The sequence below is a fragment of the Parambassis ranga genome, chromosome 1, assembly GCF_900634625.1.
Source record: "Parambassis ranga chromosome 1, fParRan2.1, whole genome shotgun sequence".
Taxonomy (NCBI): domain Eukaryota; kingdom Metazoa; phylum Chordata; class Actinopteri; family Ambassidae; genus Parambassis; species Parambassis ranga.
The window spans coordinates 7,285,526-7,765,287 of record NC_041022.1 but is presented as its reverse complement, the minus strand read 5'-3'; the positions used below and the strand labels follow the sequence as shown (position 1 = coordinate 7,765,287).

Below are 479,762 nucleotides of genomic sequence, written 5' to 3'. Positions count from 1 at the left end.
GAAAGTAAATGTCCAAATTGCTGATCGGGAAAAAAATGTTATTTTGCAAACTTACTTTTTACTCTATACTAAAACCAAATCTTTGTCTTCATCGTTTTTAAAGGAGTGAGTCTGTTGAACAGTCTGTCCGCCCTCTGCGGCAGCTGTTCTTCTATTACTTGTATAAACAACTTGCAGAGAGGAATCGGAAAATATAAGCAGTTAACTGCAGCCTCGCCCCCTTTCCTCCCTCTGCTTGGCTGGCTGAAATGCGATGCGGTAGAGTACTTGGTGGAAACATCGGCCGCGTCAACCACAGCACAGGAAACATCAGCTCAGTGCTGCACTAACACCCCGCTTCTGTCTCACCCATCTGTGGTCCCCCAGCTCGATTCCTCCGAAGTCTCTCACACATCAGACAGTTAATGTAAAAATAAACGTGTTCTTGTCAACATCAACTTTCAGCAATGAGTGAGAATCATCTGTCACAGCATCATAAATAGCCAATGGAGTGCAGAAAAAAAGTATTTATGAAAAGATGACCTTTGTTGATGTTAATCATTTAATACAAGGTTAAGTAATTAGCCTACATACAAATACTTACAACTTTATCCAAATTAAAAACATATTTATGGGTCACAGAGCATACTACCAAAAAGGTCATGATGATGATGATGATGTTGGGGGTTGGTAAAATCTTCATCCAGTCAGAAAACCCGACCCAGGGAGGTTTCAGAAAGGAGGTAGTGTGCTTAACGGTAATTTCCTGTATTTGTGTCACATTGGTTGCATTGCTCTGCTCTGTTTGCAGACTAGCAGCAGGCCCTTGTTTAGTGAGTCCAAAGAGAGGTGAACAGGATATGGATTCAATGATTCATCCATCCATTCATTGTCTTAACTTGTCTTATCTTGTACGGTAAGGTCAGGGGGGTACCGGTTTACCAATCCATTACAGGGCCACTAGAGTAGGTCAACTAACAACTGGGGAACAAACAACACTGTGTGAAGCTGCAGACATGAGTACTCTGTATAGGAAGTGACAAGTTTTCAGATGCATATTTTAGGATCACAGCTCTCTTGTTAATAAAATGAGTCCCACTGTTATCCCTTGTTTAGGAGGGCAGTGCAGCTGCTAAGAGTTGTAGACTCTATTGACACCTATAATGTATGTGAGTTTGCTCAGCAAAAATTCAGGCACATATTTCTGCACCGTAGATGCTGACAAACAGTATTTTTTTTTTCTGTCAGCAACAATTTTCCCCTAAGAAACATATTCATACTAGGGTGGAACTCAGGAACACCATCTGAATGTGTCACTCATCAAAGCACAGATTGGATTCAGAGATGATTTTAGGTTACATGAAGAAACAATTTACAGAACATTCTAATTAATAAAACATAAACATATGTATGTACATGTTATATGTTTTATAATATGCTGTATATAAATATATGGAGCCTCTCTGATATTCAATATATACTGTAATACATAAGACTGAATGACTGTAGTTAATGAATAACTTTCCTTTTGAATCTCTGAATTTATAATTTGGTTGTAAGTATCTCAGTTAAATCCACAATAAGTCCATATTCAAGAACATTAATGAGTGTGTGAGTATGTGTGTATGTGTGTGTATGTGTGTGTGTGTGGGGGGGGGGGGTCTAACACTGACTAGCAGCATATTACTGTGGCTGTATGAATTCAGTGACTCATATTTTCAACAAATGAATTTACATAGTAGCACTCCAGAAAACTAACCCCATTGGCAAAGTAATAAAGTAAATGCCACATTATCGTAACCACGGGAAGCTGCAATGATTATACAGTTTAAGTAGTAAGTTTCCCTGAGCCCACTGAAAGAAAAGTAGTGGGCTCATCTGAAAACATCCATTCTAAAAACATGCTCTTTAGGTCAATTGGTGACTCTAAATTGCCCGTAGGTGTGAGTGTGAGTGTGAATGGTTGTTTGTCTATATGTTGCCCTGTGATGGACTGGTGATCTCGCCAGGGTGTATCCAGCCCCTCACCCGTAGATAGCTGGGATAGGCCGCAGCCCCCGGTGAGCAACTTAAATGAACCTAAACCACAGTTCTCTGTTTCTCCACAGAAAGGGTGAAAAAGACAAACAACAAATAGTGTGTATATACAATGTTGCAAATTTAATTTTATTATTTTTATTTATTTATAAAAAAATAAATTACAATTATTATGATTCTAAATTACACTGTGAATTATGAGGACCTAAAACCAGTACTGAATTTGCCAATGATGACATTTCAATGTGCATGTTTTGCTTTAAATGTGTGATATCAAAAGATTTGATTAGTAGATCAAGAATGGATGAAACCTGTATATAACATGTCTTTGACAGGAGTCTGGATAATGAAATAAGCACACATCTTCAAAAGTAGGGCAAAGAGGGGAAAACCTAAACAGCCGTGAGGTCTTTGGAAATCCGAAGCTATTATTGTAGAAATATCCTATGACCTCTCACAGTTGTACAGCTGTCTAAATGTTTTACAGACGTGTCTTAGATAAATAAAGACATTCCTCAAGATGCCTCAAGACATCATGATAAGACATTTCGTAAGACAGGTCCTAAGATATCTGCAAAAACATGGTGATCGTTTCATCTGCAGTCACACAAAGTTTTCTTTCACTTGTCTCTAGCTCATAATACAAGGAGCAGCTTTTTTCAAATACTCAGCCTGTAATTCAATTCTGACAGCCTGTGTTTATCTTAAACCTAAAACCCTGAAGCTTTAAGGCCATAGGACAGTGACAGGCATTGATGTCAGCAGTATACCAACCAGCATGACCTTATAATGACCCACCAATTACAACAAAAGCTCTGTTGATTAGAAATGAAGAGCTTAGAGCCTGATGTCAGTTGAACTCCCACGGCATGTCAATAATACCAAACAAGTTTGCATTAGGAGTCAATGTATTATTTTCGAGGATCATTGTTGTTTAGAAATGAAGGCCCAATCAGGAGCCATAATTTAATATTGGCAGCGATATTGATGATGACATTTGTGGCCATTTAATGGAAGTAAGACAAAATGCTGATTTCTAAGCCTTTTTCCACATGTGGCAGATTGGAGACACATTCAGTTCAGGCATGTCTGTGCTGATCCTGCACTAGGATCCAACTGATTTTTGCTGTGGGCTTAGGGGCTTTCTCTGCCACGAGCAGGAAAATCACTGACCCACATTAGATTTATTTACAGCAAGCTTTTCAAAACAGGGAACTTGGTACAGGCAGAAGCGTACTCTGCAGATATTAAAGTGACATCTACTGGTGAATTGTTGTTATTGCATCGTGATGTTGTTATGCTCATATTAATTCACAAAGTGCTTTATTCGCCTCCAAAGCCAAGGCATCATAATGATATTTCATTATCAGTGAAATGAATGGTTTATTGTATAACTGTAGTCTCAAAAGTATAGTCCTTGGGTTTTTGTCTTTTTAGATTATAGGAGAGAAAGCCAGTCAACTCTGATATCTTTCTTTTAATGTAAAAAATGAATCTAAAAATAGTTTTCAGCTAAATATAGAGTTGACAAAAGATATACATATTTTTATTTCCCTGCAGTCAATTTATCAGCAATCTCCTTCAAATTAAAATGACTGCCCGAGGATTAAATTAAGGATTAAAGCAGCTCCACAAGAATGAGGGCAATTATTATTGAGTAGTTATCTTGATTTTGAGATCATTGAATCAAATTAGATGTAAAAAATGTCATCCTATGTTTCAAACATACTCTGTCTGACTGTAATGTTCATCAACAAACCAGTGTTAATTTTGGCAGCAATTTCGGATTTAGTTTTTATTTTAGTCTTGTGACTAAAATGTCATTTGATTTTAGTCACGTTTTAGTCATCAACATTTTTAAAGTTTTAGTCTAGTTTTAGTCGACTAAATATCAAATAATTTTAGTCGACTAAATCTGCCTTGGATTTAGTCGACTAAAATTCTATGATATATATTTTTCATGAAATATTTAAGGTTTGATTGTGCAATAAAAACAGGCACAGCTTTAACTTGTGTTATTTGAAACAAACATCTCTTTATTTAATTGCTATTACCTTTTCACAAAAGCAGCAGTGAACAGTGAGCTGCTCTCCCTGAATACACTGTTCAGTCATGACCTTCTTCATGAATCCTCCATAACTACAGCAAAACACTTCAGTGACAACTTAGAAACAGTGCGCATGCTGTAAAACCATCAGCAGCGGTGTCTTCATTTATTGATTTTGTCACGTGTATCTTTGAACGGAAGTTAAGATGACTCGTCTGCAAATGTCGCTTCAGGTTTATTGTTTTTACCGCTGATAGTCGCTCCGCACGGTTTGTAAACCGTCTTGATTGTCTTGAAATTAAACGTGTCTGTGTTGTCTGTTCTCCTGTTTTGTGTGACCATGCATGAGGACGCCTTCTTCCAGCATCGCGGCGCAACGTCCTTACACAGAGAGATCACTTCTGATTGGCTCTCTGCCGCCGTCTCCTGATTCGTCCCTCCCTTTCCACAAACAGAATTTGCTCTGATTGGATCTCGTCTCCATCAATAATTTCGTCTCGTTTTTATTCGTTGACGAAAGTGTCAATCCATTTCGTCTTCGTTTTTGGCACCGTGCGTTAGTTTTTATTTAGTTATCGTCTCGTTTTTATCAGCAAAAAAAGGTCGTTAACGAAAACTATGACGAAAATGATTCGTCAACAAAATTAACACTGCAACAAACATTATAAAAATACAAGCTATCTTTACAGAATGCCTACATAACTAGGATAAATGATAAATTAATTCGCAATCCTTATTTTTAAATATAGGAAGGGATTTTGATATCAAAATGGTAAAGAGAATGTATTATCACTTGGCTGCTACTACTACTGATATTTCTACATTTACCAGAATCTATTTTGTACGCCTTCAATTAATATTCTATTGACTGATTGACAAAGTAATTATAAAACTCTGAGTACATTGTTTATGTGGCTACATCACCCCAATACACTATAGATAAAAATGAACCACGCATTTTTTCTGAACAACTGCTAAGTGAGTTGTTGCAAATAAAAACAGGCCTTTAAATCGCCTACCTGAATAATTCCCGGGGTCCGCAGAGGGTCCTTCAGGCGCCTCGGGCAGCTTTTTGGCTCTTCTGTGATTGGTCACTTCCCAAACTCCGTTCATTTGACAAGCAAAATAGTGCTAGCCTGAGTCCCGTCGCAAGAATAGAATAGCGCTTCACATTATTTGCACTTAAACATCGCAAAGATGTCCGAAGAGCGATCTGAAAGGTCCGATGGAAAAATTGTGAAGATGGAGATCGACTACAGTTCAACTGTAGATCAGCGTCTCCCGGAATGCGAAAAATTGGCTAAAGTAAGCGGACTTTAAAACAGGCCAGCACTGGCTGAGTCATGGTGCATTAGGACCAGTGTGCTAGCATTTAAGCTAACATTACTAGCGTTAGCAGGATCCGGAAACCACTTATAACTTAATATACTAAACATAACTTAGTCACAATGTTAACGAATATTTAACTATAAAAAATGTATAATGACAGTTATCTCCACATTTGTGTTTGTGTGTGTTACCCTCACTAGCATGCAAGTAGTCAGGGCATTGTATTCATTGACATCATCCTAGGCTAACCTGCTAGCATTCCAGAGACTTTTCTATATCCACGAAACCTGATGTAAGTTGAATTTGTCTTCATTATGATCTAAAGTATGGTAAACTGAGATCGTTTATTTTCTCCGCTGCAGGAAGGCAAGTTGCAAGAGGCCGTTGAGAGCTTGTTGTCACTGGAAAAGCAAACCAGAACCGTAAGTCGTTGTATCTGTGGTTGTGCTGTTGTAATGCATATGTATTTCTGAGGTTATCCTTAATGTATCAATAAACATCTCGGAAGCTGAGTTGTAATAATGCTATTTGCCTTTATTTCTCTTATTATGTCTGTTTGTCTATATTTAGGTACATGTCAGATTGTATTCCTTCTTATCTGTCTTCAATCTTTGCCCAGGCATCAGACATGGTGTCCACATCCAGGATCCTTGTGGCTGTGGTCCAAATGTGTTATGAAGCCAAAGACTGGGATTCCCTGAATGAAAACATCATGTTACTCAGCAAAAGGAGGAGTCAGCTCAAACAGGTCAGAAACTTTGTTTACCTTCCATAGTACTTTAGTACTTTAAGCTCTTGTGAAACAAAATTACAGTTAAGAAAATCTGTTAATTTCACTGAAAACCTTACATATATCCTCCAGTCTTTGTCAGGTTTTTGTTGCTGACGCATACATTTATGTTTCGTTTTGTTCTGTTCCAGGCTGTTGCTAAAATGGTGCAAGAATGTTACAAATATGTGGATGCTGTGACTGACCTAAACATCAAGCTGAGACTTATTGACACACTTCGCACTGTGACTGCGGGCAAGGTCTACAATATTTATATCTTTTATCTGATATGCAGTGAACCCAGACATTTGCAGAGCTGTGTTTGTGTTCCTAATTTGTAGATATTTTACACAACTTGATACTGTAGACAGAAACAGAAACATTTTTCCCCCTCTCTAATTTCTTTATAATTCACCAAATTTAATTCTAATTCTCAGATCTATGTAGAGATCGAGCGTGCAAGACTAACAAAGACCCTGGCCGGTATCAAGGAGCAGAGTGGAGACGTCAAAGAAGCAGCTTCCATTCTCCAGGAACTGCAGGTAGGGGACACTTTTTTAAAGTTGCAAATGTTTGAAAATAAAGCACTTGGTTGGAGAAGTAGATTTATCAGTGTGGTATTTTTTCTGTTACCATGTTCAGAAAAAGAATTCATAAACCAATCCCATACTAATTACCCATATGTTTTTACTGGTCAGGTGGAGACATACGGCTCCATGGAGAAAAAGGAGAAGGTGGAGTTTATCTTGGAACAGATGAGGCTTTGCATTGCTGTTAAGGATTACATCCGCACCCAGATCATCAGCAAGAAGATCAATACCAAATTCTTCCAAGAGGAGGGCAGCGAGGTAGGAGAGAATCAATACCTTTTTGTATTTTTGTCTTTCGCAGCTACCTTTTCAACACCTCTTGCAGTATTTTAGCTGTAAAGATGAATATAATATAAATGTAAACACTTTCACTTTTGTCTCATAATCAACTCAGGAGTTGAAGTTGAAGTACTACAACCTGATGATTCAGGTGGACCAGCATGAAGGGTCCTATCTGTCCATCTGTAAGCACTATCGGGCCATTTATGACACCCCCTGTATCCTGGAGGACAGCAGCAAGTGGCAACAGGTACGTGGGCTTTCTCCTGAGGCACAGCATGCAGAGATAACAATGACAGAATATTTCCATCAACAACATAACATTTTTTTTTTTTTTTTTTAACTTTACTTATCTTTTCAATATTTTTGCATTCAGGCCCTGAAGAGCGTGGTGCTGTATGTGATTCTCTCCCCCTATGACAATGAACAGTCAGACCTCGTCCACAGAATCAGTGCAGACAAGAAATTGGAAGAAATTCCTAAATACAAGTAAGACATACTCTTTCCTTTCTTGGCTTGTTGCCACCACTGCATGTTGGCACAAACATACATTTATGTTGCTAGACAACTTTTCCCAGATACTGTGTGACTCTGTGCACATGTAGTTGATAAACATTTGCTCTTTGCAAAGGCAAGAAGGAAAACCAGCCATTGCAGCTTGGGTGCACAAACTTGTGTACAAGTGGATCTTCAATACATTCCTACTCTATTCCCAGGGACCTTTTGAAGCAATTCACAACTATGGAGTTGATGCGCTGGGCCTCCTTGGTGGATGATTATGGGAAGGAACTGAGAGAGGGCTCACCTGACAGCCCTGCAACAGATGTCTTCTCTTATTCAGAGGAGGCAGAGAAAAGATGGAAAGACCTGAAGAACAGAGTGGTGGAGCATGTAAGTTCCACAGTCAACAGCTGATACATCCATTCCGAATGCTTGATGAGATAATTCACTAAACAATTATTCTGCAGCTGTCTTGACAGAAAATTACCTACAAACAATTCAAGTGGTGCTGTGTCTGAATATTTTACCCTGGGTTTAACACACCTTGTAGGTTTTGAATACCACACAATGCAGTGGGGATTTTATTAAATATATGTGGCTAATATATATATATATATAAAAGTAATTCTCTGTTTAGATTGATATAGGCCGACACAGAACAATCCAGAAGTTCTGTGGTAAAAGTGTTCAGTAATGTGTTGTGGATGTTTCTTTTCCCAAACATTGATGTGACCTGGGCAGTCATGTATTATGTTCTGCTGCTAATTTGTATATTAATGGACCTCTGTCATGCCCCTAGAACATCAGAATAATGGCCAAGTATTACACCAGAATCACAATGAAGAGGATGGCTGGACTCCTTGACCTCTCTATTGACGTAAGCAACGATTTTATTAATTCACTCATGAAAAATAAAGATCTTGTTTCAGCAGAAACATGTTTTATCAAAAGGTTTGTCAGTGTGTATGTTTATGTAGAGATCATTAAATGATACCAATTCATGTAAGGGGACTGGTTCCCTAAGAAGTATGCTTTAGGATATATTGTGTCATGACTAAAACAGCCCTGAAATGATAATCAGACATTTTATATCGTCTTGTTAGCAAATGTAAATGTGTGCAGTTACTAACTGGGAAACTATCTTGGCCAAATAAAGAAGAAACTTTTGAAAAGCACTAACATGATGTAATTCCTTGCCAGGAATCAGAGGAGTTCCTCTCCAGCCTTGTTGTAAACAAGACCATCTATGCTAAGGTTGACCGGCTGGCTGGCATCATCAACTTTCAGAGGCCCAAAGACCCCAATGACCTGCTCAACGACTGGTCACACAAACTCAACTCTCTTATGTCTCTTGTCAACAAGACCACACATCTCATTGCCAAGGAGGAGATGATCCACAACCTGCAGTGAAACAAAAACAGTGCATTATATTTGTTTTTCATTCATACTTGAGTTTTTTTTTTCCTTTTGTGGGAATGATAAATATAAGTATATCGGCAGACTGTGTATGCATCCCATTGTCATATAGTAAAAACGGCAGCATACTCACAGCACCCCAGGTTCCTTTTTTTACTGTGCAGTAAAACACTGACAATAAATTGATTTATCTGTCTTTCAAAAGGGGATCTCAAAACCTGTCATTGTAATTTGTAATAAAAGGTTAGCAGATGATGCTGTATAAAAACACCTCTGGAAGTTTTCAATGTGTAGTTAGCAATGTAACCAATAAAGTCCACTCATTTGGTAAACTGATTCATGTGTAATCTGAATGACATGCGTCCTGACATGTAAAGGTATAAACATTTATATATATATATAGAGAGAGAGAGAAGTACATTTTGAAAACTGGACCATATCCGGTTTCTTTTTTTTTTTTAGATCAAAACAATAAATGTAATCCCAAACTTACTTTGTTTAGAGCTAACACACATCCAGATTGAGCAAATTCTGCCTTATGTAATTACATAACAGTGATGGCAAATCTGTTTTTAGGCCTTTAATGGATTTGCTAGTTCCAGGTGGGCAAAAATCTTCTCACTCCTGCCCCTTTATTGTGGTTAATGTATGTGGCCAGCTGTCACATGCAGCTAATTTTATTATTATTATACAAGGAGCTAAAACCACATTCTAACAGCAAACAAAGGCCTGAATTATATAATACACACTCTTCTTTCTAAAATAAAATATGTAAGTAGCTATGGGTGCAAACAAGTTTGAATGGAAATACATTGTCAGCATAAATAACAAATGTAAATAATAATAATAATAAATAAAGCACGTCCTTGCAATCAATAAATAAAATAATAATAAAAATGCTCATTTAAAAAAAGGAAGATCCTGGCCATCTTGGGCCAACATACACACAGACAGACACCCGCGTGCACGCGCGCACGCAGTCCTCTCAACCTTCAGATCTGTACATCCCACTATGCTTTGCGATGGTCTGACAAGTGGATCCAAGATGGCGTAGAAAGTAAAGCTAGGTAAGTGTTGACTTCCCATTTTCAGCCCTTTGAGTTGTCTTTTTCATCACAATGCCACTGACACAAATCCCCTCCATAAATCATTAGGATAATGACGAATGCTTCGAGTTCGTGCATGGATAACAGCACGATGTCATATCAGAAATATGCGCATAAACACCGTGGCAAAATTGCAGGCCCGAAACCGTTTTGTTTCGGCGAACCTAGCTAGCTAGCCTGCTAACATTAACAAACCAGCAAGCTATTCTTGTTGTGAGCTCCCCCCAGTTTGGTTCCAAGAAAGGCCGTGTTTTGGCTAGCAGGCTAACTGTTAGCTACGCATACTCTAGTGGCAGCACTGTTTGGCCCGTGCAAAAGCGAACGATAAGTTAAGCAGCAGTGTGGGGACATTTTTCAGGGCTTTGTAACGCTGCCGTCATCGCTCTGACTTGCAGCAGTCATGACAAGTTTGCCAGACAAACAACAGCTATAACTACACTACTGGAAGACGAAACGGGTCATTTCCAACGTCTGTGATCATTACTGTATGATGTTCTGAAACGTTTTTATTGGGCTCATGTACATTCTGAAGCTTATTAGCCGCGTTTTCTACAGATTGCTGCTGACGATGCTGTCAAGTACGTTATGTCAGAATGAATGTAATTAATGCTCCCTTTACAACTATCATCAGCTATACAACTAGCTTCCTCATGCTCTGTAACGCAGGCGAAGCTGTAGTGGCTATTGTAGGATTCCGAGACTGGACACCAAAAAAAAAATAAGGCTGGATCCCACCCACTGTATCCCGCCAAACTATTTGTTGATGCCTCAATGAGGTGACTCTCTTGAGGCACTAATGCTGAGTAACAACCAGTCCTGCAGTCATAAATAGTAATATGTAACCACTTTTAATTGGAGTAAGTACTCTGTTAAAATTAGCCCTGTTTGGTTTATTTTGGATCCTGTATTCCGGTTCCTCCTCTCAAGCCTTGTGTGCTTGTTCAAGCAACTTTCAACCTTCATTTTGTTATTTCACACATTTTGCAAATGAGATTTTTATTTTGTACGGTTTAATTATTGTAATGACTTTGTAAAGCACTTTTTTTATAGGGGAGAAGTACTTATTCATCCCAAGCTGGGAAATTTCAATGTTGCAACATTCACCATACAATATGTAGATCTTTAGCAGTATAAAAAATGATTTACAAGATATATAGCCATATATGTAAAAGGTGTACTTTTGATACTAGAATGCACAATGGGCTGTGTGCAGACATAGGGAGTGGAACATAAGAGGCCCTAGAAAGAAATGGTATATGTAATATTATAGTGTATGATAGAGGCTTCAGCTAGTCTCATAGTATACAAGGTTACATTGCCATGCAGTATAATCGCAAAATACAGGATTGTATATCTTTTTATCATTGCTAGGCAATGGCAATCAAACTCCGTACGTTTTTTGGCGCAGCGTATCTTCAGCATACATTAACCGATTTCAGCCATTCAACTATCAAAATGTTAAGCAATTTCGGTCCTTCCCATCAGCATTCAAAGCAATGCTTCAGCTGCAGCAATCAAACTTGCATTTTCTTCAGGAAATGCCCTTTTCTAGTTAGTGTTTAAATCTTTATAGGAAGTGAACTCATCAGCAGGTCACTTTTTGTCTTCTGGAAGCAATGACATCAACAGGCCTGTCATGTTTTGTCAGTTATATAAAACAGTAAAGAGTTAACTGCTTAGGGCATACACCTTACTCATTGTGTTCATGCTTGCTTTGTTCCAAAACATGTACCTTCTGACTGAGGAGATGATGTACCGCGTTCAGCAAACATTACATGTCAGGGGAAGAATATTATGTCTGGCAAAATATTGAATTTATTTCCATGTTATTTGTTAATTTTGAATGAAGTCACCGCCCTCAAAAGTTATGCTGTTATGAGAAATGTGTATATTGTGGTCCTGAGAGATGAGAACTGGCTGAATTAGAGGCAGTGCCAGTTGGCCTAGAGCCTGCTGTTAGAAGCATGGTTGCCTGTTGCTGGGTATTCAAGATGTAACTATCTGAAGCAGTTTTTGCAAGGATAATGTGTTCTTATTTGTACTCCTTTTGCAAACTTGGTTTTGATAACACCAAATGAAAGCGCTTCAACAAAACACAGTATCTGTTGTTAATACTTGTATCATACTGTGCATTAGAACAGTAGTTATTCAGTCACAAATATACATAAAACTGCTTGGCTTCCCTGTTTTACTGTTTCGTTTGAAGGAATGAGAATCAAAAGCTGAATTCCAGGCTGTGGGAAGTGCTTGGATGGAAATTCAGCATCAGCTAATTGTTGCGGAATTTTAATTAGCAGCTGAAAGTTTGTTTTGCCAGCCATCTTTGTACATAATAACCATAATAGGCAGCATTTTTGTGAATAAAACTCTTTATCTGACACCAGAAGTTTCAATGCCAATGGTGAGAACAGTGAAGTGGAAATGGGACCAATAGTTACTAGGCTATTGGCCAAGGTTGAGCATTTCAGGCTTTGGTGTTCCCCAGCAGGTCACAGTGTACCCACCCTCTTTTAATCTGTGCTGGTTTGTTTGAAGGGGGGCACACTGCTTCATGTTATTTCAGTATGCTTTTGCCTTGTGGCAAAATAAAAACAGCCACTGAAAATTTTAATTTTGCACTATGCATTTTAAGCTTTCCCAAGGGTTTCCTGTCTGGTCCTGACCTTGTTTTGTGATCACACTTTTGGATGGTGTCCCACATGAAATAGTAATGCACTTTATCTCAAAAGTCTCTCTCTCTCTCTCTCCAGTTTAATGATAAAGTACTTCATATCTAATGTGAAGGAATGAAAATGTATCTTATTCTGCACATGCCAAGGGAAGTGGTGTTACAAAATCTGACATCCTGGATTCTTACTGCCTGGGTCATTGCTAAGTCTCATGGAAAAGCTGTAAAAGTACTTTGAAATGGCTTTGTCAATTTTTACATGCTGTAGCCTAAAATCTAAAAACACTGATTCAGTTAACAATTAAATGATTTTCTACTAATTAAATATGTTCCCTTTTATGCTCTGTGGCCTCTTCCACACAGAACAAAGGATTGTTATGTCTTACATTTGAATATGGTATTTATGATTAGTTAGTAGGTGTCCTTAAGAGGATGCTGTTCTTCTGACAGAGCCCCTTTTTGATTCTACAAACTTGTATACTAAACTACACTCACTAGCAAAGCTGTTAAAAACTAATTTGGATAATGTCGATGTTCCAGACTTTATAAGTCTTGTCTTTGTTCTGTTTTTGAGATAGTAACTGAGTAAATGTTTATGTACATGAGCTACTAATTTTGCCTACTGTTACTCCCTTACTTTCCACATATGTGCCGGATATACAAATTAGTGTGCATTTTTAAAAAGCAAGCATTAGGAAATCCTCCCATTGCTCGCTGTTGTCACTTTGTGTTGATCCACATATTACATAACAAACTAATTCATCACAAATGTGCTTAAATAAGTCCTTTTAGTGCACATAAGGATAATGTGTTATCCAAAGTATAAACCTTGTGGTGCCCATTAGCTCTGTGTCATTGACATACTTCCTTCTGCAAACTCTTCATTACTTCACACTATCTAGTCTCAGTCAAGCACTTATACTCTTCTTTTATTAATTATGCTCCAAGTCCAAAGTCAGATGACACTAGCCAGTTGACTCCACCATTACTGACTTTAGACCTAATGCTTCAAGCTTCTCACATGACCTTGTTTTTTTAGTTTATTGCAAATATAGTTTCATTTACAGTGTGTATGAGCAGAGGCACCATGAGTAAGGTACTGTATGTTTCAATTAGGCTTGTGCAAAATCATATCGTGTGCAATTAATCGTCAGAAAAATTGTCACCGATTAATATTTGCCACTTACCGATTACGGTGATTAGTGCCTCGTCACGTTGACATGCATTAGGGTGATGTTTTGGTTGTTGGCATAGTAACTTGATTTTTGACCGTATCAAAAGAATGAACTCCGATCTTCATTTACGGACTCCACAGCAAGATAGGTAACATTACAACAGCGAAGTCTCCTCCAGCAGATATTGGAAAGAATTCCACTCTATCCACTATACAATCCGCGATGCATTTAGTCAGTTTGCTGCTTACGACCAAACTAAGCGCTGGAAGTACATAACGCAAGTTGATTTGCACAGACATACATTTAAATGTGAAATTGTCCGGTTTGTTTGTTTTTTCTGCTGCTGTTCTACAGTATGAGTGAAAACATGCACTAGTGTGTGACATATTCCAGTCACAGGTTAATTTGCACAGACACTTTATTTAACTTGAAATAATCACTGATGTGACTTTTCTGAACTTATTTGTCCTGTTTAACTTTAATGTTGACATGCACTGCTTTGTGACCTTAAGATAAGAACATTTGAAGGACAAAGTGACTTTAAACATTTGCTTCATTATTATTTTAAAACAGTTTGTGCATCTGTTATCAATACATATTTCAAACATGGCTGGTTGGTGACTAATCACTACTTACCAGCTTAACCTGTTAGAATGAAGTAGTTAACTTGACTGATGATTTGTCGGTATCATGCTAGAACACTGTGCCGATTTAGAGTCAAAAACAATAGTCATTAATTAATCGTCAAATTAATCGTTATCGGCTAAATGCCACAATTAATTGTGATTAATTTTTTTGCCAATATCGCCCAACCCTAGTTTCAGTGCAGGCCAAGGATTCAGTTATTTACATGTCTAGGAACATTTTGATTAGATAAACACATTGTATTTTTTGAAGTTCTTTCAATAACTACAGTGAGTTCCTGTGATTTTTGGATATTACATGCCATGGCCTTGTAGAAACAAAAATACGCTTTATTATAAATCAAACCCCTTTGTGATTTCGCACAATTTCTTTTAGTCTCGCAAACTAGAGATTTCTTTGCATGCATTTACGGTATATTGATTGATTGTTGCCATTAACCTCAATAAACTGCATTTCTCAATTGTGACTTCTGAAGTCCTTAGGACCTTTAAATGAAGGCAACTCTGCAGAGAACAGAAATTACCTGGGTTTTAACTCGAGTGGCACTCAATGTGGCACTATTATTTAATTTTTATACTTTTGCACAGTAGTGTTGCAATAGAAAAACTTAACAATTGGTGGTCCTGGAGGTTCCACATCTTTCTGTCTCAAAATTTGTGCAGTCCAGAAAGGCCTGTTGCCCAACAAGTTGGGACATCCCTAAAATGTCTTTGTAGGGATTATAAATGTTGTATAAACATTTTATAAGTGTATGATACATTTACAAGTGTCGTAATTGATCCATTGATATTAAATTTGCAACAGTAAAGTGAAAGGATCTCAATACTTTTTGAATCCACTGTAGGTGTGTGTAGGGGGAAGCTTCTTTGTTTTTATTTTCTGTGATTGTATAACTTGATGTGCAACACTTACAAAAACTTAGTAATGATGTAAGTATGGCCTATTTACATCAGACAAATCTGATGCACTTGAAGTTACAGAAAAATTGTCTTGACATACTGCCTTATGGCTATGTAAATTGAATCATTTGAAGATTGGGATTTCTTTCTTTTTTTGTAAAATTTTTAGACATTGCAAAATGTATGTACTTCCTGGCAGAGATTTAACAGAGATTATATCTTTAAGATCAGTTAAAGAAAAGCCTCTTGACATTGCTCTTGTGCTTTCACATATTGTGCACTGACTTGCTTCACAGTAAGAAAATAGAACGCCCTGCAAGGGTGGGTACCATGTCATCTACGTCTTGTCATCTGGAGTAACATTGGAAAGTTGTGGGTTTGGCAGTCTCATCTGGGACCCTGTTGCCAAAAAGGAAAAAAAAGAACATTTCATTCTACCAGCCAGGCAACCCTAGTTGCTGAAAGCATGTTCATCTTTTTGTGTTGGTCTTTGTCCTCTTCTGTCTAGATGTTTTGTCCCTGAGTCATGGCGGACAGGAGAGCGGAGAAGTCATGTGAAGAAGCCAGCAGATCGTTAGCTAGGAGGGAGTACGAGGCGGCAGTCAGCCACAGCACAGATGCCCTGGTGGTCCTTACACCCCAAGCCCCATCCTCCAGTGCCCCAGTCCCGCCGAGCCCTCCATCCGTTGTTGCCGCCACTGGACCCCTTCGCAGCCGTGCCCTGCTCTATCGGATTGCTGCCTTCTTGCAGCTGGTGAGGACACTTGATGCCTAAGTGTTGTTGCTGCACTGGCAACCATATAACCTATAATCTATGAAGATCCCTGTCTTCTCTACTCTCTTCCTGCTTTGTGGCCCCTAAATTCTTTCAATTTTTCATTATCAACTAGTTATTGCCAGTATGCAGAACATGATATTTGGTTGACTTTTTCAGCACAGTGAGGGATTAGTAAATAGTTAAAGAATTTATTCATGTCCCTAAATTATTACATTATCCTGAAATAACATAGACTGTCCATTTTGATTTAAATCAATTGTTGTACTCTAGAGTCACTGGGGCAGTTACTGTGAATAGAAGGTCGGGAATGAGTAAATGAAACCCCATCTTTTAGTTCTCTGTGGTACTGTGTACAATGTTATCTTTCCTGAATACTAAAATTACACTAGTTACTTAAGCCCTAAGATTATGGAAACTGCTTAAGTCCTATAATGATAGTGTGAGGCAAAGATAGCCGTTCTTGGAGCTTATGTGAAGCTCTGACCATCAAACTCAAAGCATTCCCATGTGTTTGGATTGCCATCATTTTTTTTCTTTATGCCAACAGAAAAACTATGATGAAGCAGATGAAGACTGCAAACATGGTGAGTAGCACTTGCAGCCATCTGCCATCATTACTGACTATATAGTAATCTGTTTTTTTTAACCTGTGTTAGACAAAGTTTAAATATGTCTTGATTTTTCAGACATGAAAGACAGAAGCTGAGAAACTAATATTATTGGTCATTGGTTTGCCTCAATTTCTAAAATGATGATATGCAATAGACTAGGATAATGCTGAATAGTTTGTGCCACACCACCAATATACACCACCTGCTTTTGGTCTCAATAAAACTTTCTAAAACATGACAAAGTAAAAAAGAAAATGTTGACACTATTTTTAACTGTTTACAAGTCTCCAGAGAACCCTTACACATACTATTAGCAAACTAAAGTAACCTACATTAACAGTATAGGAAATGAATTCTCTCCCTACCTGTTCCCTCTGTATTTTTTATCCTTTCCTAGTCCTGGCAGAAGAAATTGCCAGGGGAGGTGGTTCGCTACAGGCCAGCTTGCGCTCCATGTTGTTGGATGGCAGCCTGCAGGAGGTGGCCAGCATCCTTTCAAAAGCCTTGTATGGAGAGCCAATGGTATGATTAATCTATTTACAACACCGCGTTTCATATATAGTGACAAATGTAAAGAAGACTGTATAAACTGTTAGGAAACCATGTAGGGCTCGGGTGGGCACTTTAACATGCTGACATAGTAATTTCTTCACTATCAGGTGCTCATTGTTTGACTTATACTGTACTGTTGTGGTATTAAAGTTGATTGACTGCATGTAAGCACCAAGAAAATGTACTGAACATGTACTGGAAGTGCTCATTTGCTGTATGCTTTAACAAGCATCATTTCCTTCTATTATAGAATGGTATAGTTGCAAAAGACCTGACCAGATTAAAAATGCTCTTCTCTGAAGTAGAGGTAAGTGCTTGTTTTTTCTTAGTCTCGTTTCCTCACATCTCTTCTGGTGTTTGTTGATTTTGCCGATGATGGTTTATTGCTTGCACAATCATAAATATTCTCTATGACCAGATTTTGGTGCTTTATTAATTATTTTGTGCTCTCTCCTGCCTTGCTGGTTTTTGTTATGAATTTGTTGCACATGTGTGTTTAAGTCAAATCTCTGTCTCTGTCAGGCCATAAATAACGGAATGGCACCAGAATACACAGACGATCAAGATGAAGGTGAGGAAACATGACAATGACTTGATTTGAAAGAATTCTCTCAACTTAGAAAAACAAGTACATCACATGTATTTACAACGCAATAAATATTATTACAATGGGAGAGCCTTTTCTTTATTCAGCCTGTTGGCATCTTGAGCACATTCTAAACCGGTTACCTGCTTGCTAAAGCCAATCCTCTGATGCTTTTAGAGACTTTGGCTCAGTGTCATTTTGACCTTTTGGCTGGTGTATTGACAGAGGTCCAAGATGGCTGGCAGTTCCGGCCTCCTCCCAGAGGAGTCACCAGCAGTGAGGAGTACACCCTGTGTAAAAGGTAATATGAACTGCCTGCAAAGTATTGTATAGGAAAACTTAGATGCTGTGTCTGCCACTTAAGAACGGACAGAATTACACTAGAGGGCTATACATTTTTTGATTTATGAAGGAAACTTAAATTTTTAATTGTGTCTGTCATTGCACTGGAGGAATCTTTTTACACTAGTATATGTTGTTTTGTTAGAATGTGTCAAAATAGGTACTGTGTATACAACTTCAATTGCTTCGCAATTGAGCCAGGTTCTGAATTTACAGAAGTATAGTAGTTTAGAAAGCTGTTCTTAAATTCTTAAAGTAAACGGTTAGCTGAGTAACTGATTACTAGTAGTTTTAGCACAACTTCAACATCCCTGTTTGCCTTTCCTATAGGTACTTGGAGCAGGGTCTGTGTCGGTATGGGGCCCAGTGTACATCAGCTCACTCGCAGGAGGAGCTGATGGAGTGGCAGAAGCGCTATGCGTCACGCCTCATCCGCCTCAAACAGCAGCAGGAGAGCAAACACTTTACAGAAAACTACATGGAGACCCTAATAGAGAAATGGATGAACTCCCTCTCCCCAGAGAAAGTGGTGAGTGGCTTTGTGGTGTGTGCAAGCTCAAGAGTGGCTCAGTTAGTAGAAAGCATTTGAGATACTGTGGAAGAGTGAAGGTTCACTTCCTAGCAGGGCCACACAAACTTGTACCGATTTGTGACGTATGTGACAGTGTGTAATCTTGCATTTAATTATATTTTATATACAGGAGTGACTTCCACCAGTGGGTGAATAAATTCACAACAAAGGTTGCTAACTTTTTTGTTTTTTTGGCTATTTTCTTTTTAGCTAAGTGACAGTTTAGAAGGAGTGAATGTAGAGACCAGCTCCAGCCTTTCTGTCACCGTCACTACCAAAAAATCCTCCCACTCCTGGATCTTCTCCTTGTTGTGCAAGGTAGGATGAAGTATTTGTTATGTTAGTTTTTGTATGCTTGTCACTCCTCCTCAGGTCTGTATATTAATCATTTAATCTTATTGTTGTGTTTGATCTGATTATCTTCCTATTGCTCTCTTTTACTAGCCGGCTAGAAAACTGTATCGCATTGCTCTGCTCTATGATGCCCATCGACCACACTTCTTCATCACAGGCGTGTCAGCTGGGGAGCGGCTCCAAGCCGTTCCAAAAGCCTGCCAAGAGTGGACTACAGGAGAAGACACAGGAGGTGTGTGATGAATAAATATACATAACCAAAATCAGATTTTTTTGGTGACTGTAACTGATTTTCTGTATTAAATGTCTAGCTGAACATTATGATTTTATTTAGAAAGGTGTTGTCACTAGGCTTGTGCAAAATTGTATCGTGTGCAATAATCTTCAGAAAAACTGTCACCGATTGATATTTGCCACTTATCGTTTACGGCGATTAGTGCCTCGTCATGATGTCGCATTTTTGTGTGCGACGTAGTCTCACCATCACCTGCGCGCATGTGAGCCCACAATGACAATAATGGCGGAAGGCAGTGGTATTCAGTTAAATGATGCAGGTTGATTTGCACAGACATACATTTAAATGTGAAATTGTCCGTTTTTTTTCTGCTGCTGTTCTACAGTATGAGTGAAAACATGCACTAGTGTGTGACATATTCCAGTCACAGGTTAATTTGCACAGACACATTTTTTTAATTTGAAATAATCACTGATGTGACTTTTCTGAACTTATTTGTCCTGTTTAATTTTAATGTTGACATGCACTCCTCTGTGACATTAAGATAAGAACATTTGAAGGACAAAGTTACTTTAAATGTTTGCTTCATTATTATTTTGAAGCAGTTTGTGCATCTGTTATCAATACATATTTCAAACATGGCTGGTTGGTGACTAATCACTACTTACCAGCTTAAACTGTTAGAATAAAGTAGTTAACTTGACTGATGATTTGTCGGTATCATTCTAGAACACTGTGCCGACAGTAACATGTAAGTGCAATTGTCATCAATTAATTGTCAAATTAGAGTTGGAGAAGGGTGTGAGGTTTTCCTAATTTCATTTTCATTTTGATTTATTTAAAGTGCCTGTTTTGTTTTATTAACAATGTAATGCAAGTGTCAGTGCACTCACAGTAAACTTTGTGGTTCTGACAGTGGCAGCAGACAATGGCCTGGACCACTGTGTCTACAAGGTAGCAGTGGGCTTCAGCACAGAGATCTTTGGTACCTTCCGACAGACCATCGTCTTTGACTTTGGCTCAGAACCTGTGCTGATGCAGCGAATAATGGTGGATGCTGCCTCAATTGAAGGTATGATAAAAGCAAAGTGTTTTATGTTATTGTCTTTGAAATAATTTACATCAATTAATCACCCATTTTCTTGGTATTTGTGTACCAGACCTAGAACACTTAATGGCAGCCAGGCAGCAGCTCTTAATGACTGCAAAGCGCTGGGACTCTTCCTGTAAGACCATCGTAGAATTCATACCCAATGAGACGATGGGTGAACTGGAGCGCAGCCTCCTTTCCCGCTATCAGATACCTCTTTCGGCCGACCAGCTCTTCACCCAGTCAGTCCTGGACAAGACTCTGACCAAAGACAACTATCAGGCCCGACTGCATGACCTGCTCTACATAGAGGAGATTGCACAATACAAGGAAGTTAGCAAGTGAGTATACAAATATTCAGGGCATCTTGCCACTAAAATAATTTTTCCAAAAATACCAAATCAAAATACGGATTTAATATATATAAAAACCTGTACAGGACTTTTGGTATGTCAACATAAAACCAATACCCTGTGTGCATTTTGCATTATGAAATGTTAACTTACCACAAGGTGTCAGACTTTACCTTCCTTGTAAATGTGCTTTGAGTGTTCATAGAGAGGAAGAATGTGTATTTCACTGAATGCTTTTCTTAGAGTGTCAGAGCCACATCTCAGTGATTGCTATGAGGTGGATGAGGAGAAGTGTTTTTTCTTTCATTAGAATAGACAGTTGCCTTTACAAACAACACCATCTGAAAACTGTGTACCTGCTGTGTTCCACTCCTGTAACTTCGATGTTAGTTCAGGTCATGTTTCTTTTTAAAAGCTTGAAAAAGGAAACTGGTAACAAGTCCAGGTGACCTGTTTTAAGCTGTTGAATGATCATGCTGCTGACGACAGGTCACATTCCAGTATCTGTTTCTGGGAATTCCTGAGTGAACTAACTGCATTAGACTAGACCCATTTCCAGCTTTTTAATGTTCGTATTACCTTGACGGTTTTTACTAAACCATTGCCATTTGAATGGACTCTCTTTCTGTGATTACTTGCAGCTTAAAATATACTTTTAATCTTTTTTTCTTCAATGTGCATATGAATAATCTCTTCTGTTAAATCATCCATGTTATAAAATGCTTTCTGCCATCATCTAAATGCAGCCTATAAATATAATACAGTAGTTTAAAAGTCACCAGTAGTTTTGTTGTTTTAGGAAAGTTGTAACAACTTATATTAATATAATTGTTTCCCTTTATATTGTTTATGTTTTCTTTATTAGAATATAACCACAAAAAAACAGAAATGTGCAGGGCGTATTGAAGAAAGTAAGGAAATCAGTGTCTTTAGGGCTGGATGCTCAAGATGTGTTATTCTAGCTTTTGAATGTTTTGAAGAATCAGGAGAGATCAAGTAGACAAAAAGCAGCCAAGAACCTTTTTTCTCTCTTTCTCATGGCTGCTACCCTTCACAAAGACCATTCCTGATCAAGCTTCTTTTCTGACTGTGTTGTAATAAAGGCTTAGTTATATAAGAGTTATATGTAGTCATTACAACTTTGCTAAAACAACAGCACCATATTTCTGTTACTGTAACCTTGAAGTATAATATTTTGTTGCTTTGTGAGAATACAATCTGCCCTTTTGTCAATCTTGAATCAGGCCACATAAGGCATAGCTGATTATTCGAAGTGAACATGAAGGGAGTGTAGGACCAAGAGTTCCCATTTGCCTGTTTTTGACAGTCTGTCCAGAAAGACACATAAACAATCCCTTCAGTTGTGTAACACCACTAGTTGACAAAGAACTACAGAATATATTAATGTATCTGCACATGCCAGTCATGCATCAGAGTTCATTACCGACATTGCTTCCTATTTCATCATGTCAGATCTAATAGAGGCCAGAAAGACTGTCAAAAACTTAGTCTACAACTGAATTTATATTTATATTTATTTCTGAATTTATAAGTGTTTCAATTTTCCACTAAATATGCACATGGATAAACTTTGGCCCAGTGGTGGTTTTGGTTTTTCTCTCAAGGACCATCTTATTTAGAATCATTTGGCTGTTTTTCTGGGTTTTTACTTACAGCATTGTATTTAAATAGCCTTACATTTCTGACTTTTGACATTTATGACTTTTTGAGGCTTTTACAAGATGTTAATAGGAATTATTTTGCCACTAATCACATTACTGTATCTGTAGTAAAATGATTACGGTAATTTGTGCTGGAGTCGCATAAGAATTTATTGTTGTCCTTCCTTTAATTGTCTGAGAATTTATGTCAACCCATCACCAACATAATGTTTGTCTCCCAGGTTTAACATCAAGGTGAACCTGCAGCTGGTCAGTAGCTTTATGCTGACTGGCATTTCCGTTGGAGCAAAGTATGCCCAGAATGGACAGCTCTTTGCACGCTTCAGACTGACTGAAACACTTTCTGAGGTAATTGGAGTGGATGTCATATAGCCTACACTGCCTTTTCACTACTATTTAGTGGCATTTGTAGCCCCAGGTATCAAGTAAGTAACTATTGTTAAATTTCTTTCCTAGGACACATTGGCTGGGCGGCTAGTGATGACAAAGGTTAATTCAGTTCTGCTGCTACCGTTGGGGATCAGCAGCCAGCCACCTCCTGGGGTCAAAGAGCGTGTATATGAAGCTGTGATTGAGGAGAAGACCAAGGATTACATCTTCCTAAGGATCTGCAAGGACTGCTGTGAGGAGCTTGGGCTACATTCTGACAGAGAAATCCAGGTATGATTGCCACTTGCTTAAACAAGTTCTATAACTGTCCACAATCACCTTCCTGACATAAAAAGTACTGATACATAAGGGTAAATTATCTCTTTTTATAAAAGCATCTTTGTGGTTAATGAGTCATACAATTTTACAGAGGTTTACAGGAAAACCTTTGTGTGCTTGTTTATCTGAGTAAGCTTTAGCTATCCAGTGTACCGGTAGATGAAATCACTTTTTTGACTAACTTCAGAAACCTTTGCTTGATAATTTCCTTCTCTCCAGCATGAACATTGTCAGAGGAAACAAAGCACTGTGTTAAAACAGTATCAAAACAACCCTCATTCTAATACTGCGGAAACATAATCTTTTTTTTTTCCTTCTGCATATGCTTCTCCTACACCTTATGTGCTACAATTGAATTTCCCTACCTCTCTTGCGGGTTCAATAACTACACCACCTTGATATTTCATTCCTTTCATGCTCCTGCAGATCTCTTGTATTTGTTCTTTTTCTCTTGATTTGTCTTTTTTCCATTTTCTTATTATGTTGCTCTTTCTTCTGTCCCTCTGATTCTCACACTCCCATCTCAATAGCGAGAGTTACAGTATATTTCACTTGAGTCTTGAGATGACTGATTGTATGTGCCTGTTGAAGATGAATGATTAAATAGAAATGTAGATTAAAAATGGGCCAGTGTTTAACCTTTTCAGCTGTGGCACAACACAATGTAGGAAAGATTTTGATGCCATTGTTGCAAGGGTTAGCTTTTGTACATAGTTTCTCTCTTTGGGAGAACCTATGTTCCCATGTTGCTGCTGTCATCATAAAAGAAAAAAGTGTTTAACAGATATGAATATTTGTATAAGGATTTTAATGTATTTTTAAATAGATGCACTTTGATTTTTTGTGATGGTGACAAATCAATATCCGTAGCATTCTTATGTGTCCTTACAGCAGTTTTTTGTGTATTTTTAACGTATTTTTTCTATATGACTATTTTTAAATACATACAATTATTAGAGAATCATGAACTTCTATGCCATGTTGACATAACAAAGTATCTTTGATCTGGAGATGACTGTATATGATTGGGTAGATAAACAAAATCTCATTTCAGGTGGAGCTCCAGTTTCAGCTGAACAGACTGCCACTCTGTGAGATGCACTATGCCCTAGATCGCATTAAAGATAACACCATCCTTTTCCCTGATGTTAGCCTTGTCCCCACCATCCCCTGGAGCCCGAACAGGTAACTGTTATTTTATTCATAGTCATGCACATACATAAAAATCAAGCTTAAACATACATTGTTAAAATCCATGCATTATACGTTGGCATTCTTTTTCTTCTACTAGGATATGAAAAATCAAATCACACATGGACATACACATAAATTGCTGGCTGGCAGAGTTTTTGAAAAATGTTTCAATGCTGCTTGTGCACACAGTAAATATGACTAATCCTGCACCAATGTATTATACAAACCTTCCTTTTAATACCTGTAAACCACATTAGTATGACAAATACCCTCACAGAGGGGACACCACATCCATTCCAGACTGAACATCCCTCGCTTTGCTGGCTCTGGTTGTCTATTGAGAAATTTGAGAAATTTTTACAGCTTCTAACAGCTTTGGATATCTCTCTCTGAAGTTGGACAGGTGAGAGAAGCGAGGCAGTAATCTTTATTGACAAGAGCAAAAGTCAAATATAATCCTCAGATTTTTTTTTTCAGCAGCAGCTTTATCTGGGCTTCAGAATAGGATTTGCGTACACTTTTGTCTTAATTGGAATTTGAATAAGCAATGTTTTAAATGTGGACCAAGAAACAAATTCAGCTTAAGCCCACAGTTTTCTTTAAGCTATTCTTAAGTATGGTCTGTGACTGTCAAGCATCACAGCATGGTTTTAAGGTAGAAGGTTATAACTTGGCAGTACAGCAATTACATCTTTATAATATAATTTGGTTTTTACTTGCTCACTTATCTCTCATATTTGACTTTAATCAATGTTATTCCTAGACTTTCTTGGAAAACAAAAAGGCACCTAATGAACCTGAATAAATCTTATATGGTTGCATTACAGTGATAAATTGGCTTTTGTGCCACTCATGCCCACCACTGAGCAAGAAGTCCAATTTGTCCTAATTGGTTACGTTTAGTAAGGTTCAGGTTTAGTGGTTCAGTCCACACAACATGGAAAAGGACAAAGAGATGAGCCTTTTCATAATGCCTAACACTAGACATTGATCTCATCCATCACATACTTGCACTCTGAACATTGAGAAATTTCTCTGGCCCCCAGCTGTATGTCTCGGTTGGAGTTCGCTCAGTTGGTGTTGGATTTAAAGCTTCAGAAGACACAGCCTTTATAATGAGGACAGTGATGGTTAGAGACAAACACAGGAGGTGCTTGCACAATAACTCAGACAGTATCAAGTATACGAGTATATGAAATTATATATGCGAATCACTTTATCCTACCCACATACACATTTCTCTGTCCGTTTATCTTTGCCACCTTTGTTTCTTGGCTGAATGGCATCCATGCCTGTTACACATGTAAGTGGAAATGCATCAGCATCCATTCTGTATCTTCTTTGCTGTGTAAACACTTAAATATGACACTCTCATTATTCTGGCTTGAGTTGACTTGAACAAAATAGGCACATCATAGTAAACAGCATAATATAATACAAATCTTGTCCCCAGTCTGAGATGTGTAAATAATAAATGCTTAACAACTGCTATTTGGAGATAAAAGTTCAAATGACAGGCTAGTCTTCTAACCATGTTTTCCCTTCCTCTGCTTCCAGGCAGTGGGATGAGCAACTGGATCCCCGTCTGAATGCCAAGCAAAAAGAAGCCATTCTGGCCATCACCACACCCATCACCATCTCCTTGCCCCCAATCCTCATCATTGGGCCCTATGGTACTGGCAAGACCTTCACCCTGGCACAGGCTGTTAAGCACATCCTCCGCCAGGACCACAGCAGGTCTGTATATGTTTGTGGCTTTTATTTTATTTTACTTTTTTCTTTTTCGGAATCAATTATGAAAATCTGTTTACGTTCATTTCCACACCCTCCTCCCTAACCCCTCATATACAGCATGGGGTTGTGGTGAAAGTTCAATGTTCAATGTTGTCATCATGATTATCTTAATTTATTTTGCCAGTTCTGTAATATGCTTAATGCAGTGTACTGTTAATGAATGATTTCTCTTAAAAGATTAAATGTTTGCACTTATAGCAGGCAGCACCTTTTTTGTTTCAGCACTTGAAAGGTGTTGAGTTTCCAAATGGAACAACTCTTGACAAGTTAATGGGTGTGAGCATAAGTGCTGGCTTAGCCTGTACTTGCAAAGTTCATTTATGACTGCAAATCCACAAAACTGTCAAATGGAACATAGTTATTAGGCATGCTGTGCCACATATGCCAATAAAACATTACTCATGACCTCACCAATTTACACTTATTTATTAGGTTCATGAGGATTATCTAACTAAAGTCCCTCACACTGGACAAATTAATCACAGCAACAGTCAAAAATGTATCAAGTGGTGAAAAGGTCAGGCAAAGGATATCTTAGTGGAAGCAGCAGTTGTGGGTTGTACAGTGGCCTCAGTTTTAGCTCCAGGGCAGTAGCTCCAGCTTTGGGTTTGACATTTAAAGTTAAGAAAGCAGCACTGTAAAGTGTCAAGCTGTGGTGTGTGTGTGGTAGCATCGTTTTGTGTTCTGTGGTTGTTGATTCTCCTCATGTGCATGTGCCGTCACTCGAAGGCACCGTCTGCTGTTCGTTTGGATGAATTTGTGTCATTTGTGGTTGATGCACATGGTTAGTTTGATTACAGTGCTTTTTCCTGGCTGGAATAGAAGTTCATGCAAACAATAATGTGATCAATCAAGTTATGTCACTTCAGTGACCCACACAGTGTTGTATAAGAATAAAACATTGTAAGATTTTCTTCCATTGCCATTTATCATCATTAGTAAGCTCCCCCCGCTGTGTGCGGCTACCCACAGGAAACTTAGCAATTTCTTGTGTTGGAAGAAAAGCGATGTAGCACAGGCACATAAATGTTTTGCTGGTCTTTATGAAAAATGAATGCAATATCTTGGACACTGTCCCCTAACGGAAGCTAACATTTTGTTTTTTAATAAGGTTGAGCAGGGTGTGTATGTAATGTTAACGAAAATCGGCCTTTGAAAAATGTGTAGCAATGTAATATTCATCAGTCATTTCACTTTAAATACATTTGATATTCTATGCTTAAGATGAATTATAGATATTTTAAAAGCCAAGACAAGACAAAGTGACCCCTCTGGACCAGTGCTATTGGCTCATGCTGGCAAAATGGTGAATAAGACATAATATATAGACACACTATGGTTAGGTAGGTGTCTTATGTGCAGTGCTACAATCTTTATTTGCAAGTCTGTCAGGGAATTACAATTTAAGTTTCATCAATATGTAAATTTTTTAAACTTGTGAACCCTGTAGAATTTCTGCATAAATGTAACCCAAAACTTCAGCCAATATTTATACCAGAAGCCCTGAAAGTGACAAAAGAACACCTACAACCAAAACAGAAATATTTTACTTTGATAATACCACCACCATGTTTATTAACAGATGAGATAGGTTCATATACTGGAATGCAGCCTAGTTCTTTTAGCCATAATACAAATGAATTTGCAATGAATCTTATGTAATCTATGATTACAGAGTGACCCTGTAAGCATTTGATTTGCACTTAAAAGTGAGAATTGGTGTGTTGCGGTACACACACATTTTGTGCAACACTTGTGAAAGCATTGCGACAAAAGTAAAAGAAAATAAGTTTAGACTTGAGAAAAAGGATTGTTAATACCTACAAAGCAGGAAACAGATATACAATTTTATCAAAGTGCTCCCAAGTTTCAAGAACTCACGTGAGAGGTATTATCAAGAAGTTCAAAGAGAGTCAAACAGTGCAGAACAAAACTGGCAGAGGCATGAAGCAAAATATTTCAAAGGCTCTGGAAAGAAAACTAATGAGAGATGTTTCTACAGACCCCAAAAACAACTGCCAAGAGGGTAATGAGTGATTATATGGATTGGCTGTACAATGTTAGCTTTGCTGTCCGTCTATCATGGTAGTTGCTGTTAGACTTGAAAGTGCCCACTGCATAGCATTGGTATTGGAATATAAATGTTCTTTCTTACAGTTGACATTCACGGTTTTATTGTAGATATCAGAATTCCTACATGAATTCTGAAAATGCAAATAATAAAGGAACCTAGGAAAAGTAGTTTTAAGGATCATCTTTCCTCATTGCAGTAACTGTGCTTGATGGTTCATACCTGCCTTTGTTTTTCTTTGACTCAACAGGGTCCTGATCTGCACCCACTCCAACAGTGCAGCTGACCTTTACATTAAGGACTACCTTCATCCTTATGTTGAAGCAGGCAATCCGCATGCCAGACCTCTCAGGTATAGAAACACACTTACCAAAGTCACACATGTTTCCCTGTGCATATTCACTGTGCTGAGTGTATTTGCATGTACCGTGCATGACAGTTAAAATATGCAACAGTCCCTCAAAGGAAACATGACATACCGAGTTTTATTTTAAGGCATTTGAAATGTGTTTGCATTTGTGGGTTAGTGGTGCTGGAATATCTGTAGACTAAAGTTAATAGTCTGTGTGAAGCCTGTCAGGTTCATGTTGTGGGTACAATGTCACTATGGACCCACAAAGAACTGTATTACAACATTATCAGTTAAGTAATCTAGTTCCCCAGCTTTTTTCAGTTAATAATTTTATAGAATGAATCAATGAAAGCCTTGGATAACACTGATTTATAGTTTATTTCAGTATTGGGCACATAAAAGTATTTAAAATGGAAAAACTTATGCTTAGTCACTTAAATTACTTCATATTTCACATTTACTTGAAATTTACACAGGCCATCCTAGCCACGTAGGATCTGTGTGACACATGTGTTTATATCAACTGGATTATCATTATTGAAAAGCCTGCAGTCTGAACAATACTCCTAGAGATTGTCAAGGAGATAGGCGGTTGTTACCCCACAGAGGTGACAAGCAGACAGTTTTATCACTGTGGGGCTTTGATCTGAAAAACTCTCCTGCTCATGGAACTGCACCTTGAGGCAACAAACTCACACACACTGATTCTGAGAACTCCTCCACACTGCATCAGTGAATTCTAATCACATTTCAGCAACCCCAGAGGTCACCAAGGACAGGGAACCAATGTCTGCCTTGACCAGGCCAGGCCTAATGTGACAGCTGTTTGTGTGTGTCTTCACACACGAGCCCAGGGAACATATGGGCAATCAAATGACCTGTTTCACATGAGTGGCCAGTCTGATTTCAACAAGTTCCAGTATGAATTCCTCTATAATCACTGTAGCATACCTCTCTCAGGTCCACTTGCCTATCTTAACTTGCTAGATTTTCTTTGTTGATGTTCACTACATACCTGAGGTGTACACATAACTTAATGCACAGCCAGATCTGTACATTGCCATATTCTGTAGTAGTAGTCCATTTCAAACCTGGGACAATGGGCATAAAACTGAATCAAATGTAAGCTGCACTGTTTATAAACAATGTAGATTATATAGCCGTTGTCCTTCTTGTCTTTTCTTTTAACCTTTATTTTTAATTTGCTCATTCCAGGGTATACTTCAGGAACCGTTGGGTGAAGACAGTCCACCCAGTGGTCCAGCAGTACTGTCTCATCTCCACCACACAGCTCACTTTCCAGATGCCCACAAGGGATGACATCCTCAGGCACCGTGTGGTTGTGGTCACCCTCAGCACCTCCCAGTACCTCTGCCAGCTTGACTTGGAGCCTGGTAAGGCGTGTGAACGTTAGCTTACCATCGAAGGTTCCTCTCCTTACTCAGCACTCATGTGACCTTTTGTTTGTCTCTGTGTTTCACATGATCATGATCACACAAAGCTACTGAGTGTCCTCCTGCTATCACTTCCTCATATGCGTCATGACCCATATTTCCCAAACAGTCATCCTTCTTATCACACAGCAGCATATCTTGTGCTTCCACACAGACACTGTTTCCCAGGATGAGCAAACATGAGTCTACACAACATACTACACTAATAAACAAGTATTTTGAGTGAATTTAACAGTCGGCTACTTTAATTGTTCAAATATATCTCAATTACTTCATACGGGGCTGTGTAAATAATAGAACAAAGAGTCACTGTATAAAGGAAAGAATATAGACAAAGAAAGAAATAATCATAAAAGAAAATGACAAAAATAATAGAACAAAAAAGTAGATATTTATTTTTTTATAAGCTTACATCTACATGCAAATGTAGTTAGGTGTTTTTGTCCCTTGTTCTTTGGTCATTTCTAGTGGCTTTGACCACAAGCGTCGGTAGGGGCCGACCACTTAGAGGGGGATGAACCTCACTGAAGTTGTGTAAAAGACATGGAAAACAAACCAATTTGTCAGTGCAGCCTAATAACCAACACTAATGTGTCAGCAGAGGGGGCTTTGTCTGTTGCTTAGGAACACCATCTGCCTCTTTCTAATGTACCTTACATCATTAGCCCCCTCCCCACGTTTTATCTATCCTGCTCTCCTGGTGTTTCATGGTGATGAAAATCGCCAGGAAACAAGGCTTTTGGGAGCCAGAAAGAATAAGACGCCTTGCTGCAATCTTCTCTACGTAAGTAGCGATAACAAATCTCCCGCCCCAAACAAAAAAAAGGTCCCCAAAAAAGATGACTTTTTTCATTGGGATTTGGAATGTTGGAACTGTAAGGCAAGGCAAGCTTTATTTATATAGCACCATTCATACACAAGGCAATTCAGAGTGCTTTACATAAGATGAAATCACAGAATAAAAACATATTAAAACATTAAATTAAGAAGGAAATTAAAATCATAAAAAAATAAAATCATAAAATCATAAAAACATCAAATAAAATCAGGATGATTAAATGAGAAGAGTGCAGTCAAGAAATCAGGAGAACGCTGCAGTAAACAAATGAGTTTTCAGGCCTGACTTAAATGAAGTGACTGTCTGAGCAGACCTCAGGTGTTCAGGAAGGCTGTTCCACAGGTGAGGGGCAGAGTAACTGAATCCTGCTTCACTCTGTCTGGTTCTGACCCTGGGTACACACAGTAGGCCTGTCCCTGATGATCTCAGGCGTCTGGATGGTTCATAGGGAACCAATAAGTCCAGGATGTATTTTGGTCCAAGACCATTCAGTGCTTTGTAGACCAGGAGTAAAGTTTTGAAATGTATCCTTTGACTCACAGGAAGCCAGTGCAGTGATTTGAGGACCGGTGTGATGTGGTCCATTTTCCTGGTGTTACTCAGAACTCTAGCAGCAGCATTTTGGACCAGCTGCAGCTGCCTGACTGATTTTTTGCTAAGACCTGTGAGGACGCCGTTACAATAATCTAGTCTACTGAGAATAAATGCATGAATAAGTTTTTCTGTGTCTTGTTTGGACAGAAAGCCCTTGATCCTAGCAATGTTTTTCAGGTGGTAATAGGCAGACTTAGTAATGGCTTTTACATGGGTGTTAAAATTCAGGTCTGAGTCGAGTATTACACCAAGATTTCTGGCTTGGTTTGTGACCTTCAGTGACATGGAGTCAAGGTAAGCACTGATCTTAGCTCTTTCATTTTTGGGGCCAAAAACAATCATCTCTGTTTTGTCAGCATTGAGCTGGAGAAAGTTCTGGCTCATCCACTCATTGATTTGTTGAGTACACTTACTTAGTGAGTGTAAGGGACTGTAGTCATGTGATGACACTGATATATAAAGCTGTGTGTCATCTGCATAGGTGTGGTAGGAGATGTTGTGCTGTTCTATGATCTGAGCTAGGGGCAGCATGTAGATGTTGAACAGAAGTGGTCCAAGAATGGACCCTTGAGAAACCCCGCATGTGATTTTAGTTCGGTCAGACTCATAGTTACCAATTGACACAAAGTAGTCCCTATCATGTAAGTAAGATTTGAACCAGTTTAACACAGTGCCAGTAAACCCCACCCACTGCTCCAGCCTGTCGAGCAGTATGTTGTGATCAACTGTATCAAATGCAGCGCTAAGGTCCAGCAGCACTAAGACAGAGACTTTGGATGCATCATTATTCTGATGTATGTCATTTAAGACCTTAATAAGTGCAGTCTCAGTGCTGTGGTGTGCTCGAAATCCAGACTGAAATTCATTAAAAAGATTGTTTTGCACCAAAAATGCATGAATTTGTTGAAAAACAGCCTTTTCAATGACCTTTCCCAGAAAAGGAAGGTTAGATATTGGCCTGTAGTTATTTATTGCTGAAGCATCCAGATTTGATTTTTTGAGCAGAGGTTTGATTACTGCACTTTTCAGGGCCTGGGGAAACTGCCCTGACTGAAGAGAGCTGTTAACTATCTGCAACACATCTGACGATATGCAGTTAAAAACGTTTTTAAGAAAATGTGTAGGCAGATTGTCAAGTGAGCATGTTGTGGGTTTTAAGTGTTTAACAGTTTCTGTCAGTGCTGTATTATCTAGAAGGTTAAAATGTGCCAGCTTAACTGGTGAATGAGAAGGCACAAGTGACATTATGGTTTTGCCAGAGCTAGAGCTACAGACTGTTTGTCTTATTTTTAACACTTTATCTGTGAAAAAAGATGCAAAGTCATTGCATGACTTTTTAGACAGCAGTTCAGGTGGGACTGATACTCCTGGGTTTGTCAGTCTGTCTATAACAGAGAACAATGTGCGAGCATTGTTGCTGTTCCTATCGATGATCTCTGAAAAATAGGATTGTCTTGCATTTTTCAGTTCCTGGTTGTAGTTATGTAGGCTCTCTTTGTAAATGTTATAATGAACCTGGAGTTTAGTTTTTCTCCATCTGCGCTCTGCCTGTCTGCAGACTCTTTTTTGAGCTTTAACCAGTGTGGCATTTCTCCAAGGTGACTTTTTCCTTCCTGACAGAACTTTGGTTCTGATTGGGGCAATTGAATCAATAACAGTCATAACTTTGGAACTGAAACTGTATACAAGGTCGTCAACAGGAGCTGTGGGCAGGGTTGGTGATGGTACAAAAGCCTGTGTGAACAGTGCACAGGTGTTATCATTAATGTGACGCTTTCTGATCACCTTTCCTTCTACCTTGTTGGGATTAGCAGGGTTGGTCGTTTTAAACGCAACACAGTAATGATCAGAAAGAGCAACATCGGTCACCACAACCTCAGAGATGTTCAGACCTTTGGAAATAACTAGATCCAGAATATGTCCCTTGTTATGTGTTGAGTCTGTTACATGCTGTGAAAGCCCAAAGCTATCTAGGATGTTAAAGAGTTCTTTGGCACTTCCATCATTAGGATTATCAACATGAATGTTAAAGTCACCCACTAAGACAACACAATCAAAGTCAATGCACATAATAGACAATAGTTTGGAAAACTCATCAAAGAACTTTGCATTGTATTTCGGGGTTTTGTAAATAACTGCAAAGGTTGCTTGACAGGAGGATTTTAGCTGAAGAGCAACATATTCAAAAGAGTCAAACTTTCCATAGGATACCTTTTTGCACTGGAGGCAGTCATTAAACAAAATGGCGACTCCTCCTCCTTTCTTGTGCAATCTTGCTTCACTCATGAAACCAGGACGGAGGGGAGATACTGCATCTTGGGGGCCTTGAGGGAGGTGTCTGGGGGGATGCTGGTGGATGTTTCAGTGTTGAGGATAGGACCCTTGATCTGGCTAGATTGGGGGTGAGGGGGACCATTTTGATCCCAGACTTCACCAAACTCTCCATGTGACTTGGAAACCCAAGAGGTGAAGCAGGGGGGGAGATGGATATCGAGGAGTTGGAAGAGGATGTAGCTGACGGGGTGCAAGGCTGTAGTGGAGGAGGTGAGGTGGGGAGATCTGGTGAAGCGGTCCTGCTGTTGTCCCCCTGCAGCTGGTGTTCGCTTTGCAGTGGAGCCTTAGGCTGGGCCCAGGGGGGGTCGGAGGCGTTTCGGTGTCTCACAGAGTGGAGAAGATTATCGGTTAGCCGCCTCAGTCCACGTCCATTCAGATGAGGGCCTCTTCCTTTGAACAGGTCATCACGTTCCCAGAACAGGTTGAAGTTATCGATGAAGGTCACTGCATGTGTCTCACAGGTCTTAGACAGCCAAGTATTCAGTGCAAGCAGGCGACTGAATTTATTTATCCTTCTATCAATGTTTGGGAGCGGCCCGCTGATAAATGATTGGACTTCCAGTTTGTTGAGTATCTCTAAAAGTTTAGAGAAATCTTTTTTCAGCAGTTCTGATTCGCCCCTGTTGGTGTCAACTGCACCCACATGCAGAATGATCTGTTTGACTCCTGGGTGGTTTGACATAACCTGAGGGAGAAGTCCTGTTATATCAGTGACCGTGGCACTCGGATAGCTGCATGTGAGCATTCTTTCATTCTTGACGTCACTGATAGCGCCGTCTCCAAGCAGCAAGATATCTTTGTCCTTCACTTCTGACACAGATTCTCTGCCTCTGTGTGCCCGATGTTTTGTCTTCGTCTCCCTCTCTGTTTTATTCTTTATGTCCCATTTCTTATTGACTGCATTGTATACTGGCTCGTTTACAGCCAACTCAGACAATGGTTGATATTTGTTTCTGAGCTGTATGCCTGGTGATGCAGCGTATGTCCCACTGATATTATCATTCATTTTTCTCATTCTGTGTCTTTTTGGTTTGGCGCCAAGTGTATGCCAGGTGGCATCAGTCTGTTTAGGACCAGCTTTCATAAGTTTTGGAAAGGACACAGTGTCGTCCAGGTTTAGCATATCAGCAGCAGAATCATAATTAACACTGCATTTTGTTGATGCAGATTTAGTCTTCTTACCACCGGGTGTGATCGGGAGAGTCTCATGGAGTCCTTTTTCCATTTCCAGGGCAAAAATCTTTGCTTTAAGCTCGGTGATTTCCTGAAGATAATTCCAGCAGTTTTGGCAGCGTAAGCTTGTTGTGGTGTCTGCTCCAGACATTTCTTCACTGGGCTGATGAGTAGACAAAGTGAGCTGCAGCAGGTCCGTTGATTTGTTTAAAAAGTTAAAATCCAAACATCCAGTGATACAAAACGTATCATGGGTATAAGATTGAACTGTAAAATCTTTGTGGGTAAAAAGAGTGAAAGATAAAAAGGTAAAAAGTAAAGTAAAGGCAGGCAAGAGCAGGAGCAAGCAGAAAAGCATCTGCACTCTTCAGAAGCAAGGAACCAATCTGTACACAATTGACCGATCTTATTATTGTGTTGTGCACATATAACAAGCCCTTCCCTAACAAGACAATACAAGACAGAGAAAATGTCAGAAAACATGTACTACTCCAGTGTTAATTTTGGCAGCAATTTCTAATTTAGTTTTTATTTTAGTCTTGTGACTAAAATGTCATTTTATTTTAGTCACATATTAGTCATCAACATTTTTTAAGTTTTAGTCTAGTTTTAGTCGACTAAATATCAAAGAATTTTAGTCGACTAAATCTGCCGTGGATTTAGTCGACTAAAATTCTATGATATATATTTTTGATGAAATATGAATGAAATAATTAAGGTTTGAAGTGCAATAAAAACAGGCACAGCTTTAACTTGTGTAATTTGAAACAAACACCTCTTTATTTAATTGCTATGACCTAAGAACCAGTGAACAGTGAGCTGCTCTCCCTGAATACACTGTTCAGTCATGACTTTCTTCATGAATACTCCATAACTACAGCAAAATACTTCAGTGACAACTTAGAAACAGTGCGCATGCTGTAAAACCATCAGCGGTGTCTTAATTTATAGATTTTGTCACGTGTATCTTTGAGCGGAAGTTAAGATGACTCGTCTGCAAACGTCGCTTCACGTTTGTTGTGTTTTTACCGCTGATAGTCGCTCCACACGGTTTGAACCGTCCTGTTTGTCTTGACATCAAACGTGTCCGTGTGTCTGTTCTTCTCCTGTTTTGTGTTGCCATGCATGAGTACGCCTTCTTCCAGCATCGCGGGGTAACGTCCTTACACAGAGAGATCACTTCTGATTGGCTCTCTGCCGCCGTCTCCTGATTCGTCCCTCCCTTCCACAAACAAAATTTGCTCTGATTGGATCTCGTCTCAATCAATAATTTCGTCTCGTTTTTATTCGTTGACGAAAGTGTCAATACATTTCGTGTTCATTTTTGGCACCGTGCGTTAGTTTTTATTTAGTTATCGTCTCATTTTTATCAGCAAAAAAAGGTCGTTAACGAAAACTATGACAAAAATGATTCGTCAACAAAATTAACACTGTACTACTCCAGTGCTGATTTTTGTGCCTAGCATTTTAAAATACATTTCTGGATTTCCATCATAATAGTGAAGATTTCAAAATGTTTTGAAGTGTACAATTTAAATATGGTCGCAATATACATATGTATTAATAAGTGTGTTAAATTTAATAATTGAACATATTTATGACTTGTTCACAGCATGCACAATTCTCTCCCAGCTGCAAATGTCACAATTTTAATTCAACTGTCAATATTTATATTTAGGTGCCAGTGTTAGAGTTGCTGAGCAACTCCAAACTCAAATTCATCAAAATTTTAGCTTTTTTGACAAATTTAGGTTTCCTCTGGTGACATGTCGTCTCGCTCTGTATGTGTGACAGCCCTATTGCCATCTGCTGTTCAAGATCAAATGCATTCCTCTAATTGGGCAGCCACAGGACAGGAATAGCAATTTCTGCAATGGATACCACATTTAATTATTGTTCCATTACTACATGGAAATTCGATTTGGTAAATACACTTCTGAAAAAAAAAACAGAACAGATAATATTTTTCCTTTTTGTGCCCTTGTTTAGGTTCATATTGACCTCATAGAGGCTATTTGATTGTACAGTCTGTGCTGATAAATGTTCAAGACTATGACTCATATTGCTGTCAATAAGAAACTATGGTCATCTGAAATTAAGTTGGTTTATAAATGGATTCTATCTGATTGACTGGAACCAAAAGAACAGTGTTGCACATTGTGTTCCTGTTCAGAACAGAGTTAGGGGATCATTTATGTGGGATTTTAAATTTGACAAACCTTCCCAACCCCTTTTTTGCAAAGCTTGTTTTAAGGGTTACAATTACACGCATAAACCCTTTCACACTTACAGACTTACCACATCACTTTCAACATGTAGAAAAAGGCTTTAAACAGACAGTGTGAAGGGCTGTGTGTGAGTGTAAGGAGCTGGCATTTATTATTAAAAAGAGTAATCTCTCTAAATCACTTCTGCAGCAGTGGTGCTGGCCTCTGTTATCTTTCACCTCTGTTTATTACATCTCTTCTCTTTTACCACTGTTTTGTCCAAATTCAAACACCATTATTAGTTCAGTGATAAAAGGCAGCCTCAAAATGTAATTTGGACCTCTGGTTTAAAGATATGTTTCCCAATGCAGGTAGCCATGTCCCAGGTGAACATTAAGCATCGTGTTCCTTTGTGTCTTCTTCTCTTTCCACTTGGCGCTCATAAAGACCATCTTTTCTTCCCTCTCGCCTCCCAACTAATCTATACTTCCCTGCCTGGGGAAATATTCTCATTTGTAATGACCCATGTACATCATTTGTGAGCGTTATTAGGCTGTTATGTGTTCATGTGGATTGAAGTAAAAGAGCATCTTGGCGGAATGCAATAGGGCTTCTGTTGACTACAGTTTATACTGAAGGTCACCAAAGGTAGACTTAAGGAATAGCTCGTCTACATGTAAACTTTGGTTGTATTTTTCTGCAAAGGGGTAAAGAACTTATTCCCACAAAAATTTGCTCCTGTAGGCTGTACCACAAAGACATTGCACCTTAGCTGTTAATTAAGAGTGTCAAATGAATGAAATTAAGTAGATATTCTAAAGTCTTTCTTTACTGCTGACTTAGATTAGTGTTATTTAATATTATTCTGGAACACAATCACATTTAAAAGGTACAGATTTTTTTGAAGTTGTATTTTACATGTGGTAATTTTTCCAGACCTTTTATGAATGCTTTTAACATTTTTCACGTAATAAGCCATAATAGAAAACACCATGTATGCATGTTCTACCAATATGTATCTCTAAAACATACACAGCACATGAAACACAGGGCAATATAACAGTGTGTAGCAGTGAAGTACTCACATGGTCAAAGAAAAACACTGGTTTGAGGCTTAATATGTTTTGCAGGCATTTGTTTAAAGGCAAATACTGAAGAGTGAGTGTTGCCTCAAACTGCTCTACCTCGCTTCTTTTCAGCCCATATTTTTATTGTTTGTTTGCTTTTTGACAGTCACTGAGTTTATTTTGTTGTTGTTTTTCTCCAGCTGTCACATTTCATGTCTGCATATACTTTCCCGTGGAAATGGTTTAGCTTTAAAGGCTGTTTGCTAGTTGTTATTCAGCCTCTCTCTTCCCCACTCCCTGCCCCAGCACTCATTTGCCATGCTGTTTTATCCCCTCCTCTCATACTGCCAAGCATGGTTTGAGCTTTTTAAATCAGGGTTAGGCCACTGTTCAATCCTTTTTAAAATTTCCACAAACCTTGCTTTTTGGTTTGGCAGACTGGTTAAAAGGAAAGGACAATATTTCATGGTGTATGTCCATATACATATATATATATATATATATATATATATATATATATATATATATATATATATATATATATATATATATATATATATATATATATATATATATATATATATATATATATATATTCTGTTTAGTATATATGAAGACTGAATATCACTGGTTACAGGTGACATGTTTTTTCTTTTTAGTTATTCCTAATTCTATATTAATTGCCACAACAAGTTTTTACAGCTGTGAAGGCTTTGTTTATACAAATTTAATCCTCAGAACCCTGTTATTCACCTTTTTAAGTAAATGTAAGCTTATTTTTCATTCTAATAGTGGAAACATCATAATCATAGTTAGAAAGAGATAATGCGAACATGTCTTTAGTGTACATCTGCAACTAGCAATTTACACTATTTTGCATATTATTATCCATATACCGGTTCTATATATACTGAATTTTTTTGTTACACTATAAGGGCTGCTTAAGAGGTTATATATGAACACAGTATTTATAGCATACAGCTTATTAATGGTATGTCAGTTGATGTTAGTTTCTTGTCTATTTTTGCAGGGTTGTTCAGTCATGTCCTATTGGATGAGGCAGCCCAAGCAATGGAGTGTGAAACCATCATGCCTTTTGCTCTAGCTAGCAAGACCACCCGCATCGTGCTAGCTGGAGACCATATGCAGGTAAGCAAAGTGTTAACGGGGCACATTTGAAAGTTGATGCTGCATTTTCTTTAGATGGTCAAAAAACTTTTAAAATACTTAAAAAACACACATTCTTAGAGAGTGCAACACTAAGGGAGAAAGGGAAAATAAATTTAAGTCAATAGTAATAATGATTATTGCTGTTTATCAAACTCCACTTCTCCCTGTTGTAAATACAAAGAAACAGACAGCAGCCATGGTAAAGCTGTTTTAGACACCACTTCACTCAGAGATAACACAAATATAATTTTGTGTCAGTCAAGCTTTCCGAGTCAACACAAGGATTTAAAAACCTAATTTTCTTGTCTTGTGTCTTTTAAAAATTGCACAGGATTACCAGTAGAAAGTGGATGAAGGAGGAAAAAGTGTGCCATGCAATTGTTCCTTTAATTACTTCTCTCTGTACCAATTTTTGGCACAACGAATAACAGAACAGAAACACAACGTCCACCTGTGTGCCCCTCTTGTTTCTTTCTACTTCACTGTCTTGTTGTTTTCCCTGAATAAAAGCTTAGTCACTTTGTGGGATTTTGCCCTTTTTTATTTTTTTTTTACTAAAACAAATCTTTATTCAGCATTGTAAGAGGCAGTTGAATAATCAATGAAGGCCAAGGCCTCTATTGATTGTTTTCTATCTTATTGACTGTGTGGGGCCTCATTAAAGCAAATTGACTAAGGATCTGTCTTGGTCAGAAGAGAAAATGTAAGTAAGTCTTTGTGTTTGTGAGGTAATACTGATACTACTATATATACTAAGAGACCTGAGTGTGTGGTTGTCATGAGAAACACTCACTCAGCTTTGCTTGTCATACAATGACCAGAAAGGAAAGGAATTATGTGTGGTAAAAGACCTGTGACATGCTTCAAGACTAAATATTCTCTTCCCCCTCTTTTCTTTGCTTTGATTTGCAGCTCAGTCCATTTGTGTACAGCGAGTTTGCACGGGAGCGTAACCTGCACGTGTCACTGCTGGACCGACTGTATGAACATTACCCCTCTGAATTCCCTTGTCGCATCCTCCTGTGTGAGAACTACCGCTCCCATGAAGCTATCATCAAGTAGGTGTGAGCCCTCTGTGCTGTGCCTTGTATGGGGGGGTTGGACTAGTTCCAAATGTCCACCTAGGAATGCACAATCCCTCAAGGGAAACATTGATGTTGTTGTACTACTAGAAAAAACTACAATACTTGACTGGTTCTTGTGTGACTCTTTGGTTGCTGGTTAATTAAAGAACATGGGGGCATAGTCTGTACTCATAATTCCCTCTTTTTCCCCTTCCTTTTTCTTCCCCCTTTTCCTAAAGCTACACATCAGAATTATTTTATGATGGCAAACTGATGGCAAGTGGGAAGCAGCCTTCCCATAAGGACTTCTATCCTCTGACGTTCTTCACTGCCAGAGGAGAAGATGTGCAGGAGAAGAATAGCACTGCTTACTACAATAACGCTGAGGTATGTGTTTTGGCAGGCCTGTTTTATTTGTCTCACTTACTGCTGACAAACAGATGGAGTTCTATTTAATCAATCTACGTCTACACAGATGTCGTGACTTCATTTGTTCTTGTGTCATATGGCCATAAATGCAATTGGAAGTATTTTCTGTTTCTCTGCAGTTAAGTTGTGTAAATACATAAATTGCGTATTGAGCACTTCCAAAATGTGGATCACTTGCTTCTCAGTGGTGTCCCTGAAGGCCTTCTGTGTGGACTCAGGCAGACACCACAGCTGCTGCCTTCTGTTTAGAAATGGTTTTAGAAGAAAACTGCAAATTTACTCAAAGAAAGTAGAGGTTGTTTTTTTTTATTAACTCTCATAATAGTGGTTATACAACGGGCATTGTCCTGCTGTGCCGTACCTGATTATTCTTGCTTTTAAATTTTGGCTTGAGGTTATTACAGCAATATTGTTATAAGATCTATCAAATTGCAGTCATATTCTCTCTTTGCTTCAAATTAGGTGTTCAATTTTAAAATAAGAAAAATAAAAAAAAGAAAATAAAGTGTGATAAGAAAATGCAGTTGAAAAGGCATGCATTGTGATGCTGCTAGCACTGAATTGCTGTAATCTATCATTTTCCAGTTCAGTGCCATTGGGTAATTGTATTTTTGGAATGTATAAAATTCCCAAAAGTGTTCCATGGCAAATTGCCACTGAGTTTCTGGCTACAAGTTTTAATATTTAGAAAACTCAGCTGTAACACAAAAGCCTCTCCTCTGCTGCTGGCAACAATCAAAGCTTAAAAGTATGATCAATGTGAGGTTAATCAGTGTAAGCTCCCATTAATTGATTTATTAAAATGTAATTAATAGATGGTGAGTTGTGCACCATATCTAACAGCCTCCCATTTTTTCCACACACTTTGAAGTAAAGACTTTTAGTTGTTGTTGTTTTATCTACCTGGCAGGGAGTTGTCTTCTTACAGCCTCGATTTTAGCAGTTCCCAAAGTGAATGCATTTCTACTAGCATAAGTACATCATGTTGCACTATACCTGTCCTTGAGAGAGCCAGTCTCAGCCATCTCAAAAGCATCTGAAAATGCTGACAGTTGCAGCCTCTCTGGATGCTGGTGTTGATGCTGATGCTTTGTTGCACTGATTATTTAGCCGAATTTGGTTTACAGTCCAAACAAAAGCAATGTTTATTTTTTCCTTATTATAATTAGCTGCAACACTCACTGTCTTTTAGTCATAATTGAAGCTGAAACCCATAAACTTAATTAGAGGACTAACCAAGAGATGCATTTGACACCCATGATGCATGAGCCGTTGACAGTTCTAGCTTTGGATTGGTTCCTCTGTGGACTCCCTTGATTACGGTCAATGGCTCTCTGTGGCCTCTGACCCCATGCCACTGTGTTCTAACTAATTAAAGCACGGCTGCTTCTTTATTTTGCCCCCAAACTGTCAACAATGCCAAATGAATTACCTCCTGCCTCTGTGATACAGCTACCACGTCAGTCTGTTATAACATTATCATAATCTCTGGGAATTAAAATGCATGTGTTCATTTGTTTGCAAGGGTCTTTGATGGGCTTAGCTTCAAGTGGGAGACAATGTTTTCATGACAGTTCAAAGTCTGGCTGCTCTGCAGTTGAGCTTTAGGTATTCCAAATAACAATTTGGTATTTAATTTAAACTTAAAATTTAGGCAAAATTAAATACTAGCAAGACTGTGTGACCAAACTCTCATTGAACAAGAAAAAAATTACATTAATGTAATGGGCAGTCAAAAAAAAAAAAAAGGGACCAAATTTGGAACATTTAAAATTCCAAGTTATTCTTGAATATACAATGATGTAGTGCTGGGCAGCTTTTATGTTCTGTTGCATGGATAGACTTTGATGCCTTAGTTTTATACAGAACATAAAATCCTTTGTTCTTCAAATATTATATCCCCCGCTGTTGCCATTTAACCTTGGTGGAAAATATCCCTTGGCTTCCTACAGTTCCTTTTAGGTCAGGGTACTGTGTAGGGATCATGGTGTAAAGAGTAAAGCCACACTTGGTCTTCCTTTTATATTGTGGCTCTTTAAAAACAACAATTACTATCAGTAATATTGTTATTAACCATTTTCACATGTATTCAATGCTTTATACGCAGAAAATACCCTGTATTTTGTTTTGGATTTAAATTCTAAGAAAAGAAGGGAGTCCTGCTGCTGCTCAACCATGGGGGACCTCTAGCATGGTGGTTCTTGTTTTTGTGGATTTCAGGAGGCATTATTCCTGTGGGATATCATTAGGTGGTCCCACTTATGATTTGTGGGTTTTAAAGAAATTATTTGAAAAAAGCCTTTAGTCAAGCTTGGTTAAAAGTAGCTTATAAAGATCTCTGTGTAAATCTGTTTTATTCAAATGGTTCATCTTTTTCAAATGGTTAATATTTTTTTCCATCTCATCAGGTATTTGAGATTGTGGAGCGGGTGGAGGAGTTGCGCAAGAAGTGGCCAGTGGCTTGGGGTAAGCTGGATGAGGGCAGCATCGGGGTGGTGTCACCCTACGCTGATCAGGTGTTCCGTATCCGTGCTGAGCTCCGAAAGAAAAGAATGCCAGAGGTCAGCGTGGAAAGAGTCCTCAACGTCCAAGGTGAGAAAATGTATTACCTAACAACCTTTTAAAGGTGTGTAATAATACAACTGCATCACCAGAAATACACTGAAAGCTAGTGCCATAATAATATTTAAAGTATTTATGGTCAGGCGTTTAAAAAATACATAAATTGCAAACAGTCCAAAAGCTTAGATCCCCAAGTGCCTCATTAATATTTCTCCATGAAGCTTGTCTTGCACATTTCTGTGTGAAATGGTAGTGTGAGTCTGCACTCAAAATGATGCCTAAAATGAGATACATTACCCTGAAGACAAATGAGTGTTTAAATCATCAAGCCTGAGTAGAAGGAGAATCTAAAGCAAGGATTTTTTCCCAGTCTCTCCCCTGCTTCAGTCTCATGCAGCTCCCACTTGTATTGCATCCAGCTGCTTTCTACAGGTCATTAACTCCCTCATTAATCACACATAAAAACACATGGACACATGAAACGCACACACACATAGAGGGAGACTGTACTCAGTGCTTAAAATTTGAAAGTAAAACACAAGACGGATGTTTACATGTTCTGTCATACTTTATGAGTGTTTGTTTCTCTGTTATTTGATGCAGCTCTTGGGACTCTAGAACAGTACTAGAGAAATGTTTTCGTTTCTATTGATAGGAGTAAACATTATATCACGTTGAGAGTTAGTCCCAGCTTATTTTTGTATTTTACCATCTGTGTTTAAATGGTAAATAATAAAATGAGAGTTTCTAAGCTCTTCTTCTATTAAAATATTTGCTGGCTTTAGTGCTTCTCCGAGTTCTTACAAATTTCATGAATAAAAAATTGTTTGCAGGTAAACAGTTCCGGGTGCTGTTTCTCAGCACGGTGCGAACACGGCACACCTGCAAGCACAAGCAGACGGCCATCAAGCGCAAAGAACAGCTGGTTGAGGACTCGACTGAGGACCTTGACTATGGCTTCCTCTCCAACTACAAGCTACTCAATACGGCCATCACCAGAGCTCAGTCCCTGGTTGCAGTTGTGGGAGACCCCATAGCACTGTGCTCTGTTGGGCGCTGCAGGTAGATATGGCCACTTAAATACTGAGGCATAGCCAGTGTTTGTTTCTCATGCTTGAACTGTCGTATACTGGTTGACACATCATGTCAGATTACTGTTAGATTTCCAACCTAGCTGTCATCCAAAGGATGAAACATCAATTGCTCGGGAAAGCATTCTTTTTTTAGTCTTTTCTCATCTTTTATATTCAGTCCACAGAGTGTAATTTGTTACACTAGCATGAATGCCAGCAGGAATAATTGAGGAGATAATCCATTAAACATTCAGCCTTGACAAGAAGAGGTAGAATGAAAACTTCTCTGTTTCTTTTTTTGGTCCATTTACAGGAAATTCTGGGAGCACTTTATTTCCATCTGCCATGAAAACTCGAGCCTACATGGCATCACCTTTGAGCAGATCAAGGCTCAGCTGGAGGCATTAGAGCTTAAGAAAACCTATGTTCTCAACCCACTGGCCCCAGAGTTCATCCCTCGTGCCCTCAGGCCGCTGCAAGGACACCACTCTTCCTCACAGGCACTTCATCCACACCATCATCCACATCCTCAGCATGCACAGCCTGCCTCCAACAAGCAAGGTCCACAGCAACAGCAGCAACAGTCACCCCCTAAGGTAAGATGGTTTCTTAGCAGGAAGTGCACTTTGGAAGGAATCACTGTGTTTCCATCTAGGGTAAAGGAAACAAACTAATCATTTTGCAAGTGATGGCCAACAAAGTGGCAGAATTAGAGAAAAGCTGGAAAGTAGAGCACTACATTTACTAAATTAATGACATCGGCATACAATGTAGGATACATTGGAATGCACTTTCCAGCTTGGTAAAATGGTAAATGTCTATAAAATGTTTATAGAGTGAAAGTAATTTAGACCAAAATATTGGTGTGAATGTATTTGTTATATTTGGCTTGGTTTGGGAACTTTTTTTTGTTATGTAAAAAGTCAGGTAACCACTTGCTATTTTGTGGAAATGGTAAACAAATCAGGAGAAATAAATTTGAGTGCTTCTGTTTTTTTAGAGAGGGAAGAGAAAAAGATGGGTTTTGCAAATATGAGCACAAAGTGCATATCTATCAAAATCACACTATTTAATTTTTGCCAAGGAAACAATTTTATGATCAACTCATTTCAGAAGAATAATCACAGGTAGGAAATTAGCACTGTGCAGGAGGACCTGTTATTTGATTGTTTAGCTCAGGTTGAAATGTCTTTGTGTGTTTGTCTGTCCTCCTGCCTGCCCTGAGGTAAAGGTTAACGAAATCACCACAGCTGCCAACCTGCTGCCATCACCCACTGGGCTTAATGAGCCGAAGCTCCACTGTATCAGTCAGCTATAGAGACAAACACACACAAACACACACCCTTCTCTTTCCCTCTCCACATTCATACTATGTAGCTCACAAACACAGTGCTACAGCTATTCCAAATTGTTACGTCCATTGCTGCTGCCCACATGTACATCTTGGTTCCATTTTAAAGGTCAGAGACTATTCGTGGTGTCTTTTTACATGGTTGATGCTCCCATTGTGAAACCAAACTTGCAATAATAAGAATAATATGAGCATAACCGTGTGTGTGTGTGTGTTTATACATATATCTCACTTAAAGGGCAGAAAGGATTGTAGAAAATATGTAGCTCCAGTAATTGTAAATCATTTAAAACAAACATACAGCTTGGGCATTATTATCCATTTTACCACATACATACTTCAAATGTCTGGCACAGATGGTGTTTTGCTGCCATTATGTGAGGCTGTGACACTTTTGTTATTTATGTCACAAATTAAAAAGCTTTTTATAGTTTTGGTATTTAGTCACATTTGTCTGCTGTTGTTTGTGTATATTCTAAAGTGAGTGTTGTTCTATTTCAGTCTTTGTTGTATGATTTCCCACCACAGTGTGCACATCACCACGTTACAGACAGATGGATTGTGCCATTGAGAACCACAATAACACTGCCATGCTTGAATGATCAAATAGACACTCAACATCGACAAACTAAAGCAATATCCCCTTTTTGTTTGTCTTTTTTATTTTAGCTTGAAAATCTTTTAAAAATGGTCAAACACTGTAATCAACTCCTCCCCGTGACAGCCAATACACAGTTATTTATTCTTTGTGATCCATTAAGCAATGGCTCTCATCTCGGCAAAAGATTGATTTACATGAGACAGACTTTCAGCACCATCTTTTTAGGTTTTCAGCTCATACTTTTCAGATTAAGTTTTGCAGCAGTGCGTGTTTGATTGCATCAAATAACGACAGTGCTAGGCACCAGTTTCAGTCTGGTGTGTTGTTACTCAGTTAATGTTGCACCCTAAAATAGCAGCCAGACAAAGCTGAAAAGCCACTGCTGAATATTATCAGGCCTCACTGTATGCAACACAATTTGCACATTAGGTGTATTATTTAAAAAAGGATCAATCACATTCTGCTGGGCTTGATTTTATGATTTATATGTATTCTGTTGTGATGGTTTGGTTTTGCTGCTTCTCACTTTCAATTGTTAGCTGTTATACTTAAGCATAAATATGTTTTAGGGACCCATAAACAATGGTTTTCCTCTGTGCACCAAATTAAGACTGAAAAGAAAAATGCCTCGGCAGATTTTATTTTATTTTACTGCATCCTGAAATCATATTTTGGTCTGTTCTGTCTCACACAGTGGTTTCAGCATAGTTCAGGTATCTTTCTGAATAATATATATCATGCTGGGTCCCTGCATTTTCAGTAAGTTTCCATGCTGATGTAACAGCTCACTTTTAATACATTTTGACAAAGGTTGAGTTCTGTGTGCATACTGTAAGCTACGCTAGTTTACGGCAGGTTAAGTGCAGACCAATATTATATAATTGAATTGCATCTGTGTTTTTCAAATGAAATGGTCACTGAAAGTTATCTGAATAGGACTGACCAACATCAAATGAGTTGATAGACTACTCATCCTAACAATACTAACATTTAAAATTGTATTTGGGATGAGTTTAAATAGGAAGCAGATGTTTGTATGTGTAAAGCATTTAGTAATCTATATATATATGTTGTTTCTCTGATACGTTCTGTGACGAGAGCACAAATATAACACACTGTGCTACACCCCCCCATTTCTATATTTCATTTGCACTCCACTGCTCTTGCTGACATTTTGTCATTATTTGTCTCCCTTGGATTCTTAGTTTTCTTTAATAACTTGTGTTTATCTTTTTTTCTTGCAGGGAAAACATACAAACCACACAGATCACCTTCCACCTGACGGATATGGTAAGTTTAGCCTTGCGTCCAACTTAAATGCTGTAACGAGGACATTTTAAGCTTTTCTCTGTCTGTAAATAGTCAGCTAATGCTGCACTCTGACAGATATCTAGTTGATTATTATCAGAAGGAACTAAATGGAAGCTTTTTGTTACCCCTGATGTGTCCATATTTAGGTCTACTGAAAATATTGACTTGCCTGGATGCTGGTTTTAGATGGAAAAAAAGTAAAAAACATGTTACAAGCATGGCTAAACACAGAGGATTAACTTAATTTTTAAATATCTGCCTTCCTATATGGTAATGGAAATATTACAGATCAAGCATAAGGATTCGAGTGAAGTTAATGGTATTTGGTTGATCTTATTATTGTTGTAATAAGTCTTCATTTAGAAAGACCTGCTCAATATTGTATTTGATAATTTCCACCATCAGTCTCTTTTTATTTAAACAAATTACAAAGGTGAGCCATGTATAGAGTAATTGGGATGTGATCAAATGAAAATGTCACAAAAAAAAACATAATCCTTGTCATATGTCTACTCTTATTGATGTGTTTTGTATTTTCATAGTTTAATTTTGTTGTGCCGCCTTATGAACCCACTGAAACTCATGCTGACAGCTTGATATGAGCTGTTTAATGCAGTGGCCCAGATGGATGCATGAAAGCCCAAGGCTATGGAAGCCCTCAGAGCAATGCAGCCTTCTACATGATGTTGATGAGGGGGAGACAATTAGTTTATGTCAGCCAATTACAACTGTAGATTGTCAGTCAGCTGCATTCTTCAAACTAGAATTAAAATATGTCAGTATTACGTTAAACATAAAAACCATTGCTCTTTTTTTTACCCCAGTCCAACCCAGCCCAGCAGTGTTGATGGGAAACCCTATTCGGGCATTCACACCACCTCTGGGTAGCACGCCAGCTGGTATGGGCAAGTCACCTAGTCCTGTGCAGAGAATTGACCCTCATACAGGTGCCAGCATCCTCTACGTTCCAGCTGTATACGGTGGAAACATGGTCATGTCCATGCCCCTGCCTGTAAGTCTCTTGCCTCTCCTTCTGACATATACACAAGTGAAACATTTAGACTATGAGAAATAGCAGCACAATTACGGCTTCTCCACTGTATTCTTACATGTAATTCCTGTTTTTATGTTCCAAAGTTGCCGTGGCCAAGTTACCAGAATCGCTTTGTGGACCCTCGCATCATGGGCCACCCAGCTGCCATGGCCTACAACTTCAATCTGCTGCAGGCACAGAATCGAGGCTCCCCCATCCCTTACAGTGGGGTGGCACACCCATCCCCTCTAGGAATGGGCCAGCCCAGTCCTGACAAGGAGCTACAGGCTGACCCCATCAGAAATGGTGTGCCTTAATTCTACAGCAGCTAAAATTGCAAATGAATGTACTTGTTTCATAAGAAGTAATAGAGAGTAGCCTGTCAGTTTAAATGTGATTTTGGTTTGACTCTATCTTAGGTAAATTAGAAGGATGCCCAAAGTCAGAACAGAGTCGTCTTCAGACTCCTGAAAGAAAAACTACAGACATGAAGGATAAACAGGCAAGTTACTCATCTAGTTTATCTACTATCTACAGATTGGTTATGATGACAACTCTGTCTTTGCTTATAGTGTTTGAACTGGTACATTTTTTGCTGCAGGGAGATTTAGACACAGGCCAAAGTCGAAGTCTGGATTCACAGACGGATGGACTAGTTGGATTTCCCAATGCGCTGCTCCATCGAAAAGACGCTACCCAAAGACCCCTCAACTACCACCTTGCACCACCCAGTCCGGCGTTTCCTCCCCATCCCGCTGGTGGAAGAGCCTTCCACCAACAGTATCCAGTCTCTAGGCTTCCTTACCGTATCAACCAGCCTCAGCACCCAGGGATGGCGCAACAGAATCATCAGCAGCAGCAGCAGCAGCTCAGTCCAGCCTACGCTGGTGGAAGCCACAGCGCTTCATTCTTTAGTGGCCCAATGCCTTCTCACAGATCTGTACAGTCACCCACATTGGATGGTCCAGAGACCGGAGGGGTGGAGGAGATGAGCAGCTCCATGAGGACTCCAATGGGCCACCCAGGGGGACACCACCCTGGCCTGTCACAGCATAATAGGGTCAGCAGCTTTGGGGAGGATGGACCAGACGGAAGCATAGGAGATGGTTTAGGTGAGTGGAACATTGCTAACTAATGTAGAGTTTTTTGTTTTGTTTGGTTAACTACTAAAAGTGAACCAAGATTTATTGTTACTTTCATGTTTGCACATATTATCACTTTGTCACTGGTCTGTGAAATTCTTGTTTACTACAACAGTCAAGCTCAAATAATTAGTTTTTTATGATAGAATTGTAAATTGGATTAAAGTCGGATTACACAGCACATTGCATTAACTTGACAGGAAATAATGAGTCACAGCAATGCTCCTTAATTATGTTTTTGTATTTATTGCTATTTTCTCCTGAGTGAAGCTCTTGATGATATTGGTATAAAGACATGCTAGCTTAAGATTTGCCTTAATGATCTAATACCTTAATATGTTTTAAATATTCCCAGGTCATCTGTTTTACATTAAAAGGGAAACATTTAGAGTATTGTACAGTATGCTTGCAGATCAAACACACAGAAAAGTGTTGATATTACAGACTGAACAGATGTGGGACACAACCCTGCCCAGCAGCAGAGTTTATGTATAGGATACATCAGCAGTGACATACTTATTAGCTCTTAGATGATGCAAACACTGCTCTGGATGTCCTTCACCAAGAGTGCTTTGAGCAGTGTTGTTAGATGCACTCAAAGTTCAAGCATTCAGAGAGCTCAAGCTCTTCACACTGCTCCTCTCAACTGCTTTAGGCGATACCATTTTTCACACTACTTTCTTCCACTTCTCTTTCTGATTCCAGCTGCCACCATCATATTGTATGTGTTAAGAGAATTTTAATTGTGACAGTCGGTCACGCTCTTCAGGATAAAGCGTGTTGCTTTTAATACATTGTAGAACAAAATTCCTTGCTCTGCTGTTTACAGTAGCTCTAACCTACATAACCATGTAGACCACACCAGTGACTCAAAAACTGATCACCTTGTTGCTCTTTAGACCTCCAGGGTCCCTTGGCTTTAGAGGCCCTGAGCCAGCAGCAGCAGGCAGCCAGGCTGAGCCAGTGGGGGGAGTCAGCCAGCCCTTTCGTCCAGGGCAGCGTCGCCTTCCCTCTGTCCCAACAGCTCGCCCACCTTGCTCAGCCCGGTATGGCTCGCTTCCCCCATCAACTCCTCCGGGCCGCTGGCTGGGGCCTTAGTGCCAACATCGAGGATGAAGCTGTTGCCTCAGCTGGGCCCAACTTCACCAGGTTAGATTAAACATTGAATTTTTTTTTTACATAGTCTGCTACTTTATACCAAAATACTTTTATGATTTTACAATTGGACATCTTATGTACAAGTATTTATATCATGACATTAATCTAAACCGCACTTCTAATTCCTAGATATCCAGGCCTCTTAAGAGAGATAACACCACAGGAACATCCTGATGCTAGGGAAGCAGCTGAGATGCAACCACCACCTCAGTCTCGCCTCCTTCAGTACCGCCAGTCTCAGTCCCGTGCCTCAGGTGACCCCTCATCCTCTTTAGCTGCCATTTCCAACCACACTGGCCCTTTTCCATCTGGACTTTACTCCCATGACACAGGTCGCGATATCCTCAATGACAACCTTCTCAACAACCAAACTCTGCAGCAACAACAGCAGCATCCGGGGAACCCCTTATACAATTCTGGTAGCTACCCACATCAGCCACCAGCTCACTCTGCCAGCCCTCCTCCTTCCCAGGTGAAATATCTTCTGCAGGAGGCCCAGTGGTCCCATGGTGGAGCTGCATCAGTGAGCCCACCACAACAGAACCACCTTTTAGGGAACCAGGGTCACAGCCTTCCATATGGACTGCCCATCATGGCTCACCCTACTAGACCAGAGCAAGTCCATCTGATGCAACTTCACCATCAGCACCAGCAGCAGCAGCAGCAGCAGCAACAACAACAACAACAACAACAACAACAACAACAACAACAACAACAGCAACAACAACAACAACAACAACAACAGCAACAACAGCAGCAGCAGCAGCACCACCAACAAAATCAAGGTCCAGAACAGGAGTCCTACCACCCACTGTCCCCCAGAACATCAGCAGCTACAGCCCTTCATAATGTAGATGAGGTAATGGTTACTTATTTATTTGGCTCCCAATACTCGAGGCATCTAGGAGACACAAACTTATTATAATTTTAGAATATAATGTAGTCTGTATGAAGAACTTAAGGGGAATTTCTTTACATGGGAGCTGTACTGGTATTACCAATGTTTTTTACATGTTCATCTCTTATTTTTTAGATATTTCAAACAACCCTAACCGGCAAATGTGAATAATTAGGAGCTTAAATCAACCAAATCTAATAGAGATGCAGATTAATTGTTATAATATGAATTTTTTTTTTTACTATTTGGAGAAGATGGCTGGCATCTCAGTTATATCAAGTGCCAGGTATAATCAGATTAAGAAAACTTTCTGCACTTCAAGGATGGTTTATATTAATCCTTTTATATTAAAGCCATAGTTCTCTGTTTGTAAGGACATAATAGAGACCCCCCAGAGTCACTAAAAATCTGGTTCTTTCTTTCTTTTCTATCTTTTCCTGTCGGCACAGTATGAACCCAGAGGTCCAGGTCGGCCTCTCTATCAGCGGCGCATCTCCTCTAGCTATCCAGATGAATCATCTCCTGCAAATGCACACAATGCCCTGTCTCAGCAGCCACAGCCCTGTACGTCAGACCCACAGGACCATCCGCATCCACACATACAGCATCATCAGCACCCGCATCCCCCCTACAGTTATCCATCACATGATCACCTCTGGCCAAGTAACGGCGGAGGTCCTAGTCAGTTTCAGAAAATACCCTGCAACGGAGCCGGCACACTCGTTCAGCACCGGGACCTTATGGGTATTTATAACTGTTTTTAAGTATTATATTTCTATTTCATTTGAGTAGTTTCACTTTTAGTAATGTGGCTAAGTGTACTGCACCAAGTTTCCTAACCACCTTTTCCTACAACAGCTTCTAAGGCTCTTCGTCAGACAGAGGAGCAGATAAAGGCCGAAGCCACAGCGGGACAGCAGACGCATCCACACTCCCTCAACTCCCTTCAGCACCAGTTTCCTCCTCTCATGTCCAATAACAAAAAGCAGCAGCAGCAGCAGCAGCCGCCGCCGCCGCCACCGCCACAGGCTCCCACAGAGCCCAGCCAGGGGGCTCCAAATTTAAGCAAACCACCCACCATGTCCTATGCGAGCGCCCTGCGTGCTCCTCCGAAGCCCCGAGCTGTTCGGCCTGAACAGGCCAAAAAGAACAGCGACCCTCTCTCCCTCCTGCAAGAGCTGAGTATAGGAAGTTCAAATGGTAGCAATGGGTACTACTCCTACTTTAAATGAGTGTCACTTCTCCCATGTATGATGAAAAAAAAAAAAGGACACAAAAAAAGTAAAATGGTTTCCAAAAAAAAAAACACAAAAAAATAGTGCAAAGTGCATTTATAAATTGTTTCTATCAGTAGGTTTGTTTTCTGCATTTTGTTTCATTTTAACTTTTCGTTTGTAACGGTCGTTATTTTTCCTCCTGTTTCACATATCTGTGAAGAAAGTAAGTATATATGATGAATGCATTACTGGTATATATACATACTCATTATGTATATATGAATATATACTTATATTATCTACACTTGTATATGTACGTAATGCTAAAAAAAAAAAAAACTTAAAAAATTAAATAAATAAAAAAAAAAAGTGAGACTTAGTTGACCACTTAGCTCCCTGCATCTTTTCCTTACAGAAAGTGGCTTTGTTTATTTACTGAAAAAAGTATGTTGCCGTTTTTCTTTTTCTTTTATTCCTCAGTTTCGAGTGGACATTACGTCTTGATTTTCATACTACTGTAGTCGTGGTAACGGACAAAAGCTAAGTGGTCAACTGAGTGAGAAACTACATGGAACAGTGTATAGAAGTAGATAAATTTTCCTCTAATCTGTACATATAAAGAAAATAAAAGACTGAATTGTATGCCACAGACATGTCCTTAAATTCCTCTTAACATGTTAGCATTTGCATTATGAGTTCTTATCCTGTTTTTTTTTTTTGGCTTCTCATCTTTTACCCTTAGACTTCTTTACCTGGGAATCAAAGTAGTAATAGTTAATATTTATGGAAGAAAAAAAAAACAATACCAATATTGATCCATTTTTGTTTTTCTTTTTACCATCAGTGAAAAAATAGAGACAGTGTAAACATGTCCGGATAGCAACAACCCTGTAATTCTTATTGTTTTAAGTGTCAGAGAACACCAGACATGGTTTTCTATCATGAGGACCCCAAACTGTTTTGCTTGTGATTATTACATATTTTTTTTTTTTTTTTTTTTTTTTTTTTAAGAAAGTTGGTTTTATTCTTTTTTAAGATGTGGAGTTACTTTTTAACTCAATAGATTGTTACCAGGGACATTGTTTCAGTAATTACTGGGGATGTGAAATGTTCGTTGCTAATGGGCTTTTTCTTTGCAGTACTCAGAAGGTTTGTGCAAGTGATGAAAGAGTGTGGTGTGTCACGATACGTCAGAGTGATCAGTACACGCAGTCAGATGTTTTTGAACACACACAAACACACAAAGGTTAAAATACACTTAGATGCGATGCATTTCTGGCCTCTTTGTTACAGAACATAATGTAGATCTCCACTGTGTAGGTGTTTTCTCAGATGTTTTGCAAAAAGAATTTCTAAATGCCTTTTGTGAGAACGTCTAAAGATCTTTAGACATTTTTCTGCTAACATTTTCACTGCATATATTGATCATCATCTTTCATCCCATTCAAGATCAGAAGCACTTTCTAAATCTTTCTTAGTTTTCTTCATTTTTCATGCTTTTAAAAGGAAAAAAAAAAGTTGTTGGTTCAAAAACCTCTGGCTGTTTTGAGGCTTTGCGTAATAAGAATGAACTGGTAAAGTTGTGCAAGTTGTTCCTGGTCATTCACAAATTTTATGTGATTTACTCCTTTAGTCTGACCTGATTGGCATGGTTAATGTCACAGGAGACAAGAAGTCTGCTTCACGGAAATATAATCATGTTTTGCCTTTACCACATCAAATGTGCTTTCCATCGATATGTAACATCACACAGTGCAGGATGAATCGTCAGTGAGCTGCTTATTATTGTTGAAAACAGATATGTCCATACAGCTACATGAATTTCACTTAAGCCCTGATGATCTAATCCCACACAGATGAAATACTAACACACTATATTTTTTTTGTTTTTTGTTTTCGCTTTGTTTTGTTTTATGTAACACATTAATTGCTAAAGCACCACTGTCCTATCTGCAAATTAGTTAAAATAATAATGAAATCATCCTGCTGTTGCTTCATGGCTTCCACATGGCACCGATAAATGTGCTCACAACCCCCCCCACGTCTGATAACTTGAGGCGAACAGTCAGCCGAGAGCTTCACTCGAGCTTTTATTTTGAAGTTTTGACATTGTAATTCTAAAGTCCAGATTTTTTGACTTAGCGAAGGACACATACTTGTAAATATGCATTTTCTAGGTATTTACAAACAAGAACTTTGGGAGCACCTCAATTTTGTAGAAGCTGTTCAAAGAAGAGGTATGCCCTTTTTAATTATGCAAATTCACAAAAAAAGATAATTCTAGAAATGGACAGCCCGGTTCATAGTTGCAACAGCGTGTTGTAACTTTTTTTTTATTATTATTTTAATTTTATTTCAAAGAGGGTATCTGGCTGATTTTGACAGAGGAGAATTTTGTGTTGCAGCTGAACTAAGATGACTTATTTCACTGTACAATACTTTTAAGTACTTGTTGCTGGATTTTGTCCCGTTACTGTTTTCTCACCACTTTACAGCTGTACAACAATCAACATGAATTTATTTTAAAAATGTGAAGTCTCTTCTTTTCTTTCTTTCTTGCATGTTGAAATGACCTGGCTGGATTTTTATTACTGTTTTATCCGTTTGCATTGATTTATGGATGAAAAAAAAAAAAGCTTTTGTTCAACCTACAGAGTCAAATTTTGCTATATTATTTGATGTGTACAATAACTTGTGACATTATCAACAAGGCTATTATACTATTTTACTAATGTGTCAATCAAATATGTAATGGTCATGTAAGTTTCCTTTTATTTTTATTATTTTGCAGTTACTTAGCAGAGCTAAAGCTGAGGTTGCTCCCTTATGTGTATCAAATTTTCCAAAGTATTCACTTTTCCACAAAGCAGTCATTGGCTAATCTCTGAAGTTGTGCAATACTAATGTTTCACCGCTTCTTCAGCTATGTTTGTATTTATTTTTGAAGCAGAGGAGATTGAGCCAAAGACATTTTAAAGGGATTTTGTTTTCATTATTTTTTTTTAAAGAATATGTTTGGCAGGATGTTTGATGTAATATCATCCCAATATTACATCTTAATTTGAAACTCTTCTGTTTTGCCTTTTTTAAAAGAAGACAAAGTGTGTATGTGTGTGTGTGTGTGGGTGGGTGGGTGTGGCACATGGAAAGGGAGCAACCTTTTGCCCAGCCAGCAGAGAGCACTGTGTTCAGCCTTCTATAAAGCACCATTTTTTTTTCTTGTTGTCCGTTGGCTCTCCTCTGTTCTTCCCTCGCTGCAGTGAATCAATGGCACACCTGTTCTCCCAGCTTCCCAGCCCCATTGGTTTCTCCCTCGTGGGTACAAAAATAATGAATAGATCTGTTTTACTCTTCTTCATTTCAGTTGGTGGTGGTTATAATAAAGGATTTAGACTGTGTTTTAAAGGTTTATCTTTTTTTTATTTGTTTCTCTATTAAAGTGTTTTTATTGAATCTTCTTCTGTTTCTCTTTTTTTTGCCTTACAGGGCAGCATGAAGAAGCCTTTGTGACTCTGGAAAGTTAAGTACAATCTTAAGGGGCTTTTATGGCTATGAAAGTGAAGTCAATTACAATTTTAAGGGGTTTATATGGCTGTGGAGGTAAAGTCAAGTACATTATTAAGGGGGTTTTATAGCTATGAAAGTCAAGTACAATCGTAAGGGGTTTTTGTGGTTATGAGTACTTCCGTTGCTACATTTCTGAGGGAAATATTGTACTATCTACATCACATGCTTCGTTTTACACAGGAATAAATAAAACGTGAGTTCTTAGCCTCAGAAATAGTGATCAAAAATTTTCACATGGTTTTATACCAATAAGTAAAAATGTATTATTTATAAATAATAATTACATCCCAGACCATTGCTTTCCAAAGCGTACCAAGATTTAATCTTCATTACAGTACATACATAAGTAAGTAAGTACATAAGTTACAGCAGATACTGACACACAGAAGCGACAGCATTCCAAATCTTATTTAGTTTCATGCAATATTCAATGGAAAATAAAACAAAAGTCACAAGAATATGTAACCTCCATGTTAAAAGTCGCCACTACTCTCCACCTTAAAGAAAAAGTCAAACAATGGTTCTTTGCCCTGAGCAAGCTTGTTTAGAGGATGTTTGCAAAGCAGACCACAGCAGCGGTGTAGTCCGCTCTGACCAGATATCTGCACAAAAAAGGCGTCAAATATATGAACTTTGCTCACCTCCATACATGCACAGGATAGCAGCCATTTCACAGGTGATGTCATACGAAGGAAAAACCTCAGTGTCTCAGAAAATACACACAGAATTCTGTAAAACTAGCAAAAAACACCAGCTTCCTGGAAGGTGTGTGCTGTAGTTTAAGTTTCTGTTCAATCTTCCACCAGCTGTAAATAACTAACCAGCTGTTGTCACTTACATTGTTAAATGAATTTTAAACCAACACAAGATGCATTAAAACTCCACCGCCAAGGTTTACATCGTTTGTAGCCTTATACTTAAGCTGTTTCTTATTTGTGTGATTAAAAAAATGACCAAATTTACTAGAAAAAGAGTCTATACGAGTGTATAAGGGGGTCATATTGATGATGCATGAAAAGGTGAAGAGAGATAGTTTTGTTTTTGAGTTTGGAAGCTGTCATCAAACAGTAAAAGGCCTTGTATGTGCACCTGCTATAACTGAACCGTTTTCAGCATGATTGACACTGCAGATTGTGTGGGTGTTTAGCATTCAGCTTAGCACTAATGCATCTTATTAGAATGGGACATTCTTTATAAATTCTGGAGAGAGACAGATAAACAGAGGTTTTGACTTTGAGCTGACATTGTTGGGGGGGATTCATTGAGTGAAGTCATAAAAAATACAGCTATGTACAGAATATCATACATTATGCAGCACATAAAATCAAGTTTCCTTGATGTCAGCCAGTTAACAAATTCATATAATTCCCAAGATGTCTTAGTTTGTGTAAGACATTGAGCCCAACTGACACCCTGGTCATAATAACTTATCAATAACATCGTTTGTTGTCTAAATATGCCAGCGGCAAGGTATGAGAGGCTTTCAGATGTTTGCAAAATGCTGAGTGGGTGAGGTCTGCCCGCACTGAGAAGCAAGGCAGTCTTTGTTTTACTAGTTGCATACAGGATAAGGCAAACATAAGAAAGGCCCAAATTCAAGTTAGAAAGATTTCCCCTCCTTCGCTATCATATATCGACACCTCCACCAATTTTTCTTTTTTTTGTGTGATCTTAACCTTTGACGACAAACATTCAAAACAAAAGACACAGTCAAAGTTGTCCTTCTTTTGTAGCTATCACTCCACTTGCTCCTCAGCATCCATGCAAGTCTCCCATGGATTCCTGGGCATCTGGGGCATGGAGAGGAGAAGGAGCGCGATGCCAGTGAGGAAGAGGAGGACGAAGCCAGCACAGGCACAACCAAAGGACCAGGCGTAATAGTATTCAATCCAAATCGTCTCCTCGCTGTCAATCATACGTTTGACTGACTGACGCATCACCTCTAGTGAGATGAAGGCACAGAGACCTGAGGACAAGAGGGACATGTGAAGTCACAACACTAGCTGCAGATTCCTACGGTCATCGAACATCAAGTGAGCATAAAACTGAGAGTTTTGTTTATTTATTTATTTTTGCATCTGAATCTGTGAAAGCTGCACTGAACCCACCTGCGAATGCAAAGAACATGCCGGCAGGCTTTAAGAGGTAGTCTCTTCCTTTGCCTTTCCCGGTGCAGGATCCCATCAAACACAGAGACCCCAGGATCATGAAGGCCAGACTGAAGATGGAGATGGCTGCAGCAGAAATGTTGTACTCTGGAGAGAGAGAGAAAAACCAACAGTGATGATGATGATGAAAAAACTCAAACACTTTGACAGCAAGGCAGAAAATGAGAAATGAAACCAGTAAGTAACTCTACAATAAACAACATTAAATCACATAAACACCTAATTTTCTAGTTGATAAAAATGAGTCAGGTGGGAAAAAAATGGGACTTTCCAAATTCAGTTTACTGACAGGCAACCAAAATGAAAGTGATCCTTCTCGTCCTTTCAGCGGTCAGATAAGTTGTCACTGATTTATGAGTAGACCCAGCTGTCTGTGGTAGTGAGGAAGGAGCTCGGAGATCCACACAGGAAGAAGAATTTCTCCATGAATTTGAAACATACCGATGTGAATGTACTTTGTGTTTACAGATACAGCGCATCAGTTCAGCTGGAATGGCAGCTGGCTTGTTTTAAAAAGCAGAGGTGGATGGAATCGGAGGCCTTTGATCAGCAGCCCGTCCGCCTGTGAACTGTGCCCAGGGGAGAGGCGCTCCTCTGGGGGATGGAGAGCCTTCATCTTTTGCCGGCAGGAGGTCTTTGCGATACCTGAGATACGGCATGTCTGCATGACTGGAACACCAAGGATTCACCCTCAGTGAGGTAAGTACCAAAATACATGCACAGGGCCTAATGAATTATACAACTGAACTAATGTTTGGTTAATTAAAATTTCCCTACCTAACTTTGTCATCACGCCTTTCATTTATTTTTGACTGGCAACTGATCCCCTTGGCAGAAAGGAGTCCTGCTGTATGGATGCATGCGCCTGTGGTGACATACTGTACATCTGCTATGCTCATTCAACCTTGTGTACCATTATGGTATAGCCAAATGGTTCAGTCAAGAGTGAATAACTCTACAGGAAACAGGGTCAATGCTACAATTATTCCAGAGAACTTGCAGTATGTCTCATGAGGGCTAGCCATCAGCACTTGGGTCTTCTTTGTATGTGTGTGTGTGTGTGTGTTGGAGGGGGGGAGGAGGCCATCAATGCTTGCATTAACCTCTGAGGGTTTAGGGTGTGGGGGTGTGTACGACTTCATGCACAAGTCCATTCACATTTACACCCCAATAATTGAGTGTGACAGCGCTCTGCATGTGCTCGGCCTTCCTCACATAGGACTGTCATACAGCATGCCTGAGCTCAGTGAGGTTTACGCTGGAACAGTGTCACTGGAGATGGAGAAAACGCGGGTTAGAACATTATATATGGAACATGTTTTGCATCTATACCATATATGAAGCACTGTCAGCGCACACCGGTGTCCTAGTCCATATTTTCTGGTTTTTAAATGATTAATCTGAATAATGTTGCTTCAAAATGGAGATTTGCACATTCCTACATATGAGTTTAAGCTTCTGATTTCAGTTTTTTAGTGTTTCTGCTCGAAAACAGGGCCAGTAACAGAAAAAAAGCAACATGTAGTCCAGTGAATATGTTAGCATATTCTTTACTTAAGTCTCTTCAAACTCAGTTTAAACTACTAAACAATATACAAGCACTGCTTCCGAAGGGATTGTATCTGTGGCTGACAGCATCACCACTGGCAGAAGTGCACTGGAAATGTCAAAGGAAACAGAGTCATTCACCTTCTTGTGTCTCGTGTTTGCAACATGCTGCACACACGCACACATTTTGCATTTTGTTGTGATTAAAATGCACCTGATGTGACTGGCTGTGCCTTGGTCAGAGGTGGAACATGAGTGACAATCTAAACCCACACAGCAGGCGAAACAGTGACACAGCCTTGTTTGATGTCCCACTTCACACAAACATATTCAACCAACTGAATTGAGAAATGGTTTTTATATTTAGGACAGGATGGACTGAATGAGCCACCAATTGGAAAGAAACAATGACATGAGGACACTTACCTTTTTGTGTTTTATATTCAAATATCTCAGCATCCTGACCAGGAGTGAAGTGCTTGAAGTAAGTGCAGTTTTCCGCTGTGAAAAGAAAGAAGATTGGATTTATTAGGATTGAAACTTCTCCACTACTGCACAAAATAGTAAAAAATGAGGGCTGTTAAAGCGAGACAAAGAGCTAAATCTACCCCCACAAGCCCACAACATCATAGAGTAAGTTCACTCAATATAATTCACACCTTAAATCTTGGATTTGATTTAACAGTTAATGAAATTTACATTAACCTATTGCATTGTATTTATATGCAGTTATACGTGCTCTATACATAAACGGAGAGCCAAAGAGTCAGATGAATCTGAACAGACTTGAGCTGGTTATAATACAACCAGAGCTATGGTTCCGGTTCTTTGACCAAATAATCAGAAGCTGCGTTACTCCAGTTAAAGCCTGAACAAACGTCCTTTTGTACCGTCACCTGTGCCCCACCTGCTATCACACCTCTTGTGAATATCATGTCACACTATCTCAGATCCAACTCACACCCTACCTTCAAAAGCATCTCACACACTGACACCCCCAGGATAGTATTACCAGTTGCCGTGCAGAACCACAGCCTGCTTTGTGTGACTTGACTGTCATCGCGGTGAAAGCAAACATCGCATTCAATTTTTCTCATGCACATGAGGTGTTAATCTTTGGGGGATTAGCAAAAATAAAACTAATACAATCGCACAGAGGTTACATGGAGAAAATTCTCTTTGATGCTGTGTCCAGCATTTAAAAATTTAAATCCAGTTCCATCTGTAAAATAATCTTGATTATATTTGACTTATCTCATACCACATCTTCTGCCAGTAGAGTATAAAAATGCATGTGAGGTTAGCTGGTCAAGGGCTTGCAGTGCGGCTCACGTTTAACATGTGATGACTTGACTTCATATAACATGAGTTTCTGAAAGCTGACGAATGTCTCGGCATTAAAAAAACATGACATTAATATTAGAAGGATCATACATGCTGTAAGAGTGAGAATGACTGTGTAACTCCAGTCACTTAGTCTCATGCAAAGTCAAGTTCATGTCAGTGATCTTGGTGGTATGAGGTCGCCACTCGCACTCATGTTCCTAATCCCTGTTTCCATACAGTCTTATCATAGGAAGCAAAATGTTTTCATGTGGAAATATGTAATACTGCATGGTATGGTAAGAGTTAAATGACCCCCTGGAGCCCCCCTGGAAACCATAGAAATAAGCTAAAAGGGATGTCAGGCGCCCTTTAAAATGAAATAACACAGAGTAATTTGATGCAATGAGCCCAGACAATATATCTGAATCATATTTTTCCAAGCCAACATTGCAGTGTTTACAAAGACAGCCCTTTGAAATTGCAAGCCTTTTATGCAGTGTGTGTCATATTATGTGGGCCCACATACAAAAAGATGTTTTTATGAATGAGGACAGGGACCTAGCCATCAAAAAAAAACAAGAAAAAAAAAGCACAGAGGTTGTTACTAAGCAACAAGCTGCACTGTTTTTCACTGTAGAGGGCACATGTGAGGGCGTGATAGAGGCTTGTCAATGAGCTCTGAGTCAAAGCTTGCATTTAAATAAGAAAGGCTGGAAAATATGTTTGAACTTTGCCCATTTTTCTAAACCAAACTTTACAGAAATAATGCCGCTCAGTCGTCTTCACCTCTTTGCTGTTAAAACTTTTTTAATAGCAGGAAATCATTGCTGAGATAACATGTTAATGTGGTGTCCCTCACTGTTTATGGAGGAGATGCATCATCTGTATCAGACCAGTTTGTACCATCTTTAGAACGGTAATATAAATATGACGACATAAAATTATCCATCTGTGGACAAGCACGCAAACACTTATGTTGCACCACTTGCTGTTGAAAGCTCTTCCTAGTTCCAAATAGGGAAATCCATCATCGTTCAAAAGGCCAGGAAAGGACATGAGATTAGCAGCATTTCTGGACATTGTCATGTCAGAGCAGCATTGTGCATAGCTTCCATGTGTGCTGTCAATTAATTTGGTCCACAGCAGGTGCTTTGGCCTCTAAGCCCCATGTTTATGGGGCTGTTGTAACTTTACCCTGTTGAGTAAAGTGGTGTGGCTGCAGAGCTGAGACAAATGTTTTTATTGCCTTCACTGCATTCACCGTAGATGGATAACAGGCATTTTCTGCAGGAGTCAGCAGTTTGTAATGGTTTCTGATATAAAGAACACACACATACATTTATTCAAAAAGGTGTTTAAATACCAGCAACGTTTTTAAACATTTCTAATGATGACACAGTGATGGCTCAATTGGAGGTTTCATGGGAGCGCCACCACCATCTGTCCCCCAAGTCTTGCCCTCTGGGCCCACAGCAACAGCTGGTATGCAAAACAAGATAGGGCAAGGCCATTTAATGATTTAAAGTGTTATTTTTCTACACCTCATGTGAACCATGCTGAAAGGCTAATCAAGAGGAAATGTGCTCAGAAATGATGAGTTACAATAATGTGGATGGCTGCAGAAAAAAGCATGAATGAAAGTTTGTGTTGCTGAGTGAATGAAATGAACAAATCTTGGCAGTTGATAGATTGGGCTGTGAGTGGTATCTCGTTCACAGCTTAATAAAAGATATTGACGTTGTGGCAGCATGTATGGAGAACAGTGGAGGATCTATGATCGAACCTTGTGGGACACCACTAGCAATACTTGATAAGGCGTTATGATGATGCGCTGAGGGTTCTGTCACTGTAAAAGTAAAACTGCCTGCTCATGTTTCTTACCATTCTGCTCCTGTATTGCTCTCAAAAGGAAACTTTTGATCCCACTATAACCCCCCCTCGTCTATAAAGGTTCTGAAGATACGAGGGCACCCTGCCTTCATATAAGACACCTATCCCTTAGTTGGCATGATACATGAGTGCCTGTAAACGCAGAATACCAGTGATTCCACTTCCTTTTTGGACTATGCACGCCATCTCTAGGGAGTGTTAGGTAATTCAAGTCACTATACGTGCAGTGTGGAGATGTAAAGAAGGAAGGTCTTGTGGGAACAGTTTGGTGGGACAGCAGGTCTTAGAGCTATGCCTGTCCCCTTTCAGGCGGCCCCGTCACTCAGAGGAACTCTGGACTTGTGAACACTCGACCCTCATGGCGTCCACCCAGCACAGCTGAGTATTTACGTGGCCTATATTTATAACGACAGCAACTGCTTGCTGAGCAGTTTACTCAATATTATTTCTTTTTATTCAGATTTTCTGTATCTCAAACACTTTCGGATGCATTCTAATGATTTTGACTTGGAAAACAGAAGCTAGGTGAGCAGGAGATTTATTGCAGCAACGCAATATCCGATGTTGCTTATTTACAGTTCACAGCTGCTCAATATAATAAGAGATCTATATTTATAAACAAAGCAGGGCAGCAGCTAAAGCTAAAACAGCATTTTGCGTGTATTATGAGGCATCTGTGCTTCGTCAGCTTTTGACCTAAACAGTAAGTCGGCTGATATTTTCCTGTTGAGAGTCTCACAGTGAGCTAGATCTCCCACACACTGTTTAACTTCTGCTTTGGATCAGAGGTTGACACCTCTCTGAGGAAATGTGGTTATAATAAACAATACATGTTCCTCTCCAAATACAGCTAATACCCAGAAATCCCAAGAGACTGATGGGACATCCTCACTGCTTCCTAAATAAGTAGTGCATAGACACGCATTGCTGTTGACATGAAGGCTGTTTGTTCGCAGCACATGAGCTGGTGAAAAAGATCTGCCTTTGTGATGAATGAAATACAATAAATGGTTAAATCACTGCCTCCAATAAGCACATAAACCACAGGAAAAGCCTCCATTAAATGCACCACCTGTCAGTGCTGTCTGAAGAATTCCCTGTTCACCAGGGTGGGCCAAGCCAATTTAGAATATTCAGCACATGCCTTAGCGATAAACCAGCCTCAGGCATGTCATCTGCTCCAGGAATGGCCCTGAAGCTCAGACAGTGTCCGGGATTCCCAAAAGTGCAGCAGCCACCATCAGACATTGTCGAGACATTTTTTTACTAAGCTTATTCTCTTTGTGAGTATTTTAGTGTCTTCTTTCCAAAAAACTGACATGTAGGCTCAGATAACAATTAACAGCTAGACCATTGCTTCTCAGATATCGGTCAGAATCTTCACCTCCATTCTCCAAGATTCCATTCTCTCACCATCCATTTACAGCAATCATCACTGTTTACATTCATTTTATTCAGTTAGTTCTGCTTTTTTTATTCAAGCGCGCCTGACATCACGCAGCTGTTTATTTTGAGACATTCACAGCAAGGTGAGCCCTTGTTAGGACACCAGAATACATGACCTATAAACAGTGGTGGACAGAATATTCACATCAGTCACTTAAGTAAAAGTATCCATAGTGTCGCATATTACATTTCAGTACTATTAATTTAATTTGTTTTGTTTTTATTATATCTTTTCTCTAATTACCTACATTTTACTTTTTTTAAATATTAACTCCGGTTCTATAGAAATGCTACATTTTAAGTAACATAATGTAAAATCTTTTCATCACTTTTTATTGAGGCAGCTCCAGTGTCAGGGACACACACCTGTGTAATCTCTGCAGAGAACTACTGTACATTGCATAACCCTCATGACCAACATCTACCTTGCATGTTAGTGTTGAGAATGTTTTCAGCAGTTCAAGCTCCAACTTTCCCCCCTGCAGACTTCACAGCCATAAATTGCCACTACATATTTAACTGCACTATGTCACCACTCCTGGATGAAACTCCATGTCTCATTTTCTGTTACATTGGGGTTTTAAAAACATCATGTGATGTGTTTAGTGATCCTGCACCAGGAGCTCTATTCTTAGTAGCTTTGTGCCTCATAAGCAGGGGCTAAGTTGCAAGATAGCAGCTTAAAGACATGCAATACGCATGCAGTGCAGGATCAAACCTAGGGTGTGAAAGTCACAGGCGCAGAGACAAGAGGTGAAACCTTTCTTCCAGCTTTAGTTTGATTTATCAGTCAAGTTTTTGCTCGGATTTTCTCTTACCTCCAGGCAGGCTGATGGGTCCGCAGCCATGTCCCTCCACATAGGTTTCTGTGGTCATGTAGATGTGCTTCTTGCACAGCCTCCACAGGCCAAAGTGGGCCGCCTCGCAGGTCCCATTGACTTTCTCCACCCGTGGGCTGAGCACTGCCCAGTGATCCGTTACCACAGCAGTGAACATGCAGGCCATACCCACCAGCAGCACGAAGATAGCAATCTTTATCTTTGTACGCTTGTGCATGTTTCCAGGTGGTGAGAGTTCTGTTCACTGAATATTCCTCCCCTGATGTAACAATAACAAAAAAAAAGAAATCTGTAAAGTTGAATGTTCTGCGGTGTGGACACACTGGTTTGAATCCCGGAGGGCTTCTTTCCTCAGTGACTGCAGCAAGCTTCCAAGAAAATCTCTTCTCTTTTTCCTCTCTCAACACAGGGCTAGTGTCTTCTCTCCCCCTGCCGCAAATCTGTGCTTCTGGTTGGAAAGGAAAGGGGCCAGACTGCTCTGTCCTACTTTCAAGTCCCCTTTTCCCTACACACTATGTGTTGCTGCACAACTCAGGGGCTGCAAGTTTAGATATACAGCTGTTGAGGTAGATCAGAGAAGTTGATGACCAAACCATGGGTGTGTGTGTGTGTTTGGGGGGGGGTATTTTTTTTTTCTGGGGGTGTCCAATGCTATAAATGTGACTGGTGAGTCAAGATGTCGGGCTGTCTGCTTATCCAGTTACAGGGCGGAGACGTGGAACGTGCCATAATTAGTGGACTAACAAAAACAGTTGTCTGTCCTCTGCTTTTACACACAAACAGTGGAAATGGAAGTTTCTGCGTTGTGAAAATACTTTCTCCTCCTTCTAGTTTCCATCCTGAGTGTGGCTGTGTTTCTTTCTTTCTTTTTTTTTTTTACGCTCACCTCAGAGCTGCCGGTGTGGATTTGTTACTGTAAACTAACAGCAGGAAATGTTTATAAAGAGCAACAGCTAAGAAGCAGCTGATGACAGAAGCATTTCCCTGATGGAGGAATATTGCTTTTAGTAACTCCTGCAGGATCGCCACTTAATACAATGTTTTATAGCTCATTTTAAAAAGACAGTTATGACTTCAAATCCACAACATAAAATGTGAGAATATCTCAAGAGAGGCTTTAAAATGTTAATTCAATAAAGCTCAAGTTCCATAATAGTGAATTAAACATTTATTAGTACTTAACAGCGGAGTTACGCAGCTTCTATTGCATGCATATACAGTTCAATTTGAATGATACTGCAGTAACCTCTGTAGTCATTTGAGGACTGTCTGAGAAGATAGACAAGATGTTGATTGTGGGGAATGTTTAAAATCAACTTCCCACTCCTTCCTGAAAGACAGGGTTCCCTCCTCTGGGGTAGTCGCCTTGTACAGATCTACCACCGTAGGGTGCGGAACCTGTGAGAATAAGGTCCCTGGAATCTCTCAGGATCACTCCTCAGAAATGCCAGACAGTCTCGTCACATGTGCCAATTGTTGTTTGTAGCGGTGTCATTTTGTGTTAAAGGATCATGTGTCCTGAAAGATTTACTGTGTGTGTGTGTGTGAATCTGTGTTGTTTACTGTTTCAACACTTTACCAGAAAAGCGCTGCTGCATCCTGCTGTATCATTTTTGATGGCTGTAGTCCAGCAAATGTTTAGCTACTGGTCTAGAAAGGTTTGAAACAAGCTCAGTCACTTACTGTGTACACAAAAAGGCTCAGGTAGTACAGCTTACTGCAGGGTTAGATCACAGACAGTATATGACTATGGACGAAGGTTTAATAACATCACCTGTACAGGTTACAGGAAAGCCGCTTTGAGTCTCTCTGTGGGAGGCTCCGACCAATGCCTAAACTCCAAAAACAGACACACAGGTGGATCCTGAATTAAACTGAAGCAGGCAGGCAGTTGCAGAGAGCTCACGCTGCGAGCTGGCACTTACCTGTCATGCAAAGCCCATAATTGTGCGAAAAATCTGCCATCGGCCAAATCGGCCATTTTAACATGGACATCTAAAAGAATTGATTTGTGTCCTTGGGCCATACGCTTTAGGAGAAACTCAATGTAAGAGTACACCACTCACCAAGAGCTGTATTTTCTTTAATAAAAAGAAAAGCACTCGACATACTATCATTACAGTAAAAACTGAACTTTTTTTCTGATTTGTTTTTCATCTGTCTGTGTTAGAAAGAAAAAGAGAAAAAAAAACATACACAGGAGCGGTGCTAATCCCTGCGATAGTGCTCCTACAATAAATCATGTTGGTTAAAAGAGTTGTCCCACTTTCAGGTTCTTTATAAGAATTGTGACCCACTTCCCCCTGGCATGAGCAGCGGCACCAGTGAAAGTCAAAAAGTCATCACAGCGACAAAGTAGAACCTTGAAAAAGATCAAATGTACAGGCTGATGTGCAAACCAGTGTTGCCTCGAGCTATGACACCCACCCACACACAGCGAGGCAACTGCTTTACTGGAGCATGTTTCCTATGTCCTCAGGGGGACATCACATTTTTCAGAACCAACAAATTCTATATCATACTTAATTTTTCCTACGTGTCTCAAAGATTTTTTGACAAAATATACAGCGTGTAAGTGAGCTTAGTTCACAGCAAGCAGGTCTTAAATTAGCATAAACTCGTCATATTTGCATTAGGCCAGCTCCTGACCTCTAAGTCACTGCCTGCATATACGCTGCTGTGTCTGCATTCCTGTCCCTCAGTCTGGCTTTGTGTGCTATCCCTGTAACTAGGAGTTACCCCATTCTTAGAATATGGGACACTATGAAAGACCACTGCTTAGACTTTGTACCTGTGCTTGATCAAAATAACATAATAATAATAATAATAATAATAATAATAATAATAATAATAATAATAATAATAATAAGAAGAAGAAGAAGAAGAAGAAGAAGAAGAAGAAGAAGAAGAACAATGTATAGAAAGTGTAAATTTAAATCTTTGACAAGCTAAATGTCTTAGATTTTACATATGCAAATTTCATAAATACTGCAATTATTAATATCAGCCATAAGTCTGCCAATACTAGCATCTCCAGCTGTTGTGGGAAACCATGGCAACCATTTTCCACCATTAAATCATAAATAGATCTTATTCTTCAGCATTTATCAGCTTTATTAGTTAAAATAAAGTAAATGTAATTACACATGTATTTAGAATAAACTTTCAGAAAGGTATAATATTGTTACAGATTTTAGTGATTTTATTTTCCTTAGTAAAATTTTAAAAAATCCCTTTTGTTCAGTTTTTAATTACTATTGATCTATATGGATATTCTTTGGTTGCACACTTTACACTGGGTGACTTCTCTCCATTGTTTTGATTGATGGCACTGAAGTAATGACTATTGCAAGAACAACAACATCCAAGACATTAACTGCTTTGACCTTTGACCCTTGTCACATTTAAAGAGCCTTGCTGGAGATGTAAGTGCAGCCTTCTTCCAGGTGAAATAGCCTCATCCTGTGGACTAATGTGTGGACAGAACATGGACCACTAAAGCTCATTGATTGCAATCACAGAGGACACAAGGCAACATTGATTATGGCTTATAGTTACTGCTTCTCAATCGCAGGGATAAAGACTAATGTTATGGTCAAAGGAGCCATTGATCTGTTTCTAGAAAAGCTAAATGGGGACAGTGTGAAGTGTTGATACAGCCTGTCTATCTTTAGACCTTACCATAACATTGACGCTTAATTTATGATCGCAGCCAAATATGTAAGACCCTTGTGCAGTGTTCACATATTTGTGTTTTATTATATAGGCACTAATAATACACAAGACATGCTATAGGTAAGGATGTATATGTACATAGATGTGAATAAATTAATGTTCATTACAAGTAACATTGTGTTTGTTTCAGGAAAATAGAGCAGTGATCCCTGACTACCTGACGTCAGGGTCAATATCAGGTACATATAAATGTCAGGAAACCTGCATCAGGCCTCATGTTGGTGTTCATGGACCACTGCTTCTTTGGTAAGTTTTGAAAATCACTGTTGAGTATTGCTCTCATTTTTGCAGCTTCTCCTACTGGAGGCAGCCATGTGGCTGGTTGTTGTTGTCACTCAGGCTGAGTGGGGCGTGAGTCTTCCATGTGGGGAAGTGACGTCTGCACATACCCCCTGTCTCTGTGTTCAGAGACCTTTGTGGGTGAGATAATTCAGATTTCCCCTGGTTAGGAAATCTGTTAGCGGTCAGTTTGAAAATTTTAGTTTCCCACATTCACACACCAGGCTTTGAATAAGCATTAAAGCCTAAGTATCTGGGCCAGTGGTAGCTCTGGTTCAGTAGGAGAGAGGGTCTATTGTCTGGTACTGACCGTTTTCTTCTGACATAATGCACAATGACCTCCCCACCTCCGTCTTAAGTGAGCTCCAAATTTCAAAAAAGTATTTGTAAAATCTGGGAGTGTTACTAAATTCATGTCAAAATGTGTCATGGACTTTATTAAATATAATGAAACTTCTTGCAAACAGTGAAAAAGAAAAAGAAATTCATTTGTCTTTCTTTTATTTCAAGGTTCTTCTCAGCATAACATGGCAAAATTAAATATTTTCATTCCTCTCACACACTTACTAGACAATAATAATAATGTTATCACAGGTCTGGTAGTCACAGCATCTGAGTAAATTGTTTTAAAACTGAGGTGCTTTTCTTTAAATATACCTAACTTTTAAAGAGATTATTCCATTTGTCATCAGAAGTTTACAAAAGGTGCTGTTGGTGCTACATAACTGGATATATTACACTACACCATTATGATGATTTCCATGTGTCATAAGGGTTAATCTCCAACAGCTGCTGGCTCAATCCAGTCTTAGCACAGTGACAGATGTCATCCTAATGGAGGCCTGCGGTTCTAGGATCGACAGTATGGCACCACTATAGCTCCCTACTGGGACAAATGTCAGCCATTTTACATTTTTTTTAAGAGATCTTGGGTAAAGCGAGACAGCGTGTGGAGACGGGATCCGATGGACTGCTGTCCATTCTGTAACCTCAGAAGACACGCTGTGCTGATAAACAGCGTGAAGATCACATCCCATGTAAGTTAATAGATTAGACACATCGTCTGAATCACAAACATTGCCCTAAATCATTGTTTTGTATACGAATTTGAGAAAAAGTACAAGCAATTTGTTACATTGTGTGAATCAGGTTTTGTATAAAGATAGCTGCACCATGAACTGTGGTGCTTTCTATCATTAAAAACACAGAGAACAAGCCGTGTTATTTTAACCCTCCTACACAGTGAGCTACCAAAGCTAACAAGCATGTTGGCTGGTCCTGCGACTGCATGGAGAGGTGACCCTGCCATTTTCCTCTCAATTACTGGAGGAGATGTTTCACTGGCACACAACAGGAGGGAGGGGGGTGCAGCTTTATTGTGGATGAAAATATCAGTGAGGGTCCATGGCATTTAGATTCACAGGGCTTAGGAGCGGGGGCTGATGGGCACATAGAAAGGTGAGAAGGGAGAAGAATCACCTAAACACAGGGCTAGAATGGTAAAACAGGGTCATCAAACCTGTTATGCATGACAAAGATACCCCCCCCCCACACACACACACACACACACACACACACAGAAAGGAAAATACGTCCACTCTTATTCGAGGTACCCCTGCTGTCCATATCAGTGACTTGAATGACAACTACAGCTGGGCAGAACAGAGACTCCACACGCCAGCTCATGACTCTGTATGTTTAAAAACACACACATACACAGTTTTCACAACAACACAACAACCAAATTAAACCAATTTCAACTTCTGCGAATAATATTCAACTGGGAAACAAACCGTGAAGCCGACACGAAGGCCAGTGAAGCATGCACTATACCAAGAATGAGCAATTTGATCATCTATTAGCACTCTGTACACACACACAAACACTTACACACATTTTGCTCTGGCTCTTGGTTGGAGACAAGAAGACAAGCTTCTTCAAGTCTGGATGAGCATTTGGGAGCCTGTTAGCTCAGTGAAGCATTAAGTTGGCTGATGCCGATTTCCTTTAACACCCTGTGGTTGCCTGACTGTTTGCCATGCAGTTTCATAGCAGAACATAACATGCCCATCAACCCTGCGTCATTACCTAAATACTTGCTCTATGAGGAGAGGCAAAGGCTGGGAAAACCAATGGCATGCTGCCTGTTTGGTGAAAACCTCTGAGAAGAGGCTGAGAAATGAGGGAGATGTGGAAGTGGCTTTAAGTGCAATCCCCTCCATTAACCAGCAGAAGCTGGCTCCAAAACGCCTCAGCATGCAGCTGTTTAGATTTAGTTAATGTATGTTAAACCTCCTTGTTGTTTGTAAGTGAAAGTGCTTCCTTTTCACAAAGTTTATCTTTTCCTTTGCTTGTTTCACTTTCAGGTCCTCGTGAAGCATCGAGTTCCACAGGCCCAGATGGAGTCTGTTAGGTAAGTTCAAGTTTATTCGCTTTTGTGGGCTTTAAGGAATCGTCATGCAGATTTTCTGTTATTTACTAGTCAAATAGCAACAATAACTATACTCCATGAAGTAAAGCTAGGGTTAGCTGTATCCCCAAAATGTTTCTCATCCATTTTTTCTATCCTTTCTTCAAACTGTGTCAAGGCATCAAGGTTCTGCCAGTTGGGAGGGATGCCCAGGCCACCTTGTTTCCAGTGTCGTTCCCTTAGCTCCTCCTGGGGCTCTCCAGCAAGTGCCTGGAAGGTCTTGGAGACTCAGACCTACGTTACACTAAGCTACAAACTGTACAAGTGAGTACAGCTCAACACAAGAGTGACGAACGGCAGATGGCATGTGTATGACAGATATTCCTTGAAATCTTCAACAAGATTGGAGAGAAGGTGCAGCCTTGCTGGATTCTCATTGCCTTATGCGAGAGAGTGAAAGAATGAATGGTCCAACAACAACCTGTAAGTAACCATCACAGCTATTCTTCTTAACCTTTCTTTGCAGGGCTGAGGATTCTAAAACAGCCAAACTTCTTAGTGTAGCCATAGCCATATTTGTTTTGCAATAAGGTCAATTATTTTAATATCCATCATGGAATATTAGTGAAACAGAGTCTCATCAGTACATCCCCGCACAAAATTATTTATTGTTTTATTTCCAATTTCTTTAAAATGCTCAATTTACAAACAACTTTGAATGATATGGAGCAACAAGGATACAGAAATACTTTTATGTGAGTTAAGTGTAATTTACTGCAGCATGATCAGAAATCTGTACCAGACCTGTAGAACACACAAGGGCAGTGAAGGCAGAAACAAGCCTTGTTCATTAACAGCAACACATGGAGCATGATCTCACTTCTGTTTTTACACACACCAACCGTAACAGTCTGTCTGGCTTTAGGTAAGGAATAATTAGTTCCATACATCGTCCCTGAGCAAATGGAGAGCGCACCACACTGTATCTGTACAGATAACACCTACACTGAAACACCAGACAGCACGCCGGAATGTACTGTCATTGTTATATCTACAGAAACGTATATATATAATAGGAATGTGTCATGAAGTGGCAGTGTTTCAGAGCCATAACACACACACATACACACACACACTCACGTAATACAAATATTAACCACATAACTCATATGATCTTCAGAGCGATTACAGTAGAAGTTAAAAAGGCTTAAGACTACCAAAGGTGTACAGGTTAAGTTAGCACCATTTGTGTTAAGTTACAAATACAATACAATAATACTCTGATAACAAACAAGCACATTAATCACTTAAAATCTCAGCAAACTAATGTTTGTTCTTTTTATAAGCATTAAAACTAAAGTGCAGAATTTATGTCTCCCCCTTCTGGTGGGCAGAGGTGTCGACGCCTGTGTGTGATATACTGCGTCGAAGCCTCTGATGATACCGTCTATGATTCAGCCTGAGCGGTAAATGCTAAGCTAATCCTCCCTGGATCTAAGAGAGAGTGACTAAGAGTCATGGAGCCCTGTGGCTAAAGTCGCTGCTAGTCATCCAATTTCAAACTCTCATCTGCAGTGAAATACGAAGAGATCCGCGGTGCTAATAGGCTTAATCATTCCTCTGTGATTCCACAGCGGCTTGAATATAACAGATGTTCATTTAAATGTAAAAGTTCCGCACTTTAACTGTAGTGTTTTCAGACCTAATGTGAGAGCAGGAGGAATCATATTTTCAAACCAAACTCTTCAAATGTTGCTACAAAATCCACAAAACCTTTTTTTCGAGTAGGTAATGAATCATTTCATTAAAAAAGTTATTTTTATATTAGTGTTTCTCCACAAGTCTTTGTCTTTTCAGAGGGATTCAAGAAGAACAATGCACAGCTGTGACCTTTTAATACTGCTGCACCATTAGTCGTAGGAATTGTCCTTTCTCATTAACCATTTAACATCATCACTCATCAAGCTTGTTGTTTAACAGAATCCTGACCTCATACGGGTGTGGTCCTCCTGTTCACTCCATCTTTTACATCTTTCTGGAAGCAGTTGTGGACTTGTAAAAACCCAGAGTCCCTCTCAGGGCTGTAGTGCCCTGCAGTCCCACTTCCGCCCTTTAAAGGGTCCCTGCTGAGGGCGTACAGAGATATATCCCCCATTGGCAAACCCATGCCCAGCCCTCCTCCGCCCACTCCGCTCCCTCCACCAATCTTCATTCCAACGGGAGAAGGCTCACGGGATGGATCAGTTGACCTGGAACTGGAGCGTGAGCGCCTCCTTCGGTAGCGGTAGCTCGGTATGCGGGAATATGGCGAAGAGGATGACATGCTTTTGATGAAGTCACGTTTACCTCGGCAGCGCGTCTCTTTGTTTTTCTCTATATATATGTTGACTGCAAGAACACCCACGGACTCTGCAACGATGAAGGAGAGGGCGCCGAAGTAGAAGGACCAGCCATAGTTGTAGTGGTTCTTCTTGTCCTCGTCTTTCTTGTCACTGGGATCGCCGGCATTACTGGAGATGTAGACAATGATACCAATGATGTTGCTGAGGCCTGAAAAGATGAGAGAGGGAAAGGATGCTAAAGTTTAAATGCTAGAATTGAAGAAGAGGATTGTGGATTATGATACGCTGAATAAGAACCGTTTGCCCCTTGTTTTCGGTTCACACTCTACGCTGTTTATTGTCACCCCAGTTTGTGTGTTTGTGCACACTGCTTACCTGCAGCCACAAACAGGATGCCAGCACTCAGCAGGATGTTGTTCTTGCTGCTGTACATGCGTCCAATCCCAACACACAGGCCGCCCAGCATCAGAAGAATGGTACTGAGGATAGGGAAGAGGCTTGATGCTCGCACTATACCTGTTTACACCAGACAAAGACAGTGAGACGTCAGAATGACATCAATGAAACAATGACTCAGTTCGACAAATATGCTAACTGGTTTTGGAAATAGCAGGGATGAAATGAAGTGAAATACAGGCCTCATTAGCAGATGTTGCAGCCTTTCAGTGACATTAACTCATTTTTTTTAGCTTATTGAAATTCATCAATGCAGACAACAGAATGATCTGGAACAGTTGCCTCAGGGCCACAGGCCATCAAACTAAAGATGAAATGTGACATGCTGATCAGAAACCTCAAACAAAGTGGAGAGATTAATTGGCACGGTGCCACAGGGGTTTGACCGTTTTCAGTGTAGCAGGCTGTTTTTTTTAACCAAAGTCTTTGTTAGAAATATGTTGGTCAAATGTTTAATGTGATCTTATACGTAGATGACTTCAGGCACAACACATTTCATTGTCTCCATAGCGCCAATTACTGTCATGATGTCAGGCTTTTATGGCGATAGAGGGATAGAGATGTCATGACACATTAAGTATCCTTGTGATAACTCCATCACCACTCAGGAAAAAAAACAGAGGGGATTAAGGGAGTGTTTGAAAAAGAAAGATGTTGCAATGACTTACGTAAGATGTACTCTGAGCTGTCCGTATCATAGTCGTTATCCTCGGGAAAATGATTGATTCGAAAGCAGCTTCCTTTGTTGATACCTGTGGAGAGGCCAACATGTGACTTAGTCTCATGAAAGAACAGACAGTTAAAGGACGACGTTACGTCTTTGTATTGAAGTTTGACATGAGAGGCTTCAAGAAAGAAAGTATAAAAAGGAACTACACATCCAACATTCACTCAAATCTACATGCAACTTTTATGACCATGAGACAATTAAGCTGTTCTGACTCTGACTCTTTCTTTTCCGTGTGTAAGCCAGAGCTCAAATGTCCTTTTTTCACCTCTAACCATGTCAGAAACCATTTGGGGACAGAGAGTGCTGTGGATCTGTGGTTCTGAAGTTCTCAAGCCCTCGGGCACCTTCTATTCAAAGACAGAGTCTCCTCACTGAAAAAATCTTTTTCTCCACATTTAAGAGAATAAAACATTTGCAGAGTTATGAATATTGAAATGTTAGACTTTGAATTAAAAGTTCCACTCACTGATTTTGCTGCTGAATCCTGTTATTCCTCTGTTCGTTACTGTATTAGTTTCACTGGAGCTCCAACCACAACACACCTTCACATGTAGCAGCGGAGTATGCGATTATTGCATGTACAGACACAAACTGGGCAATAAACACATGAAATATGCTCTGAAGTATTTCTAGATCTCTCAGATAATCTTCTAACTAAAGAAAATTTGCAATGCATGTTTATAAATTGGATGTTAAAATAAGGATATGTCTTATCTAATCAACAGAAAAGAAGGCCACGCTTCACATTGCTGGTCATTTATTACCATAGATTAACCTCCAGGGCTTACAACAGAAGCAAACTCACAGATAATGAAACCTCTCATTCCTGAAGTAGCCACTTAGAAGTTTAAACATGGACCTTCATGCTTTAAAATTTACAGCAGAAATGTTTACAACATAGTGAAAGAAACAGCTCAGAGCTGTGCATAATTAAGGGGGTTAGGTGTAGGCATCAACTCAGAGAGGTTCGGGATGTAAAAACTTACTTGACGATTGGTTTAATAGGGTGTCTACCAAGTGGAACTGGCTATGAAGGGGAGGAACCAGGCTACAAGCGATCTTAACATTCAAATTATGGCGTTTCCAGTGGTGTCGTAGGTTTAGTTCTTCGATGGGCTGTGCACCATTTCTTGTAAGTGAGCTGAATTGTGGTTACAAAATCAAAATCAGTGTAAATGCCTGCTGATTAGTTGCAATCACTGGCTGTTTCTTATTTGCCTGAGTGAGTGGCTTTATGCATCCTCTGGCTGCAGAAGTGGCACTTCTGACAGGCAGCTAGCTCATTTGAATGAGTTACACATTTTAGGGTGGAAGTGTTTTCACCATGTTTGTCAGGCAGCACTGTAATGACAAAGGCCTGCTTAATTTATTTGTATTGGCTTTAATGTATTTCATTGCAGCAGGACACCATTGTATATATCATTTGTAAACTAAAAAAATCCTGTTTATAGTGTGAGGGCATAAAATACTAGCAGAGATACAGTGATGAAACAGCTCTGACTTCGCCTTTCTGTCTCTTTCTGCTTTGACACTCTTGCCACTATCTGGTCTTAATAACCCCCTATTCTCCTGTCATCTAAAATGTTTTCCCTTTTAACCCCTCCTCTGTTTGAACACTGTTTGGATCAATACAGCAGCACAATCAGTGAGTGCCAGTTCTCTTGGTGTCTGAGAATACGATTTCATAGAAACTGCATGGGTGATTGTGAAAAAGGTCTGGGGGGAAAGATGAGAAGATATCACTTTAATGTCAATAAGCAATACACAGAAGGCCAGTCAGGAAAAAAAATGGGGGAATAACAGTAGAGAAAGAGAGAGAGAGAGGGAGCTCACTAAGGGAGGTATCTCCCCAGAGCCCATCTGTCTGAGAGACCGGAGCCCATCTTTTATTACTCAGCATAGCTTCACCATAGCAACCTCCCCCCAGCAACCCAGAATCACATTTCTAGCTCTGCTTCTCAGAGGCTGCCTTTGACATCTTACTAATGCATTCACTAGCCTAACACACACATACACACACACCCTAACAAAACTAGAAAGCAGCCTTTATAATGCAGAGGAGCTCAGGAAATCAGCAGCATTTGTCCATTTGAAGCTGGACCAGGTTCTTTGCTCGAAACATCTTTTAATGCCAGTCCAGCACATTCAGGAGGTGAGTTTCTTAAAGTGACACTCCGTGTTGTGTTTCAGCATGACTGGCTGCAGACTTTCTGTTTCTGTTTCTTTTTCTTACTGCTGCTTATCTTGTGTGAACCTCCAGCTTGTTCTACAAGACACAGCACTCACAGAGATGTCTGTTATCACATAGAGACAAATTTAATTTCTTCTGCAAGGTTAGCCAACACCTCCTGAGGCTGAGCCATCATTTAAATGCTCGTTTTGCTCCACACTGGCTGCATAAACAAACAAATTAACTGCAAATGGCCAGGGCGCACAAGGCTGACAGGGATGAATTTTTGTCATTTGAAGACATATTTTAAACTCAACCTTTGATTTGATATCCCCACGAGAGCTAAAATCACAGACACAGGTGTGCCCCTAGAGGCCACTTAACATCGACTTTCACAGAAATGCAGCAAAAGTGCTGATGCGATACGAACGAGTGAGAAAAAGAGCAAAAGAAAGGGTGTTTCAGATCCATATCTCACACCCTGGAATGAGAGGATGGTGGGAAGCTCGACAGATGTTTAAGGACAGCAAGGCACTCTATCTCACTTTTGCTGAAACCTGTTACTGAGCAAGCCAGTGGAAGAGGAAGAATCTTTTGATTAACTTTACAGGAAATCCATAAATAGCAATGCTTTTTATTTTTCACATGAAACTCCAGCTAGTGCCTGGAGCAAGATATCTACTGTAAACTGGCAGCCTTCTGGGTTCAACCCTGCCAGGTTTTTTTTTTACATGTTTGAGAGATGCTGCCTCTATGTTAAGCAGTCACACTCATGTGTGCTCAATAAGGAGAAGCCATTATGATTTCCATTTCCTTACTGTTTACTGTGTGATGTGGTTACTTTTTAACGTCACCTGACAGGAATCTAATCAATGAATTCACAGTACATGTTTATAAAGACCAGTCAACATTTCAGCACCAATGGCGGCGGACAGCTCCACAGCGGTCACAGGTGACGTCATTGATTGATTTCATTGATGTGGTTTCTTTCCAAGAAAGCAGCCGCGCGCAACGGTGGTGGAGCAGACGTGTCCAAACAACCCAGAAACCGAGCCCAGAAACTCATCAGGCGGCATGTTTGTCGGGGATCAGAGGAGGGAAGTGCAGAGCAGCTGAGAAAACCTACAAAAATCTCCTGAACCAACAAGTCAGGCGTCTGCCACACAGTAGTCTGTCTGAAGATCAAATGTATATGGAAGGAGTTTCTACTCATTTTTATCACTTTATCCAGAAAATGTTTGTATTATTACAGTAAAAACATGTTTTAACGTTGAGTAAAAATATTAAAGGCTTATTGGCTCCTGCTGTATTTGATCTTTTATTTTATGCTAAATTATTTATAGGGACGCAAACGATCCATTGCGCGCACACACACAACCCGCCTTTTTGCGCAAAACAGGCAGCTGCTGTCCTCCAGTTTCCTTCAAAAAATAACCATATTCTCGTAGCTTTTTATATTCTGTTATATATCTTTATATTCAGCATTAGAGTCGTGGATTATAATGATGTGGTTGGGTTCTGTTATTGGTGAGCCTCTGGTGTTTTTCATTACAGTTTGTGTCTTAAACAGAAGGCGCAGGTTTGTGCGTTTGTGTGTGTGTGTGTGTGTGTGTGATGGTCAACTCAACACTGCACAGCGCGGCACTAGACAAAATGCTCATGAATCCAAACTAAATAAAAAGTTTATGAACTCACAGATTACAACTTATTAGACTTTATTTTACCTTCGATGCAGCAGATCCTCCACAGCCCGGAGTGCGTCAGGTCGCCTTTCACTTTCTTGGTTTGCATCTGGGTTTCGTCGGTGGTGACATTAGTGGTATTGCAGATGTACGCCCGAGAGTAGAGCCAGTAGTCGGTACCGATGGCGATGGTCATGAGACTGAAGGCGGCGAAGGCCCCCACGATAGCCAGCAAAGTCTGAACCCCACGGTCACACCATGCCATGGCGTCTCATAATGTGAGGATCCTCCACAGCAGCTTACGCGCACGGCGAGGAGCGCATGGTGCCAGCGATCATGGTTAGAAAGAAGCACTCGCCTTTCACCGTTAACAAATCAAGAATGGATCCTTTTGTTACCGCTCCTGTTTCTGATCAACTTCAGTCTGAACGATCGTTCCAATGATTTGAGCAGGCTGCTGCTCTCCTCCATCCTGCTACAGGTGGAAATGAAAAACAAAACAAACAAAAAAAAGAAAGAAAAGAGAAAGAAAATGCAAATTTCCTAAACAAGCACTCTGCCACAAATAAGAGAAACATCTACTGTTGATCGATCTCACACGGGCGCACCTTCTTTACTACAGTTAACTACATTAAAACGCACGGACTGACAATGGAATCAGCATCGCTCATGCAGACCACACCTTCCACTGCTGTGGCCAATTGGAGCCGGTGATCCTCACAGCTGTTAGAGGAAGAAAACCTCGTAATGTTGGGCAGCAGCTAAATGAAGCAGTCTGTACAGCAGATAAAATTAAACAAATCAAACAATGTAAATCCCCGGAGGTGCAGTTCTGACACTGGATTCCATGTTCTCAAAACATCCACAAGAATACCTGGATGTTGAGATTTTTCATGGGGCTGAACTACTGTAGCAGCAAATACAGTTAAAAGAAACGTATCTTGAAACATCCATCAAAACAGCTTTGAAGTTAGAGCAGCCTGCCTGAACTTCACACAGCTCCTAAAAGTTGAAAAGGAAGACATAACCCTGCACTCTCATTTCATTCTGATACATATAGGACTTTTCTAACTCAGCACTGTTGCTGCAGGGGGTCTGTTTCTGCAGAACTACTTTGTTTTTCTATTCTCGCAAAGAGAATGTGGAGTCCAGGCTGACTACTTACCTTGTTTTACTTGACCTTATTTTATCTTATTTACCTTATTTTTATCTTATGCACCAATCACTAAGGCAAACTCCTAGTAATGTGAATCCTCTTCACTTACATGGCAATAAACACGATTCTGATTCTGATTCTGATTCTGATTCTGTACCTCCCCATCTTGATTAATCACAGATTAATCACCTCCTAGTCATTTCATGGAGATACATAGAAGCCCGATAGTTGGCTGAAAATAGGACAGGATGATGATCATTAGGAGAAAGGCAAGAGAAGTGGATTAAGGTGAAGGAGTAATAGGAATATGGGTTCACAGTTTCTTATATTTGAACATGAGGAGATGAAGGCGAGGCTGGGATGAAGCAGAGTGGGCTTTCAGTTTGTATAATGTTTGAGAGATGCTGTGGGTGTTTTCCAAGCCAAGTGTCATCCACATTTGAATTCAGTGGCCCACGTCTCCACCATGCTGGGAGAAAGAGAGCACCTATACTGTCGCCACCATGTCTCTGTGAGGCTCTTTGGAGAATTGACACATGTATACCTCATCAAAGCTTTTCAATCACCACTCACACTGTAATCTATTCATGCATCAGATTTATCTTTGAGCAGACTGCGTCCAAGGTCATGGAGCACATAAAACACTGAAGAGTAAGACAGCAAACTCACTCTTGATGTTAATTGAAAGGAGTCTTAGAAAGCCTGGTGCTGTGTCTGTCACTTTAATAGGGCCTCGGCTATTTGCGGTCGGGGGTCTGTTTTGTTGGAGCGATCTTCTTTTTCCCACTGACACTGAGAGAAAGGCTGCTGTTCCAGCCATGCTGCCCCACTTCATCTTTAGTCTGTGTGTCTGTGATTCTTCCCTGCATATATGCCCTGTGTGGTTTGGCTTCCAAGGATATTGTCCTTGGGCTGTTTCTGCATCCTGACGAGATGTGTCTGACTGCTGTTGTGTCTTTGTGCAATCGACATGCAGGGATTTTTTCAGCCTTGCCTGGCTAAATTAGCTGTGGAAATGAGAGCGCAGGAGGCACTGGTTAATGAATTTAATTCTCATCATCAACATTTTCTGAAGTTCTTTTCAACTGCACTTCTTCCTGTCTCCGCTTTGCAGCTCCTCCATTGTTCCTGTTTAACTAGAGAGGGTGCTGGCACAGCCTGTCATTTGGTTCTGATGTCTCCTCCGCCAGCTTCCCTCTTTCTGTTCTTCGTTGCCAAGAGCGACCTCACTGTGAACCTCTGAACTTGCCTTAGAAACATGACACCTTTAAGTGTTGACAATGTGTTTTAACTACTTTTTGCACTTTGGATCATAGCTACCGTAGCTGGTCTGGCCTACCCAGTGAGAAACATGACTGCCTGCTGCACAGCGTTTGTGTCAAAATGCCAAGGCTATTTAAAAAGTAAATTAGTCCTTATCAAGGAAGTAATTAGTTTATTCCTTTGAAATGATTTATGTCCAAATTCAGACTGATTTTGGTGAAATTGTAGGGTGAAGGCAGAAGCTTTTAGATTTAGTTTCCCTTTGAAAAGGAAATGAGGAAAAAAGCAAGCCCAAGCGAGTCAAGCATGAAAGACCGTCAGATGCAAGAAAAGAGGGAACATTACAACTACAAATGTGCAAAAGGAGTTACATATACCAGCTGAGACATGTGGTGAAAGTTCAGCTCCAATTCAAAGAATATTATTTTAGGCATCTGAGACCAAACATTGAGCAGCACTCAGAGTTTTGATATGAGTTGTTTTTATCTCTTCATCTCTGAAGCCGTCCTCATCAGTGTAATGTTTTCAGATACAGTCTGAAATGGACTACATACAAAACTAATGTCAAGCTTTATTTACATAACACCTTTCAGGCAAATCAGGTGCTGTTCAAGGTGCTTTACGAGTGACTGACCTGCTTTGTTCTGTACTACAGGGTCACACTGGGACTGGAGGAGCTATCAGTGGGTGAGCGGCTGTGTAGACCCTGAACAGGTCGTCAGTCTATCACAGGGCTAATACAGAGAGACAGACAGCTAGTCACTCTCACACTCACAACTATGGCTAATTTAGAGTCCTCATTTAACCTTACTTGTACTGCTTTGGTATGTGAGATGAAGGAAACTCCACACAAAACGGCCCAATTTGAACCAGAAATAACACTAAAAATAGTCAGTATGTAATGATTCTTAATAAAAGGAATAAACAGAGCACATATGAATAAACTGTTAAAATATAAAAACAGGAAAATAAGTTAAACTGCAATAAAATGAATGGCACTGTACTTCTCTGCTATAGGTTGAAAACTCGGCCCTCTGCACCGTGTTCTCCTTCTTCTTTGTGCTTTTGGCTTAGGGTTTAAGATGAGGCAAAGCAAACACACGACTGCTGCCTGCTGCAGCCGCACACACAGTGTTGTGCAGACAGCGCCTGGAGCAGAAGAGAGAGATAAAGAGCATATGAGATTGGGCTAAAAGAAAGCAAACACAGACTCAGCCCTCAGGCTGCCAGAGACTAACTGTGCTATGACAAGATGCAGTTTGCACCAGCAGTTCTTCTCTTTCTCCTCTTTCTTACACTAACATGAAGGACACAGAGGCCCAGTGATTTAAATGAAGAAACAGGTTGTATGCTGGTGGTTTTAGACTCTATTGCTCACAGTTCTGAAGGGTGGCATGTGGGAATCTGAGAACAACACACAGGGAAAGGAAAAGTCACTAAAATGAGTTGGTTGCTACCTCAAAGTCAGGCTACACACAATACATTTTGGAGAAACTTTATTGTCTAAGCATGTGAACCTAGCAGGGGCTTTGCTTTGATTGTGGCATTAAATGAAGAATATCTATCTATCTTGGAAGCAGTTACCTGATTTATATATATAATGCTAACCTTTTAGCACTAAGACATCCAGTCCCTTGGCGGCTTCAGGACCATCTGCTGACTTTTAAAAGCCCTGCATGTTTAGGTCAGTGAGTACTGTGGGTGGTTTAGAGGATTTGTAAAGTGGTGCATCGCACAGGGCTGATCTTCAAAGGCTAATTTAAAAAGTCCCTTGACTCCAATCAGGCTTTGAATCTGGCTGCTCCACATCAGTGATTAAAAGCAAAGGCATTCTCTCTGAGTGTTTCAGGAAGCTGTTTAATCTTCAAATAAGGTTACAGTGTCTGTAATTGATTTGACAATCATTTAAAAAAAACAACAAGCAGATGAATGGAGTTTATGTCATTAAATAGTAAAAGGTTTGATAGTGAAAAGGCATTAGTTTGTGTGCTTATCTCACTATGTACCACCTCTTTCTCCTCATATGTTTCTGGAGCATTGGTCATATAATGCACACGTCTTGACCAGCTTGACTCTGACTGGTGACCTTCATCATGTCAATTTCTGGTCATTTCTCCACTGCTCATTCAAGACACAAAAATGCAAACAACAGAGACAATAAAACAACAACTCCCTCACTTTTCTGTCATTTACATCAAACCTCGTCTGCAGCACCATGAGCTCTGCTGTTTGAAGTTTTTAAAACTTTATTCCTTGACAGTCTCTGCAGGTGTGTGTGTGTGTGTGTGTGTGTGTGTGTGTGTGCTATTAGTTAGGTACTAGTTTCAAAATAAAATAAAAGCTTAGTTCTTCTTTTATGTACACTATTATTTTTTTACTAAATAAAGCAGCTTCGTCATGATATGATGGAAAAAATGTTCTCATTGTTCTTCCAGCAGGAGAAGCAGCTGCTCTGGCTGTTTGTAATTTATATAAACAAACAATTCAATTACTTCTCTGCAATCTCCTGTTAGGTTTTTTTATTTTTTTATCCCAAAGCAGCATTTTCTTCCTGTAAAAAAAAAAACCTCCCAGTTGTCTTTTTATCACGGTCCTAATCTTAAAAGACCTTCATTTGTTTCTGTCATAGATTTAAAGAGCAAGGGCTCCACAGTTGGTCTAAAGCTGCACATATCAGTCGTCAATCAGTAGCTTTCATGTTGTGTAAAACAGACACACACCCAGTCTTCATCCACCTAACGTGAACCTTTCCTTCTTCCTCCTCCCAAGACTTTGATGATTTATATTTGGGGCTTAATATTTTGTACAAAGGCAGATGCATGTCAGCAAAAAATGAAATGGTGGTGCGTTATCACGAAGAGGACACTAGATGGAGGTGTTGTGTTGCAGTAGGTCTCTTTTTCATCCATTTCCTAAAGAGGAGCAGAAAATGTGTTCACTCTGGCAATGAGCCTATTCATTTTCTGATTTAATTATGCATACAGTGGACAGGGAATGCTGATGAGTTCAAATGAGAGCACAGCACAAAACATGTTGTTAATGCCCACCAGCAGAGACATTTGGAACAAATGGTTTCATCACTGGGGGTAATCAATTTGGGGGATGTGTCAGTTCATCAGGTCAATACATAAAACAGATTGTTCATTTTGTGGGCACATCAGCATGTGATGCAGATTAGCGCTTTCCATCCTGCTGATAACCCCCATTACATCTCATTCACACAGATGGGTGAGAGCCAGCGCGCAGCATCAGGACAGGGCTGTTTCGCACTGGCACTGTGTCGAACTTCCTGTAACACAGCTCTGACCCTATCACTGCTTCACTGCACGTGCTCTGACACTTCATATGAGAGGTTACTCACATTTGCCAAACAAAGCAAATTTGACAGTATATTATAAAATTAATTACATTTCTGATCAGTGGTTTATATTCTGTGGTTTAATCTACATCATGTTGATGACATGCATTTCCACTCTGTGCCAATAGGGGGTGACATTTTGCTACAAATCAACCTTAATTCTCTGTAAAGCTCTCCTCATGTGCACCTGCACTTCAACTCTTTGGGTGTTTTTTTGCACAAAATAATTCACTTCTGTTGTTTTTTGTCTGAATTTGTGCATCTGTGTGCTTAATATTTTATCATATTTTTTACGATTTTGAGGTCATACATGTCTTAAACTACTAAGGGACTTCAATAATGGCATTTTTAACACATGTATATAGATTTGTTTAATTTATTCACACAGTCCCCTCAATAAATAATAATAAAAAAATCCAAAATTCACAAAAGGTCCATTCAAAATTGATAAGTATTCATAATTAATTCTTAAAACAAAACCAAGATCACAAAGATAAACTATGGATTGTGCAACAATAATAAAAAGGGGTGAGGCCTATGTTCACTTGCAGGAAGTGAGGTCAAGACTGTCTTCCAGCTGACCACGCCCTAAATTAAATCAACCTGTGGCTCCTACACTATTTGTAGAGGCTCTTTAAAAATATTAATTTAACCAATGAGTGATGACATCATCCTTTAGCACTATGATAAACAGTTAAATAAGAAACATGGGCAGTGTTAATCAAATCCCATTAATTTTATTTCATTAAGCATATACACTGTTCATTGCACATTAAACATCATGAATATGACTGGTTGTAAAAATACACATATATATTGACATTTTATGTCTGACTATGACACCATTGGAATACTTTACATTTATGTAAGCATATCATTATGCAAAAAAAAGCTCACATTCTGGATGTGATGCAGGAGGCAAAGCAGCTGTCAGACATACTGCGGATGAATCTACCCACAACACAACCATAGTCTTTACAAATACTGCCTTCTATAAAAAACAAAAACAAGTCTATATACACACTAATGAGTTGATATTTACAGTGTTTAAAATGAATGAATAAAATGTCCCTTTACAGTGTTTGCAACTGTAACTGATTGAGAGTAAAAGTTGTGTTTATTAGTTGTTGTGCAGGTGATGAAATGTTGCATGCCAATAAAATAATATGTGTAGTTCACACCATGCAACATTACATACTCACAATCATTTTATATCAAACTAATGTAAAGTTATGGCACAAGACAAAAAATGTATTTGTGTAATATGTTTGCTCACACTTGAAATGTAAATATTCAACACTTCCCTGCTCGTCCTGTAATCTTTCTCGGCACAATCAAAGGATTGTTTGTTTGCATGTTAAACATCTAAGAATTTATTACGAGGGGGTAAATTACAAAAATATGTATCTATAATTTGGGTTAATGTGAGGTATTTTACTCTATCTAAAGGAATCTAATTTAAAGTTTTTTTCCTTTTTTACATTCACAATGAAAGTAGCGTCTCATCCGACTCAGTCACATTCTACATCAAATGCCCTCAGCCTTCCTCCGCTCCTCTTTGGCTTTCTCTTCTCACTTATAACTTCACAACAATCAGAGTTTTGGTCAAAATGCATGTTTGTCTTGTGTGGCTTTTCACGATGTGTCCATATAAAGCATTAATTTAGTTTTCTTTGATTTCTTTACAGGAATGTACAGCAATACACTCAAAGTCTATACAGTCATTAACATATTTTGACTCAGACCTTATATGAGTGGACACGCAATATAATAATAATAATTGGGGTCAGTACTGCTGAGACCAAGCAGACAAGCTTTAAATAAAGAATTTACACAGAATATTAATAACCACATAATACACAACGTATGTCAATACAAAAAAAAAATCTCAGCTACTGCTTAAAAACTTTAGAAAAACTCCAGCTCTGCAAATAATGAACATAGGAAAGATGCGTTCTTTACTGAGATCTGCAAATGTAAAAAAAAAAGAAAAAAAGAAGAAATTCTGTAAAAGTTCACATGGGAGGTTAAACACCATCTTACTTCCAACTCTTGTAGCAGTTTGTTTCTTAAATTATTCGTTGCTTGAAATTCTGATCTATTGTGTAATTCATGTCCTCTGCACCTCTGAGCCTGACGACGCTGAATTCTAGCTTCACTCTGAAAACACCACAACAAAAACGGATTTATTTTCTGCACTATACTCTGTAGCTGAGAAGAGTTTTAATCGGAAACAATGGAGCGCTACCTGTGTACCCTGTGCAGAGAATCAAGCTTCAGCACTGAAACCCTTTATGAATCATCTGTTGGCACTTTTAGTTCAGTGATGTTACAATTAAAGATGTTTTTTTTACATGTTTACTTGATGGGATGTTGTATTTGGTTTTAAACCTGCAGACTCTACAACATGACCGTTACAAATAAACGATCCACTTCTATCCTCTATTCTAAACTCCCCTGTCACCAAAGACTAAAAGTACCGCCAAATCGTCAAATTATTTCCTTTCTCATCCTCTAACAGTGCTACCTGAACTCAAGACTGTCTGGAAACAAGGTGAAGTGGCTTTAAGCTTTAACTTAAGTTTCACTCCCTACAAAACCAATAGTGTAAATAAAAATCTTCAGTAGGGAGCGTGAAGAGTCAGAACACCTGAAGCTAAGAGCTGGATAATAACAAATTATTGTATGTTATTATTATTATTGGGCAGATCAAAATGACCTCAACAGTACCAACACAACCACTCATCCTTTGCTTCAGCAGGGCGAGGAGGACATTTGTTCGTACTCTGGACACTTGAGAAGAGCAGGATAGTGGGAGGAGTTCATCTGCAGGGAGGCCTCAGAGGAGATGGAGGAGGGACTGCGGCCACGCCCGGCCCAGGCGTCTGGATGGAGGAACTGGCCGGAGTAATCTGAGCAGTTGCTGAGGCGGGGCCGGTAGAAGCCCTGATGGGGCCTGTACATCTCCTCTGCTGTGTAGCGCTTCATGAACAGGTACACTGACATGACGCCTGCCGTCTGGAAGTGATGGAGATGATAGACAGCATACGTTTAAACACAATCACTTTTAACCACTGTGCAAATGTTAAATGTCTCATTTGTATTCTAGCCAATGAAAGTTGGTGCCAGAGTGAATGTTACCTCTGTGAGCAGGAAGGAGATGGCTGCAAACGCAAACGACCAGCCGTACTTGTAGCTGAAGTAGGCCTCATTAGTTTTGGTCCTGTTCAACATTTCATCATTAATGTTGGAGATGTACAACACCAGACCGACAACCAGAGACAGACCTGTGGGAGGCGGGCACAGACAGATTATGTAAAAAAAAAAGCACAATAACACCAAACAGGTAGCTGCTGTTGTAATTAAATATTGATCTTGTCATCTTTATTGAAAACAACAATTTGTGTACCTGACAGGATGAAGAAGATTCCAGAAACAAAGGCCAGAATGGTGCGATGTGGTCGAATATGGCCGATGTTACTGAGCACAAAGCCAATGAACATGAAGAAGAGGCTGACCAGAGGAAAGGGAGTGGCCGAACGGATCATCTCTGGGATGAAAGAAAGAAAATAACTGATCAGTAAGTCGTCCCCCATTCTGTTCTGATAGTGTAAAGTTTTCTTCATCCTACTGTATATTTTACAGGGTTAGAGGGTCTACAATGGAATGGCCACCCTACTGTGAGATCAAGCTAAGGCCCAGATGTAAAAGGGAGACTGTAGCACTTACAGCCAGACCCCTACTGGGTTTTCAATTCCAGCTAAGTGGACCAGAGAAGGCCTTATTAACCTCAGTGGAACCCTTCACTTGGCTAAACTTTGGATTGCAAACTTGCCCAGTAAAATCATCTTTAGATATCCAACCTCAAATAAACTCTCCTTAGAATGAAAAAACACAAGTGTGTGTTGTTGTTGTTATACTTACTGAGCACACTAACAGTGGACTCAGAGGTCATCTGGACATTAGTAGGCATCACATACTCAATGGTAAAACACCTCCCTTTCTCCTCACCTACAACCAAGGACAGGAGAGACATCATATTTAACAAATGTTCCCACAAATCAGGAATCAATCAGTACATCATCAGTGGGGGTGTTGAACAAGGCGTCGGGCTGCAGGAGAACTCAGATTCAACAGTTTGTTTAATGTTATGCATATTTTCTGCTGTCAGTATTTGTGTGAGGAACACCCAGCATTCGGTTTTAGCACCTTTCCCTTTAGCACTTTAAACACATACAGCACAGAGTCTGGCACTAACTGATGTCACTTCATTAACCCCACACGCACTATGAGGTGTTGGACAAGGTGATATTCTGTGTTTCAGCACAAAAGTTTCACAGATGACACTGAATAGTTAACATTATGTCGGTCAACTTGTGGGTTAGAGCGCTGTATTTCCTTTTTTTTAAAAGAATTTCTTAAATTAGCAGTAGTGTGAGCCTTTTTTCAGGTAGTCCACCAGCAGCATCCCAGTAAACACATTGCACAAACATTGCATCAGCTTTCTTTTGGAGCTGGAGACTCTGGGTGTTTCTACTGTTTGGATTGATTGTTTGAAAATGGTGGACACAGCCCTCAGTTAGGGCTGTGCGATTTGACGATAAATGATCGTGAAGGATTTGAACGTATCGGCGATCTACCAGAACGGAGAGATCGTTTTATCGTCCATAGAGCACGTTCTATTATTTGCAGTTCTATGTTCGCGCAGACGCATGAGTTTTTTTCACTCGGCCAACTCTCAGTGCGCTTAATGTGAACACGACCAACCAATGACAGCCTCCCTGTTAGGAAGCTACGGCTGAAAACGAAAAGAGAACGGAGGAACTGGTCTGTAAAACGAACTCCACCTTTATGTTCAGTACTGCGCGTGTTCTAAGCCTGTGTGTTTGTTTGCGCGCGACGTGTGTCGCAGTGGAAGGGCCGCGTGCTATAATGCTACGAGCGCGTACGCGCCCACCTCTCTGAACATTACCAGCTCGTTATATTCAGGTTCGCTGCTGTTGTGCCGTCAGCAGCTCTTCTACGTGTGTGTGTGTAGGTGTGTGTGTGTGTGTGTGTGTAGTGGGAGGGCCGCGTGTGTACATCAGATGCAGACAGAGGCAACAGCTGATGACGTCACCAAAACAATAACGCAGGCATTTGATGAAGAGGCTCCATGAGGACTCTAGTAAACGGTGGACAGAGCTGACAGCAGCAGCTCCGTTTGTCCTTAGATATATTCCCATTAAAGTTTGATCATTTGTTCTAAATCACATTGAACTTCAGGAGTTACTTAAGTCTCAATACTGTATTTATTGTTTAACCCTAGGAGGCACACTTCAGTCTGTTTAAATGACTGTTGAATAATACTTTACAGAACTACATTAGTCTTCTTTTTAACCTATTTGAATTTTGTTTCGTAAATTATTAAAATTTTCATGTTTATTGAAAACGAATACTGACTGCACGTTATCAGAGTTGTTGTTTGCCTTTAAAATCTACTGATAGTTTTTGAGAGTTGACAGTACGCTACCTGACGTCATTTACACAGAAACATGCAAATTAGTGTCAATGTAAAAACAAATCGTGATAAAATCGAGATCGTGATTTTATCATTAAAGAATCGTGATATAAAATTTTTGCCATATCGCCCACCCCTACCCTCAGTCTAAAAAACAGTTGGTCATACTCCCCCTAGCAGTATTCAAAGACATCAGTAATTTAAGATCCTCCACACTGAATGAAAGGCTAAAAGTGAAAACACCCGATGAGCATCAATACGAGTCAAAACGCTGTTCAAATTGATCACATTAACTGGTAGCTACTGCTCTGATAGCGAGCGGTCATCGTTTCTGGGTCAAACACTGTTCACCACAACAGTTAAGTTGTGGCAATAAGGCCACTCAATTGCCCCTAAACAGACACACTGAACCATTAGTTAATTTATAGCAATGCCCTTCTACACAGCAGGAAAACATCAGTTACCTAATCACAGCATGCTCACCACCACCGACCCATTAACCCTAAAACAGCATAAAGCAGGCCAGTGGCACAAAAGGTTAATTTAAACATTATCCAAACACTCACTCTAACATATTCAATGAAAAAAATATGGAACCGTCTATAAAGACATATTAGTACCACCTGAGGCCCTGCAGAAGATGACACAGCAACACACGAAAATCACATTTCAGGGTGTTCAGATTTGTATTTGTATCATATTTAACAGATACAACCGATAGTTACCCAATCTTTCAGCTTCATTTTGTTTCTACAGGGAGCATTTTAGGATAAGAGAGATACCACTGTCAGTGAAATAGCATCCACACCTTCACATCCAACAAAATCAATACAGCACATTCCAATAATACTGTTGCTTGTACCAGAGGGAGCACAATGGTATATGAGAATAAAATGATACCTGGTTTACTCTGGGACAACACGTGTCTGGAGGCTTGTGTCTCTAAGAAAAAAAATTAAAAACTAACTGTTAGTGTTTCTCTCATCTAATCAACATCATGCCTTTGTGACAGCTGAACTGGGTAAAGTCCTGGAGGTGCTTAACCATGCAATGTGCTTTTCTTCAGGATTGTTTTTTTTTGCAGGTAGGTGCAAAGGGAGGAAGAAAAAAAGACAGTCAAGGAGCAGAAGGAGGTTTCTGCATCAATACAAGGTGCCTCAGAATGTCAGCCATCAGGCAAGTCACGAGGAAAGAAATGCTGGAAAGGCATCCATCAGTTGGAATAAAAACAAATGTCACTTTGAAGGGTGCAGCATAGAAGATCACAAACTGAGGAGAAAAAGGTAAAGCTACACAGAGGTGAAGGCACGCTGCAAAAGAATCATTCTAGGTGCTCAAACATGAAGGAAAGGCTTCAGGTCTTCTGTACTTGCAGCAGTTTACAGAGAAGGTAAGAAGTGAGGAAGGAGAGCACACAGTATTTCCAACAGCTCTTTGTATGAATTATAGATTTCATTGAGATGTTTCCGTGCATTTATTGCTTTGTCAAACAGCATTATGTTACACACATGTCTCACTGAATGTATTTAGCAGTAAGGACAATCAAATTAATAAGTGCAGGTCCTCTGTTTCTGACTTTCTGATCCCAACTCACCAGCCAAGAAGCAAACCCTCCAGAGCCCCGAGTGGAGGGACATGCGTATCTCTGTGCTCTGGTTGAGGGGGAGAATGACTCCCTCCTCCAGGTAGAGCCAGTAGTCCGTGCTCACGGCGATCCCCAGCAGGCCGAGGCCGCAAACAGCGAACACGCTGCTCAGCAACGTCAGCGCCTTCCTGCCACATAGGCTCATACCACAGCCTCAACAGCAGGGGGAGGGGGGCACTGCCGGCAGAAAGGGGAGCTGGGAAAGAAAAGAGAGAGAGAGAGAAGGTATAATGAATATAATAGCAGACATTACAACAGGGGGCATTCTTTCTCTAAGCTGAATCTGTGGAAAGTATTTAAATAACCCTGTTGTGCAGGGCCAAAGGTGCAGTGGGGCATGTTCAGAAAAGAACATTTTCACTCGACTGCTCTCTCCCTTTCGCCTCAAGCCAAAAAACCTGCAATATTCATAGCAGCGAGAAAGTTTTATTATAAAATCGAGTTTCTTTCATTGTCTGGTTCAACCCCTAATATCTGATATAACTCCACTTCCTCTCTGATGCAGTGCTGCAGATGGTACACAGTGTGTGTCAGCATATGAAAGTGTGTGCTCGTCACCACAAAGCGGTGGATCTGTTCGCCGGAAACTGAAGAGCTGGGAGCTTGGGACACATGTTGAAAGGAGCTGATTTTACATAATGAGTTCTCAGTGTGTTGCCACATTGAGCACCCACTGTGACACTGGCAAGATGGAGGGAACATGTGAAAGGATTTTGAACCAGTCATAAGATTGCTGGCATTGGGCATGCAGCTCTGCATGTATCAGGACTGGATGTAAAACCCTCTGTGGAACAAAGCTGCAGGATCTTCACGCAACTGCCAGTTTGCATCAGACCTCTACAGAAAAGACAAAGGATGAAGATTGTGGTTGGGGGAGAGGAGGGGGGGGGGGTATGAACACCCATCCAAATCAGATTCTATAATTTTATGTCACACTCACAGACTGTATACAGAGATGGACAACATAACAAGTGAGGCCAAAACACCTCATAAACGCTGTCTCCTCCATGTAAGTGGATGGGATACAGACCCTACTCAAACATGTTTCCCAGAGACCTGTTAGCTAGTTCTTATTATGCTGATCTGCCCAAGTCATTATTTTTTTAGTATATTTGTATTAAAGAAGTGACATTATGGTCAGCAGCCAAGCAACCAAGTTACACAAAGAGTTAAAGGAGGGGTGTACTCAACATATAAATGGGGTGTTTGGGCAGAACAGTGACTAGCAGCTTCAACTCTCAACCTCTAATGTGCAGACTTTTGTTCCAAGATGGCGTCTTCCCTCAACAGGGCAGTGTCTGTGAGAAAGAAGTGAGTGAATATTTTGGTCTCACTTTTTGTACAATAGGCAAAGTATAGCAGTGCCATACTGTGGTCTCTTTATTTGTCCTAATAACAGTTTCTTAAAGTGTTGCCTGAATATCTTTTCTCTGTCTCTTGAGGCTTAGCCCACCTCGGACCTGTAACCCTTTAGGTCATCGCGTGGTGCGAGAAAGACTGATGGTGATTGGGACCCGCTGGGATGCATGCATAAGCAATCGGAGTTCACTAAAGCACAAAGGAGCAGCATTAATGAGAAGCGACTATTACCTCAGCTATTCTTAGCCACGGTGCAATCAGTGGCCATTCATTTATGCTGTAAAGGCTCTATTTTCAGTCATTTAATATCAAGCAACTAGACTGATGCTTTCCATTCAATAGGCCTTTTTAATGCGCTGCACCTGCCCACAGGGCTGTTTTCTGTCGCACAAAAAGCACATGCTGAAGCGGTGATGGCAATATGGCCTTCTACGATTCCCTACAAATTACTGTATTAAGCAGCACACGTTAAAGTAATGTGGTTACTTATTTTTAGCAACATGTAGTGTCACTGATTATTTAAGAGCTTCTAATTGCCAGTCACACACTATTAACAGCTGGTCTGGGATGTGGTGCAAATTAACAGTAGCTACCAAAAAAGAAGTCTGACTCCATTCCCGATTTGTCACATTTATAAGCATGTAATTCAAATACTCTGGAGGGCTGCAAGGCTAAAATAGAGATGGAAAGTCATTTAGTGTAGGACTGCCCACATATACAACCTACGATGTCTTCATTCCAAAGAGTTTTAATGAGAGAAGTTTCAACATAGAGGTTTGAAAAATGCTCATTTGCCCATTTTCTCTGGGAAAATGACAACATTGGTCAGAGCACTAGCAGATGAGAGAGTGTTGCCTTGTAATGTGTTGTTTTTCTTGGCTAATTTAACCAAATAGTGAAAAAAATAATCATCATAGCTTCTGTTTATTACCAGCCATGCTAGCAAGAAGCCCCACAACACTAAGTGCTTTGGTGCATATTTAGTTTAGAGGTCTCAGGGGCATGGCACATTTGAGAAGTCAAAACGTTTGTGGGAGAAGTTGGAACATCAGGAAGACCAGGTGCCATGCATGTGAATATAGCTGTGTTATGGACAGAGGTTTTGGGTCAGACCTCTAAAAGAAGAGTGGACACACACACACACACACAAACATATTTATCCCTTCATGAATACTAGTAATTCTATCATTGTTATGACGTCTATAGGACTGAAAATCATGGCTGATCTCAGCTGAGAGACAAAAAGGTTTTGTTTTCATCTGAGCAACATTTCTCATTAAATGTTCAAAGCCACTGAGACCAAAGCGCTCTCTGCTTGCTGGCGCTGGGATACAAAACCCTTCTCTCTCCTGCATAAATATCAGTGTTTTCTTCAAACACCTGTGACTAGAGACCACTCTGCCTAAACATTACCATGAATTGTGCATGAGCTTTGCAGTTGTTGTTTAAAAAACGAGTTCACAGGAGACCTACAACGTCTAAAATTGTTAAACATATTTTTAAACTTAACAAATAGTGATTACATTCTCCACTATTAATGTGATAGTAAACAATGCCACCAGGGGGCCTGAGGCCATGTTAGTGTCACGTTAGGCAGCGGTATACAGCACTGCTACAGTAAAGGTCACATCATCGCAAAAAGTAGGGCAATTCCTCTATTGTGTGTTTTCTTAATGTGCACCGAATGTCCTGTCAGCTTGAATTTAAACAGCTCACTGCCAAAAATACCATTTCCAACGTTTGTAAATCTAAAAGGACTTTTCAGCTGTTGAGCAGCATACTGTAAAACAAAGACTGGCAGAAGAAAAGGCCTTTTGATGCCATGTTTCCTGTGTGTGTGTCGTCTGTGTGCACACGTTATTTGGGTAGACATGATGACTAACTGTTCAGGCTTGTGACCTTTGTCTTACATGACAAAAGTCAAACACAGGCTGAGCTTCAAATTAGGTTGTTATGATTAAAAAAAAGCACAGCTGACACCCTCATTTAAATGTGTGTATTCATCTCTGTCGAAGGTTTGTCAGTGTGTCACATGGATCTCCTTTGGCATGCTTATTGACCCAGTTACTGTGGCTGTAAGAGCGTGGCTGTTAGTGCGGTCCCTCTGTTGCCTCTGATGCAGACAGGCAACTGTGTGAGTTAGTTCCTGTTGGTTGATGTTGCCAGGGCTAGTTGGAGGAGCCCGAGGACGAGAGCAGCGGTCCAACGCACGAACAGGGAGATATGTCATCAAGCCACAGACACAGATGGGTGAAGCTGGCAGCCCCCCCGCCATCACAGGGCCGGCTGAGATCTGACTTTACAGTATCAGCCATACTAAGCCAAACACACTAAAAGGGAAAACACTATACACGTCAACAGTAGGCACACATAAAGTCATCATGTGTGCAGTCTCACACAGACGCAGCTGTATAAGCACACAGCTTATCTTACTTGTGAAGTGTGTCTCTTACTTGAGCCTCTATTTACATAGGGAATGTATTACAGGTTATTATTTTGCAAGGAATATATAACTAAAATAAAACTGTACATTTATATTGCACTTTTTGCTACGTACTGAGAGGTACTCAAAGAGTTGTAACTCAAGCAACTTTATGTGTCTGGCCCAGGGACACATTGGCATGCAGCCAGAGTGAAGGATCAGAACTTATGAACTACAAGCCATAAATAATGAATTACTCCTTACACCTTATATCAGAATTACAGCTCCCTGCTGTATAGAACCAGGCCTACACAAGCCCCACATCCTGCAGCTATGTATGAAACCACTGTGAGGATACGAGATCAGTTGATAGATAGATAGATAGATAGATAGATAGATAGATAGATAGATAGATAGATAGATAGATAGATAGATAGATAGATAGATAGATAGATAGATAGATAGATCAACCAGCTTTCATATTAACAGTTAATGTAATAACACATTTTCCCATATGTGCTTGTATATCAGTGCATTTATTATTTTTGAGCGACGGTGGCCTCCAGTAGGGAGCTAACAAGCTAGAATGATTTCTCAGCGGTCTAATTTTGGAGATGCCTCAGCCCTCCCCAGAAGGCATGCCTACCAAAAAAAAGAGAAAATACACACACTACATGCAGTTCAAGCCAAATCCCAGCTGCAGGCCAGACAGCCTCATCTGGCAAACAGCGGAGACAGGTGGTAGCGGTGGTGTGAGTTTGAGCTGTCAAGGCAGAGAATGAAGTGAAAATTTATGTAGTCATAATCTCACCTCCTCTGCACATTAAAAAAAACACAAAAACAGTCAAATGGATTGTTTTATGTTGTCTCCTATTAGCACATAAATAGCTGAACCAGCTGGCCTGATGTAAGAGGTGCTCTCTTCCCTCAAGACTCCAGAGTGGTCTGCATCAAAACACAGCACATCTCTCCTCTGTAATGCCAAATCATGTTAATTGAATGGGGCAGCTCTGGATATAGCCCAAGCCTTTCATGCTGCTCCAAAGGCAGTCCCCTTATGTCTTTTAGCAAATGATTTCTCGCTTTGAGCTGTCATCTCTTTATTCAGCACTGTCACAAGAGTGTGTAGAGATTTCTTGTCAGTCAGTTTATTCTCTAATATCTTTTGATGATCATAAATGATTATTTAGAAGCCATTTACTTGGACAATTATTGTTATTTCATGCAGACATATTCATGACAAAGAAGGCAGGCAGGTCTATTTAATTCAATAAGTGAAAGTCACAGCAGTGGTCTCTACAGAGGAGGCCATTCTATTCACTCTGGCATTAAAAAACAAACAGTGACCCACAGCAATAAGACTCCATAACATCCATTTCCTCATGTTCACTCTGAGGAACAAGTCTCCCATTTATAAGTGCTTGACTTGACTCTGTCGCCAGGCAACGCTATACAGAGAGGCCTCCGAATTAGTTAAGCGTGAATGGACTGTTGAGCGAGTCCCCCGAAAAAAGGCTTCCTATTTGTTTTTGGTTGTTTTTTTTTTTTTTTTTTAACATGTTGGCTCGAGAAAACAGAAGAAAGACACAGACACACACACACACGTATCAGAGAGGAAACATGTGACATGCAGACATCTTCAACACACACAAAATAATAGCAAGGTCATCAAAAATAAATTAATATGTTTTAACATGTCCCTGAAAGATATTATTATTATATCCTATTAGCTAGTCTACAACCATTAGTCCACATCTGAAGATAAATGTTTCATATTTACCTGCAGAGTAACCTCAACAGAACTAAGTGGATGATTTTTAAAAATGTAGCAGATCCCAGCTGTGATCACCAGAGAGCACTGTGTTTACTTTTTGAGGATATTCCCATCTGGATGTTCTTCGGGGGGTAAAACCATCGATGTGCAGCCACGACGCTAACATGATGCTACAGGGAAACACTTATTTACTGCACTTTGTTTTGCTTAGCCTCCCTCATGCATGTACTAAAAATAGTAAAGTGAAGTTATACCTGAGGAAATCAAATCATCCTCCTGTCAATAGACATACTGCACAAAGGGTTGTTGTGTGTAAATAAACATGGTAATCACAAACTCACTCCTTAATATCCTACACTAGGGCTAATATTTTTTTATTAATGGTCACTTATAGCTGTGTTTTCCTGTGTGCTGAAGTGACACAGCGGCATTCCGGAGTTAACAAGACACAAATGTACAAGAGAAAAAGTGGAAGCCGCCATGATTTTAATGACGGGACACATGAAACAGGCTTTAAAGCCCTTTTTGTAGCACAGTCTCTGGACGATACGTAATCTTTGAAACTCGGCCCATTACGCCTGTCCTGCTAAGCTGCATGTAGACTTCCTACCAGAGATGACACACACAGAAACTGACAGACTGACAGCTGGGGAGTTAAATGTGTGGCTCAAGCCAGCAGTTTGTAGCTTTTGAAATACAGCTCTGCATAAAGTTAAAAAGAAGGCCTGAGCCATTTTAATGATGGGATCAGTCGATATAGACGTTTAAAGACAACACCGAGGATTTAGCTTCTATAGTGGACAGTGGCACATTTCTCTTTCTTTGAACATACAATCTGCACATCAACAAGTGATTCTCATTTTAAAAAAGACTAGAAAGCAGCCGGACAGTTTTGTTATGAAATATGAATTTGTGGATGTGGACTGCTCAAAATTAAGTGCCCATACAAATCTGAATACCTGTCATTGCATGATAGACTCCCATTAATACAAAGATGCAGTTTAAGAATGCTTCCTCAACACAATCGTATGTAAACATATCACAAAACCACTCCAATACCTGACATGTTTTTCATGTTTTTTTCATGTTTTTCAAATATAAAAATTATGATCATTGATGACCTGTGCTCTTCCACAGCATCTGTTAGGAATTAAGTACATTATATCATATCCATTGACATGTGTGGTTATTGCCAGTCTGGGTCAGTGTTTAATCAAATCATTATCATTTAGCCGGAGTGTGTCTGCTGGGTATTTCCTCTCTGTGGTGTAACCAGCCAGCTGTTTGTTGCTCCTGCCGTTTAATGTTTGGCTTCAACTCAAATCGCTGTCCGTGGTGCTGAAGCAGTCCCACACACACACACACACACACACACCATGCTGAACAGTTAGTCAATAATGAACTCAGCCTGAGTGTGTTGTTAAACAAGATTGTAGTGGAATCCAGCTCTTCTAAATCCTGTTTATCCGCGTCCTAATTGGCGCAAAGTGCTGCACAGCCGGCTGTGTGCGCTTATTTTCACAGATGTGTGGCTTCCTGTTGAGTCCACAGCTCTGTTTGTCAATTATTATTATTAATATTATTTCTTTTTTGACATCTTTGAAAACAAGAGAACAAGTGTCTTTCTTTAAATGCGTTACATCTGGATTAACCAGCACAATGTGATGCTCTGTGTAAAAGGCTTTGTTAGAGTTTCATGTTACTAAAGAAAGAAAAGACACCACAGAAGTACAAAAAAAATAAAAACAAAGCTTTAAAGCCTGCTTGAAGTAGCGTCTAAAATGATGTTGGATAAAATAAAGTGTGCGCTGCGTTTACCAGATGCCGGGTGCATGCGACACTTTTCCTGCAGCCTGTACATCTGAACAAAGTGTCTGTTTGATATTTTAATCTTCTTCTGAGAGCAATAAACTGCATCATTTTCAGTGTAACCTCAGTCTAACACCGCGACATGAAAGAAGACAACAAAGAAAGCTTCCTGTGGTAACTGCGTGTCTCCTCCACAAGCATCCAGTCATCATTAAAACACACACACACACAATACAAAGTGGTGAAAAAAACAAAGATTTACCTTGGTGAAGCAGACTGGGTGGACTGACCTCCTTCCTTTTCGTCCTCTCTTTTTCTCTCCTCCTCTCCGTCCGGTCGGCGCGCGTTATCTTCGGGTTTGGCGCGCGCTGAGAGCCTGTCTTGTGGCTGATGGGACCCACGGCTGCGTAGCTCGCGCGCCACCACTACTATCCAAAATCCAGTAGCCTACTGACCGCGTGGCGCGAGGCACGTGTCACCCAACTCCGCACTCCACCTCTCTTCAGGTGAGGTGGAGGAAAGGAACGGAGGAGGAGGAGTGGGGGCGTGGGTGGCTGAGGAGGAAGATCAGCTCCAAACACTAATAATATGCATAAACCTATAAACTTATTAAATAACTGAATAATCTGCATTTTATGATAAATAAACACATCTTATCACATCTTTTAATTTTCAAACTTTGTTTTTTTCATATGTAGCAGACCGTGACACTGAAAATTGTCTCTACAGTACAGTATGTAACATCTGGTCCAAACTTGGTGGAAACAGCTGTACTGTACACTCTGTGCACGTGTTTCCACATGAGATCCGGAGCATTCTGTAATCGCAGTAAACACTAACTGGATAGAAGAGACCTGTGGCTCAATGAGGCTCAGATTGAGAAAGAAGAAAGAAAAAGGTGATTCATGTGAGCATCTGCGCTGATTTGTTGGCACTCTGGTGTTCATTCAGTCATTCAGGAGCATGTGGTGAATATCATGACTAAGCAACACAACAGAGGCAGGAGTGAACAAAGAGTCCGTCATCGGCCTGATTCTGACTTGGCCTTTAACATAACTGCTCACTGGCCTCACCGTGAGGCAAAGTCACCCCTTACTCGACCCATTTTGCATCATTTCCTCTTTCATTAGTGGACGATCTTAAACCACAGATCCTCATAAAGAGAGGAGTGGACACTAAAAGTGTGTGGGCATGCTCTTTAAAGCTGGGAAGTCACAGCTTCTTAAAGCAAAAATCCTGTGAATGTAAACAATATTTACTCTAGCTGGAGGTGGCCTTACTGAGATAATAAAAGTTACACATTTTAGAATCTGCCCATGGGAATAATGTGTGCATACAGAGTAATGCTTTAAATTTTGGCTCTGATGAACTGCAGTGATCTTTTGTTCAGGTTCTTTTATAACATATGAGGATGTGTGCAGTGTATGTGTAACAGAGGAAGAAGCCAGTGGACATGCAGATGTTAAACAGCAGCTCACACACCAGCTGTGCCTACAGTCAACAACACTGCAGGGCTGTTACTAATCAGATATACATTGTCTGAAAACACTGCGCAGTGTGTTTGTCCTATGTAGCCCAGGGAGGAAACAGACTATTAAAAAGAAGCTGGACTAAAAGTGAAAGTGTTGTAAAACCTTTCAAATCTCTCCTGACAACTCTGAGGACACTGGCTGGCTGCCAGTGATGAGCTAAAGTAATTATGGGCCCTCATTTGAGAAAACATCAGTAAGATAGATGAAAGCTATCAAGTGAGTCGTGAAGGCTAACAAGTCTGAGGGGAATCTAAAAGGAAGGGGAGGTCAAGGTTGGAGGAAAATAGTGGCAAACTTTGCGCTCATCAATACGATAATGGATCTACCAGAAAAATGGATTTACATCCTTTACATTCTTTCGCCCTCAGTACCCTACTTTTAAATAAGAATGAGAAGGAAACGAGGACACTTAAAAGGCCTTGCAGTGTCATGGAGCAGTGTCATCAGAGTGCTGATGACTTCTGACAGCAGTGAGTACTACACTATGCCTTCAATCACTCCAGCACTCCTTTTATTTTCACCAGGATGGGCGCTCAGTCTGCAATCCCCTGCACAAACTCACACCCCTGCATATGCTCTCAGCCCTTACTGTCTCATATCCCCACACAGGCTATAAGCTCCTTCAGCTCAAGAGTTGTGTGAGACATGAAGTATAAAATGAACACTTAATAATTTGAAGAACTACAATGAAATAAGATTCCAGTATTTTAAAGGTCCAAAGTAAAAATCACAGTCATACTTCACTATTGTATTGTCTAACAATGGACCAGTCCACACATCTGCCACTGCTTGACAGCCATTAAACACATAGTCTTCTTGTGACCTATGTGCTGTTCCCTGCTGACTTTTAAAAGAACTGTACCAGTGACATCAGATGATCTAGCTGACACTGACTAAAAATAGAAAAGTATGCACATGTCCCAACTCATTATGTAAGAAAATCAATAGACTGTTCTACACACACACACACACACACACACACACACACACAGAGAAAAACACTGGCTTACAGAAGTATGGACATTATTTTGCTTTTTTTATTTGCATTATCATACATTAGGTACAAATGACACAATCAATTACAAGGTAAGTAGCTCAGACTCATTTTAAAGGTTTCAGGCTGGACAAGGAAGGGAAAACAAACATACACCATTTGCAAAATACAATATATTCCTTCTTTTACAGTCTATGTAGGTATCTACTGTAAGTCGCTTATGTACAAGGACAGGGCTGCAGAGATTATAAATGAGCAGAGGAGTGTGTCAGAGATTATGTTGCTGAATGGGTTAAGTGTAAGGCATTCCTGCACATCACTGATCCTGCAGCCGAGAGGACAGCAGTTCACTTCCTTATTTCACAATGAACGTGACACAGCAAAAGGAGCGACTAAAAAGGAAAAAGAGATTAATCTGAAACAAACAAAAAACCCTCTCTGAAATGATTCATTAAATACTTCATCGTTATCTGGCTGTTCAAATCAATTAAATTAAAAACAGAAATGTGAGGACATGAAACAGAATGTAAACAAAGTAAAAACACCAAATAACTTTGGCTAATGCCGTTCATATGCTGCATTAGTGGAAGCCAGTGCAAAAGAGGGACAGGTGGAACTGACGCCATCTCTGTTGAGTGTAAGCAAAGAAACTGCTTTCCTGACCAAGTATTTGGAAGCTGAAAGGTGGAAGAGAGTATCAATAAGGTGATGGAATGACAGGCACTGAGGAAGGAGATGACAGATGAAGGAGCCACACAGAGGGAGGGAGGGATGGATGGTTCAATGTGACGAGGCACCAGGGACTGTTCTACAAACAAGCCACCCTCATCCGTCCCGTCATTTATTTAACTGAAGCTAATCCATCTGAATTCACTGCTTCCATCATCTTATGATTTTGTCAATACATTTATTAATCATTCAGTCATTAAGAGGCACGGGGAGGTATAGGTAAAGCGAGCAGACACACAAGGATGAATCCAGTTGTACTTTCTTTTAGACTGTTAGTGGTGTCAATAAAACTGTGATTCTTAAAGAAGTTTAACTCTAAATTTCTGAGGTGTTAAACACAGTAATACAGAATAAAATGAAGTAAAGAAAACCGGTTTGAAAACGTATCTAAAAACACAAAAGTAAAAATGGAGTAAAAATGGAGTAAAAATGGAACGGGTGTTTGGGTCAGAGCGAGTGACGTAAAGTCTATCTGTACAAGCTGGGAAAGGCACACGAGGGAAGAGTCTTAATCCTTGTTATGCCCACACTGACTGCGGCTTGACAATACATGGCAAGTCAACAGTGATTCTATTAAAGGGATGGAGCTAGACCATGAAGTCAGCGAATACTCACATACAAAGGTTGCAAGTCAGGCTTAGATTAGGTCGAGGCTGAGCAAACTCAGTACATACAAGGAACATTTTCACTGTGGATGTTTAATGTCATGTCTAAATCAAATGACCACAAGCTGAAATGTTTTTTCTGACCGAGGCTAGAAGAAGATCAGGGAACAGGAGCACGTTAAGTCAACCACCGAACTGACTGGCATTGTTGAGTGTACTGACACAATGTGCATTGGTATACTCATGGCAGCTATATAGTATGTGGTACGTGGCAGGTTACGAGTGTCATCTGTGTGACTACAGCTAGTGCAAGGCTGCTATTGTCGGGTTCCGGTGTATTCCAGGTTTGGCACATGCAAGGTCTACAAGATAGGAAACACAGAAGAAGAAAAAACTAGACAAAATAGTACGAACAGCTCCTCTCTCTATTAGTCAGACACGAGTTTTCTAATGGGATATATTCTTGAGGACATTCCAGAAGTTCTTAAGCAGAAGAAGAAGCAGAAGTTAACAACATTGACAACAACACAACAAATAAACAGCAAAATGAAAAAAAAAAACACAGACAAAGTGACAGCAACACAACATTAGGGTAAGTGTATGATAAACCCTCATTTGTGAGACGTTACAGAGCGAGTGGTCCCACTGGTCTACTGGTCTAAGCAATGGGCACTCACCAAATAAATCTGGACTCTCACATCCTCGTCACGGTAATGGAACCAGCGGCCATCGAGCTTCTAAGAAGAGAGCACTGATCTCAATACATGAAAAACAAAAAAATAGTAAAAAAAAAGTATTGAATTTATAAGCTATGATAAATGTTGATTCGATGTCAGCCTGTGTGATCTGCATTCTTTTGGCGAAACTACATCCGCTTTGTTTTGAAACGCACATCCTTCCTGAGCATCAGAACACTTGGGTCACTTAACTCAATCACAATCTTAAAGCTACAGTGCGTACTTGGTGTGTTTGCCCCCCCCCCCTCCTCACTGATTTGTGATAATGCCCATACCAGAATTTGTGTTTGTGACTATAGCTATCCCCCAGAAGAGCTGGAAGAAGTGTCTGGTGAGAGGGAAGTCTGGGTGTCCCAGCCCCGGATAAGCGGTAGAAAATGGATGGATGGATGGACTCCAGCTTTAGCTTAGCTGTAACATGTGTTACAATTCGTTTGCTAAAGGTGGACACAGATGTTACTTTACTATTTTATTTCATTGAACTATTTCTAGTGCTGTTAGGTTTACAGTGTAAACTCCTTTGTGCACAAGTGTTATCGCTTGAAAAATCCTATAGTGAGTCCTTTAGTGAGTACTTTCAGAACAATTCATGTAAAATGTCCCATTTTAAATATGGCCACTCTACATTAATGCTTACAGAGTTTTTAAAGTGGGACTAAGGTTAAATTTTTATGTATAGTTTGAAGTAAAAATGTAGTATTAAGCAGCGGTTTGAATGATTTTACAAGAGTCCCTTGTAATGAACACAGATATAAGCTAACCATGACCACTGTGGTTCACAGAGGACAAAAACAGAAAAATATATTAAAGACTACAAAAGGGATGACTTTGTTGAGTTAGACCATGAATGGAGTGTCACTTTGACATCATGACTCTTTGGGGTTTCATACTTTGTAGCATGCAGCTTTTAGCATAATGACATGCATGAATGATGCCTTCTGACTGCATGCAGGTACATATAGGACACTCAACAGCCAGACAAGCTTTCAGTCATCACACAACTGGCAGTCAAACTAAATCAGATACATCTGACAAAAACAAGAACAGATATTTATCACAACCTGCTAAATCTGGACTCTATTACAGACATCCAGCTGTTATAAAGGTGATCTAAACTAAACCGGGTTCTTTTTTCTTTTTCTTTTTTTTTACACATAGAAATATTGGCTTATCTAATTAATGTAATAAAAGCACATTCAGCTGTTGGTATAAAAACTGTAACTTGCTATACTCTTTTTTTAAAATAACTCATGATTATTTACAAAGGAGTTACACACTGTTTTTTTTTGATACATTAAAATATTAATCTGATCTAATGGAAAAATATGTATGAGATCACAAGTAACACAGAAACACAAAGGGATGCAAAGAATGATTAAACGTAAAAGTTGGTTCTCAGGAAAACTAAGAAGAAGAAGAGAAAGTGTGTTTTATCAGCTTTTGAGGGGAGGATACTGTAATGCAACACAGCATTTGCATGATTAATACACGATGACATCAATTGATATGACTAATAAAATGCCTCAACAATGTTTTGTGAAGACTTTTAGGACCGATGGGAGGCCTCGTAGCTGTTGTAGGTGGGTGTAGCATGGGATGAAAACAGCGATTAACACTGTTTAGTCTTAAAATATGACAAACTGTTGTAAACTGTTGATTTTTTTTAAAGATGCTGTGAGACTGCCCACGTACTAAAGTGATTAAAGTTTACTGTGTGTCCACATAGTGTCCACAAAACTATTGACAAGTACACACAGTCTGCAGCTCCATTAGGGCAAAGAAACAGATGGTTGATTTTTTTTTTTCTTTCTTCGTTCTATACTGTTGATATTAGACTTGGATAAATTAAAACTAATACTTTCACACTAAGTTTCTCATTTTTTACAGGCTGCATATGTTTTGTTTTATAACTCTTCATTCTCTTGCTACGCACACTGGAAGTTGAGAATCCATACTCTATGATAAAAAGTTAATTAGACACCAAAACTATGAAATCAACTGGAGAAAAACTGTAAACGAGTTGCAGTTCCGACGCCTGCACTCCACCCGTCGTTCATATTTGGCTATAGCGTCTACACTGTGAGTACTCATCATCACATAATGTCAGCAATAATTCTAAATAAAAACCCACCAATTAGATCTGACAATCATTTCTATCCACTGAGATTTGTATAGGTGTTAGGTTAATCAATCATCTAATGCTCTGGCATAGATAAATGAAGCCTGGCGTCCTTCTGTCTCGGAGCTCCAGGTAGGAGGAAAAGACTCGTCTTTAAACTAAAGGATTTAATTTTCAAATCTAATCTATACTGGCAAAAAAAAAAAAAACATTGAACATGCCCTACAATCCTGCACAGGGTAACACCAATATATCTGGATCTAATCTGGGCCTCAGTAAAGTCAGATGTTGGGGTGGCGGTTTGGTTTAAGTAGGTTGATGGTGAGCAGGGAGGTTCTTCATACATTTCCACATCTTTCTCATACACTGTTGGAGAGCGACGGGTTTACAAACTGTGGGTTGATGAAAGAGAAGCCGGAAAACTCGGCCTGGTCGATGTTGGCGATGACCAGCTCGTCCGGCGGTGTGAGCTGAGGCTGGGTGCGTGTGAAGAACTTGTCAAAGTTCTCTGCTCCTTTGCCACACTGTAGAAAAGAGAGAAAAAGGAGGAGGACATTTTAATGTTAAGGTATTTTTACATAATATGTAGAGTGCAAGCAGACCAACTGTACAGGACAGACGTGAGCACAGGCAGGTGTGTGCACGCTGCGATTCTGCGAAGGCGAGAACGCAGCGATTCTGAGAAGGCGAGCAGCCATCGCATTCAGCAGAATTTGTTTTTAACTTCCTGGAAATGTTCCAACAAATGAGCCCAAAGCACAGAACACACATCGTCATCAATTAGTCACCACCATTGTCATCACTATTCATTCTTATTAAATAAAAATCGCACCAGGCTGGGCAATTTCACAATGTGCACGGACAAAAGCAACATTTCAACCTGTCAAATGATTCTAATGCATCTTGATCCTACTTCCAGCTTACAGAAAAATTGACAATATTTCACACCTGACCCCCCCCCACCCCACTTCCCCTACTGCTATATGCACTGGGAGGTTCAGATTACATGCTCTACATCTCATTCAGCCTTCTGAATACGGAACAAACATTGGCACAGCTGTGGAGCAGCAACACATTTTCAGATAAACAACGCACAAAACTGATTCTACTGCACATCAACTGACCCTGCTGTGATGCAGATGCTTTATTCTGGTTTCAGATAGTATGATAAAAGGTTATTATATATCAGAACAATAGAAGGATTTCTTGAAGAGCACCTATAGTATCAGAGCACTAGGTCACAAAAGGGTTAAATAAAGTGCTGAGACCTGACCCTCAATTGGTGACTCTAAATTGCACGTATGTGTGTCTCTGATCATAATAGTACAGGAAATGTTTTATCTCCCTCAGCATTTTGTTTCATCGCATCACATCAAATGATTATTTCAGTGTTAAATTAACTCTTTCTCATTTATCGAAGAAGGAAAAAGACTGTAAGAGAAAGAGAAGAGGCAGCAGCATACAAATTCCTCTATCCTCATTAGCTAGTCCACCTACACACTGGGCTCACCTACAAGGATGTATTCACAAGCATACACAATTATACACACACACACACACATGCACACAGTTGGACTCGAAGAGCATTCCCTTCAACAGCTGCTCTTCTGCTGCTGGCTGACAGTGAAGTCAAATTCCAGGAAGCTCTGGCATCATGACTTGAATAGAAAAGCAGTAAAATGTCAACAAATGCCTGAAACTCAGGTTACTATCAACAAACATTACAAATGACCTGATTTAACAGCCTGTGTTAGAGATTAATGTGTGTGCAGTTTCAAAGGCATAGTTGCATTGGTGGATCTGGACATGTTAATCTAAAATGGTACAAGATAGGTACTTATCATAAATGCCGTATTTGACCAGATGGTAAATAACTAGATGAACCATTGATGACATCATCCATAGATTTCTAAAAGTCAGCACAGCTGAGCTCTGACCATCACTGCACTGGTATTGCCATTGTCTGCAGGATCAGGAAGTGTGTGATGTGAGTCGGTACAAGCCTGTCACTCAAAGCAGCCACACCCTAATTACACGAAATGTTAAGTGTTAATATACCTAAAAACAGTGAGTTACATTGAACTCAATCTCTGTACAGTTGTCTCATTTTTCTGCTGTAAAGATGGATGTTTTAATCTGGAGGTCTGTGCGGACTGATTCACTATAGGATCCAGGCCGCAGAGGCTGTGAGGGGCTGTGAGGGGCCATGGCACTTTTCTGACACTTCTGCAATAGGTTTCATTTCTCAGCCCCGGAGGTTTGGTTTTGACAAGACCTCACATTAACTTGTGCAGCTAGACCTATTAAAGTTCTTCTAGACAAGACAGATTTATCCTGCACTGTTTACCCGATCTGAGGCGTTTTCCACTCGTCTTTGTCCTCTTCTGTTTGTTTTTCTAAAGTACCACTTCTGAGCCAAAGCCCTCTTGGCATCCCCCCTAACTTCTGCTTCACCCGTCACAGTTACTTCTTCACAACAAACCAGCAAATAGGAATCTCAGCCATCACAGCATCTGACCCTTTTCTGGATGATAAGTACTGCGACAGCACACCACCACAAACTGCACAGGCCTCATGGTGTCTCCAATGAGATTTATATGCATACTTCTGATACAGTTTGTATAAAACGCTCACTGGTCTTAAGAAAAAAACCTTTTTAAGAAGGAGACCATATTTGATCTGCCATTCTACATCCTTTCTTCTTCTTCTTCTGTTCCTTTCCTTCAGTTTTGATCATTAGTATGTGGTCAGTTGGAGCCCAGAATAAAGCGTGACCTGACTCTGAAACTCTAACTCACTGACCTTATCTACTGTTGTCATACGTTCCATCCACAGAGAAGACATCATTGTGTTTATATTTACATGAGAGTCAGTGTGTTTATCAGCGGTTGTTTGTGTGCCAGTCTGTGTGCGTTTGTGTTAAGGCATGTCTGTCTGTGTCTGTCATGCTGAGGCATAAGGACATGTGGATGATTCTATTTTTGTTTTACGTTTTCTTCTGGGGAGTCCAGACAGAGCGTGTCAGGTGATTTAACACAAGTGAACACAACACAACATAAAAAAAACACACAGAGACATAAATGTTTCTGAGGTTTGTGTGTGTGTATGTGAGGTCCTTGATTGTTGTCAGGGACAGGTGACGTTCGCTGCAAGCCACCACCATCTTGTCATTGGGAATAGAAAACAGGACGCACGCTTCCAGATGGAAAGCAGGGCTATGTGTGTGTGTGTGTGCAGACACCTGAAGGGTAATCGCCAGCATCCTTCAGCTGCTGCTGTGTTTCTCTGTCCACTTGTCTTCTTCTATCTGTCACTGACCATCCATCAGTCAAGTGAGGCAACACTATTTTAACTATGACCTCAGACGACAAGCTCCAGCACCAAAATGTCCGTCTCTAGATCACAAAAGAGTTACTGCCTGTGACATCAGGCCTCTGCTTACAAGCCATACTAGTGCCAGTGTGTACGCAAAGCATATGTGAGAGGAAGCTTCAGCTGCCCAACTGACAGTGCTGAGATGTATTTGACGAACACACTTCATTTATTCTGGTTTATGTCTCCTGTCATCAGTGTGATGTTGGCACTGAAAGTTAGAAATCTTTCAGCCTGCAAACAAGACTTTACATTTATTTAGGAGAAAACTGGGTTTTAGTCTTAGGAAAAGCTGCTCGTCTGCCTTTGTGATGTTTTTAAGGACATTAATTTGCCTTTTTAAGGAAGCACACAGCCTGGTCTTACATCTCCTTTATTTCTCATTGTGTGATTCAGCCATCCCTTATTGGGTGAAACCAAAGCTATTATGATGTTGATACATCCCCTCATACACGATGACACAGTGTCCTACATGGGTCTTTGACCTACTTTTGCTCATCTTTAATCTCTCTCTCTCTCCCTCTGCACACACATTCACACACACAGACTTGCACGCCTCTGCACTCAAGCATATTAAAAGAACACTCAGCTACTTAGGATGATAAATGAGTGCCTGCCTCCATTAAGAGTTGTGCCAAGACTCTTTTTATTTCTCTCTTTTTCTGCATTTTTTTTCTCTACCTCCTCCTCCCTGAAGCTATACTGCTATGGGAAGCTCTCCTTTCTCATCCTATGCTGAACAATGTGCTTTCTAAGTTGTTATGTTGCATATAGAAGACCATTGGACACTTACATTTTTTAAAGAAGGACGAATGGATGTTTACCCAGATATATATACATATATATATATTTCTGGTTGTCACAAAGCATAGTTGGACCCACTGGGTGCAGAGAGCTAAAATCAGGACCTTATCTGACCATCAGTGGATTTTGATATACTATGATAGAAACTATGTTCCAACTTGCTCTGTATGCAGGATCTAAATTGAGGCTAAGGTTCTTCAGGAAAATACTGTCAATCAAATTTGACTATAAGAAAGCAAATCTGGTTTCCTGATGCATTGAATTGGCATCTAAAAGATACACAGGAAAAACTATCTTCACATTTTCACAAAAATCTTTCTATTATGATGCCTAATCTGAAAGAGGCTCTGTCAATAGCATTTGCCTCCCGTTTTCTTAGAGCTACTGTGAGTCATAACCCATATTTTCATAATTTTCTCTGTGTTTGTGTGCGTCCATGTATCCTCTGAGCCATGCACAGCCTTTCCTTGGACACTGTTCCAGGACTTCTGTGCAGTGACTAAGTCCTCCCACTCTTGCCCTGCCTCCCCTCCCTTCATTCACTATCAATCAGCAGCTTGCTATTTGACCTACTTTTCCCCATCCTGCTCAGCTATCTTCAGGCCCTAAAGACTCGCAGTCATCCACAAGCAGGCATGAAACGTGTGGGCATCAAGTGTTGTTGCGCTCTCCAAAAATTAAGCAACACTCTTAGCTGTTACATTGCTGACATGTATTTGTGTTACCTGCAGTTTAGACAGCTGCACAGTGACAGGATAGGAGCACCATAAATATGGATCAGCACTAACTGAGCTTGCCCTAACATTCATTCTGCCGCACAGACTGTGTCCTTTCTGCTGTCTGAGGCCGATGGATACAGATGGTTTGAATCTCTCAGCTGGGTGCAGCCACTGTATTGATTGCAATTCCACAGCTGTCACAGGCGGATGAAGTGAGATTGAGCGGTGAAAGATGCACAAGGAGAAAGGAAAGAGAAGGCGGAGTGGATTAGTGAGACGGGGATGGACACGGTGAAGGGTGAGAGGGAGGCATAATGATAGCCATTTGATGGAAATGGACTCAGAAACAACACTGTATTACATGAAATGGTGAGATGGACATATTGGATCATTACAGAGTAGGTTATCATGGTTACAGGGAGAATTCTGCCATGTTTTAGTTCTCTCTTTCCTTCTCTCTCATCTTCAAGCTTGTGTGGATCTACATTTACATCCATGCAAGCATGCAATGTGCAGAAGACGTGCAAATCTGCATGCATTCACCTTCCTGCAACTTTGGAGTAGACAAACATATAAAAGTACCATATAAAAGTACCAAGCCTTCCCTTTTTCTCCAGTATTGATCACCCCCCACCCCACACACACACACTCACACACACACACTGCAAAACATATACTCTTGTGCAGCAAATAGACACAGAAACGAGGCATAAATGAAAGGAACTCTTCCTCCCACTGCCTTTTTAATCTCTCCGAACCTTCACTTTCTTTAACCTTGCCCCCACCCCCCAGTACATACTCACACACATACACACATACAGTGCAATTCTTCACACATACACATACAAAGCACACACAGCATCTTCAGGACACCCCTGCACATCCACTCAGCAGGAGGCTACACAGACAAAGAGGCCAGGATTCACCTTATTAGAGGAACTGCAGCCCTTGGGGGTTGAAACAGAAGAAAACTACAATATTGAAAATGAATATATGTAAGGGGCATGCACACTTCATCCCTGTCTGTGTGGGAATCAGAACCAGGAATGAAGAGAAAGTGTGTGTGCTCTACACGATCGTGTGCACACCTCACTGTGCTAAATGAGATGTGCATGTATAGATATGCATGAGGAGGAGAGGCTTTTAAATGACTTACTGCCCATAGAACACATGCAATATGCAGCACATGTCTATATATCGTGCGTTGCTCTGAGCAACCTGACACTATATGTGTGTGTGTGTGTGTGTGTGTGTGTGTAATTAGTGTTTTACATCCTCAACAAGCATTTGGAGGACTACAATGATATTACATCAGTATCTTGAATTGCATCCAGTATCATATAACAGCATCTTCAGTATCTAAATTCAGTAACAACACATTGGAGTGCCAACAACACACCTATTACATATGTGCTGGTACTGACTGTGTGTTGTGAGTGTGTGGTGCTTATGCAATAACTGTGGAAATTACAATGCAGCCTTATAAACGCGTGTGTACAGCTTGTTTTCTTTTTTCACAAGGAGCTCACTACTTTCAGCGTATTTTGGTATTAATGTAGATGTGTTTAAGCCTGAGGGCATTTTGGTATAGTTCAGTGAATTTTATCAGGTATATGCCAAGTTCTTGCATCATTAAAGTCTAACTTAACTTTCAAGCTTGTCTGCTTCCAAGTTTTTACCACTGTGTTTCTTGTCAACTAAACCATCATTGTCAGTGATTGCATATTACCATAACTTTACAAATCTGCTTCATCTGCAAAAGTGTTGGAAAATTCCATTCTGAATCTGAATTTGTGATTTTTTTGTAAACACTAATGAATTGCTCATTAAAGTATGATGTTACATTACGGTCTTATTATTAAACATTAACAAGAAGGATTTTCAGGACTGAATTTAAGGAGCGTTAAAGAGGATTAGATCAGATGCTAATAAAACCCTGAGGAGAGTGAGAACACTGTGTGGCATGCATAGATAAGTAATCTTTGATCTGTATGTGTTTGTGTAGTTTGAGGGTTGAAGTCCATGGAAAGATCTAAAGCAGCTCTGATTTGGGGATAAAACACAAGAAACACTTGATGTGGTTAATTTAGTTTCAACTGTGACTTTAAGTGCTACCTGAACAATAATTGTAAAATGTACTTATATATACAAAACGGATGTTACTTGTTACAAGTAACATCCTTTTTGCTGGTGTATTCTGACAAATCTGACTGAAGGCTGAGGTACACGACCGCTGGTAAACAAACAGCCAAGAACACACAGTCCCCAAGGGAGTACAGAACACAGCAGAGGGGGCATAGAGTGTCTTGCCATAACACATTTGTCTTGTACTGATGAGCACATCTGTTCTTATAAGACATGTGTAGTTCAGAAGGTTGTTTTTGTTTACTTATATTTGTGCATTATGTTTGCTTGTGACACAACAGTTAGCCATTAGACATTACCATCTGTCAGTGGGGAGGTCAAAGCAGAATATATACAGGTAAACATATTCACAGACAACAATAAAGGAAACTTCTGCATTGATGTTTAACAGCAAATGTTTGATTTATGGCAGAAAGATAGGCAATAAAATAAGAGGATGGCACTTTTTACAATCTATTTTTTTACAAATAGATTATTTAAAAAGAAGCACAACAACCTTTGTAAAGCAATTGTGCATCATGGTGCATAAGGGGAAGTGGAAACATGTCGGCTGTGTGTGCAGTGAGCAGTTAGTACAACACTAACACTAACTCCAACTTTTAAGCTAAATGTTAAACATAGAATCCCTTTGGATCATCTTTTTGGAACTCCCTCATACTTGCATGGTAAGTCACTGAAACAGCCTACTGAGCAGGAACAGGTGGGATCATACATCACGGCTACTGCAGAAAATGGCTTTATGATGCACTTTGCATCACCTAGCCACATCTAACCTTACTGTTTTTATATCATATAAATCATAAAGTTATACTTTTGGATTTTAGGGATAATATAGTGTACATTTGTGCACAGGACTTACCACTTTAGGCTTGAAGGGTGGCTGGATCTCCCTGTTCTGGAGGCGTTCCCAATCAATACGTCTGAAGAAGGCGTGTTCTCGGATGTCCCTCTCACCTTCAAGGCTGCAGCCAAGACGCTTAGATGGATGTTTGGTCATCAGCTGATCACATAAGAAAAAAAAATTATAATAATAATTGGAACAAAAGGGCCATATTTCTAAAGCTGGAAACATTCATTTTCAGTTACACAGAAATGAACATTAATGCTTTGGCTTTATCTTTCTTAAAAGTGAACACAGCAGCTGGAAAACTCCCACTTTGTTTTTCTCACACTTCTCTGTTCATTCACTGATCTGATCGTAATGTGATTCCACCTCTTTTCTAGGTCAGCAAGTGACAGCTGAACAGATGGGTCTGAAAAAGAGTGATATAATTGTTTTTTTTTCTCCCCTGCTCTTCCTCTGCTTGTTCTGCCTTTAGAGAACTGCTGCCACTTCTAATCGAACCAGAAGCAGCACGAGGACACAGCTTGCACTTTGTTAAAAAGCAAAACAAGATTTAAGTACCCACAGGAACACGACCAACAACGGAAAAATCTGTCCTTATTGAATTATTTAGGCGCTGACTGGTATTAGTTAAACATGATTAATTTAATATATTGGCAAAAATGTAAAAGTTTATTGTGCTTTCAGTTGGGGGGTGTAATACATTCTTAACAAATGACTGCTGGTGTGTTTGGATTTTTACATGTTATATTATTTACACTAACACTTTGCATTAAATCATTGCACTAAAGACAGGGAGTCTTTAGTGCAATGATTTGCCCTGACTGAACTGAAAGTGGAAAGTGCTGAAGTTGATGATGGATGGAGAGTCAGGTGGGTTTCAGTATTGACAGTCCAAGGACAAAATAACTTATTCATGTAGGGTTTGACTGAGCAACTTTGAATGCTTAACTAGGCTGGCTTTCCTCGCATGCAGTGTGCATACATGCATGCATACAGCACGAACAAGTGCAGTTCCTCCAGCTAAATCCCTAATTAGTGATGCACATCTTCACATAGCTCTCAGTCACCTTGAAAGTTCCTCAATATGACATTTCAGTCAATAAAGCACGGCTATTTGGCGCCTTGCTGGATTCGTCACACTACCTTGAGGACTTTCTGCCACCGCCATATTGTCTGCATCCACATATGTTTATTTCTGTTTTTACACTCGGGTGTCGTCAATCAAGAAGCTGATTTATCGGCAGGATTTTAACAAATAGTTTGAAAAAAAAACACTTCAACACATCAGCCCCCAGCAGCGACATGTCATTTATATGCAACATAAATACCTTTAAAGGTAACTTTGGCTTTTGCTGACAACTGACTGGCAGTGTACTGCTGTCACTCTAGACTTTGAAAATGTCCTTTGAGCAGCTTTGTCTGACAAAGAGATACAATGTCATGGTAAAATCAATGTGTCAAACATTCCCACCTGCTGTCTGGCTCTCGAAAACTCTGCTAAATCTCTAGTTACTGAGCAGTCTGCACATTCAGGTAATGGACTGGAAAACATCAAATACTGCCAACGTGATCACAGGAGTCTTTGTTGTCAGAATGTGACAAAATAAGAATAGCTGCTATCAAAGAAAATGATGTCATTCCATGTATAGAATGTATACCATTATACTGAATAGTATATGTCTGTGTTGAGATTCAAGATTCCTTGACTGTGGACATTTGAACTAGCAGCTGTTGAAAAGGATAGGGGAAAAAAAAGTCGTTTGCAGCTTTCTGTCTGTTCACAGGACTGTCAGTGACAGTGAGGAAGCCCCCCGCTGCAATCACAGGCCTGTCACCATTAAGATGACACACCTTGAAATGTCCTTCAGTCTGAGTGACTGCTGAGCCGCCAGTCCCGGTGTCAAACACTCACGCTTGTTTTGAAACTCGAGCACTTGAATTACTTGTGTGATGTATAGTCACCACCAGAAAACAGAAAGTGTAGTGTTGACACTTCATGTGGAACATTTGATCAGTCCGGCTGCTAACTGCTAACACTCGACACTCGAGCTCCAGCACATCATGACCTGTCAACGGTTCAGTTTCACGTGTTCCCAAAGTTTACGTAAGTTTCAAACCTCCCTGCGGAAAAACATAAAATCATTAGATTTGATGGCCCAGCAGGGGGAGCAGAGTGTGAGTGAGTGCAGATGGTCAGACAGGATAAGCAGCAGTGGTTTTTAACAACACATACCCACCTCCATCTCCAACTATAGGTGCCACTGCACTGCTGCTCACTTGAATAAGTTACTCAAGGGTGAAATTTCTGAAACCAAGCATGAAACCCCGGCTGATGTTTACATCTGCATCACAGTTTACACTCACAACACACAGTTAATGTCCACCTCTTCCACTATCAATGGTATCTAGAAATCATGCAACCCACACCATCACTCCATCTGGGCACAGCATTTTGAAATAAAATAACATACATAGAATTAAAATGCAATTTTTGTGCAGCCCAAAGTTTAAGGCTTCCATCAAAATTTGATTTCTGTCAATCAGCCCCACTATCCAGCATCATTTTGTCCTTACTCACCTCCTCTTACACCCTCATCTCTCTGAAACCACTTTTTTTGTCTTGTGCTGTCCTTCCCTTATCTATCGCTCTCTCTTTTGTGGGTTAGGCTGCTGGCAAGCACTTTGTATCCATTAAAAGGAAGTGCAGCAACCATGCCAAACAAGGGTTGAGACAGGGAATTGGGCCAAATCCAGGACACACACACACAGCTGTATTTCCATTGCTTGTGAGGACTTTACATTTTATTTCTAGTGGACTCATCCTAAATTGAACTATAATCACTATAATATTGTATGGTATTGTATGCAATAAATAATGTAGTTCTTCATAATATGACTGTGTATGAAATGAAGGAGAAAAGAGGCTGACAAAGAGACGTAAGTGGAGCCGAAGAAGGAACAGGGAGACAAAGTGCATCACTGCACAGCTCATTGACTTTGCTAAGCCTCTGGGCAGAAATAAATCTACCACGTTCAGTATTAAATTCTGTATATGCACACAAAATTCTTCTTTATGGTGAGTAAATCTGGTGTATGAAAACAATATTTAAGTAAAATTTCAGCATAAAGTGTGTAAAGTGTCTTTGAGGAGTGAAGACAAAAGCATGGCTGCTAGAAACTGATGTCTGTCCCATGGGGGAACATGCATAAAATGCTTGTCTTTTACTGAGCAGATTGTCCCTTAAGTGAACCAAATGTCATCAGCGACTGTGACAACATGGACATCTGTTAAAAGTCATCAATATCTAATGACATCACACCAAAATGTTTCCCTGCTCTAAAGAGCACATGCAATGAAGGTAAAAAGAAACAGCTGTTTTGGCTTTGTTGTTGTTAGCGTTGTTCATTGTTGTGCGAATAAAACACACATACACAACACAACTATTCATCTGTGTTCAAACCCTTTTCTTGTTCAAATTAAAATGAGAAATGCAATTACCATGTTCCATTTTCCTGCTTCACTTACACTGACCCACTAATTCTCCCTGATACACAGCTGGACTCTTGTTACAACATCACACAGCATCAGGTCAGTACTGGCCTGTTTGCATTTTGAATCTGGTTTTCACATTAAAACTACCACTCTATAATAATAATGTGCTGTGATTTCATCTAGTCTTTCTCATTGACAGTGTTTTGATATGTGTGCATAAAATGAGACCAGAGAAAACGAGATAGGTGCAAAAATATAATATCAGTTCTGGTAGAATTCATCCATTTCTTTCCACTTATCCAATGCTAGGTCATGGTGGCAGCTGTCTAATCACTGTATGTCAGACAATCCACATTTTCAACTTCCTCACAGACCAGATGATATATGTAATGTCTCACCAAATTCTGGGTCCACTCCATGGTTTCATTTCAGCTTGGCCTGCTAGGTAACCTTAATAGGTAACCTAGGTAACCTATTAATAGGTAACCTAGGTAACCTATTAATAGGTAACCTAGGTAACCTATTAATAGGTAACCTAGGTAACCTATTAATAGGTAACCTAGGTAACCTATTAAGAGGCAGTCCAAGATGACCTTAAATCACCCTCCCTTAAAGCAGGGCAGTGTCTCCACTCACTGTCGCCTTTGGATGTCTGAGGGCCTTACTTAATCTCTATGTCCAATAAACCCTTTATTTTGATGAAACTCTTTTGGCAACTTGTATCATCATCTCATTCTTTTGGTCAGTACCAAATGCTCATGCTAGCTGTGGAACATTATCAAAGGCTTAGTGCACCAGCATGACACGGCGGAGGGGTGTGTGCATCCATACGATTCAAACAGTTGTGTTATTGGCGGGGATTAAAGATAGATTTTGACCCCAGACAAAGATACTCTTTTAAGGATTCAGTCATGATGAACCACAGCAAACAGTTAAGTACTACATCCAGAGCCATACGTAGGAGAGGGGTCCACCAAAGGAGCATGATGGTTGGGCTGGCTTCATTTCTTAACCCTTGAGACTGTGTATAGATGTGTATATTTGAAACAGAGTGAGGTGAGAGTGTTCATACAGAAACAGGTTTGATTGAAGACAGTTGGTATTTATGGCTGGTTTGATGAATAAAAGAAGTTCCTGTCATCTTACTGAATCTGAATTTCTTGCATGCAGATCTTAGTTTGTTGTAAATTGTGAATCTACTCTCCACACATTTTTTTTTAAATTGATGTAGTTGCTGCATCATTTACATTATAGATGAACTTTTCTGTTTGCATGGCTGTGTAAGTGCTCAGCATTTAATATACTGTAAGATTATCTCCTGTTATGTGCTCAGCTGAATGAACCAAAGCTACACTTGCTTTTGCTTAAAGAAATTAAGATAATGTTTTACAGTCTACAGTCAGAAATGTCTCATACATATGCTACATAATATATTTTTATTTTTCATGCAGCTGAAATATTTCACGTGGAGCTACTTGATGAGTATCCTTAACTGGCTTCCTTTTAGTGTTTTAATAATGTAAAAGTCAAAGGCACACACTGAGCGGGAAACTTCCCACAGTATTTTTTAACAAAAGGTTAGACTTCCCTCTTCCTGCAAATTGAGCTAGACTTCACATGTGTTTGGTCTAACACCAGAAGGCTAAGAAAAGCCCCACAGTAGTCTGTGAGGCAGACTGTCACTCCACTCTACACTTCAGGGTGAGAGAGCTTAAAATGCTTTTTTTTCAGGATTTTAAGGGGAAGCAGTCTCAGATAAATGGACAAAAGGAGAAGGCTCTTTCTTTGTGGATGTTTCAGGACATTTTTCAGGACATGAATGTGTGCTGACGACAGAGAATGACCACTCACCCCTTTGCAGATGGACACAGCTTCTTTGGACAGAGACTTGGGGTAGGACACATTATGCTCCATAATGGACTGGAACAGCTCATCTTCATCCTCACCATCAAATGGAGGCTGTGGGTGGAAGGGCACAATGAATAAAGATGAAGAAAACAATGCTGCTGAAATCTGAGACTGAACACTGATGACACAAAAAGTTAAAAGGCTTTATAATAATATTTCTGTCACAGGAAGGCCTTGCAGGGCAAATGGAGTGGATGACCCAGCTTTTTCTCTCCCCTTACTGGGTTGTTATCATCAGTAACCATAATGTGGGTGTTTTGACAGCCCATAAAATGAATTATTCGTCATTTCCACTCCACTGGCCACCTCGACTAAAGGAAGCCCGCCTGCGTCATGTCCCCTTTACCTGATTTCACACAAGGCGAGGGAGAAACAGAGGCAGAAAACATCTGATAAGGTAAAACCTTAGTTAACTGTTTAACAGCTCTTGGAGTTTATTTGGGAATGGAAACTATTCAATAAGTAATTTAGAATGTGTTTAAATAGATCTTGCACACCTAATAGGAGAAGATGTTTTTATTTATTTATACTTTTCAACATCAGCCATCTTTAAACAATAAGTAAAGTAAAACTAAGCCATCATAAATAAGCTGCACCCTTCCTGGGAAGCGGAGTGTTCTCTTTTCTAGGTACATTTGGTTCTAAATAAGTCAAGTGCTTATTGACATATCCAGTGACTCATGTCCCTTACCAGCACACCATGCTTACCTCAGGACCGAAAAAGATGCTTTTGCACATGAAGTCTGAATAATGTCCAGTGATGTGAGGTCTGAGCATTCAGTGTGTGCCTTTTCACAGCAGGAGACAATGTCAAAGTGTTTATTTGCCAATGTGTTGGTCAAAACACTTAACCTACTACACTAAGAAGGTGAGGGTAAAGGGTTTGAACTGGTCTTCCCAAAGCACCACCTGAGTATATTTACACAGAGCCCTGCTGGTGTGAGGACATGTGTAAACAATATGTAATCTGTAGGAGGCAATTACATAAGAATACCAAGTGAGTGTGTGTGTAGCACTCACCTGTCCTGCCAACATTTCATAAAGCAGAACTCCATATGCCCACCAGTCTACAGAGCGACCGTATGGCTGATATGCGATGATCTGCGGATGTGGAAAAAGGCCATACATTACAAACATGTGATCTATATATTGACAATTATAAGGTGGAACATTTAACACTGTATGTCTTTATGCTGTGGATGAGTTTAAATCATGTATGTCAGTGTGAATAATGCTTCAGATTTTGACTTTGAACCCCGAGTTTTTCCTATAAATCATAATCAATCTTTTATATAGTTAAATATTTAACTGCTTTTTATATTAGAAGACTTTTTAGTTTTCAGGTCTTCAGAGAAAATCTTCTAGACAGTAGGACACATCTGGGACTGTGAGCAACACACACACACACAAAACGTCATCCAGTACACGTGATGACTTTTGACATGAATAAGATACTGTAGCTCATCTAGGATTCTTTAAATATTTTATGTAATCCATTACATGTTTACCCACTTATCCTATATTGTGTTACCTCTGTCTGAACTTAGAGAACATAAAGCATCATTAGATAACAAAGATGTAGCAGACAGCTGTTTATGCAGCATGCACACTGCCATTGTAACATCTCTGAATTAGCATGTGCTAATACGAGGATCTAATTTTTTGAAACATTAAAAATCCTATTATACATTTGACATACTTGCTTTTAACTTTTACACTCAACCATTGTACGCTCAATCCTGCAACAATATGAATGGCAAGAAGCTGAACCTCAGATCTTGCTGGTCTGTGACAGACAAATTTCAGTCTAAATTAAGCATTAAATTGTTTTCTCTTTTTCACACCTGATCCAAAACTTATTTAAAAAAGCAGGGATGCAGCTGGGGAGAGAATAAAAATGTGAAAAAAGACAGGAACGGAAAAGATCATCTAAACCTCTCCCAGAATGTCCTAAATCCTTTCTCGACTGTGAAATTTTCTCTGGTGACAGAGAGGCTTCCTCTGGGTCACACTGACTTTGGCCAAGGTTAGCGTCTTCACCTACTCTGACCCTATTCACACCACTGTGAAGACACACATATTTACACTTCGCACCTACTTACACATCAAGCTATGTAGAATCTTCTGCTTGCATTGAATGCATTTCAAGCTCAGCACACACAACCACACACATGCACAAGGCATACAGTACAATATGGCAACAACACGCACCAACAACATTGCTTTAGGTTCTTTACTGACTAACATCTGACCTCTGCTACACACATGCAGCCTGAAGCCACTCCTTCAGCTTTATGTACACACACACACACACGGGCACATTACTGTATATAAATAAGAAATAAATAATACAGAATTTCCTCAGGTTTGTGGAAGCAGATGTTTAACAGTCTTCACTGCGTCACACCCTGACCTCTGCCTTTCCCATGTGAGTCGCAGCAAAACACACACAGGTGGACAAACACACCTCCAGCTCTGCACTGCACTGTCATCAGGCTGTCCTGGGGGCTGATGGGTACCAGCTGGACACGCAGTGTATGCACATGTTTACCCTCATACAGAAGGCAAGCACGTGCACAACGTTGCATACACATACACATGTGTGTTCATTATGAAAGTGTTCATATGGCACACACGTGTGACCTTATCACCTGCTCTTCTTCTTCACGGTGCTTGTCTCAGTGCCTCTATCCTTCACACTACATGTCTCCTCAACTTTAAATGGTCAACTACATGTAAACAACATACAAACCTTGCAAAACCTTTCATACAGTCACCTAATGTTTAAATCCCCCCTTGCAAGTTCCCCAGTAGTCGCAGCTCTGCAGACCACAGAGATAAGGGCTGTTTTAGTCATCCTGCTTGGCTGCTGCCTGACTGATGCTAACATCCTGGGACAGAGGTTGGCTGCTATCGCAAATGCTCAGGATGAGCTGCCCACTGAAGCAGATAGCCTCACTCTGCTCAGAGAGATGATAGCTGTTTTGGATGAACAGAGAAATGAGCTGCAGCACACCAAAGAGCAACTGGTGCAACTCCAGAAAGTACAGAGTGTGTGCAGAAGGTGGCTGTGGTACAGATGAAGGATCTTTCTTTAAGTTTCTCACTGAATTGTTTCTACTTTAATGTATAGATTACGCAGTACATACATAGGTTAATGTATGTATAGGAAACATTAGCTGAGAACCTGATGGAGGAGATATACTGGAGAATACTGGATTATCCATCCATCCATCTTCTACCGCTTATCCGGGACCGGGTCGCGGGGGCAGCAGTCTAAGCAGGGACACCCAAACTTCCCTCTCACCAGACACTTCTTCCAGCTCCTCTGGGGGAATCCCGAGGCGTTCCCAGGCCAGCCGAGAGACATAGTCTCTCCACCGCGTCCTGGGTCTTCCCCGGGGCCTCCTCCCAGTGGGACATGCCCGGAACACCTCCCCAGGGAGGCGTCCAGGAGGCATCCGAACCAGATGCCCGAGCCACCTCAGCTGGCTCCTCTCGATGTGGAGGAGCAGCGGCTCTACTCCGAGCTCCTCTCGGGTGACTGAGCTTCTCACCCTATCTCTAAGGGAGCGCCCAGCCACCCTTCGAAGGAAACTCATTTCGGCCGCCTGTATTCGCGATCTCATTCTTTCGGTCACTACCCAAAGCTCATGACCATAGGTGAGGGTAGGAACGTAGATTGACCGGTAAATCGAGAGCTTCGCCTTCCGGCTCAGCTCCTTCTTCACCACAACAGACCGGTACAGCGACCGCATTACTGCGGAAGCTGCACCGATCCGTCTGTCAATCTCCCGCTCCATTTTCCCCTCACTCGTGAACGAGACCCCGAGATACACAAACTCCTCCACTTGGGGCAGGAACTCTCCTCCGACCCGGAGAGGACAGACTACCTTTTTCCGGTCGAGAACCATGGCCTCAGACTTGGAGGTGCTGATTCTCATCCCAGCCGCTTCACACTCGGCTGCAAACCGTCCCAGTGCACACTGGAGGTCCCGGCTCGATGAAGCCAACAGGACAACATCATCTGCAAAAAGCAGAGATGAAATCCTATGGTTCCCGAACCAGATCCCCTCCGGTCCCTCGCTGCGCCTAGAAATTCTGTCCATAAAAATTATGAACAGAACCGGTGACAAAGGGCAGCCCTGCCGGAGTCCAACATGCACTGGGAACAGGTCTGACTTACTGCCGGCAATACGAACCAAACTCCTGCTCCGGCCATACAGGGACCTAACGGCCCTCAGCAGAGGGCCACGGACCCCATACTCCCAGAGCACCTCCCACAAGATGCCGCGAGGGACACGGTCGAACGCCTTCTCCAAGTCCACAAAACACATGTGGACTGGTTGGGCGAACTCCCATGAACCCTCCAGCACCCTGCGGAGGGTATAGAGCTGGTCCAGTGTTCCGCGGCCAGGACGAAAACCACATTGCTCCTCCTTAATCCGAGGTTCGACTATAGGCCTAATTCTCCTCTCCAGTACCCTGGCGTAGACCTTCCCAGGGAGGCTGAGGAGTGTGATCCCCCTGTAGTTGGAGCACACCCTCCGGTCCCCCTTTTTAATACTGGATTAATTATCATAAAATATATCAACATGTATTTGAATTCTAAACATTGTATATCATTTGTAAATCACTTATTATATGTTTTCATGCCTCATTTCATTTTTTTATGTATTTTGCAGTCTACTTCACTGAACAGAACTGGAGGCCAGACCGAATGCCAAAGCAAACCAGTGGAACAACTTCAGAAGGAAAGTCAAGGTAATTCAGCAAATTCTATTATTCATGACCAGTCAATTCCTCCCAGCTCATCTCATCTCGCCTTATGATTGATATTGGACATGTCATGCAGTATTTATTGACTAATTTTTGACAAATAGAGCTGAACGGGAGGCTGTATGAGCTGGGAAATAAGTTTTTGGGTAGAGATGCTGAGGTAAAGGAACTGCTGGCTGTTTTTAGTAACTTATAAATCTGAATATTTCTAAATCAGCTGTTTGTAACAACAATATTTTGGAGGCCAGACTGAATGTTGCAGATGTCCAGGATGAGATGCAAAAACAGACTGAACCTTAAAGTACACTAACACAACCTAAAGATGAATAGAGTGTGAAGAGTTAATATGCTGACTGCTGATCAAGCTATGGATCACTCTTATCATGTTATTTATCAGAATATGATGCCAGCAAGGGTTTGGGGGAGGAACTCAAAGCCAGACTGAAAAACACAGAGAGCGAGTTGGAGGCACTAAAGACTGTGAATCAAGGTCGAGACAGAAGCAGCAACAATGCCTTATATATTTTATACAATCCCTAGATTCATATGTGATCCACAGAGACTGACTGCTGCAGAGATTCTGTTGCCAGGAGATGAAACACAAGTCTGAAAAAAGCAGAGGCTCAAATGCAAGCACTTAAATCAGCTGATCAAGCATTTCATATTTATTCATATTTCTTTTCCCTGTACTCTATATACTTTATGTCCTGTATGGCTTTTAACTGAAGGTGACTTCTGGGAAGTCCTATCATACTTAATGTGCTGTGCTTTTCGTACAGAGTTAGGATCTAAACTGGAGGCAAAACAGGCTTCACAAGAAGAGCTGAAAAATAAAGTAAATAAACATCTGTATTCAAACATCAGCATGATTTCTGTTCTTTGACAGAAAAGGTGGTGTTCTCTGCTGCTTTGAAAGAGAACCAAATGCACACTGGAATATTTAACACAGAGACGACTCTTGTCTATAAGAAAGTCATCAGCTACATTGGTGATAGCTACGATCCCACAACAGGTAATGTATGAAGAGTATGAGTATGAGTTTTACAACCACTTCTGTTTGCAGACATCTGCAGCAAGTTAATAAAAAAACTAACAGCACAGACAGTGGCTCTAATGGGGTGGTGCTGCTTCTTCAGAAGGGAGGCCAGGTCCTGGGTTTAGGCAGACACTGATCAAAACTTCTGCACTTTCAGTGGTATTCTGCTGTACAGTATGCCCAGTGACACACCCAAAGCCACTCTTCTCTAGTGCAGTCTGGTGCAGGCAACACAAATAAAGCAAATACAAACACTTTTTGTTTGCGTAGCTCCTGCAATCCATAATCCACAAGCTCTTCTAATGAAAGCATCGTTTTTTAACAGTGTATTAAATTCCTGATGTACACCACTCACTCTGGTGTGGATCTGTTTAACCTACAGCTAATGTTTGTACCCTCAATGACAGCGTATGCGTATGACATAGAACATAATGACAATGAGGCAATAACCTAGAGTGACAGGATGGTGAACCTATACATAAGAAAATGTGTTTAAGGCTCCGGTTTATGATCCCTTTGCAGGAGAGTTAACGAGGGGCATTGAGAAGGTGCTAAGCCTTAATCCCCGGCTTTATTTAGCGCTTTGCTAAGAAGGCAAAAAGGAAAGAAGCAGTAGGAAGAAGAAAGCCTTTCCTTTATCATGCTTCAGTGTTTTTAATTAGCTGGAGGGTCAAAGACTCCGTGGTGAGGGAAACACCTCTGGGTGCAATCCTTGAGCTTGCCAGTTCAAATCCCTCATCCCGCAGGAATCATGTCGACCTTCAGTCTAACCTGACAACTGCCAACAAATTCAACTACACACTCTGAAGATTTATTTTCACACAAGATTTGCACCGCTGCTGTTGATGCACTTCAATATGTATGAGGAGGGATGAGGGCTTATCCCTTTAAACTGAAAACACAACAATCTTGCTGTGAAAACACTTGCTACATCAGAACCTGAAGTGTTTAGTCACATCGTTCATGAGGACAGTTACACCATAACAGGAAGTAGGTTAATGCTCGACAGTGTGTCATTGAGGATCTGCTGTGACAGGGCACATTTGTTTCGCTGTGTCACTGAGATTTGACCTCACAGTCTCTCATGCCAAATTGTGTGCAATAAGAAATTAAACCGTGGAAAGTATGAAGACACATCGGGTCAATGTAGCAAGGAGAACTGCAGCCTCACGTCGGCTTGTGTCATTTGAATAAAAACAGACAGGAGCAAAGACAGAGAAAGAGTGAGAGACAAATGGCATGAGAAACGACAAAACGTGTTTATTAACACTATAACTATACATCTTAAGATCAACCCTTAGGTGATAAACTGGTGAACTGAGTTAAAAAGTTCATGGTAATATTTCATTTATGCACAGAATGCACCAAAGAGACAGAGAGAGACTATTTTTCCTCAGAACACATAACTTTTTCCATAACTAACTGTGTAAAACTACAGAGTACAAGAAAGAGTATTAAAGGTCAGAACAGTGTAGAGGAGTTGGATTTAAAGTCAGTGAGACGGAGGCAAAAAGGAGGAGAAAACGAAAAAGGACAAGAACAGAGGACAATTAAAGTTCAGCAAAAAAAGCCTGCTTAGATCAGTTTCAGGCCATCCTGCAGAGTTGCACTAATGTGACTCTGCTGTGACTCGTCGCCCTTGCCACCCATCGCCTGTCTGCAACAACACCCGAGGACATATGCAGTTTCAGGCACTGTGACCTTCGTACTGCGAACCGCAATGTTAATTCTACATCTTCAGTTTTCCACTTATTTATAATGTGAACAGATGCAGCTGTTTGCATGAGGTTTATGTATGAAGTGAAACTGAGGTATAAAGCACGCACAAAGCAACAGTCGAGCCTGGCGTGCGCCTGACATTCTCTGCTCTCATCCGGGTTTATTTTTTCTTTATTGTATGAAAGCCTCTAGCCAGAGCTGATTCACTGAAGTGTGTGTGTGTGTGTGTGTGATGGTTAGTTGAAAATAGACTTATTATTAGTACTAGATTTGTTTAGCGTTTAGATTTTGAATTTGTCAGCATACTGTATGTGTGTTTGCTTGTGTATTTGTGTGTGTGTGACTTGAACAGTCTGTGTTTCTTTATGTGTGTGTGTGTGTGTGTGTGTGTGTGTGTGTGTGTGTGTGTGTGTGTGAGCATGAACATTGCTGCAGACATCTCTCTCCCATTAGGCCTAATGCTACATGACAGTTCTGGATCAGACTGCTAGCTATTCAAGGCTACTCTCCTCACCACAAACACACACATGCGTACAAACACACACCAACCTATGCTGTTCTTCATACAGATGCGGTGGGTGAACACTAAAACACCACCTGTATGACCACCGCTGTTACAAGGTGCTGCATGAATATCCATCTTCCTGTTGCCACTGGATCCATCTGAGGGGTGTTTGTGCTGTGGAGCAGAACAGCGTGCATCGGGCCGTGCTGGTCTGTTTCTGAAAGCATTTCTCAGAACTGTAAGTGTCTGTGCTGTGGTGGGTTTCATTCACTCTTGATATTAATGTGGGTTTACATAAGCATCCTTTTCACTTGTTGATCAAATGAATTCATTTCCTCTTCCATTTTAATGTAAGGAAATGAAAAAAATCATATTCATATATCAGATAAGGATGTCTTATAATGCACTGTAATATTACAATTTTCAAATTATGCACATTCAGTGTGTGCACGATGCTTCAGTGATCTGCAATTGAAACTGCCCTGGGTCATTGATCATGGGAAAAGTATAATTTACTTAAGTAAAATTGGCAATAATGGAAAATCCTCCATGAAAAATCCTATTTAAGTAAATGTAAGAAAAGCAGCAAAAGGCAGGTTAAGTATCAGTATTAAAAGTATTGTTTTGGACATGGTCTGACTGACCATGTATGGCACCATTAAATTACAATACTGTTACAGCTGCTGGAGGTGGAGCTAGTTTAATGTACAGGGACAGCAGCTAGAGTTGAAGAACTGTTTGGTGATTGATGGGAATTTTTCTCTTTGTTGTTTTTTGTGAGTTATAGGATCATCTATTCACTATTTGATAGAACATCTCACAGCAAGCCTGATGAGGAAGAAAGTTTGATAAGTAGTGCTGCATTGTTTACCAATATGTTGCATTTAAAATCCTCACTATACAAGAAATCAGTCAGATAAATGCAATGGGGAACACTGTATCCATCTGAATGTACAGGATTGGAAGGGTAAAGCAGCATAAGTAAATACTCAAATGAAAAAAAATAAGAAAATAGCTGCCATCTTATTGCAGGATGTGTGCATGTTCTCTCTGCACTTGCCTCATTTGCCTCGTTTTTCTTCTCACTCTACTATTTATTCACCTTCTTCTTCTCGTCCTCTTCTTCGTTGACTGGCAGTTTTTCTCACTTCTCCAACCACGGGTGAAGTGATTTTGTAAGTCTACTAATAGCTCTCATCAGAAACCGCTGGTTTGGCTGCTCAGTAATTGGCCAAGAGTTTAAAATTGGAGCTGCTATTGCTAAAGAATGTGACCAAATAGCATGCACATGATGAGTCAGGGCTGCTATTCCCAGTCCTCCAACTTTTGACAGCCAAGGTTATTATTAAGCCCAAAAAAGGTGTTGCCTGAGGCAAAACAAGCAGGACTCGTTATAAATACATTTAATGTAGGTTTAAAATACATTTGTTTACTTCATTACACTGCATACTGTATGATTTTTTTTCCTACCTCCCTACTTGCACAACACGTTTAACAAAAAGTTGAACGTCTTCAGGTTGTACTGCACCATTTTGACACTATAACCCACCCAGACTGCTGTTTCTGCCCACAGAGGAGTGAGCAGGAAAATTCAGAAGACACCCCTGCCTCCTCTTGGCACACTGCAGTGAGGACCAACTAGAGCAAAGAGGTAAATGGCCCGTGTCAAACAGCTCAATATCCTTAAATGCTCTCCCTGAAATGTCACACAGAGCCATCATGAGGCTGTTCTTTCTGATTTCAAACCCTGCTGTCTTTCATTGTCTGCTTCCTCCCTCACAGATGATTCTTTCTCAGTTTGCTCCAATTTCTCTTGTTTTTCTCTCCCCTCAAAAGATAGTGAGGGGAAAGTCAAAGCCACTGAGGTGTAAATTCATATTAGTGTGAGCATTCTACCCAGAAAGGAGCGACCAATGACTGGATATATAGGTCAGAGTAAACGCAGCGAAAACTGTGTGTGTGTGTGTGTGTGTGTGTGTGCGTCACAGCAACAAACCTGCTGCATTCTGTCACGTGTACTGACAACCGGGACTCACTGCTACAGAGAAATGTACTTCCTCTGTGACAGAAGTGTGATCATGTGAGCAGGTGTGAGAAAGAGATGTGTGAAAATATTTCATCTCACAGCTTTCTCATGCACAAACTCACCAACACAGTTACCGCTCAGATGTGACCTAACTGTAGCAGCTCATATAAACAAATATTACACTGCATTGTACGCATGGCTGGAAGGAAGGAAAAAATCTTATCAGAGTGAAAACGATTAATCAGTTACATGGTTTTGTGATTTGGAGTTGATTCATTGATCTTTAAAAGTGTTTAACACAATTGATGAGGCAGTGCGGCACAACACAGGCCTTCCTCTGCTGTACAGCGTGGGTTTTGTCATGAGATAAATAAGCATTAACTCACAGGGAGTTTATTCCAATGACCAGGATATGTTTTTTGTCATTGATGAGATACAATGTTTTGATAATACACCAGGCATTACAGTACAATAAACATCATCACTCAGTCTCTGAGGAATACTGTGTAGACGATGGGACGCCAAAGAGGGCAGATGTCAAGTGGTTTACAAAGTTAGGTGCAAAATTATGAAGATGTTATGACAGAATTCTTCAATTTTGCCACAAGATCAAAGCCAAAATGAACATTAAGAATACGGGCAATCCTCAGAAAGCAGTTTTTCAACATTTCCCATAACTGTTAGCTGTAGAGTATTTTACATAATGTTAAACAATGTGGCCACAAAGAGCGAGTGAATTTTGTCGCACTTGATTACTTGAAGGTATAGAGTGTAGACAATTCTCTATATACCATAGTCAAATGTTTATTTTAACGAACAAGTTACTTCGTATTTGATACTTTTGAAAATAAATGATAACATCACTGTATGTATGATTTTAGGCTGAACAGATACAAGTTTACTGATGTCACAAATCAATCTAATAATCCCAAAAAAGTGTTAAACAGTTTTTAAGTGCAACACATGTACTGAATGTCTTATACATACCAATATATGTATATGTATTACATATATTTAATATTAATACTAATCATGTTCAAGAACACTTTGTAAGAATATTAACCCTCAGGCGTCACTTTAAATTACTACCCTTTTATTCGGGACCAAAATGTCCACTTGTGGACATTTTTGTCCACGAATGACACAAAAGGGTAGTAAATTTGTTTCACCATGTTCTGGTGATGTATTTGAAAAATTTACATTTGAATTCTAAAATGTGTTACAAAAAAGTGCCATATGCACCAACACAGATAAAATGGTGGCCAAGTAAAGAGGCAAAAATTACTCAACTGGACAAAAAAGTCCACAATGACACCTGGGTTAAGAAAGTGGCCAAATGGCCTCATGTGCTGCTGAGGTTTTTAATAGTTAAATCTTCTGTCACAAACTGTTTTAGGAACACTTTCCCTCGATTATCTCTGAAAATGTCACCCCTGTGAGCCAGTTTTTAAGGTCAGCCTCCACTCGGACACACTTCTTCTGAGTGGCTGCATGATTGTGTTTGTGTGTCCTAATAATAAGTCCTGTACATGCATTTATATTTGGATGCCTAATTTAACACGTTGACTTAGCATGTGACACTGTCACCAGTATGACATCAAATTTGTGTACTGGCAGTCGGTGCTATGGAAACAGTAGCTTCTCCCACCCCCCCCACTGTGTCATCCCTGGCTGGTGCATTAGTGTCAGCCTGACTTTGAACGATCACAGCATGTTCATGCTGCGTCCGTGGAGTGGAATTAACCTCCCAGTCTGTCAGAGAGGGTTTTTAGAGACAATCAATAAGCGAGCCCACTATTAAAACTAACTGATTGTTGACAGGGAGTCCAGCACATATACAAGTTCTACAGTCTGCTGCATTAGAGCAGTTCTCCTACTGCATAAAACAGGCTAGGGATTAGATTAACAGGCAGTAATGATATAATTGAACTGACGGCCCAGGTCATCAACAGGTTTGTTTAGTGTCTGTTTTTCTAACTGATGAACAATTAGACAACTGTCTGAAATGATTGGCACTGAAAAGGTTAATAAATCTACAATTATTATTATTATTAAAGTTGAGCGTGCTGGACTGAGTTTTGCCTTAACATATTCATATTTGTCTAAGTCAAAATGTATGTGTGTGTTTGGATGGTGGTCCACAAATGGACAAACCAACAACCAATCAAAAACAACAGAATATGTCACGTAGCTCTGAGCAATGGAAATTGCGAAGCACTGAGTGTCACAGAAGAAAAAAGGTGGCTTTGATCACAAAATAATTCAGAAAAAAAAAGAATTGTGTGGTGTTAAACTTCTGCTTCTTCTAAGTTTTGATAGACAACATGAGCTTGAATGTCAAAATGGCTTTTTTTTATTATTGTACAAAACAATTGACGGTCACTGCCCCATAAGGACGCACCCTACCAGAGAATAAAATGCAGGCTCAGATTTGTCTGGTCATATTTTTATCATGGTTGGGACAGAATCTTGGCGTAAACAGCACAATTATAATTGCAAATATTACAACTTCAGGTCATGAATGAAATAAATTAAATAAACGAATAAATAAAACAACATTCTGATCAAGGATAAATGCTCAGTGATGACCCGCTCATTGGGATGCATGGAGACCCCAGCTTGTGTGTTTGGGTTAAGTTTGGACTTGCCAGCGGACAAACTGGGTGTCTGTCTGACTAGAACACTTACGTCATTAGAGGGTGTGTGTGTGTATCATGTGTTCGTGTGTGCATGTGTGTGTGTGTGTGTGTGTGTGTGTGTGTGTGTGTGTGTGTGTGTGTTTGTGTGTGTGTGTGTGTGTGTCTGCCTGTCCTGAGGCAGTAACCTTAATCTGGAGCACAAGGGTGACACAGGCTCAGACCAGACAGTGACAGGGATGACCTCATGCATCAAAACAGGCACACACACACACACACACACACACACTTTTACATGTTCAGCCTCACTCACCTCTGGAGCGATGTAGTCTGGAGTGCCGCAGAAGGTCCGTGTGGTCACTCCTTCTGACATGTTCTCCTTACACATGCCAAAGTCTGCAATCTTAATGTGTCCCTCAGAGTCCAGCATCACGTTGTCCAACTTCAGATCCCTGAGGAGACACAAAGGACATTCGAAACATGCTCTCACATGTTCAGTCTGTGACCTTCAGTCTTAAATCCAGGTTTACTTCTGTATATGAAATCCTTTCTCCCTCTCTGTTATTGTATTCTATGCAAACAAAACAATGATGAAGAACAATATTTGCACTTAATGGGGAGCGATGCTTTTATTCAGTATGAACTTGTTGATACTCACCTGTAAATGATTCCATTAGTGTGCAGGAAGAAGAGACCGGCAGCGATCTCTGCTGCATAGAACCTGCAATAACAATAACACAATTATAACACATTGCACCCATCCAGTTCCATTTGAGAAACATTTTGTCTAATCATGCTAAAAAACACAGCATAGAAAATAATTCGGCTGATCAATGTATGTGTCTTACACTGCCTGAGGTTCCTTGAACTTGCCCACTTGTTGGATGTGGTACATGAGGTCTCCCCCGTTCACATACTCCATAACAAAGTACAGACGGTCCTGTACTCACACAGAGGAGGAGGAAAATAGGACAAAAGGAGCTTACATAGGCGGGATAAAATATGCATCTTTGTTATTGTTAGAAAAAAACAGTCTGTAAAACCACACATGTCTGCATGTCTCTTTGTGAATGAATCTCTGAACTGTTATAGATGTGTACATTTCAGGGATGCAGGCTCCTCTAGACTTTGCTGTCTGTGTTGTTTCTTCTTTACTGTGACTCTTTCTTATGACAAGGTGACCTAAAAAGCCCACAACAAAGTGCTTCACGGCAAAAGAAAACACTCGCACGCAGACATCTGTCAGAAAATATTTTCTTTGTCTTACATTGCTGGTCCCTTACTGCCCTTGACAGTTTTGGCCTGACCCCAGTCTACATGTGTTTGTTGGTCCCTTACTAACAAAGCATAGCAACAGACCCACACAGACAGCAAAGCTGGAGCTTCCACTGGGCCCGACGCCAGGTGTTGGCAGAGCAAATTGCACACTGTACTTTCTCTCTCAACATACACATCTAAAACGTTCTTTCAGCTAATTGGTATTAAAAGCTGACACAAGACCTTCTAATTGACCAACCTTTGTAAAACATAAATGTTAAGTTAAATATGAGTAAAAAATTAGCCTCAAATAATGAAGCTAAAATCCGGGTGGCCCTGTGGGCATGAACGACTTCTTGGTTCACATCCAGCTGGGGACTCTTGTTTTTCTCTTCCTCTTTCTCTCCTCCTTTTTTCTCCACTGGAGCAATCAAGTGGATTACAATGTGCCTCCAAAAATAATCAGAATTATACAACACCAAAATCACAAGCTGGTCAGATTAAACAGTAGCAGCCTAGCCTTGTTTTTGTATTTGATGAAGCCATGTAAACACGAAAAACACCAGAACAGAGCTCTATGAAGAAGAATTCTTATGGGTGTAGGTGTGTTGTATTTGCATTTCTTTTTGTACAATGTGTGAAAGAATGAATTGTGTTTGTGTGTGTGCATGAATATGCTATAAGAGATACTATGCTGTTCCTGTTTCCTGTGCCTGCCTGCCTGCCTGACGGTGCTGCAGCTCTAATCAGTTGCTGTTCTGTAGCGTAGCTCGGCCTCTGAGAGAAACCTGACTGCTAGCAGACATTCATTTGGAAACCAGCTCTAACCACTGGCTGAGCAGACTTAACAAGAGGCACCCTGATTAAGGAAACCCTCTTTTTTCAATTTAGACTTAAGTGTATTTGCATCGTCACAAAACAATAATGTGGCTGCCAATCTGTGCATCCATAGTCCTGTGTCAAGGTGACAAATGTCTCATTCTTCCTTATTATTATTATTATTATGAGTGTGTGTCTGTCTGCATGTAACAGATGCCTGTGTGTCTCTTAGCTGTGTGCTCTCAGGTAGTGTGGTCTAGTTTTGGCATGACTCAAAGCTTGTATGTCAGTACACACACGCATACCTCAGCCTCCTAATTGGGATTTGTTGTTTGTTTCACTTTCTCTTTTTTTTTCTTTAATTGAACTTGTCATACACGCCCTCTGCTGCCCTCTACAGCACTTTATGACGAAGCTGTTTGGCTAAAAGCCCCCTCCTGAATTAATCTGACCTGACCTGACCTCAAGTGACTTATCCAGATGCACATCCAGGAGCATTTAACCTACCACAGTCTGGAAGCACGAGTGGAGGTGTGTGAGGAAGGGTGGCTTGTCCTGCAGGGCCAGGACCCTCTTCTCCACCATGGTACATTCCACGTCATCATCCTGGATTACTACATCCTTCTTCAGGATCTTAATTGCGTACAGCTCTTCGGTGGCCTTCATCTCTGCAAGCATGACCTATAGAGAGGTATGAGATGGTGACCAGAACCACCAAGAGCAACACTTTATTTCTGAATCGATCAATGCTGCCTCACCTTGCCGAAGCTGCCTTTCCCCAGCACAGCAAGGAAGGAGAAGTCGCAGAGTTTGACCTGGTCCAGGCTGCTGGACGGCAGCTGGGTGGAGTGGCCGTCATCTGTCTCGGTGATCACCTTCTTCCCTGGGCCTATCTTGGCTTTCTGCACTCAGGGCACAAAAGACATAGTGTCTAAGACATAAACGTCTTAAAACAAGCACCAGATCATGAATATATGCAGAAAATGTGTTTATAAGATACTAAACCACCAGCCGACTTTGGAGAGACTTCTTTGTTCCTTGTGTCCAACATCCTTAGTCACTTTTTAGCACTACAGCACCATTTAATACAAAAATATAATAATAATAAAAAACCTAATCTGCTTGAATTGAATTGAATGCTTCCTAAAAAGACTTACTCACTCACACAGTTCATTTGCTCAGTCACAGCCAGAGTATTATGATTGATAGGCAGAGCTCAAAATAAAGGGTGGAATGGGAGAGCAGTACCACTAAAGAGCTGCTGCAATAATACACTAAAATACACAAAATACACAAATTCACATACAAAAGAATTAAAACCAGACAGTCAGTAGTGGCTGTTCAGATTGGCTTATGCAGCACAAAAAGGTAAAATGTGACAATTTAGTTAATTATAAACCTAAAAGTTCATACAGATCATAAACACTTAACATGAATACATTCTTTTTACAGTCTAAAAACAACTCTGATTGTTGTACTCGGATCAGATCTGACAACTCACTGATGACATCTACTAGTGGAGTAATGAAGGTGAAAGGGCGCCACACTGTGGCTTCTCCAGGTACATGCAGACACGTGTCTCAAATGTCGACCTGCAAAAACACATCCACACTGTCTGCTTTGAGCTTCCTTCATGCCAAGTCATGCCCGGTCGCCCAGCAAAGGCGAAAAATGCTTGACGAAGCTTGAAAAACTACAGTGCACACTCTGAATGCTTACACAACAACAATCCTTTCTGTCTCTGCACAAAAACACAATCCACGCTGCCATGTCCAGGTTACACTCTCAGCCAAGACAGATACAAATTCATGCTGCACCCCTAATATCAGGGGAAAAATCAACAGCTAAACACAGCACCAGATCTAAAGTGTCAAATTGACTGAGTGTCTGAAAAAATATACAATGGTTCTCAGGAAGCAGGAAAACAGGAGAAGTTACTGAACCAATATAATCAGGAGTCACTGTGGCTACACTCAGATTATTAACATATGACAACCAATACTGAGCAGGTTTAGTTTGGTTAATGGCTTCTACCATAGTCTGCCCTTAAACTGTGAGAGCAGCAGAGGAACACGAAGCAGAGCAGACCGCACCAGACCACAGCACACCTGTAAGCTTTAGCCAAAGAAACGAGCCTAACCCGGGCCAAGCGAGCAGCAGCCTTACATCCTTCCCCTTAGACGCACCTGATAAGAGGCTTCCATAACTGCTTGTTCCTGAAACCACAGGGAGAAGGGAGCCAAAGGTACTGACTTACTGAAGTGCAAACCACAACTGCTGACTTTTACATGTAGTGGAATGGGCGATGGGCAATGAAAGTAGAGCTCATACACACAGACAAACAAAAATGACATGGACAAAGATGTCAAAGGTGTCATAAGGAGACACTTCTTAGACAGTTTTTCACAACTGCTGAGACACCTTTATTAAAACCATTTTTCTAAACTGTAAACTCAAACTATATTTAGAATCTTCCAGCAAAAATGAATCACATTAAAACAGTTTTTTTCTGTGTTGATCAAAGACACAGCAGTCAAAATGAAAAGACTAAATAAAAAAAACAGACAGTGGTCAGGGAAAGCTCAGAAGAAAAAGCTTTTTATTTTTAAGACAATAAAAAAGTGCTTAATTATGTAAATCCCATTACAATAAATGGTACAATTACTACAAATATATGCATGTTTATATTTTACTGAAATAATGTAAGAACAAACCTATTCCTGTGAACAGGTGCATAGGAGAAACTATCAAAACACCGCCTGTCTGTTCTGCATATATCTTATTTGCCCAGTCTAAACTGGCTTATATTGGTTTAAGTCAGTATGAATGTAAGCTGCCCTTTATTTCTGCCACCTGTGGTTACCATTATGGATTATACATTTTAGTAAGACAGAATGAGTTTAGTGCAAAAAGTCAGATGTTGCCAGAAGAATGACCAACTCAAAAGAAGAGTTTAGGCCGTGATTTAGTGTATAAGTAATTGTGAAAAACTGTATTATCACATTCATTATTTTCCCAAATCAAGCAAAATCTGCAAATGTGGTTCCATGAATCACATGTATAGAATCCACAAATAAAATTAGGACAAAACAAAAAATGGAAGAAAAAGAAATTCTGAAATGCAGCTGAGAATTTAATTGCTGATGTTGAAATAAGAAGACGCACACATGCACGCACGCACACATACACACACGCATTTCAGTCAAGTGCTGACATCTAGTGGTCGCAATCGTTATTGCTCCTGAGAGCAAGGTTTCATCAAAAGTTTGTAGATAGAAGACAAATACATCATAGGCACATTCCAAGATGAGACACGATGAGCCACAATCTTTCAGATTATACCTGCCTTTGCAATGATGTAAAGCCATACAGTGTGGAAGACAAGGTGTCATAATCCACAGGCAGGACAAATACAACTGACAGCAAAACAAAGACACCCATGCAGACAAATGGATAGCTGTGAAGTGTAAGCAGAGCGATGTCAGGATTTACTAACAATCCCCTAAGAAACTCAAAGGGATAAGAAGAGTTTAAAGGTCACAAAAAAGGAGCAGTGACTAATTTTTCTATTTCTCATGTCTAGAATATACAAATTGTTAGTAAATGGGATCACTTTGTAGCAGCTTGGAACCACGTACAAATGATCAGATATAAAGAGGAGTGAGTAATGTGACACCACAACGAGAGGAGAGGAGAGGAGAGGAGAGGAGAGGAGAGGAGAGGAGAGGAGAGGAGAGGAGAGGAGAGGAGAGGAGAGGAGAGGAGAGGAGAGGAGAGGAGAGGAGAGGAGAGGAGAGGAGAGCTACCTTTAGATTAAAGTTAATTTGGCAGTCCTGAGAGCAGGGGGCAAGACGTGGAGAAAGGAAGAGAGAAACTCTCGCATTAAAATATGACAATGTGAAATATGATGAAGAAGCATTTGTACAGTATAAGTCTCACCAAGCACAAAGGAGGGAGCAGGATGCTAAGTGGGGAAAAAAGGGAGAGAACCACAGAGCGGTTTGTGAAGAGAAGAGAGAAGTAAGAAAAAGGTTCTCCAGGTGTTACAGAACTAACTCTGCAGATGCTGAAAATATTTGTTGCGTGTATGAAAGGCTAAGGACCAGCTGTTGACACTAGCATAACACATCATATATACTGATTGTGCCATAAACAAATCTCTCTAAATAACCCACTATCATGTCAACATTTAAAAAATGTTAACCTGGCCTCATCTCTGCAAACTGACAGACAACAAATGGTTACAATCATTCATATTCATATAGACTGATAAATGCACCATGCATGTGATTATAAAAGATTTACGATACATAGTTAATATGTATTCTCAATGAGTATATAAGGTTTATTTTTGCAAAACTGAAGAGCACTTTTGAACTTAAATGTCAGCAAGACTAAAAATAGTATTTAGCTGTCTATCGGTGTACATATTCAATATATCGGCTTCATTCTGCGCCTCTCTAACAGCCTGTCTTTCCGTTCTTCCACATTCTTTCCACAGCTCCCTCCAACATGAGTAGCAGAAATGTCATGGAAAATAAGAGACCCGGGCTCCCACTGAGAGGCTGCACAATGTGACAATCAGAGAACCTCAGAAAGAGACTCTCCTGTCTGAGCACTGCAGACATGCACCACACTGAATGAAGAAAAAAACACACATGCACACATTGTGTCTTTTTAGCATTTCAAATTGAAAGCGGTTTGTGTGTGTGTGTAAACATGATTTAAAAGGTCAATGTTTACAGTTTGCCTGGGATTTTAAACAATCCAAATCACTATGTGCATCACTGAGATATGTTGAGAGATGATGATGATGATGATGATGATACCGTAATTATAATGTAAAGGAAAATTGTCTGTATATGGACATTTGACAAACATAAAATGTTTTCAATCTTGCCACACCTCCAACGCTTGACGTCAGAATAAACCTTAACCTCAATAAATGGTTGCAAAAAAGTTGTAGAAATGTATTCCCTTAGTGGACTATTTGAGGACGTCTTTCAAAGCTGCAGCTGTCTTTAATTTAACAGCTATGCAGCTCTGAGCAGGTGACAATTTGATAATCACCCACTCAAGCGCAGGGTGGCAGGATCAGTTGTGTAGTTGCGCCTATCACCTGTTGTCTTGTGTTCCTGAACTACCATGCAGATTTTGACACATTGTAGATTTTGACACATTGTATATGTTCAGTGATGCTTTTCCATTATAAATCGGTCAGTAATTCAAGCCAACAGACAAAAAAAAACAGGACAAGAATGTTTATGATTTTAACGAATGCTTACCTCAAATTTCTGCCTCAGTTCCTCATTACCATCATCCTCCTCGGAGATGGGGACGTTGTAGTACTCCCCCTCCTCCTGGCACAATAACTTGTACCTGTGAAGAGGGACAGAATGGAAAAATTAAGAAAAAAAATGATAGATGCATACAAAAAAAAGCACCCTCGAGGAAATGTGATGAGATGACAAACTGTCTATTTGTGCTCAGAGACGTCTCACCAACAGTAATTGCTCATTAAAGAAGAGTCTTACCAGCCACACGCAGGGGACATCATGAGCTCTGACACACCAAAGGAAAGGGCTCCCATGAAGTCATTCCTGGTGGTCCGATCCCAGTCCCACACCTCTACAGACAGCCTGCGGTCCTTGTCTGTAGGCTTCAGCTTGCTGTGCATCAAAAAACATTAGCACATTTAATAAGTTTGGTATATTCCTTAGGTGTGTATCCTGCTGCAGGACACAAGGTGTGAACAGAAGACAAAAGTCACTCACAAAGTAAAGGACTCATTCCAAACGGGGTTGAGGTTGGCGCGGATGGTTTTGGTCTTCTGCTTGGTCTCATTTTTGGGGTCGGGTGTGAGCTTAAGCTTGACATATGGATCAGACGCGCCATTGGGGTCCATGGGGATGAGGTTTTTGGCTTCACTCACTGAGAAGGATGAAGAATATGAAGATGATGTTAGTTTTAATAGACAGCAACATGTGTGAGTTTGCTCTTTATCTATGCTGGGCTTGGTTATAAAAAAGAAATGGAACACCAGATGCTTCCTTTTCATCAACAGGTGAACATCAACATAATAAAGTGCAGGTGTCCAGGATCAAACGGCAAGCCGCTTCCTATGAGGATTATTTATGGTTGTGAGCCATAAAGGGAGCGAATGCAGGAAGTGTTATGAGAACAGTGATTCAACATTGCAGGCTGTGTCATGCTTAAGTAGGCGAAGTCTCTCTTCTTGTCCTCCTGTATTTAGCTGTTCAGTAAACAAGGGCACACCGGGGACATTAGCACTCCATTAGCTCTGAGCATTGGAGACCTGCCAGACCTGAGCTACAGTACAGCACAAACAGACACACCGACATCCCTGAACACAGCCAGATGTATACACACACTATGTTTATCGACACACAATGCATCAGGGTCCCCGCAGGGACAGGATAGATGTCTACTTGCTTGGTTAAACCTCTCACCCAAGAGACTGCAGACAACTCTCCATGTGGCACTGTCAGTCATGCTACAATGGTAGCCTGAGCAGTGGTAATGCTAAAATGACCTTTGACCTGGAGGGGAAGGTGCTAAACCCTCTGTCTTAACTCTGATTGTGATATGGTGCTGACAGGATGCAGGTGGATAAATAAACTAAATCAGTGAGGGATCATCAAGTTATCATGACACTCATTAGAGCAAAAGTGATTTTCTAATGGGATGCCACAGGAGTGATAAAGTATAAAATCTTTGTTTTTTTTGCTGTGCAGTTCCATCAAAGACAATAAATGTCTATTTGATGATCCATTAGTAAACATCACTCCAATTTCTTCAACATTCTCAGGACCTGTGGTAGAGGATTTGGGTGCAGAGAGTGTGTGAAGTTGGATGAGTGATAGAGTGAACTGCTTTAGATTACACACACACACATATATAAATATATATATATATGTATACACTGGCAAAGAGAGAGAGAGAAACAGAGGGCGAGAGACAAAGAAGGACCATACTTCACAAAAGAGTCAGACGGTTACAGAAGCAACTTGAGGTGTGGGAAGATATTGAGTGATCCTAAACTGGTAACCCACTGCTTTCTCAGAAATCCAGTGAAAATGTGTTGAGCCAGACTCTTCAAACAACAACTGTATGTGCACTCAAATGTGGATGCACTCCACAGCCAGAAAAGAGAAACATAGGCAGACCTTTTTTTTCCCTGGCTTTTCGGGGATAGAAAAAATAACCTTGTTACATCTTCTTCATCCACACTACGTTTTTACCAAACACATATACAACATGTCAGCTAAGGACTATCTTGTTTCCTCTAATAGACTATTAAATATATAATCCACTTTATATAAAGAATCCACAATATCATCACCTCTAAAGAGACTGAAGAGATGTGATTTAGAGTGGCAGCACACCTATAGAACAGAACAAAATGGAGGCATATATGGTGTCTTTCTGAGCTGTTCTTTGTGCCTTGTAAGAATCTTTAACTTCAGTTCAGTGAAGCCAATAGACACCCTACATGATTTAAATGTGATATTTGAGTACCATGTAACTGTATGTGAACGGATGAACTTTAAACCTCTGTTCTTTCCTCAGTTTCTCAATTCTTTTTCTGTAAAGGTCATGTTCTGAATATTTCATGTACTGGCCATATGTATGCAAACTGCCAGAACCCAAATGACATTTATGAAGTATATATAAGGGCCACCGTTTAATGGCTGGTGTTTGTGAATGCAGCAGCAATCAAGCAAAGTTTACAATGTAGTTTGTATGGTATTAAGCAATAAGTATTTGGTAATGTTTAATACTAAGTGTGCTGTCAAACAAAACAAATTATAACCTATACATGTATAATTTGTGTGCATGTCTGTGTTTGAATTTTAAACATGTCCTGACAATAATATAAAGGTTTTACTTGACAAGACTATTCCTGAGTCGCTGCAGGCTGTAATTCCAGTCGTGACCATTAGGGGGTATTGTAGACTGCATTATTCTTCCTGGCTGGCACAGAGCTTTCCCTTCCACATAACTTATGGCATAAAGTGCGTGTGTGGTCCTAGTGATTTTTACTGCTTTACTTCAAAGGCTGACAGCCAAAGTTCTGTACAGCTGAAACTTTTTGGTTTACGGTCAAATAATAGTTAAAAGCACACAGTTTTGGATGCAAATGCACGGTGCATAATGTGGCCTGTGACCTCCTGAGCTTTCTTTTAAAGATAACCAGTATTTCTGACTTTGAAATCTGCAAAAAATCTTTTGATAAGTGCTTTGACAGTGTGCACATCTGGACTTTAATGTTGATTTTCTTGGTCAGATTGTTACAAATGTTGAAATGCTGCACAACATTTAGCATTCAGGAAGTGCATTGTTGTGCTGATATAATCTATCTGGAATGAAAAGGCGTAGTGACTGCTATAGCCTATGTGTTGTAGTATAGTACAATAAGAACTGTGCTGGAAAGTCTCTGGCTGTTAGTAGCAAATATGAATTATTTTGCATGTTAAATTGCCCAAAAGCCAGCATTTAAATAACACACCACATCTGCCAATTTCTATTTTGCAAAATTACATAAAATTATTCATAAAAAAAAATGAGAAAAGAAAAACATGAACAAGAAGAAGAGAAACTGAAGTGATGAAAATCAGAGGCTTGCTGTTAAAATGGTGTGAAGTCAGAGGTGGGAGGGTGAGAGCGGGAGCTGAGGCAGGACAGTCACAACACACTGGGAATACCAATGACTTCTGGGAGTCTGGCAGCAGAAATCCCACGGCAACAAAGTTCAGCTGTACTCTGAGCTCCTCTGAGACACTAAAAAGGACAGAGTCTACATGTGCAATTATGTGTTAATATGACAGAAAAAAGCTAGATAAAAATCACACAGACATCCCTGAAAGATTCCTGTTAATTGAATGGAACTTCTCCAGCATTTCTAAACTAGTGTCAACATGTGTAGCAGAATGCAAACACAGTTTCTTTGAGTGTGATTAAGATCTTACAGTGAAGTGTGATCTGACACCGTCCTAATATTGGACTGCGGATGCCAGATTCTTTCAACAATCTGTGTAAACATGCGCACATACACACAAAGCCTTGTCTTTAGCTGACCCCACCAGAGAAATGACTGCAGCCATGTTTGTTCTTCCCCACCCTTTATAAACATGGCTGGAGGAATTTATAGGTAGGCAGGTTTTGCTCTCCTCCCTCTAAGTGTGCTGATAATTAAAAAAAAAGTTTCTTGAATAGCGGCACTGTTAATCCATATTGTAATGACATTACATCACAGAGCAGTCTAGTATGCAATATTTGTGCACTCAAGCATAAGAAATGATTCACACCCCTCTTAGAGGTGACATATTAATATAAGGTTTGCCTTATGAAAATATATTAATTCCAACAATACCTAAATACCTAAACCTGTTTAGAAAGTGTAACATAAGATGTTTCAGCTGGGACTTCTTCTTCTTCTTCTAGCTGGGACTCCGCTACCCAAACAGGATGAGTTCAACTATCAGAGCATGCGCGGGAGATCACCCTCTGACCTCACCGTCATCCACCATGTTCTGCCTCTGCTTACGACAACAAGAGTGGCGTCGCATGTGCGACTCCTATTGTGGGTAAGTTTTCTGTCTTATTTTTAACAAGTTTAATGTCTTCATATGACATACTGTGCATGCCTTAACATAAAAGGACATGTGACATCTGCGACAACGTTGAGAAGAAATTTCAGTCGTTGTTCAAGTCGGAGTTGACGGGCTTTACAAGCAGCTATGATCATTTTAGCATTCCTTCCTTTAGCTTTAGATCTGTTCTATAAGAAAAATAACCTTAAATGACTTTTGCCCTTCATGTCTGCGGAGAGTAATTACAAATAACACATTTTTTTTTTATCCTACTCCTTTTTTCAAGGTGAGTGACGAGTTCTTGAGGATCACCACAAAGCCACTGCAGCTGAAGTTCCTGGCCCAGCTGGACCACTTCTCAGAGAAGCTTCTACAAATTTTCCAGAACAGAGGAGGAGTGAAGGGAGAGAAGAGAAAAGATCCTGGCAATAAACGATGTGGTTAGTTGATTTGATAAATTTTAGGGTATAAACTTTATTGTCTTTATTTGAACAAGCACACAGCAATACTGCAACCATTGTCTTAAAGACACTCTTTTACAACCCGAGAATGTCCTTAAATGCCTTGTTGTCTGCCTGAGGATTCAAACTCTTGCCTCTGCTAAGTTTCAGTGTTCCATTTAGTGTAAGGTACTGTTCTCATATTTATATATATGAGTTGGACTAATGGGAAAAATCATGTTGGACCAACAAATTCAATTAACAATTCATTAGACATTATTACACATATTTATTGGATGGAATAAACTCAATTGAGTTCATCTAATTAGTTACTTTTTGAGTGTGATCAACAAAAATGTATATTTAAAACAAAAATGGGCACTAAGAGTTTTATTTTACAGTGTGCACAAGTACTAAGTGGTGTGATAATGTTTATCATAATTGCAACGGCAAAAAAAACTCACATGAAGGCAGGAGAAACACTGCTGTTCCTGCAGTGGAAAAATGCTGGCATTGGTACCATCACAAGAGCTGTCAGCTGCTCCATTCTAACACTGATTCATTGGGAAAATATAATGGAAGCAATATTAAGTAAAATTTCTCTCTTCTCTTTTTTGGCAAGAACCTATTGGCTTTTCTGCAAAATGACTCAGACACTACAAAGAGATGGAAATTACTGTAACAAAAAGACAGGCAGAGTAGAAGCAGCAGCTTTCAGATCACTGGGCAGTGATCATCATTTGGCAACCTGCAGACCACATCCAAAACCCCAGACAGAGCTTTGATCCAACCCCAACTCTGCCTTCCAGAAAATCCTCAGAGCTCAGTAACATTAACAGGCAGGATATCCTTTTTTATAATCATTTTGAAAGACTAGCTGATTGAATAAGAAACTTTTTAGCATCATGGAACTAGGTATAAAAAAACAGATCTGCTTGTAACTCAAAACTCAAAATCACTGTGTCTCTGAAGAATGAAAATGCATAAAATGTAATGCACCTTAAACTTAAAACGTAAAAGGAAGAAAGAACAATCCAGTGTATATGGGAAGTCAAATTGCAACTGCAAGATGACTTCAGTTAAAGACAAATATTCCACAAAAATATACAGAATTACACATTCTTTCCATTTCTTTGGCCCTACAGCGTATGCAGGCCAGCCTCAATATTGGGCTATTTAGGGTTAAAAACACAGTATGTAAACATACAGTATACTGACACGGATCATTTCGACAAATGGATAAATACTGTGATCTTAATTTGTATCTTAGCAATCTTATCTAAATAGGACTCTGAATGAAGTCTCTTCAGGTGTGTGAGTTTGCACAAAGAATTCTGTATTGTACTAAAAAAAAAAAAACAGTAAAAGCTGACTTCCCTGATCCACCCACACCTACAGTGTATCCACTCTTAGCACCACCTACGACGCACCAACATTTAAAAAATGCACACTAGTTCTAGTGTAACAAATAGCTGATGCACATTTATACAGTAAGGCAAAAGGAAACAACTAATAAAAAGGTTACAATGAAGATGACAGGGGAAATGAGAGGGCCTGTAAAATTATACTTTTGTGCAGAACTGGGTGAGTCAACGAGGGAACAGAATGAAAATGTAATTATTACCACTGTCTCTCACACACTTCCAAAGGACCAGCCGGCGGCGGCGTTATTACATGTCCGTGTACATTCACACAAAGTGTGGAGAATCATTAGAAATGAGGAACTACTGCAAACTAGCACTCTCCCAAATGTCTACTCTGGACATTGACACAGGATCAATGAACAATAGGGTTGCTGAAACAAACAGGAGGGTGGCTTCCTCAGCACCAGCACACAGAAGACAGCTGTATGCAGGAGAAAAAGGTTAGAGGGCTATGTCTGTCCATCAGCAGAGAAACAGAGCTTGTTCTGTCTTCCTCTGCACCTCCCCCTCTCAATTTTACTGCAACTAACAAAACACACATTCTCACAAGTCATTTGTCTGGAATCTGTGCAAATATCTCTCACTGTTTCTGAGTGACTCACTATTTAATTTTGCTATTTCAGTGTCTCTGGCCTAGAAAGCCAGCTTGTCTGGCTCTGTTGGCCTGGATGGAGTTCATTTGTGGGTCCACGTAGGGGTTTAAAGAACAGCTGCTACCCCCCTTTCCATGTGACTTCTGTTCATTTTGGCCAGTCGTTGAAAGAAACTGGAGTGAGCGAGCACTGCCAGGTCAGTCAAGTGATTGTCACACTCATCATTTTGTACTCACTTAGAAAACTAGCTCTCCACTCAACTGCTGGATTACGCACATTCACAGTATATCACGTGAGAAAATCTTTAACTGGGTTACTGATTTGGAAGGCAAATGTTTAAGAAAATATGTTTTGGTACACAAGCTAAATAAAAAATGTTGGTACCAACAAAAGAAGCAGGACTTTCACAAAGATCTGCCCCTGTTGAAAAGTATGTCAGTACATTGAATCAAGGATTGTTTTAAAGGAAAGTAAGCCAATAACCACCTTTAAAGAATACAAAGAAGCTGTGACCACTTTCCAGGAACCAGATCATGGCAGAATGCCATTTTCCTTGTAAACCACAGTTGAACCTACTTCTTGAATCACATAAAAGAAAAGAAATCTTTACTTAAAGCCAAAATAAATAAAGGTAATTCAAAAAAGCTGTTACCTCAGATGGCTCTAATAACCCTGTTGAAATTCATGAAACAGACAAGCTGGAGCTAGGGATGTTTTAACACGTCTTATTTTTTACATGTAGATTAACCCACAATTCCTATACTCTAACCTAACCTGTCTGTGTCAACAAAACATCCCAAGTGCCCCTACATTAATCATGTGTATATGTCCAAATCACAACATTGAGGTTTATATCTTCTTACAGTTTGTGAGGTATTTACTGGCCTTCAGCAGACCTGTTTTGTCATGCTTACTTTGTAGACCAAACAGTCCATAAAACATCCTAATAAAAATATCACACTTGTGTTTGTGAATGGTATAGCGGGTAATGATGTGTAGTTTACTCCCCCCTCGAGTCATCCACTACAGTTTCTCGCTAAACTCTTCCCTCCTAATGTAACACAATTCTGTTTGGCAGTCTGTCTGCAAGGCAGCAGCTAATATAATCTGCAGTGCAATCTGGCTTGAGTGGGCTGCAGGCTAGTACAGCAGTTCTTTACACACATACACCCACGCACACGCAAACAAGCCAAAGAACACATGCAAATAAAAACATGCATGTTGATTTCAGATCAGGAATCAGTATACTGTATCAAGAGCGCACAACCAAACACCATACTGCAGGTGATGATGTTGGTGGTCTCTAGTCCCTGGTGTACTGTACACCACTACACATTCATGGGTACCTACACAGATGTAAGTGTGAAATATTTATGCTTTTTCACACATACTGTACACAGGGTATGTGTGAAAATGTGTGTAATACACTTCAATGCATCACTTATTATAGAGTATATTTATTATTCAAACATTGGGACATTCTGCCATTTACTTTTGGCACTATTGATGTTACTACTGTTTAACCTTATTGTTATTTTTTCCATCCCTGTGTTTTGAAGCAATAGCGTTATACAGTATGTAGCAGCTTGGATATTAAGTTACAACATCTTAGCTTATCACATTTTCTGCAAAATACAGCTAGTCAGTCGGTTTATGAGCTCAAACATTAAGCATTAGATTAGTCATCAGTCATAATCAGAAAATTATGTACCCACAAATGATCATCGTTTCCTTTTTTTATATATTTTTTTAGCTGAGATATCTGGCAGGTGTGATAACAATGAATGCAGTATTAGAACTGGCACCAAAAATGAATCACAAGAACAGAGAGCAAACTTGTGCTCACATAACACTTACTGTCAGTGCTTGGAAAATGAGCACATTCAATAGCTTGATCATGCAAGTCATTGTGTTAATCACTCCCTCTTAACGTTTGTGCTGTGTTGAGCTGTGATACTGCACTACTCCCCCTGCCTGGTTCTACTTCTGATTATGAGATAAGTGAATAAGTCTGTGAGGTTCAGTGCCAGGGTCTTGTGATGCAGTGACCCCTGTTAGCCAGCTAATTGAATGATTATGTGCGCCTACTGTCAGCTCTCTGCCGTCACTATTGTTCTAGCAGATGTGTTAATACACTATCATTACTGTTGGGGGATTTACAGCATGCCCCAAAATACAAGGCACAGCGGTCTCCCACACAAAAATACACCACTACAGCATTGCATTTTTTTCTATAATGCACTCAGACAAAATAACACAGATAATGGGCAGCCTGCATATGACAATATTTTATATAAATAGCTACAAATCCACATTCTGTTCTACAAATAATAAAAAGTATTTTGTTTCTATTAATAAAGGTTTCTTAATTTAAAAAAAGGGTTGTCCAATAACCAGAAGGTTGGTGGTTCGATCCCAACTCCTCCCTAGTCACTGTTGTGTGTCCTTGGGCAAGGCACTTTACCCGCATAGCCTCCAGTGTACTCACTGGTTTGTGGCGCTCTTTGCTGGGCTGCCTAAAGCAATTTCCCCATTGTGGGACTTATAAAGGTTTCTTAATTTAATTTAATTTGTAAATTTTTGATGCATCTTTACAGATTAGCTGATCATTCAGTGTTGTGTCCAGTAACATAGCATTTGGCCTGTCCACTGGCGTGGAACCCCCCACTGTATTTGCTAAAATGTGAGAATCTGCATTTTTGTGCCACTTTTAGATGGGAACTTGTACATTTGACTGATTATGCATTAAATTATCTCAGCTTAGCCACAACAGCTGGTCAGCCATTATTTGCTGTGAGAGGATTATTCAACGCTGCTTGCAAAGTCAGCAATTATGAACTGTCAAATAACTGAGATTAAAATACTTAAGCTGTCGTTTTGTTGTATGCATTGGTTATGTTTGGAAAATAGCATGGCATGCAGAGGTTGAGTAAACATACAGAAAAATAATTAGATACAAAATATTAATGATGTGCAAAGTATGGGAGGGCTTTCTTTACAGTCTAGAGATTTCTTTAAACGAAAGAATATTAAATCCTTATTTATTGCACTGCATTAAATAAATGCTATTAATAACAACCTGTAAAATCCTTTAATGGGTTCTGGAGGTGTTTCTTTGAAGCTAAAGACATCAGCAATACAAAGGACTAGCCAGTGATGATGTAGAATAGCCTTTCTCATGAATAAATTACAAGTCTGATGATGGTGAAGCCACATCCCTGTTCACAAAGAGCTTAGTCTCCATGTAATTCTGAGGAGATATAAATTAATTAATCAAGCCTTCAATTTGCTTCGCAGAGACGATTCAGTTACGTTAGATACTTCAGCCAACACAGAGCAAGTCGTGACTGTTTAAAAAGAGTAACAACACAAGGCCCACGCAGCAGCAGACCACACACCACTGCAGGACTACATATTTGGTCCAGGATTGCCGTCCAAATGTGTCATAACTATTTCTTAGACAGCATGTTTAACAGGAGAAGCTCTATTGATTGGTGCACCAAAAGGGAATAGCCTTAGCAGCAAACTGATAGCTGATAGTCACAAGGCCAGCTATGCAGTGAGAAGTTAGATTCACAAGCAGGCAGAGTTAATGGTGAGGAAGATTCAATTCAGGTTAATGGTGGGCAGGGGATAAAAAGTGAAAGCCTGTGTGAAATCAGACAATCAGGGATTATCGCCGAAAAGGGTAAAGTGCTGCAATTGATCCGGGCTTACAATCTAAAACAGAACAAAAGCGTCTCCAACCATCTACATCCTCATAGTCTGCAGACACACAAACCTCTACCAGAGGTGTGCTAACAAAGAAGGAAGGGTATGCGGCCTACCTGTGACATGCAGCTTATCCCCGCTGACCTCACACTTGAGGTAAACACGCCCCCTCCGTTCAGTGTGATCGGTTCCACACAGGCTGGGCACGTTCATGACGCACTGCTTATGAACGTTCATGTCACAAGCTGGTGGGACAAATGGGAAATATAAGGCATCAGGGAACAGTGCTTATTACAGTATGCTTTTGATTCAAATAAAACTAAACTCACATTTATGTACATATATTTTTAAATGGAAAATAGCCATGAAAACCACTCTTTCAAAAGCAATGTATTCAATCTCTCGTGGCTTACTGTTCCAATGCAGTAAGCAGCTTTAACATGCCTTCCAGTCTTACTGCACCTACTATCGCTACTGACATATTTCAATCTCATTTCCTGTATCATACATGTTTGGCACAATATTAAAGGATTGATTCTTCTGGAGGCTGTGGGAGAAAGGAGATAACAAGGTTACGACCTAGATTTCTCCCTGTGATGTCATGCATATAAGGCATGTGTCAGCCAGCTGAGGCACCCCATCATGGATTGAGAACAGTTACTGATGGTTACATCACCATGACACCAGGTCAATAGGTGAAAAAAATACAAAAAAATGGCTGTTCTGCTCTTACCACAGTCTAACTGAGAACATCTTTATTTTTTTTATGCCTCTCTGGAACAAGTCCTGTGTGCCTAAAATACTACAGTGCATATCATTGTGCCGTGATTAGAGGTGCAATTGATCTGCCAGAATAATTTGCCGCTCCACATCTCTATTTATGTACACCCTGAAGCAATCAGTGGGCATAACTGGTAGTCTATGAAGGTAGCAGATAATGTATGGTAGCTCATTAATGCATTCAGACTTTAATCCACTAAGACTAGATTAAAAGGAAGAAAGGGGATATTAATAAGGAATCTGAAATGCTTTGATAGCTGGCCTGCTATGAAGGTACAGGGAACATAGAAAACATACAATATGTGATTTTAATGAGTGAAAGTCAAGGAGGGGAACACATTTGCTTCACTGAAGAGGAACAACAGGCTTTCCCCCCTCTTGAGACTAAATGCTGATAAAGTGGCCCCCAAAAAGACAACATAATCAGTGTGGGGCAATGATTTTCCTCTACATGCTGTCCTAATGCATCTTTAGCCTGCATCAGAGCAGAGTGTAGGATTCATTTTTCTACCTCTTGAGTGGCCACTTAAACCACAGCTAACTCTGGAGCACATTACAGTACTGATATTATTGTTGAGGTTGATTCAAAACCAAGGTTTTTAGAGAGTTACTCACAGTCGCATTTCATCCCCTGGTGGATGAGGCCATACAGCAGAGAGCCACAGTGATCACAGAAAGTCGGGCTCCCATAGGTGTGGATCTTAAACTTATGCTTTGTTCGAGGGTCCTACAAAACAAGGACAAATATTTAAGAGGCATGCAATTACTACAAGTAAAAATGATACTCCATGGCTTCAGGCTAACTGAAAGTGAAAAAAAGGACAGCCAAGGGGGATAGGCATGCCTGCAATGTAAACCAGTGATGGTGGAGACATGAAAAACATCTTTTTATAATAGATGCCTCCAGAAAATCTGCTTCTGACCAGAGAAGAATTCAATTAAACAGACATGATAGAGTGATGTGTGGAGGTCAAACTTATACAGCAAGGGTCAGAATAAAAGTTATAAATTGTGACAACTGTTTAAAAACAGAAAGAGGCTTAAACACTTTAGGATACCCACTTCTATATTACCAAAATCACCCCATTAAAAGGGCATCAGCCAATCCTCTTTATCCAACACGTCACAAAAAAAATACATAGGTTAAAATCAACCTACAGACCAGGAGACCATTCATAACTGCTTGGCCATATGAGTGCAATCACCATCTGGTACTCATAGTGGCAGCCAATCAGACCTTTTATTGAACAATTATTTTGGGCTTGTATTTCCATCGTCCTTGGCCATATCAGTGAATGGCAATTGAGCCATTTGAAAGAAAAATAATGTGAACACATTTAATAGCACCAAAAGCTATTCATATAGAAAATAATATAACTCAAAATATGTTAAACATACTTATACCCTTAAAAGTTAAAACATTAACTTTCCTCATTCAATACTGCAAAAGATTTCAGTTATAATCAATAAGAATTTCTTGTAATTTTTTTGGTGGCTCAGTAAATGGTGTGTGTGTAAACAGTAATTAAAGCCATCAAAACTTCTCATTCATCACAGACCTTCTATTAACACTGCTCATTGCTTCAGGCTCTCTACATAAATATTATATTAGTCAAAGTGTCAAACACATTTGGGTTTAATGGAAGAGAATAAGAATGCATGAGACACGTGTGTGGAATACTGGGTGAAAACAAAGGGTGACTGTTAACATTGTAGACTCTTTTCTTGGCCTACATGCAGGACAAAGAGGCATAACACCTTCTATTACCGGGTACGATTATGGTGTTTTCCAGCAGCCCATACTGACCAGGAAAGTAGAAGTTGTGGTTTTTTACACCCTCTTTGTGGGAGGACTCACTGTCACAGCAGCTGGGTAAAGGGTCTATAAAGGGTCAAATCCTTAACCTAAATTTCCTATACATATGTAAACATATAGCAATGTACAGTACAATGCATGACTGAGATGAAATGACTTCCGGAATAATGGCATATATTGAGGGTGCCAAATATAAAGTATGTATTCCACAGAAGGCGCTAACTCTGTCCAAATGGTTCTCGAGCGAGCATTTTAAAGGCTGGCAGCCTGGCACAGAGTTACTAGCAGACTTACTTCCAGAGGCAGTGACAGGGATCTCACCAAATAAGTCCTGATAACCCCTTATATATATATACAAATCATTCAGTAGCACTCAAAGTCATGTCCTTTGTCGTTTTCTGTTTAAACAACAGTGGATGTCACCTAGTGTGCCATCACCTGCTGTAAAATAACCTTAAAATGATGCATTGCATTTACAAGCAAACTCATCTAAAGTTCACTGTATTTTAAGACAGAACTAATAAAACTATCTGTGCTTCATTTGCATTTGTTATTCATGAACACAGGCCCAAATGTGTAATTTGCATGTGCAGGTTTCTTCCTAGCTTTCAGGTAAACACATCTTTTGATCAGATCTTCATCACCAGCATTCACTACAGATTTGAATCATTTTGGATACTCAAATGAGAGAATATTTAGAATAAAGAAGAATATACAGTCAAAACAGGCATATGAGGCAGAGCTGATTAGTGAAATTTACAGGTCAGCAGACAGATATTTCTTTGGAAATCTTTCATTGAGATATATATATATATATATATATATATATATATATATAATGAAAGATTTATATATATATATATATATTGATATTACTCAAAACAGGCTGTCAGTACAGTATGTTAATACAGGACAGAGTCCCAGTTATATGTACTTAACTTGCAGCTTAAAAGCTCTCTCACTTAAAAAGACTGCCCCTTTTTTACAATCAGCCGTTTTAAAGTGCTTTCCTGTTCATTCTCACATTGTGCTGTACTGTAAATCTCTTGCAGGGTTAGAATCCCTTAAATGGGATTTGCATTAAGAATATTATCCAGGCTCCTCTACGTTTTTTTTTTTTTCCCACTGCACTGGTTCTAGAGAACCAGAGAACTGACAGGTGTCAGTGTATTCTATAGAAACAGCAGAGCTTCTATAAATTTCTGCATTTTTAAGAGTCCACTGGCTCTTTAAGTTTGGTCATCAGATAGAATACATGGCTGTGTCCACCGATTTGGCCATTCAATTTACCGAAGCATACTAACTGCAGGTGATCGGATACCAAATATGTAGAAATACATCCTAAATATTTGAAGAAAATTTGGATTTATTGTATTTGCATGGATCACGCACCCTGTAGCAAACTTGAAGGCAGATAATAAAATCAACTTATTAGGGACTAAATTCTAGGCCTTATTCTGACTGAGAAAAATGCATCACTGCTGAGAATATCTTGCCTATAATTTTGTGTAACATGAAAAATACAGTGTGAAATGGATGAAAAGTGTTTGACCGAGGAGACATAAATCATCACTAAAGAGAGAGAGAGAGAGCACCATGTCATATATCTCAGTGAGAGCTGACAGTATCACACGAAGAGGCGCCACAGTGATCAATGTCATTTGAGCTAGTTTGACACTGGCCTCTGCACTAATGCAACAGAGGCTCGTTCAGGGCCCCCTCGATCGTTCCCTCTAATCTGCTGTCCGTTTGTCTGTCAGTCTGCAGCGGCTTCACATCTTTACAGAAAAAGAAAAGCTTCCTTTGTGGGCCATTCAGCCATCCGATCCTGGAAGTTAGTGGTGATCTGACAAACATGATTAAATTTTAGCTGATGAAGACATTTTAATATTTCACTTATATTAAATTCTAATTTACATCAAAGTTATTTCCCTGCCTGTCAAATTTCTAAAACCAACTGTTGGCCTAAACTTTTGAATGCTGTCACATTATTGTTTTCATGCAGCAATGTTAATGAGACCCACCACACTGTGTACAGGCTAGCAATAAGCGTGTTAGCTAAGGACACACAAGATAAAGAGACAGGCTGACAGACAAGACCAGAGAGAGCGAGAGAGAGAGAGACACTGTGCCAGGAGCACTTACTCACATCCACCCACACACAGCTGATCCTGAAGGATTATCCCCCCTTTGCTTTGTTTGTCTACAGCATGAATGAGTGATGGCAACTAAGGGACACGTTCAGCTGTAGATGAATAATGTATTTTTGTCAACTGTCACATCAGATTTTGATGGGTGAAACATAGCTTAAATGTTCCCAGATAATGGAAAACAAAATGACACTATGATTACAGGTCACCAGTCTTTGAGCCCTGGAATATGCTTCCCACAAGTGTGCTCAGCACAATCTGCTTTATAGGTAATATACCTCATGTGTATGAAAACGTTGCTGTGTATTTTGTTTATATATATATTACCACGATAACAATGTTGCATTTTTTTGTCACAGTATTAAATAAATCTATTACAATTTATCTTACAAAGGACACCACAATATTGCAATATTCTGGTTATAATTGTTGTATTTTAAACTGACAAACTACTTAAATCATTACATACAGTATTTGTGTCATCAATGATTTTGAACCACTTGAGTTTCCAGCTTCCATTTAAAGATTCACTGGGGCAAGGTGTAATGTGTAGAAAATGAAACCTGTAAATGAGTGTACCTAACTGCACATCACTGGGCTCATTGGGTTGTCCATTAACACATCCCTTCTGTAAGCCGTGGGATGGAAGAGTTTACCCCTGTGGCTTCTGTCCCCTATTACAGAGTAATTGGGTCTTAATGGGAAATTCAAGACAGACAGGGTGGCGCTGCCTTGGCAGAACAGCAGGGGAAGCAGACTGTAACAGAGAGAGCTATGATAAACTGAATCACCATGCTTAGTGCAGGAAAGGGCATACAGGCAAAATAAAGCTGGGGGGTGTTACATGTTAACTCGATGTATGCAGGATGTCCTTTGGTAATATGAAAGCCTGCAGGATTTCCCTCAAGTGACACACACACAGACCCTGAGTAATTCTGCATCCATGGAGACAGTAGGCTACTCCCTGTTTAAAGACTTGGCTTGTGTATCATTTTCATTATGTGGATCCAAACCATTACCAAAATCAATCATTAGATTATCAAGCTATCCGCACATAGTATTTTATCTCATCACTCCAAAGATAACAAAGCCAGCACAGGCTTTTAACCAAAGTCTAAATAACCCTTAAACCACACATATATGATACCACAGATTAAAAAAAGACAAACGGGCAGAGGGCTGATCAAAAGACTCAAGGCAACTAAGAGATAGTGATGAAAACAGAAGCACAGGGGGTCAGCACAGTGATGTTGGCTAATTAGCCAGGCTCTCCAATCCAGCTTAATTAGCAAGCAGGATGCCAAGCAGCTCCAGTTAATGAACAGCTTGGCAGGGTGAGGCTGAGCAGGAGCTTCCCGGCAGAGAAGGCAGTGAAGGGCAGAGGTGGAAGGTGTTAAAGAGAATAGGGCCGTCCTCCATCAGGCTTACACCCAGAGTCGGAAAGACTTTCACAACAACTTGTTTACAAAGATCTTTACTTTCACCCAGAATAGTTTTTTAAAGTTAAATTACTTTACATTAAAACTTCAGCCTCATCATTTTCAATTTTATCTAATTATTTAGCAGGAACAAACAAGACAATGTGACCTTAGATCTTGAATTAGCGACATTTATTAACATGCACAGCCTATCTATGGGATCCTTGACTTCCAAATACCTGCAGGCATTTGATATAAATACTTTGCATATTCAAATAAAAGCAAAAATGTGCAGGACCAAAATTCAACTGTATTCACAGTTCCGCTTTACCTGTGTCAGGCTACATACTAAGGCAGAATTTAACACCTTAGCCTGGGCTTACTTTTGCAGGACAGAACGCTCAATGTGGATGGCTAAACTTAACATGTTATTACAACCGACCTGTCAGATTGAACTGGTATTTCAGGACAGGAAGTAAAACAGTGTTTCAGAGGGGTGAGAAGTGCTAATACAATGTGAACATTAAGCATTAAAAAACATTCCAGTAAACCCCAAAAAATTAAATAAGGAGCTTGTGTTTAACCATAATGCGGCCTATTCGAAGTCCAGTGTTGAGCTCTTCTCTGCCTTCAGACATAGAAACAAAAATAACGTAACACACACTGAACCCCACATTTGGAAGGACAGCATCTTACACTTAAATCCCTTCAACATTCCCAATCAGTTTCTGGCAGCAGAAAAAGCAACATTGACGTTCTATTTTTTGGCTCATAGAGTTGCATGGGAAGATATGAAATGAGTGTAGCAATCATCAAAGAGGCTGGCTAGCTAATGCAGCCCAACTGTATCCCACTGAGTCAAAAGAGATCCACCTGGTGTGACATTTGCAGCCAGAGAGAAAGAGAGAGGAGGATGAAATGAGACACACCAATCGTCACTTCATCTCTGTCACATCGTTCACTTGTCTCTTTGGACCATCTGTTCCCTTTAGAACTGAAAAATAAGTTGCTATGTCTGAAGGAGGAAACATTTCTTAAAATAATCTGCATCAGATAATTATTAAATTCCCAGATGAATTCCCAGCTCTTGCCGTTCACTCAACACTTTCCTTCCTCTTTTACCCACCATCCCTCACTGGGGGGTGACATTTGAATTGGAGGTGGCAGGATGCTCCTCCCTTTTCCATTTTTTGCGCCACCCTCTATTCTAGTCAACCCCAAGTAACTGCATAGTAACTATGTTACAGTCTGCTTAAAAACCAGGAAAACACATATTGCTTAAGCTACAGTAATACTGTGTACAATCAGATACAACTAAAATATGTCAATTATGCTGCCAGGCTCTTATAACCACAATCATTGTCAAATGGCACTAATGACACCCAAACACTGGGCTGAATCAAGTAAAGTGGTATGTGTCACTGTTTAACCCAGTTCTGTCGCTGTTATTACGCTGCAGCTCTTCAACTTTTAATTATATGTTACATCACATTAATCACCTTCACTCCTATAAAACCCTATTGCATTAGAAAAAGTGTGTCACAGACTCATCACATTCACCTACATGGAAGGACACACACAGGTGCAAACACCTTTTGCTACACATTAGCAAAGGGTGTGTTTGCTACACATTAGCAAACACCCTTTGTTAATGAGTAGCCATTAGTGTGTATCCTTGACTTGGCCTGCAGTTACAGAAGTAAAAAGCAGCAGTTACTAAGGTGAGGAGAGAGCATAACTGAGCTATCATTTATCCAGACATGAGGTGTTAGGCTAGGCAAGGTTACTATTTTTAGCATATAAATCACCACCCTGATTCCTCTTGGCCTTTCACTAAGCTGCTGAGTGCTGAGAGGGAGTGCAGGTTGCCACCCTAGCTCACAGGGGGTTTTCCTTGCCGTGTGCTATCTGTTAACACATCTGTCTACTTGCAAAGCTAGGAATAATAGCTGACATTTTTGACCATTGTCAGGGCCCAAGTGGCCTTTCTGACAGGCTTTAAATGAGTGACACCTTTCACAGTGCTTTTCTAGCACACTAAAAACCACGATGTTGTTGTTCCTGGACAAATCTGATGACACAAACCTATCACAATGCTTTTCTTGATCAAAAGCTAAACAGCCTCTCAAAGGTAAAACCAAAAACCAAGGTGTCTCATGTGGTGTACCTAAGTGGTCTAACCTGATACAAAGTATCTGCTACATTCATCAGCAGCAGTCACAGCACAGAGCCAGCAGGAGTCAGATTTAACTTAACGTGTGATAAGACATAAGAGGATTTGATATCAAAAGCAATATTTGATTTAAACCCAGTGTTAATATGTGGCCTGATAACATTAATAAGGCAATCTGATGATTGCATCACTGCTAATGTGCAGACACACCTTTAACCACAACACATGGGTGAGGCTGCTAAAATGACATAACATAAGATCTAATTATTGGATGGATTTTAGCTAAATAAATTTAGGTATGTGCCCCCCACCTCTAATAACAGAAGCATTAACTATTAATAACAGAGCAAGTGGCCCTTCATGGATCCCATGCTGACTCCAGCTACTACAATTAGTGGTCCTTATAAGAAAACCACAAAATGAAACAAACTGAATATTCCTGATATCTTTGAGCCCTTTGAATAAAGTCTGCTTGCCTTTTTACACCTGGAGAATAACCAGGGTCCCAGTTGATACAGCACTCATACACATGGATGCTGCAGAGATGTGTTCATTTGCAGACTCTTGCTCATTAGTATAGCCATGCACACATGCTGTGCGTGACATCCACAAGGTCAGAAGAGGACAAGAGGGGCTGTCACATCCAGGTTGTCACATCGTCTGGAAAAGTACAGCACTGTTTACTACCCTCTGTGCCAGTCTTTTCTTCAGCACAGTAGCAGGTAGAAAATGAAAAAAAAGACCTACTGGTTCATTTGGTCATGTTGCAAATGCCAAAAAGCCAGAATAAATTGGCTTATCAGATTCAGGCCATCTGTCAGGTACTTAATAATTAAAAGTACCTCTCAAGATGTGTTCCAAAAAGTTATCTAACAACCAAAGTCTTGGAAGTGTCTTTTTTCACTGTAATGAGCTACCTGGCAGGGGCGGCAGCTTCAACGAGCTTTCTGAGGTCTCTGCTCTGTGGTTTGGATTGCAGAAAACTCGATAAAAGTTAACTTTTGTCGGTGCAATCGATTTCATGTCTGCAGCTGTGACTGTGTTAATGTGTTTACTGTTTGAAGCATTGACTGGCAATACACATACAGGGGCTTTTATTACGCTTTGCAAAACACTAAGGAGATCAGAAATTCTTCAAACATTTTGTGATTCCCATATACGTATTGAATGCCGATAACAACCTAGGATGGCTCTAACACAGCAACCTATAACTTAACATGAAATGTATTTCTATAAACAAAAGTAAACTTCAGCTTTGACTAAAGAAGAAAAAATGCATGCAAGAAAGGCCCAAGGAGCCACCTTTACTATATTCCATTGAACTATTTTTATTTTAGTACTGACAGTTTTCCTAAATTCATTGGCTTTAGGCCATGAAATCAATTAATATTCATTATTTCAATGTTTGTTTAAATCATTCTGCAGAGAACGACAACAGAACGTGTCTTGTGAGAGAGGCAGCTTGACCTGTCTGTAACTTGTATCATTCTATTTCTAGTTTTGAGCTTCAGACCTACTGCTGGTTCAGCTTCAGGCTTCACTCTTACATGTGAGGTCAAGATTAGACTCCTGAACCTCTCTGGCTTCTGTTCCAGTTTTGTGTGCACTGACATGAGGGACAACTTTAGCATGGCTGCCTGTTTGAGAGGATCCTTTTAAAAAAAAAACATGCCACCAGTAGTAGGATTACTTTTGAATACAGTGATGGTGTCTATTCCAGCACAGTAATTCATAGGCTAATAAAACTGCATAGTGAAGAGACATAGATTTTGCCATGAGAGACACTGGTGAAGATAAACCCCCATACAGCAGGAACTGTGACACAGAGTTGATTCGGGGTCAAGAGCACTTCCAACTCTCCCATGTGCTGGTCATTAGTAATACGTTGCATGGTTGGAGTAGGACTGCTATCAGATACTTGCTTTAAACAAACCTCAGAGGGACTGATGGAATGCAGTTATGCGTGCATGTGTGTGCACTTTGAGGACTAAATTGAGTGTGACGTCAGTGTAGGCTAGTGTGTATTTATGCACAGTATAAAAATTGCTTATGTATATGTGTGTGTGTGTGTGTGTGTGTGTGTTTGAGGTCAAAGAGACAGTAATTAGATCTCAACAAACGGCATGAATAAACAGTTACCATAAAGCCTTGAGAGAGCTAGCTTGTCCTCAGATATTAACATGCAATGTAGTTTTTTTTAATAATATCATTTTTAATTAAGGGCCAGTTGCAAGCGAATAAAACCCATCCCTCACCCCATTACTTTTAAACCTAGGGTGGCTGCAGATACAACTTTACAATGCCCCTTTTGTTGCAGAGACTGCACTGCATTTCTGCAAGACCTTCTTTTTTATACCACCTCAGCTCATGTCTGCCCAATCACTAAGAAATCCAATGTAATCCCACCAAAAAAAAAGACAATTCATAGTTGAGAACACTAACATTATAAAACACTCTCTTCAGAAATCTGATACACTGGTCATCAAGTGTTGTACTTGTGTTTACTAGACTAGTGGCTTTTTGACTTTGATGCAAGTGATGCTGCCTTCAGGTATAGAGAGAGGTCTTCTGGTTAAGAAGACATAAGTGGAGGGAGAACAATGCTGCAATGTACTTTGTTATTCAATTGACAATTAAACTTTCAGACAAGGCATTGTGTGTCAGCTTCAACATAGTGCTTTTAAAATGCACTATTCATGTGCATATAAACCATAATTATAGGGGCGTAGCAATAGGTTTCTTTCCTGTATGCTTTATGTGTGCATTATGCCTCTGAAAAGACTTATCCACAGCAATATACAGCAGCTTAAATGTAGGGATAAAGTCAGGGGATCAGACATTATCTGTTCCATCACATCACTGGACTTCCTGTTAAGCCAGACTTCAGTCTAAGCCAGCAACTCCACATGAAAGCAACTATATCTCTAACAAAATGTGCAAAGGAAAGATGGATGATGCAAATTTCATTTTACCAGTCCACCGTGTTAGCAAATTAGAAGCACATGTGTGAAAGGACACATTCTCTTCATGAATAATTTCAAACCTGTGCTATTGTATGAACTTCAAAAATAACATACAGTAGAATTTAAATTATATCTATATATATATATATATATATATATATATATATATATATATATATATATATATATAAAAGATGATCTACTTAATTATGGATACTTTCAAATATTTTGTCCATATGCTCCATCCTGTTTAAACCTTACATGTTAGGGAAAATGGGAGTAAGTTTTACACCATTTTCATGTCTGCTTTTTGTGTGTTTAGCAGTAAATGTGAAAAACAGTGTAGGTGTGAAGTGTGGGAAATAGAGTTCATTGTCAAGCATCAGTCTTTGAAGCACTTCTCCAAGAACCGCCTCAGTGTTGAAAGGTCAAGAAGATGACAGCACAGAGAGAAGAGAATATCTGAGTGAAATTTACTTAGGATCATGTAGGTTTATGCTGCACAACAGCCATGTAATAACTCTTCAATGCTTCACCAGGAAATGATGCAGCAGTTCCCAGTGAGTGTACCCGCCCATCTTTTATCCTTCACCATTACCGTCAAACACACACACATACACAGTAATGCATGTTAGTGCTTACACCCTTCTGCACCATCCCGGCCCCCCAGCAGAGCCTTGATCAAACCTCTTTTTAGGCAGGCACGTCAGAGAACATTAGCAATACAGACGTGAGATCTGTTCATTAGGATCCCAGAGAGTATAAATACCATCAGGAGGCAGCCCAGGGGACTCTCCACCATTACATCAACCATCAGTCACACATAGTAACTGTAGCAATAACATGTTTCTGAAGAAAACTGACATCTTTCAATTTTCTTCCTGTTTACTACAAATCACATCAGTATATGAGTAAATATATGTAGTCTATGTCTGATACTGTCAAGTATAAAAATACAACTTAGTGTGTAATTTTTACTGTTGAGCTACCTTTAAGCTATTTACTATAAGACTAATGAGAATCAAAGAAGCTTGAGGCAACACTGATATTGTGTTGCGTGTTGAGTGATGAGCACACAATGCTATATAAATTCCATCACAGGATTCTAGCTCAATCAGCATGCATTGCACTAGTGTTCTGTAGCTACAGAAGCATTTGCAGAACAGCACGCATGTTGTCTAAAAACAACAGCAACTACAATTGTTTTTAGTCTGATTTCTACATACCAAAAGGTATATAGCATGCAAGGTTAAAGATGAAATAAGAGGTGTGCATGGCAGCACTGTGCTGTGTCAAAAGAAGCCAACTTTTATGCTGCCTTTTTGCAGAGTCTGTAATGCATAAATCCCGTGGGAGAGACAGTTCCTAGACCTGTGGAGGTCCATGGGCCAACTCCGTAAACACTTCCCAGACAGAATAATAACCAACCTCTTATTTTGTGTTTTTGTCTGTCACAGAGCATGGGAACAAAAAACACCATCTATTCTCATTTGTGTGTGGCTTCCTCTGTGTCCAGTAACAAAAACTTAAAGCCTAAATAGTGTTGACAGGATTTGAGTGAAAATATTACATATCACTGAAGTGGGGGTTTTAGTTTTTGGTAATGCCCTCAGTGTCTAAAGTTTATGATCCTTTGTCCAGTCCACTATAAAATCCACTGCAAAGATACACAGTCAACAGGACTTTATACTCAGCACAGCAGAAGGAAAGCAATTATTTATTATCATAAATTAACAATATTGTCATGCCTTTCTTCTTGATCATTTATTGTAGCCTGAAGTCCTTTTTGTTAATAAAAGAAGAAACCCTGAGCCAACACAAAATCTCCCTCCACCAGTTATTGCCACAATATCAGCAGGATATTTCAAAGAGTAGAGGATGCAAAAATGCATTACCGACCCAAAAATTGAAATCCTGCTCGGTGTGGCATTTATGCATTCTTCATGTTGTCAATTCTGCCATTTTATCAGCATATCATATCTCCTTGCCATTTCCCTCTACCTTCTTTTTTGCTCTATACAAAATGATGACAAACATAGACCATTAAAAATCCTTCCATGATGTCACTGAAAGAGCCGAGCTGAGTCTGTGGTACAGGTTCTGCCTGCACCCTGTTCTGGGTAGCACAAGTCCACCTAAGATCACAGTTAATCCACATACAGGCAAAGAGGTGGGATGAGGCAAGAGGAGCTAAGTTGGACAGACAGGCATGCAAGCAGGCAGCTTGTGATCAGAGTCTGTACCTGCCTGGCATTCATAATGTCATAAAAATTCAGCCCCACACAGATGTCATAAAAGGGAATTTATCAATAGAGACCAAAACTTGACTGGCTTTTAGCCTCTAGAGACTGTGGCTTTTGTCTCTTCTGCATGTGTGTTCTTTGAAGAGCAGGTTCCACAAAGACTCCATCTTACTCAAGCCTTGTTTCAATTGCCTTAAAAAATTCTCCAGTGTGAGAACAGACCAGGCAAAAACTATCCTGCCTTGTGGTTCATCCACCAGTCAGACAATACCTATCCAGCCATTCCTCGCTGGTCTCCTGTCTCTCATCTACAACAATGAATAGAGCTCAGTGAAAGAGGCTAAACTTCATTAGACACACTATATGAGCAGAGAACATTCTGTTACTCCCTGTGTGGAAGAACATAAGTAGCTGTTACGCTTCTCCTCCCATGTGTCTTCTACATTAACATCCAAATAAATTATCCTATCTGGCAGTTATCACAGTGTGATTTTAGGTGCACAAGTAATGTGTTTTGCAGGCATGGTTGACACCAAAATAAGTTTCCTATAACAGTATATAGTCAGACGGGACTCTGCAGGACATGTCACCACTCGTACCCCAAAATACATTCAGTGCACTAAGCACAAATATGCAGTCAGTATCAAGTTTCTTTGTAACCATGTTTCCTTGGAAGCAGCATTTGTACCAGGGTTTGCACAGGGGCGTGTGCTGGGATTCAGCTCAGTAAAGAGTGGGAGGCTGGCTTATGTGGACGCTGATACAGAGGCTGTTATGTTATGCAGTAATGCTAGATTTAAGAGAACATTTAATATTTACAAAAAATCTCAGGAGAAGTTATGTAAAATAGATATTTTAGAAACAGGTAGGTTACTGGGACCAATTCTGCTTCAGGTTTAGAAGTCCATATATCAGAAATTCCCTTTTGTCTTTTGAAAAATGACTGCCCAAATTCACCCTCTTTGGTCTTGATGCTGCACAGTTACAGCTTCTTAGAGCAGCTTGCCAGTGTTCACTTATGTAAGTGCCTTGCTCTAGGGCACAACAGAAGAGTTGATGAGAAAGTGCAGTGGACAGAGATCTGACTTTTTGACTCCAGAGATTCTCCTGTCCCCTAACCTATTAGGGTGCTGCACTAGTGACTGACTAAATGGCAAAATGAAAAGACAAAGACACAGTCAGATCAGTCAGACCAACACAGGTAAGTATGAAAACATTTAGAGCTATTGTTTGTAAGTTTCACACAGACCCACCCACTGAGGTCCTCCACCACATATAAACCATATTTCCCCACCAAACACTTAGAACTGATAGCTGCTTGGAGGAGCTGAGAAACATCTTCAAAGTCCAGATGCCTTGCTTCAACCTTGAATATGACCTGGATGACTGAGATGAGAATCTTCATCAACAGGCAAATGTACTAAAAATACAGATGAAAGGCTCCATTGCGTGTGACAACCCAAGATGCCTGTGGCACATATGATGTAATTTAGCTCCACTCCAGTTTAATCTTGTTTTCAATTCCCAAGCAGAGTCCTTGTAATAAGACAGTGTGCGTTTCTCAGGCCTTGTATCCAGAACACTTATTTTTTCACAGGCCTGTTGCCAAAAAACATCTTCTCCTGTGTGATTTACTATTTTAAATATTAGACTTTGGTCACATCTCATGACTACGTCTCTTTAAAGGAGTAATTTAAAGGTTGTGTGATTGATACTAGTGTATGATTTTGTGGAATACATTCTCAATAGCAAGATGTTGAGGTCATTCCACAACTTTTCAACATGACAATGCCACAACAAGTAGATAATACAATGAAACGTTCCTGTTTCCAGACTTATATTATAATAATATTCTTTAACATGGCATAAAAATGTTCAAAGAAATGATCTTGCCAGTGTAGTCTGAAAGAATTTGCCTGCCCTGACATCAAGGACACCTAATGTCTGTTCTCACCATCTTTTATCTGACTTATCTGACAAATGCTTAATGTGCTGGGAAGGAAACCAGAATGAAGGCCGCAAACACATATGATGGTAGGGTGTCCACATACTTATGTCCATTTAGTGTATTTTCATGTTGTTATTTTAAGACTAACTTACAATACATAATAGCGTTTCACTGTTTGTATCTTGCCACTATATATCGCCTTTCCAAATGGCATTGAAGTATTTTGTGCATGTCGGTTTAAGATAGCCCTTGCTGCCATGTCACCCTGAGGTCAGTACTGTCTGTTTCCAAGCAAATGAGACAGAAAGGGCGCTGTGCTGCAGCTTAACACTGTTACTCTGTCACAGCTATCTGTGCACCAAGCAAACAGCCCCAAGGGACTAGGGGTGATTGTCTGAGAGTGTGCATGTAGCTGTGACTGTGTGTAAGAAGAGGTGAAGTCAGTGCAAAAAGACTCACAGATTGCCCTGGGTCATATGTGCTACACTGGTAAAGTGTACATCAATGATGCAGAAGCTGCACACCCACACAAAACACAGGCACATCAGACCTCTCAGTTTCATCTGCTGAGGCCCTGTAGTGAAACCAAGTGCCAATGCATTATTGATGGTCTTGTCCTGTAAGGCTCCTAGTTTACTAAAGCTGCTGGTAACATTACACTGGACAGTCAAACAAAAACATTTTGTTAAACTAAATGCTTTAATCTGACCTACTGACACTAGCATGTAAAGTGATTAACTTCTGATTGTGAGGAAGCAGTTTACAACCCTGTGACCCAACAGCCCTCCTCCAAACCCAGTGAAATACATAAACTAAATTACAGACTCATACACGAATGGCTTGTACAGAACTGTTCTCATGTGTGCATATCTGCAACCTCCTGTGTCCTCATATAAAACAGCCCCCCTCTAGTCATTGCTGTTAAAAAGAATGCATTCATGGTCGCCTTGCCCTGATAAAGCAAGGCTAACCATTCTCAGTGAGTTTGCTGCTGAAAAGACTTAGTGGCTCTTGTGGCGTTGCTGTGTACACTTTGTTTTCTTCAGCAGAGGAGTTATAAAACACAGACATGTGACTGTATGCAGGTACCCTAGATACTGCAGATCTTCAGGATATTTGTTGGCCAAGGGAGTTATTGCGTTGCTGGATTGCACGCCCGGGAGGCAGCAAGCCATGTAATATGTGTGGTTGCTACTGGCAACAGTACTGCTACTGTTAGTGCACAGGAATGTATATTGAAAGCAAGTATACAAATATTATGATAGGGCAAGTGGTAACATACTCATGTATTCGTAATACATGAGAATTGGTTTGTGCCAGCCACATGGTCACAGGAACTGGAATTATAATATCATATCTTTTATTTATTTCACTGGGTCAGATTTGTTGGTGTGTGAGTCCCCTTAATCGCCAGCGTGTGTGTTAAGCATTTGTCATACTAAGAGTTATATTAAAACCCTAAATGGGGGTTCTTAGATGCACATGTTTTTTTTTTATTACATACAATTTTGTCATTTATGGAATAAATAATAAATAATTAATAGATGCAAAACAACAATTTCTATAATTTTATCTCACATGTAGCTCACCGTATCTTCTTCTTCTACTGCACAGACACTAGTCAAACTCAATTTAGTAATCTAACTAATAACGGTCACATGCTTGTAGTAAATATTGCTTGCTGCTTATTATATAATTCATGAGTGAATGCTCTTAACATATCACTAACAACCATTTAAATCTAACCCTAACCTTGAAACTCACATATGTCAAAGGTCACTAGATGTCAGCGATCATGCAAATGGTGCATCTGATGTTCCTTGCACCTCAGTGCCTGCATGAATCAAGAATCTCCTACATAGCTCAGACTATTTTATGCTGTTATGGCTTCCATGTAATCCATGGAGTGCTCTATTTAAAGAGTCTGGGTTGATGATCTTGAATGACATATCTCCAGTTACAGAGGCCAGGCTGTGCTGCTGTAACACTGAGAGGCTACAAATGCCCAGCAGGCAAGCAGGTATGTAAATGGAGTTTCGTGCTTAACAAACAGGCAAGCAGCGGTTTATGGCACATAGTTGGTAGTGGACGCAGGTGATGAGGTGAATGTGAGATCTCGGTCAGTGTGTCATACAAGAACTGTTATTAATCTAGCATTTTAAATGATTGTGATGATCGATTAAAGGTTGGACTGTAAAGTGATATAGTGAAAGCACTATTGCTAGTTCGTTGCTAGTATTACTAGTAAGTTCTTATTTGCTAAAGGTAATTTTTGTTTTTGTTGACTTTTGTAAATTTGGAATGCTTTAGAGTACATTTACTTTTCTTTTCAGTCACAATCTATTTAGACAGTTGGAGCTAAGCAGCTGCTCCTTCTGAACCAGCATCTCTTGGTCTTGCCAAGACAGATGTAGGTGTGTTGTTTATAGCCACTACTCATGCATTCCCATCTGTCTCTGGGCCACAGTTATCCAGCTGCTTTCTGAACTACTGGACGAAATATAACAGATACAATAAAGGTCTTATCAATATTTTATGAAGCCACATGGTATTTTTATGAGATAGTTGGCATGGAGAAAAATACTGACTGAACATAGTGGAAGACTATCTAAACTTTTAAAGGTCTTCAGGGCAGTGACTCACTAAATTGAATATTTCAATCACTCTTATTAAAGGTGGCACTCTGTGACTGGATTGGAACACTGACAATGAATGAATTGAATTAGCCACCTGCTGTTGGTGCTGCTGCTGTGATTTAATCATGAGTTGTCTGAATCTAACGTTTGCATGGCCTTCTTTGGTTTAATACTAGAAGCTTGTATTTGAGTATATTTTTTTCCATAAATTTGCACCCATAGACTGTAGATAAAAATGAAAAAAACTCTCCTTGATGTCACCAAGAAGTTCTGTGAGGTGTAGTTGAAGCTGAGTTTGCAGATTTCGCTTAACTACTAGCTACACTCAACAAAAATATAAACGCAACACTTTTGTTTTTGCTCCCATGTTTCATGAGATGGACTTGAAGATCTAAACTTCATTCCAGATACACAATATTACCATTCCTCTCAAACATTGTTCACAAATCTGTCTAAATGTGTGATAGTGAGCACTTCTGCTTTGCTGAGATAATCCATCCCACCTCACAGGTGTGCCACATCAAGATGCTGATCTGACATCATGATTAGTGCACAGGTGTACCTTAAACTGCCCACAATAAAAGGCCACCCTGAAATGTGCATTTTGTTTCTGCTTTATTGGCGGTCTGGGGACTCAGAACCAGTCAGTATCTGGTGTGACCACCATTTGCCTCATGCAGTGCAACACATCTTCTTCGCATAGAGTTTATCAGATTGTCTATTGTGGCCTGTGGAATGTTGGTCCACTCCTCTTCAATGGCTGTGCGAAGTTGCTGGATATTAGTGGGAACTGGTGCACGCTGTCGTATACGCTGGTCAAGCACATCCCAAACATGTTCAATGGGTGACATGTCCGGTGAGTATGCTGGCCATGCAAGAACTGGGACATTTTCAGCTTCCAAGAATTGTGTACAGATCCTTGCATGGGGCCGTGCATTATCTTGCTGAAACATGAGGTGATGTTCATGGATGTATGGCACAACAATGGGCCTCAGGATCTCATCACGGTATCTCTGTGCATTCAAAATGCCATCAATAAAATGCACCTGTGTTCTTCGTCCATAACAGATGCCTGCCCATACCATGACCCCACCACCACCATTCTCTGAAACGCCTTTGGAGACGGCTTATGGTGGAGAAATGAACATTCAATGCACGAGCAACAGATCTGGTTGACATTCCTGCTGTCAGCATGCCAATTGCACGCTCCCTCAATGCTTGTGGCATCTGTGGCATTTTGCTGTGAGACAAAACTGCACATTTCAGGGTGGCCTTTTATTGTGGGCAGTTTGAGGTACACCTGTGCACTAATCATGATGTCAGATCAGCATCTTGATGTGGCACACCTGTGAGGTGGGATGGATTATCTCAGCAAAGCAGAAGTGCTCACTATCACACATTTAGACAGATTTGTGAACAATGTTTGAGAGGAATGGTAATATTGTGTATCTGGAATGAAGTTTAGATCTTCAAGTCCATCTCATGAAACATGGGAGCAAAAACAAAAGTGTTGCGTTTATATTTTTGTTGAGTGTATATGGACCAAAAGCATTTTTCCACGGCAGGATTCATTACAATGATGTCCAAGAAAATAACAGAGAAACTCGTTGCAGATGTGACATTTGGTGAACACTAACAAATGTAAAATGACAAAGAAAAGGTTCAGCCTGAAACACGACCCGTCCAGTCTTGCGTGTAATAGCCTAAAATTCAACTGATTGGCTCTATTGCACTGACAAGTCACTGACAATCTAGCTATTCTGTTATCTCTGTGTTAGGAAGCACTGATGGTAATCATTATTTACGTATGTTGTGCCTCAAAACAGGCCTTCAAACCATCTCCATCTTGCTGATATTTAATCCCCTGTAACAGGAAGAGCTAGTTTCAGTTGTACATGCTGCTACTTCAAAACATGATAAGGATACACACATGGTAAAAGTGAAACCATGTGTGCTCAATCTGACTGGTAGTAATGCACACTGTTCAGTTATGGCAACAAAAAAGGCAGCTCTTCAGCAACAAACACGAGTGACAACAGCTGGGCTTTGGCTACTTACATCTGTGTCAGGCCCCTTATCTGCCCCTGGGCAGGAGAACGTGACAAACTCATGGCACCTCTTGTGGACCACAAAACAGCAAACTGTAGGGGAAGAAAACAAAGAGAAGAAATGAGAGATTCAGTGACAATAAATACATCGATGGGGAAAGTAGAAATAGCAAAAGAAGACAAGGAGTGACAAAGCTAAAATACAGAGTATTATTTTTGACTGATATGTGGACAGACAGCACAAAGAGATAAAGATCTGATAACACTAAGAGGGATTGGAAAAAAAAAAACGACTGATGTCTGGGCTAGGCTCCTTATCATGTGTCCAGATGGCCGGTCCTGCCTGCAGGCTGACTGCTCTTATTGCACAGTACAGTGCCACCTCCTCACTGACATGACAGGAGCTGAGGCAGACACCACACACACACACACACACACACACACACACACACAGGCACACACATTTACACTCTTATATGCACATGAAGCAATTGAAGTTAACCAGATACCATAGACTGACACAATTGCTTAACATGTATTTCCATTCAGGCCTACACACTGGAATACATCAGCCTACACAGTGTCAGAGCACAGGGTGTCACTCTCTTGGTGTAAGTGCCAGGTCATTGTGTGCACCAATGTATGCTGCCAAGTAAGCAGCCGATTCAATGAGGAGGACAGCGCCTGTTACTATACCTCTCAGAAACCACTGTGCTTATGTGTGTGTGAGCAGAGTGAGCATAGATCATGTCTCTATGTGTTGATGCTGACCCTTGCTCATAACAACTGTATCTAGATAAATGTTATTTTTGCTTCTTTTCATATGGAGCAGAGCACCCCTCCTTTTCTTCTTAATGTTTTTAAGGCTCTTGTGGTATAAGATTAAAGCATCTGAATTGGTGGTTTTCAGTAGTCATCACTCAGCACTGGGTATCCCTGAGCAGACTCCATTAGTGATTTGCGTTGCATTGGTAATGTGATGCATTTTCAGAGACCTTGCTTGATTTTTGGTTTCAGTTACAGTTCTCAGTCTTTTTCCATTTCAAAGAGGCCTCTTGCCTTAAAATCATGAAATTTGTCCCATAAAAGGCTCATATGACACTTCATTGTGTGCAAGTTGTAGTAGTAGTTGTGTAGTAGATTCTGGGTAGATTACATGTTCAGACCATGCTGAAATCTTTGGAGTTTTTTTGGCACCTGATTAACAGTCACATATAAATCATAATTACTACCTGATATACTGTTTCTGTTTCTGTTCTCACTGCTGTCTGGACGCACACATTGATTCAGCTGGTCTGTCTGCAGCCCAGAAAAAATATATTGTTCTCACTCCTAATAAAGTGGGTCCAGATTGCGTGCCATCACATTACAAAGCAATTGTTTGCACTGTGGGTGTAGGTTATACAGTGAAACAGCCACAGCTTTGATGAATATCACCAGTATAGTTTTGCTTCAGATACCTGGTGATATATTTTGCACAAATGTTGTAACAACAGCGACTTCACATCGTCGTTGAAAGACCATGGCAGTTAACTACAGTCATGTCTTTCATGGGACACATTTATCACTAACAACATAGCTAGAGTTGTAAATATTCATGCAAAAGTAGTACATAAGAAAACACTTACCATAACTGAACACACCCACTTATTCAAGGAATGAGTGGGTGTGTCCTATGTAGTTGCTGCATGACAACAAGACAAAAAGTAAAATGTTTGATATTTTAGATGCCTTCATGAACCATCCTCGCTGCTGTAAACCCCTTTCTGGAGGTTAAATACCAGCTTTTACAAGGAAGGTGTCTGTATGGTCCATGATCAATTGACTAAGTGTTTGAATGACAAATGGGACTATGCTGAAAATTCAATTCAGTTTAATTTAGAAGGTGCATGGAGTAGCATACATCACATCTCAGACACTTCAGACATGATAAATATATAGTAATACTGATAGATAAGTATGTAGGTGCAACATGCTGTAGTGTTCTCTCTTGTATGTGGCAAGGGCCTCAATGGTTTTTAGTAGGACCAGCTCATTGTGAGTTATTGTGAATTAAGGAGCTGAAGAGTGAGAGAAAGAACAAAGGTTGATTTCCTCCTTTGTGTCCTGCAGCCTGGGCAGTGAAGTAAAACATAAAAGGTGCATAATATGTCCTGTACAACCCTGCTCACTTCCTTTATTCACAGAGAGTAGAAATTGCTCTGACAGGGTGTCCGATAATTTCTGAGCAGACTTTCACAACACTCAATAAGAGGTTCCTGCCCTGCAGTGTGAGGGAGTGAAACCAGCCAGTCATTATATTTTCAATGAAAATGTAGTAGAATGTATGAAATATTTCCTTGTGGACCCCAAATGATCTCAGCTTTCTTAGGAAGTACTGTTGCTGCTGACATTTTCTGAAGATTTCCTTTAGAGAGTAGTTTTAGCATGGACGGAGGTGACACGTCCCCACCAATTTCCAGCGATTACTAAATTGTCCCCACCAATAATTTGATCCCCACTGGGTGCAGAAAGGGTTCAATTCTGTTCTTTTCTGTTGTCCTACCAATAGATATTCTCCTATCATTGGTCCTACCCAAAGCCCTTGATATTCCGATTGGGTTATATTAAGGGCTCTGGTCCTACCGTAACACATATGGCCATGTGATCGACATGTGACATGTGTAGCTATGTTGGTTGGCAGCGCCAAAACACATACGAGTCGGCAAGTGCAAGACAGTTGTTGCAATCTTAGGTCCCCACCAATGTTAAAAGCAAATTTACAGCCTTGGAGGAAACCCTTAGAAGGTTATCAAAGATAGTGCAAAGGTATTTGTACTCCTGTTTGCACCAGCTTCCCCTGGATAGTTGCAGTGACTCAGTTAACATTTACATGCTTCCAGAAAAGAGGAATTACCAGCCTCATTTGTAGCTAAATCAGCAATGAAAGGCTCACAATGGTGATTCACAGAGTTCAATTAGCATAAACAGCCATTCAGAGGCGATGCCATATGCAATCCTGTCTAGTTTACAAACACACCTACAGGCCCTATAGAGGCTATTTGATCAAGAGAAGTGCTGAATCAATTCACCTGCTCTACACATCTTTTGAATGAAAGGAAGGAAAAGAACAAAAAAACAAATGTTCAACATATATGAGAAATCCTTTAGGATAAGCTCCAAAAAGTGCCTATAGTTGTTGCGCACATAGTTGTAGTTTAAGGTTCTTTTTGAAGTTTTATTTATATAGCACCATTCATACACAAGGCAATTCAGAGTCAAGGCAAGGAACCCGTTCAGATGAGATCTTCACATGAAACAAGAACAGTGGGGCGAACATGTTGGTGGTCACTGGTGCTTTAATGATGGCAAATCAATGCAACCCCTCTGCACTGACATATGTCACCAGAACTCGACCCCTTCTACCCCATCATGCCTCCCAGGAGCTATCAGTCAGTGTGGTCAATACCAACATGAAACCATGGCCCATAACTCACGCCACTGCTAACCCACAAACCAGACAGGTTATACATTTCAGTGATTCAATACTGCTATAATTCATCCCATGTTTTTGAGAATTGTTCCTGTTTGAATGCTACAGAAGATAAAGGTCAGCCACAGACCCTGTACTGTACTGTACTCACCTGTTCTGTCTCTTCTAACCCTGCAGCTCTGTGCAAACTAGTGCCTGAAGTTAACTTGTCCCAACTGTTTTTTTTTGGGGGGGGGGGTGAAAAAAAGCATTTAAGTAATTTCTCCTGAATATCTATACAATTTGTTGAGTGGCTGTATAGGGAGAAGTGCAATAGAAAAGGAGGTCAGCAGAGACGGGGTAAAAGATGAAGGAGGTCGGCATTCAGTATTGTCTGGTGTTCTCATTAGAGCTGAGCTGCTTGAGATCAGTTGTCCCGGTAGGTTGGTTCTGGTCTGTTCTGAAGCATCCCTTATAGGTATAACACATACATCATATCTGATGGCAACATCAAGGAATGTCTCTATTAGAGGGCATCGCTGGGTATATAGCACAGATTGCACTGTTCTTACCTTGATTGTGGTGTCCAGTTTAAAATAACCTTTTTGCAAGGTACATTTTTAAACAATTTCCCAATTTTCCTGGCAAAAATGAAAAAGTCCACAAGGGTAGGAACTAAAGACAACAGCTAGATGTTGGGTGTTAGTGGACTTTATGTTCAAAGGGTGTCATAGTAAGTGCATTCTAACAACAACAGAGATGTGTGTCGATTAATGTATCAATCAAGCAAATCAAAGCAAATTAAAGCTGCAAGCAGCATTGCGGGCCCTCGCGCACCTGGCGATCCGCGGGGTCATCGCAGTCTTCTCTCCTATGCTCTTGTCTCTTATACTCTCCTGTCCTATGCTCTCCTCCTCTCATTTCCACAGATATACAACAAACACATGTTTACAACCAAACTTTCCTGCTACCAGTAGGTGGCGCTATGACCGTATCATCCTATTAGCATATATATCTGTTCAGACTCGGGTCCATAGCAGTAGTGTAAGATTTTGTCCACATTGCATGAAGTATATGGGTAGTACTACATAGAATAGAGCAAGTTCCTTTGTAATGGCGAATGGTCAAATTTGAGGCCACGCCCCCACCACACGGTAATACTTTTGAAAGAGTTTTGGAATGCGTCTATTCCCTATGGTGTCCGGAGTGGACACAGTGATTTTCAGCTCAATTGCATGAAGTATGTGAGGCGTGAAAAGTTTTGAAGCAGGGTCACAAATAGGCAAAAAATGGCCACAAAAGTCAAAATGGCGGACTTCCTGTTGGGTTTGGAGCGGGGGTCCAAGAGACTTTTTTGTGCGTCTTGGGGTGATACACATGTGTGCTAATTTTCATGAACCTGTGTCAAACTGGCCAGCGGGGCTACGCGTTAGGGCAAAAAATACAGGGAGTTCCTTTGTAATGGCGAATGGTCAACTTTGAGGCCACGCCCCCACCACACCGTAAGACTTTTGTAAGAGTTTTGGAATGCGTCTATTCCCTATGGTGTCCTGAGTGGACACAGTGAGTTTTAGTTCAATTGGATGAAGTATGCGAGGCGTGAAAAGTTTTGTAGCAGGGTCACAAATCGCCAAAAATTAACAGAAATTTCAAAATGGCGGACTTCCTGTTGGGTTTGGAGCGGGGGTCCAAGAGACTTTTTTGTGTATCTTGGGGTGATACACATGTGTGCCAATTTTCATGAGCCTCCCCAAAACAGGCCACAGGGGCATGCAGAAAAACCTATGAAAACACAACATTTTGTGTAGCCAGTAGGTGGCGCTCTGTCAAAGCCTCAATATTGTTGTATAGATGTGTTTAGGGTCAGACTCTGATCATACATGTGACATTTGGTACAGATCGGACAGTAAACACAGAAGTTATAGCGACTTCCTGTTTCCTCTGAAATGGTCAAACTTTGAGGCCACGCCCCGGCCACACCGTCAGACTTTTGTAAGAGTTTTGGAATGCGTCTATTCCCTATGGTGTCCTGAGTGGACACAGTGAATTTCAGCTCAATTCTATGAAGTATGCGAGGCGTGAAAAGTTTGGCAGCAGGGTCACACATCGCCAAAAATGGCCACAAACCTTCAAATGGCGGACTTCCTGTTGGGTTTGGAGGGGGGGTCCAAGAGACTTTTTTGTGCGTCTTGAGGTGATACATATGTGTGCCAATTTTCATAATCCTGTGTCAAACTGGCCAGAGGGGCTACACGTTGGGGGCGCTATAGAGTCATTTTCCTATGTGCGTTTCAAACGTCAGCAAATTTCAAAATTTTTCGGGCGAATGAATTTTTCTACCAAGTTTGGTGAGTTTTTGGGCATGTTAAGGCCCCCAAAAATGCGATCTAAGGGGGGGAAAGAAAAAAAAAAAAAATTAAAGCTGCAAGCAGCATTGCGGGCCCTCGCGCACCTTGCGATCCGCGGGGTCATCGCAGTCTTCTCTCCTATGCTCTTGTCTCCTATACTCTCCTGTCCTATGCTCTCCTCTTATTTCCACAGAGATACAACGAACACATGTTTACAACCAAACTTTCCTGCTACCAGTAGGTGGCGCTATGACCGTATCATCCTATTAGCATATATATCTGTTCAGACTCGGGTCCATAGCAGTACTGTAAGATTTTGTCCACATTGCATAAAGTATATGGGTAGTACTGCATAAAACACAGCGAGTTCCTTTGTAATGGCGAACGGTCAACTTTGAGGCCACTCCCCCACCACACGGTAATACTTTTGAAAGAGTTTTGGAATGCATCTATTCCCTATGGTGTCCTGAGTAGACACAGTGAATTTCAGCTCAATTGCATGAAGTATGTGAGGCGTGAAAAGTTTTGAAGCAGGGTCAAAAATAGGCAAACAATTGCCACAAAAGTCAAAATGGCGGACTTCCTGTTGGGTTTGGAGGCGGGGTCCAAGAGACTTTTTTGTGCGTCTTGGGGTGATACACGTGTGCTAATTTTCATGAACCTGTGTCAAACTGGCCAGCGGGGCTACACATTAGGGCAAAAAATACAGGGAGTTCCTTTGTAATGGCGAATGGTCAACTTTGAGGCCACGCCCCCACCACACCGTAAGACTTTTGTAAGAGTTTTGGAATGCGTCTATTCCCTGTGGTGTCCTGAGTGGACACAGTGAATTTCAGCTCAATTGCATGAAGTATGTGAGGCGTGAAAAGTTTTGAAGCAGGGTCACAAATAGGCAAAAAATGGCCACAAAAGTCAAAATGGTGGACTTCCTGTTGGGTTTGGAGGGGGGGTCCAAGAGACTTTTTTGTGCGTCTTGGGGTGATACACATGTGTGTTAATTCTCATGATCCTGTGTCAAACTGGCCAGCGGGGCTACGCATTAGGGCAATAAATACAGTGAGTTCCTTTGTAATGGCGAATGGTCAACTTTGAGGCCACGCCCCCGCCACACCGTCAGACTTTTGTAAGAGTTTTTGAATGCGTCTATTCCCTATGGTGTCCTGAGTGGACACAGTGAGTTTTAGCTCATTTGGATGAAGTATGCGAGGCGTGAAAAGTTTTGTAGGAGGGTCACAAATCACCAAAAATTAACAGAAATTTCAAAATTGCGGACTTCCTGTTGGGTTTGGAGGGGGGGTCCAAGAGACTTTTTTGTGCATCTTGGGGTGATACACATGTGTACCAATTTTCATGACCCTACTCAAAACAGGCCAGGGGGGCAGGCAGAAAAACCTATGAAAACACAACATTTTGTGTAGCCAGTAGGTGGCGCTCTGTCAAAGCCTCAATATTGTTGTATAGATGTGTTTAGGGTCAGACTCTGATCATACATGTGACATTTCGTACAGATCGGACAGAAAACGAAGAAGTTATAGAGACTTTCTGTGTCCTCAGAAATGGTCAAACTTTCAGGCCACGCCCCGGCCACACCGTCAGACTTTTGTAAGAGTTTTGGAATGCGTCTATTCCCTATGGTGTCCTGAGTGGACACGGCGAATTTCAGCTCAATCCGTTGAAGTATGCGAGGCGTGAAAAGTTTGGCAGCAGGGTCACACATCGCCAAAAATGGCCACAAACCTTCAAATGGCGGACTTCCTGTTGGGTTTGGAGGGGGGGTCCAAGAGACTTTTTTGTGCGTCTTGAGGTGATACATATGTGTGCCAATTTTCATAATCCTGTGTCAAACCGGCCAGAGGGGCTACGCGTTGGGGGCGCTATAGAGCCATTTTTATATGTGCATTTCAAAAGTCAGCAAATTTCAAAATTTTTCGGGCGAATGAATTTTTCTACCAAGTTTGGTGAGTTTTTGGGCATGTTAAGGCCTCCAAAAATGCGATCTCGGAGGGGGAAAAAAAAAAAAAAAAAATTAAAGCTGCAAGCAGCATTGCGGGCCCTCGCGCACCTTGCGATCCGCGGGTTCATCGCAGTCTTCTCTCCTATGCTCTCGTCTCTTATACTCTCCTGTCCTATGCTCTCCTCCTCTCATTTCCACAGATATACAACAAACACATGTTTACAACCAAACTTTCCTGCTACCAGTAGGTGGCGCTATGACCGTATCATCCCATTAGCATATATATTTGTTCAGACTCGGGTCCATAGCAGTACTGTAAGATTTTGTCCACATTGCATGAAGTATATGGGTAGTACTACATAGAATAGAGCGAGTTCCTTTGTAATGGCGAACGGTCAACTTTGAGGCCACTCCCCCGCCACACGGTAATACTTTTGAAAGAGTTTTGGAATGCATCTATTCCCTATGGTGTCCTGAGTAGACACAGTGAATTTCAGCTCAATTGCATGAAGTATGTGAGGCGTGAAAAGTTTTGAAGCAGGGTCAAAAATAGGCAAACAATTGCCACAAAAGTCAAAATGGCGGACTTCCTGTTGGGTTTGGAGGCGGGGTCCAAGAGACTTTTTTGTGCGTCTTGGGGTGATACACATGTGTGCTAATTTTCATGAACCTGTGTCAAACTGGCCAGCGGGGCTACACATTAGGGCAAAAAATACAGGGAGTTCCTTTGTAATGGCGAATGGTCAACTTTGAGGCCACGCCCCCACCACACCGTAAGACTTTTGTAAGAGTTTTGGAATGCGTCTATTCCCTGTGGTGTCCTGAGTGGACACAGTGAATTTCAGCTCAATTGCATGAAGTATGTGAGGCGTGAAAAGTTTTGAAGCAGGGTCACAAATAGGCAAAAAATGGCCACAAAAGTCAAAATGGTGGACTTCCTGTTGGGTTTGGAGGGGGGTCCAAGAGACTTTTTTGTGCGTCTTGGGGTGATACACATGTGTGCTAATTCTCATGATCCTGTGTCAAACTGGCCAGCGGGGCTACGCATTAGGGCAATAAATACAGTGAGTTCCTTGGTAATGGCGAATGGTCAACTTTGAGGCCACGCCCCCGCCACACCGTCAGACTTTTGTAAGAGTTTTTGAATGCGTCTATTCCCTATGGTGTCCTGAGTGGACACAGTGAGTTTTAGCTCATTTGGATGAAGTATGCGAGGCGTGAAAAGTTTTGCAGGAGGGTCACAAATCGCCAAAAATTAACAGAAATTTCAAAATGGCGGACTTCCTGTTGGGTTTGGAGGGGGGGTCCAAGAGACTTTTTTGTGCATCTTGGGGTGATACACATGTGTACCAATTTTCATGACCCTACTCAAAACAGGCCAGGGGGGCAGGCAGAAAAACCTATGAAAACACAACATTTTGTGTAGCCAGTAGGTGGCGCTCTGTCAAAGCCTCAATATTGTTGTATAGATGTGTTTAGGGTCAGACTCTGATCATACATGTGACATTTCGTACAGATCAGACAGAAAACGAAGAAGTTATAGAGACTTTCTGTGTCCTCAGAAATGGTCAAACTTTGAGGCCACGCCCCGGCCACACCGTCAGACTTTTGTAAGAGTTTTGGAATGCGTCTATTCCCTATGGTGTCCTGAGTGGACACGGCGAATTTCAGCTCAATCCGTTGAAGTATGCGAGGCGTGAAAAGTTTGGCAGCAGGGTCACACATCGCCAAAAATGGCCACAAACCTTCAAATGGCGGACTTCCTGTTGGGTTTGGAGGGGGGGTCCAAGAGACTTTTTTGTGCGTCTTGAGGTGATACATATGTGTGCCAATTTTCATAATCCTGTGTCAAACCGGCCAGAGGGGCTACGCGTTGGGGGCGCTATAGAGCCATTTTTATATGTGCATTTCAAAAGTCAGCAAATTTCAAAATTTTTCAGGCGAATGAATTTTTCTACCAAGTTTGGTGAGTTTTTGGGCATGTTAAGGCCTCCAAAAATGCGATCTCGGAGGGGGAAAAAAAAAAAAAAAAAAAAAAAAAAAAAAAAAAAAAAAATAATAATCCTAAGGGTTTCAATAGGGCTCTTGCACCATTCGGTGCTCGGGCCCTAATAATAATCCTAAGGGTTTCAATAGGGCTCTTGCACCATTCGGTGCTCGGGCCCTAAAAATAATAATCCTAAGGGTTTCAATAGGGCTCTTGCACCATTCGGTGCTCGGGCCCTAAAAAAATAATAATCCTAAGGGTTTCAATAGGGCTCTTGCACCATTCGGTGCTCGGGCCCTAATTAAAGCTGCAAGCAGCATTGCGGGCCCTCGCGCACCTTGCGATCCGCGGGGTCATCGCAGTCTCCTCTCCTATGCTCTCGTCTCCTATACTCTCCTGTCCTATGCTCTCCTCCTCTCATTTCCACAGATATACAACAAACACATGTTTACAACCAAACTTTCCTGCTACCAGTAGGTGGCGCTATGACCGTATCATCCTAGTAGCATATATATTTGTTCAGACTCGGGTCCATAGCAGTACTGTAAGATTTTGTCCACATTGCATAAATTACATGGGTAGTACTGCATAAAACACGAGTTCCTTTGTAATGGCGAATGGTCAACTTTGAGGCCACTCCCCCACCACATGGTAATACTTTTGAAAGAGTTTTGGAATGCGTCTATTCCCTATGGTGTCCCGAGTGGACACAGTGAATTTCAGGTCAATTGCATGAAGTTTGTGATGCGTGAAAAGTTTTGAAGCAGGGTCACAAATAGGCAAAAAATGGCCACATAAGTCAAAATGGCAGACTTCCTGTTGGGTTTGGAGGGGGTGTCCAAGAGACTTTTTTGTGTGTCTTGGGGTGGTACACATATGTGCTAACTTTCATGATCCTGTGTCAAACTGGCCAGCGGGGCTACGCGTTAGGGCAAAAAATACAGGGAGTTCCTTTGTAAGGGCGAATGGTCAAATTTGAGGCCACGCCCCCACCACACGGTAATACTTTTGAAAGAGTTTTGGAATGCGTCTATTCCCTATGGTGTCCTGAGTGGACACAGTGATTTTCAGCTCAATTGCATGAAGTATGTGAGGCGTGAAAAGTTTTGAAGCAGGGTCACAAATAGGCAAAAAATGGCCAGAAAAGTCAAAATGGCGGACTTCCTGTTGGGTTTGGAGCGGGGGTCCAAGAGACTTTTTTGTGCGTCTTGGGGTGATACACATGTGTGCAAATTTTCATGATCCTGTGTCAAACTGGCCAGCGGGGCTACGTGTTAGGGCAAAAAATACAGGGAGTTCCTTTGTAATGGCGAATGGTCAACTTTGAGGCCACACCCCCACCACACCGTAATACTTTTGTAAGAGTTTTGGAATGCGTCTATTCTGTATCGTGTCCTGAGTGGACACAGTGATTTTCAGCTTGATTGGATGAAGTATGCGAGGCGTGAAAAGTTTTGTAGCAGGGTCACAAATTGCCAAAAATTAACAGACATTTCAAAATGGCGGACTTCCTGTTGGGTTTGGAGGGGGGGTCCAAGAGACTTTTTTGTGCGTCTTGGGGTGATAAACATGTGTGCCAATTTTCGTGACCCTACTCAAAACAGGCCACAGGGGCAGGCAGAAAAACCTATGAAAACACAACATTTTGTGTAGCCAGTAGGTGGCGCTCTTTCAAAGCCTCAATATTGTTGTATAGATGTGTTTAGGGTCAGACTCTGATCATACATGTGACATTTCGTACAGATCGGACAGAAAACGAAGAAGTTATAGAGACTTTCTGTGTCCTCAGAAATGGTCAAACTTTGAGGCCACGCCCCGGCCACACCGTCAGACTTTTGTAAGAGTTTTGGAATGCGTCTATTCCCTATGGTGTCCTGAGTGGACACGGCGAATTTCAGCTCAATCCGATGACGTATGCGAGGCGTGAAAAGTTTGGCAGCAGGGTCACACATCGCCAAAAATGGCCACAAACCTTCAAATGGCGGACTTCCTGTTGGGTTTGGAGGGGGGGTCCAAGAGACTTTTTTGTGTGTCTTGAGGTGATACATATGTGTGCCAATTTTCATAATCCTGTGTCAAACCGGCCAGAGGGGCTACGCGTTGGGGGCGCTATAGAGCCATTTTTATATGTGCATTTCAAAAGTCAGAAAATTTCAAAATTTTTCGGGCGAATGAATTTTTCTACCAAGTTTGGTGAGTTTTTGGGCATGTTAAGGCCCCCAAAAATGCGATCTTAGGGGGGGAAGGAAAAAAAAAAATGAAAAATAAAAATAAAGCTGCAAGCAGCATTGCGGGCCCTCGCGCACCTGGCGATCCGCGGGGTCATCGCAGTCTACTCTCCTATGCTCTCGTCTCCTATACTCTCCTGTCCTATGCTGTCCTCCTCTCATTTCCACAGATATACAACAAACACATGTTTACAACCAAACTTTCCTGCTACCAGTAGGTGGCGCTATGACCGTATCATCCTATTAGCATATATATCTGTTCAGACTCGGGTCCATAGCAGTACTGTAAGATTTTGTCCACATTGCATAAAGTATATGGGTAGTACTGCATAAAACACAGCGAGTTCCTTTGTAATGGCGAATGGTCAACTTTGAGGCCACTCCCCCACCACACAGTAATACTTTTGAAAGAGTTTTGGAATGCGTCTATTCCCTATGGTGTCCTGAGTGGACACAGTGAATTTCAGCTCAATTGCATGAAGTATGTGAGGCGTGAAAAGTTTTGAAGCAGGGTCACAAATAGGCACAAAATGGCCACAAAAGTCAAAATGGCGGACTTCCTGTTGGGTTTGGAGGGGGGGTCCAAGAGACTTTTTTGTGCGTCTTGGGGTGATACACATCTGTGCTACTTTTCACGATCCTGTGTCAAAGTGGCCAGAGGGGCTACGCGTTAGGGCAACAAATACAGGGAGTTCCTTTGTAATGGCGAATGGTCAACTTTGAGGCCACGCCCCCACCACACCGTAATACTTTTGTAAGAGTTTTGGAATGCGTCTATTCCCTATGGTGTCCTGAGTGCACACAGTGATTTTCAGCTTGATTGGATGAAGTATGCAAGGCGTGAAAAGTTTTGCAGCAGGGTCACAAATCGCCAAAAATTAACAGAAATTTCAAAATGGCGGACTTCCTGTTGGGTTTGGAGGGGGGGTCCAAGAGACTTTTTTGTGCATCTTGGGGTGATAAACATGTGTGCCAATTTTCATGACCCTACTCAAAACAGGCCAGGGGGGCAGGCAGAAAAACCTATGAAAACACAACATTTTGTGTAGCCAGTAGGTGGCGCTCTGTCAAAGCCTCAATATTGTTGTATAGATGTGTTTAGGGTCAGACTCTGATCATACATGTGACATTTGGTACAGATCGGACAGAAAACGAAGAAGTTATAGAGACTTTCTGTGTCCTCAGAAATGGTCAAACTTTGAGGCCACGCCCCGGCCACACCGTCAGACTTTTGTAAGAGTTTTGGAATGCGTCTATTCCCTATGGTGTCCTGAGTGGACACGGCGAATTTCAGCTCAATCCGATGACGTATGCGAGGCGTGAAAAGTTTGGCAGCAGGGTCACACATCGCCAAAAATGGCCACAAACCTTCAAATGGCGGACTTCCTGTTGGGTTTGGAGGGGGGGTCCAAGAGACTTTTTTGTGCGTCTTGAGGTGATACATATGTGTGCCAATTTTCATAATCCTGTGTCAAACTGGCCAGAGGGGCTACGCGTTGGGGGCGCTATAGAGTCATTTTCCTATGTGCGTTTCAAATGTCAGCAAATTTCAAAATTTTTTGGGCGAATGAATTTTTCTACCAAGTTTGGTGAGTTTTTGGGCATGTTAAGGCCCCCAAAAATGCGATCTAAGGGGGGGAAAGAAAAAAAAAAAAAAAAAAAAATAATAATCCTAAGGGTTTCAATAGGGCTCTTGCACCATTCGGTGCTCGGGCCCTAATTAAAGCTGCAAGCAGCATTGCGGGCCCTCGCGCACCTTGCGATCCGCGGGGGCTATCGCTGTCTTCTCTCCTATGCTCTTGTCTCCCATACTCTCCTGTGCTATGCTCTCCTCTACTGTCATTTGCAGAGGTGTACAACAAACACATATTTACAACCAATCTTTCCTGTTAGCAGTAGGTGGCGCTATGACCGTATCATCCTATTAGTATATATAACTGTTCAGACTCGGGTCCATAGCAGTAGTGTAAGATTTTGGCCACATTGCATAAAGTATATGGGTGGTAATGCATAAAACACAGCGAGTTCCTTTGTAATGGCGAATGGTCAACTTTGAGGCAAATCCCCCGCCACACAGTAATACTTTTGAAAGAGTTTTGGAATGCGTCTGTTCCCTATGGTGTCCTAAGTGGAGACAGTGAATTTCAGCTCAATTGCATGAAGTATGTGAGGATTGAAAAGTTTTGAAGCAGGGTCACAAATAGGCAAAAAATGGCCACAAAAGTCAAAATGACGGACTTCCTGTTGGGTTTGGAGGGGGGGTCCAAGAGACTTTTTTGTGCGTCTTGGGGTGATACACATGTGTGCTAATTTTCATGATCCTGTGTCAAACTGGCCAGCGGGGCTACGCGTTAGGGCAAAAAATACAGGGAGTTCCTTTGTAATGGCAAATGGTCAACTTTGAGGCCACGCCCCCACCACACCGTCAGACTTTTGTAAGAGTTTTGGAATGCGTCTATTCCCTAAGGTGTCCTGAGTTGACACAGTGAGTTTTAGCTCAATTGGATGAAGTATGCGAGGCGTGAAAAGTTTTGTAGCAGGGTCACAAATTGCCAAAAATTAACAGAAATTTCAAAATGGCGGACTTCCTGTTTGGTTTGGAGGGGGGGTCCAAGAGACTTTTTTGTGCATCTTGGGGTGATACACATGTGTGCCAATTTTCATGACCCTACTCAAAACAGGCCAGGGGGGCAGGCAGAAAAACCTATGGAAACACAACATTTTGTGTAGCCAGTAGGTGGCGCTCTGTCAAAGCCTCAATATTGTTGTATAGATGTGTTTAGGGTCAGACTCTGATCATACATGTGACATTTGGTACAGATCGGACAGAAAACAAAGAAGTTATAGCGACTTCCTGTTTCCTCTGAAATGGTGAAACTTTGAGGCCACGCCCCGGCCACACCGTCAGACTTTTGTAAGAGTTTTGGAATGCGTCTATTCCCTATGGTGTCCTGAGTGGACACGGTGACTTTCAGCTCAATTCTATGAAGTATGCGAGGCGTGAAAAGTTTGGCAGCAGGGTCACACATCGCCAAAAATGGCCACAAACCTTCAAATGGCGGACTTCCTGTTGGGTTTGGAGGGGGGGTCCAAGAGACTTTTTTGTGCGTCTTGAGGTGATACATATGTGTGCCAATTTTCATAATCCTGTGTCAAACTGGCCAGAGGGGCTACACGTTGGGGGCGCTATAGAGTCATTTTCCTATGTGCGTTGCAAACGTCAGCAAATTTCAAAATTTTAGGGCGAATGAATTTTTCTACCAAGTTTGGTGAGTTTTTGGGCATGTTAAGGCCCCCAAAAATGCGATCTAAGGGGGGGAAAGAAAAAAAAAAAAAAAAATTAAAGCTGCAAGCAGCATTGTGGGCCCTCGCGCACCTTGCGATCCGCAGGGCCATCGCTGTCTTCTCTCCTATGCTCTCGTCTCCTATACTCTCCTGTCCTATGCTCTCCTCCTCTTATTTCCACAGATATACAACGAACACATGTTTACAACCAAACTTTCCTGCTACCAGTAGGTGGCGCTATCACCGTATCATCCTATTAGCAGATATATCTGTTCAGACTCGGGTCCATAGCAGTACTGTAAGTTTTTGTCCACATTGCATAAAGTATATGGGTAGTACTGCATAAAACACAGCGAGTTCCTTTGTAATGGCGAACGGTCAACTTTGAGGCCACTCCCCCGCCACACGGTAATACTTTTGAAAGAGTTTTGGAATGCGTCTATTCCCTATGGTGTCCTGAGTAGACACAGTGAATTTCAGCTCAATTGCATGAAGTATGCGAGGCGTGAAAAGTTTTGAAACAGGGTCACAAATAGGCAAAAAATGGCCACAAAAGTCAAAATGGCGGACTTCCTGTTGGGTTTGGAGGGGGGGTCCAAGAGACTTTTTTGTGCATCTTGGGGTGATACACATGTGTGCTAATTCTCATGATCCTGTGTCAAACTGGCCAGCGGGGCTACGCATTAGGGCAATAAATACAGTGAGTTCCTTTGTAATGGCGAATGGTCAACTTTGAGGCCACGCCCCCGCCACACTGTCAGACTTTTGTAAGAGTTTTGGAATGTGTCTATTCCCTATGGTGTCCTGAGTGGACACAGTGATTTTCAGCTTGATTGGATGAAGTATGCGAGGCGTGAAAAGTTTTGCAGCAGGGTCACAAATCGCCAAAAATTAACAGAAATTTCAAAATGGCGGACTTCCTGTTGGGTTTGGAGGGGGGGTCCAAGAGACTTTTTTGTGCATCATGGGGTGATACACACGTGTGCCAATTTTCATGACCCTACTCAAAACAGGCCAGGGGGGCAGGCAGAAAAACCTATGAAAACACAACATTTTGTGTAGCCAGTAGGTGGCGCTCTGTCAAAGCCTCAATATTGTTGTATAGATGTGTTTAGGGTCAGACTCTGATCATACATGTGACATTTCGTACAGATCGGACAGAAAACGAAGAAGTTATAGAGACTTTCTGTGTCCTCAGAAATGGTCAAACTTTGAGGCCACGCCCCGGCCACACCGTCAGACTTTTGTAAGAGTTTTGGAATGCGTCTATTCCCTATGGTGTCCTGAGTGGACACGGCGAATATCAGCTCAATCCGATGAAGTATGCGAGGCGTGAAAAGTTTGGCAGCAGGGTCACACATCGCCAAAAATGGCCACAAACCTTCAAATGGCGGACTTCCTGTTGGGTTTGGAGGGGGGGTCCAAGAGACTTTTTTGTGCGTCTTGAGGTGATACATATGTGTGCCAATTTTCATAATCCTGTGTCAAACCGGCCAGAGGGGCTACGCGTTGGGGGCGCTATAGAGCCATTTTTATATGTGCATTTCAAAAGTCAGCAAATTTCAAAATTTTTCGGGCGAATGAATTTTTCTACCAAGTTTGGTGAGTTTTTGGGCATGTTAAGGCCTCCAAAAATGCGATCTCGGAGGGGGAAAAAAAAAAAAAAAAATTAAAGCTGCAAGCAGCGTTGCGGGCCCTCGCGCACCTTGCGATCCGCGGGGTCATCGCAGTCTTCTCTCCTATGCTCTCGTCTCCTATACTCCCCTGTGCTATGCTCTCCTCCTCTCATTTCCACAGATATACAACAAACACATGTTTACAACCAAACTTTCCTGCTACCAGTAGGTGGCGCTATGACCGTATCATCCTATTAGCATATATATTTGTTTAGACTCGGCTCCATGGCAGTACTGTAAGATTTTGTCCACATTGCATAAAGTATATGGGTAGTACTGCATAAAACACAGCGAGTTCCTTTGTAATGGCGAATGGTCAACTTTGAGGCCACTCCCCCACCACACGGTAATACTTTTGAAAGAGTTTTGGAATGCGTCTATTCCCTATGGTGTCCTGAGTGGACACAGTGAATTTCAGCTGAATTGCATGAAGTATGCGAGGCACGAAAAGTTTTATAGCTGGGTCAGAAAACGGTAAAAATTACAAAAAAAAAGTCAAAATGGTGGACTTCCTGTTGGGTTTGGAGGGCGGGTCCAAGAGACTTTTTTGTGCGTCTTGGGGTGATACACATGTGTGCTAATTCTTGTGATCCTGTGTCAAACTGGCCAGCGGGGCTACGCATTAGGGCAATAAATACAGTGACTTCCTTTGTAATGGCGAATGGTCAACTTTGAGGCCACGCCCCCGCCACACCGTCAGACTTTTGTAAGAGTTTTGGAATGCGTCTATTCCCTATGGTGTCCTGAGTGGACACAGTGAGTTTTAGCTCATTTGGATGAAGTATGCGAGGCGTGAAAAGTTTTGCAGCAGGGTCACAAATCGCCAAAAATTAACAGAAATTTCAAAATGGCAGACTTCCTGTTGGGTTTGGAGGGGGGGTCCAAGAGACTTTTTTGTGCATCTTGGGGTGATACACATGTGTGCCAATTTTCGTGACCCTACTCAAAACAGGCCACAGGGGCAGGCAGAAAAACCTATGAAAACACAACATTTTGTGTAGCCAGTAGGTGGCGCTCTGTCAAAGCCTCAATATTGTTGTATAGATGTGTTTAGGGTCAGACTCTGATCATACATGTGACATTTCGTACAGATCGGACAGAAAACGAAGAAGTTATAGAGACTTTCTGTGTCCTCAGAAATGGTCAAACTTTGAGGCCACGCCCCGGCCACACCGTCAGACTTTTGTAAGAGTTTTGGAATGCGTCTATTCCCTATGGTGTCCTGAGTGGACACGGCGAATTTCAGCTCAATCCGTTGAAGTATGCGAGGCGTGAAAAGTTTGGCAGCAGGGTCACACATCGCCAAAAATGGCCACAAACCTTCAAATGGCGGACTTCCTGTTGGGTTTGGAGGGGGGGTCCAAGAGACTTTTTTGTGCGTCTTGAGGTGATACATATGTGTGCCAATTTTCATAATCCTGTGTCAAACCGGCCAGAGGGGCTACGCGTTGGGGGCGCTATAGAGCCATTTTTATATGTGCATTTCAAAAGTCAGCAAATTTCAAAATTTTTCGGGCGAATGAATTTTTCTACCAAGTTTGGTGAGTTTTTGGGCATGTTAAGGCCTCCAAAAATGCGATCTCGGAGGGGGAAAAAAAAAAAAAAAATAATAATCCTAAGGGTTTCAATAGGGCTCTTGCACCATTCGGTGCTCGGGCCCTAAAAATAATAATCCTAAGGGTTTCAATAGGGCTCTTGCACCATTCGGTGCTCGGGCCCTAAAAAAAATAATAATCCTAAGGGTTTCAATAGGGCTCTTGCACCATTCGGTGCTCGGGCCCTAATTATTAACCCTGCTGCTTCACTACAGTCAGTGAGGACATCTGGTCAGCCTGGGCACTGTCTTTTATTAAAAAAACAAAAGAGCTCCTAGTTTTTTTAAAAAAAAAAAGGTCATTGTAGGTTGAATTTAATAAAACAGCAATTTGGCAATGTTAAATAAAACTCCACAAGAAATTCTTTTTTTCAAGTATATTAAGCTGTTACAAATGACAGCAGCTCAGTTGTTTTGCTTTAATCATGTTTGTTAGTAGTAACAGGAGATATTTATCTGCCTCTGACCTGACAATTTCCTTAGGCTCTGGACAGGATTAATTATACAGCAAATGAGAGTGTAATGAGAGTGTTCAAATCAGCACTTATTGCCAAACACACCACACAATCACTTTTTTTTTTCTTTGTCCAAAAGATAACAGCTCAGATCCACTCTGACTCCCACTCTGGAAGAATCAATTTCTTCCAAGTCTTTTCAAGGTTACAAGTTCATAGGAGCAATTTCCTGAAGTTTTTTCGTAGATACGAACAGGAAATGAGAAAGAGGTAAAGATGTAATTTACCAGCTCTTAGCTATGTAGATGATGTGATTTGATTCCAAGGTATCTCACTAAAACAAAAAAAGGACCTGAAGCTTTTAGATGTAACTCTCACAGGGTCTTGCAGCAAATTGGTGGTCTCAACAAAAGCCTCTTATCCAAGGGAAGGCTTTCATTATTTCCTGTGGCTCTTTTTTGTGCAGCTGAATGTCTGAATCGCTGTCATCCAACAATGACTCTATGGCCATGAAGAGGTGAATGAGAAAAATCATTAAACACCCACCATTCAGAACTGACATAATAACATGTGCCTACCTACATGTGTCACTTCACGGACAGATTAGTGGGTTAAAACGTTAAAAAAATACATGTTAAATATACATTTAAAAAATCAAACCTACGACTAGATGTTTGGCATTTAAAGAAAGAAATGATAAAGCTGGGAATTACATAATGACAAAGGAAGAACAGTTTTTGTTCCTTCTCCTTAATGGTATTGGTAATGAAGCACTGGCACTTGTTTTCTAAAATGAATCGATTTGAATTGTTTCTGCATTTAACAGAAGGGAAACATTAAGGCTGCAAAATCAACCAAAACACGGCAAAAACAAAAAGAGTATTGTTGTTGAACATTACGAAGTCTGGTCCAGCCATATGGCTGACGTGAATATATATTTAAAGGCAGTCCTCTGAAGGGGGGGGGGTGGAGATGGTGGTTCAAGACTGAGGCTAAGGTTGTTGTTCCCTTTATTTAGGTGCTCCATAACCCCTCACAAACATTTTACTTTTGTGTTTACTGTTTCTTTGGCATTACAACTAGCCTTGTTAGCAGATGAATATGGTTTGGAACAGGCTGTTTCACAACTATAAACACATTTTACAAGGCAAGGCAATGTCTAAACTCAGTTTACATTCCCTTGGCATCAGTGTGAAACGTCTTGAAAACCAAAACAAAAATAAATATTTAAAGTCACTAAAGCACAACAAAACAAAAGTAAAATATGAGGTAAGACCACAAGTGGTAAAACTGCAAGTAAAGTCATGGGAGGCAGCCTGAGCTGTGACTGCAGTGAGGATTATAAAGTGGCACGGCTGCCTCCGCATCAACAACATCCATTCAGCTTTTCCACATGATGACTGTATTCACTAGTACCATTACTTTTAAAGTCTGGATATTAAGTCTGACAGCATTGTGCATCACTGTCCTATGAGCCAAAGCAGATTCTGCAGGAGACTCATTCATCACTATGAAGTACCACTCTGGCAGAAAATGAAAAATTAACACAGACATATTATTGTGCTATTTGACATACTCAGACTCAGCCCCCGCCTTCCCACCTTATAAGAGGGATAGAGCAGATTAGTTGCACTGATTAAAATCCTTCTCCCAGTCTCTTTAATACCATTTATTACTAAAAGCAGTGATTCCTCTATAATTCAGTCTGTATTTTGTTTTATAGTCCTCCAAACAAATGTGTTACTATAAGTTTGCTATCAGAGCAGCTGTTCTCCTTTTGGCTTTCTAATTAGACCCTGACTGACTGTACTGTACAGGTTACTATTCTGTTTGTGTTGATGAATTTAACACAGGTTTCCAATTGTTAACAATGCTGCCATACTGTGGCTACTGCAACAACACAATCATGAGTAACCAACAAAGATATGGTCTATGGTCACATCACAGAGTCTTATAGAAATGTGGAAGTTTACTAACGAGTGTGTTCATCAGTTATTGGCTGAGAAGTAATCATACAGCTCTTAGCACAAGTTCAATCAGGAAGACTATCCTCACATTTTCATCATTCTTCCAACCGCCTCTCCCTTTTCATCCTCCTCACACTTTATCTCTCCTTCTCCCTCGCCCCTTTTCTCTCTCTCTCTCTGCCTCCCATTTTAATCAGGTGGTTAATATAGAGAAACTCCCCCTTCAATCAGCGGTCAAGCCATCCCTCTCCCATCCAATCACAGCTCAGCAAAAATCATTTAAAAGTTTCCCGTCTCCTCTTCAGCTGTCTTTCAGACCCATTTCGGCAACCCTCCTCCACCCCAAGAACCACCAGTTCCTCATCAGGGCAAGGCTTCTTATCCCCTGCTCTCCAGCTCCTTCACCACCACCAGGTCTAGACCCGGGGGGGATTCCTGTTTAAGCGGCCTCATCTCCTGTCCTTTCCCCCCTTTTGGATGTTGGCCATCACGTCGGGGTCTAGAACTCCAAAGCACATTTCATTTATTCATTGTATGTCAATAAATATTTTTCTTATCTAATCATCTTTGTCTCTCCTGATTGAAATACGTTTATGCAATCTAATCTGTTAATTCACTTTTATAGAACTTAGTTTCAGCATTACAACTGCCAAATGTGTCTTAACCTAAAACATTGCAGTACAATATACCTGTTATTCAACAAATGCTTAGAAGTATTATTTTGTAACAGAATTATAAAAACTCCTCCAAATGTGGCCTGGACATGTATATAATTAGGAAAGATCCACATAGTACATCCTTTAAATTCATCCTTTAAAAGTCATAGCAAGTAATTGATAAATGAAGCCTAAAGCAACTATATATGTGTCATGTATTTACATTGTGGTGCTTATTAATGATTGATCAAGATATGATCTAATCTTCAGGCAGTGCTGTAAAACTACCCTGAACTACCCTGCAAGCCTGTTTGCCTGTCTTGCTTCATTGGACATGTGAGTATCAAGGAAGTTGCTTCCATTTCTTTCTAATGTTTACACTGCACACGCTTTGAATGCCCTGCCCTGAAGATCAGCAGTAGTGTTTACTGTGACGCCACATTCTGTTTTATTGAGAATATTGGGGGATTGCATTCAGGTCATTTGGACCAATTTTGATTGACAGCATCCTTTAAAAACAGCCAAACTGAAACGTCGCCATTACATCTAATAAAGCAAACAGTAAATTATAGGGGCAGAGCAGAACAGTGCCTCCCTTGAGATTTTAAATGTTAAGAGGCATGAGCATGCAAAGACAAAGACAAGGTAGTTTCCAGGGAAACAAGCAATCATGAGGCTATCGTACAAATTTAAGGAACTTACGTATACAGCAAGAGCTGCAGTCTTATTGGTTGAAATATAGCACAGAGCAGTGTGTTCACAGGGCATGTAAAAACAAATAAAATCACATTTTATGCCCCCTGAGGTCTTATAAAAATGACAAGTTCGCTGTCATATATATAGAACATATATAATATGAGAGAACACATGTTTGACACATGCAAATAAATGTGTTTCTTGTTAAACCCTCTATAATAACCTCTCTTTTCCAAGTACAGACAGAACAAATAAAACACACACACAGACACACACAACTGGGAGGTCAGGTTTCCAGACACACAACAGAAACAAACCATTTAACTGAGTAATGATCAACATAAGTTGCAAGTCAGATAGTTTACAGTTAGCACGACCTGCAAATCAATATAATCCTTCTTTTGGCCACCTTATTATTATAACAAATAGCAACTGACAGGCAGAGAAAACACCCCAGAAACAATCACACTGCTGGCAGAGGAATTACTCAAATTATCCATCATACCAAGTCACTAATCATACACCACTTCACACCAATCAGCTGTTAGGCTTTAACTACCTCGGACTAATCACAAGAAAATCAAACTGAGCTCAGTCTGATGCTCACATTTCAGAAATATTCCCCAACATAAACATTTTTAACTACTAAATAAATAAATCAGTCATCTGAGAAGAAACACAAAAGTTTCCATTTCTTGTTTAGATTGTGCTCTACAGTGATGCTTGTTTACAACACCGACTTTCTTTTCACACACAATAAATCTTTTTAATCTCACCTGAAAAAAAATAAATCTAGTTGATTGTTTTTTTATTCCTTGCTTAAATGTGGACATCCTAAATAGATGTCTACTTGCAGGATGTAATGTCTACAGTGTAATTATGTCATTCACATCGTGTAGTTTAAGATTAAGAAACCTTTATTAGTCCCACAATGGGGAAATTGCATAAAGTTAGTTAAAATGAGCCCTGCTGTAGTGAAGACCGTGTGGGTCAAAAGGTATAATCAATACTCAGTTCAAGACACATTGATTGTGTAAGAAATGTGTGTAAAAAAAAAAAAAAAATCCATAGGTGTTTTCTAATTGGATAGTGAAAAGATGGCCATACCCCACACATAATGAGCACTTGTGGAGCAGCCAAGAGGCACATCTAATAATTGAAGCCTGTGGATTGCTGTATGCACAAATTACACAATAATAAGTGGAGCCCTGCAGGTGCTATCATTTCAGCCTGATGGGTAGGACAATGTAACATGCTTAAAAAAGACTGTACGGCACAGCAAAAGCACTTCATTCCTTTGGATGTAAGCTTTTGGTTGGCTATAAATTTAAATCAAAAATCTGAAATGTGCCTTTAGCCTGTAGCTGTTCATGCAACCACCATGTTTATAATACTAGGACTTTGATCTGTAAGCCTGGCACTGGTTATATTTTACTTTGGTAACAATACACTATAAATCAACATCTCTGTATATGTGCAGTTTCATGGCCAGATGTTTAATTAGCCATTAAAGCAGAAACAGAGCAATGATCAACCCTTGATGGTCCTTATCTGTATTCAACAGCCCTTTTGTTACTGGTTTATTCGCTGCCTTGTTAAGGCCATGGACTTCATGGAACTAATGCAGTATGTTGAATGTCGTTATAACCCAGCAATCATCAATATTTTAAACACAGCGTTCCTTTAGGAGAATATATAATGTGTATTTTAATTGGGATTTTAATGATTGATGGATTATTAGTCATCAGTGTGGTCAATTAGTTTCGGAAAATGCTTAATGTTGGGAGAGAGAAAACTATTATGTAAGCAATGAATGAGGCACACAGATGGTTTAGATGCAGTGGGATGTTCATTCATCTAATGAAAATAGTTTGCTAAATGGTTTGTGACTCGTTTGGGTGTGTGTGTGTGCGTTACAGTCTGTGTTAAATACATACTTCAGATTCTTTCTAAGTGCTGTTCTTTGCTGCTAACTGGCCCTTGGTGAATGCCTGACTGACTATTCTGAGGTAAAGAAAATCTTTTCACACATGGTTGACTTGTTTCGTAAAGCCAGGGTACTTTTGCGCTTATAAATCCCTCAGTGCTCAGCTAGTGGCTTTCCAGAGTAATTCAACGTATAATGAGCATCTTCTTTTATTTTTACACCCAGTGCAAGACTTCCTCGTGTACTAGTTACAGATGTTGTGTTTGCCATTGTTTCCGTTTCCTCTAAGGCACTTAAAGTGAACTTTTAGAAAGTTCACAATACACACAACTTCACTTCCTCTAAACTAAAGAGCAAACAAAAAAAAAAGCCAGAGGACAAAAACTACTGAACAAACAGCCCGTCCTCACCAGAAAGAAACAAAGAACAACGAAGAAAAACATGAGGTTGACATTTCAGTCAAAAACGGAATGTGTGCATAATGGCAGCTGAAAACACCTGGCAGAAGCGGATTGTAAAATGTGTTTAGTGTTGTAATTCATGAGTTTTTAGATAATCTTTACCTAACCCCTGACCCTGTTTTTAATACCTAATATATCTCAAATCCAACTGTGATAAAAACAAGTTACCTGTGGTCATGGTGTCAGGGGACCTGAACCTCAGACTCTTCAGTCAGTCCACCGCAATAGATACCAACCTCCACCCATCTGGTAAGTGTATTATTGCCCACACATTTTTCGTAAGCTTCTCACTAAATTACTGTTCATGTTGTTACTTTTATAATAACTATTATATTTAGTATACACATCAATGTTATTACAAAAGGGCTGCCCCACCTTTATGTACACACTGAGTACACTAAGCTCATCATGGTTCATACTATCAAAGGCAACTTTGTTGAGTTTTGAATTGTCATGCACTGCTAGCCAATGAAGAGAACACAGCTTTAGTTTGTTGTTTTTCAGTGTTAAGGTTAAAGATAAGCTGGTGGTTTCAATAAAACAAAATTTAACTTCAAGCCAGAAAAGCGTCTTCCATGACTCTGTTTTGAGATAACAATTCCAGCTTTCGCGATGTGGAGTTTTAAAGATGTGATCATTCAGGCATACAGTGTGAACAGGTTCATGACAGCACTTAAAAAGAACTCAGGCCTACAGAGTGTGAACATTGTTGATTCCCCCACATACAGAGCTGAATGTGGGGGGGGCTTTAGCCTGTGGATACAAGGCTGTTCTCTTCTTTACTGAGTCAACATCTCCAGTCAAGCACATCGGTGGATTACCCTGACCTGGCTTTGTTCCACCTCTGGCTTTGTTCCACTTCTCAGCACTTCTCAACACTTTACACCTTGTTTATGAATATGCTCAAGAACATTGTGTGAATATCGAAACTCAGGAAAAAGATGTGATAACTAAAAACAGATTTAAACTGCAACAATCACTGGAGCAGAACTGAAAGAAGTATCCAATGTAAAATAACCTGGGAGCCAAAACACAAGCAGATTATCTGAAAACTGTAGTTACAATGTACAAGCTATTAGCGTAGGGGCTTATTTGGTTATGCAAGTCAGTGCAGCTTCTCTCAAAGTAACAGATGTTTGTAAATCTATGGGGGGAAGGGTTTGTATCAGCAACACAGAATCAATATTTATTAAAATATCAACCCAGGCAGAAGCCTTTTATATCATTTCTGCTGAAAATATTAAATTGCAAGAATGACATGCATGCACAAACACATCCACGTCCAACCAGACTATCCAGCTGATGCCAGTTCAGAAAAGCAAATCCTTCACTGTCAGCCTTATTTTTGTCACAGTGAAAACCTCCTGAAGCAGAACCTTGGTTCTTTTTAGTGTGCAAAAAGGTTAAATGACTCATATTGCTCCACTTAACTAAAGGCCCAAAGCAGATGAAAGAAAGCTCTTTCAAACACAAGCTGCTGCATTTCTTTTCTCAACAGGAGAATCTTTCACCAGTTCTCCTTTCAGCAGGCTCACAGGGCTGGGTCCAGCTTCCTGTTTAAAGTTTGGCCTGCGCACAAAGAGAGACATTGCTGTCTTTAATTTGGAGTTCTGTTGCAGAGCGGACACACTGCCAGGCAAAGTGATCTCTTTGTTTTGTCTAAAGGATATTGACATTTGTTATGAATTCAGGCTACTGCAATATTAATTTGGATGTGGACAGCGATATGTTTGAGCATTGAGCACACTAATAATCTCAGATTGGCAGATATTATTTGAGGATTTTTTTAATACAGCAATATATTTACAAATACATAGAGCTTGCATTGTAGTCACAATTAGCAAATTTCAAAAATGGGCTGTAACTAGCTATTCTCACTTGGACCTTACACACAGTTGATTCATCATCTGAACCTGCTTTGTCCTGCAGTGCAAGGTCACAGGGGGCTGGAGCCTATCCCAGCTGAGCTAGGTGAGCGGCGGGGTACACCCTGGACAGGTCACCAGGCCATCACAGGGCAACATGCACAGACAAACACAATTCACACCTACTACTACTATCTAGAGTCACCAATTGACCTAACAAGCACATCTTTAGAATGTGAGAGGAAGCCGGAGTACCCAGAGAAAACACACGGTACATTTGCAAACTGGTCTGCAATGCCTTACTGTTGTCGTTATGCTCACTGCATAGGCTACTGTGCACACAAACTCTTACAACATCATAGCACTATAACTTGGTTGACACACTGTAGTATTCTTCTGATTAATATATCACATGCATCTCATGAATAAGACACACTGCTGATTTAACAATATAAGGTTAACGTACATGATATGTGACACTCGGCAGAGCTCTCTGCACAATATCTCAATAGTAGAAAATGTTACGAGAAATCAGCTCATCCATTTTACATGTATGCGTATTACAAAATGTGTGTGTGTGTGTGTGTGTGGGAGAGGGGGTGGGGGGGAATACAGCCAGCTGAAAGTGCACCAAAATTAATCATGTCACAGTGGTAAGGTCATATCACTTTCAGTGCAAGTTGAGAACAGCAAGGATAAAATCTACTTCAGTAAGCTCTGTACAAACTGAGGATTCAACAATTGGCAGCCAGTTAAAAATGAGCAACAAGCTGCACCGGCAATTAGTTATTTGTAATGTTTGTAACAGGCTGCTTCCCCCTAATAAGTAAATCAAAACATGTTTGCTAACAGAACGCTGCACAACTTACAAGCAACCTTGCCCTGGCAGAGATTAGCAGTAATTGATAGGGTAGAGTCTTAACAGGATTTGGAAAAGTACAGATAATCCAAAGCCTCTTTGCTGGACAAGGAAAACACACCCAAGGGAGGTAAGACAAAGTAACACCTTAAAACAACGGCTTGTAAAGCAAAAGCCAATTTTACTGTGGTTTACAGGGCGATCAGTCTTCTCAGTATCCATCTGCTTCAGAAGGTTGAAGTGAGGCAACCTGAAGACGTTTCGCTGCTTGGAGGAGCTTTCAACTCCAGTTCCTCACTTCAACCTTCCGAATGAAAATGACCTGGATCGACACCCATCTGCTTGTGTAACCCAGAACTCTTTTGAACACTTAGGACACTTGGGAGCAATTAAACATGCATAAATCAAGGCTCAGAATACTTAAAATAATCCAAATAATTTGTGTTCATGACACTACATGGCAATAAAAACATGGTTTTCAAAAACTCTACAAGTCCAGACACCTTGCTTCAATCTTCTCTACATATGGTTTTCAAAACCACGTGTCAAAAAAGAAGCTTTTATCAAAATCTACAAATGTGAATTTGGCATTTCATATCATTCTTGAGACATATGTGTATTCACAGCTGCTGTTTTTTTTGTATTTATTATAGCCTTTCGCTGATAAATGTGAGCATTTCTCATGTTTAGATGATAAAGGAATCAATTTTTTTCCACATCAATAATTCACCGCTGTGCACTGACATTTAAACCTTTCCATAATGGGCGACACTTTAACAGAGTGACACAAAGGGGAGTCTCTGTATCCTGAAGACACGTAGGCAGAGAAAGACAGGTTTAAGGTGGTGCTGAAAATGTCACTAAGACTTTTTTTCTATAAATATTTCAAAGGCCAAAATCTGAGAATCAATAGCACAATTTTCATAGGGTATTGATCTTTTTTGTCTTCATGTTAATGTATGCTGTGGCTAATGGGCTGTGTGAACTCCTTCACAGCACTTTCATTTCTATATTATACACTTTGTGTATACATTATTTATTACCAGAAGATTTGGGTAGTAAAAGCCAAAATGAGCGGCGTTTATTGTTGTTTTTGTTGGTTGTAAGCCATCCTAATTCAGAATCACTCTCCTCTGTGGTACTATGTTGACTTTTAGTGTTGCCGAGTTACTATTAACAGTGCTGTGGTGGGAGAGATACAGGCGATAGGACCTTGTATTTATGTGCCTGTCTAATTAGTCAGCTTCTGTCTGCTTTGTGCTATTATAGCAGTTTTAGTGGGAGTGGTGCTGTGAGAACAGGCAAACACCAGCCTACTTCTGGATGAAAGACAAGGTTTAACACAAGGGAGAAGACGAAGGGAGACAGAAGGGAGGTGAAAGTGAGCAGTGAGAGTAATGAGGGAAAGAATGAGACAGAGAAATGAAATTTGAAGCTTTTCTGCAAAAGGGAACAAAATGTCACTCCCTAAAACACAAAACACTTTATACTCTACACAGTGTCTCAGGGATAAAATTGAACATGCAACCTGCAATTGTGAGCATGGACAATAAGACCTCAGGGGCAGAGAGTCTAACAGTGCCTCATCAACTCTCACAGCTGCCCAATTACATGTGACAGGGACAGGTTCAAATTAGGGGGGGGGGGCTCTTTTAAAGCAGCCACACAAGAAAGGTTGGATGTACTAATTAATCTATTGTGCAGAAGGGCAGAATCTGCTGGATTCACTAAAGAAAATACAATGGTAGTGTCTGAGCGATGGTATTTCTCTGCTGTGAAAATAACACTCCGGTATCTAATTTATACTGTAGGGATGTCTGTGTGAGGATACTTGTGAAGAGAGAAGTGGAGCATTTAGCTCATCGGGAAGAAAATAAGATGCTCCTCGGTGGTATTGCATGAAACTTGCATGACAATGGCATTAAAAATGTTTACGCAGTAAAGCACAGTAAGACTATTACCAGCTATGGTTCCAACACATAGCCCCCCCCCCTCTCACCCGACTGCTGCTGGGCCTCCAAACAGCATGCACGGAGTAACTGCTGCGACTTGTGATACCTGAATGAAAGATGTGCTTATGAAAAATTACCTGTTGCTGCATCTCACTGCAGATTTGAAGGCACATTTGATCAACAAAGTCACTTGCATCTTCATTTCCATCTTCACCTGAAGACACTTCAGGCATCCAGCTGAGTTACAGCTCCAGATGGAGCCAGATACATCGATCTCTGATAATGTCCCTGCAGTTCCTGGTATTGCTCCAGGATATAAATTATACACAGTGACAGAACAGGCTAATAAATGTAAAACACTGTGACACTATCTCAGAGAAAATTTTTTTTTCTTTTGGCAGCATTCTGGGATTGCATTACTTCCAACACCCCCAGAACGCCTGAAAAACACTTCATATCTCTCAGCCAAGGCCGCCACACAAAATAATTTACAGGCGTGAAAGCATAGCCTATGGGTTTGGACTTGGTGATGACAAATTTAACAATCCCTATGTTAAAAATAGGAATTAGATATAAAATGAGCTTGATGAAAGCTCCTCACGTGAATTACTCCCTCTCCTTAGCTGATGCTATTAGGAGCTATAAGAAAGCTGTTGTGTTTATGTGTCTGCACACAGTTAATAAAGGTTCGCCCAGCCTGTATTAACCCCCACTACCTTGAGAGATGAGGCACTCCCACCCATGAGAATGGTGAGCCAGACAACAGCAACATCTACACAGCAGTCTAGACCAGAGGCTAGTATTAGTCATGAGAAGAGTACAAATTTGACTCTTCTTTGTGTTCCTTTACTTCCTTTAGATGTCATATTTTGATATTACACTCCAAAACAAAATTAACAGTCAATACACTATGATGCTGAAGCTTGCACACACACATGCACACGCTGTTGTACAATGGTTTCAATCTCTCCATCTTCCCAGGGGGTCTCGCATTGCAGAGGCTATCAATTATCATAGGAATTTACTGGGTGTGGTGGCAGGCAGCCCGCTTCATGTCACAATATCTTTCATAACGTGTGTAAACAGTCTGTGCATTATTAGCACACTAAGTGAGGCCAAAGTTAGGCTAAGGAGGACAAATCTCAAAATGAGGAACAGATGTATTAAAAATTAATCCACAACATATTATCCCAGATACAGAGTAATGACTGTTCTAATCATAGGCTTCAATTTCAGCAGAAAATATCTTCTCTAAAGCCTAAATCAAGGATAACATCAATTTTTCTGAGTATGTTCCATTCGTTTATGCAGATTCATTTACTGGCAGCATTATGATCAGTCCTGGAAGCAACAAATACACACTGTCAAACAGAAACGTGAAGAATCAGCAACTCAGTGATGCCTTAGCATTTGTGAAAATTATCCCCATGTGTGCAATTATTAAATTAAGACAAATAATCATTCATTTATCATGTGAAAATTCAACTACTTGATTTTTATTTTCTACCCGTGCTCAGCACCTTGTGATTATCAAGTCAAATTCATAATCACTGGTGGGATGTATTGAATGCTAAAACAAGGCAGTCTAACACACTTGAAGCTTCATATAAACTAAAGCAAAGTCCTTTGTTCAGAATCATAAATTGCTGCCTTTATAAAACCTGTACTAGTGAAAATGGCTCAAGGCTCAGTGAGGAAGAATGAAGTTAAAAGCAGCAGCAATCTGTTACGTTGAAAACTTTTGACTCATGTCTGTGTGACTGATATAGCCACAGAAGTCCGAATAAGGAGGCAGATTGGGGATGAAGTTCTATGCAATGCGGCAGACTTTCACTCAGTATTTAGAGGTTCAAGTCCCCCTGACACTTTGAGCTGTTTTGTTTTTATTTGAGGCTATATTTGGTCAAAAAAACATCTGGTTAAGGTTAGACTTTTAAAACAGAGTAAGGGGTGATGTAAAGATCATCCTACAATACATGATTCATAACATTTTTCTAGGAAAACCACTCCATTAGAGGTCCCCCTTTTTCGATACCATTGTGACAAGTCCTTATTCCCATAAACACATAGAAGTGCAGCCTAGGGCAATAGTAAGACGTTCTAACACAGTTCTGTGGAATTTGACTCTGGTGTCAGGGCGCCCTGTTGCTGCAAATCAAACTTTTGGTGCACACGCGCTTGCACTAGGAATCCTGACTCACTTTTGCTTGCTTTACTAATGTTGTTCAAGCTGACCATTCACTGCAGGCCAAAACAGTCCATCATAGTGGCTAAATATTGGCCCCCTTTACACGTGGCCAGAGTGAGAACTAGTCCTGACCTGATACAACAGTCAGAAATGATGTAACATGATGCAGTTTTTTCTAATCTTAACAATAGCACACGACCCATACAGTCATTTGCGATGCACTGACATGAAGGTTGAAAGTTCATTTTGATTTCAGGCTTAGAAGTCATAAAACAGAGCAACATCAACAGGTGGTGACACTAGTCAAGCTTCCTGTTTTGTAAGAGTCATTCAAAGCTGCACTTCAGTGAGCAGACCAAACACAGAGCAGATTATCTTCAAATCTCCCAACATGACAAACTGACAGAGAAGAGCATTCCCCTCAGCCTCTTTGAACTGTACAAGAACAAAAAGGCAGCAAAGGATTAAATTAACAAAGCAGAAAAATAGACCCCTGACTAGAGAGTCAATTACTTCACTGCAATGGAAGCAACTGCTTAACCCTTAAATGAAATGTTAGAAGGAATCAAAGGGGAACTTTGGAGTATATGGGAGAAGGAAAGGGTGAGAAGAGAAAGAAAAAGAACAGCTGTGGAATATGAGAAAATAATAGCGGACATGACTGATGAGAATGAAGATAAAATTTTAATACCCCCCGAGGTTAAATTTGGTGATGAAAAGGGCCCAGAAATGAGGAGGTGAAGAAAAATGTTTCCATTATAATTGAATTACATGGCCCTCTTTTCAGGTTTTTGTCCACTACTCTTCTTTTTTAAAGTGTTTCCTCTGTTCCTTCAGCTCTCTCAGCTGTGGTCAGCTGGCCAGAAAAACTGCTTATTGTGGTTCCTGCAGCCTGCAGTCAGACAGGACATTACTCTCCACAGCCTTCCACCGAGTGGCTCTGCGTGGGTGGGTGTGTGTGTGTGTGTGATTATGTGGGGAGGTGTACACCACGGAGCTGGAAAAGCTCCAAGATATCACTACAGCATTATCGACACTTACATAACCAAGCCTCCTATTCCCTTATTTCCTCTTTTTCATACGAGATATGTTGTGAGAACGACATTTTTCTGTTTTCTTTTTTCCTACTATGACAGCAGGTTTATCTCCAGCATCTTGCCACACTTGTTAACACGAGGATTGAACAGTGCCTGTTGCGAAGGCTTCATACTTCACTGTCACAGCAGCATGCAACAAATGCCACGGCAGCAAGAGCTTTAACAGTTACTCTGTGGTTTTGAGAAATTGCATTAGCCCACAAAGGGAAAAGGGAGCACAGCTATGAAGAGTGCTGTCTCTGAACCACATCCTTTGTCGGTGTTGCAAACAAAAGGTCGAATAAGGAAAACAGGTCTACCAATGCAAATAACAAGGTCATATGACTGTGGTGCCTTCAGTGCAAACAGCTCAGGACAAATGTTTGCTTGGCAACACACAAGTCCTTGAATGGCATGTTGTTGTTTTTTTTCTAATGCATGTGGACTTTGTGTGAAAAAACTATTAAGTCTGATCCACTCAGCATATTAAAATACATCTATCTGAGAAGCTAGTGTTTCATCTATCATAAAGATCTGCAAGTTGACCAAACAGATTGCATTAGGGTCTGCCAACATGGGGCACATTTGAGACATGTCAGTTCAGAGCAGTTGATGGACGAGCTGGGCAATCTGATCCCTGCCTGCGTGTGAATGTGTGTGTGTGTGTGTGTGTGTTTGCACTCGCAGCCCCTCTCTCTCTCTCTCTCTCTCTCTCTGTCAGCTTGTTTGGATGTTAAGTGTACACACACTTGTGTCCATCTATATGACTTCCTGTCGCAGAAAATAACAACCAATAACGGGAGAGCAGGAAGAGGGAAATTGGTGTAAAGGAAGCAGTGACTGATTACATTTCAGGAAATGGGCGTGTTCCAGTTAATTTTCATAACAGCCAGATGCCATAACCCAAGGATAAGTAGCTGACATTAAATGCATATCGATCATGTTCTACAGCTGTGTCAAATCTAATCAGTCAATGAAGTGCAAGGCAAATATTTGCGTTACTGAGCCTGGTTTGAAATGACATGCTTTTGAACATGATCATGGTGGAGCATTAGGCTGTGACCACTCAAAATCATAGACTGTATATAAAGAAGGATAGCAGCTTAGCAGGCTTACTTCAGTCTGTAAGTAGTGTGCTTTCTGTGAGCATGTGACAGAAGATCAGAACACATTCATTCACTGTCAACAGCACACACTCAACAAAGCCTCACAGACACATTCACACACCATAAAAGCAGAGGCCATTCATGGTTCACACACTGATTCATGTCACAATCGCAACACCATATATTGTTTTTATCAATATATGATTGAGCACATGTGAGGCTATGTCGACCTGTTCATGCCCAATGCACACCATATACATGACTTTTTTTTTCCCTCTCTAACTGTACACGCTGTCAGACGTGTCACCCTAACCACCGGCGAGTCACAGCTGACACAAAGAAAAGCTTCTGGTGCTAAATGGTGTGACAGAGAGGGGAAGCAGGGAAAGAGAGGGAGGAGAAAGATGAGGGGGGATGATGCTAAAATTAGCACTCGGTGAGAAAGTGACAGATGACCTCATACTGGTTGTCACCTCGCTTTGCCACTGATATCAGGTCGTCTGGCAAAGCCCTCTGTCTTCACCTTTTTTTCCACATATGTCCTGGCCCCTCATTTCCTGCTCCTACATACCTCTTTTATTCAGTCTGATTTGAGATCTGAGGGAGGAATATAAGACATCACAATTGTAACTTACACAAGACCCCATGCAATAAGAACGTCACAACAAACGCCTTATCAGTCCGTGTGCACATTGACCCTTTCCTTTCCTTGTTCTTTCTCTCTTTCTCACACACACACACACACACACACACACACACACACACACACACACACACACACACACACACACACACACACACACACACACACACACACACACACACACACACAAACATTATCACTCCATCACCTCCCAGACCAAGGTTCATTCTCTGCCATAAAAGTCTCAGCAGGTGATTCTTTTAGGGCCAAGACACCTGGGAGAAAGGCCAAAGTTCTGCCAGCACAATGCTACAGCCTTATTCTGCTCTCATTGCACTGCTCTATTATGTGTCACTCTCCCATGTCCCCAAGGCAAAAGAGGTCCAATCTCTATGTTAAGATGCAGGAATAAAAGCAACAGTAGCTAGCTGCAGCAGCACATGAGAGAAATCGAGTGTGAGAAAAAGCAGGTAATAAAAAACTGGACTATAGCTCTGTGACATCAGAGGTCAGAGTAGCAGAGAGATGAGCTGTGTTGTGTTTCATGTTTACATAAAGAGTAATCGCAGACAGGAAGCCAAGTGAAGCTGACAGAGTGCCTGCAAGGAAATGGATGGATGCGCATGAGACAGGGTGGATGGATAAGGGTTAAGATTGGACGGTGCCCATCTACAGCTTTAGGGTGATTCAGCACACATGGGAATCCTATAAAAAGTCCAGCAGTAGCATTTCATACGCACACATGCACTGAAGCTTGTACTCCAGCTACTTCAGGATTAAAGGGCCCTATGATTTATCAGCATGTGGCGTGAAGGTTTGGAATCGTCTATGGCAGTATTTACTATCTGTTTGGTTGTTATCACCGTCTTTATCAGGGATAAGCATGCTGCTGTGTCATTAGGTCAATCAAATTATCCTTGTCAACTTTGTGGCTTCTTTTCCCCTTATAATTTATGTATTCATCTGTTTATGTACTTTTACTTCCTTGAATTTAGTTATTCAATATCAGAAAAAATATCTCAAGTCTGTCACTTTTTGATATAATTTTTTAAATAAATTCATATTTTTGCTGGCAGGACCACTTTTTGACTGACAAGGCTCTCCATTGTTTATCAAACTGCTTCCTGTTGCAGAATTAATGTTGCTACTTTTAGCATTTTCCCCAAACTGCTCCCACAGTGAAGGCGTGCATGCATTTGTTTGGCAGAACATGCATGCACGGAAGAATTACAAGCAACACTGTGTAGCTGTGGAAAACAAATAAATAATGTAAATAATGCAATCCTCACAATTGAGTACATTGTGCTCACCATGATGAAATGTTCTTTTGCTACTTACTACAGTTTATGTCCATAAAATAATCCAAACATCAAGATAAACATAAACAAGTTCATCCTGTCATCACGGCTCCTCATTGAAGCCACAACCTTTCAGCCAGCAGTCTAACATATAAATTCTCATTCAGCTTTATCAACACTAGGAAAAGATCTATTTTAGTCAAACCCTGAAGCTTAACTGAGGTTAGGAAGTCAATCCCCTGACCACATTTAAGCTTGTGACAAAAGCCTGTGGCTTAAATGAAAACGTGCCTCAAAAGAGTGACGCTGGTCAAAAGAGAAGAAAGAATGAGTATGTAACAAAGGGCAAAACAGTGCATGCAAGTCCGATATAATGATCATTTACAGCTTTACTCTAGCTTTTTCTTTAGTTGGGTCTCTTTTTTTGTTTTAAATTATCCCTCTTTTGGAGCTCAAAAGCAAAATAATTACAGGATGTCTAATTGTCTCAAAGATAAGTGTGATTTTTCACAGACCGATGGCCTCCAAAAATTACAATTATTTGGAAAACGCTCTGCATTGCCAAAAAAGCAGCAGACGGCAGAAAATACAGTGATAACTATGATGATATTGGAAGATAACTGATGCATAAATAAAACAATGAAATCCAAAATTTACATTTACATTTAATCTCTGCTCAAATATTCACACTCCAGGCCTACAGTGAAGCAGAAAAGCCATTTGACCTGAAGGAAGAAAATGAAGCAATTTCCCGACAGTAAAACTTGGAATGTTTTTTTTGGCTTGATCCAAAGTCCGAACTAGAGGGGAGTTAAAAGATAAATTCCAGCTATTCTTCATGCATTCCTCCTACACAATGGAGATTTGAGGTGACAAGATAATACAGCATTTTAATAGGATTATTGTGATAACTTTAAAAGACACATGGGATAACTCACTCTTCTTCTTTTTGTTTATTTCAGTCCTTTCCTATGCTGGCATGCTTTTTCACTGTTACCGTTCAGTTGTAGAATAGTGTATTAGGCTGAAAAGACACTGCATAGGAATAGAAAACTGTACTTTTATGAAAAAATACTTTTTTACATCAACTTATTTTCTTATTTACCCCAGATAATATAACAGCATCGTGCCATCATTTCCTACCATAGGATGCTGTCTATTGTTATCCAATCAGATGCTGAGTTCAGGTTAAGGTTTTGCAGAAACAATGTGGCAAGAAAAAAAAACTAATCTGAATGTGCCAAAAATTGCTCTTTGAGTGACCACTTTAGGCCAGATTAGGACCTCAAAACTGCTCTCTGGGAAACCTATGGGTTTGGTCATGGATTTGGTCATGATGAGGACAGCGATCAAACCACCTTTATATTTATTGTGCAGACTATCCAGTCTAGGAGCAACATCAGCTCTTAGAATTAAAGGAACCAAAGCTAAGTTCTCCTAGATGTGATGCAGTTTAAGTCTGTGTTTAAAAGTGTTCCCATATTACTGAAATGTCACATAAAATACAGATATGCTGATCATTAAAATTCAACAATATATTAATCTGTAGGAGGGTCAGGTAAAAGTGTGATGACGATTTTATGTGTCTTCTCAGCTGACGCCCTCAGTGATAATATAAAGAAATACCTGATAATATATTACTAGTAGAGTGGTCTGTCAGTGAAGATAAAGTAAGCACGTATACAATTTTTCAATGGAAAGCGTGATGAAACATTTCAGCTCCAACATTTATGTGCTGTCCTGCACACCATCAACGTCCAGATGCGTCTTCCTGACAAACGCTTCCTCTCCAACAAGAACACTGTTGAGGTCACTACATTGTTGTGCTCCATCAACACTAATCCTCAGCAGTGCGGATTAAACACAGGGATTATATAGTCATAAAGACAGTAAACAACAGAGATGACAAGGAGCTGTGTGCTTAGCGAAAAGACACACAAGGGCTGTCCACTTAATGAAGCAACACACACGCACCGTCAGATGTTTTCTAACCACAGTTATGACAGGAACAGCTCTCATGGCTGAATAAACAGCTCCAACACCTTCTTCCCCTCACATCGTATACCCACTGTGACTCATCCCTACAGGCCAACAACCGAACGCTGACTCACAGTGTGGACAAAAACAAGAGCTCTTATCTCACTTTAGGAGGCCATTTGTTGCTCAGTGAACCCACAAACAGAATAGTATCCAGGGTCAAACAATGGGCACATGATGTGAAATAGTGAGGAGGGTACACGGGAAGGAGACAATACAGGTGTACATAGGTTAATCCGATATTGTACTGTACACTACGCAAGTGTGTAGAAAAAGAGAAGAGTGAGAAGAAAAGGAGAACCTCATAGTGTGAACGGAAACACCATGAACTAGATATTGCGGAATAATCACTGAAGGGCAGCAGCAGTCAATAAGATCATAAGGCAAAAGGAAAGAGGGCGCACAGCATCTATTGGCTTCTCTTCATCTCTGTGAAAAAGAATATGTGACCTACAAGACCGTTTTACATGACATGAATACAAGTTTCTACAACAAAATGTTGTAATCTTAATCTTAACTTGAGCCAAGCATGGCATTCAATAACTGGAGGGAGATTTACAGATTATTTCATCTGCTTGCTGCAACAAGCTTCACAGCCATTTTTGTTCCATAATGTAAACTACCACAGGAGGGCACAAAGCATGTTTAAAACCAGATATTTTACAAACTCAAAACATTTACAGCTGCTATTGTTTCCAAGTAAGGACCAGGAGTTCCAGGCTGGATTTTACAATCCATCACAGTTCATTGAAATACCAGAACAGAACAGAAGGAGACCGTGATTATTCCCTCCATTTACCTCTAAAAACCTTTTTTTTAACTTCTTTCATTGAAGCCACACTAACATTAGACATTAGCTGCGTGTTGATACAACCACTCATCTTTTGCCCCATAAACACACTTCTATTGAGAAAAAGCATTGTGTTTTTTAATGTTTACAACATTACATCGGCTTAAGTCTCATCTTGTCTTTGTGCAGATGGATTATAAAACACTTTGCAATCTGGGGAAGGATTAATGAGGCATTTAGATGGTCTGTTAGAGGAACAACAGATTGTGAAAGTGGTTGTATTAACCATTTAAGCTCACGGTGAACTTTTCTGTTCAGGATGTTTAAAAAAAAGGATAAAAATAGTGCTGCTTCATTTAATGGCCATCATTGTTTTATCATGTGTAGTCTATATAAGATCAAAAGTCAGCATTACTCATCACTGATCATTAACTTGTGTGTCAATCATTTACTGTGTATTGATTATACTGGCACTGAAATCTGGGCTCACAAAATAAGGTTGTGACCACATCATGGTGCCTGTTGTTTTCTATCTTTTTGGTTTGATGATAAAAATTCTGGTGAATCTGTTGGACCAACACCAAAGGATGGCTACAACTACGTATTTTAACTCAACAAAGTACTCTTGATGACTGGACATCAAGAGCTTCCAGGCTGATTTAGGAATTCAGCTTATTGGACTCAGTGCCAAACACACACACTCATTAACACACACAGCAGCAGCAGCATCGACTGATAGATCTTGTTCAATTAAGGTGACGCTTAAAGACAGTTGTTTTACATAAAAGATGTGTGCAGGAAGGTATCCAAGACAAACCAAGATCTCTCTCATGTTCCATCAGGGAAATGTTATCAGGTCTCTGTGTGTTTAAGGTTTTGCTTTAAAAGAAATCAAAACCATTGTTTAGTTCTGTAATAACTCTAGGTTTGCCTTTTATTCCTCTTTATATCATTATGAAGTTCATCATATAGTCCACATTATGGTGACACATGTTCGTGTCCTCACAGAGAGAGCTGGGCCAGGCGTAAACAGACCAACCAGATATGAGTTACCAGATTGTGAGGGCTTAACAGAGGACGGAACTCTATTATTGTTTTATTCTAGTGGTCAAGTGTTGTCTGAGTGCATTTGGATCATGAAGACTTTTCTGCAGTGCACTGTGGGTACAAGGTGGTCCGGTTTTGATGATGATGGTGATGATTAGAAAGGTTAACAGAGAAAAGGGGTAAAAATGGGACAAAATGGCACCAACAGTGACACCGAGGTCGTGCAAACAGTCAGAAAGCACCACAAAGGTCTGTTTTCCAAGCACTGTTTGCAGTGATTTATGTAATAAACTACAAGCTACACGTACAAATCAGCCTGAAGGCTCATGACAGGAGCATGAAAATGACACAGACTGACAAATCCAAGCAAGTATTTTTTTTGTTGTATGCAATCAAAAATCCTATTTTTACATTCTTAACATTTTCAAAAAAAAAGAAATTGTTGTGTAACTAGGGTATATAAAAAACATCTCACCACGCAAGCCTGCGTAATCATCCTAGTCCCACATCTGTAACTGCAACTCAGCCCTTTCCATTTGCCTTGCCTTTTGTTCTTCATACAATCCCTTCTAGAGCTCTTCCATTAGATAATACCATTATCACAACAAAACTCATGTCAATTAAATGCAGATTACGCTGTAATTCAGAGCCTGGTGCATTAGTCTGTGCACCATCATGAAGCTATCTAATACACCTCTAATGCATTCAGGCAGTAATATCCCTCTCTAATCCTTGGTAATGTTTAGGGCTGCACCTCCCCATGGATTAACCAAACCCTCTCAATTTTAAAAGCATTCTGATCCGTAACCAAAGTGGCGTGCACCTCTGGAAGGTACACCTTTTATTCAGTTGAATCCGTGTCTCTTAGAAAAGCAGCATTGTTTCCAGTGGGTATTATTCCCTTTAGTGATACTTTGCATGTGGTGCATTCAGGTCAGACAAAGTTGAAACAGTTCATCTCCCCCCCACACCCCCACCCCACACCCTTTGGCTAAATGCAACTGAAGTGTGTAACATCCATCAGGGAAACATCTTTTCTGTCTGACACCTGCTGTCGTCGATCAAAGTTGAGTTCATTTGAAAATGGAAACTTTACAGCTTATTTTTCTTGAATGGGTTGTGGTCTTTTACCTCCCACAATCATCTTCTCTTTATTCAGAAAGAATAAATCACATAAATCATAGAATCACATAAAGAAGAACTAAACCCTGGAAGTGAAAGTACAAGTGAGTTCAGCAGTCTGGGATTCAACAGAAATGCATAATCTGTGGATGAGAAACAGGAAACAACACTTTTTTATGACAGTAAATCTGCCAGCACACATTCTGTCCTTGTCCATGCTGTATTCAACTGAGCCTGCACTGTGTGTGGCTGGAAAGATGACACATTTCATTACAGGAAGTGTGTAGACAGGCTATGAGTCCACGAGGATCCTGCTTAAGGTTAAATATTTAAACATACAACAAAAGCTGTGTTTGCTTCAAGTTAAAACACAAACACCCTTCAGGCTTATGCAATGAACAGCCTTCACTGACTCAGTCTGTCTGATGAAGCTCCAAATAAGGCTTCAGTGATAAAGAGTGACAGACTGTCAGAACTGAATTCAGATTGAGATAACGGTACCAGGTTTAACATAAAGACTGAACAGTTCACCACAACATCACAAACTGCTATAATGAGCCAGACAAACTATCATCCATTTAGGCGGAAGCATTAGCAGAAGCTTTGTTGTCATCTCCCTGCTCATGTTGCCTCTGAATCACAAAGCTTTATGAATGAAGTGTAGAAACAGAATGACAGCAAAATAAATGCACAGACAGGGAAAAGTCTTCAAGTAACTGCCTCTTTAGGATTTCCTGCAGGCTGTGGTGTGTCTTTTAAAGTACGTTTTTGCTCGACAGTAGTAGCCAAACACAATTAGCATCTAGACTTCATCTTGTTTTACCTGTTACCTGCTGTTTTACATGTCCAATAACACTAATATTCTAAATGTCATTCCAAATGTCTAAATTATTAGTAGTGTATCAGTGTGGCATCCCTAATCTGCCGTGCACTACGTATGGATTAAGCCATGAGTGTCTATTTTCAGAAACTGATGACATACGGGCTGAGTTTATGTGTGTCAGTAATGCAGATCCCTCTATTTGTTTGTATAAACTGAAGTAAACTCATACAGCAGAAAGAAAAAAATATCACACAGGCTAAAGGACTCGCATGCGGCTGTAACTACTGATGATCACAGATACGATAGAATGCGGTGAAATTTTATCATCACCGGGATTTTACTTAGTCCTTCATAATCCATGAGTGACTGCAGAGATCTGGCAATTTTGCTGCGGTGTTATAATGTCAGATGGTTGGATGGTAAATCTACAGTAAAAGTCTGAACAACTGCTTAATCAAGAAGAGGTTGTGAAAAAATGTACCATGAATAAAATACAAAAAAAATTACAAAAACTGACAACAGAAAAGTTGCAAAATGCCTTTTCTACTGCTGGAATTATCACATTCTAAATCCAAAAGAAACAGGACGGAAGAGTTCAGGCTGCATAGTATTTCAGTCAGATTTGACTGTAATGAGAAAAAAAGTGCTTGTACAGTCACCCTCTCAGATATGCACACCAGCTTGTCCATATACAGACAATGCACTCCACCCACTGAAAACAGGAAATTGCTGTTTGAGAGTTATGTGAAAATCAACAATTTTTTTCACTCAGGCTTAATGTCTCTCCAATAAACCCCCATTCCCTTTCAGGAGACAGGGTATTCCCTTTTTCGATTTCCTTCAGCCTGCCTTTTAAATCTGATGAGAAGGATGATATTGGTTAAAGGTAACCTGCCATTATAGATCCACGGTGATATGGAGGACCAGCACTGATCAATACAACCAAGGAGTGATGGGTTCTTTGATGTCGACCTCTGGAGGTCCCTGAAGATCACTGGTGATCGACGCAATAAAAACAATAAAAACGGAAGGTTTCATTAGGCCACCATGAGGTCGGTGTAAAATGGCAAGTTAGACAATCCAGCTTAGGGACCTTACAGCCTGTCCTGAGCCCTACTTTGCATGCAGACAGATGTGGGATTTGTGACTTGTCGATGTTAAAGGGTAGATTCAGAAGTGCTGGGAAGGATTGTTCCCTGCTGGTCACATCCAGCCAAAAGTTAATCCCAGTAAGCAGGCACACTTCCTACAAGTAAATGACAGAGCAACAGGTGGTCTCATTCACAAAAAAATGGGCTGAGTGTTTCATTCAAGTAAAAGCCACTGTTAAGCTCCCATTAAGCACTCATAATACAATATGACCCCCCAAACCATTTGAAAGTAGTCACAGCGAACCCATAGTTTTGGCTTTAATCATCTAAATGGATGTTTCTAAAAACCATTAGAAATTTCATCAGAGGTAAATATAATGGGTCAAACTAGCCTAACTACCACAAATTGGTGCACTCAGACAGGATAGGGATAATGTGTGCTGACACCAGATTCATTGTAGCTGTGGTAGTTGCATGCAACACTCACCTGCAAGACTGCTGCATGGAGGCAGAGGCATGGTGATAGCAGCAAGACTTTTCAGGCAAGAACAAGGAAATCACACTTTTTATTGTACATTCATTCAATGTTTGTGGCAAGTATTTGAAAAAAAAAAAACAATTTTGTAGCAATGTTGGGAACCCGTCAAGCTGTAGTAGGTTTTGTGTTTTAAGCTGTTTGTTGCATACAAGCCAACAAAAAAAAAGTGTTTCCCATTAAAAAGATGACAGATGTGTAGTTATAAAATTAATAGAAACCATTCTTGACATGCCAAAGAGGGGATCAAGCTTGAGACTCTAAGACTTTGGCTCACTGTGCTGCATCTGCACGCTGTCAACCCGAGTCCATTATGATCAAGCTACCAAAAGCTTCCTCCTGCAGGAGCTCACAGTCTCAGAGCAAACACAGAGCAGATGCCGTAACACAAAACTTCTCTTTCATCTGATCCTACATGGACACCATGCACAATTCTACCCTCTGCACACACCCAAAGCTAGCAATGGAAAAATGGAAGCTAATTAAGGATCCACTTTTATAATGCATTTAACAAAGTAAACTTGGAAACTATTAGAGAGTTTTGGCAGATTTTAGAAGAATTTACTGCTGCAGTCCGGTTTAGATAAATTGCCAAATGTCCCTATTTTTTTCTTAAAATTAAAGTTCAAGTTCCTGAATGTGAGCCAACATTCAAAAAAGCCACAACTTATTTCCCTCAGAGCTTTGCTTTACTGCAGCGCGGTCCTCCAACCTCTCAGATTGTGACTTAGGCATGACAGCAGGATCATGCACGTCACACCACCTGTGATTGCTCACCTTCCTGTCCTGAAATCCCCATATCAAACTGTGAAACAGATTTGGGCTACATCATGACAGCATGCAATCAGGAACCGAACAGGCTCCTATTATCTCATGGCATGCAGGTGTCAGAGAATGTATTTTCCTCCATGCAGGAGCTGTCCTCTGCCTGGAGACAAGCAGATTTGCATCAATGTGTGGTCCAGGTCTCCATGGAAGGATTGTAATCCAGATTTAGAAGCATGGAGAGCAAGGAAGTAACAAACATTCAAACAAGTTAAAATCTTTACATATTTGACCGAACATCAGTCCTCACTTTAAAGGCAATATTTATAAAGAATGCTCATTCTGTAAATACTGGGATTTACATATTCCAATACAGTCACTCTGCGGACTGACAAATATAACAAACAGCATAGTTTGTCCATGCAAACATTACCTTATACAGAGGCAAACCTATTAGAACCATGAGGCCCAACACAGCATTTCCCCCAAACGCATAGGGGGAATTAAGGTGATAAATAATGCAGGCTGTCATGATGGATTAGTCTAATCTTAATGCAGCTGGTCTGAATTCATTGTTGAGAAACAGGAAGAGAGGTGAGAGGCTTTCAGGGAAATCCAAAGGGCCCAAACACTCTCCGTGCAATGCTGTATGTGGTCAAGCTAGCAGTTATCGCTAAAGCTATATTTACTGTATTTTACGGACTATAGGTCGCACCAGAGTATAAGTCGAACCAGCCAAAAAATGCGTAATGAAGAAGAAAAAAAACATAGATAAGTCGCACCGGACTATTAGTCGCACCAGCGGGCCAGCGTCAATCACTATGTTTTTTGTGTAACGTTGCCTCTTGAATTTCTCTTAACTTAAGTTCTAATGAGACGCCATTTCAACAAGTCCTCAGTGTGGACAAGCTGGAGGTGGAAGAGAACCATCAGGAGAGGGACAGAACAGCTGCCATTATATTTGTAATGGGATGTCAGGACACAAGGCTAACTAATTATATATTTTAATATACAAGTTGCACCTTAGTATAAGTCGCATACCCAGCCAAAGGATGAAAAAAAGTGCGACTTATAGTCCGGAAAATACAGTAAATACAGCTTTAAAATACATACAAACCGTGTGTCAGGAGTGAATCTACATTTGATTCAGTTCTCTTGAACTCTAACATATTACTGAAGTGTGTTGCCATTTATGTCCACTCAAAATGCCACCAAATTAAACTTTCAATTCACAGGTTTAACATAATGCTGCTTGGCCTGCTCGTGTGTCTGTTTGTCTCCAGCTGAATGACCGCTGTCCAGTCAGACAGGAGTGAGTAGCCGTTAACAAGGTTTTCGAGAGCTATTGTGGCTCTAAGTGTTTTCAGCGCTGTTCATTTTCATCTGACCAGCCACTCACTGGCTGAGACCTCCCATCTACATGAAGCTTAATAACAACTGCATTGATACCACTGAGTGAGCACTTTTCAGACCACTGTCTCACACGCAGCAGCAGAAGCAGATACACTCCTGCTTTAATCAGCCGAGCTGGCTGTTTTCCTACATTTGACATGAGAGCTTCTATATGTGGGTGACCTTATGACTTAATACTGTGTCTGAATGTCTCTTAAAAGCAGATGGAGAATCAGAGCAGATACTGCTGCTTTATGTTTTTTTCTCATGGATCAGGCAAATAGCTGCAGAGGCTTTAGGACTATAGTGCTGGAGCAGAGTTGGTTATATGGTATAGTAACCATAGCTCACAGTCATCATGAAAGTATATAGGTGTCAGTGATAGACATTATATGAGTCTCCATTTTTGTCTTACAGTGAGAAACAATAGATAAGATCAGGATAGAATTAACTGACCTTAGCTCTGGTTAAGACATCATGCTGAAACTAAAACTGTTTAAAATGACCAGTTTAACCCTGTAGCTCCTTGTACAGTGCTTTTACCTTTTAGTTTGCATGTGCATAAAAATGGCACATTGAGCATTGCTTGTACATGCAGAATATCCTCAGTGAAGTTGGTAACATCTGGAGAACATGTTTGGTGTCCCCTGACAAAGCCCTTATGTAATCCAACAGTGGCCATCTACAACAACAGAACAAGTGTTCTCCTATAAATGGAATCAGCAGTGTATATCTTAACAGGACCAAGGAGAAAAACTAAATATAGCCCATGTTTAACTCGGCCCTCTTCCCTCTCTGGATCATAAACACATACTCTCACAAACATACACAATGCCCTGATGCCTCTTCTCAAACGTCTGAGTCTTGTATCTTCGCGTCAATCCAAATGTGAGTCAAACTGGTGTCAACATCTTACACAAAAGTCTGCAAATACAACCTGACTGCCAATTTCCTTTGTTTATCAGCATGTAATGTAATTACAGTGTGCTGGAAGCAAAGGTGCCAACATAAGGGTCAACCATAACCTAAGGAAAATACAAACAAAGTGGACAGAAATAAGGACAGCAAGCAGTATACGCAGGAAATGCAGCTGTTAGCATCAAAGCTGTTACCACTGAACCTGTGTCTTTGTTCTAAGTACGCCACTGCTTTTGAACAGAGGAGGGAAAAAAGAGAACAGAGACGCCAACAAAGACACGGCCACAGAGGTAAAGCAGAGATGAAGCAACAGATGTGGCAGGGTGGTCTGTGGTTTCACAGCCGTGACCGAGGCTGATGAGAATCCCAGGACCACAGGGGCTTCATGTCTTCAACAAAAAAACATTTCCTCTTACAGTCATTTCTTGGAGGGGCAAATGATGAGAATGAAAATCATGTTAAAGCCTTTCATGGTTGAAATGACACATAACATATTGGGTATGTAAATAAATAAGAAAACAGACTGGAAATTTGCTAAAAGGAAAACTGGAAAAAAATATACATTTGACATTGGAATTGGAATTATGGCATTGTATATCAATTATATTTCTCACACCACTAAATGAATATATCTGATGGAGGAAACTAAACACACTAATTCTGAATATAAGCTGCGGTACCTATATCAGTACTGATATCATGCAACCAAACAGACATGCAGCAGACGTGCTGTTTTCCAGGCATTTCAACATGGTTTATTCCAGGCCCCCTGAGGTTAAAGCTGCAATAAACTCTCATCTCTCTTGTGAAAAGATGGAGTTTATTATCAGCCACGTAACCCTCTGGAGAATAAAAGCATGAACTAATGTAATGCCATCTACCACACAGCAGAAATGACACCCTATCTACTCCTCATGTTTGGATGATCAGGAATGAGGAGAAATCTGCCATCAGCAGTCAGCATTTGAACCCTGCAATGGATAATACATCTCTAAGCCAGAGTGTGGATAAGTTCCATGTACGCCATCTGCCTTCTCTTTTCTAGATAAAACTGGGCTGAACCTAACACCAGGCAGAACAACTTTAGCATGTGGCAGTGAAATAGGACAGGATCTCTTCTACAGAAGTAGGCATGAAAAGGGGGCATGGACACTTGGGGAGTTTACCTTTCCATGAGCTGTCAACAAAGGCTTATGATAATGGGGATGACACTGTGACGGATGTGGACAAGGATATTCAAGTACTGTCTAAACATTTAACAGCGATATGTTAACAAAGCCACAGTGCATCGAGGAAAGTCTCCCCTCCTTTCCTCCACCTCCCCTCCCCTCTCTGACCTAACAATTTTACCGTCTAACCTACCTTCATTTCCCCAACCATATAACAGCTGTCATATCAATAAATATAGCATTATAACAATATAACAACAATGTTTTTCAGCTTGCCCTAATAACAACAACAATATTTTATTTTTAACTTATTCCGTGTATCCAGGGATCAATAAATTATCTTATAACCTGTCATCTGCTACCTTTGTCCTTTGTAATCTATGATGTATGCTGCATGTTTGTTTCTCTCCTCTTCCTCTTTCATCACCTCTCTGTTCTGCCTACCTCCTTTTTTCTCCTTTACTGGCAGTCCATCAGCAGGAGGGTCCCTGCACATAGGTTAAGTCTTGCTCCCAGCAAAAGGGGACTTGCTACCACTGTTCCCTTTACTGATTGCTTATGGTTCAGGTTCGGGGGCAAAGCACCTATAGAAAATAAACACCTTAAACCATGAAAGGAGGTTTATATGTAGATAAAGTGACCTGCTTTTAGGTGAAGATTATAAGACACCCAAGCTAAAACAATGACACAAGGGAAATACAGTCTAACTCACTGTCAGGAGTTGTCGTAGATGGACACTCACAACTTAAACCACAATAAAAGACGACAAAAAAACAAGTTGTTGTTTTAACGTGTTATCTGCAATGTCTCAATTTCTGCAGTAATGAGTCGTGCCCGACCTAAAACATGATGACCCTCACACAGACTGCAGACAGTGCTGTTTACAGCGTCTGCACAGTGAGTCCTTAGAACAAATGTGCACTTAGAGAAAAGAAGAACAAGTGTCAGCGCAAACTACATGATCCAGATGCTTGTGTGCAGCTATGTCCTCCAAGCAGACTAGAAAAATAAACGTCTACAAGACATATAGTCTAACCCATCAGAGAACACTGGAAGACCTCAGGACAAACTCAGTTCTAATAAACCACTGAGGAAGGCACTCACAGGTCAAGAAACCATTACGCAAGCACAAAATCCATTGACTGCCTCAACACTCCAGAGACCATCTAAACAATGTATGGATGAATCTTCAGCAATTTCTACATCACAAGAAAACCACTGCATTCCCCCTCGTCTACTCACAGAACACTCAAGTCTTCAATCAAACATGGCTTTTAAGACCGCACTGGACACTTTTAAAATTATAGCTGTCATAAAGAGGCGGTTGATGAGATTATTATTAAATTGATATTACATTTACTGTCATTTTACTGAAAGTTTTGAGCATGTTTTTGAGGTTTCAGTAACAGTTTCCTGCATCATGTCTGACATAGGAGACAACAGTGAGCATTAGCAAACTTTAATGGACTCAAAGATGCGTTTATGGGACTGTATACTAATGGTTTCATGTTTCAGCTTAGGACAGCGGTCTCAACATCCTCTTACAAAAGTCCATTTGTGACCAAAAAAAAAAAACACAAATCATGGAGGAATGATTGATCAGCTTGCACAAATGTTATACTTACACTTCTGTCAGTAGGTTTCAAACCAGTTAGCCTTGAAAAAGGCACTTGACCACTTAACTTAAGGAGAGTTTCTCTTTGAGTAACAGGATAGCACATCACAGAACAAGATTAAATGATTAATGAGAACTTAAAGAGACAACAAATCCTTATCCTAACCCAACAACCCAGGTCCCAGGGGTCTGAATGCTAAATCAGCTGAGTGACACGAGTACAAATTGCCTGGCTGTATTACAGTGTCATCTAAATGGTGATTTGAGATACCCTGCTGCACAACGGCAGCGGGCCAGAAGCTTGAAATAGGACCCCACAGGAAAAGCAGGAGACGACGGACAGATCGTTCACGATGCAGATACCATTTAGAAAGGTGGTTACTGATAGGCGCGTTTGCTTCCACAACATAAACCTTGCTTTAGCATTTAATTTCAAGTGTCATGTTTAGAGTAGAGTGATTTTTTTTCATGTCTAACACAATCAACCTGTGACGTTCAGGTACTATTACACTGTAGAGAAACATCCATACATCCTGCACTTTAATTTAGAGTATCATTACTAAGACAGCACCCAACACACCATTGCTAGTTACTTTCTGGATGTATTGATAAACTGACTGACACCTGTCACCAATCAGATTGATTCATTTACAGATATTGCAAATAGCAATATCTCTAATATCTCTAGCAGTATTCTTTGGCTCGTTCTTAGTGCTGCTGTATGTGTTTGTTGTGGGTGAAGCTGACCATCAGGCTGCAGAGCTGCTGGCACATGACGTAACACACATTTCAAACAAAGAACTGAGGTGAATAAATCAGGTCCATGGATCCGCCCCAATTATTCAATACCTGATCGAGCTAGGTAACCAGCATCACGGCTGAGATCCAATATTTGTTTTGTATTACATTAATAGAAAAGCTGAACTGAATCTAAATTGTGTGCTTTCACTCTGGTAGGAGGCTTCCAGCTTTAAATTCAGAAATATTATTGTCACTTCAGTAAGCGGTGAACTAACAACCTCGGATCTAGTAGGATTGAAATGAATACACTCATTCGGCTCCAGACACGCTGACCCCTGAGACAAACTGACTCAAAGTAGCAACCCCTGGGTCTACACAGTTTTGTTTGTGCGCACAGTAGTTTTGTTTATTTTCTATAGTGACATATAGTTCTGTTCTTACCCTAGGCTCCACCTCTAACAAAGGTTCAATATATGCTTTTAATTTTCATCTTTGTGTGTTTGCTGTTTCCCTGAGGGCATCCTTACTCTGAGCTCCAGGCCCAGTTCTTGCCATTAGTATTTCCTGCTATTATTAACATCTTTTATTATTATTAGTTAGCAGTTCCATACTTTTAATTGTAAACTGTGGGATACATCAGTCAATTATCTATCGACGTATCAATAGTACTGAAGCTCAGTTTATTGGCCCAGGCCATCACTAACCTGCCTAGCTGACATCTAGTTCAATCAGAAGAGGTGGAGCAAGAGTTTAGCTGAGACACATATCCTGACAGCAAACAATCTGTGGAACCAAGATTGCTTTTTTTGTAACAGGCTTTAAACGTGTTAATTTATTTTGTTGTAAGGTTGGAGTCACTTGACTTACCTTGTGCAATTCCTGTTTTATTTTATGAATTTCATGTTCCTGTTTTGATTTTATTGTACAGCACTTTGAAAGTGTGTGTTTAAAAAAGTCCTATATAAATAAAGTTATTATTATTATTACTTTTAGAGCCAGGGACAAGAGCAGTTTTTTAATACCTCCGAGTCCGTCTTCCTTTTGCATTACTAGAGGTTGTTATCGCTTTCTGTCCCAAAGATTTGACTTGAGAAACACTTCTGATTTGTCTGCACAAATTAGATGAGCTGAAACACAAACACATTAGAGGAGCTGAAATATGCAACAACTCTAAGCAATTCTTCAAGACTACAAACTAAACTGATGTAACACTGTGCAGCCCTATTACTATTCTTGGAATGGAGACATTTGCAGGGCTGAAAATTAAATGTCACTCTTGTTACAGAAATGCCACTTTCCAGTTTATCACTTTGTGTCATTTTCAAGCAGTGACTGAGAGGCTGCCCGTTCTCTGCTGGATGGCCTGACCCTCATTTTATAGAAGCTTAAGTTGAATATTTGATGGCTGAGCCAATGCCATAAAACGGGGACCCTCATCTCTTTGAATGGCTGCAGTGTAACCAATCACCTGCATCTTGACAATGTGGGATCATTATTTATTCAACAGGTCAAGGCAGGGATTTATGATGGAGAAATAAGGAGTGGGCAGTTTCCTTCAGCATTAAATGCAGGAGAGAAAAGACAGCCTCCAGTGCACCATGTGTGATAGTAAGAATGAGGCAGGATGGCAGCTTGCCATGAAAGCAGAGGAGGGAGCTGCTGAATATGTCAGGTGATGCAAAAAATAAAAACATGTTTGGTTATCAATACCCTAACACCTTAGAATGACTCATTAATAATGAAGGCAAGCACAAAGACCTGTCTAAGGGTGAGCCGCATCTCACTGAGCAGATCACTTAGAAGAGTGGGTGTGAGGTTGTTGGCAGTCATGGATTTACATGCAGACATAGGCTAATATCCATGTTTCTACATGTAAACAACTCCCAGACGTACGTGCGCCCTTATAGCCACGCAAGAGCACATTTGATGAGTAATGATTCAGCTGAGACCTCTACATGTCTCATCCCCCGACACTTCCAAGTAACGATTCTGAATCATTGAGATTAAACACCTTGCATTAGAAAGTGTTTATCGTTTACTTTCCAACAGAGAGTCTGTCTTCTATCCTGGTGATAGAACTTCAAAAGTACAAATACACATGGAGGGTGCGTCCAATTACTGTACGCAAATATCACAGTTCATATATACTGTATTTATTAAGCCAGGATGTCAGATCTATATAAACCAGTTTTTAAGCAGTATTGCTCGATGCAAATGTTACTAAGTCGGTTATTTATGATTTGAAGTGAGATGAGATGTGTTCTTCTGCACATCTCATCTCACTTCAAATCATAAATAACCTGTAATTTCTAACTTTTTTTATATATATCAAAGTGAAATTGTTGTTTGACACCCATTTGTTTCAGTGACCTGGGCACTATCAGCCAGACTCTTACTTTGGCAAGCCCAAAGGTTTCCACATTAGGTGAGTGGGAACCGTAGTGCATGCTAAAGCTCAGAAAGAAGTTTGATAGAAAAAAATCCACCTTCAGCGATGCTGGTGGCACTGGAAATTGGTGCACTTAGCAGCTCCCCCTCCACTATTTACAAGACACTTTAAACTTATTGGGCTGCACTTAATGAAACATCATGTAGGGTACACCATGATGTAGCAACTGGAGTGCTGTCTGTTTCCACATATTGACACATTTTACTGTAGACAAATAGAGCTATTCTGCAAAGAGAGCCATGCTGCATTAGAACTACCAGCGTTTTTGTGACCAGGAAAGCTTGTCTGACAAAGAGAAATGCCACGAGAAAAAGACGACTAGGGTGATGTCATTTCTGGGGTAAAGTATACACCTCTTAGTGCAGGATGAGTCATCAACAATACTTTAAACCTGATTTCCTGATTGATTTAACTCCTAATAAAAAGCTGTAAAAAACTAGAGCTGCCAAACCTATCGTACAATTGGGCAATATACTTCCTGGCACTTAGAACCATTATGACCACAATATGAAGTAACACTGGGACACTTCATGATGCACGTTGGTGGTGGTGGTGGTGGTGGGGGGGGGGGGGGGGGGGGGGGGGGGGTTCATAAGTCATCATGTTATCCCGTATGATTCATGTCATAAAAAAGCAATTAGCTGAAACAGGCAGACACAAAAACATCTACTCACATTGATACATCTAGTTATACAAATGAAAATGGAGCATGCACACACACACAGAGGCTCATTCTGAATGAGTCAGATGTTTGTCAGTTTAGTTTTACCTTGGCACTGGAATCCTTGTTTTCCAAACCCCCTAAAACGAGAAAAAAAAGTCTGAATTGAGTCTTTGTGCTGACACACACAGTACATACACTTTACCCACTCATATGTACATCACGCAACAGAAACCTTGCATGCATTACATATCACTGCAGAGTTTGAGAGATATTTTCTGCCTTTTGCCGAGAGAAATTTGAGCCCTGCCCTCTACTCAGTCTAATACCTTGTGTTGAACTGAAAGGCACTGGTGCTCTGGTGGCTGAAGCAAACATTCTATATCTTAAAGCTTCCCAAAGAAGCGACGCTAACAAACTCACATGGTGTTTGACAGTCATTTGGCTCTATGTACTGTCACATGATTGATTTGCTGACTTGCATACAGAAGTTGAAGAAATGCAACATGTTGTTTGCCTTTAAATGCACATCAGAGCTGTGTGCAGAAGAGAGGTGTTAGGTAGGGCACAGGTGACTGTAAAACAAAAGGTAAAAGACTCACGCCCACCTCCAGCAGCAGAGGACTGTAAATGTGGGTGTAATTCTACCGAGCTGTCAGCAGGTTCCCTCACCTCACATTAAACTATGAACACCAACAGCCTGACAAGTAACATTTTAAACACTGGAACGACTGAATCGGCATCATATTTTCCATATACGTGTTCTCTCTCTCTTGCTCTCTCTTTCTTGCTGGAAAGAACTGAACAGAAAGGCAACAATGTGTGTCTCTGGAAAGTCGCTGCCCATTTCTGATGTGTTTCAACTTAAGACTGAGTGCACATGTTGAAACAGTTTGGGTTAGATGCTTTTCAATATGGGCTCACAGTGCCAGTAAATTGCATAACTTCCACCATATGTGCAATCAGAGCAGTTGCTTATAATAAAAGGTTAGTTGCCAGGATGGGAAACCTGTTATTCCATTTAAATACATGTAATAGCAGCTGCCTTGTGTTTATGCACCACTGGAAGGGTTCAGACCCTTCTGGATCCTTGAACTTCTACAAAAATAACACATAACTCATACTGCTTTTCTGAATTTAATCATAAACAGCAATATAACTCCTCCCATCTGGGAGTGATTAGACCAAAATGCCACAAATTGGGATCAGTGGAGGAAAGTGTTGTGCGTATTTACGCGCCTGCGCGGACACTTTTCCTGTGATAAAGTCAGTCATAAAGTTGGGAAATTACAGGTTCAGAGGGGGAAAAGTTGGCCTGAAGTTGTGTTGCATCATGAACCAGAGAGTGCTCGACTGAAGTTATCCAATATGCAACAGGCAGCAGTAAGAGGGGGTGGAGGTGGGAGACGGGAACGCTTACCAGATGAAGTCGGTGCAGTGGCTGCAGAAAGTCGGCTGCTTGAAGAATCTGGCTGTGAACTTGTGGTCCTTGACTTCGTGGACGTTTTTTTGCCTTAAAGCACCTTTGCGAGCAAACCTATTCGCCACGTCCGCGGTGGACGACTCGTTCAAACTTACATCAGCCATGTCCCCCCTAAAAGCAAATCAATGCAACAGCCTCGTCTGGCTCTCTTCGGGTGTTTTCAGTCCCTTTTAAGACGTGCAAGCCCTCAGCGGCGAGACGGCGGAGTGCGGAGCGGCGGTCCTCACTGGAGACACTGTACTTACTGTCTGAGGGCTTTCCCTGCCTGGCGAAACCACTGGGCTGCTCCACTGACAGCTCCCCTCACTGTCCAATCAGCGGCGGTGGAAGCGGCTGCATCCGGTACGTACCTTCAAAATAAAAGCATGCGTGAGGAAGGCTTGTTTGTATTAATGTACAAATAAAATAAATTAAAAAAAAATATAATTACATAAAGGCACTGAATTTTTTTTGTTTTTGGTGGATTACCTAAAATACAAATTCACATAGATAGATAGATAGATAGATAGATAGATAGATAGATAGATAGATAGATAGATAGATAGATAGATAGATAGATAGATAGATAGATAGATAGATAAGTACCTGGTCAATTAACCATTGCTTAATGATCTCTTGACTTAATTTATGTGCTATAATTCAACGCCTAAACTATTTTTGATGATTTCTTGGATTACATTTGCTTTGTGTTTCCCAGAGCAAGTGTAGTCTAATCCCTTTTCTCTTGTCTTAAAATACTGACCTGACCTAGAAAAATATAATATATCTTTAAGGTACTGAAAATGTTTTTGAAATGTGCCCTCACTTGCGTTACAGTAAGACAGAGCCATCAACAGTGTTCTTTCTGATCTTATTTTGAAGGGGCACTTCCTGGTCTTGTTCTGCTGTTTGGTGTGTAATCTGACGATGCTCGGCTCCGTTTCCTCCTTTTCAGTCCGGCTGATGTCACGCAACAGGATCCGCTGTGGGAGGGAGGAGGCCCCAGGTCCCGGTGCAGGAGTTTAGAATGGGGGCGTCACCCTGTGGATTAGAAACGCATTACATATTCATTCTTGTTTATAACATTCACGATAATGCTGATTTCAGAGTGGTTCACGTGTAAAGAGATTCATTCACATCAAGCTGTGTTTGAGTCCTCTCAACATTTATGTTCAAGAGAAACTACATAATGCTTTGCAGTGTAACAGTAGTTTTTATAAGAACTGTTTGTTTACAGAAAACAAGGATCTAGTTCATACATACACAGTCTGAACAACACTATTAAGGCATTTGATGGCCGTCATGAATGGATACACATGAGCCTAGTGTGATGGAAAAACACAGATTCCCTGAAGACAACAAGATTATATTGCCAAGATAATAGGTCTGCTTAGTTCCATTATAGGTGGATACACTGTGTCAGCACGGGGCTACAGGCGTCCTGCAGTAAAACGCTCATATATTCACACCACTGCATTTCACAGCATAGTATATTGTCTCCATTACAAACTGTCAAAGTTTATTCCTTCAGTCATCCAAACTCTCTCTTATTAATCATTTGAAAACTCCAGATCTATCTGAATAGATGTATACTGATGCTTTAACATTTTTGAGTTCCTGTATGGTTCACTGACCCACAGAGTTTTCACTGTCACTGTCCTTCTTCCATTAAAGACAAATATTTACAAATTGAATTGGGCCAAATAAACCTGCTGTACTATGCTCTAAAATACAAATAAAGACTTTGAGCTCAAATTGGAAAAAGAGTGATTAACCGTCTGTGACTTGCATGTTCCATTGAAACAATGCTGTCAGTCTGCATATTTGAATCTATCCATGAAGGATGATGATAGCAAATCATTTGACCCAGTTAGATATTGCATCATTTTACTGATTTGCCCTGCAAGTTTACATGTTTTAGTAAACTGAATTACTGTGTTACAGCCTAAAAGTTTAACAATTATTCAGTAACTTCAGTTCTGCTTTGGACATTACACTTTTTTTTCCGCGTGTGTCTGTTTCTTGCTCTTGCACCAAATCAAAGTGGTGGATCAGTTCTAGGTAAACGTACAGGAGTTGTGGCCTTTGTGCTCAATCGATGCAAGCATGTGATTGGAGCAGACTTTCACTTGCCCCATAGCCCAGCAGCCTTTATGGTAGCCTCATCCTCTACCCAGACGCCGGGGACAGTGGGGACACCTCCTCTCAAAGACAATGGCTCCAACTTTGGCTTTATTGCTCCTCTGCCAAGTAGCTTTATACACAACTGTAACTTCCAAGAAAGGTAAAATGAAGCAAAATCTGCTTAATTTGTATTTTTGGAGAAAATTGAAATTCTGTGTTGACCTGTATTTACTGATGATTTTGCATCTCCTGCAACGTTTACAGGCATTGCACCAAAAAAATGCACATTATTCATGTTACTGCACATGTAGAGTATGTGCATTATTTGTACATTAGTGTTTCTGTGTTTCCTGAACCAGTGTGTGGCCGACCTCCTGTTCCTGACGGGATTGACGTGTCCACCCTGAAACGTGTGTATGAGGTCGGAGAGGAGGTGACCCTCACATGTGAACAGGGATACTTGCCTTCAGCAGCTGCAACTCACAGGATCACCTGTACAGCCGCAGCAGAATGGACCCCATCAAACCTGGCGTGTTCCCGTAAGTCGTGTCACTGCTCATATACAGTGGTAATACAGCAATATGTGAGAAGAAAGGTTGGGTAAATGCAATGAATGGAATATGTTTTGTGGATTGTCTTCTTTCTCTGTCCCCCATTTAATCTTTAAATTTAAAGTTCCAGACACTGTAGTTTTTAACTTTTTGAAGGGAATTCTTCACAGATTTTTGAAATTTTTCATGACACAAAACAAGCCACAATTGTTCTAGTACAATAGAAGTAATTTAAGTGTTATTGTCTCCTTTATATACTGCACTGACTGATTCCTGACAGTTGTAAAAGTTGTTTGACTCACACTTACAGTCACACTCTAAAGATTCAGCATTATTGATGCTAACTAACACATAGCCTTCTTCCCATAGCCAAGATGTGCCCGATCCCCAGGGCTCTGCAGCCGTTAGCAATGGGGAGGACAGAAGCTCCATTCAAGAGTGTGCTGAACTACACATGTGATGACGGGTAAGAGGGGAAACTGATACATTAGTGCCATTTGGTTAAAGCGGTATTTCAGGGTAATGATATTTTGTTCATCAGCTACGTCATTCAAGGAGCCAATGAAAGCAGGTGTTTACATGATGGCACCTGGAGTCATCCACCACCTCTCTGCAAAGGTACTGCAGTGAAATAATGTGGCGCAAATGAGACCTTCAGCTTTAGATGGACACTTGCATACAGTCGGTGTAACTTTTTTCTTCTTACAGCTGTGAACTGTCCTCTGCCCAAGGCGCCAACAGATGGTCAGATTGTCCATGATAAACCAGTTACTGGAACAACCACCATGTACGGACAAGGCTGGACATATGAGTGCAATCGACCTAAAGCACCAAGTTATGAGAGAGGATCCTGCATGGCTGACGGAACAGTGACCGAACCACCAGTGTGTCGAGGTGAGCGGACTTTTTAACACAGTCAGTCTAATGGCTTCACAAAGTATGGATGAGCTTCACAGCATTGTGAGAGTTATTTGGAACTTATTGTTTCATTTTCCCAACCTTATAACAGAGGTGAGCTGCCCTATACCAACAAACATACCAAACGGTTTCATCACCTTTGCTGTGATGAGACTGCATGGCTACAAGGAAACAGTGAAGTATGGCTGCAATGAGCACTATGCTCTGGATGGTAAAGCTGAGATTCAGTGCCAAAACACAGGAAGCTGGTCAGCAAAGCCCATCTGCCGGGGTGAGTCCAGGCTGAATTTCTGTATGGATGATGAGGATTCAGTTTCCGTAGTCATGTCTCCCAAATGGTTTTCTGTGTTTTTCCACCCAGCTCCCTGCACAGTTGGCATCAAAAGAGGCCGTATCTTCTACAATGGCAGGAAGATCTGGATCTCAGATCTGAAACCAAACAGAGTCCTTCATGGAGAACATGTTGCCTTCTACTGTCTGAACAAAACTGAGAGGTGTGGCTACCCTGTGGTCAGCACGTGCAACGATGGAACTCTCCCCATCCCAGAATGCTTTGAAGGTGAGTTCCTGCTCAGCTTGAGAAATCTGTTTGAAGGTGCTGAAGATGAAAGACAGCAGAGGAGATGTCTTTAAGGAAACAAATCACTGATAAAGGGGAGTGCAGTTTATCGGCTGGGGATAGAGGTCTTTTAGGTTTGATCACATGTCACCAGAAACGCTCACTTTTCATAATAAATCTACCATAAAGTTGGCAAATTTTCTTTTTTTCCCTTTTAGAACCTGGTAAGGTGGAGTACAGTTTACGGGCCAAAACCCTGCCATCAGAAATCACAATGTGTGTTGCTGCTCCACCTGCAGTCCCCAGCGCCTTACCACGCCCTGCATGATAATAAAAAGTCAGCTATGTGGGTAAAAGCCAATACACAATAAAAATAATACGCAGTACCATCTGATGATATGAGCTGTCTCTAAAGTTATTTCTCTTGGTGTCATGCATTTTCTCTTTTTCAGTTCTCAAAATATAACATGTATTTATATAACATAGTCATGTAAGGTCTCAGAGGGTCTTAGGAAGACGCTGTCACACCTTCAAATGTCAACTGACATCCTTTCCTGAGAGACTTCATTTCACAAATTCACACTATACATACGTGTGAAGCTCCATATGACTGCCGCTGCTCTAATACGTTTAATATCACAGTGTGAACATTTCACAGAGCTGCTGCCGTTTTAGTGTTACTTATGTTAAAAATGTAATAAAATCTTACCATTGTAGCTTCTCTTACATAAAAATGATGCACATTTTCTGAAGTCCTGTGCCATTTCAATATAAAGAGGTTAGATTTAGTACTGTAGTGTTAAATCTTAGCATCTGACAATTGATTTAGAGAATTACAACGTAGCTTATTAACCTGAGAATTTTCATTCTGTGTAATATTTGATGTGCCATGCATGCAGGGAGAAATGATGGTGGAAGAAGTTTCTTAGATAGTTTTAGTAATAATGCCACCATACTTTTATAAAATTATCACCAAAATTTAGAAAAGGCATCCATTGCCAAAAGGGGCTGTGCCTTCCGTAAACTTTTTATATATTATTGGATTCCTATTGCTGATACTCATTGAAAATGATCTGAAATTCCAGCCTTAGCCTGCTTTGATTGGTCAGCCCTAACGGCCTGAGCAGCCCAGTGTTCTGTACCTTTATCTATGGCCGATCAATCAATAATCAGTGCGATGCGATCAACCTTTTCATCATTACTGTGCCTAGTAAAATACATTATACTTATTTTTATTTGTGTGTCACATAGCAACACAAAAGCAGCATTTAAATGTGGCTGACTAAAGTACATCAGATTTTAGACAACACTAACCATACCGGTTACTGACAAGTTATACCTTTTGCTGCCATTTTTTTATGCTAAACTCTATAAAAACCATACGAACATATGGACAAATGTTAGGTTGTTCTGGTAAATTCCACTGTTAGATGATTGTCCCTTCCAGTAAAATGTCCCAATAATCTGTTTGTCAAACAGCTGGCAAAAAAATACAAAATCAAAACAAAGATAGGAATGAGGAGTTACTTCATGCTGCTCTTATCTATTTACTTTTAGTGAAACACAAACAACAGTGAAAGCAGGCGGGTACAGAGAGTCAGTGTTTGAACCAGAGGGGACAGAAACCAGGAACATCTGCACAGTGCTACAAAGGATGGAATTGTTGCTGTTTCTGCTTTGTCTTTTTCTGTCTTTTACCCCTGCTGAGAATGGTATTTGTACTGACTTTTATTTGACATTATACAGCTTAACAGATATAGATTGGTTGAACATGTTTTAGTAAAGGCCTTGTTTTTTTTATCTATGATGGTATTTGTTTGTTCTCATTTTAATTAAACGTACTGGTTGATAATGAATTCAGTATGATTCCATTGTTTTAAGACAGCTATAGACCAGAAATGTTACAAAAGATAAAGGAAAATAATCAGATAGAACACAGGTTAAACTGTAGAGGCTTCATTCTTATGGAAATGTAACATTTGATCAGGATTTTTTGAAGCCCGGTGGATCCAGAATGTTGTTGACACTGATGTGTTTCAATCTCTATCTTATAATGTGTGTAGAGGCAGTGTGTTCTCGGCCTCAGCTGGGTGCCAATGTTGAGATACATGGGCTGCAGAGGATTTACAGCCCTGGTGCAGAGTTAAGGCTGTCCTGTGAAGAGGGATACACTCCTGTGTTCGGACCTCACACCATTGTATGCGGTGCCAGCGGAGCATGGACGGCAACCAAACTAATCTGCACATGTGGGTAACCTTTATTCTTAAGAGACATATGTCATTTGATGGCAGATTTCACTTCGAAGCAACAGGAAAACATTGTAAAAGAAGTTTTTCTAACATAGTTTATAATAATTTTTTTATAATGTATATTATTATTAGATTAAATTAGATGGGGAGAATAGAATGTTAACCTGTATCACAAATAGAAAATATTGTGAATTTAAGAGTGAAAACTAAATATGTCATTTCCATTATTTTAAAAATAAAGCATTTGTAAAATTGTATTCATATGTGTTTTCTCAACCATCATTTTATATCCTGCAGTAAAAAGATGTCCCTATCCTAATCAGCTGCTCAATGGAGAAATGCTCTACGATGATACTACATACCGGAGTGTGATCAACTATACCTGTCATGAAGGGTAAACCGATAACAATGTGTTGTGAATGCTTTTAATAGGATGCATAAATATGTCTAGATAATACAAGGTAAATTACACTCCTCTTAAATAAATAATTTTCCACTGCACAGGTACATCTTGACTGGATCCAGCTCTGCTGTGTGTCAAGCCAATGCAACGTGGAGCTCAGATAAACCAGAATGCAGGCGTAAGTAGTCCCAATATAAACAGTACACCTTACTCAGGCATTGCTCATGACAGAGAGATTCAGGGGCTGAAAACACATTTTGACTTCAGTTTATTTCCCTGATTTTCACCAGTTTCTGCAAAATAGTGCACAACATACACAACTAATAAAACACCGACTGTTTAAGCATCTTATAAACTGGTAAACTTTGTCTCTCCTCTCCTGTAGCTGTGACCTGTGGTCTCGCTCCTATCCCAGAGTTTGGCGGGATCATTTATGATCGGATAGTCAGAGGAAACACCACTGAATACGGCACCACAGTCACATACAAATGCCTGCCTCCATATGCATCTTTTGGCAATGCAGAAGCTAAGTGCACGGCCAGCGGCACCTGGACCAAGACACCAACATGTCAAGGTATGAAGGTTGTAAAGGCAGAATCTTACAGATCAAAAGGCAGAATATTACAGATCACAACCATCTCTTGGATGTAAAAGACAACACCATTTCCATGTGCAGATGTGTTCCAATACAAATGTCATATTTGGAGGGGGAGAAAGTCTAGCAAGCATGAGTGATTGACTCAATCAGTATGGTAATTACAATAATCTTTTTATATCTTGACAAAGACAGCAGGAAAATGTGAATAGTTGATCTAGGAAAACTCCACTGAAATGCATGAATAGGTTTGTATAGAGAGAAAAAAAGTGATTTGTTCAATGAATGCTTACCTGTAGCAGTTAGAAGGTCATAGTCGTGCAGCATATGGGGGGATTTAAATCAAACATCTCACCTTGTAATAACATGAACCCTATAGCTACATTATTATTGGACTCTGATGGTTCCTTTTACAGTGGTGACCTGCCCTCCACCGAAGAACATTGAGAGAGGCTACATGTCAAACAATGACCAAAGAAACTATGACTACATGGAAACAATCAAATATGGCTGCACTGGTGACTATGAGCTGGAGGGAAGTCAGGAGGTTTTTTGCCAGAAGGACGGGACATGGTCTGCAAGGCCGTCATGCATGGGTAGGCCTGCATGCCACTTTTACTTTATTTATATGTATTGCCTCTGACGGCAATTACTTCTGTGTAATATTAATGTAAGTGGTTTTAAATATTCATTGTGTTGTTTACATAAAACAAACATGGTAGTTGGAGCCACAGGCTCATGCCATCTTAATCTGAAATCTATTCAGAATTTTCACTATTGTTCAGATATTAGAGAATTAAAAAAGCCAAGTCTCTAATGTATGTTTGTTTCTTCCTCTTATGATTTACAGCTCCTTGTCGTGTTGACATACAGAGAGGGAGAATATTATACAAGGGGGAGAAAATCTGGATTAAAAACTTTGAACCTAACAAAGTCTTACACAAAGAAATTGTCTCGGTCTACTGCATGAACGAGGACAGGAATTGTGGATATGCCATACCAACACAGTGTATTGATGGAAGACTGCAACTTCCTGAATGCTTCAAAGGTGAATAATTATTATCATAATCATAATTTTTTTAGTCACAGTCCATTCTAACTGTGTTTCTGTTTCTCTTTTAGAGCCCAGTGACATTGCTTATAAGTTCAACTCAGGATCGCTACCATCAGAAATTGAACAGTGCTGAAAAAGTGTGTAAATCTTGACTTATTAATGGCTTGCATTCACTTGTGTTTTTTGTTGTATGTAACACAATTTCACATTTTTTAACTACAAATTGCGTTCTTGTGTATTTTGGTTGCAATCTCCAAATTTACCACTAGATGGCACTAAATCCTGCACAGCAGGTTTGTTGTAAATCTGTGAATACTCCAAACTGTCTGAGCTGGTTTATTGCTGATACTGTGACTGTACGTTCACATGTCATTGTGTTGGGTGTTATAGAATGTGACTGCAAATAAAGTCCTACACAAATGATGACGATGATCAAATATAATTTTCTAAAAATAAGGAATCATGTTGAGTTAATTGTTAAAAATAAAATTAATAAAACTCGCACATGGATTTTGGTTATTTCAGAGACCTTTTAATGTGGATACTTTAATCAAACCGAAGAGCAGACAAATTATTATTCAAATTAAAGCTGCTACCACATACATGAATCCCCACGCTGCGGTGTTGTGGTTCCGGTTGGTCTATTCTCGCGAGAACCAGCGACTTCCACGTTCTTCTCGTCCAGCATGGCGGCGCTGTATGAGGGATACACGTTGTGCGGACTTGTTCCAGATCTAAATTTGTGCAGTTCAGGCATTCAGGGGGTCGAAGAAGAGAGAGACGGCGACCATGTCATTGTCACAGACTCAAGCAGAAATGTCACTCTGTACAAGGTAACGATAAGCTTGTGTTTTAAGAGGTTTTCGTAAGCAGGGCCAGCTAGTCGGTGCGAACAGCGTGTTAGCATCCTCGGTACCGACTACCAACGGTGTGAGAGACGTAACGTCACGTTAAAAAATGATATGGCTGTGATTGTAGCTTGTCTCTTTTCCGTGAAGCGTGAACACAACGGCTCGCATGCTACGGGAATGACTTGCTTGCCGTTATTCTAATTCGCAAAGACAAGCTAATGTTAGCTAACGTTAGCTACATACGCTGCAAGTCACGCACGAACTGCTAAACAGTGATTTTCATGTAGCGGGCTTGTATGGCATGTAGCTAGTTTGACATATGGTCCTAAAAGGTGAAGTTCTGTTCATTATTCTGCCCTCCTTTGTTCTTACAGGTGTCTGACCAGAAGCCGCTGGGCAGCTGGACGGTGAAACAAGGACAAACTCTGACCTGCTCAGCTGTCTTCAACTCACAGACCAAAGAATATGTGGCTGTCTCAGACCACAGGGTACACTTGACCATCCTTTCTTTTACTGGGTAGATGCAGAAATGTATTCTGTCTGTAATGTTTCCTTTGGTCCTATTAGGTCTATTGATACACCTAAATTATCTGTATGAATTAATTCAAGACACATAAATTGTTAAACTTTCCTACTCTTGCAATGCTGATTTACGTCCACCAGTGCTGTTAGAAGCTGTAGAAGATGTAGTATACATTTATTTTACATTGACCAGCAATGACATGTTGTGAGAACGGGCAGCATTGCACAATCTCTAGAAGAACATTAAGAAAAGTAGGAAGGATTACATTCTTATAACCACAGCACCTGATGGCAAGGACACGCTCCACCTGTCCCAGGCTCATGTTCAGTTTATTACAAAAATAGAGTGAAGTTTCACCAGTCCATTGTTTAGATAGCAGTAAGGCATCATTATCACTATATTATGTCCAACATCTGTGAGCTGTGGACAGGCCTGGTACCACATCTTATTCTGTGACCCATTAGTGGCAGTGTTTGTGTGCTCACTGGCAGATAAGGGTGATTAAACATGGATGAATTGGTTGATCTTTTGTTTTATTAATTGATATCCTTGTAGAATTATGTCACTTTATAATGTTATTCTTTTGTTCTTGTTTTTTAGGTTATCAGAATTTGGAAAGAAGAAGACGTCTTATTAGACAAAACCTTCAAAGCAACTGTAAGTTTGAACACTGATTATCTGTTTTTCTGGAGATAATGTTTAAGTCATTCTGAAGATTCCTGTCCTTTATTTTTACTTGATATGTTGTGATTATTAAACTGGATTATGGTGCTCACCTCCACCCTCTGTTTGCTTTCTCTTCAGGTGTCATCAGATATCTGCAGGGTTCACTGTGCACATGGAGGTGATCCTGTTGTACTGTTTCAGAGAGGAGCTGTCAGGCAGCTGGAATCACTGCTTTCAGCTCCTCAGCAGCCCATAGAAGAAGTTTTGCCTCAAGAAGAAGTTATCAGGTTGGTGCCGTTAATGCAAATCCAGTTATTGGTGCAGCAGAGCAGTCTGACATTTTGTTTCTCTGTAGGTGGAGCACCAGCATACTGGCGGAGGCACAGCAATTTGTTATCTTCACAACTGAACAGGTAACGTTTTCAATTCTTTGCCAAGGAGTGGGAGTCAGTAGAGCACTGTTTCCTTGGTTGGTATTTGTATTTAGGTGTAATTGTTTTTACCTTTAATGTCCCACAGAAGGGAGACCAGTTCCTCTACCTGCAGAGACTGAACCCCAACTCTCTGCAGAGGTACCGTCTGGAGCGAGAGGAGCCCGGTCTCTTCCCGCTGAGCTTCTCTGCCTCCTACAGGGACAAACACATTTTCCTTCTTTATCTCTGTAAGCCAGAATTTTCTATTACTGGTCTCGATAAACTATAATCTCTTATATTTAAACCATGTGTTTTTCCTCTAATTGTTTTCTTCCTCCACATTTTTTCCACCATTTAGATCCTAATGGTCACGTATACCAGAGTGTCGTCCCTGTGCGGGGGCTGGTGGTTGAAGAGGCTCTTCCGCTGCCACGTAACCTGCTCCTAGGTCTTCCTGTCTGTGAGGGACAGCTGGAGGCAGCATCAGCCATCGTCCTGGATGAAGCCCATGTCGCTGTTGTAGGAGTTCCACACCCATCTGCAGGAGCTGGGAAAGGTAGATGTCAGAGGCACTCTGACTGGTTGTCATACCTCTAAAAGTACTATTTTAATGAAACATTTACATTGAATAGCAACAGTGGGTCACCCAGCATCAGATACTAATTGAATCTATCTCAGTGTCTGGAGTGAGAGTTTGAGTTTCCTGAATGTCTCTCTGTCTATGATATTTCAGACTTCCTCTGCATCTGGAATACTAATTTTCAGACACTTCAGGCTGGAAAAGAGATGGCGGGTAAAATCTATGGACAGGTAGGAATTCACAACCAACTGCTTATTATTGTTAAAATGATGATGGCAGGAAGGCCAAAGCCTCATATATGTCTGTTAACTTAAGGTGTTGCATGCTCTTTTCATTATTATTATTATTATTATTATAGCAGGCCAAGGTTCCCTGTCCTTCCAGCTGCTGGGTGCTGATGGAGGACTGTATGACTTTGGTAGAGCATTGTGTCTGCTCTCCACTGTGATTGGGCTGGTTGTCCCTCCTCACAACTTAATAGCAGTTTACACTCCTAAATCAAAGTTGGACAGTATGTATAGATGTTGATGTACTTGTACCATCAATTCTGTTGTGCATTCATATATTTTTCTTTTTTTGATTATAGCTATGGAGTTATTCCAACAAGTTATTTATTCCACATGGGAAAACCCTCTCTGTTATACCATTCGAGTGTCCCAAGTCTTCTCTGGCCTCTGCCTTAGGCAAACTAAAACAGAGCAAGACTGAAGGTGAGCTAAAACACAGACTGAGGTATCATAACCTTGATGTGCATGATAAGGCTAATGACATACAAACAACTTAGATATGCATAGTTCTGATGACACAGTGCCAACATTAAGTCCTCCATGAAGGATTTCTTGTGTTCGATTTGTACAGCGTGTTTCACTTTCCCTCCAGAGTCCAAGGCTCCAGCTTCTGTACCATCTTGGAATAACATTCTGCACGGAGAGAAAGCTCAGCCCTCCAGAACAGTGGAGACAAGGAAGACGGTATGTTGGTTATTCCTCTAAAATGAGGCTTCAAGATACATTTTCCTGGATCTTCTTGATCCAAAATTGACTCGCCTCTTTTTTTTTTCCACACAGAGAACAACCCGTAGGACCCAGTCAGCACCTAGTTTAACAATTGAACAAATACTGGAGCTTGTCATGGTATAATTACATCCTTCAGCAAACAACTGAATCTGTTGACAAAACTATTTAAAACTTTTAAAATAAAATGTATTTTCCTCATGCAGACAGCACCGGTAGAAGAGGTCCAGAAAGCGGTTGAGGGGCTCTTGTGCAGGGCTGACCTGCAGGATCTGCAGCCCTCAGTGGGACAGCTAGCATCCTCACTTGTGTCCCGGAGCCTGGCAGATCCAGCCTTTTACCCCTCTAACACCCTAACGCAGCTGGTGCACACTCAGTATCTTTGCCACAGGTCAGTGGAGTTGGCGTGATTTTTTTGTTTTTATGGTAAATTTCAAAATGAAAATGGGTTCCATTACTATTCATTTGGATTTCTATATGTCTTCTATATTTTTATAATAGAAGTTTTCTCTGTCACTGTCTTTCAACAGTGTGTGCCCTGCCCTTGTTCTTCTGGCTCTTGAGAAGAAGGATTACTTCCTGTGTCAGCTGTGTTTGCAGTTTTTTCCCGACATCCCAGAAGCTGTCACATGTGCCTGTCTCAAAGCATTCATCAGGTAAAAACTGGTTATAGCCATAATAAAAAATGACAGTAATATAGTAATAAATGTAAAATCCTGCCCAATAAGGGATTATTAATTTGCAGAAACATATCTGATGATCATGGTATGTAGTATAGCCAGTGCAGCTAGATAGTATATTTATCCATTATGAGCCTAAAGTTCTTTTCTTTTTCTTTTCATGTAGTATGCCAGATATCGATGCAGAGAAGGCAAACCTGGAGCCCGACAGCGTCTCTTTTATGGAAACACTAACTTTAAAGGAGCGGGGACAGGCTGGCATGCAGAATGGCTTCAGCCCCACCACCTTCCAGGAGGACCACTCGGATGCCATTGGTGCTAAACAGACCAGAGCAGAAGACAAAGAGAAGGCCACAACTCCACCAGAACTGATTTGTCCAGTGGGATTACATAAAGCTGTTCTACTGTATCCTAACATTGACACCATTGTGTCTTATTTCATTTTCATTACGATTAACCCCTATGCCAGTATCGGCTTCACATTGTCAGTATAGTCATGCTACATTTTTGCAAACTGTTTGATGTGAAACAATTTAAAAAGTGAGTCCTTAACTCAAACTGAAAAGTAATGAGGTCCTGCAGACCGCATACAGTGACACCTTCCTCCTCCCACACCTAAAAGACCTCTCTTCCCAACATGTTGTTGTGAGTCGCAGTCTTTCATCTCATATGAATTAATTACCGTCTCATTTATGTTTGGGAACAGTTGTTAAATTTGTCTTTTTCTTTCTTATTCAATCAGCTTTTCCTCCAGTACCTGCAGTTTCTCTACCTAAAATATTCCCAAGATGCTCTCCCACAGGCGCATGGATTCAGATCACCAAGTTTAAATCAGGTTGGTATCAGTGTCAGAACAGTCACTGTGTGTCTGTCACAGCAGGACATATTCAGGGACAGCGCTAGAGGCAAAATATATATATTTTGTCTACTTTGCTGACATAAATGTTTTCTCTGGAGACGCTGCTTGTTAGTGACATTCTTATCAAAATCCTATCAACATAATTATTCAGCTGTAACAATGCAACAAATCTAAATTCCAGTTTGAGAGGACTGTAATTTCTATTGATCCGTTGTGTTTTACTGCAGATAATGGACTGGGTATGCTTGCTGTTGGACGCCCATTTTACAGTCCTGGTTATGACTCCTGAGGCCAAAGGCTTACTGCTGAATCTCCACGGCTTTGTAAAGGCTCAGGTAACAAACCATTTTGTCCTTTTTTTTATCTACTCATGCATGTTATGCAGCATATATTGTGAACAGGCGGTGTTTCTAACTATGATGCCTTCGTCTGTCTTCAGGTGAAACTGGTGTGTGAGCTTGGAAAGATTGAAGGCAGCCTCCAAGAGATCAATAAGATGAAAGCAAAGAAAGATGTTGGACAGTACTCTATTGAAGTCATTGAGCTGTTTTAGAATGTGTACATATGTACTTTTAATAAATCACAGAGGGAAAAATGTGTCCTTACGGTTTTTCACTTTAAGTTGTATATTGTTCCAGATGGTATCAGACTAATTCAGGAAGAGATAACAGTTGCAGATGATTTAAGCTGATGACATTCTGGCTGTTGGGGTTATGCATACAATATCCACCTTGTGATAGTTTGTAATGTTATGAATGGGACCCGTTCAACTTGTGAGGAAAATACCATTTTTTGTATGTGTCCCCCATGCAATATATTTGTAAATGTGTCATAAATTTGTATGAGGTGTTCACATGTTAGCGTTTTATGTCGATATAGATATGTAAGAGACGACTGCTAACCCATGTGACAGTATTTTTAATACAAAAATAAAAAAGTACAGATACCACACCCGACTTACTTTAGCTGTTTTAGTTTGTTTTGAAACAGTTCTTAATTTACATGTTTGTTGGACGACAGTTTTCAGTTTGTGTCATTTTTGCAGTGTGCTTTGCATATAGAATATACACTTTACCAGTTAAACCTATGTCCAGGAAAATTTGTGTTTCCTGACACTAGGACAAGAACAATCAGTGAGCAGCAAAGTTTTGATAATCGTGGCGTTTAGAGCTAGATTTGTGTGGCGATTGTTTCCCTCGATAGTGTAGGAACGAAAAACTAAACAAAAAAAATAAAACTGAACGTCGTTGTCGGCAGGATTCGAACCTGCGCGGGGAGACCCCAATGGATTTCTAGTCCATCGCCTTAACCACTCGGCCACGACAACAGATGTCACTCATACTTCAGTAAGTTTGTTTACAAACATAATAATGACACCACTGTTGCGGTTATAATGTACAAAATATATATTTCATTATTGTATCACTTACGAGAACGATGTTATAAACCGTTTTTTACACTGTTGGGTCATCCATGTCGCTGTGTTTAGTTTGTTATTGTAGTTATTTTGCAAATAAAAGAAAAAAATGAACTATTACAAATCTAAATCAAATCAATTTCAAAAGGTGAAATAAATAATTGCCACTTGAAAAACAAAGCTTTATTCTCAGCCCAGCATCCCAACTTACTTATTTCTCTAAACTTAACTGACCCAAAACATAAATCTGTACAAAATGCATTCTTACGTGTAATTTATTTCTCACGTTTTGTTAAATTAAAATTGTGTGTAGTAACAACTTTAAAGAAAAGCCCATTGAGATCCATGTCGTATTATCTGCGGAACGTATTATCTTCTTGCCTCGCTCTGCTGTGACGACGATGGCGACAAGGCCGAAAACCAACGCTGGTGTTTTCCTGAATGCACTTGACCTACCTGTGATTTAAAACATCCACCAGATGCAGCAAACACTAATATAGTGCTGTTGGTGCACAGCGTTTGCATGGATAACTAATTTTATGAAGTAGCACGGCAAATGCGTGTATTGTAGAATAGTGAGTCACGTGACCTCCTATCTACTCAGGCCTGCTGCCGTCAAGTTAGACATTTTAAGACACCACTTCCGGTTCTGTGACAGCGATCAAATATTGTTAGGCGCGTCTTTAGGTTATATGAACTTGCAATAGTGAACGTAACGACTGCATAATATCAGGTCTGTTCTGCATGTTATTTTCTGCAAAGCGTTGTATAAAATAGTTGTCGTTGTAGATTAAATATGACACTTTTACTTTGAAGGAAAGATCACTTCACTTTCCGGTGCACTGCTTGCTATCTGTGTTCAGCTTGACGCAGCTCTGGGGCCTGCTGTGTTTTCAACGGAGGGAGAGTGGAGGAGAAAAATGGCGTCTGCAGGCGACCCAGAGCGGGACACCGGCCATTCAGTTTAAGCTTTCCGCCCTTAAATTGAGACCGGGGCTTGGTGGGGACCAATAAGGAACCGTCGCCAGAGCTGTTGTTTTTTTCTCCCCCGTTTTTCTCCGGTGTGTGTGGCTTATTCGAGCAGCGAAATTGAAGCGGAACAGAAGATACTCTCTCCTACAATGAGGGGGAGAAGAGGAAGGCCGCCCAAACAAGCAGCCGTGATGCGGGAAGGTTCACCCGGGCCAGTCCGCGGCTCTCGGGGTAGCCGGAGTAGAGGGCTGCGTGGACGTGGAAGAGGCAGGGGACGTGGACGGGGACGAGGAGGAAACGGTGGTGTTTGCGCCACTGGCTCTGTGGAGGTAGATACAGAAATCTCCGGCCGAGAGAACTTTCATTCGTCCCGGGGCCGCAGGAAAGTTGGAGCCTCTACCGCGGCGGCAGCCGCGGCATCGCGGGGCAGAGGAGGAAGAGGGAGAGGCAGGGGGTCAAGAGGCAGCCGCGGCAGTAGAGGCGGAGTGAGGCGGCCTCAAACTAAGGTAGTCTACGACGACAACAGCGACGAGGAGGATGATAATCTAAGCTACCGGTCAGAAGAAGATGAACTCCTGAACGACAACCCTTCGTCGGATCTTGAAGAAGAGGAGGCCTTTGGAAACGACTCTGACTATCTGGAGGAACTACCAGATGAGGATGATGCCAGCTACTGTACCGAGAGTAGTTTTAGAAGCCACAGCACGCTCGGTAGCACCCCAGGTACGTTCGTGTGCAAGTGCACGCACTTTAGCCAAGCAGGTTTGCATTGGGAATTTAATATTTAGCTGAGTACAGAAACCAAGCCGCATTGTTCAAAATGGAGCTTGCACTCAGAAACAGGCCTTTGTTTACCGTGTGCTCTGCTGGCCGCTGGCTTGCAGATCTGCCCCACGCTTTAAGCGGCTCTGGTGTTTTTGACTTTGTCAGATCAGCACATTTTCTGTTGTCATTTTGCAATACGTAATTTATTCTAGCTGTTTTTTGTCTTATTTTTATTTATTTTTTACCAGAATTTTCATTCGCGCTGCCTTGAATTTATTTTCATAAGCACAGTGGGACATCTCACATTTACTATGTTTGATACTTTTTTTCTTATCTATTTCATTCATTCTACTTATGCACAGTTACTTTACGGTGTGTTAGGAAAACAACGTTCCACCAAAACAGCTCGTTTTTAAACATTTTTTAAGCATTTGGTTGATTTATCAATTCATAGTGCAATTATTTTCCAAAACTCCAATAAAAGTGTTGCCAATGATTAATAATTATGAGAATTTTCAGCACACTTATTAGACCGACCCACCTTTTTTCCAACATGGTTTCAGGACATATGACTTGGCTGTAGATGGGTTTGACAGACGTTTGTTTTGAAGAGAAGCGCTTCTTCTTCACTTGTTGCTAACTCCGACTCATTACGTAGTCCACGTTACCATAGTAACCACTCTTATGTTTGTCAGGTGAAGACATTAGACTCATGATGTTTCCAATTAGTTACAGTCCTGTTGATAAAGTTGTGTCTGCAAAAAAATAAATAAATAAAAATCATTCGACACATCTGTTATGTAATGCAATGCAGTGATTAAACAACAGGTAGATTCAGATTTAGAGAAACAGCTGTGAGGCTTGTTCACACTTTATTTAGTGCAAATTATGATATTTTACACAATTAAATATAACTCTTGTCTCTGTGACAAGAAGACTGTTTGGATTGTTCACTTTCAAAACTTTAATTATTGAAGAAATGCACATTTTTATTGGTTGACCTTCCCACCCTGTACCATATTGATATATATACTCTGATCTGTCATAAAAGGATTATGCACATACTGCCTGTTTTTTCTAAAGATGTGTGAATAGGGCAGCATTGTCTGCAGCCAAGTGTGAGGGGTCTTTCACTGGTGACACACAAAGATCAGGATTTCTTCTCTGTCACAGTCTGACATAGATGTCCACAGTGTTTATTAGAAGCTGGTGTTGATCCTTGTTTGACCCACTAACCTTTTTTTCCACTAATTGGAAATGGCCAGTTCTGCTTCTGCAGTGTGCCCACAATTTTTTCAGCATGTCACTGTAAAACCACAGGATTATACCATACCTACAGATTCTTCTGCTAAACTGTAAACAGCTCAGCAGTTTTCTATAGCACTTCAACTCAAGGCCATTTTTATGTTGCGACAACCTTTATATATGTGTGTAACACACACACACACAGAAAAACAGTCCACACTAGTGTGAGCTTGTTATTCCTATTCCTAAATGTCAATGTCCCATTTTCCTGTGTAATACATAGGTGAGGACATAGTGCCAGATTACACTGGTATACTGTTATTGTATCATTTTTTTCTTAGAAGATATGGAGCTTAGAGCTGTGTAGGTGTACTGCTGAGACAGTGGCTTGGGTTATCCTCTCATCCAGACACACGCATTATTCAGTTCTTATTATTCAGTCCTAGGCTGCAGAGTAGATAAATGCACATATGTTCATGTTTTCTGCACTGACACGCTTTTATAGACTAACGTAAAGAGATCCGTTATCCAAACCCAGAGTCTATCATGGCATTTCAGTGCCTTTGTAGTTTGCAATTGACATAACAGATTAGTCAGTGAGGGATGAACCACAAATATTCATACATGCAGGGATTCTCCATTGCTAAAAGGCAGACTGTGAGTGGTAACATATCCAGACAGTCCTTAGTCTGCCCACTGCCTGTATGCAGATATAAGTGATTAGGCCTATACAAAGTTTTCATTGTTTTGTGTATGCTTTTCATTGGTTTTAGTTTGTATGACATCCATCTCTGTCTCTCCTCTCCTGACTCTTTCCTTTTTACTTGTTGCAGGCCGGAGAAAAAGTCGAGCGCTGCGTCCACGCTCTCCCATTCTTGAGGCCAAGGACATTCCTCCCCTGGAGCTTCCCAAGTCCTCTGATGACCTCCTGATTTCTACCTCACAGCTCCTCAACGTTTCTGCTGTTTATGAGGTCCTCCGCAACTTTGGCACGGTGTTGCGGCTCTCCCCCTTCCGTTTTGAGGATTTCTGTGCAGCCTTGGCCAGCCAGGAGCAATGCACATTGCTGGCAGAGACCCACACCTCCCTCCTCAAAGCTATTCTCAGAGAGGAGGATACGTCTAACACCACGTTTGGCCCCACTGACGTTAAAGACTCTGTTTACTCCACTTTGTATTTTGTGGATGGTATGACTTGGCCAGAGGTGGTGCGGGCATATTGTGAGAGTGACCCAGAGTATCGGCACATTCTGCCTTTCCAGGAGGGTGAGGAATACCCATATGAACCATTGGAGAGCAAAGTTAAAGTTCTTCAGTTTTTGGTGGACCAGTTCCTGGCAACCAACATTGCCCGGGAGGAGCTTATGTCAGAAGGGGTTGTTGCCTACGACGATCACTGCAGGGTTTGCCATCGTCTCGGTGACCTGCTTTGCTGTGAGACATGTTCCGCTGTTTATCATCTGGAGTGCGTGAAGCCGCCTTTGCAGGAAGTGCCAGAGGATGAGTGGCAGTGCGAGGTCTGTGTGGCTCACAAGGTACCTGGCGTGGCAGACTGCATCCCAGAGGTGCAGAAGAGCCGACCGTTCATTCGTCAGCTGCCAGTCGGGTTTGACCGACACCACCGCAAATACTGGTTCCTGAACCGTCGCGTTGTTGTGTAAGTTCAGTTTGTGACAACAAAGTCTCGACAGTGGGTGTGACTTAATTAGGTTGTATATTGGTAATATGACATTTCAGGCAGTTATACTGTATGTAAATAATATCTTTCTGCACATTCTTGCACTCCTGCCTCTGGGTATGCAGCTGATAAAGCACAGTTTTTGACTGTTGTTTTGTTTGCGGTTGTGCGGTTCATGTCATACTTGCCACCTTGCTTATTGGAGGACTTTTTTAAACCTGCATTTAATCCTCCTCTATACAAAACACCGTCACTGATTAATCCCTGAGCAGCACTGAGACTCACATTTGCACCTGTAGGAGAAGGATTATGTTGGCTGGCCAAATTACCTACACTGACCCATTCACTCTGATAGTTTTAAAAAGAGCTAACATGTGACTTAATGTAATCGACAAGATGCAGGGGTGACAATAGCAGTGTGCTTTAGTAGCAGTCAGGAATAAAGATAAGCTTACCAGTAGCTTGGTTTCTTTCATTTGGCTATAGATGTTTGTAGGGGCCTGCCTATATTAAGGCAAAAATAATTCCATGTCTCCATACTGTTTTTTCCAACATAACCGGACCATCAGCAGTATTGGTCCCTTACTTTAGTAAATTATATTGGTATTGAGCTGTCACAGGTGGTGTGTGTGCTGGGTCAGCAGCAGCAGCAGCTGGCCTGTTCCATAAGCCATAACAGACCATGCATCATCTGAGCAACATCAGATTTAAGAGGGTGGGTGTCCTGAGGCTTGTCATGGCTGCATTTTATTTTTGTTTTCCTTTGGCTTGTCCTGCTTAACAAATTGGCCCCCTGCAGGCACTGACCTGCCAATATTTGGTCTCCTGTCAGAGTTGTTATGTTTATGTGTAGAGTGGAAAAAAAGTTTATAACACTAGATGGTTGGATGTGCAGTGAGTGACTTCACTGGTTATGGTCCTGGAAGGATGCTGAATAGGCATGATGGTTGCATGGCCCCAGGCTAGTCCTGCTGGTGCCTGCTCTCCAAGGAGGTTGCTGCTATATTACCTCAAGTGTGAAACTGAAGTGCAGGTACATCTATTTAAGGGAAAGCCTGCTCGTTTTCACAAGTATTTCTAATTCTTATTCCTTGTCAAGTAAGTAACTGTCACTCTCAGGAGACATACCAAACTTCAACCAGCTGTATGTCTGTGTAATGTATATGCGCTGTAGCACTAATAGATTCAATAATAGGATGAAAAATATCCATGAACTGGCAGGTGCTTTTTATTTACAGACACAGATGTGTACACTTGTTTCCGTGTTTAGTTGTATAGTCACACCATGTATGCTATAGACAGTCACAACAGTGAGATACACACTTGTTTTGAGATATGGTATAAGGCAAGCTACTTCAAGATGCTTCCAAAACAATGACTACTGGATTAAAATATGCGCTGCTGACCCAAATTATGGCGCATTATCGTCATAGATGTCTATGTTTTTTGCGCTCCCCCTTGTCCTTGTACTGGTCCGACAGTGTAATTATTATACACAGCTAAGAAATGTTGCTGCATGTTCTAACAAAGGGAGAGATTATGTATTTATGGCCCATTCATTTTTTTTGCCTCTTGCTTCTCTTTCTGGCTATTGTGGGAGAAGTTGTGCAGATGGTTACTATAGATTCAGTTTGATAGATGAATTCTTTGTCCTATGGTGTCCATGCATTACAGCCATTTTTAATTACCACTCCAGCTACAGGAAGTGATGCCTAGTATTCTATGACTCCAGCCATAATCACAGCTACATCAGTCTCATGCACCCTCAGCAGCAGTCAGTGAACCAGCTCCTCTCGTTATCTTTCTATATGCAGTAAAATAGACCTGTGCCTGGGTACACAAACCAGGGGGTGCAAGTAATGCAGTTATCATATCAAGATATATACATCTGCTCATAAGAAATATAATAACATTATGCAACAACAGCAGAAAATATATATATATGTGTGTGTGTGTGTGTGTGTGTGTGTGCTATAGAGCAAGCATTGGTCCATGTTTTTCATTGCTGTTTTTTTTCTGAATGATTTTTCCTATATCATATCTCTACTACAGTGAGGAGGATGGTGAGCAGGAGGACAAAGCCATCTGGTACTACAGCACCAAGGTAAAATGGACTCATCGCTTTCTTTTGTTGGCTTTGAATGAATTGTAACATATATATATATATATATATATGTAGGAACACATTATTCTCATCCTCTTTTGTTACATATTTTAATGTATTACTTACTCTATGTTTGTGTCACAACCCTGTTTTTTAGCTATTTTTTCAGCTACAAAATAATGCTCACTGTTGCATTTATTAAACACTGTTCAGGTCCAACTTGCTGAGCTGATAGACTGTATGGATAAGGAGTACTGGGAGGCTGACCTGTATGCAGCCCTCGAGGAGATAAGGGATGAGGTCCACATGCATATGGATATCACAGAGGACCTAACCAACAAGGCCCGTGGGAGCAACAAGTGTTTCCTCACTGCAGCTAACGGTAAAGAGGTTGTCATTCTTTCTCTGGGATGATCTCTGTCACTGAGTTTATGGTCATGGCTTTAAAGAAAGGAAACATCTCTTTAAGCCCAAAGTATTTTTACCCTTTCTATTGCCGCCTCTCTCTCGCTCTCTCTCTCATTCCTCTCCCTGATTTCTTGCCAATACTAATGAATGCCACCCAGTCATAGATGGCTTGGTCATAGGAACCAACCGAGCTATTATGTAACCTTACTCTTGTCCCAGTCTGGTCCGTGTCCAACACCTGAGCTTCTCCTCAGTCCTTTACTCTTTCTGTCTGTAAGGCCTGCTCCAGAGCCATGTACTCTAAACATTGCTACTTGCTGTGTTGATAAAATGATGCATGTTTGCACATACAATTATGCCTCAGAAGAGGGGTTACACTTTAAGTGTTTTTGTTGTGTATGGAGCTACATTGAAGCAACAGCTTGAGAGGAAACTTGCTCTCTTCATAAGCATCTGCTGCACACAGATAAGTTGAAGGTGCTCCCGTTGACTTTTATCTTTTTTTAACTCCAGGAAGTAGACAAGACACTCACAGAATGTTTGATATAGTACACAGTGCAAGCTAAATCAGAAACTGTGTAAAGATGCAAAGTTACTACCACTACTACCAAAGTGCACATGTAAATAATGAATCAAACTTGCACATTAAAAACAATACTGCCTGTGTGCTGGTCTTGTTTTTAACACAATAATTGTGCTTTTTAATGGCCAAATACATCACACTCAAAGCTACTGGAAGCATTTAGTAACAAGTAACACATTTTACAGTTTCCTCATAGTAGTCACAAAAATAGTACAATTTCTCACATTCTTTGAAGCCTTAGTGTGATAATATATATGTTTACCTGTCAGTTTCATATCTCATTAGGACATTGTCAGCAGTTCAGTGTTATTTAAAACAATAATTCTTGTCTGTGTTTGTAAGGTTACTTATAATGGGGGTGTAGTGGTCTGAACATACAGGCTGAACTGATGATGATGTTACACTCCTTGGCACAGATTCTGTGGTTAAGTTGTTTTTGTTCAGTATGTCAAGTTGGAAGAACTTGAAAAAAAGTGACCACAGACTCCTCTGTGCCATTTAGGTACATATATGCAGTTAGGGCTGCCTCAACAATAAAAGACAGATTTTATTCATTTGTATTTTTGGTGTCTGCATTTTTTTCCTGGGCTGTTTTCTTTCCCCTTTTTCCTATAACTGGAATAATTTCTCTGTTTTTTTGTCACTGAATAATTAATTGTATTAATTGCTACCAGATTCTGCTTTGGTATTATACACATTGCATCAGACAAATTATAGTATAGAATAGAAATACTTCTACTTCCCAAGCTGGGATGAATTATTTCAGGATATAGAATTATCGGAAAGAATTTTCAGTGAGTTTTACATTGAATCCTCTTTGATATTTATTTCTGTGTTGTGCCACCAATGGCATCTTGGATTGTGTTTATCATAAAATCTCATTTTTTTTCCTTGGGCTACTCCTAGGCTCAGCCCTCCATTTGTTTTGTTCTTACAGCTCTGGTATTTCCTTTTCTTACCTCTTCCTTTTTCTTCCAGAGGAGATCCTGGAACGATTACGCGCTAAGAAGGAGGAGGAGCTGGAAGAGGTGAAAAGACGGGCAGCTGAGGAGGCCCTGAAAGCGCGATTGGAAAAGGAGAGAGAAGATGAAGAGGCCAAGTTGACAGATGAGGGACTGCTGGAGGAGGCCAGGATAAAAAATGTAACAAAAGAAGAGGAGGAGCAGCAGACAAAAGAGGAAGCCACAGTGGAAAAGAAGGATGGCATCAAAACTGAAGGTAATTATGACGCTTGTATTTTACCAAGTCATTAGTCTTGTTACTCCATTGAATACATTCTGCATGAAAATAAAGGAAATCACTACAATGGTGTAATTGGTTATTGATTGAATTAACTGACGAAGAATCAATTTCACAGTTCCGGTTCTTGTATCTGTTCAAGATGTCCTGGTCTTTGTTTGTAGACTTGACATATCTGACACTTACAAAGAACATATTCTTTTATGTTGATGTCTTGCTGGGGCTACTGTCGAAGCATTTATTTTGCGAGCATCAGAAAAACCCACAGGTGTCAAGTGTATATAAGACAATACACTTTTTAAATGTACTGTAGTGTTGTCAAAATGGGCTACAGTTGTGAGCACATATGTCAGCTCCAGGCATCACCTCTCTTTTCCCTTTTCTACAATGCATTATCAATTAAAACCTACATTATTTACAATATCGCTGCTGTTCACCTGTAGCTAATGAAGCTCCACCCACTGGCCCAGAAGGCAGTAGTGGCAGCAGCATCTCAGATGGACCCACACTTCCAGCAACCACTTCTTCAACACAAACCGCCAATATGAGCTCTAGTCAGGCTGCTGTGGCTCTAAAGCCCCCTGCTGGGACAGAGGGATGTTCCCATATGGAGGTCTCTAACAGCACTGAAGGTATACCAGCACATTTCCGTGTTGCAACCCTCACTGGAATAACTGACTGACCCGTGACCAGTTTATTTCACAAGTTTATCTCCAGTGCTTTGGTGTTCTTCTTTGCATGTGACTCTCATCCCATCTACTGGCTTTTGTGTTCATTGTTTAATTGTTATTTCTTTAATATTTGCTTCTGCTTTGGGACTCTTCTAGCCATCTTGCACTTCAACTCTTAATTCTTCTTCTTCGCGCTCTCTTCTGTCTCTGAAAAGCTGAGAAGCTGCTTGCATCGGGCTGATTTGCAGTCTCATGGCATTGCCACTACATGCAGCACTACCAAATTGAGCCTCAAACAACTGGGAACAGTGTTCATATTGTGTGGTGGTGCAGTAACTCAAACAAAGTGCTTTTTGAGTTTGCTTGTAATCGGCACTTTTGATTATATATTGTTTTGTTTTGTTGAACAGCTTATGTAGTGATGATGCACACATTCTTAATGAATTCCAAAGTTTGAACATTTGTTATTGTTTTTGGTGTTGTGTTGTTGGAGCCTTGCCTTGCTTGGATTTGTTGCTCGTTGCTTTCTGGTGCCACATCCTTCCACTTGAACTGGCTTTTTGGTGCATGCATTATACATGATTTATCAGCAGAGGGAGCCACAGCATTATAATGTTTCAGAACCGTCACAAGAAAGTGACCAAAACTGTTTCTCCTTGTGCATTATTTGATAGCTTTATAAGACACATTAGCCTTTTTTATTCTAGCAATTAATCTTTTTTATGATTTTCTGTCTGTGTAGCAGAAAACTTATCATCAGATTCTGCACCTGTCAGCGGAGATGGAGTCCCTAGCCTGAGCCAGCCCTCCCAGCCCTGTGAGGAGAACAGTAACAGCAGCACAGGAACTGGTGTTCGTCCCAGGGGTCCTGAACCCCCAGACTTAGCTGACAAGTCCTCCCAGTCATCCATCGCAAGCCTTGATGAATCAGGTCTGAAAAGCACTATTTCAGTTTTGTTGTAATTGTTAGAGCAGTATATGCGGTATTTTACTTTATACTGATGAAAGGTCACCTTACTGTTGTAGTTATAGCTGCCTGCCATACCATTGCTCATTTGTCTGCAGTAGATTTTACTGTGTTATATAGCTGCTACTGTCTTTGATTCAACTGCGTATTACATTTCCAGGAGATGGTAAAGATTCGACCAACGGTGAGATTACAGGCACCATCAGCAAGAAGTCCTCAGCGACTCGTATGGTGACCCGGCTGAGGAATCCAGACAGCAAGCTGAGCCAGATGAAGAGCCAGCAGGTCGCAGCTGCTGTGCATGAAGCCAACAAGGGCTTCAAGGAGGGCAAAGAGGTAAAAAAAAAAGATTATTTAAAAATGTTTTTAGTTTAATTTAGGCCCCAAATGGAGTACTGTAGATTTCTGCTGACTCCTCATAGTCATGCCTAACAAATCTAAAGAAACGGTGGTTGCAATGTCAATGTCTGTAATCGGAAACCTTTATTGCAATTATCAGTGAGTACTGATTGAATTCTCTTCTATAGGTACTGGTAGTCAATGCGCAAGGTGACATCACTCGTGTCAGCACACGCAGCAGCAAGGATGTAGTGATGAAGGGGACCCTCTGCCAATACTTCAGGCTTGGTCAGGAGGGCAAGTACCGTGTCTATCACAACCAGTTCAGCTCCAATGCCGTGGCCCTCAACAAGCACCAGCACCGAGAGGCAAGTACAGGAGCAAATGTGTCTCTTTTCATGACTCTTTAGTGTCTTCTAATTATAAATGCAAATATTTCTTACTAATTAAAAACAAATGTCCAAATACTGACCAAATTTCACATCGTGTTTTTTTTGGCAGGACCACGACAAGAGGCGGCATCTCTCTCACAAGTTCTGTATGACACCAGCAGGAGAATTTAAATGGAATGGGTCTATTCATGGCTCTAAGGTTCTAACCATCTCAACACTGAGGCTCACTATCATCCAGCTGGAGAACAATGTACCAGCACCGTTCATGCACCCTAACTGGGCCTCACACAGGTATAACCGAGTGGAAACTGTGAAACTGTGTTCTGTGTTGTGTATAATCTGATCTACACAATAGTATCAGTGACTTATGTTGTTAGTGCCTCAGTGTAAATAGCGAAGCAATACTATTCAGTAAATGTATAACCTTTTCATGTAGAAATAAATGTCAGAAAATGTGACTGAGAACTTTAATCTTCTTTATGTTTGTTTTTTTGTAGGACCAATTGGATCAAAGCAGTTCAGATGTGCAGTAAGGCCAGAGAGTTTGCACTGGCTCTGGCCATCCTGGAGTGTGCCATTAAACCTGTGGCTATGCTGCCTGTCTGGAAAGACTCACTGGGCCATACCAGGTACTCATAACTATATACATATTTTATATATATATGTATGCATCTGTACTGTGTTACACCTCAAAACAAGCACTCAGTGCATGTACATGGGGGATGTGTGCCCGATCATAACCAGATCAGATCAAAAGGCCCACCCTAGCTGTGAGGCATAATATTTAGACTGCAAGTCCACAACCAGCACCACCCACCTCAGCCTCTACTACTGCTTCAACACTGCAAGGCCCCTTTAAAGAAGTGATTGTCCAGGATTTCACAAGGTTAGGACCAGTATGTGTGTTTGTGTAAGCTTGAACTCCAAGTATCAAAGTAAGTGAGAGAGACTTCATTTCAACAACTTATATGACAAGTGTGTTTCATGGAACTTTTCCAAGAGCAACTATCTTTAACCAGGTCTTTTTACATTCAAACATCCAGATGATTAGCAAATGCTTATTTACACTTTATTAAAAACATACAAGTGATTAAAAATGTGTGCAAATGGGTGAAGGATCAAATAATGTTTTGTGCGACTAGAGGTAGGATAAACATGCTAACATTGACAGTTCAAAAGTTACACGCTGTGTGAGTTTACTGTAAAATATCTTTTCAGGTTAAACCGCATGACCTCAATGGAGCGTGAGGAGAAAGAGAAGGTGAAGAAGAGGGAGAAGAAGCTGGAGGATGAAGAGACAATGCAACAGGCCACCTGGGTCAAGTACACATTTCCAATTAAGCATCAGGTAAGTCATACATGCCCAAATTACAGCCCTTTAACATGGCACAGTTCCTATCAATTCAGTGTCAGGTATGCAGTTCTAATGTGTTTGTGATTGTATCACTTTAACTGTGGACTTGTACTAGTCAGGAAGTGGGTAAGTTTTTAAAAGGCAGATAGGATACTACCAGTTCTGCTCTGTTGTCTGAGCCAATATAACACATTTACCGTACTGATAATGTGTCAGTGGCAGTAATGTTCCAGTCTAATCTACATCTACACTGAAACCTAAATGTCTGTAAGCCTGAGTCATTGCACTGGAAAACACTGATGGTGTGTATGTTGTGCATACACACATGAGTGACCATCAAGTGTTCCCTCTGATGCTGAAGTTAAGCTTTGCTGTGAGTCATTTCCTGCAGCAATTAGGGATCAGTGTAACTTTTAAGCTCTTAAAATGGTCTCTCTCTTAAATGTTCCCACCATTTTTTTTCCCATCTAAGTTTACATTTTTTCACCTCTTATTCCTCATTAACTTTCTTGTCTTGTGCAAAGGTGTGGAAGCAGAAAGGAGAGGAGTATCGTGTCACAGGCTATGGGGGATGGAGCTGGATCAGTAAAACTTATGTGCAGCGGTTTGTCCCCAAACTTCCTGGCAACACCAATGCCAACTACCGCAAAGAATTGGAAGGTCAGAAACAGGAGTCTATGGGATCTAAAGTGTGATTATTAGCTATATGTAGCATTCCATAGAGGCCAGGGTAAAGAGAAAAAAGAGCTAATCCAAGCAGTCACATCTTCTGTGTGAATTCACATTTTTTTTCACAGTTGTGCTATTGTTGTAGCTGCTATAAATTATTATATCTGTAATTGACAGGCAAATCACTGCATTATTAATTAATAATTAATAAGTAGTGTTTTTTGCAAAATGACATTTTGCTTTTGTTGTGTTTTCTTAAGATGCTAAACTTGGCAAGAAATGTACCCTGCTGGATTTGAGCCGGCGGCCCAGTGTAGTCTCACCTAAAGATAGAGGAGATGCTCCATTAAGCTCTGAAGCAAAAGAGGAAGAATCATCTGGCCTCCCTAAGCCAGTCACCAATGATATGATGTCTGTTGAAGATGTGGAGTCTAATGAGAAATTGGTGGAGAAAAAGAAGGAAGAGCTAGATGAGAAGGAGAAGGAGGAACTGTCAGCAGATGAATCACCTGCAAAGATGGAGATGGATCCCACAGAATCACCTTCAGATAAGGAGCAAAGTATGGCAGATTGTGACTTAGTGTCTAATACCAATGTATTCTATTGCATGTGTAAAATCCGTATTTTAAATGCTTGACCTTAAGTAAATGATGTTATGCAGAGAATATGACAAAGCCATTGTGAATTAAAGCATAAATTATTCATCTCTCCAGGGTCCACTATTCAGGAGGATAAGACTTCTCCGAAAGAAGAACCTATGGATGGCAGTGAACGACCCTTCTACTACGATGTAGTGGATGTAAGCAAGGGCTTTCTGACCCGCATTGCCTACAAGAAGAAGGTCAAGTCCTCCAAGCTGGACAGCCTGCTGGAGCGCAGAGTGAAGCAGCACGTCATTGAAGAGCGGCAAAGACAGCACCTGTCTGTATCCAAACCCCAGTGTCCTACACCCGTTTCATCCACTTTAACCCCAGCGCTGAGCACACCAGTCCGGCCACGCTCACCTCTCAAGCCCCATACTCTTGCCAAGACACAGTTAACATTTGATGAAGCTATAAAAGTTGAGGAGAAGTCTTCTTCAATACAAACTCCAGGGCCAGGAAACACCCAGGGTCAGGAAGTAGAGGCAGAACTCTCTAAAACTACAGATAAGATTGCTGCGCCTCTTCCTTCTTCTGCCTCTGACTCCACACCCAAATACAGCTGTAGCACAGGTACAGGTGAAGATTCAGATTCGCCACAAAACCAAACCACCTCCATGCCTCAAGGGTTGGAGGAAAGGACTACTGGGCCAAAAGAAATTAGTTTAAACAGATCTGGGCAAGAGGGTGTCACACTGTCTGACTTGAAAGAAGCAACAGCTGGGGGACTTAATCGCTCTTTAGAGCAACAAACAGCCTGTGTTGCATCAGATGTTACCAAGGCTTCATGTATTGAAAATACAGGGTCTGAGGTACCCAATTTGAAACTGGACCCTGTAAGGACATTTTCAAATGTTGTTGACCAAAAAGTCAGTCAAAACACATCTCCTTCTAAGCCTACTCAGCAGAACATGGAAACTTTAAGCTCAGAGCATTCAGGCACAGAGGAGAATGGCATGGGTCCAGAGGAGAACCAACAAAATATGCAAAGCATTGGACATGGTAGATCCATAGGTGATAGCACTCCCAAGCCAGTTTCTGCTTTCCCTCAGGTAAATGGTAATGATGGCCTATTGAGTAACTCTGTAATGAGCTCAAACAACGGTGTGCTCTCTAACAAGACTCAGCCCAAGCTTAACAGCATTGATACTGTTGGAGAACAATGGCTGTCAGTGTCATTGAAAGATGGCACACAGCAAAAGCCTTTAGTTAATGGAGATCTAGCCCCTGTTAATGACAGCACAGAGGTTAAAGATCCTGGTCTAGTCTCTGATGTGGAGGTTGAGGGTAAGATAACAATGTCCGACCAGGATTACAAACCTCCAGTGAAAATTACGAAGCTGGAAAACAACATAGATGCACTTGGAGCAAATACTGTGCAACACAACAGCACGCCAGCCTTTCAGCCTCCAGAGACAAAACCTGAGATCAAAATCATAAGAATGGCCCCCTCTCCCATACCCTCTGCAGAAGAGTCCAGCCTGAGTGATGACTTTGCAGAAGACAATAGCAATAGTGGGCCAGCAGAGCCAGTTAAGACCATCATTACCCAGGTGACCACAACCTCTACCACCACCACCACCACGGTAGTTTCCACTGAGATGAGGATAGCCAAAGTGCCAGTGAAAGCATCTGGAGAGCCAAGAGTACCTCAGGAGTCAACAACAGAGAGCAGTGCAGTGTCTACACTTACTACCATGACCAAAACAACTGTGACCAAAATCTGCTCCTCTGGGCCTGGCAGTCAGTCAGAAGATAGCCAGGGTGAAATGATGACACAGGAACAGAAAACATCACTCTCCATCAGTGAGTTGACAGCTGACAGTAGCGGTAAAGCGTCAGTGTCATCTATCACTGTGAGCCAGGAAGACTCTATAACAACAAAGGGCCGTGTGCGCCTCCTCAAATTCTCCCGTACCAAGAAAATGCGCTCGGACACAGCTCTTCCTTCTTACTGTAAGTTTATCACCAAGAGCAGCCGGAAGAGCATTTTTGTTCTGCCACATGACGATTTGAAGGTGCTGGCCAGGCGAGGGGGATTCCGTGAAGTGCCAGTGTTTAGTTACAATGCAAAGCCAGCACCGGACATCTGGCCCTATCCTTCGCCTAGACCCACATTTGGCATCACCTGGAGGTAAATTTACTCTCTGCTCATCTTCCTCACTGTTGTTTATCTCCAAGGCCAATGTGTTGCTGTAGTGGTTGTTGCAGGTAACATGCACAGCGTTACTTTTAAACTCACAGGTTTTGTCAGAGTGCCATGTCCTGTTGATTTATCATTCCTTATGTCATCTCATTCCCTGTTTGTCCTTAATGGATTTGGCCTTGCCTGATGCTGTAGCACTGCGTCTGATGTCACAATGAGACCTCTGGTTATTTTGACCAGACCTCAAGAGTTCCACAGCAGACATGAATCATTCGGTGGTTGGAGAGGTGTCACGATGTTCACTTTGCACACTGACCAAACCCTGCAACCCAGGCATATTTTTCCTCCTGTGGTCACACATGGGAAATGGAATTTCTACCAAATCCCATATACACACTGACAGTGTGTGATGCTCAAGTTTTGTTAGTTGTTCAATATGTTTTAAGTTTGTTGTCAGGATAGCAGCTGTCTCAGCCATAATGATGGAAGGAAAGAATATTTCTTCTTTAGGAAATTATTCTTGATGGATGACATCCTGTCACCGAGAACAGCCTGTTACACCCAGAATGGTTTATTAAATTTTAAAAGGACCAAATGAAATATGCACAAGCTCCCACTTTGAACTGTGTGACTTAAAACTGCAGTTTGGTGTACTTTTTAAATACATAGCAGCATAATCAATGAAACAGAAAAAGCAGAGTCCTTGGGTAACCCCTCAACCATCTCTGCAATTGCAACTTAATTTATATCCATTTTAAAAACAACCACGAATTGCTACAACATTTAAAACAACTATAGAATAAAGTCAATAAATGAAAAAATAAAATAAATTCAAAATACAATTAAAAAAATCATGTCTAAGGCCAATGTGAACAAAAGCATTTTAAGGAATTAAAAAACAGTTGCAGAGAAGGCCTGTCTAATGTACAAAAGCACATAATTCCATAGTTTTGGTGCTGCAACCACAAAGGCCCAGTCCAGTCTGAGCTTCTGATTGGTCTTCAGCACACTCAGAAGGAGTTAAATCCTAATGTGCACAGGCAGCCAGTGGAGAGAAGCTAAAACCTAGCCCATAGTGCTGCCTACTATGCACATGACACATGCTGCAGCCTGCTAACAATCATCTCGCTTTATGGTCTCTTAAAGTTAATTAGGCATTTACATGAGAGCTTAGGTTGATGGGTCGGATTAGGCCGACTGCTTTTATTTTCCTATATGCAGTCCAGTAACTTTGCCCAGTACTGGTGCAATACGATACTGATTATCAGATTGGCTCTTCTCTGATTTATTTATACCTAGATCTTGAACCTCTGGGTTTTGTGTCCAGGTATCGGCTGCAGACAGTGAAGTCTTTGGCTGGTGTGAGCCTCATGCTGAGACTCCTGTGGGCCTGTCTGAGATGGGACGACATGGCCGTCAAACCGTCCGCTGCTGTCGGTACCACACGTACAGGTACAACTTCCACCTCATCCAAATCATCAAATACATATTTTATATATATATATTTTAATTATGCAATGTTATGTCAAAAATCAAAGCAGCCAGTGTCTCCTTATCATTTATTCGTTTTGGCCCAAAAAACAATGCAGATCTCATTTGAGTATCAGTGTTTTTATGTTGGAGTGTATTTCCTCCATCTTCTCGGGCTCTCACCCTCATCACCATACAAACCCAGCCCTATCCCCACTCATTGCTACAGAGACATCAGACACAGAAATCACAACCACTGAGATCATTAAGCGGCGCGATGTGGGACCCTACGGCATTCGCTCAGAGTACTGCATCCGCAAAATCATCTGCCCCCTCGGAGTGCCGGAGACTCCAAAAGGTACAAATATACTTTATTCTTGAGAGAAATAAACAGGTTAAACAGTAAAAACAGAATTTAATTGAAACTTAACTTAATCATAATTCTGTCTTGTCCAATATCCCAGAAACCCACACTCCTCAAAGGAAGGGTCTGCGCTCCAGTGCCTTGCGCCCCAAAAAACCTGAACCTGCCAAGCAGACAGGGCCAGTGGTGATTGAGACCTGGGTGGCTGAGGAGGAGCTTGACCTCTGGGAGATCAGAGCCTTTTCAGAAAGGTCAGCGCAATCTGACATAACAGTTTATCAACGTGTCATACAAAGGAGACAGGCAGCATTCAATATCCACTACCTTAGTAGGTGTCTTCTTAAGAAGTGTTTTCTGTTTTATATTACAGGGTGGAGAAGGAGAAGGCTCAGGCAGCTGAGCAGGCTAAGGTGACTGTCATTTATTTCAGGAGACATATTGCTTAATTTTTTTGCAACAAAATTTAGCAGTGTTTATTTTTGATGCCCTTCTGTTATCATTTAGTATTCCCAGATTAACGTGTTGATTTATTTCCAATCCCAGAAACGTCTCGAGCAGAAACCAGGCTCTGTCACAGCCACTCCAGCAGGGACTCCTGTCACACCTGTTGCCACCCCCAAAGTCATTGTTGGTTCACTGTCAGGCCAAGGCACTCCCAACACCAAAGTGGTACTGTCCACCAAGATGGGCACCCCCGTCACATTCCAGCAGAACAAGAACTTCCAGCAGTCGTTTGCCACTTGGGTCAAGCAAGGTCAAAACACACAAGGTACTTTACCATTTAATCATTTGAAGCAGTACCGGTAAATAAATGAGCAGAGCATTACAGGCAAAAAATCATAAAAAGACATTAACAACAGATGCATTTGTAATTGTGTGTTCAGGATGTTTTATTAGTAGTGATATCGTTAAAATTACAGTAGTAACCTTATTTGTTTGTTTTTGCTTGGAGCAGGCACTGAGACCACTGTGGCCACATCTGGCGGGCACACTTTCCAGATTACAGGAACCACAGTTGGTGGAAAAGTTGTGACCACCAAGCTGCCGCTACCCGCTAACAGCAAGATCGTCACAGTCAATGTGCCAACTTCACAAGCAGGTATGGCTGGTTTTATTAAGTCACACCTCAGAGGTGGTAGATGGACATTTATGTAGTGAAGACATTTCTTCTTTCCTTCCATAACCTTTCAGGGATGAAACTGTGTTTGCTTTCATTTCTTCACCTCAGACCCACACCTGAGACATTTCAAATGTGTCATAGGAGGCAAATTAGATCCGCCTCATTAATTGGGTGCCATTAGAAACAATTTAGTATGCCAGCCATGCATGGCGCTCTAGAAGGACTGAGTCAGTTTACATTTGTTGTTAAATGTTTGCCTTTAGCAGGCCCAAATATTTTGACCTCTGCAAGTTAGGCGAGTAGACAAGATGATCTTTTACTTAAAATCTTACAACATAATGAAAACTACAAGGGATCCAGCTCAATTAGTTGTTGAAAGATTGACAGATGACCGATGTGTTATCAGCTTTATAAACAATTTTTGGTGAAATCTAGCAATTAGCTCATGTAAAGCCACAACTAACAGGGAGTTAGGGGATATAATCGTCAAGCTGAACTTCATATGTACTGGGTAATTTAATAAAGAGTAGCTGTGCTTTGCATGTTTATCTGGTTCCAGGTCCACCTTAAAAGGGGCTGCCTTTTTAGTAGCAGCCTTTTGCTCATTGTGTATTGTACAACTGTGACCGTCTGGTCTGCAGCAGCCCATTGTGGTGCCCACTGTGTTCCAACCACATGAGTCAGCAGCTCGGTTTGGTGTGCCACACTATGTCTGGTTGTGTCCCGTCGGCATGGTAATCTAATATGAAGCTGTTATTTTGGTTTTTAGGATGGCAGATTTGTGTAGTCTGAGGTTCTAAATCCAGCTTTTGGATTCAGAATTTTATCATGATATCAGAGCTTTTTTACCCTTTTTGGAAATGTCAATATTAACCCCGTGGATGAGTTGATGGTTTGTTTTCAGCCTCAGCGGGTCTGTCTGTGGTCCTGTCAAATTACTGGAGGAGAGGCTTGTGCAAAATCGTATCATGTGCAATTAATCGTCAGAAAAACTGTCACCGATTAATATTTGCCACTTATCGATTACGGCGATTAGTGCTCGTCATGATGACGCATTTTTGTGTGCGACGTACTCTCACCGTCATCCGCAAGCGCGCACGTGTGAGCCCACAATAACAATAATGGCGGAAGGCAGTGTTATTCAGTTAAATAATGCGGAGCAGCACGTTCCTAACATAAGTTCAACGTCTGTCATAATAATCCGGAGTACGAAGAAAGCGCAACGAGCCCACAACGCAGGCTACAGCTGTAGTATAGAGTGCCGCGCATGCGTACGCTACATGCATTAGGTGTGGAGCTTGGCGGGTTGGTTGTTGCCATAGTAACTGAATGTGAATCCAACTGGCGAAGCTACCTCCGGATCTTTATTTATGGACTCCACAGCAAAAAAGGAAAACATTACTACAGCGAAGTCTCCTCCAGCAGATACTGGAAAGAAATCCACTCAGCCGAGATGTCGCGACCAAACGAATCGCTGGAAGGACGTAACAGGTTGATTTGCACAGACATACATTTTTTTTAAGTTAAAATAATCACTGATGTGACTTTTCTAAACGTCTTTGTCCTGTTTAATTTTAATGTTGATATGCTGCACTCCTTTGTGACTTAAAGATAAGAACATTTGAAGAACAAAGTTACTAAATGTTTGCTTCATTATTATTTTGAAGCAGTTTGCATTGTGTGCATTGTGCATCTGTTATCAGTTAGTTAACTTTACTGATGATTTGTCAGTATCAGAACAATGTGGCGATTTAGAGTCAAAAACATGTAAACAATAGTCATCAATTAATCGTCAAATTAATCGTTATCGGCTAAATGCCACAATTAATAGTGATTCATTTTTTTGCCAATATCGCCCAACCCCTACTGGAGGATAGAGTTTCTTCAGCACTCAGCAGAGGTGGTGCTGTTGTGTTGACACGCTTCATTAAAACTGTTGACAGCTCTCGTGTTGGTCATATTCAGTGTTCCCAAAAATCTGTTTACTACTTTATAAAAACTCTATTTCTGCTGTATACACTTGGTCTATTTTTTAATCTGAAAATATCAATATTAGGACATTAATTTGCATCAGTGAGCTCAAAACATGTCAAGAAATGACAGAAAAGAAAAACACTGCATGTATGCAATATGTAAACGGAACACTGAAAAGAAAGGAACTGAAAAAAACTGAAAAATAAACTGAAAAGCTTATTGTTGAAAACAACAAAATACTAAGTAGACCACTACAAAATTACTTAAATAAAATGCTGAACACCAGATGAGGAGAATAATATTCAGCAACGATACAAAGAATGTGATTTTTCTTACTTTTTGAAGTTACCATGAAGGAGAAACTAAGTTCAGGTGGAGTGTAACCATTTAATGGACATGTGTATTTATCCAGCATGACTGTTGGGTGCCCTGTTTGCGTTGGAATGCCTTAAGGAAGTTAGGCAGGAAAACAAGTTTACCCTGAGGTCTGCTTCCCAGACAGGTAGCTCTCTATAGCAAGATTCCATTTTTCTTTTTTCCCCTCCGTCTTTTTGAATAAATGTGTGCCTCTCCACTCACTGGAGTCCCAACTGCTCGACCTTTCCAAACAACCAGTCCATAGAAAAGTGTGTTTGATGTGTGTGACCAGAGCAGCAACTCCCCGGTCTTACGACCGGGCTTAACGTCCCTGTTTGAAGAGGGAAACCCTTGATGTATAGGTTTACCTGCTCGGTTGCGGTTGAGTAACCGCAGCAAAAAGGCAGCAGAGGGGAGAGGGGGAGGGCCACACTCTCAGGGATTCCATTTCTGCCATCAGCTTCACGTGAGCTCATGAAGGCAGAGAGCCTTGAGGACAAATATGAAATGCTCTCTTTGTCAGATTAAAGTTAAAGGAGTAGGATGCAAATTCATGCATAATTTATGAGGGGGGAATTGAGGTATGTTGGGGGAAACCCAACTAAGCTTTCAGTGAGCCTTTGAAGATGTTGTTTACCTGCTCGACTAATATTTACAAGTGCTGTGATCAAAAGCTGGGCCTTCAGCAAAGAGGGACAAATAATGTATTGAGCTGTGTTAATGCAGGACTTCTGTGCAGCTGCTCACTTGTAGCATGCAAACATGTAAGCAGTGCTTCACATCAGTAATTGTATTAGGGATGTTTGAGCATTTAAATGCTGCTACCTGCCAAGGGTCTTTAAAAATTTGTGACACTGAAAAGCAGGTATTTAACCAATATATGTGATTGATGTTGGTGTCTTTCTGATTCCCTCTGCAGGTGTGGTTCAGCAGAAAGTGTTGGGTATCATCCCATCCAGCACAGCAAGCGGTGCACAAACTTACACTCCATTCCAGCCCAGGTCTGCCACACTCAACATCAGGCCCAATACACCAGGCTCCCAACAGCAGGTAGACTCAGCCTTTTTTCTTTCGTATTCACTGGTTTATTGCCTTTTACTGATGTCTGATACTCTACACAGTTCTATACTATAACATTCAGAAGGCATTTTGTATGTAAGTATGCTTTGAACCCAACATGGATCTCTAAAAATTGTAATTATCTGTGTGGAAATATCTCCCAGGTTCTGGCAAGTGGTGGTCAGATTCGTCCTGGAATGACGGTGATCCGTACCCCAATCCAGCAGACAGGAGCAATGGGAAAGGCAATACTCCGCACTCCCCTTGTGATTCAGCAAGGTAAAGGGCGGCTAACCCTCAAAAAATAAATGTGTGTTAGCCGTGTATTTGGAAAGTAAAAACTGATTCTCTTCCAGGTCAGGGTGGACAGCAAGTAGTGGCCCAGATCACACGTGGCCAGGCAGTTTCTACTGCAATATCTGCTACCAGCCCTGTTGCTTCGGCCGCTGGGCAGGGAGTGGCCAGCTCCAACACAGCGGGACAGACAGCAGGTCAAACACCACCCAGCGCCCCACGGGCACAAGGACAAGGCCAGCTGAAACTCACCGTGGCACAGCTGGCTCAGCTAGCACAGGTTTGTGAGAGGAAACATTCGGGAACTCATCTGAAATCTCTAAAGTAGTAACATGTAGCTGTCTCACAGTAACATATTTAAGCAATTTCCCCCTGGGATTAATAAAGTATTTCTGATTCTGGTTTAGGTACCTCAGTAACGTAACACTTACGTATTTTGGAGCAAAGCAATTACTGGAAAACATTTGGATTCACTACTTGATCCCTGTTTCTCCGTTATCTCAGAGATTACTGATCACATGCTTTTTATGGTTTCATCAATCCTCTCAGAAGTTTGCTTAATGGGCTTTTAAACCCTAGAGCCAGCAGGGTAAGAGTGCACCGTCATGAAAATGTCACAGACCACATAACTGATCCAGGGTCTCTGGAGTTTCTGATCCTGCTAGATAATGCGATAAAATTATATCCATTACATTTTGTTGCCTTTTTTTATGTGATCTGGCCTCTGAAGGCCTCTTGTTACATTTTTGTGATGACCTTCTGTTGATCATCTCTTAACCACTCAGTCCAACTCAGCTCAGGTTCTCTAACACGATGAGGGGGGACACGGACAAAGATCTGTCCTTCCAAGTTAGTGGAAGAGTGGTAAGAGTGTCTCCTGTAGTATTCTGAGGACACATAATGAAACAATCTAAAGAGTTCATATTTGTTTGTATTCCCCAGGGTCTTTGATAACACAGAGAATGCACACAGATCACTCTGAATGTAGCTTTGAAGGTTCCAGAACAGTGCTTCAGTAGAAAACAGAAGATGCATCATCCTCATCTTGCTGACACAAAGAGACTCCTTTCACAGTTTGGTCTGAATCTAATAAAATATAATGAGTTTATAGTAGACCGCGATATGCAATCAAATTTTCTCTTTTTTACTTAGTTTGGACTACATAATGTAATTCACAACCACATCCTAATCTGAAATCTAACAAGGCCAGGTGCCCTGCTTCAGGCTTTTGAATGAAAAATGACTTGGATGACAGAATCTTCATCACCACTTCTGATTTTGTCTCCCACAGAAGCAGCAGGCAGTGTCTGGTGTCGACCGACAGGCTGGAGTTGGTGGTACTCAGCAGGCTCTGACGGTGATGGTCCAGGGTCAGGGCCAGACCGCCGGCCAGCTGCAGGTCATACCTCACGGCGTCACCGTCATACCAGGTCCTGGCCAGCAGCTCATGCAGGCAGCACTTCCAAATGGGCAGGTGCAGCGTTTCCTCTTCACCCCCTTGGCTTCAGCTGCCACACCCACATCAAGCACAGGTATGACGAAGGTCAAGAATGAACCACCAGAGAGTACCAAGACATTAGGCCTACAGTAAAAAGTTGTTGAAAGTTGAGCTTGCTTTCAAAGTTGTGCACTTTCTGCCCTTTTCATTCCAGCCACCACAGTTCCCAGTCAGCCCAACTCCACCTCCACTAAAACCCCTGCCCAGCCAGCACAGCAAGCCGCAGCCCCCGTCCAGGCAGGGGCAACCCCAACGGCCACTACCGGCACCCCTGCATCTGTGACCCCTCAGGGCCAGTTGCCTCCTCAGACTCAGGCCCACATGCCCATTCAGTCCCCAACATCACTGCAGGTTAAAACACAGGCAGGAACCACCCAGCTGCAGCTCCAGCAGACGCCCCAGCTCATCAGTATGTCAGGACCGCAGCAGCAGGTACAGGTATGATAGCAGGGATTCACAGTATGTTTCCTATAAATGTGTAAATACAATTGCATTCTTTACGTTGAATTTTCTGCATCATGGCTGCAGGTCTTGGCCCAGCTGCAGGCCCAGCAGGCTGGAGGTGGTCTGCCACAGCACATTAAACTACAGCTTCCCATCCAGATACAACAAAGTGGGACCACCTCAGCTCAGGGAGGACAGGTATCACATCCTCAGTTTAACATATATTTCTCATAGTTCTGATCTTTGTAAATTAGAAATCTTCTGGAATTTATACTGCTATCTAATAGCATGATTTGGGGAATAAAATATTAAATACACTTTTTGCTGGCACATGTCGTCTTGCCACTGCCACCACACATTATTTACATCAACCTTTTTAGAAACTTTTTCATAGTTTGCTTATTGGAAAATACACAAATCCATTAAAAAATTGATTTTGCTCTTTGCACAGATTGGAAACGTGGTTACCATCCAAGCAGCGTCTGTCCAGGAGCAGCTGCAGAGGATCCAGCAGCTCAGAGAGCAGCAGCAGCAAAAGAAGAGACAAGCTGCAGAGGCAAAGAGAGAGCTAGCGCTCAGTGCAGCTAGCCAGAGCGACATCATTCAGAAACAGGTGTGTATGTGCGCTGGAAGCCACTCCAGTCAGATCCAAAACTCTGCCTTCCAGCCATCAGTACATAAACAGTCACTGTCTTCCAACCCTCCACGGAGACAGAGTTTATTTTTACAGCTTTGTTTATTGAGCTTCATACTGCCAATCCTACTGTGTATGTGTGCTTTTAGCTGACTGTGTGTTTGACATTCTGGTCTGATATAATAATAATAATACACTTCTTTAAAACACTGTTGTGATTAAAATGAATGAATTCTCTCTGTTCTGTGTCACATGTTTCAGGTGGTCATGAAACAAAATGCTGCCATCGAGCACTTGAAGCAGAAGAAGACCATGACGCCTGCAGAGAGAGAGGAGAATCAGAGGTTTGTGTCCATGACTTCTCTTTGTGCTTGTGTGAAGGGTTGTGCTTTGTCATCATGTGTTTGAAGCATAGCAATAACGCCCATGTGTCCTTATTCTTACCACTTAAATTGTCACTTAAACAGTCCTCACCTCTCTCTGTTTAACCTTTGTCTAACGCCATGTTGGGAGATCTGACACAGCATGGGAACCGTTGGGTGTGTAAGATAAGATAAGATAAGATAAGATAAAACTTTATTAATCCCGAAGGAAATTCTTGTGCCAGAGGTATTAAGTTACATTAAATGCAGTTAAGTACAGAGTATAAGTGTCACTATAATCCAAAAAGAGTACAGTACACGGTATGAGCACAATATATGATACATGGATACAATATGGAGATGTAAGGTGCTAAGTAAACATAATATAGGAATGACAGTGATGCCTGACATGATTATCTAGCGCTTCTCCCTACAGAAAGGGGAGGAGTTATACAGTCTGATGGCCACTGGCAGGAAGGACCTCCTGTGGCGTTCTGTGCTGCTCCTCGGTAGTCTCAGTCTACCGCTGAATGTGCTCCTGTAGGACAGCAGTGTGTCGTGCAGGGGGTGAGACGTGTTGTTACGAATACTGAGGAGTTTCCTCAGTATCCTCCTCTCCGTCACCTCCACCACAGACTCCAGCTCCACTCCCAGCACCGAGCCAGCCACCAACAGCTGCGTATCCTCAGTGTATCCCAACGACCAGACACAGAGGAACAAATCCAATAATAAATTAAACCCTTTCTACAATAAAAACACAAAAAATTCTTCACTGATTTGTAGCAAATTCAGATGAGCACTAAACATTGTATTCCAGCATCATTTTTTAAACATATTTTCAGTATTTTTTTCTTAAAAACAAAACAAATACTAGTAGAATGTTTTATAAGGCTTTTCTCCTTCCTTCCTTATGTTATATTGTGTAGATAGATTCCACTCTGACCTGCAGTTGACCCTGACAACCATGTGTTTATGTCCACAGACAGTGTGTCAACACTGTACCCATTCACACAGACCTGAAATACCAAACCCAGACTGCCGTGACTTCACTGCAGCAGCATCGTCTGTTGTCTGTCTTTCCTTATTTTTTTTTCCATTTCTTCATGTCATCCTGTCTTTCCTTCAAAACAGGATTCTGTTTGTAATAACACACTTTAACAGCAAATTGGACATTATTGTGTATCGTGTTTTATTAGCGTCTTCCACTTTCATGCTACGTTTGCAGTGTGCTCTGGCCGGGCTCTGACCTCAGTAGCCATTGGATGTGTGTGTGTGTTGTTCACACAAATGTGCACAGAACGAGGCAACAACTTTCAATCTTAGTTGTGAATGTTCACAAACACAAGTGAACATACTGGGAACGCAGAGCCATAAATTAGATGGATTCAGTGTCGTAGACTAGAATGTGATTTTTATTGGAGTGTCTCCCAAATTTACTTTTCTGCTTTGTTTTCTGCTTTAATACTGAGTTTTGATTGGCAGAAATGTAAAGCACACCGCAGTAAACATGTCCATACATTACTATCTTCCAGTTATTTATATATATATCTGTAGAATACCCAAGGGGCTGATATTGAGAGGAATGCTCTCATTGTTCATTTACATGTGGAAAGTTAAGATTTTTGATGTTCTGAAGTATTCAACAGCCTCGCAGGTACTTTATGAAACATAGAAGCATTGTTTGGATTAGTACTCCACTCTGGCGCACTGGTGTGTCACAGGGATACATTTCTTCCTCTGTGACTTCAACTGTACTGACTTTCTGAAGCCTAGCTTCAGATATGTGATAATCCTTTCCCTCCCAGCCCTTTTATCCTCCTCTTCTCTCTCAGCAGGGGTATTATGTGAATTTAAAGTCTTAAAAATACCCGGAATGACCCTCAGCTTTTTTTCTTTACAGGCCCATGTTGGATTCTGTTGGGATATTTTCTGAGCCGTACATTTTCCTGCTTTACTTGTATATTAATGCAATATGGGCTCATGTAGGTTTAGTAAATATAACTCTCTCTGTCCTCTTCTGTCTGTCTGTTCAGGATGATTGTATGCAACCAGGTGATGAAGTTCATTCTAGACCGAATAGACAAAGATGAACGGCAGGCAGCCAAAAGGAGGAAGAAGGAAGAGGTGGTGGAGGCAAAGAGGAGGTTGGCCAATGCTAGTAAGCTGTCCTCACTTCTATTCCGCCACAAAGAGAGCCTCAAGATGGAGATTCTTAAGAAGAGGGCTCTTCTTGACAAGGAGCTGCAGCTAGAGGCCCAGGTAGGGTAGGGTGTGTGGGGATATGTATGAGATAAGATTGCACAAATCTTTATACACTGGACAATGACCCTAATTTCTCCTGACGCTATGTTCATCAGGAGGAGCTGAAGAAGGACCTGCTGCGGATGCGGAAGGAGAAGGAGCGGGAAAGAGCTGCTGCCCAGCAGGCAGCCCAGGCTGCCGCAGCGGCTGCTGCCACCGCTGCAGCCCACGACCAGCGACAACAAAATCTGGCTCACACCCATGGCATCACGTCTCAACACCAACTTACCACAACCGTCACCTCCACACACAAGAGGAAACAGGAAGAGGAGAAGGAGATGGCAATGTCAGCCAAGTCCAAGAAGAAGAAAATGATCTCAACAAGCACAAAGGAGAGCAAGAAGGACATAAAGCTCTACTGCATCTGCAAGACACCCTACGACGAGACCAAGTACGAAAATGTTTTCAGACTACATGTTGAACATAACTCCCGCTTTTATATGTCAAAGCCAAACATGGCTGATATCAGTTCCATAAGCCTGCGCAAACTAAACTTTTTCCAGCATTGATCATATGTTTTTTGGACACAAATGACATAAATGTGATACAAAAGTACCACAACACATCTGTGCTCTTGGTTTCTCTAAAGGTTCTACATTGGCTGTGACCTGTGCACCAACTGGTATCACGGTGACTGTGTCGGCATCACAGAGAAGGAGGCCAAGAAAATGGACGACTACATCTGTGTGGAGTGTAAAAGGGGCCAGGAGAGCAGCACAGAGGAGCTGTATTGCATCTGTCAGACACCATACGACGAGTCGCAGTAAGGAGCATTTTCTCTCTCACAATCCTTTTCTTGATACAAGCTCTAAGATTTTACACTCAACAAAAATATAAACGCAACACTTTTGTTTTTGCTCCCATGTTTCATGAGATGGACTTGAAGATCTAAACTTCATTCCAGATACACAATATTACCATTCCTCTCAAACATTGTTCACAAATCTGTCTAAATGTGTGATAGTGAGCACTTCTGCTTTGCTGAGATAATCCATCCCACCTCACAGGTGTGCCACATCAAGATGCTGATCTGACATCATGATTAGTGCACAGGTGTACCTCAAACTGCCCACAATAAAAGGCCGCCCTGAAATGTGCAGTTTTGTCTCACAGCAAAATGCCACAGATGCCACAAGCATTGAGGGAGCGTGCAATTGGCATGCTGACAGCAGGAATGTCAACCAGATCTGTTGCTCGTGCATTGAATGTTCATTTCTCCACCATAAGCCGTCTCCAAAGGCGTTTCAGAGAATATGGCAGTACATCCAACCGGCCTCACAACCGCAGACCACGAGTAACCACACCAGCCCAGGACCTCCACATCCAGCAGGTTCACCTCCGAGATCGTCTGAGACCAGCCACTCAGACAGCTGCTGAAACAATTGGTTTGCATAACCAAACAATTTCTGCACAAACTGTCAGAAACCGTCTCAGGGAAGCTCAACTGCATGCTCGTCGTCCTCATCGGGGTCTTAACCTGACTCCAGATCGTCGCCGTAACAGACTTCAGTGGGCAAATGCTCACATTCGATGGCGTCTAGCACGTTGGAGAGGTGTTCTCTTCACGGATGAATCTCGGTTTACATTGTTCAGGGCAGATGGCAGACAGCGTGTGTGGCGTCGTGTGGGTGAGCGCTTTGCTGATGTCAATGTTGTGGATCGAGTGGCCCATGGTGGTGGTGGGGTCATGGTATGGGCAGGCATCTGTTATGGACGAAGAACACAGGTGCATTTTATTGATGGCATTTTGAATGCACAGAGATACCGTGATGAGATCCTGAGGCCCATTGTTGTGCCATACATCCATGAACATCACCTCATGTTTCAGCAAGATAATGCACGGCCCCATGTTGCAAGGATCTGTACACAATTCTTGGAAGCTGAAAATGTCCCAGTTCTTGCATGGCCAGCATACTCACCGGACATGTCACCCATTGAACATGTTTGGGATGTGCTTGACCGGCGTATACGACAGCGTGCACCAGTTCCCACTAATATCCAGCAACTTCGCACAGCCATTGAAGAGGAGTGGACCAACATTCCACAGGCCACAATAGACAATCTGATAAACTCTATGCGAAGAAGATGTGTTGCACTGCATGAGGCAAATGGTGGTCACACCAGATACTGACTGGTTCTGAGTCCCCAGACCGCCAATAAAGCAGAAACAAAATGCACATTTCAGGGTGGCCTTTTATTGTGGGCAGTTTGAGGTACACCTGTGCACTAATCATGATGTCAGATCAGCATCTTGATGTGGCACACCTGTGAGGTGGGATGGATTATCTCAGCAAAGCAGAAGTGCTCACTATCACACATTTAGACAGATTTGTGAACAATGTTTGAGAGGAATGGTAATATTGTGTATCTGGAATGAAGTTTAGATCTTCAAGTCCATCTCATGAAACATGGGAGCAAAAACAAAAGTGTTGCGTTTATATTTTTGTTGAATGTAATAAGGAGAACGAGTTTGTTTCAGTTACCTTCATTAATACCCTTTAATTTTACATACATTTGAGTGTGAATTTGAGAAGGAATTGTGGCTCCTATTTAAACACACAAAGTTGTGCCTTCACTGGAAATGGCAATGAAAATGGACTAATCAAGTTGCCAAACCTTAAGTCTACTAAATGACCCAAAAAACGTACTGATGGCTTCTGTCTATTATTATAGTCTTAGCCGCCTAAGAGCACACTTCCAATCAGAGCTGTGTCAACTGGCTCATGCAATGCATTCTACCAGCTCACCTGTTACACAGCAGTTGTGGATATCTTCCCTGCTGGCACATTAAGGGTGCAGCACACGCAGTCAACTTTGTGGTTCTAAATGACAATTTTGTTGCTTTTATCTCTCCAGGTTTTACATCGGCTGTGATCGATGTCAGAACTGGTACCACGGTCGCTGTGTAGGGATCCTACAAAGCGAGGCGAACCACATAGATGAGTATGTGTGTCCGCAGTGTCAGTCGACTGAGGACGCCATGACAGTCTTTACGCCGCTTACTGACAAAGACTACGAAGGTTTGCGAAGGATCCTGCGTTCCTTACAGGTAAACAGGAAGTTGGAACACACCTTATCACAGCGACAGCACACACTGTGATGGTGGTAATTTCTTGCTGGTTAAGGTTCATTTTGCACTTAGTTTACTCCACTACATATTTTTACTCTTCACTAGATTACTGCACATGTTCACGTGCAGCAGTAGCTGAGAAAGCAGCAGTGTTGTCAGCGATAGGCCAAACACTAACACAGCTCCTTCTGGCCCCACTAAAGTGTAAGAGCAGCAAACAAAAGTCCTCTGTGTCCATCTTTATCTGATGGGTTGGGCTCTTCTACTTGGACAGCTGCCTGGCCTCAGCATTTTTTTTCTAGCTTCCCTTTCTTCTCTTTTTCTCTCTTCTCCTCCTCTGTCCAGTGGTCTGTGTATGTGAGCAAAAAAAAAGAAAGCTAGAGAGAACATCTGTGTTGATCCACCTGCTTTCAATGTGATTTTCATGGTGCTGTTTGTTTTCCTTCATTGGTTTTAGCTTTCTCAAGTGTCTTGTCCGTTGTCTCCTCCCTCTTCTGCAGGCGCATAAAATGGCATGGCCGTTCCTGGAGCCAGTGGATACGAATGATGCCCCAGACTACTACAGGGTTATTAAGGAACCAATGGGTGAGTAGAGGACAGGGGTTGTAGTGAATGTGCATCAATAAAGCTTATACGGTAACTAAACAGCATAACTGCCGCTATCTCTAGTCACAATCAAATGAGCCTTTTTTTCAAATTAAAAGAGGTTTTTCTTAAATGAAAAATTTCAACCTTCTCTTAATGCACTGTGCAGCCTCGTTGTAGATAAAAATGTAAAGAAAATGACACTTGAGTCAGCAGATAACAAAGATTGAGTTTTCTCAGACTGGGACTGGGAGATAAAATTGCCTCGGTAGTGCTGTTTTTATTTCATAATTACCTTGGAAGTAACACCCAGGCTGTATATCTATAACATTAAATCACAGCTGCCAGGAGGCCAACAGGGAGGAAGCCCTCCAACTCAGATCAAACCGGCCATGTAAATGGGGACTTGCGTCAACAGGGCCTTTTTGAACTTCCATACAAACAAACCGTTAATGAGCTGGTCCGGGTCTGCCGGGCTCCCCGTGGAAAGCGACGAGTCCCACACTTAGCTCCTGTTGGCTGGGCCCTGGAAACTCTCGTCCTCCCCTCTCCCTTCAGCCCGCAAGAAAAAGACCTTGTTGGTTTAAAAAAAAAGAGCATTTGGCTGGTGGAGCTGCTGCCGTTGGTAGTTTTTTGAAGGTTTTTGAGATGAAATCTAATGACAGAGAAGAAGGAGGTCTTTGATATGACCACGAGGTTTGTTAGCCCCTGGCCAGCTGGGTGGGGGTTAAAGAGGTTAAGAGTCGGATATGTTTGTGTAAAATGCAGCCCTGGGGATGCCGTGCAGAGCAAACCACCGGCAGCAGCAGATTATATGATGTTATGTGTTGCCAGTGAAGCGTCCTAGCTAACATTTTTGATTTAACCAAGTTAGTTACACTGAAAGCTCCTTTTCAGGGGACGAAGCACTGATACTCATTGGAGTTTCACAAATGCCATTATATTTAGTGTGGAAACATTTAATGATCCTCTCCTTAGGAATGACACATTCACATTTCACTAACTGATCCGGAGGGCTGAAGAGATCGAGGTCAGCTCTGGCACAGGGTTTGGATTTTTGCTGTCACATATAAAGTGATGTACTGTGCTAACACCGGAAACATTTTAATGTCTTGTCAAGAACACACCGCATAAGCTGCAATTACTTTGAAGCAGGCACGCCGATTAGAAAACCCAGAAACGTATCTGCTGCTTCCCTAATGTGACATCTTTGTTTGGTAAAAAAACAAAAACTACACGTTTATGCATTTCAAATCTTCCTTTCTTTAGACCTTTCCACCATGGAGGAGAGGTTACAGAAACGCAAGTACATCAAGCTGACGGAGTTCGTAGCAGACATGACCAAAATCTTTGACAACTGCCGCTACTACAACCCCAGCGACTCGCCCTTCTACCAGTGTGCCGAGGTTCTGGAGACCTTCTTTGTCCAGAAGCTCAAAGGCTTTAAAGCCAGCAGGTAAGATGATGGTAGAGATGATGATGATGTAAATGAGGATAAGAAAGACAAAGTTGCAGCTTTGAAGGAAGGAGACATTTTAACACAGAGAGATCCAACCAAGTCATTAGCAGCTGCAGCTGTGGTGCTGTGTAGCTGACCCTGTCCTCTGACCTCCCTGGAGGATCTGTAGAAACAGACTTTTTCACGTGAGAGCAGTAAAATTACATTTCTCACAGAAACACACTGACGTATTTGAGGTATTGAAGTGATTCATGGTTTGGTATCTGTGCAGTTCTCATTCGCACTCTTCCTCCATCTGGAATTTCATTTTTCACACATTTAAGCTTCGGTCAGCTGATGTTTCTATCAGCGTAACCGCTTCAGCTTCCACTGTAATGACGGCCACTTTCTGCTATTATTTGTTGTATTATTTGTTGAGAAAATCCAAAATTAGTAACGCTTTTACAGTCATATTTGGACTTCCAACTTTTATATATAAATCAGATTAGTTCATTTCATGAAATGGGTTTTCTCAGGTTAACATAAAAAGCTGTTGGCCGCTCAGCTCACAGACCCAAACAGATGCTTACCTTTAATATGTGTGAGTCCACAGCAGCCTACAGACATGGAGTCCATGAATTGGCATTATCTCCACTGTCTGCTTGTGCTTGGTTGTACCTTGACTTCTCCTTATTGTGCCGCCTGCGTCATTGCTTTGGATGGATGCACTACTACTACAAGATGTTAGAATCAGGTGGATGTATATGTTATACACTGATCAACCACGTTATTAAAACCATTGACAGGTGAACTGTTGCTGAACGTGATGTGTTTAAGGCACACCTTTCGTGTTGAAAACTGCAGTTCGTCTCACAGCTTGAAGGCTTAGAGTTAATAATAATTGTGATGTTTCAGGTGCCATCTCTCATGTGGTCATGCAGCTCAGCAGCTCATGTTTAACATCTCTTCTCAGCATTTGGGGGGTTTAGTTCACCTTGATAATAATGTGAGGAAATCTGTAGTACTTTGGCAAAGGGCAAAATTGTGACTCCAAAAAAGCAGGTCTTACACAGTGTTTTGTTACTAAAAAGGATCCATGGAAGGATAACTGGAGTCAAACGTAAGAAGCAAAGGCTGGTGGGAGGTCTCGATTTGCACAAATTGCTGAAAATGTTCACACTCACCCTGACAGAAACATTTTAGATCACATATGGCAGAAGTTTTTAATGGACATGAGACCATAGTGCAACAGTGAGACTTCTAATATGGAAAACCAGAAGGAGTTGTAATGCTCTGGTTGACACTTGCAGCAGACCTCATCTCACCTCTTCGTTAGGCAGATGGTTTTAATGTAAGATCTCAACCTTCTGATGTTGAGTCTCGTGGTTTGCATCCAGCTCTTTGTGCTCGAAACATACTTCACCCGCATGAATTGACGCCATCCGTTCGCTCTCTCTCTCTCTCTCTCTCTCTTTTGCAGATTGTGATGTCAAACTCCTGGGTGCCGGGGTCACTCTTAAAAACACAGAAAAAAACATAATTTGCTATCTTGGATGTTGCTGTTTTTACTTGTTTAAAACAGCTTTAAAAAATAAAAAACTTTGTAAGAAAGTGCATATATTAAAACACACATTAGGTGTGATTTTTCTTTTTTTTTTTAAAAAAGCAAAAAAAAAGTTTCTACTGTCTAAAAAATGGCAGCCATGTTGGTAGCACAAAGCATCAAGGGAAACATGTATTTTCATACACAAATTGCAAGGACATTTTGTTTATATAGCAAATATGAAGTTTTGCGAAGCTTGTAAAACCTTCAGCTCCACACGTAACTTATGTTTTAATTTCATAGGACTGTTGTTTGTTGTATGGGTCAGAACATGCTGCAGCAGAACATTTTACCTCATTTCATAGCTGAGAGTTTTTAAAAAAAACAAGTAAGCATGCAACATTTATTAGTTTCTTTTTATTGGCTGTACTCATGTATATTACTTTCTGTTCATATCTTTCCATGAAGGACTATTATTATGTTCTAAAGGAAATAATGGTAGAGCCTAGTAGAGAAGAATTTAGTTTAGCTCTTATTCTAAATAAGGTGAGCGTGGCAGTCTCCAGTTTTTAATAAATACACAAGATTGCCGGGCCGACATCTCACCCACCCACACATTTCACCAACATGGCTGCTCAGTTTTTGTCAAAAGTGTCTGACCCACTGGCATCCAATACATGTTTTTTTTTTTTTTTGTATTGTTTGTTTTTCTTTTGTAATTTTCCCTCCGTAGTCATATTTTGTCATATTGTAAAGCTTTTAATAAAACAGAAAACAACAAGTAGTTTTCCAACTGTTGTCTTCCTCCTCTCTTTGCCTGTCTCTGTAGGTCACATAACAACAAGCTTCAGTCAGCAGCCTCTTAGCTCCCTCCTAAAGAAAAAACAAAAACAAAAACCAGGTGTCAAAAAGACAAGCCTTTCCTCTGAATGATAAAGAGCCGTGGTCTGAGTCGGGCTGCAGCTGAACCTCTGTGAAGAAGGAGCTAGCCACCCTCCAACACGTCCCCTACTAAACGGGAAAGAAGTGAACCACACTCTTCCTCTGAAAGTGTCAGTGGGATTAAATGACAGAGGACTCCCACCTGCAGGCCAGAGGCAGGGCAGACTGTCCGGCAGCCTCTCACATCCCAACCAGCCAGATGGAGATGGGGTGGGGGGGGGGGACGCGAGCTGGGAGAAGACTTTGGCTGGTTGGATGTTCAGTGGTGGTCTAAACTCATGGCAGCATCAGCGGCAGCAGACTCTTATAGTTCATTCTGTAGCTGATCTCTGTTTTTGTGTCAGCCTCCTGTTCTTCCTCCTCAGAGGTCATATTTTCATAATACAAACGTCACATTGTTACATTTCATTGAAATCTAAGCATGTGGAACATGCGGGCTTCACACCCATGCACAGCAGCATGTTGTTCTCAGAGCTGCAGTTTGTGAGCGCTGAAGGAGCAGCAGGAAGCTAAAACCCCACTGAAACCTGTTAGCATTACAGGTCCACATTAGTCAGCCACATACATGAGCAGCGCCACCTTTTATTTTTCACAACTCCACTGGACCCAATTAATTTGACCACATTATTTTGCCCTTCGTGAAGAAATCCCATTAAAACAAATGCACTTGATGCCACAATGAATTTAACTATATATTCTCCACTACTGTAACCTCATGGTCCAAGCCAGACTTAATGGGAAAACTCACTTCATTTTGTCTGAGGCATTTACTGTAATTTTGGAATGACACAGTAAGAAAAATGTTTTCTAATCGGGTAAATACAATTATGAGGAAAATAGTAAAAAGAAGTTTATATAAATTCAGGCTTTTTGCAGAATTCAGAGATTTAAATTTAAATTAAAGACTTTTTAAAACTCAGAATACAGACAAAAGGACATCTTTAAATTCGGACCTTAATAAAACTAATAGAAAAAGTCAGGGTTCATAGGAAGGTGGGATTAGGATTTTATTTACAAAGATGTGACTCATTCTGAGTCATAAAACCTAAATTCTTCCCAAACTCAGAATTAATGGAAATTCTGATTTCTGTAAATGAAGATTTCTCCCTTAAAAATACACTTTAACTGTATTAAAATGCTTTTTGATAGACCCTCATTTTCTTCTGAAACGGAAAATATCTATGTGAAACCTCACGGCCTCTGTTAGTCTCCCTGCCTCCTTATCTCTCAGCCGCTTCTTCCAGCATATTTCATTGAAGATGACAGGTTGGCTCACATACGTCTCTCAGCTCGCCCTCAAAGCATGGTTAAGTAATTAGATAATGGACTTTTCCCCACTCAGCATCAACTCAGTTATGTTGCGGTCTGCGGCTGCATGTCTGGGAGTAAACTTTAAGTTTGGAACTTGGGGAGACTTTGTACCGTTGGGTTTGTATAGAAACATTTATAGCTGCATTTTTAGCATATCTGGGAGCATTTTTGTAATTTGTGATCTTCAGTTTTTGTAGGAGGGGGAATAGATACAACATGATGTCTTTAAGCGTAGAACTGGGTGGGCATTTCAGTCTTTACATGTTTGTTTGTGTCAGCGGAGTTGAGAGATGATGGAGCTTCTGTCTTCTTTGTCTTTCATTAAAAAAAAAAGTCCATCACTTTGTAATCTGATGATGATGATGTGCTTTCTCCACTGTTTGTAATCTCTATTGTAAATGATGCTGTCCAAATATGTAGAATGGAAAATTTTTTTAGAGCAGTAGAAACTTTTATTTTTCACTATTTGAACCAGCAACTAAGCCCGTCTGTATATTTTAATGGTCTATTTTTTTCTCTTCAATTGAAGTGAACTCTACATTTAGGCGAAATTGCCCTTTATATTAAAAGTGCTGCATATTGTGAGCATAAAGGTTTTGAACGGGGAGGGTAGAGTGACACAGTAACTCTTGTACAGAGTTTTTTTTCTTTATTTTGTAAGAAACCAACCAGTTCAGCATAACTTCTATATTGACATTGCATTTCTTGTATTATTTATTCATGTCAAAGAAAAAGTTCTCAGTTTTTTGAGTAAAGTTGAAGAAACGTTAACTGCAGATTTGAAAACAAATAAAAAAAAAGTACTCTATGTTTTTAACAGATTCTGGCAACTGAAGAGATTCTTTTGTACTTGATAGGACATTTCATCCTAGATAATAAAGTAATGTTTTTGACACCAGTTTTTAAACCGGGTTTCTCTGTCATTGCTTCATTTGACCAGATTGAGTTAAGTGTTGTGCACACAGGTTTGTGTAAATGTGTATAAAATATAATGTTTTCTGCTATTTCAGGTGGAAGTAGTACAAAAAGATCACATCGTATGAAAACATTAAAAAATACATACTCATGCTGGCAGCTATGGTCATTCAGTGTTTGATTTTCATCCTCATTTAATCAGGTTTGACTGGACTCTGATGTATTCGTTTACTTCAAAGGGAAAGTATTGATAACTGTGAATAAATAATCCGAATTTATAACACTAATTATAAATTAATAGAGAAATGTTGGTATTGTTTCGGGAATAACACAGATTACCTTCTCCCACTAAACCTTTAAATTTATATAAAAAGCTTCACAAACTACACAAAGTGCGACCTCACATTGGTGAGGTTTACTGGTTTATCATAAAGAGGAAGTGATGATGATGATGAATTATTCATACCTGTTTAAAAAAGTTCTGTTTTTTGAGTAATGTTAAAGAAACGTTGACTGCAGATTTGAAAAAAGTTAATAATAAAACTAGAAAAGGGCATTTCCTGAAGAAAATGCAAGTTTGATTGCTGCAGCTGAAGCATTGCTTCGAATGCTGATGTGAAGGATTTCTCTGAATTGCTGGAGAATCAGAGCAATTCAGAGCTTTGTATGCCTCTGTGTATGCCTCTGTGTGTCAGCCTGTCACCATGGTAACAGCAGAGGTGACCTCAAAAACCACTCCAACCTGGCGTGTGGAAATGATTTGGAATTAGAAAAATTCTGAATACAAGTTTGATAGAGCAGCATCTAATGAGTGTTTTAAGACTAAAATGGAGTCTGTAGCTTGAAATTTGTAGGAGGAGATACATTTGGCAGATGACCCCCGTTGAAGGGCTCTCCCATAGACACCCATGTTAAAAATGACAAATGACAAAAATTATAATTAAAAAAAAAAAACAAAAAACTTGAAGTTGACCTGGAATGTCCTCTGTGAGATGAACATTTTGATAGTTGAAAGGCTGAAATCAGTTAACGTATGCTGAAGATACACTCTGCCAAATATCATCTCTGGCTAGAAGTAGTGGCTCCAAGTCTCATCCATGGTTATAAATTGCTGGGAAGTCTCGAGTGGGAGGATTGGTTCTTGTTCCAATTTTCAATTTACAGACACCACAAAAGATTTAGTCACTCAAAGTGATGATGATGATGCAGAAGAGTCAGACTGAATGTAGGGAGAGTGAGCCGTGAACTTATCAATCAGAAAGTGTCTGACAGCGAATTGTTGCAGGCCCCCAGGCTGTAAACAGCCATATCAAGCTCCACCTCCACCTGTCAGTTATCTTCAGGTCACGACCCTACAGGATCACCAACACGACAAACCCTCCCACCTCCAGCTTTGATCCTTCACTCTACTCTCACACCCTGCTCTCCCTCCTACCTCCTTCTCTTCTCTTCAACTCCCCACTTAAGCCACTAAATAGATCCAGACACTCCGCACGGACGCTGAGAAGCACCACAGATGACCACAAGCCCAGAGTCGTTTTTTGGGGGACTATCACACAGGAAGCAACTCGCAGATATTCCCACCTACCCCTCCTCTCCCTCCTTTACATCCTCTGTCATGAGGAATGTCCTCCTGCTGCGATAGCGGCCACAAATGTGGAGCAGGCTCCTGTTTCCTGCCCGCATGCATCTGTTCCCTCCAGCGCTGATCTCAGATAGAGGCTTCATCGAGCCTGGGAACTGACCTGAGCTGACAGACATGCACAGAGAGGGAGGGAGAGAGAGAAAGAGAGAGAGAGGGGAGGCTCAGCCCTGCCCTGCCTCCATGTCCAAGTTCCCCAAGTCTCTCCGCCTGAAGTCCAGGCCGAGACCTTGGCTGTTAGACTCTAATTAGAGCGTCTTACTTTGGGGGGGACTCCTTCTCATGAAGCCAGCAGTGTTGGTTCAGAGCTTAAAGAATAAATTCCTCACCGGGCCGTAGAGTACAAAACAAATACACATTTTTATTGAGTTCATGTTTAGTAAAGCAACGTAAGTGTTCAGTGCAAATCTTTTCCCTTTTTGTAAGAAGCATGAGCTCAGGGTTGTGCTACAATCAAGCCGGGGATTTGTGATTAAATAAGAAGCTCTCCCGTTAGAAAAGACAGTGTCATTTTACAAAACCTTCTTCATCCCGACTCCACCTTCCTCCATCCCTCTGGAACAAGAAACCAAAAGAAGGGCCCAAAACCAAGCTGTGACGGAGGCATGAGTCATGAGTCCAGGTGTGTGGAGGATCACATTTCATTGATTATAAATTTATGGCTTAGTCCCAACTAAACCCACACCTCATCCTCACTCACAGCACCTCCTCCTCCCTGATCCCACCTCCCTCCCTTTGTACTGTCCCAGGCAGACATTTCATTGTGGACACATAATTAAAGTTCAAAAAAATAAGCCGCTCTCATGACAAAGTTTTCTTTCTCCTCACATGTCCTCCTCCTCCTCCTCCTCCTCCTCCTCCTCTGGGGCTTGTTGCTGCTCTGTCAGGCCCTTCATTCCCTCCCTTTAATAACGTATTTCCTGCTTAGTTATAACAGACTGTGTATCCACTGCTCAGTGCAACACAACATTTTGCATTCATATTTCTTTACAAACATTACTGAGCAAACAGAGAATGGCATCCACAGCTACCAACATCCTTTCATTCATAAAAGTATTCGATAGGGAGCTGGAATATTGCAAGGATTAAATCTCTAAATTAAGAATCAGATTTTGAAGTTGAAGGTGCAAATTTCCCTTTAAAAATGAGGTCATAAATACTTGTACGAATGGGACACAATGTTTTGGGAACATCATCATAAAAACAATGAATTTTCATATTGTTCCTGTATTTCTTTGGTGAAGGTTGTAGCATTTTAAGGCAAATGAGAAATCTGCCTTCACTCCAATTTACTAGGATTAAACAGCATTCTGCTTGTAGTGCTCGAGGATACACTTTAAATAAGGATGGATGGGCCTTCTGTGATGTCATCATATTTGACCTTTGTCATAAAATGAGTAAAGACCAAAGTCCAAGTGGTCTTATAATATATAAAAGAATTCTATACAAATTCACTTCCAATAAGGGGCGTTTATAGAAACAAAACTGTTTTTGTATCAGTTTGTTTATTTACACAATAAAGTTGGACGTGTTTAAGTCTAGGAGGATTGACTCAATGTCTGAGCCAGCCTCAAGTGGCCATTTGTGGAAGTGCAATTTTCTTTGTTACTGTAGTTTGGCCCTAATTTCTCAGGCTGGAGGTTTTTATTTCAACAATTGATATGAATCTTAAAGCTTGCACGCTGCCATGTGTGGAGGGATACTGAGGTGTAGTCATAGGTCATGATGTCTTCTATTTTAATTAGACACAAGGCACATGGTGAATCTCACCAAAACTCAGCAGCTCTCACCAAAGAATCTAGGCCACAGAAAATATAAGAATGTTTGTTTAGGGGGTAAATATGTGACACCATAGCAGTCCATATGAAAGTTAATCCATCTTCTGTCTTCTGTCTTTCACAACACTGAGAGGTTAGTTGAACTCAGTATCTGTCAGCTGCAATGTCTCTTCCCCTGCACCAGGGGGCGACAGTCTCATCTCCGCTTCACCTACACCTGGAGCGGGTGGCCTCCAGAGCTTTCTGGTGTCTCCGTTTGTTGAACCTCTTGACGTAGTTGTTGCTCCGCAGGAGGCCGTCCCCGGGCTTCAGCTTACCACCCAGCAGGTTTAGGAGGTCACTGGGAAGATGGCGCCTCCGGTGGTAGATCTGACCCATTACGATGTATCTGGTTCCTTGGGAATAAAACAGAAGGAGCGTTGAAGTATGAAACAGGAATTCCCACATTCCACAAAGGGAGACTTTGGTGTAAACTAGTCATAGAGCTCTTTATTTAAGGGTCTCCAAGATTCCTGTAGAGTATTAATTATCGAGCACATCCTGAAAGGTATAATCCTATTCTCAAATTTGAACAGCTAAAAGAAATTAATAGGCTATAAAACAACAAAGAAACATGACTGAAAGTGCACACAGTGATTATTATCCAGGCTTCTCCGACAGCAACACTCACCAAGTTTAATGTCAGGGCAGGGCTTGCTGCACTTATAAGTGTCCAAGACCAGAAGGCGAACTTTGAAGAAGAAGCTGTCTGGGGTCACGTACAGGCGGCTCATTTTGTAGAAGCCGTCGCTGCTGACCATCAGAGTGATGAGTCGGATGCCTTTACGCAGCACGTCGATGTCGTGCACAATCCCATTGACGGCTGTTCAGGACAACAACACGCTAAGTTTAGCTTAGCATGAACAAACATTACACAGAAAGAGACAGGAAGTGCGTGTGTGATGTCATCTTCTAAGTGATCTACATTGGTGACTGTGGACATTAAATGCATGTATAGTAAATATTAAGCTCTTAATGGCAGCCTGGAATATTGAAAGCAGTCACTGATTTGTTCATATGCGCCTTTCAGTAAAACTAGGTCACCAAAGCAGACACATGTGGTTCAGTTTTTGGCTTCCTAAACCCTTTTTCTGCATTTACATACCGAACTCACTGTAGCAGTAATACTCTCTCTCCTCCTTCTCCTTCCTGCACTCGCTCAGGCAGAAGGCGTCGTGCGTGAAGTCGGACTCTGCGGAGGAGAGAACACACAGGACCCTGAGGTGACGATGGTCCTCAGTGGTGTACTTTTTCAACCTCTTTGCATTGGTGTAAATTATAAACTCCCACAGGAGTACACACAAAGGGACACGCTGACAGCCAGATTCAAGAGAAGTGGTTATAATTAGAGAGCAGAGGATGTTAATTATCTACCGGGAGGACAGGCTAAGATCATCTCTGCAGAAACTTGAGCTTTTGTTCAGAATACAATGACATATGATTTTAAAAAGTTTGGCAGTGTTGTTGTTTTTATAACTAATGCCGGCAATAATGCATTTGGTTTGGTAACTATTAGTCATTGTGAAGCAGTAACCACAGATTATTAGTGGTAATAAATACTGTGATGTGAAGCATCAAAGACGTTCCCAGCTGGGAGTGACTTTCACTGATCCTTATGTAAGATATGTGGACAGCTCTGCAATAATAACAAGCAAGTCAGATTTCAGGGTCAGGAGAGAAGGAGTCCTCCCATACCTCGCCTCAGGATGTCGAACTGGTACAGCAGGCTGGAAGACCTCCGGTTGAAGAGGAGCGGAGCTCTGCTGTTGTTCCTGGGAGATGCACCGATGCCAGACTGGTAGAGGCTGGACTTTCCTGGCCGGTTCTCCTCTGGGTCCAGCCTGCGGTTGATGGGGTCTTTGCGTGGGGAAGCAGCCGCTTGCTGCGGCTGAGTCTGCAGCTGAGTGTGGGGTGGTGGTGGTGGAGCCCTGGGTCTGGAGTTGGGGTGTCCCTCGGGCTCAGCCTGTTGAGGTGGACTGCTGCTGGACTGGCTGTCCTGTTGGTTGGGTTTCTGCACCGTGCGGTTGGCAGCTGCACCCACTGTCAGCGTGGTTTTAGGAAGCAGACCCACTGCCTCTCCTCTGATTTTCTCACTGTTGTGGTCCAGCAAACGTTCACCCTTGGGGGTCTTTTTGCTCTTATTATGGGGGTTGTGGTGGCGAGGGATGGGGGCCAGGTCAGTGTGTTTGGTCCACATAACGGGGGGCAAAGGATGGAGGTTAAACTTGGACTCGCTGTTCTTACTGCTTTTCTCCAGGAGCTCGTTGATGGGCAGGGATGGCTCCTTGACCGCTCTGCTGCTCTGGTTGCTCGGAGCTGGATCCACTAAGCTGTTTAGGTCTTTTTCTATTAGGCTGTACAGCTCTGTGGCGGAAACAAAACAAACTTCAATTATAACAACCTCACTGACAAAGAATGTGTTAATTTAGTTTACACAAGACCTTCATTTGATTTACATATTTGGTTTACCTTAATGAATAAAGTATGAAAAAATATTTAAGTACCGTAGTTCTTTTCTAATTTTAAGATTTTCAGTAACTTTTATCACATGTTACTATTATTAAAAAGAACAAGTATATTGAATAGTATATAACATTTAGCATCTATGCATGCAAGACAAAAATAATCTAAATACGGTACTTAATATAATACATTAATACTTAACTAGTTATTCCCTCTTACCATTAACCACATGCTCCTCTGTGTTGTAAAGCGGAAGGACTACAATCAGAAGGATCAGAGTAATCCCTGCCATCCTGGATGCTCCGTGTGGACAGGCTCAGAGATCTGCTGCAGGGCTGGGCTTCCTGGGACTTTTATAGCGCTGCTCAGGAAGGAGATGGATGGAGTGGAAAAGGGAGGTGTTGTTGGAGGTAGTGGGACGTCTTAAAAACAGAAATAAACACCCGGACACGGCACTCCTTTCATTCATATTTCTTACTGTTGTTGACAAGTTAATGGCAGAAAATGTGGCGGTGCGTGGTATCTGTTGTTAAAAGCTAAAAGAAGAACGTTGTAATTCCAGGTTTCTGTTGTGTGGATGGTTATTTTCTTTGTTGTTGTTTTTGTCGCATTTTTAAAGGTTAATAACAAATATAAAACACGCTAATTAGCAAATAAGCACTAATGACTTCCTTCTTGCTTGTATTAATAAACGTAAGTCTTTACTGCCCTCTGGCGTACACAGAGAGGAACTGCAACGTCGATCAAACTTCCGGTAAATCCTTTCAAAATAAATGACGTAAACAATAACTGTGTGGTCTCAATCATTGTGAGATACAACTTCTTTTTTATTTTATTGAGAGGGATTTTGGTTCTATTTTATTAAGGCTAATATGATAAATTAAAAAAAAGATTACTTGTTATTATTTGTTATAGTGGCATTGCTTTAAAGATAAATATAGTTTATTTTGACCTAAATGTACATTACTTTGTATTTTACCTTATTTGTATATTTCTAACCTGTTTTTTGAGTATACATGGAGATCTGGAATGCAAGCAATTTCCCTCTGGGAAGTATTTCTGATTTTGAACAGCATGCCTGTTATTTTTATTCCACATACTGAGACATGCCGATTCCATTCACTGATTGCAAAGTAACTATTCACAGTTCTTGCCTGTACTACTGGATCATTCACACATACAGTAAATAGTAAAACATGATGATATGTGAAAGAAAATATTTATTTATATTGTGCTGCAGTTACTCTTTACTATGAGATCAGTATTAACATCATTAGACACTGGAGACAATGGATGTGTTTTTTTTTTTTTTAAAAAAAGGATTCTAAAAGTAGTGAAATATATTTTGTTTCGATTATCATTGAACTGAAACTTAAAATTAAAAACGTCAAAACATTAATGACACTGTTATATAACAGTAGTACAATACATTGTGCAAAAGACTGGAGGTCTTTTATTAATATTTTATTCCTGCTTTCACGTTTGTTCGCATGGATTGGAAGTAAAACAACAGTGAAGACAAGTGTGAAACCAAACATGCAGCTTATTTTCCATTCAGTCGGTACTGATGTAGATGAAGCTCATTGGGATGGAGCTCATCTACATCAGTGCACCGAAGCATCTATAAACCCTCAAAAGGAAGCTAAATGCGACCCAGATGGGACTCGAACCCACAATCCCCAGCTCCGGAGGCTGATGCCTTATCCATTAGGCCACTGGGTCATTACGTCGCCCATAAAGAAGAACAGCCTTTATTGAATTGAAAAAGCTCTTGAAAACAGGTGTTATGACATATTTTTAAGTTTTAAAATATGATGGACGTGTAGTCGAGCTTTTAATGATGACATAACAGAACCAAAAACAACGCAGTACAATTCCACAATGAAACAAAAGGCATCCGGCCAGCTTGTAAAAATGCGCACGCATTCTCTCGCGATACTTACGTCGGTTGCCGTGACAACAGCTTTGTTGTGGGTCACTTTTTTTTACAGCGGAGATACAGGCGGCGCTCAAAGAGCAACTGTCCAATCAAAAGTCAGAAAATACTGGGCGGTATTAACACGGCGTCACGTACAGTGTGAAAAAATACGGAGAATCTGAACGTGAGTACCATGCACATGCTCTCTCTGAATGTTATTTTCATAAAATTGTCGTTATTTTGTATAATCGCAGTTTATTCCCTATAAAAAGGAGTCATTCGTTGTTTCTGTTACCGTAGGAGGTACTGGCTGGCCACATAGGCTCTATATGCTAAGGGCCACATGGTATTAGATAACCGGCTTGGGTTTACAACCGTCTGTTAAGCTAGCTTACTGCAAGCTAACTAAAAGTCAGCGAAAGATGCTAATAGTGAAAGTAGCCGCTGGTAGAACAGATTCCTTTATTTTGTTTTGTTTCTCCTCCTTTAGCAGGGAGTGTCCATAACGTTACTGGAACACACTGCCTTGCTCAACGGTCAGGAATGTCCAACGGCGGCGTCAGCGGAGATCGGCTCAACCGGTTCAAAAACAAAGGGAAGGATCCTAATGTAAGTCTCGACATTAGCCGTCAGCGTGGGTATTTTTTAACGGAGCAGTCCATCGTATTAAGTTCCTGTACTTTTTTTTATGCGTGTCGACATATTCAGGAGCTCAGGCGAAGGAGGGCGGAAGTCAACGTGGAGCTCCGAAAAGCAATAAAAGACGAACAGATCCTCAAGAGAAGAAACGTCCAGTGTCTTCTGGAGGAGCCGTCCTCCCCACTACAAACACAAGGTCCCAATGCACAGGTAGTCCCCAGCAAAAGAAACTACTGCAGCTACTGCTTCTCGCACTATGACTGGCTGGTAAACAGGACGCGCCAGAAATAAACACAGCTGCGTGGGTCTCATGTTGTGGACGTGTGATTACATAATGCAACTCTCACATGGATGAGCTGCAACACCGTCTGTGCATACATTTCTGGGCTTATGAAAAAGTTGTTATCATGAACCTGCTGTCATGACTGATGACCATTCAGCTGTCCATTACCTTTCCACATTAGAATACATACATCCATACAGCCTGTCCTTCTTATAAGCTTTTATATATATATATTTCCAAGCTATAATTTCAGGGCAGTGACTTCATATTGTTCTTGTCTTCAGCAGTTTCTTTCCTGTATCTTCCTAGTATTCAAAGATTTTCTACTTTTCAAAATAAGAGCATCATCTGTTCAAATTCTTGACTGCGTTTCTGCAAATTGAATTCAGATTACAGATTCTCCGGCAATTCAGAGCAATCCTTCACGTCAGCGTTCGAAGCAATGCTTTAGCTGCACCGATCAAACTTGCATTTTCTTCTTGAAATTCTTTTCTAGTTTTTAAACTCCTGTTTGAGGCAGTAATCCTCTCCTGTTTTCCTGCTCCACAGTCTACTCACCAATGGACTTTGGAGGAGATTGTAGCAGGTATAAGCTGCCAGAATCTAGATTTTCAGCTGCAGGCTACACAAGCAGCCAGGTAAGATTATATTACTTGTTTGTGTAATAACTGTTTTTCAATGCATCGGCCCCATGGATCAACCTAATATTAAATATCCAGTCTATTTAGTCAATATTGCTATAATAATCATGTATCTGGTGCAACTTGTGTTACAACAAGATTTTGTTTTATTTTTTCCTGAATCTTTTGCTTTCACTAACAAGCAAACCGGATTTTTTTTTCTCTCTAAACAGAAAACTCATCTCCAGAGAGGAGCATCCGCCTGTTGATAGCATTATTGATGCTGGTCTCATTCCAACGTTTATTAGTTTTCTGGCATTATCTGAATGCCCTCCCATCCAGTTTGAGGCTGCCTGGGCCCTGACTAATATCGCTTCAGGTACCTCGGATCAGACCTCTGCTGTAGTAAAAGGAGGAGCCATTCCAGCTTTTATTAACCTGGTGACATCACCCCATCAGCACATCAGCGAACAGGCCATTTGGGCCCTGGGTAACATTGCAGGTACTGTGTGTTGAGAGAACTTGACATCTCTTTGTGTTTGAGACATGTGAGCACTGTCACATTTTTCTGTGTATAGATAGTGCTGCTTTTGTTTTCACCCATGTATCCTTTAATTTAGTTGCCGCTTTCTTGCCAGTGTTTTTTGACAGTGACAGTTAATCCACAATTCTCCTGATTTAGGTGATGGATCAAATTACAGAGACCTAGTGATCAAACATGGTGGTCTCCAACCAATTCTAACCTTGCTGGCTACCCCTGACTTGTCTGTATTTCCTGTAAGTTTGAGTCATACCATTTTGACCCAGTTATTAAGACCTCTTTTATAAGATTGGCAGGATGATTGTGTTGGATCACTGACTGACTTGTTAGTCTATTCTGGTGGTCAGCAGTTTTTTTTTAATCTTAATACTTATTATTAGTCTGCAATAATCACTAAATTGTTTTTGAAGTTAATAATCCTGGCACCCTTTGGTGATTTTCTTTGAAAAATGAGATTTTAACAGGGTTATAAATCTTGTCGATGTGATACTGCATGTGGCTGTAATTATCATGTTATGACACCTTTTGTTGCTGTATCTCCTAATCCACTGTACCAGTCTAGCTACCTGCGAAATGTCACATGGACACTTTCCAACCTGTGTCGAAACAAAAACCCGGCTCCACCTTTAGAGGCAGTGCAGCAGCTGCTTCCAGCCTTGGTGCACCTCCTCCACTGCAATTACAGAGACGTCCTGGTTGACACCTGCTGGGCTGTGTCCTACCTGACTGATGGCTCCAATGAGAGGATAGAGGTGGTGGTGCAGGCTGGTCTGGTGCCCCGTCTTGTACAGCTTCTGGCCTGTGAGGAACTCTCCATTATAGTAAGTGATGTTAAGTGTCAGTCCCCAATCTGTAATACCTATTATTGTACATTAATATTATTTATTTACCCTAATCACTTATTCTTGTCATCATGATAGTTGGATTAAAGTTACAACAGTCATCAACTGTCTTTCATTTTATGTTATAACTATGAGTCATTTTAAATAATTTACTGGTTCTTCACTTCCAGACTCCAGCCCTCCGGTCACTTGGAAACATTGTGACAGGGACTGATGAGCAGACCCAGTGTGTGCTGAATGCAGGTGCCCTGACAATGTTCCCTGTCCTGTTACGCCACTCCAAACCCAACATCCAAAAAGAAGCAGCCTGGACAGTGTCCAACATTACTGCTGGCAAGGACTCGCAGATTCAGGAGGTCATCAATGCGGGCCTTATTCCCATTCTGGTGGAGATCCTCCAACAGGTCAGAACACAGGAGCAGATCTCAATGGAGTTCTTTATATTTTACTAATTAGTTTGGTTTTAAAAAAAGCCCTTAGCACTGCACATGCAAACACTATATACACACAGGGGATTCTCCGCAACATGCTACACATTTTATATTGCCTATTTAGTTTTGCTGTATATATATATTTCTGCCCTAAAACACCTAAAAAATGTGTTTTAGGGAGACCACAAGACCCAGAGGGAGGCGGTGTGGGCAGTCACCAATTATACCAGTGGTGGAACAGTGGAGCAGGTGGCCTACCTGGTCCATTGCAATATTCTGAAGCCCCTGTTAAGTCTGTTAACAGTCAAAGAGAGCAAGATGACCCTGGTTGGTCTGGATGCAGTCTGCAATATTTTACAGGTGAAGTACCAAGAAAGAAAACATTTCAGTTCCCTGTTCCCGCAGTCAGCATTCTGCAGTTCACAATTTTTGCAATTTAAGTTGTTTTTGGAGCTGTCCTGTAAGGCATACTGAGGACTATTGGTTTATTTCAGTGTAAATACTTAGATTTTTAGAGAGAAACTCTAGAAGAATAGAAATAAATGTTTCTTTTTTATGCCTTTTTCTACACAGATGGCACAAAAAACTGGTGATCTTGAAAAACTGTGCCTAATGGTTGAGGAGTTGGGTGGCTTGGACACATTAGAGATGCTGCAGACCCACAGCAATGAAGCTGTCTCTAAGTCCGCCTTTAACATTATAGAGAAATTCTTCTCTGAAGACGTAAGTGTTGTTCCCACATTCCCATCCTTGATTGTCTGGTCAATGAAAGTGGACCAGTTTTAAAGATCAATTACTAAAAACTGATTATAAAGTGTATGTGTGTGTCACTCAGATTCAAACATTATCATCTGTAATAGCCACAGTGAAAGTGAAGTGTATCTGTTTTTGTTTTTTATTGACCAGAATGTGCTTATAATTAAAAATATGCACAATTTTCTCTCCACCAATGCATAGCAGACACTGTCTTTGCTGACAGAATATCCCCTTTACAACAGAATCGGTCTAATCTTTGTCCATCAGACTGTCACCAAAACATGCCATGACTTCATAATCTCCCTCTTTTAGGAGGACGTGTCTCTAGTTCCTGATGCCAGTCCTGACTCCTATGGCTTCCAGACCTCTGAGGACCAAAGCACTTTCCAGTTTTAACATGTCCTGTTCTTTGTTTTAACCACAGTTTAAAGGGTATCTGTAAATAAATTTTACTCATAAACAAGTTTGTTTTGTTTTAATTTCATATTGATTTTGGTTGTAAATGTATGTGCGCTGTGAACAGGAAAAACATGCTTATCAAAAGATGAGAGCAAACAATGGGATATAATCCTTGCCTAACTCAACACTAGGTGAAACCGCAGCTGCAGCGTTTACCAGCATCACAAGCAGCTCCAGATGAAGCAGCCTGAGTGGACTTCTGTTCAAATGTCGTACAAACCACAGTTATGGGACCTGGTATGATCAGCATTCAGGACTGGGGTAGTCATTTACAACCTTTAGTGAAAAGGAACATTGCTCAAGTGTAAGGTGTGCCAGTGACTTTATTTTGATGCCAAGCATAAAATGACACCCACAGTACAATGTATGTAAGCAGTATTCCACAATGTAACATGCAAGGGTTTGTGTGTGGATGTGTGTATTTCTGTTTTCTTCCACCGAGGGATAGGTACCTGCACCCTGTGAAGGAAACAGCAAAAAAAAAGACGAGAATGAAACAGGATGTAACTGGTGCTCATCTCGACACTAGGTGACACTGTTGTGTACTTGTACAAGGACCCTGACCTAGACCACAGACACTGAATGAAATCTGTGTTTCAGTAGAGTGAAAAAACTTTGGGTCATGATAATTTAATATTTCCCAAATTTCCCTGAGGGACCTTCCAAAGGGATTAATAAAGTATATTCTATTCTATTTGTAATGGGAATGTTATACATAATATGTGGGAGATGTAAATATATAAAGATACATATAAAGGTCTTTTAGTAATATAATATAGTAGTAATATAATATATAATCATAATGTATAACCCATTTCCTTCTTACTGATTAGTATTGATCCGTTGTGGACAGTCTAAAATTCTCTACCTTTATATTGATGTAAACCACGATAAAAAATACCGAAAAAAATTATAATAATTTCCCTCAAATTAATAACAGAACTATTTGAATGGAGAAACGATTTTAATTGTTAGTGGTTAAATTGCTGGCATTTAAATGTATAAACTCGTGGGTTTATTTTGAACGATCGTACCGGATGTGCGCTGATGTTTCCCTCCCTGACCATGTCTGAGCTGCGGTAGTCAGTCTTTACCAGCAGCATCGCGACCAGCTCCAGTTGAAGCAGCCCGGGTCCAGATGGAGGACAAACCGTTCACCTGATTTGTATCGTCACTCTTATATGAGACGCGGCATGATCGGCATTTGGGGATGTAGTTTTTTTGCATCTTTTAACAAAAAAAGGGGGCTCAAGTGGAGAGTGTTCTGCCAGCGATGTGATTATGGTAGCATTATGTTGCGCTCACAGTCAGCGTGATTTGCTATGGTGATACTACAAGCTAACACCAAGCTAGCCGAGGGATTGTTTTGGGAAATACATTTTTGAAGAACTCATACGCTGACACATGAATTAGACAGTTTTGTGCATTTTTACACAAAGGGGAATGTCTAACCAAGGAGTTAGAAGAAATGGCCCAGTAAAGCTGCGGTTGACAGGTAAGCAAAATTTAAACCCCCTCCTGCGCTTATCGGAAACGTTAGCAAGTTAGCTTGCTAGCCAAGCATGCTAAGTGACGTCTAGGGATTGTACTGCGGGGCACTGGCATGGTTGTCTTGTGTGATTACATTTTATAACTCATATTGTGTCGTATGTGTATTTCACTTATTTGCTTTGGCTGAAATTAAGCCACGCCAATGCAGTTATAGCATTTATGACCAGCACCTAATGTGCCTTGCTCGTTAGCAGACATTAGCTGTTACAACATCGTTGTTTATATTGTATTTACGTAGCTGGCTGAGTTTGCTTTTCAGTCTGCTTATCAGTTCCCTCAAGGGATAAGGTAGTTGAAATAATTAACCTTGATATAGCAAAAGCTTGTGCCAATGTCTGTGTTTTGCTGTTGACTCAATAGCTGTGATCGATTATTTTAAAATGTCTTATGGGTAATAAATCCCTACTATTTTGTCTAAGGGCGTTGTTTAAAGGAAGGTATTGTGTTTCTTTGTATCGAATAGTAGCTAAATCACTATTGATAAATCTATCAATCAACTGTCTCATAAACGATGTCCCCAGAGCGCCTTTTAGTGTGTGTGGAAAATAAATACTAAGACACTACAATTTGTCTTGTGCTGTAATAAAACACACACATTTATTATGTTTATATTATCTATTTCTTGAAAAGGGTGTCTGTGATGATCAGGTTAGAAAAATAGTATGTTTTGACTTTTGCACTGTAATCACATGTTTACTAATATTTGGTGATCAGTTACCTTTACTCTCATTAGAAAACTTCACATCAGTGTTGTAAAGGGATTCTTGCTTTATACTTCACAGCATATATCATTGAATCACTTTTACTAGGCTTCACAGACCTATATTGCATCTGATTAAGTGTAGTGTGTTACAGGTGACAAATGGGTTCATTTGCCTAGAAGGTTGTAGTAATGCTGTAAAGAGAAATCAATACTCAAAGATCTAACCACTTGTCAGGCCTGTTTGCTTGCCTTTTTTTTTCTCCACTCCATATGGGGAATGGTTTTAAATGGGCTGCAGTGGTCTTCAGACGGAATCCCAGGAATGTGAAACCTCAGAGAGAGTCTTTCCTGATCATAGACACATTCTATGTGTTTCACTAGAGTGAGGACAGTGGGTGTGTGTCTGTACGTGTAGAATAGGGGAATTAGGGATTTTTATAGTGTACAGAATGGCCACAGCTATTGCACACCTTTCATTTGACGATCCATGATGTCAAATCTTCATTGCACACGCAGATGTTTGTCAGGTCGTAGCTATACACGTGATTTATGTGTCTGAGACTGTGCTTTTAGACTAAAGATTGCATGCCACTCCAGTTGTACTCTGTGTGCTCTGTGGTCTCCTTGTCTGACAGTGAAAGAGAGAATGACAAGTCAGTTAAACAGTATGGTTTTGAATAGGGATATAAAGTGATTGTTATGCTTAATATATTTTATATTTTTTGAGGTGATTCTCAAATTTCTGACCATGACCTAAAAGCCTCCCAGTCGCCCACAAGATGAAAATTTGTATTTAAAATGAACCATAACCCTATCTTTATCCCAGCCTGCTTGTACCTGTTTATTAAATGCTAAACTTGTAGACTGCTTTGTTTTCATGGGATTGCCAAACTTTTTTTTCTTCATGTACCCACAGGTCTTTGCAGAAGCACTGTCAAGTATAATAATCATTGACATGGTGGTGTCACCAATAATTCCTATGTTTGTTTCCAACTGGGTAAAGTCTCATACTGCACAGAGACTCACTTAATGTTGACACTTTAGACACAATTCTGTACTTCTGGGGACAAAATGCTTTTGCCAGCTATAGCTTAACTGCATCCATTTTTTTCTCTGGCTCTGTTTCTCACAATAATATCAAAACGAACTGTGCTTTTTCCCGACTCACAGAAGCACACAGTAGTTTGCCACCCTGTGCTGGGATTCCCCCTTGTCACAGTTTTGGATTAGAACTTGTTTAGTTTGGGTTTTCACACACTACAGGATTTTGGAATTTGACTGGATTTATCCCCAGTTTAAGCATCCTGCTCTGCATTAAAAAAGCACCTTTTAGTTTGTTAAAAAGGCTTGTCCTTTAGGTTTATCTGGGACAGCTGTTCTTTGGTGCTTAAATTAAAAACAGTTTGAGTTTGTAGTAGGCGGTGTGTCGTGTCATGGAGCTTGCTGTCAAGAGCAATTTTGGATTTCGAGAACTGTTACTTCTGACACCGCAATGAGTTATAGCGTCGCATCCATGTACGATTGTGTGCGATTTACTGGAACTAAAACAAAAACCAGGTGTTTCTTTAACAGGATGAAACCTATATATTCTTATTCACATGAGATGTACAAGGGGATGAATCCATCCCTAACCCACCTTCAATTTCTGGCTGCAATATGGTGTGACTGTGAGGGAGGAAGCCTGTCTATATGTGATCCATTTACTCCATTAGCCTTCATTTGGCTTGCAATAAGCAGGCAACAACTGGAAGAATCATCTCAGAATTCTTTCTGTTCTGTGCGAGTCTGTGACACTCAGGCATGCAAGGAAACCCGCATGTGTATTTGTTATCTGCTGTCATGCTTTGTGTGTGCATGTCCTTCTCGTTATAACATTTTGGGAAGGTGTGTGTTGAAGGGGAAAAAAGCCAGGAAGCTGGTGATTAAGATAAAGATCCAGTCTTAGTTCAAGTCCCAGCTTTGCCACCGGGGCAGAGTGCATTTCAGGGAAGCTGTCAGAGACCACTGTCTCAGCATTCACTGTCACCTCTCAGAAAATACATCTGTATTTGTGTGTGTGTGTGTCAGCTTGTTAGTGTGTGCAAGCACATTTTTTTGTGTGTTCTTAAAACAGAAGACCCACACACACTTTCATGCGCAAATGCACACAGATGCACTCGTGTACAGAGCTGGGCCTCCACAGGATGTACTGTTAGCACGCAATGCTGAGCTAAATTAGGAGTGTCAGCTTCCTAAAATATTAGGAGCAAATGGCGCAAAGACAGTCAGTGTATTGAAGTGACACTAAAAACCAACAGACATTATCATTAGAATAAGGAATTGAAAAGATATGAATATGTATATGAATTGTCATTCTGTAAATAGTAATTAGGGTGGTACAGTGTTTGAGGTATGTGAGGTAGGATGTACATTCATTCATAATTTGAATCTTTAAATCAGTCTCACTTTCATCTGTGTGTCATGTCTTCATCCTCACCTTGAATGGATTATTCTGGTAATATTGTTTCTGCTTGTCAGTTGCTGGTCTTTACAGTTTAGTTTAGTGTATATATACGTAAAATACAGCTGGTCACATGGGATCAACACATTGCTAGCTGCTGGTAGTGTGAAGGATTGGGCCATGCGTGCATGTGGGCGATTTGTTTTCCTTTAAACAACTCAGCGTTTTGATAGTTGAAACATGGACCAGTTAATGTTTATGATTCATTAGCACACAGTCAGTGTGTCATGCTGGGTGTTTGATTCTCTGATTTATTTACTCCTTCTATCAGCTTATATTATGAACAAGCAGTGCTTTAGTTATAATGCATTTAGACAGTTCATAGGCATTGATTAGAAATTTGATACGTTTTGTACAAATTGCCTCCAAGAAAATGAGCAAAGAAAGATATGAGGGTAACAGTGTTTGTACTGAAACATTTATGAATAGACCGTGCACACTCGGATATGTAAGCCTTACCTTAGCTGCTTTGAATGCACTGCCGTAACGCCTCACTTGCCACACTGGGAAAAGCAGTGTTTTCCATGTGCAGGTAATTTGTTGTCACACTCCATACGTCTTTGAAGTCTATGGTTCAGGCCTACCTGCTTATTTCCTACTGCTTTCCTCCGTCTGGAATTAGATACTTCCTTTTTCATTTGGCTCCTTTGTTTCTGAGTCTGTATATTTCTGAACATGGAAGAATGGGTGGTGTTAGAGATTTGCTGTACATTCTTGCTATAATGCTCTGTTTAAGACTTTTTAGGCCAGTCGCTTGAAACCTTTTCAGATGATACCAATCACAGGGTCCATCTAAAGCCATTAAACTCTTCTGTGGTACTATGACAAGCACAGGCTACATCATTGAAATATTTATGTCCTGGCAGAGTGGCAGGGATCCAAGTAGGGCATGAGTTGTCTGAGCAATAGATAGACAAGACGGCTGCCTGCTGTGTTACTCTTTGATTGGGTTAGGAATTAGACAAAAGTGTTTTGCCTCTGTTTTTGTCCATATGGATCATGTAACGATTGTACTGCTTGCAATGTTTACACTGACACTGAAGAGTTAAGTAATACATCATGTTGCTAGTTTTTATAGCAGTTAACCTTAGTGAGTGATATGAAGCTGCTGTAGGAGAATGATGTTAAAGACAAAAAGCAGCAATTAATTTTATTTTAATATGGATGCATTGAGATAAGTGAAAATGTACACGACTGTCCAATCAGCTGCAACACTCTAACAAGCAGCAGTGACAAGTGTAGCCGAATCTTATTTGTGACTATGCAGCCATGGGCATCTGAAATGAAATGTAAAGATGTTTGTGTAATGCACAAGAACCTCAATGTAAAGTACACTTTCTGCAGCAGGAATAGTTGGTGTAGCTAGTAAGCTAAACCTTCAGTGGTATAGATTAGTCTGTGTGTGCACTAGCTGCCAGGAAGGAGATGATGCTGCTCCTGTGTGTGTTTACAACTCTGTGCATTTGCATGTCTGCTTGATTTTGCCTGTAGCGTCTGGGGTCACTGTGTTGTGGCTAGGTTCTGTAGTGCAGCAAAGAGCTCTGTACCCAGACTTCCTCCAGCTCTGTTTAGTCTGCATCCCCAGCGTATACTTCATTTGACCACACACACAACACAGATTGTGTACGCTCATTCACAGCTCACGTGGCCCCCAGTGTCATATGGAAATGTTCATTTCCACTGTATGATGCAGTAGTTCTTAAAAGAAACACAGGAGACAACATTGTGCTGCAGACCAGAATATTAATAGTTTATTTATATTTTATTGCGACGGTTTTAGTGTTAAAAAATGCATATAGCTGAGTATTTTTGTATCCATACTCTTAAGTACTGAAGGTTACAACGTGGTATTGCAGCATGACTGTATTGTTAAGGAATGTGGGTAATAAATGAGCAGATGCTTATGGTCTGGGGCATATGTGTTGACATTTACACTGGCTGTGTAACTCTTCATAACAGCAGCATATTGATTCAATATAATTTTTTACTGATATCCCCTTTTTGGTCAGCAGGACAGTTGCTGGCTGTCATTGTTTTTAAAATATATGCTGTTTTCGTCTAATATATGATGTTTTTCCTATCTCTGTTTTTGATTTTATTTCTGTGAGAACCTAAGTTTGGCAATCCGATTATTTTTGCATGGTAATCTGCCATTCAAATAAGCCATATTTAGTCATTTTAGTCTTTCCTTTGTGCTCAGATTTCCCATTTGGAATAATCCTTGTGTTCATTATGTGGACTTTTTCAGTGGATATTACTGTTGGTTTTAGCACATTTTATCACACCCATGACTAAACATACATTGAGGTATCCTTCTCTGGAGAGGAAGATGTCACCTCTGTGCAGCCGGCCAATCGATTACCTCAAGATAAATGGTGCTTGATATCAGATCGGGTTATAATGATTTGAAATGTTACTGTTAAAAAAGGCACAAAAAAGCACCTGGCCTATACACAGTCTGTGACTAGGTAATGATCTCTCAAAGGACACTGCCAGTCTCATAACTCGGTGTTACTCTTCTGTGTTCATGACCTGCATTTTACCACGTAGCACACAAAGAGCCTACATGCTCTGCAGTTGAACAAAACCTTATGCTTGTTCGATCGGATAAAATGAGTTCAGAGAGAACTGACCTTGTCCAGCAGAAAATATAAATACAATTTTTTCTATTGCTTTGTTATACATATTACATCCTGTCCTGAACTATGAATTTGCTAAAAAGTTCTTCTTTGTGGTTCAGGTCCATCCTCAGTTTAATCTGCTTTTCAAATTACTTTTGAACTTGGTAGCATCAGTGTACTTCTGAGCAGGAAAATGGAAAGACTGAACACCTCGGTATTGCATAACCGCCTCTGACTAGAGAGGAGGTAGGCTTCAATGTGCAGAATACATTAAACTTTCCAAGTGCTTCAAAAGGATTTTCCTGCAGTAAGACAAATCACTATTTTCATATGGCTATAGCACTGCATTTCTGACAGTCTTATAGAAATGTTGGGGAGGCAAAAAAAATAAAATAAATCTTCTCCAGTTTTTGACTTGCTACAATGTCCCTCAGATACCATGTTTTGTCCTATAAAGAGTCGTAAAATCTTCAATTCAGAAATGTAAAAAAATGGGAGAATGTAAACTCCATCAAATTTTTTCATATAAAAATAGCCAGTAAGAGTAATTTATTGACATGGTCGGCCATTAATTTTCTGTCTACTGATGACTCAACATTTTTAACGCCTCACTGCTGCCTCTCATCATGAGCTTCTCTATCCTACATTTTTCTTTTCTGTCTTTTCTCTCATTTCTTTTCTGAACAGGATGTCCCTCATCTCTCTGTCATTTCTCTCTCTTCCTTCCTCTCCCTCACTAACCCCCGGATCTAGTCCAGACAGCTGTCAGACGTCTCTGCCGTTGTGGCTCCAGTTTGGTGCATTTTTTTTTATCTTTTTCTGTTTTCAACGTCTTATAGTATGTGCACACACATGCACATGCAATCAAATACACTTCCTGTACCGATCCCTTGCCACAGTACAGCACAGTCCTCTGTGTTTGTTCGGGTAATCTCAAGAGCCTGTGAGGGGATTCTAGGGATCCCAGGAAAGTAATCAAATCACTTTATTTTTAATCACTTAAAAGTATCTTAGACTAGTGGCAGTGGTTTAAAAAAAACATTTCATCATTTATTTGCATTAAGTGTTGACTTGGACAATATAATACCAGATGTAGTTGAAAGAAGGTTTAAACTACGGTTCCCACTTTCCTCCCACTCACTGTTCTCCTGCTACTGTTTCTGTGGTCAGACTTCCTACCTGTATATTTGTGTGTGTCTGGTAGACCACTCAGCACATCTACTGTACATATACACACACTTAAATACACTGACGCTCAAATTGCATCCCCTTCTCCTCCCTGTCTGTTTTCAGTTTAAATGTGGGACAGAGACAGTCGTACAATTAGAGTGATACAGTTTTTATTGTAAATTTGACAAAGTAGCATTAGATTAGATTTCATTTTCTGATTGACCATATATCAGACATGTTGCATTTGAAGATAAAAGTAACTGCAAATTTCCAAATGTTCATGTATGCTCTTATTTCAGTGCGCCAGTCCATTCAAGACCTAGATACAGTCTTAACAACTTGGCACTTCCCCAGTGGCTGTGCCATATTGGCAGTGGGTGGTGGGCCTGATGGTGACTGGTGACATATGGGTCGTCATATGCTCATATGAATAAAGAGGGCCTGTGTCTGTTGGGCCAATTAGCTATTTCAGACACTGTTATAGACTCAGATTACCTCATTGGCCTTAACATCTCAGTGTTAAGTGGATTATATGTGAATATTTATGGATCCTAGCCTGGATGACCTCACTCTCTACTTGTATTATTTTGCTCAATTGCTCAATGACTAACACTTGACACTGAACAATTATGGCTTATTTCACCTGTTGAAGGTATGGGAGTCAAAATGCTAACCTTGTGAGTCTTGTGGGTCCAGTTTGCCCCTTCTCTTCCAGTGCTGCAGTTTTTATTGCTCTCCCGTCTCCACTCCCCAGCGTCTGAATACTGTTTTCCACTTTATAGTCATGGTCATCATCTCTCTCTGCAACTGTCTTCTTTCATTGCCCTGTTTCTAAGGGAAAGTACTCTGCACAGACATTGTTAGTAAATGAATCCTGGCATCCATATGGGAATAAACACACACAGTCTCACATACTCGTCGTAGGCAAACACACACATTCACAGACACTTATGCAACCTGTTGTTTTTCTGTACACATACGCATGCTCCTGGACTCCGGGACTGATACAGTAGTTGCTGGAATCACAATGAAGATTTATCTTATTGTACTTGTGTATAGTGACAATAAAAGGCATTTTATTCTATTCTATTCTATATAAGATGTGCTAAATAAGTTTTAGTGTGATAACAGCTAATTAAACATTGTCAAAGTTACACTGTACTACTTTCAAGCTATAGCCAAAGCATAATGTATATTAGGTCAAGCTAAATTTTGAGCAGCTAACATATTGGATAAATAGCTGCAGGGACTAATCGCTCTCTGGGTGAACTAACAAACCTCCAATACTAATCACACTTTGCAGCCACCCCATTCCATGTAATTTCTATTTTCTTGTTTTCTTGTGGTAAAGTTTGTCTGCATGTGAATCATTGAGTGGTCTTCTCTTAAATATTGAGACGATGACTGTACTACATTCCAGAGACAATTTTAGCATGAATGATACTGTCTGGTCAAATAGATAAGTGTACCTAATTAGTCATATGGGATAACTTCCCTATGGTGTGACACACTACACTGTAACTAAGTCAAACATCAGTCTAAATGCTTCCTCTTTGATCACCCCATTTGCTTTGTGACTGTTGAGATTAGCTTGCTTGACTCACCCCAGCTTATTTCTACCTCCTTGATTCTTTAATTTCTTTATCGCTTCCTTTATCCTTTACTATTCGCTCCACATCATCTTCCTCCTAGATTTCCATTCATTAAAAATCTGTTCATCATGTTCCTTCTTAAAGCCATCTAATAACAATATAATTTAGGTACTTTATTTTGCAAGTTGTTTTTTCTGTCAATGGTCATTTAGTTAATATTTTTGCATTATGTATGAAATCTTTGTGTTATATTATGGTCAATTTTTTTCATATATGCTGGATGGCAGATCAGCCACCAGACTTTGTTCAAATATATTTAAAGGGTTCAGAGACATCAAGTGCTGACTGCAGTGCTTTAACAGACAAATTAAATACTAGGACTAAATATCCCAGGCAGACATCATAAATTTTCAGACAAAGTTCTCAGACTGGTCTACTTTGTTCATTGTCTTATCTCTGTCCACCATCACTGTCTCCTTGGACTTCCACTGTTGCCAAAATGTCATCAACGTCGTTCCCTGCTTCAAAAGAACTTCCCCTCCGCCTTCCCTCCCCTCTCTCTCCTTTACAATAATTCTTTCCAAGTCCCCCTCTGTATTGTCTGTGTTGCACAGATTTGTGACTCTTGATAGACCTCTTTCCTCCTAACCTGACATTCCTTTCTCCCTTCTCACCATTACTGCCTCCAGATGAACATTTCATCTTTACCTTTTCACCCCTCTGTCTGCAGTGACTATGTTCGCTCCAGACTGTTGCCGTTTCCCTGGGGAGCTAAGTGGAGGGGGGTGTCAGCTGTAGACTACTGGCCTCTTAACTGAATGACATAATTAGCGTCCTGAGCATTCACTGGACTGGAGAAGGGCTTGGGGTGGGAGGTTGAGTAATGGCTTCACAGAGGAAGTACAATGTAGATTAGATCATTCAATGTAGTGACTCAAAAATGCTCATTTATACCACATCATCATTTTTTTTGCTGCAGTAACATAAACTTTGTCACGTACACATTGAGTACTCAAGCTCTTGACACTTTCCCAACATATACTTTGTTCTGCAAACCCGCCGGAGAGGCATGAAGGGGGAAGAGCAAGTGTTTTGTTTAACTGTTGAACAATACTAATGGAATGATTCAGCATGGGCTAGTTGCATGAGCTATAACTGTGCCAAAGTTGGGCTTGCCCTCTTAAACCTGAACGGCTGACTGCAGAAACACTGAGTTTTTAAAGCAGTTTTGTATGTGAGTGAGGTTCAAAGTAATGTTTGTATAGTGAGCAAATGAATCATCCCCTAAAAAGGTAGGATGTTTTCTTAAATTGATAGGGCTTGTGTTGTGTGGCACAGAGAAGGGTCTTGTGTCTTGTGAATTGTTGTGTAATGTTTTGTGTATATGATTTAATTAACCATTGGCAACTTGAATACACAAATGAAATAAAATAACTCTTAAACAAGTATCACATTACTAAGTGTTCTGTGTTCTCATGTACTGCATGATGCTGATGCAGCAAGGGTCAACTGTCCTGTTCTTGCAGTGCTGCTAGATAATTAATTGAGAAAATGGACCACAAAATGGCTGTCCTTGACAGTGGAGAAAGCTGTGCACACTAGTCATAGAATTACTGACCACAAATTTGTTGGTCTAGTGTAGACTAGGCCATCTCCTTAGTGTGACAATGGCAATAGAGTACAAGAGGCTAGAGGCATGCTGGTGGTCCAGAGAACTGGGTTGTGCAAATAACATACTTGTGTGAGCCTGAATACAGCTTATATCATTTGTCTTGTCATCTCCTTTTTATGAAGAATTTACAATGCTAATATTTTCAGGCAATCTGACTAAACATTCCAATTCACTGTAATATGGAGCATTAAAGTAATTTGGTCATTTCCCAGAGCTCATGACCGTAGGTTAGAGTAGGGATGTAAATTGAGTCTTGCCTTTTGGGTCAGCTCCTTCTTCACCACGACAGACCAGTGCAGTGACCGCATTACTGCAGAAGCTGCACCAATCCGCCTGTCAATCTCTCGTTCCATTTTTCCCTCACTCAAGAACGAGACCCTGAGACACACAAACTCGTCCACTCAGGGCAGGAACTCTCAAGCTATAAGCATTTTGTTTTAACACCTGACTCCTACCCTTCATCCCTTTTCACAAAAACAGTGAGGTGTTAGGCAACTAGTGCAAATGGCAACTTGTAGAGACTCTCTTGAGAAAACTAGTGTGAATCCCCAAGGAACCCCTCCCCATGTCTGTTTATGACCTTTCACCTTTTGGCTAGAGATAATACCAACCTTCAGCCTGACCTTTTGTATTCAGATAGGTGGAGACGTTACAAAGCTGCCACCCCTTTAACGGCTTCTCTTTGTAACCAACACCACAGGGTGCATATTTTGTAAAGAACACTAAAAGGCTTTTTCTTAATCCATAAATTAACTACCATACATATCTGAATAAATCTTAATTTTAATTTCAGAATAGAACCATTTGGACTGTGCTTGTATTTAGTGAGTGCTGGGTTTATCATGTCACAAAATGCAAAGATTTACCATTTTTAGTTACATGAACCTTCATGAACCCTTAGTAACATGAATCATTAAACCATGAGAGCCTGATGGTGGTGGTGATGACCGTTAAACATGTAGATAATTACATCTAAACATTTATGGGGTTAGCTATTTATAGCTTCTGACTCATTGTGTGATCCTTACTTTTGATTATGTTCTGTCACCTTGAGAAGGTGCTGTAACTTCAGAAGTTGTTTTTCACATTTACTGGTCTTCATGTCTGGTATTAAAAAGTTGTTTGGGCTGAGTAATCTACTTCCTGTTACCCTTTGGGATTGGTTGTTATTTGTGATCTTTGAAGCCTAAGTATATATTGTCTGGGTCAGTGATAGAGCCCTGTCTGTCTCTGCATCCCTTAGCTACCAGACAGTGGTAAACTCATTATATTACTTGTATATGAATTGCTTTGATGGATCAGCTTTGTCTGGTGTGACTTTGTCTGGGCAATGGAAGGATTCACCTGCAATTGGTCTCAAAGTAGCAGCTGTTCCAAATCGCTTTAAAAACAAAGGAGCGGAGTTGACCTCCTTTTGACCCTTCAGCTGCTGTGTTTTGTGACGAGGCAACTGTTAGTGGTCAAATGACTAAATCAGCCATGCTTACCTAAAAACTAGAAATGATCTGAGCTTATCCTATAATTAGAGGATGAATTTTCATAGGATGTCAATATGAACACAATACTGTGGAATATAGGGGCCTTATGTGATAATTGTCATTTATTCTGTTTTCATATTGTTACAATAATGTGCCATGTGCCACATTGATGAGGTAGTGTGGTTAATAATGCCCATTGTTATTCATAAACATTACCATTGTTAATATCTAACAAATGAAATATCTCGCAGAATTGCCAGCCATCATTCCAAAATCAATGATTGTTGTCATTTTCTTTGCTGCTACGTAACTGTAAACAAGCGTTCAGCTTGATTTATTATCCTTCTGTTGTCCGGTTTATGGTGGTGATGATGACCTGCACCAGGACAGCTTCCCCCCAGGGCTTCCTGGTAGTTTGCCGTTTCCTAGTCGACCTAGCTTTCTGTGTTAGGATCTGAGTGAGTCTGGTCTTCTGTCAGCTCTGAGACACCATGGCCTGCCTATTCATGTGGCAGCTATTCTATACTGTTGGATCCCTAAAATGACCTAAATATGAGATTTGATTGTCCATTGATGCTATAGTCCCATAGCAGTAGAATTTGCATTAGCCAATAGATTCACATATTTATATGGTGGTAAGTATGGTGGGGCCTATTGTACAATAATATAGGAATCGGTGGGGTTTATCAGCTGTAACTTAAGTTTTTCAGGCCATATTGTGAAGAATGTATTTTATGACATGGGGTATTTTAGAACAGGTCTCACAAATATGTTACATTATATTTAGTCATCAGCATTGATTGAGTTCAACAGCTAACTCGTGATGTTTTCAGTGGCAGTTTCTTTTTTGTCAGTATAGCAATTAATTTTCCTAACAAGAAGGGGCCCAGTCAAAACCTGGTGTAAGGTCATGCACTCTCCTCCACTCCTTTCTGGTAGTTTTATCTTCGAAATCTTTGCTTTCCAAGTTGTTACTGCTCAATTGGGAGCAATCATAAACAGTGGCATTATCCTGCTGTGCCCGGCAGCACAGTTGGTGAGAGGTTATTGTTATCAAAGAGAAAGGATTTTGTCTCTGTGGTAATAGTAGCTGGGACAGAGCAGCAATGTGCAGGTCAATCCCTTAATCTTCATTAGCACAGTTTAGTAACCAAAGAGCCAAGTACACACCGAGTTTAACCTGGTAGCTACTAATCTGTTTTACCTTTTCAGCAGTGGTGAGGTGCATTGTTCAAAAATATTGAAGTTCGTTGAATCAGTCATGTTCCAGACCTCTAAATTAGTATCCCTGTTTACAATATGCTCAGTTTTACTGTTTTGATGGCTGTTTTGTGGGGGCTCAGAATATGGGACTTACAGCTTTCGCTTCCCTCTTAGCTATTTTTCCACTCAGTTTGTTTTAATTATCCTACGTGCTTAAACCTACCAAGAAGATGGACCCAGAAACACTATTAGAGTAAAGAATTTTATTGTCTTAATATAGTAGTATTTGAATGCAGCTGTGCATGTGACAGCAGCTTCTTTGGATTTTGCCATTTATACATGATTAGGAGTAGCTGTTAATGGATTTGTATGTTAATTTAATTAAGTAAATATGAGTTTTAAGCAGTAGACACAATGGACTAAATTTTAAACCTTTAATTTCCTGGATTACATATACACAAACCACCCTCTATACATATATATTTAAGAAAAGGCTTCAGGCCTGTTTGGCTAAGTTTGACTTTGAGTTGGATTCTCTGTCCCAAAATGTTCTGCCAAGATTTCAGTCTTCTGTTCCTCCTGTTTTTCACTTGTCTGCCGACAACATGGTGTCCATTTTGTCCCATAGGATTCTTTTCTGGCTGCCTCTGATTTGGCCAGCACCCATGATGTTGGTTTTGGCCGTGTAATTTCCCCTGACAAGCTGATGGTTAGTGTTCATTCAGTCGGCCCAGTCGGTGTAATTTGGTTTCTGTTGAGATTGTATGTTCCTTTGTTGTGATTCTGTCTGATATTCCTGACTGTGTCATTTTGGTCACTGTCAAGGTCTCCATATTGAATGGGTGTAATGTTAGGTTTGTTTGCTCAGGCTGCCAATATCTTTTATGGAAGTGGTGCTTCTCATTTCTCATTATTGACAATTTTGCACATTCTTACATGATCTATTGTGTAATCCATGTTCACAAGAGATCAGTGTTTTTACATGTAGTTGCAGTGTTTGTGTAATTTTCAGTACACAGTGAGCAAATGTGTGTATTGAGATTCACTATGTCCTGCTTTTTGCACACACTCACCAGGTGCAACCTCATTTCCTAAACCAACAACATTAAGACATGTCTGACATAGGGGAAAATCCCCTGTTGTTTACTACACACATGAAAGGGAAACTGAAAATAAATCAAGTCAGGGCATTTGTATGTGCATATTTTCCAAATAAGGCTACTAGCAGGCTACTTCTGGAAAAAAATGGACACATTGTCCAATGTTACCTTTGACGCTATATTAGACTTATTTATCAGAAATTGACTAACCAGAAAACGTGCATTGAATCTTCTTGTATTTATATATGTGATGGGAAAAAATCGCGAAGCACAGATTATAACAAACAGCTTGGAAAAACAAAGCGACTTACCGTTGTAGGCAGATGTGACACACCTTCACAGCCTCAGGCTCAGCAGTTCTTCTGTATTTGTGAAACTGGTAGTTCATAACTGTAGCAATAATGAAAAGGTAGGGCCAGCCATTGACTTCAAATAGAAAGCCATAAATAAAGAAGTTGATGGATATGTGAGAGCTTTGACAGAGAGGCTTATACAGTGTGATTTTAATAGTGATTTTTTTCCCCTTGCCTCTTGTTTTCCTGCTGAGAGCTTATCCCCACTAAGTGACAAGTGATCAGGATGTTGATCTGTCTGCTGGCAGTGTCAAAAGCTTGTTTAACTCCCTTTCACATTTCTTAGGTTCCCTGTTGCTTTTAGTGCATTCATTGCGTTTTGCGTTTTTTTGCCACTGCTCTTGTTAATGCTTGGCCTACTTTGTCTCTCTCTGTAAGTATCATAGAAATGTCTTGCCAACTCTATCTAGCAAACCACTGGCCTGCTTTAGTTCAAGTCCTGCAACACACCAACATCTAAGAAAGGGGAATAATAAAGGCAACACTGTGGTAAAGATGGAACAAAGCCAGTCTCAGACTGACCATCTTACTTTTGACTCTTTCAGTGTAACTTTGGAAAAGCTATGCATGTTGCCCGTGATGCAAGACCCTATGGACTTGAAACATACAAGAAAGAATGCTTGTCTGCTCAATATTTTACAATGAGAAACTCTCAACTGGTGTCTTGGCATGTGACAATTGACAGACTAATATATAGACAGCAGCCACTGCAGGAAGTGAATACATATACGTGTGTTAGGTTTTACAGCAGAGGTCAGAAATGATAAATAATCAAATGTAAAGAAATGAATGGTCATTTACTAATTACTATAGAAAAATAATAGTCAGTGCAATCAAAATGTGAAAAATGTTCATGTTAACCTAAACAACTTTCTTTATTCCTTCTCTTGTAGTCCTGTGTGCAAAGAACCTGGCAAAGAAAGATTTCTTTCGTGAGTAACAACTATTTTTACATGTTGCTATTCTTGTCCAATTCCCTCTCTTGTGCATTAAAATGGGCTTTGTCAGCAGTGGCAGCTTGCTGCTTTTTGAAGCTGTAAATGAAGTCCCTGAGGAGCCGTCTGTCTGTTATACACAGTAGAAACCTTGTACAGAGACCTATTGCTAACCTAAATTCTAGTAATAGGTATCAGGTCTACTTTTAGTTTAGGTGATGATACATAGAGAGTTCTAAAGTCACAACAAGAGTAAAACAGATGCACATAAACATGCATACATGCTCACTCTTAGACAGCATCGAGCAAGAGGAAGTAGACGAAGTAGTACTTCATATTTAGCTTGAGGTCTTTTCATCAACCTTTGGTTAAGTAATAGGAACGTGTTATGCTCTTTTTATTAATTGTGCAATAGATTAAACCCAAGAAATCCTCATATATTTACTTCATTATGGAAACTGGTCTTCGTACTAAACTGCAACAGCACCAGGTACACATATAGGAACACAGCCACCAGGAGGGAAGTTCCAAGATACTTAGTGAAAGAGCTCAACAGGTTTACACACATGTACAGACCAACATGGCAGACTGCCAGCTAAAAGATAATCCCTTATCAGATTTCCAGATACTGTGATGAGACTTGCGTTATAGTTTTTCTCTTGTGCTCCTGCTGTTTGCTACGTTCTACGTAAAGGTCGTATAAATGAGAGAGCTTCTTTTTCTTACATATAACATTTAATGTACCTGTTTAGCCACTTTGAAAGACTCATACTAAATAAATTGCTACACACTTGTGTGATTTGACCTGTCTGGTTTCCACTTCAATAGCTGAAAGAGCAACATGTGCATCTCAAAGTGTCGCCAGGTTTCCTGATTTTATTGTCAGTCCAAATAAAATTAGGTAACTAAAGTTTACTGCTTTGATGATGGTCAGAGGTCATCTTATCACTAGAGTTTCCTGTGTATCTGTCAGATGGGGTTTGAAATGTTGTCACTCCTGCACTGCCCATGATAGGAGTTTCAGTGATCACAAAATGTTTGTGTAGTCACTAACAAAAACATCTTCATTTGTCTCTGTCTACTTTTTGCAGGGCTGCCAGACCCTTTTGCCAAAGTGGTGGTGGATGGTTCAGGACAATGCCACTCTACAGATACTGTGAGAAACACGCTTGACCCAAAGTGGAATCAACATTATGATCTGTGAGTCAACAGCAGAGCTGTGTATCATTGTGGCTTATTGCATTATGCTCTTTATGCCTCTTTAAGAAGCAAAGGCTGTGAATGTGCGGTTGTAATGAATTTATAAAAGAATAAGGTCACGTACTTCCTGAAAATTACAACAGCCCACAAAGAAGTGTTGTCAATGTCATGCCGGTTTTTGCTTTGTGTGGAAGTGCTGTAACAAGTTTTTTGGTATGTAAAGAAACACCCATGTATAAACCATGTGAGCTGTTTTACATGACAACAGAAAGTCTTGTAGCGTGACATTACAGACATTCCATACTGAGGACACTGAGATTTTATTAAGACCCAAGTCATACAAATTCTTCCTTTCTCAAAAAACAATTAGGTCTATTTTAGGTATTTGATCAGTGGCTTTTCTAAATAGTTTTGCGGCTCTACTTTATCCTAATAAGCTGTTTTAGCACAAGCTTACTTTTTTTACCTTCCGTTTTTACACTTTTAGTCTCAGAAGTGTAAAAGGCTTCATGTATTTTTTAAGGGAGCTTAAAGCCTAATGTTAGGACATGTTGCCCATTTGTTGTGCATTATCCGCCTAACTTATTGATAGGTTTGATGTACCTTGTTGCAAATGAACTCATGGTGATATGAATAAAAAATGACTGCATGTGGTTCAGGGGGAATCAGTTGCTTAGGATTTGACTACTGTTTAAAATGGGACATTTTTTAATCTGGAAACTTACAGGAATTTGTTTGCAAACTGATTGATTAGACTAGAAGTAACTATGTCTGTACTTTCCTGCCCTACATCTGGTCTTTTTGGGCCTACACTTTCCTCTTTCAAATGTCTCTCTTCCCTGACATCTTCAGTCTCAGATCCCCTCCCACTTTGCATAATTCTCTTCCCCTTCTCTATCCCCTCCCTCTCAGAGGAGTGTGTTCCCCACCAGCGACCCCTGGCCCCTTTCTCTGGTTCAGGAAATGGCTAACATGCCACAGAAGGCAGATGGGAGTGTGGTTCGGCAGATTGCCAGCTCAACCACACCCCCATCTGCTGCCTAAAGCTTTAGGAGGTGGGGTCATTTTACATGTGACCCTGATACTGATATTGATTCCTCATGTGTCAAAAGTACTCTGAGAAATGATACATACTTTGTAGTTCTGCTATTGATGTTGATGTTCTGTGCATGACTGAGGAAACGATGAACTTTCAACACGACTGTGCTGAAAGTTCATGAACTTTCAGCAGTGTGTAGATCTGGTTTTGGCCATTTGCCTCTTCATGCTTGGCCTTCAGTTTTCAGCCTTTTCCAGTACAACACTTCACATTGCTTTAGTTAGAATGTCAGAATTGCTCCCTGCCCCCTTCACTCCAAAGATATTAAATTCTGAACTGTGTGTACCCTGCCATGTCATGTTAATGCCTGTATTACTTTTATCGGTCTCTACCCACCCCCCTTCAGTGAGAAGTCATGTGTCCCCACGGTAGTAGGCTGACTATATCGATGGCCCTGTGCTGCACTTATTGACAACCAGATTAAAAACCCATTGGATGCACAGTGTCAAAACATACACTGACATGGGTGTGAAGTGAATGTTAACATAAAGCAAATGTTTGTTCTATGCCTGAAAAGGGTTTAGTTTTAGTTGTATACTTTCTCTGTTTTGAGCAAGACTGCATTAAAGACTGCATGTGTCTGCACTGGAGCTAGATGTTAATAATCAAATAATCACAAATACAAGAGACCAGTAACTGCAAGCTTAGAGGACATAAGCAAGAATGCTTTGGCACTGTCTTCTAAAATAGATCAAGGTGGTTGATGTGTACGAGTCAAAAGATAAATCCTATCTGCACTCTGATTTTCTTTTCTTTTTTTCTTTTTTTTTGTATTTACAGATGTTAAGAACTGAAGGCTGTCAAACGTTAATATAAAATATGTGCGTTCTGGAAAGAAATCTTTGTTTTGTTTTCCATGTAATGTATGTTTCTTGGCATGAACACATTTCAGTCCTGCAGGTCTGGATTTAGTTTGTCCTGGAAAGTGACTCTGGATTTGACCCAATTTTTTTCACCTTGTCTGCTGTTGTCTGTTCAACTAGACCTGACTCTTTATTTTTGCTGTTGCAGTATCTACCTAATGAAGCATGTACATGTTGTGTGCAAATCAGAGAGATGGAAAAAAAAATACAGCAGTTTTTAAATTATCTGCCAAAAGGGATCTCAACTACACACAAAACCGTATTTGACATACCTTTCTATTATGTGTAAATTCTTAGATTTAACCTCTGTACTGTTAGTAGTCATTATGTTGTTATGCAAAACCTTGGATCGTTATCTTCTTCTCGCATGTGCCTCAGATATTATAGTCTAGCACATAAAATTATTTATAATAGCAAGAAAAAACATGGATTAGTTAGTCATTTATGCAGAGTGTGCTTAACTTGACTTTGATTATGTAGTTGCACACAAATGAGCGGTGTCATATAATACTGAGAAACAATTGTTGACTGAATACATGAGAGTTTAAAAATTGTTGGAAGGAGAGAATAGAGAGTATTTCCTCTGATAGCTTTACAAAGCCAGGTCTAGAAATAGATTTGTTTTTATTAGAGTTAAAAGCAAGATGTTAGCAGGGAAAAGCAGAAAGACACTTTTCCTTGAGGCATCACAGATAAGTGATGCAGACAGATTTCAGATGGTCATACAGTGAGTACTGTTGTAGCCTTTAGAAGTTATTTTGAAGTACAGTTCTTTTATTGGTTAAGTAAACTGGGTTTAAATACAGTTTGTATATTTATCTGCCTTTCATTCAGTTCAGTTATTGATCAGTACTGTGGGTTTACTCACTCCATTCACTCCATGTATATATGAATTTGTTTACAAGCAAATAGATTTATAAAATATATGTACAGTTCAAGTGTGCAAGCGCTGTTTATGCATTAAAATACCAACTATTCAGCTACAGCTAGCTTTCAAATATTAGAATATTTACTTTTTGGTATTTCCATACTGTGTCCATTCCTTGATCACTAGACTTTATAATCAATGTATCTTTTATTAGAGAAACAATGGAGCTCTCATCAATATATGTTCCATCCTCTTGTCATCATAGTGTCAAATAGGGATCATAATCAACAAATGCAATAAAGCACAAGTGGCATATAATGAGATCTAACTGGTTATAATTTAATGCTATTCCAGCAGTTTGCCAACATCCATTGTTTCGCTCACATACCTGAGCTATATTTTTTAGTGTGCTCAGCAGGAAAACCCTACTGACATACAGCTTGATAATACAGCTTGGCATCAGAGCTGCCAGCTAGACTGTAATTACATGTGTTTCTGTGAACTGGTGATTGTGCATTTGAATTTTGTGTGAAATGTGTGTTTACTGTAAGCGCTGTCTGGGCCTCAGACGGCAATCGAGCACATCACGGGGACTTCCTCTATTCCTCAACCACGGCTAGACTGACCTCAGCTGTGCTAATTCTGTGCATGAACATGCACTAATCTGCCTCGTTACACAGTGCGCATTACAAACGAAGCATGCAGTACTCTCTGACAATCAGGAAGAAATGGTTTCATGTATTCACGGCAGTGTATTTGTTTAAAACTACATTGTCACCACTTCATCTTTCTTTCTTCTGACCTGTCCAATTTCTCTGTTCCCTTGTCAGATACATTGGAAAGGCAGATTCCATAACTATCAGCGTGTGGAACCACAAAAAGATCCACAAAAAGCAGGGCGCAGGTTTCCTTGGCTGTGTTCGCCTCCTGTCCAACGCCATCAACAGACTCAAAGACACGGGCTGTAAGTACCTCTTTGTGTTTGTTTGTCTCTGAGTATTTACTGACAGGCCAGCGTTGTTCTGTCTCTTGCTGCTTGCTCACCATGACCTCAGGTACCAGTCAGGCTTGTTAGCGAGGGGTAATGGGGAATAAATGAATAACTGAGCAACAGTTAGCTGAGCCCTATTAACCTTTCTCCTTACATGCTCTCAGCTCATCACACATAGACAGATGTCTACCAAGTGTTCCTAATTAAAGAGGCAATCCACAAACCATGGTGATTGTCTTTCTTGTGCCTTTGTCCGATTGCAACAAGTGAGTCTGCATCTATGTGCGTAGCATGTCCCAGTTCATGATTTGCTGCTGGTTCAGTGCCCATTATTCATTGACATTGGCTTTCTCCTTGGGCAACAGATATCACAGATACTGACTCCTATAAACATCAAGCACATACAACTATATTAATTACCACAATTTCTTGTCCAACACTGTTTTCTGTCAAAAAAAGGAAGAGATACTGTTGATTGACAGGCATGCATGATACCCATCCGGTGTTTTCCCATTTGAAGTGCTGGGCTGCTGTTTTAAGATGGCCTTTACCATCACCCAGGGAACTTCTTCCTGTAGGACCTTTTTGTGGGCTAACAGAAGACAACATATCACATTTTTAACAACTAGCTGAAAATGATACAGCAGCACCTGAAACAGCAGAACGAGAAAAAAATAATGTATTCATTTGTCATACGTGATGCAATCTATACCACAATGGAAACACAAATACTCAATGTATTAGGAGGCTTTTCCTTGAAATAATCACACCACTCAAGAGTTTCTGCATTTTTTTCTTCAATTTGTCTTCCTGACCTGTCTTTAACACACACTGTCAGACATGTACCAGACCACAAGTTATATTTTCTTCCTTTCTTTTATGTTCTCCAGCCTTATATTTATTTCTAGTAATCCATTGTACACAGTCATGCACCACTTCAAGAGCAGTCTGCCTGAAAATAATTGTTTTTTGGATGCATGTATGTCATCTTGAATACTTTACTTCAGTAGAATATTTTCTAGCACCCATTTATAATGCTCCTAAATGGTATATTTAGCCGATAAGGCTTAACTTGTGATCCACTAAAAACCTTAACAGTGTAGCTGTTGCCACTAAAGAGACCCTGACAACCATTAAAGCCCAGATCTATGTTTCTACCTTACTGAGTGACAGGGGACTTGCTCTTATATATATCCAATGCTTCCAGAAACAGACAGCATAGTCTACAGTTAGGCTCCAGACCTGCCACTTACTATACAGCCAACATGGCCGAAATTATACTTTATTTCAGCCACATGAAGTGGACAGGGAGATGTGACATATAACAAGATAGCAGCCCTCACAATATACATTTGTCCCTGTCCTGTATACTGCAGAGACATGAATAGTGCCCAGTCTGTGGTCTAACCAAGATGTGCACACACACACAAGTACAAACATATGACACAAAAAAACTTTACTGGAATTGCCTTGCTTTCTCGGAGTCAGATTCATACACATACCACATGTCATCTAGTACAAACTTGGAACCATTTCTCTCCCACCACACACACTCTTGCACAGTCTTGCAAAAGAGGTATCTAACATAGTTGTGTAGTTTGCTAGAAGTCTGTCTGTCTCTGTTTCCTGCTATAGCATCACAGACACAAACCTCTAAGTCGTCTGCCTCATTTCTGTACCCACAAACACACACCACCAGTTTTCAAGATGACTTGGTTTACTACACATGTTTTCATCCTTGCAGTTTTATTTTCATTTGTTGATCTAATGGCTAATTATGGTTGCTGATTTGCTGATTATGATGCTGCTGTTTTAGTTTTTTTAACATATTTATCCAAGCATATCAAAACATGCTGAGACAAATGTGCATGCACCATATGAAGCAGCCCCTAAACACACTCATTTCTTGTGGGTCAGCATGTTGGCCTGCATGTGCAAATTAAAACACATTTTTGTAGTTTAGTCTGCTGCAGCACAGTTTTATAGCTCTGAGGAATTGAATGTTGCACCGAGAGCTTGTGGTTAAAGGTCTGTAAATGTTCTGTCTCTCAGTTTCCCTCCTCTTGTTTAAGTGAAAAATCTGCTTACTATTCTGGCCATGTAAGGCTTAGACCATCCCTGTTTAGTCTAGACACGTATCCGGAACAGATGCACACACACAAACACATTCGCACAATCTCTCATGAAGAAAAATGATATATCATTCAGTCTTTGCATATGCACAGACACACAAAGCTTATAGTTTTAGTGTTGGCATTAAGTATCAATATCTCTGGGTGAGAGAGTGTGTGTGAGAGCGAGAGACAGCCAAAGAGAGTGATAGTGTGTGTGTGCGTGTTTGTGTGTGTGTACTAAGTGTATCTGTGTCTGGATCTTGTTCAGTCTTGGATCATGTTTCTTTGCTGCCTGTGTTTGGCTAGCTGCCCTTTGTTGAACAGACAGTAAGTTCCTGCTTATCTAGACCCAAGAAGATGTGCTGTGAAGACAACATGTAATATATGTGTTATATATATGTGTTATATATGTATATATGTATATATATATATATATATATATATATATATATACATACATACAGTATAATATAATGTATATAATGTAACTGCTGATTTTTAATGGAATATCTACATCCAGCAACCATCACTCCTGTGTTGTAATGGTACATTGTGGTAGCTAATCGTGTTGAAAGACTAATTGACGATTAGAAAACCCTTCAGAGAAGCTACAAAACTGGCTTGGGTGACCCCAAAGTTTTGGACGGTAGTGTGTGTGTGTGTGTGTGTATATAACAACCTGTTGTATCCGTTTAACCTTCACATTCACCAATCCTTTCCTCATGATGGCATATTGTTGCATGTGTTTTTTGGTCTGAATGCTAAGTAACTCATGTGAATTCTTAAGTTATAAATGTGGGCAGATGATATCAACAGTTATATTGTTGGTTGTTTGCAGATCAGAGACTGGATCTGAATAAGCTTGGCCCCAATGACAATGATACTGTGAGAGGACAGATAGTAGGTATGAAACTGTTCACACAATATGTATGTGTATATGTGGGTAAACCTGTGTGCATGAAACCATACCACAGTATTTCATTTACAACTGAGGATGATCACTTGGCATCATCTCCTATAGCTCTCATTTCAGCTTGTCAGCTCTGTGTTTCTGAAACATTGATGGTGATGTATTAGACACTGAGGTATAAGAATGTAAATTGGTAACAAAATGGAAAATATACACAACACAACTTTTTGTTATCTTAGTGATTAGTAAATATCTAAATAAAAAAAACAATATTTTTTAATACTTTGTAGTAGAACACTTTATTATCCAGATTGTTTGAGATATATCTGTAAAATATCACTGCTGTACCATCTTCCTTGTCTTTAAATGCAGTAAGTCTTCAGTCCAGAGATCGCATCGGAACAGGAGGACCAGTAGTGGACTGCAGTCGCCTGTTTGACAATGATTTACCCGATGGGTGAGTATTATCACAGGTTTTCTTTAAAACATTAGCGGTCTTGTTAGCTCTAACGCTAATAGAGAATTTTAACATTTTAGCTATTCCTTCATTTTTCTGTGCATTGTATTTTGTGTCTTCAAAAACGCCACATTTAACTTACTGAGGTTTTTCTTCATGACATATGCACAAAACAGCTGGGAAGAAAGAAGGACAGCTTCTGGAAGGATACAGTACCTGAACCACATCACACGCACCACGCAATGGGAGAGACCCACCAGGTACTTCAATAACAATAAACAACACAATCTAATGATTACTTCAGACACACTCAATCCACCTAACAATAACAGCCGGTGGGGATCTATAAGTAGTTGTATTTTTTTCTCACTTCCCTTTTCAGGGGAAATAAACTCCCCCTCAACAAACAATAACAGTCTGTTGGTAATGAGTGAATTGCTGTCAGTTTCCTTAGTCCTCCACCCCAACATGCTCTCTCTCTCTCTCACACACACACACACACAGCTAAATAATCTAGCCAGCCAGTCGGGCAGCCAGGCTTCACTTGGCCCCTGTTGCAGCACGAACAACTGTCGCCTTCCTTCTTCACCCATATCAGTGGTGCCATTAGGAGAGCAAGCAAATAACCGCTTCCACCCCCCCTCACCTACTCTTACTACAGATGTTTAGTCACGCCTGGGGAACATAGCGGAACAAGTTTGGACTGACAGGAAATGGTGAGGAACAGGTTAAGTTGAATGGCATTGAGAAAAGTCATGGCGAGAACGAATGAGCAGTTCAGGGTTGTGTAGGAGGAGGAAATGTCAGAAAACCAATGTATGTCAATGAAATTGTTGCAAGAGGGCGCTTAATAAAGACTGTAAAGAGCAGAGAGATAGGAAAAATAAGCATGGAGAGAGTGAGGAAATGGGAGGGAGGGAGGGGGGAAGAGTGTGTGGAGGGCTGTGGGTTGAGGGTCCAAGGCTTTAGATAGCCAAGGCGTCAGTAACTCTGGACAGCCAGACAGTGGTCAAACAGACTGCATACACACACGCACAATAAGTGTCAGTAAGCCACCCTGTCTGTGTTTGTGTCTCCTTATCAGTTATCTCTTTGTAAGTCCTGTAAGTGGCACACAATCATGCTCACACAAACTGTAGTCCCACGCTGTGTGACTTTTTCTTTGCAGCCACAACAGTGGTTGTTGTACCCACAAGTAATTGCATTTTACTCAGCTCCAAGTTTGAACCTTCACACTTTCTGCTCCCTCCCAGACCAGCATCAGAGTACTCCAGTCCATCAGGGCGTCCACTGAGCTGTGTTGTGGATGAAAATACGCCAGTGATGACACCTGTTAATGGCGCAGAAGCCAGCGGCCCTCCGGGCGAGCAGCGGATCCAGGAGAGAAGGGTTCGATCGCAGCGGCATCGTAACTACATGAGTCGAACCCACCTGCACACGCCGCCAGACCTGCCAGAGGGTTATGGTGAGAGACAAAGCAGTGACAAACTCACACACTAATCTGTAGTAACTACTTTATAAGCAGAGAAAAAGTGTTGTGTCTAGGATATTAAATTGTGTTGTTGTGATTCTGATATTAGATGCTTATAGCCACAATGAACTGATGTGAACATTCTCACAGCACCTGTTCTAAAACTACTAGTTATACCAAATCCCAGAGTAGCTGAACTGAGAAGTGTGTTTTTGCAACATTTGCTAGCTTTGTAAGCTACAGTCTTTTGCGCTGTATATATTCTCAGGCCTAGTTCCAAATAATGCAAGGTATGCAGAGACATGGTGCACAGCTCCATGGGATGATTGTTGTTTGTAGACTGGAGGCAGTGAAAGTGTGATTTTTTTTTTTCTTTTCTATGGTGATATTCTTCTCGTTCTTTCTTCTTGTCTTCCATTCCTATCCTTTGGCTCATTTATACTTTCTCTACTACACCCTCTCCCCTTCCCACAACACCACATCATGACAACTGCAATCATCACTTGGTGTGTGTTAATATTCTCTCCTCTCCATTCCTCCCCTCCACTGTTGGAATGTTTTAGCAGACTAATATTCCCACAATGTAGAGAAGGAGGGAATGCCTTTCATAGCTCAGCGTTTAGCTCTGAGAAGGCACTTCAGCTTATTGGCTTTTTTATGTCTGTAATTCGTAAGTTGGTTTTATAGCATGTAATCACATTGGGAAAATAATGGAGAAGCGACATAAGTATTTTTTTCCTACATTGGAACGATTTTTTTTTTATATAAAAGTGTACTTCTCACAGTCAGCCACAGTGCACCCCACAATACCCACAGAGTCTGTAAAATAAATTATTATTTTAAGTGTGGTGCTGTATGCCAGCGAGTCAGAATGGTGCTATTGGACCTGTGCCTCCTTTGAAATGTCCTGCTGTGTCCACTGAGGTCAGGACAAAGTGAGTCACTGATGCCCAACAGCTCAAGAGCTTTCTCCCTCAGCTGAACCCACTGAACCACTGGTTGGGTGTGGTGAGAGAGTGTGAGAGAGAATGAGAAGGAAAGAGGGAATGTATGAGCGGGAGAAAGAAGGAGATGTGGATAGGAAATAAGTTGTGCCAGTAGGAAGTTGGGGTGGGTGGGTTATTGATGGATTAGCCAGTGAATACACACTTGAACACCACACCCGCGCAGCACACACACACACAAACGCACACTTTCTGCCAGCATTCACACATTTGCTCTTCATTCATCTCTGAGCTGGATCCAAAGACTGAGCTTATGACAGATTACAAATTAGTGGCATTCTGCTCAGATTTATTCTTGATGTCCTTGAATTTCTGGTTTGTTTACAATATATTTATCAGTAGGTTTTGCTTGAGTGACAACATTTTTCTTCCTGTTCCCTTTGTCTTTAGAGATTAATACAAGTGGGTTATATCCAGAACTTTCAAGCTGCGATGCAGCAAGGAAAAACACTCATGGAAGCCTTTGATAAATTTCCCTCACAATTTATTTTTCCCAATCCTTCTGGAAGAGGCCTACTGCAGACTGGAGAGGAACTAATTGATTATATTGGCACATACCTTCAGAAACTCTTAGGTCAACAGTGTCCCAGCAGTTTGCCTGTCACATAAATTATAAACAGGCTTCCTTTTCTCCAAAACATACACACTCACTATTCATGCCTGTACCCATCTGGACAAAACTACAAAACAACACTCCCAGCAACGGTTACAAGGTTGCTTTAGTGCTTTTTTAAAAAGATTCTGATTATTTTATTTGTATTTTAGAGCAAAGAACAACTCAGCAGGGTCAAGTCTACTTCCTCCATACACAGACTGGAGTCAGCACCTGGCATGACCCCCGAGTACCAAGGTAACTTCTTACTGCTCATATGTTTCTGCTCTTGTACATGTCTTAAACGTGTTAAATTTTAATGGTCAAAGTTGACTAGTTTTACTCCTAATATAAAACCTTACATACAAACTGACCAGACCAAACAGGATTTGAGTGTGCTGGATCAGAGATGCTAGCTTGTCTCATTGCTGTTTTTGTTTTCTGGTTAGTCAGATTTCCTGCTCAAGTCGGAACACGCCAAAAAATAACCCCTGGGTGCATTCGGAAGACGATGTTTGGAACAATTTTTAATGTTATGCACAACAAGCCAGTGGTTCTGCATTTTATCATGCTGTGTCACCGACTCTCAATAGTTCTTTGCTAAATTCACCAAAGATTACAGACAGCCCTATTGCGTTACATTTTTGGCCATGTCTCAGTGATGAACAGCCTCCAACTCACAGCAGCAGCCTCAGGGGTTTGGTCATTTTGGATAGAGTTGCTAAAATGACCCATTATGTGTGATGAGTGCAGCAAGGCATGTGCTTTGTCCCTGAGTGATATGTCCTCACTTCACGTAAGGACAATGTATTCACTGACACACACACACAAAAGCACAAAACCTCCTAAGGCTACAGCGTTGTCCCAGATCAGAACCTTCTGCTGACAGGAATGTCGGTGGCAGAAGAAGATATAAGAAATAAGAGCAAGTTATGTCTTGAGCATGTTTGCAGTGTTTTTGAATTTGGGTCTTTGTATTATGAATAAATTTAGATATGTTGTGTTATTGTTGCTAACTGTGTCTATTTTTTGTTCAGGGACTTAAGCAATGTAAATTGTGAGGAGCTCGGCCCCCTGCCACCAGGCTGGGAGATCAGAAACACTGCTACCGGCCGTGTGTACTTTGTCGACCACAACAATCGAACGACGCAGTTCACTGACCCACGACTGTCTGCTAACCTGCATCTTGTGCTCAAGTGAGTGTGTCAGTCACTTTTCAGGTTCTAAGCACAGTAGTTTTTGAGAACAATACAATAATCATGTTGACTTTAAGTAGAAGTGGAATGTAATAAATACATGTTTATCGTTTTACCTAATATTTGTGTTTTTTTCCCTCCTCATCACTTTGCCAATCTTTCTCATTTTCACTGCTGCTGCCATCATTTTGTTCATTTCCTCTTCATGTTTGTTTGTTTTCTTTTTGTATCTGCTTCATCTGCTTATTTCCTTGGCTGTTATACTTTTTGTTTTCTTGTTTCTTTTTTCTTCATTGTGTGTCTTGTTGTCTTCTTCTCTCCTGTAATACTTTTCCTGTCTGTCCTCTTTCTCTGTTCTTTTTTTAATCCTATCCCCTGTTGTTTTTAACAATACTTCAATCCTCATTCACCTTCTCTTGTATGTCCCTTTCTCCTGCCTCCCTTCTCCCCTCCTGTTTTGTCTAGCAGCCCAAGTCCAAATGGTTCCCGTGTGGCCATGGACAGCCAAAACACTAACCTCAGGTAACCCATGAGCACACAGACACATTTGTATTTGCAGTCAACATAACTGCATGCATATGATAAATTGTAGGACCATGTATGTTTGGAAATAGCCTGCAACATGCATATTATCAATGCAATCAGCAGACTGATGAATGTTTTGACACCACAACAGTCTGCACACACACACGCACACAGAGTTAATGAGAGGACATGCTGAGTGTAACACTTTTCCAAAGGTGGAATGTCCACTGTGTTATTTTGAATTTATGCACATTTTTAAGGTCACTTTCATCACTTTCATGTGGTCATTCAAGTCCAACACACACTGGCCAGTTGTCCTTTTCAGGGACTGACAGTCCCTCTTCTTTTATTATGTTTGTGTTGTCTGTCAGCAACCTGTCTTCACTGATGATCTCAATGAGGCTGACAACACTGCGAAATGCTACACACATGTCACTGCAGCTGTTGGCGTACTGTAGCACCAGGTCTCCTATTATCCCTGTACATACACAGGCCAGTGTATGTACTTAACAGAGGAAATAGTTAAATTCCTTTTGTTCAATAATTCTTGCCTCACTCACTGGCTGGTAAAAGGCACAGGGACCTCCTGACACCCAAAATATGTGAAAACAAAACAAATTCTAAAATGGAATTCATATAATCAGGTGATTCACAGGTTTTGCCAGGTGTAATTTTTTTTTAAAAGTCTTTTTTTGCTACTAAATCTTTGTTTAGTTCAGTTCAGTTGTAATAACAGCAGCTGGCACAATAGACATGTTTGGGAAATCAACATCTGGTCATTTGGTCAAATAGTATCCATATGTGTCAGAACAGGCTCTAGTTGTGTGTTGCAGTTGAGCTATGTTATCCAGTCAGCATCATTAACTGCTTGTCTGACTCCTTATTAGGAGAGATTTGAGGGAGTCCAGACGGAGTTTCAGAACTTCTAATTTGCTTAGCTTAAACTTAGTGATAAACACCTTTTATGTGTGCCACAAAATATGCATTGATCAGCATTGTCCACATATAAGGATGGACGTAAGCCATTTTATTATTAAATGGGGACCTGCTCTTTATTTGACCTTCTTTCTTTGGATTATAGTGCTCTGTCGAGCATAAAGCAGATCTTGTTTTTAATGTGGCTTTGAGACCTCCACATGTGATGGTCCACTTGTATGTCACGTAGCTGGGCTCGAGAAATGATTTTTATTACTTGCACTACATTTACACAGTGCAGCTTAAAACAATATCTGCTCATTTAAGATCGGTCTGTTCGGTGTTTATAAGTGCTGTAGACAGCAGCATTGCTAGTTCATTCTAGATGGCCCTGTGGACATTAAGAAGCAGCATGTTGATGTAACAAAAGCTGTAACTAACTAACTTTTCAACCACCCTGTATACATGTCGTCTCAGAGTTGAAAGTCACATTGTCTTGGTACATATTACAGATATATAAGAACTCACGACATGTTTCACCCTTTTTACTCTCAGGTCTACTAAACCCTCTGCTATATAAAAAGAAACCAGCGCAACCAGTTAAACCACTGACAGACTCTTGTGTCCTTTTTCTTATTGTCCTCTGTCATGTCTTTTACAACCCTTCCCTCCGGTCATCATCTGCTTTCCGCTTCGGATCCAAAAAACTGTTAAAGTGATCAGCCTCTCTGCTGGCTCAGTGTCAGGACCTGTGTCTGTTATCAACTTATGCACACCCTACTACACTGCAGCTGTGCATTCACCTGTTTCCATTCAGAGGGATTGAAGGTGATGGTTATGGAGAGTTTGGATGGTCAGGACCATGTAAGGACATGTACTTCAGCTGTGTTTCTTTAGATTGTAGCATTGCTGCATTGCTAATGTTGTGATTTTATTCAGTGGAATGTTGTGTGTACATGTGAAAGAGGCAGAGTACTCTCTCTTAGTGGTAAAACAGCTTACATGCACATAGGCTTTAGAGAGCTTCATGTCCACTTTCATCGCTATCATACATAAGTGAAGTCTATGTCAATAATGGAACATTCTGTTGCACTTAAAAAGTCTGCAGACTTTGTTACAGTTCTGTCTACTGGGACATCCCCCTTCAGGCTGCTCTTTCCCTCTTTCAAAAAAGCCTGTATAAAAATCATCATTTCTAGAAATTGGTCTGGTCCTTGATATTGCCACACTTTACAAATCTGCTTCAGTTTGCTGTTTAGTAGTTGCAGTTTTTCATCTGAAGCACGTGTTTTGTCTGGTAGATTAGATGTGTTAAACAGATTCAGCATTACAGCTCTGTTTGTACCTCAAGTCTTCTGATCCTCCGGCACACATCTTGATTTGAATGTGACTCAGACAGCGCCGCTGCCTTTGACCTCAGCTGATGAAGGCCTTAAATTGCCAGACAGTCAGACACAGCTGCATTACTGTGGTCTGCCACACTGTCTCTCACGTTCTCAGCTTCCTCCCTTGCACCAGCACTGTCTGAGAGATTACATCAGTGTTTGCAGAAGGTATTTTTAGGTGGCGCTGGATTTAGGTTTGGTGGGCATCAGCAGGTATTTTCCCAACCAAGCTGTAAATCTTCATGACATGTATATCAACATTTGCATCGATGTTCTATTGCAAATTGCGTGTGGTTTATTTAACCTGGGAAAGATAAATATTGTACAAATTATTAAGTTAACAAAAAATCCCATTATACAATATTTGACAGATTTTACAGTAATTGACATAGCAGTACTGTAAATGGCAGTTGCTCATACAGCATGTATAGCAGAGTAAATGTTCTTTCTCTTCATCAAACTGCAGTATGTATATGAGTGCACTCTATTACCTGAAATTGTGCAGGGAAATCAAAAAGCATCATTTACCAGCAGTTGTGTAAAATTGTACTTTTAGAAAGTGTCTTTAAATGCAGCATATTTTAGCTACAGCTGCTGGTCTCCTGCACTGTAGTTTTGGAGAATGCAGAAATGTGCAGATGTGGGAGTTTCACAGTTGGGAGGAACATTAGGTTTATGCTTTCACTGGCAAGCCATGCAGCAGTGCCATTCTTTATTCTCTCCTGTATTTTAGACAAGTGTAAAAAGCACCAGGCACCAGATAGTACACATTTTTAAAAATACCCTTTAATGGGCTGGGTGTAGGAGGCAGAGAGCGTGGGTGTGGGGTGGCTGTTGTGGTTTTTAACACCCTTACACTCATATTCAACACTTATTATGCCCCTCCTTTGCCAGCTGCTGTGTTAGAGAGGCACGTACACTTTCTCACGCACACACAGAAGCTTTAAGGCCCACCATGACTTCACAAGTTCAGATGTAGGTCTTCCATTTTTTGCCAGTGTTCCCTTAAGTTCTTCATTTTTGCCTGCCTCTTTTCCTCCTATTCCTCCTACCTATCAATAACAATAATACAATCCCAGAATGTACTTAAAAATCTCAAACAAATAGGATGCATTTATTTTGTTGAAGCTAAAGAAAAAGTTTATTTTTTCTATATTTACCATCAAATATGTGGAACTTGCCCTATTTGAGGAACTAGATACGATGAATTATGCTGAAACGTATTTTTAATTGCACTGTGCCCTCAGAAGAAAAAGAAATTGCGCTTTATTATACGGTTCGTGAGTATTCCAGCCAAAAGCAACTCATTCCATTTTGTTTTAAGGCATCTTTTCTTCCCCTCCTCCTTCCTAAAGTGGTTTTCAAGACTGCTGTGCTGCAGTCTTACCCTTTCTTTGACATGCTAGGAGCCCCAGCGCCTGCCAATAAAATAAATAGCAGCAGACTTGATTATACAGGGATAGACTGGCGAAACACTGCACCAGTTTAGGTTGGAAAACCCAAATAGATAGACGGGCCTTTTTCAACCCACTGAACCAGAGTCTGTGAGTGTTGGAATAAGTGGGTGGCTGTGTGTTGCCACCTTAGAAAAGCCTTTGCTTCTTTTGTATACCAATTCAGGCGTCTTCGTGTGCCGCCTTTGTTGGGCCGACTGCAGACTTGACACTCCCCTCTCTCAGCAGAGGACAGTAGCTTCTTTTAAAGAAGTCCTCTGCTGGCTCAGCGTCTCCTTGCAGGAAAATGAGGGCTGCTGTCCTGCTGAACGGAGAGATGGATTATGTTTTTACGAGGCCCACCCAGGCATCTCACCGCCAACACCACAGCAAGGCCTGGAGGAGGCCAAAACTAGAAGTCTCACCTTCACTCACATTGTGAATGTTTGTATCTTGTTGTCTGAAAACTGCAATCCTCCTAAAAAAAAAAAAAAAAAAAAAAAGGCTGCTGCTAAACAAACATTAACTCAGAGCGCTGACGAAAGTCTGTGTTGTCAGAACATCAGTTGTTGCAAAGAGGGATGAGTGTTTTCAAAGACAGGCTTACATTGATGTTGATGTTTCTTGTTCCAGTTGTGGTTGGTGGTGGGCTTGGGTACCCACCAGGAATCAACCTTGACAATGAGCTTCTTTAGGCTTCAGACAGAAAGTGCAAATACCATAGACTGGAGACACAGCTGAAGTAATGTTTTTAAGGGATTTAATACACAGTTGATGGATTTATGGAAAGAAATGTATGATGGAGGAAAACAGAGCACATCACGTTATCTGTCCAGCTGAGCTAGTCAGTGGTGTCCACTACTCTTAGACCAATCTCCATTTACAAAATGACTTCCCCTACTTTTATTTTCTTCTCCTGTATGAGTGTTCGTCTCACTCTGCTTACGTAAGGTTTATCTCCCTCTTTCTCTCTTTCCTGGTGGTGATATTTACCAAATGTCTGGTCAAAGGCACTGCCTGTCCGCAGGTCTGGATCAGATTTACTCATGGATTAGAGAGTGCTAGAGAGGGAATGTCCTGCAAAACTCGTGTGTTCAGCAGTTATAATTTATATGAGGTGGTGGGCAGGGGAAACCTCCTTCTTCTATAGTTGTATATATCTATGACTGTTACCACAGTTAGGGCAGTGAATGACAATAAACCCATGATTGCACAATAATAATCAGCTTTGACATGCCAGATAAAAATTGTCCTGAGGAAAGAGCTGCTCAGCATAAATGTTTTAAAACTGCATTTTAATCGGGTGATGAATTATACTAACACACATCTCTTCTCCTGTCTCCATGCCCTTCTTACCAATCCCTCATCTGCCTCTTTTATATCGGTTACTGCCCCCCTTTATCCATTCCCTCCAGTCATCCCCCTCAGTTGAAGGACCAGAGTGGTCCTGGGGGCCCTCAGCAGGCTTTGTCCCCTGCCCAGTTACCTGAAGAGGCGGAGTGCCTGACTGTGCCCAAATATAAAAGAGACCTGGTGCAGAAGCTGAAGATTCTACGACAAGAACTTTCCCAGCAACAACCCCAGGCTGGCCATTGTCGAATCGAGGTCTGTCGTGAGGAGATCTTTGAGGTAAATAAACAAAACTAAATAATGAAATGTTTCTGTTAACACATTATAAATTTACACTATGATTTATACTATGAAAGGACACATCTGAACACAAATGCAAATGAAAACTTAACAACACAGAATGTATCATGAGTTTGCACCATTTGGGAGTTTTCCAGTGTGCACCAGGAATACCCCAGAAGGCACAGAACAAGTACTTAGAGCCACTTTATGATTTCCAGGGAAGAACAGAACAGAAAGGCCTTCACAACATCACAAATTCTCTTTGAATGTGTCTCTCTATTCCTTGCTCCTGCAGTCATTTGTTCTACCAAGGCAAAAGCATTCTTTCTGGATGATTTCAGCAGCTAAAGAAAGGGGGGGGGGCGTATGAGCAAAGGAGCTAAGGCAGCAGTGGCAAGTATTTGTGGCCAGACATAACTTCATAACTACAAGCTGAGCAATGAAAAATATGACTTCATCCCCCTTTGACGTGACAGCTGTGGAAGGAGAAACTGAAGTGTGAAAACCTGCCTTGCAGATCAGACTTGAGGTTTTCATGCTGGAACCAGCAGTGCAGTTTACCACTGGCAACATGCGCACATGATTGCCTATTGACACAAGTTGTGTGCCACTGTGTGCTAATGCTAGATTGCAGACTTAGTCTTTTAATGCATCGACTGCCACACCTGTTCAAGCAGCTATACAAGCAAGTGCAAAAGCATTCATCTGGAAGAGGGGATTTAGTCTTTTCATGCAGAGCATTAAGGCACCATAACTGAAAATGTGTGTTTGATTGCTTCTTCTAGGTGACTGTGCAGCCTAGATTTGTCACGATTTTGCAGTTGCTGTATCTCCAAATCTGCCTTTAGGACCCTCCGAACTTTTTTTAGAGGACAGGCAGAGGGGTGACTGTTTTGTAATGTAAAAAGGAAACACTGCTACTAGGGGGAGTGTGGGGAAGAGAGAGAAACAAGAGACAATACTTCCAGTGGACTTAAAGTGCTTTCGTGTACTCTAGACACCATGACGTTGTGTGTGTGTGCAAAGCAGAGGTGTGAATGTCACTCTTCAAATGCTGTTGTCATGTGAAAAGTGAGTCTTAAAATTCGTTAATAAGATCCGGTGTATCTGCTGAACCGTAGGAGTCGTACCGGCAGGTGATGAAGATGCGTCCAAAGGATCTTTGGAAAAGACTGATGATCAAATTCAGAGGAGAAGAGGGACTAGATTATGGCGGGGTAGCAAGGTAATTGTCGCAGTATTGTTTTTTTGTGTGTGTGTTTTAAATATTCACAGACACATATTTGAATTCTGTTTCACTCTTCTTTTGCATGTGTGTTTTAGGGAATGGTTATACCTGTTATCTCACGAGATGTTGAACCCCTACTACGGCCTGTTCCAGTATTCCAGAGATGACATCTACACCTTACAGATTAACCCAGACTCTGCTGTCAACCCTGTAGGAATCATTTTGTTTATTACTTAACTACATCTGTGACAATAATCTGTATTCTGCCAGGCATGAATTCTGGTTTGACTCTTTCAAGTATTGAAGTTGCAATGAATTGTATTTCAGTTAATGGATTCTACTTTGTACAGTATGTGAGCCCACAGTATATATTTCTAGTACTGATGTATCTACTCTACCTGGCTATCAGTTTGTGGATTTAAAAGATTGAAGCTCTATAATCTCAATCTCTGTGAGTACCGATATGATTTGAAATAAAGCCTTCATGTTAATTTTTTTTTAATCCGCAGGAGCACCTGTCATACTTCCACTTTGTGGGTCGCATCATGGGCATGGCGGTGTTTCATGGCCACTACATTGACGGAGGCTTCACTCTGCCCTTCTACAAACAGCTGCTGGGGAAACCTATCACACTCGATGATATGGAATCTGTGGATCCTGACCTCCACAACAGCCTCGTCTGGATTCTGTAAGACACTTTTTTCTCCCTCTTCCAGGGAACAAATAAAATCTCCTTATCCCAAGAAACATTTTAAAAGCACTTAGAGTAAATGTAATAATACAAAGTTACTCTACTCAACACACCAGAAACAAGCATATACTGGTTTCCTTAATATTCCAGTGGAGAGACAAAGCACCTTGACATTAAAAGATTATAAAGCTGTTAGCTGTTACACATGCATTTCCATGCATACAGACAATATGCATAACCCAGAAAAAGTACACGCTCTTGATGTATACTTAATGACTAAACAAACTCAGGATGGTGGCGCCCTCTGCTGCCAGATTAGCAGAACAACTGAGTTTGAACATGCTGCTGGTTTAGTGTTTCTCCTACATCTCTGGCTAGTTACCGTTTTATTGAGCGCTTCTTTGGAGGGGGAGAATTTCTTTAAACAAATGATGTGCACAAAACTTTAGTTACACTGTGTGTGTTTTGTCTTTCTGTTCAGGGAAAATGATATCACTGGTGTCCTGGACCACACTTTCTGCGTAGAGCACAACGCATATGGAGAAATCATCCCACATGAACTGAAGCCCAATGGGAAGAGCATCCCTGTGACAGAGGACACCAAAAAGGAGTATGTCAGGTATGGAGTGGAGTGTTCACACACACACAGACGAGGTTGACAATGACAACATGCAGCATAAGTTCAGTTCTACCTCCTCTGTTCTCCACAGGTTGTATGTGAACTGGCGTTTCCTTCATGGCATCGAGGCTCAGTTTCTGGCCCTGCAGAAAGGCTTCAATGAGGTCATCCCACAGCACCTGCTGAAATCTTTTGATGAAAAAGAATTGGAGGTACAGTAGAAATCATCCAGTTGCACCAGCCAACACACAGACACACACACAAAATGTACTCATTCTCCCTGCATTATTTGTTTCAGCTGATAGTGTGTGGCCTGGGAAAGATCGATATCTCCGACTGGAAGTCTAACACCCGTCTGAAGCATTGCACCCCCGACAGCAACATCGTCAAATGGTTTTGGAAAGCTGTGGAGTCATTTGATGAGGAGAGGAGGGCCCGGCTGCTGCAGTTTGTTACTGGCTCTTCTAGAGTCCCTCTGCAAGGCTTCAAGGCTTTACAAGGTACCCAACTGGTCTCATGGCCTCATGGTTTTGTAGTTCCAGCTGAAAGTTTGACTATGTCAGTGCTTTCAGTCCATTTATTTAATAAAACTAATGTGTATATTCTTTGCTGTGGTTTGGTCATTACAATAGAACATCTGAAGGATTCTGCTTGTGTTTTGGTGCAGGTGCTGCAGGACCCAGACTTTTCACCATCCATCAGATTGATGCCAACACCAATAACCTGCCCAAAGCCCATACCTGGTGTGTGTCACGTGCATCTGCAGACAGTGATAAGAATACATTTGACTTGACTTTGTAGGAAGATTACAGGTGTAAAGCTACAGGGTCTCCTCCTTTTGAAAGTAATGACAAATTACACTCTAAATGCCTGCTTATGATATTTTCCAAACATTTGAAGCTTGCCGGTGACGGGCCACAAAATATGGTTTTACACCAGGACTGTCCATGGTCTAGCCCAGAAAATAGGATAACTCTGCTGAGACTAAGTCCCAGGATGAGAGTTAGGGATTTTGAGTTATTTAACTCGCCCCCATTAATTACTAGGGTGCATTCGCCTGGTTAATGAACTGTGAAAGACAAGTGATTGAGGGCGGGCACAGACACCATCTTAGTGCTTTGGATCAGGTAAAGTTTTGCAGATATATGGAGTAGACTATGTACCTATTACATGTACTCTACCTCAATAATCAGGTGTTCCAGGGCTATTAGTGCTACGGTGCATTTGGTCTCAATGCTTTCTATTACATATAATCTTCTTTCTTAACAGTCTGTTTCTGGGTTAGCTTGGTTAAACACTGTTTTGTACACTTCTTAGGTTTTTATCTTCCAAAGCCACTATTTATTTTTCCATCTGTGATTTATTCTTACTGTGACTTTTTTCTGTCTTTGTCCAGCTTCAATCGGATCGACATTCCGCCCTATGAGAGCTATGACAAACTGTATGACAAGCTACTGACTGCGATCGAGGAGACCTGTGGCTTTGCAGTGGAATGAAAGCCAAAGTTAGAGTGTGCGTCTTTTGTTTTAACATGTTTAAGTCTGATGATCATCACTGCAGCATAAAGACAGGCTTGCTAAGAGCCTACAGTCTTCCTCTTCTCTCACCACTGTCCACTGTCTTCCCTTTTCGATGTCTGTTTGAACAGCTGCTATGATCCCCCCTTACTCTTTGTTTTTTGGTTTAATTCTTCAAATTAAAGGCTGCTTAACAGTTTTGTTTAGCTGCTTCCTTCACAGTCGAAAAAAACTTAATCAAAATAGGAAACATGACATTAGCTCACAACAACTTCTGAATAGTTTTCTTTAAAACTCTCTTCCCAGACTTTGATTTGCAGTTTTACTGACTGATCCATGTCATGCTACTGAATCGTTAACACTGCAGGTAGCCATATCTTTCCTTTAGTAGCCATCTTAACCTCAAACAGTACAGCTTGCGGCCCTCGTGGCTGCAGAGCTGGTTTGCTTCATGATGTAGGAACGCCACACACCTTTGGGAGGATTTACAGATTTCAATCGCATACAAATTATTTTTTTTTTTTTTTACTTTTTAGAGCAGTGCTCCATAATTAGGTTGCTGTCATTTTGTACCTTTGTGTCGTACGAACATATCATATTGAAGTGATGCTGACTGAGGTGTAGGTCTGATGTTTTGTGGTGTTTTGAGGGACGGACTCTGGTGAAGACTATCTTTTTTTTGTTTTTGTCGCCCCCGAAATCACTGCAAGTGAGGCCACAGATTTTAAATGTGTCTGCATGTAGAGGAAAAGGGAAGTAGACACATTATAGTTGCCCTTCATGTCTACTTCCACGGTGTCCTGTATGTCACTGCAGAGCTGAGTGAACCACACTGTTTGAGCCTGGTTTATCTTTTCTCTTGTCTTCAGCAGTTTGCATGTATTTACACACATATACAGTCAGGCTTTACCAAGCACACTTGATAATAGATAATATGTGAAAAGGGCACTACTGTCCACAGGATGAGGCTTGATTTACAAAACAAAAATTAAAAAAAGAAGCTATTCAAGGCATTTTTAGTTTAAAAAAAATTCTCTCTATCTCGTCACTTTAGAGCACTTTACAAACTGAACAGTTATGGCAGGAGTGCTTTCTTCACGTTAGATTAAAATATATCATGTTTCATTTGCTATACAACTACATTAGAGATATTCAGAGTAAAAGTATCTATACACCTGTAATTTTTTAAGTATATATGTACAAATACATAGTTATTTTGTATATTGTTGCTTGTTCTTTCTGTTCAATTTAAATGCAAGCATGTTGGTGTCTGTCTCAGACCTCTTCGCATTCTCAGGTAAAGTTGTCCTTTTTCTCTTATGGTTTTTTTTTTTATGTAAGGAGGAGGGATACAGCTGGTTTTAGTGACCCTATGATCAAGTTGGCAATTTAAGGTGACTTTTTTTGTTTTTCTTTTGGATTGTCACACGTTTGCAGGAGAAAATGGCCACATTTGCTTCTCTGAGGATCAATGCCACCGCTGAATATTTAATAGTTGCATCATAGGTCGTTCGATTGTGGTGGAGATCCTCGGAGCTGCAGATGCTTGGAGGTTGACTGCTGCTCAACTCCTGGGTGCTATACGGTGAAAACATTCAGCCAAAGGGGGAAGTCACTGAAAAGAAGCAAGGCTACGTCTCCATTAGCAGATCCTCAATTTGAAAAAAAAGAAAGAAAGGAAACAAAGAAAAATATCCCACTGCATGAATGGATGCTTAAGCCTATTTATTATTTGCATAATTGTTACTCGAACTTTTTGCCCAGAAAAATCTTTTCAAAATTCATTTTTATATATGTGTGCTGCCTCGGTTCTGTCAGCAGATACTCTTTGTATCATCTTTTTTTTTTTAACATTGAAGTTGTCTTTGTACAGCTACAGAAATTTGATTTTATAACTCAGAGTTGGTAAAGAAATGCATTACAAGTTCTTTTTTTGCACACATTATGCACACTTGGGCTCCAAGTTATAATCCAACACTTCCTTCTATTTACCAAATAGTTATTGGACTGATTATTTGTTTTTTTTTTATGTACATGACATCTGTATACACAATCATCATGTTGATATGCACACACATACGTATGTTTGTCCAGACAAAAACTCACAGCCTTCAGACATCCAGACGACTTTCACACGGCCTCAAAGTCACTGTTGACTTTTCCTAGTAATGTATGATGCATTTATATGATGGGTTAACTGGTCACAAACAAAAACAAACAAACCTTTCTCTTCTGTGCTCTAATTACAAATTTACAGATTAATGTACAAATTGTTGTGTGTATGCGTGTTGAGAATTTTTGATTGAATCCAGTACAAAACAAAGTTCTTTTTAACTGCACCGTGTTCTCTTTTGATTTCTGTTTTTTTTGTATTTATTATTACAGTATACTTCATGTGTTCATAGATTTTTTTTCACATCAGCTGCTCTGTGAGTTTGTAACTGACACCGTGTACATAAGGACAATAAAGAAGCAAAGTAATACACTTGTAACCTTGCAGAAAGCTGAGCAATAAAACTATGCTGTTTGGACCTGACAGCATTATGTTTTATAGAAACATGTTGCTGCCTCTGCTTTGTCAGAAACATCCTCCAGTTACCTCGATTTAAACTCAGGAGAGAGCATCCACAGATCATTGTTGTTGTTGTTACTATTCCAGTACAGTAGGTGGCGGTATGCAGCCTGTGTTTCGTGTCGAAACCATTGACAGTTAAAGCACTGCTATGGAGCTACTTCCAAAATCACTCTGATGGTTCATACTGAGATTGACCAACACTTCTGTTATGTCTCGAGAGCATCTGTATCGCCTGCACTGGCACTGGGCTCTAGGCACAGTTTGAGGTCTGAGTAGGAACCTGGACCTACAAAGGACTACAAAATGTACTTTACGGCATACGTTAACATCCGCCTGCCTCCTCTGCCCCAACTGTTTTGAAGGATGAAGCAAATGTAGTTGGAGGCAACGTTTAAATCTATGGCTAACGCAGCGAAGAAACCGAAGAAAGTGAATGTGCTGTCTGAGGAGACGAAGAAGAGGAAAAGGGAGAGCGACAAAGTAAGAGCGCGGTCAAGGATTAATATCGGCCCGGCTTTCGCTCGCTGGCGAGAGCTGAGAGACGAGGAGGGATGCCCCACGGATGGTGACCTGGCGGTGTTACTGTTGGACCAGTAAGTAAAGATGATTTCTTAAAATTCATATCAAACGCCTCCACACTTTCCCTGTGCCCGCTTGTGTTGTTGAAATCATCTAGCCCTCCTTGTATAGAACAGCGATTTATCCGAGTAGCCTATAGTTATCTAGCTGGAAGCTAACATGCTGGGTTGTTGCAACAGTTGTCGCAGCCTAAGAGCGCACTGTAGGGGGACCCCGTGAGCAAGTCCTCCACTGTGGGGCTTTAAATTCTTGGACATGCTCCTAACATGATGTGGATGAATGAAAGCATCCTCACAATGTTGTTGGTTTTGGTTTTTCTGCACAGAAGTTGGGGATGTGCCACTAATTGGAGAAGCTTCAGCAAGGTCTTGCAAAAAAAAAAATCGCCATGTTCCTTCCGGGCTTCCGTATGGTCCCAATGGTCAGCAACCAATCACTTCATTCAGGCTGAACGACATGATTGGGTAGTGACCTGTCAATCAAGTTGCGTACCTGCCTGCGTGCTTTCGTACGTCTGTGGGAGTTTGCAGTGCGCGTCACCAGCGTCAGTCGTCGCGACGTGTTGTTAAAAAAATGGCCGACGAAGAGCGGGCTCGTCAACTAATAACTCCAGCTCAGTCGAACAGAAAAAGGAAAACAGTGTATGAATTAGCTGTAGCAAGAAGACAGCGGGATAAATTAAGAGCACAGAGCAGGGTGAACATCGGCTCCGCTTTGACACGATGGCGACAACTGCGCCAGTCAAAAGGCCTGAAAAGCAATGAAATTGTCGCAACCTTCCTGCTGGACAGGTCTGTTCCTGATGAGGGAAACGAGCACACACATACACATGTTAACGGTGTAACTGCTGTGACTGCGGTAAATTTAATCGTTGCAGCTGCAAACATATAGCAGGAAAAGACAAGTGTTAATAAAATGGATTTGAAGGAAAACTAGGAGTAAAAATGTTACTCATGCTAAGGGGCTAATTCCCTAGCATACACAATGGCACGAAAAGACAACGTTTTAGTGTTCAAGTTGTTTTCGTTTTCCTCATTAACCTGCATCATATTTGTTTATTAAAATGGACCGCCGTGTGTTTGTAGTTATTTTCAGACAAGGCCAGATCAGCCCGGCCTTGAAAATACTTCAGCTGAAACCTGGTGAGTTGGACTTTGTATGTAGTGTTTTACAGTGATTCCAGCCCTTTTTCCAGTATTACTATCTCTAAGTGAATTAATATGTTTTAAAGAACAGTACATTAATGTATGTTTGTGCTTTTTTTTGTTATTCAGTGGAAATGAGCACAGTGAATCCATTAGTTCGTCAAATGAAGGCCAACAGGAAGCTAATCATGGAAAGGTAAAAGTTACTGATAGATCTTTGGACCCTGAGCAGCTACACTGTTTTTGAGGTGGAGAACACTACCCTAAACAAAGATGCATGCGTTCTGTGTTCACCATTCTCTTTCTGCTCTATAAGAAAGTTTTAATTTTTATTAACAGGCTGTTTTATGTTTTCATTGTTTGCTGTGATGCTGTAGAGGATGGTAACCAATCCATCAGACAATAAAGAAAATGGAGGTGAGTCTCATCAAGTTGTTCTCTGGGGGGAAAAAAGTAGATTTTAAGTGTAATTTACATAAAATGTCTTAACATTGTGTTTAATCCACACACAGTTGGCCCAGACGATGATGAGAAGGTCAGCATGTCGTTAAGTGTCGGAGACGGGCACTACCTGGTAGATCTGGGAAGGTGAGCTTGTCAACCTAACGTTGTTAGTGAATAAAACATTTAAAATGACTTATGTCTGCATCATCTCTGAATCCTTCAGCTCATCGGAGTTCATTGTCGATGAAGAGTGCCTCCTTGAGTTGTTCAAGTCATGCTGGGAATGCAACAAACAGTGTACAGTGAGACAGCAGGCCAAGGGACTGAAGGTCGTTATAAACCAGGCATGTTGTTTCTGTGAGAGCCAAAGTAAATGGACTAACCTGCCCGAAAAGGACGAGGACAGCTTGTAGGACTATTTTCAGCCATGTGAAGGCTGCAACACAGACACAGTGGACTGGGATTATCTTTCATTTAAACCTGTAAATTCAGGTTACACTGTTTTACTGTGTTTTCCAAGAGCCGGCAGGTAAGAGGAGAGTACTACTTACAGGTTTTGCTGCACAGGCTGGTGACGGAATGCATGTATTTATACACCACGGTTTTTGTTTTTTCACTTCACTGAAAGTAAAAGTCTAATATCAGCAAATTGAACTACAGTCATGTGACTTCAACATGACCCACACTAAGCAGCACGTTTCCTCTTAGTGTGACCATGTTGTGTTGATGTCTAATGTCTCGAACAACCTTAACAGGTTCTATTGATGTTTTCGTTCTCTTTATAATGCAACCTGTTGGGGGTTAAACATATTTGTGTCGTTTTACCTTTCATACTTGAAGTTATGTTATTGTTCTGTTGTTGAATGTTTTTGAAATCTGGCTTTACTTGAAGAAAACATTAAAAAGCTCATCCACTTCTCATAGAAATCAATGATTTTGCTGCAGGAGGAGGAGGGGAGTGAACCCACACTTTTAATGGGTGATGATGGAGCACTTTTGTGCTTATTGGGTGTAATGTCAGTAGACAGTGTTTACAAACTCGTGTTTAGAAACAATCACAATGGAATTAAGGAAGAAGGGATGTCATGAAAGACAGATTATCATCGCCTCTGGTGATCACACCAGGTCAATTAAAAATCTAACATAGTTTAAAAAAATAAATAACCCACTAGCATGGTTAAGACATTAAAGGAAGACATTTTGCACAACTGGAGAAAAAAAAAGGAAGTCCCGTCAGTATGTGACATTCATACTTTGCATCTGTGGTCCTTATTTGGCAAGAGGAAGAACATTTGACTATTTTATGCTACGATAACAGCACACAATGAATGCTCAGTGAGGGAGTGTTAAAACATTCTTATCAAATACTAAAACCCATGAAAGAAGGGGACTTGGTCCAAAGTGTCTTTAAGTTCAGGTGTAGCAGCTGAGGTGAGAGGAAGAGTTAGCTAAAATAGCTATTAGCTACATTTTGAGTTCATCAATAATCAGGACTTGTCCAAGTTCTTACAGTGTGAATTTCCTCTTCCTGTGCAAATCTTTTGAGGAGGATGCCTGAGGCAGTACAGTCTATGCACCAGATTCTCGTACCCTTTGTTGTAAATAGAAAAGTCTTCTGCAGCAGGTTTCCTTATTCAGCAGTGATCAGACCAGATGTTTGCAGTCTCACAGTCAGTGCAGATAGCTAGTGTTGTACTGGAAGGAGGCCATCTTGACTCGATTACGTAGCCTCTGAACCTCCAGATCCTGGAAGTAGTCATCTTCATCATTCTGGATGATGATCTTCTGCAGCTCACCGATTTCCCGCTCCATCCTGGAACGCAGCTCTCGCTTCATCTTCAGCAGAGCCTGCGAGAAAAATGAGAATGGTAAGTTGTGTTTTTGAAGTTTAGCAGGAGGATAAAGGGTCATTCTGTTTTCTATCTAAATAGTTTGTGTTCCAAGTTTGTCAGCCAAAGACATTTCTACCTTCTCTCCGGTGTGAGGTGACACTTGGCTTGTTGTGCACAATAAGATTACTATTAAAAAAAATCAAACACAGGCCAACTATATGGAAATTATGACCCAGTTTCTCAAGAAAACCCAGTGATTTCATGTAGGAGGTGTTTTCTGTGATTACACATGCATGCAAATGGGTAATCCTATACATACAGTTGAAGTTGAGCTTGAGTATTTAATGCGTTGTCAGTTTTCTTACAAATATTTTGGTAAAATTCTCAGCAGTATTTCTTTTACCTTTTCTTGGGCCTTTTTGCGGATCTGGATCTCCTGCCGCTCTTGTGCAAGTTTTTCAGCTAGTAGTGAAAACTGAAAGGGAGAAAGAAGCCACGTCATGCCTCTACTGGAAACTGTAAAATCCACTTTAAACAACGTGTGTGTGTGTGACTCCTGAGCAGGTGTCTGTCTTACTTGGTCTTTGTAGTAATTCTCCATGGACTCGATCTGATCCTGGTGTCGTCTCTGGTGCTCCAGATGCCGCTCTCTGGTGTAGGCTCTCTGCTCTCTCAAACGAGCCTTCTGTAACTCCAAACCCTCCTCAAATAGCTGCCGAAACATCTGGGGACACACACAGATGCCAGATAATCACATAATGTGTCATTTCATCTTTAACGTAACTGAGTTTACTCTGTATATACATGCAAAGACAGATTTGATTAAGTTTGAGTTTCAGAAGGGACCTCTGTCTATTCAACTTTTTCACCACCCACCCTCTCCTCCTTGGTGCGAGCCCTCATCAGACGGGCTTTGTGCTGAACGTGGTAGTCCTGGTGGTACTTCTTGGCACGAGCTATTTGCTGCCTCTGCTCCCTTAGTCTGTTCTGTGTTGACTTCTGCTGCTGGATTCGATCTTTGACGTCTCTCTGAAGAGCAAACATTTTTACTTGTCAGCTCCATATTGAAATACTTTATAGGCCCAGAGCAGATATGTAGACTGAATTGATGCTCACCAGGCGTGTTTTGTGCTCTTTTTCTTTACGGACTATCTCTACCAGCAGGTCGTGTTTCCTCTGAGCTTCCTCCAGCTTGGACACAAGGAGGGACACAATGTTATACGGGTCAGACTTGATCAGGGGAAATACGCTGGGGACTGTGGCATTTAACAGTGACATTTAATAACCACTGTCTCACCTGGCCAGACAATTTGATGCGGCGCTGACTGTGAGAGGATGGTAGGGCGTGGAGTCGGTCCACCTGCTGCATTTGCTGCTCCCACATCCGACCCAGGGCATGGGGAGAGATGTGGAGGTGAGGCAGCTCGTCCAGGAGCACAGGAAGGAGGTCGTTCTCTTTTATTTTAACTGGAGAGAAAGAAGGACGCACATCAGACCATCTATATACTCAAAGCATATTATCATGTTGAGGTGCAGCATCAAGTGTCTGTGAAAGTCATAGCCATTTACAACAAGAGAAAATGTCCCCCATAATGATTGTCTTCTTATAGAAATGCCAGAGTCCACTTACAAAATCATTTTTAGCTTGGATTAGCCAACTGGACCCGCCCACCACGTCCATTCATCACGCACAGCGCACATAGCTCGCCTGCTAAACTGGGTGCGATAGTTCATGTCTGCAAAGTACACCGTGGCAGGAATGCATTGACGAGCGTCTAGTTTGTAGCTGTGAGGCTGCAGAATTAGCCATTAGCGGCGATATTAAACGTAAGCTAACCCTCAAAGCTAATTGTTGCTAACATGTGGCTTTCCTGTGTTTGTGGTTGTATCATACAGATGGGGCAAACTGGACAAGTGTTCTAAGGCAGAGTTATATTAGGACGTGAACTATTCGGATGCTCAGAAAAAGCACGTCCAACCAGAATGACCGTCATTGGACCTAACTACGGCGACCACACCGACTGATAATGGACAGAAATTCTGGCTAGCTAATGTTAGCTACTATATTAGGTCCAGAGACAGTATCAATATGGATAGGCAGGTACAGTTCTATTAGATGTCAGAGTAAATATTTGCCTTCCTGCTCTGCAACGTTGTAATACTGAAACATTTAAAGGGACAGTTCACTCCAAAATGAAATATTTGTATGTTTCCTGTGCTTGTTGTTTATCTGAAAGTCATGCAGTGTTGTTTGTGTCTTTGTTTCAGGGCTGCAGAACAACTGTGCAGTGATGGATGGACCACAAACACATGTCAGAAGCACAGGTGAGCCAGTAAATGACCTCCACTTGTAAAATTACAACTTATGGTAGGACTACAGCTGGGTGGAAGAAGTGTTTATGTGCAGACCTCTTGTGAGTGAATGTGTCTGCAAACAACACATTACCGTGCACAAATATTTCAGGAAAAACTCTTCTCCTGCATGCTTGATGCAAGACAAGAGACCATTCATAAACAAACACTGAGCTCACTGGTCACTGCCTAAGAGGCCCCAATATGCTTTGAATATAGGTCTTTCACTGAAATGTGCAGAAAGACCTACAGTGAGAAATCCACAGAGAAGCTATTTTTCTATTAGCCATCCATTGTTGTGGTTCATGTGTTGCAGCATGACCCACTGTGTCTTAAGTTTCATGCTCAAATATTTAGGTTCTCCTTTTCTACTGTGCCTGTACCTACTCTCAGGAATTGTGTGAAAAAAAATTCTACAGCATTCACAAGCTTCCAAGCCACTTTATCAAAAAAAACGTTTGGTTTCTGTACCTCCTCATAAACATGTAAAAAAATTAACTTATGAAAGCCATTCTGTGACTGACCATAAGGATTTTCATTTACAGGCACACAAGTAAATCTGTCAGAAACACGTCCCTCAACCACAGACAAGTAAGTCAGCAAAGACCTGATCATACACAACAAGAGATAACTTTGTGGCCTACAGTAGGAGAGCAGCTCTCTCATTATGTGGATATACAACTCTGAGCGATTATGCAGAAGGTCTAAGGGCCATAAGTTTTGTGTAATTGATAAGTCAGCACAGCCTATAGGCCAAAACCTCCACAGTAGCCTCGTCCAACAGCTGCCCTACAGTACACTGAAAGCTTTAGGTTACATTGAGGCACTATGTTAATGTCTGTTTTTCTGATGCATTTCAGACCAACACTGCAGCACATCGTTGAGGAAGAGGCCATCCTGCAACTGATGAAGAACTGCCCGATGTGCAACAGACAGTGCCGCTGCAACAAACACACCCGAGGCCCTTACCTCATCGTCTACCAGAGCTGCTACTTCTGCGATTATCAGCGTAAGTGGGCCAGCCAGCCCGAGGCTAAGAACATTAACATCCATAAAAAGAAGCCTTTGCTGAAGGACAGGGCATGTGTCATCACAAAAGCTCTGTCAATACAGCTCAATAGAGTAGGAGTTCCTCAGTGTCAGAGCCACATGACCCATGTGAACCCAGAGGAACAGACTCAACCTCTGTCTTAGAGGCGAGCGACTGAAACAATGTGGACCTTTGCTGTAAGGTAGATTTTACAGTCACACAGGTGTCATTTCAGTCCCAAGTAATAACATAGAGAAGCTGCCTGAGCATGAATTCATGTTACATGTATTACACAGGAAGTTCCACAAAATAAACATACACAGTCTGAACTTACTTGCTGGAGCCTTCTTGGGAATTCCTGGTGTGGTTTGTTTGTGATGTGGTGACTTGTGCGGAGTCTTAGTTCTGGTGGGGGAAACTCTGGGTGCTTGAGAAACATCTGTTAGAATAGCCTCTCTGTACTTCCGCTCCTACACACATGCAAACAGAAAGAATTATTCATTAGCAAACTTTCACAAGCAAATATTATTCTAGTTTAAAATGATATTGCTTGTGAAACAGTATGGTGAATCTTTACTTTATCTACTCTAAAACTCATCTGCTGTCACTGATAAGAAGCACAGCTTACATCATCTGTTGTTTTGTTTTTAAAGTGGAGACCTTAGGCCCAGTTTGGCCTGACTTACAGCTTCTTTAGCTTTGAGGCGTGCGTTGTGTAGTTCTGCCCGTTCTTTGTCTTCATATTTTTTCAGCTCCTCCTCGTAGGCGCTACTCCCCAAATACTAAAAGAGGGACACATTGACTTTGTAACCATAAATAGTAAAAATGATCATTTTTAACAGTGTTAAAAACTCTTTCCCTAAAAATAACTAAAACAGCAATGAAGCCATCTGCCAGGTTCGGATCATTTTTGTGTCAAGTCTTCAGATTTATCCTTATCCCTACCTTGCCGTGTTTCCTGCGAGATGGCCTGTGGTGCAGCATTCCATGTCTTGAATGATCAGAAATAGTGAGGTTGGTTTGTCTTGCATCATTCGGGCTCAAGGCCTCCGCCATGGCTTCCTTCAGCTGTCCCTGCAGAAGGTGACGAGCTCGTGGAGGGGAGGGGGATAAGGAGCGTGTTCGGTGGGGGGATTCTGGGTCAGACGTTTCTGAAAATATTAAATGTTACAATTCAAAACAATCCATTAAGGTGTTACAGAGTAGTTTACCTCATCAGCTGACATTTAGAGGTTGTTTGATGTAGACTTGTTGACTATGACATTGTTTTGCAGGTAGGTATTAACATGACATAGAACAGTACAAGTGTTCAGTTGTTGAAACCTGTGGCTTGCTCCCATGAGTGCAGTTTTTACAGTTTAGCTAGAATGTACACACACCTGCGTGTCTTGGAATCCTGTGACACTCCATGAAGCTATCGCTGTGATGGGACTGCTTGTCCTCCTCTCTGAACTCACTGGACTCCCCACTTTCCCCCAGAACCCGTTTAAGCATCTATGGTGTCAGACATTAAAGAGATAAATGCAGACATTTGTTAAAAAGTACACAATAAACAAGACAACTACAGACTACAGGACTCACTGAAAAAAACAAAGCTGCTACTGTGTTAATGACCTTAGGGCCAACTGAGCTAAAATAAGCCAACTGAAACAGAAACTTTTGCTTGGATACAACATATTACGTAGGCACTAACCTGGTCAAGTTCCTCTAATCGGTGGGAGAGATTCTCAGATATGTGATGTAACTCCTCTTCTGCTAACTTGTTCCTCTGTCTGCGGTAAGACAGAGGCTCTTCAAACCCTTCTTGTGCCACTCTGCACAAGAAAAAAATGAATTTAAGCAGGATGAAAAAGATTCTCTTCCTCATTACTACACGTTCACCACATAAAATAAAGATATTCTATTGCTTACCGGGAGCCCTTCCTGTCTCTGTAGCCTATACTTTTGTCCCGTAATCTTCGAATATCACTCAGATCCACCTCATCTTCTTCCTCTTCTTCTTCTGTATCTGGTGGAGAAGGGGAGTTGGCTGTCATCTCATTTTGCAGGGTGAGGAAGAGCACATCTGGCTGGGTGCGAAATAAAACCCTCCTGGGACCTCCATTAGTTGGCTGAAATTAGGAAAAACATAATAATTTGACTTTGACTTGTGATACGTTGTTGAGGATGCAAACACGTATTCTTTTAGATATTGCACAAGTTTGCAAAAGCTTGTTGCTCTCTCACCTCTAGTGTCTCTCCCTCCACTTCTGTCCTGGCTCTTTGCTGGCTGGACAAAGACTTCTCGCTAACAGCTGGAAATTAAAGAAGACATTACAAAGAAGCAAGATTTCCATCACAGGGTTACATCACGTGCTGCCTTCTACTGATGCAAATCAGGACAGAGAGGAAGCACTGCTTATCTAATTTAAGTGAAGATACTGTATTATATTACTGTGTTTTTATGATTCCAACTACTAAAATGTCTGTGCTCTCACATACAGAGTTTGTTCCTATGGACTCACCAGGCGACTGTAGTCCATTCGTAACAATGGTCTCAGCAGGTTGAGGTGTCTGTAAACAGAACAGTGAGAGTGAGTGGTAACAGAAAACAGAGAGAAGAGGTTGCTGTGAAGCTTTGCAGAGGCCATACATTACAAAGTGAGATGGTTTACCATAAAAAAATCTACAGACACTAGACTGAACATAATGGCCACAGGCAAGTCAGGGCCTGTTGAGTTGTGTGACTGTATAAAAACAGCCTTTCACAAACACTCAAAAGTACTGCTAAGAATTACAGTTTAGTATGAACCTGAATGTTTAGCCAGTTTTATAAAATGAAAGTCGTGAAATCGAGGAATTTATTCATGACTTGTCTTCTGTTTCAAGTCAATAAAGCTGAGTCAGCATATGCGTATCCTTCCTGTATTTGACAATTGAATCATTAAAACAGGAAGAGTGGAAGTGTGTTCAAAAGAGGAAATAGTCCAGTACAGTCTGTGCATTTAACAAAAAAAACTATTAAACCTCATCATACTGTAATATCAGACTACCTCAGTAATGACAGGGGTAGGTTCCTCCTCTGTGTGCCTGTGGCTGAGGGTAGCAGCATCAGGAGGACAACTGATCTGGGACGGGTCTGTGCCAGGAATCTGAGGTGTGTTGCTCTGGTTGGGTGGCTGAAGAGCGATGGCAAAGTGCGCTGGTTCAGTCTGAGGAGCCTCAGTGGTGTCCACAGGAGCAGAGTTGGTGGCTGCATCGGAGGTGTGGGGTGGGACCGACAGTCCTTATGTAACAAAAAAATGAATCCAATATATTAGACTTAATGAAATTATCAATACTTTGGCAGAAGCAAAGATGTGCTGTGTTTGCATGCCTTACCTTCTTGTTTGTTTATAAATGTGCGTGCGGACACCCCGAGCCCAATGAGCTCACTGGTGGATCCCACCTCCTCTGCATTCCAGGAATGAAGTGATGGTTTACTCGACTGGGCGGCGGATCTGAATCACAATATGATTCACCACATGTTATCATCTGACAAACATGCTATGCTGCTTCCTAACATTCAGTTCATTGTAACTGCACAAAATAATGTGAAGCTCTTACTCTGCACTGGAGGCCACAGATACTCCCTCCAGTTGTGTCTCCTTCTGCACTGTGGCATCACAACTTGCCGGCTTGTTGGTTTCTCTAGGAACGTCCTCGCTGAAACTTCCATTGACTTCTTCTAAAAACAGGAATTGCATGATAAGGGGGAGAGACAGCCAAGAATAACTCTAGACTTTGTATATAAGTGACAAAAACCATCTGCCTACCACCATTCTGTAAGTCCTCAGTTATCTCCTCGTTGAGATATTCCAGGAGGCCGTCAAAGATTTCCAAGAGGTTCTTGATGGACTCTTTGTCCCCTCTGACAACATTTTCTCCTGTAAACAAAGCCACACTTATCATTATACTGCATTTATACAGACATATATTACATTCAAACTCAACAAGTGTTGTGACATACTTCTCCCATACCTGTAATGTGTGAGAGGCTGATCTGAAGGTAATCCAAGGACAGTGAATCAATCACAGACTGAACATTATGGGCATCATCTTCTTGACATGCCTTCTTCTTGCATGGTGCTGGAATATAATCTAAATACACATAGAAGTGCACACATGTGAATAACAAAACGTGTGTGTAGGAGGTGGTGAAATGCATACTAACTAATATATTCAACCACATGCTTTAGGCCTTCTCTGTGTTAAATGGAAAGGACCTCAGGGATCTTGTAGTCGCATGTTTGGTCTTAGGGAGCATTCCTGACATACTAAGCACATTCAGGAGATTCCTTGACTGAAACCTATAGTTACTAGTTCTGTGATGAGAATTTACATGACTGATAAGGTTATAAATTGTGATCACTATCATATACTGCATATTCACTTCAATATGAACTGCTTTGTTTATAAAATATCAGAGAAAAATTAAATGGAATCGTTTCATCTGACGTATATGTCATGTTTCTCTTGATGTGTTAAGTCGGTATTCCACACAATCAACATGGTTGACATTAGATTTATATGTCATATGTTTATATTTATATGCTCTTACCTGGAACTTTCTCCCCAAAGATGTTCTCATATAAAGCAACAAAAACATCTGCATTACAGTCTGTCAATTTCTTCAGCCTCAGGTTTATGTGACACTTGCTGAATAGATCATTTGTCCTATCAACCCAATCTGTAGGAAAAAATACAATCATGTCATTTTTGTGCAACTGTCATTTCTATACCCTGAGTAATAAACCACACTTTAATGGGGACGTTTCAATAGAAACAAAATCAAAGTATTCTTAACATCCGTTTATATAGAAAGTAGTGGAGTCATCGGTGCAGCATGTATGAAGCATTACTCTGAGTCATTCATTGGTTCACTGTCTCTAGGGGTGATAACGTTAATTCAATCATGTCTGCCCGGCAAACTTAGTTTGAGGGCGGGGAGTCCTCCTTGTTTCATACACACCAACTGCTAGACTAGCTGCCGTTTAGAGAGTATACACTCTACTTCAACGGGAATAATGCCCGTAATCATTTAATTCACACGGTGAACATAAAGCAAACGTGTGTCTTAAGCCCGTCTGCTACCTTTGACTCACTTTCAGCGATGTTTACTGCATATTTGCCGGTTGAGTGAACTCACAAGTAGCTAGCTAACGATGCTAATGTTTGGTACAGGTACAGTAAAAGATATCGCTAAGCGGTGACCCTCGGTACTTGGACATATATCTAAAATATAGACATAGATAGTTGATGTTCACCTCGGTGTTACAAAAAAGCATCTCACACCTATCAGCTGACGTTAACTGTGAGTTAGCCTTACGTGTCGTTAGCTTTCCCCGGAACGAAGTGTCGGCTGCCTTACCTCTGTCTCCCTCCTGGGTTCCCATGAAAGGGCTGTCGAAAACAGGCAGCCGGAGCTCGAAAACCCACAGCTAATAACAAAACAGTCTCTTAAAGTCCACAGTAGCGATGTTGGTCTCAAAAGTGTTGGGATAATTGTCAGCGTTGTTGTGGATTTCGGCAACGGAGACGAGGAACTATTAGCTCTCGTTTGAAACTGAAGTCTTCTTTGATTGGACGTTAGCGCTTTGTTTCCGGAAGTGTCTTTCTATTAGTGGGCAGCGCCCTCTGCTGGTGAGACGGAGAGCACAAATAAACACCATCTTCTTCTTCTTTTAGTTTACAGGCGGGTGGTATCCTACTCTTAGGTGCATTACCGCCACCTGAGAGTAGGATGGATGGATGGGCAAAAAAACTAAATTCTAAATACGTTTCCCTTAAATAACTTAGTAAATATTTCCAAGGTTTCCCTTTTATTTTTATTTATATTATCTGAAATTCTGTAATGACTTTTTCCTTAGGTGCCTCTGGAACGTATTTATTTCTATTGTATATGCTGGACATATATTGTTATAGCTTGGTACGTTGCCATGTCAACAGTCCACTGTAATTTCTGCAGTACCACCAACATACTTCATGCAATGTGGAAAAAATCTTACAGTACTGCTATGGACCCGAGTCTGAAAAGATATATATGCTAATAGGATGATACCGTCACAGCGCCACCTACTGGCAGCAGGAAATTTCTGCCGTAAACATGTGTTTGTTGTACATCTCTGGAAATGAGAGGAGAGGAGAGGAGAGCATAGGAGAGGAGACAGCAATGGCCCCGCGGATCGCAAGGTGTGTGAGGGCCCGCAATGCTGCTCGCAGCTTTAATGCTCCTTGCTTCTCTTGTACTGCCCCCTGCTGGTCTCATTGTGCCCACTTCCCTTTGAATTGAGTATAAGTGTCTTCCCACTGCTTTTGCCATTCTTTCAGGACATACCCTTTGATCATAGATTTTGCTTCTAGTTTACTAAATGCTGTCACCATGACATTATCCAATTTAAGTGTTGAAGACGATACATACATCGTGCACGCTCAGATATTTTATTAAACAAAGCTAATTATTACTACAGCAAAACTAAAGTTGTATATCTTATTTGTAAAACTGTATAGAGAAAAACAGCTTATATCCAACCTAAATGTATCATTATTAAATACACAGCACACCACAGAGATTGAAGGATAAAGTCATCACGATCAGTCCTGGAGGAACACACAACAAAAAGCTTCCAGTCTCTCACTTAGAATCAATATGTATGTAGTATTATCATGAATACTGGCAGAATTGAACTGTAGTTCAACATGGAAGATCAACATTTTCTAGCCCTCAATGGTCTAAGAAAGTTACTCACTTTATAAAAACAGAAGTTATCAACACCTCAATGCTGCAAAACTGCATGCCATTTTATCAATGCCACATAGCACATCACCAGAGACAGCAGTTCTCTCTGAGGTTGTCAAAGGACACATATGATTAATGTGGTAAAAGCTGTGAGGCCCAGCTCAGTGACAGGAAACATCTGCAATGACACAAACCTACGAACTAAATGGGTATGAAAACACTGAGGTTTCTTCACCTGTAGTTCATGTCTGTAGTTTTATAAAATATTTTTTAAAAGAGAGAGAAGAAACAAACAAACATCACAGATCTTAAAAACAATGCAACTCACAGATGATAGTCAGACGCAGGACAATGCTGACCACCTGTAGAAGAAACAGCAGCCCAAAGCTGACAATAACTGGCCTGTAGATTTTTCTGACTGTGGGCGGAAATTCACATTATTCATTATTTTTTTTAGGCACCAATTCTTTGTAAATAGACACTTTAAGAATGTTTCAATATATGCATGTAATAAATGACCTTTATATCGTACACACATATCTGACTGTGTGAAAACAACGGCTGATATTCATCGCAAACTCTGAGCTACAATAAAACACAATATATACTAAATACACGTTAGTCTTGGATGGTGGGATTTTTTGGTTCATTGTCTCAGTTCTCTTCACAGAAAAACTTTTGACCGCTGAAGTGTGACAGAGTGTGTATGACGAGCTATACTAATCTGCTTATTTTAGTCTCCAACACCAACACCTAACCACCATCTGTCTTCATGTCTCAGCAACATGTCAACCACACATTTCTTTCTTCTTTTTTAATGTTGCCGTCTCAGCAACAGAAATAAAGACAAAAATAAAAACAACTTTTAACTTTAAAGTCACTTACATCTTGTGGAAGCAACTGGTATGTTTCTACGCTCCATCCTCTATTCAGATTCTTCTTTAATAATTCATCGTGTAATGAAGAGCTGATATTTTTTCTGGTTCTGATGCTGATCTGAATCAACACTTCTCTTCTGCACTCAGAAATATAACCACAGTTTTTTCCATCTGTGCTGTTTTTTCACAGTTTAACCAAAAACATGAAAAAACATTTTCCTTTAATCATGACAAACTGTTCCTTACTAAGTAATTCACATAAAGAGGTGATGCATACCTCATGTGTCATTTTGCAGTTACTGAGGTTAGCATGCTGACCCACTGAGTCCCTCTAATAATCTGCCCTAAGCCAGCAGAGTGGAGCTATTATAAGTGCCAGGACAGAGAGGGGCAAACATGACAATGTGTGCAGGACTTGGAAATACTGGGGTGATCCATCATAGATGTCCGATTGGATGTACGATACCGAGCGCCTTCTTGCCTTTTTTTAATGACCTTCACCAGCACCTGGTTCCAAAGCAGGATCAGTGTTGGGTTATGGGGGAGTTTGGACCCAAATGCAGACACAAAGGCTGAGGTGAACTAAAAGTGAGCTTTTAATAAAGCCGAAAAGGTCAAACATAAAATCCCAGAACACAAAGTACAAATCAAAGGAGTAAAAAGCAACTAACTAATTCAACAATAACAAACTAGTAGAAAACAAACCAAACCTAATGGAGATCCAAAAGGGAGGATGGCAACACACACACAGGGACACGGCATGGATAAACGGACGGACTAACAACAACAAACGGGAGCACAGGACTTAAATACAGAAGGGTAAGACACAGGTGAGACACATCAGGGCGGGGCAATTCTAAAAGCGGGAAACACAAGGAAGTAAAACACACAGGAACACAAGGGGAAACATGGACTTTCAAAATAAAACAGGAAACACAAGACAACTTCAAACACACAGATCACAGACTCAGGGCAGGAATGAAAACTAAACAGAAAACAAATCAAGAAACACAGAATCCTAACAATCAGGAGGGAGAGAACATGAGGATCTTTGTCATCGCCTGTGGCTTTCCTTCACTCTCAAGCCATCTCAACATGGTTTGAAGTCCACCCAAGACTGGTCCATCCACCCTATTCACCTTTTCTCATTCCCATAGAGGAGTTTTTTTTCTTCATGGAGGTGGAAAGTTTTTGACCATCAGCCACATGACCAGATGTCACTCCTTGATGCCATGGATGCTGCCTGCAGGGACACTGCAGTTGAAGAATGGCAAGCATGGATCTGTCATAGCAAGCAGCTTTATCCCAGGTGCATCGCCTCTGATACACCTGGGATTGGTGAAGTAAGTGTGTTATTGAAAGATGTATTGTATTTTGAAACAAAGAGTTAGTGTATATTTAACAAAATGTGTTTTTGAGGATAAAATAAACCCTTTGGCCGATTGTGTTCTGTCGGTGTGTGTCTGTGTTAAGAGTTTAGAAAAAATATCTATAGAATGGCTAAGTGCTTGTTAGCGATTGAAAAAACTGTAATGAAATCATTCAACAACAACTTGTCATCTTCTGTATACACACGAGTCATTTATCAACACATCCTAATTAATTAGGCTACATTATTGACCACATATATTTATATTGACTTTTTTATATTTCGCAGGAAAGTTCTCATGAAAAGCTGTCGGCTTCCTTCCATGTTTTATTTGTGTAGCATCACTAAAATACTAAATTCACTGATAACTGTTTACATTAAATGGTGGTTTCAAAGGCATAATTAAAGACACCGAAATACAGAGAATTAGAGGGATTAGATTTCAGAGCAGTGTAGGTTTTGTGAAATTTTGACTTAGTATGGTCAGAGTCGGGGCCTGTTCAGCATCATACAGGAGCTTGTTCTAGGTTTTTCCTGTATGAAACTTAAACCTTTAGGATGACCAGTTTGTCCTCAGGGGCTGAGTAGGTTCATATGACACAAACAAACAGTTTGGAGTTTTGTACACAAGTAGTTCTCTGAGAGACAGGCAGGGCAGGACCTGAGCAGCTGCATTCTGAACATACACCATTAAAGGCGAGGCGAGGCGAGGCAAGGCAAGGCAAGGCAAGCTTTATTTATATAGCACCATTCATACACAAGGCAATTCAGAGTGCTTTATATTAGATGAAATCACAGAATAAAAACATTTTAAAACATTAAATTAAGAAGGAAAGGAAAAATATCATAAAAACATCAAATAAAATCCGGATGATTAAATGAGAAGAGTGCAGTCAAGTAATTAGGAGAACGCTGTAGTAAACAAATGTGTTTTCAGGCCTGACTTAAATAAAGTGACTGTCTGAGCAGACCTCAGGTGTTCAGGAAGGCTGTTCCACAGATGAGGGGCAGAATAACTGAATCCTGCTTCACTCTGTTTGGTTCTGACCCTGGGTACACACAGTTGGCCTGTCCCTGATCATCTCAAGCATCTGGATGGTTCAAAGGGAACCAATAAGTCCAGGATGTATTTTGGTCCAAGACCATTCAGCGCTTTGTAGACCAGGAGTAAAGTTTTGAAATGTATCCTTTGACTCATAGGAAGCCAGTGCAGTGATTTGAGGACCGGTATGATGTGGTACATTTTCCTGGTATTACTCAGAACTCTAGCAGCAGCTAGCAGCTGTTTTTCTGTGTCTTGTTTGGACAGAAAGCCCTTGATACTAGCAATGTTTTTCAGGTGGTAATAGGCAGACTTAGTAATGGCTTTTACATGGGTGTTAAAACTGATCTTAGCTCTTTCATTTTTGGGGCCAAAAACAATCATCTCTGTTTTGTCAGCATTGAGCTGGAGAAAGTTCTGGCTCATCCACTCATTGATTTGTTGAGTACACTTACTTAGTGAGTGTAAGGGACTGTAGTCATGTGATGACACTGATATATAAAGCTGTGTGTCGTCTGCATAGGTGTGGTAGGAGATGTTGTGCTGTTCTATGATCTGAGCTAGGGGCAGCATGTAGATGTTGAACAGAAGTGGTCCGAGAATGGACCCTTGAGGAGACTCATAGTTACCAATTGACACAAAGTAGTCCCTATCATGTAAGTAAGATTTTAACCAGTTTAACACAGTGGCAGTGAATCCCACCCACTGCTCCAGCCTGTCGAGCAGTATGTTGTGATCAACTGTATCGAATGCAGCACTAAGGTCCAGCAGTACTAAGACGGAGACTTTGGATGCATCATTATTCTGATGTATGTCATTTAAGACCTTAATAAGTGCAGTCTCAGTGCTGTGGTGTGCTTGAAATCCAGACTGAAATTCATTAAAAAGATTGTTTTGCACCAAAAATGCATGAATTTGTTGAAAAACAGCCTTTTCAATGACCTTTCCCAGAAAAGGAAGGTTAGATATTGGCCTGTAGTTATTTATTGCTGAAGCATCCAGATTTGATTTTTTGAGCAGAGGTTTGATTACTGCAGTTTTCAGGGCCTGGGGAAACTGCCCTGACTGAAGAGAAACTATCTGCAACACATCTGACAATATGTGGCTAAAACTTTTTTAAGAAAATGTGTAGGCAGATTGTCAAGTGAGCATGTTGTGGGTTTTAACTGTTTAACAGTTTCTGTCAGTGCTGTATTATCTAGAAGGTTAAAATGTGCCAGCTTAACAGGTGAATGAGAAGGCACAAGTGACATTATGGTTTTGCCAGAGCTAGAGCTACAGACTGTTTATTTTTAACACTTTATCTGTGAAAAAAGATGCAAAGTCATTGCATGACTTTTTTAGACAGCAGTTCAGGTGGGACTGATACTCCTGGGTTTGTTAGTCTGTCTATAACAGAGAACAATGTGCGAGCATTGTTGCTGTTCCTATCGATGATTTCTGAAAAATAGGATTGTCTTGCATTTTTTAGTTCCTGGTTGTAGTTATGTAGGCTCTCTTTGTAAATGTTATAATGAACCTGGAGTTTAGTTTTTCTCCATCTGCGTTCTGCCTGTCTGCAGACTCTTTTTTGATCTTTAACCAGTGTGGCATTTCTCCAAGGTGACTTTTTCCTTCCTGACTTCCTGACTTCCTGGCAATTGAATCAATAACAGTCATAACTTTGGAACTTAAACTGTTTACAAGGTCATCAACAGGAGCTGTGGGCAGGGTTGGTCATGGTACAAAAGCCTAAGACAACACAATCAAAGTCAATGCACATAATAGACAATAGTTTGGCAAACTCATCAAAGAACTTTGCATTGTATTTCAGGGTTTTGTAAATAACTGCAAAGGTTGCTTGACAGGAGGATTTTAGCTGAAGAGCAACATATTCAAAAGAGTCAAACTTTCCATAGGATACCTTTTTGCACTGGAGGCAGTCATTAAACAAGATGGTGACTCCTCCACCTTTCTTGTGCAATCTTGCTTCACTCATGAAACCAAAGTTAGGAGGAGTAGACTCAGTAAGAACTGCTGCACTATTGTCTTGCCCCAACCAAGTTTCAGTTAAAAACATAAAATCCAGATGGTGCTTTTGAATAAAATCATTAATTAAGAATGATTTGCCTGCCAAAGACCTAACATTTAAGAGAGCTAAATTTAATGTATTAAAACCCGTATCCTGTTTATGTTCGGGGACAGACTGTGGCTGACATTGAATAGATTTTAAATTTGATATGTAGATTTCTTGGATGACGGGGCTTTCTTTTCCTTTTACTTATCAAAACATGAATTGATGAATCTGCGCTATGGGAGAGTGCTCTCTCCCTGGGCCTCAGGTTGGTAGTGGGATTATTATGGGTACAAGTCCTCAAACAGCAGAAGCCCTGGGTGTCCTAGTCCCTGATTGCAGCCTTGGTGCTGTTACAGTAATAATTTGCCATAAATAAATGTGTGGGTGAGTCTCTCTAGGTCTTGTGTTGACATTTAGACACATTGGAGCAGGCTTCAGCTTCTGGGTAATAGATTTCCATATTCATTTTTTACATGGTAACATGACAGGAGGCATTTGACAGTCATGTAAACGTGGAAATTAATCTTTTGTTTCGTATAATTTAAAGTTCACTGTAAAGATACAAAGAAGGAGAAGTGTGGATTTCAGATTTTATAGTTATTAGTATATAACAGCTGTGTTACACACTCGCCACAATTATTCAGCTTCCTGTTTAAATCATCTCTCTTTAGCTGGGGAGTTTAGCAGTGCATTAGGCTCCCGTGCTCTCTGTAGTTCAGTCCTCAAAGCAATACAAGTGTACACATGTGTATGTGTGAGTATTAACTGAATATTATTCTTTGTTTGTGAACAGCTCAATCACTTCATCTCGCCTAGCTGACACACACACACACACACACACACACACATTTCCTTCAATAATAAGCATTTATTGCACTTTCAGAATAACATAAAGGCCTGTAATTAGTTTTCAAAATAAGAGAACTTTTCAAACACCATGACAGGCCCAAAAAACAAGGAGCGACAAGCTGAAAGGTTTTGGTTGTACGATGAATTGTTTATTGTTATAATTATATACATCATTAAAATGATTCTTCTTTGTGTAAGTTCTTGTTGTAGATGGAGTAAAATAAAACAATCTGCTGATGAACACAAAGCAATTTATAATCACTAAATAATAATAATAACTTTCTTCCAGAAGGACGTCCTCTTGTGTGTGTGTGCCTGATAATGAGCTACTGTCCCTGCACCATCTGAGAGATACTTCTAGGGTCCTAATATAGTGAATTATGGAGCCTGTTCACAGATCCAATTGATTTGCATGTCACATGGAGCATCATTCCAGCTGTCTTCCTGGTCGTAGTACCTTATTTCTCCACAGTCTTCATCTTTGCCTTCAAAGTTGTTGGGCTCCCCAGGTATCCAGAAACTGAAAACAAACCAGAAAAATATTTCAACAAAAACATAATAACAGAATTGAAGGGTGGTCACATGTAAATAAAGTGAACTTCAGTCCAAAATTAAACATTGTCAAATTCTTTACTCAGAGTATAAGCAGCGTCTTTTTGATAAATACAGCTGGGCTTTGAGGTTTCCTGTCTAAAGTCTGAGAGCATTTGAGCTGTTCCAGGACACCTTCAGGATGAAAAGAAATGAATGAATGTACCTTTTGGACAGCTGTGTCCTGTCCACCCATTTCCATACTCCCTCTGTCTCTTTGTCAGTCAGTCCGATCCACACTCGCTTTTTGAATTTTCTCAGAAAGTTCTTGTCAACAAAGAAAACAATCATAAATCTCCTTCATGTCTGTCACAGACAGATTTGACTCTCAGACTCACCTGCTCCTCTTTGCTGTTGATGATCACCAGGTCGGCACCTTTCTGCACACAGTCAGCTTTACTGTCTTGCCAGGATTTTGTGTCAGAGGAAATGTAATAAAATCTGTTCTGGAAAAGCACCCATCCTTGTTGACGACGGACCTCTGTTAAAGATAAAATACACTAAATCTTCAAACTTAAAAAAAAGTCTTGCAGGTAACCTCTTTTTCTGACCACTAAAATATGACTCCTAATACAACTACGGTTGTTGATGTTAGTTTGTAATGATATACCAATGTGCTACATGTGACATCTATAAATGAGCAGTGCCCTGTTAAATCCGACCAGTGATTATTTGTCACACAAAGTTGTTCATTTTCTGCATCAGCTCATCCCTCTGTCCAGTCAGGTTTTTATTAGCGGCCTCAACAACTAAGACAGGATTTCCATAATGAATTCATTTACCAACAAAAACTGTTGAATGTTTGTGTAATCTTACCAAGCAGGGTTCTCCTCAGGTCATCTCTCTCTTCAGTCAGAGAACGGCGCTGTGAATCTAACATTGATGTTAGTTTGTAATGATATACTAATGTGCTATGTGTGACATCTATAAATGAGCAGTGCCCGGTTAAATCCGACCAGTGATTATTTGTCACACTTACCAAAGTCGTTCATTTTCTGCATCAGCTCATCCCTCTGTCCAGTCAGGTTTTTATTAGCGGCCTCAACAACTAAGACAGGATTTCCATAATGAATTCATTTACCAACAAAAACTGTCGAGTGTTTGTGTAATCTCACCAAGCAGGGTTCTCCTCAGGTCATCTCTCTCTTCAGTCAGATTTTTTAAAGTGTCTCTTGTGGAACCATTATCATCTGTAAAAGAGTTTTACTTCCATACAGATCATTCTTAACTAAACTTGACCTTCTTGCACTCATCTCTCTCTTCAGCCACAGAATTCTGCTGACACTAGGGTGGGACGGTATTAAGGTATACCGGCGGGGCACACAGGTAGCAACGGTATCATTTTTAATATTGTCAATAAAAAATGCAATCCACTTATATGTGAAATAATTAAAAAAACAGTCAGTTCACTATATGCGTTTTTAAAAAGCCTCAATAAAATCTATATTAACTGAAAAAGATCGCTTGACATGTTTCAGGCAGTTTACAATGCATTATACCTGCCATGAAGTGTAGGCTACAGCAGCTGAATTAAAATTAAACATGTGCGATGTCTCTGCAACTTGAAATGAGAAACAGTATACCGCCGAACCCTAGCTGACACTACAGTAGAAACCAGCTGTCATTACTTGTTATTCTTCAGAAATGCACATTTGAAGTGTAAATCAGTAACAGGTGACTTACTGAGACCAAGATGCTGCACAACGATGTACACAACAAGCAGGATACAGATGATTCCAACGATCACACTGATCACCTTGTACACTTTCACTCCTGTTTACAGAGTGAACACACAGTCACACAATTTCAGCAACATGCCAGAGCAAATTAAAACATTGATTTCCTGATGACTTATGTGACCATAATTACATCTGTGACTGTAAATGTAGTTATTAAAGGTAGGGTAGAAGATTTTGAAAACTCAGTGAGAGTCAGCCAGATTTTAAAAGTAAACACACGCCCATTTCTCTCGGAGCTCACCCCGAAGCCACGCCTCCCAATCACATGGACGCACATTACCTGAAGTCGAGCTGCTCTCTGGTGCACGCAGAGCAGGAAGAGAGTGACAACCAGCCAATACTCCGCGCAGGGTCGTCCCGGAGGATTGGCTGATGTTTTTAGCGTTTTATAGCTTTCACAGATGATTAATATTCTTCGTTTTAATGCAAAACTGCTGAACTAATCGGTTGCTATCGGATTGTAAAGAGAAGTTACACTAATTTAACAAAAAGTGCATCACAATAAAATCTCCTACCCTACAGTTTCACTGTGAGTGTTCGGTCACAGACAGCTCATCAAACATCAAACTGTTTTATTCTTCCATTTTTTTGTTTGCCCTACCAGCAGTGAAATTCAGATTTGTTCATTACCTAAAAGTTTGTATTAGAGCACAGCATCGTCTTTGATTTGATTTAAACCTCAAACTTATTGTTGAAATAGAAGAATTTGCTCTCACCGGTTGAAGCAGGAGTCGCTGTACTTTCTTCACCTTGGCGCTTCTTTGGAGCAGGATTACTGCGTGCAGCAGAGACATTTTCATACACTGCAGAATTTTCAGGGTCCTCCACATGAAAAATCATTTCCATATTTTTGACACTACAAGTGCAAATAATGTTGTTAAGAGAGCTGTCTTGTAGGTACTGTGCTCTCTTTCCTCTTCTTCAAACTCTTTCTCTCTCTCTCTTGACACTTCCTCATTTTAATGATGTAACATACATTAGCATAACATACACAAGTGTTAATTTACAAAGGGCTGGTTGTTTTCACGGTGAGAAGGGGCTGGACATATTTTTGAAATCCGAAACTTGATGATATTTACCTGTAGTGGTCTGTCAGTTTATCTTATAAAAACACAGCACGCGGCATCAAACTCTCAGTCCAGTATCAGACCACAGTCCTCTGTCTCTCTGCCTGCAGCTCTGCTGTCTGTCCAGTTTGGCCCCAAAACTTCTGTGTTGTTTAATGATCTTAACCCGATCTGTCTGTGCCCAAAACCGCCACTGCCTCGCCTGATGGTTCTCCTCCACCTTCAGCTCCTCTACAACAGAAATGATTAACTTTACCACACAGACTTTCCTATAGATTGTCCTAAAAAAAACTGAATCTGAAAGATAAAACACACAAAACCTTTAAAACTAAAAAAAAACTCTTTTTCTGACCACTAAAATACGTACGTTACTCCTAATACAACTACAATGATGATCATCAGCTACAACATTTTAAGTTGCAGTGTGTTGCTCACCACAGACATCCAGCCTTCTCTGCAAAGTGTCTCTTTCTTCAGTCAGGTTTTTAATGGCAGCAGAGCTGTCTGAGACTGCAGGTGAATGAATACATACATACAGTGAGAATAAATACAGTAAATCATCATTACAGGAATAAATCTGTTATAAATTATTGTGTGAAGATTCCTGAATACATGTTATGATTTGGTGCTCTACCTCGAGGCTATAGTGCATTTGTGTCTGTATGTGTGTGTTTTATATAAATACATTTATAACAGCAGGCAGACCAGGAGGCACAAGGATACATTACTGGAAAATACTCACAAAGAACCAGACGGAGGGAAATGTTGACAGCAGCTTGTACAATACACAGCAGTCCAAAGCTCAGAGCAACCCATGTATGGAGCTTTCTAGCTGTTGAGGCATATGAGTGACATGCAGTAGTTCATTTTCATATTTTCATGGTTAAAAGAAACATACATGATAAAATATCTGTCTCACCTGGTGCAGCCACTTGAACATCATCAGTTAAGTCTTCATCAGTGTAATTCCTTGAGGCAGCATGTCTGCCTGAAACACCAGGGAGCTCCAGAGTGACACCTGTTTCTTCTTCATAAGCAGCCATTTTTACATTTTTAAGTGAGACTATCTTGTACTAGTCCGTCAGTCTGCTTTACTTCTGACAGCAAAACACACTTCCTCCAACAGTTTCCTTTTAACATGTCTTTTCTGGTGTTAAACACTGACTAATGATTTGGGGGCAAGGAAGAAGAATGTACACACACCTCTTCCCCTAATTTTAACCATCACAGCTTAGTGCCTCACTCTAACTTTGACCTTAACCTAATTCTACCCTTAACCCTCAAATCAAGTCAACTCTCACATAACAATTTGAAACTGGCCAAAATGTCCTCACTTCAATAGTCTAAAACTCAAACCGGTCTTCACAAACATAGCTGTACAGGAGCACACAAACACAAATGGAGTGTTAAGTCACTTCCACTAAAACTTTGACATGTCTGCATCTGTCTCCTCCACAGGTCTCATCTGTGTGTAATGCCTCCCCCTTGTGTGAGTACATTGAAAAAAGGATTCTTTGAATTTACTTGATTGAAATATGTACATCGGTCCCACACAATCATAACATGTAAAACCAACGTACTTCTTCTTTCTTTAAATTAATAATATCTTGCTAAACTAACTTATTTCAATCATGTTAGATTGTTTAAAAGAATCATGTTGATTCAATGTATTAAAACTTCGAAATGTAAACTCATTTTATTGGGTAATTTTTCAAGGATTTCATTATGTCCAGGGAACCCAATTCTTAACTGTAACTCAAACTTGATTTTAAATGCAGCCATATTTAAAGGTATTAGGTAACTTTATAGTATTTTCATTACATTCTATGAATTTAAAGAGAATTGTTGAAGTTCAAAACACTGAAAAAAGTGAACTCGGTGAACTCACTGTAATTGTGTGCAAATTAATTTTTGTGTTTGGCTTTAAAATGTATACTTGTTAAAGCTCAGTTGCTCATCAGTTAGTTATGAGAGTCATTAATTTGCACCATCAGTGAGGAGGGCTGTTAGGTTGTCTAGATATGTTAAGTTTGATCCAACGAGTTACCAAGTTCACTTTTTTTTTGAGTGTACAACATCAAAGAAGAACTCTGCATGTCACACAGCCATGACAGGCATAGGTATCAGATTGGTGATTGTGCGATTTACTCAACCGTGTTGTGTTGCATTTACTTAATTGGTTTGTGTGACGTGGTTCACCTCGTTCTGAGGCCATAGGTGGGGTCAGTTTTCCCCAACACACTCAGGCGCAGTCGTATGTTGTGGTGATTCAAAATGTATTTACAAAAAAATAAACAAAAATAGTGCAAATGTAAAAACAAAGCGAGTAAATAAAAAATGATACCGATGTTTAGAAACAATAAATAAACAGTTCTTTCTCAGGGATCTGTCCACTGGATTAACAGGAAAAGAAAACACAGACTAAAAAAATGGTCTCTGTACAATAGTTACCCTCAATGTAACTCTGTTGGGTTTCACCCCAACCCTGACTCTTTTACAAATTGGTTCTGACTCCGTCTCAGACCGTAAACGCACGAGTCTACTCTGCTCCCAACTCCACTGGAACAAACTCTCTCCTCACCGGTGGCATCTTGTATATACCCTTAGCCCCCTCCCACTGGGCAAATGAAATAGTAAACCATTACAGAGGATATAAACAGATTGTTCAACACAAACAATGACAGTCCGCTCACCAGACACATGATAACATTTGTCATGAACAAATAGACACAGAAATAAACAGTTAAAACATTTTCCTGACGGCGGAAGCCGTCTTCTGTGTGACGCAACGTCCCTCCCTCAGGTGAACACTATTTAAACGGCGTCTTTCTGCGGTAACTCCCTTTGAATCCGACACACCGGCGTTATGACGGTAAATTGTATGAATTAACCGGTGTGTGTGTGCGGATAGTACACCGGTGACGGGACTTCCTGTGTTGCTTTAACAAGTAGCACAAAAATGTTAACTACATTGGACATAATTACAGTTATTTGATCCAACAACTCACTGAGTTCACGTTTTCAGGGTTTTGAGCTGCAACAATTCTCTTTAAATCCATAGAAAGTAATGAAAATACTATAAAGTTACCTAATGCCTTTAAATAATGGCTGCATTTAAATTCAAGTTTAAATTACAGTTAAGAATTGGGTTCCCTGGACATGATGAAATCCTTTAAAAATTACACAATAACATTTTGAGGTTTTAATACATTGAATCAACATGATTGAAATAAGTTAGTTTAACAAGAAATTATTACTTGAGAGAAAGAAGAAAATTACATTGGTTTTACATATTATGATTGTGTGGGAACGATGTAAACATTTCAAAATAAAGTTTATAAACTAAACTGGATTAGGATTAAACAACCAGTCTAATTTCATAAACGATCAAATCGAACAAATACAATTTTTCTACAAGATGCCCACAAGAACTGGAGTTTAAGAACATTGCTCTCATTTCTGATTGGACTAAAGTTTTCTGTACATGATCCATGTTGTCCTGATGTATGTTTACCTATTAGTTTCAATATTTTGTTTAATCCAGTGTGTCCAAGTATTGTAATGCTTCTTTCGTCTCTCGTACTGCCCCCTGCTGGTCTCATTGTGCCCACTTCCCTTTGAATTGAGTATACATGTCTTCCTGTTACTTCCTCATCTCACTGCTTTTGATATTCTTTCAGCAGATACCTTTTAATTATAGATTTTGCTTCTAGTTTACTAAATGCTGTCACCATGACATTATCCAATTTAAGTGCTACCTTTGCTAGTTTGTCTGCTCTTTCATTACCCATAACAACCTGATGTGCTGGAACCCAAACAAAACAACCGATATATTCAAGTTTTTATCCTAAACAGAGCTTTGTATATCTCATTTACCATATCCTGTTTAGTTTAAGATGAAATGACTGACTGATTCCAGAACTGAGTAAATAAACACATCATGCATGCGCATATATTTGATTAAACAAAGAAAATGATTACTACAGCAAAACTAAAGTTGTATATCTTATTTGTAAAACTGTATAGAGAAAAACAGCTTATATCCAACCTTAATGTATCATTATTAAATACACAGCACACACTATCACAGCACACCACAGAGATTGAAGGATAAAGTCATCACGATCAGTCCTGGAGGAACACACAACAAAAAGCTTTCAGTCTGTCACTTAGAATCAATATGTATGTAGTATTATCATGATTACTGCCAGAATTAAACTGTAGTTCAACATGGAAGATCAACATTTTCTAGTCCTCGATGGTCTAAGAAAGTTACTCACTTTATAAAAACTGAAGTTATCAACACCTCAATGCTGCAAAACTGCATGCCATTTTATCAATGCCACATAGCACATCACCAGAGACAGCAGTTCTCTCTGAGGTTGTCAAAGGACACATATGATTAATGTGGTAAAAGTTGTGAGGCCCAGCTCAGTGACAGGAAACATCTGCAATGACACAAACCTACGAACATCAAAAACAGCACGATATTTGTTATTCTTTCCTGGTGTTTGTGTACTTGGTTATATCCACTTGACCATGTGCCCTGTGTATTTGGGAAAATATACAGTATAACCTCACCACTGTCTCAATTGTCTCTTAACTTCACATATAGTCAAAACTAACACTGTTTACAGTAATAATGAGCTCATTCTCCTGCATACATCATTCTGAATTACACAGCCATCGTCTTTTCACAGATCCAAAAGTTGTTGTTCCCACACCCTTCACCATCCCAGCTGTTTTTCTTTTCATTTTCGCCATTGCCATCATCTGTGATTCCAGAGCTGATTTTCCAATAGCTGGACAAAAAAAATAAAAATGAGAAAACACAAAGAAAGATGCTCAGTGGCAAGGACACTTGTAGGCTAGAATACAAAATGATATTTTCCTTGATTTATTTTTCCTTAATCACACATTTGAAATGAACGTATTATCTCATTTGTGTTGTTTTTATAACCATTTATTGTTGTAGGATTTACAAATATGACCATTGTCATTATTGTACATTATTATTATTACACATGGCTGTAGCATTACCGCAATACATTACAGACATTACCTTGTGTTCAGCAAAGTCCCATCCACCCATTTCCATATCCCTTCTGTCTTTGTGTCAGTCAATCCGATCCATGTGACCATTTCAAATTGTCTTATAAAGTCCTTGTGAGAAACAATAATACACAATAATAAACAGGACCTTGTGTTTAACCATCACAGTTTTAACTCTCACACACACCTGCTCTTCTTTGTTGTCGACGATCACCAGGTCTCCACCTTTCAGCAGACAGTCCTCTCTGCTCGCTTGCCAGGATTTTTTAGTAGAAGAAATGTAATAGATACTGTTCTGGAAAAACACCCATCCTTTTTTTGAATAGTATTCTGTCCAGGAAAACAACAATGACATTTAAAAACGAATTTTCTGAAAATTGAGTTATATCACAGCATCATACCCACTGTCAATACTTGTCAATGTCTCTCTTTCATCAGTCGGTGTTTTAATGGTGGCCTCAAACCCCGGCGTTGGTGAATCAAAACTGTCTGAGAGAGCAAACGACGAATATACATTAAATATACTGAAAAAGAACAAATGTAAAAAGATACCAATAACAAACCCTTTTACTCTGTAATACTGTATGATATATGCTATTCTATAGCTACATATAATGTACTATAACTTATTGTAAGTGCTGTTTATTGTCATAATATATAATCAATAATAATAAAAAAATTAAGCAAAAATTGGAAAATCTAAAAAGAAAATGGATACCAGGAACGAGCTCCATCTTCCTCTTCAACATTTCTTCTGTCAAATTTCCAACAGTGGCCTCAGGATCTGTCTCAGGACAGACTGCAGAGAAACGCACTGTGGTGAGCGCACTGTGGTGAGAGCTGCCTGCCTTCAGTTTGAGCTATTAAATTATTTAACAAGTGCTAAATGGGTATGAAAAAACTGAAAGGTTTATCTTCACCTGTAGTTCATGTCTGTAGTTTTATAAAAGATTTTTAAAAAGAGATAGAGAAGAAACAAACAAACATCAAAAACAATGCAACTCACAGATGATAGTCAGACGCAGGACAATGATGACCACCTGTAGGAGAAACAGCAGCCCAAAGCTGACAATAACCGGCCTGTAGATTTTTCTGACTGTGGGCAGAAATTCACATTATTCATTATTTTTTAGGCACCAATTCTTTGCAAATAGAGACTTTAAGAATGTTTCAATATATGCATGTAATAAATGACCTTTATATCGTACACACATATCTGACTGTGTGAAAACAACGGCTGATATTCATCGCTCAGCAACATGTCAACCACACATTTTTCTTTTTTTAATGTTGCCAGCTCAGCAACAGAAATAAAGACAAAAATTAAAACATGATTTTTAACTTTAAAGTCACTTACGTCTTGTGGAAGCAACTGGTATGTTTCTACGCTCCATCCTCATTTCAAATTCTTCTATAATAATTCATCGTGTAATGAAGAGCTGATGTTTTCTGGTTTTGATGCTTGATCTGAATCAACACTTCTCTTCTGCACTCGGAAATATAACCACAGTTTTTTCTATCTGTGCTGTGTTTTTTCACAGTTTAACCACAGACAGGAAAAAAACTCTGATGTACAAACATGAAAAAAACATTTTCCTTTAATCATGACCAACTGTTTCTTAGTAAGTAATTTGCATAAAGAGGTGATGCATATCTCAGACTTGTATGTGTCATTTTGCAGTGACTGAGGTTAGCATGCTGACCCCCTGAGTCCCTCTGATAGTCTGCCCTAAGCAGAGTGCAGCTGTGGATGAAATCATTCAACAACAACTTGTATGATGATCTGCTGTATACGCACGAGCTATTTATCAACATAGCCTCATCAATTACATCATTGACCACATGTATTTATATTGAGGTTTTTTTACAAGAAAGTTCTCGTGAAAAGCTGTCGGCTTCCTTCCATGTTTTATTTGCGTAGCATCACTAAAATACTAATATCACTGATAACTGTTTACATTAAATGGTGGATTAAAAGACATAATTAAGAAGACACAGAAATACAGAGAATTAGAGGGATTAGATTACGGAGCAGTGTAGGTTTTGTGAAATTTTAACTTAGTATGGTCAGAGTCGGGGCCTGTTCAGCATCATACAGGAGCTTGTTCCAGGTTTTTCCTGTATGAAACTGAAACCTTTTAATGGCCAGTATGTCCTCAGGGGCTGAGTAGGTTCATATGACACAAACAAACCGTTCTGCACTGACAATTATCTTATTTCTGTTAAATTATGTCCTAAATGTATGATATGTCCTAGATATGTCCTGTAAGATATGTCCTATATATATATATACACTCAACAAAAATATAAACGCAACACTTTTGTTTTTGCTCCCATGTTTCATGAGATGGACTTGAAGATCTAAACTTCATTCCAGATACACAATATTACCATTCCTCTCAAACATTGTTCACAAATCTGTCTAAATGTGTGATAGTGAGCACTTCTGCTTTGCTGAGATAATCCATCCCACCTCACAGGTGTGCCACATCAAGATGCTGATCTGACATCATGATTAGTGCACAGGTGTACCTTAAACTGCCCACAATAAAAGGCCATTTAGAGTTTAGCAGTGCATTAGGCTCTTATGCTCTTTACATGTGAACGATCTCACCACACACAGTACACAGACACACACACACAGTTCCTTCAATAATAAGCATTTATTTCACTTTCAGAATAACATAAGCCTGCAATTAGTTTTCAAAATAAGAGAACTTTTCAAACACCATGACAGGCCCAAAAATCAAGGATCGACAATGGCCTACAAGCTGAAAGGTTTTGGTTTTATGATGAATTGTTTATTGTTATAATTATATACATCATCAAAATTCTTTTTCTTTGTGTAAGTTGTTGTTGTGGATGGAATAAAATAAAACAATCTGCTGATTAACACAAAACAATTTATAATCACTAAATAATAACTTTCTTCCAGAAGGACTTCCTCTTGTGTGTGTGCCTGATAATGAGCTACTGTCCCTGCACCATCTGATAGATACTTCTAGGGTCTTAATATAGTGAGTTATGGAGCCTGTTCACAGATCCAATTGTGTTGCGTGTCACATGGCTCGTCATTCCAGCCGTCTTCCTGGTCATAGTACCTTATTTCTCCACAGTCTTCATCTTTGTCTTCATAGTTGTTGGGCTCCCCAGGCATCCAGAAACTGAAAACAAACCAAAAAAAAATGTTTCAAAGAAAACATAATAACAGAGTTGAAGGGTGGTCACATGTAAATAAAGTGAACTTCAGTCCAAAATGAAAATTAAACATGGTCAGATTCTTCTTGTCAGAGTATAAGCAGCGTCTTTTTGATAAATACAGAGCAGATCGATTTAACTGGGCTTTGAGGTTTCCTGTCTAAAGTCTGAGAACATTTATGCTGTTCCAGGACACCTTCAGGATGAAAAGAAAATGAATGAATGTACCTTTTGGACAGCTGAGTCCCGTCCACCCATTTCCATACTCCCTCTGTCTCTTTCAGTCCGATCCACACTCGCTTTTGGAATTTTCTCAGAAAGTTCTTGTCAACAAAGAAAACAATCATAAATCTCCTTCATGTCTGTCACAGACAGATTTGACTCAGACTCACCTGCTCCTCTTTGCTGTTGATGATCACCAGGTCTGTACCTTTCTGCACACAGTCAGCTTTACTGTCGTGCCAGGATTTTGTGTCAGATGAAATGTAATAATATCTGTTCTGGAAAAGCACCCATCCTTGTTGAAGACGGTTCTCTGTTAAAGATAAAACACACAAAACCTTTAAAACACAATATTTTTCTGACCACTAAAATACGTTACTCCTAATACAACTACAATGATGATCATCAGCTACAACATTTTAAGTTGCAGTGTGTTGCTCACCACAGACATACAGCCTTCTCTGCAAAGTGTCTCTTTCTTCAGTCAGGTTTTTAATGGCGGCCTCAAGATCTGCTGTCTTTGCAGCATATCTGTCTGAGACTGCAGTGTGTTGCTCACCACAGACATCCAGCTTTCTCTGCAAAGTGTCTCTTTCTTCAGTCAGGTTTTTAATGGCAGCAGAGCTGTCTGAGACTGCAGGAGAATGAATACATACATACAGTGAGAATAAATACAGTAAATCATCATTACAGGAATAAATCTGTTAATTTATGTGTGAAGATTCCTGAATACATGTTATGATTTGGTGCTCTACCTCGAGGCTATAGTGCATTTGTGTCTGTATGTGTGTGTTTTATATAAATACATTTATAACAGCAGGCAGACCAGGAGGCACAAGGATACATTACTGGAAAATACTCACAAAGAACCAGACGGAAAGACATGTTGACAGTGGCTTGTACAATACACAGCAGTCCAAAGCTCAGAGCAACCCATGTATGGAGCTTTCTAGCTCCTGGTGCGACCACTTGAACATCGTCAGTTAAGTTTTCATCAGTGTAATTCCTTGAGGCAGCATGTCTGCTTGAAACACCAGGGAGCTCCAGAGTTACACCTGTTTCTTCTTCATATGCAGCCATTTTTATATATATACAAGTGAGAATATCTTGTACTAGTCCGTCCGTCTGCTTTGCTTCTGACAGCAAAACACACTTCCTCCAACAGTTTCCTTTTAACGTGTCTTTTCTGAAAAAAAGATAGGATGAAAAAATGATAAAAAGATGATAAACGCTGACTACTATTAAGGAAGAAGAATGTACACACACCTCTTACCTTAATCTTAACCATCACAGCTCAGTGCCTCACACATGCTACCCATGTTTCAGGGTGGCCCCCTGCTGCTTTATCTCTGCCTCCTGGGCAAACTGACGGCCGCATCCGTAGTAGTCCCTCTGGGACAGCTCTCCTTGCAGCCCATGCAGATGTGGTTTAACAGTCAACACCTAGATCTCCGTCTCCCCATTCACAGGCATAGGAGACTGCTTGTGTCGCCTCAGTGTCTGGAGTCCTTGCCCGCATGGAGGGACAGGTCTTATATAACGGGGTTCCACTGGGCTCTCTACCGTTCCGGAGAGAGGTGGTGCACACCGACGCATCCAACGTAGGTTGGGGTGCGACATGGCAGGGATGAGCAGCGCAGGGTTCATGGTCGCCACAACACTCCAGGGAGCACATCAACGTCCTCGAGCTGACGGCAGTGTGTCTGGCCCTGGAATCTTTCCTTCCGCACCTTCAGCTGTGCTGTCGGAATTCAGGTTCCGACAGCACAGCGGTGGTTTATCACATAAATCATCTGGGGAGCACCAGGTCTACAGGGCTGATGCGGCTGACCCAGCGGCTGTTGACGTGGACGGCCCCTCATCTCGCCAGCTTTAGAGCGGCCAGCGCCCCCTGCCTGGAGAGTGGAGACTCCATACGGAGGTGGTGGAACACCTATGGCAGGCTTTCGGCAGAGCGGAGGTGGACCTTATTGCCTCGAGGGACACGACACACTGTCCCCTCCGGTTCTCACTGGCCGACGACACCAGCCCCTTAGGCCAGGACGTGCTGGCGCACGACTGGCCCAACACCCTGCTGTATGTGTTTCCCCCCTTTCCCATGATATTTGCGACACTTCTGAGAGTTCTACAGGAGGGTCACAGGCTGATCCTGGTGGCCCCCTTCTGGCCAGCCAGGACATGGTTTCTGTTGCTGCACAGGCTCTGCTGCAGCTCTCCAATGCGCCTCCCCGCCAGGAGGGATCTCCTTTCCCAGCTGGGTGGCCGGCTGCTGCACCCTGACCCCAGGCGCCCTCAGCTCTGGGCTTGGCCGCCGCAGGGCCCGGTACGACATCTCAGAGTATGGGGGGGAGATAGGAAGGACAATAACTAATGCCCGTGCCCTGTCTACCCGGAGGCTGTACACTAGGAAATGGAGAGTCTTGGACAACTGGTGTTGTGACAAGGGGCAGGACGCAGTACGTTGCCCGCTCTCTGCTGTCCTGAAATTCTTACAGGACCCTCTCGAGCGAGGGCGGTCTCCATCTACGCTTAAGGTATATGTTGCCGCTATTTCCTGCTGGCATGAAGGGATAGCTGGTTCTACTGTCGGGAGCAACAAAACTGTCTCTCTATTTCTCAAGGGTGCCAGACAGCTCCACCCACCTGAGTGCCCAGTTGCTCCGACGAGGGACCTGTCCATGGTCCTGGACTCCCTGCGGGCTCAGCCCTTTGAACCGTTGTCTGACGCACCCCTCTGATTGCTGTCATTCAAGACGGCATTCTTGCTGGCCATGGCATCAGGTAAACAGGTGGGTGAACTTCAGGCCTTGTCTGTTCACGATTCCTGCTGTAGATGGAACGCTGATGGCTCAGGCGTAACCTTGTGGCCTGATGCTGCATTCCTTCCAAAAGTGGCTTCAGCAGTGGCAACTGCTGCCCAACCTCTCCAGCTGGCCCGCTTTGTGAGGGGACTTACTGGAGCCACGGGAGACCTGCTGTGCCCTGTTTGTGCATTGGAGTTGTATATCAAGGCGACATCCCAAATGCGACGGTCTGACAGCCTGTTATTGTGCTTTGCCGGCCCTCACAAGGGTCAGGCTCTCTCAAAGCAGAGACTCACACACTGAGTGGTGGAGGTAATGAAACATGCTTATGTGTCACATAACTGAGTTTGCTCAGAGTGAAGTGCGTTGTGCAAGCAAACAGGGATGTAAAGCTTTGTGGTGAAGATATTTGGTTTGGCTGTTGCATACCTGGGAGAGCAGGAAGGGAACAGCAGCAAAGAGAGGGAGAGGGAAGGTAGAATAGACCCAGTGGAGAGTAAGAGTAAGGTGTATGTATGTAGGGCTGGGCAATTAACCGAAAATATATCAAAACCGACATTTAGACCCTCCGACCGACGTCATTTTCCTCGTGACAATTACTTTGGTTATTACTTTTCTGTGATGTCCCCTTGCTGTAAAAATAAAATTAAAATGCTTTTTAGAGCTCGTTACATATCCAGAGAACAGAGAAATCTGTTTGTGTTCCAGAGGTGGCAAGAACAATAACAAAGTTATCATACTTCACGAGAAACGTGTGTAGTCCTCATACGTATAGCGCATATCATGCGTACACACACGCATACAGGTTCTGAAGACGTTCCGCTGCTGAATGTCGGCAGAAGCAGCAGTTTAGGTGAACGTTTGAAGCGGAGATATTTAGGAAACATGCAAAACCCCCCACTAAACATGTTCGCCTAAACTGCTGCTTCTGCCGTTCAGCAGTGTAATGTCAAATCCTGTGTGTGCTGCAGCGGGAGGACTCTGCACACACGTTTCTCGTAAATTATGAAAAGTCCGGGCCGAAACGACGTTTGTTTTTGTTCTTACCACCTCAGAACCACCAATAGATTTCTCTGTTCTAGTGGAGTGTGTAACAAGTTTAACGCTGACGTTGCTGACGTTGAGCATATTTAACTACCCCCCCCCCAAAAAAAGTAATAATCGTTCATTAATCGTTAATCGCGGAAAAAGCTTCAATTAATCGTGATATTGATTTTAAGTAATATCGCCCAGCCCTATATGTATGTTTATGTGGTGTAGGCGAATACTCCAGCATTTCCAGCTGGGAAAAACAATACAGCTGAAATATGCAGAGAAAGACAGGAGACAGGAGAGAAAGAGAGGCCGACCATGACAGGCGGGCCTACTTAAATCACTATGTCTATATGTCTATATGACAGAAGTTCATATATAACCTGTCCTAAAAACTAGTCAAAGCCAGACTACTGTGTGCTCATTTATCTGTCTGGAATTAGCGACCCATCGACCAATCAGAAAGAGTTTCTTGTTGCCTGGTAAGGTCTGAGTTTCAGCTTTAAGCATACGTGCAGCGGACGTAACCTATGCTCTGAATGCAAGTTGTAGAGGAGCTGGAGGTGGAGGAGAACCATCAGGAGAGAGACAGAACAGGCGGAATGGGACGTCAGGACACAAGGCTGATGACATGATTCATTATTATGAATCGGGCTGATGAGAAAAGAGCAGAGATTATAGGGGGGACAGGGAACTGCTCAGTGGATCATGTTTGTGTCCCCTGGCCACATAGGCCTATAGCAGCATAGCTATGCTAACATTAAGAATTTATCAGCCCATTGCTACCAGGAGAGGTAACATTTCTGCTAACAATGTTTTATGTGTGCATTGTGCATGTTGACTGCAAAAACAGTAACAGCAAGTGTGTGCAGACATAACTCTGATACAGTTCGTCTAAAATCCAACAATGCAAACAAACATATATTTAATGCTGCCTGTTGTACAGTGCATTCAAGATTAATGCTTATTAGCAGTGAATGAAACCTTAACAAACAGGAGAGCTGCAGTAGTAGCGCAGATGTAGGCTACAGGATGTGGGTTCTTGTTAATCTGGTAAATAGATGTGTTCCACACTCCTGTTCACATGATATTTTAATCATTGATGAGATGTCCTTACGTCTTATATTTGAAAGAATAGTAAATATGTGTGTGCTGGTTGATAAAGTAAGAAAAGGCAACGAAATGACTGAACAACTCAAGTGTTATCAGTAGTCTCTAAAGGCAGCTCATCTTTACTAAGTACACCCTTCAATTCTTGTTTTTCTGTTTTTTTTACTGTTATCGGTAGTGTGTGGGCTCACCAAAAATGTGAACAAGCTATTTCCTTTCAGAAATAAATTGCAAGCCGTGGGAACTCAAGCTTGAAACTCTTTACTTCTCTTACTGCAGGTAGTATTATCAAACAGAGGTTGAGACATAAAACAAACCATACTGCTAAATGTTCATTTAAACTGATATTCTGGCAAACTTCTACCTAGACATGTATGTAGCAGTTAATAAAAGCGTGTGCGGTCACATTCCATAATGCGTTTTCTGGAAAAGGTACTGAGTCTATTATTTGTGGATTTGCATGAAGCTGAGTGATAACCAATCATCCTCACACACCAGAAATAGCTCAACCATTTAAGAAACATTACATTTTTATGTTATTGGGCAGTTGTCTGTGCTGTCTGCTGGCTTTGGATGCTGAGTTATGGGCAAACTTTCTTTTCGCATATCCAGTTAAGGGAAGTGGCACATTTCTCATCATTCCAGCTGTTTTTTGCATTGAAAGACTTGATATCTCCACAGTTTTCTTCACTGTCACCGTTGGGCTCTTTAGTTCCCCAGTAGCTGAAACAAAGAAAAACAGAACTATTACATCAATATAGGGGTGTGCAATTTGACGATAAAAGATCGTGAAAGATTTGAATGTGTTGGCGATTTGCCAGAGCAGACAGATGAGTTTTTTCCCTTGGCCAACTCTCAGTGCGCCTATGTGAACATGACCAACCAATGACAGCCTCCCTGTTAGGAAGCCATGGCTAAAATGAAAATAAAATGGAGGAGTTGGTCCCTAAAACAAACTCCACTTTTATATTTGGTGCTGTTTCTGCCATCAGCAGCGAAGCATCTTCTAAGCCTGTGTGTGTGTGTGTGTGTGTGTGTGCGCGCGCGCGTGTGCTGCTGTGGAAGGGCCGCTTGTATACGTGTGTATTATCATGTTACGAGCATGTACGTGCCCACCTCTCTGAACATTACCAGCTCGTTATATTCAGGTTCTTCTAAACCTGAGTGTGTGTGTGTTAGTCTTGTGCAAAATCATATCATGTGCAATTAATCGTCAGAAAAACTGTCACCGATTAATATTTGCCACTTATTGATTACGGTGATTAGTGCCTCGCATTTTTGTGTGCGACCGTTCTCTCACCATCACCCGCAACTGCGCACATGTGGATGTGTAACAATAATGGCGGAAGGCAGTGGTATTCAGTTAAATGATGCGGAGCAGCACATTCCTAACAGAGGTTCAACGTCTGTCACCGTAAGCCGGAGCACGAAGAAAGCTGAAGAAAGTGAGTTGTGAGGCCACAACGCTGGCTACAGGCGAAGTCTCCTCCAGCAGATATTGGAAAGAATTCCACTCAGCCGAGAATACGCAATGATAGTCATTGTGCTCCTTACAACCAAACTAAGTGCTGGAAGGATGTAATGCAGGTTGATTTGCACAGGCATACATTTAAACGTGAAATTGTCCGGTTTGTTTGTTTGTTTTTTCTGCTGCTGTTCTACAGTATGAGTAAAAACACTTGACTGATGATTTGTCAGTATCATTTTAGAACAATGTGGCGATTTAGAGTCAAAAATATGTAAGTGTAGTGAGGAGTTCTGTGCATGTGTGTGTACATCAGATGCAGATAGAGGCAACAGCTAATGACGTTACCAAAACAATGATGCAGCCACGCAGTGGCAGCAGCAGCTTCGTTTTTCCTTAGATATGATTCCCACTAAAGTTTGATCATGTGTTCTAAATCACATTGAATCACATTTAACTTTAAGAGTTACTTAAGTCTCAATACTGTATTTATTGGTTAACCTTAGGAGGTACACTTGAGTCTGTTTAAATGACTGTTGAATAATACTCTTTACAGAATTACATTATTCTTGTTTTTTATTTATTTATTTAAAATAAAACTTTATTTTGTTTTGTATTATTTAAATTTGCATGTTTACGGAAACTAATACTAAGAGCACATTATCAGAGTTGTTGTTTGCCTTTTAAATCTACTGATAGATTTTGAGAAGTGACAGAGTAGGCTAAGTCATTTACACAGAAACATGCAAATTAGTGTCAATGTAAAAACAAATGGTGATAAAATCGTGATTGTGATTTTACCATTAAAGAATCGTGATGTAAAATTTTTGCCATATCGCCCACGCCTACATCAATAGTTTTATGTTTGTTTTGCAATAAGTTTAAAGCTTTTACAAACATAAGAGCTTTATATATTTTAAACTTGGGTGAACCTTGTATTTAGGGGAGTCCCATCCACCCATCTCCATGTCCCTTCTGTCTGTAAGTCAGTCAGTCCAATCCACATGTACACCTTGAACTGGTTAGCAAAACTCTGGAGACCAACAACATACAATTATTATCCTCAGTATTTCATTGCTTACACACACACACACACCTACCTGTTCTTCTTCGCTGTTGATAATGATCAGGTCTGCTCCTCTTTGACGACAGTCATCTCTACTCGCTTGCCAGGTTTTTTTCTCAGAAGAAACATAATAAGTACTGCATTTAAAAAGCACCCATCCTTCACAAAATGAGTGAAAAACACAAAACACATTCTTATCACCAAAGAATTAAAGGAAAAGATATGAGTCAATATTGTGAACTGCAAAAACAGTAATGAGTTTCAGCTGGCACACAGGGGATTATTAGCACAAGTACTTTCATCCTCACCTAATTCCTGAATTTTCAAGCGTTTCAGCAGTGCCTTCATGCTGTCTCTCTCTTCAGTCAGAGAACGGTGCTGTGAATCTGACATTGATGTTAGTTTGTAATGATATACTAATGTGCTACGTGTGACATCTATAAATGAGCAGTGCCCCGTTAAATCCAACCAGTGATTATTTGTCACACTTACCAAAGTCGTTCATTTTCTGCATCAGCTCATCCCTCTGTCCTGTCAGGTTTTTATTAGCGGCCTCAACAACTAAGACAGGATTTCCATAATGAATTCATTTACCAACAAAAACTGTCGAGTGTTTGTGTAATCTCACCAAGCAGGGTTCTCTTCAGGTCATCTCTCTCTTCAGTCAGAGGGTCTGTTGTGGAACCATTATCATCTGTAAAAGAGAAGTTTTACTTCCATACAGATCATTCTTACTAAACTTGACCTTCGTGTACTCGTCTCTCTAAATCAGTAACAGATGACTTACTGAGACCAAGATGCAGCACAACGATGTACACAACCAGTAGGATACAGATGATTCCAACGATCACACTGATCACCTTGTACACTTTCACTCCTGTTTACAGAGTGAACACACAGTCACACAATTTCAGCAACATGTCAGAGCAAATTAAAACATTGATTTCCTGATGACTTATGTGACCATAATTACATCTGTGACTGTGAAACTGTGTGATTCTTTCATTTTTTGTTTGCCCTATTAGCAGTGAAATTCATATTTGTTTAGTACCTAACAGTTTGTATTTATCATAGAGCACAACATTAATGACGACTTTGATTTAAACCTCAAACCTATTGTTGAAATAGAAGAATTTGCTCTCACCAGTTGAAGAAGGAGCCGCTGTACTTTCTTTACCTTTGTGCTTCTTTGAAGCAGGATTACTGCGTGCAGCAGAGATGCATGCAGAGTTTTCAGGGTCCTCCACATGAAAAATCATTTTCATATTTATGACACTGCAAGTGAAAATGATGTTGTTAAGAGACCTGTCTTGTGCTCTCTTTCCTCTTCTTCAAACTTTCTCTCTCTTTCTCTTTCTCATTCTCTCTCTCTCCTTCTGATACTTCCTCATGTTAATGAAATAACATACGGTTTCTAAAGTGTTGATTGAAAAAAGGGCTGGTTGTTTTCACGGTGAGAAGGGGCTGGACATACATTTGAACTTCAAAACTTGATGATATTTACCTGCAGTGGTCTTTCAGTTTATGTCTAGGTTTCCTAAAACTTACAAAAGATTTAAGCATCGTTTTGTTCAGGCTCGGTGTCGGGCACCTGCAGAGGGGGGCGGAAAGTGCTAGAGCAAATGCCTGTTTGCCTCTTGATGTTATTGCATGTGACACTCTGTCTGTATGGCCCAAAAGCATCTGCTAAGCTGCTAGGTCGGTCCAGTGAGCAGGTTCTGCAGCAGTATTTGTTTATGCGTGGTGTAATCTTCCACGATGGCTGACCAAGTGAAGTGAGCCATGAGCATTCTGTGTGTCTTCTGACTCTGCACACACCTCTAACAAGTTATAGCCGCTAGTTAACCACACACAGCATGCAAACGTATGTCAGGCTTCTTTTTCTTGTTGTGTGTTTCTCTTGTCATGGGCAAAGGTCATTTGAGATTTCATTGATTGTTTTACTGTCAAGCCGTGTTTTCCTCATGTTTTTAATCTAGAGGTGATGAGGCATAGGCTTCACTAAAACTATGCAATGTGCATATTCACATAAATTTAGACTATTACAGTATAAATACAACAACAATAACAATACAAGAATTTGAATTTTTCTCTACTTCTCATTTGTGTGTAAAAACAACAAAAAAACAAAATCGTGTGAAAACAAAAAACACAGAGACACAGATAGAAAGACAGACACACACATATTATTGTTATATTGTAAGGTATGATTCTGTATGGCGTTTTAAATTCATGCACCCTTCACGCCCCTTTTTCACTTTGAGCCCCTGCCCCTCCAAAGGTCTCTGCACGGCCCTGCTCAGTGTAATAAATAAAAATAAATAAATAAATAAATGTGTGGGTGAGGCTCTCTGGGTCTTGATATTTAGACACATTGGTGCAGGCTTCAGCTTCTGGTTAATGGATTTGTTCCATGTTGATTTTTTAACTGTTGATTTGACATTTTATGATTGATGACACTCTTTCTTATACTGTCCTCCTCCTACTCACTCACTGACATGCAAGAGGTGCTGTAAATTCCATTTGATGGCAGCAGGTGCAGATAACGTATCAAAAACAAATCTTAACAGCAGCTCTTGAGTTATTCGTCCTTTCTCCTCTTACAGGCCCAATGTTTATTTGTTGCCAATTTTTAATTCATTCCAGCTGTTTTCTTGCTTATACACACACACACACACACACACACACACACACACACACACACACACATATATATATATATATATATATATATATATATATATATATATATATATATATATATATATATATATATATACAGTAGCTTAAAAGATATTAGATGTGTTATCACACTCATGATGTTCAGTTCTTTAGCTGGGGAGTTTAGCAGTGCATTAGGCTCTCGTGCTCTCTGTAGTTCTGTCCTCACAGCAATACACAAGTGAACACACGTGTATGTGTGAGTGTTAAAGGTAGGGTAGGAGATTTCATTCTGATGCACTTTTTGTTGAAATAGTGTAACTTCTCTTTACAATCCAATAGCAACCAACTAGTTTGGCAGTTTCGCATTAAAACAAAGAATATTAATCATCTGTGGAAGCTATAAAATGCTAAAAACATCAGCCAATCCTACGAGGCGCACCTGCGCGGAGTATTGGCTGGTTGGCACTTTCTTCCTGCTCTGCGCGCACCAGAGAGGTACATGCATGATGTCCGAAGTCACAGACTGGTTGGGAGGCGTGGCTTCGGGGTGAGCTCCGAGAGAAAGGGGCGTGTTTTTACTTTCAAAATCTGGCTGACTCTCACTGAGTTTTCAAAATCTCCTACCCTACCTTTAACTAGTAGAATAGTATTCTTTGTTTATATGTGTATATATATATGTGAACGGCTCAATCACTTCATCTCGCCTAGCTGACACACACACTTTCTTCAATAATGAGCATTTATTTTTCAATTCGTTATAACTTTTTAAACACCATGACAGGCCCAAAAATCAAGGATCGACAACGGCCTACAAGCTGAAAGGTTTTGGTTTTATGATGAATTGTTTATTGTTTATTGTTTATAATTATATACATCATTAAAATTATTCTTCTTTGTGTAAGTTGTTGTGGATGGAATAAAATAAAACAATCTGCTGATGAACACAAAGCAATTTATAATCACTAAATAATAACTTTCTTCCAGAAGGACTTCCTCTTGTGTGTGTGTGTGTGATAATGAGCTACTGCACCATCCGATAGATACTTCTCGGGTCTTAATATAGTGAATTATGAAGCCTGTTCACAGATCCAATTGATTTGCATGTCACATGTCGCATCATTCCAGCTGTTTTCCTGGTCGTAGTTTGTTATTTCTCCACAGTCTTCATCTTTGTCTTCATGGTTGTTGGGCTCCCCAGGCATCCAGAAACTGAAAACAAACCAGAAAAAATGTTTCAACAAAAACATAATAACAGAGTTGAAGGGTGGTCACATGTAAATAAAGTGAACTTCAGTCCAAAATGAAAATTAAACATTGTCAGATTTTTCTTGTCAGAGTATAAGCAGCATATTTTTGATGAAATACAGAGCAGAGCGATTTAACTGGGCTTTGAGGTTTCCTGTCTGCCAAAAGTCTGAGAAGAAAAGAAAATGAATGTACCTTCTGGACAGCTGAGTCCCGTCCACCCATTTCCATACTCCCTCTGTCTCTTTCAGTCCGATCCACACTCGCTTTTGAAATTTTCTCAGAAAGTTCTTGTCAACAAAGAAAACAAACATAAATCTCCTTCATGTCTGTCACAGACAGATTTGACTCTCAGACTCACCTGCTCCTCTTTGCTGTTGATGATCACCAGGTCGGCACCTTTCTGCACACAGTCAGCTTTACTGTCTTGCCAGGATTTTGTGTCCGAAGAAATGTAATAATAACTGTTCTGGAAAAGCACCCATCCTTGTTGACGACGGCCCTCTGTTAAAGATAAAACACACAAAACCTTTAAACTAGAAAAAATACATGCAGGAAACCACCTTTTCTGACCACTAAAATATAACTCCTAATACAACTACAATGATGATCATCAGCTACAACATTTTAAGTTGCAGTGTGTTGCTCACCAAAGACATCCAGCCTTCTCTGCAAAGTGTCTCTTTCTTCAGTCAGGTTTTTCATGGCGGCCTCAAGATCTGCTGTCTTTGCAGCATATCTGTCTGAGACTGCAGTGTGTTGCTCACCACAGACATCCAGCTTTCTCTGCAAAGTGTCTCTTTTTTCAGTCAGGTTTTTAATGGCAGCAGAGGTGTCTGAGACTGCAGGTGAATGAATACATACATACAGTGAGAATAAATACAGTAAATCATCATTACAGGAATAAATCTGTTATAAATTAATGTGTGAAGATTCCTGAATACATGTTATGATTTGGTGCTCTACCTCGAGGCTATAGTGCATTTGTCTCTGTATGTGTGTGTTTTATATAAATACATTTATAACAGCAGGCAGGAGGCACAAGGATACATTACTGGAAAATACTCACAAAGAACCAGACGGAGGGAAATGTTGACAGCGGCTTGTACAATACACAGCAGTCCAAAGCTCAGAGCAACCCATGTATGGAGCTTTCTAGCTGTTGAGGCATATGAGTGACATGCAGTAGTTCATTTTCATATTTTGATGGTTAAAAGAAACATACATGATAATATATCTTTCTCACCTGGTGCAACTACCTGAACATCGTCAGTTAAGTTTTCATCAGTGTAATTCCTTGAGGCAGCATGTCTGCTTGAAATACCAGGGAGCTCCAGAGTTACACCTGTTTCTTCTTCATAAGCAGCCATTTTTATATATATACAAGTGAGAATATCTTGTACTAGTCCGTCCGTCTGCTTTACTTCTGACAGCAAAACACACTTCCTCCAACAGTTTCCTTTTAACGTGTCTTTTCTGATAAAAAGATAGGATGAAAAAATGATAAAAAGATGATAAACGCTGACTACTATTAAGGAAGAAGAATGTACACACACCTCTTATCTAATCTTAACCATCACAGCTCAGTGCCTCACACATGCTACCCATGTTTCAGGGTGGCAGGCCGCTCCCCCTGCTGCTTTATCTGCTTTGCCTTCTGGGCAAACTGACAGCCGCATCCGCAGTGGTCCCTCTGGGACAGCTCTCCTTGCAGCCCATGCAGAGTCGGGCCTGTTCAGCATCATACAGGAGCTTGTTCCAGGTTTTTTCTGTATGAAACTAAAACCTCAATGTTTCAGCTATTCACTGCACTGTAAAATGTAATAGACACTACATCCCTGAATGGAGGGACCAGGAGTGAAGGTGGTTGGGAGAGTAAAGAAAAACAATGAGTATAATTACCTTAATTTAAATTTTACTGTCTTGAACACACTACACAGATGAATTCAACTTTATGACCACAGTTTTACAGTGTCACTCAACATGCTTAACCCTTTAAACCCTGGCCATATTAAAAGAAAAAATCACCTAAAAAGACATTCCCGAAGAAAATGAGGAAATGCACCACAATAATAATGTGCATATGCATGTTCTTGGTGTCTAGGGACATCTAGGGACCTCAGAGAATGCATTTCCAGTGTTTAAAATATTGTGTCTATTAGTATGCCTGAGTAAATTAGAAAAAACTACAGGAGAAATGTAACAATTTTATCCTCGCCTGAGTTTTTTTCCTATTTGACAGAGGAAAACATTATGCTAACAATGATTCTATGTACACAGATGCCATTGATCACATTCAGCTATTCCTTGGCTACAAATATACCAAATTTGATAGAATTTGAACAAAGAGCAAAGCCTTCACAAAGGTTTTAGTAAGGATATCACCAGGCGGACACTCAGTTTGGCACAATTTGGCACCACATTGCCAAATAGCTATAGCTATAGCTATAGCTAGCTTACTCATTTCCAGTGGAAACTGGCTGGAAAATACAATTTATATCCATTTCACTAGTCTATTGCCATCTACTGGAGCTTTTGGGTATGAATTTACCTTGCACTTCATCAACTTCTACCATTATGCACAGTGTAAAATCAATAGAAAAAAACATCAAAATGTATGATTTTGTCTCCAAATAGAGTAGTTTTAAGTGTTAATAGATGAGGTACTGAGGTAGGTGCTGAGACCAAGCAGCACAATCTGCAGTTCCTCCAGTGTCCACTAGAGGCTGTCTCATACAGTGAGTCTGGATGGTAACCTTATGTTACTCTAGCTCCATCACACTGTGTTTCCGCCTCTCTGCAGGTGGTGCTGTTCATCATGGCGGTGTATCTGTACCGTGCATTTGGAGAAGGCCGCGCTCTGAAACGGACCAATCTGCTGGCTGGCAGAGACCACGCTCCCACCGATGACCTCGGGGAGCCGAACTACGCCTACAATGACCAGGATGGAGCTTACATAGACCCCCATCACCTGCCTTATCACCACGACGACCACGGCCACGTGTATGTGGACCAAGTGCAGAGCTACTAACCTGCTACAAACATTATAGGCCCAGGTTCTGGTTCTGGAAACATGAGCCTCCAACCAGCCTGCGGTCTTATACCCTCTGTTATCTAACAGACACAGCTTCTCAGAATACACACACACACATCTTAGAGTAGGCACAAGCATAATCATATTTCACAGTAACATATCATGGATGAGATCATAGGAGGGACATCACATATATTTCCATAGTAAGACATATGGACAGACTGTCTCCACAAAGTCCAGCGGGCCATGCTGCTGACACAGGTTATTTCCAGAATTCTTCCAACACAACCTGTGTTCAGAGACGGAAACCAGAGTAAGATTTCTGGTCACCATTATTTATTTAAACATTAAACAATATATCATAAGATTACATGAGATTTATCCAAAAGAAACCCTTGTGATTCTAGACACAATGTTCATCAGCATCATAAGAGGGAAAGTGATAAACATACTGCCGGAAAAGTGAGTCAATGAAAGGATATGATACAAGATATTAAAATATCCTCCCCTCAGCAGATCTCCTTGACATGAGTTACTGGCACTGAAATCTATAAACACACCAACACCTGTGTGGAAAACGACGAACGATGGCAAAAACACAGCTAACACCTCACGACCAATACTAAAACAACACAACTGGAGAAGATGACGTACACAGGGAGGCTAAGCCTATACGTCTGAAGCTTGACATTTGTAGGAGATAAATTTGGCAGATGACCCTGGTTGAAGGGCTCTCTCATAGACTCCCATGTTAAAAATGACACAGAAACTGCTTAATATTTGAAAAACTATACTGTTTTGAAAAAAATAACATTAATTAAGCAGGTAGAGCTGTAACCATATGGCATTTGGCTGCATTTGGCAGCCATATTTGTAGTCTTTATCAGACTTTAAGCATTATAGCTGTCATATTGATCATCCTTCAGCTGTATAGTATTCGGCTACTTCTTTATCAATCGTTACGCATGATATCTGCCATATTCATTGCTATGGAGCTGTTTGCTACATGTCCACATCGCATATACTGTGTTGTAGAGCAACATCTTGTGATTCTGACTGTGTCCATACTGTTTGTCTGAAGGCTGAAGAAGTTGCTTAGAGGGTTTTTTTTACATATGAAATGCATTAGGAGGGGGACAGAGAGAGCTGCAGTTAGGGGCAGTTGAGAAACATTCAGGTTGCCATGGATACAGGCAGGCAGGCAGGCAGGGCTGTTACCGTGGTGACAGGTGTACCTTTGATGACTCAGTGATCAAAGGCATACCAAAGGTATATAAAGGTACAACTTTTTGCAATAAAGCTATTGGTGGAAAGTTTTAAGGAGAGACACAGCAGGATATTTTGGAGAGTTTTGTGGAAACGAACCTGCCTGAATTGCAAAGCAATAGGAGTCCTAAAGGAAAAATAATCTCAAGTGTGACTGAACGCAGAGAAGAGAAGGATCAGAGAGGAAGAAGGAGACACACAGCTGCAGAGGAGGCTAAAATCTCAGCAACAGATTTCTTCATACAGTCAGATTCGTGGTGAGTACCAACAGTAGTGAGTGATAAGTGCAACTTAGGCGAAAGGTGAAGTGACTGGACCAGAGCAAACCTATTTTCTAACTCGCTGCCATTTCCACACCTTTTACAGGATGAACATGAAATTGCACACATTTGTAGAGCAAACACTCTGTGATGCTCACAGTTCTTAAATTTTTTGTCTGAGTGTTTTGGTTTGGACACACAAAGCAGTTGTTCAGAGGGTGCAACCCCTATTAAAATACATGGGATCTGCCCTGAGAGGAGTAACAGGAGGCTGACACACCTCTCTCACCAACATTAATTAGGCTTAATTAGGCAGGCAGAGCTGTTACCATGGTGACAGGCTGTCACACAAGAAGCATACAAAGCAGCCATATTTGTAGTCTTTATCAGATTTTAAGCATTATATGTGTCATATTGCTCATCCTTCAGCTGTATAGTATCGCTAGTATTACGGCTACTTCTTTATCAATCATTACACATGATATCTGCCATATTCATCGCTATGGAGCTGTTTGCTACATGTCCACATCAAAATCATTTAGTCCCCCTAAGACTCAGCTATTATTCCAAGATCAGACAATTCACCTGCTATTCAAAGCAGTTATCCAGCTGCTGTTCAGGTTAATTCAGCTGCTTTTATGACTGATTCAGCTTGTGGTCAGAGTAATTCAGCCCTTGTTCTGCCATTCAGCTTCTATTCATATGCATTTAGATGTGTTTTTTCATATTTTTAGAGTTCAAAGCAATTGTTCAGATAAGCTTTCAAAGCAATGCTTCAGCTTCTGCAATCAAACTTGCATTTTCTTCAGGAGCCTTTTACAGCAGCGTATCTTCGGCATACATTGACCGATTTTAGCCATTCAGCCATTAAAATGTTCATCTCACAGAGGACATTCTGGGTCAACTTCAAGTTTTTTTCAAAAAACTAGAAAAGGGCATTTCCTGAAGAAATGATTGCTGCAGCTGAAGCATGCTTGCTTTCATCATAGCAATTCAGAGCTTTGTACGCCTGCCATTGTATGTGTGTCAGCTTGTCACCATGGTAACCGCTCTGCCTGCCTAATTAACCTTAATTAATGTTGGAGAGAGGTGTGTCAGCCTCCTGTTACTCCTCTCAGGGCAGATCCCATGTATTTTAATGGGGGTTGCACCCTCTGAACAACTGCTTGGTGTGTAGTTTTTTGGTGCAGCATATCTTCAGCATACATTGACCGATTTCAGTACAATACATTTCCAATGTTTCCCATCCAGGGTGTGTCGTGTCCTCACAGGGTATACCCCGCCTCTCACCCAAAGCTAGGATAGGCTCCAGCCCCCCCGTGACCCTCCACTGCAGGACACGCGGGTTAACAGAAGATGGATGGGTGGATGTCCAAACTGATGCCTTCAGGCAGAAAACAAGAAGAGAAGCGCGAGAAGAAAGAGCGCAAAGAACAGGAGAAGTGCGAGAAGAAAGAGCGCCAAGAACAGGAGAAGCGGGAGAAGAAAGAGCGCCAAGAACAAGAGAAGCGTGAGAAGAAAGAGCGCCAAGAACGAGAGAAGCGTGAGAAGAAAGAGCGCCAAGAACGAGAGAAGCGTGAGAAGAAAGAGCGCCAAGAACAAGAGAAGCGGGAGAAGAAAGAGCGCCAAGAACGAGAGAAGTGCGAGAAGAAAGAGCGCCAAGAACAAGAGAAGCGTGAGAAGAAAGGACAAACGGTGAAGCAGTTTATTGTGGAATCAGACGGCTTGATCACTGCACTGGAAAAGGCCAACAGGACCGTCCTCACAAATGAAAATCTCAGAAAGGCTGCCGGAGAACATACCCTTTGTTCTTCCAAGTGTGAGGAGCTCGCCAACGAGGTCTGCACTCTGAGGAGTGACCTACAGAAGGCCAACCAGACCGTCCAGGAAAAGGACAGTAAAATCAGCCAACTGTCAGAGGACAGGTCCTCCTTACAAGATCAGCTGAAAGGTGAGCAGGAATCAAGAGAAAGCGTTGTGAAACATCTTGATGAGCTCGAGAAATGTAACAGCGAACTTCATTCAGAGCTGGTTAGTAAGGAGTATGTCATCACTGACCTGTTAGCTGAAAACAGTCATGTCTGCGTTGAACTGGCCAAGAGCAAGGCCAAGTTCAGACAGTTGGAGGAGGGAGAGCTGGAATTTGAGCAAAAACAGAAAAGTTTACAGCAGTCTCTGGCCCTGCAGCAAAAAGAGGCACTAGAGTTAAGGGTAAAGTGTGAACAGCTCAGAAAACAAAATGAAAACCTCAGAAAGGCTGCCGAAGAACATACCAAGTGTTCTTCCAAGTGTGAGGAGCTGGCCAACGAGGTCTGCACTCTGAGGAGTGACCTACAGAAGGCCAACAAGACTGCCCAGGAAAAGGACAGTAAGATCAGCCAACTGTCAGAGGACAGGTCCTCCTTACAAGATCAGCTGAAATGTGAGCAGAAAGCAAAAGAACCAGAGGAGCTCAAGCAACATGACAGCGACCTGATTGCTGAGAGCAAGGATCCATGCAACCAACTGTCCAAGAGCAGGGACAAGTACAGTCCGTTGGACCCTGAAGAGCTGGTAGTCTTTCTGCCAGAATGGCTAAAATTACCGGAACCTCCAAAAAGAGAACATGTTGCAGAGACACCAGATAAGAGACTGGACAGGCTGTACCGCATACACGAGCAGGGCACCCTAGACCCGGACGACCTAAGTGACCAGGAATATGCAGACTACCACCACAGCTGGGACTACAACAAGAGTGTAGACCACCAGGACCGATACAGCCTGGGCAACCCGAAGATTGGGGATAATTGTGGAAAGGAGACAGGCGAAAGACAGACAAGAAGAAAGAAGAAAAAGAAGACAGACAGAAGATACTGAAGTGGACCTAAGTGTCTGAATTTAACCTGTTTTTTTCTGACAACCACCACTCATGTTCTGTTCTGGTCATTGTGTGTCTGACAGTTTATAGCCTGACATTTAGTTTACATTGTTCACCTTTTACCACTTTTATGCATGTTTTATATTGTTTACTGTACTTTTATTATTTTACTTTGATTTAATTAAAGTTTATTAAAGTTATTAACAGTGTCTGTGGTCCAAGTACATTCCCAAGTAGTAGATACACTGATGGATAACATTTACATGTCAGTGTAAGAGTCTCAAATCTTTGGGGTATTTGATGGTAAACTGATAGAGTTGGATTTATTGAACATAAACATACAAATGTATTGCTTGAAATCAATAATTTGCTTGGCTTTGGTCATTTGATTTGATTGATTATGTTAATCAGGGATCAAACATGGTTAGTTTTACTGTTAATTAATCATTAATTAATCAGCTATACATGCAGGTTCTCAACTTTAACCCCTAATTTTAATTTATACAAAAAATGAGATTTACACATGTTGTATTAATTCATGTTAATTTTTGCTCATTAAGATGTTACATCAATCACTTCTGGTGCATTTGTGCGGGCTTCTATATTATATTTATTCATGTACCAATAACAGAATAGTTAATTATTCACATCTACTCCACTAGGTGGCAATATAACACCAAAGTTAGTGGAGCTCTGCACCTGTTCCCCTCTCTTTGCAGCCATGCAGCTCCACGTTGATGGAGCTTCAGTCATCCAGGTCATTTGTGGAGCAGGGCAGCTGGACTTGTTGGAGCTCCTTGAAGAGGTTTTGCTGCTCTGCTCCAAGCAGCTTCATCAGCTCTGCTTTCGTCAGAAGCTGCAGAAGCTCCTCATTAACAAGATTAACAAGAAGTTTTTAAAAAATGCAGCTATTTAACAGTTACCCCTCATACACACACACTATATATACTCTACATATGTATATATATGTATTGCAGGTATTTATTTTGGCCACTAGGTGGCAGCCGTGTAACAGTTTACCCAGAGTTATTGAGCCCCCCGGGACACCGTAGTTTGGGCGCAACTCTGCTGGACAAGCGCCTGCTTACCTTCAGTGTCGCTGTTCTACCTTGAAGGCAAGATGGGTTGTGTGGTCCGGTGATTTTCGTTGGTTTATGAGGCCTGCTAAAACCGCCTTTACTCTGTTGTATTTTTGTGAAGTACGTACGTAATTTGACATGGTATCTGGCGGGTCTGAATAGTACGTGATGCCAGTAATGTTTGTTTTATTGTTGGCAGCTGGAATGGGGTGCGGCCGCTAGCATGTTACTGGCGAGCTGTCGGGTGGGTCTGCTAGCAGGCCGTCTGTGCAAAGGATGCGGGCAGATATGACTTTCTCTTTATGTTTTATCGTTCGTATTTATTTTTGATTTATTGTTTTTTAATGGCCTGAGTGTGACTTGAGTGTCGCTGTTCTACCTTGAAGGCGGTGTTTCGGAATCAAGTTGAAGCCCGTGGTCCAGTCACAATCACGACTCCCGCGTCTGGTGTTCTCCTCCCTCCACACGCAACTTCCACCACAATTCCCCACAACACAGCGCAGAGGAAAGGTGTCGAGGGTCTGACAGCGGACGTGCCGAGGCAGTGGGTTACATCTTTGGTGTTTGTGACGCTCGGCGACCGCGGACAGAGACTGGGACGTGCCTGGAGTGTCTGATAGGCACCTACCTTCAACTGTGTATCCTTACATGCTGTAGCAGTGAGCTTTAAATGTGATCGAGTCCTTTTGTAGCTTAAAGGAAAAAAAAATACTGATTTTTGGTTTTGCCTTGTTCTTAGAGATTTTGCTGAAGCTGATGTGATGAACATCAGTGGATAGCTATTAGTTACTGCTGTTGGGAGTGTTGTAGAAAAAAAAAGTGACTGTGCCACATAGAATTGATTTGGATGGTGATTAATTTGCATTGCTCACTTAACATACACTGTGCTTTCTAATTTTGCTCTTACATAGTTTCACACACACACAACATACATGTATAGCAGCAGTGAGCAGATGTCAGGATGCCAAGTGACCACATAGACCCTCTGCTAAGCCTTGAGATGTCCCCAGTGGCGCCTTTAAGCACTCGTCCCCCTTCGGATCCATCAGTAAGCCACTCTTATCACCCAGCTGAGACCAAAGTGGATCTTCGCAGCAATGAGAGAACTGCTGACCCCGGCACAGTGAGCCAACAACCAGTGGTGAGACCAAAGCAAACCCCCCCCCCCCCCCCCCTTGCAGTATCCTGTATTTCAGCCCCAGCCCCTTAGGCACCCCCCAGGGCCTGAGCAGAAGTCATGGTTCAGTCCACAGCCTCCAGCTACTACAGGGCAACAGCCAGCTATGCCATGGGTCCCATCGGAAGGAAACCCTCTTGAGCCCCTGTCCCCTTTGCCCTCTCCTCTACTGGACTACTGCCACATGTGCCACAATCCTCCCCGGATCCCCAACTCACTCTCCACCCCGCCCAGCCTACAAACCCAAGGCAATCTAGCTCCTTGCCCCAGCCCCCCCTGTTGAGCTACCAGAACCCCCAGGCAGTAGTCCCCACAGGCTGTACTCCACCTACTGGTCATATCCCCCAGGATATCCCAGTTCCTGTTTTCCATCCCCAGGGCCCTCAAGCCACTATTGGTCCACCTACTAATATTGCATGGGAACCCAGCATTGTAACATCCACCCCTATGAATGTGGTGAATCCGGCCGCTAACTGCGTCGTCCCCTCAGTTTATCTCCATCCTAGAGTGTATCCTGAGGCCCCATTACAGCCTACACCCTCACCCCATTCCACCAACCCATTCTTGCCCTCATATGCTCCTAATCTCCCACTACGGACCCCGATGTCCTTCCCGAACCCGAGCACCAACAGAGAAAGCGTTTGAGGAACTGAGAGCAGAATATGGAGATGCACAAGGCTCTTTGGACCCATTAGCCGACTTCTATGAGCGTGGCCAGCGGCCTGGGGAGTCAGCCTGCTCCTATGCCATTGCACTTGAATCCACAGTACGCTCTGTGGAAGAAACTCAAAGAAGAGGCCGGCCTTTCCCTGATCGTGACAGCAAGCTCACCCGTCAGTTTTTGAGAGGGCTCACTGATGAGGAAGTGTATGTCAGATTTGCCCCCATGAAGCCAAGGCTCCTAAGCTTCAGGGAGCTGCAAGCCGAGCTACGTGAACTCGCAAGAGAATCGAAAAATGATGAATGAGATGGTCCAAAAACTGGCACTTAAGCAGGAGGAACACATAGCTAAATTGTCCAGTCTTGAGGCAAAGATAACTGCCCCTCCCACTACTCTTCCTCCTAGACCTGGGGTCTCAAAGTAGCGGCCCGCAAGCCGATATTTTGTGGCCCCCTACACAAAGTTTAGTGTTAGTGCGGCCCGCACATTTTTCTCACACGCACTTATTTACTGAGGCTTGTCCTGTGCATTTTATTTTTATTATTAGTATTTCTCTGATATTTAGTTTGAATTTTTTTTTGAGGAGTGGCAGCCTCCGTTCTGCTCGGCGTGTCGTTTCTGTCTCTGCATGCTCGCGCATTTCTCCGCTGCAGAGTAGTTCCGCCCCCCGACACACACACACACACACACAGGCGTGCGCACACACATGTGAGCGTACTGCACCAGAGGAATGAGAGCGCGCATTGAAAACTGTGTCAAGCGACGCGCTGTCTGTTGGACAGTTCTCAGCAGCCTAGCCATGCTGGTATGTTGACGGTGTGTTTTTTCAGGTGCGGCGTGATCTCAGTGCGCATGTAGCAGTGCTCCGTCAGAATATAGTCCCAGAATGGATCAAACTAGGAGACTGCCACGTGTTAATCAGCATTTCCATTTGTGCTCGCTGTGAATACTCAGCTCACATGAAGTACTTGGAGTTTCTTTCTTTCTTTTTAATCAGGATGCTAGTTGAATGGAACACATGTTCTCAGTAGCTGCCCTCACTGTAAACAAGCTGCGCACACGCCTGACTCCTGGACATGTGTCTGTGTGAGGAGCCAGTGAACAACTTCTTTTCATGTTAAAGCAGCTGGACATGTTTTATTTAATTTCTCTTCACAATAGATTTTGTTATTTTAGCCTACATAAATGTCATTGTCTGTACTGTATCCCCAATGGTACAGCAAATCACTCATTAAGGAATATGACATGCAGTTTATTTAGTAAACAATGTTTAGTCTTAGTGAAACTGAGGGAAATTCAGGCCCAGGAAAATCATCTCTTATCAATTCGATCGATAAGGTCATTCAACTAACGATTATTGAATTAATCAATATTTTCCATCCCTATTCTGACCTGTTATTAATAAAGATAGAGATGATTGGACCAGTTGTACTTTTTTGGAATATTTGAAACCCTTTTTTTAATGTGGCCTTAATGCGGCCCAGCCTCACCCAGACTATACCCCCAGCGGCCCCTGCCTCTCCACCCCAACTCCCAACCACCCAGCCCCACAGATTCCTGGCAGCAGTGAGAGTGTCACGTGTTATCGGTGCGAGAAGCGAGGGCATATAGCCCGTGTCTGCAGCAGTGTTAATTTTGGCAGCAAATTTGAATTTAGTTTTTATTTTTGTCTTGTGACTAAAATATCATTTAATTTTAGTCACATTTTAGTCATCAAGATTTTCAACTTTTAGTCTAGTTTTAGTCTAGACACTTAAATAAAATTTTTATTCAAGTGCCCTTATCTTTTATGAAAAGAATTTTTAAAAATGAAACAAAAAAAATGTGACCTGCTCTCCCTGAATAAGATATACACTGTTCAATAACAGAGTGCATGACATTCTTCACTGTCAGTCGCTGGAAATGCAACAATTCCTTTTAAGGATCTTCAACTACAACATAACTGCAAACCTCCAGATCTTGTAGTGCATGGAGATAAAAATCTGTCAACATCAAAACACCTAATAAAAATATAACATTGCTTTCAGAATAGTTATGCAACTTGTTGCTATAATTTCAGAAAACAGATTTATTTGGTTCGATTCATCTTAAGAAAAGCACTTCGCGCCAATGTGACCCTTGCTCGGTTGCGCCGACCTCGAGTGAGATCACCTGTGACACTAAATACCCTCTCTGCAAATGCTTGAGAAGCTGGCATAGCCAATATGTCTAATGCAAAAGGTTTTAAGTTGTGATATAAGGTGTCACTTTTTTCCAGACAGAAGTCAGTCCCTGTGTCACATGTGATGGGCTGTGAAAGCTCTTCCTTATACTTTATGATCTGCTGCCTCATGCTGCTTGTGGAGGTCCTCTGTTTAGACTTTGTGCTGCATTTTGAAAGAAACCTGAAGACTGGCTGCTTTGATGAGGACGGTGCTGATTTGGAGTCCTCTGCTTCCTTCCTATTCTCCTCTCCATCATCTTCAGACAGATCCTCATGTTGGGAATGTGACTGAGTGGACTGGACCAAGTACTCCTCTGCCTGTTTCAGCAGTTCCTGGATATTTTCATTATCCACTTCAACAAGAGTTTCACAAACAGTAGGGTTGACAAAGCAGGCAGCCGCTACAAGTGGTAAGAACCTTTCATCAGTTCCAAGATCCATGCAAAGCGCTGGTTCATACTTCCTGTCATTTTCCGTGCAAGAGCAGCAAGGTCTCGGTGGCTAGTGCTCTCTTCAAAGTCAGCAAGGTGGCTGAGGAGGTCAAAAAGAGCAGGAACCACAAGGGACATGGACATGGTGTCACTCTGAAGGATTTGAGTGTGTTCTGCAAAAGGCAGCAGTAGTTCATGCAGTGACTTCAGCTTTTGCCACTCACTAGGGAGCAAGCTGTCCCATCCCATGTCATTTGCAATTTTGCAGACTGAGTCTTTAATTTTAAGGAGTCTTGCAACCATGTTGAATATGCTTGACCATCGTGTAGGGCAGTCATTTACAACAGTAAGGCCACATTCATCCAAAATCCTTTGTGTTGCAACAGAGGACTTGCGGAAAAGCTTCACCACTGACCGTGCTTTATCAAGGACTCTCTTGACACTTGCCTCCTTCTGTATTGTGTGGACGACGAGCTGTAATGTATGCACCACACATGGCATTCGTTGTATATCCATGTCAATATGTTGGTATCTAAAAAGGACGAACACAGACAAATGAGCATATTAATAAATAACATAAAAAGGCTTCCATTTACTGTAAATTACAAACACTTTATGGTGGATTACTTGTGGGATTAATAAATTATTGTAATTTATTAAGCAATTATCTTAGATTACAGATCTTGTGGGGAAAATGCAATTCCCTTTCATGTAAATGTAATGAAAAAATGGGCTCACCGCATGTCATCAGTTTCAGGCTCACAGTCAGTTTCAGGCTCACAGTCACTTTCAGCCATTGGGGAGTCTTCTGAATCCTCAGTGGTGGCTTCTCCCTCTGGTGTGATGCATTTAAATGCTGCCACCATATTACTGCCATTGTCTGTGATCACAGTGATGATCTTCTCATCTGATATGCCCCAATCTTGCATACATTGATCCACACATGCTTTGATGGATTGTGCAGTGTGTGGATGTGCCACTTGTTCCAGGGCCAACAATATATGTTCTGGCTTATTTTGTTCTACACAAAAGTAACACAGGCATTCTGGCGTGGCCACCCTATCCTCAGTGGGCAACAGCTGCAAACATCCAAATTGCCAATAGAGGGTGCTGGAGGCCAGAAAGTGCCTTACTACGGAGTGCTGCACAACAACCTGAAAGTGATGGGTGAGGTTTGCCTGCTTTTGTTGTTCCAGATACTGAATATCGCTCCGCAGTCCCTCTGTTGGTAGGCACCAATGTGCTCCGTGCTGCTAAAAGGCATCTCCAAGCCACTTACGGACAGCAGTTCCTCCACCAAATTAAGGACCACTATCCTGAGTGGTACACGGCTCTGCTGGAAATTGGGGATGACTGGCAGAGAAGGACAGATGGCATAGTGGGCCCCGCTGTCTACACAGGCCACAAGATTCTCATTCCTGGAGGAAAAGAAATGGACTTGATGTGCAAGATTAAAGGTGGCCCACAGAGGAAAACTTACACAGCTGTTATTGAAGGTCATCCCTCTCTGCAGGTCTCCCAAAACCACCTGATTGCCAAAGTACTACCTGATGTGAAGAAATGCTGTGTCCCGGTTCGAGTAATGAACCTATCCCAGCAATGTGTAGTTGTCAGGCCACGTACACAGCTGGCAAATGCTTTCCTGGTGCAAAATGTTGTGGAGATTTCAAATGAGAAACAGGAGGATGGTGAAAAGAAACAGGGAAACGATGCTTGTCTGAGTTTTAATCAGGTGGTGGCAGGCTACGGTGTTGATCTGAGCGAGGCGGCGGTGGAGAACGAACAACAGCGCACTCTCCTGGTTGAGCTTGTGGCGAGAAATAAAGGTGTGTTTTCCCAGCATTCTACGGACTTTGGCCACACAAAGATTGTGCAGCATGAAATACCTCTCATTGATCCTAAACCCTTTTGCCTCCCATATCGGAAGATTCCCCCCTCCCAGTGGCAGGATGTCAGGCATCTGCTGAGTGAGATGGAGAAGGCAGGAGTTATCAGACCAAGTAAGAGTCCATATGCCTCACCAGTGGTGATTGTAACCAAGAAGGATGGGTCACTGCGGTTGTGCGTAGACTATAGGAGGCTGAATTCCTGCAGCACGAGAGATGCTTTTCCTCTGCCGAGGATTGAGGAGGCGCTAGAGGCCCTGGTTCAGGTGAAGTATTTCTCCACACTTGACCTCACCTCAGGCTACTGGCAGGTGGAAGTAGCAGAACCAGACAGGCACAAGACAGCATTCAGCACCCCCATGGGGCTGTTTGAGGCCAACAGGATGCCTTTCGGGCTGCAGAATGAACCATCCACATTTCAGAGGCTCATGACGTGCTGTTTTGGTGACCTGAACTTCACTCACCTGCTGATTTATCTCGATGATCTCATCGATTTTCTCCAGAAAATTCGATGAGCACCTAGAGAGACTCTAACTGGTGTTTGACCGACTACGAGCGCATGGATTAAAACTAAAGCCCTCCAGGTGCCTGCTGGTGAGGAGAGAGGAACGATATCCCGGTCATGTGGCGTCAGCAGATGGGATTAAAACAGATCCAGAGAAGGTCAGCAAGGTCAAAGAGTGGCCGAGGCCGACGACTAGAAGAGAAGTGCTGCAGTTTTTGGGGTTTGCTGGCTACTACAGGCGATATGTGCAGAACTACTCCACGCTGAAGGCTCTCTTGTATCGCCTCACTTCTGGTGACCCCAAGAAGAAAAAAAGAGGAAAAATAAAGAGTGCAGGTCCTGGACCGCCATTCATGTGGACAAGCAGATGTGAGGAGGCAAAACTTGTCACTGCACCAGTGCTTGGTTACCCCGACTATAGCAGGCCGTTTGTCCTCCAAACCAACGCATCTGGTGAGGGGCTTGGCGCCATCCTGGCACAGGTGCAGGATGGAGCAGAGGTTCATAGCCTGTGCAAGTCGTGGTTTGAGCCCAGCAGAGACGAGATACCCTGCACATAAACTTGAGTTTCTGGCCTTGAAATGGGCGGTGACGGACAAGTTCTGTGACCACCTCTATGGCCGTGAATTTTGTGTGCAGACTGACAACAACCCCCTCAAGTATGTGATGTCACCTGCAAAGCTGGATGCAACAGGTCCACGGTGGGTGTCTCAGCTGTCTGCGTTCAACTTTAGCATCCAGTACCGCAGAGGTCAAAATAACACAAATGCGGACGCCCTCTCTCGCCTGTCACAGCAGGAAGTGTCTCAGGTTCTACAGTCATGCCCTCAGCGAGTGGACTCCAGTGAGCAGCCCGAACCTCCACCTGCACCAGAATTCCAGCTTTTCCCTGTTGCCTCTGGGGGGCCTGAGCCTAGCCAACCTCTACCAGCTGAGCATTATGAATCCCAGTGCATGTTTCTCCCAGTCCAGCGGGGAGAGGAGCCAGTGCAGGAAGAGCCTGAGACTGAGCTGGATGCAGGGGAGATTAGCACTGAGTTGGATTCAGCACAGGACTGTGTTCAGGGGGATGCAGAGGAATGTGTGGAGGGGACGTTGACTGAGTCGTCAGACAGAGAGGATGAGCACACAAAAATAGAGATCGGACGGCTGAGTGAGGGAGCGGAAGCAGAAGAGGCTGTGAGAGTAGATGGCACATCTCAGAGTCTGGGCCCCCCTAGGAGGAACCCACGAAGGGACCGACACCCCCCAAAGAGACTGTGCTTAGTGCAGCAGGCACTAGGACCAGTAAGTGACCAAGAGAAGATAAGAAGAGGATGGGAGTTGTGGCAGAGAATTAGGGCCAAGAGAGCAGCTAGTTAGTAGCATCACATTAGGTGTAGTGCATTTGTTTGAGCTGAACCTACATGCATGTTTACGACACAACACATTTCATTTGTTTCAGTGGGTGGTCTTAGTAGTTTTTGTTTTTGTCTGATGGCTGGGACGGCATCATTTAAAGTAGGGGTGGGTGTAAGGCAGGTATTTATTTTGGCCACTGGGTGGCAGCCGTGTAACAGTTTACCCAGACTTAATGAGCTCCTGCAGCTCCTGTCTGTGAGCAGACTCGTCACCATTCCTAATCAACCCCACCACTGTTGTGTCATCTGCTCATGTGATGACCGTGCTGGTGTCCTGTGATGGGGTGTAGATCCTTAAAGGTTGAACATATGTAGTTTTTAATTTTCATATTATAATCATGTTGATGAAGATTCTCAGTCATCCAGGTCATCATACGTAGAGAAGATTGAAGCAAGGCGTCTGGACTTGTAGAGTTTTCTAGAAGATGTTTCGCTGCTCATCCAAGCAGCTTCATCAGTTCTGTTTGGTGGGAAACATGGTTTATATGTGGTTACAGACCTCAGTGGGTGGGTCTGGGTAAAAACTTAAAAAACAATAGCACTAAATGTTTCCATAATTACCTGTGATGTTCTGGCTGACTGGGCCAGGTGTGTCTGACGACTGGCTAACGACTATGAAACTGCCGGAGGGGGACTGGTTGACAGCCCTTTGTTCTTACTGTGAGTATGTGCAAACTTCCTGGGAATGGATGGAATCACTGCATTGTATGTGGTGGAAAGATGATGTCTGAGGCCACCACCTCTGTTAAGGGAAGGTTTTTCCAGCTTAACATAGATGGCTTCCTTGACTCCTCTTTCAAACCACCTTTCCTCCCTGTCTAAAATGTGAACGTTGTTGTCCTCAAAGGAGTGTCCTTTGTCTTTGAGGTGGAGGTGAACAGCTGAGTCTTGTCCTGAGGAGGTGGCTCTCCTGTGCTGAGCCATTCTTCTGTGGAGTGGTTGTTTAGTTTCTCCAATGTACAGATCAGAACATTCCTCACTGCACTGGACTGCATATATCACATTGCTGTGTTTCTCCCGGGGAGTCTGATCCTTCAGGTGAACCAGTCTCTGTCTCAGTGTTGTCATGGGTTTGAAATGGACCGGGATGTCATGGTTGTTGAAGATCCTGCGGAGTTTCTCTGATACTCCTGACACATATGGAATGGAGATGTTCTTTGTCCACCAGTTGTTGTCCTTCTTCTTGTTGTTGGGGGGGTCTTGTTTTTGTGGCTTTGATGAGTGCCCACTTCGGGTAGCCACAGGTCTGCAGGGCCTTCCTGATGTGGTGTTGCTCCTTCTTCTTCCCCTCTGAGCTGGTTGGTACAGTTTGTGCTCTGTGATGCAGGGTCCTGATGACTCCCAGTTTGTGTTCCAGTGGGTGGTGTGAATCAAACCAAATGTGTGGGTTTCCTGTACACTTCATTGAGGCTCCTGTCCTCCTCAATATGTACTGTGCAGTCCAAGAAGGCCAGATTGTTGTCCCTGGTGTCCTCCCGAGTGAACTTGATGTTGTTATCCACTGCGTTGATGTGTTCTGTGAACCGTTCCACTTCATTGGTCTTGATTTTGACCCAGGTGTCATCCACATATCTAAACCAGTGGGTGGGGGTGGTTCCAGGATAGGAACTCAGGGCTCTTCTCTCCACTTCTTCCAATATAGAGGTTGGCCACAATAGGAGACACAGGTGATCCCATCTGTCTGTAAAAGTTCCCATTGTACTGGAAATAAGTGGTGGTCAGGCAGAGGTCCAGCAGGTCACAGATGTGGTCTGGCGTGAGGTTGGTTCTCTCCTTGAGTGTGCTGTCTTGTGTGAGGCACGTCCTTACCATCTCTGTGGCTTCTGATGTAGGGATGCAGGTGAACAAGGAGGTGACATCAAATGAGACCATGGTGTCGTCTGGGTCCATTCGGATCTTCTCCACCTTGTTCACAAAGTCCTGAGAATTGTGGATGTGATGTGGTGTCAGGAGTTCAGCCAAGTGCTTAGCCACGTTGTATGTGACTGAGTTTGTGCTGCTGACGATGGGTCTGAGGGGGACTCCTTCCTGTTCTATCTTGGGGAGTCCATACAGGCGTGGAGTGGCTTCCCCAGGATACAGTCGATGTAATCATGTGTTTTCTGTTAATGTGTCTATTTTCAACAGACTCATCAGCTGATAAAGGTAAAGTAGAAGTAACCTACATGATGCTAAACATAAAAAAATCATTTAAGTAACTTATTTACTCTACAGTAGTAAAATTTTCTACTTAAAAAATTCCCTATTGTGTGCTCAATTTATGAACTGTATTATTAACCTTTGTGTCCGGTGACACATCACACACTAACAGGCACCATTTAACTTATTATTGACTTCATTCTGCATCAGTTTGGCACTTTGGAAATGTGCTTCTGTGCACCAGCCATAACCATTCACTCTGCAAAGCGTCTCTTTGTGAAGAGCCTAGAATCCCTTCTCTTCAATGCTGGTTTGTCTCTTTAAAAAACGGTCACTCAGCCTACATCACATGTGTTTATGTTATCATCTAGAGGCATTTTATTCTGCCTCCTGGAAATCCCTCTTGAACCCACAGACTGATTCGTTGTATAGAATAGAACCTTGATTTTCTCGTTTGTGCAGAGAATGTGAACGGAAAAACATCTACTCTATGCTGATGGTAGTTATGAGTCCAATTTGATAATAAAACACTAATATTCAAATGTACTGATGAGATATATGAGATATATTAGTGACCTGCAGCATGCTAACCATCTCGTGCCAACCTGTACAGTTGTGTAATACAATTTTCTACCACCAGATCAGATATTTCCCCCTCTGTGCAACACAGGAGGAAGATGAAGCATCCTCTTTGTCAAATCTTCTTTTTTCATATTCAAATTCAAATGGCCTGCAGACTCTAAAACAGTTTATGTGGGTTGTCTGATTCACATCTGTCCTATAAATACTGCTGGGAGAGTTTCCTAAGAACAAGATTTTGGTGCATTTGTCTGTTCTTATTTTAAAGAATCAATTCCATTATTTTCTCTATTTTTTATTTGGCTTCATCAGTGCCCTCTGGTGGCCGTGTGTTGGTATTGTCAAATAGCTGCAAGTATCAGAATCAGAATTTATCCCCGAGGGGAAATTCTTTTTTGTTACAGACAAAGAAATCAAAGATAAATTGAAATATGAAATAGAAATATATAATACATATCTAAATACCTAGATAGCATTTAAATCCCTGACTTGTGTCTAAAGAAGAAGAAACATATTTACTACTGTATAAAAACCTTTACATAGTAAAGAGCAGGACATGAATGAACCAGTATGAATGTACAGTGTCTGAGTGACTGTTACGGTTCAGAGTTCAGTTTCTGAACGAGCTCCTGTAGCTGGTCAGCACAGTGTGGAGCGGGTGACAGGGACAGCTCAGTATAGTCTTTATTTTGGACCACGTCCTCCTCTGACACACCTCTGTCAGAGAGTCCAGGTCCTCTCCCACAACATGGCCTTATGTGATAGACTGTGTGCCGCGTCTCCTTGGAGACTCTTAGACCAGTTTAATGTTTACAGACAATGAGGAAGTGAACTCTGATCGCAGGTGTTTGCAGTGTCGGTCCTCTGAGGGTCAGACGGAGGGACTTGAACGGACCGTGGTCTGCTGCCTGTGGAGATGAAGGTGGAGGTGAAGGTGGAGCTGCTGAAGTTCTGCTTGGCAGTCTTCTGGTGAGTCCATCTTCACTTTCTTCAATAAGCTCAGGGGACTTTTTCATCCAGGAAGTCCGAGAAAAGATTCCTCTGGATTAATCAGTCAGAATCCTTCTGATCATCACTGATATATTTTCAATGTATTGTTTTTCTATTTCTTTTCATTTGTTTTGAATTGTTGATATCAGCTGGTTTATTCAGTAGTTTCCTCTTTGAAGCCAACAGCAGGAACAGATGTTCACTTTAACAGTAAAGCACAGTCTGAACAGTGATGATGCTCAGAGCCTTGTCGTTGACCTTTGACCTCTGTAGGTTGTGGGTCTGAGTGCGGCCGGCTGTGCGATCTGGATCCTGTTCGACAGAGGAAGCTTCCTGAACTCCCTCCCCTCCGGTAAAGACTGCAGCTTTAAAGGATCAGCCCAACATTTACAAAGAGGACGCTGCTTTAGCCTAGCTTAGCACAAAGACTGTAAACAAGAGGGAACTGTTAGCATAGCTCAATGACACTGTGTGTGTGTGTGTCTCTGTGTGTGCAGAGGAGCTGCAGGTGGTGTCCGTGGGCCTGCTGGTGATCGGTGCGGTGGTGGTGGCGGTCAGCGTGGCTGGATGTGTGGCAGCGACCTGTGAGATCAGGTTCCTGCTGCTGACGGTGAGTCAGTGTAACGTCTGATGCTGCATTCAGGTCACGTGGGAAAATGCTGCGACCACATCCAGGGCTCAGTCAGGTGTTTTTACCTGTGTGTCCCTCGGCTGATGTGTGGTGGGTTTCTTGAAAGAACACTGTGAGAAATAAAATCCTGTTTTGTTTCTTAGTGCTGCCCCCTGCTGGTAACCTGTGCTATTATTTATTGTAACATTTACACACTGACCTGACTCCTCTTCCTCCTCCTCCTCCTCAGTACCTTGGCTTCCTGGCCGTCCTGGTCCTGGGTCAGCTCTTCATCACATTGCTGCTGCTCATAAACAGACAGAGGGTGAGCGTCCACCCTCAAGTGGCCGGGCTGTGGATGATTCTGATTGGCTGCAGCTTTGATTGATGGGTGAGGCGTTCATCAGTGTGACCTGCAGGTGTGTGTGTGTGTTTGCAGATCGAACAGAGCCTGAGTGCAGCCGTGGATCAGGTCATCGGTCAGTATGAAGGCAGCCACTACAGCAGACTGATGGACAACGTGCAGCAGGCTGTGAGTCCCAGCTCCTCACCGAGGACACACACTGACACACACACGCACACACTAAGACACACACCAACACTGTGACTGACTCACAGGGCGGCTGCTGTGGCAGGACCGGTGCTGCTGATTGGCTGAGCAACACCTACATCCAGAGCCTGAACCTGACGAGTCCAGACGTGCTTCCGTGTTCCTGCTTTCACTCGTTTCAGCGCAGCGTCAACTCTTCCTGGTGCTCCGAGCTGCTGAACCTCACTCTGATTGGCCAAGGGAACGGCACCTTCACTCAGGTACCGCTGACCGCCACACAGAGCGGCACGAGCTCGCTCCTGAGGGGGGCGCCAGCGGCTCTTAACCTGCTGTGTTTCATATTGCTGGTGTGATGTGATGTTTTACCCATGATGCTGCTGGGTTTGTGGTTTTCAGGGCTGCAGTCAGACGTTCAGTGATTGGCTGCAGGAGAACTGACCATCATCGCCATGGACGTCGCCCTGCTGTCACTGCAGGTAGTAACACTGCACTGCCTGCAGAGGGCGCAAACACGCCTTTGTCACAGTCTGAGGGTTTTTAGGTGTCTTCACTGAGTCACCAGCAGATCACTTTGACCTGTCAGCACTTCCTGTCTGCTTCTGATTGGATGGTTTTGAATCAACATGGCTGCCTGTTTGTGGTTATATGACATAAACATTTAATTAAGGGTGAAGAAGAAGGAAGATCAGCGCAGCTCTGTAACTTAGTAGAATCATTTTATCGATCAACACGGATATTAGCAACAAATAGTTTACACTTCAAAATAAATGTACAAAACTTACTCAACTTACTCAAACTGGGTCTATCTTTTCCAACGTTCAACGTTGCTGGCAACCTGAGTACTCACCGTTGTTTCTTCTTGTAAAGAAGTTGCATTTTCCTGCAAGAGATGGATCCTTTCACCTCATCATCCTTCACTGCAGTAAGTAACAAGCTCTTCTCATCTCTAACCCTCCTAATGTCCAAACTTCTTTTAGAGAAATAAATATGAATAATATACATTAAATCGATAGGTTATGCAGATTCAAATATTAAGCAATTTCGGTGTCATTTTTGTAACATGGGAGTCTATGAGAGAGCCCTTCAATGAGGGTCATCTGTATGAACTCGTGTATGAACATTCAGGCTGGCGGACCAGTTCCATACGTTGGATCAGAGCAGGTCTTGGTGTGGTCTTCACGGCGGCCGTGCTGATGGGAGAGGCTGTGTCTCATTACATTTGTTCTGGTCGGGTTTAAATTTAGAAACTTTGCCGGGGCTCAGTGAACTGACGCCGCCGGGAGATGCGGAGATGCTCGTGACCGCGCCCACAGAGCGGCGGACGCGCACAGCGGAGGGAGAACAAAACACGGCACAGAACTCCTGCAGGGAAAACGGAGACACGGAGAAGAGTGGCCAGACTCCACACGGACTACCGGGCTGTTTACAAACTCAATACGGTACCACTCGCTTTCAGCAGTCCAGCGGAGACATGGAGCCGCGGCGCGGTTTGGGACCTCTATAAAAAAAAAAAGATTACTTGTTTTTATCAGCGGGGAATTCATTCATTATACTTCAGGACTCCACGGACACAAACGTGAGTTTTATGTAGCTTTTATTCTACCTTTTATATTCCAGAATTGTTACAATCTGCCTTGTCTTTGTACAGAGGATTGTGAAAGTCAGAGGTTTAACTGTTGCATGCATGTCTCATGTATAGGCCTATATGAAGTGACTGTGGGAACAGCCTTTTGAGTACTTATGCAGTGCCAGTCAGAAGACATTTATACAAGACAATATTTACGTCATCATTCATCTCCCTCCTTCTGCCTTCTGTTATTTTTTTCTCAGGTAAAATGAAAGGCTTGGCTTTCATTCAGGACCCTGATGGTTACTGGATTGAGATCCTGAGCCCCAACAATATGGCCTCCATCACCTCCTAAAAGCTAACAACACGCTACTTACTGCGGTGTGTAACGCCAGCCCTGTTGTGGCTTCACTGGAGAGCAGAACGCTGGGGGTTTAGCAAAGAATTAAGCAACACGAGCCGGAGAGCTGACGCAAACCGGGCAGGATCACATGCACAATGCCGTTCAGTGTGCTCTGGCATGAGCTGGACTAATATTGGACCTTTGATGAGCATATAGATTAGACATATGACTGATGATTAGCAACTACTTTGTGTAGATGTTAAATTGTTTACATCAGTTTGCATATGTTTTCAAAGAGTGCTGCTGAACCTGTATTACTGTATAATAAATGTGAAAGCCACAGTTCAAATGAAACACATGTGATTGTGTGTGTTTTTTTGTTCAAGTCAAAAGAGAGACAATACTTTTATAAAAAGAAAAAAAAAACAATTTGAAGTGTCAACATGGTGAACTACATGCTGGATCTGTTGTTTTCTTCTAAAGATGATTAAAAAAATCATTTTTTAATTAAAGCTAAACTAATGCAACTGTCACAGTTATTGGTGGGCTCCTCTGAGGAGAAAGACATGAAAATTGAAAGTCCTGCTGGTCTCACCCCTGGGTTCTGGTAATATTTGTAATGTATTTTGTGTCACCACATTTATTCTGTTTGGGGTGCAAAAATATTAATCACACAAAAGGGTGAATATTCAGAAGGAAAATGGTAAGAATAGCAGGAATTAATAGTTTTAATTGATGCACGTTACATTCAACACCCACTGCCCTCCTCCCACACATAATTGCATACACAAATAACTTCAGCCAACGAGGAATGCAACAGTTTTCTAAATACTGTTCCATCCTTAAGTCAATCCCGGAAATGATGCATGCATAGAGCCCATTGTGGGTGTTGTGGTTCGTTCTTTAGGAAAGAGATACACTGTACTGCTGTTGTTGCCGTTGCACACATTGCACACGTCCAATGTCTCCTGTATGTCATTTCATTTACCACTAGAGGGCACTGGTGGACAGTGGCTCAGTTAGAGGGAGGGAACACTCATGTGCAGCCCCACTCTTACGTGCAGCACCATTTCAGCCACATGATGACTGTAGTAAATTGAAGGTGAACAGGGTGAGAAGGCGGTCTGCAACAGGTACCACACAGTACAATGAAAGCATTCATTCCAGACATCCTCAGGTAATGCTGGGCCATTCAAACCCAGTGATGGCTTTTGCCAGCAGTCACAGGCTTTTATAAAGGCCATGAACCTTTGCTGACAGGGCTTATATTTGAATAGGAGAATATTTTATATTTTGACATCCACATGCACAGTGCTGCTTGAAAGTGTGTGAACCTTTGCTTCATCATCTGTGGCTCCTGTGTAGCAATAACAACAACTAAAGGTGTCTGCACAATGGCTTGGAGGAATTTTAGTCCATTTTCCAGTAATGAACAGGTGCAAGTCCTGACAATTTCATGAGGTGTCCTTATACAAATTCTGCAGTTGTTCGTTGTCTTGCTGCATAGCCCAGTTTGTCTTGAGCTTGCAGACAGATATCTATGTCAACATTACTCACAGCTCCATCAATGCTAGGAAGTCATCCTGGTTCAGATGCAGCAAATTAGGCCCAAAAAGTTACTACTAACACCATGTGTTCTCCTGATGGTGGATTCATGGACATTAACATTAGCTTTAGATGTGAGAGAGGCCTTTAGCTGCTTAGAGATCACCCTGTGTCGATTTGTAACCTTCAGCCTTTTACATGACTCATTTTTGGAGTGATCCTCATTGTTAGACCACTCAGTAACAATGGACTTGAATGTCATCCATTTGTACACAATCTATCTGTGGATTATTGGAGTCCAAACCTTTAAGAGATAGTTATGTAACCGTTCCCAGCCTGACAGTCAGCAACAACTGTTTTTATGTTATCTTCTGAAGGTCTTGTTTTTAGGTGTCAGGTCACTGACAGTGATTGAAAACAGCTCTGAACAGATGAATTGACAAATGGCAAAGTTCAATATTTCTGTTTCATTTCTTTGATTGAGTTCTCTTTTTTTCACTGTCAAGACTTGTGTGAAAATCTGCTTATGTTTTAGGTTATATTTATGCAGAAAACTCTAAACTCATAAAGCAGCACTGTCATGCAGTGTCATGTTTGCAGCCATTATAGCTGAAACCTCAGTCCACTTCTCTGGTAGGAGTCATTAGATCATTTGCTCTGAAACAAACATAACTTGTTCTCAAATAACTGTCCTAAGGTATAATTGTATCTATGTTGTGTACCTCAGTTCCTGCTCTAAGAGACTTGAGCTGTTTGTTAACATTGTTAACATTTTGAGCTCAATCCACACTTGTTTACCAGCTTGCTCTAATTTTTTCATTGTTTGGAGGATCCCAATAAAGAAGGATGCCATCAAACCTCACATTACATTTTTAAATGATCGATAGTTGATTCTTTAGCATATAAAAAATTGTTGACTATCATGCATGTTTTCCTTTCTTTAACTAAAATACAAGGCCCCCTGATGTCTGAGTGTACCACAAGCCTGCTTCTTTCTGCTCTGTGATAATAAAAGCTTTTAAAAACAAAAAAACATTTAGTCATATACTGAAGATAAGATATCGTGTGTGTTCGGCATGACTTCATTAGCTCATGCTATGTGATGTGCTTATGGTTTCAGACAGGTGAAAAATGAAGACAGGTATGATTCAGACAGGGAAATGACCAGCCGAGCTTTGGAGCTTGAAATAACTGTGCTTGAGCCTAATTCAACTGACATTACAATCATTAAAAAAAGTGTTCTCCGAGGATCCACACACAGCCACATCATTATTCTTTCATCACCCCCCTCATCTGGCAGATTGAAGTGAATCATTGTCAGACTAAGAATCTACAACATTCCCCAGTCATGTCGAGGTTGACTTGAGCTTCCTGTGCTGCTTTCCACTGACTCATTTCTAGGCATGAAACATCCAGCTCAGCTTTTTGTTTTCCCTTTGGATGAACCTGAGATGACTCAAAGTAATCCCCTCCTGCTTCCACAGAGGGAAGACAGCAGTGGACATGCTTTGGCACTCTGGGAGACGTGACTAAAAATATTTTGAAAGGGTTTTTTAATTCACAACCTCAACCACATCCTTATGTTTGCATCAAGAGCAGAGCAAAAGTGAAAGACCTAAAAACATGGTTCTACCATAAATGCAATTTGCTTTTTTTATGAATTATTGTGATAATATCTGCAGCTTCTTCCTATTACATGTGACTCTGCTCCAGCGTTTCCATTTGAATTGTTAACATGCAATGTGATGAAGTCACACTCATTAATTCTGTCTGCAGAAAGACAGTGAGTTGAGCCTGGTTCCAGCCGTCTTGAGTGAATGCCCACATTTTGAGACAAGCCAGATTAGAGCTGTGGTCTCATCCCTATTTCAAAGCTTTGTCTCTGTATTGGATTTTATATTACACAGCAACTAATCTGACAGGAAATTCAACTGCTGGCAGTAAGTTGCATATTTTTGGCAGACGACGGTGCAGTTATCATTGTGTGTTTGAGTTTTAATTCTCTAAGTTATCTGAACTTCTATAAATACAGTGGTGTTGTCACACGATGTCCCCACTCACTTGAACAGCTGGTAAGAACAAATGAATGTACCCAATATTATTATTTTATCCAACAAACCTTTAGGACTGTTAGGGTGAAGTAGAGTCCTGGATGATCACCATGAAATTGTTTCATGATTGATTTCCTGAGCAGAACATGTAAATTAACTGCCGTAACTTACCATGGAGATGAGTTCCCCTGTACAATACAGCCTAGTATATAGTAAAATTGTATACTGCGATCAAGGGTGTTACTTCTTAAAGAAAAGGCTCCTTTTAATACCTGTAGATGTCAAGATAACCTGCATTTCTAAATATTAAAGAACTCACTGGTACCATCAAATCAATCTTTATTATTAGCAGATTTATAACGCTCACCAACATCTGCATAGGTGCACAGTTGTCCAATAGAGGTCAGCTGTGCAGCAGCATCCTCCCAAAACATCCACACACAAAAAGCACTTGATTTTCTCTAAAAACAACAGCATGACACTTCTGCCTCACACACACGCTTTCACAGGATAACTCACAAAACGAACTGCAACAAGGGGCAGGAAACACACAGGCTTTATACACAGGAGGGCGGGAAGACAATTGGACACAGGTGAAGCACATTAGGGCGGAGCAGGTAATCACAGGCGGGGGAAGGGAGCACACATGAGGAAGGGGAAGTAAACAGAACTGAAACACAAGGGGAAGATCGAGTTTCAAAATAAAACAGGAAGTGACTAGTAAAACTAAAACTAATACAAACAGAAAATGAACTACAAAATAAAAGACCTGGCTGAAACCATGACAATGACAGTTTGCAAGGGACATAAAAACAGTTTATTTGCCCTCTAAGAAAACATTCAAATTTATTAGCATGAACAGCAGATTCAAATCTGTTCAAGTGCAAATGTAATGCAGACATTTGTGACAGCAACAGCTAAAACCTGCTCAGAAGGAAGGATTTATTGATATTTTCAGATACTCTGCACAATATTTGTATTACTGCAAACATAATACATTAACTGTAACATTAGGTGTAATTTGATTCATAATGTAACAGTTTTTGTTGTAAACTTTACCTACACCTAATTTTTCTAAATATCCTACATAACATACAATGTCCTGCACTATCAATGGGTGTAGCAGCTCTGCGGTTAGGGATGTCCCGATCAGTTTTTTTTGCCCTCGAGTCCGAGTCTGAGTCATTTGATTTTGAGTATCTGCCGATACCGAGTCCCGATCCGATACTTTCTATAAAGGCACTCATTGCGGCAAAACCCGTGTGTGTGTGTGTGTGTGTGTGTGTAGGCCTGTCACGATAACAGATTTTGCTGGGCGATTAATTGCCAAGAGAAATTATTGCGATAAGCGATAATATTGTCAAATCAATGTTCAACTAACATAATGATAATGACATATAATGCAAGTACACCCTTTCAAAGATCAATAAACTTTAATTTCTAAAGAACATTTAACATTGGAAAGGCCCCCAATTATCAACACTATTATTATTGTTATTATTAATTATATTAATATTATTATTATTATGAGTAGTGGTAGGCCTATTACCATGGCTTATCTGAGCATAGTCAATGGAGTTAAGTCAAACCAACTAGCACGTCATGAGCAACAGAGAGCCAAACAACACGCACTCTACCTGCTGCTGGGAGTGGGCTCACCTGTGCGCACATGTGTTTGTGTGCGCACGCGTTTGCGTGTGTGTATGCGCATCAGCGAATTTTAAAAACGCCACCATGTAGACAGAAAAAAATAAAATATATAATAATAATAATAATATAATATAAAAATAGCAGAGATGGCACAAGAGGACTGGGCAAGAGGACTAGACTGGGTGGCGCCGCCAGTAAGAAGGCAGAGAACTTCACTCGTACAACGCGGACTCTCTTTGATGGCACGTTGTATTCATAAGCATGTTTAGTCTTGTGGTGAATTGTGTGGAAGTGTTGAACCAGTGTTGAGCAGCTTCACAGCTCTCTGTGTTGCTGTAACGTCCAAGCCCTGCAGCACTGTGACGCACCGTGGCGACGCAGACAGCGAGCTGACCGTGGTCTGCTCAGAACATCCCGTAAACGTCACGCAATGAGTTAAAAAAAAATAAGAACTACCTGTTGATTTGACACATTTTAAGTCAGAAGCCGCGGGCCATATTAGATCTGACGGCCGGACTTTGCACACTTTATACGCTACGACGCACCAGAGTGATGCCTTTTGTCATCCAGCCTCTTTGGCAGCGAGAGGGGGAGAGAGAGGGAGAGAGAGGAAAACAAACAAGCGTGCAAATGTAATTTATTGCGGTTATCGTGCAATTAATTGATTTATTGTTTATCGCGACAGGCCTGTGTGTGCGTGTGCCGCCACACTGGGAGATTTCACACACGCAGCACATCGAGGTCTCGAACCAGGACCTGTCGCACCAAAGGCAGCTGTCATACCCCTGCACTACAAGACACAGAGCCACCCTGCACAGAAGGCGTTAACTTTGACAGCCCTAAAAAGTATATATCCGAGTCCTGATCGGGAGGTAATGTCCGATTCCGATCGAGTCTGAAATCTTCCGATCATGTGATCGGATCGGGACATCCCTATCTGCGGTATTAATGTACACACTATGTTTGCTTTCTATTTTAAAATTCTAATGAATATGGAGTCTTACAAGACCTATGTGAGGAGCTAATGTTGCTAGCGCTAGCTTAAACATGCTCATCTTTGTATCAAGGCGTGTAAGCTAGCTAACGTCGCTACTGCTAGCTTAGCAGCTATTCTTTATATCACCTTGCCTTTGTTTGCCTTACTAGCACATCCAAACTACATGTGTAGTTTGGATGTGCTAGAGATGCCAAATTTCCACTACATGATTAAAGGATAGATGCATGAAAATTGGAATATCCATTCTCATTTACTGTGCAAACAGCTGATCAGAAATATTGTAATGTTTTTTTTTAAATATTTAGTGCATGTTATCAGTTATAAAGGGAAGTTTGTTTTTCTGTTTGATTTTGTTTACTTTTGCTGGTTTAAATGAAGTGAAGAGAAAAGTTTAGAAACATATTTACATCATGGTTAATATGGTTAGTACTCTGAGCTCTTCTGCACTGTAATTTGTCTTTCTCTGCAGACAATCTCTGCACATGCTCAGTTGCTATGGCGATGATGTCTTTGAAGATTAAAGGCATAAAATGTTTCCTTTGATGACATCATAAAATGACAGTTATCATGTGACTTAAAGGTATAAGTGCAAGTCCCTAACTCTATCCTATAGACAATTGCACTAGGAGTCAACACGGCATTTAGCTGCATTACTTGGAACACGTACACATACTGCTGGAAGATTGTTTTGGAAAAGAAAACAGGATGTCGATGACTGATCTTTTTCAAGTTGGAAGCACTCTCCAGGAATCGCACAGGATTGAAAAAGTCCTGGGTGAAGGTGGTTTTGGTGTTGTGGCCCAATGCCGCAATACAAAAACGAACATGCAAGAAGCCGTCAAGATAAACAGAGGAGACAAAGAAAACGCAAAGCTGGCACAATATGAGATGGAAATGTTACGACATCTCTCCTCCCTGGATCCAGATACCTGCAACATTGTTAGGTTTCATGGGTTTTTCGTCCACGAGGACAATGTTTGTCTTCGTTTTGAGCTCCTCGATCAAAACCTGGATGACTATATATGTGAGCAGGACCCTATTCCGCTAGCTGAGATTAAGTCAATTTTGTATCAGCTGGCCACAGCTCTGGTTCACTTGCAGTCAGTTGGGATTATTCATGCAGATCTGAAATCCCTAAATGTCATGGTTGTGGACCGCTTTGATAAACCAATCAAAGTCAAAGTCATTGACTTCGGTCTGGCACAGCTTTCGTCATCGACCACATACGATTACCCTGTACAAACATTCTGGTACCAGGCACCAGAGGTGATCGTGGAAGCTCCGTTTAATGAAGCAATTGACATGTGGACACTTGGTGTGATAGCTGTGGACCTGGCACTTGGAGCATCACCATATCCCGGGGATGACCCCTATGATGTTATGAGATTCATAATAGAAACTCAGGGCCAGCCAGCAGACCACATCCTGGATCGTGGGGCAGCAACCAATCGCTACTTCCAACACCAAACAGACAGCGAACAGCGGTGGAGATTCAAGACATGTGACGAGTTCAGCAATGAGTATGAGTATTGTTCTAAAGAGACAAGGTATTACAAACTCAGCTGCCTTGATGACATTGGAGATATGATGGCAAAGAGGGATGGATACCACCCTGACCAGTCTCTGCTGGTCCAGCTTATCAAGGAGATGCTGCAGCTAGATCCTGATAAGCGTATTAAGCCTTCAGAGGTGTTAAAGCACCCATTTTTTTCAACAAGCCACCCTCCTTCCGCCATAGCAGACACCAGCGATGAGCAGCCTCTCTGGTACCACATTGAAAAATCAGAGATGGCTTCACACAGTGTACCAGATTCAGCTGAGTCCTTGGTTACATGGTTTCAAATCAGGCAAGAAGACAACTCAGCTGCAGACAGTGGAAAAAGTTCAGTTATCTCTTTGGCTGATCTTTTCAAGGACCACCAAGAAGACTGCTCCATAAAAAACCAGGAAGACATTGGCATTGCTACGAGAGGCAGTTCAGAAGAAATTCCATTCATCCGCTGGGATGAGATGCTTAGAGACTACCAAGGAATGGATTTTGAGCTGCTTCTAAGAGAGGGTAACAACGAGCCAGGTGTTGTAAATGCACCAAAGGACTATAGCCCACTAAGCAGTGCCATAGCTACCCCAGAAGTTAATACCCAGCAAGACTGGACAATCTCTACAGCCAGGCCCACCTCACAACAAAATTCAGTTACCGGTACCTCCTTGGCTGATCTTTTCAAGGACATCAATGAACATAACTCTATAATGAAACCGGAGGTGAAAAACCATGAGGACATCGGCATTGCTACAACGAGAGGCAGTTCAGAACAAATTCCATTCATCCGCTGGGATGAGATGTTTAGAGACTACCAAGGAATGGATTTTGAGCTGCTTCTAAGAGAGGGTAACAACGAGCCATGTGTTGTCAATGCACCGGAGGACTATAGCCCGCTAAGCAGAGGCAGTTCAGAAGAAATTCCATTCATCCGCTGGGATGAGATGTTTAGAGACTACCAAGGAATGGATTTTGAGCTGCTTCTAAGAGAGGGTAACAACGAGCCAGGTGTTGTCAATGCACCGGAGGACTATAGCCCGCTAAGCAGAGGCAGTTCAGAAGAAATTCCATTCATCCGCTGGCATGAAATGTTTAGACACTACCAAGGAATGGATTTTGAGCTGCTTCTAAGAGAGGGTAACAATGAGCCAGGTGTTGTAGTAAATGTACCAGAAGGCATCATGGGTGTACAGATGTAGCTCCAGCTATACCCCAAAGCAGCAAAGATCAGTCTGTCTGCACAGACATACCACAAGGCCGCCGACAACAAGAAAACTCTGGATGGTTTAGGCGTGTCATAACTACAGTCATGAACATCTTCTGTAATACCTCCAACAACAACAAAAAAAAACCAAATAAAATATTTCTAAATATAATTTTAAAGAGATTTGAAGGTTATTTACTAGGACTATATAAAGTGTATAAAGTGTCTTTAAATAACAGTATTGAACTGTTCATGAAATCAACAGTTTAAACAGTTGATGAAATCATTATATACTGCAAAAAAAAAACAACAACAACAAAAATAACAAATATAGCAATGCTCATTACCCTCTTACTCCTTTTTCTTAGTGATGTGATTCAGCATTGTCTTTACAGATTCTTGCTCATGAGCTTGGTTTAAAACTCATAATTAGGTTTATTTCTAGACGGGCTTCATATTGAAGCATATTTAGAGGCTCTTGCTTGAACAAGAGTAAGGTAAGGTCAACAAATTACAATTTTGCAGTGCTTCTGTGCTTGGTGCATCTCTGTGTTGGTGTTAGGTCACTGGGACGTTGTCGCTAGCTGCAGGGTTTCCTCTCTGTTTGCCTCCAACAACAAAGAGAATCCACAGATCAACTACTCAAAGAGCACGATGTAAGTTGAAGCCTTGTTTCTCTGCCCTCGCTCTTTGTCCCACCTGGCATGTCATAACACATAATACAGTTAGAACAATATTTCTCCCACTAATTCACTGAAAGGAACTATTGTTTATGTTTTTGTAGGGTGCCCATCACTGTGACATAATACCATGAAAGAAATTCTCCACACAAAAATGATAGATTTTGCTGGTTGAAGGTCAAAGTTCTAAGGCCAGTTGGCTGTTATATTGTTATATTTTAAATTTATTTCAGGGTAGAGATGGAAACAGTGTGTCAGGATCTTCCTGCACAACAAATGAACAAAGTACCAAGACTGAAACATCACACGGGACCGGTGATGTCAGTATCATGTGAGAGGCTTTGGGTAATTTATCAAGAGCTGTCTAAGCCTGTCATTCTACCGTCAGTGATTTAAGTACATGTGTTTCACTGCTCCAGTGATATTCTGACACTGTGAATAACTCATGCCACTGTTAAAAAGGCTTTTCACACAGCCGCTCCGTGACCCTGCACTGCAGGACACAATCCGGTTCAGATGATGGATGGATGGACACAGTACTTTGTGATAGGGATGCACGTATGTCATGTTACATGAACAAATGCAGCAAGTAGCAGCATTTCTGTTGGTCATTTAGGTCTGATGTGTTGAAGAAGGATAATACACGCGTAAACTAACATTCTTTTCATGCATGGTTATTTGTTACTCTTCGATAAACAATATTTGTAGATTTAAAGTCTTGAAAATTTTAATCAAATGTGCTCTTTTTATGTATTTTTTTGTATTTACTTGACTTAAATAAACGTATTATTATTATATTTATATAATTATATAAAACTTATAATTATATAATTAATGATATTTTAATTATATATTCAAAATATAATTAAAATGTTCTCAGTAATTTTACATGCCACTTTTAAGTAACATTGGCTCACACTCATGTGTGTGTAGTGTATGAAGCCTTTACATCAACTCAGTGCAGAGGATTTTATCCACTCACATAATGCAATAGGTAAGAAAAAGGCCTATTTATTTAACTATTACATAATAGTTTCCATTTCCCCCATATTGAGATTGCCTGTATCAGATTAATTTGTCAAAATGTTCAGTTGCTTTGTTTCCACTCTCACACACATCATTGCTTGAACAAACACATCCTGCTGGCTTTTAAAATATCAAATACTTACGTATATTTTCTTCCCCTTTGCAACACTGTGTGCACTTGAGAAGGATGGCATTTGTTTTTATTAAATAACAATGTTTTAAATACAGTCATATGAGGGAAATCCTGATAAATCGTATGTATATTTGGAAAAAAAACCACAATATTTGACCTGGAATTATGATTATAATTATAATGACATAAAAATGACTAAGCTAATTATTCTTTACTCTGCTTCTACACTGGTTTGATTGTTCTTTAATTTAACACAATATGTGTAAATATGGCACATCATAATGAGAGTAGCTATTCAAGTGCAATTGAACAGAAACCCCACTACACAGAAAGATACGTGATTTTCCTTTCCTTTAAGCATGTAATGTGCTGACACAATCAAAAGTGTCAGAAGATAAATATTCATACTTTATGTATAAATAGCTATTAAGTAAGAATATACTTTATCCTTATTTGCCTGTACAAGTATGGAACAGAGCATGGTGGAAATGATGAGAGTGTAGGAGAGGTTGTGACCTGAATTCACACCAAGTAAGCCATAACACAGTCCACTAAGCTACCACTATCATCATCATCACATGATAAGGCATCTGTTTATCCCCCTATGACCAGGGAAAGTTAGACCTGAGCAGTAAATGTTATGCCCACAAGGAATATAAGGACATGTATCAGCTGTCAATCAGGTTCCACTACACATTTCTGACAGTAAAGCACCTAATAATCTACAATATAATTCAAATTCTTACATAAAACGTGTATTAAACCACCAAGGACTCAGCTTCAGTCCAAGATCTCTTTAGAAATTCCAATTAGAGACTCAATTTACACATCCTGGCTTCACGTGTAGGTGGAATAAATTATATGATACCTTCAAATAACTGAAACACAGTAGAAAAAAAAGGTGTGTGATTTGATTGGGTTAAACAAGGTACATTCTAATTATTCATGCTGTTTGACATTGCAAGGAGAGAACACACATATTGTTGGCCTGTCATTGCCCCCACTCTGCAGCAGTGGATTATCATGTGTTCAAGGTGGTGGAGCAGCTGATTGGTGCTGGCTGCTGGTTTGTGCAGATGTCAGACTCTGGGCTACCGTCCAAACACGGCACAATCTTCCCAGTTTCACAGACATCAGATTCATTTTCAGTTTAATCCACAGTAATTGTGGTGCTTGTATTGAGGTTAAGTGTTATTATTATTCACTGTGAACCCCTCTGATTTCACAGATGTAACTGCACCAGCTGCTTTCAGAGGCCCGGCACAACTATCCTCGTCTAAACTATCCTCTTCATTTTAAAATGTATGATGTTTATTTAAATATTGACTATCACATGTAAATATACAAGTAGACTCCAACTTTCTGCAAACGTGATGTAGCTAACTAAAAAAATGCAACCAAGCAATCCAATGCAACCATTGACTGTTTACACAGTCCCCTTTACAGAAAGGGGGCCTTGAAAGGGTTTTCTGCTGCTGTAACATATTCACCTCAGGATTTGAAGTGTTTTGTATTCAAGCTAGTATAATATGATGTGTTCTCAATTATTACACCATAATCATTTGTATCCACACTGCATTTTTTAGGTTATTTCTTAGCTATCTACGGGTGAGAGGAGGGGTACACCCTGAACAGGTCTGCACTGTTATATCAAATAAAATATTTATGATAGAAACACACATGGAGCCATGGAGAATGGAAAAGCAAAAGGCACAGTAAATACAACATGCACTGGCAAATAGTCTCAGCAAATATTAGGGCTGATTGCTACAACCAGAAAGTAGGTTCCTCTAATGGATTTTACCTGGAAGCTGTACTGAACTGACCTATGTCCATGTTTTACTTAAGGCTAAAAAAGGCTAAAATTCCTTTTTTTCTTATCAGAGAAGAGTGGACTGGAGATTCATTTCATAACTGGTCAAACATGTCAATGAGGATTTACCGTCTCTTTAATCAGAGGTCTCCTGAATCAAATGTTGTATTGGATAATGTTACAGTCCACTCCTAGGATAGGAGGCTGAGTGGACCTGCACTAAGTAACACTGAACGCACACTCAGCGTAAACAGATGTGCTTTGAATTGCGGTCACAAAGAGGACAAGAGCCCTAACTGACAGGTACTCCCTTTGTGGGTATGAGGAGGATTCTGTATGTCTACATACTCTACATGAGTAGTGGTACATGCAAAGGATTTTTCTTCTGCATCATAAGGCAACAGGCTGAACAGGTAACCCGTGAATCCACCTGTCAGCTGTGAGTGGTCTCTGATGGGAACTGCAGAGTAAAGAGCACAGAAACATGTATGGCTTCTTCCCAAAAGACTGCATGCTAAAAATAACTATAGTAGCCCTCCTCCAAAATGGGTCACCAATGATGTTTCTTTGCCTAATACATGGCAAAAGGGCTGTACTGGACTGTCTGTCATCCATGTAAACCCTCCTGTCACAGTCAGCACATACTGAAACGGATAAGGCCAGTTTGTCATGTGGATAAAAAGGTCATTATTAAAGGACACCTTTTAAAAAGACAAATACAATAAATCAACATGTTAGAATATGACAATACAACAACCTCAAAAAAGGGGGACATTGTGTAAAATCCACAAATTAATGAAGAAAAACACACATGAATAACTTACCAGGGATAAACAGCTCTAACTTTGTCGTCAACACATCACTTTTATCAGACGGTGTTTTAATAGTGGCCTCAAACCCGGGCGTTGGTGAATCAAAACTGTCTGAGAGAGCAGACGACTGAATATACATTAAATATACTGAAAAAGAACAAATGTAAAAAGATACCAATAACAAACCCTTTTACTCTGTAATACTATATGATATATGCTATTCTATAGCTACATATAATGTACTATAACTTATTGTAAGTGCTGTTTATTGTCATAATATATAATCAATAATAATAAAAAAATTAAGCAAAAATCGGAAAATCTAAAAAGAAAATGGATACCAGGGACGAGCTCCATCTTCCTCTTCAACATTTCTTCTGTCAAATTTCCAACAGTGGCCTCAGGATCTGTCTCAGGACAGACTGCAGAGAAACGCACTGTGGTGAGCGCACTGTGGTGAGAGCTGCCTGCCTTCAGTTTGAGCTATTAAATTATTTAACAAGTGCTAAATGGGTATGAAAAAACTGAAAGGTTTATCTTCACCTGTAGTTCATGTCTGTAGTTTTATAAAAGATTTTTAAAAAGAGATAGAGAAGAAACAAACAAACATCAAAAACAATGCAACTCACAGATGATAGTCAGACGCAGGACAATGATGACCACCTGTAGGAGAAACAGCAGCCCAAAGCTGACAATAATCGGCCTGTAGATTTTACTGACTGTGGGCAGAAATTCAAATTATTCATTATTTTTAGGCACCAATTCTTTGCAAATAGAGACTTTAAGAATGTTTCAATATATGCATGTAATAAATGACCTTTATATCGTACACTCATATCTGACTGTGTGAAAACAACGGCTGATATTCATCGCAAACTCTGAGCTCAGCAACATGTCAACCACACATTTTTCTTTTTTTAATGTTGCCAGCTCAGCAACAGAAATAAAGACAAAAATAAAACATGATTTTTAACTTTAAAGTCACTTACGTCTTGTGGAATGCTGTAGACGTAAGTGGAATAAATCACTTACATCTACGCTCCATCCTCTATTCAGATTCTTCTTTAATAATTCATCGTGTAATGAACAGCTGATGTTTTTTCTGGTTCTGATGCTGATCTGAATCAACGCTTCTCTTCTGCACTCGGAAATATAACCACAGTTTTTTCTATCTGTGCTGTGTTTTTTCACAGTTTAACCACAGACAGGAAAAAACATCTGATGTACAAACATGAAAAAAACATTTTCCTTTAATCATGACCAACTGTTCTTTAGTAAGTAATTTGCATAAAGAGGTGATGTGTACCTCAGACTTATATGTGTCATTTTGCAGTGACTGAGGTTAGCATGCTGACCCACTGAGTCCCTCTGACAGTCTGCCCTAAGCCAGCAGAGTGGAGCTGTGGAGTTATTGATGAAATCATTCAACAACAACTTGTATGATGATCTGCTGTATACACACGAGCCATTTATCAACATAGCCTCATCAATTACATCATTGACCACATATATTTATATTGAGGTTTTTTCGCAAGAAAGTTCTCATGAAAAGCTGTCCTTCCATGTTTTATCATCACTAAAATACTAATATCACTGATAACTGTTTACATTAAAGAGTGGATTAAAATGCATAAAAAAGACACAGAAATACAGAGAATGAGAGGGATTAGATTTCAGAGCAGTGTAGGTTTTGTGAAAGTATAACTTAGTATGGTAGAGAAGGTTGAAGCAAGGTGTCTGGACTTGTAGAGTTTTCTTGAAGACGTTTCGCTGCTCATCCAAGCAGCTTCATCAGTTCTAACTGTTTGGTGGGGAAACATGGTTTATATGTGGTTACAGACCTATGTGGGTGGGTCTGGGTAAAACATAAAAAACAATAGCACTAAATGTTTCCATAATGACCTGTGATGTTCTAGCTGACTGGGCCAGGTGTGTCTAACGACTATGAAACTGCCAGAGGGGGACTGGTTGACAGCCCTTTGTTCTTGCTGTGAGTATGTGCAAACTTCCTGGGAATGGATGGAATCACTGCATTGTATGTGGTAGAAAGATGATGTCTGAGGCCACCACCTCTGTTAAGGGAAGGTTTTTCCAGCTTAACATAGATGGCTTCCTTGACTCCTCTTTCAAACCACCTTTCCTCCCTGTCTAAAATGTGAACATTGTTGTCCTCAAAGGAGTGTCCTTTGTCTCTGAGGTGGAGGTGAACAGCTGAGTCTTGTCCTGCGGTGGTGGCTCTTCTGTGCTGAGCCGTGAGCATTCCTCACTGCACTGGACTGCATATATCACATTGCTGTGTTTGTCCCTGGGAATCTTCCTCAAAAAGTCCTCTGGGTGAACCAGTCTCTGTCTCAGTGTTGTCATTGGTTTGAAATGGACCGGGATGTCATGGTTGTTGAAGATCCTGTGGAGTTTCTCTGATACTCCTGACACATATGGAATGGAGATGTTCTTTCTCCGCCAGTTGTTGTCTTTCTTGTTGTTGTTGGAGGGTCTTGTTTTTGTGGCTTTGGTAAGTGTCCACTTGGGGTAGCCACAGATTTGCAGGGCCTTCCTGATGTGGTGTTGCTCCTTCTTCTTCCCCTCTGAGCTGGTTGGTACAGTTTGTGCTCTGTGCTGCAGGGTCCTGATGACTCCCAGTTTGTGTTCCAGTGGGTGGTGTGAATCAAACGACAGGTACTGGTCCATGTGTGTGGGTTTCCTGTACACTTCCACATTGAGGCTCCTGTCCTCCTCAATATGTACTTCGCAGTCCAAGAAGGCCAGATTGTTGTCCCTGGTGTCCTCCTGAGAGAACTTGATGTTGTTGTCCACTGCATTGATGTGTTCTGTGAACCGTTCCACTTCGTTGGTCTTGATTTTGACCCAGGTGTCATCCACATATCTGAACCAGTGGGTGGGGGTGGTTCCAGGATAGGAACTCAGGGCTCTTCTCTCCACTTCTTCCATGTAGAGGTTGGCCACAATAGGAGACACAGGTGATCCCATCGCACAGCCGTGCTTCTGTCTGTAAAAGTTCCCATTGTATTGGAAATAAGTGGTGGTCAGGCAGAGGTCCAGCAGGTCACAAATGTGGTCTGGTGTGAGGTTGGTTCTCTGTAACCACATATAAACCATGTTTCCCCACCAAGAGACAGGTAGCCAATGTAGAGACCTTAATGTGGTCTTGCTTCCTGGTTTTGGTCAGGACCCGAGCAGCTGCATTCTGAACATACACCATTATATTGCCATAAATAAATGTGTGGGTAAGAGTACTACTGGTGCAGGCTTCAGCTTCTGGGTTATAGATTTCCATATTAATTTTTTTACATGGTAACATGACAGGGAGCATTTGACAGTCATGTAAATGTGGAAAACAAAAAAATCTTTTGTTTTGTTTAATTAAAAGTTCAGGCCACAGTCATTTAGAGTTTAGCAGTGCATTAGGCTCTCATGCTCTTTACATGTGAACAATCTCACCACACACAGTACACAGACACACACAGTTCCTTTGATAATAAGCATTTATTTCACTTTCAGAATAACATAAAGGCGTGTAAGTAGTTTTCAAAATAAGAACTTTTCAAACACCATGACAGGCCCAAAAAACAAGGAGCGACAAGCTGAAAGGTTTTGGTTTTATGATGAATTGTTTATTATTATTATTAATTATATACATCATTAAAATTCTTCTTCTTTGTGTAAGTTGTTGTTGTAGATGGAATAAAATAAAACAATCTGCTGATTAACACAAAGCAATTTATAATCACTAAATAATAACTTTCTTCCAGAAGGACTTCCTCTTGTGTGTGTGTGCCTGATAATGAGCTACTGTCCCTGCACCATCTGAGAGATACTTCTAGGGTCTTAATATAGTGAGTTATGGAGCCTGTTCACAGATCCAATTGTGTTGCGTGTCACATGGCTCGTCATTCCAGCTGTCTTCCTGGTCATAGTACCTTATTTCTCCACAGTCTTCATCTTTGTCTTCATAGTTGTTGGGCTCCCCAGGCATCCAGAAACTGAAAACAAACCAAAAAAAATGTTTCAACAAAAACATAATAACAGAGTTGAAGGGTGGTCACATAAATAAGTAAATAAAGTGAACTTCAGTCCAAAATGAAAATTAAACATTGTCAGATTCTTATTGTCAGTGTATAAGCAGCGTCTTTTTGATAAATACAGAGCAGATCGATTTAACTGGGCTTTGAGGTTTCCTGTCTAAAGTCTGAGGGCATTTGAGCTGTTCCAGGACACCTTCAGGATGAAAAGAAAATGAATGAATGTACCTTTTGGACAGCTGAGTCCCGTCCACCCATTTCCATACTCCCTCTGTCTCTTTCAGTCCGATCCACACTCGCTTTTGGAATTTTCTCAGAAAGTTCTTGTCAACAAAGAAAACAAACATAAATCTCCTTCATGTCTGTCACAGACAGATTTGACTCTCAGACTCACCTGCTCCTCTTTGCTGTTGATGATCACCAGGTCTGTACCTTTCTGCACACAGTCAGCTTTACTGTCGTGCCAGGATTTTGTGTCAGATGAAATGTAATAATATCTGTTCTGGAAAAGCACCCATCCTTGTTGAAGACGGTTCTCTGTTAAAGATAAAACACACAAAACCTTTAAAACACAATATTTTTCTGACCACTAAAATATGTTACTCCTAATACAACTACAATGATGATCATCAGCTACAACATTTTAAGTTGCAGTGTGTTGCTCACCACAGACATCCAGCCTTCTCTGTAAAGTGTCTCTTTCTTCGGTCAGGCTTTTAATGGCGGCCTCAAGATCTGCTCTCTTTGCAGCATATCTGTCTGAGACTGCAGTGTGTTGCTCACCACAGACATCCAGCTTTCTCTGCAAAGTGTCTCTTTCTTCAGTCAGGTTTTTAATGGCAGCAGAGGTGTCTGAGACTGCAGGTGAATGAATACATACATACAGTGAGAATAAATACAGTAAATCATCATTACAGGAATAAATCTGTTAATTTATGTGTGAAGATTCCTGAATACATGTTATGATTTTGTGCTCTACCTCGAGGCTATAGTGCATTTGTCTCTGTATGTGTGTGTTTTATATAAATACATTTATAACAGCAGGCAGACCAAGAGGCACAAGGATACATTACTGGAAAATACTCACAAAGAACCAGACGGAGGGAAATGTTGACAGCGGCTTGTACAATACACAGCAGTCCAAAGCTCAGAGCAACCCATGTATGGAGCTTTCTAGCTCCTGGTGCGACCACTTGAACATCGTCAGTTAAGTTTTCATCAGTGTAATTCCTTGAGGCAGCATGTCTGCTTGAAACACCAGGGAGCTCCAGAGTTACACCTGTTTCTTCTTCATAAGCAGCCATTTTTATATATATACAAGTGAGAATATCTTGTACTAGTCTGTCCGTCTGCTTTGCTTCTGACAGCAAAACACACTTCCTCCAACAGTTTCCTTTTAACGTGTCTTTTCTGATAAAAAGATAGGATGAAAAAATGATAAAAAGATGATAAACGCTGACTACTATTAAGGAAGAAGAATGTACACACACCTCTTACCCTAATCTTAACCATCACAGCTCAGTGCCTCACACATGCTACCCGTGTTTCAGGGTGGCAGACCGCTCCCCCTGCTGCTTTATCTCTGCCTTCTGGGCAAACTGACGGCCACATCCGTAGTAGTCCCTCTGGGACAGCTCTCCTTGCAGCCCATGCAGATGTGGTTGAACAGTCAAGACCTAGATCTCCGTCTCCCCATTCACAGGCATAGAAGACTTCGTGTGTCGCCTCAGTGTCTGGAGTCCTTGTCCCCATGGAGGGACAGGTCTTATATAACGAAGGGGGTTCCACTGGGCTCTCTACCGTTCTGGAGAGAGGTGGTGCACACCGACGCATCCAACGTAGGTTGGGGTGCGACATGGCAGGGATGAGCGGCGCAACACTCCAGGGAGCACATCAACGTTCTCGAGCTGACGGCAGTGTGTCTGGCCCTGGAATCTTTCCTTCCGCACCTTCAGGGCAGGCATGCACTAGTACGTTCCGACAGCACAGCGGTGGTTTATCACATAAATCATCTGGGGGGCACCAGGTCTACAGGGCTGATGCGGCTGACCCAGCGGCTGTTGACATGGGCGGCCCCTCGTCTCGCCAGCTTTAGAGCGGCCAACGCCCCCCTGCCTGGGGAGTGGAGACTGCATACGGAGGTGGTGGAACACCCATGGCAGACTTTCGGCAGAGCGGAGGTGGACCTTTTTGCCTCGAGGGACACGACACACTGTCCCCCCCGGTTCTCACTGGCCGACGACTCCAGCCCCTTAGGCCAGGATGTGCTGGCACACGACTGGCCAAACACCCTGCTGTATGTGTTTACCCCCTTTCCCATGATATTTGCGACACTTCTCAGAGTTCTACAGGAGGGTCACAGGCTGATCCTGGTGGCCCCCTTCTGGCCAGCCAGGACATGGTTTTTGTTGCTGCACAGGCTCTGCTGCAGCTCTCCAAGGGATCTCCTTTCCCAGCTGGGTGGCCGGCTGCTGCACCCTGACCCCAGGCGCCTTCAGCTCTGGGCTTGGCCGCCGCAGGGTCGGTACGACATTCTCAGAGTATGGGTTGGGAAAAGGAAGGACAATAACTAATGCCCGTGCCCCGTCCACCCGGAGGCTGTACACTAGTAAATGGAGAGTCTTGGACAACTGGTGTTGTGACAAGGGGCAGGACGCAGTACGTTGCCCACTCTCTGCTGTCCTGGAATTCTTACAGGACCTTCTCGAGCAAGGGCGGTCTCTGTCTACGCTTAAGGTATATGTTGCCGCTATTTCCTGCTGGCATGAAGGGATAGCTGGTTCTACTCTCGGCAGCAACAAAACTGTCTCTCTATTTCTCAAGGGTGCCAGACAGCTCCACCCACCTGAGTGCCCAGTTGCTCCGACGAGGGACCTGTCCATGGTCCTGGACTCCCTGCGGGCTCAGCCCTTTGAACCGTTGTCTGACGCACCTCTCTGATTGCTGTCATTCAAGACGGCATTCTTGCTGGCCATGGCATCAGGTAAACAGGTGGGTGAACTTCAGGCGTTGTCTGTTCACGATTCCTGCTGTAGATGGAACGCTGATGGCTCAGGCGTAACCTTGTGGCCTGATGCTGCATTCCTTCCAAAAGTGGCTTCAGCAGTGGCAACTGCTGCCCAACCGCTCCAGCTGGCCCGCTTTGTGAGGGGACTTACTGGAGCCACGGGAGACCTGCTGTGCCCTGTTTGTGCATTGGAGTTGTATATCAAGGCGACATCCCAAATGCGACGGTCTGACAGCCTGTTTTTGTGCTTTGCCGGCCCTCACAAGGGTCAGGCTCTCTCAAAGCAGAGACTCACACACTGAGTGGTGGAGGTAATTAAACATGCTTATGTGTCACAGGGCCAACCGACCACCATAAGGAATACGGTGTCACTCAACCAGGAGTGTGACAACCTCCTGGGCTGCCATGAACGGGGTTCCCCTGGATATCATTTGTACAGCGGCCTCATGGACATTACAGAGCATGTTCGCCAGGTTTTATAGAGTCAACGTGGCCTCGCCCCATCCCCTGAAAGGGGTTCTGCGCCACCACTCTCTCACTTAGTAAGGTAGGCATAGCTCTCATGGTGGTCTGAGATTCATCGTGACCCTGTTGGTATATGCCATCCAGTGCTTAAAGCACTGGATGGCATGGTCATCTCATCCAGGATTCATAGAACCGTAGTTACGCCAGTAACCCTCGGTTCCTTTAGATGTCAACATTTTCATTGTTTAATATTTAAGACACTCAGTTTATCTGACTGGGGCCTTTTTGTGTGGAGTTTGCACGTTCTCCCTGTGCCTGCCTGGGTTTTCTCCGGGTGTTCCAGTATCTTTGTTGATATGTGTGTGTGTGTTTGTGTGAGTCAGTGTGTGGCTTCCCAAATTGTGCCATCAGTAAATACACAGAAGGTTAGCTCTGTCAGTGGGGCTCACATACATGTATGGCAGTTCAATAAAATGGCACTATTGTCCAGAGAATTTAGGATCCAATAGTTGTCTGAGATTTCAAGATTGTTATCGTGTGTGTGTGTGTGTGTGTGTGTGTGTGTGTAAGTGTGGCCTTGCCTCATGGTTCCTGCATTCAGATTTTATTTTTATTTTTTTCAGTTCAGGCAGGCAGTCCATGTTGGAGAGATATGAAAAGTTTAGTAGGGAGGAACAGATGAATGGCAGAGACAGGGGGGGCAAGAGGAGATGCAAGATGCTCTGAGTGCCGATAAAAGGCAGAGAACAGGAGGAAAGGTAGGGTGGGACTGGGTGTTTAGGAAGAGAGGATAAAAAGGGTAAACAGAGAAAGACAGTGAGAGAGAGAATAGGTATCAGTCTCCTGCCACACTGCAGCCCCATGAGATGAGGAAAAGACGGGCAGAGCCAGGTATGGATACTGAGTTTGCTCAGAGTGAAGTGCGTTGTGCAAGCAAACAGGGATGTAAAGCTTTGTGGTGAAGATATTTGGTTTGGCTGTTGCATACCTGGGAGAGCAGGAAGGAAACAGCAGCAAGGGCAGGGAGAGGGAAGGTAGAATAGCCCCAGTGGAGAGTAAGAGTAAGGTGTATGTATGTAGGGCTGGGCAATTAACTGAAAATATATCAAAACCGACATTTAGACCCTCTAACCGACGTCATTTTACTCATGACAATTACTTTGGTTATTACTTTTCTGTGATGTCCCTGTTATTTGAGGTGTGGTTTTTAATAGGACCCAGGCGCAGACAAAATGAGTTCAACAAAAAGGGAGCTTTATTCAAAGCTAAACACAAAACAATGTCCAGAGGAGCAGGAGAACTAAAGCAGGGCTACTGAACACAGTGCCGGTCAAATGCAAAATTAAAGTACCAAAAAACTAAAGAAAAGACCAAAACACAAACCAAACCTGAGAAGGACAGGAAAAACACAGAGGGATGAGGAAGACGGCAAGACGGTGGACGGTAGGTAAACATGGGTTTCACATGGGGGATCACAAGGGCGTTCACACGGGGGAAGAACTGACCAAGACAAAGGGAAGGCACAGGGCTTAAAAAGAGGAGAGACAACACAGGTGAACACAATTAGGGAGGAGCTGATAATCAGGGAGGAGGCTAGAGGAGGAGAGAGGGAAGGACTGAGGAGGAGCAGGAAAAGAGGACAAACACTGAAAACTAATATGTTGATGAAGATTCTCAGTCATCCAGGTCATCATCATACGTAGAGAAGATTGAAGCAAGGCGTCTGGACTTGTAGGGTTTTCTAGAAGACGTTTCGCTGCTCATCCAAGCAGCTTCATCAGTTCTAACTGTTTGGTGGGGAAACATGGTTTATATGTGGTTACAGACCTCAGTGGGTGGGTCTGGGTAAAACTTTAAAAAAAAACTTACAAACAATAGCACTAAATGTTTCCATACTTACCTGTGATGTTCTGGCTGACTGGGCCAGGTGAGTCTAACGACTGGCTAACGACTATGAAACTGCCGGAGGGGGACTGATTGACAGCCCTTTGTTCTTACTGTGAGTATGTGTAAACTTCCTGGGAATGGATGGAATCACTGCATTGTATGTGGTAGAAAGATGATGTCTGAGGCCACCACCTCTGTTAAGGGAAGGTTTTTCCAGTTTAACATAGATGGCTTCCTTAACTCCTCTTTCATACCACCTTTCCTCCCTGTCTAAAATGTGAACGTTGTTGTCCTCAAAGGAGTGTCCTTTGTCTTTGAGGTGGAGGTGAACAGCTGAGTCTTGTCCTGAAGAGGTGGCTCTCCTGTGCTGAGCCATTCTTCTGTGGAGTGGTTGTTTAGTTCTAAACAACCACTCCACAGAAGGTTGTTTAGAACTAAACAACCACTCCACAGAAGAATGGCTCAGCACAGGAGAGCCACCTCTTCAGGACAAGACTCAGCTGTTCACCTCCACCTCAAAGACAAAGGACACTCCTTTGAGGACAACAACGTTCACATTTTAGACAGGGAGGAAAGGTGGTATGAAAGAGGAGTTAAGGAAGCCATCTATGTTAAACTGGAAAAACCTTCCCTTAACAGAGGTGGTGGCCTCAGACATCATCTTTCTACCACATACAATGCAGTGATTCCATCCATTCCCAGGAAGTTTACACATACTCACAGTAAGAACAAAGGGCTGTCAATCAGTCCCCCTCCGGCAGTTTCATAGTCGTTAGCCAGTCGTTAGACTCACCTGGCCCAGTCAGCCAGAACATCACAGGTAAGTATGGAAACATTTAGTGCTATTGTTTGTAAGTTTTTTTTTTTAAGTTTTACCCAGACCCACCCACTGAGGTCTGTAACCACATATAAACCATGTTTCCCCACCAAACAGTTAGAACTGATGAAGCTGCTTGGATGAGCAGCGAAACGTCTTCTAGAAAACCCTACAAGTCCAGACGCCTTGCTTCAATCTTCTCTACGTAGACTGAAAACTAAATAACAAAATAAACAATATAATAAAAGACAATGAGCCAAGACCATGACACGTACACACACAAAAAAAGTGATAATCGTTCATTAATCGTTAATCGCGGAAAAAGCTTCAATTAATCGTGATATTGATTTTAAGTAATATCGCCCAGCCCTATATATATGTTTATGTGGTGTAGGCAAATACTCCAGCATTTCCAGCTGGGAAAAACTAATGAATACAGCTGAAATATCCAGAGAAAGACAGTATAGGACAGGAGAGCTGAGAGAAAGAGAGGCCGACCATGACAGGCGGGCCTACTTAAATCACTATGTCTATATGACAGAAGTTCATATATAACCTGTCCTAAAAAACTAGTCAAAGCCAGACTACTGTGTGCTCATTTATCTGTCTGGAATTAGCGACCTATCGACCAATCAGAAAATAGAGTTTCTTGCTGCCTGGTAAGGTCTGAGTTTCAGCTTTAAGCATACGTGCAGCGGACGTAACCTATGCTCTGAATGCAAGTTGTAGAGGAGCTGGAGGTGGAGGAGAACCATCAGGAGAGAGACAGAACAGGCGGAATGGGACGTTAGGACACAAGGCTGATGACATGATTCATTATTATGAATCGGGCTGATGAGAAAAGAGCAGAGATTATAGGGGGACAGGGAACTGCTCAGTGGATCATGTTTGTGTCCCCTGGCCACATAGGCCTATAGCAACATAGCTATGCTAAAATTAAGAATTTATCGGCCCATTGCTACCAGGAGAGGTAACATTTCTGCTAACAATGTTTTATGTGTGCATTGTGCATGTTGACTGCAAAAACAGTAACAGTAAGTGTGTGCAGACATAACTCTGATCCAGTTCGTCTAAAATCCAACAGTGCAAACAAACATATATTTAATGCTGCCTGTTGTACAGTGCATTCAAGATTAATGCTTATTAGCAGTGAATGAAACCTTAACAAACAGGAGAGCTGCAGTAGTAGCGCAGATGTAGGCTACAGGATGTGGGTTCTTGTTAATCTGGTAAATAGATGTGTTCCACACTCCTGTTCACATGATATTTTAATCATTGATGAGATGTCCTTACGTCTTATATTTGAAAGAATAGTAAATATGTGTGTGCTGGTTGATAAAGTAAGAAAAGGCAACGAAATGACTGAACAACTCAAGTGTTATCAGTAGTCTCTAAAGGCAGCTCATCTTTACTAAGTACACCCTTCAATTCATGTTTTTTTTTTTTTTTTTACTGTTATCGGTGGTGTGTGGGCTCACCAAAAATGTGAACAAGCTATTTCCTTTCAGAAATAAATTGCAAGCCGTGGGAACTCAAGCTTGAAACTCTCTACTTCTCTTACTGCAGGTAGTATTATCAAACAGAGGTTGAGACAAAAAACAAACCATACTGCTAAATGTTCATTTAAACTGATATTCTGGCAAACTTCCACCTAGACATGTATGTAGCAGTTAATAAAAGCGTGTGCGGTCACATTCCATAATGCGTTTTCTGGAAAAAGTACTGAGTCTATTATTTGTGGATTTGCATGAAGCTGAGTGATAACCAATCATCCTCACACACCAGAAATAGCTCAACCATTTAAGAAACATTACATTTTTATGTTATTGGGCAGTTGTCTGTGCTGTCTGCTGGCTTTGGATGCTGAGTTATGGGCAAACTTTCTTTTCGCATATCCAGTTAAGGGAAGTGGCACATTTCTCATCATTCCAGCTGTTTTTTGCATTGAAAGACTTGATATCTCCACAGTTTTCTTCACTGTCACCGTTGGGCTCTTTAGTTCCCCAGTAGCTGAAACAAAGAAAAACAGAACTATTACATCAATATAGGGGTGTGCAATTTGACGATAAAAGATTGTGAAAGATTTGAATGTGTTGTTGATTTGCCAGAGCAGACAGATGAGTTTTTTTCCCTCGGCCAACTCTCAGTGCGCCTATGTGAACATGACCAACCAATGACAGCCTCCCTGTTAGGAAGCCATGGCTAAAATGAAAACAAAATGGAGGAGTTGGTCCCTAAAACGAACTCCACGTTTATATTTGGTGCTGTTTCTGCCGTCAGCAGCGAAGCATCTTCTAAGCCTGTGTGTGCACGCGCGTGTGCTGCTGTGGAAGGGCCGCTTGTATACGTGTGTATTATCATGTTACGAGCATGTACGCTCCCACCTCTCTGAACATTACCAGCTCGTTATATTCAGGTTCTTCTAAACCTGAGTGTGTGTGTGTTAGTCTTGTGCAAAATCATATCATGTGCAATTAATCGTCAGAAAATCTGTCACTGATTAATATTTGCCACTTATTGATTAGGGTGATTAGTGCCTCGTCATGATGACACATTTTTGTGTGCGACCGTTCTCTCACCATCACCCGCAACTGCGCACATGTGGATGTGTAACAATAATGGCGGAAGGCAGTGGTATTCAGTTAAATGATGCGGAGCAGCACATTCCTAACAGAGGTTCAACGTCTGTCACCGTAAGCCGGAGCACGAAGAAAGCTGAAGAAAGTGAGTTGTGAGGCCACAACGCTGGCTACAGGCGAAGTCTCCTCCAGCAGATATTGGAAAGAATTCCACTCAGCCGAGAATACGCAATGTTAGTCATTGTGCTCCTTACAACCAAACTAAGTGCTGGAAGGATGTAATGCAGGTTGATTTGCACAGACATACATTTAAATGTGAAATTGTCCGGTTTGTTTGTTTGTTTTTTCTGCTGCTGTTCTACAGTATGAGTGAAAACATGCACTAGTGTGGGACATATTCCAGTCACAGGTTAATTTGCACAGACACATTTTTTTAAATTTGAAATAATCACTGATGTGACTTTTCTGAACTTATTTGTCCTGTTTAATTTTAATGTTGACATGCACTCCTCTGTGACCTTAAGATAAGAACATTTGAAGAACAAAATTACTTTAACTTTTACTTTAACTTTACTTTAAAAGTTTGTGCATTGTGCATCTGTTATCAATATATATTTCAAACATTGCTGGTTTGTGCCTAATCACTACTCACCAGCTTAACATGTTAGAATGAATAGTTAACTTGTCTGATGATTTGTCAGTATCATTTTAGAACAATGTGGCTATTTAGAGTCAAAAATATGTAAGTCCAGTGAGGAGTTCTGTGCACATGTGTGTACATCAGATGCAGATAGAGGCAACAGCTAATGACGTTACCAAAACAATGATGCAGCCACGCAGTGGCAGCAGCAGCTTCGTTTTTCCTTAGATATGATTCCCATTAAAGTTTGATCATGTGTTCTAAATCACATTGAATCACATTTAACTTTAAGAGTTACTTAAGTCTCAATACTGTATTTATTGGTTAACCTTAGGAGGCACACTTCAGACTGTTTAAATGACTGTTGAATAATACTCTTTACAGAATTACATTAGTCTTGTTTTTTATTTATTTATTTAAAATAAAACTTTATTTTGTTTTGTATTATTTAAATTTGCATGTTTACAGAAACTAATACTAAGAGCACATTATCAGAGTTGTTGTTTGCCTTTTAAATCTACTGATAGATTTTGAGAAGTGACAGAGTAGGCTAAGTCATTTACACAGAAACATGCAAATTAGTGTCAATGTAAAAACAAATGGTGATAAAATCGTGATCGTGATTTTGCCATATCGCCCACGCCTACATCAATAGTTTTATGTTTGTTTTGCAATAAGTTTAAAGCTTTTACAAACGTAAGCGCTATATATTTTAAACTTGGGTGAACCTTGTATTTAGAGGAGTCCCATCCACCCATCTCCATGTCCCTTCTGTCTGTAAGTCAGTCAGTCCAATCCACATGTACTTCTTGAACTGGTTAGCAAAACTCTGGAGACCAACAACATACAATTATTATCCTCAGTATTTCATTGCTTACACACACACACCCACACACACACCTACCTGTTCTTCTTCGCTGTTGATAATGATCAGGTCTGCTCCTCTTTGACGACAGTCATCTCTACTCGCTTGCCAGGTTTTTTTCTCAGAAGAAACATAATAAGTACTGCATTTAAAAAGCACCCATCCTTCACAAAATGAGTGAAAAACACAAAACACATTCTTATCACCAAAGAATTAAAGGAAAAGATATGAGTCAATATTGTGAACTGCAAAAACAGTAATTAGTTTCAGCTGGCACACAGGGGATTATTAGCACAAGTACTTTCATCCTCACCTAATTCCTGAATTTTCAAGCGTTTCAGCAGTGCCTTCATGCTGTCTCTCTCTTCAGTCAGAGAACGGTGCTGTGAATCTGACATTGATGTTAGTTTGTAATGATATACTAATGTGCTACGTGTGACATCTATAAATGAGCAGTGCCCCGTTAAATCCAACCAGTGATTATTTGTCACACTTACCAAAGTCGTTCATTTTCTGCATCAGCTCATCCCTCTGTCCTGTCAGGTTTTTATTAGCGGCCTCAACAACTAAGACAGGATTTCCATAATGAATTCATTTACCAACAAAAACTGTCGAGTGTTTGTGTAATCTCACCAAGCAGGGTTCTCTTCAGGTCATCTCTCTCTTCAGTCAGAGGGTCTGTTGTGGAACCATTATCATCTGTAAAAGAGAAGTTTTACTTCCATACAGATCATTCTTACTAAACTTGACCTTCGTGTACTCGTCTCTCTAAATCAGTAACAGATGACTTACTGAGACCAAGATGCAGCACAACGATGTACACAACCAGTAGGATACAGATGATTCCAACGATCACACTGATCACCTTGTACACTTTCACTCCTGTTTACAGAGTGAACACACAGTCACACAATTTCAGCAACATGTCAGAGCAAATTAAAACATTGATTTCCTGATGACTTATGTGACCATAATTACATCTGTGACTGTGAAAATAGCAGCTCATCAAACATCAGTCTCATTCTTTCATTTTTTGTTTGCCCTATTAGCAGTGAAATTCATATTTGTTTAGTACCTAACAGTTTGTATTTATCATAGAGCACAACATTAATGTCGACTTTGATTTAAACCTCAAACCTATTGTTGAAATAGAAGAATTTGCTCTCACCAGTTGAAGAAGGAGCCGCTGTACTTTCTTTACCTTTGTGCTTCTTTGAAGCAGGATTACTGCGTGCAGCAGAGATGCATGCAGAGTTTTCAGGGTCCTCCACATGAAAAATCATTTTCATATTTATGACACTGCAAGTGAAAATGATGTTGTTAAGAGACCTGTCTTGTACTCTCTTTCCTCTTCTTCAAACTTTCTCTCTCTTTCTCTTTCTCATTCTCTCTCTCTCCTTCTGATACTTCCTCATGTTAATGAAATAACATACGGTTTCTAAAGTGTTGATTGAAAAAAGGGCTGGTTGTTTTCACGGTGAGAAGGGGCTGGACATACATTTGAACTTCAAAACTTGATGATATTTACCTGCAGTGGTCTTTCAGTTTATGTCTAGGTTTCCTAAAACTTACAAAAGATTTAAGCATCGTTTTGTTCAGGCTCGGTGTCGGGCACCTGCAGAGGGGGGCGGAAAGTGCTAGAGCAAATGCCTGTTTGCCTCTTGATGTTATTGCATGTGACACTCTGTCTGTATGGCCCAAAAGCATCTGCTAAGCTGCTAGGTCGGTCCAGTGAGCAGGTTCTGCAGCAGTATTTGTTTATGCGTGGTGTAATCTTCCACGATGGCTGACCAAGTGAAGTGAGCCATGAGCATTCTGTGTGTCTTCTGACTCTGCACACACCTCTAACAAGTTATAGCCGCTAGTTAACCACACACAGCATGCAAACGTATGTCAGGCTTCTTTTTCTTGTTGTGTGTTTCTCTTGTCATGGGCAAAGGTCATTTGAGATTTCATTGATTGTTTTACTGTCAAGCCGTGTTTTCCTCATGTTTTTAATCTAGAGGTGATGAGGCATAGGCTTCACTAAAACTATGCAATGTGCATATTCACATAAATTTAGACTATTACAGTATAAATACAACAACAATAACAATACAAGAATTTGAATTTTTCTCTACTTCTCATTTGTGTGTAAAAACAACAAAAAAACAAAATCGTGTGAAAACAAAAAACACAGAGACACAGATAGAAAGACAGACACACACATATTATTGTTATATTGTAAGGTATGATTCTGTATGGCGTTTTAAATTCATGCACCCTTCACGCCCCTTTTTCACTTTGAGCCCCTGCCCCTCCAAAGGTCTCTGCACGGCCCTGCTCAGTGTAATAAATAAAAATAAATAAATAAATAAATGTGTGGGTGAGGCTCTCTGGGTCTTGACATTTAGACACATTGGTGCAGGCTTCAGCTTCTGGTTAATGGATTTGTTCCATGTTGATTTTTTAACTGTTGATTTGACATTTTATGATTGATGACACTCTTTCTTATACTGTCCTCCTCCTACTCACTCACTGACATGCAAGAGGTGCTGTAAATTCCATTTGATGGCAGCAGGTGCAGATAACGTATCAAAAACAAATCTTAACAGCAGCTCTTGAGTTATTCGTCCTTTCTCCTCTTACAGGCCCAATGTTTATTTGTTGCCAATTTTTAATTCATTCCAGCTGTTTTCTTGCTTATACATACACACACACACACACACACACATACACACACACACACACACACACACACACACACACACACACACACACACATATATATATATATATACAGTAGCTTAAAAGATATTAGATGTGTTATCACACTCATGATGTTCAGTTCTTTAGCTGGGGAGTTTAGCAGTGCATTAGGCTCTCGTGCTCTCTGTAGTTCTGTCCTCACAGCAATACACAAGTGAACACACGTGTATGTGTGAGTGTTAAAGGTAGGGTAGGAGATTTCATTCTGATGCACTTTTTGTTGAAATAGTGTAACTTCTCTTTACAATCCAATAGCAACCAACTAGTTTGGCAGTTTCGCATTAAAACAAAGAATATTAATCATCTGTGGAAGCTATAAAACGCTAAAAACATCAGCCAATCCTACGAGGCGCACCTGCGCGGAGTATTGGCTGGTTGGCACTTTCTTCCTGCTCTGCGCGCACCAGAGAGGTACATGCATGATGTCCGAAGTCACAGACTGGTTGGGAGGCGTGGCTTCGGGGTGAGCTCCGAGAGAAAGGGGCGTGTTTTTACTTTCAAAATCTGGCTGACTCTCACTGAGTTTTCAAAATCTCCTACCCTACCTTTAACTAGTAGAATAGTATTCTTTGTTTATATGTGTATATGTATATATATATATATATATATATATATATATATATATATATATATATATATATATATATATATATATATATATATGTGAACGGCTCAATCACTTCATCTCGCCTAGCTGACACACACACTTTCTTCAATAATGAGCATTTATTTTTCAATTTCGTTTTCAAAATAACTTTTTAAACACCATGACAGGCCCAAAAATCAAGGATCGACAACGGCCTACAAGCTGAAAGGTTTTGGTTTTATGATGAATTGTTTATTGTTATAATTATATACATCATTAAAATTATTCTTCTTTGTGTAAGTTGTTGTGGATGGAATAAAATAAAACAATCTGCTGATGAACACAAAACAATTTATAATCACTAAATAATAACTTTCTTCCAGAAGGACTTCCTCTTGTGTGTGTGCCTGATAATGAGCTACTGTCCCTGCACCATCTGAGAGATACTTCTAGGGTCCTAATATAGTGAATTATGGAGCCTGTTCACAGATCCAATTGATTTGCATGTCACATGGAGCATCATTCCAGCCATCTTCCGGCTCATAGTACATTATTTCTCCACAGTTTTCATCTTTGCCTTCATGGTTGTTGGGCTCCCCAGGTATCCAGAAACTGAAAACAAACCAGAAAACATTTTTCAACATAATAACAGAGTTGAAGGATGGTCACATGTAAATAAAATGAACTTCAGTCCAAAATGACAATTAAACATTTTCAGATTCTTCTTGTCAGAGTATAAGCAGCATATTTTTGATGAAATACAGAGCAGAGCGATTTAACTGGGCTTTGAGGTTTCCTGTCTGCCAAAAGTCTGAGAAGAAAAGAAAATGAATGTACCTTCTGGACAGCTGAGTCCCGTCCACCCATTTCCATACTCCCTCTGTCTCTTTCAGTCCGATCCACACTCGCTTTTGGAATTTTCTCAGAAAGTTCTTGTCAACAAAGAAAACAATCATAAATCTCCTTCATGTCTGTCACAGACAGATTTGACTCTCAGACTCACCTGCTCCTCTTTGCTGTTGATGATCACCAGGTCGGCACCTTTCTGCACACAGTCAGCTTTACTGTCTTGCCAGGATTTTGTGTCCAAAGAAATGTAATAATAACTGTTCTGGAAAAGCACCCATCCTTGTTGACGACGGCCCTCTGTTAAAGATAAAACACACAAAACCTTTAAACTAGAAAAAATACATGCAGGAAACCACCTTTTCTGACCACTAAAATATAACTCCTAATACAACTACAATGATGATCATCAGCTACAACATTTTAAGTTGCAGTGTGTTGCTCACCACAGACATCCAGCCTTCTCTGCAAAGTGTCTCTTTCTTCAGTCAGGTTTTTCATGGCGGCCTCAAGATCTGCTGTCTTTGCAGCATATCTGTCTGAGACTGCAGTGTGTTGCTCACCACAGACATCCAGCTTTCTCTGCAAAGTGTCTCTTTTTTCAGTCAGGTTTTTAATGGCAGCAGAGCTGTCTGAGACTGCAGGTGAATGAATACATACATACAGTGAGAATAAATACAGTAAATCATCATTACAGGAATAAATCTGTTATAAATTAATGTGTGAAGATTCCTGAATACATGTTATGATTTGGTGCTCTACCTCGAGGCTATAGTGCATTTGTCTCTGTATGTGTGTGTTTTATATAAATACATTTATAACAGCAGGCAGACCAGGAGGCACAAGGATACATTACTGGAAAATACTCACAAAGAACCAGACGGAGGGAAATGTTGACAGCGGCTTGTACAATACACAGCAGTCCAAAGCTCAGAGCAACCCATGTATGGAGCTTTCTAGCTGTTGAGGCATATGAGTGACATGCAGTAGTTCATTTTCATATTTTGATGGTTAAAAGAAACATACATGATAATATATCTTTCTCACCTGGTGCAACTACCTGAACATCGTCAGTTAAATTTTCATCAGTGTAATTCCTTGAGGCAGCATGTCTGCTTGAAACACCAGGGAGCTCCAGAGTTACACCTGTTTCTTCTTCATAAGCAGCCATTTTTATATATATACAAGTGAGAATATCTTGTACTAGTCCGTCAGTCTGCTTTACTTCTGACAGCAAAACACACTTCCTCCAACAGTTTCCTTTTAACGTGTCTTTTCTGATAAAAAGATAGGATGAAAAAATGATAAAAAGATTAAGATGACTACTATTAAGGAAGAAGAATGTACACACACCTCTTATCTAATCTTAACCATCACAGCTCAGTGCCTCACACATGCTACCCATGTTTCAGGGTGGCAGGCCGCTCCCCCTGCTGTTTTATCTGCTTTGCCTTCTGGGCAAACTGACGGCCGCATCCGCAGTGGTCCCTCTGGGACAGCTCTCCTTGCAGCCCATGCAGAGTCGGGCCTGTTCAGCATCATACAGGAGCTTGTTCCAGGTTTTTTCTGTATGAAACTAAAACCTGAATGTTTCAGCTATTCACTGCACTGTAAAATGTAATAGACACTACATCCCTGAATGGAGGGACCAGGAGTGAAGGTGGTTGGGAGAGTAAAGAAAAACAATGAGTATAATTACCTTAATTTAAATTTTACTGTCTTGAACACACTACACAGATGAATTCAACTTTATGACCACAGTTTTACAGTGTCACTCAACATGCTTAAAGTGTCTTTATTATTTTTTATTTACCAACACCTGCGTGTCAGTACTTCACAAAACTGGAAGCATAAGAAGACTAGAGATCCACCTCAGTCTGAAGAGCCACATAATGGCTTTCTCAGGAGTACTCCGCCATGACGCTCTGTAATCCTATTGGCAACTTCTTCTTCTTCTTTGGTTTTTGGCAGTCTAGGCGCTTCTACGGCGTATTGCTTCCCTCTACTGGTTCCATGAAATTATTGTCCAGTTCAAATATTTAATCATATTTAGTAATATAATCCAGTTGAGTGTACATATTGCATCAGTTTCTTCATATTCTTCCAGTCTTCCAAGGTGTGCTAATTAAAAACATTGTCTCTACCTGCTCCCAGATCTGGGAGGCATCCAGGGCTCTCTGGATGTGTTTATGTTGTTACTTTGTTCTGTAGTCTGAAACTTTTCAACAAACATCAACATGGATCATGTACAGAAAACTTTAGTCCAATCAGAAATGAGAACAATGTTCTTAAACTGCAGTTCTTGTGGGCATCTTGTAGAAAAATGTGAGGAGTATTAGTATGTTTGATTTGATCAATTGTTTAGGAAATGATCAACATATTACATGTCTTTGACCAGATGTTCAATCCTAATCCAGTTTAGTTTCTACTCCACAGGGGGGGAGTCATTACACACAGATGTAACCTGTGGAAGAGACAGATGCAGACATGTCAAAGTTTTAGCGGAAGTGACTTAACACTCCATTTGTGTTTGTGTGCTCCTGTACAGCTATCTTTGTGAGGAGCGGTTTGAGTTTTAGACTATTGAAGTGAGGACATTTTGGCCAGTTTCAAATTATTATGTGAGAGTTAAGACTTGGTTTGAGGGTTAAGGGTAAAATTAGGTTAAGGTTAAAGTTAGAGTGAGGCACTAAGCTGTGATGGTTAAGATTATGTGTGTGTACATTCTTCCTCCTTGTCCCCAAATCATTAGTCAGTGTTTAACACCAGAAAAGACATGTTAAAAGGAAACTGTTGGAGGAAGTGTGTTTTGCTGTCAGAAGTAAAGCAGACGGACAGACTAGTACAAGATATTCTCACTTGTATATATATAAAAATGGCTGCTTATGAAGAAGAAACAGGTATAACTCTGGAGCTCCCTGGTGTTTCAAGCAGACATGCTGCCTCAAGGAATTACACTGATGAAGACTTAACTGATGATGTTCAAGTGGCTGCACCAGGTGAGACAGATATTTTATCATGTATGTTTCTTTTAACCATGAAAATATGAAAATGAACTACTGCATGTCAGGCATATGCCTCAACAGCTAGAAAGCTCCATACCTGGGTTGCTCTGAGCTTGGACTGCTGTGTATTGTACAAGCCGCTGTCAACATTTCCCTCTGTCTGGTTCTTTGTGAGTATTTTCCAGTAATGTATCCTTGTGCCTCTTGGTCTGCCTGCTGTTATAAATGTATTTATATAAAAGGTAGAGCACCAAATCATAACATGTATTCAGGAATCTTCACACATAAATTAACAGATTTATTCCTGTAATGATGATTTACTGTATTTATTCTCACTGTATGTATGTATTTATTCTCCTGCAGTCTCAGCCATTAAAAACCTGACTGAAGAAAGAGACACTTTGCAGAGAAGGCTGGATGTCTGTGGTGAGCAACACACTGCAACTTAAAATGTTGTAGTCGATGACCATCATTGTAGTTGTATTAGGAGTAACGTACGTATTTTAGTGGTCAGAAAAAGTTTTTTTTTAGTTTAAAGGTTTTGTGTGTTTTATCTTTAACAGAGGGCCGTCGTCAACAAGGATGGGTGCTTTTCCAGAACAGTTATTATTACATTTCTTCGGACACAAAATCCTGGCAAGACAGTAAAGCTGACTGTGTGCAGAAAGGTGCCGACCTGGTGATCATCAACAGCAAAGAGGAGCAGGTGAGTCTGAGAGTCAAATCTGTCTGTGACAGACATGAAGGAGATTTATGTTTGTTTTCTTTGTTGACAAGAACTTTCTGAGAAAATTCAAAAAGCGAGTGTGGATCGGACTGACTGACAAAGAGACAGAGGGAGTATGGAAATGGGTGGACGGGACTCAGCTGTCCAAAAGGTACATTCATTTTTTTTTCATCCGGAAGGTGTCCCGGAACAGCACAAATGCTCTCAGACTTTAGACAGGAAACCTCAAAGCCCAGTTAAATCGATCTGCTCTGTATTTATTAAAATAACACTGCTTATACTCTGACAAGAAAAATCTGACAATGTTTAATTTTCATTTTGGACTGAAGTTCACTTTATTTACATGTGACCACCCTTCAACTCTGTTATTATGTTTTCTTTGAAACATTTTTTCTGGTTTGTTTTCAGTTTCTGGAGTACTGGGGAGCCCAACAACCATGAAGACAAAGATGAAGACTGTGGAGAAATAACAAACTACGACCAGGAAAACAGCTGGAATGATGCGCCATGTGACATGCAAATCAATTGGATCTGTGAACAGGCTTCATAATTCACTATATTAAGACCCTAGAAGTATCTATCGGATGGTGCAGTAGCTCATTATCAGGCACACACACACAAGAGGAAGTCCTTCTGGAAGAAAGTTATTATTTAGTGATTATAAATTGCTTTGTGTTCATCGGCAGATTTTTTTCATTTATTCCATCTACAACAACAACACCTTACACAAAGAAGAAGAATTTTGATGATGTATATAATTATAACAATAAACAATTCATCGTACAACCAAAACCTTTCAGCTTGTAGTCCGTTGTAGCTCCTTGTTTTTTGGGCCTGTCATGGTGTTTGAAAAGTTCTCTTATTTTGAAAAATAATTACAGGCCTTCTGAAAGTAAAATAAATGCTTATAATTGAAGGACCTGTGTGTGTGTGTGTACTGTGTGTGTGTCAGCTAGGCGAGATGAAGTGATTGAGCCGTACATATAAACAAAGAATAATATTCACAGATATATTCTGTTAACGTGGCAGCTCGGTACGTCCGCAGCACCCCCAATCAAAACATGCTCCCACGGCCATAACCGTAAACCAGACACACCAGACACAGTCAGGCAGACCAACACAGGTGAGTATGGAGACATTTAGAGCTATTGTTTAAGAGTTTCACACAGACCCACCCACTGAGCTCCTCCACCACATATAAACCATGTTTCCCCACCAAACTGATGAAGCTGCTTGGAAAATGACCCGGATGACTGAGAATCTTTATTGACTTTTATAAGACTTTATTCTAATTCTAAAAACATATTGGATTTGGTTCAATTTTATTTTACAGTCTTTTGGATGTGTTCTTAAATCCAATAAGGTCAGGTCCTGTATGTGAAAACAGCACGGTTTAGATGTCAACATTTTCATCGTTTAATATTTAAGACACTCAGTTTCTGGGGCCTTTCTGTGTGGAGTTTGCACTTTCTCCCTGTGCCTGCCTGGGTTTTCTCCGGGTGCTCCAGTCTCTTTGTTGATGTGTGTTTGTGTGAGTCAGTGTGTGGCTTCCCAAATTGTGCCATTATTAAATACACAGAAGGTTATCTCTGTCAGTGGGGCTCACATACATGTGTGGCAGTTCAATAAAATCGCACCATTGTCCAGAGAATTTAGCATCCAATAGTTTGTGTGTGTGCGTGTGCGTGTGTGTGGCCTTGCCTCATGGTTCCTGCATTCAGATTTTTTTTTCAGTTTAGAGGCTACATAGTGAGAGAAGGTTACATGGGGGCAGGCAGGCCATGTTGGAGAGATATGAAGAGTTTAGTAGGAAGGAACAGATGAATGGCAGAAACAGAGGGAGGAAGAGGAGATGCAAGATGCTCTGAGTGCTGATAACAGGCAGAGAACAGGAGGAAAGGTAGGGTGGAACTGGGTGTTCAGGAAGAGAGACTAAAAAAGAGAAAAGAGAAAAGCAGCGAGAGAGAGAATAGGTATCAGTCTCCTGCTACACTGCAGCCCCAGGAGATGAAGAAAAGATGGGCAGAGCCAGGTATGGAGAGTTTGCTCAGAGTGAAGTGCGTTGTGCAAGCAAACAGGGATATAAAGCTTTGTAGTGAAGAAATTTGATTTGGCTGTTGAATACCTGGGAACAGCAGCAAGGGGAGGGAGAGGGAAGGTAGAATAGACCCAGTGGAGAGTAAAAGTGAGGTGTATGTATGTTAATGTGGTGTAAGCGAATACTCCAGCAAAAACTAATGAATAGAGCTGTAACATGCAGAGTAGGGCATTATAGGACAGGACAGAGAGAAAGCGATGCCGACCATGAGAGGAGGGCCTACTTAAATCACTATGTTTATATGTCTATATGACAGAAGTTCAATGTCCTAAAAAATCAGTCAAAGCCAGACTACTGTGTGTTCATATAGCTGTCTGGAATTAGCGACCTATCGACCAATCAGAAAATGGAGTTTCATGTTGCCTGGTGATTGAGTTTCAGCTTTAAGCACACATTCCATGAATGTGCAGCGGACATAACCTATGCCCTGAATGCAAGTTGTAGAGGAGCTGGAGGTGGAGGAGAACCATCACGAGAGAGACAGAACAGGCAGAATGGGACATTAGGACACAAGGCTGATGACATGATTCACTATTATGAATCTGGCTGATGAGAAAAGAGCAGAGGTAAAAGGGTGAGAGAACAGGGAACTGCTCAGTGGATCATGTTTGTGTCCCCTAGCCATGCAGGCCTATAGCAGCATAGCTGTGCTAAAATTAAGAGTTTATTGGCCCATTGCTACCAGGAGAGGTAACATTTCTGCTGACAACACTTATGGATGTATTTTCGGACATAGATTTTATGTGTGCATTGTGCATGTTGACTGCAAACAGTAAGTGTGTGCAGACATGAAACAAAGCACATGACTTTTTGATAATTAGTGATGTTATCTGATCCAGTTTGTCTAAAGTCCAACAGTACAAGCAAACATATATTTAATGCTGCCTGTTGTACAGTGCATTCAAGATTAATGCTTATTAGCAGTGAATGAAGCCTTAACAAACAGCGCAGATGTAGGCTTCAGGATGTGGGTTCTTGTTAATCTGGTTAATAGATGTATTCCACGCTCCTGTTTACATGATATTTTAATCTTTGAGGAGATGTCCTTACGTCTTATATTTGAAAGAATAGTTGCCCTGCTGGCATGTAAAAGCTGAACCATGACAGTACCCCCCCCTCAAGGAACGGCTCCCAGATGTTCCACTCGAAACTAAGTCTGAACAAAAATACAGGGAGCAAAGGACCAGAAAACAAAAACTCAGGAAACTGGGTAGAAGTCCAGTATGACGAAGTCTGGGGGGCTCAGTAAGCTAAGTCAGAGGCTGAGAAGGCAGAGGTGTCCCAGGGTCGAGGAAAGCGGCGGAAGAACGCCAGAGATGAGGTTGCAGACCCTCCAGGGTCTGGCCGGAAGAACAACAGAGATGGAGACGTGGACCCTCCAGGGTCCGGGCAGAAGACCAGCGAGGACGAGACGATGGACCCTCCTGGGTCCGGGAATAAGACCAGCGAGGACGAGATGACGGACCCTCCTGGGTCCGGGCAGAAGACCAGCGAGGACGAGACGACGGACCCTCCTGGGTCCGGGCAGAAGACCAGCGAGGACGAGACGACGGACCCTCCTGGGTCCCGGCAGAAGACCAGCGAGGACGAGACGGTGGACCCTCCTGGGTCCGGGAAGAAGACCAGCGAGGAAGGTGAGGTGGACCCTCCTGGGTCCGGGCAGAAGACCAGGGAGGATGAGATGACGGACCCTCCTGGTCCGGGCAGAAGACCAGCGAGGACGAGATGACGGACCTTCCTGGGTCCGGGCAGAAGACCAGCGAGGACGAGGAGGCTGAACCCACCAAGGTCAGGGCAGAAGGCTGGCGGTGATCCACCAAAGACTAGACAGGAAACCGAAGGCGAGGACCCTCCGGGGTCCGGACAGGAAACCAGAGCCGAGGACGAGGACCCTCCGGGGTCCGGACAGGAAACAAGAGCTGAGGGAGGACCACCGGCGGCGGGACTGGAGACCAGAGGCGAAGAACCACCGGCGAAGGACCACCAGCGTCGGGACTGGAGCCCAGAGGCGAAGGACCACCGGCGTCGGGGCCAACAGGGTTCTGGGTGAGGACTCAGAAGTGGAGCGGGGAGGAGTGACGGAGCGGGGAGGAGCGACGTCGTCTGGAGTTCACCCTCTGACAGAGCGGGGAGGAGCGACGTCGTCAGGAGTCCGCCCTCTGATGGAGCGGGGAGGAGCGACGTCGTCAGGAGTCCGCCCTCTGATGGAGCGGGGAGGAGCGACGTCGTCTGGAGTCCGCCCTCTGACGGAGCGGGGAGGAGCGACGTCGCTGGGTGGAATGGAGACCTCAGCTACTGCAGGAACACCCAGGGAGAGATGAGCTGGTGGAGGCGACATCAGCAACCCACCAGCTGGAGCCGGAACAGGCGAGGAGGGAGTAGCTGGAGAGATAGCAGGGGCTGAGCGAACGGCCCAGGCTGGGAGCGCCGGAGCCACCGGAGGGGGGAACTCGTCCATCTTCTGAAACACTGAGCGGTAGATCGGGAGCATCCACGGCTCTGCGTCCAGGACCTCCACCATCTTAGACTGTAGCTCCTGCATTTCCCCATGGAGGTCCCCTAGGCACAACAGCAGGGACATACGGTGGGCACACCACTGCCGAATCTCCCTTTCATCTGAAGGGGGAGATGGCATGTGGTCCACCCAGTTCACTGCATCCTGGAGGTTTACCCTGTGCTCATTTAAGGCCTCCCAATCAAAAAGAAGCTCAACTGAGTCATCTGCTGCCTCAAATACGCCTGCTGAGTCCATGTTTGGCCAGTTTGTAATGTCAGGGAGTGTGCAGACGGACTCAAGTGCAAGGCGGGAGACAGGCAGATGGTTAAACTAAAGTAATTTATTGTTCCCAAACACAGGGATCACAGTACAAAGGCACAAAAACTCAGGGCAAAAACACAAGCGCGGCGCTAGCCGGCAGGAGGGAAAGAAAACACATGTGGTTGAGTCACCACAGTTCTCAAAAGACAAGCTCAAAGGTTCTCAAAACACACCAGGCGAACAAGATACTAAGGCTCAGAAAGATACTCAGGCTACTGGAGAACAGGACGGCTGGAAGTCAGGTAGTAGACGAGACTAAACACAATCCCCTTGGGTGATGACAAGACAAACTGGCACCGAGTGCAGGGAGGACGCAGACTAAATACAAAGGGAGCAGGGTAGACAACTAGACACAGGTGTGACACATGAGGGAGCAGCAGGTAATCAACAGGAGGAGGGAACACACACGAAGAAGGAAGTCAAAACACCAGGAACAAGAGGGAGAACAGTGCCTACAAGATAAAACAGGAAATAACGCAACAGGAAATGAACTACAAAATAAAAGACCTGGCTGAAACCACCAATGTAAGGTTACCCATTTCTCACATTAGTGAATGTTCTATTACCCATAGATTTTTTACAGCATCTCTTGGCATGTAGACACTTAATATTTGAGCTACAGTGGAACTCATACAGGGCCTGTAATAAATACAAAAATCTTATAATGGCTATTTTCAAACGTTTTTAAGCTTCAGTAAGCCTGTGTGTGCACTTGCACAACATATGTGCTTCATATCTTCACACATCTAGCATAGTATAGTATAGTGCCACGCATTGATATAGGTCAAGCGGCGACATGCATTAGGTGTGAAGCGTTGAGTGTTGTGTGTTGCTATGGTGAATGGATGTCTTGTCAGTACGTGAATAAAAAATATACAATAACACTACACATCAACAAGAACCAAAGACCACTAATTAATTATGATTTTATGGATAAATAACGTGTGCCGGGTGTCACGTGGCAAATGAAAGAGCGTCAGTTATCAGACATTCATTTCCTTGTGTGTTTCTCAGTCCACATCCCCGTAGCTGAGCTACAGCTGTCATCATGTGACAAATGAATGAAAGAACAACCCGTGAGCGATCCGTGAACGATCTGTATGAACAATCAGTGAACGATCAGTGAATGAACTGTAGTGTTTGTTGCTTACAAGTTGCCACACAGCCTGAGTGGCCTGGCCGTCATGTGACAAAAGAAGAAGATCCGGGGGTGAACTACGGTACTCGTGAACGAATCATTTCTGTTTCCTGTCCTGCCAACTGAGCTTATGCGTCTGTGTGAGGATGTGCGGTTGTCAGGGTGGGGTCATGTATTTAATGTATACTGTATATGACAAAACTGACACAAGTTTTAGGCCTAGCTAAATATGGTATGCATTTTGATGATATGCCACAATATGAGCACATGTCTCCAAAATCTGAGAATTTGAGTATGGAAAAAGTCTAGAATTTTACATTTGAAAATGTGTAGGAACCCAGAGTGTTATCAGTAGTCTCTAAAGACAGCTCATTTTTACTTAGTACACCCTTCAATTCTTCTGTTTTTGTGTTTGTTTTTTACTGTTATGTGTGGTGTGTGGGCTCGCCAAAAATATGGACAAGCTCGTTCCTCTCCTTTTAGAAATAAATTGCAAGCCGTGGGAACTCAAGCTTGAAACTCTTTACTTCTCTTTACTGCAGCTAGTATTAACCACCAGAGGTTCAGACATAAAACAAATGATACTGCAAACCATTATTTGACTGTTGTCTGTGCGGTCTGCTGGCTTTGGATGCTGAGTTATGGGCAAACTTACTTTCCACATATCCAGTTAAGAGAAGTGGCACATTTCTCATCATTCCAGCTGCTTTTTTACACTGAAAACCCAGATATCTCCACAGTTTTCTCCTCTGGCACCGTTGGGCTCATTAGTTCCCCAGTATGTTTTGCAATAAGTTTAAAGCTTTTACAAACATAAGAGCTTTATATATTTTAAACTTGGGTGAACCTTGTATTTAGAGGAGTCCCATCCACCCATCTCCATGTCCCTTGTGTCTGTTAGTCAGTCAGTCCAATCCAGATGTTCATCTTGAACTGGTTAGCAAAACTCTGGAGACCAACAACATACAGTTATTATCCTCAGTGTTTCAATGCTTTCACACACACGCATGCACGCACACACATGCACACCTGTTCTTCTTCGCTGTTGATAATCATCAGGTCTGCGCCTCTTTGACGACAGTCATCTCTACTCGCTTGCCAGGGTTTTTTTCTCAGATGAAACAAAATAACTGCTGACACCCATCCTTCACAAGATCAGTGAAAAACTAAAAAACAACAACATATTTATCAATAACTGCAAAAGAAAAAGTTTCAGCTGGCACAAGTACTTTCATCCTCACCTAACTCCACCTTCAAGTTCATCAGCAGTGCCTTCATGCTGTCTCTCTCCTCAGCCAGAGAACGGTGCTGGGAATCTGACATTGATGTTACTTTGTAATGATATACTAATGTGCTAAGTGTGACATCTTTAAATGAGCAGTGCCCTGTTAAATCCAACCAGTGATTATTTGTCAGACTTTTTTTCATTTTCTGCATCAGCTCATCCCTCTGTCCAGTCAGGTTTTTATTAGCGGCCTCAACAACTAAGACAGGATTTCCATAATGAATTCATTCACCAACAAAAAATGTTGAGTGTTTGTTCAATCTTACCAAGTAGGGTTCTCTTCAGGTCATCTCTCTCTTCAGTCAGTGTCTGTTGTGAAACCATTATCATCTGTAAAACAGAAGTTTTACTTCCATACAAGTCATTCTTACTAAACTTGACCTTCTTGTACTCTCTATTTTCAGCCCCAAAATTCTGCTGTGAAACTCCCAGTTTGAATGGAGAGGATTTGTGACATAATTGCAGTAAATGTAATTGCTGACACTACAGTAGAAACCAGCTGTCATTACCTGTTATTCTTCAGAAATGCACATTTGAAGTGTACAAGGGGATCACACTGATCCCCTTGTACACTTTCACTCCTGTTTACAGAGTGAACACACAGTCACACAATTTCAGCAACATGTCAGAGCAAATTAAAGCATTAATTTCCTGATGACTTATGTGACCATAATTACATCTGTGACCGTACATGTTATTAATGTTGTGTTTTGATGACAGTTTGTCTCCAAATCGCAGTGTTTCACTGTGAGTGTTTAGTCACAGACAGAGCTCATCAAACATCAGTTTTGTTCTTCCCTTTCTTTGTTTGCCCTACTAGCAGTGAAATTCAGATTTGTTCATTACCTAAAAGTTTGCAAATGTATGTCAGGCTTCTTTTTCTTTCCGTGTGTTTCTCTTGTCATGGGCAAAGTGCATTAGAGAGATTTCATTGATCGTTTTACCGACAAGCCGTGTTTTCCTCATGTTTCTAGTCTAGAGGTGATGAAGTATATATTTCACTAAAACTATGCAATATGCACATTTCACATTTGGCCATTTCAAACATTTATTTGGGCAGGATGAAAAAGGGTTTTTTTACAGAAATATGAATGGATATATGGATGTCAGAGTTTGTGCAGGTGAGCGGACACAAATGCAGAATGCAGAGCAGTAAAAAACAAGAGACTTTATTTCTGTGCCAGGAGGGTAAATCAATTCAAAACACAAAATCACACTAGAAGTGGCAAGTACAAGGTTCAAAAACATGACGAGGCAAGGTAACCTGGAGAAACGTAGCTGTGGCAAGGCAAGGCAAGAACAAGGACAAGACGAACACACAATCCCCTTGGGTGAAGACGAGACAAACTGGCAAAGACTGCAGGGAAATACACAAGGTACCAGGGAAGACAATGACAGTGACACACATTAGGGCAGGGCAGGTAATCAAACAAGGAAGGAAACCACAGGAAGTCAAGCACAAGACAAAACACAAGGAGGACAAGACTATCAAAGTAAGACAGGAAGCACAAGACGAGGCAAGACAACATCACAAAAACAAGACACAAGAACAAAACAGAAACCCAGAGAACAGAACAACAACCTAACAAAGATAACGGGACATAGGATTAACAGAAAACCCAAACAAGGAAACAAAACTAGAACTAAACACCAGGTCGTGACAATGAATGATTTTTCTAAACAAAGGAAAACAAAAAAAATAGTAAATCATGTATTGTCATGATATTCTACACTGACAATTATCATCTTACATTTAGATCATTTCTGTGTAAAATCTCTCCCCAAACTTTGCATCATTGTTGTTACTGGGAAAAAAGACACTTGGATGAGAAATATGTTTCTGTGTGAGGCACACACAGGAAACAAACCAGTCACTTTCAAAGATATATCTCGCCTAGCTGACACACACACAATTCCTTCAATAATAAGCATCTATTGCACTTTCAGAATAACATAAAGGTCTGTAATTAGTTTTCAAAATAAGAGAACTTTTCAAACACCATGACAGGCCCAAAAAACAAGGAGCGACAAGCTGAAAGGTTTTGGTTGTACGATGAATTGTTTATTGTTATAATCATATACATCATTAAAATGATTCTTCTTTGTGTAAGTTCTTGTTGTAGATGGAGTAAAATAAAACAATCTGCTGATGAACACAAAGCAATTTATAATCACTAAATAATAATAATAACTTTCTTCCAGAAGGACTTCCTCTTGTGTGTGTGTGCCTGATAATGAGCTACTGTCCCTGCACCATCCGATAGATACTTCTAGGGTCCTAATATAGTGAATTATGGAGCCTGTTCACAGATCCAATTGATTTGCATGTCACATGGAGCATCATTCCAGCTGTCTTCCTGGTCGTAGTACCTTATTTCTCCACAGTCTTCATCTTTGCCTTCAAAGTTGTTGGGCTCCCCAGGTATCCAGAAACTGAAAACAAACCAGAAAAATATTTCAACAAAAACATAATAACAGAATTGAAGGGTGGTCACATGTAAATAGTGAAGTGAACTTCAGTCCAAAATTAAACATTGTCCAATTCTTTACTCAGAGTATAAGCAGCATCTTTTTGATAAATACAGCTGGGCTTTGAGGTTTCCTGTCTGCCTAAAGTCTGAGAGGATTTGTGCTGTTCCAGGACACCTTCAGGATGAAAAGAAATGAATGAATGTACCTTATGGACAGCTGAGTCCCATCCACCCATTTCCATACTCCCTCTGTCTCTTTGTCAGTCAGTCCAATCCACACTCGCTTTTTGAATTTTCTCAGAAAGTTCTTGTCAACAAAGAAAACAATCATAAATCTCCTTCATGTCTGTCACAGACAGATTTGACTCTCAGACTCACCTGCTCCTCTTTGCTGTTGATGATCACCAGGTCGGCACCTTTCTGCACACAGTCAGCTTTACTGTCGTGCCAGGATTTTGTGTCAGAGGAAATGTAATAAAATCTGTTCTGGAAAAGCACCCATCCTTGTTGACGACGGACCTCTGTTAAAGATAAAATACACTAAATCTTCAAACTTAAAAAAAGTCTTGCAGGTAACCTCTTTTTCTGACCACTAAAATATGACTCCTAATACAACTACGGTTGTTGATGTTAGTTTGTAATGATATACCAATGTGCTACATGTGACATCTATAAATGAGCAGTGCCCTGTTAAATCCGACCAGTGATTATTTATCTTATTTATCTGCATCAGCTCATCCCTCTGTCCAGTCAGCTTTTTATTAGCGGCCTCAACAACTAAGACAGGATTTCCATAATGAATTCATTTACCAACAAAAACTGTTGAATGTTTGTGTAATCTCACCTAGCAGGGTTCTCCTCAGGTCATCTCTCTCTTCAGTCAGAGAACGGCGCTGTGAATCTAACATTGATGTTAGTTTGTAATGATATACTAATGTGCTACGTATGACATCTATAAATGAGCAGTGCCCGGTTAAATCCGACCAGTAATTATTTGTCACACTTACCAAAGTCGTTCATTTTCTGCATCAGCTCATCCCTCTGTCCAGTCAGGTTTTTATTAGCGGCCTCAACAACTAAGACATGATTTCCATAATGAATTAATTTACCAACAAAAACTGTTGAATGTTTGTGTAATCTTACCAAGCAGGGTTCTCTTCAGGTCATCTCTCTCTTCAGTCAGATTTTTTAAAGTGTCTCTTGTGGAACCATTATCATCTGTAAAACAGAAGTTTTACTTCCATACAGATCATTCTTAACTTGACCTTCTTGCACTCATCTCTCTCTTCAGCCACAGAATTCTGCTGACACTAGGGTGGGACGGTATTAAGGTATACCGGCGGGGCACACAGGTAGCAATGGTATCATTTTTAATATCGTCAATAAAAAATGCAATCCACTTATATGTGAAATAATTAAAAAAACAGTCAGTTCACTATATGCGTTTTTAAAAAGCCTCAATAAAATCTATATTAACTGAAAAAGATCGCTTGACATGTTTCAGGCAGTTTACAATGCATTATACCTGCCATGAAGTGTAGGCTACAGCAGCTGAATTAAATTAAACATGTGCGATGTCTCTGCAACTTGAAAAGAGAAACAGTATACCGCCGAACCCTAGCTGACACTACAGTAGAAACCAGCTGTCATTACTTGTTATTCTTCAGAAATGCACATTTGAAGTGTAAATCAGTAACAGGTGACTTACTGAGACCAAGATGCAGCACAACAATGTACACAACAAGTAGGATACAGATGATTCCAACGATCACACTGATCACCTTGTACACTTTCACTCCTGTTTACAGAGTGAACACACAGTCACACAATTTCAGCAACATGTCAGAGCAAATTAAAACATTGATTTCCTGATGACTTATGTGACCATAATTACATCTGTGACCGTACATGTAGTTATTAAAGGTAGGGTAGAAGATTTTGAAAACTCAGTGAGAGTCAGCCAGATTTTAAAAGTAAACACACGCCCATTTCTCTCGGAGCTCACCCCGAAGCCACGCCTCCCAATCACATGGACGCGCATTACCTGAAGTGGAGCTGCTCTCTGGTGCACGTAGAGCAGGAAGAGAGTGACAACCAGCCAATACTCCACGCAGGGTCGTCCCGGAGGATTGGCTGATGTTTTTAGCGTTTTATAACTTCCACAGATGATTAATATTCTTCGTTTTAATGCAAAACTGCTGAACTAATTGGTTGCTATCGGATTGTAAAGAGAAGTTACACTAATTTAACAAAAAGTGCATCACAATAAATCTCCTACCCTACAGTTTCACTGTGAGTGTTCGGTCACAGACAGCTCATCAAACATCAAACTTGTTTTATTCTTCCATTTTTTTGTTTGCCCTACTAGCAGTGAAATTCAGATTTGTTCATTACCTAAAAGTTTGTATTAGAGCACAGCATCGTCTTTGATTTGATTTAAACCTCAAACTTATTGTTGAAATAGAAGAATTTGCTCTCACCGGTTGAAGCAGGAGCTGCTGTTCTTTCTTCACCTTGGCACTTCTTTGGAGCAGGATTACTGCGTGCAGCAGAGACATTTTCATACACTGCAGAATTTTCAGGGTCCTCCACATGAAAAATCATTTCCATATTTTTGACACTACAAGTGCAAATAATGTTGTTAAGAGAGCTGTCTTGTAGGTACTGTGCTCTCTTTCCTCTTCTTCAAACTCTCTCTCTCTCTCTCTCTCTCTTTCTCTTGATACTTCCTCATTTTAATGATGTAACATACATTTTCTAAAATGTTAATTTACAAAGGGCTGGTTGTTTTCACGGTGAGAAGGGGCTGGACATATTTTTGAAATCCAGAACTTGATGATATTTACCTGTAGTGGTCTTTCAGTTTATGTCGGGGGTTCCTAAAACTTTTTAAAAAGATTAAAGCATCATTTTCTTCAGGCTCGCTGAGCCTCACCTCAGAGGGTGCTAGAGCACCTGCCCCTTTGCCTCTTGATGCCTAAAGTGCCCTTTTGTTACTGTTATTGCATGTGGCAATTTGTCTGTATGGCCCAAAACCATCTGCTTTCAGATTTCAGTAAGCGGCATAAAAGGTTGTTATTGTGTACACACTTTGGGCAACTAGTGATTTTGATGCCTGTGTGATGGTCCAGGCTGTGGGCATCGAGTGAAGAGAGGCTGAATGGATGAAAAATAATCATTCCCACTTTATACCCTGTATTTAACTCACAAACCAGCTGACAGTGAGCAGTATTCTTACTTCAGTTTACCGTTAATCAGCCTGTCATTGATGGATGGACTTATTTTGGACTTAACTTGTTCGCTAACCGACGAGCCAGAGCAGCATCATAGATGGACATTATAAAAACACAGCGCACAGCATCAAACTCTCAGTCCAGCATCAGCCTACAGTCCTCTGTCTCTCTGCCTGCAGCTCTGCTGTCTGTCCGGTTTGGCCCCAAAACTTCCGTGTTGTTTAATGATCTTAACCCGATCTGCCTGTGCCCAAAACCGCCACTGCCTCGCCTGATGGTTCTCCTCCACCTTCAGCTCCTCTACAACAGAAATGATTAACTTTACCACACAAACTTTCCTATAGATTGTCCTAAAAAAAACTAGTCAAAGCCAGACTACTGTCTGGAATTAGCGACCTATCGACCAATCAGAAAATAGAGTTTCTTGTTGTCTCGGGAGGTCTGAGTTTCAGCTTTATGCACACGTTCCAAGAACGTGCAGCGGATGTAACCTATGCTCTGAATGCAAGTTGTAGAGGAGCTGAAGGTGGAGGAAAACCATCAGGCGAGGGACAGAACAGGCGGGATGGGACGTCAGGACACAAGGCTAATGACATGATTCACTATTAATCGGGCTGATGAGAAAAGAGCAGAGGTAAGAGGGTAAGGGGGGGAGAGGGAACTGCTCAGTGGATCATGTTTTAGTGATGTGTTGCTCGTGAACGATTCGTTCGATATGAACGAATCTTTTATATGAATCGGGGTAACGAGTCCCCTCAGTGAGTGATTCGTTCTTTCGCTACATGGCAGGCAGCCGCATAAAGCTCAGTTGGCAGGACAGGAAACAGATATGATTCGTTCCTGAGTCGCGGTAGCCCCCGGATCTTCGTTCTGTTGTCACGTGACGGCCAAGCCACTCAGGCTGTGTGCCAATTGGCCAGCAGCAAATGATCAGCAAAGGAACTTGCGACTCGTTCACAGATCGTTCATACGAATCGTTCATACGAATCGTTCATACGAATCGTTCATACGAATCGTTCCGGATTGCTCATTTGTCACGCGAGAGCTGAAGCTCAGCTGCGGGGCTGTGGACTCAGAAACAAACAAGGAAATGAATGTCTGATATCTGACGCTCCTCAATTTGTCATGTGACACCAGGCAAACGCTATGTATTCATGAAATTATAATTAATGGTCTTTGCTTGTTGTTGATGTGTAGTGTTATTGTGTATATAATGTAAAGTGTGTTTGTAAATAAATGCTTTCTAAAATGACATCATATTTTGTGTTATACTCTGCCATTAAATAATAAATATAATAGTACATTATCCAGTCATGAAATCATATGTAACCAAGGCTGCTCAGGCTGCACGGATCAGAGCTGTAGATTCGTTCTCCTCCTCGTTCTCGCTCATCGTTCATTTGTCACGTGATAGGCTGCTCAGGCTGCACGGATCAGAGCTGTAGATTCGTTCTCCTCCTCGTTCTCGTTCATCGTTCATTTGTCACGTGACAAGCTCCACAGGCTGCACAGATTCGTTCTCGTTCACAGCTCATGTGTGTGTGAAGCAGTACACTCTCGTTCATTTGTCACGTGACAGCTACCTAGTCACTGTGGCACTGTTAAACAACACTGGCAGGGAGGATGCAGGACAGAAGTCACTGTACCGTGGTGTGTATTTGCCCTCTTATGTTTTCACATGCTTTGAATTGCTTGTGGTAGTTATACTTATTATACTTTGTCCCATATCAATGCGCGGCACTATACTACAGAGGGACACGGCGCCACCGGCTGTAAAAATGAACGAAATGAACGAAATGACTCACAATAAGATTCGTTCACGTGAGGGTTCGAGAGTAACTGATTTGAGTCAGTAAGAAGAGTCGAACCTCCCAACACTATCATGTTTGTGTCCCCCGGCCTCGTAGGCCTATAGCAACATAGAGCTGCTAAAATTGTGTAAAATTGTGTGTGACATAAATCTGATCCAGTTTGTCTAAAGTCAAACAGTACAAACAAATCAGAATCGGAATCAGAATTACTTTATTTAGCCCAGAGGGGAAATTCTTTTTTGTTACAGACAATAGAAATTAGTCTAGTTGTATCTAAAGAAGAACATATTTACTACTGTATAAGAACCTTTAGTAAAGAGCATGACATGAATGTACCAGTATGAATGTACAATGTCTGAGTGACTGTTACAGTTTAGAGTTCAGTAGTTTGACTGCAACAGGCAGGGATGACTTCCTGTCTGTAGGTTTATCTAGGTGAGAGTTTTATAAAAGATTTTTTAAAAGAGAGAGAGAAGAAACAAACATACATCACAGATCTTAAAAACAATGCAACTCACAGATGACAGCCAGACGCAGGACAATGCTGACCACCTGTAGAAGAAACAGCAGCCCAAAGCTAACAATAACCGGCCTGTAGATTTTTCTGACTGTGGGCAGAAATTCACATTATTATTTTTTAGGCACCATTTTTTTTAACTACAGACTTTAAGATATTTAAGAATATATATGCATGTAACAAATCACCTTTATATTGTACACACATATCTGACTGTGAGAAAAACAACGGCAGATTTTCATTGCAAACTCTGAGCTACAATAAAACACAATATATATTGTACGTTACTCTTGGTGGTGGGATTTTTTTTGGTTCATTGCTGTCTTAGTTCTCTTCACAGAAAAACTTATTTTGAGCCCTGAAGTGCAACATGGTGTGTATGAGGAACTAATCTGCTTTTTTTTTGAGTCTCTAGCAACAGAAGTCTCCAACAGAAATAAAGACAAAAGTAAAACACGATTTTTAAATTTAAAGTCACTTGCGTCTTGTGGAAGCAATTGGTATGTTTCTATGCTCCATCCTCATTTCAGATTCTTCTTTAATAATTCATCATATAATGAAGAACTTTTCTGGTTCTGATGCTGATCTGAATCAACACTTCTCTTCTCTTCTGCACTCAGAAATATAACCACAGTTTTTTCTGTCTGTTTTATGTGTTTTGCAGTGACTGAGGTTAGCATGCTGACCCACTGAGTCCCTCTGATAATCTGCCCTAAGCCAGCAGAGTGGAGCCACAGGCTAGGGTGAAGTGTCTTGCCCAAGAGCACACAACAGTGAGTTACTGGACAACACTGCTATACCACTGCACCACTGTTGTCCCCATTATTGGAGTTATTGATGAAATCATTCAACAAGCAATACACACACACAAGCAATTTATCAACATAGCCAGCTTCCTCCCATGTTTTATTTGCGTAGCATCACTAAAATACTAATATCACTGATAAATGTTTTCATTAAATGGTGGATTAAAAGACATAATTAAAAAGACACAAACAAATTTTTGGAGATTTGTACACAAGCAGCCATGATTTAGAGTTCTCTGAGAGACAGGCAGCCAGAGTAGAGACTCTAATGTGGTCTTACTTCCTGGTGCTGCATTCTGAATATACACCAATATATTGCCATAAATAAATGTGTGGCTGAGTCTCTCTAGGTCTTGTGTTGACATTTAGACACATAGCAGTACTGGTGCAGGCTTCCGTTTCTGGGTAATAGATTTACATATTCATTTTTTACATGTTCATGACATGGGCGCATTTGACAGTCACGTAAACGTGGAAAACAAGAAAAAAAGTATTTTTTTTTCATAGAAATAAAAGTTCACAGTAAAGATACAGAGAAGGAGAAATTTGGATTTCAGACTTTATAGTTTGCTTTATATTCTGTACTGACAATCATCTTACATTTAGAACATAATTTCTGTGTAAAATCCCTCCCCAAACTGCAATAATGTTGCATATGTGTGTGTGTGTGTAGACGTTGTAGATGGAACAATTGAAAACAATCTACTAATATACACAAAGCAATTAATTACTAAGTAATAACTTTCTTCCAGAAGGAAGTGTGTGTGTGTGCCTGATAATGAGCACCATTTGATAGAATTATGGAGCCCGTTCACAGACCCAATTGATTTGAATGTCACATGGCACGTCATTCCAGCTGTCTTCCTGGTCATAGTACCTTATTTCTCCACAGTCTTCATCTTTGTCTTCATAGTTGTTGGGCTCCCCAGGTATCCAGAAACTGAAAACAAACCAGAAAAACATTTCAACAAAAAAATAATAACAGAGTTGAAGGGTGGTCACATGTAAATAAAGTGAACTTCAGTCCAAAATGAAAATTAAACATTGTCAAATTCTTCTTGTCAGAGTATAAGCAGCGTCTTTTTGATAAATACAGAGCAGGTCGATTTAACTGGGCTTTGAGGTTTCCTGTCTAAAGTCTGAGGGCATTTGAGCTGTTCCAGGACACCTTCAGGATGAAAAGAATATGAATGAATGTACCTTTTGGACAGCTGAGTCCCGTCCACCCATTTCCATACTCCCTCTGTCTCTTTCAGTCCAATCCACACGCGCTTTTTGAATTTTCTCAGAAAGTTCTTGTCAACAAAGAAAACAATCATAAATCTCCTTCATGTCTGTCACAGACAGATTTGACTCTCAGACTCACCTGCTCCTCTTTGCTGTTGATGATCACCAGGTCGGCACCTTTCTGCACACAGTCAGCTTTACTGTCGTGCCAGGATTTTGTGTCGGAAGAAATGTAATAAAATCTGTTCTGGAAAAGCAACCATCCTTGTTGATGACAGTCCTCTGTTAAAGATAAAACACACAAAACCTTTAAACCAAAAAAACATGCAGGAAACCTAAAATACACTAAAATATAACTCCTAATACAACTACAATGATGATCATCAGCTACAACAGTTTAAGTTGCAGTGTGTTGCTCACCACAGACATCCAGCCTTCTCTGCAAAGTGTCTCTTTCTTCAGTCAGGTTTTCAATGGCGGCCTCAAGATCTGTGTTTGCATAGATGTCTGAGACTGCACTGTGTTGCTCACATAAGTCACCCAGCATCCACTGCAAAGTGTCAGTGTCTTGCTCACGACAGACATCCAGCAGCTCCTGCAAAGTGTCTCTTTCTTCAGTCAGGTTCTTAATGGCGGCCTCAAGCTCTGCTGTCTTTGCAGCAGAGCTTTCTGAAACTGCAGGTGAATAAATACATACATACAGTGAGAATAAATACAGTAAATCATCATTACAGGAATAAATCTGTTATAAATTAATGTGTGAAGATTCCTGAATACATGTTATGATTTGGTGCTCTACCTCAAGGCTATAGTGCATTTGTGTCTGTATGTGTGTGTTTTATATAAATACATTTATAACAGCAGGCAGACCAGGAGGCACAAGGATACATTACTGGAAAATACTCACAAAGAACCAGACGGAGGGAAATGTTGACAGCGGCTTGTACAATACACAGCAGTCCAAAGCTCAGAGCAACCCATGTATGGAGCTTTCTAGCTGTTGAGGCATATGAGTGACATGCAGTAGTTCATTTTCATATTTTCATGGTTAAAAGAAACATACATGATAAAATATCTGTCTCACCTGGTGCAGCCACTTGAACATCATCCGTTAAGTCTTCATCAATGTAATACCTTGAGGCAGCATGTCTGCTTGAAACACCAGGGAGCTCCAGAGTTATAACTGTTTCTTCTTCATAAGCAGCCATTTTTATATTTTTAAGTGAGAATGTCTTGTACTAGTCTGTCCGTCTGCTTTACTTCTTACAGCAAAACACACTTCCTCAAACAGTTTCCTTTTAACATGTCTTTTCTGTTGTTAAACACTGACTAATGATTTGGGGGCAAGGAGGAAGAATGTACACACACTTACACTAATCTTAACCATCACAGCTTAGTGCCTTACCCGCAGCTGGAGACAATGTTTTTAACAAGCACACCTTACTAAACCTAGAAGACTGGAAGAATATAAAGAAGCTGGTGCAATATGTACACTCCACTGGATTATATAACAGAATATGATTAAATAACTGAAATGGGCAATAATTTCATGGAACCAGTAGAGGGCAATAAAGCGCTGTTGAAGCATCTAGACTGCCAAAGAAGAAGAAGAAGTTGGAAATAAGATCAGGTCCTGTATGTGAAAACATCACAGTTCCTTTAGATGTCAACATTTTCATTGTTTAATATTTAAAGACACTCAGTTTATCTGACTGGGGCCTTTCTGTGTGGAGTTTGCACGTTCTCCCTGTGCCTGCCTGGGTTTTCTCTGGGTGCTCCAGTCTCTTTGTGTGTGTGTGTGTGTGACTCAGTGTGTGGCTTCCCAAATTGTGCCATCATTATATACACAGACGGTTAGCTCTGTCAGTGGGGCTCATATACATGTATGGCAGTTCAATAAAATCGCACCATTGTCCAGAGAATTAAGCATCCAATAGTTTGTGCGTGTGCGTGTGTGGCCTTGCCTCATGGTTCCTGCATTCAGATTTTTTTTTCAGTTTAGAGGCCACATAGTGAGAGAAGGTTACATGGGGGCAGGCAGGTTATGTTGGAGAGATTTGAAGAGTTTAGTAGGGAGGAACAGATGAATGGCAGAAACAGAGAGGAAGAGGACATGCAGTATGCTTTGAGTGCTGATAACAGGCAGAGAACAGGAGGAAAGGTAGGGTGAGACTGGGTGTTCAGGAAGAGAAAAATGATAAACAGAGAAAGGCAGCAAGAGAGAGAATAGGTATCAGTCTCCTACACTGCAGGCCCAGGAGATGAGGAAAAGACGGGCAGAACCAGGTATGGAGCTCAGAGTGAAGTGCGTTGTGCAAGCAAACAGGGATGTAAAGCTTTGTGGTGAAGATATTTAATTTGGCTGTTGCATACCTGGGAGCAGAGCTGGCCCGTGGCATAGGCAGTATAGGCAAATGCTAAGGGCGCCGTACATCCAGGGGGCACCAGAAATGGAGGACTATTACACTATTCTTAAAACTAGTTGGTATTATGTCTTCAGAAAAGAATACGCCCACATTAATTTAACTGCATAGCAAAGCCTACTAAGTAGTAATAGTAATAACAACAACAATTATAATATAGCCTACTTTCCTAAGACGCCCCCTCCTTCTGAATAATGGACTTTACCTGCTACATGGTGGTCTGTTTTGATTGTTCAACAAGACACAACATGTCAAAACTTCAAAAGAACTGTGTGGGGGAGGAAAAAAGCCACAAAGACAGAGGTAATGTTACAGTAAAGATTATGTCAATTATATTATTTTGCTGTTGCAGAACGAAGATTGATAACGTTATTAACAATTAGCATAACATGGTTTGCTTATCAATAAATAGCCAGCGCTATCTATTAGTTTTAACTTCAGCTAATGTTAATGATGGGCCTAGTTGTAATGGAAATAGTCATGTAACTCCCCCATCACTCCTTCCTCAGGCAAACGTGTAAATATGAGATCTATTCAGCAGGTCTTATGAAGTTATGGTTATCTGACATTTCCCAGCTTGTTATAGTCAATCAAAATGCTCTTCATAGTTGTAAGCCTAGCTGTTTGTTGTGTTACAGTTCATACTGTCTAAAGTGTGTTTATCGTGTTAAACTTTACATCAGTGTTAAAGTGCACATCATTAATGTCAGAGCATGATTTAGCATTCCCACTGCAGTTTACTGCATTCTGCTAATTAGCATTTGACTGTAAAGACAATAACATTCAAATAATATACTAAACTAAATAAAACTAATATATGAATTGCTAATATAATTTGTATATCATTTAAAGTACACTGTATATTATACAGTATAGTCTACATCATACCTGTATCTAGATGTTTCATTTATATTATTTCATGTTATTTTATTCTTGAAATCATGTGTTTATTATTAGACTGCTGTCACATACTCCTCTTCTGTCTTCAGATGCACTGCTGAGGTTCCTCAGTCCCACCGCTGCAAATCCTCCACCTCAGCAGCATCACCCATCACTGATGCAGCAGCATCAAGTGGACCTTCTGTTGCTCCAGTAGTGGAAAGTAGAGCTGGCTAACCATTATCTTGGCAAAACAATCCAAAATGAACTGATAGACTCCATCAGTTCTAAGATAATAGAACACAATGTGACAGAGATCAAAATATCCAAGTATTTCTCCATCATTTTAGACTGCGATTCTATTTTCTGATTGGCTATATGAGTGCACAGTAGTCTGCCTTTCACTCATTTACAGGATATTTATAGATATTTCTGAGCGGTGAAGCTAATCATTTTGCTGCGTGAGAACTTGTTGAAATGCGTGTCTCACTCTCAATGCCCTGCAGCCACACCTCAATTCAAGAGGCAACGCATTTTATGGCTGGTGTGACTTATACTCCTGACGACATATAGCCCGGAAAATACGGTAAATATGTGTGTGCTGGTTGATAAAGTTAGAAAAGGCAACAGAATGACTGAACATCTCAAGTGTTATCAGTAGTCTCTAAAGGCAGCTCATCTTTACTAAGTACACCCTTCAATTCTTCAGTTTTTTTACTGTTATTGGTGCTGTGTGGGCTCAAGCTCTTTCCTTTCAGAAATTAATTGCAAGCTGTGGGAACCAAGCTTGAAACTCTTTACTTCTCTTACTGCAGGTAGTATTATCAAGCAGAGGTTGAGGCATAAAACAAACCAAACTGCAAAATGTTCATTTAACTGATTTTCTGACAAACTTCCACCTAGACATGTATGTAGCAGTTAATAAAAGCGTGTGTGGTCACATCCCAGAATGCGTTTTCCAAAAAAACTTACCATATTTTCCAGACTATAAGTTGCACTTTTTTCATCCTTTGGCTGGGTATGCGACCTATACTCAGGTGTGACTTATCTATGAAAAAATATACAATTAGTTAGCCTTGTGTCCTGACGTCCCATTACAGATATAATGGCAGCTGTTCTGTCGATCTCCTGAAGGTTCATTTCCACCTCCAGCTTGTCCATACTTTGCATTCCGAGCATAGGTGACAAGTGTGGTCGATATGTCGCTAATTCCAGACAGCTATATGAGCGCACAGTAGTCTGCCTTTGACTGATTTACAGGAGTTTATAGGAGTTTCTCCGCACGAGGACTTGTTGAAATGCGTGTCTCACTCTCAATGACCTGCAGCTGCACCACTTAAGTTAAGAGGAATTCAAGACGCAACGTTACGCTAAAAACGTAGTGATTTACGATGGCCCGCTGGTGCGACTAATACTCCGGTGCGACTTATAGTCCGGAAAATACGGTACTGACTTTTATTATTTGTTGTGGATTTGCATGAAGCTGAGTGATAACCAATCATCCTCACACACCACAAATAGTTCAACCATTTAAGATTGTACAGTTGTGCTGTCTGCTGGGTTTGGATGCTGAGGTATTGGCAAACTTTCTTTTCACATATCCAGTTAAGAGAAGTGGCACAGTTCTCATCATTCCAGCTGCTTTTTATACTGAAAACCCAGATACCTCCAGAGTTTTCTCCTCTGGCACCGTTGGGCTCATTAGTTCCCCAGTAGCTGAAACAAAAAAAAAACAGAACTATTACATCAATAGTTTTATGTTTGTTTTGCAACAAGTTAAAAGCTTTTACAAACATAAGAGCTTTATATATCCCTTCTGTCTGTAAGTCAGTCAGTCCAATCCACATGTTCACCTTGAACTGGTTAGCAAAACTCTGGAGACCAATGACATACAGTTATTATTCTCAGTGTTTCATTGCTTACACACACACGCACCTACCCGTTCTTCTTCGCTGTTGATAATCATCAGGTCTGCGCCTCTTTGACGACAGTCATCTCTACTCACTTGCCAGGTTTTTTTCTCAGAAGAAACATAATAAGTGCTGCATTTAAAAAGCACCCATCCTTCACAAGATCAGTCAAAAACACAAAAATAGATATTAGTCAATATTGTGAATTGCAAAAAAAAAAAGTTTCAGCTGGCACAAGTACTTTCATCCTCACCTAACTCCACCTTCAAGTTCATCAGCAGTGCCTTCATGCTGTCTCTCTCTTCAGTCAGAGAACGGCGATGTGAATCTGACATTGATGTTAGTTTGTAATGATATACTAATGTGCTACATATGATGGGGTGGGCGATATGGCAAAAATATTATATCACGATTTTTTTATGGTAAAATCACAATCACAATTTTATCACGATTTGTTTTTACGTGGACACTAATTTGCATGTTTCCGTGTAAATGACTTAAAGTGGCCTACTCTGTCCACTGTTTTCTTTCCAATTTCAGCCGTGGCTGAACAGGGAGGCTGTCATTGGTTGGTTAGGTAATGTTCACATTGAGCGCACTGAGTCTACGTGAACACTCATGCGTCTATGTAAACATAGAACTGCAATTAATAGATGGTGCCCTATGGACGCTAAGACAGGATTTCCATAATGAATTCATTTACCAACAAAAACTGTTGAGTGTTTGTGTAATCTTACCAAGCAGGGTGTGGTGTGTGGTAAGGTGCAGCATTGCCCCCTGTGGGCCACCAGACGCACCTGTCATCAATCACCTCTTCAGCACCGCTTCTTAAGGGCCTCACTCCTCTTCACCAGCCACCTGTTCTTCAGCTAACCACGCGTCGCTCCCTCCCAGCGTCCTCTGCACTCCTGCCGTACCAAGTGCCTGTCCAGTTGGTCTTTTCCTCCCTAGTGGATGTTTTTAGTTAAACTTTGTTTTTGAATAAAGACTTTGCTCGTGAACCCTGCATGTGGATCTCCTACCTGAAAACTCACACAACACAGGGTTCTCTTCAGGTCATCTCTCTCTTCAGTCAGATTTTTTAAAGTGTTTCTTTTGGAACCATTATTATCTGTAAAAGAGAAGTTTTACTTCCATACAAATCATTCTTGTTCATGCTGCCAGCATGAAAAGTCAGTTCGCTATATGCATTTTTAAATAGCCTCAATAAAAAGTATATTCACAAATAAGATTGCTTGACCTGTTTCAGGCAGTTTATGTGTTTTTCCTGCAGTGAATTTTGGCTACAGGGCATTTGACCGTATCAAAATTTGGACACTGCCTAACCCTACCTGTTATTCTTCAGAAATACACATTTGAAGTTTAATTCAGTAACAGGTGACTTACTGAGAGCAAGATGCAGCACAACGATGTACACAACAAATAGCATACAGATGATTCCAACGATCACAGTGATCCCCTTGTACACTTTCACTCCTGTTTACAGAGTGAACACACACAGTCACACGATTTCAACAACATGTCAAATTAAATCATTGATTTCCTTACTTATGACTTATGTGACCATAATTACATCTGTGACTGTAAATATATTTATTATTGTTGTGTTTTGATGACAGTTTGTCTCCAAATCACAGTGTTTTACTGTAAGTGTTCGGTCACAGCTCATCAAACATCAAACAGTTTTATTCTTTCCTTTTTTGTTTGCCCCACTAGCAGTGTGTTTATCTGCTTGATTTCTAAGTTGTTGAAGGAAATTCATATTTGTTCATTACCTAAATGTTTGTAATTTATCATAGAGCACAACATTAATCTTGACTTTGACTTCATTTGCATCTTTGTTTTCACTGAGACTGTTCAGCTCTGTACAGAAATGTAGCCGTGAGAAGGCTACTTCAGTTTTGCAGGAAACATCATTATAGTGCCATACATCACAAAAAAGAAGCTTCACTGTTGCAGTACAACAGAAAGAACAGTGACCCTATTCTAAAGAACACTACAAAATACAGTTTAAGCTAATAATGAAAAGCTGTTGAAGTTGGTATGTTTTTATCTTTTAATGTTTTACAAGGGCTCTCCAGAGACGCTTAACTGTGTAATTATAGCACATTTATCAATATTGAAGCAATCTACAACTGTTTACATTAAATGGTGGATTAAAAGACATATTTAAAAAAACACAGAAATACAGAGAATTACAATAAAGGGACTAGATCACAGAGCAGCATTGTGAAATATTTTAACTTAGTATGGTCAGAGTCAGGGCCTGTTCAGCATCATACAGGAGCTTGTTCCATGTTTTTCCTGTATGAAACTGAAATCTTTAGGATGACCAGTATGTCCTCAGGAGCTGAGTAGGTTCATATGATACAAACAAACAGACCGTTTGGAGTTTTGTACATGAGTAGTTCTCTGAGAGATAGGCAGCCAATGTAGAGACTTTAATGTGGTCTTACGTCCTGGTTTTGGTCAGAACCTGAGCAGCTGCATTCTGAATATACCATCAAAGTAATAATTTGCCATAAATAAATGTGTGGGTGAGTTTCTCTAGGTCTTGTGTTGACATTTAGACACATTGGTGCAGGCTTCAGCTTCTGGTTAATATTTTTGTTTCATGTTTATTTTTTACATGTTAACATGGTATTTTATGATTGATGACACCCTTTTTTAACACTGTCCTCCGTGTGCCACATTTGAACTCATTAAACTCATAAAAAAAAGACAAATACTAAATAAACAAAACAACATGTGACCAATGATGAGATTGATCAACAGTTGCCATATTTTCTGGACTAGAGAGCGCACCTGTATATAAGCCGCATCTGCTCTGTTTTAAAAAAAAAGAAAAAGAAAAGATATACAAGCCGCACCCAGGCTATAAGCCGCAGATATCTATGTTGAAAAATTAGATATTTACTGCATGTACAGAACGATTTTGTACTGAAAATATACATGTATGTACCTGAACAGAACAGTGCCTTTTAACACGGCAGCAACTTTTCTGATTAAAACGGAACAGAACCAAGAGAAAACAACCGGTATTTATTTACTTTCCCTGCACCATCTGATAGATACTTCTAGGGTCTTAATATAGTGAATTATAGTGCCTGTTCACAGATCCAATTGCGTTGCATGTCACATGGAGTGTCATTCCAGCCGTCTTCCTGGTCATAGGACCTTATTTCTCCACAGTCTTCATCTTTGCCTTCAAAGTTGTTGTTGTTGGGCTCCCCAGGTATCCAGAAACTGAAAACAAACCAGAAAAAATGTTTCAACATAATAACAGAATTGAAGGGTGGTCACATGTAAATTAAATGAACTTCAGTCCAGATGCTATTTTGATGAAATACAGAGCAGAGCGATTTAACTGGGCTTTGAGGTTTCCTGTCTGCCGAAAGTCTGGGAAGAAAAGAAAATGAATGTACCTTATGGACAGCTGAGTCCCGTCCACCCATTTCCATACTCCCTCTGTCTCTTTCAGTCCAATCCAAACTCGCTTTTTGAATTTTCTCAGAAAGTTCTGGTCAACAAAGAAAACAAACATAAATCTCCTTCATGTCTGTCACAGACAGATTTGACTCTCAGACTCACCTGCTCCTCTTTGCTGTTGATGATCACCAGGTCGGCACCTTTCTGCACACAGTCAGCTTTACTGTCTTGCCAGGATTTTGTGTCAGAAGAAATGTAATAAAAACTGTTCTGGAAAAGCACCCATCCTTGTTGATGACGGACCTCTATTAAAGATAAAACACACACAAAAAAAGATAAAACACACAAAACCTTTAAACTAAAAAAAACATGCAGGAAACCACCTTTTCTGACCACTAAAATATGACTCCTAATACAACTACAATGATGATCATCAGCTACAACATTTTAAGTTGCAGTGTGTTGCTCACCAAAGACATCCAGCAGCCCCTGCAAAGTGTCTCTTTCTTCAGTCAGGTTTTTCATGGTGGCCTCAAGATCTGCTGTCTTTGCAGCAGATCTGTCTGAGACTGCAGTGTGTTGCTCACCACAGATATCCAGCTTATTCTGCAAGGTGTCTCTTTCTTCTGTCAGGTTTTTAATGGCAGCAGAGGTGTCTGAGACTGCAGGTGAATGAATACATACATACAGTGAGAATAAATACAGTAAATCATCATTACAGGAATACATATATCAATATATCTGTTATAAATGAATGTGTGAAGATTCCTGAATACATGTTATGATTTGGTGCTCTACCTCGAGGCTATAGTGCATTTGTCTCTGTATGTGTGTGTTTTATATAAATACATTTATAACAGCAGGCTGACCAGGAGGCACAAGGATACATTACTGGAAAATACTCACAAAGAACCAGACGGAGGGAAATGTTGACAGCGGCTTGTACAATACACAGCAGTCCAAAGCTCAGAGCAACCCATGTATGGAGCTTTCTAGCTGTTGAGGCATATGAGTAACATGCAGTAGTTCATCTTCACATTTTCATGGTTTAAAGGAACATACATGATAAAATATCTGTCTCACCTGGTGCAACCACTTGAACATCATCAGTTAAGTCTTCATCAGTGTAATTCCTTGAGGCAGCATGTCTGCTTGAAACACCAGGGAGCTCCAGAGTTATACCTGTTTCTTCTTCATAAGCAGCCATTTTTATACTTTTAAGTGAGAATATCTTGTACTAGTCTGTCCGTCTGCTTTACTTCTGACAGCAAAACACACTTCCTCCAACAGTTTCCTTTTAACATGTCTTTTCTGATAAAAAAATATGATGAAAAAAATGATGAAAAGATGATAAACGCTGACTACAATTAAGGAAGTAGAATTTACACACACCTCTTACCCTAATCTTAACTATCACAGCTTCGTGCCTCACTAACTCTTAGTAGTCTAAAACTCAAACCAGTCCTTACAAAGACAGCTGTACAGGAACACACAAACACAAATGGAGTGTTAGTCACTTCACCTAAAACTTTGACATGTCTGCATCTATCTCCTTCACAGGTTTCATTTGTGCAGGGCCGGCCTGTGGAATAGGTAGTATAGACAAATGCTAAGTACATCCAGGGGACACCAGAAATGAAGGAAGCAAAAAAGTGCAACTTCCACTATTATTAAAACTTTTGGTATTATGTCTTCAGCAAAGCAAAGCCTACTAAGTAGTAATAGTAGTAATAGTAGTAGTAATAATAAAGCCTACTTTTCTAAGACACCCCCTCCTACTTGATTTTTCCTGCTACATGGTGGTCGTGTTTTGATTGGTCAACAAGACACAACATGTCAAAACTTCCCGAACTCTCTGGTGCCCAGGGGAGGAAAATGCCACAAAGACAGAGTTAATGTTACAGTAAAGATTATGTCAGTGATATTATTTTGCTGTTGCAGAACAATGATTGAAAACATTATTAACAATTAGCATAACATCAATAATAAATAATCAATAAATAGCTAGAGCTATCTGTTAGTTTTAATGTCAGCTAATGTTATAGACGAGCCTAGTTGTAATGGAAATGTGAATAGGAGATCTATTCAGCAGGTCTTATTGCATTGACATGGTTATCTGATGTTTTCCTGGCTCTTCATAGTTGTGAGCCTAGCTGTTTGTTGTGTTACAACTCATACTGTCTAAAGTGTGTTTATCGTGTTAAACTTCACATCAGTGTTAAAGTGCACATCATTAATGTCAGAGCATAATTTAGCATTCCCACTGCAGTTTACTGATTCTTTGCAAATGCTAATTAGCATTTCACTGTAAAGACAATAACATTCAAGTACTATACTAAACTAAATAAAACTAATATATGAATTGCTAAAATAATTTGTATATCATTTAAAGTACACTGTATATTATACAGTATAGTCTACATCATACCTGTATCTAGATGTTTCATTTATATTATTTCATGTTATTTTATTCTTGAAATCATGTGTTTATTATTAGACTGCTGTCACATACTCCTCTTCTGTCTTCAGATGCACTGCTGAATTTCCTCCTCCTGTCACCTCCACCTCAGCAGCACCACCCATCACTGATGGGTAGAGAAAAGTGGAGCTAGCAGTTATGTGCATTATCTTGGCAAAACAATCCAAAACGAACTAATAGACTCCATCAGTTCTAAAATAAGAGAACACATTGTGACAGAGATTAAAATATCCAAGTATTTCTCCATCATTTTAGAATGCACCCCTGATCTCAGTCTTAAGTCTGTCAGGATAGTGTCACAAGAAGACATTCCTCAAGTAAAAGAGACTTTCTTGGGCTTTCTTGTGGCAGAGCAGAGGAGAACATTTAAAGAAATACTTTATTAATTGTTCAGTTTAATTTTTTTTTGTATTTGTTTCATTTATTCTTCATTAAGTATTTTGAATGTGCAATTGCTTTATTCAAATAAAAGAATGTCCAAGACAAAACTGTTAAGTTCCTTATGAGTATATGTACACTAGCAGAGGAATTTACTGCGATGCAACGGGACGCCACCTGAAATCTTGCCTAGGGCGCCAAATTGGTTAGGGCCGGCCCTGCATCTGTGTAATGACTCTCCCAACTAAACTGGATTAGGATTGAACAACCAGTCTAAAACGAGTAATATGTTGATAATTTCATAAACAATTGATCAAATCAAACAAATACGCCTTAGTTTTTTCTACAAGATGCCCACAAGAACTGGAGTGATGTGTTGCTTGTGAACGATTCGTTTAATATGAACAAATCTTTTATATGACTCGGAAGCAACGAGTCACCTCAGATAATACAACAACCACTTTAACAGCAGCTGTACACACGTCCTGTGGATCAGGCTGGAAACGGCCAGGATGCAGTAATGTCACATTCATTTTGGATCTCCTAAAGTGTCAGCAGTGGTGACACCCATGTGACACATTTACAGGAAATTACTTTTAAGTGTGTCTGTGTCTGATTAAAACCTGTGTCTCTGGACCTCCCAGGTTAAAAGCTGTGATAAAGCACTAATATTGTCCCAAACACAGGAGAACATAATAGAATTAAATGGCATTTATTTGTCAAGGACAGCAGACTGTCTCTTATCACTATTATAACCATTGATATGAAAAATATGTTGATGCTGTACATAAAGGCCTCAAATGAAAAATATGATGTGAAGTAGCTTTGAAGGAGTCAGATTCTCATAAATTAAGCCTTTTTTGTCATCACAACAATGCCATTATAATCTTTTTCTAACTTGATAGCAAACAGTTGTTTATTTACACAGCCAGCTGTTTTGGAACATAATTCATTTGGAGCTGTATCTCTGTCCACCTGGTGAACGTAAGCCCAATATTCACTCTCCTTTGGCTCTATGTTTTTTTTTTTTTTTTGGTTTCTACATCTGCCTCTCTAGCTGCCACATGTTCCATATATTCACCAGGCAGTTAGTTGCCAGTGCTGTCTGTCAGCTCCTGCTGTTTGGTGCTGAGTAGGTAAAGGGGGGGAGTTTAGAGCCAAGTCTCTGAAAGCAGCCGTCTCCTGTGTTCAAAATAACATGGTGAAATCAGCAAGAGTAAATCAAAACTGTAAAGTCGTACACTGATATTTTAAAAAACGTCTACCATAACTGCTTGATGTGAGCAACCACTAGGTAAATAATAAACTTAGCCTGTCAATCTTTGAAAATTGTTTCATGATGTTCAATCAGATAACTGATCCGCACATAAATAGTAGTGTTTTAATGGTACACTCCTTTTACCAAGGAGAAATTGGTCATTTTATAATTCAAAGGTAATTGACACTAAGTGAGAGAGCTCATGGTCCCAAACAGTACTATACTGTATGGTGGATGGGACAGGTCTAGTAATCCAGATGTGTACAGCATAGCGAGCCTAAAACATACATGCAGATTGCATAAGAGTGGAATAAACAGATGATATACATTTACAGCCAGGTACTGTGACAGTATTGCATCACTTTATACATTTATTCATTCATTCATTCATATTTATACAAGTTTTACAGAAATCACAAATCACGAGGGATGGTGTATTCGGCCATGTTGGGAAGACCAGAAAGCACACAGCAGTTCAGACAGCCGCGGCCGCCGTGCATGTCGCAGGCCTGAGACCACTCATTCGTCTCACTGTCATAGTACTCAACATTAGAGATGGTGGTGCTAAAGTCACTTAAGCCCCCGACAACAAAGAGCCGGTCCTCAACTACTTCAATGCCAAAGTTGCTGCGGGCGGTCATCATGGAGGACACGTTGCGCCAGGTGTCGGTGTGTGGGTTGTATACCTCAGCGGTCTGCAGACAGTTTATTCCATCGAAGCCACCAACCTTTGGAGTCAAAGATATGAAGAAGATGCATCACTTATCAATTCAATCGTCACATAAAAAACTAGCCGCTGATGAAAGTTGGTCACACATTTCTTTCATGCACTTACTGCATAAACATGGTTGTCGTATGCAATGACTCCTAGTCCACTGCGCCATCTGCTCATGGGAGAGATCAGGGTCCACTGGTTGGTCTCTGGGTTGTAGCACTCTGCTGTTTGCAGTTCCTCATTCCCATCAAATCCACCACATATGTAGATCTAAATACAAAAGAGGGGGTGGGGGGGGGGGCAATAAGAAATTGTCATTTTTGTTGCCTCAAACTGGCAGTGTTTTGTAAACAAATCTTTCTGTTCTCTGTTATGTTCCATTGTGTTCCACCCACCTTGCCGTTGAGTGCTGTGCAGCTGGCTTCGATCCTCTGCTCATGCATGGGTGCAATTTCAAGCCACTGGTTGGTTTCTGGCTGGTAGAACTCAGCACTCCTGAGACGTGTGTGCCTATGACAGCCTCCCATAGCGTAGATGCACCCGTTCAGCACAGTCACGCTCACATAACTGCGGTGATAGTGCATTGGTGCCACCTCTTGCCATGTCCGTGTGCTCAGGTCAAACCTGCGCACACTATTGGTGGCTATGAATAACCAGGCAATGCCACCAACACAGTAGACATACCCACCGAGGTAGGCTGCACCATGATAGTGGCGAGGACGCTCAGAAAGGTTTGTTATGCTCATCCAGTGATTTGCACGGATGTCAAATGCCTCGATTACATTAGTTATATCCATGCTGCTGTTCAAGCCTCCAATAGCCAATAGGATGGCAGAAGGCAGACGAGGCCGACTGAGGATTCTGTCTTTGCATTCGATGACCTCAGAGACCATGGCCTGGCACATCAAGTTGTCTGTCACCAGCTTATTGGACAGCACATGACTCTGTATGTACTCTGTAGGCATCATGCTCAGCCTGACCTACAACAATACAGAGAACAAAGAGGATATACCTTAACAGTCTGTGTCAGAATAAATAAAAATACATAAACAATCATGGTTCCTAATAGAGAACATCACAATAAATACAACAAGTAAAACAATAAAATAATGGTCAGTTATTTGAAATGCAACCAGAACAAATGAGGTCATTCTCTTTGTTCTACATTGTGGTAGTCAGTCCGGATCAGTGGTGGAAAGTAACTAAGTATTTGTACTTCGTTACTGTACTTAAGTAAATTTGTTATGTATTTCTACTTCACTTGAGTAATAGTGCATATTTTATACTTTTACTCCATGCTGCAGCTGTTACCTGTACTTTCTACTCCACTACATTTCTACAGTGTCTGTAGTTACTTGTTACATTTGATGAACACAGTGCTGGACTGATGTGAGGTCAGACTCTGCATGGAGGTGGTGTCACACTGCCAGCTGTGTTTCTATAATGAGCCTCAGTCATGATGCCGGTGCTCTGGCTCAGTTAGCTAACTAGTTAGCTACTGTCTGCTAACACAAGTCCATCCATTGATGTCTGATTAACATGAATCATAACATTAATCTACAGCAGGAATACTGACACAGTAAAAATGGTGAATGCCTGTTTTTTATTAGCAGCCTCTCTGTTCACTTGATGCCCACAGTCTGCCTCATGACACACAGACCTGTCCATAGCTGGTTCTGGGTACTGAACACATTGTCCATTTTAATTTTAAGATGAATATTTTAACATGTTCAGATATCATTTGCAATGGAAATCAATAATATATATTCAATGCTTGCGTATTTTTACTGAATACTTTAAGTACATTTAAAAGTCAGTAAGACTTTTACTTCAGTAGGATTGTTGATGTAGCACTTCTACTTTTACTTGAGTATATGTTTTGCTGGGTATTTGTACTTTTACTTAAGTACCAAGCTTCAGTACTTCCTCCACCTTGATAGCAAACAGTTGTTTATTTACACAGCCAGCTGTTTTGGAACATAATTCATTTGGAGCTGTATCTCTGTCCACCTGGTGAACGTAAGCCCAATATTCACTCTCCTTTGGCTCTATGTTTTTTTTTTTTTTTTGGTTTCTACATCTGCCTCTCTAGCTGCCACATGTTCCATATATTCACCAGGCAGTTAGTTGCCAGTGCTGTCTGTCAGCTCCTGCTGTTTGGTGCTGAGTAGGTAAAGGGGGGGAGTTTAGAGCCAAGTCTCTGAAAGCAGCCGTCTCCTGTGTTCAAAATAACATGGTGAAATCAGCAAGAGTAAATCAAAACTGTAAAGTCGTACACTGATATTTTAAAAAACGTCTACCATAACTGCTTGATGTGAGCAACCACTAGGTAAATAATAAACTTAGCCTGTCAATCTTTGAAAATTGTTTCATGATGTTCAATCAGATAACTGATCCGCACATAAATAGTAGTGTTTTAATGGTACACTCCTTTTACCAAGGAGAAATTGGTCATTTTATAATTCAAAGGTAATTGACACTAAGTGAGAGAGCTCATGGTCCCAAACAGTACTATACTGTATGGTGGATGGGACAGGTCTAGTAATCCAGATGTGTACAGCATAGCGAGCCTAAAACATACATGCAGATTGCATAAGAGTGGAATAAACAGATGATATACATTTACAGCCAGGTACTGTGACAGTATTGCATCACTTTATACATTTATTCATTCATTCATTCATATTTATACAAGTTTTACAGAAATCACAAATCACGAGGGATGGTGTATTCGGCCATGTTGGGAAGACCAGAAAGCACACAGCAGTTCAGACAGCCGCGGCCGCCGTGCATGTCGCAGGCCTGAGACCACTCATTCGTCTCACTGTCATAGTACTCAACATTAGAGATGGTGGTGCTAAAGTCACTTAAGCCCCCGACAACAAAGAGCCGGTCCTCAACTACTTCAATGCCAAAGTTGCTGCGGGCGGTCATCATGGAGGACACGTTGCGCCAGGTGTCGGTGTGTGGGTTGTATACCTCAGCGGTCTGCAGACAGTTTATTCCATCGAAGCCACCAACCTTTGGAGTCAAAGATATGAAGAAGATGCATCACTTATCAATTCAATCGTCACATAAAAAACTAGCCGCTGATGAAAGTTGGTCACACATTTCTTTCATGCACTTACTGCATAAACATGGTTGTCGTATGCAATGACTCCTAGTCCACTGCGCCATCTGCTCATGGGAGAGATCAGGGTCCACTGGTTGGTCTCTGGGTTGTAGCACTCTGCTGTTTGCAGTTCCTCATTCCCATCAAATCCACCACATATGTAGATCTAAATACAAAAGAGGGGGTGGGGGGGGGGGCAATAAGAAATTGTCATTTTTGTTGCCTCAAACTGGCAGTGTTTTGTAAACAAATCTTTCTGTTCTCTGTTATGTTCCATTGTGTTCCACCCACCTTGCCGTTGAGTGCTGTGCAGCTGGCTTCGATCCTCTGCTCATGCATGGGTGCAATTTCAAGCCACTGGTTGGTTTCTGGCTGGTAGAACTCAGCACTCCTGAGACGTGTGTGCCTATGACAGCCTCCCATAGCGTAGATGCACCCGTTCAGCACAGTCACGCTCACATAACTGCGGTGATAGTGCATTGGTGCCACCTCTTGCCATGTCCGTGTGCTCAGGTCAAACCTGCGCACACTATTGGTGGCTATGAATAACCAGGCAATGCCACCAACACAGTAGACATACCCACCGAGGTAGGCTGCACCATGATAGTGGCGAGGACGCTCAGAAAGGTTTGTTATGCTCATCCAGTGATTTGCACGGATGTCAAATGCCTCGATTACATTAGTTATATCCATGCTGCTGTTCAAGCCTCCAATAGCCAATAGGATGGCAGAAGGCAGACGAGGCCGACTGAGGATTCTGTCTTTGCATTCGATGACCTCAGAGACCATGGCCTGGCACATCAAGTTGTCTGTCACCAGCTTATTGGACAGCACATGACTCTGTATGTACTCTGTAGGCATCATGCTCAGCCTGACCTACAACAATACAGAGAACAAAGAGGATATACCTTAACAGTCTGTGTCAGAATAAATAAAAATACATAAACAATCATGGTTCCTAATAGAGAACATCACAATAAATACAACAAGTAAAACAATAAAATAATGGTCAGTTATTTGAAATGCAACCAGAACAAATGAGGTCATTCTCTTTGTTCTACATTGTGGTAGTCAGTCCGGATCAGTGGTGGAAAGTAACTAAGTATTTGTACTTCGTTACTGTACTTAAGTAAATTTGTTATGTATTTCTACTTCACTTGAGTAATAGTGCATATTTTATACTTTTACTCCATGCTGCAGCTGTTACCTGTACTTTCTACTCCACTACATTTCTACAGTGTCTGTAGTTACTTGTTACATTTGATGAACACAGTGCTGGACTGATGTGAGGTCAGACTCTGCATGGAGGTGGTGTCACACTGCCAGCTGTGTTTCTATAATGAGCCTCAGTCATGATGCCGGTGCTCTGGCTCAGTTAGCTAACTAGTTAGCTACTGTCTGCTAACACAAGTCCATCCATTGATGTCTGATTAACATGAATCATAACATTAATCTACAGCAGGAATACTGACACAGTAAAAATGGTGAATGCCTGTTTTTTATTAGCAGCCTCTCTGTTCACTTGATGCCCACAGTCTGCCTCATGACACACAGACCTGTCCATAGCTGGTTCTGGGTACTGAACACATTGTCCATTTTAATTTTAAGATGAATATTTTAACATGTTCAGATATCATTTGCAATGGAAATCAATAATATATATTCAATGCTTGCGTATTTTTACTGAATACTTTAAGTACATTTAAAAGTCAGTAAGACTTTTACTTCAGTAGGATTGTTGATGTAGCACTTCTACTTTTACTTGAGTATATGTTTTGCTGGGTATTTGTACTTTTACTTAAGTACCAAGCTTCAGTACTTCCTCCACCACTGGTCAGGATGGACTGAGCCCTCTTTGAAGTCTTATATATATAATAAATTTCTTTTAATTCCTCTCCTCCCTTCATCTGTCATAGTATCATTATCAGCTTATTGATTGTCTGAGTTGCATTAACCTGCACACAAAGCTTATGCAAATAGCCAGCATTACATGTATATGTTCCTTATTAGTTTATATACTTGTACTAATAATAATAAATGATTATAAATGCTTGTGCCAGTGCCCAGCTTTAACAGGAGGTTTAGTACCTTTTGTTTCATTTTCTTATATTTTCATTTTTTGCTCTTTCATAGGTCGGTTGTCACACCACAAATGCTTGGTAAGGTTTTGGAAAAGATGATGATTTGCATAAATTCTCCTCCATTTTCAGAGTTACCCAGAAGACTAGCATGCACATGAGCACAATGCGTCACTCAGGTAGTCTGTGTTGCTTTCTATTTATCACTCATCACAATAGATGATATTGCACCTTCTATAAAAGGGTAAAGGATGGCTGTACTGGCCATCATCATGACATGGAGCACATCTAATAACTGATAAGCCTCTATTGGGCTGAGGTTGGCTTCAGTCACTGTCTTGAAATAGATTAACCTATAATATGAAAATTATAATGTATAATATAAAGTACCTTTGGCAAGAGAAGATCTGTGTATCCTTCTCGTTCCTGAGGTTCATGTGTGATCCACCGAATGATGGCCTCAAACACAGCTGCCTCCTGTCTCACATTGAGGTTGTCACTGCTGATGATGTCACTGACATCCTGGGCCGAGAGCTGCAGAAACCCTCCGCCAAAAACCACTTCCTCAAAGTGACTGAGGACATAGTGGAAAGCCTTGAGGTGCAGTTCAGGGGCATGGTAGGTTTTTGTGAACTGCCAGATGCCGATGCAGTTGTCTGGGCAGAGAGTCTTTTCAAAAAAGTTGCAGCATATTTGCACCAGCTCCACTATATTGAGGGAATCAGCTGCCATGAAAAGCCTCTGTGCATTTGACTCTGTCACGTTAACAGAGCCGGTGTATGCAAACTCAATGATGAGCTTCATCATGTCTGAGTATATGTCAGCAATACTGTAGACATTATTGTCAGCTTCAGACGAGTGTGTGAAGAGAGCTCTGAAAGACACAGAAAAAGTTCCACAATTATCTAATTTACTTGTGACTTCTAAACTATACATCAAGTTTAAGTTTAAGATAAAATACGTTTGAGCATATAGAGGGAGAAATTACTATTAGATGCTTTAATGTCAACATGTCAAACATGTCATATCATCCAAGTCCCACCTGGGGCCAGCAGATTAACACACACTTGTTCACCGGTTGTTTTTGTCATGTTCAAACATTAAGGACTGCTGCTGCTTTCTTTATGAGGTCAGGCTGACAACATTTTCCCTAGCAGTTGACTAGTCATCACAACAATATCAGCAAACACACTAAAACACTGTAAGCTATAAAAACAAGATTGTAGTGAATAATCTCCAAACACTCACATCATAAACTACAACAAATCCTTGTTTTTGTCTCCCTATGTAAAGATTACTAACACATCAATTAGTTCATTAGATGCTGCTCTATCAAACTTGTATTCAGAATTTTCTAATTCCTAATTGTTTCCACACGCCAGGCTCTCAAAGTTGGAGTGGTTTTTGAGGTCTCCTCTGCTGTTACCATGGTGACAGGCTGACACACAGAGGCATACAAATGTCTGAATTGCTCTGATTCTCCAGCAATTGAGAGCAATCCTTCACATCAGCATTCAAAGCAATGCTTCAGCTGCAGCAATCAAACTTGCATTTTCTTCAGGGAATGCCCTTTTCTAGTTTAAAATTGAGATAATCAGTTCACCTGAAGTAAGTGTACTTTGCCAAGATGACTCTGTGGATGGGAAAGTCATCATCCTCCACTCTGATGACAGCATCGCAGAGCAGCCCCTGCTCACGGAGATCTGTGTACACGTTCATGTTGACTTTGCAGACTGCTTCTGTCAGTGTGTTTTCTTGCCTGTCTCCTCTCAGTATATAACAGAAGTGCAAAGACACACTGTGAATGGAACCCTTGTCATCAAAGCACTTCACATCACCATGGAGACATGTATACATGTTTACATTAAAAACTGGAGGTTATGGCTATAACCATGGTTCTCTGATTAGCATGAGTGAGTGTCTCACTATGGGAGAACGCCCCCTGCGTGATCCCGACAGAAGCTTTAATTACACTACACCAGCCCTTGGGGCTGGTATCAGTGACGTCTATGTCAGGAGGGACCGCCCTCCCCCTATATAATAGGCTGACATAGCTTCAGTCGCCATTCAAACACCTCTTCTCACTTCTCACAGCAGCCTGATGTCAACTGTGTTACTGGGTGCCTAGCTAAACTGTCCACTGATTTGAGTGAAAACTCGGTCACCGGGCGCTTGGTCCCACACAACACGGTTGCTTCACAGCTGAAGAATAGTAGAAATACTATTCCACGCTATCGGTGAAAGTAGAAATACTCTTGCCTCAAGTAGCAATACTTGTCACAGCCGAAGTAGCGATACTTCTGCTAACAGCGGGTGCGTTAGCATCGTCTGTAGGTAGCAATACCACTATACAGCTCACACTAAAAATACCCACAGCAGGTAGCGATACCTCACCACACGCTAGCCAGGAAAAGAGCCATATTTCCCTGAAAACAACCAGTAGCTGCACAAGCTAACGCTAGCGCCCTTGAACCCTATGCTAGTCATGGCCACGGCTAACAACCCCGCTGAAGACGGGAAAAGCCCAAAGCTTTGCCCCTGTGGCAATAAAATGTCTAGCTGGGACACTCACCCCGTGTGTGCAGCATGTCTAGGCTTACCGTCTGTGCATGAGGTATGGACATCGACATACGGACATGAGACATGAAGATACATCTCCAGACATGGAGATACGGATTTGGCGGATGACACCATTTGGCGGATGACACCAAAATTGCTTAATATTGAAAAACTATAATTTTTTGAAAAAAACTTGAAGTTGACCCGGAATGTCCTCTATGAGAAAAACATTTTGATAGTTGAATGGCTGAAATCAGTCATCGATCATGCAACTTTTTCTTTGATTTTTTTTTTTTTGTGGTCTCTTTATCTCTGGGTATCCTCTGAACAAAAAGGTCTTATTGTGCATAGACCACAAAGTCACACCAGTCAAGTCCAGAAATCAACATTTAGCCCTGGATCTGCCAAAAGTAAGGATGAGATTTTCTTAGTGTTTCTGTGCCATCTTGGATCTTAATGTATGGGCAATCTACATAAGGCGTTCCCAGGCCAGCCGAGAGACATAGTCTCTCCACCGCGGCCTGGGTCTTTCCCGGGGCCTCCTCCCAGTGGCACATGCCCGGAACACCTCCCCAGGGAGGCGTCCAGGAAGCATCCAAACCAGATGCCCGAGCCACCTTAGCTGGCTCCTCTCAATGTGGAGAAGCAGTGGCTCTACTCCGAGCTCCTCTCGGGTGACTGAGCTTCTCACCCTATCTCTAAGGGAGCGCCCAGCCACCCTTCGAAGGAAACTCATTTCGGCCGCTTGTATTTGCAATCTCATTCTTTCAGTCACTACCCAGAGCTCATGACCATAGGTGAGGGTAGGAACGTAGATTGACCAATAAAATCGAGAGCTTCGCCTTTCGGCTCAGCTCCTTCTTCACCACAACAGACCGGTACATCGACCGCATTACTGCAGAAGCTGCACCAATCAGTCTGTCAATCTCCCGCTCCATTTTTCCCTCACTCCTGTATGAGACCCCGAGATACACAAACTCCTCCACTTGGGGCAGGAGCTCTCCTCCCACCCAGAGAGGACAAAACACCTTTTTCCGGGCGAGAACCATGGCCTCAGACTTGGAGGTGCTGATTCACATCCCAGCCGCTTCACACTCAAACCGTCCCAGTGAGGTCCTGGTTCGATGAAGCCAACAGGACAACATCATCTGCAAAAAGCAGAGATGAAATCCTGTGGTTCCCGAACCAGATCCCCTCCGGTCCCTCGCTGCGCCTAGAAATTTTGTCCATAAAAATTATGAACAGAACCGGTGACAAAGGGCAGCCCTGCCGGAGTCCAACATGCACCGGGAACAGGTCTGACTTACTGCCGGCAATGCGAACCAAACTCCTGCTCCGGCCATACAGGGACCTAACAGCCCTCAGCAGAGGGCCACGGACCCCATACTCCCAGAGCACCTCCTACACGATGCCACGAGGGACACGGTCCAATGCCTTCTCCAAATCCACAAAACACATGTGGACTGGTTGGGCGATCTCCCACGAACCCTCCAGCACCCTGGTCCAGCTGGTCCAGCATTCCACGGCCAGGACGAAAACCACATTGCTCCTTAAGAATCCGAGGTTCGACTATAGGCCTAATTCTCCTCTCCAGTACCCTGGCATAGACTTTTCCAGGGAGGCTGAGGAGTGTGATCCCCCTGTAGTTGGAGCACACCCTCCGGTCCCCCTTTTTAAAAAGAGGGACCACCACCCCGGTCTGCCAGTCCAGCGTCACTGCCCCCGATTGCCACGCGATGTTGCAGAGGCGTGTCAGCCAAGACAGCCCCACGACATCCAGAGACTTAAGGTACCCAGGGCGAATCTCATCCACCCCCGGTGCCTTGCCAGTTTGGACATTTTTTGATTGATTGACAGATAAAATGCATACAATATAAGATGAAAAAACATTTAGCCTTTCATTTAGCAGATTATTGTTTTATTATCTTACTGACGTTATTAACTTATTCTATTCAACAATACTAACCTGATGCCCTCTCCCACACTTCTGTCTTTTGGGCTTGCTGAGCGAATGACCATGTCATTTACCAGACCAGGTTTAACACCCTGCAATATTTATTTTTTACTTTAACCAATCTATTCAAATATTCATCACTAAAATCAAAAGATAGTGAAACACAAGCAGTACAAGCCCACATGACGTCTTGGCTGGGATGAACAGGATAAATAATAGTAAATAGTTACCACGGTTCTTTGCTTTTGCCATTTCTGCTCAGTTTCTGTGCAGCTGTGTGTTGGAGGAACAGTACTGATCTTCTGTTGACAGTAATGAGCAGTCTGTGGGCTGCCACATGGTTGCACATGGCATGCCAGGTGTAGATGGAGATCTTCCGCATATTTTATGGTGAGAAATTCTGATTTCTTGACTCATTTTAAAGTCTGATATGTTATGTTTTAAATATTCTTATGGACTCTGGCTTCCTCCCACATATCAGAAGACATGGGTTAGACTGGGACTCTGAATTGGCCATAGATGTAGGTGTGGATGGTAGTTTGTCTCTGTGATGGCTGGAAGGGGAACCTGTGTGAGCGCTCACTGTCTTCCTGTGTGTCCCTCTGTTATGATCCTGTGTTTGTTCCTTGTTTTGTTTTCATATTGTTTATCGTCTTTGTTATTTATTAGTATGTTGATATTAGTTTGCTTCTTCTCTGTTCTTCCTGTGTGTGTGCTCTTCTTCCTCTTTCTCCTCTCTCTTTCTGCTCCTCCCGTCTTCCCTGCTGTTCCTCCTCCCTCCTGTTCTCTGTTCCTCAGTCCTTCCCTCTCTTCTCCTCTAGTCTCCTCCTAGTTTCTTCCTCCTCCCTGATTACCAGCTCCTCCCTGATTGTTCTCACCTGCGTCTCGTCTCAGCCCCTATTTAAGTCTTGCACTCCCCTTTGTCTTTGTCAGTTCATTGTTTGTCACTCCCCTGTGTGGCTCATCGTCTTACCTGGTTTTCTTCTTACCGTTTTTCCGATTTCCTTTTTTTGTGTTTTGTGGTTGAGGTTGTGGTTGAGTTGTTCTGGACTTAGTTTAGTTTAGTTATTCTTGTCCTCTGGACTGGTTTGGCTTTCATTAAAGCTCACCTTTTGTTTAACTCCACTTTTGTCTGCGTTTGGGTCCTATTTTTGCACTGCACATGACACCCTCTTCATCCTGCTGCCAGACAGACACACACAGACACACACACAGAGACAGACAGACAGAGGTGGTACAGATTTACTTTGGGTCAGTTTTTCTGGAATATTTTGTGACTATTTAATCCCTTTTAAGAGTTTCTGTCTTTCATCTTATTTCTGTAATAAAGGTTTGAACGTGTAGTTACAGCAGCAAGAATAGTCAGTGGTGTGTGTCACAAACTGTGTCATTTTGCATTTTTTTACCCTCCGCACTTTTACAAACACCTCCTAGGGGATTTGTCCAATCCAGCTGAAGATTAGTCTGGTTCCTCTTAAGGCATTAGGGACCAAAAGTTATCAAAAACGCAGCACTTTGTCATGCAGTCTGGCTGTGTGCGCCACCACGAAGTTGACCCTTTGCCAACACACAGGAAATGGATGTTTTTGTTTTGTGGGAATCTCCCACATACTTCATCCTATGTGGATGAAACTTTACAGTCATGTTGAGCATCTAACTTTGGACGCAGTGATATGCTGCTATGCTACAGTCACTGTGCCACCTACTGGCCGGAGGACCTGTCTTTGGTATATGTGTGTTTCGGTGTACTTTTCTGCCCTGCAGACTGCAACTCGTGCCGGTACCAGGGGAGAGAGGACGTGGGACAATAAGGGAGGCGGTGGCTGCGAGTCCCACAGACCGCAAGGAGTGCGAGGGCCCATCAATGCTGCTTGCAGCTTTAATTTCTTTTGTGACTAAAGTCAGTCTTCTTCCATAACTGAGGTCACAGTGGGGGTAGCAGCTGTTTCTCGGCTAGTAGCTCCATCTTAACTCAAAGAATGGAAGATTGATAACCGACTCTTGTCTATCTCGCTGGTTTGGGGTTTAGGAGATTGGGATAACAGTCCTGCACTTTACAGGATTTTGGGAGGTTTAGACTTCACAAAATACATTGCTGCACTGTCTACTTTTATTTTAAAGTCCTATTGTTGTTGGAGTCTTGAGTGGTGAATCTGCCTCTGTTTGCTTGTAAACCGACACAGGAGCTTTGAGAGAAGCTAATGTGAGCTGCAGGGAAGCAAATGGTCAAAAAAGGTCTTTTAGTTTTTCTCCAAGCATTTGTGTGTCCCAGCAGACAGGCGCAAGTAATGTCTCTGAAATTAAATAAGACGATCTGACACAGGCTGCAGACACTGCAGTTAGCACCTCGGACAGCTCCAGACTGCTGCCAGCTCCACAGTCAGCACCATGGACAGAGACACAGCACAGGTATTCACATTCATCTTCTTGAAGCAAGGTTTTTTAAATGGCGGACTTCCTGTATGTCGTTGAATTTTTGTCCAAGAGGCTTTTTTTATTGCCACAAGGCGATACATCTGTGTACCGAGTGTCAAGTCTGTAGCAGTTGTGGAGTTTTGAGCACGTTCAGGGGGTCAAAATTGTGACCAAAGACGCGGGAGAATTATAATAATAATTCCTTGCATTTCAATAGGGCTCTCGCACGTTTTGTGCTCGGGCCCTAATAATCATCTTCAGTAGAGCAGGAATGTAAAATCAGCATAGAGTCCCATTCACCACCAAGTTCCATAAAGTTTCGGAAAAATATTCCTGTTTATTTTGCAAAGTTGCATTCAATAAATATACTCTACTCATCTGGTACTTCATACTTTACATTCTCAGTGATCTTGTTGGACTCCTATGCCACGTACGTTAGATCAACATCATCAACATGTGCATAATTCCAACAGAGTTAATGTCACTCAACAATGGGTAAATGTAAGTTTACCCATTTCACATAGTGAATGTTCTATTACCCATAGATTTTTTTAAAGCATCTCTTGGTATGTAGACACTTAATATTTGTGCTACAGTGGAACTCATACAGGGCCTCATATAATATTATTGGTAATAAATACAAAAATCTTATGTTATGTTACATAAGCTTCAGTAAGCCTGTGTGTGCAGTTGCACAACATATGTTCTTCACACATCTGTGGTTTCCTGTGTCTTAAAGTCAGCTTTTCTGTGTGAGGTGGTTGTCGGGGGGGGGGGGGGGTCATGTATTTTGAGTAATGTATACTGTA

At 40.9% G+C, this 479,762-nt stretch overlaps 24 protein-coding genes, 3 long non-coding RNA genes and 2 other non-coding genes across 40 annotated transcripts; 11 read left to right on the top strand and 18 right to left on the bottom strand.

The window, feature by feature from the left end:
* Nucleotides 1–5,150: 5,150 nt before the first annotated feature.
* On the top strand, nucleotides 5,151–9,103 carry psmd12 (proteasome 26S subunit, non-ATPase 12). Its single transcript, XM_028417151.1, has 11 exons — nucleotides 5,151–5,368; nucleotides 5,755–5,814; nucleotides 6,012–6,140; nucleotides 6,314–6,421; nucleotides 6,599–6,703; nucleotides 6,860–7,009; nucleotides 7,146–7,280; nucleotides 7,407–7,519; nucleotides 7,747–7,921; nucleotides 8,331–8,408; nucleotides 8,732–9,103. Exons 1-11 carry the CDS (start codon nucleotides 5,261–5,263, stop codon nucleotides 8,939–8,941), a joined length of 1,371 nt encoding a protein of 456 aa, XP_028272952.1. The 5' UTR covers nucleotides 5,151–5,260; the 3' UTR covers nucleotides 8,942–9,103.
* An 835-nt stretch (nucleotides 9,104–9,938) lies between these two features.
* helz (helicase with zinc finger) lies at nucleotides 9,939–56,787 on the top strand. 2 transcript variants are annotated; one of them, XM_028417461.1, is made up of 33 exons: nucleotides 9,939–10,014; nucleotides 15,949–16,194; nucleotides 16,766–16,802; nucleotides 17,227–17,351; nucleotides 17,632–17,688; nucleotides 17,904–17,952; nucleotides 18,193–18,268; nucleotides 18,640–18,838; nucleotides 19,091–19,198; nucleotides 19,325–19,466; nucleotides 20,386–20,541; nucleotides 20,630–20,900; nucleotides 22,816–22,942; nucleotides 23,051–23,254; nucleotides 24,357–24,487; nucleotides 26,054–26,233; nucleotides 28,612–28,713; nucleotides 29,929–30,107; nucleotides 39,411–39,529; nucleotides 40,463–40,608; nucleotides 40,854–41,001; nucleotides 43,452–43,635; nucleotides 44,439–44,667; nucleotides 44,992–45,274; nucleotides 47,875–47,920; nucleotides 48,766–48,953; nucleotides 49,079–49,280; nucleotides 49,394–49,476; nucleotides 49,576–50,086; nucleotides 51,016–51,265; nucleotides 51,404–52,133; nucleotides 52,622–52,916; nucleotides 53,031–56,787. In XM_028417461.1, exons 2-33 carry the CDS (start codon nucleotides 15,967–15,969, stop codon nucleotides 53,402–53,404), a joined length of 6,159 nt encoding a protein of 2,052 aa, XP_028273262.1. In that variant the 5' UTR covers nucleotides 9,939–10,014; nucleotides 15,949–15,966; the 3' UTR covers nucleotides 53,405–56,787. The 2 variants fall into 2 exon arrangements, with proteins under 2 accessions (XP_028273262.1, XP_028273253.1); XM_028417452.1 differs by having other exon boundaries at nucleotides 18,145–18,268.
* A 468-nt stretch (nucleotides 56,788–57,255) lies between these two features.
* LOC114443533 (voltage-dependent calcium channel gamma-1 subunit-like) lies at nucleotides 57,256–66,774 on the bottom strand. Its single transcript, XM_028417656.1, has 4 exons — nucleotides 66,153–66,774; nucleotides 61,099–61,173; nucleotides 59,065–59,211; nucleotides 57,256–58,922 (listed from the first exon to the last, which is right to left on the bottom strand). The coding sequence occupies exons 1-4, from the start codon at nucleotides 66,388–66,390 to the stop codon at nucleotides 58,693–58,695; spliced, it is 690 nt and encodes a 229-aa protein (XP_028273457.1). The 5' UTR covers nucleotides 66,391–66,774; the 3' UTR covers nucleotides 57,256–58,692.
* A 5,746-nt stretch (nucleotides 66,775–72,520) lies between these two features.
* Nucleotides 72,521–73,080, top strand: LOC114443548 (uncharacterized). The gene is made up of 3 exons (XR_003671453.1): nucleotides 72,521–72,600; nucleotides 72,776–72,921; nucleotides 73,000–73,080. It is a non-coding gene; the product is annotated as an uncharacterized LOC114443548 (long non-coding RNA).
* Nucleotides 73,081–74,378: 1,298 nt separating this feature from the next.
* Nucleotides 74,379–80,244, bottom strand: LOC114443519 (voltage-dependent calcium channel gamma-4 subunit-like). The gene is made up of 4 exons (XM_028417630.1): nucleotides 80,020–80,244; nucleotides 76,064–76,147; nucleotides 75,315–75,455; nucleotides 74,379–75,147 (listed from the first exon to the last, which is right to left on the bottom strand). Exons 1-4 carry the CDS (start codon nucleotides 80,240–80,242, stop codon nucleotides 74,588–74,590), a joined length of 1,008 nt encoding a protein of 335 aa, XP_028273431.1. The 5' UTR covers nucleotides 80,243–80,244; the 3' UTR covers nucleotides 74,379–74,587.
* Nucleotides 80,245–88,508: 8,264 nt separating this feature from the next.
* On the bottom strand, nucleotides 88,509–100,660 carry LOC114443526 (voltage-dependent calcium channel gamma-5 subunit). Its single transcript, XM_028417642.1, has 6 exons — nucleotides 100,526–100,660; nucleotides 92,849–93,095; nucleotides 89,679–89,765; nucleotides 89,164–89,304; nucleotides 88,896–89,041; nucleotides 88,509–88,772 (listed from the first exon to the last, which is right to left on the bottom strand). The coding sequence occupies exons 2-6, from the start codon at nucleotides 93,042–93,044 to the stop codon at nucleotides 88,509–88,511; spliced, it is 834 nt and encodes a 277-aa protein (XP_028273443.1). The 5' UTR covers nucleotides 93,045–93,095; nucleotides 100,526–100,660.
* Nucleotides 100,661–102,810: 2,150 nt separating this feature from the next.
* On the bottom strand, nucleotides 102,811–225,607 carry prkcaa (protein kinase C, alpha, a). Of its 3 annotated transcripts, none has more exons than XM_028417564.1 (19): nucleotides 225,249–225,607; nucleotides 223,937–223,968; nucleotides 171,012–171,094; nucleotides 152,222–152,333; nucleotides 150,943–151,071; nucleotides 140,819–140,975; nucleotides 140,579–140,713; nucleotides 140,330–140,423; nucleotides 135,803–135,946; nucleotides 135,552–135,725; nucleotides 133,817–133,908; nucleotides 133,627–133,689; nucleotides 133,282–133,420; nucleotides 121,288–121,368; nucleotides 120,211–120,318; nucleotides 114,879–115,019; nucleotides 107,373–107,503; nucleotides 104,801–104,860; nucleotides 102,811–104,485 (listed from the first exon to the last, which is right to left on the bottom strand). In XM_028417564.1, exons 1-18 carry the CDS (start codon nucleotides 225,413–225,415, stop codon nucleotides 104,818–104,820), a joined length of 2,025 nt encoding a protein of 674 aa, XP_028273365.1. In that variant the 5' UTR covers nucleotides 225,416–225,607; the 3' UTR covers nucleotides 102,811–104,485; nucleotides 104,801–104,817. The 3 variants fall into 3 exon arrangements, with proteins under 3 accessions (XP_028273365.1, XP_028273347.1, XP_028273355.1); XM_028417546.1 differs by having other exon boundaries at nucleotides 102,811–103,466; nucleotides 225,249–225,415; XM_028417554.1 differs by having other exon boundaries at nucleotides 102,811–103,181; nucleotides 225,249–225,415.
* Nucleotides 225,608–227,413: 1,806 nt separating this feature from the next.
* Nucleotides 227,414–229,839, top strand: LOC114443506 (beta-2-glycoprotein 1-like). Its single transcript, XM_028417604.1, has 8 exons — nucleotides 227,414–227,574; nucleotides 227,774–227,953; nucleotides 228,335–228,431; nucleotides 228,507–228,583; nucleotides 228,674–228,859; nucleotides 228,975–229,154; nucleotides 229,245–229,442; nucleotides 229,661–229,839. Exons 1-8 carry the CDS (start codon nucleotides 227,505–227,507, stop codon nucleotides 229,768–229,770), a joined length of 1,098 nt encoding a protein of 365 aa, XP_028273405.1. The 5' UTR covers nucleotides 227,414–227,504; the 3' UTR covers nucleotides 229,771–229,839.
* A 1,155-nt stretch (nucleotides 229,840–230,994) lies between these two features.
* On the top strand, nucleotides 230,995–234,167 carry LOC114443511 (beta-2-glycoprotein 1-like). Its single transcript, XM_028417618.1, has 8 exons — nucleotides 230,995–231,154; nucleotides 231,506–231,688; nucleotides 231,989–232,085; nucleotides 232,196–232,272; nucleotides 232,480–232,668; nucleotides 233,106–233,285; nucleotides 233,540–233,737; nucleotides 233,812–234,167. Exons 1-8 carry the CDS (start codon nucleotides 231,097–231,099, stop codon nucleotides 233,874–233,876), a joined length of 1,047 nt encoding a protein of 348 aa, XP_028273419.1. The 5' UTR covers nucleotides 230,995–231,096; the 3' UTR covers nucleotides 233,877–234,167.
* A 228-nt stretch (nucleotides 234,168–234,395) lies between these two features.
* nol11 (nucleolar protein 11) lies at nucleotides 234,396–240,284 on the top strand. Of its 2 annotated transcripts, none has more exons than XM_028417533.1 (18): nucleotides 234,396–234,576; nucleotides 234,969–235,082; nucleotides 235,718–235,774; nucleotides 235,922–236,070; nucleotides 236,139–236,196; nucleotides 236,303–236,444; nucleotides 236,555–236,752; nucleotides 236,930–237,006; nucleotides 237,363–237,486; nucleotides 237,656–237,747; nucleotides 237,844–237,909; nucleotides 237,996–238,180; nucleotides 238,320–238,445; nucleotides 238,636–238,875; nucleotides 239,036–239,114; nucleotides 239,212–239,304; nucleotides 239,556–239,663; nucleotides 239,768–240,284. In XM_028417533.1, exons 1-18 carry the CDS (start codon nucleotides 234,430–234,432, stop codon nucleotides 239,879–239,881), a joined length of 2,169 nt encoding a protein of 722 aa, XP_028273334.1. In that variant the 5' UTR covers nucleotides 234,396–234,429; the 3' UTR covers nucleotides 239,882–240,284. The 2 variants fall into 2 exon arrangements, with proteins under 2 accessions (XP_028273334.1, XP_028273325.1); XM_028417524.1 differs by having other exon boundaries at nucleotides 237,635–237,747.
* A 289-nt stretch (nucleotides 240,285–240,573) lies between these two features.
* Nucleotides 240,574–240,655, bottom strand: trnas-aga (transfer RNA serine (anticodon AGA)). The gene has a single exon. It is a non-coding gene; the product is annotated as a tRNA-Ser (tRNA).
* Nucleotides 240,656–241,626: 971 nt separating this feature from the next.
* Nucleotides 241,627–276,335, top strand: LOC114443416 (nucleosome-remodeling factor subunit BPTF-like). 4 transcript variants are annotated; one of them, XM_028417423.1, is made up of 36 exons: nucleotides 241,627–242,440; nucleotides 244,561–245,383; nucleotides 247,457–247,508; nucleotides 247,722–247,890; nucleotides 249,478–249,717; nucleotides 250,182–250,370; nucleotides 251,155–251,340; nucleotides 251,537–251,712; nucleotides 251,904–252,083; nucleotides 252,217–252,398; nucleotides 252,605–252,736; nucleotides 253,326–253,455; nucleotides 253,986–254,121; nucleotides 254,391–254,690; nucleotides 254,844–256,905; nucleotides 258,245–258,369; nucleotides 258,617–258,745; nucleotides 258,852–259,002; nucleotides 259,122–259,161; nucleotides 259,295–259,520; nucleotides 259,707–259,850; nucleotides 263,122–263,252; nucleotides 263,426–263,540; nucleotides 263,618–263,835; nucleotides 264,847–265,087; nucleotides 265,208–265,491; nucleotides 265,582–265,695; nucleotides 265,949–266,110; nucleotides 266,393–266,475; nucleotides 268,527–268,752; nucleotides 268,851–269,185; nucleotides 269,384–269,557; nucleotides 271,651–271,843; nucleotides 272,365–272,449; nucleotides 273,719–273,905; nucleotides 276,260–276,335. In XM_028417423.1, exons 1-36 carry the CDS (start codon nucleotides 241,867–241,869, stop codon nucleotides 276,294–276,296), a joined length of 8,931 nt encoding a protein of 2,976 aa, XP_028273224.1. In that variant the 5' UTR covers nucleotides 241,627–241,866; the 3' UTR covers nucleotides 276,297–276,335. The 4 variants fall into 4 exon arrangements, with proteins under 4 accessions (XP_028273224.1, XP_028273232.1, XP_028273216.1 ...); XM_028417431.1 differs by having other exon boundaries at nucleotides 251,152–251,340; nucleotides 265,208–265,485; XM_028417415.1 differs by having other exon boundaries at nucleotides 251,152–251,340.
* Nucleotides 276,336–281,109: 4,774 nt separating this feature from the next.
* LOC114443500 (uncharacterized) lies at nucleotides 281,110–284,890 on the bottom strand. Its single transcript, XM_028417592.1, has 5 exons — nucleotides 284,740–284,890; nucleotides 283,753–284,421; nucleotides 283,163–283,249; nucleotides 282,689–282,880; nucleotides 281,110–282,413 (listed from the first exon to the last, which is right to left on the bottom strand). The coding sequence occupies exons 1-5, from the start codon at nucleotides 284,810–284,812 to the stop codon at nucleotides 282,226–282,228; spliced, it is 1,209 nt and encodes a 402-aa protein (XP_028273393.1). The 5' UTR covers nucleotides 284,813–284,890; the 3' UTR covers nucleotides 281,110–282,225.
* Nucleotides 284,891–286,169: 1,279 nt separating this feature from the next.
* On the bottom strand, nucleotides 286,170–286,242 carry trnar-ccg (transfer RNA arginine (anticodon CCG)). Its single transcript has one exon. It is a non-coding gene; the product is annotated as a tRNA-Arg (tRNA).
* Nucleotides 286,243–286,498: 256 nt separating this feature from the next.
* On the top strand, nucleotides 286,499–290,983 carry LOC114443494 (importin subunit alpha-1-like). Its single transcript, XM_028417577.1, has 11 exons — nucleotides 286,499–286,622; nucleotides 286,929–287,047; nucleotides 287,147–287,287; nucleotides 287,910–287,998; nucleotides 288,214–288,482; nucleotides 288,663–288,757; nucleotides 289,079–289,342; nucleotides 289,534–289,767; nucleotides 289,972–290,154; nucleotides 290,368–290,517; nucleotides 290,863–290,983. Exons 2-11 carry the CDS (start codon nucleotides 286,982–286,984, stop codon nucleotides 290,944–290,946), a joined length of 1,575 nt encoding a protein of 524 aa, XP_028273378.1. The 5' UTR covers nucleotides 286,499–286,622; nucleotides 286,929–286,981; the 3' UTR covers nucleotides 290,947–290,983.
* Nucleotides 290,984–292,079: 1,096 nt separating this feature from the next.
* On the top strand, nucleotides 292,080–330,891 carry LOC114443458 (E3 ubiquitin-protein ligase SMURF2-like). Of its 2 annotated transcripts, none has more exons than XM_028417510.1 (20): nucleotides 292,080–292,504; nucleotides 307,846–307,884; nucleotides 308,979–309,087; nucleotides 312,748–312,881; nucleotides 315,861–315,926; nucleotides 316,305–316,389; nucleotides 316,566–316,649; nucleotides 317,643–317,854; nucleotides 319,630–319,714; nucleotides 320,494–320,652; nucleotides 321,121–321,174; nucleotides 326,326–326,539; nucleotides 327,664–327,767; nucleotides 327,866–327,980; nucleotides 328,280–328,458; nucleotides 328,943–329,080; nucleotides 329,172–329,292; nucleotides 329,379–329,580; nucleotides 329,748–329,823; nucleotides 330,477–330,891. In XM_028417510.1, exons 1-20 carry the CDS (start codon nucleotides 292,453–292,455, stop codon nucleotides 330,574–330,576), a joined length of 2,328 nt encoding a protein of 775 aa, XP_028273311.1. In that variant the 5' UTR covers nucleotides 292,080–292,452; the 3' UTR covers nucleotides 330,577–330,891. The 2 variants fall into 2 exon arrangements, with proteins under 2 accessions (XP_028273311.1, XP_028273303.1); XM_028417502.1 differs by having other exon boundaries at nucleotides 321,118–321,174.
* A 2,614-nt stretch (nucleotides 330,892–333,505) lies between these two features.
* LOC114443538 (uncharacterized) lies at nucleotides 333,506–336,259 on the top strand. 2 transcript variants are annotated; one of them, XM_028417680.1, is made up of 6 exons: nucleotides 333,506–333,765; nucleotides 334,837–334,893; nucleotides 335,026–335,092; nucleotides 335,274–335,313; nucleotides 335,409–335,484; nucleotides 335,564–336,259. In XM_028417680.1, the coding sequence occupies exons 1-6, from the start codon at nucleotides 333,572–333,574 to the stop codon at nucleotides 335,751–335,753; spliced, it is 624 nt and encodes a 207-aa protein (XP_028273481.1). In that variant the 5' UTR covers nucleotides 333,506–333,571; the 3' UTR covers nucleotides 335,754–336,259. The 2 variants fall into 2 exon arrangements, with proteins under 2 accessions (XP_028273481.1, XP_028273471.1); XM_028417670.1 differs by lacking the exon at nucleotides 333,506–333,765 and adding an exon at nucleotides 334,303–334,542.
* Nucleotides 336,260–336,280: 21 nt separating this feature from the next.
* Nucleotides 336,281–346,462, bottom strand: LOC114443444 (centrosomal protein of 95 kDa-like). 3 transcript variants are annotated; one of them, XM_028417474.1, is made up of 21 exons: nucleotides 345,902–346,462; nucleotides 345,134–345,262; nucleotides 344,554–344,673; nucleotides 344,349–344,459; nucleotides 344,140–344,260; nucleotides 343,915–344,033; nucleotides 343,587–343,819; nucleotides 343,059–343,107; nucleotides 342,781–342,848; nucleotides 342,466–342,665; nucleotides 342,248–342,368; nucleotides 341,934–342,048; nucleotides 341,500–341,705; nucleotides 341,241–341,336; nucleotides 340,889–341,024; nucleotides 338,470–338,639; nucleotides 338,289–338,363; nucleotides 338,049–338,201; nucleotides 337,750–337,896; nucleotides 337,576–337,647; nucleotides 336,281–337,188 (listed from the first exon to the last, which is right to left on the bottom strand). In XM_028417474.1, the coding sequence occupies exons 1-21, from the start codon at nucleotides 345,966–345,968 to the stop codon at nucleotides 337,012–337,014; spliced, it is 2,685 nt and encodes an 894-aa protein (XP_028273275.1). In that variant the 5' UTR covers nucleotides 345,969–346,462; the 3' UTR covers nucleotides 336,281–337,011. The 3 variants fall into 3 exon arrangements, with proteins under 3 accessions (XP_028273275.1, XP_028273284.1, XP_028273291.1); XM_028417483.1 differs by having other exon boundaries at nucleotides 344,140–344,257; XM_028417490.1 differs by having other exon boundaries at nucleotides 345,944–346,461.
* Nucleotides 346,463–353,883: 7,421 nt separating this feature from the next.
* Nucleotides 353,884–356,724, bottom strand: LOC114449566 (hepatic lectin-like). The gene is made up of 8 exons (XM_028427372.1): nucleotides 356,552–356,724; nucleotides 355,780–355,869; nucleotides 355,212–355,286; nucleotides 355,076–355,144; nucleotides 354,913–354,969; nucleotides 354,435–354,577; nucleotides 354,263–354,363; nucleotides 353,884–354,025 (listed from the first exon to the last, which is right to left on the bottom strand). The coding sequence occupies exons 1-8, from the start codon at nucleotides 356,679–356,681 to the stop codon at nucleotides 353,884–353,886; spliced, it is 807 nt and encodes a 268-aa protein (XP_028283173.1). The 5' UTR covers nucleotides 356,682–356,724.
* Nucleotides 356,725–361,159: 4,435 nt separating this feature from the next.
* Nucleotides 361,160–363,433, bottom strand: LOC114442603 (C-type lectin domain family 4 member M-like). The gene is made up of 7 exons (XM_028416313.1): nucleotides 363,312–363,433; nucleotides 362,961–363,050; nucleotides 362,673–362,753; nucleotides 362,360–362,443; nucleotides 362,142–362,284; nucleotides 361,965–362,065; nucleotides 361,160–361,704 (listed from the first exon to the last, which is right to left on the bottom strand). The coding sequence occupies exons 1-7, from the start codon at nucleotides 363,352–363,354 to the stop codon at nucleotides 361,578–361,580; spliced, it is 669 nt and encodes a 222-aa protein (XP_028272114.1). The 5' UTR covers nucleotides 363,355–363,433; the 3' UTR covers nucleotides 361,160–361,577.
* A 1,543-nt stretch (nucleotides 363,434–364,976) lies between these two features.
* Nucleotides 364,977–366,259, bottom strand: LOC114449488 (C-type lectin domain family 4 member M-like). Its single transcript, XM_028427242.1, has 5 exons — nucleotides 366,238–366,259; nucleotides 365,817–366,008; nucleotides 365,545–365,687; nucleotides 365,381–365,475; nucleotides 364,977–365,118 (listed from the first exon to the last, which is right to left on the bottom strand). Exons 1-5 carry the CDS (start codon nucleotides 366,257–366,259, stop codon nucleotides 364,977–364,979), a joined length of 594 nt encoding a protein of 197 aa, XP_028283043.1.
* Nucleotides 366,260–376,582: 10,323 nt separating this feature from the next.
* On the bottom strand, nucleotides 376,583–378,130 carry LOC114449352 (C-type lectin domain family 4 member M-like). Its single transcript, XM_028426986.1, has 5 exons — nucleotides 378,007–378,130; nucleotides 377,411–377,602; nucleotides 377,122–377,264; nucleotides 376,956–377,050; nucleotides 376,583–376,724 (listed from the first exon to the last, which is right to left on the bottom strand). Exons 1-5 carry the CDS (start codon nucleotides 378,128–378,130, stop codon nucleotides 376,583–376,585), a joined length of 696 nt encoding a protein of 231 aa, XP_028282787.1.
* Nucleotides 378,131–399,738: 21,608 nt separating this feature from the next.
* On the top strand, nucleotides 399,739–400,651 carry LOC114442609 (uncharacterized). Its single transcript, XR_003671356.1, has 2 exons — nucleotides 399,739–399,963; nucleotides 400,218–400,651. It is a non-coding gene; the product is annotated as an uncharacterized LOC114442609 (long non-coding RNA).
* Nucleotides 400,652–417,607: 16,956 nt separating this feature from the next.
* LOC114449296 (CD209 antigen-like protein C) lies at nucleotides 417,608–419,752 on the bottom strand. Its single transcript, XM_028426855.1, has 5 exons — nucleotides 419,614–419,752; nucleotides 418,455–418,646; nucleotides 418,171–418,325; nucleotides 418,017–418,111; nucleotides 417,608–417,749 (listed from the first exon to the last, which is right to left on the bottom strand). Exons 1-5 carry the CDS (start codon nucleotides 419,750–419,752, stop codon nucleotides 417,608–417,610), a joined length of 723 nt encoding a protein of 240 aa, XP_028282656.1.
* Nucleotides 419,753–425,770: 6,018 nt separating this feature from the next.
* LOC114449223 (CD209 antigen-like protein 2) lies at nucleotides 425,771–443,337 on the bottom strand. Its single transcript, XM_028426733.1, has 4 exons — nucleotides 443,256–443,337; nucleotides 428,088–428,212; nucleotides 427,912–428,012; nucleotides 425,771–425,974 (listed from the first exon to the last, which is right to left on the bottom strand). The coding sequence occupies exons 1-4, from the start codon at nucleotides 443,335–443,337 to the stop codon at nucleotides 425,833–425,835; spliced, it is 450 nt and encodes a 149-aa protein (XP_028282534.1). The 3' UTR covers nucleotides 425,771–425,832.
* A 2,253-nt stretch (nucleotides 443,338–445,590) lies between these two features.
* LOC114449151 (CD209 antigen-like protein E) lies at nucleotides 445,591–446,439 on the bottom strand. Its single transcript, XM_028426622.1, has 4 exons — nucleotides 446,431–446,439; nucleotides 446,137–446,289; nucleotides 445,977–446,077; nucleotides 445,591–445,732 (listed from the first exon to the last, which is right to left on the bottom strand). The coding sequence occupies exons 1-4, from the start codon at nucleotides 446,437–446,439 to the stop codon at nucleotides 445,591–445,593; spliced, it is 405 nt and encodes a 134-aa protein (XP_028282423.1).
* A 63-nt stretch (nucleotides 446,440–446,502) lies between these two features.
* On the bottom strand, nucleotides 446,503–446,988 carry LOC114442613 (uncharacterized). The gene is made up of 4 exons (XR_003671358.1): nucleotides 446,914–446,988; nucleotides 446,778–446,846; nucleotides 446,615–446,671; nucleotides 446,503–446,547 (listed from the first exon to the last, which is right to left on the bottom strand). It is a non-coding gene; the product is annotated as an uncharacterized LOC114442613 (long non-coding RNA).
* Nucleotides 446,989–452,935: 5,947 nt separating this feature from the next.
* LOC114449092 (CD209 antigen-like protein C) lies at nucleotides 452,936–454,572 on the bottom strand. The gene is made up of 5 exons (XM_028426490.1): nucleotides 454,449–454,572; nucleotides 453,785–454,039; nucleotides 453,504–453,646; nucleotides 453,338–453,432; nucleotides 452,936–453,077 (listed from the first exon to the last, which is right to left on the bottom strand). Exons 1-5 carry the CDS (start codon nucleotides 454,570–454,572, stop codon nucleotides 452,936–452,938), a joined length of 759 nt encoding a protein of 252 aa, XP_028282291.1.
* Nucleotides 454,573–461,674: 7,102 nt separating this feature from the next.
* Nucleotides 461,675–463,212, bottom strand: LOC114449017 (C-type lectin domain family 4 member M-like). The gene is made up of 5 exons (XM_028426369.1): nucleotides 463,089–463,212; nucleotides 462,476–462,667; nucleotides 462,168–462,310; nucleotides 462,002–462,096; nucleotides 461,675–461,822 (listed from the first exon to the last, which is right to left on the bottom strand). The coding sequence occupies exons 1-5, from the start codon at nucleotides 463,210–463,212 to the stop codon at nucleotides 461,675–461,677; spliced, it is 702 nt and encodes a 233-aa protein (XP_028282170.1).
* Nucleotides 463,213–479,762: the final 16,550 nt, after the last annotated feature.

Bases quoted from the DNA above. Each gene is read 5' to 3' on its own strand.
- LOC114449092 (XM_028426490.1), bottom strand. From the start codon at position 454,572: ATGGCTGCTTATGAAGAAGAAACAGTTATAACTCTGGAGCTCCCTGGT. The intron at 453,647-453,784 runs GTGAGCAACACA...TATCTTTAACAG, and splicing joins GAGAAGGCTGGATGTCTGTG to AGGACTGTCATCAACAAGGA. The intron at 453,433-453,503 runs GTGAGTCTGAGA...TTTGTTGACAAG, and splicing joins TCAACAGCAAAGAGGAGCAG to AACTTTCTGAGAAAATTCAA.
- LOC114443458 (XM_028417502.1), top strand. From the start codon at position 292,453: ATGTCTAACCAAGGAGTTAGAAGAAATGGCCCAGTAAAGCTGCGGTTG. The intron at 315,927-316,304 runs GTATGAAACTGT...CTTTAAATGCAG, and splicing joins TGTGAGAGGACAGATAGTAG to TAAGTCTTCAGTCCAGAGAT. The intron at 329,293-329,378 runs GTACAGTAGAAA...TATTTGTTTCAG, and splicing joins TTGATGAAAAAGAATTGGAG to CTGATAGTGTGTGGCCTGGG.
- LOC114449223 (XM_028426733.1), bottom strand. From the start codon at position 443,337: ATGTCAGATTCCCAGCACCGTTCTCTGGCTGAGGAGAGAGACAGCATG. The intron at 428,013-428,087 runs GTAGGTGTGTGT...GTTGGTCTCCAG, and splicing joins TCAACAGCGAAGAAGAACAG to AGTTTTGCTAACCAGTTCAA. The intron at 425,975-427,911 runs GTTCACCCAAGT...TCTTTGTTTCAG, and splicing joins GGGACTCCTCTAAATACAAG to CTACTGGGGAACTAAAGAGC.
- LOC114443494 (XM_028417577.1), top strand. From the start codon at position 286,982: ATGTCCAACGGCGGCGTCAGCGGAGATCGGCTCAACCGGTTCAAAAAC. The intron at 287,999-288,213 runs GTAAGATTATAT...CTCTCTAAACAG, and splicing joins CAGGCTACACAAGCAGCCAG to AAAACTCATCTCCAGAGAGG. The intron at 288,758-289,078 runs GTAAGTTTGAGT...CCACTGTACCAG, and splicing joins CTGACTTGTCTGTATTTCCT to TCTAGCTACCTGCGAAATGT.
- LOC114443416 (XM_028417415.1), top strand. From the start codon at position 241,867: ATGAGGGGGAGAAGAGGAAGGCCGCCCAAACAAGCAGCCGTGATGCGG. The intron at 242,441-244,560 runs GTACGTTCGTGT...TACTTGTTGCAG, and splicing joins CACGCTCGGTAGCACCCCAG to GCCGGAGAAAAAGTCGAGCG. The intron at 272,450-273,718 runs GTGAGTAGAGGA...TCCTTTCTTTAG, and splicing joins GGTTATTAAGGAACCAATGG to ACCTTTCCACCATGGAGGAG.
- nol11 (XM_028417524.1), top strand. From the start codon at position 234,430: ATGGCGGCGCTGTATGAGGGATACACGTTGTGCGGACTTGTTCCAGAT. The intron at 239,115-239,211 runs GTGAGTCGCAGT...TTATTCAATCAG, and splicing joins TCTCTTCCCAACATGTTGTT to CTTTTCCTCCAGTACCTGCA. The intron at 239,664-239,767 runs GTAACAAACCAT...GTCTGTCTTCAG, and splicing joins ACGGCTTTGTAAAGGCTCAG to GTGAAACTGGTGTGTGAGCT.
- LOC114443500 (XM_028417592.1), bottom strand. From the start codon at position 284,812: ATGGCAGGGATTACTCTGATCCTTCTGATTGTAGTCCTTCCGCTTTAC. The intron at 283,250-283,752 runs GTATGGGAGGAC...TCTCCTCCGCAG, and splicing joins GTTCGACATCCTGAGGCGAG to AGTCCGACTTCACGCACGAC. The intron at 282,414-282,688 runs GTGAGTGTTGCT...TTTATTCCCAAG, and splicing joins CTGCCCTGACATTAAACTTG to GAACCAGATACATCGTAATG.
- LOC114449296 (XM_028426855.1), bottom strand. From the start codon at position 419,752: ATGCCTGCCCTGAAGGTGCGGAAGGAAAGATTCCAGGGCCAGACACAC. The intron at 418,326-418,454 runs GTGAGCAACACA...TATCTTTAACAG, and splicing joins GAGAAGGCTGGATGTCTGTG to AGAACCGTCTTCAACAAGGA. The intron at 418,112-418,170 runs GTCAAATCTGTC...TTTGTTGACAAG, and splicing joins AGGAGCAGGTGAGTCTGAGA to AACTTTCTGAGAAAATTCCA.
- LOC114449352 (XM_028426986.1), bottom strand. From the start codon at position 378,130: ATGGCTGCTTATGAAGAAGAAACAGGTGTAACTCTGGAGCTCCCTGGT. The intron at 377,265-377,410 runs GTGAGCAACACA...TATCTTTAACAG, and splicing joins GAGAAGGCTGGATGTCTTTG to AGGGCCGTCGTCAACAAGGA. The intron at 376,725-376,955 runs GTACATTCATTT...GTTTGTTTTCAG, and splicing joins GGGACTCAGCTGTCCAGAAG to TTTCTGGATGCCTGGGGAGC.
- LOC114443526 (XM_028417642.1), bottom strand. From the start codon at position 93,044: ATGAGCCTATGTGGCAGGAAGGCGCTGACGTTGCTGAGCAGCGTGTTC. The intron at 89,766-92,848 runs GTGAGTTGGGAT...CCTTGGTTGTAG, and splicing joins GAGGGTTTGCTTCTTGGCTG to GTGAGGAGAAAGGGAGGTGT. The intron at 88,773-88,895 runs GTAACATTCACT...CATCACTTCCAG, and splicing joins TCTCCTTCCTGCTCACAGAG to ACGGCAGGCGTCATGTCAGT.
- LOC114443538 (XM_028417670.1), top strand. From the start codon at position 334,325: ATGGCCGACGAAGAGCGGGCTCGTCAACTAATAACTCCAGCTCAGTCG. The intron at 334,543-334,836 runs GTCTGTTCCTGA...GTGTGTTTGTAG, and splicing joins GCAACCTTCCTGCTGGACAG to TTATTTTCAGACAAGGCCAG. The intron at 335,314-335,408 runs GTGAGTCTCATC...ATCCACACACAG, and splicing joins AGACAATAAAGAAAATGGAG to TTGGCCCAGACGATGATGAG.
- LOC114443511 (XM_028417618.1), top strand. From the start codon at position 231,097: ATGGAATTGTTGCTGTTTCTGCTTTGTCTTTTTCTGTCTTTTACCCCT. The intron at 231,155-231,505 runs GTATTTGTACTG...TAATGTGTGTAG, and splicing joins TTTTACCCCTGCTGAGAATG to AGGCAGTGTGTTCTCGGCCT. The intron at 233,286-233,539 runs GTAGGCCTGCAT...TATGATTTACAG, and splicing joins TGCAAGGCCGTCATGCATGG to CTCCTTGTCGTGTTGACATA.
- LOC114449488 (XM_028427242.1), bottom strand. From the start codon at position 366,259: ATGTCTTTCCGTCTGGTTCTTT. The intron at 366,009-366,237 runs GTGAGTATTTTC...ATTCTCCTGCAG, and splicing joins GTCTTTCCGTCTGGTTCTTT to TCTCAGACAGCTCTGCTGCC. The intron at 365,476-365,544 runs GTGAGTCTGAGT...TTTGTTGACAAG, and splicing joins TCAACAGCAAAGAGGAGCAG to AACTTTCTGAGAAAATTCCA.
- LOC114449017 (XM_028426369.1), bottom strand. From the start codon at position 463,212: ATGGCTGCTTATGAAGAAGAAACAGGTATAACTCTGGAGCTCCCTGGT. The intron at 462,311-462,475 runs GTGAGCAACACA...TATCTTTAATAG, and splicing joins GGGGCTGCTGGATGTCTTTG to AGGTCCGTCATCAACAAGGA. The intron at 461,823-462,001 runs GTACATTCATTT...GTTTGTTTTCAG, and splicing joins GGGACTCAGCTGTCCATAAG to TTTCTGGATACCTGGGGAGC.
- helz (XM_028417452.1), top strand. From the start codon at position 15,967: ATGGCGGACAGGAGAGCGGAGAAGTCATGTGAAGAAGCCAGCAGATCG. The intron at 43,636-44,438 runs GTGAGAAAATGT...AATTGTTTGCAG, and splicing joins AAGAGTCCTCAACGTCCAAG to GTAAACAGTTCCGGGTGCTG. The intron at 48,954-49,078 runs GTAAGTCTCTTG...TATGTTCCAAAG, and splicing joins TCATGTCCATGCCCCTGCCT to TTGCCGTGGCCAAGTTACCA.
- LOC114443444 (XM_028417474.1), bottom strand. From the start codon at position 345,968: ATGGGAACCCAGGAGGGAGACAGAGGTAAGGCAGCCGACACTTCGTTC. The intron at 345,263-345,901 runs GTAAGGCTAACT...TTTTTCCTACAG, and splicing joins CCGGGGAAAGCTAACGACAC to ATTGGGTTGATAGGACAAAT. The intron at 344,261-344,348 runs GTAGGCAGATGG...TCCTGTTTTTAG, and splicing joins TGAGGACTTACAGAATGGTG to AAGAAGTCAATGGAAGTTTC.
- LOC114449566 (XM_028427372.1), bottom strand. From the start codon at position 356,681: ATGGAAATGATTTTTCATGTGGAGGACCCTGAAAATTCTGCAGTGTAT. The intron at 354,970-355,075 runs GTAAGTGTGACA...CATCAATGTTAG, and splicing joins GCAGAAAATGAACGACTTTG to ATTCACAGCGCCGTTCTCTG. The intron at 354,578-354,912 runs GTAAGATTACAC...TATCTTTAACAG, and splicing joins CCTGAGGAGAACCCTGCTTG to AGGTCCGTCGTCAACAAGGA.
- LOC114442603 (XM_028416313.1), bottom strand. From the start codon at position 363,354: ATGAGGATGGAGCGTAGAAACATACCAGTTGCTTCCACAAGAC. The intron at 363,051-363,311 runs GTAAGTGACTTT...TTCTGCCCACAG, and splicing joins ACCAGTTGCTTCCACAAGAC to TCAGAAAAATCTACAGGCCG. The intron at 362,444-362,672 runs GTATCCATTTTC...TTGCTCTCTCAG, and splicing joins GAAGATGGAGCTCGTTCCTG to ACAGTTTTGATTCACCAACG.
- LOC114443506 (XM_028417604.1), top strand. From the start codon at position 227,505: ATGGCTCCAACTTTGGCTTTATTGCTCCTCTGCCAAGTAGCTTTATAC. The intron at 227,575-227,773 runs GTAAAATGAAGC...TTCCTGAACCAG, and splicing joins AACTGTAACTTCCAAGAAAG to TGTGTGGCCGACCTCCTGTT. The intron at 228,584-228,673 runs GTACTGCAGTGA...TTCTTCTTACAG, and splicing joins TCCACCACCTCTCTGCAAAG to CTGTGAACTGTCCTCTGCCC.
- psmd12 (XM_028417151.1), top strand. From the start codon at position 5,261: ATGTCCGAAGAGCGATCTGAAAGGTCCGATGGAAAAATTGTGAAGATG. The intron at 5,369-5,754 runs GTAAGCGGACTT...TCTCCGCTGCAG, and splicing joins AATGCGAAAAATTGGCTAAA to GAAGGCAAGTTGCAAGAGGC. The intron at 7,010-7,145 runs GTAGGAGAGAAT...TAATCAACTCAG, and splicing joins TCCAAGAGGAGGGCAGCGAG to GAGTTGAAGTTGAAGTACTA.
- LOC114443519 (XM_028417630.1), bottom strand. From the start codon at position 80,242: ATGGCATGGTGTGACCGTGGGGTTCAGACTTTGCTGGCTATCGTGGGG. The intron at 76,148-80,019 runs GTAAAATAAAGT...GCCTCTCCACAG, and splicing joins GAGGATCTGCTGCATCGAAG to GTATCAACAAAGGAAGCTGC. The intron at 75,456-76,063 runs GTAAGTCATTGC...TGGTGTAAACAG, and splicing joins CAGCTCAGAGTACATCTTAC to GTATAGTGCGAGCATCAAGC.
- prkcaa (XM_028417564.1), bottom strand. From the start codon at position 225,415: ATGGCTGATGTAAGTTTGAACGAGTCGTCCACCGCGGACGTGGCGAAT. The intron at 140,976-150,942 runs GTAGGCCGCATA...CATCCTTCTCAG, and splicing joins GGATAAGCTGCATGTCACAG to TGAGTGAAGCCAAAAACCTC. The intron at 115,020-120,210 runs GTGAGTGGTCAT...TTATGTGATCAG, and splicing joins CTGTGTCCATCTGCAAAGGG to CTGATGACCAAACATCCATC.
- LOC114443533 (XM_028417656.1), bottom strand. From the start codon at position 66,390: ATGCACAAGCGTACAAAGATAAAGATTGCTATCTTCGTGCTGCTGGTG. The intron at 61,174-66,152 runs GTAAGAGAAAAT...TTCTTTTCACAG, and splicing joins ACCCATCAGCCTGCCTGGAG to CGGAAAACTGCACTTACTTC. The intron at 58,923-59,064 runs GTGGGTTCAGTG...TCTTGTCCTCAG, and splicing joins CATGTTCTTTGCATTCGCAG to GTCTCTGTGCCTTCATCTCA.
- LOC114449151 (XM_028426622.1), bottom strand. The intron at 446,078-446,136 runs GTCAAATCTGTC...TTTGTTGACAAG, and splicing joins AGGAGCAGGTGAGTCTGAGA to AACTTTCTGAGAAAATTCAA. The intron at 445,733-445,976 runs GTACATTCATTC...GTTTGTTTTCAG, and splicing joins GGGACTCAGCTGTCCATAAG to TTTCTGGATACCTGGGGAGC.